The following is a 567,500-nucleotide window of genomic DNA, read 5'->3' on the forward strand; positions in this document are numbered from 1 at the left end:
AATAGGAAGGCAGATTACTATCTGAATGGAATCAAGTTAGGAAAAGGGGAAGTACGAGATCTAGGTGTTCTTGTACATCAGTCACTGAAAGCAAGCATGCAAGTACAGCAGGCAGTGAACAAGGGGAATTGAGTATAAGAGCAAAGAGGTCCTTCTGCAGATGGCGGGACTATCATATCTCGAAAGATTGGAGCAACTGGGCTTGTATACTCTGGAATTTAGAAGGCTGAGAGGGGATCTTATTGAAACATATAAGGTTATTAAGGGATTGGACACGCTGCAGGCAGGAAGCATGTTCCCACCGATGGGTGAGTCCAGAACCAGAGGCCACAGTTTAAGAATTAGGGGTAGGCCATTTAGAACGGAGTTGAGGAAAAACTTTTTCCACCCAGAGAGTGGTGGATATATGGAATGCTCTGCCCCAGAAGGCCATGGAGGCCAAGTCTCTGGATGCTTTCAAGAAAGAGATGGATAGAGCTCTTAAAGATAGCGGAATCAAAGGTTATGGGGATAAGGCAGGAACTGGATACTGATTGTGGATGATCAGCCATGATCACAGTGAATGGCGGTGCTGGCTCAAAGGGCCGAATGGCCTACTCCTGCACCTATTGTCTATTGTCAAACTTAGTGCTATCGTCAAACACGGTCCGCTCTAGTCCACAGCACAGCTATAGGATGTTGCATGTGCGTAATACTTTGCTTAACGCTAACCGTGACAATAACAGTGGTGTATTCAGGAGCGTGGCGATTCTGTACTGAATCCAACATGTCTTTTACTCAACTCTATGCAGCTACACGAAGTTTAGAGCCCTGAAGAAAGCTTCTAGCTCTGCTGAGTTTTGAGAAGGTGCTTCACTCCCTGATTACCTCTGCTCACAACGCACTGCGACAGCAGCAGAATTAGAGGTAGGGGGATATTTAATTTATTGAGAGATACAGCACTGTAACAGGCCCTTCCAGAACCCAAGCTGCCCGATTACACCCAAAGCTTTCAGTGAAGCCATCCTGAACGAGCTGCAGCAATAACAGTTTCTTCTACCTCCGAAACCGGAACACTGACAGACTTGAGTGGAGCACCCGACACGGAGGCTGTGTACAAGAAGGGCCAGGGGTCCCCTCTGCTTCCTGAGGACAGTGCAGGCTGAATCATCTGCAGCTCACCATCAGTACGACCAAGGAGATGCTGGTGGACTTCAGGAAGACTGAGCCTGCACTGCTCCCTGTTACGGTTGATGGTGAGGACGTGGATGTGGCGAGGATCTACATCTGGGGAGGCACCTGGACGACAGACTTGAGTGGAGGCTGTGTACAAGGAGGGCCAGAGTCGCCTCAACTTCCTGAGGAGATTGAGGTCCTTTGGAGTACGCAGGCTTCTCCCTCACACGTTCTACCAGTCTGTTGTCACCAGTACAATCTTCAATGCGGCAGTGTCCCGGGGCAATGGCATCAAATCAGGTGATGCCAACAGGCTCAACAGACTGATTTAGAAAGGCTGGTTCTGTTATAGGAGTCAAACTGGACACACCGGAGACTGTGCTGCTCCAAAGAGCGATATATGAGGTCATTCTTACCCACAGCCATTAGGCTCTATAATGAGTCAACCTATACCTGGGGAAGTGATGACCCCTCCCCCTCCTGTCAGATTGTTTGGGGTAACTTTTTTTTTAATTCTTTCTTACTTCTCTTCTAATATTTGTATATGTGTGCACTTGTAAAGTTACTGTGACACTAATTTCCTTTGCGATCAATAAAGTATCTATCAATCTATTTTACAAATGTCTCTAAATTAAGTTGGATGGGAGGAGGAAAGTTTGTGGTTTTACTTTATTCACTTAGAGCAGGGTTTAACAAACTGGGGTCCGCAACGCCAACAATCACTCCACGGTCAGGAATCACTTAAATCAAGTTTCTTTGTCCTTCTGAACCTCTTGACCATGTCCGCATGCTTTTACATATGGAGTTGCCACCACGTGATTGGCTGATTCTATATTTGCACTGACGAATGGGTGTGCGTCTAGTAAGGTGGCCACCGAGGAAAGGTAGGGGGTCAACAAGGTGCCTCACAAAGAATTATTAAACAGAATTAGAATCTCCCACCACGACAACCCTGTTATTATTACGCTTTTCCAGAATCTGTCTGCCTACCTGCTCTTCGATGTCCCTGTTACTATTGGGTGGTCTATAAAAAACACCCAGTAAAGTTATTGACCCAATCCTGTTCCACCCACAGAGGATCCGTAGATAGCCCCTCCACGTCTTCCTCCTTTTCTGCAGCCGTGACACTATCTCTGATCAACAGTGCTACGCCCTCTCCTCATTTGCCTCCCTCACTGTCCTTGGATTGGTTAATGGACAAGGAGCTACAAGCTGGAGTTAATGGTTATTTGTAACTGGAACGAAATGACCAGTGAGGTGCCAGAGGCGTTGTTGCTGATGGCCAAACGGCTCCCGATCCAGTTCATTAACTTGGTTCATTATACAGGAAAGACTTGTATCATTAAGACTGAACCAATTTTTCATCTTTGCCCACTCCACCTTCCATCCCCCTAACACAGCAAAATAATCCCCCCCCACTGAGATTTCTCTTCTCCATTCTTGAATTCACATTGTTCCCCTGACGTTCTCTCCCACCCCATTTTGACCCCGAGATTCCCCTCCTGCTATTCCCATTCCCAACAAACTGCAGACAACTCAAATAGGAGCAGCCTGCCGGAGAGACTCGGGCAGCTCTGCTGTCGCAAGGATCGTTACAGAAAATCTCTCCCACCAAGTACAGTAGGCATATACAACAGTTCATCTCCGTGGGACAGGACAGCACACGTCACAGTACAATAGTCTCTGCTTTATTATTTCATACATTATTGTTGTACAAACTTTGTACATTAGTAAATTATTATTGTGTATATTATTAGTTAGGTCTGCAGACCGCTAAGTGTGTTTTTAAATGTTGCTACTGTAACCGGTGGGCCCGTGGCCAAGTGGTTAAGGCATTGGACTAGCGATCTGAACGTCCTGAGTTCGAGCCCCAGCCGAGGTAGCGTGTTGTGTCCTTGAGCAAGGCACTTAATCACACATTGCTCTGCGACGACACTGGTGCCAAGCTGTATGGGTCCTAATGCCCTTCCCTTGGACGACATTGGTGTCGTGGAGAGGGGAGACTTGCAGCATGGGCAACTGCTGGTCTTCCATACAAACTTGCCCAGGCCTGCGCCCTGGAGAGTGAAGACTTTCCATCCATGGTCTCGCAAGACTAACGGATGCCTTTTACTGTAATTAGATTTCCCACTAGGGATCAATAAAGTATTTTTTATTTTTATAAACTTCATGACCTCACACTAGCTGATATTATCGATCCTTTTCAAATTCAGTCTTCCTTCCTCCCACAATATGTCGCCGTCAGCACCACCTGATCAATACCTCCCTGTGCTTTTTAATTCGGAATACTGCTCCAGAGATTGTCTGCCTGGCGTCAGGGATCACATCAGCGGGACTTCTGATCTGCACCGGCTGCTCATTCTGCCGTCCACTACCTGCTCTCGTGGCTTTATGTGGCCCTGACAGTGGGGGGGGGGGGGGGATGCAGCTAAGCTGGGGCTACACCCTGCCCGAGGGTGGACCCCTGCGGGCTTGGCGGAGGGAAGGAACACCCTACACCTCCTCTGACAGAGACGCTACCTCTCTTCAATAATGAAAATTTGACTTCGGACTTGCATACCTCGTGAACCGCAGGACTTACAGCAATCCACCCCAGTCTCCCACCCAGGACACGAAGCAAAGAAACGACAGGTACTTGCCTCAGGATAGGCTTCTCTCCCGAACGGCGGCGGAAAATCCACGTCTCCCCACTTGCCCTTGCAGATGTAATCGGCTGTGGCGTCTATCTTTGCGGCCATGTCCAGAACGAACACCGCACAGTCCGTGACAACTGCAGCGGGGATTAAAGAGTTCCACAAAGTCAAGAGCATGCCCAAAGCAGTGCCAAGTTTCAATCTTTACAATAACGTAGAAAATCTGCGTCCCGCAGAAGCCTGCTCGTTCCTTTTCAGTGTCCTACACTGTGCACGATCCTGGGCAAAGAGACAAGCCATTTCGTGCTGCTGCGCTTCCTTTGCGACGCGCAGTGAAGGATATGAAAAGGAATGTGATGCGGAGGCTTTAGAAAAGGCATTGGTCAGAACGCTCTCGGGAGCACTGTGAGGGGTTTTGGGCCGCCTATCCAAGAGGCGGTGCACTGGCAGTGCCGAGAGTCCAGAGAGGGCTCACACGAAATGATTCCGGGAATGAAAGGGTGAACGTGAGAGGAGTGTTTTACAGTTCTGGGTTTGTACTCGCCGGATTTCAGAAGAATTGGCGGGGGAAGTCTCACTGAAAGCTGCCAAATATTGAAAGCCCAAGATCAGGGGTCCCAATCTGGGACCCTCAGCCCCCTCGGTTAATGGCAGAGGTCCCGTGGCATAACAAAGTTTGGCCTAGATAGAGTGGATGTGGAGAGGATGTTTCCTATAGTGGGGGAGTCTAGGACCAGAGGACACAGATAGAGTGGATGTGGAGAGGATGTTTCCTATAGTGGGGGAGTCTAGGACCAGAGGACACAGATAGAGTGGATGTGGAGAGGATGTTTCCTATAGTGGAGGAGTCTAGGACCAGAGGACATGGATAGAGTGGATGTGGAGAGGATGTTTCCTATAGTGGGGGAGTCTAGGACCAGAGGACACAGATAGAGTGGATGTGGAGAGGATGTTTCCTGTAGTGGGGGAGCCTAGGACCAGAGGACACAGATAGAGTGGATGTGGAGAGGATGTTTCCTATAGTGGGGGAGTCTAGGACCAGAGGACACACATTGAGTGGATGTGGAGAGGATGTTTCCTATAGTGGGGGAGTCTAGGACCAGAGGACACAGATAGAGTGGATGTGGAGAGGATGTTTCCTATAGTGGGGGAGTCTAGGACCAGAGGACACAGATAGAGTGGATGTGGAGAGGATGTTTCCTATGGTGGGGGGAATCTAGGACCAGAGGGCACAGATAGAGTGGATGCGGAGCAGATGTTTCCTATAGTGAGGGAGTCTAGGACCAGAGGACACAGACAGAGTGGATGTGGAGATGTTGTTTCCTATAGTGGGGGGAGTCTAGGACCAGAGGACACAGATAGAGTGGATGTGGAGAGGATGTTTGCTATAGTGGGGGAGTCTAGGACCAGAGGACACAGATAGAGTGGATGTGGAGAGGATGTTTGCTATAGTGGGGGAGTCTAGGACCAGACGGCACAGATAGAGTGGATGTGGAGAGGATGTTTCCTATAACGGGGGACTCTAGGACCCTCCCTGCTCACCCTCTCCCGCCCCATCACCTGCTAACAGGATTACTGGCCGGGAGCTGCACGCTTGTAAAAAGGGCTGACCGTGTCTCGAGGTAACCCGAGCCCAGCAGAGGGCCTGACCCGGCTGGAACTGGTCTGGAATCGGCCCGACTTTGGGAGGAAGATGGGAAGTGATTTGGTAGGCTGGAGAGGGGTGGCAGATTTTTTTTTAAAAATGCTGTTTACATTGTACTGCTTTTCACTTTCAGCAGAGCAACCATCACAGAAGTGGATGGCCCCACCTCGGAGATATGTAGGTTACGTCAGGTTCAAGAGAGATGACAGCCAGAGTGTTCTTCTGTTCCCTTGGTCATAACCTTTCAATTCTTTGACAGTTGGGGAATGTCTGGGAAATTTAGTGGTTGTACATTAGAAACTTTAATCTTTACACGGGCTTGCATCAGTTGCATGCTTTCTTTCAACCAAGCCGTACGACTGGCACGGCTGTTTTTAACCTAACCAGTAAGAGGTAATTGGTGTCAGGATGGTTGTTGTGACACGTCTAGTGTAGTGGGTAGTGCCCGTCACTCTCGCTTTCAGCTCCCACCGCTGGCTAGCAGTCTCGCGAAAAGGAGAGCTGAATGTGTAGGTCTCTCCCTGTCAGTACACAGCCTCTCCAACAACAAACCTCGTGTTGTGCCTCCTCACTGGCAACATGCGGAAACTGAACTCCTTTCGGACTCAGGGTGAACTACAGAGGATGGGGAGGAGGTCTGGCCCCTGTACATGTAGCACACAGGCCCCGTATGTGGACACGCCTTGGTGCTCGCGAACCAGATCCCCAGCTATGGGTAATTAGCCCCACGGCCCTGTGACAAAGGCTACGGGAGTAAACCATAGACAGCAAATTCGGAGTGCCGCCCCTAAGGAGGCTGTTCAGCACTGAACATCCTACTGCTGCAGCCAAGCGTATCGCTTCACAAGCTTTCCTTTGGACTACACTGGTGACGCCGAGAGGGGGATCTTGACCAGCTGGGTCTCCACATCTCAGGATCTCCAGACCTTCCACCCAGGCTTGTGATGATGATCATCGCCCAACGTCCTTCCAGACAGATGGATGCCAACCACAAGTGGTAATTGTTAGTTATGATACAAGGCGTAGGTGCAGAATTAGGCCATTGAAAGGTTCTTTTCTTTTTTAAAAAAAAATCAAGGTAAGTACACAGAATACAACTCTGAGATTCATCTTCTCCAGATAGCCAAGAAATACAGAGAAACCATGACTGCCGTTGAAAGAAAAGACATCAGACCCCGTCTCTTCCCCCACCCCACTGCACAGAAAAGGGAAAGAAACAAAAATTCGCAAAGCCCAAACACCCCCCAGTACCACCCCCCCAACCCACTAATTGACAACAAGAAGGAAAACACTGGAGCCTGAAGGAGACCAACATAAACCACAACCCACACAGACAAGTCTCAGAATTTCAAAAGCAACCACGCCCATCCTATCGTAGGCCTTCTGACCTCTGACCTGACACCCTGACTAATCAAGAGCCTATTAACGTCTGCTTTAAGTATACCCAAAGACTTGGGCCTCCACAGTCATCTGAGGCAATGAATTCCACAGACTCGGCTAAAGGATTAACATATGAGGAGGCAAACACAAGGAAATCTGCAGATACTGGAATTTCAAGCAACACACATAACAGTTGCTGGTGAACGCAGCAGGCCAGGCAGCATCTCTAGGAAGAGGTACAGTCGACGTTTCGGGCCGACCCTTCGTTAGGACTAACTGAGGGAAGAGCTAGTAAGAGATTTGAAAGTGGGAGGGGGAGGGGGAGATCCGAAATGATAGGAGAAGACAGGAGGGGGAGGGATGGAGCCAAGAGCTGGACAGGTGATTGGCAAAAGGGATATGAGAGGATCATGGGACAGGAGGTCCGGGAAGAAAGACAAGGGGGGGGCCCAGAGGATGGGAGTGAGAGGGACAGAGGGAGAAAAAGGAGAGTGAGAGAAAGAATGTATGTATATAAGTAAATAACGGATGGGGTACGAGGGGGAGGTGGGGGACCGTTTGTTTGATGGCTCTGGGCTTATAATTGCTGGAGTTTAGAAGAATGGGGATGGGGGTCTCATTGAAACCTATTGAAAGTTGAAAGGCCTGGACAGAGTGGATGTGCGGAGGATGTTCCCTCTTGTGGGGTTAGTCCAGTCAGACTCGAGGACAACCAGTTTGAACAGAGAGGAGAAGGAGAAGGAATTTCTTTGGCCCGGAAGGCGGTGAATCTGTGGAATTCGTCGTGGCAGAAGGCTGTGGAGGCCAAGCTGGTGGGTGTATTTAAAGCGGCGGTTAATAGATTAGTCAGGGTGTCAAAGTTCACCGCAGGGAGGAAGCAGCGGGGCGGGGTTGAGCGGGAAATGAAGTGTTGGAGCAGGATTGACGGGCCGGATTGCTTGACTATAACCTCAGCTACCAACCCGTTGTCACGACAATGTAGGTGGGAGGGAAAACGATCTTAAACTAAAAACACAGTTCAGAGTAGTCTCACGTAAGCCAAATGGCACGTTCTTCGCTGTCTCGAATTATCCTTTGTGTATTAATATTGCTCATTTTCCCATGAGCCCGTTACAGAATTGTAGGTCAGCTTTCTAATCCCTTCTCATTGCTTAGTGATCTAAGCTTCTGTTGCAGGGTGCTGCCCTTGGCAGCTGTGGCTGGCTAGACACAAAAAGATTCTGTATAGGACAGAGGTGAGGAGACTCGGCTAAAGAAGATAACTCTTGTAAATGCCCCCTCCTGTTGACATCTTCCGGACCCTCTCCAATGCCACCTGTTCTATCTGCGAGTTTTCATCAAAACTCTGAAACGCTAATTCGGCCAGCGTTCTTTCAACTTCACAAGGCTTCAGGCGTGATGCAACAGGGAGTCCTGGCTGAGTTCTGCTACATTAGGAAAACCTGAAGTTGAAAGGCAATCGCGATCAACCAGGCACGGTCACGTCTATCCACACAGCTTTGTCAGCCTGCAGAATGAAAGCATTTTCGAAACCAAATAATCCTCGCTTACCAAGTGGGTTAATCTCCAGGTAGGTGAAGAAGAGATCCTCATACAGGTTGAAAAGTCCAACGATGAAAGATGCCAGGATGCTGCAAAGACGAAGAAAAGAGTTCACAAAAAAAGACCGAAGAAACATTTATTATCAAAGTACACCTGTCACCAATGTGGTTAGGAGGGGGAGGGTTGATGCTACTTGTGCATAGGGGGGCAGAGGGCTTTTGGGGGGGGGGGGGTTCATGTCTTTTTTCTACCATTCATTCTTTGGGATCCCCTCCTGCCATTCTGTTTCGAGGATGTTCATGGAGAGTACGAATTTCAGGTTGTATATTGTATATTAGAAATTTACACTGTACATTTACACCGCACGCTGTCGGAGCAGTGCTGCCAGGATAATCGAGGACACGACCCACCCAGCCAACACACTTTTCGTCCTTCTTCCCTCCGGGAGAAGGCTCAGGAGCTTGAAGACTTGTACAGCCAGATTTGGGAACATCTTCTTTCCACCTGTGATAAGATTGCTGAACGGATCCTGACCCGGATCTGGGTCGTACCCTCCAAATATCCAGACCTGCCTCTCGGTTTTTTTGCAGTGCTTTAATTTCCATTTTTCTATTTTTTATTTATGATTTATAATTTAAATTTTTAATATTTACTATCGATTTGTAATCCAAGGAGCGGGAAGCGCAGAATCAAATATCGCTGTGATGATTGTACGTTCTAGTATCAATTGTTTGGCGACAATAAAGTATAAAGTATAAAGAAACATAGAAAACCTACAGCACATTACAGGCCCTTTTATCAGATTGAGTTCAACTGCTGCAGGATCCCAGAATTAGTTGGACTGTGTCTGGTTTCTCTGGGAATTTTCTGCATTTATCACCTTGTTCGTATTTTAAGCATTTTTGATTTTTATTTCTTTCTTAGCCACCTATTGACAGGACAACCCTGAGATTCACTTTCCTGCGGGCATACTCGGCAAATCTATAGAATAGTAACTGTAAACAGGATCAGTGAAAGATCAACCAGAGTGCAGAAGACAACAAACTGTGTAAATGCAAACATAAATAAAAAGCAATAAATAACAAGAACATGAGATAAGTGAGATCATTGGTTCTGGGAAAATCTCAATAGATGACTGAAGTTATCTCTTTGTTCGAGAGCCTGATGGTTGAGGGGGTAATAACTGTTCCTGAACCTGGTGGTGTGGGTCGTGAGGCTCCTGTACCTCCTTCCTGATGGTTGAGGGGTAATAACTGTTCCTGAACCTGGTGGTGTGGGTCCTGAGGCTCCTGTACCTCCCTCATGATGGTTGAGGGGGTAATAACTGTTCCTGAACCTGGTGGTGTGGGTCCTGAGGCTCCTGTACCTTCTTCCTGATGGTTGAGGGGTAATAACTGTTCCTGAACCTGGTGGTGTGGGTCCTGAGGCTCCTGTACCTTCTTCCTGATGGTTGAGGGGTAATAACTGTTCCTGAACCTGGTGGTGTGGGTCCTGAGGCTCCTGTACCTTCTTCCTGATGGTTGAGGGGGTAATAACTGTTTCTGAACCTGGTGGTGTGGGACCTGAGGCTCCTGTACCTCCTTCCTGATGGTTGAGGGGGTAATAACTGTTCCTGAACCTGGTGGTGTGGGACCTGAGGCTCCTGTACCTCCTTCCTGATGGTTATGGGGTAATAACTGTTCCTGAACCTGGTGGTGTGGGACCTGAGGCTCCTGTACCTCCTTCCTGATGGTTATGGGGTAATAACTGTTCCTGAACCTGGTGGTGTGGGTCCTGAGGCTCCTGTACCTCCTTCCTGATGGTTGAGGGGTAATAACTGTCCCTGAACCTGGTGGTGTGGGTCCTGAGGCTCCTGTACCTCCTTCCTGATGGTTATGGGGTAATAACTGTTCCTGAACCTGGTGGTGTGGGACCTGAGGCTCCTGTACCTCCTTCCTGATGGTTGAGGGGTAATAACTGTTCCTGAACCTGGTGGTGTGGGTCCTGAGGCTCCTGTACCTCCTTCCTGATGGCCGCAGCGAGAAGACAGCATGGCCTGGATGGTGAGGAGTTGGGGGTGGGAATGGGAATCTCTGATGAAAGAAGCTGCTTTCCTGCAACAGCATTTCATGCAGATGTGCTCGATAGTTGGGAGGGCTTCGCCCGTGATGGACTGGGCTGAATCCACCACCTTCTGTAGGATTTTCCAGTCAAAGGCACAAGAAGTTTATGAAAAAAAAGTCATTAAAAAAAAACTAAAGCCTCGGCCTTAAAATGAGGGTGACAAAAGACAACAGACAGAGGCCAGGAAGTGAGCGTGCAAGTGTAGAGGGGAGATGGCAGGGTCAGAGACAGGGTGGATGCGTGTGGGTTGGTCTTGAACAGAGGGCAGGATCGAGGCAGGAGGGTCAGGGTGTAAAGAGCAAAATGGCGAGCGGGTGAATGCAAGAGCACGACAGGCTGAGGAAGACTCAGAGATTGAAGGCTCTGGCCTGTGCTCGTTGGAGTCTAGAAGAATCTTGGGGGTGGGGGGGGGCAGGAGATCTCATTGAAGTCTATTGAATGTTGTAAGGCCTAGAGTGGATGTGGAGAGAGTCTAGGACCAGAGGGCACAGATAGAGTGGACGTGGAGAGGATGTTTCCTATAGTGGGGGACTCTAGGACCAGAGGACACAGATAGAGTGGATGTGGAGAGGATGTTCCCTATAGTGGGGGAGTCTAGGACCAGAGGGCACAGATAGAGTGGATGTGGAGAGGATGTTCCCTATAGTGGGGGAGTCTAGGACCAGAGGGCACAGATAGAGTGGATGTGGAGAGGATGTTTCCTATAGTGGGGGAGTCTAGGACCAGAGGACACAGATAGAGTGGATGTGGAGAGGATGTTCCCTATAGTGGGGGAGTCTAGGACCAGAGGGCACAGATAGAGTGGATGTGGGGAGGATGTTTCCTATAGTGGGGGAGTCTAGGACCAGAGGACACAGATAGAGTGGATGTGGAGAGGATGTTCCCTATAGTGGGGGAGTCTAGGACCAGAGGGCACAGATAGAGTGGATGTGGAGAGGATGTTTCCTATAGTGAGGGAGTCTAGGACCAGAGGACACAGAGTGGATGTGGAGAGAATGTTTCCCTTTGCCGAGCAGACTAAAACTGGAGAGCAGAGCCTCAGAATAGAGGGGTGTCCTGTTAGAACAGAGATGAGGAGGGCTTTCTTTAGCCAGAGGGCAGACAGGTGCCTGTAGAAGCCAGGTTTCTGGGTGCAATTAAGGCGGAGGTTGATAGGTTCTTGACTAGTCAGGGCGTGAAAGGTTGTGAGGAGAACAGGGGATGCAGGGGGAAATGGATCAGCCATGATGAAATGGCAGGGCAGTCACGACGGGCCGAATGGCCTGATTCTGCTCCAATGTCTCATGGTCTGAGACGCGTGAGAGGGAATGGAACGAGGACTGAAGCTTGCAAAGGGGGGCAGATTGCACCTACTTCTTACCTTGGAGAGCGAGGGGGAGACACACGGGGGGGGGGGAAAGAGAGAGAGACAGAGACATAGATAGACAGAAAGACAGATAACAATTGTTGCATTATTGATCCTAAATCTTATATTTATCGGTATTGCAGTACTGCAGTACCTGGGGAAATATAAACGCACACAGGTAGGAATGTACTGAGTTGCCAAATTGTGAAGCCAGATTTTGTTTTTCTAAAACATTGCAGCTTTACTGTTAACCTGCTGGCAGTTCTTCAGGATCGACAGCCTGATTATAGAACTGAGTCCGAGTTGCCGGCCTGACACTCAACGCAGCACGGATGGAAAGCCTGCAAGGAGCCGGCCGGATTCGAAGCCGGGAACCTCTCGCCCTGAAATCCAGGGCAGATGCCACTGCGGTACCAGATGTAGAACTGATGATGTTAAAACAAAAGTAATCTGCTTATCTCTGTGTGGCATGCGTTCAAACTGGCACTCTGCTTCCTTAGGAGCTTACAGAGTTTTGTCAAGACATCTAAAACTTTGACAAACTTCTATAGAAGTGTGGTGGAGAGTATATTGACTGTCTGCATCACAGCCTGGTCTGAAAACACCAATGGCCTTGAACGGAAAATCGTATTAAAAGTAGTGGATACGGCCAAGTCCATCACAGGTAAAGCCCTCCCTACCATCGAGCACATCTACATGAAACACAGTCGCAGGAAAGCAGCATCCATCATCACGACCACCCAGGACACACTCTCTTCTCACCGCCTCCATCAGGAAGGAGGTACAGGAGCCTCAGATGCCACACCACCAGGTTGAGGAACAGTTATTACCCCTCAACCATCAGGAAGGAGGTACAGGAGCCTCAGGTCCCACACCACCAGGCTCAGGAACAGTTATTACCCCTCAACCATCAGGAGGGAGGTACAGGAGCCTCAGGACCCACACCACCAGGTTCAGGAACAGTTATTACCCCCTCAACCATCAGGAAGGAGATACAGGAGCCTCAGGTCCCACACCACCAGGTTCAGGAACAGTTATTACCCCTCAACCATCAGGAAGGAGGTACAGGAGCCTCAGATGCCACACCACCAGGTTCAGGAACAGTTATTACCCCTCAACAATCAGGAAGCAGGTACAGGAGCCTCAGGACCCACACCACCAGGTTCAGGAACAGTTATTACCCCTCAACCATCAGGAAGGAGTTACAGGAGCCTCAGGACCCACACCACCAGGTTCAGGGACAGTTATTACCCCTCAACCATCAGGAAGGAGGTACAGGAGCCTCAGTACCCACACCACCAGGCTCAGGAACAGTTATTACCCCTCAACCATCAGGAAGGAGGTACAGGAGCCTCAGGACCCACACCACCAGGCTCAGGAACAGTTATTCCCCCTCAACCATCAGGAAGGTAGTACAGGAGCCTCAGGACCCACACCACCAGATTCAGGAACAGTTATTACCCCATCAGGCTCTTGAACCAAAAGGGATAACTTCACTCACCCCATCATTGAAATCTTCCCACAACTTATGGACCCACTTTCAAAGTCTCTTCATCACACGTTCTCGGTATTTACTGCTTGCTTGTTTGTTTATTTATTTATTTACAATTGTTTCTTCTTTTTGCATTCGCACAGTTTGTTGTTTCCTGCATACGGGTAAAATGCCCAGGTCTGGCGGTCGTGCATTGTTTGTGTTATAGTTACTAGTCTATAGATTTGCTGAGTATGCCCACAAGGAAATGAATCTGTCAGGGTTGTATATGGTGACATCTATGTACCTTGATCATAAAATTGACTTTGAGTTTTGACCAATCAATATGAAACAACCCTATCTAAAATTACGTGGGATCTCTAGTCAAGATTATGATCAAATGACTTACAAAAGCAGATAGTCAGGTATGTTAAAGATTACCCACTATCGACCAGAATGCTGAACTTGTCTGATGTGACAGAATTCTTCTAGTACTTATACACCGAGCGATTTCCACCAACAGAACTGCATATTACCACATTTTCTGTTTGTGCAGGCGCTGTTTAAATATTTGTCCAAACTCTGAGCCAGTTCACCGCCGTCCACTTCCAAGCTGCTCAAACACGAAACTGACACTATTTGACCAAACTCTCCAGGAAGAGCATAGCCTCGTCACCGGGTTCAGAGGTCCGCCTGCCTCAGTGACCCCGGAGAGCTACGCTGGCTGGAGTCGGGGCTTTGTGCTTTGGCCCTCGGCCGGGTCACCCAGTGCCAAACAGGGTCAGAGGGTACAGGTCAGACTGAGAGTGGTCCGCCGGCCCTCCAGGTTCAGAGGTTTCAGCTCAGGGCCAAGAACCGTGATGGTCAAACACAATTGTTGGGGAAAGAGCAACGAGGAATCCTTCTACATCCGAGTGCGATGGTACTCTGGAGTCTGCGCCCGGGACTTGCTCGACTGCCAGTAGTGAAAACCGAGGGGAAGCTGGCAGGATGAAGGACCCTCATCGCTGCCCTGAACGGAGAGTAGGTCGGTAAACTCCCAGAAACAGCCACGCGGCAATGACCGGACCCTCACGTCAAGGAAGCCCAAGGGACGGCAGACACCGGAACCAGGAGCAACACACAATCGGCCGGAGGAACTCAGGGATTCCGAGAAACGTTGCCATGGCCATAATGCAAGGAACACGTCTGGCAAACTCCCAGTAACCTCCAGGAGGACTGCAACCTTGTCGTGGGGCTTTGGAGGCCTGCCTGCCTCAGTGACCCGGACAGCTACAGCGGCTGAGGTCCAGTCTCCCATGCCAAGCAGGTCAACAGACAATAAACAATAGGTGCAGGAGTAGGCCATTCGGCCCTTCGAGCCAACACCACCATTCACTGTGATCATGGCTGATCATCCACAATCAGTATCCGGTTCCTGCCTTATCCCCATAACCTTTGGTTCCGTTATCTTTAAGAGCTCTATCCATCTCTTTCTTGAAAGCATCCAGAGACTTGGCCTCCACAGCCTTCTGGGGCAGAGCATTCCATATATCCACCACTCTCTGGGTGAAAAAGTTTTTCCTCAACTTCGTTCCAAATGGCCTACCCCTTATTCTTAAACTGTGGCCTCTGGTTCTGGACTCACCCATCAGCGGGAACATGCTTCCTGCCTGCAGCGTGTCCAATCCCTTAATAATCTTATATGCTTCAATAAGATCCCCTCTCAGCCTTCTAAATTCCAGAGTATACAAGCCCAGTCGCTCCAATCTTTCGACATAAGACAGTCCCGCCATCCCGGGAATTAACCTTGTGGACCTACGCTGCACTCCCTCAATAGCAAGAATGTTCTTCCTCAAACTTGGAGATCAAAACTGCACACAGTACTCCAGGTGTGGTCTCACCAGGGCCCTGTACAGCTGCAGAAGGACCTCTTTGCTCCTATACTCAATTCCCCGAGGTCATGGCAGTAACACCAGCGACAAAACAGGCAGTAACTAATTTAACCAAATTATTCGGTCAATCCACCTCATTGGGTGAACTTCTCAACTTCTTAAACACGAGGAAGTCTGCAGAGCAACACACAGAAAACGCTGGAGGAACTCAGCAGGTCAGGCAGCATCCATGGAAATGAATAAACAGTCGACATTTCGGGCCGAGACCCTTATTCAGAACTGCGAAGGAAGGGGGAAAATGCCAGAATAAAAAGGTGGCCGGGGGGAGGGGGTAGGGGGAAGAGGAAGGAGGATGCCTAGTGTAAACGTAACTTTGCTGGATCGAATAACGACAGCACAAAAAGATCGTTACTTATCTTTCCACCCGTTTATTTCCTCCAGCTCAGCCAGCAAGTGAACTCGGACCCGACATCAGGGAGAGACCCTTTCTCATTTCCCCGGCGGTTCTACAAGTTCACTGCCCAATGTCAGAATTGTCAGAAGTTATAAGGCCACCGATACAAAAGAACAATCAGTTTGATAACCATTCCGGCCAAGTCAATGGACTATTGATACAAAGGTACAATCAATTTGATAGACAGTCCAGCCACCTTAATTAAAGAAAGGAATGTCCTACCTGGTTTGCTGGAGCCTCAACTTAATGACAAAGATAAGAACATCCGTCAGATTTGTGCTTCAATTAAGAAAGGAATGTTCTGTCTGATTTCCATCAGGTACTGCTTTTCGTCAAAATCAAAAGGTGTGAAAAGCCCAGAGACATCTCATGTGGATCTGGGCAAACTTTAACCCTTATCTTGCTCCAAAGAAAGGAGCCGTGAGACATTATTCAAACACACAGCAGTCACAGACATAGTCAGTACTTAATTTATTGTTTACAGGGATCTGAGATTCCCCCATTCCCTTAAACTTTATCACTAGAAGGTGAAAGGTGATGGCAAGTGGGTGGGAAAGGTGAAGGGCTGGGAAGGAAGGAACCTGATAGGAGAGAAGTTGGGACCAACGGGAGAAAGGGAAGAAGGTGATAGGCAGGTGAGAAGAGATAGGAACCTAGAGTGGGGAATAAAAGAAGAGGGGAGGGGTAAGGGAATGTTGTTTTCAAACCAGAAGGAGAAATTGATGTTCAAGCCATCAGGCTGGTGAATACCCAGACAAGGTGTAAACACGAGGAAATCTGCAGATGCTGGAAATTCAAGCAACACACATCAAAGTTGCTGGTGAACGCAGCAGGCCAGGCAGCATCTCTAGGAAGAGGTGCAGTCGACGTTTCAGTCTGAGACCCTTGGTCAGGACTAACTGAAAGAGGAGCTAGTAAGAGCTAGTAATACAAGGTGCTGCTCCTTCACCCTGAGAGTGGCCCCTCCATGACACAAGAGGAGGCCGTGGACCCACACGTCAAAACAGGAATGGGAATCGGAGTTAACGTGCACTATTTACTGTCAATTACAACTTGATTGTGCAGAGTATTTCAAACTGAACCACGTTATCGTTCACACACACGCAATGCTGGAGGGATTGGGCAGCACCTATGAAGAGGAATAAACAGTCGACGTTTCGGGCCGATGGTCGCGTGAACTTGGCTCAGTTCGAAATACTCTGCACAATCAAGTCATAATTGACTATGAACAGAGTGTGGATAGCTGCCTTAGTTACAGTAACTGTGACACCACAGAACTGTTGTTAAAACGTATTTGCTTTTAAGAAGGATCCATTCTGGCCAAAATACTATTTCAGACGCACCAGTGATTGACTTTGGTTCCTTCCGCTTGTTACAGCCGGGGGTGGTAAAGGGGACAAGCTCCCACTACCTATTAAATGCTCTCACTGGCGTGCGTCTCAAACAGCCTCTGACAACCAAGTCCAGCTCCCGGCCTTCACGTGTGGTTTAGCTACTAAGCCCAGCGGAACCGTTTCTACTGACAGGAGAAGGGGCAAAGGCGGGTCACTGGCACCTTAAAACCAGTCGCTCCGGGCAGATGGGGCTCATCAGCCGCGGTTGGCAGATCATCTGGGAGAAGAAAAACTGATCTCAAACCTCCACTGCCTTGCGGCTAGACCCACTCATGGGGAAGGTTTCGGGAGTAAACCCTGAGGGAAAAAATCCGGAGCTGGAGACCCTGAGGCAGTCCTATGTTGAGTTCAACGCTGACCGGCAACTCCTGGTGACAAACTGTATCGGTCTCTAGTGTTCCTTTGGGTATATCAGCTGCATGGAGAGGGAGAGCCCGCTACACAAGCAACAGCTCGCTCTCCATACCGATCTGACCAGGCTCTGTCTCTCAGCACGCGCGCCTCTCTCGGTGCGTGTATGTGTGTCTCTCTGTGCGTGTGTGTGTGCCTCTCTCAGTCTGTGTGTGTCTCTCTCTCTCTCTCTCTGTGCGTGTATGTGTCTGGGCGCGTGTATCTCTGTGCATGTGTGTGTGTCTCTCTCAGTCTGTGTGTGTGTGTGTGTGTGTGTGTGTGTGTGTGTGTGTGTGTGTGTCTCTGTGTGCGCACGTGCGTCTGTCTCTCAGTTTCTCTGTGGGTGTCTCTCTCTCTGTGCCTCTGTGCGTGTATGTGTCTGCGCACGTGTATCTCTGTGCATGTGTGTGTGCCTCTGTCTCTCTGCGCGTGTGTGTACCTCTCTCAGTCTCTGTGTGCCTCTCTCAGTCTGTGTGTGTGTGTGTGTCTGTCTCTCTCTAACTCTCTGGTCTCTCTGTGCGTGTGTGTGTGTGTGTGTGTGTGTGCGTGCACGCGCGCCTCTCTCAGTCTCTCTGTGCGCGTGTGTGTGTGTGTTCTGTGCGTGTGTTCATTCTAAACGACCCTTAAAACTTCTCAAAAGCGGCCGCCATTACAGTAAACATTCGATCAGCCAATGAGAGCGGTTTACATAGGCTCTGAGCTAATCAGGTATTAGTTCACGTCTCCTCCTCCCCCGGCGTGTGAACGTTCTTGCCCCCTAGCCAAATTTATTCCATTTTTCCCCCCACCCGTAAAAGTCTGGAAAACGGCCTGCAACTTCCAGCGAGTGGAGTATGTCTAGGATGTCTGGGGAAAGCATCACACGGATGTGAAACTGCGAGTGATAATGGCGTTTGGAAGCTGGTGAGGGTCAGGCTGGCATTGGCGCCTCTTTAAAACCGGCTACACAGACGATCAGAACAGTTGCGATAAAAAGCGCTGAGCAGATAAAAGCTTCTGCCATGGCGACCTCAAGGTCACCATCAACGAAGGCGACCTGTTCAAGGAGCCACTTGGGGCGTTCCCGAGCTGATTTCCTGCTTCATGAGGGGACGCTGAAGGGAAGGCAGTCAAATCTCGACGCCTTCTTGAAGAAAGAGACAAAGTCAGAGGAGAACCCACAGCCTGGTCCCTCCTGTAAGGCATAACTGACACCCGTTTCCCTCAAGAGGGGGAGAAAAAAGAAAGTACAGTTGGCGTTTCGGGCCGAAACCCTTTGGCAGGACTGACGAAGGGTTTCCGCCCGAAACGTCGACTGTACTCTTCTCCACAGACGCTGCCTGGCCTGCTGAGTTCCTCCTGCATTTTGCGCGTGTTGCTCGGATTTCCAGCATCTGCAGATTTCCTCTCATTTGCGACCCGCTTCCCTCCGTTGCTGCTCCACAGGTTAGGTCTATTTTGCGTGTTTGTTTTCCCACGAATTACCGTGCTTACACCAAGTATCATATCTCTCTGGTTTGATATATATATTGGCTACATGGACTGGGGCGGGGGGGGGGCTTTGAGGTTCCAACGGTTAACCATCATTCAACACACATAACAGTTGCTGGTGAACGCAGCAGGCCAGGCAGCATTTCTAGGAAGAGGTACAGTCGACGTTTCGGGCTGAGACCCTTCGTCAGGACTAACTGGAGGAAGAACTAGTAAGAGATTTGAAAGGGGGAGGGGGAGATCCGAAATGATAGGAGAAGACAGGAGGGGGAGAGATGGAGCCAAGAGCTGGACAGGTGATTGGCAAAAGGGATATGAGAGGATCATGGGACAGGAGGCCCGGGGAGAAGGAAAAGGGGGAGGGAACCCAGAGGATGGGCAAGGGGTATAGTGAGAGGGATAGAGGGAGAAAAAGGAGAGAGAGAGAGAGAAAGAATGTGTGTATATAAATAAATAACGGATGGGGTACGAGGGGGAGGTGGGGCATTAGCGGAAGTTAGAGAAGTCTATGTTCATGCCATCAGGTTGGAGGCTACCCAGACGGAATATAAGGTGTTGTTCCTCCAACCCGAGTGTGGCTTCATCTTTATAGTAGAGGAGGCCGTGGATAGACATGTCAGAATGGGAATGGGATGTGGAATTAAAATGTGTGGCCACTGGGAGATCCTGCTTTCTCTGGCGGACAGAGCGTAGGTGTTCAGCAAAACGATCTCCCAGTGGATCTCCCTTTAACCGTCATTCGTTCTTTAGGGCACTCCTCTGTTTCCACGGACGTTTGGGAAGAAAAAGAATTTCAGGACGTATATTGTATACATTTCTCTGACGTTAAATGTACCTATCCAGCCATGTCCATCTGCGTAATGTTATAACCACCCCGTATAGTGCTGATTTACAAAGCGCTCAACCTCCGAGGAATGCCTCCTCAGCGTTAAGCGGGGTTCAAGTGTACAATTGATGTCTATCGTACATATTTATATATATTACGTTTATCATTGTGTTATTCATCTGATTGTGGGTTTTTTTTTGTGTGCTGCATTAGATCCAGAGTAACAATTATGTCACTCTCCTTCACACTCGTACACTGGGAATGGCGTTAAACAATCCTGAAATTACAAGGGGGTGGGGAGCTTTATTTTCAAACCAAGTGCTACCTCTTCTTGTTCGCGGGCACGTGCTGCAGCAGGTGAGTGCAGACGTCCTGCTCACTCAGCTTCCCGTCCACTTCGACAAGCAGCTTGCAGGCCTTGGAGTCGACATCCCCGACGTCCACCCCGCCCTCGTGGTGGAACAGGACGTAGTCACCCTCCCGGGCAGCGTAGACGCACACGTAAAATTCTTCCTCCTGGCAAAGGACCGTTCGAGACGTCATTGAATACAAATGAGATACCACTACCCTTCTCCCCCCCAAAAAAAAATACTTCCCCACCTACCCGCGGTCATAATTTACACCTCTGGAAAGAGCAAGAGATCTTGTTTGAAAGAAATACCCTACTCATAGAACACAGAATACTACAGCACATTACAGGCCCTTCGGCCCACAATGTTGTGCCGACCCTCAAACCCTGCCTCCCATATAACTCCCCACCTTAAATTCCTCCATATACCTGTCTAGTAGTCTCTTAAACTTCACTAGTGTATCTGCCTCCACCACTGACTCAGGCAGTGCATTCCACGCACCAACCACTCTGAGTAAAAAACCTTCCTCTAATATCCCCCTTGAACTTCCCACCCCTTACCTTAAAGCCATGTCCTCTTGTACTGAGCAGTGGTGCCCTGGGGAAGAGGTGCTGGCTATCCACTCTTATCTATTCTCACAACAAGCTGGAGGAACTCAGCAGGTTGGGCAGCATCCGTGGAAAAGACCGATCTTTTCCACGGATGCTGCCCGACCTGCTGAGTTCCTCCAGCTTGTTGTGAGTGTTGCTTTGGCCCCAGCATCTGCAGATTATTTTGTGTTCACTCTTATCTATTCCTCTTATTATCTTGTACACCTCTATCATGTCTCCTCTCATCCTCCTTCTCTCCAAAGAGCAGAGCCCTAGCTCCCTTAATCTCTGATCATAATGCATACTCTCTAAACCAGGCAGCATCCTGGTAAATCTCCTCTGTACCCTTTCCAACGCTTCCACATCCTCCCTATAGTGAGGCGACCAGAACTGGACAAACCACAATACCATTTGGGCCTCGACGCTTTCTATGAAGTACTAATGCAACCCAAGTCCGCAAGACGCAGGGGCAGAATACTCGGCCCAGCGAGTTGCGACACCCCCCCCCCCCGAGGATGGAGGGAACACCACACAGGATCTAGAAAAAGCTCCCCACCACGGGCACTAGCTTGCCTACCCCCGCCCCCCAGCAGAAAGCACCTTCACCAGGCAATGCCTCAAAAAAGACAGCATCCGTCATTTGAGGACCCACCAACACTCAGCAGATGCCCTCTTCTCATCACAGGAAAGCACAAACTCAAATTCTGCTTCCCCACCACCAGCAGATTTCTGAATGGACAACGAACACTACCTCACTACCGATTTTTGTTTTTTTTGGCTCTCCTTGTTCTGATTACTTAAATATCTCTTATTGTAATTTCTATTTTTAAACTCATTATGTCCTCCAAGAGGGACCACAACCTTGTCGTGGGGTTTGGAGGCTTGTGGGCCTCAGTGACCCGGAGAGCTACGTTGGCTGGAGTCGGGGCTCCTGATCGGGTCACCCACGCCTAACAGGTCAAAGGGTAGAGGCCAGACCGAGAGCGGTCCTCTGGTCCTCCAGGTTCAGGACTGGTAAAAAAAAAAGAGTCACGGAAACAGCAATGAAGAATCCTTCTGCACCTGAGTGTGACTGTACAGACAGGCAGAGATGGGGGGAGCTTCACTCCCGGCCTAAAACGCCAGCGGCGGAACAGACAGCCAGTAGCCATTATGTATTGAAATGCACCGCTCCCGCAAAGCAACAAACTTCACGGCAGATTCTGATTTGATTCCCAGCCCCTCCACCCCACTTTGTTTATAAACCAGGGTCCCTTAATGATCTACAATTAAATAAACTGTCACAGTTTTGTCCCGCTGACTGCTTTTCACGCTCGCTCCACTTCTCATAGCTCGGGGGGGGAATAGGTTTAACTCCCGCTGAGAGAGCCTTATTAAAATTCTGACAAGCTGTCTCAAATCAGGATCGCAAACAATTAGCTCTACCTTGAGGGGCGGGGGAGGCAGGTGGAGAAAGTAAGCACGACTGTATTGCTCGGACGACTGAAAAGGATGCCGGGCCCCTTTCATATATTCCCTGCTGCTGACCGAATAAAGACAGCAAGTTATACATTTTATTTTTAAAAAACGTGGGCTGTTTGACCAACCTGTCTGTGCGGTATGAATGGTTCGATCAGAAAGTTTTTGAGGACACCTTTGGCACGTCCAACCTGAGTGAACAAAAAGTCGAATTAGCAGCAGAACACGACAAGCCCTGAATCGGTGCCGATCGCAATGACCTTGTACGCCTGAGTATCATGGCTTCCGCAGCTCAGAGATCGTTCGTTTTATTTGCGGGTCACTCCACAGAGACCAAAGCTGCAGATCTGGGTGCAGCAAGGTTCCAGAGCAGGGGCTCCCAGCTTTTTCCCACTGCCGTGGACCAATACCATTAAGCTAGTGGCCTGCCGACCCCGGGTTGGGAACCCCTGCCCTGGTGAAAATTCTACGAAGGGGAATGTCAGACAGGATCAAGTTGTTAGCAAGGAAGACAAGTGCTAGATTTAACCAAAAGGAGCAACCTTATTCACCATTATGCACGTATTAGGTATTTTTGTGTTGGTCAAGGTGTGACATGCAAAGGTCAACAATATTCAACAGTTATAAAGAATTACATAAAAAATTATTCAACCAACACACAAAGTTGCTGGTGAACGCAGCGGGCCAGGCAGCATCTCTAGGAAGAGGTACAGTCGACGTTTCGGGCCGAGACCCTTCGTCAGGACGAACTGAAAGAAGAGCTAGTAAGAGATTTGAAAGTGTGAGGGGGAGGGGAAGATCTAAAATGATAGGAGAAGACAGGAGGGGGAAGGATGGAGCCAAGAGCTTATATTCCGTCTGGGTAGCCTCCAACCTGATGGCATGAACATTGACTTCTCTAACTTCCGCTAATGCCCCACCTCCCCCTCGTACCCCATCCGTTATTTATTTATATACACACATTCTTTCTCTCTCTCTCTCTCCTTTTTCTCCCTCTGTCCCTCTGACTGTACCCCTTGCCCATCCTCTGGGCTCCCCCCCCTCCGCCTTTTCCTTCTCCCTGGACCTCCTGTCCCATGATCCTCTCATATCCCTTTTGCCAATCACCTGTCCAGCTCTTGTCTCCATCCCTCCCCCTCCTGTCTTCTCCTATCATTTCGGATCTCCCCCTCCCCGTCCCCTTTCAAATCTCTAACTAGCTCTTCCTTCAGTTAGTCCTGACGAAGGGTCCCGGCCCGAAACGTCGACTGTACCTCTTCCCAGAGTTGCTGCCTGGCCTGCTGCGCTCACCAGCAACTTTGATGTGCGTTGCTTGAATTTCCAGCGTCTGCAGAATTCCTCGTGTTTGCGTTTTTAAAAAAATTATTCGTTCGTCATGTGCTGTGTCATATGACATGGACGATCATGGCCTTCCATCTGTCCTCTTAGAGAGCTATGGGTAACCCGAGGCAATTTCTGAAACAAGTACACGTTTGGTGCAGCATTGTGGGCCAAAGGGTCTGTATTGTGCTGTAGGTTTCCTCTAAGCTGATCAGCTCATCAAAACTTTTGCCCGCCCATCACTTCACATCACGAGCTGTCGGCCGCGAGTCCCCTTCCCCCACCGCCATCAACTTCTCCCCCGTCACTGCGAGGTGTTCGGGCTACTCTTTCCTCAGTACGTGTCCCAGAGATGCCAAATGCTCCCCCCCCTCCGCCCCCGACTGAGGATATCAGCTCTCCTCTTACTCCGGCTTGTCGTGATGCTTCCTCGCTCGTGACCCTGTCCTCCCGCAATACTTTCGTCATTCTCCTCAGAAGAGAACATGAAAACTCCGCAAGGTTCTCAAAAAAAAAATGTTTCTGCAGCCTTGAGTCTTCCCTCACTCTGAGCTTCACAGCCATAGAAACCGTGTTAATTAGCATCTTGCTCAAACGCTCAAAGAATTACAATAGACAATAGGTGCAGGAGTAGGCCATTTGGCCCTTCGAGCCAGCACTGCCATTCACTGTGATCATGGCTGATCATCCACAATCAGTATCCCTTTTCCTGCCTTCTCCCCATATCCCTTCACTCCGCTATCTTTAAGAGCTCTATCTAACTCTTTCTTGAGAGAATCCAGAGAATTGGCCTCCACTGCCTTCTGAGGCAGAGCATTCCACAGAACCACAACCCTCTGTGTGAAAAAGTTTTTCCTCAACTCCGTTCTAAATTGTCTTACCCCTTATTCTTAAACTGTGGCCTCTGGTTCTGGACTCCCCCAACATCGGGAACATGTTTCCTGCCTCTAGCGTGTCCAATCCCTTAATAATCTTATATGTTTCAATCAGATTCCCTCTCATCCTTCTAAATTCTGGTGTACACAACCCCAGTCGCTCCAATCTTTCAACATATGACAGTCCCGCCATCCCGGGAATTAACCTCGTGAACCTCCACTGCACTCCCTCCATAGCTAGAATGTCCTTCCTCAAATTTGGAGACCAAAACTGTACACAATATTCCAGGTGTGGTCTCACCAGGGCCCTGTACAACTGCAGAAGGACCTCTTTGTTCCTATACTCAATTCCCAATTACACAAAGAATAAGGTTAAATACAGATATGGAATAAAATACACATAATTATACACCAGCAAGTATTCACAATATAAACAGCCTGATACGAAAGTGATTCAAAGTGCTTACGGTGCGGTAATGGGGTAAAATGAGAGGGAGACACAGGGGTGACTAAACAGAATGGTTGATCAGATGGGAAGAAATTTATAAGACGGCATGAAGTTCAGTTGTTTCAGTGGCCCTATAGAGCTCTCTAACAAGGGGGGGGTAGGAAAAGACAGTTTGCAGGGTGGGTAGTGTCCACAATGATTTTTTTTCCTCCCCGCTCGCTTCTTTACCCTGTACGTGTACAAATCCTGCAGCGGAGGGATACGGCAGCCATGGCCTAACGGTTTCAGACATTTTAAGAGGACGCTGCCCCAAACCAGGCAGCAATGGCTGATGCTCTCCACGGATGCCAGCGTAGAATTGCAACCAGTATGTTCCGGGGGGGGGGGTGGAGAAGATGGAATTTTACCAGCTGCTACAAGGGAGACATCCTCAGCCGAGCATCTTTGTTAGTGAAGGAGATGTGGCCCTCCCCCAAACGAGATCCTGTGAGACCGAATGTTAAAATTCGATTACTTATTGAGATGCGGCGCGGAGAACGATGGCGCCTAACGGCGGCTCCTTTGCTCACATCTTCTGAAACAGCTTCATTTCTATCTTTAACGTCTCTATTTTTCCCTTTCAGGGTTCTTTTGAAGACCCTGACCTGGAGTTACGCGCTGACTTTGGTCCTTTGCGGAAACAGGACCCGCTCTTGGGGACTCGCGACCGGCCGTTTTTCGACATCTCAAGGACGCGGCCTGGAAGACCAGTGCGCCTTCAGGGTGAGGGATTTTTGTGGCTCGGGAAGCGGGCGAACTCGAGGTCGGCAGCGCCACCTGATGCGTCGTGGGAGACGGAAGGTCGAAAGCGGCGAGCTGGTCACGTACCCAGAGACCCGAGTTCTTTGGGCACGGGGGGGGGGGGAGAGAGAGAGAGAGGAGGGGGAGAGAGAGAGAGAGAGAGAGAGAGAGAGACACACAGAGACACACACACACAGTGGTATGTCAAATACCGGGTTTAAAGGTAGCCTTTGTGGGTACTGCAAGTCTTTGTCTTTATCAATGCTTTGCTGCGTGCTTGAGTGTCCCGTGGGGGGGGGGGGGGGGAAGAGAGAACGAGGCTTTTTTGCTGGTGGGGGGGAGTGTCGTTGCCTTGCTGCTGTTTATGCATGGGAGGGGGGAGTTGGGGGGCATGGCTTTGGGGTTCTAATAGTTGACTCTCATTTATTCTTTGGGGCACTCCTCTGTTTGGGTGGATGTTTGTGAAGAAAAATAATTTCAGGATGTGTACTAAATATATTTCCCTGATGTTAAATGTACCAACTGAAACCTAATGAACTGAGTAGGCTCTTCCAGCCCTTCAAGCTATGCCATCCAGCAATTCCACCCCCCCGCCATTCATCCCAGCCTAATCACAGGACAATTTTCAACGACCAATTAACCTACCAGCCGGTACGTCTTTGGACTGGGGGAGGAAACCCACACGGTCACGGGGAGAAGGTACAAACTTATCAGGCTGCTTGTATTGTAAATACTTGCTGGTGTATTGCTGTTGTGTCGGCGCGTGGCCAAGTGGTTAAGGCATCAGTCCAGTGATCTGAAGGTTGCTAGGTCGAGCCTCAGCTGAGGCAGTGTGTTGTGTCCTTGAGCAAGGCACTTAACCACACATTGCTCTGCGATGACACTGGTGCCAAGCTGTATCGGCCCTAGCGCCCTTCCCTTGGACAACATCGGTGGCGTGGAGAGGGGAGACTTGCAGCATGGGCAACTACCGGTCTTCCATACAACCTTGCCCAGGCCTGCGCCCTGGAAACCTTCCAAGGCGCAAATCCATGGTCTCACAAGACTAACGGATGCCGATACTTGCTGGGGTATGATTATGCATATTTTATTCCATATCTGTAGTTTAACTTTATAGTTTGAATAATTCTCTGAGCGTTTGAGCAAGATACTAAATAACACAGCTGTTATGGGTGAGGCTGTCTACAAGAAGGGTCAGAACCGTCTCTATTTCCTGAGGGGACTGAGGTCCTTTAACATCTGCCGAACGATACTGAGGATGTTCTACGAGTCTGTGGTGGCCAGTGCAATCATGTTTGCTGTTCTGTGCTGGGGCAACAGGCTGAGGGTAGCAGACACCAACAGAATCAATAACTCCTTCATACGTCCAGTGATGTTGTGGAGATGGAACTGGACTCTCTGACGGTGGTGTCTGAAAAGAGGATGCTGTCTAAGTTGCATGCCATCTTGGTCAATGTCTCCCATCCACTACATAATGTACTGGTTGGGCACAGGAGTACATTCAGTCAGAGACTCATTCCACCGAGATGCAACACAGAGCGTCATAGGAAGTCATTCCTGCCTGTGGCCATCAAACTTTACAACTCCTCCCTTGGAGGGTCAGACACCCTGAGCCAATAGGCTGGTCCTGGACTGATTTCCTGGCATAATTTACATATTACTATTTAACTATTTATGGTTCTATTACTATTTATTATTTATGGTGCAACTGTAACGAAAACCAATTTCCCCCGGGATCAATAAAGTATGACTGTGAAACTCAGAGTGCAGCGGTACTACGTTCATTCCACACTAACATACAGAAGCGAATGTTGGACAACATCACAGAGAAATGAGGGAAGACTTGAAGCTGCAGGAATGATTTTTTCCCCCCCTGGGAACTTCGTAGAGTTTTCACTGATTTTTTTGTTTGAGAAGAATGAAGAGAACGAACAATCCCCTTACAGACAGCGGCGGGAATTCAACCCCGGGTCTCCAGTACCGTAAAGCGCGGTGTTGTCTGCTAGGCATGCACACCTGCCGAAGTCTGCTTTGGATTTAAACTTCTACCGGGAGAGGTCATTTCCCACGCTACAGTTTAAATGCTGTATCCATATATACTTAGAGACATACTGGTTCCATTGACATGAGAGAAGAGCTAAGAGGTGAACGAACATGCCACCCTACTGTCACCACAGCTCAGCTTCTGTGTTTATTCTCTGAAGTATGACTACTGGAGGCTGTTGACTGAAGGCTTCCTATATCTGGGTCTCAACAAAGCAAACGAACGTCATTGCAATAGCTGACATTTTAGTAAATTACGTTTCGGTCACCAGGTACATCAAACAAGGCGAAGGATGACAGCTCCATTATGGCTGAGAGTCCGGACACAGAGAACGTCATTACTTTGCGTAATGGGGCCTGGCATTTAGCCAGACAGCTGAGGGTTGTATTTATGAGGAAGGGAAGATCACCCCGGTGACAGGCTGCATGCATCATGTGCTGTGCAGCTCAATCTGGAGCTGATTTTCAAATTCTGTACCGGCAGACGGAGCAGTACTGTCTCTGAGAACTCGAGTTGAAATCCACTGAAGATTTACACTACACCCCCGCACAGAAGCAGGCCCTTCGGCCCATCTAGCCCATGCCAGACTACAGATTAGCCTAGTCCCATCGACCTGCACCCAGACCAGCAATCAGGAACAGCTTCTTCCCCTCTGCCATCTAATTTCTGAATGGATAATGAATCCATGAACACTACAACATACAAACATCTCTCTCTTCGGCTGTCCATCGATCTCTCACACTCTTTCTTCACCAAGAACACTCAGTTACGCAAAGACCGTGATCACCCACGTCATGCGACACGGCGCACAATGACACTGATGAACTGAATTTGGAGACCACTGATTGTTGGGGGGAAAGATGCAGATTTAACCAGACCTTCAGATTTAATCTGACACAAGGGTTTCAAGGAGGGCTGAAGTTACTTAATAGCCAACATTATTTGTTTGTTTGTTTTTACACCGCTTGTTTCAAGGGAAAAAAAAAACTGATAAACACAAGAAGATCTGCAGTTGCTGGAAATCCGAGCAACACAGACAAAATGGTGGAGGAACTCAGCAGGTCAGGCAGCATCTGTGGAAAAGGAGTACAGTCAATGTTTCGGGACGAGACCCTTCTTCCAGAAAGGAAGTGGGGAGAAATCAGTATAATAAAGTGGGGGGAGGGAAAAAAGTAGTACAAGATGGTAGATGAGAGGTGAATCCGGTGGGGGGGGGGGGAGTGAAGTAAAGAGCTGGGAAGTTGATTGGTGAAAGAGATACAGAGCTTGATGAGGGGGAATCTGATAGGAGAGGACAGAAGGCCATGGGAGAAAGAAAAGGGAGATACCCCTCAGTACCTGGAGGCACATGACAAGATAGACCAAAGCCAGCAAGGTTCCCTGAAAGGAAAATCCTGCCTGACAAACCTACTGCAATTCTTTGAGGAAATTACAAGCAGGGGAGACAAAGGAAATGTAGTAGATGCGCTGTATTTGGATTTTCAGAAGGCCTTTGACAAGGTGCTGCACGTGAGGCTGCTTAGCAAGATAAGAGCCCATGGAATTACAGGGAAGTTACTAGCATGGGTGGAGCATTGGCTGATCGGGAGAAAACAGAGAGTGGGAATAAAGGGATTCTATTCTGGCTGGCTGCCGGTTACCAGTGGAGTTCCACAGGGGTCGGTGTTGGGACCACTGCTTTTTACAATGTACGTCAATGATTTGGACTATGAGATTAATGTATTTGTGGCTAAAATTGCCGATGATACAAAGATAGGTGGAGGAGCAGGTAGTGTTGAGGGAAACAGAGAGCCTGCAGAGAGACTTAGATAGTTTTGGGGAACGGGCAAAGAAGTAAATTACAGTACATTGAAAAGATTTATAATCGTGCCAAAACAGAAATAATATATATTTAAAAAGTGAGGTAGTGTTCATGGGTTCAACATCCATTTAGGAATCGGAGAGCAGAGGGGAAGAAGCTGTTCCTGAATCGTTGAGTGTGTGTCTTCAGGCTCCTGTACCTCCTCCCTGATGGCAGAGGGGAAGAAGCTGTTCCTGAGTCGTTGAGTGTGTGCCTTCAGGCTCCTGTACCTCCTCCCTGATGGCAGAGGGGAAGAAGCTGTTCCTGAATCACTGACTGTGTGTCTTCAGGCTCCTGTACCTCCTCCCTGATGATAACAGTGAGAAAAGGGCATGTCGTGGTGCTGGGGGTCCTTAATAATGGACGCTGCCTTTCCGAGACACTTCTCCCTGGAGATGCCCTGGGTACTTTGTAAGCTAGTGCCCAAGATGGAGCTGACTAGATTTACAACCTTCTGCAGCTTCTTTTGGTCCTGTGCAGTAGCCCCTCATCCCCCAGACCTCACCCACCCCCCATACCAGACAGTGATGCAGCCTGTCAGAATGCTCTCCACGGTACATCTATAGAAGTTTTGAGTGTATTATCTGAATGGTGGCCGATTAGGAAAAGGGGAGGTGCAACGAGACCTGGGTGTCATTATACACCAGTCATCGAAAGTGGGCATGCAGGTACAGCAGGCAGTGAAAAAGGTGAATGGTATGCTGGCATTTACAGCAAGAGGATTCGAGTACAGGAGCAGGGAGGCACTACTGCAGTTGTACAAGGCCTTGGTGAGACCACACCTGGAGTATTGTGTCGGTCCCCTAATCTGAGGAAAGACATCCTTGCCATAGAGGGAGTACAAAGAAGGTTCACCAGATTGATTCCTGGGATGGCAGGACTTTCATATGATGAAAGACTGGATCGACAAGGCTTATATTCGCTGGAATTTAGAAGATTGAGGGGGGGATCTTATTGAAACGTATAAAATCCTAAAGGGATTGGACAGGCTAGATGCAGGAAGATTGTTCCCAATGTTGGGGAAGTCCAGAACGAGGGGTCACAGTTTGAGGATAAAGGGGAAGCCTTTTAAGACCGAGATTAGGAAAAACTTCACACAGAGAGTGGTGAATCTGTGGAATTCTCTGCCACAGGAAACAGTTGAGGCCAGTTCCTTGGCTATAAAGAGAGAGTTAGATATGGCCCTTGTGACTAAAAGGATCAGGGGGTATGGAGAGAAGGCAGGTACAGGGTTCTGAGTTGGATGATCAGCCATGATCATACTGAATGGCGGTGTAGGCTTGAAGGGCTGAATGGCCTACTCCTGCACCTATTTTCTATGTTTCTATTTGTTGATGTACCAAATCCTTCAGACTCCTTCGTGGGGCCAGTGTATCCCTGCGGATCGAGGGTATTTATGCTAGAGCCATCCTTGTCACAGGTTCTGTACAGATCCTCCCGTAATTGTTACTTGATGCGTTTGGCACTGACGCCACTCAGTGCCCTGGAGCTTTGGGGCTTTAGAACTGATGACTACTCGTATGACGGTTACTTGTCGTTGAAGCTGGAGTTTTTGGAAGCAGATGAGGTCCCTGATATGTTGGTGTTGAGTGTGTCCGGACCTGGTTGAGAAGGGTGAAGTTTCCATCCTTGAGGGAACCCCAATACTCGTATTGTGAAGAGGCTAGTGGGAGCCTGCAAGGAGAGGACTGGAGAGAGCTTTCTGAAAACCTCAGTGTTCAGGGCCGCTTTTGAGAAAGTACAAGCTCATCCTAGGCCGGGTGGAGAGCACAAACGAGGAACTGTGTGGTACACCCAGCCCAAACCTGTCGAGTCACGGCCTGGGGGATGTGGCTAGGGCGACAGGAAACCCCAAATTTCCCGGAATGCCTGAATGCCGGAAGACCACAAAGATGCTACACCACGCTTACCTGCTGGGGTGCTGGTGAGGCCCGAGCTGCAGAAACCCTCGGCCGTACACATAAACAGGGTGACGGTGACCGTCAGGGACACCTCGGAGAGAGAGGTCACCCTCAGGCGAGGGGGAAGCCAACGGCACATCCTTTCCCAGTGATCGTAATGTCTAGTTTTCCAGTGAGACAACACCCCCCCCCCCCAATCAGGAAAGTTGACAGCCAAGTCGCTCAACTTTGGCGACTCCCCAAGTACCCGAGAGTTGGGGAAGGAGACTGACGGAGAAGATGTCAAAAGTTCGAGGATGTCTTTTCTACCGACCGAGTTTGATGCGGGTTGCCCCGAGAGTACTCGCCACTCCATCTGAGCGAGGGAGGACGCCCCCGTCAGAGAAAGGTCTCGACGATTAGCACCAGCAGAGGTGGAGGATGTCTGGCAGCATCAGTTGAAGCTGGAATTATCAGTCAAGGAGTCTCGATGTGTCACCCATCGTGGAGGTGGAGGTGAAGGAGGAGGAGGTACGAGTGTATTGGACACTGAACCGACATACAGTCCCAGACCAATATACTGTTCCACGGATCGAGAACTGGCCTGCCTGAGTGAAGTAAAATGGTTCAGTGTGCTGGGCCTGAGGGGTGGGCATTATCAGATACCCATGAGAGCAGCTGACAAAAAGAAGACAGCATTCATATGTCCACTTGGATTCTTTCAGTTAGAAAGGATGCCCCAGGACATACTTTATACTTTATTGTCGCCAAACAATTGATACTAGAACGTACAATCATCACAGCGACATTTGATTCTGCGCTTCCCGCTCCCTGGATTACAAATATTAAATATAAAAAGTAGTAAACATTAGTAAATATTAAAAATTTAAATTATAAATCATAAATAGAAAATAGAAAAATGGAAATGTTGCTGACATATCAGGAGCACCAGCAACATTTCAACATGTCATGGAGAAAACTGTTGGGGATATGAACTTGCTCGAGGTACTAGTGTACCTGGATGATCTCACAGTGTTCGGGTCCACCCCAGAAGAGCATGTGGCGAGGCTACTGAAGCTGCTGGGCCGCCTGAAAGCTGAAGGGTTCAAACTTTCCCCGGACAAATGCCAATTCTGCAAGACGTCCGCCAGCTAAGTTGGGCACATGGTCTTATGAGATGGAGTAGCTACGGATCCGGCTACGGTAGAGGCGGTGACCACGTGACCAAGGGCCAAGAATGTGAGCGCCTTACACTTGTTGCCTGGGTTCTGCGGGTACTATCGGAGGTTCGTGAGGGATTAGTCGGAAGTGAGTCACTCCTTGAATCAGCTTCTGTGCGGTTACCCTCCCTTGGGGAAGAACGGGAGAAGAACGAATAGAGGAGACAGTAAAGATTATCTTAGCCTTTCGGAGTGAGATAGGATGCGAAACGTGAAGAGGCCTTTCAGCTGAAGGAGCCGCTGACTAAAGCACCAGCGTTAGCCTCTGCAAACCCCCAGTTGTCGTGTGTAGTGCATACAGACGCCAGCTTTGGGGGCATACTATATCAGGATCAGGCACGGGGTCAAAACCTGCCGCTTTTGTCAGCCGGAGTCTGTCGCCCTGCGAGCACAACTACCCCACGCACAAATTGGAGTTCCAGGCATTGATGGGTAAGATGAGTGATTATCCATATCATGTCTCAGCATCCTCCTCACAGCTAACACTGCCACCCAGCGGGTGACACGAAGCTGGGCGGCAGTGTCAGCTGTGAGGAGGATGCTAAGAGGATGCAGGGTGACTTGGATAGGTTGGGTGAGTGGGCAAATTCATGGCAGATGCAATTTAATGTGGATAAATGTGAAGTTATCCACTTTGGTGGCAAAAATAGGAAAACAGATTATCTGAATGGTGGCCGATTAGGAAAAGGGGAGGTGCAACGAGACCTGGGTGTCATTATACACCAGTCATTGAAAGTGGGCATGCAGGTACAGCAGGCGGTGAAAAAGGCGAATGGTATGCTGGCATTTATAGCGAGAGGATTCGAGTACAGGAGCAGGGAGGTACTACTGCAGTTGTACAGGGCCTTGGTGAGACCACACCTGGAGTATTGTGTGCAGTTTTGGTCCCCTAATCTGAGGAAAGACATCCTTGCCATAGAGGGAGTACAGAGAAGGTTCACCAGATTGATTCCTGGGATGGCAGGACTTTCATATGAAGAAAGACTGGATGAACTGGGCTTGTACTCATTGGAATTTAGAAGATTGAGGGGGGATCTGATTGAAACGTATAAGATCCTAAAGGGATTGGACAGGCTAGATGCAGGAAGATTGTTCCCGATGTTGGGGAAGTCCAGAACGAGGGGCCACAGTTTGAGGATAGAGGGGAAGCCTTTTAGGACCGAGATTAGGAAAAACTTCTTCACTCAGAGAGTGGTGAATCTGTGGAATTCTCTGCCACAGGAAACAGTTGAGGCCAGTTCATTGGCTATATTTAAGAGGGAGTTAGATATGGCCCTTGTGGCTACGGGGGTCAGGGGGTATGGAGGGAAGGCTGGGGCGGTGTTCTGAGTTGGATGATCAGCCATGATCATAATAAATGGCGGTGCAGGCTCAAAGGGCCGAATGGCCTACTCCTGCACCTATTTTCTATGTTTCTATGTCAAGTTCGAGGCGAGGATGGACAACAATCCCTTAACTTGTATCCTGACCCCTGCGAAACTGGATGCCACAGGCCATCAGTGGTCGGCGGCATTGTCTGCCCATGATTTCAGCCTGAAGTACCGGCCGGGGAGCCGGAACGTCAATGCTGATGCTGTCTCCGATGGGCGCGTGAAGGACTGGAAATGGACGGAGACTGAGCGAGTGTTCCTGCACCTGAAGGTAAAGCAACATGTCAGTTTCCAGCCATGGGGAAGTCAAAGGCAAGGCTGGGGCAGGATCAAGCAGCTTGGGAGCTTCTGATGTGCCATTACTGCAACCTGACCGTTCTGAATACAAAGCAGTGGCCTGAGTTGAGTCCAGGGTAAGTGGCCATTGCTCAGCAAGATTAGATTATGAGGACACTCAGTCCTCTTTTATTGTCATTTAGTAATGCATGCATTAAGAAATGATACAATGTTTTTCCAGAATGATATCACAGAAACACATGACAAACCGACTGAAAAACTGACAAAAACCACATAATTATAACATATTGGCAGGAGGAGAAGATGGCAGCGCGCCGTGCGCGCGCAGCTCTCCAGTGAAAAGTGACGTTGTATCTGTTAGATAGGGGCCGTGGACAATTCTGATTTGATGGAGAATGGACGTGAAAGCACAGAGGAACATCTGGAAAAATTTCTGAAACGCTCGTTCGCTGCTGTCGTTACTGCGCGGTCTGGAATCTTTTGGAGGGTAGGCTTCAAAATCCCCGGCCTTGTCTGCTTTTGGCAACCGAGAAAGAGGTCGAATCGCTCGCACAGAGATGGCGCTCAGTACTCGGTGTCGGAGAGCTGATCAGAGCTCGAAGTTTTTGGATGACTCAGAGTCGGATTGTGGTCGGCATGGCAGGGAGGGTTTTTCTTCCTTCTCCCGTCTGCGTGAGTGTGGGACATTTGAGAGACTTTGAACTTTACTGTGCTCATGGACTTCTTCATCAAGTTATGGTATTGTTGCACTGTTGTAACTATATGTTATAATTATGTGGTTTTGTCAGTTTTTTTAAGTCTTGGTTTGTCCTGTGTTTTGTGATATCACACTGGAGGAAATAATGTATCATTTCTTAACGCATGCATTACTAAATGACAATAAAAGGGGACTACGGGTCTTCATAATCTTATATAGTGACAACAGTGCAAAGCAATACCGTAATTTGATAAAGAACAGACCCTGGGCACGGTAAAAAAAAGTCTCAAAGTCTCTCGAAAGTCCCATCATCTCACGCAGATAGTAGAAGGAAAAGAAACTCTTCCTGTCATGAGCTTCCAGCCGCAAACTTGCCGATGCAGCACCCTGGAAGCACCCGACCACAGTCCAACTCCGAGTCCATCCGAAAACTTCAAGCCTCCGACCAGCTCTCCGACACCGAGCACCATCTCTGCCGAGCGCTTCGACCCCGGCCCCGGCAACAGGCAAATCCGAGGATTTGGGGCCTCCCCCTCCGGGGATTCTCGATCGCACAGTAGCAGCGGCAGCGAGGTGGGCATTTCAGAAGTTTCTCCAGGTGTTCCTCCGTGCTTCTCACAGCTGTCTCCATCAAATCAGGATTGTGTACGGCATCCTAGTTCACAAATACGATATCAATTCGGAGCGGCCGCGCGCGCTGCGTCGCGATCTTCTCCTCCTCCCCATCTCCCGACCCTTGTATAGGTACCATTTGGTCAGCTGTTGCGAAAGGGGATAGGGCCCAAGCTGAAAAGACGAAACACCCTGCCGTATCTCTACTGATGAGAGAGTGGAACAAACTGGAGTTGGGGAACCAGGATCTGTACCGGGTCACCTCTCCTCCAGACCGGCCTCGCCGTTCCCAGCTGCTTTCGCTCGAGGAGCGCCAGAGGATTGTGCTGAAGTCACTTCATGATGATGCAGGTCAACTGCAGGTTGACAAGACCCATGGATTGCTCAGAGACCGGTTCTACTGGCCCCAAATGAAGCCGGAGGTCGAAGACTACTGCAAGTCGTGCATTCGATGTATACGGAGGAAGATGCTGCCTACAAGGGCCGCTCCGTTGTCCCACTTGCAGAGTGCGGGGGCCCCTTGACCTGCTGTGTATGCATTTCCTGTCAATAGAGCCAGATGCCAGCAACATAGAAAATAGGTGCAGGAGTAGGCCATTCGGCCCTTCTAGCGTGCTCTGCCATTCAGTATGATCATGGCTGATCGTCCAACTCAGAACCCTGTACCAGCCTTCCCTCCATACCCGCTGATCCCTTTAGCCACAAGGGCCATATCTAACTCCCTCTTAAATATAGCCAATGTACTGGCCTCAACTGTTTCCTGTGGCAGAGAATTTCACAGATTCACCACTCTCTGTGTGAAGAAGTTTTTCCTAATCTCAGTCCTAAAAGGCTTCCATGGCAAACGTCTTAAGTCATCACGGACCACTACACCAGATATCCCTACCAAGGATCAGAGGGCGTTCTCGGTGGCCAAAGTGTTGTGGGGAGAAGCATTTCGTTCACTGTGGCCTTCCCAGATGGATACATAGAGATCAGGGACGGGACTTTGAGAGTAGGCTCATACGCGGGTTACTGAGCATGCCTGGAGTCGAGAAGTCGAGGACCACGCCTCATCACCCCTCAGTGTGTGTTCCCCAGCCGAGAGGTTCTAACGGATTTTGCTGGACACTCTCGGGACCCCGGAGATCAGCAAGGATGTCAAGTGGAGTTAACATATTGGGCATCTGGTCCACATTTACAACTGTACACGAAATGAAGCTACTGGCTACTCACCGTACTATTCGATGTTTGGGCGTAAAGAAAGATTGCCTGTATATCTGTTTTGGAGCCAGTGGGGAAGGCATCATCTTAAGTAGGTGTCTGACGTGAGGAAGCAACTGCAAAAAGGCTTATGAATCAGCAGAGGCTTCTCCTCGTCGTGGCTATCCCTCGAGGTCGAGGATGATGGTCTTTGTTCCGTACAGAGTGAAGACGCCTGTGCGTGTATTTGTTTAACGTGTACTTGATGCTGCACTCCAAGAAGCACACGATACTTCACAAATCAACCAACTGATTCCAATGGCATGGAAACCACGACTGGAGATGATGGATTTGTTGCAGCCTTCATCCGCCTTCACAGCTGTTGAAGTAACTTTGTCCGCCTGTTCCACCGTTGAGGTCTTGGTTGGATTGTTCTTTGTCAGAGACCTCACCCTCGACCTTACCACCATGGGTGACCCTACCAGGAGCATAGCCCCAGACGGCATTGCTCTCGGGATCACAGGACCACACAAGCTTCTCCACCGCGACAAGGTGACAATCCATGGAGGGAGCAGAGGCTTCTGCCACCAAGCAGAATCAAGGAAGGAGGAGACACTATCAGAAGATGAGGTGCCCCCGACTGATGCCTGGAGACAGGAGTTTTAATCAGGAGGCTTGGGGCTACTCGGGAAGCACAAGTTGGCTGACCGCTGGGCGGCTACGCCTTACGTAGTGGAGACCCAGTTTTCCGGGTGAAGCCAGATGATGGGAATGGGCCCTGCCAAAATTGTCCTTCGGAATCACCTTTTACACCTAGGCCAGGAGGTACGCCGTGACCCAGAGCCTGACATGGACCCTACGCCTACTAGGCGGACTCCGCGCTGAAGTGGGAGAACAGAGAGACTGGGAAGGGACCTAACCGTTGAATGCTGTATGGACTCAGGGGAGCAAGAAAAATGGGGGGCGTGGTATACGTTACCTTAGGCAAACTCACCAGTAATTGATGAAGAGATTCCAGAACCTCCCCAAGCTGACTCAAAGGTATTGGGGGGCGGGGAGAAAAAACAGCAGTGGACAGGCAGACTCTGTGGTAGACGATGAAGGGAAACTGAGCTCCAAGTAATTGGGGATGAAACTGGGTTCAGTCAAGAGGCGGGGAACCCAAGTTGCCGTTAGGCATGAGTAATGGACGGGGGGGACGGGGGAAAGACATCCCCCAAGTAGACTGGAAAGATCCCAAGGAGTGTGTGAGGCTAAAGATGGGATAAGGAGGTCTCAGAGCGTCAGGAAATCACCAGAAAGGCCGGTCTATAACACACAGGGGAGCAGAGTCTTGTGTCTATCCCCCTGGTGAGATGTGTCACTACCATTTACAAATGGATTGGAGGAAATGACATCACAAAATTCTTGTGAAAACATGTGTTATTAATGATGGGTTGGTAAATTCTGAAGTCATGAGGTCATTTTAAAACGCAAACAACAGGAATTCTGCAGATGCTGGAAATTCAAGCAACACACATCAAAGTTGCTGGTGAACACAGCAGGCCAGGCAGCATCTCTAGGAAGAGGCACAGTCGACGTTTCAGGCCGAGACCCTTCGTCAGGACTAACTGAAGGAAGAGCTAGTAAGATCTCTTGCTAACTCTTCCTTCAGTTAGTCCTGACGAAGGGTCTCCGCCTGAAACGTCGACTGTGCCTCTTCCTAGAGATGCTGCCTGGCCTGCTGTGCTCACCAGCAACCTTGATCATGAGGTCATGACAGTTTGTGGTGGGGGAGAAAGAGTGTAATGCCCTGGTTAAGCTTTTACTGCTGTAGGGTATTTCATTTAATGGTTTTCTATAGAGGCAGTGCATTCTGCCAGTAATGTTTGGGTTACTGTTAAAGATAAAGGGGTTGTGACGTTCAGCTTAGGAACGTCGGGTCAGCCAATCAGGCTGGCGAAAACTGGGGGTGGGGGAGCGGTTCTGGAGAAAGTTGGTCGGAGAGGACTCGTGACGGACACTGAAGGGGTCGAGGTCCTTCTCGGCGGGAGATGGGGAGAGGAGAGGATCGAGAGAACCGGCGGTAGGATTCACGTCCGATTCGATGGAGTCCAAGATGGAAAGTTCTATCAGAGTTCGTACCACAAGTGCAAGGACACCTCCAGCTTTTGGAAGATCTGAGCTCCAACCTTGTGCGCGTTTGACTGTATTAATTATAATAGGCTCTTTCCCGCCCCAACCCCCTTCTTCTTCGATTAGGCTGACATTCATAAACACACCTTTCTTATAACCACACGCGGTCTGCGACCTGTTATTTCTTGCTGATGGGCAAGTGGGCTGCAATTTACAGAGCGTTCGCTCAGATTAGGGTGCGGGTTGGGGGGGGGGGGGCGGGGGGGCATCCCAGCTCTCCCGGTCTGGTGGGACCTGAGTTGTAACGACCCCAGGCGTACGGAGTTAAGAGGAAAAGTGGCTTTCTCACACCGAGTCCACACGGTAAAGAGCTGTTTCATATGTAATGGTTAAATTAAGTACGCAGTGTACAAAAAGGAAGGAGATACGTAGAAAACCTACAGCCCGACACAGGCCCTTCGGCCCACAAAGCTGTGCCAAACATGCACCTACTTAGAAATTACCCAAGGTTACCCATAGCTCTCTATTTTTCTAGTGAGATACTATACACATACAGACACCAACTATAATTCAGGTTTTTTTTCTCTCTATTATCATGTATTGCATTGTACGGCAGCTGCCAAGTTAACAAATTTCACCACATATGCCAGTGATATTAAGTTTGATTCCATGATATATTAAATTCTAAAATATAATCGGCACAGACTAGAAGGGCCGAGATGGCCTGTTTCCGTGCTGTAATTGTTATATGGTTAATATATTTTAACCCAACTTTAATAGGTTGTGACTGTTACGATTTTAATATATTAGCAGCTTTTTATGACATGGCGATTCACTAAATTGGAAAAAAAATAGAACCACAAGGCAGAGAAACACTACTCGCTGTGAGGTTTCTGATTATCAGGCTACCCTATCAGTTGAAACACAAGAAACGAACCGCCAGCTATCACGTTCACCTGCTGCAGGCTTTGCCGCGTCAACAAACAGAGCGTGAGTCACTGGCTGACTCACGGTCTTCATCATGAGAGGAAAATTAAAACGCCTCTCTCTCTCTTTCACTCGGTCGGCCAAGCTCGACGCTTTCACACCGCAGTCACTTTATCCCCGCCAGACACTCACCGTTGCCTCCTGCCCCATCCGCAGCTTCAGCCATTCTTGCACCTGGGCCAGATCCAGGTTAATCCCGATCAGGCCCAGCTTTCCGCGGCGCTTGATCAGTTGGTCGGGCTTCACCACCAGCCGCTGAAGAGCAAGGGAGAGAGATGTCGGAATCAGTTTATTGAAGTTCAAAAAGTAACATTTATGATCAAAATACATATAGCCCGAGATTCACTTCCTTGCTCAGCAAGTCTATAGACCATAACACAATCATTGAAAGACTGCACCAAGGCGTTCAACCGCAGTGCGGAAGACAACAAACTGTACAAATAGAAAAATTAACGATGACAATAAATAAATAAACAATAAATATCAAGAACACGAGATGAAGGGTCCTTGAAAGTGAGCCCGTAGGTTGTGGGAACATTTCAATAGTCATAGTCATACTTTATTGATCCCAGGGGAAATTGGTTTTTGTTACAGTTGCACCATAAATAATAAATAGTAATAGAACCATAAATAGTTAAATAGTGATATGTAAATTATGCCAGGAAATAAGTCCAGGACCAGCCTATTGGCCCTCTAAGGGAGGAATTGTAAAGTTTGATGACCACAGGCAGGAATGACTTCCTATGACGCTCTGTGTTGCATCTCGGAGGAATGAGTCTCTGGCTGAATGTACTCCTGTGCCCAACCAGTACATTATGTAGTGGATGAGAGACATTGACCAAGATGGCATGCAACTTGGACAGCATCCTCTTTTCAGACACCACCGTCAGAGAGTCCAGTTCCATCCCCACAACATCACTGGCCTTACGAATGAGTTTGTTGATTCTGTTGGTGTCTGCTACCCTCAGCCTGCTGCCCCAGCACACAACAGCAAACATGATCGCACTGGCCACCAGACTTGTAGAACATCCTCAGCATCGTCCGGCAGATGTTAAAGGACCTCAGTCTCCTCAGGAAGTAGAGACGGCTCTGACCCTTCTTGTAGACAGCCTCAGTGCTCTTTGACCAGTCCAGTTTATTGTCAATTCGTATCCCCAGGTATTTGTAATCCTTCACCATGTCCACAGTGACCCCCTGGATGGAAACAGGGGTCACCGGTACCTTAGCTCTCCTCATGTCTACCACCAGCTCCTTAGTCTTTTGCACAATGAAGGGCCAAGTGAGGTTCTCCCCTTTGGTCCAAGAGCCTGATGGTTGAGGGGTAGTCAGCTGACATAGAGAACATACAATCAGTATAGTACAGGACCTCAGTCGCACAACATTGTGCCGAACCTTCGACCTTTTCCAAGATCAATCTATCACTTCCTTCCTAACCAATCCCTCCATTTAAATGTCATCCACTTGCCTACCTCTCACCTTACCCGGCTGGAAGCCCAAGAAGAGTTTATCCACCTCTTACTTCAGGTGCTGTTGTGCCGATGCGCCCCACGCACAACCCTATTGGCTGTGTTTTTACGCGGAACGCTGCTCCCTTTAGCTCAATGGTTCCCAACCAGGAGTCCAAGGACCCCTTTACTTGATATTGGTCCATACCATTAAAAAAAAGTTAGGAACCCTCACTAGCTGTATACAAGTGGATAGTTGAATAACAATTAATTAAACTTGAAATTAAAATGTCCCCTAACGTATCTGCCTGTACCACCACCCCTGGCAGAGCGTTCCACACACCCACCACTGTGTAAAAAAAAACTTTGACATCCACCCCCCCCCACCCCTCATAATCTTCCTCCAATCACCTCTGTCATGAAATTTGTCGTTTTGAGGCCACAGCATTTGAAGCCGACCACAACAAGATGTCTCATTCAACCCTGGGATCAAGTCCATCAAATTATGGAACGGAAGTTCCTGGAATTTAAGGTACATCTGTGGAATTTAGGTGGATCATTTTCCTTGAAAATAATTTACATTTGCGTGGATACCTTCATTGTCCTGGGGCGTTTAAATATTGCACAGTCAGTTAGTTACTTTCCAAGTGAAACCAAGATCCCACGATGCAATTTTGAAGAGTCATGCTCACTTTCTGCCTCGTTCAAAGATTTTGCGTATACACACACACACACACCACCCCAGAGAGAGCTCAGCAGGTCAGGCAGCATTCATGGAAGGGAATAAAGAATTGATGTTTCTGGCCGACACCCTTCATCAGGACTGGAAAGGAAGTCAAGCCAAAGCAAATTGCTTATTAAAGTACGTGTACGTCACTGTGTACTACCTCGAGATTCATTTATTTGCAGGCGTTTACAGGAAAATAATGAAATACAACATAATTTATGAAAAACTCGATATAAACAGAGACTGAAAAAACAACCAAAAGGCAAATTGTGCAAACAAAAAAATATTGAGAACATGAGTTGTAGAGAATCCTTCCTTGAAAGCGAGTCTATAGATTCATAAGGTCACTACACTGGTTAAGGAGCCTAATGGTTGTGGGGAGTAGTACCTGTTCCTGAACCTGGTGTGGGTCCTGCGGTTCCTGTACCTCCTTCCTGATGGTTGAGGGGTAATAACTGTTCCTGAACCTGGTGGTGTGGGACCTGAGGCTCTTGTACCTCCTTCCTGATGGTTGAGGGGGTAATAACTGTTCCTGAACCTGGTGGTGTGGGTCCTGAGGCTCCTGTACCTCCTTCCTGATGGTTGAGGGGTGATAACTGTTCCTGAACCTGGTGGTGTGGGACCTGAGGCTCCTGTACCCCCTTCCTGATGGTTGAGGGGTAATAACTGTTCCTGAACCTGGTGGTGTGGGTCCTCAGGCTCTCGTACCTCCTTCCTGATAGCAGCTGTGAGAAGAAAGCATGCCCTGGATGGTGGTGGTGGTAGGGGTCGACGATGGAAGCTGCTTTCTTTCGACAACACTCCTTGCAAATGTGCTCAATGGTGGGGAGGGCTTTGCCTGCGATAGACTGGGCCTTATCCACCACCTTCTGTAGACTCTTCTGTTCCTGGGCACTGGAATTTGAAGGTGGTGTTCGGTACTGTGCACGGAAGCCAAAGAGGACTTTGAAACTAAAAAAAAATCACCGTGCTAACTTGAGCTGGATTACTAATTAGCTCCATCTTGTACTCCTGCACAGCCCCCGAACCCAAGTAGCCAGTTCCCTATCTCATCAGGATGCTCTCCAACCCTTTCCGACAGAAGGTGATGTATTCTTGTCAGAATCTTGAAGAACTTGACGTTTGGCTATTTAGAATTTAGCTCACATCCTTTAATTGCCCCTGGAAGAGAACAGTGCTGAGGAATGTAACCTTGAGAAGGTTGGAGCTCCCTAACGATGCACCGATAAAACTGAATTATGCTTTCAGAAGGGACGAGCAGCCCAGCGTTCCTGCCAAATTGTTGGAGCCCAGACTCCATTTAATTACAAAAACACACTCTACTTGGCAGATTAATGTCGGATGACATCACCTACTGTCGAGACTTGAAGAAAATAAATTGAATTAGTGTCGGAACGGTTTTCCAACTAATTGGATTGCTAGCACACAGAAGGAAACCGTCAACCTTCAGAAACTTTTCTTTGCTACAACTTGGCCACTGCAGAGCAGGAGAATGAGGGGGGAGGTTTGGTGGAGGTATGCAACATCACAAGGGGTACCTTTTGTGTCGTGGGTGACCACGGACTGGACCATGATTGCCCTTGGGAAATATTTCTCCAGAAGTTGTTTGCCATCGCCTTTACAAAATGGGTGACCTCCCCCAGCCATTGTCATCTTCAGAGATTGTCTGCCTAATGCCATCTGCACTGGCAGCTCACACGACCGTCCACCACCTGCTCCCATCCTCTACCTGACCCTGATCGGAGGGCTAAGCAGGTGCTACACCTTGCCCAAGGGTGACCTGCAGGCTAGCGGAGGGAAGGAGAGCCTTACACCTCCTTTGGTAGAGACGTACGATAGGGTAAATGCACGCAGGCCTTTTTTCCCCACTGTGGTCAGCCGAAGCAGGGACTCGAAGGCCTAAAGGTGAAACGTTTAAGGGGAACACGACGGGAAACTTATTCCCTCAGAGGGCAGAGCAAGGGTGGAACAAGCTGCCGGAGCAAGTGGTGGGCATAGGTTTGATATTTGGAGGCGTTTAGACAAGTACACGGATGGCAGGGGGAATGGGAACCGGAGGGATAGGGCTGAGGAAGGGGAAAACAGAAATAAATCAAAGATAGCGCGCAACAGAGGTGATAGAAAGGACAGGCAGGAGATGAGGCTTAATCACAGCCAGTGGGATGAGTTACAGGGCAATAGAGGCATGGCCCAGTTAAAGCAGAAAGCAACAAATACTGGACTGAGAGTGTTGTATTTAAATGCATGCAGCATAAGAAATTAAATGGACGATATTGAAATTCAGCTACAGATTGGCAAGTAGGACGTTGTGGCCATCTCTGAAACTTGGCTAAAGGATGGCTGTCATTGGGAGCTGAACGTCCAAGGACATACGGTGTATTGGAAAAATACATTAGTAGGCAGAGGGGGTGGTGTGGTCCTGTGTATAAGAAATACTACTAAATCATTAGAAAGGGATAACATAGGTTCGTAAGGTGTAGAGTCTCTGTGGGTTGAGTTAAGAAATGGCAAGGGTAAAAGGACGCTAATGGCAGTTGTATACAGGCCTCCAAACAGCAGCCATAATGTGGATTACAAGTTACAGCAGGAGATAGAAAGGGTGTGTCAGAAGGGCAATGTCATGATAATCGTTGGGGATTTTAACATGAAAGTGGATTGGGAAAACCAGGCCAGTACTGGACCTCAAGAGAGACAATTTGTAGAAGGTCTAAGGGATGGCTTTTTAGAACAGCTTGTTGTTGAGCCCACTAGGGGACCGGCTGTGCTGGATTGGGCGTTGAGCAATGATCAAAGGTAATAAGAGAGCTTAAGGTTCAGGAACCCTTAGGGAAGTGATCACAATATGACTGAGTTCACTTTGAAATTTGAGAAGGAGAAACTAAATTCCAATGTGTCAGGATTTCAGTGGAATAAAGGAAATCACAATGGCATGAGAGGGGAACTGGCCAAGGTTGACTGGAAAGGGACACTAGCAGAAAGGACAGCAGAGCAGCAATGACGGGAGTTTCTGCAAAAAATTGAGGGAAGTGCAAGACAGATATATACCATATAAGAAGAAATTTTTTCGAATGGAAGAAGGACACTACTGTGGCTGACAAGTGAAGTCAAAGCCAAAGTAAAAGCAAAAGAGAGGGTATACAAAGAAACCAAAGTTGGTGGGAAGATAGAGGATTGGGAAGCTTTTAAAAACTTGCAGAAGGAAACTAAGATGGTCATTAGGAAGGAAAAGATGAATTGTGAACTGAAGCTGGTGACTAATATCAAAGATGACACTAAAAGCTTTTTTAAAGTATATAAAGGGTAAAAGAGAGTCGAGGGTAGATATAGGACCATTAGAAAATGATGCTGCAAATATTGTAATGAGATGGCAGAGGAACTGACTGCATATTTTGCATCAGTTTTCATAGTGGAAGAGATCTGCAGTATACTGGACATTCAAGAGAGTCAGGGAAAGTGAAGAATGTACAGTGAAAATTACGACTGAGAAGGTGCTCAGGAAGCCTAATGGTCTGAGGGTTCTCCTGGACCTGATGGAATGCACCCTCGGGTTCTGAAGGAAGTAGCTAGAGAGATTGCGGAGGGATTCTTTCAAGAATCGACAGATTCTAGCATTGTACCGGATGACTAGAAAATTGCAAATGTTACTCCACTACTTAAGAAGGGGGGGAGGCAGGAGTAAGGAAACTATAGAATTGTTAGCCTGACAGCAGTAGTTGGAATGGATTGTTAGGGATGAGATTACGGTGTACCTGGAGGCACATGACAAGATAGGCCAAAGCCAGCATGAAAGGAAAATCCTGCCTAACAAACATACTGCAATTTTTGGAGGAAATTACAAGCAAGGTAGACAAAGGAGGTGTAGTAGGTGAGGTGCACTTGGATTTTCAGAAGGCCTTTGACAAGGTGCTACACGTGGGGCTGCTTAGCAAGATAAGAGCCCATGGAATTACAGGGAACTTAGTAGCATGGGTGGAGCATTGGCTGATCAGCAGAAAACAGAGTGGGAATAAAGGGATCTTATTCTGGCTGGCTGCCAGTTACCAGTGGAGCTCCACAGCAGTCGGCGTTGGGACTGCTGTTTTTTACGATGCAAGTCCAAATCATTGACAATGGGATTAATGGACTTGTGGCTAAATTTGCCGATGATACAAAGATAGGTGGAGGAGCGGGTAGTGTTGAGGAAACAGAGAGCCTGCAGAGAGACTTAGATAGTTTAGGGGAATGAGCAAAGAAGTTGCAAATGAAGTACAATGTTGGAAAGTGTATGGTCATGCACTTTGGTGGAAGAAATAAACAGGCAGACTGTTACTTAGATGGGCAGAGAATTCAAAATGCAGAGATGCAAAGGGACTTGTGAGTCCTTGTGCAGGATACCCTAAAGGTTAACCTCCAGGTTGAGTCTGTTGTGAAGAAGGCGAATGCAATGTGGGCATTCATCTCTAGAGGTATAGGGTATAAGAGCCGGGATGTGATGTTCAGGCTCTACAAGGCACTCATGAGACCACACTTGGAGTATTGTGTGCAGTTTTGGGCTCCTTATTTTAGAAAGGATATACTGACATTGGAGAGGGTTCAGAGAAGATTCACAAGAATGGTTCCACGAATGAAAGGGTTACCGTATGAGGAACGTCTGGCAGCTCTTGGGCTGTGTTCCCTGGAGTTCAGGAGAATGAGGGGGGATCTCATAGAAACAATCCGAATGTTAAAATGCCTGAACAGAATCAATATGGCGGTTATTTCCCATGGTTCTAGGACAAGAGGGCACGACTTCAGGATTGAAGGACGTCCTTTCAGAACAGAGGTACGGAGAAATTACTTTGGTCAGAGGGTGGTAAATCTGTGGAACTTGTTGCCACCAGCAGATATGGAGGCCAAGTCATTGGGTGCATTTAAGGCAGAGATAGATAGGTTCTTGATTAGCTTTTTGAAGGGTATGGGGAGAAAGCAGGGGAGTGGGGATGACTGGAAGAATTGGATCAGCCCATGATTGAATGATGGGGCAGACTCGACAGGCCATATGGCCTACTTCTACTCCTGTATCTTATGGAAGGGGGGACAGAGGGCCATGTTTCAGCAGCAGCTCGGTGGGACTAGGCAGAATAATAGTCCAGCACAGACTAGATGGGCTGAAAGGCCTGTCCCAAAACTGCAGTGCTCTGTGTCTGGGGACACCCTGTTGCCAGCACAATCCAGGATTTAACACAGAAACCACACACCCAGACACCGCTCCAGACTTCAAACCTGCCGTCGCTAGAGCAAAAGGGATGGTGGACGGGAGCAGTTTCACACCCAACAAACGAGTTTTGACACCGATTGCAAAACACCCAGTAGATCCGGTTACAAGCATAAACTCGTTTCGAAATCTGACATACCACAGGTGGTAAGTCAGCGAGCACTGTGAGGGTCATGTTTGTTGACTTCTCCAGTGCGTTCAACACCATCCGCCCTGCTCTGCTGGGGGAGAAGCTGACAGCGATGCAGGTGGATGCTTTCCTGGTGTCATGGATTCTTGATTACCTGACTGGCAGACCACAGTACGTGTGCTTGCAACACTGTGTGCCCGACAGTGATCAGCAGCACTGGGGCTCCACAGGGGACTGTCTTGTCTCCCTTTCTCTTCACCATTTACTCCTCGGACTTCAACTACTGTACAGAGTCTTGCCATCTTCAGAAGTTTTCTGATGACTCTGCCATAGTTGGATGGATCAGCAAGAGAGATGAGGTTGAGTACAGGGCTACGGTAGGAAACTTTGTCACATGATGTAAGCAGAATTATCTGCAGCTTAATGTGAAAAAGACTAAGGAGCTGGTGGTAGACCTAAGGTACTGGTGACCTGTTTCCATCCAGGGGGTCAGTGTGGACATGGTGGAGAATTACAAATGCCTGGGGATACGAATTGACAATAAACTGGACTGGTCAAAGAACACTGAGGCTGTCTACAAGAAGGGTCAGAGCCGTCTCTATTTCCTGAGGAGACTGAGGTCCTTTAACATCTGTCGGATGATGCTGAGGATGTTCTACGAGTCTGTGGTGGTCAGTGCGATCATGTTTGCTGTTGTGTGCTGGGGCAACAGGCTGAGGGGAGCAGACACCAACAGAATCAACAAACTCATTCGTAAGGCCAGTGATGTTGTGGGGATGGAACTGGACTCTCTGACGGTGGTGTCTGAAAAGAGGATGCTGTCCAAGTTGCATGCCATCTTGGACAATGTCTCCCATCCACTACATAATGTACTGGTTGGGCACAGGCGTACATTCAGCCAGAGACTCATTCCACCGAGATGCAACACAGAGCATCATAGGAAGTCATTCCTGCCTGTGGCCATCAAACTTTACAACTCCTCCCTTGGAGGGTCAGACATCCTGAGCCAATAGGCTGGTCCTGGACTTATTTCCTGGCATAATTTACATATTATTATTAAATTATTTCTGGTTTTATATTGCGATATCTATACTCTATTCTTGGTTGGTGCAACTGTAACGAAACCCAATTTCCCTCGGGATCAATAAAGTATGACTATGACTATGGTAAAACTGAACAGAACCGGAAGGGCGTCGGCCCGAAACATCGGCTCCTCGTTCCTTTCGCAGATGCTGCCCGACCTGCTGAGTTGCTCCTGATGGTTGGGGGGGTAATAACTGTTCCTGAACTTGGTGGTGTGGGTCCTGAGGCTCCTGTACCTCCTTCCTGATGGCTGAGGGGTAATAACTGTTCCTGAACCTGGTGGTGTGGGTCCTGAGGCTCCTGCACCTCCTTCCTGATGGCTGAGGGGTAATAACTGTTCCTGAACCTGGTGGTGTGGGTCCTGAGGCTCCTGTACCTCCTTCCTGATGGCTGAGGGGTAATAACTGTTCCTGAACCTGGTGGTGTGGGACCTGAGGCTCCTGTACCTCCTTCCTGATGGTTGAGGGGTAATAACTGTTCCTGAACCTGGTGGTGTGGTTCCCGAGGGTGCTGTACCTCCTTCCTGATGATTGAAGGTTAACAACTGTGTGTGTAACCCCCCTTAAATGCTTTACACGAGCTGTCGATACTAATGACGATGAATTTGTGACCGTCTTATACACATTGTGATACAATGGTGCGATATAGCCACCAAACCAATGATTTTCACCACTTATCCACAAAAGAATAATAAACCTTAGACCTGACCATACTCCAAGTGATTTTTTTCTTTTAAAAAAAAAAAATCCAAAAATTGCCTCCTGCAGTCCATCAACCTGGTATCCCTTTGGAACAGACAAGGAGGGATTTCTTTAGCCAGAGGGGTGTTGAATCTGTGGAAATCGTTGTGTTGTGATGGCCAAGCCATTGGGTATATTTAAACTGGCCAGGTTTTGACGCCCATGGACGCCCCCCTCCCCCACCACCGTTAAACTGAGGGGGCCGTGGACCCCCGAAAGATGAGGTTGGTAGGTTCTTAATTAGTCAGGGCTTCCCAGGGAGAAGGCAGGAGAATGGGGTTGAGAGGGATCAGGAGCAATAGAATGGCAGCGAAGACTCGATGGGATTCTGCAGGACTGTTTCTGTATTGTGGGTAGAACCGATTATAGGACATTGGATTGTTCTGTTGCCATAGAACACTACAGCACCAAAACTGGCCATTCAGCCCATCGGGTTGTAACAAACTACTAATCCACCTTGTTCCATTGGCTTGCAGCCAGACCACTGCCCTCCATAGCAAACCCCCCCCCCCATTCACGTGCCTATCCAAATTTCTCTTAAACGTTGAAATCCACCACCTTTGCTGGCAGCTCGTTCCGCACTCTCACCACCCTCTGAGTGAATAAGTCCCCCACCGACCCGAAACATTTCACCTTCTACCCTTAACCCATGACCTCTTGTCACACCCAACTTCTGTGGGGAAAAAAGCCTGTTTGCCTTTACCCTGTCTACCTCATTGCTATCATCAGGGAGGAGGTACAGGAGCCTGAAGACACACACTCAGCGACTCAGGAACAGCTCCTTCCCCTCTGCCATCAGGGAGGAGGTACAGGAGCCTGAAGACACACACTCAACGATTCAGGAACAGCTTCTTCCCCTCTGCCATCAGGGAGGAGGTACAGGAGCCTGAAAACACACACTCAACGATTCAGGAACAGCTCCTTCCCCTCTGCCGTCAGGGAGGAGGTACAGGAGCCTGAAGACACACACTCAACGATTCAGGAACAGCTTCTTCCCCTCTGTCATCAGGGAGGAGGTACAGGAGCCTGAAGACACACACTCAACGATTCAGGAACAGCTTCTTCCCCTCTGCCATCAGGGAGGAGGTACAGGAGCCTGAAGACACACACTCAACGATTCAGGAACAGCTTCTTCCCCTCTGTCATCAGGAGGAGGTACAGGAGCCTGAAGACACACACTCAGCGATTCAGGAACAGCTTCTTCCCCTCCACCATCAGGGAGGAGGTACAGGAGCCTGAAGACACACACTCAGCGATTCAGGAACAGCTTCTTCCCCTCTGCCATCAGGAGGAGGTACAGGAGCCTGAAGACACACACTCAGCGATTCAGGAACAGCTTCTTCCCCTCCACCATCAGGGAGGAGGTACAGGAGCCTGAAGACACACACTCAGCAATTCAGGAACAGCTCCTTCCCCACTGCCATGAGAATTCTGAATGGACACTGAACCCAGGAACTAATTTCTTGATTGATTAAGGGTCTCAGCCTGAAATATCGACCGTTTATTCCTCACCACAGACGCTGCCTGACCTGCTGAATTCCTGCAGCATTGTGTGGGTGCTAGTTTGAACAATATGATTGGTGCCTGTTTACTGGACCCTGCACCATCCACACAAACACAACTGCTCAGCTTCAGTGCCAACTCTCACCTCGTTCTGCAGCCACGGATGCTCTTGGACCAGGAGGTTCCAGTCCGTTTCCGGTCGCACTCTGGCATACTTGAACCTGTTCTGGATGGCAGCCTTCGTGCAGATGAACTTGTAAAGGAATTCTTTACCAGTCTGCTCCGATATGGCTTTGGCTGACATGACTAGTTACTGCAGAGCAAGAAGAAAAAAAAAAGAACAGGAGAAAATTAAAAACGTCACACTTCAACTCACGGTATGCCCAAAGAGATCGCTCGCTCGTGGTCTGCCGTGGGCGATCACAGTGACCATGATTGGTCTTGGTAAATTTTTTTTCTACAGAAGCATTCTTCTGGGCAGTGACTTTACAAAACGGGTGATTCCCCCCACCCCCAGCCATTATCAATACTCTTCAGAGATTGTCTGCCTGGCATCACCAGGACTTGTGATCTGCTCCGGCCGCTCATACGACCATCCACCACCTGTTCCCAAGGCTTCACATGACCCTGATCAAGGTGGGGGGGGGGGGGGGGAGCTATGGAGGTGCTACACCTTGCCCAAGACTAGCGGAGGACAGGAGCGCCTCACACCTCCTAAGGTAGAGTCCTCACCTCCACCCCGCCACTTGAAGGAGATAGAACCATCCCATGCAGATTAAAGTGTGTAAAAAAAACTACCAGAGAGGAAAATGAACCAGCAGCCCAGGTAAACGGTGAAATGCGAAGTCATAACCCGAGAGGCTTGCAAGATTCAGAGAGGCACCGGTAGAGTGGACAGGGAGTACAGTTATAGTCATAGTCACACTTTATCGATCCCGAGGGAAATCAGTTTTCATTACAGTTGCACCAATAGACTATAAATAACTATTTATGGTTCTATATTGCTAAAGAGCAATATGTAAATTACGCCAGTAAATTATGAAATAAGTCCAGGACCAGCCTATTGGCTCAGGGTGTCTGACCCTCCAAGGGAGGAGTTGTAAAGTTTGATGGCCACAGGCAGGAATGACTTCCTATGACGCTCTGTGTTGCAATCGCGGTATCCCCCAGGGTTGAAATACTTAATACCAGAGAGGGCATAGAGTGAAGGTGAGGGGTTGGGGGAGGAGGGGGAGGAGGGGGAAGAGAGAAGATTCAAAGGGAATGGGAAAGGCAAGTTTTTTTTTAAATATATGTAGTGAGAGTGAGGGTGCATGGAATGCACTGCCTGGAATGGTGGTACAGGCAGATACATTACAGGCTTTTTAAAGAGACGTTTACACAGGCACGTGGATGTGAGGAAGATGGAGGCACGTGGATGCTGTGGGTAGGAGGGACTCGTGTCTGGGTGCCTTCGATTTGCTTTTCAGCTGGATCAGCACAACGCTGTGGGCCGAGCTGCCCGCTCCGGTGCTGTGCTCCTCTACAGCGAAGCAGGCGTGGGGGGGGGTCGACCTCATCGCAGAAGGACAGCCCGACGGAAGCTGCCCTGGAGGGCGGTGGTCGGCGCTCTCCGGATGTCCCCACCCGCTGGCCCCCCAGGAGAGGCTACCGACGGAATCTCCTCCGGGAACCTGGAGCTGGCAAACTCGTCGACGCAGGCAGGAGAGCACGCGCACACCGCAAATGCACCCCACCCCACCCCCCTGTCTGAAGTCAATAAACAGCTGAACAGCTCAAGCTCTTTTCCTGTTTCGTTGACACGGAGGGGGAAGATCGTCGTCAAGACTCCGTAGCACCCCCCCCCACCCCCCACCCCCCGTGCTCTCCATCTGCCTGCCTTACCCCGGCTCACCACAGCGGCCTCACCCCTAAACTGCTCCCCTGAAGACCTACTCATCCTGATAAATACACAACCGTCCCTCAATTACGTTGAGAGAATTCCTGGTGGCCAAACACTTCGATTCCCATTCCGACACGTCGGTCCGTGGCCTCCCCTTGCGCCGGGGGGGGGGGCCACCCTCAGGGTGGAGGAGCAACAACTCATATTCCGTCTGCGTAGCATAAACATCGATTTCTCCTTCCGGTAAAAAAAAATTCCCCTCCCCCCTTCCCCCACCTTCTTATTCTGGCATCTTCCCCCTTCCTTTCCAGTCCCGAAGAAGGGAGAACGTCGACTGTTGACTCTTTTCCACAGACGCTGCCTGACCTGCTGAGTTCCTCCAGCATTTTGCCTGTGTTGTTTAAGAGACTTCAAAGTATAAATAATATTTCTAGAACACCAGTTGACTTGCAGGTTGAGACGACCGTAAGGAAGGCAAATGCAATGTTAGCATTCATTCCACAAGAATCACCCCAGGAATGAAAGGGTTAATGTATAGAGACTGTTTGATGGCTCCAGGCCTGTACTCATTGGAGTTTAGAATAATAGAGGGGGAGAATCTCATTGAGACCTATCGAATATTAAAAGGCCCAGATAGAGTGGATGTGGAGAGGATGTTTCCTACAGTGGGGGAGTCTAGGACCAGAGGACACAGATAGAGTGGATGTGTAGAGGATGTTTCCTATAGTGGGGGAGTCTAGGACCAGAGGACACAGAGTGGATGAGTTGAGGATGTTGCTATAGGACACAGCCTCAGAATGAAAGAACACCCCTTTAAGAACAGAGATGAGGAAGAATTTCTTCACTCAGAGAGTGTGAATCTGCAGAATTCATTGCCACAGTTGGCTGTGAGGCCACTGCATTGGGTGTATTTATACGAGGAGAAGGCAGAAGAACAGGGTTGAGACAGAGAGATAATAAATCAGCCATGATAGAATGGCGTCATTCTGCTCCCATGTCCGATGGACTCTGCTAAACAATCAACGGTTGACTTTTAATAACAAACGTAGGCTGAAATACCCACACAAATTGCTGGAGGAACTCGGTGGGTCAGGCAACATTTACGGAAATGAGTAAACAATCGATGTTTTGGACCGAGACTCTTCTTCAGGACTGGGTTTCTTCCAACGCAAGAACCTTGAGACCTGCACAAGTTTCCTCCAGAGGTTATCTGCACAATTCGACGTATTTTACATCCACATTTGGAACAAGAGAAAACACAATCTGCTGCGATTCGCTGAGTGCATTTCCTTGTAGATATATTTTAGAGCTGGGAGCGTGCTGTGAGAGCTCTGATTATCTCCTATCAGCCAAGGGTTCAGTCCCTTTCCAGCTGGTTTGCACTTACTCGCTCTGCCGCTCTGTTTAACATTTGCGTCATCGTCTGGTATGGCGGGGGGTGGGGAGGGAGGGGGCTACTGCACAGGATCGAAATAAGCTGCAGAGAGTTGTAAAGTCAGTCAGCCCCATCATAGGCACCAGCCTCCATCATATCCAGGACACTTTCGGGGAGCGATGCCTCAAAATCGAGGTGTCCATCTTTAAGGACCCCCTTGCCCTCATTCACCCCGGCCGTTCCCTCTTCTCATCACTACCATCAGGGAGGAGGTACAGGAGCCTGAAGAGACACACTGAATGATTCAGGAACAGCTTCTTCCCCTCTGCCGTCCGATTTCTGAATGGACATTGAACCCATGAACATCACCTCACTGCTTTTTTATTAAATTCTATTTTTGCACAACACACACACGAAGAAGGAAAGCTCAGATTTTAAACCTCTGCTGCCTTGCGACCATACCCACCCATGGGAAAGGCTTTGGGAGTAAAGCCCGAGGAAGAAATCCGGAGCCGGGGTCCCTGAGGTAGTTCGATGTTGTTTACAACTTCACTCTGGCAGCCTCTGTGACGACACTGGTGCCAAGCTGCATTGGCGTTTGCACTACCCTTGGACTACGTCAGTGACGTGTAGGTGTTGGGGGGGGGGGGGGGGGGGGAGAACCCATTGCACAGGCAACAGCCCGTTCTTCAAACCTTCCCACCCGGGCTTGCGCCCCGGAGACGAGACAGTCCACCAGAGGTGCAAACCCATGATCCCCTAAGATCGATGGCTGCCTATTACTATATAGATGCTTACCGTAATTAACAGTTTTCCCCCCTCTATTACCAAGTATGCATTGTACTGTGCTACCACAGATCACAGGGGCCTCTCCACCATCCATCCAGGACATTTATCAGAAAAGGCCTCAGTATTATCAAGGATCCCACCCATCCATCCAGCATCCGCTTTGACTTTCTACCATCAGGCAGGAGACTTCGATGCATAAAAACAGGAACGGCCAGGATGGGAAACAGCTTCGTCCCCCAGGCCATTGGGCTTCTGAACTCCCTGCCACCGGTTAATCTGTTCTGTACCCTACAATGTTTAATTTCTAGACTTTACCTCGTTTACCTAAGCGTGATTCATCTGTAGATTTTGTCCTTACTTTGCCCAAGTTATTCTGTGTTACGAGTACCACTGTGCTTTACAGCCTGGCCAGGGGAAGCGTTTGACAGTACACATGCATATAGTTTAAAAGTTATGCGACAAATGCCGGAGGTATTAAACCTGATTCTGATTGATTTATCAATTGAGTTTTTAAAAACAAAAAGACACGCATTTGCCCTTGTCATACACCGAAGCATCGATTCCAGCTCCAAACACACCTGTCTTTAATTCTTGCAGAGAAAAGGGAAAGCAGACATTTGGCAAGGAAAGAGGACTGCCTTGCCAAGTCGGCCGAAAGCTTGTGGAAGTGATGATAATGACCCTGCGTTCCCAATTCCTCACTTATCCATTAAATTCTGGCTTTAAAGATACATGCAGTGGCCACTTTAGTAGGTACAACTGCTCGTTAATGCAAATCAGAAATCAGGTTTTAATATCACCAGCACATGTCCCAACGAGGGGTCTCAGCCTGAAACATCCAGGACAATGCAGTAAATAATACAGAAAAAAGATTGAATTACTCATAAATACATATAAAAAGTAAACAGTTAAATTAAATAAGCAGTGACATAGTTTACACGGGTTCAATGTTCGTTCAGAAATCGGATGGCAGAGGGGAAGAAGCTGTTCCTGAATCGTTGAGTGTGTCTTCAGGCTCCTGTACCTCCTCCCTGATGGCAGAGGGGAAGAAGCTGTTCCTGAATCGCTGAGTGTGTGTCTTCAGGCTCCTGTAACCCCTCCCTGATGGCAGAGGGGAAGAAGCTGTTCCTGAATCGTTGAGTGTGTGTCTTCAGGCTCCTGTACCTCCTCCCTGATGGCAGAGGGGAAGAAGCTGTTCCTGAATCGTTGAGTGTGTGACTTCAGGCTCCTGTACCTCCTCCCTGATGGCAGAGGGGAAGAAGCTGTTCCTGAATCGCTGAGTGTGTGTCTTCAGGCTCCTGTACCTCCTCTCTGATGGCAGAGGGGAAGAAGCTGTTCCTGAATCGTTGAGTGTGTGTCTTCAGGCTCCTGTACCTCCTCCTCTGACGGTAGCAATGAAAAGAAGGCACGTCCTAGGTGATATGGGGGGGGGGGGGGGTCCAAGATGGTGGACAGCACCTTCTTGAGGCGTCAATCATAATCAGCCAATCATGTGGCAGCAACTCAATACATCAGGGCATGCAGAGATGCGAGGAACATATGATGGCTCTCGGCCTGCACTCGATGGAATTCAGAAGAATGTGGGGATGTTGGGGGGGGGGGTTCTTACTGAAGCCTGTCGAACGTTGAAAGATCGCGATAGAGTGGATGTGGAGAGGCTGTTTCCTATAGTGGGGGAGTCTAGGACCAGAGGACACAGATAGAGTGGATGTGGAGAGGATGTTTCCCATGGTGGGGGAGTCTAGGACCAGAGGACACAGATAGGGTGGATGTGGAGAGGATGTTTCCTATAGTGGGGGAGTCCAGGACCAGAGGATACAGATGAGTGGATGTGAAGAGGATGTTTCTATAGTGGGGGGAGTCTAGGATCAGAGGGCACAGCCTCAGAATAGAGGGACGTCCTTCTAGAATGGAGATGAGAAGGAATTTCTTTAGCCAAAGAGTGGTGAATCCGGGGAATTCATTGCTACAGGCAGCTGTGGAGGCCAAGCCTTTATGTACACTTAAGGCAGAGATTGATAAGATTCTTGATTAGGATACTGGAGAAGGCAGGAGATTGGGACCGAGAGGAAAAATGGATCAGCCATGACAAAATGGCGGAGCCAAACAGCCTAATCCTACTCCTATATCTTATGGTCTTAGCAACACACACACAGACACAAAATGCCGGAGGAACTCAGCAGGCCAGGCAGCGTCTGTGGGGGAGAAAGGGTAAACAGTCGGCGTTTCCGGCCGAGACCCTTCGGCAGGACTGGAGGAGAAAAAAATAAAGATGAGGAGACAGTGTTAAAAGGTGGAGAGGGGGGAGGGAGAAACACAAGGTGATAGGTGAAACGGGGGGGGGGGGAGGGTGAAGTAAAGAGCTGGGAAGTCGACTGGGGAGAGAGATACAGGGTTGGGCAGGGGCGGATTCTGATAGGAGAGGACAGAAGGTCCTGGAAGCAAGAAAGGGAGGGTGCAGCACCAGTGGGAGGCGATGGGCAGGCAAGGAGATATGGTGGGAGAGGGAAAGGGGATGGGGAATGGTAAAGAGGGGGGGCATTACTGGAAGTTCAAGAAATGAATGTTCAAACAACACACATCAAAGTTGCTGGTGAACGCAGCAGGCCAAGCAGCATCTCTAGGAAGAGGTACAGTCGACGTTTCGGGCCGAGACCCTTCGTCAGGACTAACTGAAGGAAGAGTGAGTAAGGGATTTGAAAGTGGGTACGGGGAGGGGGAGATCCAAAATGATAGGAGAAGACAGGAGGGGGAGGGATGGAGCCAAGAGCTGGACGGGGTGATTGGCAAAAGGGATATGAGAGGATCATGGGACAGGAGGTCCAGGAAGAAAGACAAGGGGGGGGAACCCAGGGGATGGGCAAGAGGTATATTCAGAGGGACAGAGGGAGAAAAAGGAGAGTGAGAGAAAGAATGTGTGTATAAAAATAAGTAACAGATGGGGTACGAGGGGGAGGTGGGGCATGAGCGGAAGTTGGAGAAGTCGATGTTCATGCCATCAGGTTGGAGGCTACCCAGACGGAATATAAGGTGTTGTTCCTCCAACCTGAGTGTGGCTTCATCTTTACAATAGAAGAGGCCGCGGGTAGACATATCCATTTTGTGTGTGTTGCTCGGATCTGCATATTTTCTCTTTTTGTCTTACGGTGTTTTTGGATTCTAGTTACCATTTTTTTTTCCCCTGTGCACACCCCTGCACACGCAAGTCTGCTCTCACACCTCCTCTCTCCGCATTCTCCCCCCGCCCCACACCCCACCACCCACCCACCTACCTCGGCCCATGTATGCCTGCGCTGGAGTTCATAAGATTACCAGTGTTTACGCGAGGCCACAGCAAGGAAAAGACCGAGGTGCGATGAAGTAATGACAGAATTGGCACAAGTCCCGTACAACACCTTGCTACTTCTAACTGCTGCAGGCAGAACGGAGAGGGCATTTCCTGGATCCTCAACCAGCAGAATGCAACACAACCAGAAAAATCACATTACCCCTCCACACTCTCCGACACCAAAGAGGCTGACATTTAGACGACAGTGAATCACATCACGGTTGCTTCGTCAAAAGAAAATCCTCATCCTCAGCCCAAATGTCGTTCTTCATTACACCGGTCATTACTCATACGTCAGTATATGCACACAACTTTCCGAAATGAAATGAGGAGGAAGCAGTCCACATATCATATGCAAACGACTTAGTGCAAACGAAAGCTTGAGGAGGTAATGGAAGAATTAATGGTTTGACATCCTTAGCTCACAAAACCCTAACCAACCACGGGATTGAGTTCAAAAGGTAATGTTACAGCTGTACAAGACCTGGGTTGGACCGCACCTGGAGTACTGTGTTCAGTTCTGGTCGCCTCAATAGACAATAGGTGCAGGAGTAGGCCATTCAGCCCTTCGAGCCAGCACCGCCATTCACTGTCATCACGGCTGATCATCCACAATCAGTACCCTTTTCCTTGCTTCTCCCCATATCCCTTCACTCCGCTATCGTTAAGAGCTCTATCCAACTCTTTCTTGAAAGAATCCAGAGAATTGGCCTCCACTGCCTTCTGAGGCAGAGCATTCCACAGAACCACAACCCTCTGGGTGAAAAAGTTCTTCCTCAACTCCGTTCTAAATTGTCTTACCCCTTATTCTTAAACTGTGGCCTCTGGCTCTGGACTCCCCCAACATCGGGAACATGTTTCCTGCCTCTAGCGTGTCCAATCCCTTAATAATCTTATATGTTTCAATCAGATCCCCTCTCATCCTTCTAAATTCCAGTGTATACAACCCCAGTCACTCCAATCTTTCAACATATGACAGTCCCGCCATCCCGGGAATTAACCTCGTGAACCTACGCTGCACTCCCTCAATAGCAAGAATGTCCTTCCTCAAATTTGGAGACCAAAACTGCACACAATACTCCAGGTGTGGTCCCACCAGGGCCCTGTACAATTGCAGAAGGACCTCTTTGCTCCTATACTCAACTTCCCCTGTTATGAAGGCCAACATGCCATTAGCTTTCTTCACTGCCTGCTGTACTTGCATGCTTACTTTCAGTGACTGATGAACAAGGACACCTAGATCTCGTTGTGCTTCCCCTTTTCCTAACTTGACACCATTCAGATAGTAATCTGCCTTCCTGTTCTTAACACCAAAGTGGATAACCTCACGTTTATCCACATTAAACTGCATCTGCAGATTTCCTCGTGTCTAGAGTTACATGGTCGGCACAACGTTGTGGGCCGAAGGGCCTGTAATGTGCTGTAGATTTCTTTTTTTCTATAAAAACACAACTCCCCAAGACACCAGAGGAGGCTGAGGACACTCGGTCCTTCAAAGCTGCCCTGCCCATCCAACAAGTTAACGGCTAATCACCGAACGCGCCACCGCATTCGCGCTTCTCCCACCACATCCTTCCATTTCTCCAACAGCCAGAGAAAAGACACTGCCCTCCATTTTGAGGACAATAACCAGCCTCCCCAGACCCTCACCAATGTCAGTCAGCCGATCCTTCCTTAGACATCGGAACCAAATTTATTATCACCGGCCTGCGTCGTGAGGTTTGTTAACTTTAGCAGCAGCAGCTCAATGCAACTCATGATAAGTGAACCATAAAAAAAAAACTTAATTAAAGTACACACAGTGCCTATAAAAAGTATTCTCACCCCACCCGGAAGTTTTCATGTTTTACTGTTTTATTGTTTTGCAACATTGGATCACACTGGATTTGATTTGGGGTTTTTTGGGGACACAGATCAGCAGATAAAGAACCTTAGGTATCAAAGTGAAAACAGAACTCTACCAAGTGATCCAAATTACAAATATAAAACAAATAATTTTTATAGGTACTGTATACTTCATCACCAAACAATTGATACTAGAACGTACAATCATCACAACGATATTTGATCCTGCGCTTTCCGCTCCCTGGATTACAAATATTAAAAATTAGTAAATATTAAAAAAATTATAAATCATAAATAGAAAACAGAAAACTGGAAAGTAAGGAAAACCGAGAGGCAGGTCCGGATACTTGGAGGGTACGGCCCAGATCCGGGTCAGCATCCGTTCAGCAGTCTTATCACAGTTGGAAAGAAGCTGTTCCCAAATCTGGCCGTACGAGTCTTCAAGCTCCTGAGTCTTCTCCTGGAGGGAAGAGGGACGAAAAGTGTGTTGGCTGGGTGGGTTGTGTCCTTGATTATCCTGGCAGCACTGCTCCGACAGCGTGCAGTGTAAAGTGAGTCCACGGACGGAAGATTGGTTTGAGTGACGTGCTGCGCCGTGTTCACGATCTTCTGCAGCTTCTCCCGGTCTTGGACAGGACAACTTCCATACCAGGTTGTGATGCACCCTAGAAGAATGCTTTCTACGGTGCAGCTATAAAAATTAGTGAGGGTCTTGGGGACAGGTCAAATTTCTTGTATGCGTACTGTATTTTAGTTAAGTACCAAACAAATCTGCAAATGCCGAAAATAAATACACACACACACACACAAAACAAGTCCCTCCCGCTCCACACACCCGGGCAGCCCTTCCTGTCACCAAACTTCGGCCTCTGGGCTTCAAACCCCCACCCGTGTCCCTCGCTGGGGTCTCCAAACAATCGGCACAGTAGCGTAGGGGTCCAGCATGACGCTTTACAGTGCCGGCAACCCGGGTTCAATTCCCACCACTGCCTGTAAGGAGTTTGTGTGTTTCTCACCCTCCCACCGCCCCCCCCCCGTGACTGCGTGGTCTCCCTCCCACACTCGGTTAATTGGTCACTGCAAGTTGTCCCGGAGAAACATGGTCACGTACCCACCACCGAGGCAGAAACTGTGCAGGTGAGGTGCTGCGTGCCTCGTTAGCGAAAACAATTCGTGCCGAGACAACAGTCGCTTTTTTTAAAAATATATAAATAGAACACTGCTTTCTGGCTGCTCATCTCCTCTCACCAGGACGGATTAATCATTGATTGAGTGAAGCAGCCAGTGACTGTTTTCCTTCAGATCTTGTGCAAGGTGTAACATTAACAGCTGGCGCTGTTGCAGCAGCCGACTTCGCAGATTCCCCGTGTGCTTTCGCTCGGGGAGGGAAAGGGAAAAAAAATTGTTTCATTTATAATCTTTCTTGTCAAGGCTGCTGATGCTCTGTGCCTGCGATGCTGCGGCAAGTGAGTTTCTCGTTGCACCCGTGGATACTCGTACTTGTGCATCTGATATTAAACTCGGCTTCAGCACGGGAGTATGCACGAGGAAAACGTACAAACTCCGTACAGGCATTAGCGGGAATCGAACCCGGGTCACCCGCGCCGTACAGCGTTGTGCTATCCGCTATTTCGGACGCAGCTAACGAGGCCTCCAGGGTAGAGAAGATCTGTTTAATTCAGAATCAGGGTTAATAATCAGGCTGAGGGTAGCAGACACCAACAGAATCAACAAACTCATTCGTAAGGCCAGTGATGTTGTGAGGATGGAACTGGACTCTCTGACGGTGGTGTCTGAAAAGAGGATGCTGTCCAAGTTGTACGCCATCTTGGATAATGTCTCCCATCCACTACATAATGGACTGAGTGGGCACAGGAGTACATTCAGCCAGGGACTCATTCCACCGAGACGCAACACAGAGCGTCATAGGAAGTCATTCCTGCCTGTGGCCATCAAACTTTACAACTCCTCCCTTGGAGGGTCAGACACCCTGAGCCAATAGGCTGGTCCTGGACTTATTTCACAATTTACTAGCATAATTTACATATTACTATTTCACTATTTATGGTTCTATTACTATTTATTATTTATGGTGCAACTGTAACGAAAACTAATTTCCCCCGGGATCAATAAAGTATGACTATGACTAATAATCACTGACACACATCGTGAAGTTTGTTGGTCTGCAGCAGCGAAACATAAAAAAATTTTAAATTACAGTAAATACATACACACGTTAAATTAAATTAGTGCAAAAATAGAAATAAAAAAGCAGTGAGGTTGTGTTCATGGGTTCAGTGTCCATTCAGAAATCTGATGGCAGAGGGGAAGAAGCTGTTCCTGAATCGCTGAGTGTGTGTCTTCAGGCTCCTGTACCTCCTCCCGGATGGCAGAGGGGAAGAAGCTGTTCCTGAATCGTTGAGCGTGTGTCTTCAGGCTCCTGTACCTCCAACCTGATGGCAGAGGGGAAGGAGCTGTTCCTGAATCGTCGAGTGTGTGTCTTCAGGCTCCTGTACCTCCTCCCTGATGGCAGAGGGGAAGAAGCTGTTCCTGAATCGTTGAGCGTGTGTCTTCAGGCTCCTGTACCTCCAACCTGATGGCAGAGGGGAAGAAGCTGTTCCTGAATCGCTGAGTGTGTGTCTTCAGGCTCCTGTACCTCCTCCCTGATGGCAGAGGGGAAGAAGCTGTTCCTGAATCGTTGAGTGTGTGTCTTCAGGCTCCTGTACCTCCTCCCTGATGGCAGAGGGGAAGAAGCTGTTCCTGAATCGTTGTGTGTGTGTCTTCAGGCTCCTGTACCTCCTCCCTGATGGCAGAGGGGAAGAAGCTGTTCCTGAATCGTTGAGTGTGTGTCTTCGGGCTCCTGTACCTCCTCCCTGATGGCAGAGGAGAAGAAGCTGTTCCTGAATCGTTGTGTGTGTGTCTTCGGGCTCCTGTACCTCCTCCCTGATGGCAGAGGGGAAGAAGCTGTTCCTGAATCGTTGAGTGTGTGTCTTCAGGCTCCTGTACCTCCTCCCCGATGGTGGCAACGAGAAACGGGCAGGTCCTGGGGTGGTGGGGGTCCCGGATGCTGGGATGGAGCTGGCTGAGTTTACAACTTGGAGTGCCGCCGCTCCCCACCCCCATACCAGATGGTGATGCAGCCAGTTAGAATGACACGCGAGCCCGTGATGACAAACCCGATTCTGATCTGTGACGGGAAGAAAATGGTGGATGCCGCCAGCCCTCCACGCCGCATCTGGAAGAGGACCAGCAGACAGAGGGACGGAGTGCAAACTCCAATTTGTATTTGTGTGGGCGGGCGCAAAAAATCTGCCAACAACTTCTCCCGTCCCCTGCTCCCCACCCTTCTTTTCCAGTCCTGGTGACAGGTCTCGGGCCCGAAATGTCGACTAGTTATTCCCCTCCGTCGATGCTGCCTGTGTGTTGGGTTTGCAGCATCTGCTGACTCTCCCTGCGTACGCTTCCTGCTCACTCCCATCACCTCACCTGCTCTTTCCCCGTCATCACGAGCGCAGCGGCTGTTAACTGAGGCACTGCAAGGCCAGCGGGGAATTCAGTACCCTGGGTTTGTTTTCGAATCGTTGTTTTCTGCCTGAACAGAGCTGCTTTACAGGCTGTGTGAGAATTCAGTATTCTTTTAAATAAATATATATTAATAGTGTGGAAAGCCATCCAACACCAACACACAAAATGCAAGGGGAAACTCAGCAGGTCAGGCAGCATCTACAGAGGAATAAACAAAAAGGTCTGGCCCCAAAACGTCAACTATTTTATCTCCATTGTTACTACCTGACCTGCTGAATCCCTAAAGCATTTCCCGTGCGTGTTGCTCTGGATTTCCAGCATCTGCAGAACCTCTGGTGATTATGATTAGCTCTTCTGATTGTTTGGAACACACCCACCACCCCGACCCAGTCAGAGATCCCTGGTGGGGGGGGGGGGGGGGGGGGAGGCGGTTGGCGTTTTGCGGAGAAGACCAGCATTTATTGACTACCGTTGGCTCACAGCAAAGGTTCGCAAAAACACAAAAAAAAAACCCAGGCTGGTTTCCGATGGCTTGTCAGAAAAAAAAAATAGGAAACTTGAATAATTTGTGGTCATTCTTCTAGAGCTTCAGAATAAGCCAAAAAAAACCTCAAAATGCAACTTGAGGTTTCAAGCAGCTGACAAACATTTAGCCCAAGTCCACACCTGTACGTGTGCACACACACACACACAGTCCCGATGAAGGGTCTCAGCCCCAAACACCGACTGGTTTATTCCTCTCCAGAGATGCTGCCCGACCTGCCGAGCTTTTTTTGCTTGCTCGCGTTGCTCTGAATCTCCAGCGCCTGCAGAGTCCTCACGTTCACACTCCTGACGGAATGGAATATCCCCCAGTTCAGTTTTTACTTGTCATTCTTTGTCCGGGAGGGTGGGGAGGGATTCATGAAGCAGAAGATTTGAAGCCTGTTTTGAAAGAAAAATCCGCAAGTGGCCCCTTTTGGAAAAGCCCCTTTCGGGAGAGTACTATAGGGCTATTAAAACAATAACTTCACACCATCTTAGAAGTTCCTTCACCCAGGCAGTTAATCTGATCAACCATTGGGGTTAACAACACCCCACCCCCTCTATCTATAACCACGCACTGAGTTCTACAAACAAAGTGTTTGCAACATCTTGTGTGTGTGTTTGTGCAATTACGTACATTTTATTCCATGCCCATACTTCATACAATTCTTTACAACTAATGAATTTTGTACTTTGTTGCCAGTCACGCCCTGAGCAACGCACCCCTGCAAATTCCTCACACGATGCAAATGTGTAAAAAAAACAGCAGACAAAAGGTGTCAGGGTCAGGTTTAATTTCACCGGCACGAATCGTGAAAGTCGTTTTGAGGCAGCGGTAAGGTGCAGTACATAAAGACTAAATTACAATAAATATATTTAAAAAATTAACTAAGTATTACAAAAAAGAGGCGGGGGGGAAGAGAAATATTGAGGTAGTGCTCATGGGTTCAATGTCCATTCAGAAATCTGATGGCAGAGGGGAAGAAGCTGTTCCTGAATCGCTGAGTGTGTGTCTTCAGGCTCCTGTACCTCCTCCCTGATGGCAGAGGGGAAGAAGCTGTTCCTGAATCACTGAGTGTGTGTCTTCAGGCTCCTGTACCTCCTCCCTGATGGCAGAGGGGAAGAAGCTGTTCCTGAATCGTTGAGTGTGTGTCTTCAGGCTGCCTGACGGGAGCAATGAGGAGAGGGCATGTTCTGGGTGATAGGGGGCCCTTATGATGACAGATGCTGCCTTTCTCAGGCATCGCTGGGGAGTCTGGTGCCCACGATGGATCAGTCAGAGTTTGCTACTTTCTGCAACTTACACCTGCCCCACCTCAGATCGTGTGCATCGGAACCTCCATACCAGACGGCGATGTAGCCAGAGAGGGTGCTCTCCCTAATCTTCAACTGCTCTGTTCAGGACCCCAGGCTGTGCAAGCACAACCGGCTACCCACCAGCCCCTCCGGGGGAATCATGAGACCAACAGCGATAGTCCGGGAGGGGGGGGGGGGGGAATTTGCAACTTCATTCGCACACCAACTTCAAATCAAGACGATACACCCTGCCTTGTGCGGGCTGGATCCTGGATTTCTTGTCAGATCGCCGGCAGGCGGTAAGAGTGGGCTCCCTCACCTCTGTCCCTCAACACAGGTGCCCCTCAGGGCTGTGTCCTAAGCCCCCTCCTTTACTCCCTGTATACCCACGACTGTGTCGCCACCCACAGCTCCAATCTGCTAAGTAAGTTTGCTGACGATGCTACACTGACTGGCCTAATCTCAAATAATAACGGGGCAGTCTACAGAGAAGTCATCATCTCTCTGACACAGTGGTGTCAAGAAAACAACCTCTCCCTCAATGTCACGAAAACAAAGGAGTTGATTGTGGACTACAGGAGGAATGGAGATGGGCTAGCCCCTGTTGGCATCAATGGATCTGGGGTTGAGAGGGTGAACAGCTTCAAATTCCTCAGCATAAACATCACCAAGGATCTCACGTGGTCTGTACATACCGGCTGTGTGATGAAAAAGGCACAACGGTGCCTCTTTCACCTCAGACGGTTCAGGAAGTTTGGTTTGGGCCCCCAAATCCTAAGAACTTTCTACAGGGACACAACTGAGAACATCCTGACTGGCTGCATCACTGTCTGGTATGGGAACTGTACCTCCCTCAATCGCAGGACTCTGCAGAGAGTGGTGCGGACAGCCCCGCCCATCTGTACATGTGAACTTCCCACTATTCAGGGCATTTACAGAGACAGGTGTGTAAAAAGGGCCCAAAGGATCACTGGGGAGCCGAGTCACCCCAACCACAAACTGTTCCAGCTGCTACCATCCGGGAAACGGTACCGCAGCATAAAAGCCAGGACCAACAGGCTCCGGGACAGCTTCTTCCACCAGGTCATCAGACTGATTAATTCATGCTGACACAACTGTCTTTCAATGTTATATTGACTGTCCTGTTGTACATACTATTTATTATAAATTACTATGATTTGCACATTTAGACAGAGACATAACGTAAAGATTTTCACTCCTCGTGTATGTGAAGGTTGTAAGAAATAAGTCAATTCAATTCATTGAGGGTGGTATAGAGGGCAGGTAATGCAATGATTACTGTGAATCAAGTTAATTCTTGAATTTTGTATCTTACATAGAAGAGCAGGGTGGAGATACGTCTCTACCAAAGGAGGTGTGAGGCGCCCCTTCCCTCCGCTAGCCTGCAGGTCACCCTTGGGCAAGGTGCAGCACCTGCTTAGCCCCCCGATCAGGGTCAGGTGAAACCATGGGAGCAGGTGGTGGACGGTTGTACGAGCAGCCGGTGCAGATCACAAGTCCTGGTGATGCGACCACTGACGCCAGGCAGACAATCTCTTAAGAGTGTTGATAATGGTTGGGGCGGGGGGGGGGGGGGGGTCACCTGTCTAGTAAAGTCACTGCCCAGAAGGCGGCGATGGCAAACCACTTCTGTCGGAAAATTTGCCAAGCACAATCACGGAAAGACCGCGATCACCCGCGTCAGGCGACGTGGCACACAGTGACGACAACCCTAGCCCGGCAGGTAGTGCTGCTGCCTCACAGATCCTGTGATCTCGGTTCAGTGCAAATGTTTGTTGTGACCAAAGGCCATAGGTATCTTACATTGAAGAGGGACAGCAAGTACCACCGGGAACATTTTAACTGTTGACTGATCAAATAAGTCTGAAGCTTCACGACTTCTATTGTGCAATTTCTTCTTGTGCAATGTGGAGAAGGTAAACAAACGACACACACACACTGCTCGAGGAACTCAGAAGGATGGATGGGGAAAAAATGGTGTAAACAGCCGGCGTTTCCACGAGACGCTGCGTCTGAACACCGTTTACTCGTTTGCAGTGCTCTGGATTTCCAGCACCCGCAGATTTTTCTTGTGTTTGAAATAAAAGCTGCCTCTCGGTACGCTCTGCTGTTGCACCCACACCAATGGGCCGGAAGTCCCTACAAAGGACTGTCAGCACGGCCCGAGAGGTGGGGGGTGGAAGAAATCAGAGGTCCCCTCCCCCCACAGAAAACAACCCAAGTTTGGCCAATCGCAAAGAAAGAGAAAATCTGCAGAAACTGGAAACACACACACACTCTCACCAACTGCGTGAAGGGTGTCTTCCCCACGGAAAGAGCAGATTAAAGACCATGATCGCCCATGTCCTCTGACGCAGCACCTAATGATGATAGATGGCATCTCCCTGGAGTTTTTGTATCCCTCTTCTGAAATGGTGGACAAGGATCTCTGTAGCCTGGTGGACAAGTGGCTGGGACGGATGTCTTCATCTCTGAACACACTCTCCTGCTGACAGCTTTGGAACACGTGCACAAAATATTGGGGGAACTCGGCAGGCCAGGCAGCATCTATGGAAAGGAGACCTGCTGAAGGGTCTCGGCCCGAAACTGTTCACTCTTTTCTGTAGATGCTGCCTGGCCTGCCGAGTGCCTCCGGTATTTTGTGCACGTGTTCCAAAGCTATCAGCAGGAAAGTGCGTTCAGATATCTGTCCCAGCCACTTGTCCACCAGGCTACAGAGATCCTTGTCCACCATTTCAGAAGAGGTACACAAAAATTCCAGGGAGATACCATCCATCATTATGTGCTGCGTCAGAGGACATGGGCCATCATGGTCTTTAATCTGCTCTTTCTGTGGGGAAGACACCCTTCACGCAGTTGCTGTTAATCTTTTCTCCATCCGTGACCATGATTGCTCTTGGCAAATCTTTCTACCGAAGTGGTTTGCCATCGCCTTCTTCTGGGCAGTGACTTTACAAGATGGTTGACCCCCCCCCCCCCCCCCCCCAGCCATTATCAATACTCTTCAGAGATTGTCTGCCTGGCGTCTGTGTTCGCATCACCAGGACTTGTGATCTGCACCGGCTGCTCGTACAACCGTCCACCACCTGCTCCCATGGTTTCACCTGACCCTGATCGGGCAGCTAAGCAGGTGCTACACCTTGCCCAAGGGTAACCTGCAGGCTAGCGGAGGGAAGGAGCGTCTCACACCTCCTTTGGTAGAGACGCATCTCCACACTGACACCCAATACCACCTCCAAAAATAAAAAAAAAATTTAGATAAGCAGAATAACCCCGTAGAGACCATTAGCCTCAGCAATTGGGGTTCTAATTATACTCAGCCAGACGCAATAGATGGGCAACATGATTTACCTGGCGCAGCAGCAGATGCCCGCAGTTCGCTCAACTCCGAGCTCCGTCACAGCTGGAACAGTTAGGAGACCACCCCCACAGACACACTTTGAAAAGCAACTCCCATGAGAAGCCCCCCCCCCCCCCGGCTCGGGGGGATTTCAAGTCAGGCAGGTTTTCACAGGAGGACCGGCGATTGCCCAGACAATACCGACCGTGCCAGAGTCTGCCAACCGCACACGGATCAAGTCCTTGCAACCAGGGTGGGCGCAAAACCATCCTCGGCTCCAGGCGGGCAGCTGAAGCTTCGCCAAGATTGCAGCTCTTTATGGGCACAGGGTGAGGTGGGTTGATAGGGGTGAGATCGGTATGTGGAATGAGAACACCACGTGGCAAAGCTTACATTGTTGGCCAGTTAGCTCGTACAACATAGCAGAATTAATCCATTGACTCTGCATCGTCACTCCATCGTGGCTAAATTATTTTCCTTCTCAACCCCACTCTCCCGCCTTCTCACGTATCCTTTGATGACCTTACTAATCAAGAAGTCAACCTCAGTTTTAAATACACCCAATGACTTGGCCTCCACAGCCACCTGTGGCACAGATTCACCACTCTCTGGCCAAGGAGACGTCCTTCTATTCTGAGGCTGTGCCCTCTGGTCCTAGACTCTCCCACTATAGGAAACATCCTCTCCACATCCACTCTATCTGTGTCCTCTGGTCCTAGACTCTCCCACTATAGGAAACATCCTCTCCACATCCACTCTATCTGTGTCCTCTGGTCCTAGACTCTCCCACTATAGGAAACATCCTCTCCACATCCACTCTATCTGTGTCCTCTGGTCCTAGACTCTCCCACTATAGGAAACATCCTCTCCACATCCACTCTATCTGTGCCCTCTGGTCCTAGACTCCCCCAGTACAGGAAACATCCTCTCCACATCCACTCTATCTGTGCCCTCTGGTCCCAGACTTCCCCACTATAGGACACATCCTCTCCACATCCACTCTGTCTGTTCCTCTGGACCTAGACTCCCCCACTATAGGAAACATCCTCTCCACATCCACTCTATCTGTGTCCTCTGGTCCTAGACTCCCCCAGTATAGGAAACATCCTCTCCACATCCACTCTATCTGTGCCCTCTGGTCCAAGACTCCCCCACTATAGGAAACATCCTCTCCACATCCACTCTATCTGTGCCCTCTGGTCCAAGACTCCCCCACTATAGGAAACATCCTCTCCACATCCACTCTATCTGTGTCCTCTGGTCCTAGACTCCCCCACTATAGGAAACATCCTCTCCACATCCACTCTATCTGTACCCTCTGGTCCTAGACTCCCCCACTATAGGAAACATCCTCTCCACATCCACTCTATCTGTACCCTCTGGTCCTAGACTCCCCCCACTATAGGAAACATTCTCTCCACATCCACTCTATTTACATTTGGTAGGTTTCAATGAGATCCCCTTTCATTCTTCTAAACTCCACAACCAGAACTAAATAGTGAGAGCCTCCTTAAAAAAAATAATCAGAACAGCACAGGAACAGGCCCATCGGGGAACTCGAACCCCAATGCATGCCAAACCAACTTAAAAGCCCATCAAAAAAAAACCAAAAAATAACCCCTTCTACCTACATAAAATCTATAACCTCATCTTCCTCACGCTCAAGTGCCTGTCTAAACATCTCTTCAAAGCCTCTGTAGCATCCCCCCCCGGCCACTCTCAGGGTCGCTCAGCTCGCTGTCGTCTCGGGAAACAGCCTCGGCCCCGCCAAACTGGGTAATTAGTTTGTGTGGATGCTGTGTGATGTACCCCACCCCACCCAAATAACAGACAGTACACCAGAGATGATGAAATGAATTAGTTTATAGATATTACTGGAACTATATAATTAATAGAGAATAAAGTATAAAAGGAAAATAAAAGGGGCCACACTTATCAAAGTTCAATCTCTTCGTGCACAAACCGTTGGAGCTCAGGACCCTCCTTCTTCACCCTGGGATCCCCTCAGACCACCTCGACCTGCCGCCTGGGACCAACAACGGTGGCCAACCAGACGCTCCCCACGAGTCCGTCTCCGTCTCCTCTCCTTGCCGAACACCCTGGACCTCGGACTCCTGCTCAGGGTCCGACCCCAATAGCAGACTCACAGCACCTGGTCCATCCTCTGTCTCTCTCTCTCCCCCCTGCCTTCTGCCCCAAAACCCCACGCAACACTCTAACTTACAGATACATGGAAAGAGTTACATCTATCCCAATTGGTTCGTAACACCTTCTTATCAATAACATAATCCAAACCAACTGCCAGCGGGATGACTTTCCTCAGCAGTTAACATAACAAAGAAGCCATTTCAATTATAACATCACAAAGAAGCCATTTTAATTAGACTACGCAGTAACATAAAAGAAGAAACCCCCTTACACCTCTAATGTATCTGGTGCTACCACCACCCCAGGCAGCACATTCCAGATGCCCACCACTGCAAAAAATAACTTGCCCCTCACATCTCATTTGAAAATTACCCCCACTCTCACCTTCAATGCATGCCCTCTGGCATTAGACATTTCTACCCTGGGGGAAGAAAAGATACTTCCCTTCTACTCTTATCTACGCCTTTCAAGCTTATACGCAAACCTCTTATCAGATTCACCCTGAGCCTCCAGCGAAAATAACTCAAGTCGGTCCAGCCTCTCATGACAGCACCTGCCCTTTAAACCCGGTAACACACAGAAAACGCTGGAGGAATTCAACAGACCGGGTAGCATCTACGGAAAAGCGCAACGAGTCAACGTTTCAGGCCGAGACCCTTCATCAGGACTGGCAAACGTCTTCTGCACCCTCTCCAAAGCCTCAACAGCATCTTCCTACAGTGGGGGCGGGGGGCAACCAGAACGGCAAATTGGAACCCTACAAGACTTTTGGATCCGTTGTGGAGGGGAAGGCGTTTTTCGAAGAGTCACAGCATTCAAGACAGTTGGGTTGACTTGTACAGGCCAACACCCTCTATCAGGAGAGACTCATCTTTGTCTTTCCTATTCTGAATGTATGCCATCTGGTCCTCAACCCAACCATCAACCACCTTCAAACGAGACGTTTCTCCAAAGTATTGTGCAAAGCATACATAACACACAACTTCAGAAAGTTAAAATCTACAGATGAGTTAGGCATAAATTAAATACTGCCGGGTATAGGGACAGATTAAGAAGAAGAATGTTTCTTGCACATTGGTACATTGATATCACGCAAGAATGTTTCAAATAAATTCATCAGGACACGTTTGCAAAATAAGGTATTAGAAGACAAATCACGTGAATTCAATACTGTTCCAATGCACAGGGAAATTTCCCCCCACTCTCCACCTCCCAATGCTGAACACTGCTCCAACGCACAAAGAATTTCTCCACCTTCCAGTTCTGAACACAATTCAGATGCACAGCGAACTTAACCTCCCAATACTGAACACAATTCAGATGCAAGGAGAACATCTCTACCCCCCAGTACTCAATACTATTCCAATGCACGGGGAACTTCTCTATCCCCCAATACTGAATATTATTCCAGTGCAAGGGGAACTTCACCTCCCAGTACTGAATACCATTCCAATGCAAGGGGAACATCTCTACCCTCCAGTACTGAATACCATTCCAGTGCAAGGGGAACTTCACCTCCCAGTACTGATCACTATTCCAATGCACAGGGAACATCTCTACCTCCCAATACTGAATACTATTGCAATTCAAGGGGAACTTCACCTCCCAGTACTGATCACTATTCCAATGCACAGGGAACATCTCTACCTCCCAATACTGAATACTATTGCAATGCAAGGGGAATTTCACCTCCCAGTACTGATCACTATTCCAATGCACGGGGAACATCTCTATCCCCCAGTACTGATCACTATCCCAGTGCACGGGGAACATCTCTACCCTCCAGTACTGATCACTATCCCAGTGCACGGGGAACATCTCTATCCCCCAGTACTGATCACTATCCCAGTGCAAGGGGAACTTCTCTACCTCCCAGTACTGATCACTATCCCAGTGCACGGGGAACATCTCTATCCCCCAGTACTGATCACTATCCCAGTGCACGGGGAACATCTCTATCCCCCAGTACTGATCACTATCCCAGTGCAAGGGGAACTTCACCTCCCAGTACTGAATACTATTGCAATGCAAGGGGAACATCCCTACCTCCCAGTACTGATCACTATCCCAGTGCACGGGGAACATCTCTATCCCCCAGTACTGAATACCATTCCAATGCAAGGGGAACTTCACCTCCCAGTACTGAATACTATTGCAATGCAAGGGGAACATCCCTACCTCCCAGTACTGATTACTATTCCAATGCACGGGGAACATCTCTATCCCCCAGTACTGAATACCATTCCAATGCAAGGGGAACTTCACCTCCCAGTACTGATCACTATTCCAATGCACGGGGAACATCTCTATCCCCCAGTACTGATCACTATCCCAGTGCACGGGGAACATCTCTATCCCCCAGTACTGAATACCATTCCAATGCAAGGGGAACTTCACCTCCCAGTACTGATCACTATTCCAATGCACGGGGAACATCTCTATCCCCCAGTACTGATCACTATTCCAATGCACGGGGAACATCTCTATCCCCCAGTACTGAATACCATTCCAATGCAAGGGGAACATCTCTATCCCCCAGTACTGATCACTATTCCAATGCACGGGGAACTTCACCTCCCAGTACTGAATACCATTCCAATGCACGGGGAACATCTCTATCCCCCAGTACTGATCACTATCCCAGTGCACGGGGAACATCTCTATCCCCCAGTACTGATCACTATCCCAGTGCAAGGGGAACATCCCTACCTCCCAGTACTGATCACTATTCCAATGCACGGGGAACATCTCTATCCCCCAGTACTGATCACTATTCCAATGCACGGGGAACATCTCTATCCCCCAGTACTGAATACCATTCCAATGCAAGGGGAACATCTCTATCCCCCAGTACTGATCACTATTCCAATGCACGGGGAACTTCACCTCCCAGTACTGAATACCATTCCAATGCACGGGGAACATCTCTATCCCCCAGTACTGATCACTATCCCAGTGCACGGGGAACATCTCTACCCTCCAGTACTGATCACTATCCCAGTGCACGGGGAACATCTCTATCCCCCAGTACTGAATACCATTCCAATGCAAGGGGAACATCTCTATCCCCCAGTACTGATCACTATTCCAATGCACGGGGAACTTCACCTCCCAGTACTGAATACCATTCCAATGCACGGGGAACATCTCTATCCCCCAGTACTGATCACTATCCCAGTGCACGGGGAACATCTCTACCCTCCAGTACTGATCACTATCCCAGTGCAAGGGGAACATCCCTACCTCCCAGTACTGATCACTATCCCAGTGCACGGGGAACATCTCTACCTCCCAGTACTGATCACTATCCCAGTGCACGGGGAACATCTCTATCCCCCAGTACTGATCACTATCCCAGTGCAAGGGGAACTTCTCTACCTCCCAGTACTGATCACTATCCCAGTGCACGGGGAACATCTCTATCCCCCAGTACTGATCACTATCCCAGTGCACGGGGAACATCTCTATCCCCCAGTACTGATCACTATCCCAGTGCAAGGGGAACTTCACCTCCCAGTACTGAATACTATTGCAATGCAAGGGGAACATCCCTACCTCCCAGTACTGATCACTATCCCAGTGCACGGGGAACATCTCTATCCCCCAGTACTGAATACCATTCCAATGCAAGGGGAACTTCACCTCCCAGTACTGAATACTATTGCAATGCAAGGGGAACATCTCTATCCCCCAGTACTGATCACTATCCCAGTGCACGGGGAACATCTCTATCCCCCAGTACTGAATACCATTCCAATGCAAGGGGAACTTCACCTCCCAGTACTGATCACTATTCCAATGCACGGGGAACATCTCTATCCCCCAGTACTGATCACTATTCCAATGCACGGGGAACATCTCTATCCCCCAGTACTGAATACCATTCCAATGCAAGGGGAACATCTCTATCCCCCAGTACTGATCACTATTCCAATGCACGGGGAACTTCACCTCCCAGTACTGAATACCATTCCAATGCACGGGGAACATCTCTATCCCCCAGTACTGATCACTATCCCAGTGCACGGGGAACATCTCTATCCCCCAGTACTGATCACTATCCCAGTGCAAGGGGAACATCTCTATCCCCCAGTACTGAATACCATTCCAATGCAAGGGGAACATCTCTATCCCCCAGTACTGAATACCATTCCAATGCAAGGGGAACATCCCTACCTCCCAGTACTGAATACCATTCCAATGCAAGGGGAACATCTCTATCCCCCAGTACTGAATACCATTCCAATGCAAGGGGAACTTCACCTCCCAGTACTGATCACTATCCCAGTGCAAGGGGAACATCTCTATCCCCCAGTACTGATCACTATCCCAGTGCACGGGGAACATCTCTATCCCCCAGTACTGATCACTATCCCAGTGCAAGGGGAACTTCACCTCCCAGTACTGAATACTATTGCAATGCAAGGGGAACATCCCTACCTCCCAGTACTGATCACTATTCCAATGCACAGGGAACATCTCTATCCCCCAGTACTGAATACCATTCCAATGCAAGGGGAACTTCACCTCCCAGTACTGAATACCATTCCAATGCACGGGGAACATCTCTATCCCCCAGTACTGAATACCATTCCAATGCACGGGGAACATCTCTATCCCCCAGTACTGATCACTATCCCAGTGCACGGGGAACATCTCTATCCCCCAGTACTGATCACTATTCCAATGCACGGGGAACATCTCTATCCCCCAGTACTGATCACTATTCCAATGCACGGGGAACATCTCTATCCCCCAGTACTGATCACTATCCCAATGCACGGGGAACATCTCTATCCCCCAGTACTGATCACTATCCCAGTGCACGGGGAACATCTCTATCCCCCAGTACTGATCACTATCCCAGTGCACGGGGAACATCTCTATCCCCCAGTACTGATCACTATCCCAGTGCACGGGGAACATCTCTATCCCCCAGTACTGATCACTATTCCAGTGCACGGGGAACATCTCTATCCCCCAGTACTGATCACTATCCCAGTGCACGGGGAACATCTCTATCCCCCAGTACTGAATACTATTGCAATGCAAGGGGAACATCCCTACCTCCCAGTACTGAATACCATTCCAGTGCAAGGGGAACTTCACCTCCCAGTACTGATCACTATCCCAGTGCACGGGGAACATCTCCATCCCCCAGTACTGATCACTATTCCAGTGCACGGGGAACATCTCTATCCCCCAGTACTGATCACTATCCCAGTGCAAGGGGAACTTCACCTCCCAGTACTGATCACTATCCCAGTGCACGGGGAACATCTCCATCCCCCAGTACTGATCACTATTCCAGTGCACGGGGAACATCTCTATCCCCCAGTACTGATCACTATTCCAGTGCAAGGGGAACTTCACCTCCCAGTACTGAATACCATTCCAATGCAAGGGGAACATCCCTACCTCCCAGTACTGATCACTATCCCAGTGCAAGGGGAACTTCACCTCCCAGTACTGATCACTATCCCAGTGCAAGGGGAACATCCCTACCTCCCAGTACTGATCACTATCCCAGTGCAAGGGGAACTTCACCTCCCAGTACTGATCACTATCCCAGTGCAAGGGGAACATCCCTATCCCCCAGTACTGAATACCATTCCAATGCAAGGGGAACATCCCTACCTCCCAGTACTGATCACTATCCCAGTGCAAGGGGAACTTCACCTCCCAGTACTGATCACTATCCCAGTGCAAGGGGAACATCCCTATCCCCCAGTACTGAATACCATTCCAATGCAAGGGGAACATCCCTACCTCCCAGTACTGATCACTATCCCAGTGCAAGGGGAACTTCACCTCCCAGTACTGATCACTATCCCAGTGCAAGGGGAACTTCACCTCCCAGTACTGATCACTATTCCAATGCACGGGGAACATCTCTATCCCCCAGTACTGAATACCATTCCAATGCAAGGGGAACTTCACCTCCCAGTACTGAATACTATTGCAATGCAAGGGGAACATCCCTACCTCCCAGTACTGATCACTATTCCAATGCACGGGGAACATCTCTATCCCCCAGTACTGAATACCATTCCAATGCAAGGGGAACTTCACCTCCCAGTACTGAATACCATTCCAATGCAAGGGGAACTTCACCTCCCAGTACTGAATACCATTCCAATGCAAGGGGAACTTCACCTCCCAGTACTGTTCAAATGCACAGGGAACTTCCCCACCTCCCAGCACTGAACTGGACGCTCATTGAATGGGCTCCCACCCGCGCTTTCGGTCCCGGATCTCCGTGCACCCCGGGAGCAGACAGGCTGCCCGGCCTCTCCCGGGGGAAAACGTGGCCAGGCCCGGCAGCGGCTCGGACAAGCTGTGCTGCCCCCCTCCCCTCACTGATGCCGGCAGCCCCCCACACACAGGCGCACGCATGCTACCCAGAGCCCAGGATATCAGGCCTGCAGCCTCGCCTCACCTCACCTCAACGCACCGGGGCCTCGGCGAGATCCGCGTGTGCGTGTACGCGTAGACGGGCGTCCGCTCCAAGCCGGACCGGCGACCGCTGTGAGGCGAATCCTCCCCCGGGGGGCCCTCTTCTCTCGCCTCAGCATCTGCTGATCGGGCAGCCCGGCCCGCTGATTGGCCGGCGCGCCCTCACGTCAGCGCCCGCCCCGCCAATAGCAGCCGCGCCCGCCCTCTCGCCTGCTTATGCAAAGCAGGTTACGCCATCGAGATTTTTTGGCGAGCGGTCGGGAGGAAAATGCATGCCGGGAGTTGTAGTCTTTAGTCCTCCATGATTTGTTGTTTAGAGAAATAGAGAGAGAGAGACAGGTAGATAGATAGATAGATAGATAGACAGACAGATAGATAGATAGACAGATAGATAGACAGACAGATAGATAGATAGACTGACAGATAGACAGATAGATAGATAGACAGGTAGGTAGATAGATAGGCAGATAGATAGACAGATAGATAGACAGACAGGTAGATACAGTCATAGATAGACAGATAGATAGATAGATAGATAGATAGATAGACAGACAGATAGATAGATAGACAGATAGATAGACATTCAGATAGATAGACAGACAGATAGATAGATAGACTGACAGATAGACAGATAGATAGATAGACAGGTAGGTAGATAGATAGGCAGATAGATAGACAGACAGGTAGATACAGTCATAGATAGACAGATAGATAGATAGATAGATAGATAGATAGACAGACAGGTAGATAGATAGATAGATAGATACTTTATTGATCCCAAAGGAAATTACAGTGTCATCGTGACATTACAAGTGCGCAGATATAAAAATATTGGAAGAGAATTAAGAAAGAATAAAAAATAAGCTACCACAAACAGTCTAACGGGTGGGGGGTGTCATCACATCCCCGGCTATAGGCTGACTGATTATAGAGCCTGATGGCTGAAGGTAAGAATGACTTCATACAGAGCTCTTTGGAGCAGTGCAGTTGTCTCACTCTGTCACTCAAAGTGTTCCTCTGTTCAGCCAAGGTGGCATGCAGAGGATGAGAAACATTGTCCAGGATCGCCAGGATTTTCCGTAGTGTCCTTTGTTTCTACCGCAGCCTGCAGTGTGTCCAGTTTAAGATAGTTTAATGTCATTTCCAGTACACAAGTGTAGCTTTTTAAACATTTTATAGGCTCTTCTGGCCAGGCAGCGTAGCAGTCCCTCGACTTAACCCCAGCCTAATCACAGGACAATTTACAATGACCAGTTAACCGACTGTGGGAGGAAACCGGAGCACCCGGAGGAAACCCACGCAGTCACAGGGAGAGAACGTATGAACTCCTTACGAGCAGCGGTGGGAATCGAACCTTGGTCGTCAGTACTATAAAGCATTGTGCTAACCACTACGCTACCAAGCCGCCCCACAGAAGATAATTGTTACTCCGGATCTTATGTGGCACAAAAAAAAACACATGTGCACATACACAATAAGATAAGGAACACAATAATAATTTAAAAAAGAATAAAGATAAACCTCCCCACTGCTGCCTGTAAGGAGTTTGTACGCTCTCCCACCAGTAGGTTTCCTCCACGTGCTCCAGTTTCCTCCCATAGTCCCAAAGGCGTACCGGCTGGTAGGACAGTTGGGCATTGTAAATTGTCCCGTGACTAGACTAGGATTAAATCAGGGCAGCGTTCTCGAAGAGCCGATTCCGAGCTGTAGCTTAATGTATAAATAAGCACCGAGCAACACACTCACACCCACACACACTCACACTCACACACACACACACACACACTCAGACACTCACACACACTCACACACACACACACACACTCACACACACACACACTCAGACACTCACACACACTCACACACACTCACACACACGCACACACACACTCACACTCACACACACACGCACACATACACACACACACACTCACACTCACACATGCACACATACACACACTCACACACACACTCACACACGCACACATACACAGACACAGACAGACACACACACACTCACACACATACATACACACACACACATACACATACACACACACGCACACATACACACACTCACACACACACTCAGACACACATACACACACACACATACACATACACACACACACACACTCACACACACACACAAACACAGGCACATACAGATATACACATGATGCTGGAGGAACTCAGCAGGTCAGGCAGCGTCTGTGGAGAGGAATAGACAGCTGACGTTTCAGGCCGAGATCCTTCCCTGGGACGGATAGGTTAAGAATACATATAGATCGCTTATAGACGTGCCATTAACCATGTGAGATTCTGCAGAGCAGGAAATCCAGAGCCACGCACGCAACATGCTGGAGGGACTCAGCAGTTCAGGGGGTCAGGCAGTATCTACGGAAAAGAGCACAGTCGAAGTTTCAGGCTGAGGCCCTTTTTCAGTCCTGGAGCACCCAAAAACGTCGACTGTCCATTCTTTCCCATTGACACTCCCTGACCTGCTGAGCTCCCCCAGCATTTTGCGTGCTTGTTGCTTGGCACACACTGCACTTCGGTTGAACGTCCCAGTTGGGTGGTCTTCCAAGGATTATTATTCAAAAGGTTTATTGAGTCGCCTCACAGGAAAATTAATCTTGGGGTTGTATATGGTGACGTTTACGTTCTTTGATAATAAATTTATTGAACTTTGGACATAGATTGATTGTACGCATCGAATGGCTGTTTTGGGGGAGGGGGGTCATAATGGACTTGCTTCCACTACTTGGGAATATTACTGGGACTGAAGGGCTTCCATTATAAGACCATAAGATACAGAAGATATAGGAGCAGAAGTAGGCCATTCAGCCCATCGAGTCTGCTCTGCCGTTCAATCATGGGCTGATCCAATTCTTCCATTCATCCCCACACCCTTTGATTCCCTGGCTAATCAGGAACCTATCTATCTCTGCCTTAAACACACCCAATGACTTGGCCTCCACAGTTGCTCATGGCAACAAATTCCACAGATTTACCACCCTCTGACTAAAGTAATTCTCCGCATCTCAGTTCTGAAAGGACGTCCTTCAATCCTGAAGTTGTGCCCTCTTGTCCTAGACTCCCCTACCATGGGAAATAACTTTGCCATATCTAATCTGTTCAGACATTTTAACATTCGGAATGTTTCTATGAGATCCCCCCTCATTCTCCTGAACTCCAGGGAACACAGCCCAAGAGATGCCAGACTTTCCTCATACGGTAACCCTTTCATTCCTGGAATTATTCTTGTGAATCTTCTCTGAACCCTCTCCAATGTCAGTATATCCTTTCTAAAATAAGGAGCCCAAAACTGCACACAATACTCCAAGTGTGGTCTCATGATCACATCCCTGCCTCAGCGTCACATCCCTACTCTTATATTCTATCCCTGTATAGGGAGAACCTGGGTTTTTTTTTCCTCTTAGACTGCATTGGAGGCCGGGGGAGCGTGGCTTTCTAGAGATTTATAAAATCATGAGGGGGCATTGATGAGTTGAATCATCACCGTTCTTCCCCCACCCCCACCCCCGGGGTCAGGGAGTCTCAAACTAGAGGGCAAAGATTTGAAATGAGAGGAGAAGGTTTATAGGGAGCCAAAAGGGCAGGCTTTGCACCAGGAGGGTGGTGGATGGGTGGACCGAGTTGCCAGAGGAAGTGGTAGAAGAGGGCGTGAGTCCATTTGGCCCATCTACCCCATGCAAAACTTATTCTGCCTACTCCCATTGACCTGCGCCCAGTCCTCAGCCCTCCCTACCTCTCCCAGACATGTACATCTCCAAATGTCTCTTAGATATTGCAGTCAAACCCACATCCACCACATCCTCTGGCAGCTGGTTCCGCACTTTCACCACCCTCTCAGTGAAGAGGTCCCCCTTCCCCTCCACCGCCCCCCCCGGTTCCCCTCGAACACTTCACCTTTCACCTTTCACCCTTAATCCGCAATCTTGAGTTCTAGTCTCACCCAACCTCTGTGGAAAGAGCCCGCTTACACTGACCTGATCTACGCCCTTCATAATTATGTGCTCCTTGTCCTATGATGTCGACAATCATGGCCTATCCATGACCATGATTGTTCTTGGCAAATTTTTCTACAGATGAGGTTTGCCATCGCCTTCTTCTGGGCAGTGACTTTACAAGATGGGTGACCCTCCCCCCTTACGCAGCCATTATCAGTACTCTTCAGAGATTGTCTGCCCGGTGTCAGTGGGGTTGCATAACCAGGACTTGTGAGACTCTGTGTGGATGGTATGGATACTCATTTTGGATGGATGGATACTCATTGTGGATGGACGGATACTCTGTGCAGATGGTATGGATACTCTGTGTGGATGGATGGATACTCTGTGTGGATGAATGGATATTCTCTGTGGATGGATGGATATTCTGTGTGGATGGATGCATACTCATTGCAGATGGATGGATGCTGTGTGGATGGATGAATACTCTGTGTGGATGGATGGATACTCTGTGTGGATGGATGGATACTGTGTGGATGGATGGATACTGTGTAGATGGTTGGATACTCTGTGTGGATGTATATTTTGTGTGGATGGATGGATACTATGTGGATGGATGGATACTCTGAGTGGATGGATGAAACTCTGTGTGGATGGTACGGGTACTGTGTGGATGGATGGATACTATGTGGATGGATGGATACTCTGCGTGGATGGATGAAACTTTGTGTGGATGGTACGGGTACTGTGTGGATGGATGGATTCCATGTGGATGGATGGATACTCTGCGTGGTTGGATAGATGCTCTGTGTGGATGGATGGGTACTGTGTGGATGGATGAATACTGTGTAGATGGATGGATACTCTGTGTGGATGGATGAAACTCTGTGCGAATGGTACAGATATTGTGTGGATGGATGGATACTCATTGTGGATGGATGGATACTCTGTGTGGATGAATGGATATTCTGTGTGGATGGATGGATACTCGGTGTGGATGGATGGATACTCTGAGTACTTGGTATACAAAAAAAACGATCTTCACAGCTACAAGAGATTCTGCAGATGCTGGATGTTTTGGACACACACACACACACACACAATGCTGCTATCTATGGAGAGGAATTTACATTCGACATTTTGAGCTGAGACCATTCATCAAGACCGGACAAGAATTGGGGAGGAAGCCAGAATTCCTTTCCAGTCCAGTCTTAGCCTGAAATCTTGAGTTTTTTCTCCTCCGGAGATGCAGCCTGCCTGACCTGCTGTGTTCCTCCAGCATTTTGTGGGTGTTGCACAAAGTTTATGACCACACTGCACCAGTGTGGTTTCTAAGCTGACAGAGGAAACTAACAGAGGTCAGCACAAAGGTGACTGACAGAGATCGTGGAGAAATGGCATATTTATTCGAGTTTGAGTTTTTTTTTTAAGTCTTGACCAACGTGGATGGAGTTGGTCTAGTAGATTCCAAGTTGAAAGTTCAAAGTAAATTTGTGATCAAAGCACAGTTACATCAGTACATACAGCCCTGAGATTCATTTTCTTGCAGCCATTCACAGTAGACAGAAAGAAAAACAATGGAATCAAATGAAAAACTATGCACAAACAAAGATGGACGGACAACCAATGTGAAAATACAAAAAAAAATCAATAATTAACTAAATAAATATTGAGAACATGAGTTGTGGAGTCATTGGAAGTGAGTCCATAGGTTGTGGGAACAGTTTCAGTGTTGAGGTGAGTGAAGTTATCCCCTCTGGTCCAGGAGACTGATGGTTGAGGGGTAATAACTGTTCCTGAACCTGGTGGTGTGGGTCCTGAGGCTCCTGTACCTCCTTCCTGATGGTTGATGGGTAGTAACTGTTCCTGAACCTGGTGAACTGTACTTGCATTTGCATGGTGATGGGCTTCAGGAAGACTGAGCCTGCACTGCTCCCTGTTACTATTGATGGTCAGGACCGGATGCGGTGAGGACCTACATGTACCTGGGGGTGCACCTGGACGACAGACTTGAGTGGAGCACTAACACAGAGGCTGTGTACAAGAAGGGACAGTGTTGCCTCTCTTTCCTGAGGACTTTTGGAAAATATAGGCCTCTCCTTCACATGTCTGTTGTCACCAGTACAATCTTCTATGTGGTGGTGTGTGCTGGGGCATTGGCACCAACACGGGTGATGCCAAAACAGGCTCAATAAACTGATTGGAAAGTCTGGCTCTGTTATGGACACACTGGGGGCTGTGGCAGAACAAAGGACCCCACGGAAAATCCTGGCCATTCTGGACAATGTTTCTCACCCTCTGCATGCCACCTTGGCTGAACTTTAAGACAACTGAGCTGCTCCAAAGAGCGCTATGTGAGGTCATTCTTACCCTCGGACATTAGGCTCTATAATGAGTCAACCTATAGCTGGGGAACTGATGCTCCCTCCCCCCTTGTTAGATTGTTTGAGGTAACTTATTTTTTATTCTTTCTTACTTCTCTTCTAATATTTGTATATCTGTGCCCCTGTAATGCTACTGTGACACTGTAATTTCCTTTGGGATCAATAGAGTATCTCTCGATCTACCTATCAAAGAGCCTCACAAAACTCTGATGTCCAAGAGCCCACAGTGTTGGAGGAAACGTATTGGCTTACCTTTTTGTACACTTATTCAATAAAAAGATTTAAAAAGAAAGAAAGACTGGTTAACAGGAAGGAAGTATCAGGTAGGGGGTGAGAGCAATAATCCGTGACTGGCGCCTTCCCTGCTCACCTTGACCGTCAGAACGCGGAGAAGCTATCCCGAACTCCCACGGTGATCTCAGTCTCTGAAGCCGGCGCACGGGCTGCCTTCCGGGGGGGTGAACCACAGAAGAGCACCCGGCCGCGTCCGGAAGACCTGCGCTGGTCGACCGGCTGGCGCGCCTGCTAGGATCCTTCACCGCTGGCTTCGGGAGTGCCGGCGCCCGGAAGGGGAGCGCGGTGCTCTCCCTCACTGACCATCGCCCGGTGGCACTTACACCCTCAGTGACGAAGCGTTGTGCGAGGCTGGCGCTGAAGTATGTCAGCCCTGGCGGAGTGGCGGCTTGAATCCGCTCTAATTCACCGACTGAAGCAACAGCAGATGTCACCTCACTGGCTCTTCACTCAACCCGGGAAGATCCGGACAGCACTCAGTTCAGTTCAGTTTTCTTTTATTGTCATTTAGAAATGCGTGCATTAAAAAATGATACAACATTCCTCCAGAATGGTATCACAAGAAAAACACAGGACAAACCAAGACTAAAACTGACAAAACCACATAATTATAACATATACACAACAGTGAAAAGCAATACCGTAATTTGATAAAGAGCAGACCATGGGCACTGTAAAAAAAAAGTCTCCAAGTCCCGATAGCCTTATTATCTCATGCAGATGGCAGAAGGGAGGAACTCTCCCCGTCATGAACCGCCAAGTGCCGCCAACTTGCCGATGCAGCACCATTGGAAGCACCCGACCGCAGCAGACTCTGAGTCTGTCTGAAAACTTCGAGCCTCCGACCAGCCCCTTCGAGCACCATCCTCTGCCGAGCACTTCGACCCTGTCCCAGCTGCCGAGCAACAGGCAGAGCCGAGGACTCGGGATCTTCTCCTCCGGAGATTCTGGACCCCACAGTAGCAGCGGCAGCGAAACAGGCATTTCAGAAGTTTCACCAGATGTTCCTCCGTGCTCTCACGTCCGTCTCCATCAAATCAGGATTGTGCACGGCACCTACCTGCCAGATTACAGATACCGTTCACCGGAGTGGCCGTGGCGCGCTGCGTCATGCCGCCATCTTCCGCTTTCGTAGATGCAAACGTCAGGATGCTCTCTATTGATTACAGATCAGCATTCAATACCATCATCCCCTCAAAGCTAATCGGTAAGCTCCAAGTCGTCCCTGATCCTCAATACCTCCTTGTGCAGTTGGATCCTGGATTTCCTCACTTGTAGACCCCGTCAGTTCGGATTGGCTACAGCATCTCCTCCGTGATCTCCAGGTGGGTCACAGGGCTGTGTGCGTAGCCCCCACACGCTCACACCACCCCCCCCCGCCCCGGCTCTACTCACTTCACACTTGTGGCTGCATGACGAAGCACCGAATCAGGTTTACTGACGACACCGCTGCTGTGGGCCAAATTATAGACGAGTCAGCATATAAGAGGGAGATTGAGAGTCTGGGTGAGTGGTGTCACAACGACAGGCTCTTACTCAATGTCAGCAAGACCGAGGAGCTGGCTATTGACTTCAGGAGGAGGAAACCAGAGGATCAGAGGTGGAACGTTGAATTCCCGAGTGCTACTATTCCCGGGGATCTCTCCTGGACCCAGCAGGCAAGTGCAATCGCAGAGAAAACACGACAGCGCCTCGACCTCCTCAGGAGTTGGTGAAGATTCGTCATGAGGAAAGATGGATTCAAGTACAGGAGCAGGGAGGCACTACTGCAGTTGTACAAGGCCTTGGTGAGACCACAGCTGGAGTATTGTGTGCAATTTTGGTCCCCTAATCTGAGGAAAGACATCCTTGCCATAGAGGGAGTACAAAGAAGGTTCACCAGATTGATTCCTGGGATGGCAGGACTTTCATATGATGAAAGACTGGATCGACTAGGCTTATACTTGTTGGAATTTAGAAGATTGAGGGAGGATCTTATTGAAACGTATAAAATCCTAATGGGATTGGACAGGCTAGATGCAGGAAGATTGTTCCCGATGTTGGGGAAGTCCAGAACGAGGGGTCACAGTTTGAGGATAAAGGGGAAGCCTTTTAGGACCGAGATGAGGAAAAGCGTCTTCACACAGAGAGTGGTGAATCTGTGGAATTCTCTGCCACAGGAAACAGTTGAGGCCAGTTCATTGGCTATATTTAAGAGGGAGTTAGATATGTACCTTGTGGCTAAAGGGATCAGGGGGTATGGAGAGAAGGCAGGTGCAGGGTTCTGAGTTGGATGATCAGCCATGATCATACTGAATGGCGGTGCAGGCTCGAAGGGCCGAATGGCCTACTCCTGCACCTATTTTCTATGTTTCTATGTTTCTATGACATCTAAAACTTGGACAAATGTGCAGTGGGGAGTGTACGGACTGGCTACATTGCAGCCTGGTATGGAAACACCAAAACCGGACTGGAAATCTTACAAAACGTAGTGGATCTGGCCCTGCATCTCATGGGTGAACCCTACTTTCACCGGGAGTCTCGAGCGAAGGGGCTCGTAGCCACTGGACTCAACGCTGTGAAAGCCACCTTTCATAGACTCTGTACATCCAGGGTGACCTGACTTGGGTGCCACCAAACCTGGGAGGCTGGGGTGTCTGGCCCCACCTGAACCCAGATCTGTGCGAATACCGTGTAAACAAGGCCCCCACATGAGCGCCTGCCGGCAAGAAATAGCAGCTCATACACGAGTGCGCTTATAAAGAAAACGCCAACTTTATCGAATGGTTAGTAGGGGAAGGAAAAGGGGAAAAAAAAACAAAAAAAGGCCCAAATACAAGGAACTCTGCAGATGCTGGAAATTCAAGCAACACACACCAAAGTTGCTGGTGAACGCAGCAGGCCAGGCAGCATCTCTAGGAAGAGGTACAGTCGACGTTTCGGGCCGAGACTCTTCGTCAGGACTAACTGAAAGAAGAGCTAGTAAGAGATTTGAAAGTGGGAGCGGGAGGGGGAGATCCAAAATGATAGGAGAAGACAGGAGGGGGAGGGATGGAGCCAAGAGCTGGACAGGTGATTGGCAAAAGGGATATGAGAGGATCATGGGACAGGAGGTCCGGGGAGAAAGACAAGGGGGAGGGGGAACCAGAGGATGGGCAAGGGGTATAGTCAGAGGGACAGAGGAAGAAAAAGGAGAGAGAAAGAAAGAATGTGTGCATAAAAATAAATAACGGATGGGGTACGAGGGGGAGGTGGATCTCCCAGTGGCCACACATTTTAATTCCACATCCCATTCCCATTCTGACATGTCTATCCACGGCCTCCTCTACTGTAAAGATGAAGCCACACTCAGGTTGGAGGAACAACACCTTATATTCCGTCTGGGTAGCCTCCAACCTGATGGCGTGAACATCGACTTCTCTAACTTCCGCTAATGCCCCACCTCCCCCTCGTATCCCATCCGTTATTTATTTTTATACACACATTCTTTCTCTCACTCTCCTTTTTCTCCCTCTGTCCCTCTCACTATACCCCTTGCCCATCCTCTGGGTTTCTCCCCCGCCTTGTCTTTCTCCCTGGGCCTCCTGTCCCATGATCCTCTCGTATCCCCTTTTGCCTATCACCTGTCCAGCTCTTGGCTCCATCCCTCCCCCTCCTGTCTTCTCCAAATCATTTTGGATCTCCCCCTCCCCCTCCCACTTTCAAATCTCTTACTAGCTCTTCCTTCAGTTAGTCCTGACGAAGGGTCTCAGCCCGAAACGTCGACTGTACCTCTTCCTAGAGATGCTGCCTGGCCTGCTGCGTTCACCAGCAACTTTGATGTGTGTTGCTTGAATTTCCAGCACCTGCAGAATTCCTGTTGTTCCCATCACAATTAACCCAGCCCAATTGTGCACATAACTTGGAGCTCATCTTGAGCTTGCCAACAACTCCTTTTGAAAGTCGCTCGAAAGCCATCTCGAACCAACGGGCCCCGCCCCCGCCGTGGGAGTATTGGCCCTTCCTCCATGAAGCCATTCACCTGCACCAAGCACCTTGTGCAACAGCCATCTTCAGCCATCTTCCCTCCTGTCTTCCCCCAACTCCCGCCAAAAAAAGACCCCGGCCCTCACCCGTGCCCATCACAAAAGCCTCTTCACCCAGCGTTCCCCAGAACCTTCTTCCAGTTCCACCATCCTGACTGGCTGATACCACATACCTAAGATGAACAACAAAGCCCCTGATCTTTAGCTCAAACCCAAACAAGCTGAAAGCAGAACAGACTGCTCTTACAACATTGTTATAATGAAATACTCACAGCAGAGCAGTAAAAATCTTAACCGGGGTAAAACCCTCCCAACCATTGAGCACATCTGCATGAAACGTAGCCAGAGGAAAGCAGCGTCCCATCATCAAAGATCCTCACCACCCAGGACGTGCTCTCTTCTCATTGCTGCCATCAGGAAGGAGGTACAGGAGCCTCAGGTCCCACACCACCAGGTTCAGGAACAGTTATTACCCTTCAACCATCAGGAAGGAGGTACAGGAGCCTCAGGACCCACACCACCAGGTTCAGGAACAGTTATTACCCCTCAGCTATCAGAAAGGAGGTACAGGAGCCTCAGGACCCACACCACCAGGTTCAGGAACAGTTATTACCTCCTCAACCATCAGGAAGGAGGTACAGGAGCCTCAGGTCCCACACCACCAGCTTCAGGAACACTTATTACCCCCTCATCCATCAGGAAGGAGATACAGGAGCCTCAGGACCCACACCACCAGGTTCAGGAACAGTTATTACCCCTGAACCATCAGGAAGGAGATACATGAGCCTCAGGACCCACACCACCAGGTTCAGGAACAGTTATTACCCTCAACCATCAGGAAGGAGGTACAGGAGCCTCAGGACCCACTCCACCAGGTTCAGGAACAGTTATTACCCCTCAACCATCAGGAAGGAGGTACAGGAGGACCTGAGGCTCCCCTTGTGTTGGTACATCCCTTATGGTTTTAGGTTTTGAATTCCACACTTTGGGAGAATTTTCAAAGAAGAGCTAACCTGCCAATTGTCTTCTGAGGGAGATGGTTTAAATTTAAGAGACCTGAGAGCTCGAGCAGGATTGTAATACAAAAGTGATTCTGTGATGTACTCTGGTCCCAGGCCTTTGAGAACTTTTAAAGCAAGTATGAGAACTTTAAAATCAATTCTGAAAGATATAGGACATTAAATGTCGAGTAGCTCGGATGGGAGTGATCGTGGCGAGTGGGTGCATTACAGCCTGGTATAGAAATACCAATGCCCCTGAACAGAAAATCCTACAAAAATTGGTGGATACGGCCCACTCCAGCACGAGTACAGGCCTCCCCAACATTCAGCACATCTACGTGAGAAGTCTGTCACAGGAAACCAGCATCCATCATTGGGGACCCCCCCCCCCCCACCCAGGACATGAAATTGGAATGTGCGGTGTCCAACGAGGGGAGAGTTTTTCCTTTCTTGTGTGCCCGAGAGTGAGGGATTCACGGGCTTTTGGTTCGGCGGAAGATGGAGAGAGAAGGTCTCAGAATGGGGAAGTCATAGACTGCAGGACTGAGGGGACTTGGAATGGGGTCGGGAGTCGACGATACCCGGGGGGGGAAATCGGTAGAGAATGAACAGACGGGGAAAACCGTGAGCTGATAGTTATAGTAGTCATAGTCATACTTTATTGATCCCGGAGGGAAACTGGTTTTCGTTACAGTTGCACCATAAATAATAAATAGTAATAGAACCATAAATAGTTAAATAGTAATATGTAAATTATTCCAGGAAATCAGTCCAGGACCAGCCTATTGGCTCAGGGTGTCTGACCCTCCAAGGGAGGAGTTGTAAAGTTTGATGGCCACAGGCAGGAATGACTTCCTATGACGCTCTGTGTTGCATCTCGGTGGAATGAGTCTCTGGCTGAATGTACTCCTGTGCCCAACCAGTACATTATGTAGTGGATGGGAGACATTGTCCAAGATGGCATGCAACTTGGACAGCATCCTCTTTTCAGACACCACCGTCAGAGAGTCCAGTTCCATCCCCGCAACATCACTGGCCCTTACGAATGAGTTTGTTGATTCTGTTGGTGTCTGCTACCCTCAGCCTGCTGCCCCAGCACACAACAGCAAACATGATCGCACTGGCCACCACAGACTCGTAGAACATCCTCAGCATCGTCCGGCAGATGCTAAAGGACCTCAGTCTCCTCAGGAAATAGAGACGGCTCTGACCCTTCTTGTAGACAGCCTCAGTGTTCTTTGACCAGTCCAGTTTATTGTCAATTCGTATCCCCAGGTATTTGTAATCCTCCACCATGTCCACACTGACCCCCTGGATGGAAACAGGGGTCACCGGTATCTTAGCTCTCCTCAGGTCTACCACCAGCTCCTTAGTCTTTTTCACATTAAGCTGCAGATAATTCTGCTCACACCATGTGACAAAGTTTCCAGCGTGTGCATTAGACTATTTCATGACAACCTGCCCTTTTTCTTTTTGTTTTTCTTCACTAACTCTCTAGTCAAATTCAGAATTATAAAGCTCAATCGTTTAATTGCATATGGTGCGCTGATTTGCTATCCCGTGGCACGGTGTTGATTTGTAACAGGGGAAAACATTACGCGGCATTCACACAAACAAGATTTCTCAAGTTTGGCCGGGCCGGAGGCTGTCTCTCCACTAGACTAACGTAGCTGGCCAACCCTGAGGGTTGCATCAGTGATATCTAAAAGTCTAATGCTTTTCAGAAAGTCAGATACGTATTTGTGAACATTACAATGCCATTGATATCCGAACAAACTTTCCATGTCTGTCCTAAAGATCTCAATTTAGCAATTAGATGTTTCATTCTGCATTCGCTGGAAATCCATAGCAACACACACACAGACACAGACACACACACACACACACACACACACACACACACACACACACACACACTCACACACACACAAAATGCTGGAGGAACTCAGCAGACACAAGGAAATCTGCAGATGCTGGAATTTCAAGCAACACATGTAAAAGTTGCTGGTGAACGCAGCAGGCCAGGCAGCATCTCTAGGAAGAGGTACAGTCGACGTTTCAGGCCGAGACCCTTCGTCAGGACTAACTGAAGGAAGAGCTAGTAAGAGATGTGAAAGCGGGAGGGGGAGTGGGAGATCGGAAATGATAGGAGAAGACAGGAGGGGGAGGGATGGAGCCAAGAGCTGGACAGGTGATTGGCAAAAGAGATATGAGAGGATAATGGGACAGGAGGCCCAGGGAGAGGGAAAGGGGGGAAGGGGGAAAAAACCCAGAGGATGGGCAAGGGGTATAGTCAGATGGACAGAGGGAGAAAAAGGAGAGAGAGAGAAAGAATGTGTGTATATAAATAAATAACAGATGGGGTACGAGGGGGAGGAAGGGCATTAGCAGAAGTTAGAGAAGTCCATGTTCATGCCATCAGGTTGGAGGCTACCCAGACGGAATACAAGGTGTTGTTCCTCCAATCTGAGTGTGGCTTCATCTTTACAGTAGAGGAGGCCATGGATAGACATGTCAGAATGGGAATGGGATGTGGAATTAAAATGTGTGGCCACTGGGAGATCCTGCTTTCTCTGGCGGACAGAGCGTAGGTGTTCGGCGAAACGATCTCCCAGCAGGTCAGGCAGCATCTATGGAGGTGAATAAACAGTTGACATTTCGGGCCGACAGCGAGATCCTTCATCAGGACTGAACAGGAGGTGGGGGGGGGGGGGGTGGAGAGCAAGAAGCCAGAATTAAAAAAAAAGGTGGGGGATGAAAAGGAGGACTGGCTACTCGGTGAGAGGTGAGGCCAGGTGGGTGGAAAAGGTAAAGGGCTGGAGGGGAGAGTGGGCCGCAGGAGAAAGGGAAGGAGAGACAGATGTTTATGTCTTCTATTTCTGATTTTATTTTCATTTTTGCTCTCTGTCCTATTGTAAAGCACTTTGAACTATGTCATCTGTCTGAAAAAGTCTCTGTATGTTATTATTATGAAAAGTGTTGGTCTAAAGTTCTGGTTGGGTCAGTGAAAATGTTCCTGTACTCTGAACAAGGTTGCCCCCTGCTGGTGGCAATCTGACTTGCAGGCTGAGTCGGTCAGGAGGAAGGCAACTGCGATGTCCGCATTCGTTTGGAGAGGACTTGGAGTATAAAAGCAAGGATGTAATGCTGAGGCTTTGTAAGGCACTAGTGAGGCCTCACTTGGAGTATTGTGAGCAGTTTTGGGCCCCTTATCCAAGAAAGGACGTGCTGGCGTTGGACAGGATCCAGAGGAGGTTCACCAGAACGATTCCGGGAATGAAAGGGTTACCATAGGAGGCGCGTTTGATGGTTCCGGGCCTCTGCTCACTGGAATTCAGAAGACTGAGAGGTGACTTCATTGAAACCTATCGAATGTTGAAAGGCCTCGATATACTGGACGTGGAGAGGATGTTTCTCATACTCGGGGGAGTCTAGGACCAGGGGGCACAGATGGAGTGGATGTGGAGAGGATGTTTCCTATAGTGGGGGAGTCTAGGACCAGAGGGCACAGATAGAGTGGATGTGGAGAGGATGTTTCCTATGGTGGGGGGAGTCTAGGACCAGAGGGCACAGATAGAGTGCATGGGGGAGGATGTTTCCTATAGTGGGGGAGTCTAGGACCAGAGGACACAGATAGAGTGGATGTGGAGAGGATGTTTCCCATACTGGGGGAGTCTAGGACCAGAGGACACAGATAGAGTGGATTTGGAGAGGATGTTTCCTATACTGGGGGAGTCTAGGACCAGAGGACACAGATAGAGTGGATGTGGAGAGGATGTTTCCTACAGTGGGGGAGTCTAGGACCAGAGGACACAGATAGAGTGGATGTGGAGAGGATGTTTCCTATAGTGGGGAAGTCTGGGACCAGAGGACACAGCCTCAGAATAGAGGGACGGAGAAGAGTAGAATTTCTTTAGCCAGAGAGTAGTGAATCTGTGGAATTCGTTGCCACAGGCAGCGATGGAGGCCAAGTCTGTATGTATATTTAAGGCAGGGGTTGATAGAGTCTTGATTGGTCAGGGCATGAAGGCAGGAGATTGGGGTCTGAGAGGGAAATGATTCAGCCATGATGAAATGACAGAGCAGACTCGACGGGCCGAATAGCCTAATTCTGCTCCTTTATCTCATGGCCTTATCGTCGGCTTCTCGTCGCAGGGGTACTTTAGCCTCTGTTTTACGGCCGATATTGAATGAGTCCATCTACCTCAAGGCACATGGCATTCATACATTATCCACAGCGGCTACTCTTCTTCGTCTGGTGAAGTTTTGATTGTAGTTGGCAGACTGACATAAGGTGCATTACCGCCACCTGCTGGGCAGGAGTGTGGAGCAAAGAGACAGGAAGTAGATAGATAGATATCTTACTGATCCCAAATGAAATTCACAGTGTCCCAGTAGCATTACAAGTGCACAGATATACAAATATTAGAAGAGAAGTAAGAAAGAATTAAAAAAAAAGTTACCACAAACAGTCTAACAGGAGGGGTCATCACTTCCTGGCTATAGATAGACTCATTATAGAGCCTAACGGCCGAGGGTAACAGTGACCTGATATAGCACTCTTTGGAAAGTGCAGTTGTCTCAGTCTATTATTAAAAGGGCTCCTCTGTTTAGCCAAGGGGGCAAGCAGAGGTTGAGAAACATTGTCCAGAATCGCCAAGACTTTCTGTAGGGTCCTCTGCTCTACCACAGCCTCCCATGTGTCCAGTTTGACTCCTATGACAGAGCCAGACCTTTCTAATCAGTTTATTGAGCCTGTTGGCATCACCGGCGTTGATGCCATTGCCCCAGCACACACCACACTGGCGACAACAGACTGGTAGAATGTGTGAAGGAGAGGCCTGCACAGTCCAAAGGACCTCAGTCTCCTCAGGAAGTTGAGGCAACTCTGGCCCTTCTTGCACACAGCCTCCACCCAAGCCTGCAGGTCCAGGTGCATCCCCAGCTACTTGAAGGTCCTCACCACATCCAGGTCCTCACCATCGGGAGCAACAGGGAGCAGTGCAGGCTCAGTCTTCCAAAAGTCCATCACCAAGTATACCCACTTAATTCCTGACCCCCCCCCCACACAAAAAACTCAACAGTACCAGAAAGTCTAATGTTTTCCAGAAAGCCAAACAGGTAATTACATGCATTACAGCGCTGCAGATATCCAAACAAAGTTCCCACGTTGAACTCCGTCTGTCCCAAAGCTGCCAATTTAGCAATTAGCTGTTTCTTTTGCACCTCCTGGGAGCTGCAGTCAAACGACACGTGCTCTGCCCGTTCCTCAACAAATGCACTCCCGGCGTCGAGCAGACTAATTAAGAACCGGGGTTATTGAACTTAACATGCTCAATATGGCAAGTGCGAATGTAATTTCTTCCCACCTGACCAATCAAGAATCTATCAACCTTGTAGACCCATTCACCGTCCCCTGAATTCTATATAAATGCCATCCTTCCATCTCCTTACCCCAACTTTGCTGCCACAGGACCAAAGGACCATAAAGTCAGATGATACAGGAGCAGAATTTGGCCGTTTGGCCCCTTGTGTCTGCTCTGCCATTTCACCATCGCTGATCCGTTTCCCCCTCAAGCCCCACTCTCCTGCCTAACCTCCCCGTAACCTTTCACGTTCAGACTAATCAAGACCCTATTGTCCTCTGCCCTATATACACCCAGAGACCAGTCTTCCAATGAATCCCACAGATTCAACACCCTCTGTCTAAATAAATTCCTCCTCATCTCCGTTCTAGATGGACGTCCCTCTGTTCTGAGGCTGTGCCCTCTGGTCCTAGACTCCCCCCACTATAGGAAACATCCTCTCCACATCCACTCTATCTGTGCCCTCTGGTCCTAGACTCCCCCACTATAGGAAACATCCTCTCCATATCCACTCTATCTGTGTCCTCTGGTCCTAGACTCCCCCCACTATAGGAAACATCCTCTCCACATCCACTCTATCTGTGCCCTCTGGTCCTAGACTCCCCCACTATAGGAAACATCCTCTCCACATCCACTCTATCTGTGTCCACTGGTCCTAGACTCCCCCACTACAGGAAACATCCTCTCCACATCCACTCTATCTGTGTGCTCTGGTCCTAGACTCCCCCCCACTATAGGAAACACCCTCTCCACATCCACTCTATCTGTGTCCTCTGGTCCTAGACTCCCCCACTATAGGAAACATCCTCTCCACATCCACTCTATTTGTGCCCTCTGGTCCTAGACTCCCCCACAATAGGAAACATCCTCTCCACATCCACTCTACTGTGTCCTCTGGTCCTAGACTCCCCCACTATGGGAAACATCCTCTCCACATCCACTCTATCTGTGTCCTCTGGTCCTAGGCTCCCCCACTATAGGAAACATCCTCCCCACATCCACTCTATCTGTGTCCTCTGGTCCTAGACTCCCCCACTATAGGAAACATCCTCTCCACATCCACTCTATCTGTGTCCTCTGGTACTAGACTCCCCCAGTATAGGAAACATCCTCTCCACATCCACTCTATCTCGGCCTTCAACGTTCAATAGGTTTCAACAAGACCCCCCCCCCCCACCATTCTTCTATTCTTCTAAATTCCTGGAAGTACAGGCTCAGAGTAATCACTCTTTATGTATTAACCTTTTCATTCCCAGAATCCTCTGGAACCTCTCCAATGTCAGGACATCCTTTCTCAGAGACGGGGCCCAAAACTGTTCACAATGCTCCAGGTCACCAGTCCAGCCTTGGCTGCATTTGAAATACTGCGTATCTCTCCCCAGGACACAAAGACAGCAAAGATTATGCTCCCTGAATACTTTTGGATGTGTCTTATGGATTTTAGGCTGTTTGATCATGAAAGTCACTATGAAATTTCCTTATCATGCACCATTTAAAAAAAAATCACCTATATTTGTTATTTCAATCTATAACTCAAATCGGAATAACTGATGCCAAGATTAAGGAAGGTATTTTTGTTTGTTCTCAAGTGAAACAGGTCATCAATGTCAGGCGATTCGAAGAACTTCTAGTGGGACCTGAGGAAATTCGCATGGAAGGCATTCAAGGGTGTTGTTGAAAATTTCCTCGGCAACTCCAGAGCACCAAACTACTGTGCGGCTGGCTGACCAGCATACAAAACCTTGGAGCGCAACATGTCGCTAAAGATTCATTTTCTGCATTCCTTCCCTGCCAACCTTGGAGCTGTCAGCGGTGAAAGGTTTCACCAGGACATTGTGGTCATGGAGAAACGGTATCAGGGCAACTAGAATCCGTCGGTGCTGGCTGAATTATTGTTGGGCACTTCGGCGAGAAGCCTCCGACACCAAGTACAAGTGAAAATCATTTTTAGCTGGGTTGAACTATTGCAAAGCACCGTGAGGCAAATAAACGCATTATATTCAATTAAAAGTTAATTTTCTGTATCTCCAAACCCCTTCGTGGTACGAGCAGCCTGAATTTATACTTGTGTTCGGCTTCCAGCCGTCTATCGTAAACAACAAGGACAAAAAAAAAGTTTCCGAGGGGGCGACACCTCCGACACGAAACCGTCTGGACACGAAACTGTCCGCCCGCCGCGGAGATATCGTCCCGTCCATCGTCAGGGGGACGGTGAAATATTCGCACCGGCAGCTCGCCCGCGGGGAACGGAGGCGATCGAGAGGGCGACGCCTCCCTCGGTGGGAATTGGCCCGCGTCCCGTCGTTAAGGGAAGTAGCGGGGGGGTTGCTAGGAGACCAGCTGGTTACCTCGCAAACAGTTGCGGCCACCGGCGGGAGGAGCGACGGCTGATGCCCCGGGACCATGGCCGAGGACGAGGAGAACATCGCGGCCGGGCCGATCTGTTCCTACCTGACCTACAAGTCGGAGGGAGACCGGCTGTACCGGCGGGGCGAGTACGAGAAGGCCGTTCAGAGCTACACCCTGGTAAGTGGCGGCCGCCCCGCTCGGGTCCGGGGGTGGGGAGGGAACTGAGGGGCGCGCAATTCTCCGGTGCAAGATTCAAGATAGATTAACATCGTACCCTGTCCAAGAGTGTGAATAATTGTTACTCCGGATCTGGAGCATACAAAAAAAAGCGATCAGGTAAAAAAATATTTTATTAACAACGCGCAATAAATATAAAAACATAAAATAGCAGATTGATTGCATGTCCACAAAGTGACGGTAGGTGGGTCAGTGGGTGATGGGGGGTGTGGATGGGTGGGTCAATGGGTGATTGGGGGTGTGGACGGGTGGGTCAGTGGGTGATTGGGGGTTTGGAGGGGTGGGTCAGTGGGTGATTGGGGGTGTGGAGGGGTGGGTCAGTGGGTGATTGGGGGTGTGGAAGGGAGGGTTAGTGGGTGATTGGGACTGTGGACGGGTGGGTCAGTGGGTGATTGGGGGTGTGCAGGGGTGGGTCAGTGGGTGATTGGGGGTGTGGAAGGGAGGGTTAGTGGGTGATTGGGACTGTGGACGGGTGGGTCAGTGGGTGATTGGGGGTGTGGAGGGATGGGTCAGTGGGTGGTTGGCAGTATGTGAAGGGGTGGGTCAGTGGGTGATTGGGGGTGTGGAGGGGTGGGTCAGTGGGTGATTGGGGGTGTGGACGAGTGGGTCAGTGGATGATTGGGGGTGTGGAGGGGTGGGTCAGTGGGTGATTGGGTGTGTGGAGGGGTGGTTCAGTGGGTGATTGGGTGTGTGGAGGGGTGGGTCAGTGGGTGATTGGGGGTGTGGAGGGGTGGGTCAGTGGGTGATTGGGTGTGTGGAGGGGTGGTTCAGTGGGTGATTGGGTGTGTGGAGGGGTGGGTCAGTGGGTGATTGGGGGTGTGGAGGGGTGGGTCAGTGGGTGATTGGGGGTGTGGAGTGGTGGGTCGGTGGGTTGTTGGGGGTGTGGAGGGGTGGGTCAGTGTATGATTGGGGGTGTGGAGGGGTGGGTCAGTGGGTGATTGGGGTGTGGAGGGGTGGGTCAGTGGGTGATTGGGGGTGTGGAGGGGTGGGTCAGTGGGTGATTGGGGGTGTGGAGGGGTGGGTCGGTGGGTGATTGGGGGTGTGGAGGGGTGGGTCGGTGGGTGATTGGGGGTGTAGAGGGGTGGGTGATTGGGGGTGTGGAGGGGTGGGTCAGGGGGTGATTGGGGGTGTGGAGGGGTGGGTCGGTGGGTGGTTGGGGGTGTGGAGGGGTGGGTCGGTGGGTGATTGGGGGTGTGGAGGGGTGGGTCAGTGGGTGATTGGGGGTGTGGAGGGGTGGGTCGGTGGGTGATTGGAGGTGTGGAGGGGTGGGTCAGTGGGTGATTGGGGGTGTGGAGGGGTGGGTCAGGGGGTGTGGAGGGGTGGGTCGGTGGGTGGTTGGGGGGTGTGGAGGGGTGGGTCGGTGGGTGATTGGGGGTGTGGAGGGGTGGGTCAGTGTATGATTGTGGGTGTGGAGGGCTGGGTCATGGGTGGTTGGGGGTGTGGAGGGGTGGGTCGGTGGGTGATTGGGGGTGTGGAGGGGTGGGTCACTGGGTGATTGGGGGTGTGGAGGGGTGGGTCAGTGGGTGATTGCGGGTGTGGAGAGGTGGGTCAGTGTGTGATTGGGGGTGTGGAGGGGTGGGTCAGTGGGTGATTGGGGGTGTGGAAGGGAGGGTTAGTGGGTGATTGGGACTGTGGATGGGTGGGTCAGTGGGTGATTGGGGGTGTGGAGGGATGGGTCAGTGGGTGGTTGGCAGTATGTGAAGGGGTGGGTCAGTGGGTGATTGGGGGTGTGGAGGGGTGGGTCAGTGGGTGATTGGGGGTGTGGACGAGTGGGTCAGTGGGTGATTGGGGGTGTGGAGGGGTGGGTCAGTGGGTGATTAAGGGTGTGGAGGGGTGGGTTAGTGGGTGATTGGGACTGTGGAGGGGTGGGTCAGTGGGTGATTGGGGGTGTGGAGGGGTGGATCAGTGGGTGATCGGGGGTGAGGAGGGGTGGGTCAGTGAGTGATTGGGTGTGTGGAGGGGTGGGTCGGTGGGTGATTGGGGGTGTGGAGGGGTGGGTCAGTGGGTGATTGGGGTTGTGGAGGGTTGGGTCAGTGGGTGATTGGGGGTGTGTGGAGGGGTGGGTCAGTGGGTGGTTGGGGGTGTGGAGGGGTGGGTCAGTGGGTGATCGGGGGTGTGGAGGGGTGGGTCAGTGGGTGATTGGGGGTGTGGAGGAGTGGGTCGGTGGGTGATTGGGGGTGTGGAGGGGTGGGTCACTGGGTGATTGGGGGTATGGAGGGGTGGATCAGTGGGTGATTTGGGGTGTGGAGGGGTGGGTTGGGTGATTGGGGGTGTGGAGGGGTGGATCAATGGGTGGTTGGGGGTGTGTGGAGGGGTGGGTCAGTGGGTGATTGGGGGTGTGAAGGGGTGGGTCACTGGGTGATTGGGGGTGTGGAGGGGTGGATCAGTGGGTGATTGGGTGTGTGGAGGGGTGGGTCAGTGGGTGATTGGGCGTGTAGAGGGGTGGGTCGGTGGGTGATTGGGGGTGTGGAGGGGTGGGTCGGGGGGTGATTGGGACTGTGGAGGGGTGGGTCAGGGGGTGATTGGGGGTGTGGAGGGGTGGGTCGGTGGGTGGTTGGGGGTGTATAGGGGTGGGTCGGTGGGTGATTGGGGGTGTGGAGGGGTGGGTCGGTGAGTGATTGAGTTTTCTGGCTCGCCTTTTCCTTGCCCCGGTTTGGGGTGGGGTGGGGTTCTGGGGGGGGCGGGATTCCAAATGAACGTATCAGCAATTCCTTTACCCGTCAGCCCAGAACTTCCACCCCACGTCCACTGTCACAACAGACTTCTACCGCAATGCTCTCGGGAAGCCGTTCCAGCAATCCCTTCTGCGGTTGGAGTCGGGTTACTGGGTGACGGGCTGGGTGGTGTGGAGTGAGGTTAAAATCCCTCAACGAATGCACTGAAGCTGTCCCCTGCTTCACCTCTCTCTCCTTTCTCCCAACTTTTTCTTTCAGAATTGTCTTGCCCCCAAGAGGTTGGTGTGCGGGATGGTAGATGGGGTCTATTCTGTTTGATGGGTTGGTCTGCGGGGGTGGGGGGGGGGAGGAGTTGGTCTATCTGTTCTGGGACTGCCCCCGCCCCAGCCCTCTTGTGACCTTTACAAAGGTGGAGGGAGGTGGAAGGGCGGGTTAGTGAGTCTGCAGATGTCACCGGGTCGGGGGGGGTGGTCAGCGGTTTGTGGAGAGGGCACAGGGCTGCCGGTGGTTACAGCGGGACGTCGATAGGACGGGGAGCTGGGCTGAGAAGAGGCAGGCGGGGCTCCCTCTGGGGCAGGCGGGATGAGATTCATGTTGGAAGGGGCAGAGGAAGCTGGAGAAGGTTGCAGACACATTACGGGCTCTAGGCTCCCCACCGGTGAGGACATCTTCCACAGGCTTTGTCTCAGAAAGGCAGTGCCCATCAGTAAGGATCCCCCCCAACCCCAAGCTGTCTTCTCACTGTTACCATCATTGAGAGTGTGAAGACCCACACTCAACGATTCAGGAACAGCTTCTTCCCCTCTGCCATCAGGGAGGAGGTACAGGAGCCTGAAGACACACACTCAGCGATTCAGGAACAGCTTCTTCCCCTCTGCCATCAGGGAGGAGGTACAGGAGCCTGAAGACACACACTCAACGATTCAGGAACAGCTTCTTCCCCTCTGCCATCAGGGAGGAGGTACAGGAGCCTGAAGACACACACTCAACGATTCAGGAACAGCTTCTTCCCCTCTGCCATCAGATTCCTGAATGGACATAGAGTGGTGGTAGAGAATTGCTTCTCCGAGTGGAGGCCTGTGCCTAGTGGTGTGCCACAGGGATCAGTGCTGGGTCCATTGTTATTTGTCGTCTATATCAATGATCTGGTTGATAATGTCGTAAATTGGATCAGCAAGTTTGCTGATGATACAAAGATTGGAGGTGTAGTAGACAGTGAGGAAGGTTTTCAGGGCCTGCAGAGGGACTTTGACCAGCTGGAAAAATGGGCTGAAAAATGGCAGATGGAGTTTAATACAGACAAGTGTGAGGTATTGCATGTTGGAAGGACAAACCAAGGTAGAACATACAGGGTTAATGGTAAGGCACTGAGGAGTGCAGTGGAAAAGAGGGATCTGGGACTACAGATACAAAATTCCCTAAAAGTGTCGTCACAGGTAGATAGGGTCGTAAAGAGAGCTTTTGGTACATTGGCCTTTATTAATCGAAGTATTGAGTATAAGAGCTGGAATGTTATGATGAGGTTGTATAAGGCATTGGTGAGGCCGAATCTGGAGTATTGTGTTCAGTTTTGGTCACCAAATTACAGGAAGGATATAAATAAGGTTGAAAGAGTGCAGAGAAGGTTTACAAGGATGTTGCCGGGACTTGAGAAACTCAGTTACAGAGAAAGGTTGAATAGGTTAGGACTTTATTCCCTGGAGCGTAGAAGAATGAGGGGAGATTTGATAGAGGTATATAAAATTATGATGGGTATAGATAGAGTGAATGCAAGCAGGCTTTTTCCACTGAGGCAAGGGGAGAAAAAAACCAGAGGACATGGGTTAAGGGTGAGGGGGGAAAAGTTTAAAGGGAACATTGGGGGGGCTTCTTCACACAGAGAGTGGTGGGAGTATGGAATGAGCTGCCAGACGGGGTGGTAAATGCGGGTTCTTTTTTAACATTTAAGAATAAATTGGACAGATACATGGATGGGAGGTGTATGGAGGGATATGGTCCGTGTGCAGGTCAGTGGGACGAGGCAGAAAATGGTTCGGCACATCCAAGAAGGGCCAAAAGGCCTGTTTCTGTGCTGTAGTTTTTCTATGGTTTCTATGGACATAGAACCCATGAACAATACCTAAAAATTTCTCTCTTTCTGCTCTTCTTATCCTCGACATTTATTTTAATTTTTCTAACTTAATTTCATGTAATTTATATAAAATTTATAACATATAATATATGCTATAATTTAATTTTTTTATTATTAAGCCCTGCCCTGTACTCCCGCCTCAAATACAACAAATTTCACTCCGTTTGCCGGTGATTTTAAACCTGATACTGATGCTGACGGCCGAGTCCGGGGTGGAGTGTTGAGGAACGATGGGATCCTGGGGTAGCTCGACCACACGTGAAGGCCGGGAGCTGGACTTGGTTGTCAGAGGCTGTTTGAGACGCACGCCGTTGGGAGCTTATCCCCATTACCACCACTTAGTAGGTCGCGGGAGTTTTTTCCCCATTACCACCCCTTGCTTTAACAACCCGAAGGAAGCAGGACTGAACGCAGCACTCCAAGTGTGGTCTAGCCAGGGTTATATAGACCTGAAACATTCCCTCGTCGCCCTTAAACTCAATTCCCCGACTGGTGAAGGCCAACACATCACAGTCCTTCTTATAATGAGAGGCCAAGGTAAAGCGAATATTTAAGTTCGAAGTAGGTTCAAAGCTTAAAGTAAATTTGTTACCAAAGTACCTATAGGTCACCATATACAACCCCGAGATGCATTTTCTTGCGGGCATACTCAGTCAATCTATGGAACAGGGGTTCCCAGCCTTTTTAATACTGTGGACTCCCGCCGTTAACTGAGGGGTCCGTGAACCCCAGTTTGGGAACCCGTGCTCTTCAACAATAACCGTAACAGAATCAGTGACAGCCCACACCAACTTGGGTGTTCAAGCAGGGTGTAGAAGACAACAAAAAGCAAAGAAATAATAATAAATAAATAAGCAATAAATATCGAGAACTTGAGATGAAGAGTCCTTGAAAGTGAGTCCATAGGTTGTGGGAACATTTCAGTGATGGGGAGAGTGAAGTTATCTCCACTGGTTCAAGAGCCAGGTGGCTGAGGGGTAATAACTGTTCCTGAACCTGGTGGTGTGGGTCCTGAGGCTCCTGTACCTCCTTCCTGATGGTTGAGGGGTAATAATTGTTCCTGAACCTGGTGGTGTGGGTCCTGAGGCTCCTGTACCTCCTTCCTGATGGTTGAGGGGTAATAACTGTTCCTGAACTTGGTAGTGTGGGTCCTGAGGCTCCTGTACCTCCCTCATGATGGTTGAGGGGTAATAACTGTTCCTGAACCTGGTGGTGTGGGTCCTGAGGCTCCTGTACCTCCTTCCTGGTGGTTGAGGGGTAATAATTGTTCCTGAACCTGGTGGTGTGGGTCCTGAGGCTCCTGTACCTCCTTCCTGATGGTTGAGGGGTAATAATTGTTCCTGAACCTGGTGGTGTGGGTCCTGAGGCTCCTGTACCTCCTTCCTGATGGCTGAGGGGTAATAACTGTCCCTGAACCTGGTGGTGTGGGTCCTGAGGCTCCTGTACCTCCTTCCTGATGGTTGAGGGGTAATAACTGTTCCTGAACCTGGTGGTGTGGGTCCTGAGGCTCCTGTACCTCCTTCCTGATGGTTGAGGGGTAATAACTGTTCCTAACCTGGTGGTGTGGGTCCTGAGGCTCCTGTACCTCCTTCCTGATGGTTGAGGGGTAATAACTGTTCCTGAACCTGGTGGTGTGGGTCCTGAGGCTCCTGTACCTCCTTCCTGATGGTTGAGGGGTAATAACTGTTCCTGAACCTGGTGGTGTGGGACCTGAGGCTCCTGTATTTTCTTCCTAATGTGAGAAGGGAGCATGCCCTGGGGAGGGTTTTTAATCTTTAAAGTTCAGCCAATCTCGCCGAGCGGTGGTCTGGACGAACTAACGTTGAATCCTTCATTTCAGGCCCTTCAACGGGAACCGAAAAACAAGAACTGTCTGGTGGCTCGATCCCACTGCTTCCTGTTGATGGGGAACACTGCTGCGGCCTTGAGCGATGCTGAGGCCTCCCAGGCGGAGAGTAAGGATTTCCCCAAGGTAACCCTCCTGCAATAAGTTATTCAGTTGATTCCCTCTCCTTTGTAGCAGTGAGGTTGCGGATGGTATTAAACAGGAGATTAGAAATGTGTGCAATAAAGGAACAGCAGTTATAATGGGTGACTTCAATCTACATATAGATTGGGTGAACCAAATTGGGTAGGGTGCTGAGGAAGAGGATTTCTTGGAAAATATGCGGGATAGTTTTCTGAACCAACATGTCGAGGAGCCAACTAGAGAGCAGGCCATCCTGGACTGGGTATTGAGCAATGAGGAAGGGTTAATTAGCAATCTTGTCGTGAGAGGCCCCTTGGGTAAGAGTGACCATAATATGGTGGAATTCTTCATTAAGATGGAGAGTGACATAGTTAATTCAGAAACAAAGGTTCTGAATTTAAAGAGGGGTAACTTTGAAGGTATGAGACGTGAATTAGCTAAGATAGACTGGCAAATGACACTTAAAGGGTTGACGGTGGATATGCAATGGCAAGCATTTAAAGATCGCATGGATGAACTACAACAAGTCCTGACGAAGGGTCTCGGCCTGAAATGTCGACTGTACCTCTTCCTAGAGATGCTGCCTGGCCTGCTGCGTTCACCAGCAACTTTGATGTGTGTTGCTTGAATTTCCAGCATCTGCAGAATTCCTGTTGTTTACAACAATTGTTCATCCAGGTTTGGCAAAAGAATAAATCAAGGAAGGTAGTGCACCCGTGGCTGACAAGGGAAATTGGAGATAGTATCAATTCCAAAGAAGAAACATACAAATTAGCCAGAAAAAGTGGCTCACCTGAGGACTGGGAGAAATTCAGAGTCCAGCAGAGGAGGACAAAGGGCTTAATTAGGAAGGGGAAAAAAGATTATGAGAGAAAGCTGGCAGGGAACATAAAAACTGACTATGAAAGCTTTTATAGATATGTGAAAAGAAAAAGATTGGTTAAGACAAATGTAGGTCCCTTACAGTCAGAAACAGGTGAATTGATCATGGGGAACAAGGACATTGCAGACCAATTGAATAACTACTTTGGTTCTGTCTTCACTAAGGAGGACATAAATAATCTTCCGGAAATAGTAGGGGATCGAGGGTCTAGTGAGATGGAGGAACTGAGGGAAATACATGTTAATAGGGAAGTGGTGTTAGGTAAATTGAAGGGATTGAAGGCAGATAAATCCCCAGGGCCAGATGGTCTGCATCCCAGAATGCTTAAGGAAGTAGCCCAAGAAATAGTGGATGCATTAGTGATAATTTTTCAAAACTCTTTAGATTCTGGATTAGTTCTTGAGGATTGGAGGGTGGCTAATGTAACCTTGCTTTTTAAAAAAGGAGGGAGAGAGAAACCGGGGATTTATAGACCGGTTAGCCTAACGTCGGTGGTGGGGAAAATGCTAGAGTCAGTTATCAAAGATGTGATAACAGCACATTTGGAAAGCGGTGAAATCATCGGACAAAGTCAGCATGGATTTGTGAAAGGAAAATCATGTCTGACGAATCTCATAGAATTTTTTGAGGATGTAACTAGTAGAGTGGATGGGGAGAACCAGTGGATGTGGTATATTTGGATTTTCAAAAGGCTTTTGACTAGGTCCCACACGGGAAATTAGTGTGCAAACTTAAAGCACATGGTATTGGGGGTAAGGTATTGATGTGGATGGAGAATTGGTTGGCAGACAGGAAGCAAAGAGTGGGAATAAACAGGACCTTTTCAGAATGACAGGCAGTGACTAATGGGGTACCGCAAGGCTCAGTGCTGGGACCCCAGTTGTTTACAATATATATTAATGACTTAGACGAGGGAATTAAATGCAGCATCTCCAAGTTTGCGGATGACACGAAGCTGGGTGGCAGTGTTAGCTGTGAGGAGGATGCTAAGAGGATGCAGGGTGACTTGGATAGGTTAGGTGAGTGGGCAAATTCATGGCAGATGCAATTTAATGTGGATAAATGTGAGGTTATCCACTTTGGTGGCAAGAACAGGAAAACAGATTATTATCTGAATGGTGGCCGATTAGGAAAAGGGGAGGTGCAACGAGACCTGGGTGTCATTATACACCAGTCATTGAAAGTGGGCATGCAGGTACAGCAGGCGGTGAAAAAGGCGAATGGTATGCTGGCATTTATAGCAAGAAGATTCGAGTACAGGAGCAGGGAGGTAATATTGCAGTTGTACAAGGCCTTGGTGAGACCACTCCTGGAGTATTGTGTGCAGTTTTGGTCCCCTAATCTGAGGAAAGACATCCTTGCCATAGAGGGAGTACAAAGAAGGTTCACCAGATTGATTCCTGGGATGGCAGGACTTTCATATGATGAAAGACTGGATCGACTAGGCTTATACTCATTGGAATTTAGAAGATTGAGGGGGGATCTTATTGAAACGTATAAAATCCTAAAGGGATTGGACAGGCTAAATGCAGGAAGATTGTTCCCAATGTTGGGGAAGTCCAGAACGAGGGGTCACAGTTTGAGGATAAAGGGGAAGCCTTTTAGGACCAAGATGAGGAAAAACTTCTTCACACAGAGAGTGGTGAATCTGTGGAATTCTCTGCCACAGGAAACAGTTGAGGCCAGTTCATTGGCTATATTTAAGAGGGAGTTAGATATGGCCCTTGTGGCTAAAGGGATCAGGGGGTATGGAGGGAAGGCTGGTACAGGGTTCTGAGTTGGATGATCAGTCATGATCATACTGAATGGCGGTGCAGGCTCGAAGGGCCGAATGGCCTACTCCTGCACCTATTTTCTATGTTTCTATGTTTCTTTGTCACTGTGCTCTGGAATCTGCAGCAAGACAGGGGTCAGTATAATGTCCAGGCTTGAATAGTTTTGCAAGGTTTCAAATACATTTATTATCAAAGCCTGTATGCTGACCCTTGTCTTCCCCACCGACAACCCCGAAACAAAGAACAACCGTTCAGAGAGGAAAAAAAACATCAAACCCGCGCCCCCACCCAACGTGTAAAACAAAAAAGAATTGCGCGAGGAACGAAACAGCAAATCGGAAGGCACGTTTCAGCTCAGCCCGGAGTCCGTGGCCCGCAGGCTGCCCCCGATCCGCAAGGCCTCGGAAGAGTGGCCTAGGAAAAGGAGCGGGATCGGGGCACCGGCTGCTCGTCGTAACGTAACCGCGAGCCCAGGACGCAAAGTGATTTGGTTAAACCTCGCCCGGGCACCAACCTCCGGCGACAGCGAGGGGGTTGTGGGGGGGGAGACAGGGAGAGAGGGAGGGAGAGAGAGGGAGATAGAAGGAGGGGAGAGGGTGCGAAGGGAGGGGTGGGAGACGGAGAGGGAGAGGGAGACAGAAAGGGAAGGAGAGGGAAGGAGAGGGAGGGAGAGAGAGAGAAATGGGAAGGAGGGAGAGAGAGATAGAAAGAGAGTGGGAGGGAGGGAGAGAGAGGGAGATGAGGGAAGAGAAGAGAGAGGGGGGAGGGAGAGAGAGAGAGCGTATTGGAGTTGACAGATAGAGTGCGGTCAGCCTGGGAAATAAAGGTCTTTCAAGAAATTCTGGTTCTGATTCTGACAGTGCTTTTGTCTACATCAATGTTTGGCTGAAGCAAATATTTACTCCAAATATTGGCTAAAGGAGAAGGGAACTTCCATAAGTATTAAAAACGCAAACAGGAGGAAATCTGCAGATGCTGGAAATTCAAGCAACACACATCAAAGTTGCTGGTGAACGCAGCAGGCCAGGCAGCATCTCTAGGAGGAGGTACAGTCGCCGTTTCGGGCCGAGTCCCTTTGTCAGGTGTTGTTCCATAAGTATTACCTGCCCAGAGCTCGCAATTCAAGCAGGTTCAAGAATTCGCGCAGCCTAGCTTAGGCAGACAATGCCCGGGGTTCAGAATCCGTTTCACTACCACTGACGAGTTCCAAACCTGAAGCTTCGTTTATCGTCAAAGAAAGCATAAGCTACCCAGCCTCGAGAGTTGCTTGCTCGCTCACAGCTTGCCACAGAGCGAGAAAGCCCGAAAGGACCCAATGGAAGAAAAGAAAAGAATAAAACTGAAAATAGATGATTTTGAGAAAAGATGGGGTTCATTTGCTCGTTATTATCATTTGAGTTAATTGATGGATTCTCCACGATCTAATTGTAAATTTTTTGGTACTTTTTTCTTGCTGGCGGTTTGATGTTTATCTTTAGAAGCTTTGTGTATGAGGCATGGATCCGGGGTTGAACACCTAATGGGGTTTTGCTCTTTCCCCACTTTTCTTCCTCCTTCTGTCTGCGTTAGATGTGGGACTTCTGAGAGACTTCGAACTTTTTTACTGTGCTCATGGCCTGTTCTTCATCAAGTTATGGTATTGTTGCACTGTTGTAACCATATGTTATAATTATGTGGTTTTGTTAGTTTTTTCAGTCTTGGTCTGTCCTGTGTTTTGTGATATCACACCGGAGGAAATATTGTATCACTTCTTAATGCATGCATTACTAAATGACAATAAAAGAGGACTGCGTGTCCTCATAATCTAATCTAATCTTGTTTAGTAGGGGTTTTCTTTTCATCACAAAATTTTTTCAATCTTTATATAATGTTTTTTTTCTTGATACATTGTAAGTGCTGTTTACTTCAATGTGCTCCTGTTTATCTTGGATAAAAATAAAAAAAAAAGATTTGAAAAGAACAGAAAACTGAAAACAGAAGAGCAGCACCCGATGCGTGAAAGGAAGTGGGGGGGCGGGGGAACCAGAATTATAAACTGTGCAAGGAATTGAAGCGAACGACAGCGTTCCAAAGTCGGGTCCTGCGATCCGAGCCTCGGGGCGGCCCCCGAGAAAGCCGTACTTTCTTCGCAGTTGGACTTAGAGGACGGGTCCCCTGAAATAATAACAGCGAGGAATTTAAAGTGGGTGACCTTCTTCCCCCTTCTGATTCCACCCCCCCCCCCGCCATCGATGAGGACCCCTGGTTTCCTCCTCCTGAGGTCAGTAAAGAAATGCAGTGGAATTTTATGAAACACTATCAGAAGCCGGCGCCAGTTCTCTAGGAGAGCAACCTGGTGTGACCTTCTGCAACTTCAAGGCGTGAAACTGGCTGAAAGGAAGACGCGGGAGTCCGGGAATGCAGGTCTAACTTTGCGCCTACTTGAAGTCAAGAGCCACGCACCTATCAGGTGGTTACGGGCATGTAATTCACGTATTTCGATTAGATTAGATTATGAGGACACGCAGTCCTCTTTTATTGTCATTTAGTAATGCATGCATTAAGAAATGATACAATGTTCCTCCAGTGTGATATCACAGAAACACAGGACAGACCAAGACTAGAAAAAATGACAAAAACCACATAATTATAACATATAGTTACAACAGCCCAAAGCAATATCGTAATTTGATAAAGAACAGACCATGAGCACAGTAAAATGACTCAAAGTCTCTCCAAAGTCCCATGATCTTACGCAGACTGTAGAAGGGAGAAACTCTCCCTGCCATGAGCCTCCAGCGCCGCAAACTTGCCGATGCAGCATCCTGGAAGCACCCGACCACAGTCCGATTCTGAGTCCGTCCGAAAACTCCGAGCCTCCGACCAGCCCTCCAACACCGAGCACCGAGCACCATCTCTGCCGAGCGCTTTGACCCCGGTCCCAGCAACAGGCAACAGGCAAAGCCGAGGATTCGGGGCCTCCCCCTCCGGAGATTCTCGATCGCACAGTAGCAGCGGCAGCGAAGCAGGAATTTCAGAAGTTTCTCCAGATGTTCCTCCGTGCTTCTCAACATCCGTCTCCATCAAATCAGGATTGTGCACGGTTCCCTACTTAACAAATACCGATATCATTCACCGGAGAGGCCGCGCGCGCTGCATCGTGTCACCATCTTCTCCTCCATTTGTACGTATAACCTGTAATGAGTTATTCAGATGAACAAGAGTGCTTAATCAAATGATATACATATACACACGAGATTACTCAAGTATTACTGCAATATTAAATCTACCACACACCGCTAATCCACTCCTTTGGTTTCGCCCCGCGGGTCTGCAACTTTTTGCCTACGTCCAGATTTATCTGCCACCTGTACTTCAAAACAGACAGAGGACTGCGTCATTGGCGCTGACAGGCAGCACTACCCAAGGATGTGCTGGGGGCGGCCCACGAGCGTGCCCACCGCATTCAGCGGGACCAAGGCGACCAGGCCGAAACAAGCCCCTTCCTACCCCACTCGCGCTCACAGACAGGCCTCCAGCTGCAGGGCGGGCTGCCTCTCTGACCTCGGACTCTCAGACTCGCAGACATCGGGCCTACGACCTCCGGTCCTTTTGGCCTGAACTCACAGAGATCCGGTCCACAACCTCCAGTCCCTGACATTGGGCCTGTGATCTCCAATCCCTGGGCCTGAACTCGCAGACATCAGGCCTATAGTTTCAGGTGTTAGGGCCTACAACCTGCAGTCCCTGGGCCTGTACTCACAGGCATCAGGCTTACAACCTCCAGGCCCTGGGCCTGAACTGAGAGACATCGGGCCTACAACCTCCAGTCCTTGTGCCTGAACTTGCAGGCATTGGGCCTGCAACCTCCAGTTCCTTGGCTTGAACTCACAGATATCGGGCCTACAACCTCCAATCCTTTGGCCTGAACTCGCAGACCTCGGGCCTAGAACCTCCAGTCTCTGGGCCTGAACTCGCAGATGTCGGGCCTCTGGACAAGCTGACCCAGGGCCTTCGACCTTAGGGGCTCTCTTTCCGGACTGAACCTATTTCATCTTTGAAAGCCTTGTGATAATCTACTCTCAAACCACATTTTGGCTTTTTCAAACCAGATCACTGGCTGTTTTGAAAAATTACAGCTCATGTTGGATTTTCTCTTCTTGGTCACTCGCTCCAGGCTGAGTTTAAATCCAGAATCCCTTTACGTAATGTTTTAAATAATTCAAATAATGAAATCCCCCAGATTATCGTGAACGTCCTGCAAATTACAGTGGCATGCAAAAGTTTGGGCACCCTTGGTCAAAATTTCTGTTACTGTGAATAGCTGAGCCCAAAAGTTCTATTTTAACTTCATCAGTCCACAGGACTTGTTTCCAAAAGGCATCAGGCTTGTTTAGATGTTCCTTTGAACCTTTTGAATAGAATTTTTTGGCTGCAATGAGCAAAGGTATGTTTGGAGGAAAAAGGGAGCAGAATTTCATGAAAAGAACCCCTCTCCAACTGTTAAGCACGGGTGGATTGATCATGCTTTGGGCTTGTGTTGCAGCCAGTGGCACAGGGAACATTTCACTGGTAGAGGGAAGAATGAATTCAATTAAATACCAGCAAATTCTGGAAGCAAACATCACACTGTCTGTAAAAAAGCCGAAGGTGAAAAGAGGATGGCTTCTACAACAGGATAATGAACCTAAACACACCTCAAAATCCACAATGGACTACCTCAAGAGGCACAAGCTGAAGGTTTTGCCATGGCCCTCACAGTCCCCTGATCTAAACATCATCGAGAATCTGTGGATAGACCTCAAAAGAGCAGTGCATGCAAGACGGCCCAAGAATCTCGCAGAAATAGAAGACTTTTGCAAGGAAGAAGGGGCGAAAATCTCCCAAACAAGAATTGAAAGACTCTTAGCTGGCTGCAAAAAGCATTTCACACCAAAGTTGCTGGTGAATGCAGCAGGCCAGGCAGCATCTATCAGAAGAGGTACTGTCGACGTTTCGGACTGAGACCCTTCATCAGGACTAACTGAAAGAAGAGCTAGTGAGAGATTTTTCTTATCTCTTACTAGCTCTTCTTTCATTTAGTCCTGACGAAAGGTCTTGGCCTGAAACGTCGACTGTACCTCTTCCTAGAGATGCTGCCTGGCCTGCTGCATTCACCAGCAACTTTGAAGTGTGTTGCCTGAATTTTCAGCATCTGCAGAATTCCTCGTGTTTACAAAACACATTTACAAGCTGTGATACTTGCCAAAGGGGGTGTTACTAAGTACTGCCATGCAGGGTGCCCAAACTTTTGCTTCAGGCCCTTTTCTTTTTTTGTTATTTTGAAACTGTAAAAAGGTGGAAATAAAAAAGTTTTCTTGCTTAAAATATTAAAGAAATGTGTCATCTTTATTTTATGCCTTTTGGAAATCAGTTCATCTTTTACTCGCTCAGCTACTCACAGTGTCAGAAATTTTGACCGGGGTGCCCAAACTTTTGCATGCCACTGTATTCTGTTCAGTTCCGGTCACTTCATTCCGGTATGGAGGGAAATGTTTCAGGGACAGAGGCAGAGCAGCAATGGATGAAGCTTCTGGGGGCAATTTGGAAGGCACAGGATAGATACCCGCAAAGAAGAAGGGGCATTCTAAAGGGAGGACGAGGCAACTGTGGCTGACGAGGGAAGCCAAAGGCGGCACAAAGGCAGAAGAGAGGCCATAGATGATAATGGTTTTTGTCTGTCTCCATGGACAATGGAGTCAAACCTGGCTGATGGAGGTGTGGAGATCCTGAGATGCCCCAGTCGTCAAGAACCCCCTCTCGGCCTCACCAGTGTAGCCCAAAGGAAAGCTTATGAAGCAATACGTTTGGCACCAGCTTGTCTGCAGGAGCTGCTGGAAGGATTTTCAGTGACGTCCACTGGGGCTGCACTCCGGACTTGCTGTCTGGGTTCACTCCCGTAGTCTTCGTCTCTCCCCGAGGCTGCCCTCAAGACAGTGGGGCTCTTTCCCCATAGCTGGGGGTCTGGTTCACGAGCACCAGGGCGTGTCCGCACACTGGTGGGCCCGGCGTGCTACGTGTAGGGTCCGGACATTGTCCCCGTCCTCTGTAGTTCAGCCCGAGTCCGAAAGGATTTCAGTTTCCGTGAGTCGCCGGCGAGGAGGCACGACACGAGGCTTACCGTTGAAGAGGCTGCGTACTGACAGGGAGAGTCTTACACACTCAGCTCCCCTGTTTGCGAGACTGCCAGCCAGCGGTGGGAGCTGAAAGTGAGAGCGTCAGGCACTGCCCACTACACTGCCAGACTGGACGCGTCACAACAACCATCCTGACACCAGTTACCTCAACAACAAATGAAATACATTTGACGATAAGCTAGCCAGCAGCGTGAAAGACGGTACCATAATCTTTCTTTAGATATATAAAGAGTAAAAGATGGTTGCTGTGACGCGTCTGGTGTGGCGGTGTGGTGGGTGGTGCTTGTGGCTCTCACTTTCAGCTCCCAGCGCTGGCTAGCAGTCTTGCGAAAAGGTGAGCTGAGTGTGTAAGACTCTCCCTACCAGTACCCAGCCTCTGCAACAGCAAGTCTCGTGCTGTCCCTCCTTGCTGGCGACACATGGAAACTGAACTCTTTTCGGACTCGGGGTGAACGGCGGAGGACGGGGAGGAGGTCTGGCCCCTGCACAACGTAGCGCACAGCCCCACCGGCGTGTGGACACACCCCCCTGCTCGTGAACCAGATCCCCAGCTGGTGCCAAACGTATTGCTTCATCAGCTTTCCTTTGGACTGCACTGGTGAGGCCGAGAGGGGGGTCTTGACCAACTGGGCATCTCAGGATCTCCAGACCTTCCGCCCAGACTTGTGAAGATGATCATCATCGTCACCCACTGTCCTTCGAGACAGACGGATGCCAACCACCACCAACCAAAGAGTAACCAGAAAAGGCCCCTTTTATTCCCACTCACTGTTACCTGCCGGTCACCCATTCCTCTATCCATGCCAGTATCTTTCCTGTAACGCCATGGGATTTTATCTTGTTAAGCAGCCTCATGTGTGGCACCTTATCAAATACCTTCTGAAAATCCAAGTAAATGACAGCCACAGCCTCTCCTTTGTCCACCCTGCTTGTTACTTCCTCCAAGAACTCTAACAGATTTGTCAGGCAAGATTTCCCTTTACAGAAACTATGCTGACTTTGATATGTTTTATCATTAGTCTCCAAGTAACTCAAAACCTCGTGCTTAATAATAGACTCCAACACTTTCCCAACTACTGAGGTTAGGCTAACTGGCCTATAATTTCCTTTCTCTTGCCTTCCTCCCTTCTTAAAGAGTGGAGTGACGTTTGCAATCTTCCAGTCCTCCCGGACCATTCCAGAATCAAATGATTCTTGAAAGACCATGACCAAGTCATCTATATCTCCTCAGAAACCCCTCTCAGGACTCTGAGATGTAGTCCATCCTAAGACCTTTGAGTTTGCCTAGCACATTTTCCTTTGTAATAGCAATAACACTCACTCCTGCTCCCGGACACTCAGAAACCTCCGGCACACTGCTAGTGTCTTCCACAGTGAAGACTGATGCAAACTACCCATTAAGTTCATCTGCCAGTTCTTTGTTCCCCATTACTACCTCACCAGCATCATTTCCCAGTGGTCCAATATCAACTCTCGCCTCCCTTTTACTCTTTCTATAACTGAGAAAAACTTTTAGTATCCTGCTTTAAATTATTGGCTGGCTTGCCCTCGTGTTTCATCTTTTCCCTTCTTATAGCTTTTTTTGTTGGATTTTAAAAAGCTTCCCAATCATCCAACTTCCCACTCACTTTTGCGACCTTATATGCCCTTTCCTTGGCTTCTATGCAGTCCTTAACTTCCCTTGTCAGCTATGGTTGCCTACTCCTTCCATTTGAGAACTTCTTCCTCTGTGGGACATAACTATTCCTGCGCCTGTGAACTATCCGCAGAAGCTTCAGCCATCTTGGTTCTGCTGTCATCCCTCCAATCCACCTGGGCAAGCTCCTCTCTCTTGCCTCTGTAATTCCCTTTACTCCATTGTAATACTGATACATCTGATGAATGTTTCCCTTTATGACAGGTAATAAACACACTCTCAGGTCAGGAGGTCTAAACCTTTTGAATTGCTCACATTTCTGGACACCAAAATGTCAGTGGTCTGCCAGGGCAGTCACATGCTCCCCCCCCCCCCCCCGTCACTTCTCATTTGCGTGGCAGCACAAAAGCAGTTGTTTGGGGAAAAACTTGGATTGCTCTATAAAACGGTGGGAGGAGAGAGTGCAGCGCGCCGTGCGTGCGCAGCTCTCCGGTGAAAAATGATGTCGTATCCATTAGATAGGGGCCGTGGACAATTCTGATTTGATGGAGACAGATGTGAAAGCACAGAGGAACATCTGGAGAAATTTCTGAAACGCCAGTTCGCTGCTGTGGTTACTGCGCGGTCGGGAATCTTCCGGAGGGAAGGCCTCAAAATCCCCGGCTTTGCCTGCTGTTGGCGACCGAGGTTGAGGTCCAATTGCTCGGATAGAGATGGCGCTCAGTACTCAGTGTCGGAGGCTCGAAGTTTTCGGACGACTCAGAGTCGGACTGTGGTCGGGCATGGCAGGGAGAGTTTTCTTCCTTCTCCCGTCTGCGTGAGATGTGGGACATTTGAGAGACTTTGAACTTTTTTACTGTGCTCACGGCCTGTTCTTCATCAAGTTATGGTATTGTTGCACTGTTGTAACTATATATTACAATTATGTGGTTTTGTTAGTTTTTCAGTCTTGGTCTGTCCTGTGTTTTGTGATATCACACTGGAGGAAATATTGTATCATTTCTTAATGCATGTATTACTAAATGAAAATAAAAGAGGACTGTGTGTCTTCATAGTCTAAAACGTGTTGCGTGTTGGTAATACCAGAAGTGTTGGGGAACAGCAGTTCCTAGTCATAAAAATTGCATTAAAAAAACCCCACATGAATTTGGCATGTCTTTAAAAAGTTCTTGTGAGAAAATACAACCTAAAAGTTTCATGAATTTAATACCTATTATTACTTTATTTTGACTTACAAGTTACTTTGCTCCACTTTGCTGTAACTTGTAAGTTACAGAGTCTGGGTAGGGGACAAGCCCAAAATAGTGAAATTCTGGCACCTTCAAGTTTTTATCTCACTTAAAAAGTCAGAAAATATTACTTATGAAGCTTACTGGGAAAAAAAAAGTTTATGGTTACTATTGCCTAACTTTTAAAGCTACAGTACTTGTTTTTGCGAGAAAAAAAAACTTTTTTTTCCCCTTGAAAGTCTACCCCAGGGGCAGAAAAGTTACCCTAATTAAAGAACCACCAGGATACTGGTGGGCCAGATAGTGTTGCGGAAGCAGGCAGCCTGCAGGACTTAGGCCAAACGTGGACAAAGAAGTGGCAGATGGGATACAGTGTCGGGAAGTGTATGGTCACGCAATCTCAGATCATGAGGACGCGCAGTCCTCTTTCATTGTCATTTAGTAATGCATGCATTAAGAAATGATACAATATTTCCTCCAGTGTGATATCACAAAACACAGGACAGACCAAGACTGAAAAACTGACAAAAACCACATAATTATAACATATAGTTACAACAGTGCAACAATACCGAAACTTGATGAAGAACAGTCCATGAGCACAGTAAAAAAGTTCAAAGTCTCTCGAATGTCCCACATCTCACGCAGACGGGAGAAGGAAGAAAACTCTCCCTGCCATGCCCGACCACAGTCCGACTCTGAGTCGTCCGAAAACTTCGAGCCTCCGACCAGCCCTCCGATACCGAGTACCGAGCACCATCTCTGCCGAACGCTTCGACCTCAGCCTCGGTCACCAGCAGCAGGCAAAGCCGGGGATTTTGGGGCCTTCCCTCTGGAGATTCTCGATCGCACAGTAGCAGCGGCTGTGAACTGGGCATTTCAGAAATTTCTCCATATGTTCCTCTGTGCCTTCTCACATCTGTCTCCATCAAATCAGAATTGTCCACGGCCCCTATTTAACAGATACGATATCATTTCACCGGAGAGCTGCGTGTGCTGCGTCGTGCTGCCATCTTCTCCTCCCGCCTCGGAAGTCTGTCAGAAGGGGTGAACGTCAATTTGCAGGTTGAGTCAGCGGTGAGGAAGGCGAGTACAATGTTCGTACTCCGTTCGAGAGGACAAGAATACACAAGCAAGGATGTGATGCTGAGGTTTGGTCAGGCACTGGCCAGACTGCACTTGGAGTATTGCGAGCAGTTTCAGGCCCTTCACCTTATAAATGACCCGCTGACACTGGAAAGGGTTCAGAAGAGGCTCACGAAGACTGATTCTGGGATGCGAAGGCTTGTCGGGACGAGGAGCGTTAGGTGCCTCTGGGCCTGTACTCACTGGAACTCGGAAGGATGAGCAGGGCAGGATCTAATCGAAAGCTGTCGAGTGTCGGAAGGCCTCGGAAGAGCGGATGCGGAATTTGTTGGCCGCGGGCAGTCTTTGGAGGCCAAATCGCTGGGTGTAACTAAGGCAGAGGTTGATAGGTTCTTGATTGGTGAAAGGTTACCGGGAGACGGCAGGAGACTGGGGCTTGAGAGGGAAAATGGATAAGCCGTGATGAAATGGTGGAGCAGACTCGGCAGCTTAATTCCGCTCCAATATCTTATGGTCCTGTGGTCACAGCACACTGATTTTAGATGATGAGAACACTCAGTCCTCTTTTATTGTCATTTAGAAATGCATACATGCATTAAGAAATGATACAATGTTTCTCCGGAGTGATATCACAGAAAACAGGACAAACCAAAGACTAACACTGACAGAACTACATAATTATAACATATAGTTACAGCAGTGCAAAGCAATACCATAATTTGATGAAGAACAGACCATGGGCACGGTAAATAAAATCTCAAAAGTCCACGAGTCAATCGACTCCCGAGTCTCCGATAGCAGGCGGCAAAAAGGAGAAACTTCCTGCCATAAACCTCCAGGCACTGTCAACTTGCCGATGCCTTGGAAGCAGCCGACCACAGCCGACACTGAGTCCGTCCGTCTGAAAACTTCGAGCCTCCGACCAGCCTCGCCAATACAGCCTCCCGAGCGCCATCCTCTGCTGAGTGCCTTCAACCTCCCCTCGGCCGCTGAAACACGCAAAGCCGCGGATTTCGGGGCCTGCTGCTCTGAAGATTCCGGTTACCACACAGTAGCGGCGGCAGCGAAGCGGGCATTTCAGAAGTTTCTCCAGATGTTCCTCCGTACTCTCACATCCATCTCCATCAAATCAGGATTGTGCACGGTACCTGCTTGACAGACAACAGATATCATCACCGGAGAGGCCGCACGTGCTGCATCGCGCCACCATCTTCTCCTCCTCCTTATTAATATTATTATTAATATAATTAATATTAACAAATATTCTGCAGATGTACAAGCTGACATGGAGTACATTTATGACCTATAGTTAAATAGACAACAGTGTAATGCTACTGGTAATGTCGTAAATAATGGGTACTGGTGGCAACAGGGCATTCAGATGTTTCACAGCCTTGGGGGAAGAAGCTGTTACCCAGCCTAATGTTCTTGGGCTGCGGTACCTCCAGCCTGACAGTCGGAGGCCTCAGGGACCGTGGGACGGGCGAGAGGAGTCCCCTCGTGAGGGAAGAGAGGCAGACAGAGAGACAGAGCAGGACGATTCACTCGGCAGCCCTGACAATCTGTGGTGCCGGCTGTTCCACGAGAATACGGTTAGAACGGGAGTGGGGGGAGCTCCTCGCTCGCCCCAGTCTTCCTGGGCAGTGGAGCCCAATGCTTATTAAGGTCATCGGCAACACCTAAAGCTTCCAGACTGTGTGCACACACGTGTATTTTTTCTTCTTTGTTGTCGTTGTAGGGGCTTTATCGAAAGGCCGAGAGCCTGTACGCCAAGGGCGAGTTTGAGCTGGCCTTGATGTACTATCACCGTGGGCACAAACTCCGCCCGGACGACCGCCTGTTCCGGCTGGGAATCCAGAAAGCCCAGGAGGCCATTGCCAACTCGGTCGGCAGTAAGTACCGCTCGTTGGGGGGGGGGCAGGGTCGGGGAGTTAGCCGGCTCAACTCGTCCCCCAGGGTTCAAGTGTAATCGTCATTCAACCACGCAGGCGAACGTGGCCGAGCGAGACAGCGTTCCCCCGGGGCTTAGGGTGCAAAAACACCGACAGTCACACACAGCGCGTATAATTATGAAAGCAGGAAACATTATCGTGATCGTCATCGTCATCCTGCACCATGTTGCATGACATCATCATTATGCGCCACGTCGTATGACGAGGGTGGTCACGGTCTTTCCACGACCATGACTGTTCTTGGAAAATTTTCCTACAGAAGTGCTTTGTCATCGTGTTCTTCTGGGCAGTGACTTTACAAGATGGGTGACCCCCAGCCATTATCGATACTCTTCAGAGATTGTCTGCCTGGCGTCACTGGTCACATCACCAGGACTTGTGATCTGCACCGGCTGCTCGTACGACCGTCCACCACCTGATCCCACAGTTTCACCTGACCCTGATCGGGGGGCTAAGCAGGTGCTGCACCACGCCCAAGGGTGACCCACAGGCTAGCGGAGAGAAGGAGCACCTCACACCGCAGGGAAACACACAGTTACAAATAATAACAATAAACAACTCTGGTGACATCTGTAGGGAGTTTGTACGGTCTCCCCGTGGAATGGCGTGCGTTCCCCTCCGGGTGCTCTGGTTTTCTCTCGTAGAGGGACTCGCGAGTCCTTGTGCAGATACGCCCTAAAGGTTAACTTGCAGGTAGGGTTGGTGGTGAGGAAGACAAATGCCATGTTAGTTGTCCACGAGCAGGTTATTTGCCCCCTGAGTAGGGTTAAATCGAGGGTTGCTGGGTGCCACAGCTTGAAGGGGGCAGAAGGACATATTCCATGCTGTATCAATCAATCAATCGATCAATAAATAGATAAACAGCCAGATAAATAAATACTATTGATGGTTGATTGTGCAGGGATGGAGTCAGATTGTCTTTCATCGAGTGAACAGTAGAGGACAGCACCAACGGGAGGGCAAGCCGCCAACCCAGTGTGGATCCCGGCCGCCATCAGCCGGCTGTGGCGTCCCCCTTCCCCGGCGGCTGCGGCAGGCGGGCTTGAAGGCCAGGGGCCTGGTTCGGCGCCCCGGCAGAGGCCACGCTGCTCCCCCCGGGCTGCTGGCGCTCCCGCCACGAGCCGGCGAACCAGGCTCAGCGATATCACGCAGGGCCGGTGTCCAGCGATGGCCACGAAGGTGCCCGAGCCAATCAGTTGCTGGATCGCATGCCACCCCTGACCAGCCCGGATGGCGGATAATTTGCCTTAACTGAGATAGCCCTATTTGCCAGTTTTTGTTTTAAAGGGTCACAACTGTACCCGGCCTCGTAACTATATCACTTCCTTTACTCACAATCTCCAGTGTGAAAACGTTGCCCCCTTAGGTCCTTTTTAAATCTCTCCCTTCTCACTTCAGACCGGCAGTACTGTGTTGAAAAGTGCATGCAGCTCGGGTGCCTAAGACTTCTGCACCCAGCACTGTATTTGTCAGCGTGGAGCGGAAAGCGAACTTGTAAGTCTGGCGGGAGCAAAGGATGTTGGAAAAGGCAATTTGTTCCCCCTTTTCCCCAACATGATTCCCCTCTCCCTGCCCCACCCCCCCAATTCCCACTCCCAGTCCCCAGTCGAGACCCGTATCAGAATCAGGTTTATCATCACTCATGTACATCATGAAATTTGCCATTTTATTTTCAGGCAGCAGTACAATGCAACACATAAATTAACTGCGGTGCTGTGCGCAGAAGTCTCAGGCACCCTCGCTAAATATACCTGCCTGAGCCGGTAGGTTTGGACTCCCCAACGGCGGGGAGAAAGAAAGAAAGAAAGATTACTTCTATTTGGTACATGTGCCTGGAAACATAACAGCAGAGATGCATCACTTGAGCGAGCGAAGGCTTGTCTCTTTGGACTGAAGGAGGATGAGAGGCTTTTTTGATAGGGGTGTCCAAGATCATCAACAGCAAAGTGGCAAACCATTTTCTCAGGGTGGTACGAGGGGGCATAACTTTAAGGGGTTTGGAGGGAAGTTTAGGAGGAGCCGGAGAGTGGTGGATAGTTAGCTCACAGTCTATAGTTCAGGTTAGTTTATGAAGACACGCAGTCCTCTTTTATTGTCATTTAGTAATACATGCATTAAGAAATGATACAATATTCCTCCGGTGTGATATCACAAAACACAAGACAGACCAAGACCAAAAAAACTGACAAAACCACATAATTATAACATATAGTTACAACAGTGCAACAATACCATAACTTGATGAAGAAGTCCATGAGCACAGTAAAAAAGTTCAAAGTCTCTCAAATGTCCCACATCTCACGCAGACGGGAGAAGGAAGAAAAACTCTCCCTGCCATACACGACCACTATCCGTCTCTGAGTCATCCGAAAACTTCGAGCTCTGATCAGCTCTCTGACACCAAGTACTGAGCGCCATCTCTGTCCGATCGATTCGACCCCAATCTCGGTCGCCAACAGCAGGCAAAGCCGGGGATTTTGAGGCCATCCCTCTGGAAGATTCCTGATGGTGCAGTAGCAGCGGCAGCGAACGAGCGTTTCAGAAATTTCTCCAGATGTTCCTCTGTGCTTTCACGTCCATCTCCATTAATTGATTTATTGATTTGTTTAATTGATAGTCGGCCGTACGTGAAAACTCGTGAGTACAGCCAAACGACGCGGTGTTACTCTGGGGCTGAAACACAGTACAAGGTGCAGATAGCCCATGAAAGTTATAGGTAAAGTACAGTCACACACACACACACAAAAAGTCACCGAAGTCCCTGATTCCATGAACATTGCAGCAGTCTGCAGTCGACCTTAATGGGGCAGCCTCGACTCCAGCTTGGACACCGCGCCACACCGCCTCCGGGGGGCCTCTGACGACTCTCACCGCTGAAAAAAAGGGTGGCACTGCGGCTTGAGGCCCGGTCCTTGCTACGGCTGAGGCTGCACGGCTTCCCCGCCACCCTCCGGTCAGCCCGTGATAGGGAGTTGCAGCCTTCCGTGTCGACGATGTCCAGCAGGGTGCTGCAATGATAGTGGCTACCGCTCGCTGTCACACTGCACGCCATCTTCGCGCCCCAACGCCTCTCTGTCGGACGGGCGGAATGACCCGCCAGGCGTGGCGGGAGAGGCAGACGCACTGGGAACGTTTTCAGAGACTCTTCGGTAGGACGGATGACGCAAAAAATGGAGGGTGATGTCAGAAGGAAGGGTTAGATTGATCTTAAGAGAATGTTAAAGGGTTAGCACAGCATCGCAGGCCGAAGGGCCTACAGTGCTGCTCAATGTTCTAAAGAGGAATATTTAATTTTGTTCACATAGGTCCCTCCTTAGTGAGGCTGGATACGAAAGGTGACCTGTCCTTTTTCTACAGAAAGGAGGAGGTGAGTCACTTCATTGAAGCTTTGGGGGGGATCGAACGCTTTACTGAGTTGTGGGACATAGGAAACAGGAGCAGGGGTCGGCCATCCGGCCCGCCGAGCCTGCTCCGCCAATCAATGAGATCATGGCTGACTTGGCCGTCTCCAGCCAACTGCCTTTCTCCCCCGTAACCCTTAAGTCCCCGACTACGTGGGAGATGAAACAAACTCCGAATTCAGACGCGGAAAATATTGTCCCCGGCCTCGGCGACCTCGTCACGCACCTTCCACTGAACGCCTGGAGGCCGGCGTTCCGATTGGGAACGCTGCCCTGTAGAAAGAAGATGAGGAATTTCTTCGGCCAGAGGCTGGTGAATCTGTGGAATTCGTCACCGCAGACGGCCATGGAGGCCAAGTCATTGGGTGTATTTAAAGCGGGGGTTCTGGATTAGTCGGGGCGTCAAAGGTTACGGGGAGAAGGCCGGAGTAGTTATATCAAATAGGTGGTGTAAAATTAGAAATTAAACAAAAAATGTAGTGAGGTAGTGTTCATGGGTTGAATGTCCATTCCGAAATCGGATGGCAGAGGGGAAGAAGCTGTTCCTGAATCGTTGAGTGTGTGTCTTCAGGCTCCTGTACCTCCTCCCTGATGGCAGAGGGGAAGAAGCTGTTCCTGAATCATTGAGTGTGTGTTTTCAGGCTCCTGTACCTCCTCCCTGATGGCGGAGGGGAAGAAGCTGTTCCTGAATCGTTGAGTGTGTGTCTTCAGGCTCCTGTACCTCCTCCCTGATGGCAGAGGGGAAGAAGCTGTTCCTGAATCATTGAGTGTGTGCCTTCAGGCTCCTGTACCTCCTCCCTGATGGCAGAGGGGAAGAAGCTGTTCCTGAATCGCTGAGTGTGTGTCTTCAGGCTCCTGTACCTCCTCCCTGATGACAGAGGGGAAGAAGCTGTTCCTGAATCATTGAGTGTGTGTTTTCAGGCTCCTGTACCTCCTCCCTGATGGCAGAGGGGAAGAAGCTGTTCCTGAATCGTTGAGTGTGTGTTTTCAGGCTCCTGTACCTCCTCCCTGATGGCAGAGGGGAAGAAGCTGTTCCTGAATCGTTGAGTGTGTGTCTTCAGGCTCCTGTACCTCCTCCCTGATGGCAGAGGGGAAGAAGCTGTTCCTGAATCGTTGAGTGTGTGCCTTCAGGCTCCTGTACCTCCTCCCTGATGGCAGAGGGGAAGAAGCTGTTCCTGAATCGTTGAGTGTGTGTCTTCAGGCTCCTGTACCTCCTCCCTGATGGCAGGGGGGAAGGAGCTGTTCCTGAATCGTTGAGTGTGTGTCTTCAGGCTCCTGTACCTCCTCCCTGATGGCAGAGGGAAAGGAGCTGTTCCTGAATCGTTGAGTGTGTGTCTTCAGGCTCCTGTACCTCCTCCCTGATGGTAACAATGAGAAGAGGGCACGTCCTGGGTGACGGGCGTCCTTAATGATGGACGCTGCCTTTCTGAGACACCGCTCCTGGAAGACGTCCAGGACGCCGGGGAGGCCGATGCCCGTGACGGAACTGGCCGAGTTTACAACCTTCTGCAGCTTTTTTCCGATCCTGCGCAGTATTCACCACAACACCCCCCCTCCCCCCAGGTCGGTGACGCAGCCAGTTGAGGTTGGAGGGAAGGGCGAAGGAAGAGGTAAGAGTGGGGAGAAAGGGAATGGTGAGGAACATGGGAGGAAATTGGAGATTGCTGATATGGAGAGCAGGAGGAGGAGAGGAAGATTGGATATAGAACAGTGCAGGCCCTTCGGCCCACAATGCTGTGCTGACCCTTTAACCTACTCCAAGACCAATCTCACCCTTCCCTCCCACGTAACCCTCCGTTTTTCGATCACCCACGTCCCTATCTAAGAGTGATCTGCCTTTTCCTCCATCCTTGGCAGGGACAATTTCCTCCCCCCCCAACACACACACTTATTTCCAATCACCCTAAAATTATGCCCCGCTTGTATTAGCCATTTCTGCCCTGGGAAAAAGTTTCCGGCTGCCCCCATTTGCTTTCCTCCGCCATCTTCTTGTCAGCCCCCTTCTTAGGATATGGAGCATCACAGCACAGTACAGGCCCTTCGGCCGAGGCTGTTGTGCCAACCTTTTGACCCACTCTAAGACCGATCTGACCCTTCCCCCCCCTCACCCTCGCTCGCTGCCCATTACCCCGCTGGCTCTCCCGGCGGTGGCGAAGGTCCTCCGAATGTGGCGGTGTTCGGGGCTTCCTTCATCGTGTCGGTAGCCTCCTCTCGGTTCTCACCGCTGTGCCGGCTGGAGACTCAGGAATACCATCACACTCAGATGTAGGATTCCTCACTGCTGTTTCCGTAACAATTGTGTTTGACCATCAGGGTTGTTAGCCCTGAGCTGAACCCCCCACCCCCCCGAACCCGGAGGGCCAGCGGACCGCTCTCAGTCTGACCTCTACCCTTTGACCCTGTTTGGCACTGGGTGACCCGGCTGAGAGCCATAGCACAAGGCCCACAATAGCTCTCCGGGTCACTGAGGCACGCGAGCCTTCAAACCCTACGAGGAGGCTGTGCTCCCCTTGGATTCTCGCCCCCACCCCGACCCCTCCACCCTGCCCTCCATACTTCCTTCTCATCTCGTTGGAGATATTCTTGTGCCGACCCTGGAGCCGACTCTAAAGTCCACCGGACCCTTTCCCCCCTCTATTCTTCCATCATCGGTGGAGAGGGCATCTGAGAAGTGGGAGAAGATGGGGAAGGAGACAGAGGTGAGGGGTGAGGGGTGAAGGGGGAGGCTGAGTAGTTTCAGAATATAAACCGTTGTAACCCTCAGTTTCGGCCGGCGGTGTCTCTGGCCCCGCCGAACGTGTGGGCTCTGACGTGCAAAACCTCTTGTTTGTGTGGCAGCTGTGTGATCTGCTCCCCTGTTACGATCAGCACCACGAAACAACAGACAATACACCATATGCAACTAAACCATTTAGCTTTATAGTTCTTAATTTGACTACGGGGTTAGTAAAGTAAAACAAAAAGAAAAGGGTCCATTTTAATGAAACGGTCTAACGTGCAGAAGTTGGAGCTCACGGTTTCCCTTCCGTTGGTCCTCCATCGATTTCCGCGGGTTTTGTCGACTCCTGGACCCACTCCAAGTCCACTCCATCCTCCCGTCTACGACCTCCCATTCTAGCATCTTCTGTCTCCATTTTCCGCCGTACAAAAGACCCAGATCACCTCGGTCTCGGGCACACAACAAGAAAAGAGTGCTCCCTTCATTGGACATGCTCCCGTTATCTCCAGCCAAAACCCAAACACTGCTGCGACAGAAAAACCATCACGCCAGCTGTGAAACCTTTCCCAGGGCGTTACACTGTTCGAAAAGCTTTCACTGGCATGTCAACCACACTCAGAACTCATGCTGTCGAGAATGAGGAGAGGTTAAGTGAGCGAGGGCCTTTCCTTCTGGGGCGAAAAAGGACGAGAAGTGACTTGATAGAGGCAAGGTGATCACAAACATAGTTCTTGTGCAGAGGTTTCCCAACGCAGGATCCACTGACCCCTTGCTTAATGTTATTGGTCTGTGGTATACTTAAAAAAAAAGTTAGCAACCCCTGATTCTACCACTGGCCAGAGATATTTCCCCAGGGCAGGAACGACTGATACTGTGAACTATTGTGTTCAGTTCTGGTTGCCTCATTTGAGGAAGGGTGTGAAAGCTTTAGAGAGGGTGCAGAGGAGATTCACCAGGATGCTGCCTGGATTAAAGAGGGTGCAGAGGAGATTCACCAGGATGCTGTCTGGATTAGAAAGTGTGCAGAGGAGAGTCACCAGGATGCTGCCTGGATTAGAGGGGGTGCAGAGGGAGATTCACCAGGATGCTGCCTGGATTAGAGAGGGTGCAGAGGAGATTCACCAGGATGCTGCCTGGATTAGAGAGGGTGCAGAGGAGATTCATCAGGATGCTGCCTGGATTAGAGAGAGTGCAGAGGAGATTTACCAGGATGCTGCCTGGATTAAAGAGGGTGCAGAGGAGATTCACCAGGATGCTGTCTGGATTAGAAAGTGTGCAGAGGAGAGTCACCAGGATGCTGCCTGGATTAGAGGGGGTGCAGAGGGAGATTCACCAGGATGCTGCCTGGATTAGAGAGGGTGCAGAGGAGATTCACCAGGATGCTGCCTGGATTAGAGAGGGTGCAGAGGAGATTCATCAGGATGCTGCCTGGATTAGAGAGAGTGCAGAGGAGATTTACCAGAAAACTGGGGGGGGGGGGTGGGTTGTATGTGGGAGGGAAGGATTAGATTGACCCTAGAGTCCGTTAAAAATGTTGGCACAACTCTATCTCCGAGGAGGCACGCGGATGTGAGAAAAGATAGGTAGGGTGATGAGGGAGGGAAGGGTTAGACTGAACTTAGAGTAAGTGAAGAGGTCAGCACAACATTGTGGGCCTGTGCTGTAATGTTCGATGTATTTTTAAAATCTACTCATTTACGGGATGTGAGCATTTGTTGCCCATCCCGAGTTGCCCTTGAGAAGGTTCAAAGTAGGAGAAGATGGGGAAGGAGGTGGGCAATGGGGAGAAGATGGTGAATAGTTTCCTATCTAAGTCATTTCTTAACTAAGTCACAAGCGCCAAGGTACAGTGAAAATAAACTTTCATTAGAATGCCAGTGGTAAAGATAAGTACGTCAGGCGGGATCGTTAAGGCAAATGGCACATTTGTCTGTACGTTTCGATGTGATAAGGAGCCCTCGTCGGTCAGAGTCGACCATGGATGCTGCATCTGAGATCCACAAGCCAGGGCAGTACGATACGGACAGTGAGCTGCTGCCCGTGTGGCAGGCTCCCCCTCTCCACACAGCTGATGAACCCAAAGGAACGGCACAGACCGATACAGTTTGGCACCAGGAGTTGCCAGTCAGCGTTGAACTCGACGTAGGGACTCCAGCTCCGGACTTTTCCCTCGGGGTTCACTCCCAAAGCCGTCCCCGTGAGTGGGTACAGCCGCAAGACAGTGGGAGGTTTGAGATCAGAGTTTTCCTTCTCCTAGATGAGCTGACGAGCCCCATCTGCCCAGAGCGACTGGTTTTAAGGCGCCAGTGACCCACCTTTGCCCCTTCTCCTGTCAGCAGAAACGGTTCCGCCGGGTTTAGTAGCTAAACCACACGTGAAGGCCGGGAGCCGGACTTGGCTGTCAGAGGCTGTTTGAGACGCACTGGGAGGATTTAATAGGTCGTGGGAGCTTGTCCCCATTACCAATCCCGGTTAAAACAACCACAAGGAACCGGAACATTTAATAAGTAAACTTGACTCTTGAATTTTGAATCGAGTTAGTGCTAAAGGCAGACAAAAGTATGGATAGGGAGAGGATGTTTCCTATAGAGGGGGAGTCTAGGACCAGAGGGCACTGATAGAGTGGATGTGGAGAGGATTTTCCCTATAGTGGGGGAGTCTATGACCAGAGGACACAGATAGAGTGGATGTGGAGAGGATTTTCCCTATAGTGGGGGAGTCTATGACCAGAAGACACAGATAGAGTGGATGTGGAGAGGATGTTTCCGATAGTGGGGGAGTCGAGGACCAGAGGGCACAGATAGAGTGGATGTGGAGAGGATGTTTCCCATAGTGGGGGAGTCTAGGACCAGAGGACACAGATAGAGTAGATGTGGAGAGGATGTTTCCTATAGTGGGGGAGTCTAGGACCAGAGGACACAGATAGAGTGGATGTGGAGAGGATGTTTCCTGTAGTGGGGGAGTCTAGGACCAGAGGGCACAGAGTGGACTTGATGGGCTGAATGGCCTGATGATACTCCTGAGGCAGAACGCAGGATGGAGTGTGACCGAGACGGAGACAGTGCGGGTAGACGCTGCGTGGTGCTGGGGGTTTTGCTGTCTGTGGGACACAGCTCTCCTTCCGTCTCTCCACAAGAAAGTGGTCCCGAAAACAAAATCGCAGCTGCGGCGACAGAAGCTGAACCTGAAGCAGCCGCAGGCCAATCTGGACCAGGTGGAGCCCAAGACCAACCGGACGGTCAGAGTGCTGCTGGGCGAGCTGTACCGTGACAAGGAGTACCTGGAGAAGCTGCTACTGGACAAAGGTAATGGCTCCTCACCTCCCCCGCTCACCTGTCCGACAGCTTCTTCCCTCATCTCTCCGACAGAGCCTCCCCTCACCTCTCTGACCCCTCCTCCCCTCACCTGTCCAACACACCCTCCCCTCACCTGTCTGACAGAACCTCCCTCACCTCTCTGACACACCTTCCCCTCATCTGACTGACACCCCTCCCCTCACCTGTCCGACACACCCTCCCCTCATCTGTCCGACCCCTCCTCCCCCCACCTGTCCAACACACCTTATCCCCACCTGTCCAACACTCCCTCACCTCACCTGTCCAACACACCCTCCCCTCATCTGACCGACACCCTCCCCTCACCTGTCTGACGAAACCTCCCTCACCTCTCTGACACACCCTCCCCTCATCTGATTGACACCCCTCCCCTCACCTGTCCGACACACCCTCCCCTCATCTGTCCAACCCCTCCTCCCCTCACCTGTCCAACACACCCTCCCCTCATCTGACCGACACCCTCCCCTCTCCTGTCTGACACACCCCTCCCCTCACCTGTCCGACACACCCCTCCCCTCACCTGTCCAACACCCTTCCTCCCCTCACCTGTCTGACACCCCCTCCCTCACCTGTCCGACACCTCCTCCACTCACCTATTCGACACCCGCTCCCTCACCTGTCCGACAGAACCTCCCCTCACTTGTCCGACACCCTCTCTCCTCACCCGTCCGACACTCCCTCCCTCACCTGTCCGACACTCCGTCCCCTCACCTGTCCGACACACCCTACCCCCACATGTCTGACACACCCTCCCCTTACCTGTCCGACGCCTCCTCCCCTCACCTGTCCGACACCCCTCCTTCACCTGTTCGACACCCCTCCCTCACCTGTCCAACACCCCCTCCCTCACCTGTCCGACAGCCTCTCCCTTCACCAGTCCGACACCCGCTCCCTCACCTGTCTGACACTCCCTCCCTCACCTGTCTGACACCTCCTCCCCTCACCTGTCCAACACTCCCTCCCCTCACCTGTCCGACACCCCCTCCATCACCTGTCCAATACCCTCCTCTCTCACCTGTCCGACACCCTCCCCTCACCTGTCTGACACCCCTGTCTCACCTGTCCGACACATGCTCCACTCACCTGTTCGATACCTCCTCCCCTCACCTGACACCCCTCCCTCATCTGTCCGACACCCCCTCCGTCACCTGTCCTATCACAGCTATTCCCAGCATGGATTCCATGGACCACTCTTTTAACGCCAAAGCTTCATTCGGTTGGGAAGCCCCCACTCAGTCCATGCGTTAAGTTGAGTTGGGGGGGGGGATTTCAAAAGAGTTGTGAGGGGCAAGTGTTTTTTTACACAGGGAGCGGTGGGTGGCGGGAATGCGCTGCCTGGGGTGGTGGTCGGGTCAGATACCTTAGAGATGTTTAAAAGACGTTTCGATAGGCACGTGACTGTGAGGGCAGTGGAAGGATATGGACATTGTGTAGGCAGAAGCGATTAGTGTAGTTGGCCATTTGATCACTAATTTAATTGGTCCAGCACAACACTGTGGGCCGAAGGGCCTGTTCCTATGCTGTACTGTTCGATGGTGGGTAGCAGGGTGGAGATACGTCTCCACCAAAGGAGGCGTGAGGTGCTCCTTCCCTCTGCTGGCCTGCAGGTCACCCTTGGGCAAGGTGTAGCATCTGCTTAGCCCCCCGATCAGGGTCAGGTGAAACCATGGGAGCAGCCGGTGCAGATCACAAGTCCTGGTGATGTGACCACTGACGCCAGGCAGACAATCTCTGAAGAGCATTGATAATGTCTTGTGGTCACCCCGTCTTGTAAAGTCACCGCCCGGAAGAACGCGATGGCAAACCACTTCTGCAGATAAAATTTGCCAGGAACAATCATGGTCACCGTGGCCGCCCAGGTCATAATGACACGGCGCATAATGATGATGTCATACTACACAGCGTATAGTGATGATGTTCTGTGCTCTTATAAACCTCAGAAATCTCCCTTGTTTCCCTTCTCGGTGACGAACCCAGAGCTGATGAAGACGAACACGGAGTCCGGCGGGACGATCCAGGACCTGATCGCCGGCGGGATCTCGTTCCTGGACGCTCAGACTGAGTTCTGGCGGGAGCAGAAGCCCATCTTCGCCCGGGAGCGCGAGCGGCGGCTGAAGGAGCAGGAGTGGAAGAGCCACCGGCTGCCGACCCAGGAGACCGCCGTCGTCCTCAAGAGGGTCGTGGAGATCGACGCCTGTACGTGAGGTGGTGGGGGTGGGGCCGCTCGGGGCCGAACACGGGCCATCCCCCGCACTAAAGCCAGGCTTCAGGCTGTGATATAGTTGAGCAGCTTCCTCCAGAACAAAGATAGTACATACTCGAGGGGCCAAATGGCCTGATTCTTCTCGAATGCCTTTTAGCCCCTTCAGGGCGTAACATCCCAGGGCGTAGGCGCAGAATCAGGCTCTTTGCTCCGCCGTTCCATCATGGCTCACTTAATTTTCCTGTAGCCTTCGTCGACCTCACTCGTCAGGTCTGGTGGCTGGTTCGGGACCCAGGTTCGATGGAGGGGGGCGGTGCTGTGCGCGCGGAAACTCGCGCTGAGGTGCGCCACTGGCACCAGTGACCAGCGCAGCCCGGATCCAACGACGGGCGCCCACCGCGCTCCGCAGAACAACGCGGGCGGCAGTAAAAGAAACCTCCTCCCCCTCGCCCCGCGCCCGGCTCAATACCTCTCGCCCAGTTGCCCGCGCACCCGCAAACGCACCTCTGACCCCAGGACAAGGCCGCCTTCGGGCCTCCAGCCTCCAGCAGACTCGCGGCCTTGCGGACGTCCAGCCAGACCAACGCTCCCTCTGTCCTGTCCCTGACCGGGAGCACCAGACTGAGAAACAGTGACGCTCCCTAAGCAGTGAGGCTGATCAACACCCCCACCCACTGACCCAGTGGGTGATCGGGGTTGTGGAGGGGTGGGTCAGTGGGTGATTGTGGGTGTGGAGGGGTGGGTCAGTGGGTGATTGGGGGTGTGGAGGGGTGGGTCAGTGGGTGATTGGGGTTGTGGAGGGGTGGGTCAGTGGGTGATTGGGGGTGTGGGGGGGGTCAGTGGGTGATTGGTGGTGTGGAGGGGTGGGTCAGTGGGTGATTGGGGGTGTGGAGGGGTGGGTCAGTGGGTAATTGGGGGTGTGGAGGGGTAGGTCAGTGGGTGATTGGGGGTGTGGAGTGGTGGGTCAGTAGGTGATTGGGGGTGTGGAGGGGTGGGTCAGTGGATGATTGGGGTGTGGAGGGGTGGGTCAGTGGGTGATTGGGGGTGTGGAGGGGTGGGTCAGTGGGTGATTGGGAGTGTGGGGGGGGTCAGTGGGTGATTGGTGGTGTGGAGGGGTGGGTCAGTGGGTGATTGTGGGTGTGGACGGGTGGCTCAGTGGGTGATTGGGGGTGTGGAGGGGTGGGTCAGTGGGTGATTGGGGGTGTGGAGGGGTGGGTCAGTGGGTGTTTGCGGGTGTGGAGGGGTGGGTCAGTGGGTGATTGGTGGTGTGGAGGGGTGGGTCAGTGGGTGATTGGGGGTGTGGAGGGGTGGGTCAGTGGGTAATTGGGGGTGTGGAGGGGTAGGTCAGTGGGTGATTGGGGGTGTGGAGGGGTGGGTCAGTAGGTGATTGGGGGTGTGGAGGGGTGGGTCAGTGGATGATTGGGGTGTGGAGGGGTGGGTCAGTGGGTGATTGGGGGTGTGGAGGGGTGGGTCTGTGGGTGATTGGGGGTGTGGAGGGGTGGGTCAGTGGGTGATTGGGGGTGTGGGGGGGGTCAGTGGGTGATTGGTGGTGTGGAGGGGTGGGTCAGTGGGTGATTGTGGGTGTGGACGGGTGGGTCAGTGGGTGATTGGGGTTGTGGAGGGGTGGGTCAGTGGGTGATCGGGGGTGTGGAGGGGTGGGTCAGTGGGTGATTGGGTGTGTGGAGGGGTGGGTCAGAGGGTGATTGGGGGTGTGGAGGGGTGGGTCAGTGGGTGATTGGGGTTGTGGAGGGGTGGGTCAGTGGGTGATCGGGGGTGTGGAGGGGTGGGTCGGTGGGTGATTGAGGGTATGGAGGGGTGGGTCAGTGGGTGATGGGTGTGGAGGGGTGGGTCAGTGGGTGATTGGGGATGTGGAGAGGTGGGTCAGTGGGTGATCGGGGGTGTGGAGGGGTGGGTCGGTGGGTGATTGGGGGTGTGGAGGGGTGGGTCGGTGGGTGATTGGGGGTGTGGAGGGGTGGGTCGGTGGGTGATTGGGGGTGTGGAGGGGTGGGTCGGTGGGTGATTGGGGGTGTGGAGGGGTGGGTCGGTGGGTGATTGGGGGTATGGAGGGGTGGGTCAGTGGGTGATGGGTGTGGAGGGGTGGGTCAGTGGGTGATTGGGGGTGTGGAGGGGTGGGTCAGTGGGTGATTGGGGGTGTGGAGGGGTGGGTCAGTGGGTGATTGGGGGTGTGGAGGGGTGGGTCGGTGGGTGATTGAGGGTATGGAGGGGTGCGTCAGTGGGTGACTGAGGGTGTGGAGGGGGGGTCGGTGGGTGATTGGGGGTGTGGAGGGGTGGGTCAGTGGGTGATTGGGACTGTGGAGGTGTGGGTCGGTGGGTGATTGGGGGTGTGGAGGGGTGGGTCGGTGGGTGATTGGGGGTGTGGAGGGGTGGGTCGGTGGGTGATTGGGGGTGTGGAGGGGTGGGTCAGTGGGTGATTGGGACTGTGGAGGGGTGGGTCAGTGGGTGATTGGGGGTGTGGAGGGGTGGGTCAGTGGGTGATTGCGACTGTGGAAGTGTGGGTCAGTGGGTGATTGGGGGTGTGGAGGGGTGGGTCAGTGGGTGATTGGGGGTGTGGAGGGGTGGGTCAGTGGGTGATTGGGGGTGTGGAGGGGTGAGTCGGTGGGTGATTGGGGGTGTGGAGGGGTGGGTCGGTGGGTGATTGAGGGTGTGGAGGGGTGGGTCAGTGGGTGATTGGGGGTGTGGAGGGGTGGGTCAGTGGGTGGAGGTGTTGATCAGCCTCACTGCTTGGGCGAGAGTCACTGTTTTTGAGTCTGGTGGTCCTGGCGTGGATGCTGCGTAGCCTCCTCCCCGATGGGAGTGGGACAGACAGTCGGTGAGCATCCTTCATGATGTTACTGGCCCTTTACCGGCACCTTTCTGCGTCTATGTCCGTGACAGTAATGCGTTGGGCAGTTCTGACTCCCCGTTGTGGAGAATTCCTGCCCTCCGCAGTCCAGTGTCCGAACCGGGCGGTGATGCAGCTCGTCAGGGCGCCCCCTATTGGCTATTTGTGGAATGACGGACGCGCGGGTTCCCCTCTGCTCTGCCCCATCACAGTATCAGCAGAGTTAGCAGCGTATTAACCCCCCTCTCTACACCGTTCTATCAGCCTTCCCCAAACGCACAGAAAAGGGAAGGCACTGCGCGGGGGCAGGCAAGAGGGCAGACGGAGAACTGGAGAAGAGAGAAAGGGGAAGGGAGATAATTTACCTGAAGTTGGGAGAAATCGACGTTCACGCCATCAGGGTTGGAGGCTGCCCAGACGGAACGTGAGGCGTTGCTCCTCACCCTGGGGGTGGCCCCACCGTGGCAGGATAGGGGAACGGCGATAGAAATTGAGATTGCAAACATGAGGAAACCTGCAGATGCTGGAATTTCAAGCAACACACGTAAAAGTTGCTGGTGAACACAGCGGGCCAGGCAGCATCTCTAGGAAGAGGTACAGTCGACGTTTCGGGCTGAGACCCTTTGTCAGGACTAACTGAAGGAAGAGCTAGTAAGAGATTTGAAAGGGGGACGGGGAGGGGGAGATCTAAAATGATAGGAGAAGACAGGAGGGGGAGGGATGGAGCCAAGAGCTGGACAGGTGATTGGCAAAAGGGATATGGGAGGATCACGAGACAGGAGGCCCGGGGAGAAGGAAAAGGTGGAGGGGGCGGAAACCCAGAGGATGGGCAAGGGGTCAGAGGGACAGAGGGAGAAAAAGGAGAGAGAGAAAGAATGTGTGTATATAAATAAATAACGGATGGGGTATGAGGGGAGGTGGGGCATTAGCGGAAGTTAGAGAAGTCAATGTTCATGCCATCAGGTTGGAGGCTACCCAGACGGAATATAAGGTGTTGTTCCTCCAACCTGAGTGTGGCTTCATCTTTACAGTAGAGGAGGCCGTGGATAGACATGTCAGAAATGGAATGGGACATGGAATTAAAATATGTGGCCACTGGGAGATGACATATTCCGTCTGGGTAGCCTCCAACCTGATGGCATCAGCATTGACTTCTCAAACTTCCGCTAATGCCCACCTCCCCCTCGTACCCCATCTGTTATTTATTTATATACACACATTCTTTCTCTCTCTCTCTCCTTTTTCTCCCTCTGTCCCTCTGACTATACCCCTTGCCCATCCTCTGGGTTTTTCCCCCCCACTCCCTTTTCCTTCTCCCTGGACCTCCTGTACCATGATCCTCTCATATCCCCTTTCCAGCTCTTGGCTCCATCCCTCCCCCTCCTGTCTTCTCCTATCATTTTGGATCTCCCCCTCCCCCTCCAACTTTCAAATCTCTTACTAGCTTTTCCTTCAGTTAGTCCTGACGAAGGGTCTCAGCCCGAAACGTCGACTGTACCTCTTCCTAGAGATGCTGCCTGGCCTGCTGCGTTCACCAGCAACTTTTTTATGTGTGTCGATAGAAATTAAGATGGCCGGCTCTTTGCGGACAGAGCGGAGGCACATGATGAGGCGGTCCCACCAATGTAGTTAGTTTCCTCCGCACCGTCCCCCCGGTACTGGGACATTTGCTGCCGGTTATGGGTTTATCAGTGTCGCCTGTGTGCAGATTCCATGAAAAGCACAGGCAGTTCTCCGAGGTGGTGGAAGGGGAAAAACAAAATGAACAGTTACAGTTATGGCAAAAGTGCAGTGCGCAGAGACAGTAAGGCGCACAGGCTGCGAGATGGAGGGGCCATCTTTTGCGGACAAGAGGACCATTGGAAGGTCTGGTAACAGCAGGGCAGAAGGTATCCTTGAATCAGGCGTAAGAGCTTTTGATGGGAGGAGGGAAACACCTGCTTGTTAATGCAAATATCTAATCAGACAATCAAGGATGTGGATGCTATAGAGAGAGCGCAGAGGAGGTTTACAAGGACATTGCCTGGATCGGAGGGTGAGCCTTGTGACAACAGGTTGAGTGAACTCGGCCTTTTCTCCTTGTAGTGATGGAGGATGAGAGGTGACCTGATAGAGGTGTATGAGATGATGAGAGGCATTGATCGTGTGGATAGTCAGAGGCTTTTCCCCAGGGCTGAAATGGCTGGCACGAGAGGGCACAGTTTTAAGGTGCTGGGGAGTAGGTACAGAGGAGATGTCAGGGGTAAGTTTTTCACACAAAGGGTGGTGAGTGCGTGGAATGGGTTGCCAGTGGCAGTGGTGGGGGCGGATACGATAGGGTCTTTTAAGAGACTCTTAGATAGGTACAGGGGGCTTAGAAAAATAGAGGACTATTCAGCAGGGAAATTCTAGGCAGTTTCTAGAGTAAGTTACACGATTGGCACAACATTGTGGGCCGAAGGGCCTGTAATGTGCTGTAGATGTCTATGTTCTATGATCAATGACATTGGCAGCAGCTCAATGCGTTAGAGCATGCAGACACGGTCAAGAAGTTCAGCTGTTGTTCAGACCAAACAGCAGAACGGGGAAGAAATGTGATCTTAAGTGACTTTGACCGTGGAATGGTTGTTGGTGCCAGATGGGGTGGTTTGAGTATCTCAGAAACTGCTGATCTCCTGGGATTTTCACACACAGCAGTCTCTGGAGTTTACAGAGAATGGTACAAAAAATGAAAAAAAAGCATTCGGTGAGCAGCAGTTCTGCAGGACAAAAATGCCCTGTTAACGAGAGAGATCAGAGGAGAATGGCCAGACTGGTTCAAGCTGATAGGAAGGCGATAGTAACTCAAATAACCACACGTTACAACAGTGGTGTCGAACCTTAAAAGGGAGGGAGAGAGACGGGGAGAGAGTGAGGGAAGGAGAGGGAGGGAGGGGGAGAGAGATAGAGGTGGGGGGAAGAGAAAGAAGAGAGGGATAGAGAGGGGAGGGAGGGAGAGAAAGGGGAAGGAAAGAGAGAGGGAGGGAAAGGGGAGAAAGAGGGAGGGAAAGGGGAGAGAGGAGAGGAGGGAAAGAGTGAAGGGGAGAGGGAGAAAGGGAGGGGAGGGAGGGGGAGGAAGGGAGGGAGGAAGAGGAAAAGAAAAAGAACTGAAAATTGGTGGTTGAAGTTAATATTTGCTGTCCACCCCAACTCCATCCGGAATATGCCCCAGCAAAGGGGTTAATGTGAGACTGGACTCACCTTTGCTCTCTGCCTGCACAGTGTTTGCTGACGGCCGGGCCAGCGAGTGCATGCGGATGGCCACCGAGCTTCTGGACACGCTGAGAGGGTGGACGACGAGGGAGGTCCCCAGCAAGGTGGAGTTCCTCACCCACCTGTACAACACCATCGGAAACGCCCAGGTTGAGCTGGGAGACGTGGAGGGCGCCATGAAAAGCTACCAGAAGGACCTGCGCATCTCGAGGAAGTAGTGAGTGAGACACCGGCTGGTCTGCCTCGAGGCAGCCGCGCGCCGGAACGGAGGGGCGGGTTATTCGAGAGCATCCCCTCCCTCCCCCCCAACCCCCGCCCACCTCCCTTGTCCAGGCCAACGATGCCGTCACAGCTCGGGGCGTCGGAGTCTGGGGTTCAATTCTGGACCTCTGCAGTAAGCAAATCTGTATGAGCCTACCCGTGAGAGCATGCAGGTTTCCTCTGGGTGCTCTGGTTTCCTCCCACAGTCCAAAGGCGTACGGGTCGGCAGGTCAATTGGTCATTGTGAATTGTCCCGTGGTTTAGGCTGGGGTGAAGTCCGTGGGCTGTTGGGCTGGGCCAGGAGAATTTAGAATCAGGTTTATTATTGGCGGCATGTGTCAATAGACAATAGACAATAGGTGCAGGAGTAGGCCATTCGGCCTTTGAGCCAGCACCGCCATTCACTGTGATCATGGCTGATCATCCACAATCAGTACCCTTTTTCCTGCCTTCTCCCCATATCCCTTCACTCCGCTATCGTTAAGAGCTCTATCCATCTCTTTCTTGAAAGAATCCAGAGACTTGGCCTCCACTGCCTTCTGAGGCAGAGCATTCCACAGATCCACAACCCTCTGTGTGGAAAAGTTTTTCCTCAACTCCGTTCTAAATAGTCCACCCCTTATTCTTAAACTGTGGCCTCTGGTTCTGGACTCCCCCAACATCGGGAACATGCTCCCTGCCTCCAACGTGTCCAATCCCTTAATAATCTTATATGTTTCAATCGGATCCCCTCTCATCCTTCTAAATTCCAGTGTATACAACCCCAGTCGCTCCAATCTTTCGACATATGACAGTCCCGCCATCCCGGGAATTAACCTTGTGAACCTACGCTGCACTTCCTCAATAGCAAGAATGCCTTCCTCAAATTTGGAGACCAAAACTGCACACAGTCCTCCAGGTGTGGTCTCACCAGGCCCCTGTACAGCTGCAGAAGGGCCTCTTTGCTCCTATACTCAACTCCCCTTGTTATGAAGGCCAGCAATGTATTAGCTTTCTTCACTGCCTGCCATGTCATGAAATTTGTTAACTTAGCAGCAGCAGTTCAATGCAATACACAATAATATAGAAGAAGAAAAAATAAATAAGTAAATCAATCACAGGATAAATATATTCAATAGATTTAAAATTGTGCAAAAACAGAAATAATATATTTTTTAACAGTGAGGTGGTGTTCATGGGTTCAATGTCCATTCAGAAATCTGATGGCGGAGGGGAAGGAGCTGTTCCTGAATCGTCGAGTGTGTGTCTTCAGGCTCCTGTACCTCCTCCCTGATGGCAGAGGGGAAGAAGCTGTTCCTGAATCGTTGAATGTGTGTCTTCAGACTCCCTGTACCTCCTCCCTGATGGCAGAGGGGAAGAAGCTGTTCCTGAATCATTGAGTGTGTGTCTTCAGGCTCCCTGGACCTCCTCCCTGATGGTAGCAATGAGAAGAGGGCACGTCCTGGGTGGTGGGGGTCCTTAATGTTGGACGCCACCTTTCTGAGGCATCGCTCCCTGACGATGCATTGGATACTATGGAGATTGGTGCCAAGATGGAGCTGACTTAAGTCTACAACTTCCTGTAGCTTCTTTTGATCCTGTGCTGTAGCGCCCTCTCCCAACCCCACATACCAGACAGTGATGCAGCCAGTCAGAATGCTCTGTAGAAGTTTTAGGTGACAAGCCAAATCTCCCGAAACTCCCAGTGAAAAATAACCGCTGTTTTGCCTTCTCTGTAACTGCATCAACTGGTTGGGACCAGGTTAGGTCCTCAGACAATTCGACACCCAGGAAACATGAAATTTCACTCTCTCTCTCTCTGTTTCTGGTCCCCCTATGAGGATTGGTTCATGTCCCCTCATGTTACCCTTCTTGAAGTCCTCAGTCAGCCCTTTTGACTTACTGACGTTGAGTCGTCAACAAGCACAGTGTCCTCTTCCACCCTGCATATCCAACCAGAATAAAAAGAAAAGGAAAGACCTTCATCCTCGGCGTCCAAAGTCAGTTGGTGGGCGGAAAGCTCAAGGAGTTGATGATTCTTGGCCTGACCGTAGAATCTGACGCAAGGTGTCCAATGTGATGTAGTTGGGTTAAAACTCACTCGCCACACCTCACGGTGCACGAGACTGAGAGGGAATGACCATAGGATCTGTGTACTTCAACCATCCATTGATTTGGATGGGATTTGGGGGAAAGCAAAGAACGACAGAGAATATCTCCTTGGTGGGGGAGTCTAGGACCAGAGGACACAGATAGAATGGATGTGGAGAGGATGTTTCCTATAGTGGGGGAGTCTAGGACCAGAGGACACAGATAGAGTGGATGTGGAGAGGATGTTTCCTATAGTGGGGGGAGTCTAGGACCAGAGGACACAGATAGAGTGGATGTGGAGAGGATGTTTCCTATAGTGGGGGACCAGAGGACACAGATAGAGTGGATGTGGAGAGGGTGTTTCCTATAGTGGGGGAGTCTAGGACCAGAGGACACAGATAGAGTGGATGTGGAGAGGATTGTTTCCTATAGTGGGGGAGTCTAGGACCAGAGGACACAGATAGAGTGGATGTGGAAAGGGTGTTTCCTATAGTGGGGGAGTCTAGGACCAGAGGGCACAGATAGAGTGGATGTGGAGAGGATGTTTTCTATAGTGAGGGAGTCTCAGACCAGAGGACACAGATAGAGTGGATGTGGAGAGGATGTTTCCTATAGTGGGGGAGTCTAGGACCAGAGGGCACAGATAGAGTGGATGTGGAGAGGATGTTTCCTATAGTGGAGGAGTCTAGGACCAGAGGGCACGGATAGAGTGGATGTGGAGAGGATGTTTCCTATAGTGTGGGGAGTCTAGGACCAGAGGGCACAGATAGAGTGGATGTGGAGAGGATGTTTCCTATAGTGGGGGAGTCTAGGACCAGAGGCACAGATAGAGTGGATGTGGAGAGGATGTTTTCTATAGTGAGGGAGTCTCAGACCAGAGGACACAGATAGAGTGGATGTGGAGAGGATGTTTCCTATAGTGGGGGAGTCCTAGGACCAGAGGGCACAGATAGAGTGGATGTGGAGAGGATGTTTCCTATAGTGGAGGAGTCTAGGACCAGAGGGCACGGATAGAGTGGATGTGGAGAGGATGTTTTCCTATAGTGGGGGAGTCTAGGACCAGAGGACACAGATAGAGTGGATGTGGAGAGGATGATTTCCTATAGTGGGGGAGTCTAGGACCAGAGGACACAGATAGAGTGGATGTGGAGAGGAATGTTTCCTATAGTGGGGGAGTCTAGGACCAGAGTGACACAGATAGAGTGGATGTGGAGAGGATGTTTCTTATAGTGGGGGAGTCTAGGACCAGAGGACACAGATAGAGTGGATGTGGAGAGGATGTTTCCTATAGTGGGGGAGTCTAGGACCAGAGGACACAGATAGAGTGGATGTGGAGAGGATGTTTCCTATAGTGGAGGAGTCTAGGACCAGAGGGCACGGATAGAGTGGATGTGGAGAGGATGTTTCCTATAGTGGGGGAGTCTAGGACCAGAGGGCACAGATAGAGTGGATGTGGAGAGGGATGTTTTCTATAGTGAGGGAGTCTCAGACCAGAGGGCACAGATAGAGTGGATGTGGAGAGGATGTCTCCTATAGTGGGGGAGTCTCAGACCAGAGGACACAGATAGAGTGGATGTGGAGAGGATGTTTCCTATAGTGGGGGAGTCTAGGACCAGAGGGCACAGATAGAGTGGATGTGGAGAGGATGTTTCCTATAGTGAAGGAGTCTAGGACCAGAGGGCACGGATAGAGTGGATGTGGAGAGGATGTTTTCCTATAGTGGGGGAGTCTAGGACCAGAGGACACAGATAGAGTGGATGTGGAGAGGATGTTTCCTATAGTGGCGGAGTCTAGGACCAGAGGACACAGATAGAGTGGATGTGGAGAGGATGTTTCCTATAGTGGGGGAGTCTAGGACCAGAGGACACAGATAGAGTGGATGTGGAGAGGATGTTTCCCATAGTGGGGGAGTCTAGGACCAGAGGACACAGATAGAGTGGATGTGGAGAGGATGTTTCCTATAGTGGGGGAGTCTAGGACCAGAGGACACAGATAGAGTGGATGTGGAGAGGATGTTTCTTATAGTGGGGGAGTCTAGGACCAGAGGACACAGATAGAGTGGATGTGGAGAGGATGTTTCCTATAGTGGGGGAGTCTAGGACCAGAGGACACAGATAGAGTGGATGTGGAGAGGATGTTTCCTATAGTGGAGGAGTCTAGGACCAGAGGGCACGGATAGAGTGGATGTGGAGAGGATGTTTCCTATAGTGGGGGAGTCTAGGACCAGAGGGCACAGATAGAGTGGATGTGGAGAGGATGTTTTCTATAGTGAGGGGAGTCTCAGACCAGAGGGCACAGATAGAGTGGATGTGGAGAGGATGTCTCCTATAGTGGGGGAGTCTCAGACCAGAGGACACAGATAGAGTGGATGTGGAGAGGATGTTTCCTATAGTGGGGGAGTCTAGGACCAGAGGACACAGATAGAGTGGATGTGGAGAGGATGTTTCTTATAGTGGGGGAGTCTAGGACCAGAGGACACAGATAGAGTGGATGTGGAGAGGATGTTTCCTATAGTGGGGGAGTCTAGGACCAGAGGACACAGATAGAGTGGATGTGGAGAGGATGTTTCCTATAGTGGAGGAGTCTAGGACCAGAGGGCACGGATAGAGTGGATGTGGAGAGGATGTTTCCTATAGTGGGGGAGTCTAGGACCAGAGGGCACAGATAGAGTGGATGTGGAGAGGATGTTTTCTATAGTGAGGGAGTCTCAGACCAGAGGGCACAGATAGAGTGGATGTGGAGAGGATGTCTCTATAGTGGGGGAGTCTCAGACCAGAGGACACAGATAGAGTGGATGTGGAGAGGATGTTTCCTATAGTGGGGGGAGTCTAGGACCAGAGGGCACAGATAGAGTGGATGTGGAGAGGATGTTTCCTATAGTGAAGGAGTCTAGGACCAGAGGGCACGGATAGAGTGGATGTGGAGAGGATGTTTCCTATAGTGGGGGAGTCTAGGACCAGAGGACACAGATAGAGTGGATGTGGAGAGGATGTTTCCTATAGTGGCGGAGTCCTAGGACCCAGAGGACACAGATAGAGTGGATGTGGAGAGGATGTTTCCTATAGTGGGGGAGTCTAGGACCAGAGGACACAGATAGAGTGGATGTGGAGAGGATGTTTCCCATAGTGGGGGAGTCTAGGGACCAGAGGACACAGATAGAGTGGATGTGGAGAGGATGTTTCCTATAGTGGGGGAGTCTAGGACCAGAGGACACAGATAGAGTGGATGTGGAGAGGATGTTTCTTATAGTGGGGGAGTCTAGGACCAGAGGACACAGATAGAGTGGATGTGGAGAGGATGTTTCCTATAGTGGGGGAGTCTAGGACCAGAGGACACAGATAGAGTGGATGTGGAGAGGATGTTTCCTATAGTGGAGGAGTCTAGGACCAGAGGGGCACGGATAGAGTGGATGTGGAGAGGATGTTTCCTATAGTGGGGGAGTCTAGGACCAGAGGGCACAGATAGAGTGGATGTGGAGAGGATGTTTTCTATAGTGAGGAGTCTCAGACAGAGGGCACAGATAGAGTGGATGTGGAGAGGATGTCTCCTATAGTGGGGGAGTCTCAGACCAGAGGACACAGATAGAGTGGATGTGGAGAGGATGTTTCCTATAGTGGGGGAGTCTAGGACCAGAGGGCACAGATAGAGTGGATGTGGAGAGGATGTTTCCTATAGTGAAGGAGTCTAGGACCAGAGGGCACGGATAGAGTGGATGTGGAGAGGATGTTTCCTATAGTGGGGGAGTCTAGGACCAGAGGACACAGATAGAGTGGATGTGGAGAGGATGTTTCCTATAGTGGCGGAGTCTAGGACCAGAGGACACAGATAGAGTGGATGTGGAGAGGATGTTTCCTATAGTGGGGGAGTCTAGGACCAGAGGACACAGATAGAGTGGATGTGGAGAGGATGTTTCCATAGTGGGGGAGTCTAGGACCAGAGGACACAGATAGAGTGGATGTGGAGAGGATGTTTCCTATAGTGGGGGAGTCTAGGACCAGAGGACACAGATAGAGTGGATGTGGAGAGGATGTTTCCTATAGTGGGGGAGTCTAGGACCAGAGGACACAGATAGAGTGGATGTGGAGAGGATGTTTCTTATAGTGGGGGAGTCTAGGACCAGAGGACACAGATAGAGTGGATGTGGAGAGGATGTTTCCTATAGTGGAGGAGTCTAGGACCAGAGGGCACGGATAGAGTGGATGTGGAGAGGATGTTTCCTATAGTGGGGGAGTCTAGGACCAGAGGGCACAGATAGAGTGGATGTGGAGAGGATGTTTACTATAGTGAGGGAGTCTCAGACCAGAGGGCACAGATAAAGTGGATGTGGAGAGGATGTCTCCTATAGTGGGGGAGTCTCAGACCAGAGGACACAGATAGAGTGGATGTGGAGAGGATGTTTCCTATAGTGGGGGAGTCTAGGACCAGAGGGCACAGATAGAGTGGATGTGGAGAGGATGTTTCCTATAGTGAAGGAGTCTAGGACCAGAGGGCACGGATAGAGTGGATGTGGAGAGGATGTTTCCTATAGTGGGGGAGTCTAGGACCCAGAGGACACAGATAGAGTGGATGTGGAGAGGATGTTTCCTATAGTGGCGGAGTCTAGGACCAGAGGACACAGATAGAGTGGATGTGGAGAGGATGTTTCCTATAGTGGGGGAGTCTAGGACCAGAGGACACAGATAGAGTGGATGTGGAGAGGATGTTTCCTATAGTGGGGGAGTCTGGGACCAGAGGATACAGATAGAGTGGATGTGGAGAGGATGTTTCCTATAGTGGGGGAGTCTAGGACCAGAGGACACAGATAGAGTGGATGTGGAGAGGATGTTTCCCATAGTGGGGGAGTCTAGGACCAGAGGACACAGATAGAGTGGATGTGGAGAGGATGTTTCCTATAGTGGGGGAGTCTAGGACCAGAGGACACAGATAGAGTGGATGTGGAGAGGATGTTTCCTATAGTGGGGGAGTCTAGGACCAGAGTAGCAGATTAGAGGGACGTCCCTCTAGAACAAAGATGAAAAGGAGTGCCCTTTCAGCTGTTGTGTGGTGAATCTGTGGAATTCATTGCCACAGACAGCAGTGGAGGCCAGGTCATTGGGTATATTTAAGGCAAGGTTCTTGATTAGTCAGAGTGTGAAAGGTTACGGGGAGAAGGCAGGAGAATGGGGTTGAGAGGGATAATAAATCAGCCATGATGGAATGGCAGAGCAGGCTCGATGGGCTGAATGGCCTATTTCTGTTCCTATGTCTCACGGTCTTATGGTCCCTATCCGGGGACGGTCAAAGGGGGATCAAACCGATCTGGAAATGCCCCAGGGGAACGTTACATCTTTGCAATCTGTGCCGTGGAGGTTTCACAGTCCCTTCCCTGCTCCAACCTTCTCTTGCTGAGACGCCTCTCGCCTCGCTGTCCCAAGTATGTCACCCTGACCCCAGAACTGACAGCATAGAACAGCAGAGCAGACTGAGTGGGCCGAATGGCCTCATTCTGTTCCTGTGTCCACCAGCGATCTTCGATAGGAGATCCCCGTTCTGAGCAGCTCACACACACATGCACACACACACAAAATGCTGGAGGAACTCAGCAGGTCGGGCAGCATCTGTGGAGAGGAATAAACAGTCTGCGTTTCGGGCATCGCCAGGACAGGGAAAAGAAAGGGTCCCGGTCAGAAACTTCGACTGCAGGGTTTATTCCGCTCCCTCGATGCTGCCCGACCTGCTGAGCACGTCCAGCACTTTCTGCACGTTGTGGTTAGGGATCCCATCCCTGAAGCTCTTCATCAGCCTTGCTCTGTCCTGCTGTGATTACCTCCTGGAGCCCCGCAGCCCCCTGAGATCTCAGGGCTTCCTTCCTGCCAACGCGGTCACCCTCCCGTCGAAGCCAACTCAACGACCCGGGCACTGGATACCCATGATTGAGGGGTAATAACTGTTCCTGAACCTGCTGGTGTGGGTCCTGAGGCTCCTGTACCTCCTTCCTGATGATTGAGGGGTAATAACTGTTCCTGAACATAGTGGTGTGGGTCCTGAGGCTCCTGTACCTCCTTCCTGATGGTTGAGGGGGTAATAACTGTTCCTGAACCTGGTGGTGTGGGTCCTGAGGCTCCTGTACCTCCTTCCTGATGGTTGCGGGGTAATAACTGTTCCTGAGCCTGGTGGTGTGGGTCCTGAGGCTCCTGTACCTCCTTCCTGATGGTTGAGCAGTAATAACTGTTCCTGAACCTGGTGGTGTGAGTTCTGAGGCTCCTGTACCTCTTTCCTGATCGTTGAGAAGTAATAACTGTTCCTGAAGCTGGTGGTGTGAGACCTGAGGCTCCTGTACCTCCTTCCTGATGCTTGAGGGGTAATAACTGTTCCTGAACCTGGTGGTGTGCGACCTGAGGCTCCTGTACCTCCTTCCTGATGGTTGAGGGGTAATAACTGTTCCTGAACCTGGTGGTGTGGGTCCTGAGGCTCCTGTACCTCCTTCCTGATGGTTGAGGGGTAATAACTGTTCCTGAACCTGGTGGTGTGGGACCTGAGGCTCCTGTACCTCCTTCCTGATGGTTGGGGGGTAATAACTGTTCCTGAACCTGGTGGTGTGGGTCCTGAGGCTCCTGTACCTCCTTCCTGATGGTTGGGGGGTAATAACTGTTCCTGAACCTGGTAGTGTGGGTCATGAGGCTCCAGTACCTCCTTCCTGATGGTTGAGGGGTGATAACTGTTCCTGAACCTGGTGGTGTGGGTCCTCAGGCTCCTGGACCTCCTTCTTGATGGTTGAAGGGTAATAACTGTTCCTGAACCTGGTGGTGTGGGGTCCTGAGGCTCCTGTACCTCCTTCCTGATGCTTGAGGGGTAATAACTGTTCCTGAACCTGGTGTTGTGGGTCCTGAGGCTCCTGTACCTCCTTCCTGATGGTTGAGGGGTAATAACTGTTCCTGAACCTGGTGGTGTGGGACCTGAGGCTCCTGTACCTCCTTCCTGAACCTGGTGTTGTGGGTCCTGAGGCTCCTGTACCTCCTTCCTGATGGTTGAGGGGTAATAACTGTTCCTGAACCTGGTGGTGTGGGACCTGAGGCTCCTGTACCTCCTTCCTGATGGTTGGGGGGTAATAACTGTTCCTGAACCTGGTGGTGTGGGTCCTGAGGCTCCTGTACCTCCTTCCTGATGGTTGGGGGGTAATAACTGTTCCTGAACCTGGTAGTGTGGGTCATGAGGCTCCAGTACCTCCTTCCTGATGGTTGAGGGGTGATAACTGTTCCTGAACCTGGTGGTGTGGGTCCTCAGGCTCCTGGACCTCCTTCTTGATGGTTGAAGGGTAATAACTGTTCCTGAACCTGGTGGTGTGGGTCCTGAGGCTCCTGTACCTCCTTCCTGATGCTTGAGGGGTAATAACTGTTCCTGAACCTGGTGTTGTGGGTCCTGAGGCTCCTGTACCTCCTTCCTGATGGTTGAGGGGTAATAACTGTTCCTGAACCTGGTGGTGTCGGTCCTGAGGCTCTTGTACCTCCTTCCTGATGGTTGAGGGGTAATAACTGTTCCTGAACCTGGTGGTGTGGGTCCTGAGGCTCCTGTACCTCCTTCCTGATGGTTGAGGGGTAATAACTGTTCCTGAACCTGGTGGTGTCGGTCCTGAGGCTCTTGTACCTCCTTCCTGATGGTTGAGGGGTAATAACTGTTCCTGAACCTGGTGGTGTGGGTCCTGAGGCTCCTGTACCTCCTTCCTGATGGTTGAGGGGTAATAACTGTTCCTGAACCTGGTGGTGTCTGTCCTGAGGCTCCTGTACCTCCTTCCTGATGGTTGAGGGGTAATAACTGTTCCTGAACCTGGTGGTGTCGGTCCTGAGGCTGCTGTACCTCCTTCCTGATGGTTGAGGGGTAATAACTGTTCCTGAACCTGGTGGTGTGGGTCCTGAGGCTCCTGTGCCTCCTTCCTGATGGTTGAGGGGGTAATAACTGTTCCTGAACCTGGTGGTGTGGGTCCTGAGGCTGCTGTACCTCCTTCCTGATGGTTGAGGGGTAATAACTGTTCCTGAACCTGGTGGTGTGGGACCTGAGGCTCCTGTACCTCCTTCCTGATGGTTGAGGGGTAATAACTGTTCCTGAACCTGGTGGTGTGGGCCCTGATGCTCCTGTACCTCCTTCCTGATGGTTGAGGGGTAATAACTGTTCCTGAACCTGGTGGTGTGGGCCCTGAGGCTCCTGTACCTCCTTCCTAATGGTTGAGGGGTAATAACTGTTCCTGAACCTGGTGGTGTGGGTCCTGAGGCTCCTGTACCTCCTTCCTGATGGTTGAGCGGTAATAACTGTTCCTGAACCTGGTGGTGTGGGTCCTGAGGCTCTTGTACCTCCTTCCTGATGGTTGAGGGGTAATAACTGTTCCTGAACCTGGTGGTGTGGGTCCTGAGGCTCCTGTACCTCCTTCCTGATGGTTGAGGGGTAATAACTGTTCCTGAACCTGGTGGTGTGGGTCCTGAGGCTCCTGTACCTCCTCCCTGATGGTTGAGGGGTAATAACTGTTCCTGAACCTGGTGGTGTGGGTCCTGAGGCTCCTGTACCTCCTTCCTGATGGTTGAGGGGGTAATAACTGTTCCTGAACCTGGTGTTGTGGGTCCTGAGGCTCCTGTACCTCCTTCCTGATGGTTGAGGGGTAATAACTGTTCCTGAACCTGGTGGTGTCGGTCCTGAGGCTCTTGTACCTCCTTCCTGATGGTTGAGGGGTAATAACTGTTCCTGAACCTGGTGGTGTGGGTCCTGAGGCTCCTGTACCTCCTTCCTGATGGTTCAGGGGGTAATAACTGTTCCTGAACCTGGTGGTGTGGGTCCTGAGGCTCCTGTACCTCCTTCCTGATGGTTGAGGGGTAATAACTGTTCCTGAACCTGGTGGTGTCGGTCCTGAGGCTCCTGTACCTCCTTCCTGATGGTTGAGGGGTAATAACTGTTCCTGAACCTGGTGGTGTGGGTCCTGAGGCTCCTGTACCTCCTTCCTGATGGTTGAGGGGTAATAACTGTTCCTGAACCTGGTGGTGTCGGTCCTGAGGCTCCTGTACTTCCTTCCTGATGGTTGAGGGGTAATAACTGTTCCTGAACCTGGTGGTGTCGGTCCTGAGGCTCCTGTACCTCCTTCCTGATGGTTGAGGGGTAATAACTGTTCCTGAACCTGGTGGTGTCGGTCCTGAGGCTGCTGTACCTCCTTCCTGATGGTTGAGGGGTAATAACTGTTCCTGAAGCTGGTGGTGTGGGTCCTGAGGCTCCTGTGCCTCCTTCCTGATGGTTGAGGGGGTAATAACTGTTCCTGAACCTTGTGGTGTGGGTCCTGAGGCTGCTGTACCTCCTTCCTGATGGTTGAGGGGTAATAACTGTTCCTGAACCTGGTGGTGTGGGCCCTGAGGCTCCTGTACCTCCTTCCTGATGGTTGAGGGGTAATAACTGTTCCTGAACCTGGTGGTGTGGGCCCTGAGGCTCCTGTACCTCCTTCCTGATGGTTGAAGGGTAATAACTGTTCCTGAACCTGGTGGTGTGGGCCCTGAGGCTCCTGTACCTCCTTCCTGATGGTTGAGGGGTAATAACTGTTCCTGAACCTGGTGGTGTGGGTCCTGAGGCTCCTGTACCTCCTTCCTGATGGTTGAGGGGTAATAACTGTTCCTGAACCTGGTGGTGTGAGACCTGAGGCTCCTGTACGTCCTTCCTGATGGTTGAGGGGGTAATAACTGTTCCTGAACCTGGTGGTGTGGGTCCTGAGGCTCCTGTACGTCCTTCCTGATGGTTGAGGGGGTAATAACTGTTCCTGAACCTGGTGGTGTGGGACCTGAGGCTCCTGTACCTCCTTCCTGATGGTTGAGGGGTAATAACTGTTCCTGAAGCTGGTGGTGTGGGCCCTGAGGCTCCTGTACCTCCTTCCTGATGGTTGAGGGGTAATAACTGTTCCTGAAGCTGGTGGTGTGGGTCCTGAGGCTCCTGTATCTCCTTCCTGATGGTTGAGGGGTAATAACTGTTCCTGAACCTGGTGGTGTGGGACCTGAGGCTCCTGTACCTCCTTCCTGATGGTTGAGGGGTAATAACTGTTCCTGAAGCTGGTGGTGTGGGCCCTGAAGCTCCTGTACCTCCTTCCTGATGGTTGAGGGGTAATAACTGTTCCTGAAGCTGGTGGTGTGGGTACTGAGGCTCCTGTACCTCCTTCCTGATGGTTGAGGGGTAATAACTGTTCCTGAAGCTGGTGGTGTGGGTCCTGAGGCTCCTGTACCTCCTTCCTGATGGTTGAGGGTAATAACTGTTCCTGAAGCTGGTGGTGTGAGACCTGAGGCTCCTGTACCTCCTTCCTGATGGTTGAGGGGTAATAACTGTTCCTGAACCTGGTGGTGTAAGACCTGAGGCTCCTGTACCTCCTTCCTGATGGTTGAGGGGTAATAACTGTTCCTGAACCTGGTGGTGTGGGACCTGAGGCTCCTGTACCTCCTTCCTGATGGTTGAGGGGTAATAACTGTTCCTGAACCTGGTGGTGTGGGACCTGAGGCTCCTGTACCTCCTTCCTGATGGTTGAGGGGGTAATAACTGCTCCTGAACCTGGTGGTGTGGGTCCTGAGGCTCCTGTATCTCCTTCCTGATGGTTGAGCGGTAATAACTGCTCCTGAACCTGGTGGTGTGGGTCCTGAGGCTCCTGTATCTCCTTCCTGATGGTTGAGCGGTAATAACTGTTCCTGAACCTGGTGGTGTGGGACCTGAGGCTCCTGTACCTCCTTCCTGATGGTTGAGGGGTAATAACTGTTCCTGAAGCTGGTGGTGTGGGCCCTGAAGCTCCTGTACCTCCTTCCTGATGGTTGAGGGGTAATAACTGTTCCTGAAGCTGGTGGTGTGGGTCCTGAGGCTCCTGTACCTCCTTCCTGATGGTTGAGGGGGTAATAACTGTCCCTGAACCTGGTGGTGTGGGTCCTGAGGCTCCTGTACCTCCTTCCTGATGGTTGAAGGGTAATAACTGTCCCTGAACCTGGTGGTGTGGGACCTGAGGCTCCTGTACCTCCTTCCTGATGGTTGAGGGGGTAATAACTGTTCCTGAACCTGGTGGTGTGGGACCTGAGGCTCCTGTACCTCCTTCCTGATGGTTGAGGGGTAATAACTGTTCCTGAAGCTGGTGGTGTGGGCCCTGAAGCTCCTGTACCTCCTTCCTGATGGTTGAGGGGGTAATAACTGTTCCTGAAGCTGGTGGTGTGGGTCCTGAGGCTCCTGTACCTCCTTCCTGATGGTTGAGGGGTAATAACTGTTCCTGAAGCTGGTGGTGTGGGACCTGAGGCTCCTGTATCTCCTTCCTGATGGTTGAGGGGTAATAACTGTTCCTGAACCTGGTGGTGTGGGACCTGAGGCTCCTGTATCTCCTTCCTGATGGTTGAGGGGTAATAACTGTTCCTGAACCTGGTGGTGTGGGCCCTGAGGCTCCTGTACCTCCTTCCTGATGGTTGAGGGGTAATAACTGTTCCTGAAGCTGGTGGTGTGGGTCCTGAGGCTCCTGTACCTCCTTCCTGATGGTTGAGGGGTAATAACTGTTCCTGAAGCTGGTGGTGTGGGTCCTGAGGCTCCTGTATCTCCTTCCTGATGGTTGAGCGGTAATAACTGTTCCTGAACCTGGTGGTGTGGGACCTGAGGCTCCTGTACCTCCTTCCTGATGGTTGAGGGGTAATAACTGTTCCTGAAGCTGGTGGTGTGGGCCCTGAAGCTCCTGTACCTCCTTCCTGATGGTTGAGGGGTAATAACTGTTCCTGAAGCTGGTGGTGTGGGTCCTGAGGCTCCTGTACCTCCTTCCTGATGGTTGAGGGGTAATAACTGTTCCTGAACCTGGTGGTGTGGGTCCTGAGGCTCCTGTACCTCCTTCCTGATGGTTGAGGGGGTAATAACTGTTCCTGAAGCTGGTGGTGTGGGTCCTGAGACTCCTGTACCTCCTTCCTGATGGTTGAGGGGTAATAACTGTTCCTGAAGCTGGTGGTGTGGGTCCTGAGACTTCTGTACCTCCTTCCTGATGGTTGAGGGGTAATAACTGTTCCTGAACCTGGTGGTGTGGGACCTGAGGCTCCTGTATCTCCTTCCTGATGGTTGAGGGGTAATAACTGTTCCTGAACCTGGTGGTGTGGGACCTGAGGCTCCCGTACCTCCTTCCTGATGGTTGAGGGGTAATAACTGTTCCTGAAGCTGGTGGTGTGGGCCCTGAGGCTCCTGTACCTCCTTCCTGATGGTTGAGGGGTAATAACTGTTCCTGAAGCTGGTGGTGTGGGTCCTGAGGCTCCTGTACCTCCTTCCTGATGGTTGAGGGGTAATAACTGTTCCTGAAGCTGGTGGTGTGGGTCCTGCGGCTCCTGTACCTCCTTCCTGATGGTTGAGGGGTAATAACTGTTCCTGAATCTGGTGGTGTGAGACCTGAGGCTCCTGTACCTCCTTCCTGATGGTCGAGGGGTAATAACTGTTCCTGAACCTGGTGGTGTGAGACCTGAGGCTCCTGTACCTCCTTCCTGATGGTTGAGGGGTAATAACTGTTCCTGAACCTGGTGGCGTGAGACCTGAGGCTCCTGTACCTCCTTCCTGGTGGTTGAGGGGTAATAACTGTTCCTGAACCTGGTGGCGTGAGACCTGAGGCTCCTGTACCTCCTTCCTGGTGGTTGAGGGGTAATAACTGTTCCTGAACCTGGTGGTGTGGGACCTGAGGCTCCTGTACCTCCTTCCTGATGGTTGAGGGGTAATAACTGTTCCTGAAGCTGGTGGTGTGGGCCCTGAAGCTCCTGTACCTCCTTCCTGATGGTTGAGGGGGTAATAACTGTTCCTGAACCTGGTGGTGTGGGTCCTGAGGCTCCTTTATCTCCTTCCTGATGGTTGAGCGGTAATAACTGTTCCTGAACCTGGTGGTGTGGGACCTGAGGCTCCTGTACCTCCTTCCTGATGGTTGAGGGGTAATAACTGTTCCTGAAGCTGGTGGTGTGGGCCCTGAAGCTCCTGTACCTCCTTCCTGATGGTTGAGGGGTAATAACTGTTCCTGAACCTGGTGGTGTGGGTCCTGAGGCTCCTGTATCTCCTTCCTGATGGTTGAGGGGTAATAACTGTTCCTGAACCTGGTGGTGTGGGTCCTGAGGCTCCTGTACCTCCTTCCTTATGGTTGAGGGGGTAATAACTGTCCCTGAACCTGGTGGTGTGGGTCCTGAGGCTCCTGTACCTCCTTCCTGATGGTTGAGGGGCAATAACTGTTCCTGAACCTGGTGGTGTGGGTCCTGAGGCTCCTGTACCTCCTTCCTGATGGTTGAGGGGTAATAACTGTTCCTGAACCTGGTGGTGTGAGACCTGAGGCTCCTGTACCTCCTTCCTGATGGTTGAGGGGTAATAACTGTTCCTGAACCTGGTGGTGTGAGACCTGAGGCTCCTGTACCTCCTTCCTGATGGTTGAGGGGTAATAACTGTTCCTGAACCTGGTGGTGTGGGACCTGAGGCTCCTGTACCTCCTTCCTGATGGTTGAGGGGTATTAACTGTTCCTGAAGCTGGTGGTGTGGGCCCTGAAGCTCCTGTACCTCCTTCCTGATGGTTGAGGGGGTAATAACTGTTCCTGAACCTGGTGTTGTGGGTCCTGAGGCTCCTGTACCTCCTTCCTGATGGTTGAGGGGTAATAACTGTTCCTGAACCTGGTGGTGTCGGTCCTGAGGCTCTTGTACCTCCTTCCTGATGGTTGAGGGGTAATAACTGTTCCTGAACCTGGTGGTGTGGGTCCTGAGGCTCCTGTACCTCCTTCCTGATGGTTGAGGGGGTAATACCTGTTCCTGAACCTGGTGGTGTCGGTCCTGAGGCTCCTGTACCTCCTTCCTGATGGTTGAGGGGTAATAACTGTTCCTGAACCTGGTGGTGTCGGTCCTGAGGCTCCTGTACCTCCTTCCTGATGGTTGAGGGGTAATAACTGTTCCTGAACCTGGTGGTGTCGGTCCTGAGGCTCCTGTACCTCCTTCCTGATGGTTGCGGGGTAATAACTGTTCCTGAACCTGGTGGTGTCGGTCCTGAGGCTCCTGTACCTCCTTCCTGATGGTTGAGGGGTAATAACTGTTCCTGAACCTGGTGGTGTCGGTCCTGAGGCTGCTGTACCTCCTTCCTGATGGTTGAGGGGTAATAACTGTTCCTGAACCTGGTGGTGTGGGTCCTGAGGCTCCTGTGCCTCCTTCCTGATGGTTGAGGGGGTAATAACTGTTCCTGAACCTGGTGGTGTGGGTCCTGAGGCTGCTGTACCTCCTTCCTGATGGTTGAGGGGTAATAACTGTTCCTGAACCTGGTGGTGTGGGCCCTGAGGCTCCTGTACCTCCTTCCTGATGGTTGAGGGGTAATAACTGTTCCTGAACCTGGTGGTGTGGGCCCTGAGGCTCCTGTACCTCCTTCCTGATGGTTGAGGGGTAATAACTGTTCCTGAACCTGGTGGTGTGGGCCCTGAGGCTCCTGTACCTCCTTCCTGATGGTTGAGGGGTAATAACTGTTCCTGAACCTGGTGGTGTGGGCCCTGAGGCTCCTGTACCTCCTTCCTGATGGTTGAGGGGTAATAACTGTTCCTGAACCTGGTGGTGTGGGTCCTGAGGCTCCTGTACCTCCTTCCTGATGGTTGAGGGGTAATAACTGTTCCTGAACCTGGTGGTGTGAGACCTGAGGCTCCTGTACATCCTTCCTGATGGTTGAGGGGGTAATAACTGTTCCTGAACCTGGTGGTGTGGGTCCTGAGGCTCCTGTACCTCCTTCCTGATGGTTGAGGGGGTAATAACTGTTCCTGAACCTGGTGGTGTGGGACCTGAGGCTCCTGTACCTCCTTCCTGATGGTTGAGGGTAATAACTGTTCGTGAAGCTGGTGGTGTGGGCCCTGAGGCTCCTGTACCTCCTTCCTGATGGTTGAGGGTAATAACTGTTCCTGAAGCTGGTGGTGTGGGTCCTGAGGCTCCTGTATCTCCTTCCTGATGGTTGAGGGGTAATAACTGTTCCTGAACCTGGTGGTGTGGGACCTGAGGCTCCTGTACCTCCTTCCTGATGGTTGAGGGGTAATAACTGTTCCTGAAGCTGGTGGTGTGGGCCCTGAAGCTCCTGTACCTCCTTCCTGATGGTTGAGGGGTAATAACTGTTCCTGAAGCTGGTGGTGTGGGTCCTGAGGCTCCTGTACCTCCTTCCTGATGGTTGAGGGGTAATAACTGTTCCTGAAGCTGGTGGTGTGGGTCCTGAGGCTCCTGTACCTCCTTCCTGATGGTTGAGGGGTAATAACTGTTCCTGAAGCTGGTGGTGTGAGACCTGAGGCTCCTGTACCTCCTTCCTGATGGTTGAGGGGTAATAACTGTTCCTGAAGCTGTGGTGTGAGACCTGAGGCTCCTGTACCTCCTTCCTGATGGTTGAGGGGTAATAACTGTTCCTGAACCTGGTGTGTGGGACCTGAGGCTCCTGTACCTCCTTCCTGATGGTTGAGGGGTAATAACTGTTCCAGAACCTGGTGGTGTGGGACCTGAGGCTCCTGTACCTCCTTCCTGATGGTTGAGGGGTAATAACTGCTCCTGAACCTGGTGGTTTGGGTCCTGAGGCTCCTGTATCTCCTTCCTGATGGTTGAGCGTAATAACTGCTCCTGAACCTGGTGGTGTGGGTCCTGAGGCTCCTGTATCTCCTTCTGATGGTTGAGCGGTAATAACTGCTCCTGAACCTGGTGGTGTGGGACCTGAGGCTCCTGTACCTCCTCCTGATGGTTGAGGGGTAATAACTGTTCCTGAAGCTGGTGGTGTGGGCCCTGAAGCTCCTGTACCTCCTTCCTGATGGTTGAGGGGTAATAACTGTTCCTGAACCTGGTGGTGTGGGTCCTGAGGCTCCTGTACCTCCTTCCTGATGGTTGAGGGGGTAATAACTGTCCCTGAACCTGGTGGTGTGGGTCCTGAGGCTCCTGTACCTCCTTCCTGATGGTTGAAGGGTAATAACTGTCCCTGAACCTGGTGGTGTGGGTCCTGAGGCTCCTGTACCTCCTTCCTGATGGTTGAGGGGGTAATAACTGTCCCTAACCTGGTGGTGTGGGACCTGAGGCTCCTGTACCTCCTTCCTGATGGTTGAGGGGGTAATAACTGTTCCTGAACCTGGTGGTGTGGGACCTGAGGCTCCTGTACCTCCTTCCTGATGGTTGAGGGGTAATAACTGTTCCTGAAGCTGGTGGTGTGGGCCCTGAAGCTCCTGTACCTCCTTCCTGATGGTTGAGGGGGTAATAACTGTTCCTGAAGCTGGTGGTGTGGGTCCTGAGGCTCCTGTACCTCCTTCCTGATGGTTGAGGGGTAATAACTGTTCCTGAAGCTGGTGGTGTGGGACCTGAGGCTCCTGTATCTCCTTCCTGATGGTTGAGGGGTAATAACTGTTCCTGAACCTGGTGGTGTGGGACCTGAGGCTCCTGTATCTCCTTCCTGATGGTTGAGGGGTAATAACTGTTCCTGAACCTGGTGGTGTGGGCCCTGAGGCTCCTGTACCTCCTTCCTGATGGTTGAGGGGTAATAACTGTTCCTGAAGCTGGTGGTGTGGGTCCTGAGGCTCCTGTACCTCCTTCCTGATGGTTGAGGGGTAATAACTGTTCCTGAAGCTGGTGGTGTGGGTCCTGAGGCTCCTGTATCTCCTTCCTGATGGTTGAGCGGTAATAACTGTTCCTGAACATGGTGGTGTGGGACCTGAGGCTCCTGTACCTCCTTCCTGATGGTTGAGGGGTAATAACTGTTCCTGAAGCTGGTGGTGTGGGCCCTGAAGCTCCTATACCTCCTTCCTGATGGTTGAGGGGTAATAACTGTTCCTGAACCTGGTGGTGTGGGTCCTGAGGCTCCTGTACCTCCTTCCTGATGGTTGAGGGGTAATAACTGTTCCTGAACCTGGTGGTGTGGGTCCTGAGGCTCCTGTACCTCCTTCCTGATGGTTGAGGGGGTAATAACTGTTCCTGAAGCTGGTGGTGTGGGTCCTGAGACTCCTGTACCTCCTTCCTGATGGTTGAGGGGTAATAACTGTTCCTGAAGCTGGTGGTGTGGGTCCTGAGACTCCTGTATCTCCTTCCTGATGGTTGAGGGGTAATAACTGTTCCTGAACCTGGTGGTGTGGGACCTGAGGCTCCTGTATCTCCTTCCTGATGGTTGAGGGGTAATAACTGTTCCTGAACCTAGTGGTGTGGGACCTGAGGCTCCCGTACCTCCTTCCTGATGGTTGAGGGGTAATAACTGTTCCTGAAGCTGGTGGTGTGGGCCCTGAGGCTCCCGTACCTCCTTCCTGATGGTTGAGGGGTAATAACTGTTCCTGAAGCTGGTGGTGTGGGTCCTGAGGCTCCTGTACCTCCTTCCTGATGGTTGAGGGGTAATAACTGTTCCTGAAGCTGGTGGTGTGGGTCCTGCGGCTCCTGTACCTCCTTCCTGATGGTTGAGGGGTAATAACTGTTCCTGAATCTGGTGGTGTGAGACCTGAGGCTCCTGTACCTCCTTCCTGATGGTTGAGGTGTAATAACTGTTCCTGAACCTGGTGGTGTGAGACCTGAGGCTCCTGTACCTCCTTCCTGATGGTTGAGGGGTAATAACTGTTCCTGTAGCTGGTGGTGTGGGCCCTGAAGCTCCTGTACCTCCTTCCTGATGGTTGAGGGGTAATAACTGTTCCTGAAGCTGGTGGTGTGGGTCCTGAGGCTCCTGTATCTCCTTCCTGATGGTTGAGGGGTAATAACTGTTCCTGAACCTGGTGGTGTGGGCCCTGAGGCTCCTGTACCTCCTTCCTGATGGTTGAGGGGTAATAACTGTTCCTGAACCTGGTGGTGTGGGACCTGAGGCTCCTGTATCTCCTTCCTGATGGTTGAGGGGTAATAACTGTTCCTGAACCTGGTGGTGTGGGCCCTGAGGCTCCTGTACCTCCTTCCTGATGGTTGAGGGGTAATAACTGTTCCTGAAGCTGGTGGTGTGGGTCCTGAGGCTCCTGTACCTCCTTCCTGATGGTTGAGGGGTAATAACTGTTCCTGAAGCTGGTGGTGTGGGTCCTGAGGCTCCTGTATCTCCTTCCTGATGGTTGGGGCGGTAATAACTGTTCCTGAACCTGGTGGTGTGGGACCTGAGGCTCCTGTACCTCCTTCCTGATGGTTGAGGGGTAATAACTGTTCCTGAAGCTGGTGGTGTGGGCCCTGAAGCTCCTGTACCTCCTTCCTGATGGTTGAGGGGTAATAACTGTTCCTGAACCTGGTGGTGTGGGTCCTGAGGCTCCTGTACCTCCTTCCTGATGGTTGAGGGGTAATAACTGTTCCTGAACCTGGTGGTGTGGGTCCTGAGGCTCCTGTACCTCCTTCCTGATGGTTGAGGGGGTAATAACTGTTCCTGAAGCTGGTGGTGTGGGTCCTGAGACTCCTGTACCTCCTTCCTGATGGTTGAGGGGTAATAACTGTTCCTGAAGCTGGTGGTGTGGGTCCTGAGACTTCTGTACCTCCTTCCTGATGGTTGAGGGGTAATAACTGTTCCTGAACCTGGTGGTGTGGGACCTGAGGCTCCTGTATCTCCTTCCTGATGGTTGAGGGGTAATAACTGTTCCTGAACCTGGTGGTGTGGGACCTGAGGCTCCCGTACCTCCTTCCTGATGGTTGAGGGGTAATAACTGTTCCTGAAGCTGGTGGTGTGGGCCCTGAGGCTCCTGTACCTCCTTCCTGATGGTTGAGGGGTAATAACTGTTCCTGAAGCTGGTGGTGTGGGTCCTGAGGCTCCTGTACCTCCTTCCTGATGGTTGAGGGGTAATAACTGTTCCTGAAGCTGGTGGTGTGGGTCCTGCGGCTCCTGTACCTCCTTCCTGATGGTTGAGGGGTAATAACTGTTCCTGAATCTGGTGGTGTGAGACCTGAGGCTCCTGTACCTCCTTCCTGATGGTCGAGGGGTAATAACTGTTCCTGAACCTGGTGGTGTGAGACCTGAGGCTCCTGTACCTCCTTCCTGATGGTTGAGGGGTAATAACTGTTCCTGAACCTGGTGGCGTGAGACCTGAGGCTCCTGTACCTCCTTCCTGGTGGTTGAGGGGTAATAACTGTTCCTGACCCTGGTGGTGTGGGACCTGAGGCTCCTGTACCTCCTTCCTGATGGTTGAGGGGTAATAACTGTTCCTGAAGCTGGTGGTGTGGGCCCTGAAGCTCCTGTACCTCCTTCCTGATGGTTGAGGGGGTAATAACTGTTCCTGAACCTGGTGGTGTGGGTCCTGAGGCTCCTTTATCTCCTTCCTGATGGTTGAGCGGTAATAACTGTTCCTGAACCTGGTGGTGTGGGACCTGAGGCTCCTGTACCTCCTTCCTGATGGTTGAGGGGTAATAACTGTTCCTGAAGCTGGTGGTGTGGGCCCTGAAGCTCCTGTACCTCCTTCCTGATGGTTGAGGGGTAATAACTGTTCCTGAACCTGGTGGTGTGGGTCCTGAGGCTCCTGTATCTCCTTCCTGATGGTTGAGGGGTAATAACTGTTCCTGAACCTGGTGGTGTGGGTCCTGAGGCTCCTGTACCTCCTTCCTTATGGTTGAGGGGGTAATAACTGTCCCTGAACCTGGTGGTGTGGGTCCTGAGGCTCCTGTACCTCCTTCCTGATGGTTGAGGGGCAATAACTGTTCCTGAACCTGGTGGTGTGGGTCCTGAGGCTCCTGTACCTCCTTCCTGATGGTTGAGGGGTAATAACTGTTCCTGAACCTGGTGGTGTGAGACCTGAGGCTCCTGTACCTCCTTCCTGATGGTTGAGGGGTAATAACTGTTCCTGAACCTGGTGGTGTGAGACCTGAGGCTCCTGTACCTCCTTCCTGATGGTTGAGGGGTAATAACTGTTCCTGAACCTGGTGGTGTGGGACCTGAGGCTCCTGTACCTCCTTCCTGATGGTTGAGGGGTATTAACTGTTCCTGAAGCTGGTGGTGTGGGCCCTGAAGCTCCTGTACCTCCTTCCTGATGGTTGAGGGGGTAATAACTGTTCCTGAACCTGGTGTTGTGGGTCCTGAGGCTCCTGTACCTCCTTCCTGATGGTTGAGGGGTAATAACTGTTCCTGAACCTGGTGGTGTCGGTCCTGAGGCTCTTGTACCTCCTTCCTGATGGTTGAGGGGTAATAACTGTTCCTGAACCTGGTGGTGTGGGTCCTGAGGCTCCTGTACCTCCTTCCTGATGGTTGAGGGGGTAATAACTGTTCCTGAACCTGGTGGTGTGGGTCCTGAGGCTCCTGTACCTCCTTCCTGATGGTTGAGGGGTAATAACTGTTCCTGAACCTGGTGGTGTCGGTCCTGAGGCTCCTGTACCTCCTTCCTGATGGTTGAGGGGTAATAACTGTTCCTGAACCTGGTGGTGTCGGTCCTGAGGCTCCTGTACCTCCTTCCTGATGGTTGCGGGGTAATAACTGTTCCTGAACCTGGTGGTGTCGGTCCTGAGGCTCCTGTACCTCCTTCCTGATGGTTGAGGGGTAATAACTGTTCCTGAACCTGGTGGTGTCGGTCCTGAGGCTGCTGTACCTCCTTCCTGATGGTTGAGGGGTAATAACTGTTCCTGAACCTGGTGGTGTGGGTCCTGAGGCTCCTGTGCCTCCTTCCTGATGGTTGAGGGGGTAATAACTGTTCCTGAACCTGGTGGTTTGGGTCCTGAGGCTCCTGTATCTCCTTCCTGATGGTTGAGCGGTAATAACTGCTCCTGAACCTGGTGGTGTGGGTCCTGAGGCTCCTGTATCTCCTTCCTGATGGTTGAGCGGTAATAACTGCTCCTGAACCTGGTGGTGTGGGACCTGAGGCTCCTGTACCTCCTTCCTGATGGTTGAGGGGTAATAACTGTTCCTGAACCTGGTGGTGTGGGCCCTGAAGCTCCTGTACCTCCTTCCTGATGGTTGAGGGGTAATAACTGTTCCTGAACCTGGTGGTGTGGGTCCTGAGGCTCCTGTACCTCCTTCCTGATGGTTGAGGGGGTAATAACTGTCCCTGAACCTGGTGGTGTGGGTCCTGAGGCTCCTGTACCTCCTTCCTGATGGTTGAAGGGTAATAACTGTCCCTGAACCTGGTGGTGTGGGTCCTGAGGCTCCTGTACCTCCTTCCTGATGGTTGAGGGGGTAATAACTGTCCCTGAACCTGGTGGTGTGGGACCTGAGGCTCCTGTACCTCCTTCCTGATGGTTGAGGGGGTAATAACTGTTCCTGAACCTGGTGGTGTGGGACCTGAGGCTCCTGTACCTCCTTCCTGATGGTTGAGGGGTAATAACTGTTCCTGAAGCTGGTGGTGTGGGCCCTGAAGCTCCTGTACCTCCTTCCTGATGGTTGAGGGGGTAATAACTGTTCCTGAAGCTGGTGGTGTGGGTCCTGAGGCTCCTGTACCTCCTTCCTGATGGTTGAGGGGTAATAACTGTTCCTGAAGCTGGTGGTGTGGGACCTGAGGCTCCTGTATCTCCTTCCTGATGGTTGAGGGGTAATAACTGTTCCTGAACCTGGTGGTGTGGGACCTGAGGCTCCTGTATCTCCTTCCTGATGGTTGAGGGGTAATAACTGTTCCTGAACCTGGTGGTGTGGGCCCTGAGGCTCCTGTACCTCCTTCCTGATGGTTGAGGGGTAATAACTGTTCCTGAAGCTGGTGGTGTGGGTCCTGAGGCTCCTGTACCTCCTTCCTGATGGTTGAGGGGTAATAACTGTTCCTGAAGCTGGTGGTGTGGGTCCTGAGGCTCCTGTATCTCCTTCCTGATGGTTGAGCGGTAATAACTGTTCCTGAACCTGGTGGTGTGGGACCTGAGGCTCCTGTACCTCCTTCCTGATGGTTGAGGGGTAATAACTGTTCCTGAAGCTGGTGGTGTGGGCCCTGAAGCTCCTGTACCTCCTTCCTGATGGTTGAGGGGTAATAACTGTTCCTGAACCTGGTGGTGTGGGTCCTGAGGCTCCTGTACCTCCTTCCTGATGGTTGAGGGGTAATAACTGTTCCTGAACCTGGTGGTGTGGGTCCTGAGGCTCCTGTACCTCCTTCCTGATGGTTGAGGGGGTAATAACTGTTCCTGAAGCTGGTGGTGTGGGTCCTGAGACTCCTGTACCTCCTTCCTGATGGTTGAGGGGTAATAACTGTTCCTGAAGCTGGTGGTGTGGGTCCTGAGACTCCTGTATCTCCTTCCTGATGGTTGAGGGGTAATAACTGTTCCTGAACCTGGTGGTGTGGGACCTGAGGCTCCTGTATCTCCTTCCTGATGGTTGAGGGGTAATAACTGTTCCTGAACCTGGTGGTGTGGGACCTGAGGCTCCCGTACCTCCTTCCTGATGGTTGAGGGGTAATAACTGTTCCTGAAGCTGGTGGTGTGGGCCCTGAGGCTCCCGTACCTCCTTCCTGATGGTTGAGGGGTAATAACTGTTCCTGAAGCTGGTGGTGTGGGTCCTGAGGCTCCTGTACCTCCTTCCTGATGGTTGAGGGGTAATAACTGTTCCTGAAGCTGGTGGTGTGGGTCCTGCGGCTCCTGTACCTCCTTCCTGATGGTTGAGGGGTAATAACTGTTCCTGAATCTGGTGGTGTGAGACCTGAGGCTCCTGTACCTCCTTCCTGATGGTTGAGGTGTAATAACTGTTCCTGAACCTGGTGGTGTGAGACCTGAGGCTCCTGTACCTCCTTCCTGATGGTTGAGGGGTAATAACTGTTCCTGTAGCTGGTGGTGTGGGCCCTGAAGCTCCTGTACCTCCTTCCTGATGGTTGAGGGGTAATAACTGTTCCTGAAGCTGGTGGTGTGGGTCCTGAGGCTCCTGTATCTCCTTCCTGATGGTTGAGGGGTAATAAGTGTTCCTGAACCTGGTGGTGTGGGTCCTGAGGCTCCTGTACCTCCTTCCTTATGGTTGAGGGGGTAATAACTGTCCCTGAACCTGGTGGTGTGGGTCCTGAGGCTCCTGTACCTCCTTCCTGATGGTTGAGGGGCAATAACTGTTCCTGAACCTGGTGGTGTGGGTCCTGAGGCTCCTGTACCTCCTTCCTGATGGTTGAGGGGTAATAACTGTTCCTGAAGCTGGTGGTGTGAGACCTGAGGCTCCTGCACCTCCTTCCTGATGGTTGAGGGGTAATAACTGTTCCTGAACCTGGTGGTGTGAGACCTGAGGCTCCTGTACCTCCTTCCTGATGGTTGAGGGGTAATAACTGTTCCTGAACCTGGTGGTGTGGGACCTGAGGCTCCTGTACCTCCTTCCTGATGGTTGAGGGGTATTAACTGTTCCTGAAGCTGGTGGTGTGGGCCCTGAAGCTCCTGTACCTCCTTCCTGATGGTTGAGGGGGTAATAACTGTTCCTGAACCTGGTGGTGTGGGTCCTGAGGCTCCTGTATCTCCTTCCTGATGGTTGAGCGGTAATAACTGTTCCTGAACCTGGTGGTGTGGGACCTGAGGCTCCTGTACCTCCTTCCTGATGGTTGAGGGGTAATAACTGTTCCTGAAGCTGGTGGTGTGGGTCCTGAGGCTCCTGTACCTCCTTCCTGATGGTTGAGCGGTAATAACTGTTCCTGAACCTGGTGGTGTGGGACCTGAGGCTCCTGTACCTCCTTCCTGATGGTTGAGGGGGTAATAACTGTTCCTGAAGCTGGTGGTGTGGGCCCTGAAGCTCCTGTACCTCCTTCCTGATGGTTGAGGGGGTAATAACTGTTCCTGAAGCTGGTGGTTTGGGTCCTGAGGCTCCTGTATCTCCTTCCTGATGGTTGAGGGGTAATAACTGTTCCTGAAGCTGGTGGTGTGGGTCCTGAGGCTCCTGTACCTCCTTCCTGATGGTTGAAGGGTAATAACTGTCCCTGAACCTGGTGGTGTGGGTCCTGAGGCTCCTGTACCTCCTTCCTGATGGTTGAGGGGGTAATAACTGTCCCTGAACCTGGTGGTGTGGGACCTGAGGCTCCTGTACCTCCTTCCTGATGGTTGAGGGGGTAATAACTGTTCCTGAACCTGGTGGTGTGGGACCTGAGGCTCCTGTACCTCCTTCCTGATGGTTGAGGGGTAATAACTGTTCCTGAAGCTGGTGGTGTGGGCCCTGAAGCTCCTGTACCTCCTTCCTGATGGTTGAGGGGGTAATAACTGTTCCTGAAGCTGGTGGTGTGGGTCCTGAGGCTCCTGTACCTCCTTCCTGATGGTTGAGGGGTAATAACTGTTCCTGAAGCTGGTGGTGTGGGACCTGAGGCTCCTGTATCTCCTTCCTGATGGTTGAGGGGTAATAACTGTTCCTGAACCTGGTGGTGTGGGACCTGAGGCTCCTGTATCTCCTTCCTGATGGTTGAGGGGTAATAACTGTTCCTGAACCTGGTGGTGTGGGCCCTGAGGCTCCTGTACCTCCTTCCTGATGGTTGAGGGGTAATAACTGTTCCTGAAGCTGGTGGTGTGGGTCCTGAGGCTCCTGTACCTCCTTCCTGATGGTTGAGGGGTAATAACTGTTCCTGAAGCTGGTGGTGTGGGTCCTGAGGCTCCTGTATCTCCTTCCTGATGGTTGAGCGGTAATAACTGTTCCTGAACCTGGTGGTGTGGGACCTGAGGCTCCTGTACCTCCTTCCTGATGGTTGAGGGGTAATAACTGTTCCTGAAGCTGGTGGTGTGGGCCCTGAAGCTCCTGTACCTCCTTCCTGATGGTTGAGGGGTAATAACTGTTCCTGAACCTGGTGGTGTGGGTCCTGAGGCTCCTGTACCTCCTTCCTGATGGTTGAGGGGTAATAACTGTTCCTGAACCTGGTGGTGTGGGTCCTGAGGCTCCTGTACCTCCTTCCTGATGGTTGAGGGGGTAATAACTGTTCCTGAAGCTGGTGGTTTGGGTCCTGAGACTCCTGTACCTCCTTCCTGATGGTTGAGGGGTAATAACTGTTCCTGAAGCTGGTGGTGTGGGTCCTGAGACTCCTGTATCTCCTTCCTGATGGTTGAGGGGTAATAACTGTTCCTGAACCTGGTGGTGTGGGACCTGAGGCTCCTGTATCTCCTTCCTGATGGTTGAGGGGTAATAACTGTTCCTGAACCTAGTGGTGTGGGACCTGAGGCTCCCGTACCTCCTTCCTGATGGTTGAGGGGTAATAACTGTTCCTGAAGCTGGTGGTGTGGGCCCTGAGGCTCCCGTACCTCCTTCCTGATGGTTGAGGGGTAATAACTGTTCCTGAAGCTGGTGGTGTGGGTCCTGAGGCTCCTGTACCTCCTTCCTGATGGTTGAGGGGTAATAACTGTTCCTGAAGCTGGTGGTGTGGGTCCTGCGGCTCCCGTACCTCCTTCCTGATGGTTGAGGGGTAATAACTGTTCCTGAATCTGGTGGTGTGAGACCTGAGGCTCCTGTACCTCCTTCCTGATGGTTGAGGTGTAATAACTGTTCCTGAACCTGGTGGTGTGAGACCTGAGGCTCCTGTACCTCCTTCCTGATGGTTGAGGGGTAATAACTGTTCCTGTAGCTGGTGGTGTGGGCCCTGAAGCTCCTGTACCTCCTTCCTGATGGTTGAGGGGTAATAACTGTTCCTGAAGCTGGTGGTGTGGGTCCTGAGGCTCCTGTATCTCCTTCCTGATGGTTGAGGGGTAATAAGTGTTCCTGAACCTGGTGGTGTGGGTCCTGAGGCTCCTGTACCTCCTTCCTTATGGTTGAGGGGGTAATAACTGTCCCTGAACCTGGTGGTGTGGGTCCTGAGGCTCCTGTACCTCCTTCCTGATGGTTGAGGGGCAATAACTGTTCCTGAACCTGGTGGTGTGGGTCCTGAGGCTCCTGTACCTCCTTCCTGATGGTTGAGGGGTAATAACTGTTCCTGAAGCTGGTGGTGTGAGACCTGAGGCTCCTGTACCTCCTTCCTGATGGTTGAGGGGTAATAACTGTTCCTGAACCTGGTGGTGTGAGACCTGAGGCTCCTGTACCTCCTTCCTGATGGTTGAGGGGTAATAACTGTTCCTGAACCTGGTGGTGTGGGACCTGAGGCTCCTGTACCTCCTTCCTGATGGTTGAGGGGTATTAACTGTTCCTGAAGCTGGTGGTGTGGGCCCTGAAGCTCCTGTACCTCCTTCCTGATGGTTGAGGGGGTAATAACTGTTCCTGAACCTGGTGGTGTGGGTCCTGAGGCTCCTGTATCTCCTTCCTGATGGTTGAGCGGTAATAACTGTTCCTGAACCTGGTGGTGTGGGACCTGAGGCTCCTGTACCTCCTTCCTGATGGTTGAGGGGTAATAACTGTTCCTGAAGCTGGTGGTGTGGGTCCTGAGGCTCCTGTACCTCCTTCCTGATGGTTGAGCGGTAATAACTGTTCCTGAACCTGGTGGTGTGGGACCTGAGGCTCCTGTACCTCCTTCCTGATGGTTGAGGGGGTAATAACTGTTCCTGAAGCTGGTGGTGTGGGCCCTGAAGCTCCTGTACCTCCTTCCTGATGGTTGAGGGGGTAATAACTGTTCCTGAAGCTGGTGGTTTGGGTCCTGAGGCTCCTGTATCTCCTTCCTGATGGTTGAGGGGTAATAACTGTTCCTGAACCTGGTGGTGTGGGACCTGAGGCTCCTGTATCTCCTTCCTGATGGTTGAGGGGTAATAACTGTTCCTGAACCTGGTGGTGTGGGACCTGAGGCTCCTGTACCTCCTTCCTGATGGTTGAGGGGTAATAACTGTTCCTGAAGCTGGTGGTGTGGGCCCTGAGGCTCCTGTACCTCCTTCCTGATGGTTGAGGGGTAATAACTGTTCCTGAAGCTGGTGGTGTGGGTCCTGAGGCTCCTGTACCTCCTTCCTGATGGTTGAGGGGTAATAACTGTTCCTGAAGCTGGTGGTGTGGGTCCTGAGGCTCCTGTACCTCCTTCCTGATGGTTGAGGGGTAATAACTGTTCCTGAACCTGGTGGTGTGAGACCTGAGGCTCCTGTACCTCCTTCCTGATGGTTGAGGGGTAATAACTGTTCCTGAACCTGGTAGTGTGAGACCTGAGGCTCCTGTACCTCCTTCCTGATGGTTGAGGGGTAATAACTGTTCCTGAACCTGGTGGCGTGAGACCTGAGGCTCCTGTACCTCCTTCCTGATGGTTGAGGGGTAATAACTGTTCCTGAACCTGGTGGCGTGAGACCTGAGGCTCCTGTACCTCCTTCCTGATGGTTGAGGGGTAATAACTGTTCCTGAACCTGGTGGTGTGGGACCTGAGGCTCCTGTACCTCCTTCCTGATGGTTGAGGGGTAATAACTGTTCCTGAAGCTGGTGGTGTGGGCCCTGAAGCTCCTGTACCTCCTTCCTGATGGTTGAGGGGTAATAACTGTTCCTGAAGCTGGTGGTGTGGGTCCTGAGGCTCCTGTACCTCCTTCCTGATGGTTGAGGGGTAATAACTGTTCCTGAACCTGGTGGTGTGGGTCCTGAGGCTTCTGTACCTCCTTCCTGATGGTTGAGGGGGTAATAACTGTCCCTGAACCTGGTGGTGTGGGTCCTGAGGCTCCTGTACCTCCTTCCTGATGGTTGAAGGGTAATAACTGTCCCTGAACCTGGTGGTGTGGGTCCTGAGGCTCCTGTACCTCCTTCCTGATGGTTGAGGGGTAATAACTGTTCCTGAACCTGGTGGTGTGGGTCCTGAGGCTCCTGTACCTCCTTCCTGATGGTTGAGGGGGTAATAACTGTTCCTGAACCTGGTGGTGTGGGACCTGAGGCTCCTATACCTCCTTCCTGATAGTTGAGGGGGTAATAACTGTTCCTGAACCTGATGGTGTGGGTCCTGAGGCTCCTGTACCTCCATCCTGTTGGTTGAGGGGTAATAACTGTTCCTGAACCTGGTGGTGTGGGTCCTGAGGCTCCTGTACCTCCTTCCTGATGGTTGAGGGGTAATAATTGTTCCTGAACCTGGTGGTGTGGGTCCTGAGGCTCCTGTACCTCCTTCCTGATGGTTGAGGGGGTAATAACTGTTCCTGAACCTGGTGGTGTGGGTCCTGAGGCTGCTGTATCTCCTTCCTGATGGTTGAGCGGTAATAACTGTTCCTGAACCTGGTGGTGTGGGACCTGAGGCTCCTGTACCTCCTTCCTGATGGTTGAGGGGTAATAACTGTTCCTGAAGCTGGTGGTGTGGGCCCTGAAGCTCCTGTACCTCCTTCCTGATGGTTGAGGGGTAATAACTGTTCCTGAACCTGGTGGTGTGGGTCCTGAGGCTCCTGTACCTCCTTCCTGATGGTTGAGGGGGTAATAACTGTCCCTGAACCTGGTGGTGTGGGTCCTGAGGCTCCTGTACCTCCTTCCTGATGGTTGAAGGGTAATAACTGTCCCTGAACCTGGTGGTGTGGGACCTGAGGCTCCTGTACCTCCTTCCTGATGGTTGAGGGGGTAATAAGTGTTCCTGAACCTGGTGGTGTGGGTCCTGAGGCTCCTGTACCTCCTTCCTGATGGTTGAGGGGGTAATAACTGTTCCTGAACCTGTGGTGTGGGACCTGAGGCTCCTGTACCTCCTTCCTGATGGTTGAGGGGTAATAACTGTTCCTGAAGCTGGTGGTGTGGGCCCTGAAGCTCCTGTACCTCCTTCCTGATGGTTGAGGGGGTAATAACTGTTCCTGAAGCTGGTGGTGCGGGTCCTGAGGCTCCTGTATCTCCTTCCTGATGGTTGAGGGGTAATAACTGTTCCTGAACCTGGTGGTGTGGGACCTGAGGCTCCTGTATCTCCTTCCTGATGGTTGAGGGGTAATAACTGTTCCTGAACCTGGTGGTGTGGGCCCTGAGGCTCCTGTACCTCCTTCCTGATGGTTGAGGGGTAATAACTGTTCCTGAAGCTGGTGGTGTGGGTCCTGAGGCTCCTGTATCTCCTTCCTGATGGTTGAGCGGTAATAACTGTTCCTGAACCTGGTGGTGTGGGACCTGAGGCTCCTGTACCTCCTTCCTGATGGTTGAGGGGTAATAACTGTTCCTGAACCTGGTGGTGTGGGCCCTGAAGCTCCTGTACCTCCTTCCTGATGGTTGAGGGGTAATAACTGTTCCTGAACCTGGTGGTGTGGGTCTTGAGGCTCCTGTACCTCCTTCCTGATGGTTGAGGGGTAATAACTGTTCCTGAACCTGGTGGTGTGGGTCCTGAGGCTCCTGTACCTCCTTTCTGATGGTTGAGGGGGTAATAACTGTTCCTGAAGCTGGTGGTGTGGGCCCTGAAGCTCCTGTACCTCCTTCCTGATGGTTGAGGGGTAATAACTGTTCCTGAATCTGGTGGTGTGGGTCTTGAGGCTCCTGTACCTCCTTCCTGATGGTTGAGGGGTAATAACTGTTCCTGAACCTGGTGGTGTGGGTCCTGAGGCTCCTGTACCTCCTTCCTGATGGTTGAGGGGGTAATAACTGTTCCTGAAGCTGGTGGTGTGGGCCCTGAAGCTCCTGTACCTCCTTCCTGATGGTTGAGGGGTAATAACTGTTCCTGAATCTGGTGGTGTGGGTCCTGAGGCTCCTGTACCTCCTTCCTGATGGTTGAGGGGGTAATAACTGTCCCTGAACCTGGTGGTGTGGGTCCTGAGGCTCCTGTACCTCCTTCCTGATGGTTGAGGGGTAATAACTGTTCCTGAACCTGGTGGCGTGAGACCTGAGGCTCCTGTACCTCCTTCCTGATGGTTGAGGGGTAATAACTGTTCCTGAACCTGGTGGCGTGAGACCTGAGGCTCCTGTACCTCCTTCCTGATGGTTGAGGGGTAATAACTGTTCCTGAACCTGGTGGTGTGGGACCTGAGGCTCCTGTACCTCCTTCCTGATGGTTGAGGGGTAATAACTGTTCCTGAAGCTGGTGGTGTGGGCCCTGAAGCTCCTGTACCTCCTTCCTGATGGTTGAGGGGTAATAACTGTTCCTGAAGCTGGTGGTGTGGGTCCTGAGGCTCCTGTACCTCCTTCCTGATGGTTGAGGGGTAATAACTGTTCCTGAACCTGGTGGTGTGGGTCCTGAGGCTTCTGTACCTCCTTCCTGATGGTTGAGGGGGTAATAACTGTCCCTGAACCTGGTGGTGTGGGTCCTGAGGCTCCTGTACCTCCTTCCTGATGGTTGAAGGGTAATAACTGTCCCTGAACCTGGTGGTGTGGGTCCTGAGGCTCCTGTACCTCCTTCCTGATGGTTGAGGGGGTAATAACTGTCCCTGAACCTGGTGGTGTGGGTCCTGAGGCTCCTGTACCTCCTTCCTGATGGTTGAGGGGTAATAACTGTTCCTGAAGCTGGTGGTGTGGGTCCTGAGGCTCCTGTATCTCCTTCCTGATGGTTGAGCGGTAATAACTGTTCCTGAACCTGGTGGTGTGGGACCTGAGGCTCCTGTACCTCCTTCCTGATGGTTGAGGGGTAATAACTGTTCCTGAACCTGGTGGTGTGGGCCCTGAAGCTCCTGTACCTCCTTCCTGATGGTTGAGGGGTAATAACTGTTCCTGAACCTGGTGGTGTGGGTCTTGAGGCTCCTGTACCTCCTTCCTGATGGTTGAGGGGTAATAACTGTTCCTGAACCTGGTGGTGTGGGTCCTGAGGCTCCTGTACCTCCTTCCTGATGGTTGAGGGGGTAATAACTGTTCCTGAAGCTGGTGGTGTGGGCCCTGAAGCTCCTGTACCTCCTTCCTGATGGTTGAGGGGTAATAACTGTTCCTGAATCTGGTGGTGTGGGTCCTGAGGCTCCTGTACCTCCTTCCTGATGGTTGAGGGGGTAATAACTGTCCCTGAACCTGGTGGTGTGGGTCCTGAGGCTCCTGTACCTCCTGCCTGATGGTTGAGGGGTAATAACTGTCCCTGAAGCTGGTGGTGTGGGTCCTGAGGCTCCTGTATCTCCTTCCTGATGGTTCAGGGGTAATAACTGTTCCTGAAGCTGGTGGTGTGAGACCTGAGGCTCCTGTACCTCCTTCCTGATGGTTGAGGGGTAATAACTGTTCCTGAAGCTGGTGGTGTGAGACCTGAGGCTCCTGTACCTCCTTCCTGATGGTTGAGGGGTAATAACTGTTCCTGAACCTGGTGCTGTGGGACCTGAGGCTCCTGTACCTCCTTCCTGATGGTTGAGGGGTAATAACTGTTCCTGAAGCTGGTGGTGTGGGCCCTGAAGCTCCTGTACCTCCTTCCTGATGGTTGAGGGGGTAATAACTGTTCCTGAACCTGGTGGTGTGGGCCCTGAGGCTCCTGTACCTCCTTCCTGACGGTTGAGCGGTAATAACTGTTCCTGAACCTGGTGGTGTGGGACCTGAGGCTCCTGTACCTCCTTCCTGACGGTTGAGGGGTAATAACTGTTCCTGAAGCTGGTGGTGTGGGCCCTGAAGCTCCTGTACCTCCTTCCTGATGGTTGAGGGGTAATAACTGTTCCTGAAGCTGGTGGTGTGGGTCCTGAGGCTCCTGTACCTCCTTTCTGATGGTTGAGGGGTAATAACTGTTCCTGAACCTGGTGGTGTGGGTCCTGAGGCTCCTGTACCTCCTTCCTGATGGTTGAGGGGGTAATAACTGTCCCTGAACCTGGTGGTGTGGGTCCTGAGGCTCCTGTACCTCCTTCCTGATGGTTGAGGGGTAATAACTGTCCCTGAACCTGGTGGTGTGGGACCTGAGGCTCCTGTACCTCCTTCATGATGGTTGAGGGGTAATAACTGTTCCTGAAGCTGGTGGTGTGGGCCCTGAGGCTCCTGTACCTCCTTCCTGATGGTTGAGGGGTAATAACTGTTCCTGAAGCTGGTGGTGTGGGTCCTGAGGCTCCTGTACCTCCTTCCTGATGGTTGAGGTGTAATAACTGTTCCTGAAGCTGGTGGTGTGGGTCCTGAGGCTCCTGTACCTCCGTCCTGATGGTTGAGCGGTAATAACTGTTCCTGAACCTGGTGGTGTGGGACCTGAGGCTCCTGTACCTCCTTCCTGATGGTTGAGGTGGTAATAATAGTTCCTGAAGCTGGTGGTGTGGGCCCTGAAGCTCCTGTACCTCCTTCCTGATGGTTGAGGGGGTAATAACTGTTCCTGAAGCTGGTGGTGTGGGTCCTGAGGCTCCTGTACCTCCTTCCTGATGGTTGAGGGGTAATAACTGTTCTTGAACCTGGTGGTGTGGGACCTGAGGCTCCTGTATCTCCTTCCTGATGGTTGAGGGGTAATAACTGTTCCTGAACCTGGTGGTGTGGGACCTGAGGCTCCTGTACCTCCTTCCTGATGGTTGAGCGGTAATAACTGTTCCTGAATCTGGTGGTGTGGGCCCTGAGGCTCCTGTACCTCCTTCCTGATGGTTGAGGGGTAATAACTGTTCCTGAAGCTGGTGGTGTGTGTCCTGAGGCTCCTGTACCTCCTTCCTGATGGTTGAGGGGTAATAACTGTTCCTGAACCTGGTGGTGTGGGACCTGAGGCTCCTGTACCTCCTTCCTGATGGTTGAGCGGTAATAACTGTTCCTGAAGCTGGTGGTGTGGGCCCTGAGGCTCCTGTACCTCCTTCCTGATGGTTGAGGGGTAATAACTGTTCCTGAAGCTGGTGGTGTGTGTCCTGAGGCTCCTGTACCTCCTTCCTGATGGTTGAGGGGTAATAACTGTTCCTGAAGCTGGTGGTGTGGGTCCTGAGGCTCCTGTACCTCCTTCCTGATGGTTGAGGGGTAATAACTGTTCCTGAAGCTGGTGGTGTGAGACCTGAGGCTCCTGTACCTCCTTTCTGATGGTTGAGGGGTAATAACTGTTCCGGAAGCTGGTGGTGTGGGTCCTGAGGCTCCTGTATCTCCTTCCTGATGGTTGAGGGGTAATAACTGTTCCTGAACCTGGTGGTGTGGGACCTGAGGCTCCTGTATCTCCTTCCTGATGGTTGAGGGGTAATAACTGTTCCTGAACCTGGTGGTGTGGGCCCTGAGGCTCCTGTACCTCCTTCCTGATGGTTGAGGGGTAATAACTGTTCCTGAAGCTGGTGGTGTGGGTCCTGAGGCTCCTGTATCTCCTTCCTGATGGTTGAGCGGTAATAACTGTTCCTGAACCTGGTGGTGTGGGACCTGAGGCTCCTGTACCTCCTTCCTGATGGTTGAGGGGTAATAACTGTTCCTGAACCTGGTGGTGTGGGCCCTGAAGCTCCTGTACCTCCTTCCTGATGGTTGAGGGGTAATAACTGTTCCTGAACCTGGTGGTGTGGGTCTTGAGGCTCCTGTACCTCCTTCCTGATGGTTGAGGGGTAATAACTGTTCCTGAACCTGGTGGTGTGGGTCCTGAGGCTCCTGTACCTCCTTCCTGATGGTTGAGGGGGTAATAACTGTTCCTGAAGCTGGTGGTGTGGGCCCTGAAGCTCCTGTACCTCCTTCCTGATGGTTGAGGGGTAATAACTGTTCCTGAATCTGGTGGTGTGGGTCCTGAGGCTCCTGTACCTCCTTCCTGATGGTTGAGGGGGTAATAACTGTCCCTGAACCTGGTGGTGTGGGTCCTGAGGCTCCTGTACCTCCTGCCTGATGGTTGAGGGGTAATAACTGTCCCTGAAGCTGGTGGTGTGGGTCCTGAGGCTCCTGTATCTCCTTCCTGATGGTTGAGGGGTAATAACTGTTCCTGAAGCTGGTGGTGTGAGACCTGAGGCTCCTGTACCTCCTTCCTGATGGTTGAGGGGTAATAACTGTTCCTGAAGCTGGTGGTGTGAGACCTGAGGCTCCTGTACCTCCTTCCTGATGGTTGAGGGGTAATAACTGTTCCTGAACCTGGTGCTGTGGGACCTGAGGCTCCTGTACCTCCTTCCTGATGGTTGAGGGGTAATAACTGTTCCTGAAGCTGGTGGTGTGGGCCCTGAAGCTCCTGTACCTCCTTCCTGATGGTTGAGGGGTAATAACTGTTCCTGAAGCTGGTGGTGTGGGTCCTGAGGCTCCTGTATCTCCTTCCTGATGGTTGAGCGGTAATAACTGTTCCTGAACCTGGTGGTGTGGGACCTGAGGCTCCTGTACCTCCTTCCTGATGGTTGAGGGGTAATAACTGTTCCTGAACCTGGTGGTGTGGGCCCTGAAGCTCCTGTACCTCCTTCCTGATGGTTGAGGGGTAATAACTGTTCCTGAACCTGGTGGTGTGGGTCTTGAGGCTCCTGTACCTCCTTCCTGATGGTTGAGGGGTAATAACTGTTCCTGAACCTGGTGGTGTGGGTCCTGAGGCTCCTGTACCTCCTTCCTGATGGTTGAGGGGGTAATAACTGTTCCTGAAGCTGGTGGTGTGGGCCCTGAAGCTCCTGTACCTCCTTCCTGATGGTTGAGGGGTAATAACTGTTCCTGAATCTGGTGGTGTGGGTCCTGAGGCTCCTGTACCTCCTTCCTGATGGTTGAGGGGGTAATAACTGTCCCTGAACCTGGTGGTGTGGGTCCTGAGGCTCCTGTACCTCCTTCCTGATGGTTGAGGGGTAATAACTGTTCCTGAACCTGGTGGCGTGAGACCTGAGGCTCCTGTACCTCCTTCCTGATGGTTGAGGGGTAATAACTGTTCCTGAACCTGGTGGCGTGAGACCTGAGGCTCCTGTACCTCCTTCCTGATGGTTGAGGGGTAATAACTGTTCCTGAACCTGGTGGTGTGGGACCTGAGGCTCCTGTACCTCCTTCCTGATGGTTGAGGGGTAATAACTGTTCCTGAAGCTGGTGGTGTGGGCCCTGAAGCTCCTGTACCTCCTTCCTGATGGTTGAGGGGTAATAACTGTTCCTGAAGCTGGTGGTGTGGGTCCTGAGGCTCCTGTACCTCCTTCCTGATGGTTGAGGGGTAATAACTGTTCCTGAACCTGGTGGTGTGGGTCCTGAGGCTTCTGTACCTCCTTCCTGATGGTTGAGGGGGTAATAACTGTCCCTGAACCTGGTGGTGTGGGTCCTGAGGCTCCTGTACCTCCTTCCTGATGGTTGAAGGGTAATAACTGTCCCTGAACCTGGTGGTGTGGGTCCTGAGGCTCCTGTACCTCCTTCCTGATGGTTGAGGGGGTAATAACTGTCCCTGAACCTGGTGGTGTGGGTCCTGAGGCTCCTGTACCTCCTTCCTGATGGTTGAGGGGTAATAACTGTTCCTGAACCTGGTGGTGTGGGTCCTGAGGCTCCTGTACCTCCTTCCTGATGGTTGAGGGGGTAATAACTGTTCCTGAACCTGGTGGTGTGGGACCTGAGGCTCCTATACCTCCTTCCTGATAGTTGAGGGGGTAATAACTGTTCCTGAACCTGATGGTGTGGGTCCTGAGGCTCCTGTACCTCCTTCCTGTTGGTTGAGGGGTAATAACTGTTCCTGAACCTGGTGGTGTGGGTCCTGAGGCTCCTGTACCTCCTTCCTGATGGTTGAGGGGTAATAATTGTTCCTGAACCTGGTGGTGTGAGTCCTGAGCCTCCTGTACCTCCTTCCTGATGGTTGAGGGGGTAATAACTGTTCCTGAACCTGGTGGTGTGGGTCCTGAGGCTGCTGTATCTCCTTCCTGATGGTTGAGCGGTAATAACTGTTCCTGAACCTGGTGGTGTGGGACCTGAGGCTCCTGTACCTCCTTCCTGATGGTTGAGGGGTAATAACTGTTCCTGAAGCTGGTGGTGTGGGCCCTGAAGCTCCTGTACCTCCTTCCTGATGGTTGAGGGGTAATAACTGTTCCTGAACCTGGTGGTGTGGGTCCTGAGGCTCCTGTACCTCCTTCCTGATGGTTGAGGGGGTAATAACTGTCCCTGAACCTGGTGGTGTGGGTCCTGAGGCTCCTGTACCTCCTTCCTGATGGTTGAAGGGTAATAACTGTCCCTGAACCTGGTGGTGTGGGACCTGAGGCTCCTGTACCTCCTTCCTGATGGTTGAGGGGGTAATAAGTGTTCCTGAACCTGGTGGTGTGGGTCCTGAGGCTCCTGTACCTCCTTCCTGATGGTTGAGGGGGTAATAACTGTTCCTGAACCTGTGGTGTGGGACCTGAGGCTCCTGTACCTCCTTCCTGATGGTTGAGGGGTAATAACTGTTCCTGAAGCTGGTGGTGTGGGCCCTGAAGCTCCTGTACCTCCTTCCTGATGGTTGAGGGGGTAATAACTGTTCCTGAAGCTGGTGGTGTGGGTCCTGAGGCTCCTGTATCTCCTTCCTGATGGTTGAGGGGTAATAACTGTTCCTGAACCTGGTGGTGTGGGACCTGAGGCTCCTGTATCTCCTTCCTGATGGTTGAGGGGTAATAACTGTTCCTGAACCTGGTGGTGTGGGCCCTGAGGCTCCTGTACCTCCTTCCTGATGGTTGAGGGGTAATAACTGTTCCTGAAGCTGGTGGTGTGGGTCCTGAGGCTCCTGTATCTCCTTCCTGATGGTTGAGCGGTAATAACTGTTCCTGAACCTGGTGGTGTGGGACCTGAGGCTCCTGTACCTCCTTCCTGATGGTTGAGGGGTAATAACTGTTCCTGAACCTGGTGGTGTGGGCCCTGAAGCTCCTGTACCTCCTTCCTGATGGTTGAGGGGTAATAACTGTTCCTGAACCTGGTGGTGTGGGTCTTGAGGCTCCTGTACCTCCTTCCTGATGGTTGAGGGGTAATAACTGTTCCTGAAGCTGGTGGTGTGGGTCCTGAGGCTCCTGTACCTCCTTCCTGATGGTTGAGGGGGTAATAACTGTTCCTGAAGCTGGTGGTGTGGGCCCTGAAGCTCCTGTACCTCCTTCCTGATGGTTGAGGGGTAATAACTGTTCCTGAATCTGGTGGTGTGGGTTCTGAGGCTCCTGTACCTCCTTCCTGATGGTTGAGGGGGTAATAACTGTCCCTGAACCTGGTGGTGTGGGTCCTGAGGCTCCTGTATCTCCTGCCTGATGGTTGAGGGGTAATAACTGTCCCTGAAGCTGGTGGTGTGGGTCCTGAGGCTCCTGTATCTCCTTCCTGATGGTTCAGGGGTAATAACTGTTCCTGAAGCTGGTGGTGTGAGACCTGAGGCTCCTGTACCTCCTTCCTGATGGTTGAGGGGTAATAACTGTTCCTGAAGCTGGTGGTGTGAGACCTGAGGCTCCTGTACTTCCTTCCTGATGGTTGAGGGGTAATAACTGTTCCTGAACCTGGTGCTGTGGGACCTGAGGCTCCTGTACCTCCTTCCTGATGGTTGAGGGGTAATAACTGTTCCTGAAGCTGGTGGTGTGGGCCCTGAAGCTCCTGTACCTCCTTCCTGATGGTTGAGGGGGTAATAACTGTTCCTGAACCTGGTGGTGTGGGCCCTGAGGCTCCTGTACCTCCTTCCTGACGGTTGAGCGGTAATAACTGTTCCTGAACCTGGTGGTGTGGGACCTGAGGCTCCTGTACCTCCTTCCTGACGGTTGAGGGGTAATAACTGTTCCTGAAGCTGGTGGTGTGGGCCCTGAAGCTCCTGTACCTCCTTCCTGACGGTTGAGCGGTAATAACTGTTCCTGAAGCTGGTGGTGTGGGTCCTGAGGCTCCTGTACCTCCTTTCTGATGGTTGAGGGGTAATAACTGTTCCTGAACCTGGTGGTGTGGGTCCTGAGGCTCCTGTACCTCCTTCCTGATGGTTGAGGGGGTAATAACTGTCCCTGAACCTGGTGGTGTGGGTCCTGAGGCTCCTGTACCTCCTTCCTGATGGTTGAGGGGTAATAACTGTCCCTGAACCTGGTGGTGTGGGACCTGAGGCTCCTGTACCTCCTTCATGATGGTTGAGGGGTAATAACTGTTCCTGAAGCTGGTGGTGTGGGCCCTGAGGCTCCTGTACCTCCTTCCTGATGGTTGAGGGGTAATAACTGTTCCTGAAGCTGGTGGTGTGGGTCCTGAGGCTCCTGTACCTCCTTCCTGATGGTTGAGGTGTAATAACTGTTCCTGAAGCTGGTGGTGTGGGTCCTGAGGCTCCTGTACCTCCGTCCTGATGGTTGAGCGGTAATAACTGTTCCTGAACCTGGTGGTGTGGGACCTGAGGCTCCTGTACCTCCTTCCTGATGGTTGAGGTGTTAATAACAGTTCCTGAAGCTGGTGGTGTGGGCCCTGAAGCTCCTGTACCTCCTTCCTGATGGTTGAGGGGGTAATAACTGTTCCTGAAGCTGGTGGTGTGGGTCCTGAGGCTCCTGTACCTCCTTCCTGATGGTTGAGGGGTAATAACTGTTCTTGAACCTGGTGGTGTGGGACCTGAGGCTCCTGTATCTCCTTCCTGATGGTTGAGGGGTAATAACTGTTCCTGAACCTGGTGGTGTGGGACCTGAGGCTCCTGTACCTCCTTCCTGATGGTTGAGCGGTAATAACTGTTCCTGAATCTGGTGGTGTGGGCCCTGAGGCTCCTGTACCTCCTTCCTGATGGTTGAGGGGTAATAACTGTTCCTGAAGCTGGTGGTGTGTGTCCTGAGGCTCCTGTACCTCCTTCCTGATGGTTGAGGGGTAATAACTGTTCCTGAACCTGGTGGTGTGGGACCTGAGGCTCCTGTACCTCCTTCCTGATGGTTGAGCGGTAATAACTGTTCCTGAAGCTGGTGGTGTGGGCCCTGAGGCTCCTGTACCTCCTTCCTGATGGTTGAGGGGTAATAACTGTTCCTGAAGCTGGTGGTGTGTGTCCTGAGGCTCCTGTACCTCCTTCCTGATGGTTGAGGGGTAATAACTGTTCCTGAAGCTGGTGGTGTGGGTCCTGAGGCTCCTGTACCTCCTTCCTGATGGTTGAGGGGTAATAACTGTTCCTGAAGCTGGTGGTGTGAGACCTGAGGCTCCTGTACCTCCTTCCTGATGGTTGAGGGGTAATAACTGTTCCGGAAGCTGGTGGTGTGGGTCCTGAGGCTCCTGTATCTCCTTCCTGATGGTTGAGGGGTAATAACTGTTCCTGAACCTGGTGGTGTGGGACCTGAGGCTCCTGTATCTCCTTCCTGATGGTTGAGGGGTAATAACTGTTCCTGAACCTGGTGGTGTGGGCCCTGAGGCTCCTGTACCTCCTTCCTGATGGTTGAGGGGTAATAACTGTTCCTGAAGCTGGTGGTGTGGGTCCTGAGGCTCCTGTATCTCCTTCCTGATGGTTGAGCGGTAATAACTGTTCCTGAACCTGGTGGTGTGGGACCTGAGGCTCCTGTACCTCCTTCCTGATGGTTGAGGGGTAATAACTGTTCCTGAACCTGGTGGTGTGGGCCCTGAAGCTCCTGTACCTCCTTCCTGATGGTTGAGGGGTAATAACTGTTCCTGAACCTGGTGGTGTGGGTCTTGAGGCTCCTGTACCTCCTTCCTGATGGTTGAGGGGTAATAACTGTTCCTGAACCTGGTGGTGTGGGTCCTGAGGCTCCTGTACCTCCTTCCTGATGGTTGAGGGGGTAATAACTGTTCCTGAAGCTGGTGGTGTGGGCCCTGAAGCTCCTGTACCTCCTTCCTGATGGTTGAGGGGTAATAACTGTTCCTGAACCTGGTGGTGTGGGCCCTGAGGCTCCTGTACCTCCTTCCTGATGGTTGAGGGGTAATAACTGTTCCTGAAGCTGGTGGTGTGGGTCCTGAGGCTCCTGTATCTCCTTCCTGATGGTTGAGCGGTAATAACTGTTCCTGAACCTGGTGGTGTGGGACCTGAGGCTCCTGTACCTCCTTCCTGATGGTTGAGGGGTAATAACTGTTCCTGAACCTGGTGGTGTGGGCCCTGAAGCTCCTGTACCTCCTTCCTGATGGTTGAGGGGTAATAACTGTTCCTGAACCTGGTGGTGTGGGTCTTGAGGCTCCTGTACCTCCTTCCTGATGGTTGAGGGGTAATAACTGTTCCTGAACCTGGTGGTGTGGGTCCTGAGGCTCCTGTACCTCCTTCCTGATGGTTGAGGGGGTAATAACTGTTCCTGAAGCTGGTGGTGTGGGCCCTGAAGCTCCTGTACCTCCTTCCTGATGGTTGAGGGGGTAATAACTGTTCCTGAATCTGGTGGTGTGGGTTCTGAGGCTCCTGTACCTCCTTCCTGATGGTTGAGGGGGTAATAACTGTCCCTGAACCTGGTGGTGTGGGTCCTGAGGCTCCTGTATCTCCTGCCTGATGGTTGAGGGGTAATAACTGTCCCTGAAGCTGGTGGTGTGGGTCCTGAGGCTCCTGTATCTCCTTCCTGATGGTTCAGGGGTAATAACTGTTCCTGAAGCTGGTGGTGTGAGACCTGAGGCTCCTGTACCTCCTTCCTGATGGTTGAGGGGTAATAACTGTTCCTGAAGCTGGTGGTGTGAGACCTGAGGCTCCTGTACTTCCTTCCTGATGGTTGAGGGGTAATAACTGTTCCTGAACCTGGTGCTGTGGGACCTGAGGCTCCTGTACCTCCTTCCTGATGGTTGAGGGGTAATAACTGTTCCTGAAGCTGGTGGTGTGGGCCCTGAAGCTCCTGTACCTCCTTCCTGATGGTTGAGGGGGTAATAACTGTTCCTGAACCTGGTGGTGTGGGCCCTGAGGCTCCTGTACCTCCTTCCTGACGGTTGAGCGGTAATAACTGTTCCTGAACCTGGTGGTGTGGGACCTGAGGCTCCTGTACCTCCTTCCTGACGGTTGAGGGGTAATAACTGTTCCTGAAGCTGGTGGTGTGGGCCCTGAAGCTCCTGTACCTCCTTCCTGACGGTTGAGGGGTAATAACTGTTCCTGAAGCTGGTGGTGTGGGTCCTGAGGCTCCTGTACCTCCTTTCTGATGGTTGAGGGGTAATAACTGTTCCTGAACCTGGTGGTGTGGGTCCTGAGGCTCCTGTACCTCCTTCCTGATGGTTGAGGGGGTAATAACTGTCCCTGAACCTGGTGGTGTGGGTCCTGAGGCTCCTGTACCTCCTTCCTGATGGTTGAGGGGTAATAACTGTCCCTGAACCTGGTGGTGTGGGACCTGAGGCTCCTGTACCTCCTTCATGATGGTTGAGGGGTAATAACTGTTCCTGAAGCTGGTGGTGTGGGCCCTGAGGCTCCTGTACCTCCTTCCTGATGGTTGAGGGGTAATAACTGTTCCTGAAGCTGGTGGTGTGGGTCCTGAGGCTCCTGTACCTCCTTCCTGATGGTTGAGGTGTAATAACTGTTCCTGAAGCTGGTGGTGTGGGTCCTGAGGCTCCTGTACCTCCGTCCTGATGGTTGAGCGGTAATAACTGTTCCTGAACCTGGTGGTGTGGGACCTGAGGCTCCTGTACCTCCTTCCTGATGGTTGAGGTGTTAATAACAGTTCCTGAAGCTGGTGGTGTGGGCCCTGAAGCTCCTGTAACTCCTTCCTGATGGTTGAGGGGGTAATAACTGTTCCTGAAGCTGGTGGTGTGGGTCCTGAGGCTCCTGTACCTCCTTCCTGATGGTTGAGGGGTAATAACTGTTCTTGAACCTGGTGGTGTGGGACCTGAGGCTCCTGTATCTCCTTCCTGATGGTTGAGGGGTAATAACTGTTCCTGAACCTGGTGGTGTGGGACCTGAGGCTCCTGTACCTCCTTCCTGATGGTTGAGCGGTAATAACTGTTCCTGAATCTGGTGGTGTGGGCCCTGAGGCTCCTGTACCTCCTTCCTGATGGTTGAGGGGTAATAACTGTTCCTGAAGCTGGTGGTGTGTGTCCTGAGGCTCCTGTACCTCCTTCCTGATGGTTGAGGGGTAATAACTGTTCCTGAACCTGGTGGTGTGGGACCTGAGGCTCCTGTACCTCCTTCCTGATGGTTGAGCGGTAATAACTGTTCCTGAAGCTGGTGGTGTGGGCCCTGAGGCTCCTGTACCTCCTTCCTGATGGTTGAGGGGTAATAACTGTTCTTGAACCTGGTGGTGTGTGTCCTGAGGCTCCTGTACCTCCTTCCTGATGGTTGAGGGGTAATAACTGTTCCTGAAGCTGGTGGTGTGGGTCCTGAGGCTCCTGTACCTCCTTCCTGATGGTTGAGGGGTAATAACTGTTCCTGAAGCTGGTGGTGTGAGACCTGAGGCTCCTGTACCTCCTTCCTGATGGTTGAGGGGTAATAACTGTTCCGGAAGCTGGTGGTGTGGGTCCTGAGGCTCCTGTATCTCCTTCCTGATGGTTGAGGGGTAATAACTGTTCCTGAACCTGGTGGTGTGGGACCTGAGGCTCCTGTATCTCCTTCCTGATGGTTGAGGGGTAATAACTGTTCCTGAACCTGGTGGTGTGGGCCCTGAGGCTCCTGTACCTCCTTCCTGATGGTTGAGGGGTAATAACTGTTCCTGAAGCTGGTGGTGTGGGTCCTGAGGCTCCTGTATCTCCTTCCTGATGGTTGAGCGGTAATAACTGTTCCTGAACCTGGTGGTGTGGGACCTGAGGCTCCTGTACCTCCTTCCTGATGGTTGAGGGGTAATAACTGTTCCTGAACCTGGTGGTGTGGGCCCTGAAGCTCCTGTACCTCCTTCCTGATGGTTGAGGGGTAATAACTGTTCCTGAACCTGGTGGTGTGGGTCTTGAGGCTCCTGTACCTCCTTCCTGATGGTTGAGGGGTAATAACTGTTCCTGAACCTGGTGGTGTGGGTCCTGAGGCTCCTGTACCTCCTTCCTGATGGTTGAGGGGGTAATAACTGTTCCTGAAGCTGGTGGTGTGGGCCCTGAAGCTCCTGTACCTCCTTCCTGATGGTTGAGGGGTAATAACTGTTCCTGAATCTGGTGGTGTGGGTCCTGAGGCTCCTGTACCTCCTTCCTGATGGTTGAGGGGGTAATAACTGTCCCTGAACCTGGTGGTGTGGGTCCTGAGGCTCCTGTACCTCCTGCCTGATGGTTGAGGGGTAATAACTGTCCCTGAAGCTGGTGGTGTGGGTCCTGAGGCTCCTGTATCTCCTTCCTGATGGTTGAGGGGGTAATAACTGTTCCAGAAGCTGGTGGTGTGAGACCTGAGGCTCCTGTACCTCCTTCCTGATGGTTGAGGGGTAATAACTGTTCCTGAAGCTGGTGGTGTGAGACCTGAGGCTCCTGTACCTCCTTCCTGATGGTTGAGGGGTAATAACTGTTCCTGAACCTGGTGCTGTGGGACCTGAGGCTCCTGTACCTCCTTCCTGATGGTTGAGGGGTAATAACTGTTCCTGAAGCTGGTGGTGTGGGCCCTGAAGCTCCTGTACCTCCTTCCTGATGGTTGAGGGGGTAATAACTGTTCCTGAACCTGGTGGTGTGGGCCCTGAGGCTCCTGTACCTCCTTCCTGACGGTTGAGCGGTAATAACTGTTCCTGAACCTGGTGGTGTGGGACCTGAGGCTCCTGTACCTCCTTCCTGACGGTTGAGGGGTAATAACTGTTCCTGAAGCTGGTGGTGTGGGCCCTGAAGCTCCTGTACCTCCTTCCTGATGGTTGAGGGGTAATAACTGTTCCTGAAGCTGGTGGTGTGGGTCCTGAGGCTCCTGTACCTCCTTTCTGATGGTTGAGGGGTAATAACTGTTCCTGAACCTGGTGGTGTGGGTCCTGAGGCTCCTGTACCTCCTTCCTGATGGTTGAGGGGGTAATAACTGTCCCTGAACCTGGTGGTGTGGGTCCTGAGGCTCCTGTACCTCCTTCCTGATGGTTGAGGGGTAATAACTGTCCCTGAACCTGGTGGTGTGGGACCTGAGGCTCCTGTACCTCCTTCATGATGGTTGAGGGGTAATAACTGTTCCTGAAGCTGGTGGTGTGGGCCCTGAGGCTCCTGTACCTCCTTCCTGATGGTTGAGGGGTAATAACTGTTCCTGAAGCTGGTGGTGTGGGTCCTGAGGCTCCTGTACCTCCTTCCTGATGGTTGAGGTGTAATAACTGTTCCTGAAGCTGGTGGTGTGGGTCCTGAGGCTCCTGTACCTCCGTCCTGATGGTTGAGCGGTAATAACTGTTCCTGAACCTGGTGGTGTGGGACCTGAGGCTCCTGTACCTCCTTCCTGATGGTTGAGGTGGTAATAACAGTTCCTGAAGCTGGTGGTGTGGGACCTGAAGCTCCTGTACCTCCTTCCTGATGGTTGAGGGGGTAATAACTGTTCCTGAAGCTGGTGGTGTGGGTCCTGAGGCTCCTGTACCTCCTTCCTGATGGTTGAGGGGTAATAACTGTTCTTGAACCTGGTGGTGTGGGACCTGAGGCTCCTGTATCTCCTTCCTGATGGTTGAGGGGTAATAACTGTTCCTGAACCTGGTGGTGTGGGACCTGAGGCTCCTGTACCTCCTTCCTGATGGTTGAGCGGTAATAACTGTTCCTGAATCTGGTGGTGTGGGCCCTGAGGCTCCTGTACCTCCTTCCTGATGGTTGAGGGGTAATAACTGTTCCTGAAGCTGGTGGTGTGTGTCCTGAGGCTCCTGTACCTCCTTCCTGATGGTTGAGGGGTAATAACTGTTCCTGAACCTGGTGGTGTGGGACCTGAGGCTCCTGTACCTCCTTCCTGATGGTTGAGCGGTAATAACTGTTCCTGAAGCTGGTGGTGTGGGCCCTGAGGCTTCTGTACCTCCTTCCTGATGGTTGAGGGGTAATAACTGTTCCTGAAGCTGGTGGTGTGTGTCCTGAGGCTCCTGTACCTCCTTCCTGATGGTTGAGGGGTAATAACTGTTCCTGAAGCTGGTGGTGTGGGTCCTGAGGCTCCTGTACCTCCTTCCTGATGGTTGAGGGGTAATAACTGTTCCTGAAGCTGGTGGTGTGAGACCTGAGGCTCCTGTACCTCCTTCCTGATGGTTGAGGGGTAATAACTGTTCCGGAAGCTGGTGGTGTGGGTCCTGAGGCTCCTGTACCTCCTTCCTGATGGTTGAGGGGGTAATAACTGTCCCTGAACCTGGTGGTGTGGGTCCTGAGGCTCCTGTACCTCCTTCCTGATGGTTGAAGGGTAATAACTGTCCCTGAACCTGGTGGTGTGGGTCCTGAGGCTCCTGTACCTGCTTCCTGATGGTTGAGGGGGTAATAACTGTCCCTGAACCTGGTGGTGTGGGTCCTGAGGCTCCTGTACCTCCTTCCTGATGGTTGAGGGGTAATAACTGTTCCTGAACCTGGTGGTGTGGGTCCTGAGGCTCCTGTACCTCCTTCCTGATGGTTGAGGGGGTAATAACTGTTCCTGAACCTGGTGGTGTGGGACCTGAGGCTCCTATACCTCCTTCCTGATAGTTGAGGGGGTAATAACTGTTCCTGAACCTGATGGTGTGGGTCCTGAGGCTCCTGTACCTCCTTCCTGATGGTTGAGGGGTAATAACTGTTCCTGAACCTGGTGGTGTGGGTCCTGAGGCTCCTGTACCTCCTTCCTGATGGTTGAGGGGTAATAACTGTTCCTGAAGCTGGTGGTGTGGGTCCTGAGGCTCCTGTACCTCCTTCCTGATGGTTGAGCGGTAATAACTGTTCTGGATGGTGGGGAGCCTCTGACGATGGATGGTGCTTTCCTGTGACAGCGCTCGGTGTAGATGTGATCCGTGGCGGACGCTGTTGCCCGTGCTGCGTCTGGAGGGGTGAGTCTCTGGGCCACCCACTCGCCTTCCTGCGACCGTTTGACGTGAGTGGGGTTCCAGCCCGGCCGCCCGATCCGAACGACCGTGCCGAGAAAGTGACCTTTAGCAGGCCATCGGGCACAAAGCCTCACTGCACTGTGTTTGTTTTTTTGTAAAAACCCACAGCGATAACACAGACGGGATCTCGAGGGCCTTGGACAACATGGGGAGAGTCTACGCGAGGACTGGAGAATTTGAAAAGGCCACTGAAGTGTAAGTGTGACGGATGGGGCAGGGGTTTCCCAGAAAGGATTAAAAAAAATTACACTCCACAAACCTCTCGACTGCAGACAATCTTCTTCCTCAGCCCAACACCACCCCGACTGGGCTGTAGGCCGACGACAGCACCTCGCCTGAGTTCCCTGTCCTGGTCCAATCTACCCGTGGCTTCCACTTTCACCCCACAACTTCCTACCTCTTAAGACCATGATGGCTGTCATAAGGCCATTCGGCCCGTCGAGTCTGCTCCACCCTTTCATCGCGCCTGATCCATTTGCCCTCTCAGCCCCGATCTTCTCCTCGGGGCCTGTCACGGCCTGACTATTCAAGAACCTGTCTACCCCCACCTTAAATATACTCCGTGGCTGGGCCTCCACAGGCGCCTGTGGCAACGAGTCCCTCAGGTTCACCACGGGAACGCCGGGAAACGCCAGAGGAAGGGTCTTCACCTCGGAAGACAGGTTTCACCGCTCAACGCACACAAAATGCCGGAGGAACTCAGCAGGCCGAGCAGCTTCCACGGAGAAGAATGAACAGTCGATCTTTCGGGCCGAAACCCTCTGGCAGGACTGTCTCGGCCCGGAACATCGACTGTTTACTCTCTTCCACAGACGCTGCCCGGCCTGCCGAGTTCCTCCGGCGTTACGTGTGTGTGTTTGCTCTGGACTTCCAGCAGCCGCAGACCCTCTCTTGTTTGTGACAGAATCACCGCTCGCTGGCTGAAGAGATCCCTCCTCGTAGAGGGACGTCCATTTAGAACAGAGATGAGGAGGAATTTCTTCAGCTGGAGAGCGATGAATCTGTCTTCCAGGCGAAGATCTGTCCTCTTCCAGCGATGAAGTCTTTAGAGCTTCTGTTGGCCTTTCTGTACATGGGTTTTTTTTTTCTCGGGATGGGGTTGCTTGGCCCGTGACAGAGAGCACGCAGGCTACACACACACGCTCTCTCTCTGTCACTCCCTCTCACACACTCTCTCTCTCACACGCTCTCTCTCTCACTCACCTTGACATTCTGCTGTCCTCGTGGAGAGACATTTCAAAGTCTTCCCCAGTAAGATCTCATCGCTCTCCCTCTGTATTGCTGCCGACATTCGGAGCCAGACGCCAGACTTTAGTGTAAATTTATTCTCTATTTGTTCTTCACCGCCAGTGCGCGATTGTGTTGAGCATTCTGCGGTTTCGCTGCTGTCTTTTCCTGGCGGCCACATAACCCTCGCCGGGTCCCAAACCGAGCTGACGCGCTAAGGGCCGGCTTTGTGGCGCCCTTCCCACCATACACGGCGGAACGCAGGAACATATAAAATTATGAAAGGGGATAGATAAGATAGGGGCAGGCAAGTTGTTCCCACTGGTAGGTGAGGCTAGAACTAGGGGACACAGCCTCAAGATTCGGGGGAGTAGATTTAGGATGGAGGCGAGGAGGAACTGTTTTTCCCGGAGAGTGGTGAATCTGTGGAATTGTCTGCCCAGTGAATCAGTGGAGGCTACCTCAGTAAGTATATTTAAGACAAGGTTGGATAGATTTTTGCACAGGACGGGAATTAAGGGTTATGGGGAAAAGGCAGGGAGGTGGAGATGAGTCCATGGTCAGATCAGCCATGATCTTATTGAATGGCAGAGCAGGCTCGACGGGCCAGATGGCCGACTCCTGCTCCTATTTCTTGTGTTCTTATGTGACATTTATTTAGTAATGGAGATGTTTAAATGTATATATCTTGTTTGTATTCTGTATTTAAGGTAAGTAATTCAGTTTATTTTGTAACTACTTGTGGGATGCATCGGATCCTAACTTGCGTCTAGTCCCAAGTTAACTTTGTTGGTAAGTACAGTCGGTATTTTCTAGCGCTGAATATTTGCCCTCATTGGGGGTGGGGAGAGAAATGGAGTCTGCCAGGAATTCAAGAATAAGTAGCCAGCTAATATTGTGTTTTTTTTTGGTAGATATCTTTTTGTAAGGATTGGCATTTTTCTCTTCACTGACTTGCGCTGATTTTAGTGAATTTGATTTGTGACGTGCCTACTAAACACCTTTGCGCTGAAGTGAAAAATGACTCCAGCCAGCTTTTCCCTTTGGTCCTAATCCATGTATCTAACATAATCCCTCACCCGACACCCCCTCCTTCCACTGCCACAGCCAGGCTTGGGACCGTGCGTGGCAGAGTATATCTTAACCATTTGTCAGACAACTGACAATTCGAAGAAATATTTAAAAGTTCCCATCACGTTGTGGAAACGTTGAGAATTAAAACCTTCAAGAAAGGCATGGCTGATCTGCGGCGAAACCAACAGATAACCTGGTATCAGGTTGTTTGGAAATCCTGACATCTGGGCATCTGGTTTGGAGTGCGCACATGGGGGTTGAGGGGGGGAGGAAGATCCAGTGCATGAGCGGGGTGGAGTGTGTGACTGCAGCAGAGGGCCGGACCGTGAGGCACTCCAAAGGGCAGAAAAGGGGCTGTGGTCTGGGACGCCACTTGGAAACCGTGAGCCTCGCCGGGAACCAGTAAAGAGAAGGGAGGTGTAAGTGGAGCGGCCATTGTGTGAGCGGGCCTGATGTTAGAGTGGTCTGGTTTTGGCTCAACAGTCTTGGGCAAGCACAGACGCGCGCTCTAAGTAAGTTTCCCAGTAATTATCTCTCTCTCTCTCTCACTCTCTCTCTCTCTGTTACTACACATTTAGTGCGCCGAGAGTTTGTGGTCTGTTCCTTGTGTGACCTTTGGGAGACCTCCAGTCCCCCTGATAACCACATCTGCGCAAAGTGGCCTTGGAGGCCGTGTTAACAAACGGGATCTGGTGCTTAACGAACTTTGGCTTGTACGGGAGAAGGAGGTGGTGACGGGCAGGAGCTACAGGGAGGAAGTCACCTGTAAGTTGCACGAGGAAGGTAGCTGGGTGACTGTGAGGGGGAGGGAAAAACGAATAGGCAGCCAGTGCAGAGTAACCAACTCCCCAACGACAACAAGCATACTGCTTTGGATACTGATGGGGGGGAGGGATAACTTATCGGGGAGAAGCCACAGTGAGCAGGTCTCCTACAGCGAGTCTGGCTCTGCAGCTGAGAAGGGAAGGAGTGAAAGAAGGTACACACAGTAGTGTCAGGGGTTTGTTTTTGGTTGGTCGGGGGGGTGTGTGGTGAGACAGAAAGGGGGCTCTGTAGACAAGAACGAGATTCCTGGGTGGGTTGTTGCCTCCTGGGGGGCAGAACTGAGTCCACGGCATTCTCAAGCAGGAGGGCGGACCGCCAGAGGCCGAGGTCCACGTTGGTACCTGTGACGTGGGTAGGACGAGTGACGAGGTTCTGCAGAGGGAGTTCGGGGAGGTAGGTGCTAAGTTAAAGGGCAGGACCTCCAGGGTTGTGATCTCAGGATTGCTACCCGTGCCACGTGCTAGCGAGGCCTGAACTAGGAAGGTTTCACATTTAACACGTGGGTAAGGAGTTGGTGTAGGAGGGAGGACATAAGATTGTTGGATCATTGGGCTCTGTTCCAGGGGAGGTGGGACCTGCATAGAAGAGGTGGTTTTACACCTGAACTGGAGGGGGGGCTAATACCCTAGCGGGAGGGTTTGCTTGTGCTAGAGTTGCAAGGGGGGGGGATGGGAATCAGAGCGCCAGAACAGATTGTGGAGAAGGACGTTGTTAAGTGTACATACAAAGTCAGGAATCAGAAGGCTGAGCACGGCCGGACGGGTGTGCTGAGCTGCGTATATTTCGCTGTGAGGAGTATAGCAGGAAAGGCGGATGAGCTGAGGGCGTGGATGGACGGCTGGAGTTGTGATATGGTGGCCCATGAGCGAGACTTGGCTGCAGGAGGGGCAGGACTGGCAGCTCGGTGCTCTGGGGCTCTGTTGTTTTAGACGTGACAGAGAGGGAGGGATTGAAAGTGGGAGGGGTGGCGTTACTAGTCGGGGAAAACATCACGGCAGTTCTCCGTCAGGACTGACTGGAAAACTTGTCTAGCGAGACTTTATGGGTAGAACTGAGAAATAAGAAAGGTATGACCACATTAATGGCTGCAGAGTTCACTGCCAAGAAGGCCCACCAGCGCCTTTACTTCCTGAGAAAACTAAAGAAATTTGGCCTGTCCCCTAAAACCCTCACTAATTTTTATAGATGCACCGTAGAAAGCATTCTTCTAGGGTGCATCACAACCTGGTATGGAAGTTGTCCTGTCCAAGACCGGAAGAAGCTGCAGAAGATCGTGAACACGGCCCAGCACACCATACAAACCAATCTTCCGTCCGTGGACTCACTTTACACCGCACGCTGTCGGAGCAGTGCTGCCAGGATAATCAGGGACACGACCCACCCAGCCAACACACTTTTCATCCCTCTTCCCTCCGGGAGAAGGCTCAGGAGCTTGAAGACTCATACGGCCAGATTTGGGAACAGCTTCTTCCCAACTGTGATAAGACTGCTGAACGGATCCTGACCCGGATCTGGGCCGTACCCTCCAAATATCCGGACCTGCCTCTCGGTCTTTTTGCACTACATTACTTCCCATTTTTCTATTTTCTGTTTATGATTTATAATTTAAATTTTTAATATTTACTATCGATTTGTAATCCAAGGAGTGTGAAGTGCAGAATCAAATATCGCTGTGATGATTGTATGTTCTAGTATCAATTGTTTGGCGACAATAAAGTATAAAGTATAGATCACCCAACGGTCTGCGGGATTTAGAGGAACAAATTTATAGAGGGATGGCCCACTGTTGCAAGAAACACAAAGTTGTGACAGTGATTTTGATTTTCCACCCACTGACTGTGATTCCCATCCTGTAGAAGGGCTGGACGGGATAGAGTTTGTCAAATGTGCTCAGGAAAATTTTCCTTAATCAGCACTCTGAAGTCCCAGCGAGAGACAACGCGATACTGGATCTCCTGCGAGGGAATGAGACGGGGCAGGTGACAGAAGTTTGTGTGTCAGGGAACACTTTGCATCTGGTGATCACAGTGACACGAGTTTGGAGGTAGTTATGGAAAAGGATGGGTCTGGTGTTCCGGCCGAGATTCTAGGTTGGAGAAAGGCCAGTTTTCATGGCGTCAGAAAGGATTTGGCAAGAGCGGATTGTAGAGGTTGTTTTCTGGCGAAGGTGTACATGAGAGGCCTTCAAAAGTGAAATTGAGGGTACGGAGTTTGAATGTTCCTGTCAGAAGGGTAACGGGTATAGAGAACCTTGGTTTTCAAGAGATATCGAGGGCCTGGTTAGGAAGGAGGAGGTGTTTTCACATACAGGACAGGTCGGAACGAACGAGATGCTTGAGGAGTTCAAGAAATGCCAGAGAACACTGAAGGAAGAAATCAGGAAGACAAGGTTGTTGTAGCAGTCAAGGTGAAGGTGGAATCCCAAGGGCTTCTACAGATATTAAGAGCGAACAGATTGCAAGGGACAAAATTGGTTCTCTGGAAGATCAGATTGGTAATCCATGTGTGGAGCCAAAAGAGATGGGGGAAGATCTTAAATGGACTTTTTTTCTGGCATCTTTATTTACTCGGGAGATGGACACAGGGTCCATAGAAGTGAGGTAAAACGAGGTCGTGGACCCTGTAGAGATTACAGAGGAGGAGGTGTTTGCTGTCTTCAGGCAAATTAGATTAGATTAGATGATGAGGACACTCAGTCCTCGTTTATTGTCATTTAGAAATGCATGCATTAAAAAATGATACAACGGTCCTCCAGAATGATATCACAAGAAAATACAAGACATACCAAGACTAAAACTGACAAAACCACATAATTATAACATATAGTTATAACAGTGCAAAGCAATACCGTAATTTGATAAAGAGCAGACCATGGACATGGTAAAAAAAAGTCTCAAAGTCCCGATAGACTCATCATCTCACGCAGACAGTAGAAGGGAGGAACTCTCCCTGCCACGAACCTCCAAGTGCCGCCAACTTGCCGATGTATCACCATTGGAAGCACCCGACCGCAGTGGACTCTGAGTTCATCCGAAAACTTCGAGCCTCCGACCAGCCCCTCCGACACAGCCTCTCCGAGCACCATCCTCTGCCAAGCGCTTCGACCCCACCCCGGCTGCCGAGCAACAAGCAAAGCCGAGGACTCGGGGCCTTCCCCTCCGGAGATTCTGGATCACACAGTAACAGCAGCAGCGAAGCAGGCATTTCAGAAGTTTCTCCAGATGTTCCTCCGTGCTCTCACATCCGTCTCCATCAAATCAGGATTGTGCACGGCACCCTACTTGACAGATAACAGATACTATTCACCGGAGTGGCTGCTGCGAGCTGCGTCGCGCTGCCATCTTCTCCTGCTCCATCTTTTCATCAACAAGATTGAAAAGGGTACAGAGAAAATTTACAAGGATGTTGCCTGAGTTATAAGGAAAGATTGAACTTTATTCCCTAGAATGTAGTGGAATGAGAGGAGATTTGATAGAGGTACACAAAATTACGAGGGGTACAGATAGGGTAAAGGCAGTCAGGCTTTTCACACTGAGGTTGTGTGGGATTGCAACTGGAGGTCTGGGGTTAAGGGTAAAAGGTGAGAGGTTTAAGGGGACCTTCTTCACTCAGAGGGTGGTGGATGGATTCCAGCTCGATTTCAGCGTTTAAGAGAAATTTGGACAGGTGTGTGGATGGGAGGGGTTTGCAGGGCTGTGGTCCAGGTACAGGTCGAAGGGAGGAGGCAGATTAATAGCCCAGCACAGACTGGACAGGCTGAAGGGTCTGTGCGATGTAGTGTTCCGTGACTCTAAAGTTTAACGTTATGATCGAAATGGATATGTGACCCGAGATTTGTCTTCTTACGAGCATCCACGGTAAGTAGAAAGAACCGCAATCAAACCAATGACAAACCCCACACGCCCGAGATGGACAAACAGCCGGTGTACAGAAAACAACTGCGCGAATCGAAAAAGAGAATAATAAGTAAGCATTAAATGTCGAGAACACCGAGTTGTAGAGTCCCGAGGTTGTGGAAACCAGTTCAGTGCTGGGGTGAGTGAAGTTATCCACAACTGGTCCGGGCTTCACAGCTGAAGACGGGTTCTGGAAAGTCCTTGTGGACTTCAGAACTCGCTGGGAACTTTATTATACAACCGATGGAGTTTGTAAGGACAGCAAAATAAAAAGGGAGGTCAGCATTGATGGGTTACAGTAGACCAGAATCCGGCCGATTCAAAGTACGTTTTCATTATCAAATTACCTATGTGTCACCATATACAACCCTGAGATTCAGTTTCCGTTTTAGTCTCAGACTTCTTAAAATGGTCACTTCTAAAGTTTCCAATTCACGGTTTTTTATCCCCCGCGCAGGTGGTTGGAGAAGGAGCCGCTGACCAAATCTAGTTTGGAGCGCACTTGGCTCTTCCATGAGATTGGACGCTGCTACCTGGAGCTGAAGTATCACGAAGGGGCTCGGGACTACGGCTTAAAATCTCTGGCGTCGGCGGAGAAGGCGGGAGACGAGGAGTGGAAAATGAACTCGAACGTGCTCGTGGCGCAGGCTGAATGTAAGGAAGGGGCCGCCGGCTCCCGAGCTCTTCCCGAGTTCCGGCCCTTTCCCCCGCCCTCCTTCGTTTACCCAGTTTGAGCCGGTCCAAATGACGATCTGATTGGCGGTTCGCTTCGCAGACCGTGAGTCTTGGACGGTTCCCTCCGCGACGGCAAGGCCCCCTGTTGGGCGTCGATTGCCGCAGGCCTGCTTCCCTTGTTTGGTGGGGTGAGACGGGCGGCGAGGCAGCTGTGTCGCCTCGGTTGTAGTGAGAACTAGGCCTCAGTCCTCGGGCTTGCGTTGTAGCATGGCGCACAGGCCCAGGTGGTGGGGGTGGCCTCTCCCCTCAGTGCTGCTCTCCAGTGTTGAATCGGTGGAATTACAGACTGGGCTGCCAGGAACCATCAATTTGCGGGACTTGGACTAAAAATTAATTTTCTTATGTGACTGTTTTTTTTCCCCTGTTGACTGCGTGCGTGTGTTTTTTGCCCCTTGGCCCCCCTGAGGAACGCGGTCTCCTGTGTGTGTTTTTTTGATTTGATTTGACTAGAAACCGAGCCTTAAAAAAAAATGAGCCGTACTTGTTGGGAGAAAAGTCCGAACTGATCCAGGAGCTGAAAGCGAACGTTCTTTGCTAATTTTCTCCTCCGTCTGCCCACGTTCAAGTCTGTCGTCATTCGGTTGTACACATGTTTACAGCCAGACGAAACAGCCTTCCGCTGGGACCAAGGTGCAAGACACAAGTGCCGACACTCAGCGGCCAGTTTACTCGGGACAGGAATGTACTGAATGGGGTTGCCGCAGGAGTGCAGCCTGATAGGGTCTTCTGCTGCTGTGGCCCATCCGCTTCGCGGTTCGAGGGGCTGTGCGGTCGGAGATGCTCTTCCGCTGCACACCGAGTGGTTCCATTCCCCACTCTGGTCTCTCGCCTCCCCCCCGGTGCCTCTCCTCCGTTCTCCCACGGTCCGCGACCAGTTTTCCTTCCCTCTCCAGCCTTTTACCCTTCCCACCCACCTTCTAGCTCTCCTCCTCCCCCTCCCGACGCCCCACCACCACTTCCTTTCCAGGCCCTGGCGAAACGTCGACTGTTGATTCCCCTCCACAGATGCTGCCTGACCTGCCGAGCTCTTCCAGCGTTTTGTGTGTGTGTGTGTGTGTGTGTGTGTGTTTGTATGTGTGTGTGAGTGCGTCTGTGTGTGTGTGTATGTGTGAGTGAGTGTGTGTGTGTGTGTGTGTGTGTGTGTGTCTGTGTGTGTGAGAGTGTGTGTCTGTGTGTGTGTGTGTGTGAGTGTGCCTGTGTGTGTGTGTGTCTGTGTGTGTGTGTGTGTGTGTGTGTGTGTGTGTGTGTGTGTGTGTGTGGCGAACAGTGGGGAATGCTCACATCCCCTTTCGCAGCCCTAATTGTCTGTCTTGTGCCCTTCCAGTTAAACTCGGCAACCTTCAGCAGGCCATGACGTTCTTTGAACAGGCGCTGGAAAAAGCCAACGCGCTGGATGACAACGCGGCGCAGGTGGCGATCTCAAACGTGAGCACCTCCTTCAGATCCCTCGCTATTGCCGATCCTCCGTGTTGCTTATCGATATATTTTCTCGTTACTTGGCACGGCTGAATCACCTTTTGCACGTTGCTTGTCTGCCTGTCTCTGTTGCCACAGACGGCTGTGGAGGTTGATAGGTTCTTCGTTAGTCGGGGCGTCGAAGGCTACGGGGAGAGGAATGGGGTTGGGGGATAGTAAATCGGCCATGACGGAATGGCGGAGCAGACTTCATGGGCTGAATGGCCTAATTCTGCTCCTGTGTCTTGTGGATTATATAGAAAAATGTTTTTTTGTGTGTGTTCAGTTCTGGTCACCTTGTTGCGGGAAGGATGTGGAAGCTTTAGAGAGGGCGCAGAGGAGATTTACCAGGATGCTGCCTGGATTAGAGAGGGTGCAGAGGAGACTCACCAGGATGCTGCCTGGATTAGAGAGGGTGCAGAGGAGATTCACCAGGATGCTGCCTGGATTAAGGAGGGTGCAGAGGAGATTTAGCAGGATGCTGCCTGGATTAGAGAGGGTGCAGAGGAGATTCACCAGGATGCTGCCTGGATTAGAGAGGGCGCAGAGGAGATTTACCAGGATGCTGCCTGGATTAGAGAGGGTGCAGAGGGAGATTTACCAGGATGCTGTCCAGATTAGAGAGGGCACAGAGGAGATTTACCAGGATGCTGCCTGGATTAGAGAGGGTGCAGAGGAGATTCACCAGGATGCTGCCTGGATTAGAGAGGGTTCAGAGGAGATTCACCAGGATGCTGCCTGGATTAGAGAGGGTGCAGAGGAGATTCACCAGGATGCTGCCTGGATTAGAGAGGGTGCAGAGGAGATTCACCAGGATGCTGCCTGGATTAGAGAAGGTGCAGAGGAGATTCGCCAGGATGCTGCCTGGATTAGAGAGGGTGCAGAGGAGATTCACCGGGATGCTGCCTGGATTAGAGAGGGTGCAGAGGAGATTCACCAGGGTGCTGCCTGGATTAGAGAGGGTGCAGAGGAGATTTACCAGGATGCTGCCTGGATTAGAGAGGGTGCGGAGGAGATTTACCAGGATGCTGCCTGGATTAGAGAGTGTGATTTATGAGGGGCAGGTTGAGTGAGCTTGGTCTTTTCCCTTTGGAGAAAAGGAGGGTGAGAGGTGAATTGATAGAGGTGTACAAGATGATAAGAGGCACAGATCGAGTGGACAACCAGAGACTTTTTCGCAGGGGCAGGAATGGCAAGCACGAGGAGGCATAACTTTACGGTAATTAGAAATTGGTGGAGAGTGTAGGGTGGGGGGGGGGCTTGTCAGAGGTAGTATGTTTGTTTGTTGTTTTTTTTTTTACACAGAGAGTGGTGTGTGGAACGTCCTGCCGGGGTGGTGGTAAAGACAAATACATTAAGGAATTCAGATACTCTTGGGCAGACACATGGATGACAGAAAAATGGCGGGTTATGTGGGAGGGACGGGTTAGATTGAAGGAAAGAAGGTTACAGGGAGAAAGCAGGAAAATGGGGTTGAGAGGGATAGTAAATCAGCCATGATGGAATGGCAGAGCAGACTCGATGGGCTGAATGGCCTAATTCTGCTCCTATGTCTTATGTATGGATTTTCATAAATTCCATCTTTTTTTTGGATTATGAGAACGCTCAGTCCTCTTTTATTGTCATTTGGAAATGCATACATGCATTAAGAAATGATACAATGTTCCTCCGGAGTGATATCCCAGAAAACAGGACAAACCAAAGACTAACACTGACAGAACCACATAATTATAACATATAGTTACAGCAGTGCAAAGCAATACCATAATTTGATGAAGAACAGACCATGGGCACGGTAACTAAAATCTCAAAAGTCCCCGAGTCCCCGATAGCAGGCGGCAAAAGGGAGAAACTCCCTGCCGTAAACCTCCAGGCACCGTCAACTTGCCGATGCCTTGGAAGCAGCCGACCACAGCCGGCACTGAGTCCGTCCGTCCAAAAACTTTGAGCCTCTGACCAGCCTCTCCGATACAGCCTCCCGAGCGCCACCCTCTGCCGAGCGCCTTTGACCTCGCCCCGGCCGCTGAAACACGCAAAGCCGAGGATTCGGGGCCTTCTGCTCCGGAGATTCCGGTTACCACACAGTAGCAGTGGCAGCGAAGTGGGCATTTCAGAAGTTTTCCAGATGTTCCTCCTGTACTCTCATGTCCGTCTCCATCAAATCAGGATTGTGCATGGTCCTCTACTTGAGAGATTACAGATATCATATATATAAAAGCACTTTGATAACAAACAATCTGAGCCCTGCTTTCGCACCAGGCGAAGCCGGGTGAAATCTGCTCTCCGGTGAGTTAGCATGGAACAGAGAGGACCCAGGCGCCATCGTCTCGGCTGGAAAGATGGTTTCGAGCACGATGACCGTGGTGGTCATGGCTGAGAATTAGTCGTTTCTCCAGGGTTCAAAGGAGGGGGGCGGAGTGGGGAGTTACGGGGTCAGGCTGGGGATCGGAATTGACAATAAACTGGACTGGTCAAAGAACACTGAGGCTGTCTACAAGAAGGGTCAGAGCCGTCTCTATTTCCTGAGGAGGCTGAGGTCCTTTAACATCTGCCGGACGATGCTGAGGATGTTCTATGAGTCTGTGGTGGCCAGTGCGATCATGTTTGCTGTTGTGCGCTGGGGCAGCAGGCTGAGGGTAGCAGACACCAGCAGAATCAACAAACTCATTCGTAAGGCCAGTGATGTTGTGGGGATGGAACTGGACTCTCTGACGGTGGTGTCTGAAAAGAGGATGCTGTCCAAGTTGCATGCCATCTTGGTCAATGTCTCCCATCCACTACATAATGTACTGGGTGGGCACAGGAGTACATTCAGCCAGAGACTCATTCCACCGAAATGCAACACAGAGCGTCATAGGAAGTCATTCCTGCCTGTGGCCATCAAACTTTACAACTCCTCCCTTGGAGGGTCAGACACCCTGAGCCAATAGGCTGGTCCTGGACTTATTTCCTGGCACAATTTACAGATTACTATTTAACTATTTATGGTTTTATTACTATTTATTATTTATGGTGCAACTGTAACGAAACCCAATTTCTCCCGGGATCAATAAAGTATGCCTATGACTATGACTTATGGTCTAGGGTCAGGGATGGGGGGGGGAGTTAACTCCGCCACGGATGGTCCCCAGTCCGGCTGTGAGGGGAGGGGGCTCGGGTGCGAGGCGAGCAACATCCAGTCTCGTTAAAAACCCAGAGACGCCAGCAGAGGCGCCAAAGACGTCATCCCCGGGAAGGAGAAGGATCTATCAGGAAGATGGAGGCAACATGAGAGACTGGCCCCGGACAGCGGGCGCTGACGAGCTGCCGTCGGCGTCCCGTGCCCTGGCAGAGGTGATGGGGCGTCAGAGGACGAGGAGCGCGAGGGGGAGTTTGGAGGTCAGAGTGGGTTGGAGGAAGGAGGAGAAGATGGCGGCACGATGCAGCGCGCGCGGCCGTACCGAATGATATCGATATGTGTAACTAGGGAGCCGTGCACAATCCAGATTTGATGGAGACAGACGTGAGAAGCGCAGAGGAACACCTGGAGAAACTTCTGAAATGCCTGCTTCGCTACCGCTGCTACTGTGCAATTGAGAATCTCTGGAGGGGAAGGCCCCAAATCCTCGGCTCTGCTGTTGCCTGTTGCCGGGGCTGGGGTCGAAGCACTCGGCAGAGATGGTGCTCGGTGCTCGGTGTCGGGGAGCTGGTCGGAGGCTCGGAGTTTTCGGACGGACTCGGAGTCAGACTGTGGTCGGATGCTTCTGGGATGCTGCATCGGCAAGTTGGCGGCGCTGGAGGTTCACCGTCTGCGTGAGATGATGAGACTTTTGAGAGACTCTGAGACTTTTACTGTGCCATGGTCTGTTCATTATCAAATTATGGTATTGCTTTGCACTGTTGTAACTATATGTTATAATTATGTGTTTTGGTCAGTTTTTAAGTCCATTTGTCATGTGTTTTGCGTGATATCATTCTGGAAAAACATTTTCATCATTTCTTAATGCGTGCATTACTAAATGACAATAAAAGAGGACTGTGTGTCCTCATAATCGTAATAAATGAGGAGCCCACACCCAGGTCAGAGAGCTCCACAGTAGAGATGATGGGGCGTCAGAGGACGAGGAGCGCGAGGGAGAGTTCGGAGGTCAGAGTGGGTTAAATGGGGAGCCCACGCCCAGGTCTGAGAGCTCCATGGTAGAAGGTCAGTGACCCCCCCACCCTCCGCCCGTGCACGAGTATCGGGCTGGAGGACGCTGGGTCACCACTTGACCGTTCGCTCAGAAGACCCTCTGGATGAGGACTGGTGACCCTCCTGCCCCCACCAGGTCAGCAACTCCCAGAGCTGATATTTCAGGAGGAGTTTGAGGAGATTTGGTAGGTCTTTGCAGGAGATTTGCAGCAGACTTTGACAGAACCTTCTGACAGCCTGCATCACCGTCTGGTATGGAGGGGTGGGGAGTGAGCAGGAGGGGGTTGCTGTGGCACAGCAGCGGGAAAAATCTGGAGAAAAGTTGCAGACACAGTCACAGGCTCAAGCATCCAGGACATCTCCGAGGAGCGATGCCTCAAAAAGGCAGCATCCACATCGTCCAGGATCCCATCACCCGCGACGTGCCCTGTGCTCATTGGCACCATCAGGGAGGAGGTACAGGAGCCTGAAGACACACACTCAATGATTCAGGAACAGCTTCTTCCCCTCCGCCATCAGGGAGGAGGTACAGGAGCCTGAAGACACACACTCAGCGATTCAGGAACAGCTTCTTCCCCTCTGCCATCAGATTTCTGAATGGACATTGAATCCCTAAACACTGCCTCAATATACTCTCTTTTAGTTCATATATTTTAATTGTAATTAATAGTTTTTTATCAAGTATGTCAGTGCCCTGCTGCTGCAAAATCATATTTTTCACGACATATGCCATTGATATTAAAACTAACTCTGATTTTGATCAACAATCCATAGGGGCAGGAGATACACGATCCGGTTATGTTCCCCCTTCCCACCCCACCCCATTCCAACCCCGCCAACCCTCAACTCGGCAAGACCCAAGGTCAGAGTCACGCAACTCGACATTTCCCTCAACAGAATCCCAGTCGATCCGGATCAGGATCAGAATCACGTACATCATCACCGACCTAAGACATGAATTTTTTTGCTCTGAGGCAGCAGGACAATGGAAAGAAAACGTACAGAACAAAAAAATTTGACAGCGTGAGGAAAAGGAATAGTGAGGAATAGTGTTAATGGACCATCCAGAGATCAGACTCTGACTGCGGAGGGGAAGAAGCTATTTCTAAAATGATGAGTGTGGGTCTTCAGACTCCCGTATCTCCTCCCAATGAGTGTGGGTCTTCAGACTCCTGTATCTCCTCCCCGATGAGTGTGGGTCTTCAGACTCCTGTATCTCCTCCCAATGAGTGTGGGTCTTCAGACTCCTGTATCTCCTCCCAATGAGTGTGGGGTCTTTGGGCTCCTGTATCTCCTCCCTGATGTGTGTGGGTCTTCAGACTCCTGTATCTCCTCCCTGATGAGTGTGGGTCTTCAAACTCCTGTATCTCCTCCCCGATGAGTGTGGGTCTTCAGACTCCTGTATCTCCTCTCTGATGAGTGTGGATCTTCAGACTCCTGTATCTCCTCCCTGATGAGTGTGGGTCTTCAGACTCCTGTATCTCCTCCCCGATGAGTGTGGGTCTTCAGACTCCTGTATCTCCTCTCTGATGAGTGTGGATCTTCAGACTCCTGTATCCCTGATGAGTGTGGGTCTTCAGACTCCTGTATCTCCTCCCTGATGAGTGTGGGTCTTCAGACTCCTGTATCTCCTCCATGATGAGTGTGGGTCTTCAGACTCCTGTATCTCCTCCCTGATGAGTGTGGGTCTTCAGACTCCTGTATCTCCTCCCTGATGAGTGTGGGTCTTCAGACTCCTGTATCCCTGATGAGTGTGGGTCTTCAGACTCCTGTATCTCCTCCCTGATGAGTGTGGGTCTTCAGACTCCTGTATCTCCTCCCTGATGAGTGTGGGTCTTCAGACTCCTGTATCCCTGATGAGTGTGGGTCTTCAGACTCCTGTATCTCCTCCCTGATGAGTGTGGGTCCTCAGACTCCTGTATTTCCTCCCTGATGAGTGTGGGTCTTCAGACTCCTGTATCTCCTCTCTGATGAGTGTGGGTCTTCAGACTCCTGTATCTTCTCCCTGATGAGTGTGGGTCTTCAGACTCCTGTATCTCCTCCCTGATGAGTGTGGGTCTTCAGACTCCTGTATCTCCTGACATGGGTCTTCAGACTCCTGTATCTCCTGACATGGGTCTTCAGGGTCCTGTATCTCCTCCCTGGTGGTAGCAATGAGAAGTTATCAAATCCAGAACGGATTTATTATCACAGATGTATTTTGTCAAATTTGTTGTTCTTTGGCAGCTGATGTTATAACATTAAAAAAAATCGCTGTAAATTTCTGAAATATTACTATAAATCTTAAACGTTCCACTTGCTTTTATGTTAGGAACGCACAGAAGACTCTTAGCACGCGGATTGGAAGGAAAATGGAAGGTTTTGTGGCAGGGATGGGTCGTATTGATCTCAGACAGGGTTTTAAGTTCGGCATAACATTGTGGGTCAAAATACCTGTCGGCTGCCCTTGGAGAAGGTGTAGCACCTGCTTAGCCTCCGATCAGGGTCACGTGAAGTCACAGGGGCAGGTGGTGGACGGTCGTACGAGCAGCCGGTGCAGATCACAAGTCCTGGTGATGCGACCACTGACGCCAGGCAGACAATCTCTGAAGAGTATTGATAATGGCTGGGGGATCACCCGTCTTGTAAAGTCACTGCCCAGAAGAAGGCGATGGCAAAGCACTTCTGTTAGAAAATGTTTGCTAAGAACAGTCACGGTCATGGAAAGACCGTGTTTGCCCACGTCATAGCAACACGGCGCACAATGATGATGTGTGTATATAAATTATAATCGAGTTATATCTTATATATTTTATATTTCTAAACAGTCCATGTTTAGAATCTCACTATTCTGCAATATTTTTACACTATTTATTGTGTAAAATGTGGAGCTGGTTGAGTTTCCAACCCTCTTTTCCCAGTCCTGATCTTTGGTACCTCCGCACCAGGCGGTGATGCTACCGTGCAGAGTGCTCTCTGCAGAAGTCTGCTGGGGTCTTTGGTGACATACCAAATCTGTCTTTGCTTCTCACCCACAGACCTCCTGGGACCCGGAGACACAGGATGCCTGTTTGTGATAAGGCCACTCAGCAGAACTTGGGACAGAATGTTATTCCTTCTGTCCAGGTAGATCAGAGGCTTCCAGACCTTTTGTATGCCATGGACCAACGAATACCATTATGCAAGGGGTACAAGGACTCCAGGTTGGGAACCTCTGCTCCAGATAACAAACTCCCTCCTCATCTCTGTTCTAAAGGGACATCCTCTGGTCCTAGACTCCCCCCACTGTAGGAAACATCCTCTCCACATCCACTCTATCTTGCCCTCTGGTCCTAGACTCCCCCACTACAGGAAGCATCCTCTCCACATCCACTCTATCTGTGTCCTCTGGTCCCGGACTCCTCCACTATAGGAAACATCCTCCCCACATCCACTCTATCTGTGTCCTCTGGTCTGAGACTCCCCCACTATAGGAAACATCCTCTCCACATCCACTCTAACTGTGTCCTCTGGTCCTAGACTCCCCCCACTATAGGAAACATCCTCCCCACATCCACTCTATCTGTGATCTGGTCCTAGACTCCCCCCACTATAGGAAACATCCTCTCCACATCCACTCTATCTGTGTCCTCTGGTCCTAGACTCCCCCACTGTAGGAAACACCCTCTCCACATCCACTCTATCTGTGTCCTCTGGTCCTAGACTCCCCCACTATAGGAAACAACATCTCTACATCCACTCTATCTGTGTCCTCTGGTCCCAGACTCCCCCACTACAGGAAACATCCTCCCCACATCCACTCTATCTGTGTTCTCTGGTCCTAGACTCCCCCACTATAGGAAACATCCACTCTATCTGTGTCCTCTGGTCCTAGACTCCCCCACTATAGGAAACATCCACTCCACATCCACTCTATCTGTGCGCTCTGATCCTAGACTCCCCCACTGTAGGAAACATCCTCTCCACATCCACTCTATCTGTGTCCTCTGGTCCTAGACTCCCCCACTATAGGAAACATCCTCTCCACATCCACTCTATCTGTGTCCTCTGGTCCTAGACTCCCCCACTATAGGAAACATCCTCTCCACATCCACTCTATCTGTGCCCTCTGGCCCTAGACTCCCCCACTATAGGAAACATCCTCTCCACATCCACTCTATCTGTGCCCTCTGGCCCTAGACTCCCCCACTATAGGAAACATCCTCTCCACATCCACTCTATCTGTGTCCTCTGGTCCTAGACTCCCCCACTATAGGAAACATCTTCTCCACATCCACTCTATCTGTGTCCTCTGGTCCTAGACTCCCCCACTATAGGAAACATCCTCTCCACATCCACTCTATCTGTGTTCCCTGGTCCTAGACTCCCCCACTATAGGAAACATCTTCTCCATGTCCACTCTATCTGGACCATTAAGCAAGGGGTCCATGTCCCCATGTTGGGGAACCCCTGATGTACAGGTTCCAACTCCAGAAAATATGAGGCTGTGGCACCTTAGCCACCTGGACCAGGAACAGGGATAACCCCTCTCTGGTTTCACCGTAGGCTCTGCAGAACGTCCAGGAGGAGATCGAGATAGCGGACAAAGCCAAGGAAGAGGAGCTGGCAGAGCATCGCAGGAAGCAGAGGTCCGGCAGGATGGACGGTAGGACACCAGACTGGGCTTGGTCCCACCCACTGGGAGACACGCACCGGCACCCTTGCAGAACCTCTGACAACCGGTCAGCAGGGGGGCGTTGTTGGGATGAAGTCGTGCTCAGGTTATGCTTGTCACGCTGCATCTTTGAAACTTTGTAGAAGTTGGCAATCACTTAGCCAGAGCTCCACTAGGCAAGGATCAGGACAACCGAGGAAAGGAGGGGTTTGAATACACTCCAGGGCATGAAAGACTTTTAGTCAAGCTAATAAAACCCCAGACTAATACAAGTAACTAATGTACTAAGAGACAAAAGTCCAAGGATACTTAATTAGACACCTGAAATGTCTCAGAGAATTAATTGGAAGTCTTGAAGCACAATTGCAACTTCAGTGAGAACTGGAGAAGACCAAACAGTAACACAAAAAACCGGAAGCCCAAACCAGAGAGAGTTATAATTAATAAAACGCAGAGAAGATAAACAAAAGACCCAAGAGTTAAAAAAACTCAGAGCTCTCAGAGTACTCTACTGGTGACCCAGGGTCACGTCCGTGGTTTTACTGAGTCTGTGAGGGGGTCAATTTCCGAGGGTTAAAATTATTGACCATTTATACTTGCGTGTGTTAGGACTTTGCTGTGGTCGGATGATTGGGGCTTTGACGTGCACAGAAAACAGCAGCAATTTAAAAAGTGGTTTGGAAAGTCTCAATTTCTCCTCTGCGTTGATACGTTTTATTTCTATAACCCTGCCTCTTTGTCATTGGTTGTACATCAGTACAATGGTGAGGAACTGCGGAAGGGTCTCTAAATTTTCCTTGTCATTGGACGCACATTGGAACGATGGTGAGGAACTGTGAGTGTCTCCCCAGGTGTTCTTTGTCATTGGTTGTACATCGATACTCTTCCCCTCTGGAATACCTCGATTAATGGTAGTGGTCTGTGGCAGGGAAAAGAGGGTGGGAGCCCCTGAGCCAGAGGGCACTGAATCTGTGGAATTCGTTGCCACAGACAGCTGTGGAGGCCAAGTCATTGGGTATATTTAAAGTAGAGGTTGATATGGGCCGAATGGCCTAATTCTGCTCTGATCGGTCTGGGTAGCCTCCAACCTGATGGCATGAACATTGACTTCTCAAACTTCTGCTAATGCCCCACCTCCCCCTCGTACCCCATCCATTATTTATTTATTTACACACATTCTTTCTCTCTCTCTCCTTTTTCTCCCTCTGTCCCTCTGACTATACCCCTTGCCCATCCTCTGGGTTCCCCCCCCCCCTGTCTTTCTCCCTGGGCCTCCTGTCCCATGATCCTCTCATATCCCTTTTGCCAATCACCTGTCCAGCTCTTGGCTCCATCCCTCCCCCTCCTGTCTTCTCCTATCATTTTGGATCTCCCCCTCCCCGTCCCACTTTCAAATCTCTTACTCTTCCTTCAGTTAGTCCTGACGAAGGGTCTCGGCCTGAAACATCGACTGTACCTCTTCCTAGAGATGCTGCCTGGCCTGCTGCGTTCACCAGCAACTTTGATGTGTGTCGCTTGAAGTTATTGTGTTCTACGTTTTAGCGAGATGAGTCCAACACTTCCCATTCCGTTGGCCGGAGGCCGCACCGCCTGTTCCCAAGGACATCACGGCATCGGCTGCACAGATCAGTAATCCTGCTTGGCCTTGCCGTTGACAGCATTGAGTGCTCCATGAGGGCGTTGGCTGGTGTGGTGGTGTAAAGGGGAGCCCAGTGCGTTAGCTGGGCAGTAGGGGCGACGGAGACGGTGATGCTGGAATTGGTTTCCTCGCGTTACCTCCACCGAACACGGCGAGAGGTGGGCCGAAACCCGCGACCCCGCTGGGGTGGCCTGTTGTGTCCGGTGCTCCCGACGCGGCCTCCTCTATCCCGGTGACACCCTTCGTAAATCAGGGGGCGGGGGGGGCCGCTCCGTCGAGCAGCACTTCTCTGTGCGCCAAGAGCGGAATTTCCCGGTGGCCAAGCCGTTCCCGTTCCGACGTCTCGGTCCACGGCCTCCTCCTGGGCCACGACGAGGGCGGAGAAGTAACACCTCGTATTCCGTCTGGGTGGCCTCCAACCCAATGGCATGAACATCGATTTCTCCTTCCTCTTTAAAAAAAAAATTCCCTCCCACTTCCCTCTTCTTCTATTCCCCATTCTGGTCGCCTACCTCCTCCCCCTCACCTGCCTACCATCTCCCCCTGGGTCCCCTCCTCCTTCCCTTTCTCCCATGGGTCCACTCTCCTCTCCGATCAGATTCCTTCCTCTCCAGCCCTTTACCTTTCCCCCCCATTACCTCCCCCTGGTGTCCCTCCTCCTTCCCTTTCTCCCCTGGTCCACTCTCCCCTCCGATCAGATTCCTTCCTCTCCAGCCCTTTACCTTTCTCACCCATCACCTCCCCCTGGTGTCCCTCCTCCTTCCCTTTCCCCCACCAAATCTGTCTTCACCTAGCACCCTCTAACTTTCCCTCCTTCCCCTCCTGACCCTGCCGTCTTTAATTCTGGCACCTTCCACCTTTCTTTCCAGTCCCAATGAAGGGTCTCGACCCGAAATGTTGACTATTTATTAACTTCCACAGACGCTGCCTGACCTGCTGAGTTCCTCCGGCATTTTGTGTGTGTGTGAGTGAGTGTGAGTGTGAGTGTGAGTGTGAGTGTTGCTCTGGATTTCCAGTGTCTGCAGAACCTCTTGTGTTTATGGTGGGTTAAAGATTAAACTTTGGCAGTGAAAAGTGAAGTTTACACCATTGTTTGTGATATGCTGGTGGCCTGTTCCTCTTCTCTGTGTAAGCGCCTCGTGTAAGGACCCGATACCGGTTTTAACCTCTCGATCTTTATCATGCCTTGTGTAAACACCCGTGTAAACGCCTCGTGTAAGGACCCGATACCGTTTTTAACCTCGCGATCTTGATCATACCTCGTGTAAGGCCCGACACCATTTTAACCTCTCCATCTTTATCACGTCAGTGTCCCCGGTGCTTATTGAACGGATCAAGACCGAGAAGACTGAGTCGAAGGGAAAAATTAATTTTGATGACGGTGGGTGCCCGATGTAGCGTCAGTCCCTAAGCCCCTGACCCCTGACCCCTGACCTTGACCCCCCACCCCCACTCTCGCCTGGCGGTCTGAACCCTGGCTGAAGCTCGCCCCGTGCTGGCCAGACAGTCGGTGCAGACCACACCCAGGGAGGCCGGCAGCATGACCTTGCTAGGCCAAGAGAGAGTGGATGTGGAGAGGATGTTTCCTATAGTGGGGGAGTCTGGGACCAGAGGACACAGATAGAGTGGATGCGGAGAGGATGTTTCCTATAGTGTGGGGAGTCTAGGACCAGAGGGCACAGATAGAGTGGATGTGGAGAGGATGTTTCCTATAGTGGGGGAGTCTAGGACCAGAGGGCACAGATAGAGTGGATGTGGAGAGGATGTTTCCTATAGTGGGGGAGTCTAGGACCAGAGGACACAGATAGAGTGGATGTGGAGAGGATGTTTCCTATAGTGGGGGAGTCTAGGACCAGAGGGCACAGATAGAGTGGATGTGGAGAGGATGTTCCCTATAGTGGGGGGAGTCTAGGAGCAGAGGACACAGATAGAGTGGATGTGGAGAGGATGTTTCCTATAGTGGGGGAGTCTAGGACCAGAGGACACAGATAGAGTGGATGTGGAGAGGATGTTTCCTATAGTGGGGGCAGTCTCGGACCAGAGGGCACAGCCTCAGAATAGAGGGATGTCCATTTACAACAGAGATGAGGAGGAATTTATTTAGCCAGAGGGTGGTGAATCTGTGGAATTCATTGCCACGGACAGCTCTGGAGGCCAAGACATTGTGTGTATTTAAAGCGAAGGTTGATAGGTTGTTGATTAGTCAGGGTGTCAAAGGTTACAGGGAGGAGGCAGGAGAATGGGGGTCAAGAGGGGCAATAAGTCAGCCATGCTGGAATGGTGGACCAGACTCGATGGGCTGAATGGCCTTATTCTGTTCCATGTCTTATGGATCAGTGGTTCTCCAGGGACAAGTCTGATTTTCTTGAGGGCAGAGTGATTTACGACCACTCCCCCGCCTCCCAGGGTGTGGTGTTTCTCAGAAGTAGCCAGGCTGACAGCGTGACGTTGGCCCTGTGTAACCTGCTGCTTTCCTCTGCACCCTCAGGGCCGGTTCCAGCCGAAGAGAGCAGCGACCAGGGTAGGTAGTCAGAATAGAGTGCTCTAGCCCGGCTCGCGCCCCCTCCTTCCCTCCCCCACAGCCGATGTCCGGAATCTCCTCCCAAAAGACCCAAATCCCCCCTGAATACTCCCTGAGAAGTTTGCCTCATTTGCAACCGTTTGGAGCATCAGATGACCCACGCAGTCCGAGAACGTGCTGGGGCAATTGCTGCCATCGTCCCAGCGCCAACGTCACAGGCCCATGCTTTACGGTCCCTCGCCCGTTCGCCTGCGGGAGTGTGGGAGCACTCCGGAGCACCCGGGGGGAAGTGCAGGCCGTCACAGGGCGAACTCCTCACAGCAGTGGTGGGAAGCGCGGCCCGACCGCGGGGCGCTGAAGGGCGTTCTGCGGACCGACATGCTACCGCGCCCGCTGCCCCCCGGCTGAGAGACGATCGCGGGCAGTGACAGCTCCCCCTCCCCGTTCACCCCCTGACCTGCTGACATTGGGCGACTGGACAAAGAAGAGACGGACACGAGATGGTGCGTGAGTGTCTATCTGACTCCGTGTGTGTGTGTGTGTATAGAGTCTTATTTTCCTCTGGGTGCTCCGGTTTCCCAAGGCGTACCAGTTGGTAGTTTAATTGGTCATTGTAAATTGTCCCGTGATTAGGCTGGGGTGAAATCAGGATTGCTGGCTGGCGCAGCTCGAAGGGCGCAGAAGGGCCAATTCCACGCTGTGTCTCAGCAAGATTCAAAGTCTGCATGCAGTATACATCTTCCCACAGACAGTCACGCAACTTTGTAACACCAAGTAACCCGTTTAAAGAAAAAGCATCAACCTCCCCCACGCAAACAAAAAATTGCGCAAAAGGCAGTAAAAAAAACGAGTGAGAAATACAGAATATAAAACAACCACCAAAGTCATCGGAAGAGTCTGGGCAGTTCAGTAGCCCTTGGTTTAGTTCAAGCTGGTGCTGCTGAGGGGTAACGTGCCCGGCCTCTTACACCTCTCGTACCGGACGTGTTCTGCTCCCTGCGCAGTCCCCGCAGCGAGAAGGTTTACACCGTCGGACAGGAATAGGCAGTCGTTGTAAAATGGACACCTCCCCTTCCCGTCCCCTGTCACCACCCCCCAGGCCGTCTCAGTGGAATGGTTAGAGGGGCAATTGTAACAGCAACCCTTAGACTTTGTCGGGAGTGGACTGCAGTGAACTGATTGCCACCTACTAACCTGCTCTTCTCCTGCGCCAGGCACTGCGACCGAGGCGTCGTGTTCCGAGGGTAGGTGTTTCCCATACTCAGTCGAAGTCATAGGTTAGATTTACGCATCGGCCGGACGTCGAAATGTGCAGTGAAACCGGTGCCATCGTTCGTGACATTTCGCGGGGCAGTGCGCGATCGTCGCCGCGCTTGCAGCGCCAGCCTTAGCGCGCTCACGGCTTACTAATCTACCGCCCGGTCGGTCTTTGGAATGCGGGAGGAGACCGGAATTCCCCGGAGGAAACCCGCACGCAGTTATGGTGGTGATGGGGAGAACGTGCAATCCCCTTACCGGCGAGAGTCGAACCCCGATTCGGCGGTTGCTGGCGCTCCAAGGCTGCCGCGCCGCACGAAGTGCAGCCTCCTTCTTCCCTGCTCCCCGTCTGAGAGAGTGGGAGTCTCTCAGACGCCAGGAAGTCGGCGCCGGGAATTCTCGGCGTTACAGGTCGAGCTTTGCTCTAACCTGTCTGTGACCAGCGTCTCACAGAGAGTCTTGTTCAGACCCGAGTTGGCAGCCACCGGGCACTATTCCAGCTCAGGGTGTCGGGGTTCGGAGTTCAACTTCCGGCGACCTTTGCACGTTCTCCCCGCGACCCCCGTGGGTTTCCTCCGGCTGCTCTGGTTTCCTCCCACAGTCCGAAGACGCACCGGTTGGTGGGTTGGCTGCTTGTTGTAAATTGTCCCGGGATTAGACGGGATTAAATTGGGTCGCTGGGCGGCGTAGCTCGAAGGGCCAACTTCATGCGGTATCTCCATAAAATAAATAAGTAAATCGGTCAATCAGTCCCTGAAGCAGCTGTGCGACAACGGGATTTTGGTCCGGTTTTGGGAGCAGAATTTCCCATTGGCGGAGGCCTGTCTTTTTCCCACTTCCCATCCAAACCAGTCCCGAGATGCCAACCCGAAGCAAGAAGACCGGCTCGTAGATTCAGACAGTCACAGAGCACACACAGCACAGAAACAGGCCCTTTGGCCCATCTAGTCCATGCCAAGCCATTTAAAGTGGCCCACTCCCATCGACTTGCGCCAGGACCCTCACCCCTCCCGTCCATGTACCGATCCAAACTTCTCTTAAAACGCTGAAAGATCGAGCTCGCCGGCAGCTTCTTCCACACTGTCACCACTCTCCCCCTCCTGTTCCCCTTTAAACATTTCACCTTTCACCCTTAACCCATGACCTTTCAGTGTTGGACACGTGACCACCCTCCCCCTCCTGTTCCCCTTTAAACATTTCACCTTTCACCCTTAACCCATGACCTTTCAGTGTTGGACGTGACCACCATCCCCCTCCTGTTCCCCTTTAAACATTTCACCTTTCACTCTTAACCCATGACCTTTCAGTGTTGGGCACGTGACCACCCTCCCCCTCCTGTTCCCCTTTAAACATTTCACCTTTCACCCTTAATTCATGACCTTTCAGTGATGGGCATGTGGCCAAGTGGTTAAGGTGTTCGTCTAGTGATCTGAAGGTCGCTAGTTCGAGCCTCAGCTGTGGCAGCGTGTTTGTGCCCTTGAGCAAGGCACTTAATCACACATTGCTCTAGTGTCTGTGCGAGGAGCGGCGCCCCACACAGACTTCCAATCTGTGCCTTGTAAGGCATGAAAATGCCCGACACAGGCCTCTCATGGTCTGAGTCGACATTCCCTCTCCTTCTAGTTCCCACCTCACCCAACCTCAGTGGGGAAAAGCCTGCTTACATTTGCCCCTGTCTGTACCCCTGGGTGGCAGGGTGGAGGTGGGTCTCTACTGTAGGAGGTGTGAGGCGCCCCTTCCGTCCGCTAGCCTGCGGGTCACCCTTGGGCAAGGTGTAGCACCTGCTTAGCCCCCCGGATCATGGTCAGGTGAAACCATGGGATGGTTGTAAGAGCAGCCAGCCCTGGTTATGCGACCAGGCAGTCAATCTCTGAAGGGTATTGGTGAGGGGGCGAGGGGGTCACCCATCTTGTAAAGACACTGCCCCGGAAGAAGGCAATGAAAATTTGCCAAGAACAGTCATGGTGAAAGACCATAATTGCCCACGTCATACGACACGGCGCATAAAGATGATGATAATGATGGACACCAGTGGGCGTCCCAGACACTGACGTCCTAGCTTGTGTGGGAGCTTCGTAGCTTGCTGCTTAGAGACCGGTAAACGGGTGGAATGCAGCTTTATTTTTCACTCGTGTCGTCTCTCGCGCAGGCTCCAGTTCGACCGACTCCGTCTGTGGGCTTTACTCGTCCGAGAGTCTTCCTGTTTCCGACGGGTCTGCTGGCGGTAGGTTCCCCCCCAGCTGGTCAGTGGGACGCGCGGGGTTCTGATCAGACCGTGTCACCATGACGTCCGCACCCCCCCCCCCCACTTCTCCTTCAGGCCGCCTCACAGGGTCTGGCTGGTTCCGCAGTCCTACTGCGTTCCTTCGCCCTACCGCGAAGGCCCGCAAGAAAATGAACCTCGGGGGTAGTACATATGGTGACGTAGATGTACTTTAATAATAAATTTGCTTAGAACCTTAAAGTTGGGGGAAACCCTGTTGGCGTCTTTTTAAGGGTCATCCTGTGATTTTGCCCTTAATTGCTCAACAGAGTTTGGACATGAGATTTAAATAACTAAGTCTTTCAAAGCACTTGTTTTCATTAGGTGAGGGATTGAGCTGAAAAGTCAGGAGGCTATGTTGTAACTTTATTGAACTCTGGTTGTGCCACATCTGGAGTATTGTGTGTAGTTCTGGTCTCCCCGCTATAGGAAGGATGTTGAGGCTTTGGAGAGGGTGCAGAAGAGGTTCACCAGGATGTTACCTGGTTTAGAGGGCGTGTGCTATCACGAGAGGCTGGATAAACTTGGGTTGTTTTCTCTGGAGCGCCAGAGGCTGAGGGGGGATCTGATAGAGGTTTACAAGATTATGAGAGGCATAGATAGAGTGGACAGGGAGTATCTGTTTCCCAGGGTTGAAATATCTAATATTAGAGGGTATGCATTGGAGGTGAGAGGGGTTAGGTTCAGGTGGGATGTGAGGGGTCAGCTTTTACTCAGAGAGTGGTGGATGCCTGCGATGGTGTTAGAGGCAAATATATTAGCGGCTTTTAAGAGACGTTTGGATACGCACACGGATGTGAGGGAGATGGACTGATATGAACATGGTGTAGGCTAGGCAAGAGGGATTAACATTTGGATGTTTTTGATTTGCTTTTTTAGCCGGTCCAGCACAACACTGTGGGCCGAACGGCCTGTTCCTGTGCTGTACTCTCCTATGTTCTATAACCCATGTGCTGAGTGAGGTCTAGAAAACACTCAGACGACACACACAAAAACCAAAGGCGAGCTGGAAATGGCACTCCTACAGTTGAGCACAGGGTGCTCGGCCACCAGGCCTTGAAATATAGACTTTCCCATGAAGGAATGCGGGAGGCGATAATTGGCAAGTCTGACTCCGAGTGGGCCGGCGGCAGCTGGCCACTCTCCGGGGAATTGGAGCACCGAAACTTGGGCGCCTGCCTCCGCTCAGTCGGGATTGCGACAGCCGTGAAAGTTGTGCTCTGCGGCAGCAGAACTTTGCAAGACGCAATAATTAAAAAAAAACTCTAATTTAGAATGAGGAGTTTATACATGGCATAAAATTAAATTGAACTGGTAGTGCAAAAAGGGAGGGAAAATGTGGTGAGGTAGTGTTCATGGGATCAACGTCCATTCAGAAATCAGATGGCAGAGGGGAAGAAGCTGTTCCTGAATCGTTGGGTGTGTGTCTTCAGGCTCCTGTACCTCCTCCCTGATGGCAGAGGGGAAGAAGCTGTTCCTGAATCGTTGGGTGTGTGTCTTCAGGCTCCTGTACCTCCACCCTGATGGCAGAGGGGAAGAAGCTGTTCCTGAATCGTTGAGTGTGTGTCTTCAGGCTTCTGTACCTCCTCCCTGATGGCAGAGGGGAAGAAGCTATTCCTGAATCGCTGAGTGTGTGTCTTCAGGCTCCTGTACCTCCTCCCTGATGGCAGAGGGGAAGAAGCTGTTCCTGAATCATTGAGTGTGTGTCTTCCTGTACCTCCTCCCTGACGGCAGAGGGGAAGAAGCTGTTCCTGAATCGCTGAGTGTGTGTCTTCAGGCTCCTGTACCTCCTCCCTGATGGCAGAGGGGAAGAAGCTGTTCCTGAATCGCTGAGTGTGTGTCCTCAGGCTCCTGTACCTCCTCCCTGATGGTAGCAATGAGAAGAGGGCACGTCCTGGGTGATGGGGGCCCTCAGTGATGGATGCTGACTTTTTGAGGCATCGCCTTTGGAAGATGTCCTGGATGCTGGGGAGTCTGGTGCCCGTGATGGAGCTGGCTGACTTCACAACTTTCTGCAACTTTTTCTGGTCCTGTGCGGTGGCCCCTCCGTACCCGATGGTGATGCAGCCAGTCAGAAAGCTCTCCACGGTACATCTGTAGAAATTTGCGAGCGCCTCTGGTGACGTACCGAATCCATCGAACTCCGAATGAAATTCAGCTGCTGCCGTGCCTTCTTTGTAGCCGCATCGACGTGTTGGTCCCCAGGATAGACCCTCAGAGATGTTGATGCCCAGGAATTTGAAACAGTTCACGCTATCCAAGGGGAGCCGGATCAGTGCCCAGGAGCTTGGAGATCGGAACTGGTCAGAGCCTCCCACTCCCAGCCGGTCAAGAATCCGCAGATTAGATTAGATTATGAGGACACTCAGTCCTCTTTTATTGTCATTTAGTAATGCATGCAATAAGAAATGATACAATGTTCCTCCAGAATGATATCACAAAACACAAGACAAACCAAGACTGAAAAACTAACAAAAACCACATAATTATAACATATAGTTACAACAGTGCAAAGCAATACCGTAATTTGATGAAGAACAGACCACGGGCATGGTAAAAAAAAGTCTCAAAGTCCCTTGAAAGTCCCATCATCTCACGCAGACGGTAGAAGGAAGAAAACTCTCCCTGCCATGAGCCTCCAGCGCCGCCAACTTGCCGATGCAGCACCCTGGAAGCACCCGACCACAGCCGACTCTTGAGTCCGTCCGGAAACTCCGAGCCTCCGACACCGAGCACTGAGCGCCATCTCTGCCGAGTGTTTCGGCCCCGGCCCCGGCAACAGGCAAAAGGCAATAGATCAGGCCAGATCAGAGGCGTTCAGGCCTGGAGACCCAGTATGCCTAGGCGCAATCTGCGGAAAGCCACCTCACGGGTGAAGCGGTGGTCCCGGACTAAACTTGGACCGATGAAGGACGCTCGGCAGCTGCGCCGCCTCTTACAGAGCGAAACCAAGCGACAATACTGGGGTGACACCCGGGGTTTCGCTTCCCGACGTGCCCAGTGCCTCTCACGCTGGCCTTGACCGTCAGAACCTGGAGCAGCCCTCGCGAACTCCCCCGACGCCACTGTGATTTCAGTCTCCAAAGCCGACGCGAGAGCGACCTTCGGGCGGGTGAACCCACGGAAAGCACCTGGCCCAGACGGGGAAGCTGATCGAGTATGAAAGACCAGTGCTTTACTTACTTTGTGCTTTACTGTCGCCAAACAATTGATACTACAACGTATAATCATCACAGTGATATTTGATTCTGCTCTTCCCGCTCCCTGGATTACAAATATTAAATATTAAAAATAGTGAAAATTAGTAAATATTAAAACTTTAAATTATAAATCATAAATAGAAAATAGAAAAATGGGAAGTAAGGTAGTGCAAAAAAACTGAGAGGCAGGTCCGGATATTTGGAGGGTACGGCCCAGATCCGGGTCAGGATCCGTTCAGCAGTCTGATCACAGTTGGAAAGAAGCTGTTCCCAAATCTGGCCGTACGAGTCTTCAAGCTCCTGAGCCTTCTCCCGGAGGGAAGAGGGACGAAAAGTGTGTTGGCTGGGTGGGTCGTGTCCTCAATTATCCTGGCAGCACTGCTCCGACAGCGTGCGGTGTAAAGTGAGTTCAAGGACAGAAGATTGGTTTTTGTGATGTGCTGCGCCGTGTTCACGATCTTCTGCAGCTTCTTCCGGTCTTGGAGAGTGCTGATCCACAGGCTGGAGTGCTCACTGATATCTTTAACCTCGCACTTCGGCAGTCTGAGATACCCACATGCCTCGAGCCGCCTTCGATTGTACTGGTGCGTCAGGAGAACATGGTAGCCTGCCTAAGTGACTATCGTCCAGTACATCCACACACCAGGGGCTGTTTCACTGGATCTTCACTCAACCCTGGAACATCTGGACAGCGAAGATGCAGACATCAGGATGCTCTTCATTAACCACAGCTCAGCATTCAATACTATCACCCCCCCCCCAAAACTAATCGAAAAGCTCCAAGACCTTGGCCACTGAGGCTGTCTACAAGAGGGGTCAGAGCCGTCTCTATTTCCTGAGGAGACTGAGGTCCTTTAACATCTGCCAGACGATGCTGAGGATGTTCTACGAGTCTGTGGTGGCCAGTGTGATCATGTTTGCTGTTGTGTGCTGGGGCAGCAGGCTGAGGGTGGCAGACACCAACAGAATCAACAAACTCACTCGTAAGGCCAGTGATGTTGGGGGGATGGAACTGGACTCTCTGACGATGGTGTCTGAAAAGAGGATGCTGTCTAAGTTGCATGCCATCTTGGTCAATGTCTCCCAGCCACTACATAATGTACTGGTTGGGCACAGGAGTACATTCAGCCAGAGACTCATTCCTCTGAGATGCAGCACTGAGCGTCATAGGAAGTCATTCCTGCCTGTGGCCATCAAACTTTACAACTCCTCCCTTGGAGGGTTAGACACCCTGAGCCAATAGGCTGGTCCTGGACTTATTTCCTGGCATAATTTAGATATTACTACTTAACTATTTATGGTTTTATATTGCGATATTTATACTCTGTTCTTGGTTGGTGCAACTGTAACGAAACCCAATTTCCCTCAGGATCAATAGTATGTCTATCTATCTATCGATACCTCCTTGTGCAACCGGATCTTCGATTTCCTCACTCGCAGACCCCGGTCGGTTCGGATTGGCGACGACCTCTCCTCCACGATCTCCGTCGACGCTGGTGCGCCGCGAGCCTGCGTGCTTACCCCCCGCCCTACTCGCTTCACCCTTATAACTCTGAGGCTAAGTGCAGCCCCAGCGGTCAAATGTTAAGCTTGCTCACCGCACCGTAGTTGTTGGGCGAATCCAGGCTGGCGACGTATCAGCGTATCGGCGGGAGGTTGAAAATCTGGCCGAGCGGCGCCACAGCAACAACCGGACACTCAACGTCAGCAAGACCGAGGAGCTGATTATAAACTTCAGGAGGGGGAAACCAGAGGTCCCTGAGCCAGTCCTCATCAGAGGGTCAGAGGTGGAGAGGGTCAGCAACTTTAGATTCCTCGGTGTTGTCATTCCTGAGCACCTGTCACGGACCCAGCACCTAAGTGCCATTGCGAAGAAAGAACGTAAGAAATAGGAGCAGGAGCCTGCCCCGCCATTCAATAAGATCACGGCTGATCTGTCTGTAAACTCAGCTCCATCTATCTGCCTTTTCCCCATAACCCTTAATTCCCTTACTATGTAAAAATCTATCTAACTGAATCTTAAATATATTTAGTGAAGAAGCCTCAACTGCTTCCCTGGGCAGAGAATTCCACGGATTCACCACTCTCTGGGAAAAACAGTTTCTCTTCATCTCCGTCCTAAATCTTCTCCCCTGAATCTTGAGGCAATGTCCCCTAGTTCTAGTCTCACCTACTGATGGAAACAACTTTCCTACTTCTATCTGATCTGTCCCTTTCAAAGTTTTGTATGTCTCTATAGCACAGCAGCCTCTCTATTTCCTTAGCAGTTTGCAGAGATTTGGTATGACATCTAAAACTTTGACTACCTTCTACAGATGTGCGACGAAGAGTATATTGACTGGTTGCTTCACAGCCTGATGTGGAGGTGCCAATACCCTTGAACAGAAAATCCTACAAAAGGTAATGGATACAGCGCAATCTAGTAGTGGATAAAGCGCACCCCACCACTGAGCACATTGACATGGAGCAATGTTGCAGATAAGCAGCATCTATCATCTAGGACCCCACCCACTCCTCTCACCCCTGCTATCAGGAAGGAGGTACAGGAGCCTCAGGATCCACACCACCAGGTTCGGGAACGGTTATTATCCCTCAACCATCAGGAAGGAGGTACAGGAGCCTCAGGTCCCACACCACCAGGTTCAGGAACAGTTATTACCCCTCAACCATCAGGAAGGAGGTACAGGAGCCTCAGGACCCACACCACCAGGTTCAGGAACAGTTATTACCCCTCAACCATCAGGAAGGAGGTACAGGAGCCTCAGGACCCACACCACCAGGCTCAGGAAGAGTTATTACCCCTCAACCATCAGGCTCCTGAACCGGAGGGGATAACTTCATTCAACTTCACTATCGCCATCATTGAACTGTTCCCACAACCTATGGATTCACTTTCAAGGACTCTTCATCTCATGTTCTCAATATTTATTGCTTATTTATTTATTTATTTATTTATTTATTTATGAATTATTACATTGGATTAGATTATGAGGACACGCAGTCCTCTTTTATTGTCATTTAGTAATGCACGCATTAAGAAATGATACAATATTCCTCCGGTGTGATATTACAGAAACACAGGACAGACCAAGACTGAAAAACTGACAAAAACAACATAATTATAACATATAGTTACAACAGTGCAACAATACCATAACTTGATGAAGAACAGGCCGCGAGCACGGTAAAAAAGTTCAAAGTCTCTCGAATGTCCCACATCTCTCGCAGACGGGAGAAGGAAGAAAACTCTCCCTGCCATGCCTGACCACAGTCCGACTCTGAGTCGTCCGAAAACTTCGAGCCTCCGACCAGCCCTCAGACAAAATATTATTATTATTTTGTGTGGGTTGCTCTGGATTTCCAGCATCTGCAGAATCTCTTGTGTTTCTTACTGAGGTGACCACTTAGCTGACATAATGGTTTCATCAGGGTTAGTGTACGGTTCGGCTTAGAGTGGCAACTTTATAAAACTCTGGTGAGGCCACATCTAGAGTATTGTGTGTAGTTCTGGTCACCCCGCTACAGGAAGGATGTTGAGGCTTTGGAGAGGGGGCAGAAGAGGTTCACCAGGATGCTGCCTGGTTTAGAGGGCATGTGCTATCACAAGGAGCTGGATAAATTTTGGTAGTTTTCTTTGGAGCATTGGGGGCTGAGGGGAGATCTGATGGAGGTTTATAAGATTATGAGAGGCATAGATAGAGAGGACAGAGAGTATCTGTTTCCCTGGGTTGAAATGTCTAACACCAGAGGGCATGCATTGGAGGTGAGAGGGGGTAGGTTCAAGGGGGGATGTGAGGGGTAAGTTTTTTACTCAGAGAGTGGTAGATGTCTGGAATGTGCTGTCTGGTACGGTGGTAGAAACAAACACATTAGAAGCTTTTAAGTGTTGTTTGGATAGGCATGTGGATGTGAGGGAGATGGACATGGTGCAGGCGGGAGGGATTAGTGTTTGGGTGTTGTTGATTTGCTTTTTAGCCGGGTCAGCATAACATTGTGGGCTGAGTGGCCTGCTCCTGTGCTGTACTCTTCGATGTTCTATCAACTAAGTTCAAAATGATTAATCTGCTTTAACCCACAATAGAACCCACAGTGGCCGATGTGATCAAGACTGAAGAAGACCTTGAGTGTGAGGGTAGGTGCCTAGTGTAGTCGGTGCGGTGAGTTCTAAACAGCTTCTTCCACCCCCTTTCCTTTCCGGACCTGACGGGGTGGGGGTTCTCGGCCCGAAATGCCAACTGTTTATTCCCCTCCGCAGATGCTGCCCGACCCGCTGAGTTCGTCCAGCGTTTTGCGCGCGTTGCTGAAGTTTGCCAGCCTCTGCAGAATCTCTTGTGTTCACCATCGTCATCATCATCATCATTATGCGCTGCGTCGTGTGACATCATCATTGTGCGCCATGTCGCTTGACGTGGGCGGTGGTGGTCTTAGACCATGATCGTTCTTGGCAAATTTTTCTGCGGAAGTGTTTTGCCATCGTGTTCTTCTGGGCGGTGACTTTACAAGATGGGTGACTGCCCCAATCATTGTCAATACTCTTCAGAGATTGCCTGCCTGGCGTCAGTGGTCGCATCACCAGGACTTGTGATCTGCACCGGCTGCTCGTACGACCGTCCACCACCTGCTCCCATGGTTTCACCTGACCTTGATCAGGGGGCTGAGCAGGTGCTACACCTTGCCCAAGGGTGACCTGCAGGCTAGCTGAGGGAAGGAGCGCCTCGCACCCCCTCTGGTAGAGACGCGTCTCCGCCCTGCCACATACGTCAAATCTTCATCGGTCACTTCTTCCCAGCCGCTGCGGAAGATTTGGCGCTTCCTGACCGTGGCTGGCGTGCTCCACGCCCAGCCGTTGCGGTTCGCAGACAGACCAGCTCGGTCCCAACGGTCTCTGCGAACTGGCCTTGCTCCCTCTTGTAACGTGGTCCCCGAACTCAGGCCCAGCCCTCAGGGCGGACCTGTTTGATCTCCTCTGGCTACTCCGGGACCACAGACTGCCAGGCCTGCAAGCTTTGCAGGCTGACTCGTACGCGGAAACGGACCGGGAGACGTCTCATTTTGCGATGACACCCAACACAACCTCAGGGTTTGCTGGGGATGGGGGGAGCCCACAAGTTTTGCCACACACACTCTGGCACCAACGCAGTGCCCCCCCACCGCCAACTCACGAACCCTAACCAAATGTATTTGGAAAGTGGGAGGAAACCGCGGTGGTGGGAATCCACGCGATCACGGGGAAAGCGTTCAAACTCCTTATGAGCAGCGGCAGGAATCGAACCTCCAGTCTCTGGTGCCGTCAACCGCGACGGGACTCAGATTCATTTCACCCGGCAGCGTGGGTTTGCGAGGCACCCACGCTCCCCTCGACCCTGTGCTTGGCCACTTGGCGAGACGCCACTGGCGTCGCGGTCCCGAGGGAGCTAGCTGCTCTGTTGCCAGAACTGATGGGCGGTGTATGTGGTCCAATCAGAATTCCAGAGCCAAGCTTCAGACCCTCCGAACGTCTCGGCAAATAATACGTTCTGGCGCCTTTCCAGGCCAGTCGGCGCGAAACGTCGGCTGCTTATTCTCTTCCATAGACGCTGCCTGACGCTCTGAATTCCTCCAGCATCCTGTGTGTGTGTGTGTGTGTGTGTGTGTGTGTGTGTGTGTGTGTGTTGCGCTGGATTTTCAGCACCCGCAGAGTCCCTTGAGTTTAGGGTCTGCAGGTTCCGGTGTTTTCCAAAGTACACGCGACTGTACGTGCCAAACCCTTCCCTGGAGCCACACCCAGCAGTGCGTTCAACAGAGTGGAGGTGTCACATTTTTAAATAAAAAAAACTTTTTACCAACTTTTATTGAGCAACAGAACTTGATGAGTTGAGTCAGATGGTCTATCACAACTTGGTCTTCAAGATTAAAAACCAGATTAAAAAGATTGAAAGATCTCACAGTAGAAATACCATTTGGCCGATCGAGTCTTCTACACCATGACTGATTTACTATCCCTCTCAACCCCATTCTCCTGCCTTCTCCCCATAACCTTTGACTCCCCGACTAATCAAGAACCTGTCAGCCTCTGCTTTCAATACACCCAGTGACTTGGCCTCCACAGCCGTCTGTGGCAACGAATTCCACAGATTCACCCACTCTCTATCTAAAGAAATTCCTCCTCATCTCTATTCTGAAGCTGTGCCCTCTAGTCCTAAAATTCTCCATGAAAGAAAAAAAAACACTCCACATCCGCTCTATCTCGGCCTCTCTGCGCAAGTTCGAATCCTGCTTGCAACGGGTTTCGATTTACCTCAGATGTACTCTGAAAGGATTTTATTTTATCTATCTATCAGTCTGTCCATCTACCTATCTACCTGTCTGTCTGTCTATCTGTCGGTCTTTCTATCTACCTGTCTGCCTGTATATCTATGTGTCTATCTGTGTCTATCTATCTATCTGTCTACTTATCTATCTGTCTATCTATCTACCTATGTGTCTGTCTATCTATGTCTATCTATCTATCTGTTTATCTACCTGTGTCTATTTATCTGTCTATCTCTTTATCTGTCTGTCTGTCTATGTATCTACCTGTCTATCTATGTGTCTATCTACCTGTGTCTGTCTATCTGTCTATCTCTTTATCTGTCTTTCAATGTATCTATCTGACTATCTATCTATCTGTCTGTCTGTCTATCTATCCCTCTATCTGTCTATCTGCTTGGAGATACAGTGTGAAATAGGCCCTTCTGGCCCGTTGAACCACGTAACCCAGTGACTGCCCGATTTTAACCGCAGCCAAATCACGGGACAATTTACAACAACCAATTTGCCTACTGACCGGTCTGTCTGTGGACCGTGGGAGAAAACTGAAGCACCCAGAGGAAACCCCCGTGGTCACGGGGGTGGGGGGGGGGAGAACGCACAGACTCCTGACAGAGGTCACCGGGAGGGAACTCTGACCTCCGAGGCCCCGCGCTGTAACAGAGTCGCGCCCACCGCTGGCATTTGACGCCAAGTTGGCGGTTTCGCGGCAGTGTCTGCTCCCTTTGGGAAGCTCGGCCAAAGGGTCTGTACTGTGCAGTGACGTTCTGTGACTCCGAGGGTGGGGGGTGGGGGCAGATTCTCCACAGCTCTGCTCAGAGGGGCGGGGGGTGGCCCTGGTTTCCTGCAGAATCGGACTCTCAGAGGCCGAGAGGGCGTGCTAGGGTGGAAGGGTTGACAGATGGGGGGAGCTGGTCTTTGCACCGGTCAGCCAGACTGACTCTCCTTCTCTCCGACTTAGATCTGCTCACGTCAACCTCGTCTGATTCTGTCTGCTTGCTTCCATCACTTTCAACTGAGCTACATTCGGGTAGGTCTCCAGATGGCAAAACTTAGGTAGACTCTCTCTCCTTCCTCTACTCCCTCCTTTTGTTCACGTTAGAGTTCTCAGTTGGCTGGCTGCTGTCACGGTTGATCAGCTGTGTGTGATGGGGCTTTCCGGCCCAACGTGCCCAAAACCCAGGTTCAATTCTCACCCCTGTAAGGAGGAATAGCAGTCCCTGAACCTGGTGGTGTGGGACCTGAGGCTCCTGTACCTCCTTCCTGATGGTTGAGGGGTAATAACTGTCCCTGAACCTGGTGGTGTGGGACCTGAGGCTCCTGTACCTCCTTCCTGATGGTTGAGGGGGTAATAACTGTCCCTGAACCTGGTGGTGTGGGACCTGAGGCTCCTGTACCTCCTTCCTGATGGTTGTGGTGTAATAACTGTTCCTGAACCTGGTGGTGTGGGTCCTGAGGCTCCTGTATCTCCTTCCTGATGGTTGAGGGGGTAATAACTGTTCCTGAACCTGGTTGTGTGGGTCCTGAGGCTCCTATACCTCCTTCCTGATGGTTGAGGGGGTAATAACTGTTCCTGAACCTGGTGGTGTGGGTCCTGAGGCTCCTGTACCTCCTTCCTGATGGTTGAGGGGTAATAACAATCCCTGAACCTGGTGGTGTGAGTCCTGAGGCTCCTGTATCTCCTTCCTGATGGTTGAGGGGGTAATAACTGTTCCTGAACCTGGTTGTGTGGGTCCTGAGGCTCCTGTACCTCCTTCCTGATGGTTGAGGGGGTAATAACTGTTCCTGAACCTGGTGGTGTGGCTCCTGAGGCTCCTGTACCTCCTTCCTGATGGTTGAAGGGTAATAACAATCCCTGAACCTGGTGGTGTGGGACCTGAGGCTCCTGTACCTCCTTCCTGATGGTTGAGGGATAATAACTGTTCCTGAACCTGATGGTGTGGATCCTGAGGCTCCTGTACCTCCTTCCAGATGGTTGAAGGGTAATAACTGTTCTGAATCTGGTGGTGTGGGTCCTGAGGCTCCTGTAGCTCCTTCCTGATGGTTGAGGGGGTAATAACTGTTCCTGAACCTGGTGTGGGTCCTGAGGCTCCAGTACCTCCTTCCCAGTGGCAGCAGTGAGAAGAGATCACGGCCTGGATGACATGGGTCCTTGACGATGGATGTTGCTCTCCTGAGGCAGTGGCTTCCTTTGGCTGTTCTCCCTGGCAGGGAGGGATCTGGGTGGGTGGGGCCCAGCACATTCTTTGGCCATTGTCTCTCCTGAATCGTGGACAAAGTGTGAAATAGACAGCAGGGATATAATGCAGCATCTGCTACTCACAGCCAAGTGGAACTAACCTACCTGGGCACCTTGGTTAGCATAAACTAGTTGGGCCGAATGGCCTGTTCCCTTGGTCTACAGCTCCATTAAACAGAGAAGAGTACAACACAGGAACCGGCCATTCGGCCCACATTGTTGTGCTGACCTGGCTAAAAAGCAAATCAGAAACACCCAAACACTAATCCCTTCTACCTACACCATGTCCGTATCCCTCCATCTCCCTCACTTCCGCATGCCTATCCAAACGTCTCTTAAAAGCCTCTAACGTATTTGCCCCCACCATCATGCCAGTCACATTCCAGGTACCCACCACTCTCTGACTAAAAAACTTACCCCTCACATCCCCCTTGAACCTACCCCCTCTCACCTTCAATGCACGCCCTCTGGTATTAGACATTTCAACCCTGGGAAACTGATACTCTCTGTCTACTCTATCTATGCCTCTCATAATCTTATAAACTTCTATCAAATCCCCCCTCAGCCTCTGGCGCTCCAGAGAAAATAACTCAAGTTTGTCCAGCCTCTTGTGATACCTCATGGCCTCTAAATCTCTTATGCCCCCTCTCCAAAGTCTCAACATCGTTCCTGTAGCGGGGTGACCAAAACTGTAGGCAATACTCCAGATGTGGCCTAACCAGAGTTCTAACTTAGCCTTCTAACTTCTGAATTCAATCCCTGGGTTATTAAAAGCAAGCGGTCCATAAGCCTTCTTCACCACCTGATTACCTTATAAAGCCAGGAGTATTGTGTATCATGTTACACCAGTGTTAGTGTGTAACACCAGTGATAGTGTGTTAGTGTAAGTATCTGTCACCAGTAATAGTGAGTATGTCTTGTGTATAGTGTAAGTGTCTGATACCAGTAATAGTGTGTATAGTGTTAGTGTGTTACACCAGTATTAGTGTGTATAGTGTTAGTGTGTAACACCAGTAATAGTGTGTTAGTGTAAGTATCTGTCACCAGTAATAGTGAGTATGTCTTAGTGTGTATTGTGTAGGTATCTGATACCAGTAATAGTGTGTATAGTGTTAGTGTGTTACACCAGTAATAGTGTGTATAGTGTTAGTGTATTACACCAGTATTAGTGTGTATAGTGTTGGTGTGTTACACCAGTAATAGTGTGTTAGTGTAAGTATCTGTCACCAGTAATACTGAGTATATCTTAGTGTGTATAGTGTAAGTGTCTGATACCAGTAATAGTGTGTATAGTGTAAGCGTCTGTTACCAGTAATAATGTGTATAGTGTTAGTGTGTTACACCTGTAATCACGCATGTAGTGTTAGTGTTACACCAGTAATAGTGTGTATAGTGTTAGTGTGTTACACCTGTAATCATGCATGTAGTGTTAGTGTTACACCAGTAATAGTGTGTATAGTGTTAGTGTGTTATATCTGCAATTGTGCATATAGTGTTAGTGTGTTAACCAGTAATAGTGTGTATAGTATAAGCGTCTGTTACCAGTAGTAGTGTGTATAGTGTTTATTTAGATTATGAGAACACTCGGTCCTCGTTTATTGTCATTTAGAAATGCATACATGCATTAAGAAATGATACAATGTTTCTCCGGAGTGATATCACAGAAAACAGGACAGACCAAAGACTAACACTGACAGAACCACATAATTATAACATATAGTTACAGCAGTGCAAAACAATACCATAATTTGATAAAGAACAGACCATGGGCACGGTAAAAAAAAAGTTAGTGTCTGATACCAGTAATCATGTGAAGTTTTATTGTGTTACACCAGTAATAGTGTGTATAGTGTCAGTGTGTTACACCAGTATTAGTGTGTATAGTATAGTGTCAGAATCTGTCTCCCTATCTGTTCCTTGATATCCCTGTTACTATTGGGCAGTCTATAAAATACACCCAGTAGAGTTATTGACCCCTTCCTGTTTCTAACTTCTGTTACATAACCCCGTAACTGGGTTGTCAAACCAGCAGAAATGGACCACTTAGTTGGAGTCTGGTTTAACAGTAGCTAATAAAGTTTTATTAAAGAAATAAGTAACACAGTACTCTAATCGTAAGGATATAAATGCAACAGGTTAGCAATGATGAAACACACATGTACACAGAACTAGGGTAATAGGAATCAACCAAGCTCTATCACAGTCTAGGGGTAAAATGATCAGTCTCAAGTGATGCAGAGTTCAGTTCAGCTTAGTACAGTTCGCAGTAATCGCTGTTGTGCCGTTGGAGAGAGAGAGAGAGAGAGAGAGATAGAGATATTCAAATCTGATTCAGCAGACCTTTGATGTTCTTCGCAGTTGGCTTTCGGGTGGACCCTTTGTTATGTCTTCTATGGTCACCGACTGTGACCCCTCCACTCTGGATATGACAGTTCTTCCGCGGTGAACCCGGCACCCAGGCAAGGGCGGACACACGCACCAGGTTCCCGCTGATCATACCCTTTCACCCTGTGCGTCTATAGTCGGTCCCGCGACCAGACCTCCAAAACACTCACCAACTTGTGGGGGCACACTGCTCTTCCAGGGTCTCGTTATCTCGTGATCTTGTGGTGTGCGTCGTGCCTTAGCGAACCTGTTCTTTTTATCCCCCTGCTGGGGTATCGCCTGTCCATCAAACTTCAAACAGTTCAGGTTCAAAGCAACCGGTCTGTCAATATTCTGAGATGTGTTTCTTTCTCGTTAATCTCTCTCTTCTCTCTTATTAGCATTTTGAATGTTTCTCCATTGTCTCCCTTATGTCTCTCATCAGCACCAATCTTCTGATAACTTGGTTTGTCGTCACACTTCCACCCACAGAGACTCCGTAGACAATCCACTCTATCTGTGCTCTCTGGTCCTAGACTCCCCCACTGTAGGAAACATCCTCTCCACATCCACTCTATCTGTGCTCTCTGGTCCTAGACTCCCCCACTGTAGGAAACATCCTCTCCACATCCACTCTATCTGTGTCCTCCGGTCCTAGACTCCCCCACTATAGGAAACATCCTCTCCACATCCACTCTATCTGTGCTCTCTGGTCCTAGACTCCCCCACTATAGGAAACATCCTCTCCACATCCACTCTATCTGTGTCCTCTGGTCCTAGACTCCCCCACTAAAGGAAACATCCTCTCCTCATCCACTCTATCTGTGTCCTCTGGTCCTAGACAATCCCTCCATGACTTCCTCCTTTTCTGCAGCCGTGACACTATCTCTGATCAGCAGTGCCACACCCCCACCTCTTTTCCCTCCCTCCCTGTCCTTTCTGAAACATTTAAAGCCTGGCACTCTGAAGTAGCCATTCCTGCCCCTGAGTCATCCAAGTCTCTGTAATGGCCACAACATCATAGCTCCAAGTGCTGATCCTCGCTCTAAGCTCATCTGCTTTGTTCATAACACTCCTTGTATTAAAATAGACACATCTCAAACCATTGATCTGAGCGCATCCCTTCTCTATCACCTGCCTATTCTCCCTCTCACACTGTCTCCAAGCTTTCTCTATTTGTGAGCCAACCTCCCCTTCCTCCGTCTCTTCAGTTCGGTTCCCATCCCGCCAGCAATTCTAATTTAAGCTCTCCCCAACAGCCTTAGCAAACCTCCCTGCCAGTATGTAGAAAATAGGTGCAGGAGTAGGCCATTCAGCCCTTCGAGCCTATGGTCCCCCGTGTGTTAGTGTGTTAGACCAGTAATAGAGTGCATAGTGTTAGTGTGTTATACCACTCAGTGAGCAAGCTGTGTGCGCATTTTGGGCTCCACCTTCGCAATGGTTCCCCGATGACGTATGTTATCAGGGGCCGCACGTGGGGTGATTTCCAGTTTACAGGTCTATGCACCTGAAAACTGCGTTGTTTATCTGAAGTGCAAAGGTGTTGGCAGTCATTTCCGTTCTGGGCGCTTGGCTGGTGCTTCGCAGATTCAGAATCAGAAATAGGGGTGTCATCACTGACAGGTGTTATGAAATTCATTTGGTTCCCTCCCCTGTGCCTAATGCATTGGCCACTGAATAGATATGTTTGTGGTCTTCTGGTGATGTAGCCCCTCTAATCAAGGTTGAACACGACGTGCTTTCAGAGATGCTTGGGACGTGCGGTCATTCGAGTTACCGTCACCTTCCTGTCAGCTTCAGCCAGTCTGGCCACTCTCCCCTGTTCCTGTACACCTGCTCGTTCGTGCGAATATCCAATCAGCCAATCGTGAGGCTGCAACTCAGTGCGTGAGAGCATGCGGGCACGGTCATGAGGTTCAGTTATTGCTCAGACCAAACATCAGGATGGGGGAAGACAGGTGATCCAAGCGACTTTGACCGTGGAACGATTGCTGGTGCCAGACGGGGTGGTTCGAGTATCTCAGAAAACTGCTGATCTCCTGGGGTTTCCACCCTCAACAGTCTCTACAGCAGGGGTTCCTAACCTAGGGTCCATGAACCCCTTGCTTGATGGTGTTGGTCCATGGCATAAAAACATAGAAACATAGAAACATAGAAAATAGGTGCAGGAGTAGGCCATTCGGCCCTTCGAGCCTGCACTGCCATTTATTATGATCATGGCTGATCATCCAACTCAGAACCCCGCCCCAGCCTTCCCTCCATACCCCCTGACCCCCGTAGCCACAAGGACCATATCTAACTCCCTCTTAAATATAGCCAATGAACTGGCCTCAACTGTTTCCTGTGGCAGAGAATTCCACAGATTCACCACTCTCTGTGTGAAGAAGTTTTTCCTAATCTCGGTCCTAAAAGGCTTCCCCTCTATCCTCAAACTGTGGCCCCTCGTTCTGGACTTCCTCAACATCGGGAACAATCTTCCTGCATCTAACTTGTCCAATCCCTTTAGGATCTTATACGTTTCAATCAGATCCCCCCTCAATCTTCTAAATTCCAACGAGTATAAGCCTAGTTCATCCAGTCTTTCATCATATGAAAGTCCTGCCATCCCAGGAATCAATCTGGTGAACCTTCTTTGTACTCCCTCTATGGCAAGTTGGGAGCCCCTGCTCTAGGGTTTACAGAGATTGGTGCATAAAACCAGAAAAAAACCCCAGCGAGCTGCAGTTGTGTGGGGTGAAAGCGCCTCATTAATAGTCATAGTCATAATCATACTTTATTGATCCCGAGGGAAATTGGTTTTCGTTACAATTGCACCATAAATAATTAAATAGTGATAGAACCATAAATAATTAAATAGTAATATGTAAATTATGCCAGGAAATAAGTCCAGGACCAGCCTATTGGCTCAGGGTGTCTGACCCTCCAAGGGGGGAGTTGTAAAGTTTGATGGCCACAGGCAGGAATGACTTCCTATGACGCTCTGTGCTGCATCTCGGTGGAATGAGTCTCTGGCTGAATGTACTCCTGTGTCCACCCAGTACATTATGTAGTGGATGGGAGACATTGTCCAAGATGGCATGCAACTTGGACAGCATCCTCTTTTCAGACACCACCGTCAGAGAGTCCAGTTCCATCCCCACAACATCACTGGCCCTTACGAATGAGTTTGTTGATTCTGTTGGTGTCTGCTACCCTCAGCCTGTTGCCCCAGCACACAACAGCAAACATGATCGCACTGGCCACCACAGACTCGTAGAACATCCTCAGCATCGTCCGGCAGATGTTAAGGACCTCAGTCTCCTCAGGAAATGGAGACGGCTCTGGCCCTTCTTGTAGGAAAGCCTCAGTGTTCTTTGACCAGTCCAGTTTATTGTCAGTTCGTATCCCCAGGTATTTGTAATCCTCCTCCATGTCCACACTGACCCCCTGGATGGAAACAGGGGTCACCGGTACCTTAGCTCTCCTCAGGTCTACCACCAGCTCCTTAGTCTTTTTCACATTAAACTGCAGGTAATTCTGCTCACACCATGTGACAAAGTTTCCTACCGTAGCCCTGTACTCAGCCTCATCTCCCTTGCTGATGCATCCAACTATGGCAGAGTCATCCGAAAACTTCTGAAGATGACAAGACTGAGCAGTTGTTGAAGTTAATGAGAGAGGTCAGAGGAGAATGGCCAGACTGGTTCAAGCTGATAAGAAGATCGTGAGCATAAAGTCAGAGAGCTCTTTTACAAGGTGATAAGGAGGTGTAGATGGAGCGAACAGCCAGAGGCTGTTTCCCAGGGTGCAAATAGCTAATACCAGTGGGCATAATTTTAAGGTGATCACTGGAATGTATGGTGGTGGGGGTTGTTGGGGGGGATGCCAATTTTTTTTTTCACACAGAGTGATGAGTACGAGGAGCATCGGATGTTTTGGTGAAGGCAGGTACATTTGGAGCATTAAAGAGACTCTTGGGCACGAGGATGGTAGAAAAATCGAGGAATATGAGGGAGGGAAGGGTCAATTGATCTTGGAATAGGTTGAAAGGTGGTCACAACGCACAAGGGACTGTATTGCGCTGCGCTGTTCTGCACAACATCGTGGGCTGTGATGTTCTAAGTTCTATGTTCTTTGTTTAACTTGCCAGTTAGGGCCTGAAGTGAGCGAAATGTTCAGAACCCAGACTGATGGAGCCAACTCTCTTCGTAGGTTCTGAGCATCTGGTTCCAATCCCACAGAATCAGACTCGGGTTTACTATCACTGGCCTGTACAACATTGTTTTGTAGTGCCGTGCATTCGGGTCTCTCTGTTGATCTGGACCGACCATGGATATTGCACCTTAAAGTAAAGGCACCCGTTAGTCTTGCGAGAGCGTAGATCTGTGCCTGGAAAGTCTTCACTCTCCAGGGCGCAGGCCCGGGCAAGGTTGTATGGAAGACCGGCAGTTGGCCATGCTGCAAGTCTCCCCTCTCCACGACACTGATGTTGTCCAAGGGAAGGGCATTAGGACCCAGTGTCGTCGCAGAGCAACGTGTGGTTAAGTGCCTTGCTCAAAGGACACAACACGCTGCCTCGGCTGGGGCTCGAACTCACGACCTGCAGGTTGCTAGTCCAATGCCTTAACCACTTGGCCATGTGCACCTTAGCTGTTTAGATACTCAAGCCAGGGCAGTACGATATGGGGAGCGAGCTGTTGCCTGTGTAGCAGGCTCCCCCTCTCCACACAGCTGATGAAGCCAAAGGAACGGCAGAGACCGATACAGTTTGGCACCAGGAGTTGCCGGTCAGCGTTGAACTCAGCGTTCCACGTAGGGACTCCAGCTCCGGATTTTTCTCCTCGGGGTTTACTCCCGAAGCCGTCCCCGTGACAGCGGGAGGTTTGAGATCAGAGTTTTCCTTCTCCCAGATGATCTGCCAACCACGGCTGACGAGCCCCGTCTGCCCGGAGCGACTGGTTTTCAGGCGCCAGTGAAGGGGCCTTTGCCCCTTCTCCTGTCAGTAGACACGATTCCGCCGGGTTTAGTAGCTAAACCACAAGTGAAGGCCGGGAGCTGGACTTGGTCACCAGAGGCTGTTTGAGACGCACAGCATTGGGAGCATTTAGGAGGTCTGGAGGTGATAGTCCATCGTGTCCGACGATGACAGGGAGAGTTTTTGAAGCGGAAAAGATGTTGCACTGGGGCAGTTACGCTCTCTCTCTCGACCGCAGAAGTCCGGGTCCAGTGGTACGAGCAAGCCTCACAAACCAGGATCTTCCTTGGTTGCAGTGGGTGACCGTGACGTCTTCTGCGTCTCGTCGTGCCCTTGGCTCTCCGCAGGTCGTTGCAGAGCCGCCTTCCCGGCCGTTGGATCTCACCGTAGTTCTCGTCCGCCCCGAGCTGACTTCGACAGCCCGCCTATCTCACCGGGCTATGAGGCCCGCCGGCTACCCGCGCCTGGTTCAGCCCGCCTGTCGTTGGTGTACCGGGGCGTGTGGCTGCTGTCGCGGGCTGTCGGCGACTCGGAGCCACCGGTGAGAGCTGAGAGTCCGGTGGGGGACCGAAGGTGAGCGAGCTGCCCCCGGAATGGACACAGGACAAGCCCCCTCGCCAGAGGTGCCACCCTTCCCTGGATACCCCATTTTATAGGCAGTGGGAGCTCACCCCCACAGCGGTGTTCAGCTGCAGCTCAGAAACTCGAAGGGGAAGATGCTCCTTCTGAATCGTCGAGTTCCACCACCTTCCCCCTTCATGCCCTCCCCACCCTGAGAGTAGGAATGAGCAGAGGGCATCTCCCGGATGACCATAATTGGAGCAGAATTAGGCCATTCAGCCCATCGACTCTGCTCCACATGGTGCATCATGGCCGAACCTTTCCCCCCCTCCTCAGCCCCAGTCCCCGGCTTCTCCCTGAGAACGTTGATGCGGTGGCCAGTCGAGAACCGATCAATCCAACGACCTGGCCTCCACAGCTGCCTGTGGTAATATATTCCACAGATTCACCACCCTCTGGCTGAACGAATTTTTCCACATCTCTGTTCTAAATGGACACCCCTCTATCCTGAGGCTGTGCCCTCTGGTCCTAGACTCCCCCACCATAGGAAACATCCTCTCCACATCCACTCTATCTGTGCCCTCTGGTCCTAGACTCCCTCGCCATGGGAAACATCCTATCCACATCCACTCTATCTGTGCCCTCTGGTCCTAGACTCCCTCGCCATGGGGAACATCCTCTCCACATCCACTCTATCTGTGCCCTCTGGTCCTAGACTCCCCCACTATAGGAAACATCCTCTCCACGTCCACTCTGTCTGTGTCTTCTGATCCTGGACTCCCCCACTACAGGAAACATCCTCTCCACATCCACTCTATCTGTGTTCCTCTGGTCCTAGACTCCCCCACTATAGGAAACATCCTCTCCACATCCACTCTATCTGTGTCCTCTGGTCCGAGACTCCCCCACTATAGGAAACATCCTCTCCACATCCACTCTATCTGTGCCTCTGGTCCTAGACTTCCCCACTATAGGAAACATCCTCTCCAAATCCACTCTATCTGTGTCCTCTGGTCCGAGACTCCCCCACTACAAGAAACATCCTCTCCACATCCACTCTATCTGTGTCCTCTGGTCCTAGACTCCCCCACTATAGGAAACATCCTCTCCACATCCACTCTATCTGTGTCCTCTGGTCCGAGACTCCCCCCACTATAGCAAATGTAGTGAGGTAGCGTTCACGGGTTCAATGTCCATTCAGAAATCGGATGGTGGAGGGGAAGAAGCTGTTCCTGAATCGCTGAGTGTGTGTCTTCAGGCTCCTGTACCTTCTCCCTGATGGCAGAGGGGAAGGAGCTGTTCCTGAATCGTTGAGTGTGTGTCTTCAGGCTCCTGTACCTCCTCCCTGATGGCAGAGGGGAAGGAGCTGTTCCTGAATTGCTGAGTGTGTGTCTTCAGGCTCCTGTACCTCCTCCCTGATGGCAGAGGGGAAGAAGCTGTTCCTGAATCGTTGAGTGTGTGTCTTCAGGCTCCTGTACCTCCTCCCTGATGGTAGCAATGAGGAGAGGCTTGTCCTGGGTGGTGGGGGTCCCTAGCGACAGATGCTGTCGTTGTGAGGCCATGATGGAGCTGACTGAGTTTACAACTTTCTGCAGTTTATTTCGATCCTGTGCAGAATCCTCTCCCCAACCCCCCCACACCAGACGGAGATGCAGCCAGTCAGAAAGCTCTCCACCGTACATCTGTAGAAATTTGCGAGAGTCTTTGGTGACGTACCGAATCTCCTCAAACTCCTAATGAAGCCACCCTCGTGCCTTCTTTGTAGCCACATCGATGTGTTGGGCCCCTCAGAGATCTTGACACCCTGGAACTTGAAACTGCTCACTTTTCCACTTCTGCTCCCTCTGCTCTCTTGTCTTACCCTTGCTGAAGTCCACAATCAGCTCTTTGATCTTACTGACCCTGAATGCCAGGTTGTTGCTGAAAAATCACTCAGCCAGCTGACCGATCTTGTCGGCATCTGAAATTCTGCCAACAATGGTTCTTTCATCAGCAGCTTTATGGCTGGCAGTTGAGCTGTTCCTTGCCACACAGTCATGAAGAGATTCCCCTTAAATATTTCACCTTTCACCCATAACCTATGACCTCTAGTTCTAGTCCCACCCAACCTCAGTGGAAAAGCACCTGCTTGCATTAACCCTATCTATACCCCTCATAATTTTGTGTACCTCCATCAAATCTCCCCTCATTCTCCTACGCTCCAGGGAATAAAGTCAACCTGTTCAACCTGTTTCATCTCAGGAACTCCTGGTAAATTTTCTCTGCACTCTCTCAAACTTATTTACATCTTCCCTGCAGGTAGGTGACCAGAACTGCACTCAATACTCCAAAATTAGGCCTCACCAAAGTCTTGTACAACTTCAGTATGACATCCCATCTCCTGCACTCAGTGCGTTGGCTTCTGAAGGCCTGTGTACCGAAATCCCTCTTTACGACCCCATCTACCTGGAACTCGGCAATCTTCAGTCTTTTGTGTAAATCTCCCCCTGGTCCGTCCTCCCAAAGTGCAACACCCCACACTTCCTCATGATCCAAGTTTGTTTAACAACATTTCCAGTCCACGAGTGTAAAGGAGAAAGAGGAGATTGTTACTCCGGGTCCATTGGGTGATTGGGACTGTGGAGGGGTGGGTCAGTGGGTGATTGGGGGTGTGGAGGGGTGGGTCGGTGGGTGTTTGGGTGTGTGGAGGGGTGGGTCGGTGGGTGATTGGGGGTGTGGAGGGGTGGGTCAGTGGGTGATGGGGGGTGTGGAGGGGTGGGTCAGTGGGTGATTGGGGGTGTGGAGGGGTGGGTCGGTGGGTGATTGGGGGTGTGGAGGGGTGGGCAGTGGGTGATTGGGAGTGTGGAGGGGTGGGTCGGTGGGTGATTGGGGGTGTGGAGGGGTGGGTCAGTGGGTGATTGGGGGTGTGGAAGGGTGGGTCAGTGGGTGATGGGGGGTGTGGAGGGGTGGGTCAGTGGGTGATTGGGGGTGTGGAGGGGTGGGTCGGTGGGTGATTGGGGGTGTGGAGGGGTGGGTCGGTGGGTGATTGGGGGTGTGGAGGGGTGGGTCGGTGGGTGATTGGGGGTGTGGAGGGGTGGGTCTGTGGGTGATTGGGGGTGTGGAGGGGTGGGTCAGTGGGTGATTGGGGGTGTGGAGGGGTGGGTCAGTGGGTGATGGGGGGTGTGGAGGGGTGGGTCAGTGGGTGATTGGGGTGTGGAGGGGTGGGTCAGTGGGTGATTGGGGGTGTGGAGGGGTGGGTCAGTGGGTGATTGGGGGTGTGGAGGGGTGGGTCAGTGGGTGATGGGGGGTGTGGAGGGGTGGGTCAGTGGGTGATTGGGGTGTGGAGGGGTGGGTCAGTGGGTGATTGGGGGTGTGGAGGGGTGGGTCAGTGGGTGATTGGGGGTGTGGAGGGGTGGGTCGGTGGGTGATTGGGTGTGTGGAGGGGTGGGTCGGTGGGTGATTGGGGGTGTGGAGGGGTGGGTCGGTGGGTGATTGGGGGTGTGGAGGGGTGGGTCGGTGGGTGATTGGGGGTGTGGAGGGGTGGGTCGGTGGGTGATTGGGGGTATGGAGGGGTGGGTCAGTGGGTGATTGGGGTTGTGGTGGGGTGGGTCAGTAGGTGGTTGGGGGTGTGGAGGGGTGGGTCAGTGGGTGATTAGGACTGTGGAGGAGTGGGTCAGTGGGTGGATGTGTTGATCAACCTCACTGCTTGGGGAAAGTCACTGTTTTTGAATCTGGAGGTCCTGGCGTGGATGCTACGTAGTCTCCTCCCTGACAGGAGTGGGACAGACAGTCCGTGAGCAGGGTGGGTGGGTTCCTTCACTGAATTCCACTGCATTCTTGTTTCTCCAGCTTTGACGGCCTTCCTTGCAGTCCACCATGCCTCCGCCCCCCACCGCCCCCGCCCCCAGCAGGAAGAATTAGAGGAGTAATTGGTTGTTGAGCATTGAGTTCAAAAGTCAGGAGGTTGTGTTGTGACTTTATAAAACTCTGGTGAGGCCACATCTGGAGTATTGTGTACAGTTCTGGTCACCCCGCTATAGGAAGGATGTTGAGGCTTTGGAGAGAGGGCAGAAGAGGTTTACCAGGATGCTGTCTGGTTTAGAGGGCATGTGCTGTCGTGAGAGGCTGGATAAACTTGGGTTGTTTTGTCTGCAGCACCGGAGGCTGAGGGGAGAACTGATAGAGGTTTACAAGGGAGGCATCGATAGAGTGGATCAATAGACAGAGTTGATGTGGATAGGCTTTTTCCATTGAGAGGGGGGGAGTTTGAAACAAGAGGACATGAGTTGAGAGTTAAAGGGCAAAAGTTTAGGGGTAACACGAGGGGGAACTTCTTTACTCAGAGAGCGGTAGCTGTGTGGAACGAGCTTCCAGCAGAAGTGGTTGAGGCAGGTTCGATGTTGTCATTTAAAGTTAAATTGGATAGATATATGGACAGGAAAGGAATGGAGGGTTATGGGCTGAGTGCAGGTCGGTGGGACTAGGTGAGAGTAAGAGTTCGGCACAGACTAGAAGGGCTGAGATGGCCTGTTTCCGTGCTGTAATGGTTATATGGATTTACTTTATACTTTATCGTCGCCAAACAATTGGTACTAGAATGTACAATCATCTCAGCGATATTTGATTCTGTGCTTCCCGCTCCCTGGATTACAAATCAATAGTAAATATTAAACATTTAAATTATAAATCATAAATAGAAAATAGAAAAATGGAAAGTAAGGTCGTGCAAAAAAACTGAGAGGCAGGTCTCGATATATGGACCGAGAGTATCTGTTTACCAGGGTTGAAAGGTCTAACACCAGAGGCCATTGGAGGTGTGAGGGGGGTAGGATCAAGGGGGATGTGAGGGGTAAGTTTGTTACTCAGAGAATGGTAGATGCCTGGAATGTGCTGCCTGGTGTGGTGGTAGAGACAAATACACTAGAGGCTTCTAAGAGTCATTTGGACAGGCACGCCGATGTGAGGAAGATGGAGGGATGTGGACATGGTGTCGGGAGGAGGGCTTGGGCGTTTTTGACTTGTTTGTTTATAGCAGGTTCAGCACAACACTGTGGGGCCGAATGGCCTCTTTCTGTGCTGTACTGTTCGGCGTTCGAGCTGAAAAGCTAACGTCTGGGGTGAGCTGACGTTCGTTTTATTACAGCCTGTATAGCTCACGTTCCCTTTGTTTCCCTCTCTTCCCCCAGGCGCAGAGACGAAAGGACAGACGGGTGATCGCGGCGGTTCAGCAGGCGGAGCAGCCCCGGTGGGAGCTGCGGCCGAGGCGGGGGCGCTGAAGGGCGGGGCGGCGGAAGGGAGGCCGGAGGACGGGGAGGCAGCAGAGACGACGGGCCGAGGGGAGGAGACCGGCGAAGGAGCGACGGCCGAAGGCGAGGCGGGCCGAGGGGAGAAGGAGGAGTGAAACGTGCCTGGGATTGAGCCGATAACGGGTCGCCCCTTGGCGTTGCTTCCTACGCCTGTCAACCGTCTGGCCTTGTCAGCAAAGGATTGATTTTATGAAAATCAATAAACCTGTTTGTTTTAAAGGGGGCTGATGTAACAAGGAGTGTTTCATGTCTCTGCGCCTGTACCTGTTGGAGTTTAGAAGAGTGGTGGGTGGGGGGGGGGGGAGTTTCCTCAACGAATAGGACATTGAACAGTGCAGCACAGGTACAGGCCATTCGGCCCCACAGTGTTGTGCTGAACCAGCTAAAAACCACAAATCAGAAACGCCCAAACCCTCCTCCCTCCTCCACATCTCTCCATCTCCCTCACATCCAAATTCAAACTCAAAAAAAGACTTTATTGTCATTCTAACTGTACATCAGCTCTGCAGGGCAGAATGAGACAGTGTTTCCCAGCAGCAATGCAATCATAACATAACAAACGCAACACTAAATAATAAACATAACAATAAATAGTAAAACACAACAGCCACATGTCAGTTAAAATCAGTTAAAAGTGTCCAGTGCAAGTTAAAAGTGTCCAAAGCAGAATCAGGTGGAGCAGCTATTTAGCAGTCTGACTGCCTGTGGGAGGAAGCTGTTTAGAAGCCTTGTGGTTTTAGTTTTGATGCTCCTGTAACGTTTGCCTGATGGCAGAAGAACAAACAGTTCATGGAGAGGGTGTGAGGGGTCTTTAATGATGTACCGTGTCTTCTGGAGGCATCGACTCTGAAAGGGGTCTTGGACAGAAGGTAGGGAGACCCCAATAACCTTCTCTGCTCCCCTAACCACCCTCTGCAAGGCTTTTTTGTCAACAACACTGCAGCTGGAGTACCAGGTTGTGATGCTAAAGGTCAGCACACTCTCAACCACGCCTCTGTAGAATGTAGTTAAGATGTTAGTGGGGAGTGATACTTGTTTAAGCTTCCTCAGAAAGTGCAATCTCTGCTGGGCCCGTTTCACAATCCCAGTGGTGTTCCTGGACCGGGTGAGATTGTCCGAGATCTGCACCCCCAAGGAACTTGATGTTTTCCACTCTCTCCACTGTGGAGCCGCTGATGCTGAGGGGTCTGTGCTCAGGATGAGACCTTGTGCCTATCCAAATGACACTTAAAAACTTCTAATGTGTTTGCCTCTACCACCGTACCAGACAGCACATTCCAGTCATCCGCCACTCTCTGAGTAAAAAACTTACCCCTCACGTCCCCCTTGAACCTCATCCCCCTCTCAGCTTCAGTGCCTGCCCTCTGGTGTTAGACATTTCTACCCTGGCAAACAGATACTCTCTGTCCACTCTATCTATGCCTCTCATAATCTTGTAAACCTCTATCAGATCTCCCCTCGGCCTCCAGCACTCCAGAGAAAACAACCCAAGTTTATCCAGCCTCGTGCCCTCTAAACCAGGCAGCATCCTGGTGAGTGAACCCTCTCCAAAGCCTTCCTTTACACAGGAGCAAAATTAGGCCATTTGGCCCATCGAGTCTGCCCCACCAATTCATCATGGCTGATTTACTATCCCTCTCAACTCCCCCCCAACCCCCGTTCCCCTGCCGCCTTCTCCCTGTAACCCTTGACACCCCAACTAATCAGGAACCGATCAACCTCGGCTTTCAGTACACCCAACGACTCGGCCTGTGCAGCCCGTCTCCGGCAATGAATTCCACAGATTCACCGGCCTCTGGCTAAAGAGATTCCCCCTCAGGCGACATAGAACGTGTAACATAGAGAAGTACAGTCCCCTCAGCCCACCCAAGTCGTGCTGACCCCATAACCTACTCTAATTGTTCTATCATCCCCATACCTGTCTAAGAATCCTTAAAATGTCCCTAATGTGCCTTACACCCAGGCATGCCTTCACAGTGAGTCATTAATTCCCCCAACTTAACCAGTGTTCTGTACAGCTAAAACTCTTCCTAGGACTTCTTCAGAACTTTTGGAACTAGAGGCAAAAAAAAAGATGAGGCAGGATGCACAAACATAGAACATGTAACACTACAGGCCCTTCGGCCCATGATGTTGTGCTAGCCTTTTAACCTACCCTCAGATCAATCTAACCCTTCCCTCCCACATACCCTCCATCCATGAGACTATCTAAGAGTCTCTTAAATGTCCCTAATGTATCTGCCTCTATCACCACCCCTGGCAGGGTCTTCCACACACCCACCACTCTCAGTGTGAAAAAAACTGCCTCTGACACCCCTCCTTAACTTTCCTCCAATCACCTTCAAGATAATATACGCCCTCTCATACTGAGCATCATCATTATGTGCCATGTCATATGATGTCCTCATTATGCACCAGATTGTATGAGGAGGGCAATCACAGTCCTTCCACCATCATGATTGTTCTTGGCAATTTTTTCCTGCAGAAGTGGTTTGCCATCGCGTTCTTCTGGGCAGTGACTTTACAAGACAGGGTGACCGCCCCCCCGCCCCCCCCCCCCAGCCATTATCAATACTCTTCAGAGATTGTCTGCCTGGCGTCAGTGGTCGCATCACCGGGACTTGTGATCTGCACCGGCTGCTCGTACGACCATCCACCACCTGCTCCCATGGTTTCACCTGACCCTGATCGGGAGGGCTAAGCAGGTGCTACACCTTCTCCAAGGGTGACCTGCAGGCTAGCGGAGGGAAGGAGCACCTCACAGCTCCTTTGGTAGAGACGTACATCTATACATATGATGGCAGAGGGGAGGAAGCTGTTCCTGAATCGCTGAGTGTGTGTCTTCAGGCTCCTGTACCTCCTCCCTGATGGCAGAGGGGAAGAAGCTGTTCCTGAATCGTTGAGTGTGTGTCTTCAGGCTCCTGTACCTCCTTCCTGATGGCAGAGGGGAAGAAGCTGTTCCTGAATCGCTGAGTGTGTGTCTTCAGGCTCCTGTACCTCCTCCCTGATGGCAGAGGGGAAGAAGCTGTTCCTGAATCGCTGAGTGTGTGCCTTCAGGCTCCTGTACCTCCTCCCTGATGGTAGCAACGTGAAGAGGGCACGTCCTGGGTGTTGGGTATCCTCAACGACAGATGTGGCCTTTCTGAGCCTTCACCTTTCGAAGGTGTCCGGGATGCTGGGGAGGCCGGTGGCCATGGTGGAGCTGACTGAGTTCACAACTTTCTGCAACTTTATCCGGTCCTGACCAGTGGTTTTCCCCACTGCCCCCCAACTCCAAAACCAGCCCTCCATAATACAAATCACATTAAACTTTACAGCAAAGTCTCATTATCAGGAAGCGATCATTAAAAGATTTTAAGTCTTTTTTTTAAAGCCTCTGCCCAGATATCCTGCCAGAGTAGCCGTGTATGGGAAGTTATTACCTGGGTAGTTACCTCATCAGGACAACATCAGAGCTGGGAGTAATGATGAATCTCGGGTGTTGCTTTGCAGAAACAGAACATCAAAATGACTCAAAGTTCCGAACAAACACCGCGACCGCCACGTTCACGTTCATTTCTAGAGGATTGGAATATAAAAGCAAGGATGTAACACTGAGGCTTTGTAAGACATTGGTGAGGCCTCGCTTGGAGTATTGTCAGCCATTTTGGAACCCTTATTGATGAAACCATGTGCTGACATTGGAGAGGGTTCAAAGCAGGCTCACGAGAATGATTGAGGATTTGAAAGGTGCATCACAGGAGGAGTGTTTGATGGCTCTGGGCCTGTACTCACTGGAATTCAGAAGGTTGTGGTGGTGGGGGGTGAGATCTCATTGAAACCTATCGAATGTCGAAAGGCCTTGATAAAGTGGATATGGAGAGGATGTTTCCTATAGTGGGGGAACCTGGGACCAGAGGACACAGATAGAGTTGATGTGGAGAGGAGGTTTCCTATAGTGGGGGAGTCTAGGACCAGAGGGCGCAGATAGAGTGGACGTGGAGAGGATGTTTCCTATAGTGGGGGAGTCTAGTTCCAGAGGACACAGATAGAGTGGATGTGGAGAGGATGTTTCCTATACTGGGGGAGTCTGGGACCGGAGGACACAGATAGAGTGGATGTGGAGAGGATGTTTCCTATAGTGGAGGAGTCTAGGACCAGAGGACACAGTCTAAAAATACACAGACATTCTCTTAGAACAGAGATGAGGAGGATTTTCTTTTTTAGCCAGAGAGTGGTGAATCGGTGGATCCTGGAGGGAGATCATTGAGTGTATTCAAAGCAGAGGTAGACAGGTTCTTCATTAGTCAGGGTGTCAAAGGTTACAGGTAGAAGGCAGGAGAACGGAGTTGAGAGGGGAAATGGATCAGCTGCCATCAAATTTCTGACTGGACTGATGGGCCGAATGGTTTAATCCTGTTCCAGTGTCTTATGGTCCTGTGGACCCTGATTATTCCCATAAAGTTCCAGCATATTCAGAATTTCCCTGCCATCTCAGTTCTAAATAGGCGTCCTTCAATCCTGAAGTCATGCCCTCTTGTCCTAGACTCCCCTACCATGGGAAATAACTTCGCCATATCCAATCTGTTCAGGCATTTTAACATTCAGAATGTTTCTATGAGATCCCCACCCATTCTCCTGAACTCCAGGGAATACAGCCCAAGAGTTGCCAGACGGTCCTCATACAGTAACCCTTTCATTCCTGGAATCATTCTCGTGAATCTTCTCTGAACCCTCTCCAATGGGGTTTTTGTTTTGTGGCAGTCTGTAAGTAGAGAAATTTCAAGGTCATATAATGTAGACATACTCTGGTAATAAATGTTCTTTAAACCTTGGATTTTAGAATTTTTTATCCTATTGTTTTTTTTTGTGTGCTGTATCAGATCCGGAGTAGCAATTATTCCATTCTCCTTACACCCGTGTACGGGAAACGACATGAAGCAATCTCGAATCTCGAATGTCTTAAGGAACTGGGAAGAGATGGTACGTGGAGCTGTAATTCAAAAGCAAGGATCAGGGAAGTTCCCTGATCCAATGGTTGCCACCGGGAGGCTCCAAATCAGGTATCGCTCAACTTTACCAAGGATGCCCACTGCAGAACGTGGTTCGAAGTTAGACCACAAGGCATAGGAGCGGAATTAGGCCATTCAGCCCATCGAGTCTGCTCCGCGCCGTTCTGCCACGGCTGATCCCGGATCCCACTCAACCCCATACACCTGCCTTCTCGCCATATCCTTTGATGCCCTGACCGATCAAGAAACTATCAGCTTCCGCCTTAAATATACCCACTGACTTGGCCTCCACCACAGTCTGTGGCAGAGCATTCCGCAGATATACTACTCTCTGGCTGAAAAGATCCTTCTTACCTCTGTTCTAAAAGGTCACCCCTTAATTTCGAGGCTGTGCCCTCTAGTTCTGGATACGCCCACTACAGGAAACATCCTCTCCACATCCACCCTATCTAGTCCTTTCAACATCCGGTAGGTTTCAATGAGATCCCTCCCCATTCTTCTCAATTCCAGCGAGTACAGGCCCAAAGCTGCCAATTACGCCTCATATGTTAACCCCTTCGTTCTCGTGAACCTCCTCTGGACTCTCCCCAATGACAACCCATCCTTTCGGAGGTGAGGGGGGCCCAAAATTGCTGATAACACTCCAAGTGCGGCCTGACTCGTGTCTTATCAAGGCCCCGCATTATCTCTCTGCTTTTAAATTCTTTCTCCTACCAAGCGAGAGAAACAACTCCTCGGAAACATCGGGAGAGTAAGCCATGGGCTGCTGGAAGTTGCCAGATGGCATTTCACGGTGCGGTGACCTTACGCGTGAGAGCTTTCTCCCGACGACCAACACATCACGCCGTTCCCGATCGGGAGACAGGAGAAGCTGGGGGGGGTGTATTATTCTTCCGCGTGTGGTGCTCCGGATTTCCAGCGTCCGCAAATGCCCTTGTGTTACTTTAGTGGGACAACGCGGAGCCACCGGGTCGCACCGCCCAGCAACCCACTGATGTAACTGGGGAAGTAATGACCACCTCTTCCTCCCCTGTTCCCCCGTTAAACTGTTTGTGGTAACTTATTTTTATATTCTTTCCTACTTCTCTCCTAATATGTGCGTATGTATCTGTGCACTTGTAATGCTACTGGGACACTAATTTCCTTTGGGATCGATAAAGTGGCTAGCTGTTCAACCCGAGTCTTATCACAGGACAATTTGCAATGACCAATTAACCTACCAATCGGTTTGGCTTCGGACTGTGGGGAAAGAATACACACACACACACGCACACACACACACACACACACACACACACACACACACACACACACACACACAGACACACACACACACACAGACACACACACACACACACACACACACAGTACACATTTTCTTACAGACAACGCTAGAAGTGAACTCCGGCGGTGCAGATGGCGTCCGCACCGGACTGCGTAGGCGAGCGGTTCCCCGGTTCGAGTCCGGCCGGCCTCTTTGCACGCTTTCCATCCGTGCTGGGTTCAGCGTCGGGGTGACAACACAGCTTCGTCAGAGAGAGAGAAAAAAAACACAGCAGACAAATGCTAAAGAAATAGTAAGGTTCCCGCCTGATGCAGATGCTGGAAATCTGAGCAACACACACAAAATGCTGGAGGAACTTAGCAGGCCAGGCAGCATTAATGGCGGGGGTGGGGGGGGGGAGGGAACACAGACGACGTATCGAACCTATCAATTTCACCTTTCAGTACACTCAATCACCTGGCTTCTACAACCCATAGATTCACCACTCTCTGGCTGAAAAAATACTTCTCGTCTCTGTTCTAATAGGACTCAGTCTATTCTGAGGCTGTACCTCGGGTCCCAGACACCCCCACTATAGGAAACACTCTCTCCACATCCACTCTATCAGTGTCCTCTGGTCCTAGACTCCCCCACTATAGGAAACATCCTCTCCACATCCACTCTATCTGTGTCTTCTGGTCCTAGACTCTCCCACTGTAGGCAACATCCTCTCCACATCCACACTATCTGTGCCCTCTGGTCCTAGACTCCCCCACTATAGGAAACATCCTCTCCACATCCACTCTATCTGTGTCCTCTGGTCCTAGACTCCCCCACTATAGGAAACATCCTCTCCACATCCACTCTATCTGTGCCCTCTGGTCCTGGACTCCCCCACGACAGGAAACATCCTCTCCACATCCACTCTATCTGTGTCCTCTGGTCCTAGACTCCCCTACTATAGGAAACATCCTCTCCACATCCACTCTATCTGTGTCCTCTGGTCCTAGACTCCCCCACTATAGGAAACATCCTCTCCACATCCACTCTATCTGTGTCCTCTGGTCCTAGACTCCCCCACTATAGGAAACATCCTCTCCACATCCACTCTATCTGTGCCCTCTGGTCCTAGACTCCCCTCACTATAGGAAACATCCTCTCCACATCCACTCTATCTGTGTCCTCTGGTCCTAGACTCCCCCACTATAGGAAACATCCTCTCCACATCCACTCTATCTGTGTCCTCTGGTCCTAGACTCCCCCACGACAGGAAACATCCTCTCCACATCCACTCTATCTGTGCCCTCTGGTCCTAGACTCCCCTCACTATAGGAAACATCCTCTCCACATCCACTCTATCTGTGTCCTCTGGTCCTAGACTCCCCCACTATAGGAAACATCCTCTCCACATCCACTCTATCTGTGCCCTCTGGTCCTAGACTCCCCCACGACAGGAAACATCCTCTCCATATCCACTTTATCAAGGCCTTTCGACATTCGATAGGTTTCAATGATATCTCACCAGCACCCCCCCCCCCAACACATTCTTCTGAATTCCAGTGAGTACAGGCCCAGAGCCATCAAACACTCCTCCTGTGATGCACCTTTCAATTCTGCAATCTCTCTCATGAACCTGCTTTGAACCCTCTCCAAGGTCAGCACATGGTTTCATCGATAAGGGTTCCAAAATGGCTGACAATACTCCAAGCGAGGCCTCACCAATGTCTTACAAAGCCTCAGCGTTACATCCTTGCTTTTATATTCCAATCCTCTGGAAATGAACGTGAACATGGCGGTCACGGTGTTTGTTCGGAACTTTGAGTCATTTTGATGTTCTGTTTCTGCAAAGCAACACCCGAGATTCATCATTACTCCCAGCTCTGATGTTGTCCTGATGAGGTAACTACCCAGGTAATAACTTCCCATACACGGCTACTCTGGCAGGATATCTGGGCAGAGGCTTTAAAAAAACAGACTTGTTAAAATCTATTAATGTTCGCTTCCTGATAATGAGACTTTGCTGTAAAGTTTAATGTGATTTCTATTATGGAGGGCTGGTTTTGGGGTGGGGGGTGCAGTGGGGAAAACCACTGGTCAGGACCGGATAAAGTTGCAGAAAGTTGTGAACTCAGTGAGCTCCACCATGGCCACCGGCCTCCCCAGCATCCCGGACACCTTCGAAAGAGATGCCTCAAAAAGGTGGCATCCATCATTAAGGACCCCCATCTCCTTCAGCCCGAAGCTGTGCTTTGTTTCTTCCATAGATGCTGCCTGGCCTGCTGAGTTCCTCCCGCATTCTGTGCATGTCGCCCGACACGCCACAAGGCGCGGTGAGGAACAGGAACAACCAGCTAACGTGGCGCCCCACAGTTGTTACGCTGAAGTTGTGTAAGACATTGGTGAGACCTGATCTGCAGTTCTGGTCACTTACCCGCAGGAAAGACGTAAGTGAGGTTGAGAGAGTGCAGAGGAAATTTACCGGGATGTTGCCGGGACTGGAGGACCTGAGTTATGGGGAACGATTGAGAATGAGGGGAGATTTGATAGAGGTAGACAGAATTATAGGCATCCGTTAGTCTCATGAGACCATGGATCTGCGCCTGGAAAGTCTTCACTCTCCAGGGTGCAGGCCTGGGCAAGGTTGTATGGAAGACCGGCAGTTGCCCGTGCTGCAAGTCTCCCCTCTCCACGACACTGATGTTGTCCAAGGGAAGGGCATTAGGACCCATACAGCTTGGCACTGGTGTCGTCACAGAGTGTTACGTACCCCATAACTGGATTGCCAAACCAGTAGAAATCGATCACTCAGTTGGAGTCTGGATTACTGGAACTAAGAAAGTTTTATTAAAGAAATAAGCAACACAGTACTCTAATAGTAAGGATATAAATGCAACAGGTTAGTAATGAATAAACACACATGTACACAGATCTAGGATAATAGGATCAATCAAGCTCTATAGCAGTCTAGGGGTAAATGACCAGTTTCAAAGTGACAGAGTTCAGTTTAGTTCAGTTCGCAGTAATCGCCGTCGCCGTGGGAGAGAGAGAGAGAAAGAGCGAATGAATATTCAAATCGCATTCCAAACAGACCTTCGATATTCCTCACAGTCAGCTTTCGGGCGAGCCCTTTGTAATGTCTTCTGAGGTCACTGACTGTGACCCCTCCGCTTCAGATACGATCGTTCCTCTGCAGTGAACCTGGCACCGAGGCAAGGGCGGACACACACCAGGTTCCCGCCGATCGTATCTTTCCACCCTGTGCGTCTATGGCTTGGTCCCACGATCAGCCCTCCAAAACTCCCACCGACTTGTGGGAGGCGCACCGCTTCCAGGGTCTCGTTACCTCGTGGTGTCGTGTGTGTGTCCTGCCTTAGCGAACCTGTCCCTTTTTATCCCCCTGCTGGGGTATCGCCTGTCCATCACACTTCAAACAGTTCAGGGTTCAAAAGGGAGGCGATCTTGACAGTTCTCAGACCGGTGTCTCCTTCCGTTAAACTCTCTCGTCTCTTCATTAACATTTCCAAATGCTGCTCCATTGTCTTCCTTATCTCTCTCTCTCCTGAAGAGAGGTGGCAGATCAACTGTTGATCCCACTGGTGCCAGCACAGGACAGTTAACATCTTAGTCTATGTGTACTTTTTGTAACCCTGTTTCGTCACAAGAGCAATGTGTGGTTGAGTGCCTTGCTCAAGGACACAACACGCCGCCTCAGCTGAGGCTCGAACTAGCGACCTTCAGATCACTAGACCGACGTAACCACTTGGCCACACGCCAACACAGAACTGTGAGGGGTACGGATAGGGTAAATGCAAGCAGGCTTTTTTCCACTGAGGCTGGGTGGGACTAGAACGAGAGGTCACGAGTTAAGGGTGAAAGAGGAAATAGTTAAGGGGGAACTTCCTCACTCGGAGGGTGGACTGAGCTACCAGAGCAAGTGGTGCACGTGAGCTTGATCTCCACATTTAAGTTTGGATAGGTACATGGATGGAGGGCTGCGGTTCAGGGGCAGGTTGGTGAGACTGGAAAAGCAGGTCGGCATCGACTAGACAGGCTGAAGGGCCTGTTTCTGTGCTGTAGTTTTTTTTTAATGACTCTATATACCAGCCTTTTATAAAAATTGTGGTCTGATTAATCTAACCAAAGCAGTAACAGCTGGTAGACGCGGGACACACTGACACAACAGCGGGACGTCCCTTCCCAACACTGCAGACCCCTCAGATGCAATTTGTTATTGCAACCAGGTCAAGGGGTTGGGGGGGGGACTGAAAAGTAAGGATTCAAAACGTTCACTGCACTTCCAAGGCACAATGAATCCCCTGCAGAAAAAAGCCCGGTGGAATTCGTCCAAAAGACGTCAAAGTGGCAGAGGTTTACCAGCAGTGAATCCAGGGGTAAGGAATACTCAGTTGGAGCCATAGAAAAATACAGCACAGGAACAGACCCTTCGGCCCATCTAGTCCATGCTGAACCATTTAAACTGCCTACTCCCATCGGCCTGCTCGGGGACCACCGCCCTCCATACCCTTCCCATCCATGTACCTATCCAAACTTCTCTTAAAAACATTGAAATCGAAATCCCATCCACCCCTTATGCCAGCAGCTCACTCCGCACTCCTCTGAGTGAAGGAGTTTCCCCTCATGTTCCCCTTAAACTTCTCACCTTGCACCCTTGACCCAAAATGCCGAGTTGTAGTCCCACCCAACCTCAGTGGGGAAAAACAATCCTGCCTGCATTCACCCTATCTGTAGCCCTCATGATTTTGTATACATGAGCACAAGCGCTTTGGGTTATTAGTGTTTTTCTTTCTCATACTGGTCTCTCACTCCTTGTGTCTCAGACTCCCACACCCTCCCTCTCTCTATGTCTCTCTGACACACTGTCTCAGTCTCCCATACTCTGTCTGCCTCTCTCACTCTGTCTGCCTCTCTCTCACTGTGTCCCACACTCTCACACTCTTTCTATCTCACTCTATCTCTCACTCACCATCTCTTTTAGCATTCTGTCTCGCACAGTCTTGTTTCTCACTCTCTCCATCTCTCCTAGCATTCTCCGTCCACCCCCAATCACTCTCCATCTCTTCGCTTTCTCTGTGTCCCACATTCTGTCTCTCCATCTCTCTCTTAGCTTTCTCTGCCTCTCACACTCTCTCCATCTCTCTCTTAGCTTTCTCTGTCTCTCACACTCTCTCCATCTCTCTCTTAGCTTTCTCTGTCTCTCACACTCTCTCCGTCTCTCTCTTAGCTTTGTCTGTCTCTCACACTCTCTCCGTCTCTCTCTTAGCTTTCTCTGTCTCTCACACTCTCTCCATCTCTCTCTTAGCTTTCTCTGTCTCTCACACTCTCTCGGTCTCTCTCTTAACTTTCTCTGTCTCTCACACTCTCTCCGTCTCTCTATTAGCTTTCTCTGTCTCTCACACTCTCTCCATCTCTCTCTTAGGTTTCTCTGTCTCTCACACTCTCTCTATCCCTCTCTTAGCTTTCTCTTTCTCTCACACTCTCCACCTCTCTCTTAGCTTTCTCTGTCTCACACTCTCTCGGTCTCTCTCTTAGCTTTCTCTGTCTCACACTCTCTCTGTCTCTCTCTTAGCTTTGTCTGTCTCTCACACTCTCGCCGTCTCTCTCTTAGCTTTGTCTGTCTCTCACACTCTCTCCGTCTCTCTCTTAGCTTTCTCTGTCTCTCACACTCTCTCCGTCTCTCTTAGCTTTCTCTGTCTCTCACTCTCTCTGTCTCTCTCTTAGCTTTGTCTGTCTCTCACACTCTCTCCATCTCTCTCTTAGCTTTCTCTGTCTCACACTCTCTCCGTCTCTCTCTTAGCTTTGTCTGTCTCTCACACTCTCTCCGTCTCTCTCTTAGCTTTGTCTGTCTCTCACACTGTCTCCGTCTCTCTCTTAGCTTTCTCTGTCTTACACTCTCTCCGTCTCTCTCTTAGCTTTCTCTGTCTCTCACACTCTCTCCGTCTCTCTCTTAGTTTTCTCTGTCTCTTACACTCTCTCTATCTCTCTCTTAGCTTTCTCTGTCTCTCACACTCTCTCTGTCTCTCTCTTAGTTTTCTCTGTCTCTCACACTGTCTCCGTCTCTCTCTTAGCTTTCTCTGTCTCACACTCTCTCCGTCTCTCTCTTAGCTTTCTCTGTCTCTCACACTCTCTCCGTCTCTCTCTTAGCTTTCTCTGTCTCTCACACTCTCTCCATCTCTCCCTTAGGTTTCTCTGTCTCTCACACTCTCTTCGTCTCTCTCTTAGCTTTCTCTGTCCCCCCGCACTCTATCTCCGACTCTCTCTTAGCTTTCTCTGACTCTCACACTCTCTCCGTCTCTCTCTTGGCTTTCTCTGTCTCTCACACTCTCTCCGTCTCTCTCTTAGCTTTCTCTGTCTCTCACACTCTCTCCATCTCTCCCTTAGGTTTCTCTGTCTCTCACACTCTCTTCGTCTCTCTCTTAGCTTTCTCTGTCCCCCCGCACTCTATCTCCGACTCTCTCTTAGCTTTCTCTGACTCTCACACTCTCTCCGTCTCTCTCTTGGCTTTCTCTGTCTCTCACACTCTCTCCGTCTCTCTCTTAGCTTTCTCTGTCTCTCACACTCTCTCCGTCTCTGTCTTAGCTTTCTCTGTCTCTCACACTCTCTCTGTCTCTCTCTTAGCTTTCTCTGTCTCTCACACTCTCTCCATCTCTCTTAGCTTTCTCTGTCGCTCACACTCTCTCCATCTCTCCCTTAGCTTTCTCTGTCTCTCACACTCTCTCCATCTCTCTCTTAGCTTTCTGTCTCCCACACTCTGTCTCTTAATCTCTCTCTCTCTATCTCGCTCAGTTTCTCAATCTCTGTCTCTCTGAATCTGCCTGTTTTTTTTTCCTCACCCCCCCCCCCACCCGACCAAGGCAGGGAAGATTTTATGAGGGAATTTGATAGGAGTTTGAAGACGTTGCTCACAAGAGGAAGAGGGTGTTCGGAGAGCACAGACTGAAGTTGACTGGCAAGTTAATCAGAGGGGAGATGTAAACACAACTCTGCTTCTTCTGAACAGTGTGTGACTGGGAGCCAGTGCGTGCTGCCTGAATGGACATGGAGGTAGATCCCATCGGAGAAATGCAAAAATAGCAGTGGCGAGTGAGAACGTGATGTGTCTGGTTTGCTGCCAAAAAACTGTAACAAGGCCAAACGGTCTCCTTCTGTGATGGCTCTTTCCGAGGCGGTCTGGAAGTTGTAAAAGACATTGCTCAGAGCCAATTTGGAGTATTGTGTCCAGTTCTGGTCACCGAACTCCAGGAAAGATGTCAACAAGATTGAAAGAAAGCAGAGAAAATTGACAAGGGTGTTACTAGGAATGGAGGAGCCCAGTTATAGGGAAAGGTTGAATAGCAGACATCCCACCCTGCAAAAACTCATTTCAGGGAGGTAGCACCATCAATTTGTGGGAGACTCCCGGAACTTCCGGGAGAGGTGGGATGTCTGCAATAGAGTAGCTCCTTAGCAGCTAGCCAGCTAGTTTAAATAACGTTAGCTATGCTAATGAACGAAGGACACCTGTTAAACTCATCTCAACATGTCTTTTACATTTTAACCCACCATGGGCAATAGAAAAGTCACTGTTGCAAACAGTGCAGCGAGCAACACCGTCATTATTTTGAGCCCTATTAGGCAGGGGTACACTTTAGGGTAGTCTGGGGTGACGTATGTTTTATATTTTCTTTTTTTGGAACACTCTGCCACTCTGACTTTTTTTGGAACTCTCGCTCTCTCTATCGACACGCGTGCTCTCTCGCTTGTGGTCACTCTCTCTCTCGTGGCCACTCTCGCTCTCTCTCTGTCGCGCTTGCTTTCTTGCTCTTGCGTTCGCTCTCTCACTCTTTTTCGTGCGTTCTCTCACGCTCGCTCTCAAAAAAAAATCAATTTCCGGGACATTGTATATAATTTGCGGACATCAGGGAGTCACTATCAATATGCGGGAGACTCCCAGAACTTCCGGGAGAGGTGGGATGTCTGGAATAGGTTAGGAGAGCAAGGGGAGATTCGATAGACGCACAGAAAATTATGAGGGGTATGGATGGGGTAAATGCAAGCAGGTGTTTTCCACTGAGCTTGGATGAGACTACAACTAGAGGTCATGGGTTAAGGGTGAAAGGTGAAATGTTTAAGGGGAACATGAGGGGGGGAACTTTCCACTCAGAGGGTGGTGAGAGTGTGGGACAAGCTGCCAGCGCAAGTGGTGGTTTAAGAGAAATTTGGGTAAGTACTTGGATGCGAGGGGTCTGGAGGGCTATGGTGTGGGCGGGGGGGCTCGAAAAATGCTGGACGAACTCAGCAGGCCAGGCAGCATCTATGGAGGGGAATAAATAGTCGATGTTTTGAGCCATGACCTTTCATCAGGGCTGGAAAGAGAGGGGGGAAGATGCCAGTAGATGCATAAAGATCACCTGCGTGGGTAAGTGGGGGAATTCATGAAGAGAGGAGAAACTGCTGGAGTCAGTTATCAAGGATGTGATAACAGCACATTTGGAAAGCGGTGAAATCATCGGACAAAGTCAGCATGGATTTGTGAAAGGAAAATCATGTCTGACGAATCTCATAGAATTTTTTGAGGATGTAACTAGTAGAGTGGATAGGGGAGAACCAGTGGATGTGGTATATTTGGATTTTCAAAAGGCTTTTGACAAGGTCCCACACAGGAGATTAGTGTGCAAACTTAAAGCACACGGTATTGGGGGTAAGGTATTGGTGTGGGTGGAGAATTGGTTAACAGACAGGAAGCAAAGAGTGGGAATAAATGGGACCTTTTCAGAATGGCAGGCGCTGACTAGTGGGGTACCGCAAGGCTCAGTGCTGGGACCCCAGTTGTTTACAATATATATTAATGACTTGGATGAGGGAATTAAATGCAGCAGCTCCAAGTTTGCGGATGACACGAAGCTAGGTGGCAGTGTTAGCTGTGAGGAGGATGCTAAGAGGATGCAGGGTGACTTGGATAGGTTGGGTGAGTGGGCAAATTCATGGCAGATGCAATTTAATGTGGATAAATGTGAAGTTATCCACTTTGGTGGCAAAAATACGAAAACAGATTATTATCTGAATGGTGGCCGATTAGGAAAAGGGGAGGTGCAACGAGACCTGGGTGTCATTATACACCAGTCATTGAAAGTGGGCATGCAGGTACAGCAGGCGGTGAAAAAGGCGAATGGTATGCTGGCATTTATAGCGAGAGGATTCGAGTACAGGAGCAGGGAGGTACTACTGCAGTTGTACAAGGCCTTGGTGAGACCACACCTGGAGTATTGTGTGCAGTTTTGGTCCCCTAATCTGAGGAAAGACATCCTTGCCATAGAGGGAGTACAAAGAAGGTTCACCAGATTGATTCCTGGGATGGCAGGACTTTCATATGAAGAAAGACTGGATGAACTGGGCTTGTACTCGTTGGAATTTAGAAGATTGAGGGGGGATCTGATTGAAACGTATAAGATCCTAACGGGATTGGACAGGCTAGATGCAGGAAGATTGTTCCCGATGTTGGGGAAGTCCAGAACGAGGGGCCACAGTTTGAGGATAGAGGGGAAGCCTTTTAGGACCGAGATTAGGAAAAACTTCTTCACACAGAGAGTGGTGAATCTGTGGAATTCTCTGCCACAGGAAACAGTTGAGGCCAGTTCATTGGCTATATTTAAGAGGGAGTTAGATATGGCCCTTGTGGCTACGGGGGTCAGGGGGTATGGAGGGAAGGCTGGGGCGGGGTTCTGAGTTGGATGATCAGCCATGATCATAATAAATGGCGGTGCAGGCTCGAAGGGCCGAATGGCCTACTCCTGCACCTATTTTCTATGTCTATGTTTCTAGTATCTCCGCGTGCACCAAGGAAAACATGAAGCATTTCATTTCACCGAGTCCAGAGCAAAACAAGAATTGGCATCACAGTCAGGAATCATAGCACCTTCCACGGTGGAGCCTAGACAGTGACATCCCATCCCCGTGACAACACTAAGAGGTCCAATTCCTTTGGCTGCTGCCCCTCTCCACGATAAAGACACACTCCTTCCGAATTTGTTGTTAGGATGTATTCTGGAGTTACGGTATTTATTAAGTATTAATTTCCACAGCAACCAGTCTTCGGATCTGAATATGGACTATGGATTGAGCTTAACATGCAGCTCAGGATAATGGATGTTCTTGGAGCTGGAGACTGGGTTTGATTGCAAACCAGGAAACACCCCATTGACCTGACATGTCCACTTATGCATGAAAGCAGACCAGAATCAGTGGTCTCAGCCTGAAACTTCGACTGTACCTCTTCCTAGCGATGCTGCCTGGCCTGCTGCGTTCACCAGCAACTTTGATGTGTGTTGCCAGAATCAATGGCGATTATCATTCACTTTTGGGTGTCTGGAGTGTGGGTGCGAAGAAGGAGGTGCGTGAAAATTATATGTAATTCAAAGGAAGCATTGTAGATACATTATAACTACAGAATTGTGCTGCCAGTATCTTTGATCCTCAGCATACAAAAATGTCATGTAGTATTGGGTTAGGGAGGCCACCACTGAGAGTTTCTCTGGTATGACGCCTGCTAGTTTTGCTAAACAAAGACGTCTGTATCTGCATTGCCATCTCCAGCGGAATCCCACCACCAAGCACATCTTTTTCCCCCACCCCAACTTTCTGCTTTTCACAGGGATCGCTCCCTAGTCCGTTCGTCCCTCCCCACTGATCTCCCTCCTGGCACTTAACCATGCAAGCGGAACAAGTCCCACACCTGCCCCTACACCTCCTCCCTCACTGACGTTCAGGGGCCCAAACGGTCCTTCCAGGTGAGGTGACATTTCACCCGTGAGTTGGTTGGGGACATTTACTGTACCCAGTGTTCTCGGTGTGGCCTCCTGTATATTGGTGAGACCCGACCTAGATCGGGAGACCGCTTTGCCAAGCACTTAGAAAAAGCGGGATCTCCCAGAGTCCACCCATTTTAATTCCACTTCCCATTCCCATATGTCAGTCCACGGTCTCCTCTACTGCCACGATGAGGCCACACTCAGGTTGGAGGTGCAACACATGATATTCGATCTGGGTAGCCTCCAACCTGATGGCATGAACATCATTTCTCAAACTTCCAGAAATGCCCCTCCTGCTTCACCATTACCCATCCCCTTTCCTCCCTCTCACCCTATCTCATCTGCCCATTGCCTCCCTCTCGTGTTCCTGCCCCTTTTTCTTTCTTCCACGGCCTTCTGTCCTCTCCTGTCAGATTCCCCCTTCTCCAGCCCCCTCTCTTTCACCAACTTCCCAGCTCTTTACTTCACCCTCTCCCCTTCTTCCGGTTTCACCTATCATCTTACTTCTTCCTCCCCTCGCTCCACCTTCGAACTCTGACTCCTCACCTTTTTTTTCCCTCCAGTCCTGCTGAAGTGTCTTGGCCCGAAATGTCGACTGTTTATTCCTCTCCACAGATGCTGCCTGACCTGCTGAGTTCTTCCAGCATTTTGTGTGTGTGTGTGTGTGTGTGTGTGTGCGTTGCTTGGATTTCCAGCATCCGCAGATTTTTCTCTCGTCTGTGACTGGACTTCTATATCCACCGGCTTCAGTGTCTGTTCGGCGACTTCATTCACAGTCACAGCATTTGTTAAACAGGGCTTTCCCTCCCCCACAAATATTAACGGTAATTAAACACACATTTGTATATCTTTTACAGCTTTTACTTGACCTCCGCTGGAAACCCAGGGTGCTTCTCTCCAGCCTAAAAGCGTGCACACACACACAGAGGAAGAGAACTCCACCTTTAACAGTCCCAAGCCCAGCTGCAAACGGAGGAGGGTTGGGCATCGGGCAGGCAAACCCATCCCGTAAAAACAAAACAGCAAAATGCCGACAGCGACTCTGAAGACCTCATTCCTGGGAGAGGAAAGATCTTCGACAGGCCACATACACCTTGGCAGACTGGCCCAGGACAGGGGACCCCGATGAGTTGCCATTGCTAGCCTCATTGGGAGCTTGAAGAGATTTGGTATGTCAACAAATACACTTGAAAACTTCTATAGATGCACCGTGGAGAGCATTCTGACAGGCTGCATCACTGTCTGGTATGGAGAGGGGCTACTGCACAGGACCGAAAAAAAGCTGTGGGGGTTGTAAATTTAGTCAGCTCCATCTTGGGTACTAGCCTACAAAATACCCAGGACATCTTCAAGGAGCGGTGTCTCAGAAAGGCAGTGTCTATTTTCAGGAACCCCAGCACCCAGGGCATGCCCTTTTCTCACTGTTACCATCAGGGAGGAGGTACAGGAGCCTGAAGACACACACTCAGCGATTCAGGAACAGCTTCTTCCCCTCTGCCATCAGGGAGGAGGTACAGGAGCCTGAAGACACACACTCAACGATTCAGGAACAGCTTCTTCCCGTCTGCCATCAGGGAGGAGATACAGAAGCCTGAAGACACACACTCAGCGATTCAGGAACAGCTCCTTCCCCTCTGCCATCCGATTCCTAAATGGACATTGAACCCGTGAACACCACCTCACTTTTTCTATATATATATATATTGTTTCTGGTTTTGCACAATTTTCAATCTATTCAATATACGTGTACTGTTATTGACTTATTTATTATTATTATTTTTTTTCTTCTTCTTCTAGATTATGTATTGCATTGAACTGCTGTTGCTAAGGTAACAAATTTCACGACACATGCTGGTGATAGTAAACCTGATTCTGATTCTAACGCCCCGTTAGGGGCGATGGGCTCGAGAAGAGGACAGAGAAGGGGCCTGTGACAACCGGAGACTTACCTTGCTTTCGCCTTAGACTGGTCGATTAACACCTAACCTCGGATGAGCGTGGTGCCAAGCTACGTCCGCGGTTGCAGACTGATGCTGAGCGTGCGATGCCATGCCTGCGTCGGTACCAGGCGTAGATGGCAGCAAACGTCCGCGGACTCGAGACAGGAGAGAGCTGCTGACATAGTCAGGGTGGCGCCGGCGGACAGCACTACCGCGGGTGAATCTCTCCAGACGGTCCACGGAGTCGCTTCTTTCACCTCCTTCACGCCGTCTTCCTCTCTTTCGGGTGTGGTTCTGGTATCCGTAAGGAGCCCGCCAGCCACACGGTTTGACGGGGTGCTTTCGGGCTGATCGAGCGGCCTGGCGCTTCGCTGTCTCCGATGAGGTTTACAGATGGGGGGGCGCAGGCCCACCGCGATCGACTCCATTTCTCGCCGATCAAAACTCCAAGGAAGACTGAAACATCGAGACGAGCGCGGAAGACGAGCCAGTGTTCAGCCTCTCACTCGCTGCTCCCGGAGGGAGGTGCCTGCGCGCGACGGTCCCTCTCTGCTCCAGAGGGAAGATCCCTGCCATCGAATAGTCTCTTTCTCTCCCCCCTACCCTCGATACTGTCGGAGAATGGGTTTGCGGTTTGCGGATTGGACTGATGAACACTGAGCCGAACCGAATACAGATTCTTCCACTTTGTGTTTCACTTGCTGGGGTTTCCACTCATTCTTTCTTGTTGCTGTTTGTGTGATTTGATTTTTTTTTGTGGGGGGGGCGCGGTTGATGCGTTTGTTGCTGTTTGTGTGATTTGTTTTTTTCCCCCGCGCTAGGGAGGGTGAGGGGGTTGATGTTCTTGTCGCCATTTGCGCAGCCTGGGTGTTTATTTGCGCGCGGGAGGCGGGTTTTCTTTGAATGGGTTTCATGGTTTTGTTTCGTGGCTGTCTGCGGAGAAGGTGACTGTCAGGGTACACACTTTGATAAGTAAATGTGCTTCGAATCCATGATGGCTTTGTGGCCTCGTTTGTGGACGATAGAAAGATAGGCGGAGGGGCCGGCAGTGTTGAGGAAGCAGGGTGTCTGCAGACGGGTTGACAGTCGAGGAGAATGGGCAAAGGAGTGGCAGACTGAATATAGTGTAGGGTAGTGTACGGTCATGCACCTTGGTAGGAGGAATAAAGGCACAGGCTATTTTCTAGACAGGGAGAAAATTCCAAAATCAGAGGTGCAAGGGGACTCGGGAGTCCTTGTGCAGGATTCCCAAAAGGTTAACTTGCAGGTTGAGTCGGTGGTAAGGAAGGCAAATGCCACGTTAGCATTCACTTCGAGAATACTGTGTGCAGTTTTGGTCCCCTAATCTGAGGAAAGACATTCTTGCCACAGAGGGAGTATGAAGAAGGTTCACCAGATTGATTCCTGGGATGGCAGGACTTTCATATGATGAAAGACTGGATGAACTAGGCTTATACTCGTTGGAATTTAGAAGATTGAGGGGGGATCTTATTGAAACGTATAAAATCCTAAAGGGATTGGACAGGCTAGATGCAGGAAGATTGTTCCCGATGTTGGGGAAGTCCAGAACAAGGGGTCACAGTTTGAGGATAAAGGGGAAGCCTTTTAGGACCGAGATGAGGAAAAACTTCTTCACACAGAGAGTGGTGAATCTGTGGAATTCTCTGCCACAGGAAAACAGTTGAGGCCAGTTCCTTGGCTATATTTAAGAGGGAGTTAGATATGGCCCTTGTGGCTAAAGGGATCAGGGGGTATGGAGGGAAGGCTGGGGCGGGGTTCTGAGTTGGATGATCAGCCATGATCATACTGAATGGCGGTGCAGGCTCGAAGGGCTGAATGGCCTACTCCTGCACCTATTTTCTATGTTTCTAACATAACAGCAAGGGTGTGGTGCTGAGGCTTTATAAGGCACTGGTCAGACCGCAGGTGAAGCATTGTAAGCAGTTGTGGGCCCCTTAAATAAGAAAAGATGTGCTGGTGTTGGAGAGGGTCCAGAGGTTCATGAGAATTATTCCAGGAATGAAAGGGTTAAAACGAGGAGCTTTTGATGGTTCTGGGCCTGTACTCACTGGAGTCTAGAAGAATTGGAGGGCGGTGGGGACAACTCTCATTGAAACCTATGGAATATTGAAAAGCCTAGATGCAGTAGATGTAGACAGAATGTCTAAGGAGCTAATGGTAGACCTGAGGAGAGCTAAGGTACTGGTGACCCCTGTTTCCATCCAGGGGGTCAGTGTGGACATGGTGGAGGATTGCAAATACCTGGGGGTACGAATTGACAATAAACTGGCCTGGTCAAAGAACACTGAGGCTGTCTACAAGAAGGGTCAGAGCCATCTCTATTTCCTGAGGAGACTGAGGTCCTTTAACATCTGCCGGACGATGCTGAGGATGTTCTACGAGTCTGTGGTGGCCAGGGCTATCATGTTTGCTGTTGTGTGCTGGGGCAGCAGGCTGAGGGTAGCAGACACCAACAGAATCAACAAACTCATTCGTAAGGGCCAGTGATGTTGTGGGGATGGAACTGGACTCTCTGACGGTGGTGTCTGAAAAGAGGATGCTGTCCAAGTTGCATGCCATCTTGGACAATGTCTCCCATCCACTACATAATGTACTGGGTGGGCACAGGAGTACATTCAGCCAGAGACTCATTCCACCGAGATGCAGCACAGAGCGTCATAGGAAGTCATTCCTGTCTGTGGCCATCAAACTTTACAACTCCTCCCTTGGAGGGTCAGACACCCCGAGCCAATAGGCTGGTCCTGGACTTATTTCCTGGCATAATTTACATATTACTATTTAACTATTTATGGTTCTATTACTATTTATTATTTATGGTGCAACTGTAATGAAAACGAATTTCCCCCGGGATCAATAAAGTATGACTATGACTATGTCTTCAGTAGTGGGGTAGTCTATGTGCAGAGAGCAGAACCTCAAAATAGATCCCTTTAGGACAGAGATGAGGAGGAATTTCTTTAGCCAGCGGGTGGTGAATCTGTGGAATTCATTGCCACAGACGGCCGTGGAGGCCGAGTCATTGGGTGCGTTTAAGGTGGAGGCAGTAGGTTCTTGGTTAGTCAGGGCGTCGAAGGTGCGTGGGGAGGATGGGGTTGAGAGGGTCATCTCCATGGGCGCTGTGGCGTTGAAGACTGCCCCGGCTGCTGTGCTCCATGCCCGTTAATACGACGAACTGACAAGCCAGGCCTTGGGCCTACTCCGAGCTGCTCCGGGGGCTCAGATCTGAGGACTGTTTCTGGTTCGGAATGTTGTCTTCCCGCTTCAACCGCCTGCGTGACTTTTATTACCCTTGCGCATCCAGCGTTAGTCTTTTAACTTTTTTTTCTTTAATTGGGTTCTCTTGGGTTTCTTGCCTTGGGCCTACTCCGGGTTCGGAGCGCTGCTGCTCGCTCCAGTTGCTTGCCTGACTTGCGCTTTTCTTCTCCGCGCTCTCTTGCGCACCGAGTTTGCTGGTCTTCTGAATTTTAACTTCTCGCTCTTTCCTTAACTGGGTTCTCCCGGGTTTCCCGTTTTGCGAGCAAGCGAAGCCTCGAGGCCGTATAGCTTAGGCGCTCTTTGAGAATAAATGAGTCTTGAAACCAGTGGGGCAGGGTGGCCTCATCCTGCGGCTCCTGTGCCAGGCAACCCGCTTCGGGTGAACGGACGGCGACTGGGAGTCGCGGGGCAACTGGCCTGGTGGGTCTCGGAAGATTCTCTCCCCACCACCCCAGCCCCCAGTTCACCCTGTTGAAGAACACGGAGTTGTTCTGAGCAGAACCCTCGTTCGCTGGAAGCGGCCGTGTCATTACCAGGGGGTGGGTGGGTGGGGGGCTGTCAAATATTTTTGGTGAGCTACTGACTGCGCAGAAAGTATCCCTGACCCGCGAGGACGGGTAAGAAAGCAGAACATTGCTTCCTGCAGTCAGCCTGACACGGTACCGAACACCAGGCTGCTGAGCAAGCCAAGAGGCGGCCGAAGAGACGGCGGAAAAATCAGTAGTCGCTAGATTCCAGAATGGTTCGGGAGGGCTGGAAAGCTGCAGATGCCACTCCCACTCTTCAAGGAGGGAAGGGAGGCACAAGAAAGGAAATTACAGATTAGCCTGACCCGAGTGGTTGGAATTGGCATTGATGATAATGAAGATCCATTATCCATTATCAAGGATGAGGACTCAGGGTTACTTACTCGGAGGCACGTGACGAAATAGGCCGAGAGACAGCAGGGTTTTGTAAAGTGGAAATCTCGCCTGACGAATCTTGCTGGAACTCTTTGAGGAAATAACAAGCAGGGTAGACAAAGGAGAGCCAGCGGACGTTGTTTACTTAAGATTTTCAGGAGGCTGCTGAACAAGAGCCCACGGTATTACAGAAGAGATACTAGCACGGACAGAAGGTTGGCTGACTGGCAGGAGGCAAAGAGTGGGAGTAAAACGGGCCCTTTCTGGTTGGCTGCTGTTGACTAGTGGTGTTCTTCAGGCATTGATGTTGGGAACACTTCTTTTCACGTTGTACGGCAACGATTTGGATGGCGGAATTGATAGCTTCATGGCCAAGTTTATGGACGACATGAGAGATGGAGGGGCAGGTAGTGCTGAGCAAGCGGGAAGCCTGCAGAAGGATTTGGATGGATTAGGAGAATGGACAAAGAAACGGCAGATGGAACACAGTGCAGGGAAGTGTATGGTCATGCATTTTGGTAGAAGGATAAAAGGCAAAGACTATTTTCTAAACAGGGGAAAAAAAAATTTGGAATATGAGGTGCAAAGGGACTTGGGAGTCCTCGTGCGGGATCCCTCCTGGTGAGTCGGTGGTGAGGAAGGGAAATGCAACATTAAACATTCATTTCGAGAGGACCAGAATATAAAAACAAGGTTGTGATGTTGAAGCTTTACCAACATCAACTTGGAGTACTGTGAGCCGTTTTGGGGCCCTTGTCTGAGAAAAGAGAGGTCGCACAGAGGAGGTTCGCGGGAACGACTCCAGGAATGGAAGGGTTAACGTACGAGCAGCATTTGATAGCTCTGGGCCTGTACTCGCTGGAGTTTATTAGAAGAGCGTGGGAGGGGGGGTGCGTGAGGTGGGAAGGAATCTTATTGAAACCGACTGAATATTGAAAGGCCAAGATAGAGTGGACGGGAAGAGTTCTCCTCCCATGTCTCATGGTCTGATTTGGAGATCCAAGCTGTCGTTCAGGATGTTGTGAGGTCTGACTGAAGCATCCACGCTTACCCCCATTCCTACCCACGACTTTTATCACCAGTTAAGAAATTTATTACCAGTCGTCTTATAACATCCAAAACATACTAAAATAAAATCCGATTTGCCTCCAATCACAGCTCAAAAATACAACCAAGATTTCTCTGTAAACAACTGTGAACGCTATGGTCTCGACTCTATTAAACATCGCAGGGTACTATAATCCCATATTTCATTTAAAAATCAATACATATTAAAAAAAACACATTTTTTTAAACTTCCACATCATTTTTTTTGTCCAAAGATGCATCATTTGGACAGATATTATTTCATGATCCTGCGGCAGAATCACATTCAGAGAAAAGAAAATTTTTTTTGTCGACAATTTTTTTTAAAAAAAAAAGCAAAGTGTCTATTTGAAAGCCTCTGCTCAAATCGTAAGACAAAGCCCTCATTATTGTGAATGAAAATCTAAGGCATCTTATCATCAGGAGACATCAGCAAAACTATGACTGTGTTACAGAGCAAGGAATGGACACAACAAACCGAGACGGAGACTAGACTTTTCCTGAACTTTGCCCCTTCTCGTCTTCTCCAGCTTGGCCTTCACCCTGGCACCCATGATCCAGTGCGCTCTCTGTGCCCGCGCCCCTCTCACTGGTAACCTGGCTTACCGCACGACTACAGTTCCGCCCGCTTCTCTGGCGCAGGGAGAGCATGGGCGAAAAACAGCTCCGTTTCCTCCCTCTCTCCGGCGTGGGGTGGGGCAAAGGAGGAGGGGGTGGGGGTGGGGGGAGAGAGTCTTTCTTTTTTTTGTCTCTTTCGTTTAAAAATGCGAAGAAACGGAAACAAAAAAAAAAAATCTTTTTTTTCCAAAAGGGTTTCGACTTCCGTGGTTCTACGGAGACTGCGTCTCCCGACTGTCCCACAGGGTTTCAGACCAAGTTCTTGGTGTTGAGGTGCGTCTTGTAGTGTTTGGTCAGGTGGTCACTCCTCATGAACCGCTTGTGACACTGTCCGCACTCGAAGCGCTTGTCACCTGCAACACAGAACGAGATGCGCCTGCCGTAAACGTCTGCCATCGCGCCAGGGGAGCTGAAAATTCTCCGCTAATCAGGGAGGGGGTTGCGGCCATTAGACACAGGAGAAGAATTAGGCCATTCCATCATGGCTGATTTACTATCCCTCTCGACCCCGTTCTCCTGCCTTCTCCCCGTAACTTGTGACTAATCACGAACCTATCAACCTCTGCTTTAAATATACCCAATGACATGGCCTCCACAGCCACCTGAGGCAATGAATTCCACAGATTCATCACCTCCGGTTGAAGAAATTCCTCCTCATCTCTGGTCTGAATGGACGTCCCATTGTTCTGAGGCTGTGTCCTCTGGTCCTAGACTCCCCCACTGTAGGAAACATCCTCTCCACATCCACTCTATCTGTGTCCTCTGGTCCAAGACTCCCCCACTGTAGGAAACATCCTCTCCACATCCACTCTATCTGTGTCCTCTGGTCCTAGACTCCCCCAACTATAGGAAACATCCTCTCCACATCCATTCTATCTGTGTCCTCTGGTCCTAGACTCCCCCCACTATAGGGAACATCCTCTCCACATCCACTCTATCTGTGTCCTCTGGTCCTAGACTCCCCCACTATAGGAAACATCCTCTCCACATCCACTCTATCTGTGGTCCTCTGGTCCTAGACTCCCCAACTATAGGAAAGATCCTCTCCACATCCACTCTATCTGCGTCCTCTGGTCCTAGACTCCCCCACTGTAGAAACTCTATTGAGGCCTTGGATAGCTTTCAATGAGAACCCCCCCACCCCCGCCACTCTTCTAAATTCCAGTGTTCAGGCCCAGAGCCATCAAACCCTCCTCGTATGGTAACCCAAGCAACACACACAAAATGCTGGTGGAACTCAGCAGGCCAGATAGCATCCATAGGAAGAAGCACAGTCGACGTTTCGGGCCGAGACCCTTCGTCAGTACTAACCAGAAGAAGCTAGCTATGGATGCTGCCTGGCCTGCTGCGTTCCGCCGGCAGTTTATGTGTGTGTTGCTTGATTTTCCAGCATCTGCAGATTTCCTTGTGTTTGCGTCATATGGTAACCCTTTCAGTCCCGAAATCATTCTGGTGAACCCCCCCCTGAGCCTTCTCCAACGTCAGCACCTCCTTTCTTAAATAAGGTGCCGGAAACCGTTCTGGGTTCCAGGACCCACTCCTCTTGCCCACAAGGCAGAGGGGAGCAGAATTAGGCCATTCGGCCCATCGGGTCTGCTTCCCCATTCCATCATGGCTGATTTATTATCTCTCTTGACCCCCGTTCTCCTGCCTTCTCCCCGAAACCGCTGACATCCTTTCGAATAAAGAACCCGTCGACCTCCACTTTAAACACACTCAACAACTCGGCCTCCTCAGCTGCCTGTTGCAACGGATTCCACAGGTTCGCCACTGACTGGCTGAACGGTTAGTCCCTGTCCTCCCTCCACAGATGCTGCCTGACCAGCAAAATCTTTTTTTGTCAAGGTTCAGATTCAGCACTCAGATTTATCTGACGCTCGTACATCGAAGCAGACAGGGAAATGCGCCCGTGTACGTTCACCACCGACACAACCTCAGGATGTGCTGGGACCAGGCCGCAAATGTCGCCACACACTCCTGCGACAACAGAGCATGCCCACACCTTACTAACCCCTCATCATCATCATCATGTGCCGTGTCGTACGATGTCATCATTATAGAAACGTAGAAAACCTACAGCACAATACAGGCCCTTCGGCCCACAATGCTGTGCCAAACATGTCCTTACCTTAGAAATTACCTAGGGTTACCCACAGCCCTCTATTGTTCTGAGCTCCATGTACCTGTCAGGAGTCTCTTAAAAGACCCTATTGTATCCACCTCCACCACCGTCACCGGCAGCCCATTCCACGCACTCACCACTCTCTGCATAAAAAACATCTCCTCCGTACCTACTTCCAAGCATCTTAAAACTGTGCCCTCTCGTGCTAACTATTTCAGCCCTGGGGAAAAGCCTCTGACTATCCACACGATCAATGCCTCTCACCATCTTATACACCTCTATTAGGTCACCTCTCAGCCTCCGCCGCTCCAAGGAGAAAAGGCCGAGTTCACTCAACCTGTTTTCATCAGGCATGTTCCCCAATCCAGGCAACATCCTCGTAAATCTGCTCTGCACCCTTTCTATAGTTTCCACATCCTTCTTTTAGTGAGGCAACCAGAACTGAGCACAGTACTCCAAGTGGGGTCTGACCAGGGTCCTATATAGCTGCAACATTACCTCTCGGCTCCTAAATTCAGTCCCACGGTTGATGAAAGCCAATACACCATATGCCTTCTTAACCACAGCGTCAACCTGCACAGCTGCTTTGAGCGTCCTGTGGACTTGGTACCCAAGATCCCTCTGATCCTCCACACTGCCAAGAGTCTTACCGTTAATACTATATTTTGCCATCATATTTGACCTACCAAAATGAACCACCTCACACTTATCTGGGTTGAACTCCATCTGCCACTTCTCAGCCCAGTTTTGCATCCTATCGATTTCCCACTGTAACCTCTGACAGCCAACCACACTATCCACAACACCCTCAACCTTTGTGTCATCAGCAAACTTACTAACCCATCCCTCCATTTCCTCATCCAGGTCATTTATAAAAATCACAAAGAGTAGGGGTCCCAGAACAGATTCCTGAGGCACACCGCTGGTCACCGGCCTCCATGCAGAATATGACTCGTCTACAACCACTCTTTTTGCCTTCTGTGGGCAAGCCAATTCTGGATCCCATGCCTCTTTACTTTCTCAATAAGCTTTGCATGGAGTACCTAATCAAATGCCTTGCTGAAATCCATATACACTACATCTACTGCTCTACCTTCACCAACGTGTTTAGTCACATCCTGAAAAAAATTCAATCAGGTTCGTAAGGCACGACCTGCCTTTGACAAAGCCATGCTGACTATTCCTAATCATATTATGCCTCTCCAAATGTTCATAAATCCTGCCTCTCAGGATCTTTTCCATCAACTTACCAATCACTGAAGTAAGACTCACTGGTCTATAATTTCTTTACTATCTTTACTCCCTTTCTTGAATAAGGGAACAACATCAGCAACCCTCCAATCATCCAGAACCTTTCCCATCCCCATTGATGATGCAAAGATCATCGCCAGAGGCTCAGCAATCTCCTCTCTCGCTTCCCACAGTAGCCTGGGGTACATCTCGTCTGGTCCCGGAGACTTATCCAACTTGATGCTTTCCAAAAGCTCCAGCACATCCTCTTTCTTAATGTCTATATGCTCAAGCTTTCAATCCGCTGTATATCTTCCCTACAATCGCCAAGATCCTTTTCCTAAGTGAATACTGAAGCAAAGTATTCATTATGTACCTCTGCTATCTCCTCCGGTTCCATACACACTTTTCCACTGTCACACTTGATTGGTCCTATTCTCTCACGTCTTATCCTCTTGCTCTTCACATACTTGTAGAATGCCTTGGGATTTTCTTTAATCCTGCTCGCCAAGGCCTTCTCATGGCCTCTTCTGGTTCTCCTGATTTCATTCTTAAGCTCCTTCCTGCTTGCCTTATAATCTTCCAGATCTCTAACATTACCTATTTTTTGAGCCTTTTGTAAGCTTTTCATTCCTCCTTGACTAGATTTTCAATAGCCTTTGTAACCATGGTTCCTGTACCCTACCATTCTTTTCCTGTCTCATTGGAACGTACCTATGCAGAACGCCACACAAATATCCCTTGAACATTTCCCACATTTCTTCCGTATATTTCCCCAAGAACATCTGTTCCCAATTTATGCATCCAAGTTCCTACCTGATAGCCTCACATTTCCCCTTACTCCAATTGAACACTTTCCTAACTTGTCTGTTCCTATCCCTCTCTAATGCAATGGTAAATGAGATAGAATTGTGATCACTATCTCCAAAATGCTCTCCCACTGAGAGACCTGACACCTGACCAGGTTTATTTCCCAATACCAGATCAAGTACAGTCTCTCCTCCTGTAGGCTTATCTACATATTGTGTCAGAAACCCTTCCTGAACACACCTAACAAACTCCACCCCATCTAAACCCCTCACTCTAGGGAGATGCCAATCAATATTTGGGAAATTAAAATCTCCCATCATGGCAACCCTGTTATTATTACACCTTTCCAGAATCTGTTTCCCTATCTACTCCTCGATGTCCCTGTTACTATTGGGTGGTCTATAAAAAACACCCAGTAGAGTTATTGGCCCTTTCCTGTTCCTTACTTCCACCCACAGAGACTCAGTAGACAATCCCTGCATGACTTCCTCCTTTTCTGCAGCCATGACACTATCTCTGATCAACAGTGCCATGTCCCCACCTCTTTTGCCTTCCTCCCTGTCCTTTCTGAAAAATCTAATTCTGGCCCTCTAAGTAACCATTCCTGCCCCTGAGCCATCCAAGTCTCGTTAATGGCCACAACATCATAGCTTCAAGTACTGATCCACGCTCAAAGCTTATCTGCTTTGTTCATGATGCTTCTTGCATTAAAACAGACATATCTCAAACCATTGGTCTGAGCACGTCCCTTCTCTACCATCTGCCTATCCTCCCTCTCGCACTGTCTACAAGCTTTCTCTATTTGTGAGCCAACTGCCCCTTCCTCCGTCTCTTCAGTTCAGTTCCCATCCCCCAGCGATTCTAGTTTAAACTCTCCCCAATAGCCTTAGCAAACCTCCCCGCCAGAATATTGGTCCCCCTCGGATTCAAGTACAACCCGTCCTTTTTGTACAGGTCACGCCTGCCCCAAAAGAGGTCCCAATGATCCAGAAATCTGAATCTCTGCCCCCTGCTCCAATCCTTCAGCCACGCTTTAACTTCCACCTGACTATATTCCTGTACTCACTGTCGTGTGGCACAGACAGTAATCCCGAGATGACTACCTTTGTGGTCCTGCTTCTCAACTTCCTTCCCAACTCCCTGTAGTCTGCTTTCAGGACCTCCTCCCTTTTCCTGCCAATGTCACTGGTACCAATATGTACCACGACCTCTGGCTGTTCTCCTTCCCGCTTCAGGATATCGTGGACGCGATCTGAAACATCCCGGACACTGGCACCTGGGAGGCAAAATCACCATCCGTGTTTCTTTCCTGCGTCCACAGAATCGCCTGTCTGACTATAGAGTCCCCTATCGTTGCTGCTGCCCTCTTCCTTTCCCTACCCTTCTCAGCCACAGGGCCAGACTCTGTGCCAGAGGCACGGCCACTGTTGCTTTCCCCAGGTAGGCCGTCCCCCCCAACAGTACTCAAACAGGAGTACTTATTGTTAAGGGGGACAGTCACTGGGGTACTCTCTAGTATCTGACTCCTGCCCTTCCCTCTCCTGACTGTTTTCCACTTATCTGTCTCCCGAGGACCCAGTGTGACTACTTGCCTATAGCTCCTCTCTATCACCTCCTCACTCTCCCTGACCAGACAAAGATCATCAAATTGCATCTCCAGTTCCCTATAAGGAGTTGCAACTTGATGCCCCCGGCACAGATGTGGCTGTCCGGGAGGCCGGGAGTCTCCCGGACATCCCACATCCGACACCCAATACAGAACACCGGCCTGACAGACATAGTTCCTGCTTTCTATTCCTCACAGGTAACCTGCCTCCCCTCGACCCATTATCACCGGGGACCCATTGAGCCAAAGCCCTACCACTCTGCCGCAGGTCACTGTGATGATGACTGCTCGTTTGTGCCCAGTCTCCCTTTTACGCCTGAACCTCCTCGGCTATTTAACTCACGATTGGTGCTCCGGTTACAGACGCTGATAGGCCACGTACAATGGACAAACGTTCTCGAAGCTCCCTTTTTAAATAACCGCCGCCGACCTGCGAGAAATCCCTCTTGGTAAAGCTCTGTTGAGGCCGCTGACAGGCCACGTACATGTGCCATGTTGATTTGACGTGGGTGATCATGGTCCTTCCGTGACCATGATTGCACTTGTCAAATTCCACAGAAGAGGTTTGCCGTCGTCTTCTTCTGGGCAGTGTCTTCGAAAGGTGTGTGACTTACCCCCCGTCCCATTATCAATATTCTTCAGAGATGGTCTGCCTGGCATCTGTGGTTGCATCACCAGGACTTGTGATCAGCACTGGCTGCTCGTACGACCATCCACCACCTGCTCCCCTGGTTTCACGTCACCCTGATCGAGAGGGCTAAGAAGGTGCTACACCTTGCCCGAGGGTGACCTGCAGGCTAGCGGAGGGAAGTAGCACCTCGCATCTCCTCTGGTAGAGACCCATCTCCGCCCCGCCATCCAATAACAACAGTGAGTTTAATACCGCGCAACTGCCTCGCAAGAGATGCCTTCCCTGTCAGTCGGTCACCAGAACCGCACACAGAGGAAATTAAGAACCTGGTGGCATGGTGTGAAGACAATAACCTGTCCCTCAACGTCAGCAAGATGAAGGAATTGGTTGTTGACTTCAGAAGGAGTAGCGGACCGCACGACCCAATTTACATCGGTGGTGTGCAAGTGGAACAGGTCAAAAGCTTTAAGTTCCTCGGGGTCAATATCACAAATGACCTGACTTGGTCCAACCAAGCAGAGTCCACTGCCAAGAAGGCCCACCAGCGCCTTTACTTCCTGAGAAAGCTGAAGAAATTTGGCCTGTCCCCTAAAACCCTACTAATTTTTATAGATGCACCGTAGAAAGCATTCTTCCAGGGTGCATCACAACCTGGTATGGAAGTTGTCCTGTCCAAGACCGGAAGAAGCTGCAGAAGATCGTGAACATGACGCAGCACATCACACAAACCAATCTTCCGTCCTTAGACTCACTTTACACCGCACGCTGTCGGAGCAGTGCTGCCAGGATAATCGAGGACACGACCCACCCAGCCAACACACTTTTCATCCCTCTTCCCTCCGGGAGAAGGCTCAGGAGCTTGAAGACTCGTACGACCAGATTTGGGAACAGCTTCTTTCCAACTGTGATAAGACTGCTGAACGGATCCTGACCCGGATCTGGGCCGTACCCTCCAAATATCCGGACCTGCCTCTCGGTTTTTTTGCACTACCTTACTTTCCATTTTCCTATTTTCTATTTATGATTTATAATTTAAATTTTTAATATTTACTATCCATTTTGTAATCCAGGGAGCACGAAGTGCAGAATCAAATATCGCTGTGGTGATTCTACGCTCTGGTATCAATTGTTTGGCGACAATGAAGTAAAGTACTCCAAGTGAGGCCTCACCAATGCCTTATACAACTTCCAACATACCATCCCAACTCCTAGACCACAGAACGGTACATGAACAGGCCCTTCGGCCCACAATGTTGTGTCAAACCAATTAAATTAGTAGTCAAATAGCCAACTAAATGAATCTCCTCTGCCTACACAATGTCCATATCCTTCCATTTTCCTCACAGTCACGTGCCTATCCAAATGTTTCTTAAAAACCCCTAACGTTTCTGCCTCTACCACCACCCCAGGCAGTTCATTCTCTGTGTGATAAACTTGTCCCTCACATCTCCCCTCACCTTTAACGCCTGCCCTCTGGTGTTAAGACATTTCAACCCCAGGAAACAGATACTCCCCGTCCACTCTGTCCACGCCCCTCAAAATCTTGTAAGCCTCCCCTCAGCCTCGACCCCACCAAGTCCGTCCGACCCCCTCGCGAGGCCTGGTGGGAGGTCTGCCCTGCGAGCGACTGACCTGTGTGAGTCCGGGCGTGTCTCTGTAGCTCGTCGCTGCGGGTGAATCGCTTTCCGCAGAAGACCCAGCTGCAGACGAACGGGCGCTCCCCCGTGTGTAGGCGGACGTGGGCGCGCAGCAGCGACGTTTTCCGGAACACCTTCTCACAGCCTGGAATGTGGCAGATGTGCTTCTTCTTCCCCACCTCGCTGCTCCTGCATTGAAAACACCTCGTTAGCCGGGTGGGGGGGGCGTTCGCACTCTTCAGTGGTTGAGCAGGATGGGCTGGGAGGTGGCAAGCTGGAGTTTAACCCTGATGAGTACGAGGTGTCGCACCTCGGTGGGGCGAACACAAGGAGACGGTACACTGTTGAGGGCAGGATCCTTAAGCGTGTTGCTGAGCGGAGAGATCTTGGGATCCAAGTCCATTGCTCCTTGAAAAGGGCCACACAGGTCAACTGAGGTGGTTAAGAAGGCTTATGGAATGCTTGCTTTTATTAATTGGGGCATTGGGTTCAAAAACCGGGAGGTTATGTCGCAACTTTATAAAGCTCCGGTTAGGCCACATCTGGAGTACTGCGTACAGTTCTGTTTGCCCCACTCTAGGAAGGATGTTGAAACTTTGGAGAGGGGGCAGAAAAGGTTCACCAGGATGCTGCCTGGCTTACAGAGCGTGTGCTATCGCGAGAGGCTGGGCAAACTTGGGCATGTTTTCTCTGGAGCGTCGGAGGCAGAGGGGAGATCCGATAGAGGTATATGTAAGGTGTTTCTTCTTTTAAGTTACTGCGAAGGCTCATAAAATGGCTTCTTTGTTATGTTAGGATAAAAATGGCTTTTCTGTAATAGTAAGTGTGATGTAAGGAGTTCTCTCTCTCTGCTTGTTTGGGTTATATTATTGATAAGGGAAGGGACAAACCAATGGGTGTCCATGTTATTCTTTTTGTGGGTGATATTCTGACTCATGTGGGTGAGAACCGTGTGGTTTGGCGGGCTTTTCGGGAGGAGACCCGAAGAGGAAGGATGTGCTGGAAGTGCTCTAGTCGACCACTATGACCACGGCGAGTCGAGGGGTCGGAGTGGATCACATGGTGGAAAGAGGACCCCGTTAATTGAGCTCCCACGGTTGTGCACAAAGTGGTTGAACTCTGATAAGTTTGGCGCCTTTTACTTTCCCCTTTATATTGTGTCTCTATTAATTACATAGTTCCAGTAAGATTTATAAAGTGTAATCTCTAACTCGTACATTGTGTGCTGTCTGATATTTGATGTGTGAGTTTGCACCAGGTGGCATTACACAGCAACGACGCAAGGGTGAGGCACGGTTTGGCGGGCGGACAGGGTTTCCACTAGATCAGCGGTCCGCAACCACTGGGCCGCATGTGGTACCGGGCCACGAGGAAACGATATGAATCAGCTGCACCTTTCCTCATTCCCTGTCACGCACTGTTGAGCTTGAACATAGGGTTGCCAACTGTCCCATATTAGCCCGGACATCCCGTATATTGGGCTAAATTGGTTTGTCCCATACGGGACAGCCCTTGTCCCGTATTTCCCCTGCTAGGGTAGGGCATTCCTATGAAACCTTTCGTGCCGAAATGGTGTGAAGCGAAGAAGCATTTACCATTAATTTATATGGGAAAATTTTTTGAGCATTCCCAGACCCAAAGAAATAACCTACCAAATCATACCAAATAACACACACATAAGACCTCAAATAACTCTAACATATAGTAAAAGCAGGAATGATATGATAAATACACAGCTTATACAAAGTAGAAATAATGTATGTACAGTATAGTCGGGAAGATTAAGCCAAAACCGATTTGTGGGGAACAAAAATCGGCATGTACGCACATGCGCATGTCACATATGTGAACGTCACGCATGAGCACACAGGTGCCCGCGCAAGGCTTCATGGTTACGGTAGTCTTTCTCGGGGTAAGCACAAGTGTCCCGTCAACACACACAAAAATTGCTGGTGAACGCCGCAGGCCAGGCAGCACCTATAGGAAGAGGTACAGTCGCCGTTTCGGGCTGGGACCCTTCGTCAGGGTTTGACTGCTACTTTTGTCCCTTATTTGGGAGTGAGAAAGTTGGCAACTCTAACTATAAAAGACATGTTGAGGTGAGTTTAACCCTACTTGATCACCCCCCGCCCCCCGGGTGGCCGGTCCGCAAGAATATTGTCAATTTTAAACCGGTCCGCGATGCAAAAAAGGGTGGGGGACCCCTGCCCTAAACACTAGATAGACCTGAGCATTACATGTGCAAGATTATGAGAGGCACAGATGGAGTGGACAGAGAGAATCTGTTTCTCAGGGTTGAAATGTCCAGTACCAGACGGCAGGCATTGAAGGTGGTGGTGGTGGGGGGGGGGGGGGGGAGGTCCAGGGGGGGATGTGAGGGTTAAGATTCATGCTCAGAGAGTAGTGGATGCCTGGAATGCGTTGCCTGGTATGGTGGTGGGGGCAAACCCATTAGAGGCTTTTGAGAGAAGTTTGGAACAGGCACATGGATATGAGGAAGATGGAGGGATGTGGGCATGGTGTAGGGAGGAGGGATCAGTGTTTGGGCGTTTTTGATTTGATTTTTAGCCGGGTCAGCACAACACTGTGGGCCGAATGGCCGCTTCCTGTTCTGAACTGCTCTGCTAGGCGTGGAGAGAGAATCAGCGAGCCAGCCTCAAGTGACGGGCCGAAGGGCCTGTCCCTCTATGTATGAAGCTAGCCCTGGTTTCATCTTCGTTCAATGGCCAAGCCCGACACAATAAAAGAAATTACCACAGAATTCAATGTTCTCAATAGTAACGGACAAGGCTTGTGATCCCATGGAGCCAAGAGAACACATTGTCATTATCTGCCGTGTCGTATGATATCATCATACGAATTGACAATAAACCGGACTGGTCAAAGAACACTGAGGCTGTCTACAAGAAGGGTCAGAGCCGTCTCTATTTCCTGAGGAGACTGAGGTCCTTTAGCATCTGCCGGACGATGCTGAGGATGTTCTACGAGTCTGTGGTGGCCAGTGCGATCATGTTTGCTGTTGTGCGCTGGGGCAGCAGGCTGAGGGTAGCAGACACCAACAGGATCAACAAACTCATTCGTAAGGCCAGTGATGTTGTGGGGATGGAACTGGACTCTCTGACGGTGGTGTCTGAAAAGAGGATGCTGTCCAAGTTGCATGCCATCTTGGACAATGTCTCCCATCCACTACATAATGTACTGGTTGGGCACAGGAGTACATTCAGCCAGAGACTCATTCCACCGAGATGCAGCACAGAGCGTCATAGGAAGTCATTCCTGCCTGTGGCCATCAAACTTTACAACTCCTCCCTTAGAGAGTCAGACACCCTGAGCCAATAGGCTGGTCCTGGACTTATTTCCCGGCATAATTTACATATTACTATTTAATTATTTATGGTTTTATTACTATTTAATTATTTATGGTGCAACTGTAGCGAAAACCAATTTCCCCTGGGATCAATAAAGTATGACTATGACTATCATTACGCGCGGTGTTGTATGATGTGGGCGGTCACGGTCTCTGGCCATGACAGTTCTACAGAAGTGGTTTGCCATCGCCTTCTTCTGGGCAGTGTCTTCACAAGACGAGTGACCTCTCCCAGCCATTATCAACACTCTTCAGACAATCTCTGCCTGGCCATATATAACCAGGATGTGATCTGCACCGGCTGCTCATACGACCACCCATCACCTGCTCCCATGGTTTCACCTGACCCCGATCGGGGGGGGGGGGGGGGCGGCTAAGCAGGTGATACACCTTGCCCCAAGGGTGACCTGCAGGCCAGCGGAGGGAAGGAGCCTCACACCTGCTTTGGTACAGACGTATCTCCACCCAAAAGGGAGAAATCAAGAGAGCTGAAAGCAGACATGAGCTTGCTCTGACAGACAAGGTGGAGGACAATCCCAAGAGCTTCTACAGATAGATTAAGAGCAAGGGTCAAAAGGGACATCATCAAGAACTCCTACCATCTAGGCCATCCCCCTTCTCACTGCAACCATCAGGAAGGAGGTACGGGAGCCTCAGGATTCACACCACCAGGTTCAGGAACAGTTATTACCTCTCAACCATCAGGAAGGAGGTACAGGAGATTCAGGACCCACACCACTAGGTTCAGGAACAGTTATTACCTCTCAACCATCAGGAAGGAGGTACAGGAGACTCAGGACCCACACCACTAGGTTCAGGAACAGCTATTACCCCTCAACTATCAGGAAGAAGGTACAGGAGCCTCAGGACCCACACCACCAGGTTCAGGAACAGTTATTACCCCCTCAACCATCAGGAAGGAGGTACAGGAGCCTCAGGATTCACACCACCAGGTTCAGGAACAGTTATTACCCCTCAACCATCAGGAAGGAGGTACAGGAACCTCAGGTCCCACACCACCAGCTTCAGGAACAGTTATTACCCCTCAACCATCAGGAAGGAGGTACGGGAGCCTCAGGATTCACACCACCAGGTTCAGGAACAGTTATTACCTCTCAACCATCAGGAAGGAGGTACAGGAACCTCAGGTCCCACACCACCAGGTTCAGGAACAGTTATTACCCCCTCAACCATCAGGAAGGAGGTACAGGAACCTCAGGTCCCACACCACCAGGTTCAGGAACAGTTATTACCCCCTCAACCATCAGGAAGGAGGTACAGGAGCCTCAGGTCCCACACCACCAGGTTCAGGAACAGTTATTACCCCTCAACCATCAGGAAGGAGGTACAGGAGCCTCAGGACCCACACCACCAGGTTCAGGAACAGTTATTACCCCTCAACCATCAGGAAGGAGGTACAGGAGCCTCAGGTCCCACACCACCAGGTTCAGGAACAGTTATTACCCCCTCAACCATCAGGAAGGAGGTACAGGAGCCTCAGGACCCACACCAGCAGGTTCAGGAACAGTTATTACCCCTCAACCATCAGGAAGGAGGTACAGGAGCCTCAGGACCCACACCACCAGGTTCAGGAACAGTTATTACCCCTCAACCATCAGGAAAGAGGTATGGGGCAAGTGAAGTTATCCCCTCTGGTTCAGGAGCCTGATGGTTGAGGGGTAATAACTGTTCCTGAACCTGGTGGTGTGGGTCCTGAGGCTCCTGTACCTCCTTCCTGTTGGTTGAGGGGTGATAACTGTTCCTGTGTGTATGTGTGTGTGTGTGTGTGTGTGTGTGAGTGTGTGAGTGTACGTGTGTGTTTGTGTATGTGTCTGTGTGTGTGAGAGAGAACGTGAGTGTGTGTCTGTGTCTGTGTGTGTGTGTGTGTGTGTGTGTGTGTGTGAGTGTACGTGTGTTTGTGTGTGTGTCTGTGTGTGTGAGAGAGAACGTGAGTGTGTGTCTGTGTGTGAGTGTGTGTGTGTGTGTGTGTGTGTGTGTGTGTGTGTGTGTGTGTTATATGTACTGTGTTTGAGGAACACCGTTCCCTTTGGCAGTATACCTGCGTACGGTTGAACGTCAATAAGCTGAGGCTGAACTTAAAGTTTAAGCTTCACCCCCGCAGACCCCAGGCGACCCACCAGGACAAGCCCACACGTCAGAAACGAAGGGGCGTGAACCCCGGCTCCCTCCCGCGGGCAGCAGAGGGCGGGGGACCGACGTGGGGCGCCAGGCCTACCTTTTGTCGCCGTCCTTGCAGTTGGGACAGGTGCAGGCCACTCGCTTCATCTTCTTGCTCTGCGAGGCTGGCTGGCCGGCCATCTCGTCGGCCGGCAGGGCGGGCTCCACCTGCAGCTGGCTGAGCTGGCTGGGGCTCAGCCCGGTGATGGTGATGTTGTTGGCGGACACCGGCGACACCACCCCCGCCTGCACGCTGAGCTGCTGCTGCCCTGCGGAGAAACAGAGAAACCCGGTCTTCGGCGAGGGCATCGGAGATCTCTGCCGCGCGTTGGGAGGCCGTTCAGGCAGTCTACCCCATGCTAACGCTCTGACGTCTACCTTCCTGCTACAGTTTCTAATCAAGTAGATAGTTAATTAGTAACTTACAACGCGCGAAGGTAATGTACACGTATGTGTAGTCTGACAATAAATTTACTTTGCCTTTGAGATGTTTAGTTTGCCGAGTTCTAAACAGTCGAAACGTTTGGGTCAAGACCCTTCGTCGGGAAGGGGGAAGATGCCAGAATAAGAAGGTGGGGGTTTGTTGGGGTGGGGGAGGAGGAGGACAAGCTGGAAGGTGATAGGTGAAGCCCGGCGGGTGGGGGAAAGGGAAGATGCTGGGAGGTGATAGGTGGAAAAGATAAAGGGCGGAAGAAGGAGGAATCTGACAGGAGAGGAGAGTGGACCCATGGGAGAAAGGGAATTGGGGGGGTGGTCACTGGGGGGGGGGGAGGTGATAGGCAGGTGAGGAGAAGAGGCAAGTGGCTCGAGTGGGAAGTTGAGGAAGAAGGAAGGGAGAGGGGGAAGGTTCAAAATAAATCTATTAACAAAGTACACATATGTCACCATATACAACCCTGAGATTCATTTCCTTGCAGGTAGCCTCAATAAATCTATCGAATAATATCCATAACAGGATCAATGAAAGACCCAACCAGCTTGGGCGTTCAACCCAGAAGACAACAAATTGTGCAAATACAAAAAGAGAGGAATAATAATAATAAATAAGTAAGCAGTGAATATCGAGAACAGGAGGAGGTGGGAGAAATCGATCTTCCTGCTATTAGGTTGGAGGCCACCCAGACGGAACACGAGGTACTGCTCCGCCAACCTGAGTGTGGCCTCATCTTGGCAGAACAGGCAGCCGTGGACCGACAGGTCGAGATGGGAATGGGGACTGGAATCGAAATGGCTGGCCACCGGGAAAACCTGCTTTATGATTTGCCGGAAACCACCTACCTATCTATCTATCTATCTCAAAACATGAGGAAGTCTACCGATGCTGGAAATCCAGGGCAAAAACACACACAAAATGCCGGACAGCAGGTCAGGCAGCATCTGTGGAAAAGGGTACCCAGTCGACATTTTGGGTCTCGGCCCCGAAATGTTGACTGTTTACTCTTTTCCCCAGGCCTTTACACTTCGTGATTTTTATAAATGACCTGGATGAGGAAGTGGAAGGATGGGTTGGAGGTGTTGTGGATAGTGTGGAGAGCTGTCAGAGGTTACAGCGGGACATTGATAGGATGCAAAACTGGGCAGAGAAGTGGTAGATGAAGTTCAACCCAGATAAGTGTGAGGTGGTTCGTTCTGGTAGGTCAAATATGATGGCAGAATATAGTATTAACAGTAAGACTCTTGGCAGTGTGGAGGATCAGAGGGATCTTGGGGTCCGAGTCCATAGGACGCTCAAAACAGCTGTGCAGGTTGACTCTGTGGTTAAGAAGGCATACAGTGCATTGGCTTTCATCAACCGTGGGACTGAATTTAGGAGCCGAGAGGTAATATTGCAGCTATATAGGACCCTGGTCAGACCACACTTGGAGTACTGTGCTCAGTTCTGGTCGCCTCACCACAGGAAGGATGTGGAAACCATAGGAAGGGTGCAGAGGAGATTTACGAGGATGTTGCCTGGATTAGGGAGCGTGCCTTATGAGAATAGGTTGAGTGAACTCGGCCTTTTCTCCTTGGAGCGACGGAGGATGAGAGGTGACCTGAGAGAGGTGTACAAGATGTTGAGAGGCATTGATCATGTGGATAGTCAGAGGCTTTTCCCCAGGGCTGAAATGTTTGCCACAAGTGGACACAGGTTTAAGGTGCTGGGGAGTGGGTACAGAGGAGATGTCAGGGGTAAGTTTTTTACTCAGAGAGTGGTGAGTGTGTGGAATGGGCTGCCAGAAACAGTGGTGGAGATGGATACGATAGGGTCTTTTAAGAGACTTTTGGATAGGTACATGGAGCTTAGAAAAATAGAGGGCTTTAGGTAAGCCGAGTAATTTCTAAGGTAAGGACATGTTCGGCACAACTTTGTGGGCCAAAGGGCCTGTATTGTGCTGTAGTTTTTCTAAGTTTCTATGTCAAATCAAAAAAAATCAAATCCAGTTTAATTGTCATTCAAACCATACATGGATACAGCTGAATGAGACGGCGTTCCTCAGTGGGGGGGGGGGGGCCAGGGTGCAAAGACGTACCCGTGCATCCAAAATGACGAGGAAGGAAACGGAAATTAACACAATTACTCGAGGAAACAAATCTTAGACCAAGTTTCCCGGTTCCCGGCAGTCCAGCCCGTAATTTCACTGATCCGCCACTGGTGGCAGCACCGACCCAACCCAGACACCACTCTACAACAACAGGAATTCTGCAGATGCTGGAAATTCAAGCAACACACATCAAAGTTGCTGGTGAACGCAGCAGGCCAGGCAGCATCTGTAGGAAGAGGTGCAGTCGGCGTTTCAGGCCGAGACCCTTCGTCAGGAGGGCCCGAGGACTGAGGCCTAGTGCAATGCTGCCTGGCCTGCTGAGTTCCTCTTATCTCGCTATCCGTCTATTTATGTTTTTATCTTACACAGTTTTTGTCTCCTTTTGCACCCTGGTTGCTTGCCTGCCTTTGCTCGGTGCCCAGTTTCACACTGATGCAATGGCATCATTTTTCCCCTCTTCTACTGTGAATGCCTGCAGGAAAATGAATCTCAAGGTGATACACGCGTACTTTGAGAATTAAATTTGCTTCGAGCTTTGATTTGAGTTTGTCCGGATCCAGCGTCTTTTGTTTATTCCGTCTAAGGGAACTTAAAACAGTTGGGTGGTGGAGAGGACAGTCCACACAGGCAGAATCTCGTAACGGCAAGATCAGAGTCGTAGAGAACCACAGCACTGAAGCAGGCCCATTGGCCCACGTTGAACCACTGAAACTGCCGACTCCCGCCGCCCTTCACTGGAACCACAGCCCCCCATACCTCCTCCCACCTGCGTACCTATCCAAACTCCTCTCAGACGTTGAGATCGGAATCGCATCCACCACTAGTGCCAGCAGCTCATTCCACACACTCTCACCAACCCTCTGAGCGAAGAAGCTTCCCCCCCCACCCCTCATGTTCCACTCAAACGTTTAACCTTTCACCCCTAACCCGCGACTTCTCATTGTCATCTCACCCGACCTATGGGCTACGGTAGGAAACTTTGTTACATGGTGTGAGCAGAATTATCTGCAGCTTAATGTGAAAAAGACTAAGGAGCTGGTGGTAGACCTGAGGAGAGCTAAGGTACTGGTGACCCCTGTTTCCATCCAGGGGGTCAGTGTGGACATGGTGGAGGATTACAAATATCTGGGGATACGAATTGACAATAAACTGGACTGGTCAAAGAACACTGAGGCTGTCTACAAGAAGGGTCAGAGCCGTCTCTATTTCCTGAGGAGACTGAGGTCCTTTAACATCTGCCAGACGATGCTGAGGATGTTCTACGAGTCTGTGGTGGCCAGTGCGATCATGTTTGCTGTTGTGTGCTGGGGCAGCAGGCTGAGGGTGGCAGACACCAACAGAATCAACAAACTCATTCGTAAGGCCAGTGATGTTGTGGGGATGGAACTGGACTCTCTGACGGTGGTGTCTGAAAAGAGGATGCTGTCTAAGTTGCATGCCATCTTGGACAATGTCTCCCATCCACTACATATTGTACTGGGTGGGCACAGGAGTACATTCAGCCAGAGACTCATTCCACCGAGATGCAGCACAGAGCATCATAGGAAGTCATTCCTGCCTGTGGCCATCAAACTTTACAACTCCTCCCTTGGAGGTTCAGACACCCTGAGCCAATAGGCTGGTCCTGGGCTTATTTCATAATTTACTGGCAAAATTTACATATTACTATTTAACTATTTATAGTTTTATTACTATTTATTATTTATGGTGCAACTGTAATGATAACCAATTTCCCCCGGGATCAGTAAAGTATGACTGTGACTATGACCTCAGTTGGAAAAGAGCCCGTTTGTGCATCTATCCTATCTACAACACCTTAAAATTTTGCACACCTCTATCAAATCTACCCTCAATCCTCTACGTTCCAGGGGATAAAGTTCTAACCTATTCAATCTTCCCCTATGCCTCAGGTCCTCCAGTCCCAACAGCATCCTTGTAAATTTCCTCTGCATCCTTTCAACCTTACTGATATCAGGCCGGTGACCAGAAACTGTGCACAGCACTACGCATTAAGGCAGATTTATAATTGTGCGTACTAGCTTACGACGCAGCCTACGCAAGTGGGCTACGCCGTTGTGAGCGCTTATACTTGTGCGTTGGTGTGTCTGCATCGTTCTGCAATTCACCGCCAAAATACTAGTTGGCGGTGGGGTTTCTATGGCACTGTGTTGAGTTTCTTTGCGTTGAAACTCAACACAAAGAAACTCAAACTTCAGACAATGGTGACTGAAACTGAAGGAGGGTGAATTTTCTGTGCTTGTCCGGCCACTGAGAGACATGGACCAGGAAAAATGCATTTCAAATATTTTCGGATGTCAGCAGGTAGATTTGACGATTCGGGTCATTGTCTCCAACCATTTATTTCACACAGTATACTCAGAGACTGGCAATCACCATTCGAGTTTTAGCTTCAGCTGGAAGTCAACAGGCTGTAACAGCTGGCTACAAACTGGCGTCGAGCACAGGGTCCTCCATAATTTCGGAGGTCTGTAAAGCTTTATGGAAAGCATTGCAGCCAGAGTTCCTTCCCTGCCCTTCAGTCGCCCAATGGGAAGCTATTGCAGCGTAGGAAAAAATGCGATGCTACCAAGTGGACCAATCACAGTAGTTGTGGTCTGCGTCGCTGCCATGCGTAGTTACATTTTGGGAAAGGTGCGTGTTAGGCTACGGCGTAGGGTTGGTGTAGAGTACAGTGTAGGGTACGCGGCTACGCCGTACCTACGACACACATTTGACGCACAAGTATAAATCAGCCTTTAGGCCTCACCAACGTCCTAAGGCGTGACCTCCCGACTCATCGAATCCCATAAACGAACCGTGCTCTGCGCAGGCGGTGTGCGGCGGAGCAGGGGCCTCTGTGGGCGCGCCGGATCCCGTCAGTGCTGCCCCCCGGTGTTCACTCAGCAGAAGACAAGCTGGACTGCGCCTACCTGGGGCGTGCGGTGCTGTCCTGGCAGAAACATGGCTCCCACGCACCTGTAATCTACACTCAGGGACCTAGACTATATATACATATTTTTTTGTGACTCTGTCGTTCTCCTATTGTGACTACACATGCTGCGCGTGACAGTCTGGTACGGTGCTCTTTCGTCTTGGCTGTGTTCACGTGTGTGGCTGACTGAACCCCAGTGGCAGGACTCAGGCTGAACAGTCAGCCCCCTCGCCGGGGCTGGGGGGTAAAGCACAGGGCAGAGGTACAAGAGGGGAGAGAGTTTTAAGAGAGACCTGGCAGGTTACTGCAGAGGGGAGTGACCTGCCTGGAACGCTAAAAAGAGGCATTTCCCGCATGTAAATTGTCCCGCAATTAGGCTGGGCTTAAACCGTGGGGGGGGGGGGGGGGTTGGTTTGCTGGGCGTCGTGGCTGAAAGGGCCTTCTCCTACGCTGTGTCTCAATCCCTCCTGTCCCGTTACCAGCCACACAGGTTTACGTCCAGCACCCTGCGCTGGCTACCCCAACCGAACAGCTCACTCCTTTCATTCAAACCTCTGGAAGCCCACTTTAAACATTCTTCAGCCCTGCAACGAAGAAGTGGGGGGGGAGAATTAACCCTTCGCTCTTCCCTCACCCTATCATTCTGACTCCCTGAACAACGTTAGGAAAGTAAACTTTCTTTCGGAACGCCCTGCCAGAGGTGGTGGGAGCGGCAGGTAATGTTGAAGATATACCTCAGAGACTCAGTGCTGAGCTGGGCTCTGTGGACGTAGACTCACAGTTTGTGTCATCTGTTTTACTCAGTCTCTATCGCCTGCACGACTTATTCTTTTCACGTTGCACATTGGATGTCTTTGCCGTCGGGGGCCTTTTTCCTAAAATCGTGAATTCTATCGTGCTTCCTTGTTCTGTGGCTGCCTGCAGGAAGGTGGATCTCAAGGTTGTACAGGGTAAATGTACTTTGATAATAAATCTACTTTGGGTGATAGAAATACAGGGGGGCTACGTGGCAGGGAAAGGTTAGATTGGTCTTGCAGTCAGTTAAAAGGTCCACACAACAGATTCTGGAAACATAGAAATATAGAAAACCTACAGCACAATACAGGCCCTTCGGCCCACAAAGTTGTGCTGAACATGTCCCTACCTTAGATATTACTAGGGTTACCCATAGCCCTCTGTTTTACTAAGCTCCATGTACCTATCTAAATGTCTCTTAAAAGACCCTATCGTATCAGCCTCCACCACCATTGCCGGCCGCCCATTCCACGCACTCACCACTCTCTGAGTAAAAAACCTATCCCTGACATCTCCTCTGTACCTGCCCCCCAGCACCTGAAACCTGTGTCCTCTTGTGGCAACCACGTCAGCCCTGGGAAAAAGCCTCTGACTCTCCACACGATCAATGCCTGGAAAGGTGTAATAATAACAGGGTTGTCGTGGTGGGAGATTTTAATTTCCCAAATACTGATTGGCATGTCCCTAGAGTGAGGGGTTTAGATGGAGTAGAGTTTGTTAGGTGTGTTCAGGAAGGTTTCCTGACACAATATGTAGATAAGCGTACAAGAGGAGAGGCTGTACTTGATCTGGTATTGGGAAATGAACCTGGTCGGGTGTCAGGTCTCTCAGTGGGAGAGCATTTTGGAGATAGTGATCACAATTCTATCTCCTTTACCAGAGCATTGCAGAGGGATAGGAACAGACAAGTTAGGAAAGTGTTTCATTGGACTAAGGGAAAATATGAAGCTATCGGGCAGGAACTTCGAAGCATAAATTGGGAACAGGTGTTCTCAGGGAAATGTACGGCAAAAATGTGGCAAATAGTCAGATACTTGTGTGGGTAGTGGTTCCATATGTCACTACTACAGGGCGTGACGACCCTGCCTTACACAAGTCCTGGGCTCAGCTGGCTCCGGCTGACGTTACCTGGTATGGGCCCCTATCCAGGGTTACGGATCCCACTGCCTTGTGGGTATCTTCGGGAGAAGAGAAGGCTGAGGAGTAAACCCCACACAAATCCGGAGTGGAGCCCCTAAGGTGGTTGGATGACGTACCACGTCACCTCCCGGCAGCTCCTGCAGCCAAGCTGATGTCAAATGTACTGCCTCGCATTCCTTTGGACCACATCCGCGAGGCCGAGAGGGGGACCTTGATGTCTGGGCAGCCCAGGATCTCAATATTCATCACCCAGGTCTGCGCCCTGGGGTGCATCCATTGTCTACTTAGACAGACGAAGCCACGCTGATGATTCGGGTGGCATTTTGCACAGGTACATTCCAATGAGACAGGGAAAGGATGGTAGGGTACAGGAACCGTGGTGTACAAAGGCTATTGGAAATCTAGTCAAGAAGAAAAGAAAAGCTTACAAAAGGTTCAAAAAAACGAGGTAATGATAGAAATCTAGAAGACTATAAGGCGAGCAGGATTAAGGAAAACCCCAAGGCATTCCACAAGTATGTGAAGAGCAAGAGGATAAGACGTGAGAGAATAGGACCTATCAAGTGTGACAGTGGAAAAGTGTGTATGGAACCGGAGGAGATAGCAGAGGTACTTAATGAATACTTTGCTTCAGTATTCACTATGGAAAAGTATCTTGACGATTGTAGGGATGACTTACAGTGGACTGAAAAGCTTGAGCATGTAGATATTAAGGAAGAGGATGTGCTGGAGCTTTGGGAAAGCATCAAGTTGGATAAGTCACTGCAACCAGAGGGGATGTAACCCAGGCTACTGTGGGAGGCGAGGGAGGAGATTGCTGAGCCTCTGGCGATGATCTTTGCATCATCAATGAGGACGGGAGAGGTTCCGGAGGATTGGAGGGTTGCGGATGTTGTTCCCTTATTGAAAAAAGGGAGTAGAGATAGACCAGTGAGTCTTACTTCAGTGGTTGGTAAGTTGATGGAAAAGATCTTGAGAGGCAGGACTTATGAACATTTGGAGAGTCATAATAAGGTTAGGAATAGTCAGCATGGCTTTGTCAAAGGCAGGTCATGCCTAACAAGCCTGACTGAATTTTTTTAGGATGTGCGAGAGGGCACAGTTTTAAGGAGCTTGGAAGTAGGTACAGAGGAAATGTCAGGGGTAAGTTTTTTCACTCAGAGAGTGGTGAGTGTGTGGAATGGGCTGCCAGCGACGGTGGTGGAGGTGGATACGATAGGGTCTTTAAAGAGACTCCTGGATCGGTACATGGAGTTTAGAAAAATAGAGGGCTATGGGTAACCCTAGGTAATTTCTAAAGTAGGTACATGTTCGGCACAGCATTGTGGGCCGAAGGGCCTGTATTGTGCTGTAGGTTTCTATGTTTCTAACATCGTGGGCCGAAGGCCTGTACTGTCTGCTCTGTTACCTCACCACAGCTGGCCGCTCACGTCCCCCGTATTCGGTAATGGCAACCGCTCTGCCCGTGACCGCAAGAGACTACTGAGAGCTGTGGACCAGCTCAGCACATCCCTCCCTCCCTCAGCAGCAACATCTCATACTCCATCTGGGTAGCCTCCAGCCTGATGGCACGAACATCGAATTCTCCTTCCGGTTTAAAAACAAAATCCTCCTCTCCCTCTCCCCTTCTATTCTCCACTCTGGTCTTTCACCTCTTCTCACCTGCCTACCACCCCCCTCTGTTTCTCCGGTGGGTTCACGCTCTCCGTAGATAAGACTATGCTGCCTGGCCACCCCTTCCGATTTAACCCTAATCGCAGGACAACTCACAATGACCAATTGGCTTCTAGACCGCGAGAGGAAAGCAGTGCGCCCGGAAGAAACCGCGCGCGCGCACGGGAAAGGAAGGACGCCGGGACTGAACTCTGAACTTCGACTCCCCGAGCTGTGAAGAAAAAAAAAACAAACCCCTCCACGATAACTCTGGCGCACAGTTCGACCAGCTCTCTCTCAGCACCGTTTCCCTCCCACCCCTCGGGCAGCTCAGGGTCCCGGCTTTGTTCTTCCCGGGCACTCCCACCCTCAGCTTTGTCAATAGACAATAGGTGCAGGAGTAGGCCATTTGGCCCTTCGAGCCAGCACCGCCATTCACTGTGATCATGGTTGATCATCCACAATCAGTATCCAGTTCCTGCCTTATCCCCATATCCCTTCACTCTGCTATCTTTAAGAGCTCTATCTATCTCTTTCTTGAAAGCATCCAGAGACTTGGCCTCCACAGCCTTCCAGGGCATTCCATACATCCACCACTCTCTGGGTGAAAAGGTTTTTCCTCAACTCCGTTCTAAATGGCCTACCCCTTATTCTTAAACTGTGGCCTCTGGTTCTGGACTCCCCCAACATCGGGAACATGTTTCCTGCCTCCAGCGTGTCCAATCCCTTAATAATCTTATATGTTTCAATCAGATCCCCTCTCAGCCTTCTAAATTCCAGAGTATACAAGCCCAGTCGCTCCAACCTTTCGACCAATGACAGTCCCGCCATCCCGGGAATTAACCTTGTGAACCTACGCTGCACTCCCTCAATAGCAAGAATGTTCTTCCTCAGATTTGGAGACCAAAACTGCACACAGTACTCCAGGTGTGGTCTCACCAGGGCCCTGTACAACTGCAGAAGGACCTCTTTGCTCCTATACTCAATTCCCCTTGTTATGAAGGCCAGCATGCCATTAGCTATCTTCACTGCCTGCTGTACCTGCATGCTTGTTTTCAGTAACTGATGTACAAGAACACCTAGATCTCGTTGTGCTTCCCCTTTTCCTAACTTGACTCCATTTAGATAATGATCTGCCTTCCTATTCTTACCAAAGTGGATAACCTCACATTTATCCACATTAAACTGCATCTGCCATGCATCCGCCCACTCACCCAGTCTGTCCAAGTCACCCTACATTCTCATAACATCCTCCTCACATTTCACACTGCCACCCAGCTTTGTGTCATCAGCAAATTTGCTAATGTTACTTTTAATTCCCTCATCTAAATCATTAATATATATTGTAAACAGCTGCGGTCCGAGCACTGAACTCTGTGGTACCCCACTGGTCACCACCTGCCATTCTGAAAGGGACCCGTTAATCGCTACACTGTGTTTTCTGTCAGCCAGCCAATTTTCAATCCATGTCAGTACTCTGCCCCCAATACCATGTGCCCTAAGTTTGCCCACTAATCTCCTATGTGGGACTTTATCAAAGGCTTTCTGAAAGTTCAGGTACACTACATCCACTGGCTCTCCCTTGTCCATTTTCATAGTTACATCCTCAAAAAATTCCAGAAGATTAGTCAAGCATGATTTCCCCTTCGTAAATCCATGCTGACTTGGACCGATCCTGTTACTGCTATCCCGATGCGTCGTAATTTCATCTTTTATAATTGACTCCAGCGTCTTTCCCACCACCGACATCAGGCTAACCGGTCTATAATTCCCTGTTTTCTCTCTTCCTCCCTTCTTGAAGAGAGGGACAACACTAGCCACCCTCCAATCCACAGGAACTGATCCTGAATCTATAGAACATTGGAAAATGATTACCAATGCGTCCACGATTTCTAAAGCGACCTCCTTAAGTACCCTGCGATGCAGACCAGCAGGTCCCAGGGACTTATCAGCCTTCAGACCCAACAGTCTATCCAACACCATTTCCTGCCTAATATAAATTTCCTTCAGTTCATCCATTACCCTAGGTCCCGAAAGATGATGCAGGCACACTCTCAGAAAGGGAACTTACAGAGTCACAGAGCACCGCACCACAGACCCTGAGGCAATGAGTCCACAGAGGGGACCCACCCAAAACGCTGGCGGAACTCGGCAGGTCAGGCAGCACCTGCGGAAATGAATAAACGGCCGGCGTTTCGGGCCGAGAGCCTTCCTCACGGCTGGGAGGGATACCAGAATAAAAAGGTGGAGGGGAGGGGAAGAAGGACTGGCTATAAGGTGATAGGTGAAGCTAGGTGGGTGGGAAAGGGCCGGAGAGGAAGGAATCTGATAGGAGAGGAGAGTGGACCATGGGAGAAAGGTGTGGAGAGATATATAAAAGGCCAGAGTGGGGAATAGAAGAGGGGGAGAGGAGGGATTTTTTTTTTAACCAGAAGGTTAGAGGCTGCCCAGATGGAATATAACACCTCAGAAGAACATTAACACAAGAGCGACGAGTGAGGTGTATACACCAAGGAAGTGAGGACTAGCTTGCTCTGAAGCACAGTGACTACGTGGGAAGGAAGGGTTAGGTTGGTCTTGCAGTCGGTTTAAAAGGTTGGCATGACATCGTGGCCCGAAGGGCCTGTATCGTGCTCCGGTACCTCACAACAGCTGGCCGCTCACATCCCCCCGCCCCCGTATTCGGTCCCCGAGACCGCAAGAGACGACAGACAGCTGTGGGCAACAGCTCAGCACATCACGGGAACCAGCCTCCCTTCCCTCAGGCTCAGGAGCGACATCTCATATTCCATCTCGGTAGCCTCCAACCTGATGGCATGAACATCGAATTCTCCTTCCGGTAAAAAAAAAATTCCTCCTCTTCCTCCCCTCTGCTATTCACCACTCTGGCCTTATTCTCACCTGTCTATCACCCCCTCCTTCCCTTTCTCCTATGGTCCACCCTCCTCCCTTTATCAGTTTCTCTCCTCTCCAGCCCTTGACCTTTCCCACCCACCTGGCTTCACTTATCACCCTCCAGCTAGCCTCCTTCTCCTCCTCCGCTCCCCCTTTTCCTCTCCAGTCCTGAAGAAGGGTCTCGGCCCGAAACGTTGACTGTTTATTCACTGCCACGGATACTGCCCGAGTCCCACCAGCATTCTGTGCACGCGTCCCCCTCCTCTGTACACTCCTCGCTGCCTCAGGGCCTGTGCTGTCGCGCTGTGTGACCCTGTAACTTCCGTGCCTGTCCAAGGCCAACAAGACAAAGGAGCAAAGGAGGTGGTCAGGAGAGCTGACAGCCCCCTTTACGTCGGCAGCAGAGCAGTGGAAATGGCGGTCCACAACGCCCTCAAGAGTCCTAGAACATGGACCACTTCATCACAAAAACCCACCAACGTCTCCACTTTCTGGGGAGGCTGAAGAGGGCTGCTCTTTGCACGTCTGCGCGCACGTCATTCTACAGACGCGCAGAAGTACATCTGGGTGCGAGCAGCAGGCGATCAAGGCGGCAAATGGAAAGTTGGCCTTCGCTGCTGGAGGGATTGAACTCAAGAGCAGGGAGGTCATGCTGCAACTATACAGGGTACTGGTGAGGCCGCACCTGGAGTACTGCGTGCAGTTCTGGTCTCCGTACTTGAGGAAGGATATACTGGCTTTGGAGGCGGTGCAGAGGAGGTTCACCGGGTTGATTCCAGAGATATAGAAACATAGAAGATAGGTGCAGGAGTAGGCCATTCGGCCCTTCGAGCCTGCACCGCCATTCAGTACAATCATGGCTGATCATCCAACTCAGAACCCTGTACCAGCCTTCCCTCCATACCCCCTGACCCCCGTAGCCACAAGGGCCACATCTAACTCCCTCTTAAATATAGCCAATGAACTGGCCTCAACTGTTTCCTGTGGCAGAGAATTCCACAGATTCACCACTCTCTGTGTGAAGAAGATTTCCCTCATCTCGGTCCTAAAAGGCTTCCCCTTTATCCTCAAACAGTGACCCCTCGCTCTGGACTTCCCCAACATTGGGAACAATCTTCCTGCATCTAGCCTGTCCAATCCCTTTAGAATTTTATACGTTTCAATCAGATCCCCTCAATCTTCTAAATTCCAGCGAGTATAAGCCCAGTTCATCCAGTCTTTCTTCATATGAAAGTCCTGCCATCCCAGGAATCAATCTAGTGAACCTTCTTTGTACTCCCTCTATGGCAAGAATGTCTTTCCTCAGATTAGGGGACCAAAACTGCACACAATACTCCAGGTGTGGTCTCACCAAGGCCTTGTACAACTGCAGTAGAACCTCCCTGCTCCTGTACTCGAATCCTCTTGCTATGAATGCCAGCATACCATTCACCTTTTTCACTGCCTGCTGTACCTGCATGCCCACTTTCAATGACTGGTGTATAATGACACCCAGGTCACGTTGCACCTCCCCTTTTCCTAATCGGCCATCATTCAGATAATAATCTGCTTTCACGTTTTTGCCACCAAAGTGGATAACCTCACATTTATCCACATTAAATTGCATCTGCCATGAATTTGCCCACTCACCTAACCTGTCCAAGTCACCCTGCATCCTCTTAGCATCCTCCTCACAGCTAACATTGCCACCCAGATTTGTGTCATCCGCAAACTTGGAGATGCCGCATTTAATTCCCTCGATGAGGGGGTTTAGACTATGAGGAAAGATTGAGTCACCTGGGACTGTATTTGCTGGAATTCAGAAGGATGAGAGGAGCTCTTATAGAAACATATAAAATTATGAAAGGTAGGAAAGTTGTTTCCACTGGGAGGTGAGACTAGAACTAGGGGACATAGCCTCAAGATTTGGGGAAGTACGTTTAGAATGGAGAGGAGGAACTGCTTTTCCTAGAGAATGGTTAATCTGTGGAATTCTCTGCCCAAGCAAACAGTGCAGGCTACAGAATACCTACAGCTGTGTGCCTAGATCTTTGGGCACAGAGCTTGGAAAAAAAAGCGATTTAATGGACTTTTAACATCGTAAACCAGCGAGTTGTTTGTTACGTCTCCCTGCTCGCTGTGCAATGGAGACACCTCTTTCTCCCTTATTAGGCAGAGAGAGAGCCTGTGGTATGTTGGATACCGGGTGGAACGTGAAGTCTTTGGCGTAACCGCAGGTCTGCATCTTTGCTGTTGTTTTGCTCACGTTTGAGTGCTCGTTGGCGGGTGCAGATGCTTTTTTTTGCTGGTGGGGGGAGCAGGATGGTTGCTCGCTGCCACTTACGCGCGGGAGGGAGGGAAGCTGGGGGGTGACTTTGGGGTTCTAACATTTAACCGTCCTTCATTCTTTGGAGCACTCCTCTATTTTCATGGATGGTTGTGAAGAAAAAGCATTTCAGGATGTATATTGTATACATTTCTCTGACATTAAATTGTACCTTTGAAACCTTGGAAATGTATTTAAGAGAAGGTTGGAAAGATTTTTGCAGAGTAGGGGAATTAAGGGTTGTGGGGAAAAGGCAGGTAGGTGGAGATGAGTCCATGGCCAGATCAGCCATGATATTATTGAATGGGGAAGCAACCTCGACGAGCCAGATGGCCGACTCCTGCTCCTATTTCTTATGTTTTTTTATGTTCTTAGTGACAACTGTACTGCTCCAAAGGGCGCTACTCGAGGTCATTCTTACCCTCGGCCATTAGGCTCTATAATGAGTCAACCTGTAGCCAGGGAAGTGAGGACCCCTCCCCCCACCCCGTCTTCTGTCAGACTGTTTGAGGTAACTTAACTTTATTCTTTCTTTCTTCCCTTCTAATATTTGTATATCTGTGCACTTGCAATGCTACTGTGGCACTGCAATTTCCTTTGGGAATTAATAAAGTATTTATCTATCGACCTAGTGAGAGGTCCTAACAAGCTGGATCACTGGTTGCTATGGAAACTGCACTGCAGCGGGCAGGAAGGCTCGACAACGGGGAGTCAAAACTGTCCAACACATCACCGTCACCAGACGACCCACTGTTAAGGACATAAACACAGAAAGGGGCCAGTAACATCATGAAGGATCCCACCCACCCTGCTCACAGACTGCCTGTCCCACTCCCATCAGGGAGGAGGCTATGTAGCATCCACGCCAGGACCACCAGACTCAAGAACAGTGACTTTCCCCAAGCAGTGAGGCTGATCAACACCTCCACCCACTAATCCACCCCTCCACACCCCAATAACCCACTGACCCACCCCTCCACACCCCCAATCACCCACTGACCCACCCCTCCACACCCCCACCCACTGACCCACCCCTCCACACCCCCAATAACCCACTGACCCACCCCTCCACACCCCCAATCACCCACCTATCCACCCCACCACACCCCCAATCACCCCCTGACCCACCCCTCCACACCCCCAACCACCCATCGACCGACCCCTCCACACCCCCAATCACCCACCGACCCACCCCTCCACAACCCCAATCACCCACTGACCCACCCCTCCACACCCCCAATCACCCACTGACCCACCCCTCCACACCAATTACCCACTAACCCACCCCTCCACACCAATCACCCACCGACCCACCTCTCCACAGCCCCAATCACCCGACCCACCCATCCACACCCCCAATCACCCAATGACCCACCCCTCCACACCCCCAATCACCAACTGACCCACCCCTCCACACCCCCAACCACCCCCTGACCCACCCCTCCACACCCCCAATCACCCACTGACCCACCCCTCCACACCCACAATCACTCACTGACCCACCCACCCCTCCACACCCCCAATCACCCACTGACCCACCCCTCCACACCCCCAATCACCCACTGACTCACCCCTCCACACCCCCAACCACCCACTGACCCATCCCTCCACACCCCCAATCACCCACTGACCCACCCCTCCACACCCCCAATAACCCACTGACCCACCCCTCCACACCCCCAACCACCCAATGACCCACTCCTCCACACCCCCAATCTCCTACTGACCCACCCCGCCACAACCCCAATCACCCACTGACTCACCCCTCCACACCCCCAATAACCCACTGACCCACCCCTCCACACCCCCAACCACCCTCCGACCCACCCCACACCCCCAATCACCCCCTGACCCACCCCTCCACACCAACCACCCACCGACCCACCCCTCCACACCCCCAATCACCCACCGACCCACCCTTCCACAACCCAAATCACCCACTGACCCACCCCTCCACACCCCCAATCACCCACTGACCCCCCCCTCCACACCCCCAACCACCCACCGACCCACCCCTCCACACCCCCAATCACCCACTGACCCACCCCTCCACACCAATTACCCACTAACCCACCCCTCCACACCCCCAACCACCCACCCACCCACCTCTCCACAGCCCCAATCACCCGACCCACCCATCCACACCCCCAACCACCCCCTGACCCACCCCTCCACACCCCCAATCACCCACTGACCCACCCCTCCACACCCACAATCACTCACTGACCCACCCACCCCTGCACACCCCCAATCACCCACTGACCCACCCCTCCACACCCCCAATCACCCACTGACTCACCCCTCCACACCCCCAATCACCCACTGACCCATCCCTCCACACCCCCAATCACCCACTGACCCACCCCTCCACACACCCAATAACCCACTGACCCACCCCTCCACACCCCCAACCACCCAATGACCCACTCCTCCACACCCCCAATCCCCTACTGACCCACCCCGCCACAACCCCAATCACCCACTGACTCACCCCTCCACACCCCCAATAACCCACTGACCCACCCCTCCACACCCCCAACCACCCTCCGACCCACCCCACACCCCCAATCACCCCCTGACCCACCCCTCCACACCCCCAACCACCCACCGACCCACCCCTCCACACCCCCAATCACCCACCGACCCACCCCTCCACAACCCCAATCACCCACTGACCCACCCCTCCACACCCCCAATGACCCACTGACCCACCCCTCCACACCAATCACCCACTAACCCACCTCTCCACACCCCCAATCACCCACTAACTCACCCCTCCACAGCCCCAACCACCCACCGACCCACCCCTCCACAGCCCCAATCACCCACCGACCCACCTCTCCACACCCACAATCACCCACCGACACACCCCTCCACACCCCCAATCACCCACTGACCCACCCCTCCACAGCCCCAATCACCCACCCACCCACCCCTCCACACCCCCAATCACCCACTGACCCACCCCTCCACACCCCCAATCACCCACTGACCCACCCCTCCACACACCCCCAATCACCCACCGACCCACCCCTCCACACCCCCAATCACCCACTGACCCACCCCTCAACACCCCCAATCACCCACTGACCCACCCCTCCGCAGTCCCAATCACCCACTGACCCACCCCTCCACAGCCCCAATCACCCACTGACCCACCCCTCCACACCCCTAATCACCCACTGACCCACCCCGCCACACCCCCAATCACCCACTGACCCACCCCTCCACACCCCCAATCACCCACTGACCCACCCCTCCACAGTCCCAATCACCCACTGACCCACCCCTCCACACCCCCAATCACCCACTGACCCACCCCTCCACAGCCCCAATCACCCACTGACCCACCCCTCCACACCCCTAATCACCCACTGACCCACCCCTCCACACCCCCAAGCACCCACTGACCCACCCCTCCACACCCGCAATCACCCACTGACCCACCCCTCCACACCCCCAATCACCCACTGACCCACCCCTCCACAACACCAACCACCCACTGACCCACCCCTCCACAGCCCCAATCACCCACTGACCCACCTCTCCACACCCCCAACCACCCACTGACCCACCCCTCCACACCCCCAATCACCCACTGACCCACCCCTCCACACCCCCAATCACCCACTGACCCACCCCTCCACACCCCCAATCACCCACTGACCCACCCCTCCACACCCCCAATCACCCACTGACCCACCCCTCCACACCCCCAATCACCGACTGACCCACCCCTCCACACCCCCAGTCACCCACTGACCCACCCACCACACCCCCAATCACCCACTGACCACCCCTCCGCACCCCGAATCACCCACTGACCCACCCTTCCACACCCACAATCACCCACTGACCCACCCCTCCACAACCCGAATCACCCACTGACCCACCCCTCCACAGTCTCAATCACCCACCGACCCACTCCTCCACACCCCCAATCACCCACTGACCCACCCCTCCACACCCCTAATCACCCACTGACCCACCCCTCCACACCCCCAATCACCCACTGACCCACCCCTCCACAGTCCCAATCACCCACTGACCCACCCCTCCACAGTCCCAATCACCCACTGACCCACCCCTCCACACCCCCAATCACCCACTGACCCACCCCTCCACACACCCAATCACCCACTGACCCACCCCTCCACACCCCCAATCACCCACTGACCCACCCCTCCACACACCCAATCACCCACTGACCCACCCCTCCACATCCCAAATCACCCACTAACCCACCCCTCCACACCCCCAACCACCCAATGACCCACTCCTCCACACCCCCAATCACCCACTGACCCACCCCTCCACACACCCCCAACCACCACTACTTTATCATTTCCTGTCAGAGTCACCTCATGTACAGACACTCCTGTGCCCAGCGTCACCTTATGGACACACAGTCAATCTGTGTCTATAAGCTATCGTATGTATTTATACTTACTGTTTCTCAAATTATTGCATTCTTTATCTTATTGTGTTTTTTGTTATGCTGGATCGGATCTGGAGTAACAATTATTTCGTTCCCCTTTACCCTTGTGTACTGGAAATCTTGGATGAAGTTTGGTTTTCGACTCACTTTTGTGAAATTCAATTCTGAATGTTATTTGCTTACTTTATTGCTCACACGACTTGTTTTTTACCGCACAATGGATGTTTGACGGTCTTGTTTTTAAATATGGGTTCTACTGGGACTCTGTTTTGTGGCTGTCTGCACAAAAAATACTCCAGCTTGCACATAGCATACGTACTTTGATAATAAACGTATTTTGGTAAAATTACTAGATCACATATCAGATAGATAAGAATGTATTTTTCCCCCAGGACAGGACAGACTACAAGAGGGCCGAGGTCCAAGGTGTGAGGGGGGAAAATTTAAAGGCAAATTGAGGAGTGAGTTTTATACACAGATGATGCTTGTGGAAAATAAGCTGTCGGAGACTATGAGACATTGGAGCAGAATTAGGCCATTCAACCCATCGAGTCTGCTCCCCCATTCATCATTCTGATCCACTTTTCCTCTCAGCCCCGAACTCCTGCCTTCTCCCTGTATCCCTTCATGCCCTGACTGATCAAGAATTTATCAACCTCTGCCTTAAAATATGCCTACGCCCAAGGACCTGCACGGTGGTAACAAATTCCACAGATTCACTACCCTCTGGCTAAAGAAATTCCTCCTCTCCTCCATGTTAAGTGGATGCCCCTCTATTCCAGAAGTTCCCAACCTGGGGTCTATAGACCGTTCGGGTAATGGCATAAAAATGGTTGGGAACCCCTGCTCTATTCAAAATCGTGCCCTCTGGTCCTAGACTCCCCCACTACAGGAAACATCCTCTCCACATCCACTCTATCTGTGTCCTCTGGTCCTAGACTCCCCCACCACAGGAAACATCCTCTCCACATCCACTCTATCTGTGTCCTCTGGTCCTAGACTCCCCCACTATAGGAAACATCCTCTCCACATCCACTCTATCTGTGTCCTCTGGTCCTAGACTCCCCCACTGTAGGAAACATCCTCTCCACATCCACTCTATCTGTGCCCTCTGGTCCTAGGTTCCCCCACTACAGGAAACATCCTCTCCACATCCACTTTATCTGTGCCCTCTGGTCCTAGACTCCCCTGACTACAAGAAAAATCCTCTCCACACCCACTCTATCTGTGCCCTCTGGTCCTAGACTCCTCCCCTATAGGAAACATCCTCTCCACATCCACTCTATCTGTGTCCTCTGGTCCTAGACTCCCCCACTATAGGAAACATCCTCTCCACATCCACTCTATCTGTGCCCTCTGGTCCGAGACTCCCCCACTATAGGAAACATCCTCTCCACATCCACTCTACCTGTGTCCTCTGGTCCTAGACTCCCCCACTATAGGAAACATCCTCTCCACATCCACTCTACCTGTGTCCTCTGGTCCTAGACTCTCCCCACTACAGGAAACATCCTCTCCACATCCACTCTATCTGTGCCCTCTGGTCCGAGACTCCCCCACTATAGGAAACATCCTCTCCACATCCACTCTACCTGTGTCCTCTGGTCCTAGACTCTCCCCACTACAGGAAACATCCTCTCCACATCCACTCTACCTGTGTCCTCTGGTCCGAGACTCCCCCACTATAGGAAACATCCTCTCCACATCCACTCTATCTGTGTCCTCTGGTCCTAGACTCCCCCACTGTAGGAAACATCCTCTCCACATCCACTCTATCTGTGTCCTCTGGTCCTAGACTCCCCCACTATAGGAAACATCCTCTCCACATCCACTCTATCTGTGTCCTCTGGTCCTAGACTCCCCCACTATAGGAAACATCCTCTCCACATCCACTCTATCTGTGCCCTCTGGTCCTAGATTCACCCACTGTAGGAAACATCCTCTCCACATCCACTCTATCTAAGCCTTTCAAGATTCGATTGGTTTCAATGTGATCCTCCCCTCATTTTTCTAAATTATAGCAAGTAAAAGCCCAGAGCCATCAATAGCTCCTCATTTGAAAAGCCTCTAATTCCCATAGGGGTAACGGCAGTGTGAAGCATCTTGAAGGACTGTTTATTCATTTCCATACATGCTGCCTGACGCTGAGTTTCTACGGCTTTTTGTGGGAGTGTTGCTCTGGATTTCCAGCACCTGTAGAACCTCTCGTGTTTAAAAGACATTGGTCTAGAATATAAAAGCAATGTTGAGACTTTATAAAAGCACTGGGGAGGCCTCAGCTGTAGTACTGTGTGCAGTTTTGGGCCCCTTATCTTAGAAAGGATGTGCTGAAACTGGAGAGGGTTCAAAGGAGCTTCATGAAAATGATTCCAGGATTGAATGGGTTGTCATCTGAAGAACGTCTGATGGTTCTGGGCCTGTATTCACTAGAATTCAGAAGAATGAGGGGTGACCTGATTGAAATCGATCGAACGGTGGAAGGCCGTGATAGAGTGGAGGTGGAGAGGATGTTTCCTGTGGTGGGAGTGTCTAAGACCTATATTTATATGAAGAAAAGCCACCCGAAAAAAAAATTAATCTAAATAAATGAAAGCTACAGTTATTGAAAGCATAGGACAAAATATCATCTTGCTCGTATTCTTTTTTAAAAAAAACAAGCATCAATTAATATTGTTAGTATTTTTCAAATCGAAACAATAAGAAAATGACTCAACTATATAGAAAAAACAGCATAGGGGAAGTAAGGCATAAACGCCATCTTGAAATGTAAAGAGACGAAAAGAACCAAATACTTCCCCAGACCTTTCAAAAACAAAATTAAGCCCCGAAACTTCTACTTAATTACCTTCAAAAGCAGAGAAAGCAAGAATAAAGATAGAAGCTAAAGAAAAACGGACAGAGTCATTAAGAAAGAAAAACTTTAATCGAAAAGTGTATAAAAAAAATACCTACACTACAGACCAAGAACTTAAGCCCTCGGATTATCTGTAAATCTATTACCAACAAAAAAACAGCCTCAGAATAGAGGGACATCCTTTTAGAACAGGGATGAGGAGGGATTTCTTTAACCAGAGAGTGGTAAATCTGTGGAATTCTTTGCCCCAGGAGGCCAAGTCTTTAAGTATTTTTAAGGTAGAGATTGAGAGATTCTCGATTGGTCAGGACATGAAAAGATATGGGGAGAAAGCGGTAGAGTGGGGCTGAGAGGGAAAATGGATCAGCCATGATCTCGATGGGCCAAATGGCCTTCATTCTGCTCCCCGACCTTATGGTCTTGTGGGTGGGTGCTTAGACAGGAAAGGTGCAGAGGGTTAAATGCCTGTGGACTTCAGACAGCTCAGCACATCACAGGAACCAGGCTCCTCTCTGCGGACTCTGTCTACACTGCCCACTGCTTCAGTGAAACAGCCAGCATCATCGAAGCCTGCACCCACCCCGGACATTCTCTCTATCACCCCTGCTCCCCCCCAACCCCAGCCCACAATTGGGCAGAGGAAGCTACAGCCTGAAGGCAAGGACAGGTACCACCAGGCCTGAGGACAGCACTTACTCTGCTGTTATCAGACTCCTGAACGGACCTCCAGTACGATAAGACAGACTCTTGGCCTTACCATCTACCTCGTTGTGATCTTGCACTTAGTCGCTCACCTGCCCTTCACTTCCTTGTTAGCTGCTACACTTTATTTTGCATTGCTATTGGTTTACTTTGCTCTAGCTCAATACCCAGTGTAGTAGTTCATCTGTACCAACAGTATGCAGGACAAGCTTTTTGCTGCTCCTTGGTTCACGTGACAATAATAAACCACTCTCACTGACTCTGTTGTACTTCTTGGTTCTACAGTTATTTCCCATGGTAGGGGAGTCTAGGACAAGAGGGCACGACTTCAGGGTTGAAGGACGCCCATTCAGAACAGAGATGTGGAGAGGTTACTTTAGCCAGAGGGTGGTAAATCTGTGGAATTCGTTGCCACGAGCGGCTGTGGAGACCAAGTCACTGGGTGCATTTAAGGCAGAGATAGATAGGCTCTTGATTAGCTGGGGCATCAAAGGGTAATGGGGAGTGGGGATGACTGAGAGAAACGGATCGGCCCGTGATTGAATGGTGGAGCAGACTCGATAGGCCGAATGGCCTACTTCTGCTCCTATATCTTACGGTCTTACCGGGGAAGGAAGGTTAAAGTTGAACAAGATGTTGGTGTCGAATTACCGGGTGAACAATTAGGGGTGGTTGGACTGTAGATCACCGCCTTTCCTGGGGGCTTTGCAGTTGCTTGCTTGGCGAGTGGAGGGTGCTGATGCTTTTTATTTTGCTGAAATAAGTGCAGGGGAGGGGGAAGGTCGTGGCTCTGTTGACGCCCTGCATGGGGCGGGGGGGGGCTTGAGTTCTCATGTGTTTTTTTAAACTGTTGCTCTTTGGGGCACTCTTCTATTTCCATGGCCGTCTGCGAATAATAAGAATTTGTGGTTGTACATTGCATACATTCTCCGACAGTGAAACTTGGAGGGGGTGTTCTGGATGGGAGGGGTATGGTCCGGGTGGGAGCAGGCAGATTAATCGCTCGGCACAGGGGTTTTTTTTGAAGTGTTCGTACCTGAGCTGTCATGACCCTACCGTGAATGCCTGTAAGAAAATGAATCTCAGGGTTGTTTGTGTACTTTGAATTTCAAACCTGAAGCAACGGCCTGTTTCTGTGCTGTACGCAGTTCTAAGTTACCCCTCAACCTGCCCCCACCTGCGCCCCAGGTCGCTCGGCCACGGTGGGAAGAGCCCACGGGCGGGACGTCTCTCACCTGCAGCGTTGGTGACGGTCACTGGGACGCCAGGCACCTGGAGCCCGTTGATGTTGATGGTCTGTATCGAGTGGCCGGAGGCAAACTGCGTGGCGTTCAGGTTGATCGGCCCCCCGGCCGGGGCGATCCTGGGCAGGGCGTTCCCCTTCCGGATGCTGGAGCCGGCCGCCGATCTCTTCCCGCCCCCAGCCGGGGCGATGCGGGGCAGGCCGCCGGCCCCCGAGGGGCTGGGGGCCGGCTGCAGGGCGGCGGCGCTCTTCACGGGCAGGGCCTGCCAGCTCAGCTGGGCCGAGGAGGAGACGGGCTGGGCCCGGATGATGACGGGGGCAGCCTCGCCGGGCTGGGCCTGGAAGGCCGGCGGCGGCGGCGGCTGCTGGGGCTTCTGCGGGACGGTGGGGAGGGTGTGTCCGCTCATGGAGGCCGCCTGCACCACGCGGATGGCCTGCTGGGGGATGGCGGGCGCGGCGGGCTCCGGCCGCTGCTGCACCACCTGCAGGACGCCGGAGCCAGCGCTCTGCAGCAGCACCATGTTGGCCCCCGTCTGCAGGATACCGCCCGGTGCGGCCTCCACCAGGGTGACCGCCTCGGCCGACGAGGAGGGAGAGGAGGCGGGGCCCCCGGCCGACTTCCTCCGCAGCCGCTTGCCGGCCTTGGCCAGGCCCCCCGCGTCCCCGGCCAGCTGCACCGCGCCCCCGTCCCCCACCAAGTTGCCGACGGGCAGGGAGAGGGCCACGTTGCCCCCGCCCGCCAGCTTGATCACGTTGCCCGGGGTCTGCAGCGCCGCCCCGCCGACCCTCTGCACCTGGACCGGGAGGGAGGCGGCCGATTTCACCTGCACCGCCTTGGCGGCGCTGACCACCGGCGCGGCGGTGACGAAAGCCTGGCTGGTGCCCGGGATGAGCTGGATCTGGCCGGCCACGCCGGGCTGGACGTTGGCGATCTGGAGGGACTGGCCCGCCAGGGCCTGGACCTGCGGGACCACCTGGTACTGCAGGCCCGGCCGCGAGGCCTTGCCCGCCGCCGGCTGGTTCTGGATGGCCAGCACCAGCTGGCCCGAGGCGGAGGTGCTGATGGCGGCGCTGCCCGCCTGCGGGCCCGCGATCTGGAAGACCTTCCCGTTGGCGGTGATGAAGCTGAGGTTGGCGCCGTTCTGGCCGTTGGGGGGCGGGGCGGGCTTTAGCAGTGGCAGTTTCTTGGCCACCACCTGGACAGCCACCGGGGAGGGCGAGGAGCTGGTGTCGGTGGCCGGGGGGCCGATCTTGCTGCAGGTCGCGGCCAGCAGAGCCAGGGGCGAGGGCTGGGGTTCCTGCAGCGGAGACCAAAACAAAAACAGAGAACAGAAACGTCAGCGGGAACGCTCCGAAGCAGGGTCAACCCTTACCTCGAGGACCGCGGGACGCCGGAGGACAATGAGGCCATTTAGCCCCGGGGAGTCTCCTCTGCTGATCCATCATGGCTGACTCATTAACCCTCTCAGCCCCGTTCTCCTGCCTTCTCCCCGTCACCTCTGACGCCCTGACTAATCAAGGACCGATCATCCTCCGCTTGAAATACACCCGATGACTCGGCTTCCACAACCGACTGTGGCAGTGAATTCCACAGATTCACCAGCCTCTGGCGAAAGAAATTCCTCCTCATGGCATGTATATACTTTGAAAGATTTACCTTCAACTTTGAAATCAGCCATGATGGAATGGAGGAGTAGACTTGATGGGCCAAATGGCCTAATTCTGCCTCCTACATCTTGTGGTCTTATCGCTGTTCTAAGTGGACATTCCTCTATTCTGACGTTATGCCCTCTGTCTAGGGACAGGGAACGTGGGCGGCCTAGACTCCCCCACTATAGGAAACATCCTCTCCACATCCACTCTATCTGTGTCCTCTGGTCCTAGACTCCCCCACTATAGGAAACATCCTCTCCACATCCACTCTGTCTGTGCCCTCTGGTCCTAGACTCCCCCACTATAGGAAACATCCTCTCCACATCCACTCTATCTGTGTCCTCTGGCCCTAGACACGCCCCACCATAGGAAACATCCTCTCCACATCCACTCTATCTGTGCCATCTGGTCCTAGACTCCCCCACTATAGGAAACATCCTCTCCCCATCCACTCTATCTGTGCCCTCTGGTCCTAGACTCCCCCACTATAAGAAACATCCTCTCCACATCCACTCTATCTGTGCCATCTGGTCCTAGACTCCCCCACTATAGGAAACATCCTCTCCCCACCACTCTATCTGTGTCCTCTGGTCCTAGACTCCCACACTATAGGAAACATCCTCTCCACATCCACTCTATCTGTGTTATCTGGTCCTAGACTCCCCCAGTGTAGGAAACATCCTCTCCGCATCCACTCTCTCTGTGTCCTCTGGTCCTAGACTCCCTCACTATAGGAAACATACTCTCCACATCCACTGTATCTGTGTCCTCTGGTCCTAGACTCCCCCCACTATAGGAAACATCCACTCCACATCCACTGTATCTGTGTCCTCTGGTCCTAGACTCCCCCACTACAGGAAACATCCTCTCCACATCCACTCTATCTGTGTCCTCTGGTCCTAGACTCCCCCACTATAGGAAACATCCTCTCCACATCCACTCTATCTGTGCCCTCTGGTCCTAGACTCCCCCACTACAGGAAACATCCTCTCCACATCCACTCTATCTGTGTCCTCTGGTCCTAGACTCTCCCACTATAGGAAACATCCTCTCCACATCCACTCTATCTGTGTCCTCTGGCCCTAGACACGCCCCACCATAGGAAACATCCTCTCCACATCCACTCTATCTGTGCCATCTGGTCCTAGACTCCCCCACTATAGGAAACATCCTCTCCCCATCCACTCTATCTGTGCCCTCTGGTCCTAGACTCCCCCACTATAAGAAACATCCTCTCCACATCCACTCTATCTGTGCCATCTGGTCCTAGACTCCCCCACTATAGGAAACATCCTCTCCCCACCACTCTATCTGTGTCCTCTGGTCCTAGACTCCCACACTATAGGAAACATCCTCTCCACATCCACTCTATCTGTGTTATCTGGTCCTAGACTCCCCCAGTGTAGGAAACATCCTCTCCGCATCCACTCTCTCTGTGTCCTCTGGTCCTAGACTCCCTCACTATAGGAAACATCCTCTCCACATCCACTGTATCTGTGTCCTCTGGTCCTAGACTCCCCCCACTATAGGAAACATCCTCTCCACATCCACTGTATCTGTGTCCTCTGGTCCTAGACTCCCCCACTACAGGAAACATCCTCTCCACATCCACTCTATCTGTGTCCTCTGGTCCTAGACTCCCCCACTATAGGAAACATCCTCTCCACATCCACTCTATCTGTGCCCTCTGGTCCTAGACTCCCCCACTACAGGAAACATCCTCTCCACATCCACTCTATCTGTGTCCTCTGGTCCTAGACTCTCCCACTATAGGAAACATCCTCTCCACATCCACTCTATCTGTGCCCTCTGGCCCAAGACTCCCCCACTATAGGAAACATCCTCTCCACATCCACTCTATCTGTGCCCTCTGGTCCTAGACTCCACCACCATAGGAAACATCCTCTCCACATCCACTCTATCTGTGTCCTCTGGTCCCAGACTCCCTCATAGGTTAGCCTTTTCACTCCCAGAATTATTACTCCCAGAATTATTCTCGTGAACCTCCTCGGGATGCTCTTCGATGCCAGTACATCCATTCATGGACATTCATTCCTTCTTTGTGAGCCATGGCGGATGACATCATCATTCTGTGCTGAGGTCACATGACCTGGGCGATCCACGGTCTTTGACCATGGTTGTTCCTGGCATGCCTTTCTACAGAAGTGGTTTGCCATCGCCTTCTTCTGCGGCAGCGTCTTCACAAGACAGGTGACCCCCGGCCATTATCAATACTCTTCGTAGAACGTCTGCCTTGTGTCATAACCAGGATTTGTGATCTGCACCGGCTGCTCATATGACCCTCCACCACCTGATCTCACTGTTTCACATGACTCTGACGGGGGGGGGCTAGGCAGGTGCTACACCTTGCCCAAGGGTGACCTGCAGGCTTCGGAGGGAAAGAGCGCCTTACACCTCCTTTGATAGAGACCTATCTCCACCCCACCACCCCAGTTTCTTAGATAAGGGGGCCCAAACAAGAGCAGTCCGACCAATGCCTTATAAAGCCTCAGCATTACATCCTCAGTATCTGAGAAACATTGTCACGGCCATAATGCAAGAAACAGGGCAGGCAAACTCCCAGTAACCTCCAGGAGGACCATGACCTTGTCGTAGGGTTTGGAGGCTCGCGTCCCTCAGTGACCCGGAGAGCTACATTGGCTGGAGTCGGAGAGCTACATTGGCTGGAGTCAGGGCCTTGAGCCGGGTCACCAGTGCCAAACAGGGTCAAAGGGTAGAGGTCAGACTGAGAGTGGTCCGCTGGTCCTCCAGGTTTGGGGGCTCGGCTCAGGGCCAACAACCTTGATAGTCAAACAGGATTGTTAGGGAAAGAACAATGAGGACTCCTTCTACATCTGAGTACGTGGGTATTTCTGAGTCCCCACCTGGGACTTGCATGATTGTCCGTAGTGAAAACCCCAAGAGGAAGCTACTAACACGATGAAGGAAGCCCCGAACACCGCCAGAGACGGAGGACCTTCATCGCTGGCCTAAAAGCCAGCGGGGTAACGGGGAGAGAGTCTGTAAACTCCCAGAATCAGCCACGCGACAATGACCGGACCCTCACGTCAAGGAGACGCAAGAGACGGCAGACATCGGAACCAGGAGCGGCACACAATTGGCCGGAGGAACTCAGGGTTTCGACCCGAAACAGAGAACATCAAACGCCTACAGGCCCTTCAGCCCGCAATGCTGTGCCGACTTTTTAAACCCACTCCAAGACCAATCTAACCCTTCCCTCCCCGCACAGCCCTCCATTTTCCTCCTATTCCAGGTGCCTGTCAAAGAGCCGCTGTTTCCCAGTCACTCAGAGAGCAGGGTCACGTTCTAACTCGAGTCTGATGGCGTGAACATCGATTTCTCTAACTTCCAGTGATTTTTCTCCTTTCTCAGCTATTACATTCCCCCTTCTGGTTCCCCTCTCACTCCTTCTCTTCCCCTCACCTCCCCCTGGTTCCCCTCTCCCACGGTCCACTCTCCTCTCCTGTCAGATTCCTTCTTCTCCAGCCCTTTACCTTTTCCAACTATCACCTTCAAGTTTCTTACTTCATCCACAACCCACCCACCTTCCCCCTCAACTGGTCTCACCTGTCAGCTTATATCCCTCCTCCTTCCCCACCTACCCACCTTCCCCCTCACCTGTCACCGTGTACTCCTCTCCTCTCCCACCCACCCATCTTCCCCCCTCACCTGGTCTCACCTGTCACCTGTCAGCTTGTCTTCCTCTCCCTTCCCCCCCACCCACCTTCCCTCTCACCTGTCAGCTTGTCCTCCTCCCCCGCCCACCTTCTCCCTCACCTGTCACCTTGTCCTCCTCCCCTCCCCCACCCACCCACCTTCCCCCTCACCTGTCACCTGTCAGCTTGTCCTCCTCCCCCTCCCCCACCCACCCCCTCACCTGTCACTTAGTCCTCCTCCCCCTCCCCCACCCACACACCTTCCCCCTCACCTGGTCTCACCTGTCACCTTGTCCCCTCCCCCTCCCCGACCCACCTTCCCCCTCACCCGGTCTCACCTGTCAGCTTGTCCTCATCCCCCCTCCCCCACCCGCCCACCTTCTCCCTCACCTGGTCTCACCTGTCACCTTGTCCTCCTCCCCTCCCCCACCCACACACCTTCCCCCTCACCTGGTCTCACCTGTCACCTGTCAGCTTGTCCTCCTCCCCCTCCCCACCTTCCCCCTCACCTGGTCTCACCTGTCAGCTTGTCCTCCTGTTCCTCCTTCCCCCCATCTAATCCCAGCTTCTCCCCCACCCCTCCCCAGTCCTAATAATGGGTCTCGGCTCCCCTACAGATGCTGCCTGACCTGCTGAGTTCCTCCGGCATCTGATGTGAGTGTTGCGTTCACACTCATTGAAAAGATGCACCCGAGGGATTCCTGACCCCCTCCCCCCCCCAGGTGTTACAGACCAAGGTGGCGGGGTTGCCGGAAGAGAGAAAAGGCAGCAATACCTCAGTCGTGGGCGTCGCTGCTGGCTGGAGGTATTCACTGGGCTTAATCGCGGTCGCAGCAGCCATATTGTCTTGCTGGTCTGAAAGAGAAAAATGCATCCTTTAACGACCAGGGACAGCTTCGAGCAGGGATGCCTCAAAAAGAGAGCATCACAGCCACAGATCTGTTATAACAAAAATGAGGAGAATTTATTTTTTAGTTAGCATGTGGGTTTTCTTGGTGTAACCTCGCGGGTACGCAGCGTTTCTTAGACAGCTTGCTGTTTTTGTCTGATTGTTTACCTTCCGACTGGCTCTAGGTTTTCACTCAGTCTGACGTTTGGTATCATGGGGATTGCTAGGCTGTCTTTTGTGCTTCAGTCGCAAACAAGAGAAAGTGTGCAGATGCTGGAAACATAGAAACACGGAAAATAGGTGCAGGGGTAGGCCATTCAGCCCTTCGAGCCTGCACCGCCATTCAGTATGATCATGGCTGATCATCCAACTCAGAACCCTGCACTAGCCTTCCTTCAATACCCCCTGATCCCTTTAGCCACAAGGGCCATATCTAACTCCCTCTTAAATATAGCCAATGAACTGGCCTCAACTGTTTCCTGTGGCAGAGAATTCCACAGATTCACCACTCTCTCTGTGTGAAGAAGTTTTTCCTCATCTCGGTCCGAAAAGGCTTCCCCTTTATCCTCAAACTGTGACCCCTCGTTCTGGACTTCCCCAACATCGGGAACAATCTTCCTGCATCTAGCCTGTCCAATCCTTTTAGGATCTTATACGTTTCAATCAGATCCCCCCTCAATCTTCTAAATTCCAGCGAGTACAAGCCCAGTTCATCCAGTCTTTCATCATATGAAAGTCCTGCCATCACAGGAATCAATCTGGTGAACCTTCTTTGTACTCCCTCTATGGTAAGGATGTCTTTCCTCAGATTAGGGGACCAAAACTGCACACAATACTGCAGGTGTGGTCTCACCAAAGCCTTGTCCAACTTGTACAAACCCAAGGCAAAACAAACACACACACACACACACACACACACACACACACACACACACACACACACACACACACAGAGCAGGCCAGGCAGCATCTCTGGAAAAGAGTGAACAGCCGGCATTTGGGGCCGAGACCCTTCAGCGGGGACTGGAGAGAATAAAAGATGGGGAGTCAGAGTTAGAAGGAGGGTGGGACGGGAGGAAGAAGTACACGGTGGTTGGTGATAGGTGAAGTCAGGGGAGGGGGAGTTGATTGGTGAAAGAGATGAAAGGGCTGGATGTAGCGTAGGAAAAGCTGTGGGGGGTGACACCACTGCAGGCTTGGAACATAGACTGTTCCACGTAGTCAGAAAGCAGGCAGGCATAGCCAGGACCCAAGCGAGTGCCCGCGGCTGCACCTTCTTGTTTGAAGGAAGTGGGAGGAGCCCAATTATCGAGAGCGAGAACAAGTTCCGCCGGGCGGAGGAGAGGGGTGGTGGAGGGGGACCGGTTGGGTCTGGTGTGCAGAAAGAAACGGGGAGCTTTGAGGCCTGCCTGGTGGGGGATGGAGGTGTCTAGGGGCCGGACATGCATAGTGAGAAGGAGATGCCAGGGAACCTGAAATCCTTGAAAAGATTCGGAGCGTGTGATGTGTCCCGGATGTAGGTAGGAAGGGACTGGACTAGGGGGGGATTAAACAGAGTCGAGGTACGCAGATACGAGTTCAGTGGGGCAGGAGCAATGGGTCTACCCGGACAGGTGGGCTTGTGGATCTTGGGTAGGAGGTAGAAACGGGAGGTGCCGGGTGAGTGAACGATGAGGTTGGTGGCAGTGGATGGGAGATCTCCAGAGTTAATAAGGTCGGTGATTGGTGTGCGAGACAATGGTCTGGTGTTCCTTAGTGGGGCCTTTGTATTAAATTCAACTTGGGGAAATTGAATGAAGTCGGGATTTCCAATGTCTTTTTTTTCAGTTGCAGTCTGCTGCGTTAGGACGCCAGAGCTGTCTGATTGGCCCTGAATTCCTATGCGCATTTCAGGGGGGTGGGGTCCTGTCCGCTCCCCTTCGCACGCTCGCTGCAGATCCTCGCCTGGTGAAACTCCGACTGGGTTCTTCTGTGCGTCGCGAGTGATTTTCAGTTCTTCAAGGCTCTGTGCAGTTCGCCAGAGTTCTTGTTAGCTTTGCTGGTTAACCGTCCGCAACAAATCTTTTTGTTGTGACTCGCCGACTTCTCCGGGATCCCTGCACTGGAGTTCGGACAGACAGCAACCATCTTTGAGGATCCCCGCGTCAGTGAGGATGCCTGGGGATTTTGTTAGCAGACTAATCAGTTGACTCTCCATCTCGTGTTCTCGATATCTATTACTTATTTACTGTTTCTTTCTTTTTGCATTTGCACAGTTTGTTGTCTCCTGCACTCTGTTGAACGCCCTGGTTGATGCGGTCTTTCATTGATTCTGACATGGCTGTTATTCTATAGATTTATTGAGTATGCCCACAAGAAAATGAATCTCAGGGTTGTATATGGTGACAGAAATGTGCTTGGATAATAAAACTTACTTTGAACTTAGAATTATACTTTACTAACCTACTTATAGGTTGAGAGTGTGCTGACCTGTAGCATCACAACCTGGTACTCCAGCTGCAGTGCTGTCGACAAAACAGCCTTGCAGAGGGTGGTAAGGGGAGCAGAGAAGGTTATTGGGGTCTCCCTACCTTCTGTCCAAGACCCCTTTCAGAGTCGATGCCTCCAGAAGACACGGTACATCATTAAAGACCCCTCACACCCTCTCCATGAACTGTTTGTTCTTCTGCCATCAGGCAAACGTTACAGGAGCATCAAAACTAAAACCACAAGGCTTCTAAACAGCTTCCTCCCACAGGCAGTCAGGCTGCTAAATAGCTGCTCCACCTGACTCTGCTTTGGACACTTTTAACTTGCACTGGACACTTATAACTGATTTTAACTGACATGTGGCTGTTGTGTTTTACTATTTATTGTTATGTTTATTATTTACTGTTGCGTTTGTTATGTTATGATTGCACTGCTGCTGGGAAACGCTGTCTCATTCTGCCCTGCAGAGCTGATGTACAGTTAGAACGACAATAAAGTTTTTTGAATCTTGAATCTTATAGCGATATTTTGGTTTCTGTGCTGCGCGTGACGCATGTTTGAACACCAGGTTAAGAACGTCAGTTTGAATGTGGTACCTCCGTCTGGTATGGTGGCGGGGGGGGGGAACCACTGCACGGGATCGAAATCAGCTGCAGGAAGTTGTGAACTCAGTCAGCTCCATCATGGGCACCGGCCTCCCCAGCATCCAGGACATCTTCAGGGAGCGATGCCTCAAAAAGGTGGCGTCCATCATTAAGGACCCCCATCACCCAGGACGTGCCCTCTACTCATTGCTACCGTCAGGGAGGAGGTACAGGAGCCTGAAGGCACCCCTTTTCACCTCAGATGGCCGAAGAAGTTTGGCATGACTCCCCAGATCCTCAGGACTTTCTACAGAGGGACCATCGAAAGCATCCTGACTGGTTGTGTCACTGCCTGGTACGGAAACTGTACCTCCCTCGATCGCAGGGCACTGCAGAGAGTGGAACGGGCAACACTCACAACACGCTGGAGGAACTCAGCAGGTCAGGCAGCATCCGTGGAAAAGATCAGTCAAAAAAGATCTTTTCCATGGATGCTGCCCGACCTGCTGAGTTCCTCCAGCGTGTTCTGAGTGGTGCTTTGACCCCAGCACCTGGAGAGTATTTCGTGTTAGAGAGTGGAACGGACAGCCCGGAGCAGCTGTGGATGTGAACTTTCCTCTATTCAGGAGGGAAAAAGGGTCCCTGAGGATCATCAGGGACTCCCAGCCATCCCCGACCACATACTGCTTCCATCTGGCAAATGGTACTGCAGTATTAGCAGCTTCTTTCACCAGGCCACCAGATCTATCAATACACATCGATCTGACTGTACGTGTATACAAAACAACTATGTATACAGTCTTAGTGTTTGGGCAATATCCTCCCTCACTTCCCTTCCTTATTGCTTGTGCAATGCAGTGGGGAAGCAACGTAAAGATCTTTACTCTCTCATGTTGTGAGTTGGATGTAAGGGATAAAATTCTAATTTCTTTTGAGCCCCAGGTGGGGTTAAGGGTCCTCAGTCACACTAAGATGTAGAAGGATTCTTCATTGCTGTTTCCATAACAGTTTCGTTTGACCAGTCAGGGTTGTTGGCCCTGAGCTGAACCCCTGAACCTGGAGGACCGGTGGACCACTCTCAGTCTGACCTCTATCCTTTGACCTGTTTGGCATGGTTGACCCCACCAAGAGCCAAAGTATAAAAGCCCTGACTCCAGCCAACAGAGATCTCTGGGTCTTTCGAGGCACGCAAGCCTCCAAACCCTACGACGGAGATGTGGTCCTTTTGAAGGCCTTTCAACTTCCCCCGTCTTCAATCCCCTACCCACTTACCTCTTCTCCTCCCCTGCCCTTCCTCCTTCCCTTTCTCCCACGGTCCACTGTCCTATTAGATTCCTCCTTCTTCAGCCCTTTACCTTTTCCACCTATCACCTCCCAGCTTCTTAATTCATCCCTCCCTCCCCCACCCACCTGGCTTCCAGCTTGGCCTCCGCTCCCACTTTCCCATTCTGGCTTCTTCCCGCTTCCTCTCCTGTCCCGATGAAGGGTCTCGGCCCGAAACATTCCTCTCCGTGGATGCTGCCTGGCCTGCTGAGTTCCTCCAGCATTTTGTCTGTGTTCTTGTTCTAGATCTTGAACTTGGTCAAGAAAGTAGGAAAAAAAGATCCCTTGATGGAAATGCCGAGAGACCGCCGAGACCTGAGGAGCTCAGTGCCTGAGTGCAGGGGTCAACGAAGGCCAGTGTGCAGGTACAAGAAGAGGTGGGGAGAGTTAACAACGGGCCACCGCTCGTCGCGAGTGGTCTGAGAGCCAGAGGAAGCATCTTACTTCGCCATTTATGAGGTTGAGACCTGGACTACTGCCCGTTGTTGGTCTCCTTGTTCAAAAGCAGCTCAGAGAAGGTTTACTAGACTACCAGCTCCATCACGGGCACTACTCTCCCCAGCGTTCCAGGACATCTTCCAGGAGCAATGCCTCCAGAAGGTGACGTCCAACATTAAAGACTCCCACCACCCAGGATGTGCCCTCTTCTCATTGCTACCATCAGAGGGGAGGTACAGGAGCCTGAAGATGTACAATCAGCGGTTTAGGAACAGCTTCTTCCCCTCTGCCATCAGATTTCCGAATGGACATTGAACCCATGAACACAACCTCACTACTTTTTTATTCTCTCTTTTCGTGCTACTTATTTAATTTATTTTTAAAGATATTTATATTTACTCTAATTTGTTTTTTTATTATGTTTTGCAGTGTACTACTGCTGCATAACAGCAAATTTCATGACACATGCTGGTGATATTAAACTGGATTCTGATCTGGAATGGACCCCCACCACCCAGGTCATGATCTCTTCTCACTGGCTGCCAGGAAGGAGGTACAGGAGCCTCAGGTCCCACACCACCAGGGTCAGGAACAGTTATTACCCCCCTCAACCATCAGGAAGAAGGTACAAGAGCCTCAGGACCTACACCACCAGGTTCAGGAACAGTTATTACCCCTCAACCATCAGGAAGGAGGTACAAGAGCCTCAGGACCCACACCACCAGGTTCAGGAACAGTTATTACCCCTTCAACCATCAGGAAGGAGGTACAGGAGCCTCAGGACCCACACCACCAGGTTCAGGAACAGTTATTACCCCTCAACCATCAGGAAGGAGGTACAAGAGCCTCAGGACTCACACCACCAGGTTCAGGAACAGTTATTACCCCCCTCAACCATCAGGAAGGAGATACAGGAGCCTCAGGACCCACACCACCAGGTTCAGGAACAGTTATTACCCCTCAACCATCAGGAAGGAGGTACAGGAGCCTCAGGACCCACCACCAGGTTCAGGAACAGTTATTACCCCCTCAACCATCAGGAAGGAGGTACAGGAGCCTCAGGACCCACACCACCAGGTTCAAGGACAGTTATTACCCCTCAACCATCAGGAAGGAGGTACAGGAGCCTCAGGTCCCACACCACCAGGTTCAGGAACAGTTATTACCCCTCAACCATCAGGCACGGATTTAACTTCACCCACCTCAACACTGAACTGATTCCACAACCTGCAGACTCACTTTCCTCCAAGAGGACCACACCCTTGTCGTAAAAAAAAAAATTGTACGGCCAACAGTGAAGAAGAGTCCTTCTACATCTGATCGCGCGGTATTCCTGAGTCTCCACCCAGGACCTGCGTGACTGACTCTAGCGAGAACCGAGAGGAAGCTACTGGCACGATGGAGAAAGCCCCAATCTTCATCGACAGGATTCAAAGTTCAACTGGAGGGCTAACCGATCAGGACGGAGGCAAGCAAACAGGGTGGGGGGGGGCTATATAAATACGAACACCCCCAGAGAGAAACGCCAACACCCGCGCACTGAGGATGTCACCACGACTGGCGATGAAACATCTGCAAGCTAATTGCCAAGCTCGGCGAACACAACATCAGACATCGGACTGTCTACAAGAAGGGTCAGAGCCGTCTCTATTTCCTGAGGAGACTGAGGTCCTTTAACATTTGCCGGACGATGCTGAGGATGTTCTACCAGTCTGTGGTGGCCATTGCGATCATGTTTGCTGTTGTGTGCTGGGGCAGCAGGCTGAGGGTAGCAGACACCAACAGAATCAACAAACTCATTCGTAAGGCCAGTGATGTTGTGGGGATGGAACTGGACTCTCTCATGGTGGTGTCTGAAAAGAGGATGCTGTCTAAGTTGCATGCCATCTTGGACAATGTCTCCCATCCACTACATAATGTACTGGGTGGGCACAGGAGTACATTCAGCCAGAGACTCATTCCACCGAGATGCAGCACAGAGCGTCATAGGAAGTCATTCCTGCCTGTGGCCATCAAACTTTACAACTCCTCCCTTGGAGGGTCAGACACCCTGAGCCAATAGGCTGGTCCTGGACTTATTTCATAATCTACTGGCATAATTTACATATTACTATTTAACTATTTATGGTTTTATTACTATTTATTATTTACGGTGCAACTGTAACGAAAATCAATTTCCCCCGGGATCAATAAAGTATGACTATGACTATGTAAGACATAGGTGAGGCCACGTTCAGAGTACTGTGAGTATTTGAATAGGGCTGACACCGTGAATGGCGGGGATGCAGTAGGACAGAGGGACCTGGGGATAGAAGTGCATAACATAGAAACATAGAAAACCTACAGCACAATACAGGCCCTTCAACCCACAAAGTTGTGCTGAACATGTCACTACCTTAGAAATTACGAGGCTTACCCATAGCCCTCTATTTTACTAAGCTCCATGTACCTATCTAAAAGTCTCTTAAAAGACCCTATCGTATCCGCCTCCACCACCGTTGACAGCAGCCCATTCCACGCACTCACCACTCTCTGTGTAAAAAACTTACCCCTGACATCTCCCCTGTACCTACTCCCCAGCACCTTAAAACTGTACCCTCTCGTGCTAGCCATTTCAGCCCTGGGGAAAAGCCTCTGACTATCCACACGATCAATGCCTCTCATCATCTTATACACCTCTATCAGGTCACCTCTTATCTTCCGTCGCTCCAAGGAGAAAAGGCCAAGTTCACTCAACCTATTCTCATAAGGCATGCTCCCCAATCCAGGCAACATCCTTGTAAACCTCCTCTGCACCCTTTCTATGGTTTCCACATCCGTCTTGTAGTGAGGCAACCAGAACTGAGCACGGTACTCCAAGTGGGGTCTGACCAGGGTCCTAGATAGCTGCAACATTACCTCTCGGCTCCTAAACTCAATTCCACGACTGATGAAGGCCAATACACCGTATGCCTTCTTAACCACAGAGTCAACCTGCGTAGCAGCTTTGAGTGTCCTATGGACTCGGATCCCAAGATCCCTCTGATCCTCCACACTGCCAAGAGTCTTACCATTAATACTATATTCTGCCATCATATTTGGCTTACCAAAATGAATCACTTCACACTTACCTGGGTTGAACCCCATCTGCCACTTCTCAGCCCAGTTTTGCATCCTATCAATGTCCCGTTGTAACTTCTGACAGCCATCCACACTATCCACAACACCTCCAACCTTTTGTGTCATCAGCAAACTTACTATCCTATCCCTCCAGTTTCTTATCCAGGTCATTTATGAAAATCACAAAGAGTAAGGTTCCCAGAACAGATCCCTGAGGCACTCCACTGGTGACCAACCTCCATGCAGAATATGACTCGTCTACAAACACTCTTTGCCTTCTGTGGGCAAGCCAGTTCCAGATTCACAAAGCAATGTCCCCCTGGATCCCATGCCTCCTTACTTTCTCAATAAGCCTTGCATGGGGTGCCTTATCTAATGCCTTGCTGAAATCCATATACACTACATCTACTGCTCTACCTTCATCAATGTGTTTAGTCCCATCCTCAAAAATTCAATCAGGCTCGTAAGGCACGACCTGCCCTTGACAAAGCCATGCTGACTATTCCTAATCATATTATGCCTCTCCAAATGTTCATAAATCCTGCCCCTCAGGATCTTCTCCATCAACTTACCAACCACTGAGGTAAGACTCACTGGTCTATAATTTCCTGGGCTATCTCTACTCCCTTTCTTGAATAAAGGAACAATAACTGCAACCCTCCTATCCTCTGGAACCTCTCCCGTCCCCACTGATGATGTAAAGATCATCACCAGAGGCTCAGCAATCTCCTTCCTCGCCTCCCACAGTAGCCTGGGAAACGTCTCATCCAGTCCCGGCGACTTAACCAACTTGATGCTTTCCAAAAGCTCCAGCACATCCTCTTTCTTAATATCTACATGCTCAAGCTTTTCAGTCTGCTGCAAGTCATCAGTACAATCACCAAGATCCTCTTCCATGGTGAATACTGAAGTAAAGTATTCATTAAGTACCTCCGCTATTTTCTCCTGTTCCATACGAATTTTCCACTGTCACACTTGATAGGTCCTATTCTTTCACGTCCTATCCTCTTGCTCTTCACATACTTCTAGAATGCCTTGGGGGTTTTCCTTAATCCTGCCCAGCAAGGTCTTCTCATGGCCCCTTCTGGCTCTCCTAATTTCCTTCTTAAACTCCTTCCTATTAGCTTTATAATCTTCTAGATCTCTAACATTACCTAACTCGCTGAACCTTCTGTAAGCTTTTCTTTTCTTCTTGACTAGATTTATTACAGCTTTTGTACACCACAGTTCCTGTACCCTACCATAACTTCCCTGTCTCATCGGAATGTACCTATGCAGAACTCCACACAAATACCTCTGAATATTTGCCACATTTCTTCCGTACTTTTCCCTGAAAACATCTGTTTCCAATTTAAGCCTCCAATTTCCTACCTGATAGTCTCATAATTCCCCTTAATCCAATTAAATGCTTTTCTAACTTGTCTGTTCTTATCTTTCTCCAATGCTATTGTAAAGGGGATAGAAATATGATCACTATCTCCAAAATGCTCTCCCACTGAGAGATCTGACACCTGGCCAGGTTCATTTCCCAATATCAGATCAAGTACAGCCTCTCCTCTTGTAGGCTTATCTATATATTGTGTCAGAAAACCTTCTTGAACACACCTAACAAACTCCACCCCATCTAAACCCCTTGCTCTAGGGACATTCCAATCGATATTTAGGAAATTAAAATCTCCCACTACAACAACTCTGTTATTATTACACCTTTCCAGGATCTGTTTCCCTATCTGCTCCTCGATATCCCTGTTACCATTGGGTGGCCTATAAAAACACCCAATAAATTTACTGACCCCTTCTTGTTCCTAACCTCCACCCACAGAGACTCCGTAGACAATCCCTCCATGGCATCCACCTTTTCTGCAGCCGTGACACTATCTCTGATCAACAGTGCCACACCCCCACCTCTTTTGCCTCCCTCCCTGTCCTTTCTGAAACATCTAAAGCCTGGAACTTGAGGTAACCATTCCTGTCCCTGAGCCATCCAAGTCTCTGTAATGGTCACCACATCATATCTCCAAGTACTGATCCACGTTCTAAGCCCATCCGCTTTGTTCACAACACTCCTTGCGTTAAAATAGACACACCTCAAACCTTCGGTCTGAGCACGTCCCTCCTCTATCACCTGCCTGTCCTCCCTCTTGCACTGTCTCCTAGCTTTCTCTATTTGTGAGCCAACCACCTCTTCCCCAGTCTCTTCAGTTCGGTTCCCACCCCCCCAACAATTCTAATTTAAACTCTCCCCAGTAGCCTTAGCAAACCTCCCCGCCAGAATATTGGTCCCCCTGGTATTCAAGTGCAACCCGTCCTTTTTGTACCCCAAAAGAGGTCCCAATGATCCAGAAATTTGAATCCCTACCCCCTGCTCCAATCCCTCAGCCACGCATTTATCCTCCACCTCATTCTATTCCTATTTTCACTGTCGCATGGCACAGGCAGTAATCCCAAGATGACTGCCTTTGCGGTCCTGTTCCTCAACTTCCTTCCTTACCCCTTGTAGTCTTTTTTCAGGACCTCTTCCCTTTTCCTACCTATGTCATTGGTACTAATATGTATCACGACCTCTGGTGATAAGTTATTAATAGTGATGTCACGGGTAGGTAGGGTCGCAAAGGGAGCTTTTGACACATTGGCCTTCATAAATCAGAGTGTTGTGTACGGGAAGTTGCATAAGACCTTGTACAAGGCATAACAGCGGCTATCTTTCAGGAGGAGCTTGAGAAGGTTTGGTACGTCACCAAAGACACTCGCAAATTTGCACCGATGTACCATGGAGAGCATTCTGACCAGCTGCATCACCGTTTGGTATGGAGGGGGCAGAGGAGGTTGCTGCAAAGGATCGGAGTAAGCTGCAGAGAGTTGTAAAATTAGTCAGCTCCATCATGGGCACCAGCCTCCCCAGCATCCAGGACATCTTCAAGGAGCAATGCCTCAGAAAGGTGGCGTCCATCATTAAAGACCCCCATCACCCAGGACATGCCCTCTTCTCATTGCTGCCATCAGGGAGGAGGTACAGGAGCCTGAAGGCACACACTCAACGATTCAGGAACAGCTTCTTCCCCTCTGCCATCGGGGAGGAGGTACAGGAGCCTGAAGACACACACTCAGCGATTCAGGAACAGCTTCTTCCCCTCTGCCATCAGGGAGGAGGTACAGGAGCCTGAAGACACACACTCAACGATTCAGGAACAGCTTCTTCCCCTCTGCCATCAGGAAGGAGGTACAGGAGCCTGAAGACACACACTCAACGATTCAGGAACAGCTTCTTCCCCTCTGCCATCAGGGAGGAGGTACAGGAGCCTGAAGACACACCCTCAACGATTCAGGAACAGCTTCTTCCCCTCTGCCATCAGGGAGGAGGTACAGGAGCCTGAAGACACACACTCAACGATTCAGGAACAGCTTCTTCCCCTCTGCCATCAGGGAGGAGGTACAGGAGCCTGAAGACACACACTCAACGATTCAGGAACAGCTTCTTCCCCTCTGCCATCAGGGAGGAGGTACAGGAGCCTGAAGACACACACTCAACGATTCAGGAACAGCTTCTTCCCCTCTGCCATCAGGGGGGAGGTACAGGAGCCTGAAGACACACACTCAACGATTCAGGAACAGCTTCCTCCCCTCTGCCAACAGATTTCTGAATGGACACTGAACCCATGAACACTACCTCACTGCTTGTTTATTTCTATTTTTTCACTGCTTATTAAATTTAACTATTATAATACATATATAGATATATATACTTTCTGTTCTGTACGTGTGGGCACGTGGCCAAGTGGTTAAGGGATTGGACTAGCTACCCGAAAGTCGTGTGTTCGAGCCGCAGCCGAGGAAGTGTGTTGTGTCCTTGAGCAAGGCACTTAATCACACCGGTGCCAAGCGTTATGGGTCCTAATGCCCTTCCCTTGGACAACATTGGTGTCGTGGAGAGGGGAGACTTGCAGCATGGGCAACTGCCGGTCTTCCATACAACCTTGCCCAGGCCTGCGCCCTGGAGAGTGAAGACTTCCCAGGCGCAGATCAATGGTCTCGCAAGACTAACGGATGCCTTTACTTTCTTTCTGTGATACAGTTTTTTCTTTTATGTATTGAATTGTACTGCTGCCGCAAAGTCAACTAATTTCACTACAAACGCCGGTGATATTAAACCTGATTCTAACTGTTTATGAGGCCTAATTTGGAGTACAGTGCTCAGTTCTGGTCAGTAAGATTGAAAGAGCGCAGAGAAAATTTACCAGGATGTTGCCAGGACTTTAAGGACCTGTGTTATAGGGAAAGGTTGAAAAGGTTAGGACATCATTCCCGGGAGCGTAGGAGAATGAGAGGGGAGATTTGATTGAGGTGTACAGAATTATGAGGGGTAAATGCAAGCAGGCATCTTTTTTTATGGGCAAGACTCGATCCAGAGGTCATGGGTTAAGGGTGAAAGGTGAAATGTTTAAGGGGAACATGACAGGGAACTTCTTCACTCAGAGGGCGGTGAGAGTGTGGAACGAGCTGCCAGCGGAAGTGGTGGCTGTGGGTTTGATCGCAACGTTTGAGGGAGATTTGGAGGGGTACATGGATGGGATGGGTGTGGAGGGACATGGCACAGGTGCCGGTAGGCAGAATTGAATTGACTTTATTTCTTACATCCTTCACATATATGAGGAGTAAAAATCTTTGCGTCACGTCTCCGTCTAAATGTGCGATTGTGTAATTTATAATAACGTGGTGGGATTCAGGGTTGTATACGGTGACAACACACATCAAAGTCGCTGGTGAACGCAGCAGGCCAGGCAGCATCTCTAGGAAGAGCTATAGTCAACGTTTCAGACGAGACCCTTCGTCAGAACTGTCCTGATGAAGCGTCTCAGCCTGAAACGTCGACTGTACCCCTTCCTAGAGATGCTGCCTGGCCTGCTGCGTTCACCAGCAACTTTGATGTGTGTTGCTTGAATTTCCAGCATCTGCAGAATTCCTGTTGTTTGTATATGGTGATGTACTTTGATAATATTTACTTTGAACTTTTGTTTTTCTCTACTTGAATAATATTACTTATTCCTCTGAGTATAGTTTAATTATTCCGTGCTGTAATTGTCATATGGTTATATACTTAAACAGAACAGTCAATGGGTAACATAGAAATATCACTCAGACGGGTGGGGATTAATCAGTCTGATGGCCTGGTGGAAGAAGCTGTCCTGGAGCCTGTTGGTCCTGGCTTTTATGCTGCGGTACCGTTTCCTGGACGGTAGCAGCTGGAACAGTTTGTGTTTGGGGTGACTTGGGTTCCCAGTGATCCTTCTGGCCCTTTTTACACACCTGTCTCTGTAGATGTCCTGAATAGTGGGAAGTTCACATCTACAGATGCGCTGGGCTGTCCGCACCACTCTCTGCAGAGTCCTGCGACTGAGGGAAATACAGTTCCCATACCAGGCAGTGATGCAGCCAGTCAGGATGCTCTCAGTTGTGCCCCCGTAGAAAGTCCTTAAAATCTGGGGGTCCACACCAAACCTCCTCAACCGCCTGAGGTGAGAGAGGCGCATCTGTGCCTTTTTCAGCACAATTTAGCACGGAGTGTTCCTGAACGCCATGATGGTAACCATGACACCAGAATACCGAATAAACAGTAATGTCCAAGCACTAAAATGAAAACTTGGGAAATAAAACACTCTGGCGACCGGGAAGCTGCGTGACACCTCAACGATGCCAATTTTATAGACCACAATAGCGAGCTCCACCAAAAGGGCAGAACAACGCGGACACCATTCAGTAAACTGAGGGCCGCAACAGCGCTACAACAGAAAGCCACCCGGCAATACGCAGCCCTGAGAACCATCCGCCACGGCGACAAACTGCCCTCTAATATCAGGTCACGGGAACAGGAGCGGGCTGCGGAGAGAAAGCTACCGCAGCGACGGGAGACAAGTGACTCCGGAACGTGCACAAAGTGCCGGAGGAACTCAGCGAGTCAGGCAACACTCACAACACGCTGGAGGAACTCAGCAGGCCGGGCAGCATCCGTGGAAACGATCGGTCGACGTTTCGGGCCGGAACCCTTCGTCAGGACTGTAGAGGGAAGGGGCACAGGCCCTATAAAGAAGGTGGTGGGAGGGTGGGAAGGAGAAGACTGGTAGTTTCCAGGTGAAAAACCAGTAAGGGGAAAGATAAAGGGGTGGGGAAGGGGAAGCAGGGAGGTGATAGGCAGGAAAGGTGAAGAAGGAATAGGGGAAAACACAATGGGTAGTAGAAAGAGGCAGAACCATGAGGGAGGTGGTAGGCAGCTGGGAGAGGGGGCAGAGTGACATAGGGATAGGGGAAGGGAGGGGGAGGGAATTACCGGAAGTTGGAGAATTCTATGTTCATACCAAGGGGCTGGAGACTACCTAGACGGTATATGAGGTGTTGCTCCTCCAACCTGAGTTTAGCCTCATCATGGCAGTAGAGGAGGCCATGTTATGGCTGCGCCCTCCCATCTTGAAACATTCCACCTTTAATCTCTCGCAAGTGTCTACAGACGTACCGCCGTAGAGAGAGTTCGAACTGCTTGCATCACCGTCTGGTATGGGGGTGGTGATTGTACAGGGCTGGAACACGCCGCGGAGGGTTTTTAAACTCAGTCAGCTCCACCATGGGCACTGGGAACATCTTCGAAAGCAGTACCTCAAAAAGGCAGCGTCCGCCATTAAGGACCACCACCCGCCCCCCCCAATCCATCACCCAGGTCATGCCTCGTTCTCATTGCTACCATCAGAAGGTACACACACTCAACAATTCAGGAACAGCTTCTTCCTGTTCCACATCATAAAAAAAAACCCAACAAATTTCACGACACAGACCAGTGATAATTTCCGCCACCTCCAACGGGATCCCACCACTAAGCACATCTTTCCCTCCCCCCCCCACTTTCCGCAGGGATAGCTCCCTACGCGACTCCCTTGTCCATTCGTCCCCCCCATCCCTCCCCACTGATCTCCCTCCTGGCACTTATCCGTGTAAGCGGAACAAGTGCTACACATGCCCTTACACTTCCTCCCTTACCACCATTCAGGGCCCCAGACAGTCCTTCCAGGTGAGGCGACACTTCACCTGTGAGTCGGCTGGGGTGATATACTGCGTCCGGTGCTCCCGATGTGGCCTTCTATATATTGGCGAGACCCGACGCAGGCTGGGAGACCGCTTTGCTGAACATCTACGCTCTGTCCGCCAGAGAAAGCAGGATCTCCCAGTGGCCACACATTTTAATTCCACATCCCATTCCCATTCCGACATGTCTATCCACGGCCTCCTCTACTGTCAAGATGAAGCCACACTCAGGTTGGAGGAACAACACCTTATATTCCATCTGGGTAGCCTCCAACCTGATGGCATGAACAGCGACTTCTCAAACTTGCGCTAATGCCCCACCTCCCCCTCGTACCCCATCTGTTATTTATTTATATACACACATTCTTTCTCTCTCTCTCTCTCCTTTTTCTCCCTCTGTCCCTCTGACTATACCCCTTGCCCACCCTCTGGGTCCCCCTCCCCCTTGTCTTTCTCCCTGGGCCTCCTGTCCCATGATCCTCTCATATCCCTTTTGCCAATCACCTGTCCAGCTCTTGGCTCCATCCCTCCCCCTCCTGTCTTCTCCTATCATTTCGGATCTCCCCCTCCCCCTCCCACTTTCAAATCTCTTACTAACTCTTCCTTCAGTTAGTCCTGACGAAGAGTCTCGGCCCGAAACGTCGACTGTACCTCTTCCTAGAGATGCTGCCTGGCCTGCTGCGTTCACTAGCAACTTTGATGTGTGTTGTTCCAGTGATATTAAACCTGATTCTGAACCCATGCCCCCCTTCTTCTCGTCTGCTTGCTAACGACAGCCCTCATAAATTTGCACGCCTCTATATCAAATCTCCCCTTGTTCTCCTCGCCTATTCAACCTTTCCCTATAACTCAGGCCCTCGAGTCCCGGCAACACCCTTGTAAGCTTTTCTCCATACCCTTTCAAACTTAAGTCATATCTTTCCTGTCGGTAGGTGACCAGAACAGCAGACAATACTCCAAACTGGGTCTCGCCAACGTCTTGTGCAACTTCAACATAACATCCCACCTCCCAGAACACAGAGCAGTACAGCACAGAATCAGGCTCCTGCAGCCCACAATGTTGTGTGGAACCAATTAAATTAGGGATCAAAAGGCCAACTAATCTCTTCTCCCTACACAATGTCCATATCCTTCCATTTTCCTCACATTCACGTGTCTCTGAAAAGCACTCACCACTCTGGGTGTACAAAAAACTTGCCCTTACATCTCCTTTGAAATGACCCTGTAATCTGACCTTTCCGAATCTTTTTTCTAAACTTAAATTACATGATGAGAGGAGCGGAGTTAACGACATTATTGAACGTGTCCGATACAAGCTGTTGGTCTAGCCCTGTTTTGTCTTTGTTTCTTGAGGTTTTTTTTCTCTTTTTCTTTTGGGATTTTTTGTTTATATATTTTTTTTTCTTTTTATTTCTTTTTTAATGTTTAATCTCATCATGAGTTTGGAAGACTTTTATATCTATGTTACTTAAAATTCATTTTATATAAGCTGATGAACATTTTTCCAATCTCTTTGCACCAACTTTGTTATTGAGTTTATAATTTTGAAAAATTAATAAAAAGATTTAAAAAGGAAAAGATATGATCCACTCTCACCTTAAATGCATGCCCTCTGGTATTGGAAATATCAACCTTTGAATACTGTATGTCTATTCTATCTACCCCTTGTTATAATCACATGCCCACTACAACAAGCAGCATCCTGCTAAACCCCTCCTGCACCCTCCCCAAAGTCTCAACATCTTTCCTACAATGGGCCGACCAGAACACGTGTACTCAGCACTTTGATTTATAAGACCATAAGACCAAAAGATATTGGAGCAGAATTAGGTCAATTGAGTTCTGCTCCACCATTTCGTCATGGCTGATCCAATTTTCCTCTCAGCCCCAATCTTTTGACTTCTCCCCGTATCCCCACATACCCAGGCTAATCAAGAATCTATCAATCTCTGCCGTAGATACTCCCAAAGTTTTGGCCTCCGCAGCTGCCTGTGGCAACAAATTCCACAGATTCACTACTCCCTGGTTAAAGAAATTCCTCCTCATCCCTGTTCTAAAAGGATGCCCCTCCCCCATTCTGAGTCTGTGTCCTCTGGTCCTAGACTCCCCCACTATAGGAAACATCCTCTCCACATCCACTCCATCTGTGTCCTCTGGTCCTAGACTCCCCCACTGTAGGAAACATCCTCTCCACATCCACTCTATCTGTGTCCTCTGGTCCTAGACTCCCCCACTATAGGAAACATCCTCCCCACATCCACTCTATCTGTGTCCTCTGATCCTAGACTCCCCCACTATAGGAAACATCCTCTCCACATCCACTCTATCTGTGTCCTCTGGTCCTAGACTCCCCCACTATAGGAAACATCCTCTCCACATCCACTCTATCTGTGTCCTCTGGTCCTAGTCTCCACCACTATGGGAAACATCCTCTCCACATCCACTCTATCTGTGTCCTCTGGTCCTAGACTACCCCACTATAGGAAACATCCTCTCCACATCCACTCTATCTGTGTCCTCTGGTCCTAGTCTCCACCACTATGGGAAACATCCTCTCCACATCCACTCTATCTGTGTCCTCTGATCCTAGACTCCCCCACTATAGGAAACATCCTCTCCACATCCACTCCATCTGTGTCCTCTGGTCCTAGACTCCCCCACTGTAGGAAACATCCTCTCCACATCCACTCTATCTGTGTCCTCTGGTCCTAGACTCCCCCACTATAGGAAACATCCTCCCCACATCCACTCTATCTGTGTCCTCTGATCCTAGACTCCCCCACTATAGGAAACATCCTCTCCACATCCACTCTATCTGTGTCCTCTGGTCCTAGACTCCCCCACTATAGGAAACATCCTCTCCACATCCACTCTATCTGTGTCCTCTGGTCCTAGTCTCCACCACTATGGGAAACATCCTCTCCACATCCACTCTATCTGTGTCCTCTGGTCCTAGACTACCCCACTATAGGAAACATCCTCTCCACATCCACTCTATCTGTGTCCTCTGGTCCTAGTCTCCACCACTATGGGAAACATCCTCTCCACATCCACTCTATCTGTGTCCTCTGATCCTAGACTCCCCCACTATAGGAAATATCCTCTCCACATCCACTCTATCTGTGTCCTCTGGTCCTAGACTCCCCCACTACAGGAAACATCCTCTCCACATCCCCCACTATAGGAAACATCCTCTCCACATCCACTCTATCTGTGTCCTCTGGTCCTAGACTCCCCCACTGTAGGAAACATCCTCTCCACATCCACTCTATCTGTGTCCTCTGATCCTAGACTCCCCCACTGTAGGAAACATCCTCTCCACATCCACTCTATCTGTGTCCTCTGGTCCGAGACTCCCCCACTGTAGGAAACATCCTCTCCACATCCACTCTATCTGTGCCCTCTGGTCCTAGACTCCCCCCACTATAGGAAACATCCTCTCCTCATCCACTCTATCTGTGCCCTCTGGTCCTAGACTCCCCCCACTATAGGAAACATCCTCTCCACATCCACTCTATCTGTGTCCTCTGGTCCTAGACTCCCCCATTGTAGGGAACATCCTCTCCACATCCACTCTATCTGTGCCCTCTGGTCCTAGACTCCCCCACTATAGGAAACATCCTCTCCACATCCACTCTATCGAGACCTTCCAACACTCGATATATCGTTTTCAATGAGATTCCTCCGCACCAATTCTTCTGAACTCCAGTGAGTACAGGCCCAGAGCCATCACACACTCCTCACATGACAAGCCTTTCATTCCCAGAATCATTTTTGTGAATCTCCTTTGAACCATCTCCAATGCCAGAACATCCTTTCTTAGATAAGGGGCCCAAAACTGCTCCCAGGACTCCAAGTGAGGCCTCACCAGTGCCTTATAAAGCTTCAAAAATTAAGCTTCCTTGTTTTTATATTTTAGTCCTCTTGAAATGAATGCCAACATTGCATTTGCCTTCCCCACCACTGACTCAATCTTCAAATTAACCTTTAGGGAATACTGCACGAGGACTCCCAAGTCCCTTTGCAGCTCGGTTTTTTGAATGTTCTCTCCCTTTAGAAAATAGTCTAACACTTGCATTTCTTCTACTAAAGTGTATGACCACACACTTCCCTACACTGTATTCCATCTGCCATTTCTATGCCCCTTCTCTGAACCCAGAGGTCCCCAACCTTTTTTGCTCTGCAGGCCGGTCTAATATTGACAATATTCTTGTGGACCGGCCGACCGGTGGGGAGGGGTGGTGTTCAAGTAGGGTTAAACTCACCTCAACATGTCTTTTACAGTTAGGGTTGCCAACTTTCTCACTCCCAAATAAGGGACAAAAGTAGCAGTCAAATCCCGGGACACTTTACCCCAGGAAAGACTACCATGACCATGAAGCCTTGCACGGGCACCTGTGTGCGCACGTGCCGATTTTTTTTCCACAAATCAGCCTTCATCTTCCCGACTATACTGCGCATATATTATTTCTACTTTATATAGGCTGTGTATTTATCATATCATTCCTGCTTTTACTATAGGTTTGTGTTATTTATTTTTGGTTTTATGTGTTATTTGGTATGATTTGGTAGGTTATTTTTTGGGTCTGGGAACGCTCAAAAATTTTCCCCATATAAATTAATGGTAATTGCTTCTTCACTTTACGCCATTTCGGCACGAAAGGTTTCATAGGAACGCTCTACCTTAGCGGGGGAAATACAGGACAAGGGCGGTCCTGTATGGGACAAACCAATTTAGCCCAATATACGGGATGTCCCAGCAAATACGAGACAGTTGGCAACCCTGTGTTCAAGTTCAACAGTGTGTGACAGGGAACGAGGGAAGGCGCAGCTGACTCGTATCGTTTCCTCATGGCCCGGTAGCACACGCTTTGCGGCCCGGTGGTTGGGGACCGCTGTCCTAACCTGTCTAAATCCTTCTGTAGCCTCTCTACACCCTCAACACCTCCTGCCCCTCCACCTAGATTTGCATCGTCTGCAAACTTGGCCACAAAGCCATCAATTCTGTCATCCAAATCATTTGACATATAACGTAAAAAGAAGCGGTCCCAAACACAGACCACTAGTCACCGGCAGCCAGCCAGAAAAGGCCCCCTCTATTCCCACTCTCTGCCTCCTGCCAATCAGCCAATGCTCTATCCATGCTAGAATCTTCCCTGTAATACCACGGGCTCTTAACCTGTTAAGCAGCCTCATGTGCGGCACTTTGTCCAAGGCCTTCTGAAAATGCAAGTACACGGTATACACGATTCTCCATCGTCTATCCTGCCTGTTAATTCCTCAAAGAATTCCAACAGATTTATCAGGTAAGATTTTCCTTTAACCTTTGGACCTTTCCGAGACAATGGTTCACCCTCCAAACCAGGCAGCATCCTGGTAAACCTCTTCGGCAGCCACTCCAAAACCTTCACATCCCTTCCTATAGTGGGGTGACCAGAACCACCGTACTCAATACCTGGACTTTTACAGAGCAATGGTTCAGCTGTGCCTGGGGTATTGAATTGAGTTTATTTCTTACATCCTTCACATAGTACATCTCCATGTAAATGTGAAATCATAGTAATTTATAATAAATAGAACAGTCAATGTAACATAGAAATACACTCAAATCAACATGAGTTAATCAGTCTGATGGCCTGGTGGAAGAAGCTGTCCCGGAGCCTGTTGGTCCTGGCTTTTATGATGCGGTATCATTTCCCAGATGGTAGCAGCTGGAACAGTTTATGGTTGGGGTGACGGGTCCCCAGTGATCCTTCAGGCACATCCACTCTATCTGTGTCCTCTGGTCCTAGTCTCCCCTCCCCATTATAGGAAACATCCTCTCCACATCCACTCTATCTGTGTCCTCTGGTCCTAGTCTCCCCTCCCCATTATAGGAAACATCCTCTCCACATCCACTCTATCTGTGTCCTCTGGTCCTAGACTCCCCCACTATAGGAAACATCCTCTCCACATCCACTCTATCTGTGTCCTCTGGTCCTAGACTCCCCTACTATAGGAAACATCCTCTCCACATCCACTCTATCTGTGTCCTCTAGTCCTAGACTCTCCCACTATAGGAAACATCCTCTCCACATCTACTCTATCTCTGTCCTCTGGTCCTAGACTCCCCTCACTATAGGGAACATCCTCTCTACATCCACTCTATCTGTGTTCTCTGGTCCTAGACTCCCCCACTATAGGAAACATCTTCTCCACATCCACTCTATCTGTGTTCTCTGGTCCTAGACTCCCCCACTATAGGAAACGTCCTCTCCACATCCACTCTATCTGTGTCCTCTGGTCCTAGACTCCCCCACTGTAGGAAACATCCTCTCCACATCCACTCTATCTGTGTCCTCTGGTTCTAGACTCTCCCGCTATAGGAAACATCCTCTCCACATCCACTCTACCTGTAGCCTCTGGTCCTAGGCTCCCCCACTATAGGAAACATCCTCTCCACATCCACTCTATCTGTGTTCTCTGGTCCTAGACTCCCCCCACTATAGGAAACATCCTCTCTACATCCACTCTATCAGCGTCCTCTGGTCCTAGACTCCCCCACTATAGGAAACATCCTCTCCATATCCACTCTATCTGTGTTCTCTGGTCCTAGACTCCCCCACTATAGGAAACATCCTCTCCACATCCACTCTATCAGTGTCCTCTGGTCCTAGACTCCCTCACTATAGAAAAGACATCCTCTCTATATCCACTCTATCTGTGTTCTCTGGTCCTAGACTCCCCCACTATAGGAAACATCTTCTCCACATCTACTCTATCTGTGTCCTCTGGTCCTAGACTCCCCCCACTATAGGAAGCATCCTCTCCACATCCACTCTACCTGTGCCCTCTGGTCCTAGACTCCCCCACTATAGGAAACATCCTCTCCACATCCACTCTGTCAGTGTCTTCTGGTCCTGGACTCCCCCACTATAGGAAACATCCTCTCCACATCCACTCTATCTGTGTCCTCTAGTCCTAGACTCCCCCACTACAGGAAACATCCTCTCCACATCCACTCTATCTGTGTCCTCTAGTCCTAGACTCCCCCACTACAGGAAACATCCTCTCCACATCCACTCTATCTGTGTCCTCTGGTCCTAGACTCCCCCACTACAGGAAACATCCTCTCCACATCCACTCTATTTGTGTCCTCTGGTCCTAGACTCTCCCACTATAGGAAGCATCCTCTCCACATCCACTCTAACTGTGCCCTCTGGTCCTAGACTCCCCCACTATAGGAAACATCCTCTCCACATCCACTCTGTCAGTGTCTTCTGGTCCTGGACTCCCCCACTATAGGAAACATCCTCTCCACGTCTACTTTCAAGAAAGGGAGGGGGAAGCTGGCAAGTAATAGATGAGGCAGGTGGGTGAAGAAAGAAGCTGGGAAGGGGTTAGATATTATAGGATAAAGATTTTCAGGTGTACGATGAGAAATCAAGGGAACCAAACAGCCTCCATCCTCACTGCAACCATCCCCTGTAAAGTCTATCAACAACACAGCTTGGTATCACCATTCCTCTATGCCAAAGGTGTGATAAGCTCCAGGAAATGGCACATTGCACTGTGCAACTTCGGACAGGGCTCGTCCCGCTGGGATGATATATTGCAGGAGTGCACCCTGTGCTACGTCAGCTTCTGTCGGTCAGAGTTGACCCTGGATACTGTGTCTTAGCTGTCTAGTTACGCAAGCCAGGGCAATACGATATGAAGAGTGAGCTGTTGCCCGTGTAGCAGGCTCCCCCTCTCCACGCAGCTGATGAACCCAGAGGAATGGCAGAGACTGATACAGTTTGTCACCAGGAGTCACCAGTCAGCGTTGAACTCAACATAGGACTGCCTCAGGGACTCCAGCTCCGGATTTTTCCCTCGGGGTTCACTCCCGAAGCCTTCCCCATGAGTGGGTCTAGCCGCGAGGCAGCGGGAGGTTTGAGGTCAGAGTTTTCCTTCTCCTAGATGAGCTGACGAGCCCCATCTGCCCGGAGCGACTGGCTTTAAGGCGCCAGTGACCCGCCTTTGCCCCTTCTCCTGTCAGTAGACACGGTTCCACCGGGCTTAGTAGCTAAACCACACGTGAAGGCCGGGAGCTGGACTTGGTTGTCAGAGGCTATATGAGGCTCACGGCGTCGGGAGCATTTAATAGGTAGTGGGGGCTCGTCCCCACTACCACCCCCGGCTATAAAAACCTCATAGTGCACCCTGTGTCATGGTGGGTAACATTTTCGTTCGTTTGTTTGTTATGTATGACGAGGGCGATCACGGTCTTTCCACGGCCATGATTGTTCTTGGCAAATTTTATCTACAGAAGTGGTTTGCCATCGCCTTCTCCTGGGCAGTGACTTTACAAGACGGGTGATCCCCAGCCATTATCAATACTCTTCAGAGATTGTCTGCCTGGCGTCAGTGGTCGCATCAGCAGGACTTGTGATCTGCACCGGCTGCTCGTACGACCGTCCACCACCTGCTCCCCACGGTTTCACCTGACCCTAATCGGGGGCTAAGCAGGTGCTACACCTTGCCCAAGGGTGACCTGCAGGCTGGCGGAGGGAGGTGCTAAGCAGGTGCTACGCTTCCTTTGGTAGAGACCCATCTCCACCTCGCCACCCAATAACAATAGTGAGCTTAACATTGCACAACTGTCTCGCAGAGATGCCTTCCCTGTCAGTCGGTGACCAGGACTGCACACAGTACTCCAAGTGAGGCCTCACCAACGCCTTATGCAACTTCCAACACAACATCCCAACTCTTAGAACACAGGACGGCACAGGAACAGGCCCACAGTAAATTAGTCACCAAATAGCCAACTAAACCAATCCCTTCTGTCTACACCATGTCTATATTCTTCTATTTTCCCTACATTAAAGGGCAAAAGTTTAGGGGGAACTTCTTTACTCAGAGAGTGGTAGCTGTGTGGAACGAGCTTCCAGCAGAAGTGGTTGAGACAGGTTCGATGTTGTCATTTAAAGTTAAATTGGATAGATATATGGACAGGAAAGGAATGGAGGGTTATGGGCTGAGTGCAGGTCGGTGGGACTAGGTGAGAGTAAGAGTTCGGCACGGACTAGAAGGGCCGAGATGGCCTGTTTCCGTGCTGTAATTGTTGTATGGTTATATTCGTGTCCCTATCTAAAAGTCTCTCAAAAGTCCCTAACGTTTCTGCCTCTACCACTGCCCCAGGCCGCGCATACAGGTACCCACCACACTCTGTACAAAAACTTGCCCTCACATCCCCCTTTGAAATTGCTCCCTCTCACCTTCAAAGCGTGCCCTCCGGTATTAGATATTTCAACCTTGGGAAACACAGACGCTCCCTGTCTACTCTTATCGATGCCTCTCATCATCTTGTAAACCTCTACCAGATCTCCCGTCAGCCTCCGGCGCTCTGGAGAAAACAACCCAGTTTTATCCAGCCTCTTGTGATAGCGCGTGCTCTCTGAGGCAGGCAGCATCCTAGTGAACCTCTCCAAAGCCTCAACATCCAACCAGGCAGCATCCTCATCTTGCATCTCCGCAGGACAACGGTTCGTCTGTGCCCGGGGTACATATTCAGTCATAGTCATAGTCATAGTTTATTGATCCCGAGGGAAAATGATTTTCATTACAGTTGCCCCAACCAAGAATAGTGTATAAATATTGCAATATAAAACCATAAATAATTAAATAATAATATGTAAATTATGCCAGGAAATAAGTCCAGGACCAGCCTATTGGCTCAGGGTGTCTGACCCTCCAAGGGAGGAGTTGTAAAGTTTGATGGCCACAGGCAGGAATGACTTCCTATGACGCTCTGTGTTGCATCTTGGTGGAATGAGTCTCTGGCTGAATGTACTCCTGTGCCCAACCAGTACATTATGTGGTGGATGGGAGATATTGGCCAAGATGGCATGCAACTTAGACAGCATCCTCTTTTCAGACACCACCGTCAGAGAGTCCAGTTCCATCCCTACAACATCACTGGCCTTACGGATGAGTTTGTTGATCCTGTTGGTGTCTGCTACCCTCAGCCTGCTGCCCCAGCACACAACAGCAAACATGATCGCACTGGCCACCACAGACTCATAGAACAGTCATCGGTGACACACTTTAAAGAGGATACAGGAGAGCTTTTTAACCAAAATAATTCAGTTACAGCATTCGAAAGGCAGCTGAATAAGAATCTGAAAGGAAAGAACTTTTGGGGCCGCAAACGCAAAAGAAAATTTGCTGGAAATCCACAGCAACACACACACACAAAATGCTGGAGGAACTCAGCAGGTCAGGCGTAACCAGTCGGCATCTTGGGCTCACTGCTGACACGTTATTTGACCCAACCAGCCCACCGATGCTGAGGCTGCTCTGAAACATTGTCCTATCATCACCCTTTCACCATCTCCCCCCCCGTCTCCTTCCTGCTCATTACCCGTTAACCATCTTCCTGCTGAACATAAACCTCGATGGTAGGGAAGGAACAGGTGCTGAGGTGTTTAAGGAAGAGCTCATCTGGCCCAAAATGTGCTGGCCAATTTTTATCGATGTGTGATAGAAACAATACTGACACAGAGAATGATGGTGTGGTCGTCTAGCTGCAGCAAGACAGATCACAAAGCACTCCAACGGGCGATTAGGGTTAGACATTGCTGTCCAACTTTTATCGATGTGCGATGGAGACCATACTGACATACAGAATAATGGTGTGGTACTCTTACTCCAGCAAGACAGATCACAAAGCACTCCAATGAATGATCAGGGTGACAAATTGTTGGCCAACTTTTACTGATGTGCGATGGAGACCATACTGACACAGGGAGTGATAGTGTGGTCATCTAGCTACAGCAAGACAGATCACAAAACACTCCAATGAATGATCAGGGTGACAAATTGTTGGCCAACTTCTATCAATGTGCGACGGAGACCATACTGACAGATGGAATGGTGGCGTGATACTCTCACTGCAGCAAGACAGATCGTAAAGCACTCCAATGGGTGATTAGGATTTGAATTGCTGGCCAACTTTTATCAATGTACAATTGAGACCATAGGTCGTTTAGCTCTAGACCAATCACAAGCCCTCCAACGGGTGATTAGGATTTGGAATTGCTGGCCAACTTTTATCAATGTACATTGAGACCATAGGTCGTTTAGCTCTAGACCAATCACAAAGCCCTCCAACGGGTGATTAGGACGGCCCAGCACAGCACTGGGACTCAACTACCAGACTGGAGACAATCTACAGCTCTTGATGCTCGGAACGTCATTAAAGACCCATCCCATCCCAGACACCGTCAGTTCAATCTCCTGCCATCTGGTCGGAGATACAGAAACACCTTGGCCAAGACAGTGAGACTGAAAGACAGCTTGCTCCTGAGGGTTGTCGTACAGCTGAATAATGCCACACCTCGGCTTGCCAATGGCCTTTGAGTGTTATGGACTATCAAAGGCACATGTTGCGTGTGCAAACATGGATTTTCTTTAAAATTAAGCCGAACCACATGCATTGTAAATATCCGTTTTTTGCACAGACTGGAGTAGCACCACAAACTCGGTGGTGTCTGAAAAGAGGATGCTGTCTAAGTTGCATGCCATCTTGGACAATGTCTCCCATCCACTACATAATGGACTGGGTGGGCACAGGAGTACATTCAGCCAGAGACTCATTCACCGAGATGCAACACAGAGCGTCATAGGAAGTCATTCCTGCCTGTGACCATCAAACTTTACAACTCGTCCCTTGGAGGGCCAGACACCCTGAGCCAATAGGCTGGTCCTGGACTTATTTCCTGGCATAATTTACATATTACTATTTAACTATTTATGGTTTATTACTATTTAATTACTTATGGTGCAACTGTAACGAAAACCAATTTCCCCCAGGATCAATAAAGTATGACTATGACTATTGTCTTGAGCAATGACAATAAAGTTCTGTTCCAGTCTAACCTCTCTCCACTGCTCACCTCCTCACCATGGAGCAAATCCTAGAGTCAGCCTGCTGTCCACAAGGAAATTTCCTTCAAATTTCAAGTTTACAGTCACCTGACTGGACACATGTACAACCAAACGAAACAATGTCCCTCCGGACCATTGTGCATCCATACAATCTATATCACACACAGTGCATAAACCAAAACATCACCGTAGTTAATAAAATATAACTCAGTTCAAAGTTTAGTTATTAACAAAGTACATATAAAACCCTGAGATTCACTTTCTTGTGGGCATACTCAATATATCTATAGAATAATAACCATAACAGAATCAATAAGAAACCGTCCAACTTGGGGGTTCAACCAGAGTGTAGAAGACAACAAACTGTGCAAATGCACAAAGAAAGAAATAATAATAATAAATAAATAAGCAATAAATATTGAAGAATCTCAAGTCCATAGGGTGTGGGAAGATTTCAGTGATGGGGCAAGTGAAGTTGAGTGAAGTTATCTCCTTTGATTCAAGACCCTGATGGTTGAGGGGTAATAACTGTTCCTGAACCTGGTGGTGTGGACCTGAGGCTCCTGTACCTCCTTCCTAATGGTTGAGGGGGTAATAACTGTTCCTGAACCTGGTGGTGTGGGTCCTGAGGCTCCTGTACCTCCTTACTGATGGTTGAGGGGGTAATAACTGTCCCTGAACCTGATAGTGTGGGTCCTGAGGCTCCTATACCTCCCTTCCTGATGGTTGAGGGGTAATAAACTGTTCCTGAACCTGGCGGTGTGGGACCTGAGGCTCCTGTACCTCCTTCCTGATGGTTGAGGGGGTAATAACTGTCCCTGAACCTGGTGGTGTGGGTCCTGAGGCTCCTGCACCTCCTTCCTGATGGTTGAGGGGTAATAACTGTTCCTGAACCTGGTGGTGTGGGTCCTGAGGCTCCTGTACCTCCTTCCTGATGGTTGAGGGATAATTACTGTTCTGAACCTGGTGGTGTGGGTCCTGAGGCTCCTGTACCTCCTTCCTGATGGTTGAGGGTAATAACTGTCCTGAACCTGGTGGTGTGGGTCCTGAGGCTCCTGTACCTCCTTCCTGATGGTTGAGGGGGTAATAACTGTTCCTGAACCTGGTGGTGTGGGTCCTGAGGCTCCTGTACCTTCTTCCTGATGGCAGCAGCGAGAAGAGAGCATGGTCAGGGTGGTGGGGGTCCCTGATGATGGATGTTGCTTTCCTGCGACAGCGCTTCATGTAGATATGGAGGGCTTTACCCGTGATGGACTGGGCTGCATACACCACTTTTTGTCGGATTTACCGTTCAAGGGCATTGGCGCTTCAAAATGCCTGTAATGCACGCACAGGTAAACAGTAAACAGCTCGCTGTCTAGTGATGAGACCTTGGTGGTGCAAGGTATTCATGAGTCTCCCGTCTGAGGTAAGAAGCTGTTACCCAGTCTGACAGTCCTAGTCCTGAGGCTCCTGTCCCTCCTTCCTGACGGTGGTGGGTCACAGAGATTGTGGGATGGGTGGTAGTGACGAGACCCCAGTGGTGACAGGGTATTCATTAGTCTCCCAGCCTGAGGGAAGGAGCTGTTACCCAGTCCGGTAATGGACTCTAATGGGTACATCAAGGTCTGCCTTCCCTCAATGGCCACCACAACTACAGGAAGGATGTGGAAGCTTTAGAGAGGGTGCAGAGGAGATTCACCAATGTGCTGCCTGGATTAGAGAGGGTGCAGAGGAGGTTCACCAGGACGCTGTCTGGATTAGAGAGGGTGCAGAGGAGATTCACCAGGATGCTGTCTGGATTAGAGAGGGCGCAGAGGAGATTCACCAGTGTGCTGCCTGGATTAAAGAGGGTGCAGAGGAGATTTACTAGGATGCTGCCTGGATTAGAGAGGATGCAGAGGAGATTTACTAGGATGCTGCCTGGATTAGAGAGGGTGCAGAGGGAGATTCACTAGGATGCTGCCTGGATTAGAGAGGGTGCAGAGGAGATTTACCAGGATGCTGCCTGGATCGGAGAGGGTGCAGAGGAGATTTACCAGGATGCTTGCCTGGATCAGAGAGGGTGCAGAGGGAGATTTACCAGGATACTGCCTGGATTAGGGAGCACGTCTTATGAGGAAAGGCTGAGCGAGCTGGGGCGTTTCTGGAGCAAAGGACAATGAGAGGTGACTTGATAGGGGAGTACAAGATGATAAGAGGCCACAGATCAAGCAGACAGCCAGAGACTTTCTCCCAGGCGGAATGGCTAAGATAAGGGGGCATAATTTTAAGGTGACTGGAGGAAGGTATGGGGCAGGGCGGATGTCAGAGGTAAGTTCTTTACACAGAGAGTGGTGGGTGCGTGGAACGCCCGGCTAAGGGTGGTGGTAGAGGCAGATACATTAGGGACATTTAAGAAATTCTTAAGACAGGAACATGGATGACAGAAAATCGGAGGGCTATGCAGGAGGGAATGTTTCGAAAGATGAGGCTCACAAAGAGGCCTTTCAGCCCATCTGGTTTATGCCAAACTATCCACCCCAACCTGGTCCACACCCCTCCCATCCACGTACCTATCCAAACTTATCTCAAACGTCGTGATCGAAACTGCCTTTCTACTGGCAGCAGATCTTTATTTCAAACAAAACTACAGAAGTTTAATTCCACAGAAATACTCAAAGTGCCCACGTCAAGTACTTAACAAGACAGTGGGAAAATTCAAATTAAAATATAATTACTAGTGCCTGGAAAAAATTCAATTCCGTGGGAAAGCCCCCACCCCACCCACTGTACCCATGGTAACCACATGCTCCCTCTCCAAGGACAGCTAGGTTCGAGTATACCCTCAGAAGAGGGGCAGGCAGTCGGCCCGGGCAGAGCCCTCAAACACCCACTGCCTGGACTCGTGACCGGCCATCTTGGCCCGCAGCTAGATCCTCCGAGCGACTCTTGAGCGAAGAAGCCCCCTCAGGTTCCCCGTAAACATTTCACCTTTCACCCTTAACCATGACCTCGAGTTCTCATCTCACCCAACCTCAGCAGAAAAAGCTGCTTGCATGTATCCTGTCTGTACCCCACATAATCTTGTCTACCGCTATCAAATCTGCTCTCATTGAATGAAGTCCCTACTCGTTCAACCTTTCCCATATTCCTTCCCTTCAACCTCTGGGATCGTAAACCCCAGACCCCCAGAGTAGCAACAGTACTGCCACTTAGCACTATAGTGGAGTTTCTCTCCCCCTCTAATTACGTCTGTCCTCGCACAATTACGTTTTTGCGTGAATGCGGTGCGTCGCTGCGACGGAAAGCTCGGGACAGCACTTGAACCTCCTGTCTGCTGCCAGGTTTCTGCTTGGGGGAGACCTCGCTGGCACAGGACGCCCACCTTGTGCCATGTTGCTGTGCTCACTCTGGCCGCGGTGGGGAACTAACGGTTTGAAGGTCAATTGGTCACACCTGCCACACCTTTCTGTTTGGATTGGCCACGATGAACAGAGCGTAGACACGATGGCGCTAAGCAGCCACTCCTATGCTTGCGTCTTCGCGATCAGCTCCATTTCTATCTTCGATATCTCTTTTCTTTTTCCCCTTTCAAGTTTCTTTTGAAGACCCTGACCTGGAGTTGCACTCTGACTTCTGTTCTTTGCGGGAATGGGACCCGCTCTCGGAGCCTCACGACTGGCCGTTTTTTCGATATGCCAAGGACACGGCCTGGAAGACGGGCGCGCCTCCAGGGTGCCGGGCTTTCGTGGCTCTGGAGACGGGCTGATTCAAGGCCGGTGCCCCTGACTGAGGAGTCGTGGGAGAACGCGGAACATCAGGAGCAGAGGGCTAGCTGCCGTGGGCTGTGCGTAGTTCTTCCGGCACAGGGCTCTCGGAAGAAAGCGATGCAACAGACTTTTAACACCATAAATCAGCAAACTGTTTGTTAGGTCTGCCCTCTCGCTGTGAAACGGGGACACCTCTTTTTCCCTTATTAGAGGGAGGGAGGGAGGGGGAGGGGGGAGAGAGAGAGGAGGGGGGAGAGAGAGGGGAGGGGGAGGGGAGAGGGGGGGAGAGGGGGGAGAGGGAGGGGGAGATGGGGGAGAGGGAGGAGAGGGGGAGAGGGGGAGAGGGGGGAGAGGGAGGAGAGGGAGGAGAGGGAGAGAGGGGGAGAGGGGGAGAGGGGGAGAGGGGGAGAGGGGGAGAGGGGGGGGAGGGGGAGAGGGGGAGAGGGGAGAGGGGGAGAGGGGGAGAGGGGGAGAGGGGGAGAGGGGGAGAGGGAGAGAGGGAGAGAGGGAGAGAGGGAGAGAGGGAGAGAGGGAGAGAGGGAGAGAGAAGGAGACACACACACACACACACACACACTGTGGTATGTCGAATTACCGAGTGAACGAGTAGTCTTTGGAGTACTGCAAGTCTGTGTCTTTATCAATGCTTTGCTGCACGCTCGAGTGCTCGGTGGAGGGTGCAGTTGCTTTTTTTGTTGGTGGGGGGGATCGTCGCTTTGTTGCTGCTTACGCGTGGGGAGGTGGGGAGCCAGGGGGCTTTGGGGATCCAACATTTAACTGTCATTCATTGTTTGGGGGGACTCCTCTGTTTTTTGCGAATGTTTGCAAAGAAAAAGAATTTCAGGATGTATATTGTATACATTTCTCTGACATTGAATGTACCCACTGAAACCTACTGAAATGGCAGAGAGGCTCGATGGGCCAAATGGCCTAATTCTGCTCCTATTTTCTTATGGTCCTGTACAAAGAAGTGTGAGGTGGTACACTTCGGAAGGACAAACTCCAAGGCAGAGTACAAAGTAAATGGCAGGTTACTTGGTAGTGTGGAGGAGCAGAGGGATCTCGGCGTACATGTCCACAGATCCCTGAAAGTTGCCTCACAGGTAGATAGGGTAGTTAAGAAAGCTTATGGGGTTTTAGCTTTCATAAGTCGAGGGATAGCGTTTAAGAGTCGCGATGTAATGATGCAGCTCTATAAAACTCTGCTTACGCCACACTTGGAGTACTGTGTCCAGTTCTGGTCACCTCACTATAGGAAGGATGTGGAAGCTTTGGAAAGGGTACAGAGGGGATTTACCAGGATGTTGCCTGGTTTAGAGAGTATGCATTATGATCAGAGATTAAGGGAGCTAGGGCTTCACTCTTTGGAGAGAAGGAGGATGAGAGGAGACATGATAGAGGTGTACAAGATAATAAGAGGAATAGATAGAGTGGATAGCCAGTACCTTTTCCCCAGGGCACCACTACTCAATACAAGAGGACATGGCTTTAAGGTAAGGGGTGGGAAGTTCAAGGGGGATATTAGAGGAAGGTTTTTTACTCAGAGAGTGGTTGGTGTGTGGAATGCACTGCCTGAGTCAGTGGTGGAGGCAGATACACTAGTGAAGTTTAAGAGACTACTAGACAGGTATATGGAGGAATTTAAGGTGGGGGCTTATATGGGAGGCAGGGTTTAAGGGTCAGCACAACATTGTGGGCCGAAGGGCCTGACTGTGCTGTACTATTCTATGCTCTATGTTCTAAAAAACAACCTCCAGCGGGATCCTTCTACACGGGTGTAGTCCTGCTGAAGGGTCTCGGCCCAAAATGTCGGCTGTATTCCTTCCCATAGACGCTGCCTGGCCTGCTGAGTTCCTCCAGCATTCTGTGTGTGTTGCTTGGATCTGCAGCCTCTGCTGATTCTCTCTCGTTTCTTTTACAGCCCTGCGTTCATCCACCAATCATCAGCATCCTATTCGTAACCTTTTGCTTAACCCTGCACTGGGGCCACAGACCTACAAAGTCGTCAAGTTTTTAAAATTTGAAACATGCTCGACTACCTGGTATGTCACTTTCTTTAACAAAGTACAAAAAATAATCCCCTGGAACACTTAATTTTTTTTCCTTTGGAAAACGAACATTTGGAAATCTAAAATCTGCCCTTTTCTACCGACGCATCAATCCAGAAGCCAAAAAATGAATATCTAAAGATAAAACTCATATACAAGAGAAAATCCAGGTTGCCTAAGAGTTTTGTGGAGTACTGATCAGCACTGGCTGGTTCGCCTGGGTCGGGGGTGTCTGATGTTGAAAGACCCCAGGGTTACATCACCTACGCTCTGTCCGCCAGGGAAAGCAGGATCTCCCAGTGGCCACACATTTTAATTCCACATCCCATTCCCATTCTGACATGTCTATCCACGGCCTCCTCTACTGTAAAGATGAAGCCACACTCAGGTTGGAGGAACAACACCTTATATTCTGTCTGGGTAGCCTCCAACCTGATGGCATGAACATCGACTTCTCTAACTTCCGCTAATGCCCCACCTCCCCTCGTACCCCATCCGTTATTTACTGATTTATAGACACAGATTCTTTTTCTCCCTCTGTCCCTCTCACTATACCCCTTACCCATCCCCTGGGTTTCCCCCCCTCCCCCTTTTCCTTCTCCCTGGGCCTCCTGTCCCATGACCCTCTCATATCCCTTTTGCCAATCACCTGTCCAGCTCTTGGCTCCATCCTTCCCCCTCCTGTCTTCTCCTATCATTTCGGATCTCCCCCTCCCCCTTTCAAATCTCTTACTAGCTCTTCCTTCAGTTAGTCCTGACGAAGGGTCTCAGCCCGAAACGTCGACTGTACCTCTTCCTAGAGATGCTACGTGGCCTGCTGTGTTCACCAGCAACTTTGATGTGTGTTCCTTACATCACCGACGATGTGTCCCAGCATGTACGGTGGCGTCATGCAGCGATGACAACAAACGTTATTTTAACTCTGTATAGTTCTGTTTTATTGACACCCAGCGCAGAATGGGTCCTTCCAGACCTTCGAGCCGCGCTGTGCAACCATCCCCGGACTTAACCCCAGCCTAATCACGGGGGCAATTTACAACGACTGGTTAACCCACTAACCGGTCCGTCTTTGGAGCTCCTGGAGGAAACGCACCCGATCACGGGGGAGAAAATACAAAACTCCTCACAAGCAGAACTGGGCATTTCAAACTTGCTTTCGTGTGAATGTTGCACCTCTAATATTTAAAAAGTCCGAAGGAAAGATCATCATCAGGATACATATATGTCACCACATACCACCCTGAGATTCATTTTCCTGTGGGCATACTCAGCAAATCTATAGAGGAGGGAGGGGAACGTCGACTCAGACCATGAGAGGCCTGCATCGGGCATTTTCACGCCCTACAAGGCGCAGACTGGAAGTCCGTGTGGGGCACCACTCCTCACACAGACACTAGAGCAACGTGTGGTTAAGTGCCTTGCTCAAGGGCACAAACACGCTGCCACAGCTGAGGCTCAAACTAGTGACCTTCAGATCACTAGACGAACGCCTCAACCACTTGGCCACGTGCCCAAATCTACAGAACAGCAACTATAACAGGATCAATGCGCAGAGCTCCGAAGACAACAAACTGTGCAAATATAACCAAGTAGCAATAAATAACCAGGACATCAGATAAAGAGTCCTTAAAGTGAGATCATTGGTTGTGGGAACATTTCAGTAGATGAGTGTAGTTATCCCCTTTTGTTCAAAAGCCTGATGGTTGATGGGTAATGACTGTTCCTGAACCTGGTGGTGTGGGACCTGAGACTCCTGTACCTCCTTCCTGATGGTTGAGGGGTAATAACTGTTCCTGAACCTGGTGGTGTGGGTCCTGAGGCTCCTGTACCTCCTTCCTGATGGTTGAGGGGTAATAACTGTTCCTGAACCTGGTAGTGTGGGTCCTGAGGCTCCCGTACCTCCTTCCTGATGGTTGAGGGGTAATAACTGTTCCTGAACCTGGTGGTGTGGGTCCTGAGGCTCCTGTACCTCCTTCCTGATGGTTGAGGGGTAATAACTGTTCCTGAACCTGGTGGTGTGGGTCCTGAGGCTCCTGTACCTCCTTCCTGATGGTTGAGGGGTAATAACTGTTCCTGAACCTGGTGGTGTGGGACCTGAGGCTCCTGTACCTCCTTCCTGATGGTTGAGGGGTGATAACTGTTCCTGAACCTGGTGGTGTGGGTCCTGAGGCTCCCGTACCTCCTTCCTGATGGTTGAGGGGTAATAACTGTTCCTGAACCTGGTGGTGTGGGTCCTGAGGCTCCTGTACCTCCTTCCTGATGGTTGAGGGGTGATAACTGTTTCTGACCCTGGTGGTGTGGGTCCTGAGGCTCCCGTACCTCCTTCCTGATGGTTGAGGGGTAATAACTGTTCTTGAACCTGGTGGTGTGGGACCTGAGGCTCCTGTACCTCCTTCCTGATGGCTGAGGGGTAATAACTGTTCCTGAACCTGGTGGTGTGGGTCCTGAGGCTCCTGTACCTCCTTCCTGATGGTTGAGGGGTAATAACTGTCCCTGAACCTGGTGGTGTGGGACCTGAGGCTCCTGTACCTCCTTCCTGATGGTTGAGGGGGTAATAACTGTTCCTGAACCTGGTGTTGTGGGATCTGAGGCTCCTGTACCTCCTTCCTGATGGTTGAGGGGTAATAACTGTCCCTGAACCTGGTGGTGTGGGTCCTGAGGCTCCTGTACCTCCTTCCTGATGGCAGCAGCGAGAAGAAACAATGTCCTGACACTCTGATGATGGACGCTGCTTTGCTACGGCAATGTTTCATGTAGATGTGCTCAGTGGTTGAGAGGGTTATACACGTGTTGTATCAGGTGCAATCCACTATCTTTTGCGGGATTTCCCGCTCAAACCGTTGGCGTTTCCACACCAGGCTGTGATGTAGCCAGTCGGCACACTTTCCACCGGGCATCCACAGAAGTGCCCGCGACGCCACGGCAGGCACCAGTTTCAATTGCGCCTGTGCACACACGCAGCCGTGCATGCGACGGTAACTTCTGACCTCTCGCGTCTGTCGGAGTCACTTAAATGCCACTGCTTCAGCCATTACCCCCCAGCCGGCCGTTCCAGGCGTCCACCACTCTCTGTGCAGGTCGCCTTTAAAATATATCCCCCCCACAACAGCACAGGGACAGGCCATTCGGCCCACATTGTTGTGCTGACCCAGGTAAAAGCAAATCAGAACCAAACACTAATCCCTCCTCACTACGCCATGTCCATATTCCTCACACCCATGTGCCTAGTAGATTAGATTAGATTCAACTTTATTGTCATTGTGCCGAGTACAGATACAAAGCCAATGAAATGCAGTTAGCATCTAACCAGAAATGCAAAGAATAGTGTTATTTACAAAATAACTGCGAATAAGAAGTAAGTGCTACAGCACACAACTATAAAAGTACTGAGACAGTACAATATGGATGCAACACTGCTTAGCGCTGTGATGAGAGGTTCAGCAGGGTCACAGCCTCAGAAGAAGCTCTTCCTGTGCCTGCTGGTGCGGGAGCAGAGGCTGCTGTAGCACCTACCGGATGGGAGGAGAGTAAAAAGTCCATGGTTAGGGTGAGATGCATCCTTGATAATGCTTTTTGCCCTGCCCAGGCAGCATTTATGGTAGATGTTCTCAATGGTTGGCAATTGGGTGCCGATAATCCGCTGGGCAGTTTTTACCACACACTGGAGTGCTTTGCGGTCCGATACGGTACAATTGCCGTACCACACTGAGATGCAGTTGGTGAGTATCCGAATGTCTTTTAAAAGCCTCTAATATATTTGTCTCTACCACCAGAACAGGCATCCACCACTCTCTGAGTAAAAAACTTACCCCTCTCACCTTCAATGCCTGCTCTCTGGTATTAGACATTTCAACCCTGGGAAACAGATACTCTCTGTCCAGTCTGTCTTTGCCTCTCATAATCTTATAAACCTCCATCAGATCTCCTCTTGGCCTCCGGCACTCCACAGAAAACAACCCAAGTTTATCCAGCCTCTCGTGATAGCACATGCCCTCTAAACCAGGCAGCATCCTGGTAAACCTCTTCTGCCCCCTCTCCAAAGCCTCAACATCCTTCCTACAGCGGGGCGACAAGAACTGTTTGCAACACTCCAGGTGCGGCCTAACCAGAGTTTTATAACTTCCTGATTTTTGAACTCAGTGCCTCGACCAATAAGGGGGAAGCATTCCACCTGCCTTCTCAAACACCCCGTCATCCTGCGTCGCCAAAGCTTCCAATGATCACCAAACCTTCAAGAACCAGGGAAGCTGCAGAGAGGAGGGGCTGACAGCACCTATGTTACTGCAGTAACTTTGTACGGCCAAGACCCCATGCAAAAAGTCAGCTGTTCACCCGCAACCCCGGATCGGGAGATTCCATCCCTCTCCTTCACAAGCCCTGTGTCAGGACTCTGACCCCTCCACCTCCCAAACTCTTTCACCCCCCCCACTTCATTTCCCCACTCTGGGGGGTCAGTGTGGACATGGTGGAGGATTACAAATACCTGGGGATACGAATTGACAATAAACTGGACTGGTCAAAGAACACTGAGGCTGTCTGCAAGAAGGGTCAGAGCCGTCTCTACTTCCTGAGGAGACTGAGGTCCTTTAACATCTGCCGGACGATGCTGAGGATGTTCTACGAGTCTGTGGTGGCCAGTGCCATCATGTTTGCTGTTGTGTGCTGGGGCAGCAGGCTGAGGGTAGCAGACACCAACAGAATCAACAAACTCATTTGTAAGGGCCAGTGATGTTGTGGGGATGGAACTGGACTCTCTGACGGTGGTGTCTGAAAAGAGGATGCTGTCCAAGTTGCATGCCATCTTGGACAATGTCTCCCATCCACTACATAATGTACTGGGTGGGCACGGGAGTACATTCAGCCAGAGACTCATTCCACCGAGATGCAGCACAGAGCATCATAGGAAGTCATTCCTGCCTGTGGCCATCAAACTTTACAACTCCTCCCTTGGAGGGTCAGACACCCTGAGCCGATAGGCTGGTCCTGGACTTATTTCCTGGCATAATTTACATATTACTATTTAACTATTTATGGTTCTATTACTATTTATTATTTATGGTGCAACTGTAATGAAAACCAATTTCCCCGGGGGTCAATAAAGTATGACTATGACTTCTCCTGACCTGCCTTTCCCCTCCCCACTTTCAACCCTTTCTCCCACAGCCCACTCTCCTCCCCTATCAGATACTTTCTATCAGATCTCCTATCAGATACTTTCAAATCTCTTACTTTCTCTTCTTTCAGTTAGTCCTGATGAAGGGTCTCGGCCTGAAACGTCGACTGTACCTCTTCCTAGAGATGCTGCCTGGCCTGCTGCGTTCACCAGCAACTTTGATGTGTGTTGCCTTCTTCTTCAGCTCTTTTGCTTTTCCACTTAAAACTTTGTGGCGGTAATGCACCATTAAGCTGGATGCCAACCACCGTAAAACAAGATACAGACACTTAAAACTTAAGTTTATTATCAAAGTACATATACGTCACCGTATACAACCCTGAGATTCATTTTCATGCAGACATAACATATCTGTAGAATATTAACCGTAACACAATCAAAGACCGCATCAACTTGGGCGTTCAGCCAGTGTACAGAAGACAACAAACCGTGCAAACACAAAAAGGTAGAAATTATCAGGCATCCGTTAGTCTCATGAGACCGTGGATTTGCGCCTTGGAAGGTTTCCAGGGCGCAGGCCTGGGCGAGGTTGTATGGAAGACCGGCAGTTGCCCATGCTGCAAGTCTCCCCTCTCCACGACACCGATGTTGTCCAAGGGAAGGGCATTAGGACCCATACAGCTCGGCACCAGTGTCGTCGCAGAGCAATGTGTGGTTAAGTGCCTTGCTCAAGGACACAACACGTTCCCTCGGCCGAGGCTCGAACTAGACTGATGCCTTAACCACTTGGCCACGCCAAGAAACAAATAATAATAATAAATGAATAAACAATAAATATTGAGAATCTGTAGATTATTGGGCTCTTGATTAAAAAGGGATAACTACACCCAGGTGCCCTGTCATTGAAATGTTCCCCACAACCAAAGGTCTCACTTTCAGGACTCCTCATCTCATGTTCTGGTTGTTTATTGCTATTTATCTATATTTCACACTTGGACCGTTCGCTTTCTTCTGGCTGCCCTTTCACTAACCCCACTTCCCGTCCCCAGCCTGCAGATCTGCCCGCGATGCCCGCAGGAAGAAGGAATCTCCAGGCCACGTGCGGCGACACGGTCGTGCTCTTGACAGTAAAACGGGCTTTGAACCTTGCTCAGGCTGATTTGCTTAGAGGGGATGCTGGAGATTGCAGAGACAGAGTAATTTGGCTGAGGTAAGTATTGCATGCAGCCCACAGGACGTCGCCAGGGTTAACCAGAACATCCCCACCCTTACACACCTGTCACCTTGTCGTCCTTCCCCCTCAACTTCTGGGGCTGGCTTTTAGTCATAGTCATACTTTATTGATCCCAGGGGAAATTGATTTTCGTTACAGTTGCACCATAAATAATTAAATAGTAATAAAACCATAAATAATTAAATAGTAATATGTAAATTATGCCGGGAAATAAGTCCAGGACCAGCCTATTGGCTCAGGGTGTCTGACCCTCCAAGGGAGGAGTTGTAAAGTTTGATGGCCACAGGCAGGAATGACTTCCTATGACGCTCTGTGCTGCATCTCGGTGGAATGAGTCTCTGGCTGAATGTACTCCTGTGCCCACCCAGTACATTATGTAGTGGATGGGAGACATTGTCCAAGATGGCATGCAACTTGGACAGCATCCTCTTTTCAGACACCACCGTCAGAGAGTCATCCTCCCCTCCCCAACTTCTTATTCTGTCTGTGTGCCTCTCCCTACAGGTGCTACCCACCCCCCCGACCTGCTGAGCTCCTCCAGCATTTCTGTGACCCTCCGACCTCCCCCAAACCCTTCCGAAGGGAGGATGTTTTTCTAGGGTGGGGGGTGTTTGGTTCAGCACCCCCCACCCCCCAGTGCAAAGCGTCTGGCAACCCCGCCCCTTCCCGCAGCGGGACAGCGGGGTTCTGGCACCGCCTCCCGGCCACCGATGGGCGCCCGGCACCAATGCAAAGCCCCCGTTGGCACTAGGAGGCACCCTCTCCCCCGGAAAAAAAATATAAAGACTGAAGATGTCATCCCTGCTTCGGTTTTGTATGTGCAATGCAACCAAGAATAGAAATGCAAAGAGTTTGCACTGCGAGGTAACAAATGCAGGAGTTTGCAATGCAACCCCTCCCCTTTCTTGCATCTGCCTGCTGGGGCCGGAGCCAGCGGCCTGTCCCGGACCGGCCCAGCCGTCCCCTCCCCCTCGGCAGGCCGGCCAGCCGAGCGGCGGGTGGGCGGGCAGGCAGGCAGCAGCCCCGGGCCCAACCCGGCCCCCCGCCTGCTCCCCGGCCGGCCGCCCGCTCGCCCGCCGGCCGGACGCTCCTTTCTCTCGCAACCATTTATATTTTTGAAAAAAAAAGCGACCTACCGCTCATGATGTTTTATTCACTTTAAGAGGGTCAAAGTGGAGCGCGCCGCCGCCGGCCAATCGGCTGCCGGTTTCCGCCCCGTCCGCGCCTGATGGACGCCCGCCGCGCCCAATGGCGCGCCGCCATGAGCCCTCCGGCGGTGACGTCGCGCCAAGACAGGCGGGATCTGGGGCATCCGGGCAGAGGGATTGGTCGACAATTTAGGGGGCCGCGTTTTGATTGACAGCCCAGCCGATGTTTCCCCCCCACCTGACAAAGGAGAAGGCGGGGCCGAAGCCGGGGCTGCGGGCCCTGCTAGTGGTCAGGATTATAAGTGACAGTTACGGCCATCCATTAGGTGTTCAGTATCTGAAGGGGCGCCGCCGGCGCCTGGCCTCTGATTGGCCAGCGTGTCCGGAGGGGCGTTACTCGGGATGATTGACAGCAGGTTGCAGAGATCGCCTGCGTCGCTGGAAAATGTAAAGAGGGCGCGGTGCAGCCATATTCGGAGAGGGGAAGCGATCGACCCGCCCGAAACACCCCGTCAAGTGACCCAACCACAATTGATTTTAAAATTTACAAAGCAATTAAACCCGCAAAAAAAGAAGAAAAAAATACATTGCAAAGCCTCAGAGGATGGGTGGTTTGCTATGTCTGTACAGAAAAAAAGTTTATAAACTTTCAAACTCCAGTCAAATCAAACTTCTGTTGCCTCTCTGGCTGCCCGCACTGCGCAGTACAATGGGCAAACGAAACGTCCCAAGAATCAGGAGGACGATCTTTTAGAACAAATTGTCGTAAGCCACTTCCAATGCTCTGGAGAGGAAGCCCCTCGAGTGGTTTTAAAGTTTGCAGTGGTGTTTCATCAGGGCTTGGACATCAAAACTCCACTGTCAAAGTTCTATGCAGGTTCTGGAGGCGAGGGGTGGCAGGGACTTCACCCGGCCTAGAGATGTGGTGGCTCAGGGCCTGCCTACCACCTTCAAGCCCGAGTGGGGAAGAGAGGGTGGCTCATCCCCTTAACGGGCTCCGGGTTCAGGAAGAGAGGGCGCGGAGGAAGACGCCAGGCCCTGAGTCGCGGTTCATGTCGAGCAGCTGCGTGACAGAGGACACTCCGATGGACGGGGACAGACATCCATTGTTGCTGGCAGATCGTCAGCTCAAAAGTTAAAAATAAACATTAATTATCGAAGTATATGACTGTCACCACGTTCATTTTCCTGAGGGGATACTCAGCAAATCCATAGAATAGTAACTGTAGACAGGATCAATGAAAGATCAAGCAGAGTGCAGAAGACAACAAACTGTGCCAGTGCGAATATAAATAAATAGCAATAAATAACGAGACATGAGATAGAGAGTTCTTAAAGTCAGATCATTAGCTGTGGGAACATTTCAATGATGGGGCACGAGAAATTGACTGAAGTTATCCCCTTTGATTGCAGAGTCTGATGGTTGAGAGGTAATAACTCTTCCTGAACCTGGTGGTGTGGGTCCTGAGGCTCCTGTACCTCCTTCCTGATGGTTGGGGGGTAATAACTCTTCCTGAACCTGGTGGTGTGGGTCCTGAGGCTCCTGTACCTCCTTCCTGATGGTTGAGGGGTGATAACTGTTCCTGAACCTGGTGGTGTGGGACCTGAGGCTCCTGTACCTCCTTCCTGATGGTAGAAGGGTAATAACTGTTCCTGAACCTGGTGATGTGGGTCCTGAGGCTCCTGTCCCTCCTTCCTGATGGTTGAGGGGGTAATAACTGTTCCTGAACCTGGTGGTGTGGGACCTGAGGCTCCTGTACCTCCTACCTGATGGTTGAGGGGTGATAACTGTCCCTGAACCTGGTGGTGTGGGACCTGAGGCTCCTGTACCTCCTTCCTGATGGTTGAGGGGTAATAACTGTTCCTGAACCTGGTGATGTGGGTCCTGAGGCTCCTGTACCTCCTTCCTGATGGTTGAGGGGTAATAACTGTTCCTGAACCTGGTGGTGTGGGTCCTGAGGCTCCTGTATCTCCTTCCTGATGGTTGAGGGGTAATAACTGTTCCTGAACCTGGTGGTGTGGGTCCTGAGGCTCCTGTACCTCCTTCCTGATGGTTGAGGGGTAATAACTGTTCCTGAACCTGGTGGTGTGGGACCTGAGGCTCCTGTACCTCTTTCCAGATGGTTGAGGGGTAATAACTGCTTCTGAACCCCCGTGGTGTGGGACCTGAGGCTCCTGTACCTCTTTCCTGATGGTTGAAGGGTAATAACTGTTCCTGAACCTGGTGGTGTGGGTCCTGAGGCTCCTGTACCTCCTTCCTGATGGTTGAGGGGTAATAACTGTTCCTGAACCTGGTGGTGTGGGACCTGAGGTTCCTGTACCTCCTTCCTGATGGTTGAGGGTTATTAACTGTCTCTGAAACTGGTGGTGTGGCACCTGAGGCTCCTGTACCTCCTTCCTGATGGTTGAGGGGTAATAACTGTTCCTGCACCTGGTGATGTGGGACCTGAGAATCCTGTACCTCCTTCCTGATGGTTGAGGGGTAATAACTGTTCCTGAACCTGGTGGTGTGGGTCCTGAGGCTCCTGTATCTCCTTCCTAATGGTTGAGGGGTAATAACTGTTCCCGAACCTGGTGGTGTGGGCCCTGAGGCTCCTGTACCTCCCACCTGATGGTTGAGGGGTAATAACTGTTCCTGCACCTGGTAATGTGGGACCTGAGGCTCTCGTACCTCCCTCATGATGGTTGAGGGGTAATAACTGTTCCTGACCCTGGTGGTGTGGGTCCTGAGGCTCCTGTACCTCCTTCCTGATGGTTGAGGGGTAATAACTGTTCCTGCACCTGGTGATGTGGGACCTGAGGCTCCTATACCTCCTTCCTGATGGTTGAGGGGTAATAACTGTTCCTGAACCTGGTGGCGTGGGTCCTGAGGCTCCTGTATCTCCTTCCTGATGGTTGAGGGGTAATAACTGCTTCTGAGCCCTCGTGGTGTGGGTCCTGAGGCTCCTGTACCTCCTTCCTGATGGTTGAAGGGTAATAACTGTTCCTGAACCTGGTGGTGTGGGTCCTGAGGCTCCTGTACCTCCTTCCTGATGGTTGAGGGGTAATAACTGTTCCTGAACCTGGTGGTGTGGGACCTGAGGCTCCAGTACCTCCTTCCTGATGGTTGAGGGTTATTAACTGTCTCTGAACCTGGTGGTGTGGCACCTGAGGCTCCTGTACCTCCTTCCTGATGGTTGAGGGGTAATAACTGTTCCTGAACCTGGTGGTGTGGGTCCTGAGGCTCCTGTATCTCCTTCCTGATGGTTGAGGGGTAATAGCTGTTCCTGAACCTGGTGGTGTGGGTCCTGAGGCTCCTGTACCTCCTTCCTGATGGTTGAGGGGTAATAACTGTTCCTGAACCTGGTGGTGTGGGACCTGAGGCTCCTGTATCTCTTTCCAGATGGTTGAGGGGTAATAACTGCTTCTGAACCCTCGTGGTGTGGGACCTGAGGCTCTTGTACCTCCTTCCTGATAGTTGAGGGGGTAATAACTGTCCCTGAACCTGGTGATGTGGGTCCTGAGGCTCCTGTATCTCCTTCCTGATGGTTGAGTGGGTAATAACTGTTCCTGAACCTGGTGGTGTGGGTCCTGAGGCTCCTGTACCTCCTTCCTGATAGTTGAAGGGTAATAACTGTTCCTGAACCTGGTGGTGTGGGTCCTGAGGTTCCTGTACCTCCTTCCTGATGGTTGAGGGGTAATAACTGTTCCTGAACCTGGTGGTGTGGGTCCTGAGGCTGCTGTACCTCCTTCCTGATGGTTGAGGGGTAATAACTGTTCCTGAACCTGGTGATGTGGGACCTGAGGCTCCTGCACCTCCTTCCTGATGGTTGAGGGGTAATAACTGTCGCTGAACCTGGTGGTGTGGGCCCTGAGGCTCCTGTACCTCCCACCTGATGGTTGAGGGGTAATAACTGTTCCTGCACCTGGTGATGTGGGACCTGAGGCTCCTGTACCTCCTTCCTGATGGTTGAGGGGTAATAATTGTCTCTGAACCTGGTAGTGTGGGTCCTGAGGCTCCTGTACCTCCTTCCTGATGGTTGAGGGGTAATAACTGTTCCTGAACCCGGTGGTGTGGGTCCTGGGGCTCCTGTATCTCCTTCCTGATGGTTGAGGGGTAATAACTGTTCCTGAACCTGGTGGTGTGGGTCCTGAGGCTCCTGTACCTCCTTCCTGATGGTTGAGGGTAATAACTGTTCCCGAACCTGGTGGTGTGCGCCCTGAGGCTCCTGTACCTCCCACCTGATGGTTGAGGGGTAATAACTGTTCCTGAACCTGGTGGTGTGGGTCCTGAGGCTATTGTACCTCCTTCCTGATGGTTGAGGGGTAATAACTGTTCCTGCACCTGGTGATGTGGGACCTGAGGCTCCTGTACCTCCTTCCTGATGGTTGAGGGGTAATAACTGTTCCTGCACCTGGTGATGTGGGACCTGAGGCTCCTATACCTCCCTCATGATGGTTGAGGGGTAATAACTGTTCCTGAACCTGGTGGTGTGGGACCTGAGGCTATTGTACCTCCTTCCTGATGGTTGAGGGGTAATAACTGTTCCTGAACCTGGTGGTGTGGGACCTGAGGCTCCTGTACCTCCTTCCTGATGGTTGAGGGGTAATAACTGTTCCTGAACCTGGTGGTGTGGGACCTGAGGCTCCTGTACCTCCTTCCTGATGGCTGAGGGGTAATAACTGTCCCTGAACCTGGTGGTGTGGGACCTGAGGGTCCTGTACCTACTTCCTGATGGGTGAGGGGTGATAACTGTTCCTGAACCTAGTGGTGTGGATCCTGAGGCTCCTGTACCTCCTTCCTGATGGTTGAGGGGGTAATAACTGTTCCTGAACCTGGTGGTGTGGGTCTTGAGGCTCCTGTACCTCCTTCCTGATGGTTAAAGGGGTGATAACTGTTCCTGAACCTGGTGGTGTGGGTCCTGAGGCTCCTGTACCTCCTTCCTGATGGTTGAGGGGTAATAACTGTTCCTGAACCTGGTGGTGTGGGTCCTGAGGCTCCTGTACCTCCTTCCTGATGGTTGTGGAGGTAATAACTGTTCCTGAACCTGGTGGTGTGGGTCCTGAGGCTCCTGTACCTCCTTCCTGATGGTTGAGGGGGTAATAACTGTTCCTGAACCTGGTGGTGTGGGTCCTGAGGCTCCTGTACCTCCTTCCTGATGGTTGAGGGGTAATAACTATTTCTGAACCTGGTGGTGTGGGTCTTGAGGCTCCTGTGCCTCCTTCCTGATGGTTGAGGGGTAATAACTGTTCCTGAACCTGGTGGTGTGGGACCTGAGGCTCCTGTACCTACTTCCTGATGGGTGAGGGGTGATAACTGTTCCTGAACCTAGTGGTGTGGATCCTGAGGCTCCTGTACCTCCTTCCTGATGGTTGAGGGGGGGGTAATAACTATTCCTGAACCCGGTGGTGTGAGTCCTGAGGCTCCTCTACCTCCTTCCTGATGGCAGCAGCGAGAAGAGAGCATGGCCTGGGCGGTGAGGATCTCTGAGTATCCCCATCTCCAAACTCTTTTTCTGCGACAGTGTTTCATGTAGATGTGCTCCTTGGTGAGGAGAGCTTTATCCTGGTGATGGACTGGGCCGAAACCACCACCTTTTGTAGGATTTTCCATTCAAGGGCGTTGGTGTTTACATACCAGTCTGTGATATCTACAGAGGTTTGGTGAAAGAAGCTCCTTGGTCATCCCAAAAGATATTGGTCTGCCGTTATGATGTCTGTAAGACCAGAAGACATAGAGGCAGAATTAGTCCATGTAGCCCATCGAGTCTGCTTCACCTTTCAATCACGGCTGATCCTTATTTATCTCCTCCATTTCTCAACGTTCTCCCCGTAACATTTGATGCCATGTCCAATCAAGAACCTATCAATCTGTGCCTTAAATACACCCAATGACCTGGCCTCTACAGCTACGTGGCAGCAGATTCCACAAATTCACCACCCTCTGGCTGAAGAAATTCCTCCGCATCTCTATTTTGAAAGGGCACCCCTCTATCCTGAGGCCGTGCCCTCTTGTCCTAGACTCTCCCACCACGGGAAACATCATTTCCACATCTACTCTGTCAGGGCCTTTCAACATTGGACAGGTTTCAATGAGATCTCCCTTCATCCTTCTGAATTCCAGTGAGTACCAACCCAGAGCCCCATATGATAACCCTTTCATTCCTGGAATCATCCTTGTGAACTCCTCTGGACCCTCTCCAATGCCAGCACATCTTTTCTAAGATGAGGGGCCCAAAACTGTTCACAATACTCAAAGTGAGGCCTCACCAGTACCTTATAAAGCCTCAGCAACACATCTCTGCACTTGTATTCTAGACCTGTTGAAATGAATGCTAACATGGCATTTGCCTTCCTCACCACTGACTCAACCTGCAAGTTAACCTTCAGGGTGTCCTACACAAGGACTCCCAAGTCCCTCTGCATCTCAGATTCCTGGATTTTCTCTCCATTTAGAAAGTAGTCTGCACATTTATTTCTACTACCAAAGTGCAAGATAATACATTTTCCCACATTGTATTTCATTTGCCATTTTCTTGCCCATTCTCCTAATCTGTCCAAGTCCTTCTGCATCCTACCTGTTTTCTCAACACTACCTGCCCCTCCACCCATCTTCGTATCACCTGAAAACTTGGCAACAAAGCCATCTATTCCATCATCTAAATCATCGATATACAGCATAAAAAGAAGTGGTCCCAACACCGACCCCTGTGGGACACCACTAGTCACCGGCAGCCAATCAGAAAAGGACCTTTTATTCCCACTTGCTGCCTCCGACGAATCAGTCAACGCTCTAACCATGTTAGTAACTTTTCTGTCATACCATGAGCTCTTAACTTGGTAACCAGCCTCATGTGAGGCACCTTGTCAAAGGCCTTCTGAAAGTCCAAATATATACTATCCACTGCATCCCCTTTATCTTACTTGTAATCTCTTCAAAGAATTGCAACAGGTTTGTCAGGCAGGATTTTCCCTGAAGGAAACCATGCTGACTTTGTCCTATCTTGTCCTGTGTCACCAAGCACTCCATCACCTCATCCTTAACAATTGACTCCCAACGTCTTCCCAACCACTGAGGTCGGGCTAACTGGTCTATAATTTCCTTTCTGCTGCCTTCCCCCTTTCTTAAAGAGTGGAGTGACATTTGCGATTTTTCAGTCCAATGATTTTTGAAAGTTCATTTCTAATGCCACCACAATCTCTAAGACTACCTCTTTCAGAACCCTAGGGTGCAGTTCATCTGGTCCGGGTGACTTATGCACTTTTAGGTCTTTCAGCTTTTTGAGCACCTTCTCTCTTGTAATAGTAACTGCACCCACTCCTCTTCCCTCACACACTACAACATCAGGCATACTGCTAGTGTCCTCCACAGTAAAGACTCATTTAGTTCATCAGCCATCTCCTCGTCCCCCGTTAATATTTCTTCTGCCTCATTTTCTAGCCACTCTCATTTCTCCTTTATTGTTAACATACTTGAAAAATCTTGTATTATCCACTTTGATATTATTTGCTACCTTGCTTTCAAATTTCATCTTCTCCTTTCTCATGATTTTCCTAGTTGCTCTCTGTAGGTTTTTAAAAACTACTCAATCCTCTATCTTCCCACTAATTTTTGCTTTGTTGTATGCCCTTTCTTTGGCTTTTACAATAGCTTTCGATTCCCTTGTCAGCCATGGTTGTACCATTTTACCATTTGAGTACTTCTTCACTTCCTGACAGTCTGACTGTACCCTATCTTTACTTTTTTTACTTTTGTACCTCCTTCCTGATGGTTGAGGGGTAATAACTGTCGCTGAACCTGGTGTTGTGGGACCTGAGGCTCCTGTACCTCCTTCCTGATGGTTGAGGGGGTAATAACTGTTCCTGAACCTGGTGGTGTGGGTCCTGAGGCTCCTGTACCTCCTTCCTGATGGTTGAGGGGTAATAACTGTCGCTGAACCTGGTGGTGTGGGTCCTGAGGCTCCTGTACCTCCTTCCTGATGGTTGAGGGGGTAATAACTGTTCCTGAACCTGGTGGTGTGAGACCTGAGGCTCCTGTACCTCCTTCCTGATGGTTGAGGGGTAATAACTGTCCCTGAACCTGGTGGTGTGGGTCCTGAGGCTCCTGTACCTCCTTCCTGATGGTTGAGGGGTAATAACTGTTCCTGAAACTGGTGGTGTGGGTCCTGAGGCTCCTGTACCTCCTTCCTGATGGTTGAGGGGTAATAACTGTTCCTGAACCTGGTGGTGTGGGTCTTGAGGCTCCTGTACCTCCCACCTGATGGTTGAGGGGTAATAACTGTTCCTGAACCTGGTGGTGTGGGTCCTGAGGCTATTGTACCTCCTTCCTGATGGTTGAGGGGTAATAACTGTTCCTGCACCTGGTGATGTGGGACCTGAGGCTCCTGTACCTCCTTCCTGATGGTTGAGGGGTAATAACTGTTCCTGAACCTGGTGGTGTGGGCCCTGAGGCTCCTGTACCTCCCTCATGATGGTTGAGGGGTAATAACTGTTCCTGAACCTGGTGGTGTGGGACCTGAGGCTATTGTACCTCCTTCCTGATGGTTGAGGGGTAATAACTGTTCCTGCACCTGGTGATGTGGGACCTGAGGCTCCTGTACCTCCTTCCTGATGGTTGAGGGGTAATAATTGTCACTGAACCTGGTAGTGTGGGTCTTGAGGCTCCTGTACCTCCTTCCTGATGCTTAAAGGGGTGATAGCTGTTCCTGAACCTGGTGGTGTGGGTCCTGAGGCTCCTGCACCTCCTTCCTGATGGTTGAGGGGTAATAACTGTTCCTGAACCTGGTGGTGTGGGTCCTGAGGCTCCTGCACCTCCTTCCTGATGGTTGAGGGGTAATAACTGTTCCTGAACCTGGTGGTGTGGGTCCTGAGGCTCCTGCACCTCCTTCCTGATGGTTGAGGGATAATAACTGTTCCTGAACCTGGTAGTGTGGGTCCTGAGGCTCCTGTACCTCCTTCCTGATGGTTAAAGGGGTGATAACTGTTCCTGAACCTGGTGGTGTGGGTCCTGAGGCTCCTGTACCTCCTTCCTGATGGTTGTGGAGGTAATAACTGTTGCTGAACCTGGTGGTGTGGGTCCTGAGGCTCCTGTACCTCCTTCCTGATGGTTGAGGGGGTAATAACTGTCCCTGAACCTGGTGGTGTGGGCCCCGAGGCTCCTGTACCTCCCTCCTGATAGTTGAGAGGTAATAACTGTTCCAGAACCTGGTGGTGTGGGACCTGAGGCTCCTGTACCTCCTTCCTGATGGTTGAGGGGTAATAATTGTCTCTGAACCTGGTAGTGTGGGTCCTGAGGCTCCTGTACCTCCTTTCTGATGCTTAAAGGGGTGATAACTGTTCCTGAACCTGGTGGTGTGGGTCCTGGGGCTCCTGTATCTCCTTCCTGATGGTTGAGGGGTAATAACTGTTCCTGAACCTGGTGGTGTGGGTCCTGAGGCTCCTGTACCTCCTTCCTGATGGTTGAGGGGTAATAACTGTACCCGAACCTGGTGGTGTGGGCCCTGAGGCTCCTGTACCTCCCACCTGATGGTTGAGGGGTAATAACTGTTCCTGCACCTGGTGATGTGGGACCTGAGGCTCTCGTACCTCCTTCCTGATGGTTGAGGGGTAAAAACTGTTCCTGAACCTGGTGGTGTGGGCCCTGAGGCTCCTGTACCACCCTCATGATGGTTGAGGGGTAATAACTGTTCCTGAACCTGGTGGTGTGGGTCTTGAGGCTATTGTACCTCCTTCCTGACGGTTGGGGGGTAATAACTGTTCCTGCACCTGGTGGTGTGGGACCTGAGGCTCCTGTACCTCCTTCCTGATGGTTGAGGGGTAATAACTGTTCCTGAACCTGGTGGCGTGGGTCCTGAGGCTCCTGTATCTCCTTCCTGATTGTTGAGGGGTAATAACTGCTTCTGAACCCTCGTGGTGTAGGCCCTGAGGCTCCTGTACCTCCCACCTGATGGTTGAGGGGTAATAACTGTTCCTGCACCTGGTGATGTGGGACCTGAGGCTCTCTTACCTCCTTCCTGATGGTTGAGGGGTAATAACTGTTCCTGAACCTGGTGGTGTGGGTCCTGAGGCTCCTGTACCTCCTTCCTGATGGTTGAGGGGTACTAATTGTTCCTGAACCTGGTGGTGTGGCTCCTGAGGCTCCTGTACCTCCTTCCTGATGGTTGAGGGGTAATAACTGTTCCTGCACCTGGTGATGTGGGTCCTGAGGCTCCTGTACCTCCTTCCTGATGGTTGAGGGGTAATAACTGTTCCTGAACCTGGTGGTGTGGGTCCTGAGGCTCCTGTACCTCCTTCCTGATGGTTGAGGGGTAATAACTGTACCCGAACCTGGTGGTGTGGGCCCTGAGGCTCCTGTACCTCCCACCTGATGGTTGAGGGGTAATAACTGTTCCTGCACCTGGTGATGTGGGACCTGAGGCTCTCGTACCTCCTTCCTGATGGTTGAGGGGTAATAACTGTTCCTGAACCTGGTGGTGTGGGCCCTGAGGCTCCTGTACCTCCCTCATGATGGTTGAGGGGTAATAACTGTTCCTGAACCTGGTGGTGTGGGTCCTGAGGCTATTGTACCTCCTTCCTGATGGTTGAGGGGTAATAACTGTTCCTGCACCTGGTGATGTGGGACCTGAGGCTCCTGTACCTCCTTCCTGATGGTTGAGGGGGTAATAACTGTTTCTGAACCTGGTGGTGTGGGACCTGAGGCTCTTGTACCTCCTTCCTGATGGTTGAAGGGTACTAACTGTTCCTGAACCTGGTGGTGTGGGTCCTGAGGCTCCTGTACCTCCTTCCTGATGGTTGAGGGGTAATAACTGTTCCTGAACCTGGTGGTGTGGGACCTGAGGCTCCTGTACCTCCTTCCTGATGGTTGAGGGGTATTAACTGTCCCTGAACCTGGTGGTGTGGGCCCTGAGGCTCCTGTACCTCCCTCCTGATGGTTGAGGGGTAATAAGTGTTCCTGAACCTCGTGGTGTGGGACCTGAGGCTCCTGTACCTCCTTCCTGATGGTTGAGGGGTAATAATTGTCCCTGAACCTGGTAGTGTGGGTCTTGAGGCTTCTGTACCTCCTTCCTGATGGTTGAGGGGTAATAACTGTTCCTGAACCTGGTGGTGTGGGTCCTGAGGCTCCTGTACCTCCTTCCTAATGGTTGAAGGGATAATAACTGTTCCTGAACCTGGTACTGTGGGTCCTGAGGCTCCTGTACCTCCTTCCTGATGGTTAAATGGGTGATAACTGTTCCTGAACCTGGTGGTGTGGGTCCTGAGGCTCCTGTACCTCCTTCCTGATGGTTGTGGAGGTAATAACTGTTGCTGAACCTGGTGGTGTGGGTCCTGAGGCTCCTGTACCTCCTTCCTGATGGTTGTGGAGGTAATAACTGTTCCTGAACCTGGTGGTGTGGGTCCTGAGGCTCCTGTACCTCCTTCCTGATGGCAGCAGCGAGAAGAGAGCATGGCCTGGGCGGTGAGGATCTCTGAGTATCCCCATCTCCAAACTCTTTTTCTGCGACAGTGTTTCATGTAGATGTGCTCCTTGGTGAGGAGAGCTTTATCCTGGTGATGGACTGGGCCGAAACCACCACCTTTTGTAGGATTTTCCATTCAAGGGCGTTGGTGTTTACATACCAGTCTGTGATATCTACAGAGGTTTGGTGAAAGAAGGTCCTTGGTCATCCCAAAAGATATTGGTCTGCCGTTATGATGTCTGTAAGACCAGAAGACATAGAGGCAGAATTAGTCCATGTAGCCCATCGAGTCTGCTTCACCTTTCAATCATGGCTGATCCTTTTTTATCTCCTCCATTTCTCAACGTTCTCCCCGTAACATTTGATGCCATGTCCAATCAAGAACCTATCAATCTGTGCCTTAAATACACCCAATGACCTGGCCTCTACAGCTACGTGGCAGCAAATTCCACAAATTCACCACCCTCTGGCTGAAGAAATTCCTCCGCATCTCTATTTTGAAAGGGCACCCCTCTATCCTGAGGCCGTGCCCTCTTGTCCTAGACTCTCCCACCACGGGAAACATCATTTCCACATCTACTCTGTCAGGGCCTTTCAACATTGGACAGGTTTCAATGAGATCTCCCTTCATCCTTCTGAATTCCAGTGAGTACCGACCCAGAGCCCCATATGATAACCCTTTCATTCCTGGAATCATCCTTGTGAACTCCTCTGGACCCTCTCCAATGCCAGCACATCTTTTCTAAGATGAGGGGCCCAAAACTGTTCACAATACTCAAAGTGAGGCCTCACCAGTACCTTATAAAGCCTCAGCAACACATCTCTGCTCTTGTATTCTAGACCTGTTGAAATGAATGCTAACATGGCATTTGCCTTCCTCACCACTGACTCAACCTGCAAGTTAACCTTCAGGGTGTCCTACACAAGGACTCCCAAGTCCCTCTGCATCTCAGATTCCTGGATTTTCTCTCCATTTAGAAAGTAGTCTGCACATTTATTTCTACTACCAAAGTGCAAGATAATACATTTTCCAACATTGTATTTCATTTGCCAATTTCTTGCCCATTCTCCTAATCTGTCCAAGTCCTTCTGCATCCTACCTGTTTTCTCAACACTACCTGCCCCTCCACCCATCTTCGTATCACCTGAAAACTTGGCAACAAAGCCATCTATTCCATCATCTAAATCATCGATATACAGCATAAAAAGAAGTGGTCCCAACACCGACCCCTGTGGGACACCACTAGTCACCGGCAGCCAATCAGAAAAGGACCTTTTATTCCCACTTGCTGCCTCCGACGAATCAGTCAACGCTCTAACCATGTTAGTAACTTTTCTGTCATACCATGAGCTCTTAACTTGGTAACCAGCCTCATGTGAGGCACCTTGTCAAAGGCCTTCTGAAAGTCCAAATATATACTATCCACTGCATCCCCTTTATCTTACTTGTAATCTCTTCAAAGAATTGCAACAGGTTTGTCAGGCAGGATTTTCCCTGAAGGAAACCATGCTGACTTTGTCCTATCTTGTCCTGTGTCACCAAGCACTCCATCACCTCATCCTTAACAATTGACTCCCAACGTCTTCCCAACCACTGAGGTCGGGCTAACTGGTCTATAATTTCCTTTCTGCTGCCTTCCCCCTTTCTTAAAGAGTGGAGTGACATTTGCGATTTTTCAGTCCAATGATTTTTGAAAGTTCATTTCTAATGCCACCACAATCTCTAAGACTACCTCTTTCAGAACCCTAGGGTGCAGTTCATCTGGTCCGGGTGACTTATGCACTTTTAGGTCTTTCAGCTTTTTGAGCACCTTCTCTCTTGTAATAGTAACTGCACCCACTCCTCTTCCCTCACACACTACAACATCAGGCATACTGCTAGTGTCCTCCACAGTAAAGACTCATTTAGTTCATCAGCCATCTCCTCGTCCCCCGTTAATATTTCTTCTGCCTCATTTTCTAGCCACTCTCATTTCTCCTTTATTGTTAACATACTTGAAAAATCTTGTATTATCCACTTTGATATTATTTGCTACCTTGCTTTCAAATTTCATCTTCTCCTTTCTCATGATTTTCTTAGTTGCTCTCTGTAGGTTTTTAAAAACTACCCAATCCTCTATCTTCCCACTAATTTTTGCTTTGTTGTATGCCCTTTCTTTGGCTTTTACAATAGCTTTCGATTCCCTTGTCAGCCACGGTTGTACCATTTTACCATTTGAGTACTTCTTCACTTCCTGACAGTCTGACTGTACCCTATCTTTACTTTTTTTACTTTTGTACCTCCTTCCTGATGGTTGAGGGGTAATAACTGTTCCTGAACCTGGTGGTGTGGGTCCTGAGGCTCCTGTACTTCCTTCCTGATGGTTGAGGGGTAATAACTGTCGCTGAACCTGGTGGTGTGGGTCCTGAGGCTCCTGTACCTCCTTCCTGATGGTTGAGGGGTAATAACTGTTCCTGAACCTGGTGGTGTGGGACCTGAGGCTCCTGTACCTCCTTCCTGATGGTTGAGGGGGTAATAACTGTCGCTGAACCTGGTGGTGTGGGTCCTGAGGCTCCTGTACCTCCTTCCTGATGGTTGAGGGGTAATAACTGTTCCTGAACCTGGTGGTGTGGGACCTGAGGCTCCTGTACCTCCTTCCTGATGGTTGAGGGGTAATAACTGTCGCTGAACCTGGTGGTGTGGGTCCTGAGGCTCCTGTACCTCCTTCCTGATGGTTGAGGGGTAATAACTGTTCCTGAACCTGGTGGTGTGGGTCCTGAGGCTCCTGTACCTCCTTCCTGATGGTTGAGGGGGTAATAACTGTTCCTGAACCTGGTGGTGTGGGTCCTGAGGCTCCTGTACATCTTTCCTGATGGTTGAGGGGTAATAACTGCTTCTGAACCTGGTGGTGTGGGTCCTGAGGCTCCTGTACCTCCTTCCTGATGGTTGAGGGGGTAATAACTGTTCCTGAACCTGGTGGTGTGGGTCCTGAGGCTCCTGTACCTCCTTCCTGATGGCTGAGGGGTAATAACTGTTCCTGAACCTGGTGGTGTGGGACCTGAGGCTCCTGTATATCTTTCCAGATGGTTGAGGGGTAATAACTGCTTCTGAACCCTCGTGGTGTGGGACCTGAGGCTCTTGTACCTCCTTCCTGATGGTTGAGGGGTAATAACTGTTCCTGAACCTGGTGGTGTGGGTCCTGAGGCTGCTGTACCTCCTTCCTGATGGTTGAGGGGTAATAACTGTCGCTGAACCTGGTGGTGTGGGCCATGAGGCTCCTATACCTCCCACCTGATGGTTGAGGGGTAATAACTGTTCCTGCACCTGGTGATGTGGGACCTGAGGCTCCTGTACCTCCTTCCTGATGGTTGAGGGGTAATAATTGTCTCTGAACCTGGTAGTGTGGGTCCTGAGGCTCCTGTACCTCCTTTCTGATGCTTAAAGGGGTGATAACTGTTCCTGAACCTGGTGATGTGGGTCCTGAGGCTCCTGTACCTCTTTCCTGACGGTTGAGGGGTAATAACTGTTCCTAAACCTGGTGGTTTGGGACCTGAGGCTCCTGTACCTCCTTCCTGATGGTTGAGGGGTAATAACTGTTCCTGAACCTGGTGGTGTGGGTCCTGGGGCTCCTGTATCTCCTTCCTGATGGTTGAGGGGTAATAACTGTTCCTGAACCTGGTGGTGTGGGTCCTGAGGCTCCTGTACCTCCTTCCTGATGGTTGAGGGTAATAACTGTTCCCGAACCTGGTGGTGTGGGCCCTGAGGCTCCTGTACCTCCCACCTGATGGTTGAGGGGTAATAACTGTTCCTGAACCTGGTGGTGTGGGTCCTGAGGCTATTGTACCTCCTTCCTGATGGTTGAGGGGTAATAACTGTTCCTGAATCTGTTGGTGTGTGTCCTGAGGCTCCTGTACCTCCTTCCTGATGGTTGAGGGGTAATAACTGTTCCTGAAGCTGGTGGTGTGGGTCCTGAGGCTCCTGTACCTCCTTCCTGATGGTTGAGGGGTAATAACTGTTCCTGAACCTGGTGGTGTGGGTCCTGAGGCTCTTGTACCTCCTTCCTGATGGCTGAGGGGGTAATAACTGTCCCTGAACCAGGTGGTGTGGGCCCCGAGGCTCCTGTACCTCCCTCCTGATAGTTGAGAGGTAGTAACTGTTCCAGAACCTGGTGGTGTTGGACCTAAGGCTCCTGTACCTCCTTCCTGATGGTTGAGGGGTAATAATTGTCTCTGAACCTGGTAGTGTGGGTCCTGAGGCTCCTGTACCTCCTTTCTGATGCTTAAAGGGGTGATAACTGTTCCTGAACCTGGTGGTGTGGGTCCTGAGGCTCCTGTACCTCCTTCCTGATGGTTGAGGGGTAATAACTGTTCCTGAACCCGGTGGTGTGGGTCCTGGGGCTCCTGTATCTCCTTCCTGATGGTTGAGGGGTAATAACTGTTCCTGAACCTGGTGGTGTGGGTCCTGAGGCTCCTGTACCTCCTTCCTGATGGTTGAGGGTAATAACTGTACCCGAACCTGGTGGTGTGGGCCCTGAGGCTCCTGTACCTCCCACCTGATGGTTGAGGGGTAATAACTGTTCCTGCACCTGGTGATGTGGGCCCTGAGGCTCCTGTACCACCCTCAAGATGGCTGAGGGGTAATAACTGTTCCTGAACCTGGTGGTGTGGGCCCTGAGGCTCTCGTACCTCCTTCCTGATGGTTGAGGGGTAATAACTGTTCCTGAACCTGGTGGTGTGGGCCCTGAGGCTCCTGTACCACCCTCATGATGGCTGAGGGGTAATAACTGTTCCTGAACCTGGTGGTGTGGGTCCTGAGGCTATTGTACCTCCTTCCTGATGGTTGAGGGGTAATAACTGTTCCTGCACCTGGTGATGTGGGACCTGAGGCTCCTGTACCTCCTTCCTGATGGTTGAGGGGTAATAACTGTTCCTGAACCTGGTGGTGTGGGTCCTGAGGCTCCTGTACCTCCTTCCTGATGGTTGAAGGGTAATAACTGTTCCTGAACCTGGTGGCGTGGGCCCTGAGGCTCCTGTACCTCCCTCATGATGGTTGAGGGGTAATAACTGTACCCGAACCTGGTGGTGTGGGCCCTGAGGCTCCTGTACCTCCCACCTGATGGTTGAGGGGTAATAACTGTTCCTGCACCTGGTGATGTGGGACCTGAGGCTCCTGTACCTCCTTCCTGATGGTTGAGGGGTAATAACTGTTCCTGAACCTGGTGGTGTGGGCCCTGAGGCTCCTGTACCTCCCTCATGATGGTTGAGGGGTAATAACTGTTCCTGAACCTGGTGGTGTGGGTCCTGAGGCTATTGTACCTCCTTCCTGATGGTTGAGGGGTAATAACTGTTCCTGCACCTGGTGATGTGGGACCTGAGGCTCCTGTACCTCCTTCCTGATGGTTGAGGGGTAATAACTGTTCCTGAACCTGGTGGTGTGGGACCTGAGGCTCCTGTACCTCCTTCCTGATGGTTGAGGGGTAATAACTGTTCCTGCACCTGGTGATGTGGGACCTGAGGCTCCTGTACCTCCTTCCTGATGGTTGAGGGGTAATAACTGCTTCTGAACCCTCGTGGTGTGGGACCTGAGGCTCCTGTACCTCCTTCCTGATGGTTGAAGGGTACTAACTGTTCCTGAACCTGGTGGTGTGGGTCCTGAGACTCCTGTACCTCCTTCCTGATGGTTGAGGGGTAATAATTGTTCCTGAACCTGGTGGTGTGGGACCTGAGGCTCCTGTACCTCCTTCCTGATGGTTGAGGGGTATTAACTGTCCCTGAACCTGGTGGTGTGGGCCCTGAGGCTCCTGTACCTCCCTCCTGATGGTTGAGGGGTAATAACTGTTCCTGAACCTGGTGGTGTGGGACCTGAGGCTCCTGTACCTCCTTCCTGATGGTTGAGGGGTAATAATTGTCCCTGAACCTGGTGGTGTGGGTCTTGAGAGTCTTGTACCTCCTTCCTAATGGTTGAAGGGATAATAACTGTTCTTGAACCTGGTAGTGTGGGTCCTGAGGCTCCTGTACCTATTTCCTGATGGTTAAAGGGGTGATAACTGTTCCTGAACCTGGTGGTGTGGGTTCTGAGGCTCCTGTACCTCCTTCCTGATGGTTGTGGAGGTAATAACTGTTCCTGAACCTGGTGGTGTGGGTCCTGAGGCTCCTGTACCTCCTTCCTGATGGTTGAGGGGGTAATAACTGTTCCTGAACCTGGTGGTGTGGGTCCTGAGGCTCCTGTGCCTCCTTCCTGATGGTTGAGGGGTAATAACTTTTCCTGAACCTGGTGGTGTGGTTCCTGAGGCTCCTGTACCTACTTCCTGATGGTTGAGGGGTGATAACTGTTTCTGCACCTGGTGGTGTGGATCCTGAGGCTCCTGTACCTCCTTCCTGATGGTTGAGGGGGGGTAATAACTATTCCTGAACCCGGTGGTGTGGGTCCTGAGGCTCCTGTACCTCCTTCCTGATGGCAGCAGCGAGAAGAGAGCATGGCCTGGGCGGTGAGGATCTCTGAGTATCCCCATCTCCAAACTCTTTTTCTGCGACAGTGTTTCATGTAGATGTGCTCCTTGGTGAGGAGAACTTTATCCTGGTGATGGACTGGGCCGAAACCACCACCTTTTGTAGGATTTTCCATTCAAGGGCGTTGGTGTTTACATACCAGTCTGTGATATCTACAGAGGTTTGGTGAAAGAAGCTCCTTGGTCATCCCAAAAGATATTGGTCTGCCGTTATGATGTCTGTAAGACCAGAAGACATAGAGGCAGAATTAGTCCATGTAGCCCATCGAGTCTGCTTCACCTTTCAATCATGGCTGATCCTTTTTTATCTCCTCCATTTCTCAACGTTCTCCCCGTAACATTTGATGCCATGTCCAATCAAGAACCTATCAATCTGTGCCTTAAATACACCCAATGACCTGGCCTCTGCAGCTACGTGGCAGCAAATTCCACAAATTCACCACCCTCTGGCTGAAGAAATTCCTCCGCATCTCTATTTTGAAAGGGCACCCCTCTATCCTGAGGCCGTGCCCTCTTGTCCTAGACTCTCCCACCACGGGAAACATCATTTCCACATCTACTCTGTCAGGGCCTTTTAACATTGGAAAGGTTTCAATGAGATCTCCCTTCATCCTTCTGAATTCCAGTGAGTACCGACCCAGAGCCCCATATGATAACCCTTTCATTCCTGGAATCATCCTTGTGAACTCCTCTGGACCCTCTCCAATGCCAGCACATCTTTTCTAAGATGAGGGGCCCAAAACTGTTCACAATACTCAAAGTGAGGCCTCACCAGTACCTTATAAAGCCTCAGCAACACATCTCTGCTCTTGTATTCTAGACCTGTTGAAATGAATGCTAACATGGCATTTGCCTTCCTCACCACTGACTCAACCTGCAAGTTAACCTTCAGGATGTCCTACACAAGGACTCCCAAGTCCCTCTGCATCTCAGATTCCTGGATTTTCTCTCCATTTAGAAAGTAGTCTGCACATTTATTTCTACTACCAAAGTGCAAGATAATACATTTTCCAACATTGTATTTCATTTGCCAATTTCTTGCCCATTCTCCTAATCTGTCCAAGTCCTTCTGCATCCTACCTGTTTTCTCAACACTACCTGCCCCTCCACCCAACTTCGTATCACCTGAAAACTTGGCAACAAAGCCATCTATTCCATCATCTAAATCATCGATATACAGCTTAAAAAGAAGTGGTCCCAACACCGACCCCTGTGGGACACCACTAGTCACCGGCAGCCAATCAGAAAAGGACCTTTTATTCCCACTTGCTGCCTCCGACGAATCAGTCAACGCTCTAACCATGTTAGTAACTTTTCTGTCATACCATGAGCTCTTAACTTGGTAACCAGCCTCATGTGAGGCACCTTGTCAAAGGCCTTCTGAAAGTCCAAATATATACTATCCACTGCATCCCCTTTATCTTACTTGTAATCTCTTCAAAGAATTGCAACAGGTTTGTCAGGCAGGATTTTCCCTGAAGGAAACCATGCTGACTTTGTCCTATCTTGTCCTGTGTCACCAAGCACTCCATCACCTCATCCTTAACAATTGACTCCCAACGTCTTCCCAACCACTGAGGTCGGGCTAACTGGTCTATAATTTCCTTTCTGCTGCCTTCCCCCTTTCTTAAAGAGTGGAGTGACATTTGCGATTTTTCAGTCCAATGATTTTTGAAAGTTCATTTCTAATGCCACCACAATCTCTAAGACTACCTCTTTCAGAACCCTAGGGTGCAGTTCATCTGGTCCGGGTGACTTATGCACTTTTAGGTCTTTCAGCTTTTTGAGCACCTTCTCTCTTGTAATAGTAACTGCACCCACTCCTCTTCCCTCACACACTACAACATCAGGCATACTGCTAGTGTCCTCCACAGTAAAGACTCATTTAGTTCATCAGCCATCTCCTCGTCCCCCGTTAATATTTCTTCTGCCTCATTTTCTAGCCACTCTCATTTCTCCTTTATTGTTAACATACTTGAAAAATCTTGTATTATCCACTTTGATATTATTTGCTACCTTGCTTTCAAATTTCATCTTCTCCTTTCTCATGATTTTCCTAGTTGCTCTCTGTAGGTTTTTAAAAACTACTCAATCCTCTATCTTCCCACTAATTTTTGCTTTGTTGTATGCCCTTTCTTTGGCTTTTACAATAGCTTTCGATTCCCTTGTCAGCCACAGTTGTACCATTTTACCATTTGAGTACTTCTTCACTTCCTGACAGTCTGACTGTACCCTATCTTTACTTTTTTTACTTTTGTATCTCCTTCCTGATGGTTGAGGGGTAATAACTGTTCCTGAACCTGGTGATGTGGGACCTGAGGCTCCTGTACCTCCTTCCTGATGGTTGAGGGGTAATAACTGTTCCTGAACCTGGTGGTGTGGGCCCTGAGGCTCCTGTACCTTCTTCCTGATGGTTGAGGGGGTAATATCTGTTCCTGAACCTGGTGGTGTGGGTCCTGAGGCTCCTGTACCTCCTTCCTGATGGTTGAGGGGTAATAACTGTTCCTGAACCTGGTGGTGTGGGTCCTGAGGCTCTTGTACCTCCTTCCTGATGGTTGAGGGGTAATAACTGCTTCTGAACCTGGTGGTATGGGTCCTGAGGCTCCTGTATCTCCTTCCTGATGGTTGAGGGGTAATAACTGCTTCTGAACCCTCGTGGTGTGGGACCTGAGGCTCTTGTACCTCCTTCCTGATGGTTGAGGGGTAATAACTATTCCTGAACCTGGTGGTGTGGGACCTGAGGCTCCTGTACCTCCTTCCTGATGGTTGAGGGGTAATAACTGTCTCTGAACCTGGTGGTGTGGCACCTGAGGCTCCTGTACCTCCTTCCTGATGGTTGAGGGGTAATAACTGTTCCTGCACCTGGTGATGTGGGACCTGAGAATCCTGTACCTCCTTCCTGATGGTTGAGGGGTAATAACTGTTCCTGAACCTGGTGGTGTGGGTCCTGAGGCTCCTGTATCTCCTTCCTAATGGTTGAGGGGTAATAACTGTTCCCGAACCTGGTGGTGTGGGCCCTGAGGCTCCCGTACCTCCCACCTGATGGTTGAGGGGTAATAACTGTTCCTGCACCTGGTAATGTGGGACCTGAGGCTCTCGTACCTCCTTCCCAACGTCTTCCCAACCACTGAGGTCGGGCTAACTGGTCTATAATTTCCTTTCTGCTGCCTTCCCCCTTTCTTAAAGAGTGGAGTGACATTTGCGATTTTTCAGTCCAATGATTTTTGAAAGTTCATTTCTAATGCCACCACAATCTCTAAGACTACCTCTTTCAGAACCCTAGGGTGCAGTTCATCTGGTCCGGGTGACTTATGCACTTTTAGGTCTTTCAGCTTTTTGAGCACCTTCTCTCTTGTAATAGTAACTGCACCCACTCCTCTTCCCTCACACACTACAACATCAGGCATACTGCTGGTGTCCTCCACAGTAAAGACTCATTTAGTTCATCAGCCATCTCCTCGTCCCCCGTTAATATTTCTTCTGCCTCATTTTCTAGCCACTCTCATTTCTCCTTTATTGTTAACATACTTGAAAAATCTTGTATTATCCACTTTGATATTATTTGCTACCTTGCTTTCAAATTTCATCTTCTCCTTTCTCATGATTTTCCTAGTTGCTCTCTGTAGGTTTTTAAAAACTACTCAATCCTCTATCTTCCCACTAATTTTTGCTTTGTTGTATGCCCTTTCTTTGGCTTTTACAATAGCTTTCGATTCCCTTGTCAGCCACAGTTGTACCATTTTACCATTTGAGTACTTCACTTCCTGACAGTCTGACTGTACCCTATCTTTACTTTTTTTACTTTTGTATCTCCTTCCTGATGGTTGAGGGGTAATAACTGTTCCTGAAGCTGGTGGTGTGGGTCCTGAGGCTCCTGTACCTTCTTCCTGATGGTTTGAGGGGTAATAACTGTTCCTGAACCTGGTGTGTGGGTCCTGAGGCTCCTGTACCTCCTTCCTGATGGTTGAGGGGTAATAACTGTTCCTGAACCTGGTGGTGTGGGTCCTGAGGCTCCTGTACCTCCTTCCTGATGGTTGAGGGGTAATAACTGTTCCTGAACCTGGTGGTGTGGGCCCTGAGGCTCCTGTAGCTCCTTCCTGATGGTTGAGGGGTAATAACTGTCCCTGAACCTGGTGGTGTGGGCCCTGAGGCTCCTGTACCTCCTTCCTGATGGTTGAGGGGTAATAACTGTTCCTGAACCTGGTGGTGTGGGTCCTGAGGCTCCTGTCCCTCCTTCCTGATGGTTGAGGGGTAATAACTGTTCCTGAACCTGGTGGTGTGGGTCCTGAGGCTCCTGTACCTCCTTCCTGATGGTTGAGGGGTAATAACTGTTCCTGAACCTCGTGGTGTGGGACCTGAGGCTCCTGTCCCTCCTTCCTGATGGTTGAGGGGTAATAACTGTTCCTGAACCTGGTGGTGTGGGACCTGAGGCTCCTGTATCTCCTTCCTGATGGTTGAGGGGTAATAACTGTACTGAACCTGGTGGTGTGGGACCTGAGGCTCCTGTACCTCCTTCCTGATGGTTGAGGGGTAATAACTGTTCCTGAACCTCGTGGTGTGGGACCTGAGGCTCTTGTACCTCCTTCCTGATGGTTAAGGGGTAATAACTGCTTCTGAACCTGGTGGTGTGGGTCCTGAGGCTCCTGTACCTCCTTCCTGATGGTTGAGGGGTAATAACTGTTCCTGAACCTAGTGGTGTGGGTCCTGAGGCTCCTGTACCTCCTTCCTGATGGTTGAGGGGTAATAACTGTTCCTGAACCTGGTGGTGTGGGTCCTGAGGCTCCTGTACCTCCTTCCTGATGGTTGAGGGGGTAATAACTGTTCCTGAACCTGGTGGTGTGGGTCCTGAGGCTCCTGTACATCTTTCCTGATGGTTGAGGGGTAATAACTGCTTCTGAACCTGGTGGTGTGGGTCCTGAGGCTCCTGTACCTCCTTCCTGATGGTTGAGGGGGTAATAACTGTTCCTGAACCTGGTGGTGTGGGTCCTGAGGCTCCTGTACCTCCTTCCTGATGGCTGAGGGGTAATAACTGTTCCTGAACCTGGTGGTGTGGGACCTGAGGCTCCTGTATCTCTTTCCAGATGGTTGAGGGGTAATAACTGCTTCTGAACCCTCGTGGTGTGGGACCTGAGGCTCTTGTACCTCCTTCCTGATGGTTGAGGGGTAATAACTGTTCCTGAACCTGGTGGTGTGGGTCCTGAGGCTGCTGTACCTCCTTCCTGATGGTTGAGGGGTAATAACTGTCGCTGAACCTGGTGGTGTGGGCCCTGAGGCTCCTGTACCTCCCACCTGATGGTTGAGGGGTAATAACTGTTCCTGCACCTGGTGATGTGGGACCTGAGGCTCCTGTACCTCCTTCCTGATGGTTGAGGGGTAATAATTGTCTCTGAACCTGGTAGTGTGGGTCCTGAGGCTCCTGTACCTCCTTTCTGATGCTTAAAGGGGTGATAACTGTTCCTGAACCTGGTGATGTGGGTCCTGAGGCTCCTGTACCTCTTTCCTGACGGTTGAGGGGTAATAACTGTTCCTAAACCTGGTGGTTTGGGACCTGAGGCTCCTGTACCTCCTTCCTGATGGTTGAGGGGTAATAACTGTTCCTGAACCTGGTGGTGTGGGTCCTGGGGCTCCTGTATCTCCTTCCTGATGGTTGAGGGGTAATAACTGTTCCTGAACCTGGTGGTGTGTGTCCTGAGGCTCCTGTACCTCCTTCCTGATGGTTGAGGGTAATAACTGTTCCCGAACCTGGTGGTGTGGGCCCTGAGGCTCCTGTACCTCCCACCTGATTGTTGAGGGGTAATAACTGTTCCTGAACCTGGTGGTGTGGGTCCTGAGGCTATTGTACCTCCTTCCTGATGGTTGAGGGGTAATAACTGTTCCTGAATCTGTTGGTGTGTGTCCTGAGGCTCCTGTACCTCCTTCCTGATGGTTGAGGGGTAATAACTGTTCCTGAAGCTGGTGGTGTGGGTCCTGAGGCTCTCTTACCTCCTTCCTGATGGTTAAAGGGGTGATAACTGTTCCTGAACCTGGTGGTGTGGGTCCTGAGGCTCCTGTACCTCCTTCCTGATGGTTGTGGAGGTAATAACTGTTCCTGAACCTGGTGGTGTGGGTCCTGAGGCTCCTGTACCTCCTTCCTGATGGTTGAGGGGGTAATAACTGTCCCTGAACCAGGTGGTGTGGGCCCCGAGGCTCCTGTACCTCCCTCCTGATAGTTGAGAGGTAGTAACTGTTCCAGAACCTGGTGGTGTTGGACCTAAGGCTCCTGTACCTCCTTCCTGATAGTTGAGGGGTAATAATTGTCTCTGAACCTGGTAGTGTGGGTCCTGAGGCTCCTGTACCTCCTTTCTGATGCTTAAAGGGGTGATAACTGTTCCTGAACCTGGTGGTGTGGGTCCTGAGGCTCCTGTACCTCCTTCCTGATGGTTGAGGGGTAATAACTGTTCCTGAACCCGGTGGTGTGGGTCCTGGGGCTCCTGTATCTCCTTCCTGATGGTTGAGGGGTAATAACTGTTCCTGAACCTGGTGGTGTGGGTCCTGAGGCTCCTGTACCTCCTTCCTGATGGTTGAGGGTAATAACTGTACCCGAACCTGGTGGTGTGGGCCCTGAGGCTCCTGTACCTCCCACCTGATGGTTGAGGGGTAATAACTGTTCCTGCACCTGGTGATGTGGGCCCTGAGGCTCCTGTACCACCCTCAAGATGGCTGAGGGGTAATAACTGTTCCTGAACCTGGTGGTGTGGGCCCTGAGGCTCTCGTACCTCCTTCCTGATGGTTGAGGGGTAATAACTGTTCCTGAACCTGGTGGTGTGGGCCCTGAGGCTCCTGTACCACCCTCATGATGGCTGAGGGGTAATAACTGTTCCTGAACCTGGTGGTGTGGGTCCTGAGGCTATTGTACCTCCTTCCTGATGGTTGAGGGGTAATAACTGTTCCTGCACCTGGTGATGTGGGACCTGAGGCTCCTGTACCTCCTTCCTGATGGTTGAGGGGTAATAACTGTTCCTGAACCTGGTGGTGTGGGTCCTGAGGCTCCTGTACCTCCTTCCTGATGGTTGAAGGGTAATAACTGTTCCTGAACCTGGTGGCGTGGGCCCTGAGGCTCCTGTACCTCCCTCATGATGGTTGAGGGGTAATAACTGTACCCGAACCTGGTGGTGTGGGCCCTGAGGCTCCTGTACCTCCCACCTGATGGTTGAGGGGTAATAACTGTTCCTGCACCTGGTGATGTGGGACCTGAGGCTCCTGTACCTCCTTCCTGATGGTTGAGGGGTAATAACTGTTCCTGAACCTGGTGGTGTGGGCCCTGAGGCTCCTGTACCTCCCTCATGATGGTTGAGGGGTAATAACTGTTCCTGAACCTGGTGGTGTGGGTCCTGAGGCTATTGTACCTCCTTCCTGATGGTTGAGGGGTAATAACTGTTCCTGCACCTGGTGATGTGGGACCTGAGGCTCCTGTACCTCCTTCCTGATGGTTGAGGGGTAATAACTGTTCCTGAACCTGGTGGTGTGGGACCTGAGGCTCCTGTACCTCCTTCCTGATGGTTGAGGGGTAATAACTGTTCCTGCACCTGGTGATGTGGGACCTGAGGCTCCTGTACCTCCTTCCTGATGGTTGAGGGGTAATAACTGCTTCTGAACCCTCGTGGTGTGGGACCTGAGGCTCCTGTACCTCCTTCCTGATGGTTGAAGGGTACTAACTGTTCCTGAACCTGGTGGTGTGGGTCCTGAGACTCCTGTACCTCCTTCCTGATGGTTGAGGGGTAATAATTGTTCCTGAACCTGGTGGTGTGGGACCTGAGGCTCCTGTACCTCCTTCCTGATGGTTGAGGGGTATTAACTGTCCCTGAACCTGGTGGTGTGGGCCCTGAGGCTCCTGTACCTCCCTCCTGATGGTTGAGGGGTAATAACTGTTCCTGAACCTGGTGGTGTGGGACCTGAGGCTCCTGTACCTCCTTCCTGATGGTTGAGGGGTAATAATTGTCCCTGAACCTGGTGGTGTGGGTCTTGAGAGTCTTGTACCTCCTTCCTAATGGTTGAAGGGATAATAACTGTTCTTGAACCTGGTAGTGTGGGTCCTGAGGCTCCTGTACCTATTTCCTGATGGTTAAAGGGGTGATAACTGTTCCTGAACCTGGTGGTGTGGGTTCTGAGGCTCCTGTACCTCCTTCCTGATGGTTGTGGAGGTAATAACTGTTCCTGAACCTGGTGGTGTGGGTCCTGAGGCTCCTGTACCTCCTTCCTGATGGTTGAGGGGGTAATAACTGTTCCTGAACCTGGTGGTGTGGGTCCTGAGGCTCCTGTGCCTCCTTCCTGATGGTTGAGGGGTAATAACTTTTCCTGAACCTGGTGGTGTGGTTCCTGAGGCTCCTGTACCTACTTCCTGATGGTTGAGGGGTGATAACTGTTTCTGCACCTGGTGGTGTGGATCCTGAGGCTCCTGTACCTCCTTCCTGATGGTTGAGGGGGGGTAATAACTATTCCTGAACCCGGTGGTGTGGGTCCTGAGGCTCCTGTACCTCCTTCCTGATGGCAGCAGCGAGAAGAGAGCATGGCCTGGGCGGTGAGGATCTCTGAGTATCCCCATCTCCAAACTCTTTTTCTGCGACAGTGTTTCATGTAGATGTGCTCCTTGGTGAGGAGAACTTTATCCTGGTGATGGACTGGGCCGAAACCACCACCTTTTGTAGGATTTTCCATTCAAGGGCGTTGGTGTTTACATACCAGTCTGTGATATCTACAGAGGTTTGGTGAAAGAAGCTCCTTGGTCATCCCAAAAGATATTGGTCTGCCGTTATGATGTCTGTAAGACCAGAAGACATAGAGGCAGAATTAGTCCATGTAGCCCATCGAGTCTGCTTCACCTTTCAATCATGGCTGATCCTTTTTTATCTCCTCCATTTCTCAACGTTCTCCCCGTAACATTTGATGCCATGTCCAATCAAGAACCTATCAATCTGTGCCTTAAATACACCCAATGACCTGGCCTCTGCAGCTACGTGGCAGCAAATTCCACAAATTCACCACCCTCTGGCTGAAGAAATTCCTCCGCATCTCTATTTTGAAAGGGCACTCCTCTATCCTGAGGCCGTGCCCTCTTGTCCTAGACTCTCCCACCACGGGAAACATCATTTCCACATCTACTCTGTCAGGGCCTTTTAACATTGGAAAGGTTTCAATGAGATCTCCCTTCATCCTTCTGAATTCCAGTGAGTACCGACCCAGAGCCCCATATGATAACCCTTTCATTCCTGGAATCATCCTTGTGAACTCCTCTGGACCCTCTCCAATGCCAGCACATCTTTTCTAAGATGAGGGGCCCAAAACTGTTCACAATACTCAAAGTGAGGCCTCACCAGTACCTTATAAAGCCTCAGCAACACATCTCTGCTCTTGTATTCTAGACCTGTTGAAATGAATGCTAACATGGCATTTGCCTTCCTCACCACTGACTCAACCTGCAAGTTAACCTTCAGGATGTCCTACACAAGGACTCCCAAGTCCCTCTGCATCTCAGATTCCTGGATTTTCTCTCCATTTAGAAAGTAGTCTGCACATTTATTTCTACTACCAAAGTGCAAGATAATACATTTTCCAACATTGTATTTCATTTGCCAATTTCTTGCCCATTCTCCTAATCTGTCCAAGTCCTTCTGCATCCTACCTGTTTTCTCAACACTACCTGCCCCTCCACCCAACTTCGTATCACCTGAAAACTTGGCAACAAAGCCATCTATTCCATCATCTAAATCATCGATATACAGCTTAAAAAGAAGTGGTCCCAACACCGACCCCTGTGGGACACCACTAGTCACCGGCAGCCAATCAGAAAAGGACCTTTTATTCCCACTTGCTGCCTCCGACGAATCAGTCAACGCTCTAACCATGTTAGTAACTTTTCTGTCATACCATGAGCTCTTAACTTGGTAACCAGCCTCATGTGAGGCACCTTGTCAAAGGCCTTCTGAAAGTCCAAATATATACTATCCACTGCATCCCCTTTATCTTACTTGTAATCTCTTCAAAGAATTGCAACAGGTTTGTCAGGCAGGATTTTCCCTGAAGGAAACCATGCTGACTTTGTCCTATCTTGTCCTGTGTCACCAAGCACTCCATCACCTCATCCTTAACAATTGACTCCCAACGTCTTCCCAACCACTGAGGTCGGGCTAACTGGTCTATAATTTCCTTTCTGCTGCCTTCCCCCTTTCTTAAAGAGTGGAGTGACATTTGCGATTTTTCAGTCCAATGATTTTTGAAAGTTCATTTCTAATGCCACCACAATCTCTAAGACTACCTCTTTCAGAACCCTAGGGTGCAGTTCATCTGGTCCGGGTGACTTATGCACTTTTAGGTCTTTCAGCTTTTTGAGCACCTTCTCTCTTGTAATAGTAACTGCACCCACTCCTCTTCCCTCACACACTACAACATCAGGCATACTGCTAGTGTCCTCCACAGTAAAGACTCATTTAGTTCATCAGCCATCTCCTCGTCCCCCGTTAATATTTCTTCTGCCTCATTTTCTAGCCACTCTCATTTCTCCTTTATTGTTAACATACTTGAAAAATCTTGTATTATCCACTTTGATATTATTTGCTACCTTGCTTTCAAATTTCATCTTCTCCTTTCTCATGATTTTCCTAGTTGCTCTCTGTAGGTTTTTAAAAACTACTCAATCCTCTATCTTCCCACTAATTTTTGCTTTGTTGTATGCCCTTTCTTTGGCTTTTACAATAGCTTTCGATTCCCTTGTCAGCCACAGTTGTACCATTTTACCATTTGAGTACTTCTTCACTTCCTGACAGTCTGACTGTACCCTATCTTTACTTTTTTTACTTTTGTATCTCCTTCCTGATGGTTGAGGGGTAATAACTGTTCCTGAACCTGGTGATGTGGGACCTGAGGCTCCTGTACCTCCTTCCTGATGGTTGAGGGGTAATAACTGTTCCTGAACCTGGTGGTGTGGGCCCTGAGGCTCCTGTACCTTCTTCCTGATGGTTGAGGGGGTAATATCTGTTCCTGAACCTGGTGGTGTGGGTCCTGAGGCTCCTGTACCTCCTTCCTGATGGTTGAGGGGTAATAACTGTTCCTGAACCTGGTGGTGTGGGTCCTGAGGCTCTTGTACCTCCTTCCTGATGGTTGAGGGGTAATAACTGCTTCTGAACCTGGTGGTATGGGTCCTGAGGCTCCTGTATCTCCTTCCTGATGGTTGAGGGGTAATAACTGCTTCTGAACCCTCGTGGTGTGGGACCTGAGGCTCTTGTACCTCCTTCCTGATGGTTGAGGGGTAATAACTATTCCTGAACCTGGTGGTGTGGGACCTGAGGCTCCTGTACCTCCTTCCTGATGGTTGAGGGGTAATAACTGTCTCTGAACCTGGTGGTGTGGCACCTGAGGCTCCTGTACCTCCTTCCTGATGGTTGAGGGGTAATAACTGTTCCTGCACCTGGTGATGTGGGACCTGAGAATCCTGTACCTCCTTCCTGATGGTTGAGGGGTAATAACTGTTCCTGAACCTGGTGGTGTGGGTCCTGAGGCTCCTGTATCTCCTTCCTAATGGTTGAGGGGTAATAACTGTTCCCGAACCTGGTGGTGTGGGCCCTGAGGCTCCCGTACCTCCCACCTGATGGTTGAGGGGTAATAACTGTTCCTGCACCTGGTAATGTGGGACCTGAGGCTCTCGTACCTCCTTCCCAACGTCTTCCCAACCACTGAGGTCGGGCTAACTGGTCTATAATTTCCTTTCTGCTGCCTTCCCCCTTTCTTAAAGAGTGGAGTGACATTTGCGATTTTTCAGTCCAATGATTTTTGAAAGTTCATTTCTAATGCCACCACAATCTCTAAGACTACCTCTTTCAGAACCCTAGGGTGCAGTTCATCTGGTCCGGGTGACTTATGCACTTTTAGGTCTTTCAGCTTTTTGAGCACCTTCTCTCTTGTAATAGTAACTGCACCCACTCCTCTTCCCTCACACACTACAACATCAGGCATACTGCTGGTGTCCTCCACAGTAAAGACTCATTTAGTTCATCAGCCATCTCCTCGTCCCCCGTTAATATTTCTTCTGCCTCATTTTCTAGCCACTCTCATTTCTCCTTTATTGTTAACATACTTGAAAAATCTTGTATTATCCACTTTGATATTATTTGCTACCTTGCTTTCAAATTTCATCTTCTCCTTTCTCATGATTTTCCTAGTTGCTCTCTGTAGGTTTTTAAAAACTACTCAATCCTCTATCTTCCCACTAATTTTTGCTTTGTTGTATGCCCTTTCTTTGGCTTTTACAATAGCTTTCGATTCCCTTGTCAGCCACAGTTGTACCATTTTACCATTTGAGTACTTCACTTCCTGACAGTCTGACTGTACCCTATCTTTACTTTTTTTACTTTTGTATCTCCTTCCTGATGGTTGAGGGGTAATAACTGTTCCTGAAGCTGGTGGTGTGGGTCCTGAGGCTCCTGTACCTTCTTCCTGATGGTTGAGGGGTAATAACTGTTCCTGAACCTGGTGGTGTGGGTCCTGAGGCTCCTGTACCTCCTTCCTGATGGTTGAGGGGTAATAACTGTTCCTGAACCTGGTGGTGTGGGTCCTGAGGCTCCTGTACCTCCTTCCTGATGGTTGAGGGGTAATAACTGTTCCTGAACCTGGTGGTGTGGGCCCTGAGGCTCCTGTAGCTCCTTCCTGATGGTTGAGGGGTAATAACTGTCCCTGAACCTGGTGGTGTGGGCCCTGAGGCTCCTGTACCTCCTTCCTGATGGTTGAGGGGTAATAACTGTTCCTGAACCTGGTGGTGTGGGTCCTGAGGCTCCTGTCCCTCCTTCCTGATGGTTGAGGGGTAATAACTGTTCCTGAACCTGGTGGTGTGGGTCCTGAGGCTCCTGTACCTCCTTCCTGATGGTTGAGGGGTAATAACTGTTCCTGAACCTCGTGGTGTGGGACCTGAGGCTCCTGTCCCTCCTTCCTGATGGTTGAGGGGTAATAACTGTTCCTGAACCTGGTGGTGTGGGACCTGAGGCTCCTGTATCTCCTTCCTGATGGTTGAGGGGTAATAACTGTACTGAACCTGGTGGTGTGGGACCTGAGGCTCCTGTACCTCCTTCCTGATGGTTGAGGGGTAATAACTGTTCCTGAACCTCGTGGTGTGGGACCTGAGGCTCTTGTACCTCCTTCCTGATGGTTAAGGGGTAATAACTGCTTCTGAACCTGGTGGTGTGGGTCCTGAGGCTCCTGTACCTCCTTCCTGATGGTTGAGGGGTAATAACTGTTCCTGAACCTAGTGGTGTGGGTCCTGAGGCTCCTGTACCTCCTTCCTGATGGTTGAGGGGTAATAACTGTTCCTGAACCTGGTGGTGTGGGTCCTGAGGCTCCTGTACCTCCTTCCTGATGGTTGAGGGGGTAATAACTGTTCCTGAACCTGGTGGTGTGGGTCCTGAGGCTCCTGTACATCTTTCCTGATGGTTGAGGGGTAATAACTGCTTCTGAACCTGGTGGTGTGGGTCCTGAGGCTCCTGTACCTCCTTCCTGATGGTTGAGGGGGTAATAACTGTTCCTGAACCTGGTGGTGTGGGTCCTGAGGCTCCTGTACCTCCTTCCTGATGGCTGAGGGGTAATAACTGTTCCTGAACCTGGTGGTGTGGGACCTGAGGCTCCTGTATCTCTTTCCAGATGGTTGAGGGGTAATAACTGCTTCTGAACCCTCGTGGTGTGGGACCTGAGGCTCTTGTACCTCCTTCCTGATGGTTGAGGGGTAATAACTGTTCCTGAACCTGGTGGTGTGGGTCCTGAGGCTGCTGTACCTCCTTCCTGATGGTTGAGGGGTAATAACTGTCGCTGAACCTGGTGGTGTGGGCCCTGAGGCTCCTGTACCTCCCACCTGATGGTTGAGGGGTAATAACTGTTCCTGCACCTGGTGATGTGGGACCTGAGGCTCCTGTACCTCCTTCCTGATGGTTGAGGGGTAATAATTGTCTCTGAACCTGGTAGTGTGGGTCCTGAGGCTCCTGTACCTCCTTTCTGATGCTTAAAGGGGTGATAACTGTTCCTGAACCTGGTGATGTGGGTCCTGAGGCTCCTGTACCTCTTTCCTGACGGTTGAGGGGTAATAACTGTTCCTAAACCTGGTGGTTTGGGACCTGAGGCTCCTGTACCTCCTTCCTGATGGTTGAGGGGTAATAACTGTTCCTGAACCTGGTGGTGTGGGTCCTGGGGCTCCTGTATCTCCTTCCTGATGGTTGAGGGGTAATAACTGTTCCTGAACCTGGTGGTGTGTGTCCTGAGGCTCCTGTACCTCCTTCCTGATGGTTGAGGGTAATAACTGTTCCCGAACCTGGTGGTGTGGGCCCTGAGGCTCCTGTACCTCCCACCTGATTGTTGAGGGGTAATAACTGTTCCTGAACCTGGTGGTGTGGGTCCTGAGGCTATTGTACCTCCTTCCTGATGGTTGAGGGGTAATAACTGTTCCTGAATCTGTTGGTGTGTGTCCTGAGGCTCCTGTACCTCCTTCCTGATGGTTGAGGGGTAATAACTGTTCCTGAAGCTGGTGGTGTGGGTCCTGAGGCTCTCTTACCTCCTTCCTGATGGTTAAAGGGGTGATAACTGTTCCTGAACCTGGTGGTGTGGGTCCTGAGGCTCCTGTACCTCCTTCCTGATGGTTGTGGAGGTAATAACTGTTCCTGAACCTGGTGGTGTGGGTCCTGAGGCTCCTGTACCTCCTTCCTGATGGTTGAGGGGGTAATAACTGTCCCTGAACCAGGTGGTGTGGGCCCCGAGGCTCCTGTACCTCCCTCCTGATAGTTGAGAGGTAGTAACTGTTCCAGAACCTGGTGGTGTTGGACCTAAGGCTCCTGTACCTCCTTCCTGATAGTTGAGGGGTAATAATTGTCTCTGAACCTGGTAGTGTGGGTCCTGAGGCTCCTGTACCTCCTTTCTGATGCTTAAAGGGGTGATAACTGTTCCTGAACCTGGTGGTGTGGGTCCTGAGGCTCCTGTACCTCCTTCCTGATGGTTGAGGGGTAATAACTGTTCCTAAACCTGGTGGTTTGGGACCTGAGGCTCCTGTACCTACTTCCTGTGGCTGAGTGGTAATAACTGTTCCTGAACCCGGTGGTGTGGGTCCTGGGGCTCCTGTATCTCCTTCCTGATGGTTGAGGGGTAATAACTGTTCCTGAACCTGGTGGTGTGGGTCCTGAGGCTCCTGTACCTCCTTCCTGATGGTTGAGGGGTAATAACTGTACCCGAACCTGGTGGTGTGGGCCCTGAGGCTCCTGTACCTCCCACCTGATGGTTGAGGGGTAATAACTGTTCCTGCACCTGGTGATGTGGGACCTGAGGCTCTCGTACCTCCTTCCTGATGGTTGAGGGGTAATAACTGTTCCTGAACCTGGTGGTGTGGGCCCTGAGGCTCCTGTACCACCCTCATGATGGCTGAGGGGTAATAACTGTTCCTGAACCTGGTGGTGTGGGTCCTGAGGCTATTGTACCTCCTTCCTGATGGTTGAGGGGTAATAACTGTTCCTGCACCTGGTGATGTGGGACCTGAGGCTCCTGTACCTCCTTCCTGATGGTTGAGGGGTAATAACTGTTCCTGAACCTGGTGGTGTGGGTCCTGAGGCTCCTGTACCTCCTTCCTGATGGTTGAAGGGTAATAACTGTTCCTGAACCTGGTGGCGTGGGCCCTGAGGCTCCTGTACCTCCCTCATGATGGTTGAGGGGTAATAACTGTACCCGAACCTGGTGGTGTGGGCCCTGAGGCTCCTGTACCTCCTTCCTGATGGTTGAGGGGTAATAACTGTTCCTGAACCTGGTGGTGTGGGCCCTGAGGCTCCTGTACCTCCCTCATGATGGTTGAGGGGTAATAACTGTTCCTGAACCTGGTGGTGTGGGTCCTGAGGCTATTGTACCTCCTTCCTGATGGTTGAGGGGTAATAACTGTTCCTGCACCTGGTGATGTGGGACCTGAGGCTCCTGTACCTCCTTCCTGATGGTTGAGGGGTAATAACTGTTCCTGAACCTGGTGGTGTGGGACCTGAGGCTCCTGTACCTCCTTCCTGATGGTTGAGGGGTAATAACTGTTCCTGCACCTGGTGATGTGGGACCTGAGGCTCCTGTACCTCCTTCCTGATGGTTGAGGGGTAATAACTGCTTCTGAACCCTCGTGGTGTGGGACCTGAGGCTCCTGTACCTCCTTCCTGATGGTTGAAGGGTACTAACTGTTCCTGAACCTGGTGGTGTGGGTCCTGAGACTCCTGTACCTCCTTCCTGATGGTTGAGGGGTAATAACTGTTCCTGAACCTGGTGGTGTGGGACCTGAGGCTCCTGTACCTCCTTCCTGATGGTTGAGGGGTATTAACTGTCCCTGAACCTGGTGGTGTGGGTCCTGAGGTTCCTGTACCTCCTTCCTGATGGTTGAGGGGTAATAACTGTTCCTGAACCTGGTGGTGTGGGACCTGAGGCTCCTGTACCTCCTTCCTGATGGTTGAGGGGCTAATAACTGTTCCTGAACCTGGTGGTGTGGGACCTGAGGCTCCTGTACCTCCTTCCTGATGGTTGAGGGGTAATAATTGTCCCTGAACCTGGTGGTGTGGGTCTTGAGAGTCTTGTACCTCCTTCCTAATGGTTGAAGGGATAATAACTGCTCCTGAACCTGGTGGTGTGGGTCCTGAGGCTCCTGTACCTCCTTCCTGATGGTTGAGGGGGTAATAACTGTTCCTGAACCTGGTGGTGTGGGTCCTGAGGCTCCTGTGCCTCCTTCCTGATGGTTGAGGGGTAATAACTTTTCCTGAACCTGGTGGTGTGGTTCTTGAGGCTCCTGTACCTACTTCCTGATGGTTGAGGGGTGATAACTGTTCCTGCACCTGGTGGTGTGGATCCTGAGGCTCCTGTACCTCCTTCCTGATGGTTGAGGGGGGGTAATAACTATTCCTGAACCCGGTGGTGTGGGTCCTGAGGCTCCTGTACCTCCTTCCTGATGGCAGCAGCGAGAAGAGAGCATGGCCTGGGCGGTGAGGATCTCTGAGTATCCCCATCTCCAAACTCTTTTTCTGCGACAGTGTTTCATGTAGATGTGCTCCTTGGTGAGGAGAACTTTATCCTGGTGATGGACTGGGCCGAAACCACCACCTTTTGTAGGATTTTCCATTCAAGGGCGTTGGTGTTTACATACCAGTCTGTGATATCTACAGAGGTTTGGTGAAAGAAGCTCCTTGGTCATCCCAAAAGATATTGGTCTGCCGTTATGATGTCTGTAAGACCAGAAGACATAGAGGCAGAATTAGTCCATGTAGCCCATCGAGTCTGCTTCACCTTTCAATCATGGCTGATCCTTTTTTATCTCCTCCATTTCTCAACGTTCTCCCCGTAACATTTGATGCCATGTCCAATCAAGAACCTATCAATCTGTGCCTTAAATACACCCAATGACCTGGCCTCTGCAGCTACGTGGCAGCAAATTCCACAAATTCACCACCCTCTGGCTGAAGAAATTCCTCCGCATCTCTATTTTGAAAGGGCACCCCTCTATCCTGAGGCCGTGCCCTCTTGTCCTAGACTCTCCCACCACGGGAAACATCATTTCCACATCTACTCTGTCAGGGCCTTTTAACATTGGAAAGGTTTCAATGAGATCTCCCTTCATCCTTCTGAATTCCAGTGAGTACCGACCCAGAGCCCCATATGATAACCCTTTCATTCCTGGAATCATCCTTGTGAACTCCTCTGGACCCTCTCCAATGCCAGCACATCTTTTCTAAGATGAGGGGCCCAAAACTGTTCACAATACTCAAAGTGAGGCCTCACCAGTACCTTATAAAGCCTCAGCAACACATCTCTGCTCTTGTATTCTAGACCTGTTGAAATGAATGCTAACATGGCATTTGCCTTCCTCACCACTGACTCAACCTGCAAGTTAACCTTCAGGATGTCCTACACAAGGACTCCCAAGTCCCTCTGCATCTCAGATTCCTGGATTTTCTCTCCATTTAGAAAGTAGTCTGCACATTTATTTCTACTACCAAAGTGCAAGATAATACATTTTCCAACATTGTATTTCATTTGCCAATTTCTTGCCCATTCTCCTAATCTGTCCAAGTCCTTCTGCATCCTACCTGTTTTCTCAACACTACCTGCCCCTCCACCCAACTTCGTATCACCTGAAAACTTGGCAACAAAGCCATCTATTCCATCATCTAAATCATCGATATACAGCATAAAAAGAAGTGGTCCCAACACCGACCGCTGTGGGACACCACTAGTCACCGGCAGCCAATCAGCAAAGGACCTTTTATTCCCACTTGCTGCCTCCGACGAATCAGTCAACGCTCTAACCATGTTAGTAACTTTTCTGTCATACCATGAGCTCTTAACTTGGTAACCAGCCTCATGTGAGGCACCTTGTCAAAGGCCTTCTGAAAGTCCAAATATATACTATCCACTGCATCCCCTTTATCTTACTTGTAATCTCTTCAAAGAATTGCAACAGGTTTGTCAGGCAGGATTTTCCCTGAAGGAAACCATGCTGACTTTGTCCTATCTTGTCCTGTGTCACCAAGCACTCCATCACCTCATCCTTAACAATTGACTCCCAACGTCTTCCCAACCACTGAGGTCGGGCTAACTGGTCTATAATTTCCTTTCTGCTGCCTTCCCCCTTTCTTAAAGAGTGGAGTGACATTTGCGATTTTTCAGTCCAATGATTTTTGAAAGTTCATTTCTAATGCCACCACAATCTCTAAGACTACCTCTTTCAGAACCCTAGGGTGCAGTTCATCTGGTCCGGGTGACTTATGCACTTTTAGGTCTTTCAGCTTTTTGAGCACCTTCTCTCTTGTAATAGTAACTGCACCCACTCCTCTTCCCTCACACACTACAACATCAGGCATACTGCTAGTGTCCTCCACAGTAAAGACTCATTTAGTTCATCAGCCATCTCCTCGTCCCCCGTTAATATTTCTTCTGCCTCATTTTCTAGCCACTCTCATTTCTCCTTTATTGTTAACATACTTGAAAAATCTTGTATTATCCACTTTGATATTATTTGCTACCTTGCTTTCAAATTTCATCTTCTCCTTTCTCATGATTTTCCTAGTTGCTCTCTGTAGGTTTTTAAAAACTACTCAATCCTCTATCTTCCCACTAATTTTTGCTTTGTTGTATGCCCTTTCTTTGGCTTTTACAATAGCTTTCGATTCCCTTGTCAGCCACAGTTGTACCATTTTACCATTTGAGTACTTCTTCACTTCCTGACAGTCTGACTGTACCCTATCTTTACTTTTTTTACTTTTGTATCTCCTTCCTGATGGTTGAGGGGTAATAACTGTTCCTGAACCTGGTGATGTGGGACCTGAGGCTCCTGTACCTCCTTCCTGATGGTTGAGGGGTAATAACTGTTCCTGAACCTGGTGGTGTGGGTCCTGAGGCTCCTGTATCTCCTTCCTGATGGTTGAGGGGTAATAACTGTACTGAACCTGGTGGTGTGGGTCCTGAGGCTCCTGTACCTCCTTCCTGATGGTTGAGGGGTAATAACTGTTCCTGAACCTCGTGGTGTGGGACCTGAGGCTCTTGTACCTCCTTCCTGATGGTTGAGGGGTAATAACTGCTTCTGAACCTGGTGGTGTGGGTCCTGAGGCTCCTGTACCTCCTTCCTGATGGTTGAGGGGTAATAACTGTTCCTGAACCTAGTGGTGTGGGTCCTGAGGCTCCTGTACCTCCTTCCTGATGGTTGAGGGGTAATAACTGTTCCTGAACCTGGTGGTGTGGGTCCTGAGGCTCCTGTACCTCCTTCCTGATGGTTGAGGGGGTAATAACTGTTCCTGAACCTGGTGGTGTGGGTCCTGAGGCTCCTGTACCTCTTTCCTGATGGTTGAGGGGTAATAACTGCTTCTGAACCTGGTGGTGTGGGTCCTGAGGCTCCTGTACCTCCTTCCTGATGGTTGAGGGGGTAATAACTGTTCCTGAACCTGGTGGTGTGGGTCCTGAGGCTCCTGTACCTCCTTCCTGATGGCTGAGGGGGTAATAACTGTTCCTGAACCTGCTGGCGTGGGTCCTGAGGCTCCTGTACCTCCTTCCTGATTGTTGAGGGGGTAATAACTGTTCCTGAACCTGGTGGTGTGGGTCCTGAGGCTCCTGTACCTCCTTCCTGATTGTTGAGGGGGTAATAACTGTTCCTGAACCTGGTGGTGTGGGTCCTGAGCATCGACATACTGTAATTTTCTCTAACACGGTAATTTCTCCCCCCTCTCTTTATTCCCATTCCGGTTCCCTCCCACCCCTTCTCTTCTCCTCACCTGCTTCTGGTTCCCCTCCTCCTTCTCTTTCTCCTGTGGCCCACTCTCCTCTCCTGTCAGATTTCTCCTTCTTCAGCCTTTTACCTTTCCCATCAATCATCCCCCCCCCCCCCCCCCAGCTTCTCACTTCATCCCCACTCTCCTGGCTTCACCTTTCTCCTACCTGCTGATACACCTTCCCTTCCCCCCTCACCCCACCCCGCCAAACTTCTAATTCCAGCCTCTTCCCTCTTCCTCACCAGTCGTGATGAAGCGTTTCGGCTCTTTTCCATCGCTGCTGCCCGGCCTGCTGAGTTCCTGCTGGATTTTGTGTGTGTTGTTAAAAGGGTCAGACCAGTCACACTCACAGATCGCGATTTTACAGATGACATAGTCCTGCTCTCTGACCAGATGGAGGAAGCACAGCAGCTACTGACAAAAGTGGAAATTGAGTGCAATAAAGTTGGACTTCACCTAAACGCTAAAAAGACAGAGTACATGGCGTTTAACCACGACGAAGGTACTTGCAAGACCGTAGAGAATGATACCACTAAGAAGGTCTTTGACTACAAGTACCTCGGGTCAAGAATGATGAGTTCGGGGAAGGACAGAAAGATACAGAAGATGCTGGCGTGGAGGGCTATGAACGACATGAAGGAAATCTGGAAGTCGAACCTGACCAGAGGGCTTAAAAAGAGGATTTTCATAGCAGTCATCAAGTCCACTCTCACGGACTCCCACTCGGGATCCGTTCTGTCGCCCAGCTTACAGCATCACGTCTCCTCTCTCTGTCCCCATCCGCCTTCGGCCCAAAGCCCACGAAAATAATAGCTTACAGACACACAAGAAAGAATAACATCTCTCCCAATTGGTTAGCAAATGGTAACAATTCTCGTTATCAGTAATTATCACCTAAACATGCTGCTAGAGAGAACCACTGTCTCAGCAGTTAATATCACAGAGAAGCCATTTTATTTTTAACATAACAAAGAAGCCATTTTATTAGCCTTAGCAGTAACATAAACCCCTTACACAGGTGAAATTGTTAACTTTGGTAAGATGGCATGGGGTGGGATGGGGGGGTTTGATTTTTTTTCTTTGAACCAGTTCCATGGTGTTTCTTTGTTTCATGGCTATCTGGAGAAGACAAGTCTCAGGGTTGTGCACGGCAAACATACTTTGATAGTAAATGCACTTTGAATCTTTGAACGGCAACGCACCTCTGGGTCCAAAAAATTTGCTCAGGCGGTTCCTTAAACGTTTTTCTGGTGGTCGCAAGACCCCGTTGGATGTTGGCACTACAAAGTACTGCAGGTCCGTTGGTTCTTTGGAGAGAGACCGACGGCGCGGGAGCTGCGTGGCCTTTGTTGGTGTGCAGTCAGCCATGTAGCGGGAGCCGCCTGTTATGGGCCACCCAGGGGAGAAGGCACCGGAGGGAGTGTGGGAGGGAACAGGGACGCGGTGGGTGCACTTGAATTCGTGCTGAGCTGGGGGGATGGTCCCTTCCTATTGGTGTTTGCTCCCGGAAGAAAAGCCGGATTGCCTTCTCTACGGCGTGAGATGAGGAACTGCTATGTACTCGTTCTTGTAGAAACGTGGCTATAGGACAATACCCCATGCACCATCAGTCTTCAGGCCAGACCTTGGGCTATGTTGTGTTGTGATTCTACAACACTGTGCAAAAGCCTCAGGAACATATATATACACACACACGCGTGCATACACACACACACACACACACACACACGCACACACAGATACAAACACACAAAAACACACAGACACACACACTTATATATACACACACACACACACACACACACACACACACACACACACACGCACACACAGAAACACATGTATAGACAGACACATACACACAGGCACATGACACATACACACTGACACAGATACAGACAAACACAACCACAGACACACGCTACACACACATAGACACACACACACACACACACACACACACACACACACACACAGGCACAGACAAACACACACAAAGACACACATACATGCAGATACAAACACAACCACAGACACACGCAAACACACACACAGACACAAAGACACAGGCAAAAAGACACAGAGATACAGACATACAGACACAGACACACACACACAAACAGACACATACAGACACATACCAACAGACACACACTCACACACAAAGACACACACACACATATATGCACAACAGACAGACACACACACACACAAACACAGACACACATACATGCACACACGCAACAACACAGACACATACATATACGCGCGCACACACAAATAGAAACAGTCACAAACACACAAAAACACACACACTCACATGTAAACACACATAGACAGGCAGACAGACATGCACACACATATATGCACAATAGACACAGACACAAACACAGGCAAACATACACATACACACACACACACACACACACACACACACACACACACAGAAACAAACACAAAGAGATACAGATACACATACACAGACAGACACACCGACACAGATAAAACAGACACGGACACACAGACATGTGCAAACACACACACACACACACACACACAAGCACACACACAGTGGCACAGACAAACACACAGGCACAGACACAAACACACACATGTGCACACATAGATACACACATGCACAATACAGACACACACACATATACACAGACACTCACACATACACAGACACACAACACACACAGATACACACACAGACACATGAACACAGACACACACAGACATGCATACACAAAGACAAACATGCATAGATAGACAGACAGAAATACAGATACACACACATGCACAGACAGAGAGACACACATGCATGCACAAAGACGCAGACACACAGAGACACACACACATGACACTTACATACAGACACACACTCACACACATGCACATAGAAACACACACAGACACACACAGAAACATACAAACAAGCACAGACACAGACACACACATATATACACAGAGACACACAAACATAGACATCTCCCTCCCGGCACTTATCGTTGTAAGCAGAACAAGTGCTACACATGCCCTTACACTTCCTCCCTTACCACCATTCAGGGCCCCAGATAGTCCTTCCAGGTGAGTTGACACTTCACCTGTGAGTCGGCTGGGGTGATATACTGCGTCTGGTGCTGCTGATGTGGCCTTCTATATATTGGCGAGACCTGACGCAGACTGGGAGATTGTTTCACAGAACACCTACGCTCTGTCCGCCACAGAAAGCAGGATCTCCCAGTGGCCACACATTTTAATTCCACATCCCATTCCCATTCTGACATGTCTATCCACGGCCTCCTCTACTGTAAAGATGAAGCCACACTCAGGTTGGAGGAACAACACCTTATATTCCGTCTGGGTAGCCTCCAACCTGATGGCGTGAACATTGACTTCTCTAACTTCTGCTAATGCCCCACCTCCCCCTCATACCCCATCCGTTATTTATTTATATACACACATTCTTTCTCTCTCTCTCCTTTTTCTCCCTCTGTCCCTCTCACTATACCCCTTGCCCATCCTCTGGGTTCCCCCTCCCCCTTTTCTTTCTCCCTGGACCTCCTGTCCCATGATCCTCTCATATCCCTTTTGCCAATCAGCTGTCCAGCTCTTGGCTCCATCCCTCCCCCTCCTGTCTTCTCCTATCATTTTGGATCTCCCCCTCCCCCTCCCACTTTCAAATCCCTTACTAACTCTTCCTTCAGTTAGTCCTGACGAAGGGTCTCGGCCTGAAACGTCGACTGTACCTCTTCCTAGAGATGCTGCCTGGCCTGCTGTGTTCACCAGTAACTTTGGTGTGTGTTGCTTGAGATGTCAGGGGTAAGTTTTTTGCACAGAAATTGGTGAGTGTGTGGAATGGGCTGCCAGCAACGGTGGTGGAGTCAGATACAATAGAGCCTTTTAAGAGACTTTTGGATAGGTAAATGGAGCTTAGAAAAATAGAGGGCTATGGGTAAGCCTGGTAGTTTCTAAGGTAGGGATATGTTCGGCACAACTTTGTGGGCCGAAGGGCCTGTATTGTGCTGTTGTTTTTCTATGTTTCTGTGTTTACTTCACTTGTCCCATCATTGAAGTGTTCCCACAGTCTGTGGACTCATTTTCAAGGACTCTTCATCTCATATTCTTGCTATTCATTGTTTATTAATTTATCATTATTATTATTATCATTACTTTCTTTTTGTATTTTTACAGTTTGTCTCCTAGCCTCTGGTTGAACGCCCTAACTGGGCAGTCTTTCATTGATTCTGTTGTGGTTATTACTCTATAGATTTATTAAGTATGCCCACAAGAAAATGAATCTCAGGGTTGTAAATGGTGACATATATGTACTTTGATCATAAATTTACTTTGAACTCTGAAACCTGATTCTGATTTAAGAAACGTCGACTGTTTGTTCCTCTTCATAGGTGCCTCCCGACCTGCTGAGTTCCTCCAGCATCTTGCGTGTGTGCGGCCCTGGATTTCCAGCATCTGCAGGATCCTTTGTGCTTCTGATTCAGGTCGGGCTACGCCTTGGGAAGTAAACGGCAGGATTTGGAAGGCGATGCTGCAATACTGGACCCGGCCAGCAGAGAGCTCTAGTGGGCCGGCTACACCGTGCTTCCCTCTCGAGCACAGCAATTCTCTTTTCTTTTTAAATCTTGAATAAGTACACAAAAGGTAAACCATATAGGCACTAATACACTGTTAGAATATAATATATTACAGGAAATATTAATACGGAGAAAAATGAATACAAACAGTGCAACTTAAACATAAAATAACAAGGTAATATAATAGTATACTAATTTTTATATATATCAATAGAGAAAGAAAAAAAACCCAAAAAAAACCCCCCAAAAAACCCACCGTGCAACTAAGCTAAAAGCAAAGCAAAGCAATGGGCTAACTAGGAAACAAGTAGAGTCAAAGAACTTAAGATCACGTCCTCAAACCCGACCTCCATTAAAAACAGTTTAAAAAAAAACAAGAAGGGAATATAAATATGGACTGAGAGAAAAAAAATTACACTAAATGAAAATGTTGAATAAAAGATCTCCAGATCTGTTCGAATTTAACTGAAGAATCATAAAGATTACTTCTAATTTTCTCCAAATTTAAGCATAATATCGTCTGGGAAAACCAAAAAAAGGTAGTTGGAGCATTAGTCTCTTTCCAATGTTGTAAAATACATCTTTTCGCCATTAAAGTAAGAAATGCAATCATTCTACGGGCTGAAGGGGAAAGATTACTGGAAATTTTAGGTAATCCAAAGATAGCAGTAATAGGATGAGGAGAGATATCTATATTCAATACCTTTGAGATAATATTAAAAATGTCTCTCCAAACAGTTTCCAGAGTAGGACAGGACCAAAACATATGAGTTAAAGAGTCTATCTGCCCCGGACATCTATCACAAAAAGGATTAATATGAGAATAAAAGCGAGCTAATTTACCTTTGGACGTATGTGCTCTATGGACAACTTTAAATTGAATTAGGGAATGTTTAGCACAGATAGAGGAAGTATTGACTAATTGTAAAATCTGCCCCCAGTCATCCACGGAAATAATAAAACCCTATTCCTGTTCCCAATCTGACCTAATCTTATCAAATGGAGCTTTCCTAAGTTACATAATAATATTATAAATAATAGCCGTTGCACCTTTCTGACATGGATTAAGGTTAATTATAGTGTCTAAAATATATGTAAGAGGTAGCATCGGAAAGGAAGAGAGTATAGTACTTAGGAAATTTCTAACTTGGAGAGATCTAAAAAAATGTATTCTTGGTAAGCTATATTTATTAGATAATTGTTCAAAAGACATAAGGGAACCATCTAAAAATAAATCCAAAAACCGTGAAATACCCTTAGTCTTCCAAATTTGAAAGGCACGGTCCATGAAAGAGGGAGGAAAAAATATGTTGCGTAAAATAGGAATCGCTAGCCCAAATTGGTTAAGATCGAAAAATTTTCTGAATTGAAACCAAATACGTAAGGTATATTTAACTATCGGGTTACAAACCTGTTTACGGCGTTTCAAATCAAAAGGAAGAGAGGAACCTAAAATAGAGCCAAGTGCATAACCTTGAGCAGATTGTAATTCCAATACTACCCATTTAGGAATGGATAGTGTATCTTGGTCAAATAACCAAAATTTCCTGTGTCAAATATTGATTGCCCAATAATAGAATCTAAAGTTAGGTAATGCTAAACCTCCATCTCTCTTGGCTTTCTGTAAATGTATTTTACCCAGTCTCGGGTTTTTATTTTGCCAAGTAAATGAAGAAATTTTAGAGTCAACTTTATCAAAAAAAAGATTTTGGAACAAAAATCGGTAATGCCTGAAATATATATAAAAATTTTGGCAGAATAAACATCTTAACTGCATTAATACGACCAATCAAAGTTAAATATAATGGAGACCATTTAGATGAAAGTTGAGTAATATGATCAATTAAGGGTAAAAAAATTAATCTTAAATAAATCTTTGTGTTTACAAGTAATTTTAATCCCAAGATATGAAAAATAATTATTAATCAGTTTAAACGGAAGGTTATGGTACAAGGGAAGTTGCTTATTAATCGGGAAAAGTTCACTCTTACTGAGATTTAACTTGTAACCGGAGGAATTTTCACAAGTAGCTTAACTATTAGAAACTGGAACAATCTCCTTATCCAGAGCTCTTCCTGCAGTTTTCCTTAAAACATTTGTTTAGACCTCCCTCGGAGGAATAACGTTTCTGCTTTATTGAGACAGACAACGTTATTTATCAGAATCAGAATCAAGGTCATTTATTCATCTTCATCATCATTATGTGCCGTATCATATGACATCATCGTTATGTGCTGTGTTGTATGACATCACTATTATGTGCTGTGTCACATGACGTGGGCGATCACGGTCTTTCCATGACCGTGATTGTTCTTGGCAAATCTTTCTACAGAAGTGGTTTGCCATCGCGTTCTTCTGGGCAGTGACTTTACAGGACCGGTGACCCCCCCCCCACCACCCCGCCCAAGCCATTATCAGGAACAGTTATTACTCCTCAATAGGAGCCAATAGAAAAGGCGAGTCAAAAGGGCAATGTTATGGTAGTCATGTGAGATTTTAACATGCAGGTTGATTGGGAAAATCAGGTTAGAAATGGATCTCAAGAGACTGGGTTTGTTGAATGCCTGAGAGACAGGTTTATAGGGCAGTTTGTTGTTGAGCCTACTATACGGGATCAGCTATATTGGGTTGGGTGTTAATGAACCAGAGGTGATTAGGGAGCTTCAGGTAAAAGAACCCTTAGGAACCAGTGATCACAACATGATTGAAATTTGATAGAGATTAGATTAGATTAGATTATGAGGACACGCAGTCCTCTTTTATTGTCATTTAGTAATGCATGCATTAAGAAATGATACAATATTCCTCCGGTATGATATCACAAAACACAGGACAGACCAAGACTGAAAAACTAACAAAAACCACATAATTATAACATATAGTTACAACAGTACAAGTAATACTATAACTTGATGAAGAACAGGCCATTAACATGGTAAAAAGTTGAAAGTCTCCCGAAAGTCCCACATCTCACGCAGATGGGAGAAGGAAGAAAACTCTCTTTGCCATGCCCGACCACAGCCCAATTCTGAATCGTCCAAAAACTTTGAGCTCCATCCAGCCCTCCGACGCGGAGCACCGAGCACCATCTCTGCTGAACGCTTCGACCCCAGCAGCAGGCAAAGCCGAGGATTTGGGGGCCTTCCCCTCCGGAGATTCTCGATCGCACAGTAGCAGCGGCAGCGAACTGGGCATTTCAGAAGTTTCTCCAGATGTTCCTCCGTGCTTCTCACGTCTGTCTTCATCAAATCAGAATTGTGCATGGCCCCTATTTAACAGGAAAGTAAAGTAAAGCCTGACATAGCGGTATTTCAGTGGAGTAAGGGAAATTACAGTGGTATGAGAGAGGGGTTGGCCAAAGTAAATTGGAAGGAGCTGCGAGCAGGGATGTCAGCAGAGCAGCAATGGCGTGTGCTTCTGGGGAAAATGAGGAAGGTGCAGGATATGTGTATTCCAAAAATGAAGAAATACTCAAATGGCAAAATAGTGCAACCGTGGCTGACAAGGGAGTTGTAAAAGCAAAAGAACAGGCATACAACAAAGCAAAAATTAGTGGGAAGATGGAGGATTGGGAAGTTTTTAAAAACCTACAGAGAGCAACAAAAAGAATCATTAGGAGGGAAAAGATGAAATATGAAAGCAGGCTGGCAAATAGTATCAAAATGGATAGTAGAAGTTTTTTTCAAGATGTTAAAAAGATAAATGAGAGTGGATATAGGACCACTAGAAAATGAGGCAGGAGAAATAATAACCGGGGGAACAAGGAGATGGCTGATGAACTAAATGAGTATTTTGCATCAGTCTTCGCTGAGGAAGACACCAGCAGTATGCCTGATGTTGTAGTGTGTGAAGGAAGAGAAGTGGGTGCAATTACTGTTACAAGAGAAAAGCTGAAAGACCTAAAGGTACATACAGGTAAGTCACCCAGACCAGAGGAACTGCACCCTATGGTTCTGAAAGAGGTTCCATTAGAGTTTGAGGTGGCATTCGAAATGATCTTTTAAAAATCATTGAACTCTGGCATGGTGCCAGAGGACTGGAAAACTGCAAATGTCACTCCACACTTTAAGAAAGGAGGAAGGCAGCAGAAAGGAAATTATAGACCAGTTAGCCTGACCTGAGTGGTTGGGAAGATGTTGGAGTCAATTGTTAAGGATGAGGTGATGGAGTACTTGGTGACACAGGACAAGATAGTACAAAGTCAGCACGTTTTCCTTAAGGGAAAATCCTGCCTGATGAACCCGCTGGAATTCTTTGAGGAGATTACAAGTAGGATAGATAAGGGGGATGTAGTGGATGTTGTATATTTGGACTTTCAAAAGGCCTTTGACAAGGTGCCACACATGAAGCTGCTTACCAAGTTAAGAGCCCATGGTATGACAGAAAAGTCACTAACATGGTTAGAGCACTGACTGATTCGTCGGAGGCAGCGAGTGGGAATAAAAGGATCCTTTTCTGGTTGGCTGCCAGTGACTAGTGGTGTTCCACAGGGGTCGGTGTTGGGACCACTTCTTTTTATGCTGTATATCGATGATTTAGATGATGGAATAGATGGCTTTGTTGCCAAGTTTGCAGGTGATATGAAGATTGGTGGAGGGGCAGGTAGCGTTGAGGAAACAGGTAGGATGCAGAAGGACTTGGACAGATTAGGAGAATGGGCAAGAAAGTGGCAAATGAAATACAATGTTGGAAAATGCATGGTCATGCACTTTGATAGGAGAAATAAATGTACGGACTAATTTCTAAATGAGGAGAAAATCCAGGAATCTGAGATGCAGAGGGACTTGGGAGTCCTTGTGCAGAACACCCTGAAGGTTAACTTGCAGGTTGAGTTGGTGGTGAGGAAGGCAAATGCCATGTTAGCATTCATTTCAAGAAGTCTATAATACAAGAGCAGGGATGTGATGTTGAGGCTTTATAAGGTACTGGTGAGGCCTCACCTTGAGTATTGTGAACAGTTTTGGGCTCCTCATTGTAGAAAAGATGTGCTGGCATTGGAGAGTCCAGAGGAGGTTCACAAGGATGATTCCAGGAATGAAAATGTAATCATATGAGGCTCTGGGTCTGTAGTCGCTGGAATTCAGATGGATGAGGGAGGATCTCATTGAAACATTTCGAATGTTGAAAGGCCTAGACAGAGTAGGTGTGGAAAGGATGTTTCCCGTGGTGGGGGAGTCTAGGACAAGAGGGCACAGCCTCAAGATAGAGGGGTGCCCTTTCAAAACGGAGATGCGGAGAAATTTCTTTAGCTGAAGGGTGGTGGATTTGTGGAATTTGTTGCCACATACAGATAAGGAGGCCAGATCGTTGTATGGATTTAAGGCAGAGGTTGATAGGTTCTTGATTGGACATGGCATCAAAGGTTATGGGGAGAAAGCTAGGAAATGGGGTTGAGGAGGAGAAAAAAATGATCATCCATGATTGAATGATGGAGCAGACTTGATGGACCAGATGGCCTAATTCTGCTCATATGTCTTATGGTCATATGATCTTATTACCAATACTCTTTCAGAGATTGTCTGCCTGGCATCAGTGGTCCGATAACCAGGACTTTTGTGACCTGCACCGGCTGCTCATACGACCACCCACCACCTGCTCCCGTGTTCAATATCGCTGACATGTGTCATGAAATTCGTTGTTCTACAGCAGCAGTACCTCGCAAAGTGTTAATTGCAAGTACGGAGGAAAAACTACAAGACTTAATTGATACAGTTGTTAAAAAAAGTGAAAAAATGGGTCTCCCTATCAATTGCAAAAGGACAGAATGTATAGTGATATCCAAACAGAAGGAGAATCCTATCTGCAGGCTGAGAATAAACGGGGAAGACATAAAACAAGTAAAGAACTTTTGCTACTTTGGAAGCTGGGTGACATCAGATGGCAGGAGCGACATGGACATCAAAAGAAGAATAGGGATGGCAAAAGACACCTTTACGAGAATGAAGATTATACTAAATTAGACATGACAACCTGCCTCAGAGTACTGAAATGTTACGTTTATCCAGTTATGTTATATGGCTCAGAATGTTGGACAATATCTAGTAACATGAGGAAACGAATTGAAGCAGCAGAGATGTGGTTTTTGAGGAGGATGCAAAGAATATCATGGATGAAACGAATATCTAATGAGGATGTCATGAACAGAGCAAACACAAAAAGAGAAATAATGTGAGATCATGAAAAGGCAACGTGACTTCATTGGACATGTGATTAGGAAAGAGGAGTTAGAATGCACGGTAATTATGGGAAAGATTGAAGGGAAGAAAGCAAGAGTAAGGCAAAGACAAATGATGATGGAGACAGCAGCCAGAGAACTGGAAATGAATACCGATGAATTGATCCGCTTGACCCGAAACAGGAGTGTGTGGGCCATGGCAGTCAAAGCTCAAACTGGGCACGGCACCTGATGATGACGATGATGACCTTGCAGTACGTAACAGTGTGGATTCCGGTTAACTGGGCCATTGGTTATTTGGGGGGAGGGAACGTCGACTCAGACCATGAGAGGCCTGCGTTGGGCATTTTCATGCCTTACAGGGCGCAGATTGGAAGTCTGTGTGGGGCACCGCTCCTCGCGCAGACACTAGAGCAATGTGTGGTTAAGTGCCTTGCTCAAGGGCACAAACACGCTGCCACAGCTGAGGCTCGAACCGGCGACCTTCAGATCACCAGACGAACGCCTTAACCACTTGACCACGTGCCCAACACAAATGGAGATTTGTTATTTGTTATGAAATGGTTATTCGGGCGGCCTCTTATTTGGGACAAGAAAGAACAAATAGTTGGAATTTTCTTCGCCTATTTGGGACACTGTGCTGCCTAACTGGGGCAGGAAACTGTTGCCAAACAGGTTCTAAGTAGCGCCAGTCAGGTGCACACCGTGCTGAGAGCCAACAGTTTTTAAGTTCCATCAGTTGCAGGCTTGTGTTCTAAAAGCAGTGATTTTTGTCACTGACTGCCGGTGAGAAATGAGCGGCTTCAAGCATTTCGACTTGGAGATGTCAGAAACGGTCCGGGAGTGAAAACGAAACACAATTTCACCACTTCAACAAGTTGGGGACTACAAAGGATTTGAAGGTATCGACAATCACCTTGAATGTTACAATGAGAGTGAAGATTTGGAGGATGCAATGGTTGAAAGCACTGTACGAAGACAATCTGCTATCTGCACTACGGGTCTGCGCAGATTTTGTTCATTGACAGTCGATCAAAAGAACATGGCAGTGTTCACTGCATGAATTCCTCTGTCAATGACTATTAGGAACTAATACACAGTTTTATAGTACTCTAGTAGTGTTGTTGGTGTAATAATTTGTTCTGTATTTTATTTAAATACATAGTTTGTTACTCAGTTTGTCTTTTTTAACTATTTCCATGAAATTGGGACAGCCACTTAATTGGGCCAAAACATACTGGTCCTGATGTGTCCCAATTAACTGGAATCTCTATATATACTATAACCAACAACAATAGATACATACTGTACATACATATACACACACACACAAAAACAGAAAAATAAATGTATTTTATATATATATATATACTTAAGAAGTAAATGATTAGTCCAAATTATATAGTGAGGTAGCATTCATGGATTCAATGTCTATTCAGAAATCGGATGGCAGAGGAGAAGAAGCTGTTCCTGAATCGTTGAGTGTGTGTCTTCAGGCTCCTGTACCTCCTCCCTGATGGCAGAGGGGAAGGAGCTGTTTCTGAATCGTTGAGTGTGTGTCTTCAGGCTCCTGTACCTCCTCCCTGATGGCAGAGGGGAAGAAGCTGTTCCTGAATCATTGAGTGTGTGTCTTCAGGCTCCTGTACCTCCTCCCTGATGGCAGAGGGGAAGAAGCTGTTCCTGGATCATTGAGTGTGTGTCTTCAGGCTCCTTTACCTCCTCCCTGATGGCAGAGGGGAAGAAGCTGTTCCTGAATCATTGAGTGTGTGTCTTCAGGCTCCTGTACCTCCTCCCTGATGGCAGAGGGGAAGAAGCTGTTCCTGAATCATTGAGTGTGTGTCTTCAGGCTCCTGTACCTCCTCCCTGAGGCAACAAGAAGAGGGCACGTCCTGGGTGGTGGGGGTCCTGAATGATGGACGCCACCTTTTTGGGTCATCGCTCCTTGAAGATGTCCAGGATGCTGGGGAGACAAGTGCCCATGATGGAGCTGACCGAGTTTACAACTTTCTGCAGCTTATTCCGATCCTGTACAGTGCCCCCACCTCCCCCCACTTCCCCATACCAGACGGTGATGCAGCTAGTTAGACTGCTCTCTGTGATACATCTGTAGAAATGTATGAGTGTTTAAGGTGACAGAGCAAATCTCATCGAACTCCTAATGAAATACAGCCGCTGTCGTACCTCCTTTGTAACTGAATCGATGTGTTGGATTTGCTGAGTTCCTCCAGCACTTTGTGTGTGTGTGTGTGTGTGTGTGTGTGTGTGTGTTTTTACAATGTATGTCAATGACTTGGAGTACAGTATTGATGGATTTGTGGCTAAATTAACCAACAATACAAAGACAGGTGGAGGAGCCAGTAGTGTTGAGGAAACAGAGAGACTGCAGAGAGACTTTGATAGTCTATGGCAATGGGCAAATGAAATACAATGTTGGAAAGTGTATGGTCATGCACTTTGGTGGAAGAAATAAATGGGCAGACTATTATTTAGATGGGCAGAGAATTCAAAATGCAGAGATGCAAAGGGACTTGGGAGTCCTTGTGCAAGATACCCAAAGGTTAACCTCCAGGTTGAGTCGGTGGTGATGAAGGCGAATGCAATGTTGGCATTTATTTCTAGAGGTATAGAATATAAGAGCAGGGATGTGATGTTGAGGCTCTATAAGGCACTCGTGAGACCACACTTGGAGTATTGTGTGCAGTTTTGGGCTCCTTATTTTAGAAAGGATATTCTGACATTGGAGCGGGTTCAGAGAAGATTCACGAGAATGATTCTAGGAATGAAAGGGTTACCGTATGAGGAACGTCTGGCAGCTCTTGGGCTGTATTCACTGGAGTTCAGGAGAATGAGGGGGGATCTCATAGAAACATTCCGAATGTTAAAAGGCCTGAACAGATTAGATATGGCGAAGTTTTTTCCCATGGTAGGGGATTCTAGGACGAGAGGGCACGACTTCAGGATTGAAGAATGTCTGTTTAGAACTGAGATGTGGAGAAATTACTTTAGTCAGAGGGTGGTAAATCTGTGGAATTTGTTGCCACGAGCAGCTGTGGGGGCCAAGTCTTTGGGTGTATTTAAGGCAGAGATGGATGGTTCTTGATTAGCCAGGGCATCAAAGGGTATGGGGAGAAGGCAGGGGAGTGGGGTTGACTGGAAGAATTGGATCAGCCCATGATTGAATGGCGGAGCAGACTCGATGGGCTGAATGGCCTGCTTCTGCTCCTATATCTTATGGTGTGTGTGTGTGTGTGTGTGTGTGTGTGTGTGTGTGTGTGTGTGTTGTGCTCCGGATTTGTGCAGAACCTCGTCTATCTTGAGGTCCCGACCCATGGTATCACAGTTCCCTGCCTCCCACGGACGCTGGTCGACCCGCTCAGTCCTTCCAGGAGGCTGTAAGGTTCACAGGGTCGTGTCAGAGGTTAGCGTCACTCTAGTCGAGCGCCAGAGATCGTGATGGGGGTTCAATCCCCACCACTGCCGGTAAGGAGATGGTACGTTCCCCCCCGGGACCCGCGTGGGTTTCCTCCGGGTGCTCCGGTTTCCTCCCACCGTCCACAGACGTACCGGTTAGCAGGTCAGTAAGTTCGAGGCAGGCGATGTTGGCTGCGGGCTGCCCCCCGGCGCTCGCTCGGACTGTGCTGGTCGGGGGCACCGGTGAGGAACACAGTTACAATTGATCGTTGGCCGGCTTTATACATTCAGCTTATTGGAAACTTTTGCGGAAGAGCCGGGCGCGGGTGATCGCGTTAGCGATGGTGGGAGGACAGACATATACACACACCCCACCCCACCCCACCCCACCCGACCCGCTCACGCAGCCTCGGCGTGCTGGCACTGCGATGTGGCGGCGCGTCACGGTCACGCTGAGGATCCATGCGGCCGCCAGTCGGTGGTGCGGGCGCATCGGCGAGAAGAGGCGGGAGGCCGCTGCAATGTCGTCCGGCTCCGGGCCGCCCGGCCACTCAATGGACGTGGCCGCCATGCGGAAGAGTTACAAGTGCGACCGCGACGTGAGTAACACCAGCGGATGTAACAATGTCGGGTTACAATGTATCCCTGCGGGACCAGCCGGAAACCCCCTCTCAATGTTTATTAATCTGTGAGGTTTAAGAAAAACAGAAAAAAGCGCCTCCTCCTGGAGCCCCGGCCCAAGTGCAAATTTAATATCAGAGGGAGCTGCTCTTTTGCCAGCGATAACGTCCCGGGTGGGAGTTGATCTTTACACGGAGGGGTTACGGATTCCCTGCGTGCAGGGAGCAGTGTCGGTTCTCGCCGCGGTAGGCCCCGCCAAGGCAGGGGAAGTCCTTGGAGTGACATTCAGTCAGTGGGCGGACGGCCGGTACCATATTCTGCGGGATGTGAAGACACCTGCATTTGCAAACAAGCTGCCTCGGGGAACTCCCGTCTGGCTGCCGCCCCTGACACGGACACGGCAACGGAGTCCTGGGAGACGGGGAACGAGAAAGCGGGAGGCGGGGGAGAGAGAGACAGAGGGGGGTGGGGGGGGGAACAATATGAGCGAGAAAGATGAGAGGAAGAGATATATATATATATATATATATATATAGAGAGAGAGAGAGAGAGAGAGAGTCAGTATGTGAGAGAAAGAGACGGCGAGAGTGGGGGGGGGGGTCAGTGTGCTAGAGAGACAGACTGCGAAAGTGAGAATGAGAGATACAGCGTCAGTGGGTGTGTGAGAGAGAGATAGAGACTGTGAGGGAGTGGTTGAGAGAGTTAGTGAGGGAGTGAGAGAGAGAACACAGCAGGCCCCGCTAGGAGAAATCTGAATTACTTTACAGGATTTTACTGACTGATACAGCACAGAACTGGCCCTCATGGCCCACCCGGCCGCACTGCCCCCCGGCCCCAGCAATCCCCCAGCGTAACCCTAGACTCCCCGTGGACAGCAGCGGAAATTGATCCTGGGTCACCCATACTGTAAAGTGACGTGCTGACTCCTACGGTGCTGGGCTGCCCTGGGGTGTGGAGGGCAGGGTTGGGCTTGAGGGTTGGGGGCTCAGGGCAGGAGGGGGTCCTGATGTGAAGAAGGAACAAGGTCTAGCAGGGAGAGAGTCTGGACCCTGTCGGGGGGAGGGGGGGATCCCGATGTGGAGAAGGAACAGGGTCTAGCAGGGAGAGAGTGTGGACCCTGTCGGGGGGCGGGGGGGGGAATCCTGATGTGGAGAAGGAACAGGGTCTAGCAGGGAGAGAGTGTGGACCCTGTTGGGGGGAGGGGGGGATCCTGATGTGGAGAAGGAACAGGGTCTAGCAGGGAGAGAGTGTGGGGCCTGTCGGGGGGAGGGGGGGGATCCTGATGTGGAGAAGGAACAGGGTCTAGCAGTGAGAGGGTGTGGGCCCTGTCACGGGGGGGGGGGGATCCTGATGTGGAGAAGGAACAGGGTCTAGCAGGGAGAGAGTGTGGACCCTGTCGGGGGGAGGGGGGGATCCTGATGTGGAGAAGGAACAGGGTCTAGCAGGGAGAGAGTGTGGGGCCTGTCGGGGGGAGGGGGGGGATCCTGATGTGGAGAAGGAACAGGGTCTAGCAGTGAGAGGGTGTGGGCCCTGTCACGGGGAGGGGGGGCTTGGCAGGGAGGGAGAGTGGAGTCCAGTGGGGCCCCTGGTGCACAAACACTACAGCGTGGACCCTGTCCCTCAAGTCCTCGGGAGTTCTTCCCGTCCTTCCATTATGTTCTGAGCTCATCATCTTTGCAAAGGGAAGCCATGTTCCCGAAAGAACTTTCTAGAAAAGGTCTCACTTCGGAGGCCCCACAAGATTGGCTGCACGCTACCACCGTCACCTCGCCTACCTTGCCCGCGGTGCCTCTTCAAGGGGACTCACTTGTCTGGGTCGACGACGCACTGGCCACTGGCTATCCTTGCCTGCAAACCTTGCCTTATCACAACCTCCACAATGCCACAGTACTTTAGAGCGAAAGAGAGCTCAGAAATAATGGAAGTCTCTAAGTATCAGAATAATTTACTGTAAGCAGTAAACAGTAAAAAAAAATTAAGTCAATATTTGGTGAGACTATCCTTTGCCTTTAAAAATGCATCGGTTCTCATAGATACATTGCTGTGCGGTTTTGCAAGAAACCCGGCTGGGAGGTTGTTCCAAGTATCTGGGAGAACTTGCCACAGTTCTGCAGACTTCGGCAGTCTCGCTGGCTTCTGTCCCGAAAAGGGAATCGCAGACAGCCTCGATGGTGTTGAGATCAGGGCTCTGCGGGGGACGTAACCCAGATTTTAAAAATCCAGGGTGCCTGAATGTCCCTTCTCTGCACCTGTGCTTCCGACAGTAAACACGGCTCGGACTTTCACCCTCTTGGCAGGCACACCGGTCACAACTGAGCGCGCAAACATCTCAGGGATTTAAAAAAAAGGCTTCAAACTCAGAGGTGGCCCCGGGGTCACCGGGCAAAGTTCATCCCAATTGGCTCTGAGCCTGTACTCACTGGACTTCAGAAGAATGAGGGGGGGGGGATCTCACTGAAATCTTATCAAATATTGAAAGACTTGGGGAGGATGTTTCCTATGGTGGGGGAGTCTAGGACCAGAGGACACAGATAGAGTGGATATGGAGAGGATGGTTCCTATAGTGGGGGAGTCTAGGACCAGAGGACACAGAATGGATGTGGAGAGGATGTTTCCTATAGTGGAGGAGTCTAGGACCAGAGGACACAGACAGAGTGGATGTGGAGAGGATGTTTCCTATAGTGGGGGAGTCTAGGACCAGAGGACACAGACAGAGTGGATGTGGAGAGGAGGTTTCCTGTAGTGGGGGAGTCTAGGACCAGAGGACACAGACAGAGTGGATGTGGAGAGGATGTTTCCTATAGTGGGGGAGCCTAGGACCAGAGGACACAGAGAGAGTGGATGTGGAGAGGATGTTTCCTATAGTGGGGAGTCTAGGACCAGAGGACACAGACAGAGTGGATGTGGAGAGGATGTTTCCTATATTGGGGAGTCTAGGACCAGAGGACACAGATAGAGTGGATGTGCAGATGATGTTTCCTATACTGGGGGAGTCTAGGACCAGAGGACACAGCCTCAGAATAGAGGGATGTCTCTTTAGAACAGGGGTGAGGAGGAATTTCTTTCGCTGGAGGGTGATGAATCTGTGGAATTCACTGCCACAGATGGCTGTACCAGCCAAGTCTTTCGGTATACTTATTTCTTTTTTAAAATTTTAAATTTTTATTTTTGATAAAGTGCAGAACAGCCCCCTCCAGCCCCCCGAGCAGCGCCACCCCAGTTATTCCCCGATTTAACCCTGCGCCTAATCACGGGACAATTTACAATGACCAATTAACCTACCGACCTGTAGGGTTCTTTTGGACTGTGGGAGGGAACCGTAGCACCTGGAGGAAACCCACACTGTCACAGGGGAGAACCTATGAACTCCTTACAGGCAGTGGCGGGAATTGAACCCGCATCTCCGGTACCGTAAAGCGTCGTGCTGACCGCTACGCTACCGGGCCGCACAAAGCGGAGGCTGACAGAATCTCGATTAGTCGGGGCATCAGAGGTTTACGGGCGGGGGGAGGAGGCAGCAGAATGGGGGGTGGTTGAGGGGAGATAGTAAATCGGCCATGATGGGATCACAGGAGCAGACTTGATGGGCCGAATGGCCTAATTCTGCTCCAATGTCTTGTGGTCTAACAGTCTTCTTTCTCTCTCTCTGATTGTGAACAGGCTTTTGAAGAAGCTCACCTGGTTTCCCTGGACCCTATGAAGCAGTTCGGTGACTGGTTTGAAGAGGCAGTGAAGTGCCCGTCTATCCAGGAGGCCAATGCCATGTGTCTCGCCAGCTGTGCCAAGTAACAGCCTTTCAAATCACTTCACTGCACCCAGGGGAACGTCTCCCACTTCCTGTTCAGAACAGAGAACACTACAGCACAGTACAGGCCCCTCAGACCATGATGTTGTTCCGACCTTTTAACCTACTCCGAGATCAATCTAATCCTTCCCTCCTACATATCCCACCATTTTTCTGTCATCCATCAGACTATCTAAGAGTCTCTTAAAAGTCCCTAACGTATTTGCCTCTATCACCAGCCCTGGCAGGGCGTTCCACGCAACCGCCTCTCTCTGTGTAAAAGAACATATATCCAGGCAGCATCCTGGTGAATCTCCTCTGCACCCTCTGTAATCCAGGCAGCATCCTGGTGAATCTCCCTCTGCACCCTCTCTAATCCAGACAGCATCCTGGTGAATCTCCTCTGCACCCTCTCTAATCCAGGCAGCATCCTGGTGAATCTCCTCTGCACCCTCTCTAATTCAGACAGCATCCTGGTGAATCTCCTCTGCACCCTCTCTAATCCAGGCAGCATGCTGGTAAATCTCCTCTGCACCCTCTCTAATCCAGGCAGCATCCTGGTTAATCTCCTCTGCACCCTCTCTAATCCAGGCCGCATCCTGGTGAATCTCCTCTGCACTCTCTAATCCAGGCAGCATCCTGGTACATCTCCTCTGCACCCTCTCTAATCCAGGCAGCATCCTGGTGAATCTCCTCTGCACCCTCTCTAATCCAGGCAAAACCCTGGTGAATCTCCTCTGCACCCTCTCTAATCCAGGCAGCATCCTGGTGAATCTCCTCTGCACCCTCTCTAATCCAGGCAAAACCCTGGTGAATCTCCACTGCACCCTCTCTAATCCAGGCAGCATCCTGGTAAATCTCCTCTGCACCCTCTCTAATGCAGACATTAGCATGGTAAATCTCCTGTGCACCCTCTCTAATCCAGGCAGCATCCTGGTGAATCTCCTCTGCACCCTCTCTAATCCAGGCAGCATCCTGGTGAATCTCCTCTGCGCCCTCTCTAATCCAGGCAGCATCCTGGTGAATCTCCCTCTGCACCCTGTCAAATCCAGGCAGCATCCTGGTGAATCTCCTCTGCACCCTCTCTAATCCAGGCAGCACCCTGGTAAATCTCCTGTGCACCCTCTCTAATCCAGGCAGCATCCTGGTGAATCTCCTCTGCACCCTCTGTAAAACTTCCACATCCTTCCCGTAATGAGGTGACCAGAACTGAACACAATAATCCAAGTGTGGTCTACCCAGGGTTTTATAGCTCTGTGACATTACCTTGTGGCTTTTGACCTCAGTCTCCTGACTAATGAAGGCCAGCCCGCCATCTGACTTCTTAACAACCCTATGAATGTGCGCGGCAAATTCGAGCCCGTGGACCCCAAGATCCCTCTGTTCCTTCACACTGCAGTTAAAGTAAAACAATATTCTGGCTTTGTGGGAGCAGCCAGGGAGTGGTAGTGGATGGTTACCTCTCCGACTGGAGGCCCTGTGTCTCGTGGAGTGCCGCAGGGATCGGTGCTGGGTCCGTTGTCTGGATGATAACGTAGTTCATTGGATCAGCAAATTTTTGGAACACAAACGTAGGAAATGGGAGCAGGAGTCGGCCATCTGGCCCGTGGAGCCTGCCCCGCCATTCAATAAGATCATGGCTGATCTTTCCGCCGGCTCGTCAAAGATCAAGGATGACACCAAGATCGCAGCTCTGGAACCCAGTGAATTCCAACACCCCCTACGCCATCTTAAACACGTCAACTCCGGAATCGTAAACTTCTGAAATTGCGTCGCTGGTGTCCCCAATCCCAGGGATGTTTAGAGGCTCCTTGTTGGTGGAGATGCTGATTGAATTAATTCAGCTTACTGTACATTGAAATACAATTGAAAAAGAAATTTCATACCAGTCTTTCTGTGTCCTCTGGTCCCAGACTCCCCCACTATAGGAAACATCCTCTCCACATCCACTCTATCTGTGTCCTCTGGTCCTAGACTCCCCCACTATAGGAAACATCCTCTCCACATCCACTCTATCTGTGTCCTCTGGTCCCCGACTCCCCCACTATAGGAAACATCCTCTCCACATCCACTCTATCTGTGCCCTCTGGTCCTACTCCTGGGGGAGGAGAGTGATTGTGGGGGCAGGGGGTGCTTGTATGGAGAACGTTGGCACAGAGCTGTCAGTGTACCTGGAACTGGGAGATGTGAACCATCAGGGACATACAATATCAAAAAGCTGGGGGCTTCTCTTTCTCAGTGGTCAGATATGAGCAGGCTTGAGAGAGATGAGAGCAGGCTTGGTGGCACTCTACAAGATGATCTTATAGACAGATACTAAGTCGGCCAGGATAGAATGGCAGAGCAGACATAAAACCATAAGATACAGGAGCAGAAGTGGGCCATTCGGCCCATCGTGCCTGCTCCGCCATTCAATCATGGGCTGATCCACTTCATCCAGTCATCCCCACTCCCCTGCTTTCACCCCACACCCTTTGATGGGCCAAATAGCCTAATTTTACTCCCAAGCCTTGTGGCCTTATCATAAGAGGGACAGAGTGGACAGCCAGAGGAATTTCCTTTCCCCCAGGGGCTGAAATAGCTGATTCGAGAGTGGCATAACTTTAAGGTGATTGGAGGGAAGTACAGGGGAAGCCATCAGAGGTAGATCTTTTCAAGATTCTGGAGAGTTCTGGAGCCATGGAATGGTAGAGGGCAGATGCATTAGGGAACATTTAAAAGACTCTTAGATAGGCATCATCATTATCATGTGTTGGGTCATGTGACATCATCACTATGCGCCATGTTGTCTGACATAGGCGATCACGGTCTTTCCATTGAGCACGATTGTTCTTGGCAAGTTTTTTTCCACAGAAGGGGTTTGCCATCACCTTCTTCTGGGCAGTGTCTTTACAAGACGGGTGACCACCCCCTCCCCAGCCATTATCAATACTCTTCAGAGATTATCGGCGGTCGCACAACCAGGACTTGTGATCTGCATCGGCTGCTCATATGACCATCCCACCACCTGATCCCATAGGTTCACCTGACCCTGATCGGGAGGGGCTAAGCAGGTGCTACACCTTGCCCAAGGGTGACCTGCAGACGTCTCACACTTCCTGCACTACAGACATACCTCCAGCCTGCCACCGTCATAGACAGGCACATAGATGATAGAAAACTGGAGAGCGACGTGGGAGGGAAGGGTTGGCTTCAACTTGGAGTAGATTAAAAGGTCACAACGTCTAAGGCTGCAAGCTGTACTGTGCTGTATATGTTCTACGTTCTAAAGGGATATAGATGGGCAGGCGTCTGATAAACTGGGTAAACTGTGGGAAAAAACGTGAAATTGTCCATTTTGGCTAAAAAGAAGGAAAAAAAATCTGCCATGGACACAATGCTGGAGAATCTCAGCAGATCAGGCAGCATCTATGGAGGGGAATAAACAGTCGATATTCTGGGCCAGGGCCTGCTGAAGGATTCTAGTGTCCCGATGAAGGGTCTCACCCCGAAGCATGGACTGTTTATTCCCCTCCAAAGACCTGCCGAGTTCCCCCAGCATTTTGTGTGCGTGTGTATGTTTGCTGAATCTGTCAAGGGTTTAACTGGTTGAGAAAGCGAACCCAAAAGATTTTGCTGCGGGTCTGGGGCTCTCTCAGTGGGACGGACTGTACAGCCGTCATGTACGTTACACAACTAGTGGGCTACTGAATTGGCTTTATGACTCTGGGTTCACTTCCGTGAACTTCAGTTCTGAATGTTATCTGCTTGCTTTTTACTGTTTGCACAATTTGTGTTTTTTCCCCTGCACATTGAGTTCAATTTATTTCAGAAAATGCATACAGTATACAACCTGAGATTCTTACTCTTCACAGACAGCCACGGAACAGGAGGAAAGCCCTGAAGAATGAAGGACAGGAAAACGTTAGAAGCCCAAAGCCCTTCCTCCGCCCCCACCCCCACGCAGAACCATCAGTAGCAGCGTCAACCCACACCCCCCCCCGGCCCTTCCCCCGCCAACTTCCTTCAGCAAAAACATCGACCCCACCACCATCCATTATGCAAGCAATAACAAAGCCCCCACCACCCCCCCTGCAGAGACCACGATCGAGACTCCACCCCAAAAAAAACCAATGTTTATCCCAACATTTTGACAAGCCACAGGCTTCTCTCTCTTACCGGCGAGGAATTGGGTCACGCGGCCCGAAGGCGCACGTCTTCCCTGGCGATGTCGAAAGCGCTGGGCCACTCGGCGAGAACACCCCGCCGTGAAGAACCGCGGTCTTGAGTTGCAGCTGTAGGTCACGGACTCCGACAGGAGCCCGGCCCCCTTGGAAAGGAAAAGAGACAAGACATGAGAGAGCAGAAATTAAACCGTTTGGCGAATGAACCGGAAGACATTGCCCTCGGGTGCCATCTTTAGCTCCTCCCTCCAAAGGCCTTTTTGAAATGTGTTTTATCGGGTTTCTTGGCTGCCTGTCAGGAGACGAATCTCAAGGTTGTATATAGTTTAAATTCGTAGATAATAAATGTACTTTGAACTTTGAACCTCCTTACTTCTAGGGATGGAAAGCCCTCTGCTCGAATGTTGCTTCTGAAGGGGTTTGGACCCGACGGTTTTAAGTTCTTCACTAACTACGAAAGCAGGAAGGGGAGGGAGCTGGTGAGTAGTTAAGGTTGCCGTAGCAACACATTAAAGCTCCTGTGCAGCTTACTGAATGAACTCTCTCGCCCATGCAGGCTCCTCTCAGCCTAGTAGGCCGGTTGCCGTCATGGCAACCCAGTTTAGGCCCACTCCTTGCCGCCTGCCTTCCCTGCCTTCTCTTTCCTCACGTTCCTGGCCCACCTCTGCCGCAGTAAATCTCCCAAAACGGGAGGAAATCTGCAAAGGTCCAAAGCAACCCACGTAAAACGCTGGAGGAACTCAGCAGGCCAGGCAGCGCCTCTGGAAAAGAGTCAACGGTTGACGTTTCGGGCCGAGACCTTTCGTCAGGACTGAAGCAGGGTTTCGGCCTGAAAGCTGGCCAAGTTCCTCTGGCATTTTGTGTGTGTGGTGTGTGTGTGTGTGTGTGTGTGTGTGTGTGTGGTGTGTCTCTGTATGTGTGTCTCTGTGTGAGTGTGTGTGTGTGTGTGTGGGGGGTGTGGGGTGTATGTGTGTGCGTCTGTGTGTGTGTCTGTGTGTGGTGTGTGTGTGTGGTGTGTCTCTGTGTGTGTGTCTGTGGTGTGTGGTGTGTCTGTGTGTGTGTCTGTGGTGTGTGGTGTGTCTCTGTGTCTGTCTGTGTGTGTGTCTGTGGTGTGTGGTGTGTCTGTCTGTGTGTCTGTCTGTGTGTGGTGTGTCTCTGTGTGTGTCTGTGTGTGTGTCTGTCTGTGTGTGGTGTGTCTCTGTGTGTGTGTCTGTGGTGTGTGGTGTGTCTGTGTGTGTGTGTCTGTGGTGTGTGGTGTGTCTCTGTGTGTGTGTCTGTGTGTGTGTGTGTCTGTGGTGTGTCTCTGTGTGTGTGTCTGTGTGTGTGTGTCTGTGGTGTGTGGTGTGTCTCTGTGTGTGTGTGTCTGTCTGTGTGTGTGTGTGTGTCTGTGGTGTGTGGTGTGTCTCTGTGTGTGGTGTGTCTGTGTGTGTGTGTTGCAGTAAGCCTTCTCCCACCTCATTGAAAATGTCACAGACAAGTTGCAACCAGTGGACGTTGAAACTCTTGGTCCCCGCTCCTCTCCACATCCACTCGCCCGTTCTCCCGCCTTCTCCCCGTAACCTTTGACTCCCCGACTAATTAAGAATCAATCAACCTATGCTTTAAATACACCCAATGACTTGGCCTCCACAGCCGTCTGTGGCAACAACTTCCACAGATTCACCACCCTCTGGCTAAAGAAATTCCTCCTCATCTCTGTTCTAAAGGGACGTCCCTCTATTCTGAGGTTGTGTCCTCTGGTCCTAGATTCCCCCACTATAGGAAACATCCTCTCCACATCCAGTCTATCTGTGCCCTCTGGTCCCAGACTCCCCCACTATAGGAAACATCCTCTCCACATCCACTCTAACTGTGTCCTCTGGTCCTAGACTCCCCCCACCATAGGAAACACCAATTGTACATTGCAACCCTTTTGAGTGCAATTTCTCTTCCCATTGTCCACCAGCACTGGCCCCTCGTTATCATACACTCTGACATCATTCCACTAATTAGCATATTACATATCTCGCTCGCTGTTAGTTGAGATTTATTGTAAATGGCGACATTGAAACAGCAAGCTGTTGGCGTTCCCTCTTCCCCCGCCTCTCTCTCTCCTTCCCTCTCCCTCTCCTGAGATGGCGAAGTGTTGGGGTTAACACCTGTACTCTCAGTCACAGGGACTTTGCTATTGCTTGCCTGGTGGGGGGTGACGGGGTTGATTCTTTCAAGTAAGTGCCAGGTGGGGAGGGGGTGAAGGTCGATGGTTTTGCTGCTGCCTGTGTTTTTTTTGAGGGGGGGGCTTTCGAGCTCTTGCGTTTTCATGTCACTCATTCCTTTCTCCCCGTTGCGAGGATGTCTGTGAAGAGTAAGAATTTCAGGTTGTATCGTGTAGACGTTCTCCGATATTAAACTCCACAGCCTCAGCCACTTGATTTCCTCTTTCTCCAGGAGAGTAACCCGTTTGCTGCGATTGTGTTCTATTGGGAGCCCCTGAACAGGCAAGTACGTCCTCGTTTACATCTCGACTCTGTTACGAAACCCACCACCTTTCCCTCCCCTGTTTCACCGGCTGGTGTGGCTCGCAGAATTAATACACCGTAACAGGCTGTCCATGGAGAGTGGATGGGGCTCATCTCCAAGCTCTCAGATTTAAGTTTGATCATTACTCATCAGCACTGGCCTCCATCGGTTCCTTCAAGGTTGTTAGAGTCCGGGGTGGGAGTGGGGACAAGCTCCAAGTCCGAGTCCAAATGCTCTCATTGGCGTGCGTCTCAAACAGCCTCTGACAGCCAAGTCCAGCTCCCGGCCTTCACGTGTGTTTTAGCTACTAAGCCCGGCGGAACCGTTTCTACTGACAGGAGAAGGGGCAAAGGTGGGTTACAGGCACCTTAAAACCAGTCGCTCCGGGCGGACGGGGCTAGTCAGCCGCTGTTGGCAGCTCATCAAGGAGAAGGAAAACTCTGATCTCAAACCTCCCGCTGCCTTGTGGCAACACCCACTCACAGGGAAGGCTTTGGGAGTGAACCCCGAGGGAAAAATCCGGAGCTGGAGTCTCTACGTTGAGTTCAACGCTGACTGGCGACTCCTGGTGCCAAACTGTATCGACCTCTGCCGTTCCTTTGGGTTCGTCAGCTGAGTGGAGAGGGGGAACCTGCTACACGGACAACAGCTCGCTCTCCATATCGTACTGCCCTGGATTGTGTATCTAGACAGCTAGGATGCAGCATCCATGGTCACCCCTGACCCACAGAGGCCTCAGTTCAACCCAAGCTTCCATCACGGGCACCAGCCTCCCCAGCATTGAGGACATCTTCAAGGAGCGAGTCCTCAAAAAGGTGGCACCCATCATTAAGGACCCCCACCACCCAGGACATGCCCTCTTCTCGTTGCTACCATCACCAAGGAGGTACGGGAACCTGAAGACCCACACCCAGCGATTCAGGAACAGCTTCTTCCCCTCTGCCATCAGGGAGGAGGTACAGGAGCCTAAAGACACACACTCAGCAATTCAGGAACAGCTTCTTCCCCTCTGCCATCAGGGAGGAGGTACAGGAGCCTGAAGACACACACTCAACGATTCAGGAACAGCTTCTTCCCCTCTGCCATTAGGCAGGAGGTACAGGAGCCTGAAGACACACACTCAACGATTCAGGAACAGCTTCTTCCCCTCTGCCATCAGGGAGGAGGTACAGGAGCCTGAAGACACACACTCAACGATTCAGGAACAGCTTCTTCCTCTCTGCCATCAGGGAGGAGGTACAGGAGCCTGAAGACACACACTCAGCGATTCAGGAACAGCTTCTTCCCCTCTGCCATCAGGGAGGAGGTACAGGAGCCTGAAGACACACACTCAATGATTCAGGAACAGCTTCTTCCCCTCCGCCACCCGATTTCTGAAAGGGCATGAACCCGTGAACTAAGTTCCTTTCTCTTTGCACGATTTATTTCCCCCCCCCTTCTTCCTGACGGCAGCAGCGAGAAGAGAGCGTGTCCTGGGTGGTGGTGGGGGCGGGTCCCTGACAACGGATGCTGCTTTCCTGTGGCAGTGCTCCTTGTAGATTCTGGATGCCCTCAGTGGCGGGGAGGTCTTTACCCGTGATGGACGGCTACTTTTTGTAGTCTTTTCCGTTCAGGGATGCTGGTGTTTCCGTACCCGGCCGTGACGCGGACAGTCAGTACTCCGCTATACGTCTGTAGAAGTTTGTCAAAGTTTTAGAAGTCATGCTGAATCTTTACAAACTTCGAAGGACGTAGAGGCACTAATGTGCTGGGCCCAGGTCTGAAATGATGACGCTGAGGAGGAATTTAAAGTTGCTGACCCTCCGAGGAGGAATGGCTCGTGGACCTGTGGTTTGCTGCTCCTGAGGTCAATACCCAGCTCCTGGGTCTTGCTGACGTTGAGCGAGCGGTTGTTGTTGTGGCGCTGCCCAGCTGGATTTTCAACCTCCCTCCTGTACGCTGTTTCGTCACGGCGGCAAGGGGACCCGTCAGCAAGCTGGGATACAGCACCAGAGCTGTGCTTAGCCGCACAGTCAGGAGTGTAAGGCGAGTAGGGCAGGGGACTGAACACACAGCCTCGTGGTGCACCGGTGCTGACGGAGACCGCGGGGGAGATGTCAAACTGACTGCGGTCTGCAAGTGAGGAAATCGAGGATTAAAATCGCACAGGGAGGTATTGAGGCTGCACAGTTGTCTGGCGGGCTAACTTGACTGACAGAGGATGACAGCTTTACCACCAGGTTGGTAACGGGAGTCGTGCCAGACCATCTCTCTCAGACACACACACAAACAAAACGCTGGAGGGATTCAGCAGGTCGGGCAGCATCTACGGAGGGGAATTGAACAGAAGATACATCGGCGGTCCGGAAACGTCGGCTGTTTATTCCTCTCCGTAGACGCAGCCTGACCTGTTGAACTCCTCCAGCGTTTTGTGTGTGCGTGTGTGTTTTTTCCATGGGCCTTTGGGGCACTGCGCTAACCTAGTTGCTTGCGCGACGCTATTACAGCTTGGGGTGGGGGGGGGCGGGGTGTTGGAGTTCAGAGTTCAATTCCGGTGTCCGCTGTAGGAAAGTTTATTCGTTCCTTCCCGCGAGCGCGTGGGTTTCCTCCGGGTGCTCTGGTTTCCTCCCACAGTCCAAAGACGTACTGGTTGGTAGGTTAATGGGTCATTGTAAATTGTCCCTGTGATTAGGTTGGGGTTGAATTCGCCCAGTGGCTGGGTAGATAAATGAAGTAACATAGTTTTCTAAGTAGCTAATTTAAAAATGCAAACACGAGGAAATCTGCAGATGCTGGAATTTCAAGCAACACACATCAAAGTTGCTGGTGAACGCAGCAGGCCAGGCAGCATCTCTAGGGAGAGGTACAGTCGACGTTTCGGGCCGAGACCCTTCGTCAGGACTAACTGAAGGAAGAGCTAGTAAGAGATTTGAAAGTGGGAGGGGGAGGGGGAGATCCGAAATGATAGGAGAAGACAGGAGGGGGAGGGATGGAGCCAAGAGCTGGACAGGTGATTGGCAAAGGGGATATGAGAGGATCATGGGACAGGAGGCCCAGGGAGAAAGACAAGGGGGAGGGAACCCAGAGGATGGGCAAGGGGTATAGTCAGAGGGACAGAGGGAGAAAAGGAGAGAGAGAAAGAATGTGTGTATATAAATAAATAACGGATGGGGTACGAGGGGGAGGTGGGGCATTAGCGGAAGTTAGAGAAGTCGATGTTCATGCCATCAGGTTGGAGGCTACCCAGACGGAATATAAGGTGTTGTTCCTCCAACCTGAGTGTGGCTTCATCTTGACAGTAGAGGAGGCCGTGGATAGACATGTCAGAATGGGAATGGGATGTGGAATTAAAATGTGTGGCCACTGGGAGATCCTGCTTTCTCTGGCGGACAGAGCATAGGTGTTCAGCGAAACGGTCTCCCAGTCTCCGTCGGGTCCCGCCAATAGATAGAGGGCCACATGGCGGCCCGGGAGCAGCCCGCCGCTGGTACTGCTGACCGAGGCTGTTCCCTTCACCCCTCAGGTGCGCATCGAGGGGCGCGTGGCCAGGTTGCCGAGGGCGGAGTCGCAGGACTACTTCCACTCCCGGCCCAGGAGCAGCCAGATCGGGGCTGTGGTCAGCCGGCAGAGCGCGGTCATCCCCGACCGGCAGGTGGGTGCATCCGGGGTCCGAGCTGGGCCCCTGCGTTCCTGGGCGCCGACGTCTCTGGGCCCAGCGGGTACAAAGCAGGCACGACTGCGGCTGCACTTCATTCGGAGTTTGGAGGAGATTCGGCACGTCACCGGAGGCTGTGCCGGATTTCCTCAGACAGCATTCTGAATGTTGCTTTTTATTAAAATCACCGTCTGGTACGGGGTGGGGAGGAGGGGTGGTCACTGCACGGCTCAGGAAAATGCTGCAGGAAGTCATGAACTCAGCCGGCTCCCCCCCCCAGCATCCACGGCATCTTCAAAAGACATAAGAACGTAAGAAATAGGAGCAGGATTAAGCCATCAAGCCTGTCCCACCATTCAATAAGATCACGACTGATCTGTCCGTGAACTCAGCTCCATCTCCCTGCCTTTTCCCCATAACCCTTAATTTCCTTACTATGTAAAAACCTATCTAACTCTATCTTAAATATATTTAGTGAGGAAGCCTCAACTACTTCCCTGGGCAGAGAATTCCACAGATTCACCACTCTCTGGGAAAAACAGTTTCTCCTCATCTCCGTCCTAAATCTTCTCCCCTGAATCTTGAGGCGATGTCCCCTAGTTCTAGTCTCACCTACCAATGGAAACAACTTTCCTACTTCTATCTTATCTATCCCCTTCAAAATGTTGTATGTTTCTATAAGATCCCCTCTCATTGTCCTGAATCCCAGACATTATAGTCCCAGGTGACTCAATCTCTCCTCATAGGTTAACTCCTTCGTCTCTGGAATCAACCCGGTGAACCTCCTCTGCACTGCCTCCAAAGCCAGTATATCCTTCCTCAAGTACGGAGACCAGAACTGCACGCAGTACTCCAGGTGCAGCCTCACCAGTACCCTGGATAGTTGCAGCATGACCTCCCTGCTCTTGAATTCAATCCCTCCAGCAGCGAAGGCCAACATTCTGCGTGTCTTCTAAATAGCCTGTTGTACCTGCAAGCCAGCATTTTGTGATTCATGCACAATCACTCCCAAGTCCCTCTGCACAGCAGCATGCTGCAATCTTTCACCATGTAAATAATAATCTGCTCTTCCATTATTCCTTCCAAAGTGGATGATCTCGCATTTACCAACATTGTATTCCATCTGCCAGACCTTGGCCCACTCACTTAACCTATCTATATTCCTCTGCAGACTCTCCACATCCTCTGTACAATTTGTTAGTGTCAATAGCAAATTTTGCTAAGCTACACTCAGTCCCCTCTTCCAAATCATCGAAGTAAATGGTAAACAGCTGCGGACCCAGCACTGACCCCTGAGGCACCCCACTCACCACTGACTGCCAACCAGAGGAACACCCATTTATACCAACTCTCTGTCTTCTATTGGTTCACCAACCCACTATCCAATACACTTCCTTCAACTCCATGCATCCGTATCTTATTTATAAGTCTCTTGTGCAGTATCTTATCGAACGCTTTCTGGAAATCCAAGTATATGACATCCACCTGTTCCCCTCTATCCACTGCACTCATTATGTCCTCAAAGAACTCCAGTAAGTTTGTCAAACAGGACCTGCCCCCTCTGAATCCATGCTGCGAATGTCTAATGGAACCACTCCTTTCTAAATGTTTCACTATTTCTTTCTTAATGACAGCTTCAGGCATTTTCCTGACTACAGATGTTAAGCTAACTGGCCTAAGACAGCGGCATCCATCATTAAGGACCCCTACCACGCCGGCCATGCCCTCTTCTCATTGCTACCGTCAGGGGGGGAGGTACAGGAGCCCGAAGACACACACTCAACGATTCAGGAACAGCTTCTTCCCCTCTGCCATCAGGGAGGAGGTACAGGAGCCTGAAGACACACACTCAACGATTCAGGAACAGCTTCTTCCCCTCTGCCGTCAGGGAGGAGGTACAGGAGCCTGAAGACACACACTCAACGATTCAGGAACAGCTCCTTCCCCTCTGCCGTCAGGGAGGATGTACAGGAGCCTGAAGACACACACTCAACGATTCAGGAACAGCTTCTTCCCTCTGCCGTCAGGGAGGAGGTTCAGGAGCCTGAAGACACACACTCAATGATTCAGGAACGGCTTCTTCCCCTCTGCCATCAGGGAGGAGGTACAGGAGCCTGAAGACACACACTCAACGATTCAGGAACAGCTTCTTCCCCTCTGCCATCAGGGAGCAGGTACAGGAGTCTGAAGACACACACTCAACGATTCAGGAACAGCTTCTTCCCCTCTGCCATCAGGGAGGAGGTACAGGAGCCTGAAGACACACACTCAATGATTCAGGAACGGCTTCTTCCCCTCTGCCATCAGGGAGGAGGTACAGGAGCCTGAAGACACACACTCAACGATTCAGGAATGGCTTCTTCCCCTCTGCCATCAGGGAGGAGGTACAGGAGCCTGAAGACACACACTCAACGATTCAGGAACAGCTTCTTCCCCTCTGCCATCAGGGAGGAGGTACAGGAGCCTGAAGACACACACTCAACGATTCAGGAACAGCTTCCTTCCCCTCTGCCATCAGGGAGGAGGTACAGGAGCCTGAAGACACACACTCAACGATTCAGGAACAGCTTCCTTCCCTCTGCCATCAGGGAGGAGGTACAGGAGCCTGAAGACACACACTCAACGATTCAGGAACAGCTTCCTTCCCCTCTCCCACGGTCCATGAGCACACTCCCCTATCACAGATCCACTAAATCACACGTATTTACAGTCATAGAAAAGTCCAGTACAGCACAGACACAGGCCCTTCGGCCCATCTAGTCCATGCTGAGCCTTTTTTTAAACTGCCTGGTCCTATCTACATGCATCCGGGACCACAGACCACACCCCCCCCAGTACCCCTCCCACCCACGTACCTATCCAATCTTCTCTTAAGTGTTGAAGTCAAACCCACGTCTGCAAGTTCTGCTGGCAGCTTGTTCCAACCCCTGGGTGGAGAAGCTTCCCCCTCGTGTTCCCCTTAAGCGCTTCACCTTTCACCCTTAGCCATGACCTCCAGATGTAGTCTCACCTGTCCTCAGTGGGGGGGAGGGGAGGTGGTGTTCACGGGTTAAATGTCTGTTCGGAAATCTGATGGCAGAGGGGAAGGAGCTGTTCCTGAATCGTTGAGTGTGTGTCTTCAGGCTCCTGTACCTCCTCCCCGATGGCAGAGGGGAAGAAGCTGTTCCTGAATCGTTGAGTGTGTGTCTTCAGGCTCCTGTACCTCCTCCCTGATGGTAGCAATGAGCAGAGGGCACGTCCTGGGTGGTGGGGGACTTTAATGAGGGATGCTGCCTTTTCGAGGCAAAACTCTCTGAAGATGTCCTGGATGCTGGGGTTCCTAGTGCTCATGACAGAGCTGATTGAGATAGTTTACAACTTTCTGCAGCTTATTTTGACCCTGTGCACCCGCCCGCCCATACCAGGCGGAGACGCAGCCGGTTAGGATGCTCTCCACGGTACATCGGTAGAAATTTCCTCGAGCCTTCAGCATCATGCCAAGACTCGTCAGACTCCTGATGAAATAGCCGCTGTCGTGCTTTCTTTGTAGCTGCGCTAAAGGAAGATCGAGGGCTGTGCAAGACCTCCGGTGGTCACAGGTGAGAATCAAACCAGAATCCGGTTTATTATCACCGGCATCTGCCGTGAAATTTGTTAGCTTAGCAGCAGCAGTTCAATGCAATACATAATAAATATAGAAAGAAATCAGTAAACCAATTACAGTAAGTATGTATATTAAATAGTTAGATTAAAAATAGTGCGAAAGAGAAATTATATTTGAAAAGTGCTTCCTAATCTGACCCTGAATGGCTCGAACTTGTCTCTGAACTTTGCAGCAGAGAGAATTGTCCGTCTTGACAAGCTCTGTTAATCGGCCTGGACACCTCAGCCTGCCCCACTGTGGCGTATCCCACTCACCCGGAGGGACACTGCCCAGAACCGAAACCGGCGGTCCGGGGGGGACGTGCCCAGCTACATGCAAGAGGGTCTCCAGTTGCTGGAACATACACATGCACACGCGCAAGTGCGCACGCTCTCACTCACTCACTCACGCACACACATGCTCACTCACACACTCGCTCACAGACACACACACACACACACACACACACACACACACGTACACACACACACACTCCCTCACACAGACTCTGTCACACACACACACACACACACACGTACACACACACACACTCCCTCACACAGACTCTGTCACACACACACACACACACACACGTACACACACACTCCCTCACACAGACTCTGTCACACACACACACACACACGTACACACACACACACTCCCTCACACAGACTCTGTCACACGCACACAGACACACACACACACTCCCTCACACAGACTCTCTCACACACACACACACTCACACACACACACACACACTCCCTCACACAGACTCTGTCACACACACACACACACACACACACACACACACACGTACACACACACACACACACTCCCTCACACAGACTCTGTCTCACACACACACACACACACGTACACACACACACTCCCTCACACAGACTCTGTCACACACACACAGACACACACACACACACACACTCCCTCACACAGACTCTCTCACACACACACACACACACACTCACACACACACACACACACACACTCCCTCACACAGACTCTCTCACACACACACACAGACACACTCCCTCACACAGACTCTCTCTCTCACACACACACACACACACACACACACACACACTCACTCACACACACTCACTCACACACACTCGCTCGCACACACATACACACACACTCCACACACATACACACGCTCACACACACACTTGCTCACACACTCCCTCACACACAGACACATACACACACACACTCGCTCACACACACACACTTGCTCACACACTCCCTCACACACAGGCTCACACATGCTCACACACACAGATGCTCTCTCACTCACTCACATGCTCTCACAGACACAGACACACACTGTCTCACAGACACTCGCACAGACACTAAAATGGTAGAGGAACCCAGCAGATGAGGCAACATCTTCAAAGAGGAGTAACCAGTCGACAATTTAGGAATGACCAGAGATTTATGGAGTCACCACCCCCCCCACCAAACTCCCCACCCCCCTCAGTTTGACTTAATGGTGGAGTCATACAGCAGAGAGTCAGGCCCTTCTGCCCATCTGGTCCCTGCTGACCAAGATGCCCCAGTCCACACTAGACCCAATTTTCCTCCATTTTGGCCCATGGAGAGTATTCTAGCTGGTTGTATCTCAGTCTGGTGTGAGGAAGGGCTACTGCACAGGATCGGGGGGAAGTTGTAAACCCGGCCAGCTCCCTCTTGGGCACCAGCCTTTGTGTGTAGTGTTTTTTTTTTTCATTGATCCTGTTGTATTTCTCGGTTCTACTGTGAACGCCCGCAAAAAAATGAATCTCGGGATTCATTAGGTCGAATGAGGTTCTTCCAATCCCTTATCCAGGAACGGAGGTCCTGACATGGGAGGGGGTCGAGAGGAGGGTGACAAGAGTGATCCCGGCAATGAAAGGGTTTAGCGTACGAGGAGCGTTCTCGTTCCACAGTTTCGAGCGTAAGAATGTTGCTCAAGTTCCCAATGAATCTTTACCCCTTCACCTTGTGCACTTTACTTCCTGATACCCAGTCGCCCTAACTAGAGCACTGTGCAACAGTCTCAGGCACAGATATCCATAGCTACGGTGCCTAAGCTGTTTAAACAGTATTATGGTGATTTTTAAACATTGCACTGTACTGCTGCTGCTGCAAAAAAAACAAATTTTCATGATGTAAGTGAGCGATGATAAACCTGATTCTGATCTGGGTCTCTATTGTGTACTGAGAGTGGGAAGGGGGACAGGGAGAGGGGGAATCATGGTTGGGAAAAGGGAAGGGAGAGGGGAATCATGGTTGGGAAAAGGGGGAGGGAGAGGGGAATCATGGTTGGGAAAAGGGGGAGGGAGAGGGGAATCATGGTTGGAAAAGGGGGAGGGAGAGGGGAATCATGGTTGGGAAAAGGGGGAGGGAGAGGGAATCATGGTTGGGAAAAGGGGAGGGAGAGGGGAATCATGGTTGGGAAAAGGGGGAGGGAGAGGAGAATCATGGTTGGGAAAAGGGGAAGGGAGAGGGGAAATCATGGCTGGGAAAGAGGAGGGAGAGGGGAATCATGGTTGGGAAAAGGGGAAGGGAGAGGGGATCATGGTTGGGAAAAGGGGAAGGGAGAGGGGAATCATGGTTGGGAAAAGGGAAGGGAGAGGGGAATCACGGTTGGGAAAGGGAAGGGAGAGGGGAATCGGTTGGGAAAAGGGGAAGGGAGAGGGGAATCATGGTTGGGAAAAGGGGAAGGGAGAGGGGAATCATGGTTGGGAAGGGGGGGAGGGAGAGGGGAATCATGGTTGGGAAAAGGGAAAGGGAGGGAGGAGGGAGCGGGAAGCACCAGAGAGACATTTTGTAATGATTGATAAACGATTGTTTGGAATCAGATGATCTTGTCTGGTGTCTCAGGGTTGGGTGTGTCTGCACCCCCCGACTCCTGGCACTCCTTCTCTGCCACCTGTCCCGCACCCCTCCCATGACAGCCCACCCTCGCCACTCCCAGCGTCCTTTGCTCCGCCAGATTTACAAACTCGCTGTCTGCTCCACGCTGACAAATACAGTGCTGTGTGCAAAAGTCCCGACCTGCCTAACCTGTGGTTCACGTTCTTCTTGCAGTTTTAAGGACGAAGAATTCAGAGCTGGAGGAACTCTACAAAGCGCAGGAGGTGCCGATGCCTGACTACTGGTGAGCGATGGCCGGGGTGGGGGACGGTGCAGGGGGTGGGGGGGGCCGAGCGTAGGCCAGTCTGGTCAAGCTGGGGAGCGCAGACAGGTCCCGAAGCTAAATCCGGGAGCAGCTGGGGGGTGGTGGGGCGAACACTGGTGAGCCCGTCAGTTGTCAACCCCACTGGCTCACTCCCACGGTACACTGTGGTGTGGCGGCTCGCTGTTTTGCGCCAGCAGGGGGCTCCGGGGTTCGGAGTTCAGTTCCCACGTCCTCTGTCAGGGAGTCTCTGTATGTCCTCCCCCCGCCCCCCCCGCCCCGTGACTGCGTGGGTTTCCTCCGGTGCTCTGGTTTCCTCCCACACACTCCCACGACCTACCGGTTAGTAGGTTAATTGCTCAGAGTGGATTGTCCTGTGATTAGGCTGGCGTGAAATCGAAGGAAGCCCTTACTCTGTTCAGTGAAATAAATAGAGCCTAGAACATCAATCAGTTCACCACAGAGCAGGCCCTTCGGCCCGTGATGCTGTGCTGACCCCTTAACCTGCTGTCAGGTCAATCGAACCCTTCCCTCCCACAGACCCCTCTGTTTATCTACCGTCTATGTGACTATCGAAGTGTGTCTGAAATGCCCCGAATGTATCTGCCTCTAACTCCGCCCCTGGCAGGGCGTTCCACACACACACCACTCCATGTTAAAAAAAATACGACTTCTGACATTCTGCACCCCCCACCCAAATCAGTTTAAAATTAACTGTCCTCTCTATCTCTGCCTCTTATCAGCTTGTACACCTCTATCAAATCCTTTCTCACCCTCTTTCACTCCAAAGAGAAAAGCCCAGCTCGCTCAGCCTCTCCTCAAAAGACATGCTCTCTAATCCAAGCAGCATCCCAGTAAATCACCTCTGCACCCTCTCTAATCCAGGCAGCATCCTGGTGAATCTCCTCTGCAACCTCTCTAATCCAGGCAGCATCCTGGTGAATCTCCTCTGCAACCTCTCTAATCCAGGCAGCATCCTGGTGAGTCTCCTCTGCAACCTCTCTAATCCAGGCAGCACCCTGGTAAATCTCCTCTGTACCCTCTCTAATCCAGGCAGCATCCTGGTGAATCTCCTCTGCACCCTCTCTAATCCAGGCAGCATCCTGGTAAATCTCCTCTGCACCCTCTCTAATTTAGGCGGCATCCTGGTGAATCTCTTCTGCACCCGCTCTAATCCAGGCGGCATCCTGGTGAATCTCCTCTGCACCGTCTCTAATCCAGGCAGCATCCTGGTAAATCTCCTCTGCACCCTCTCTAATCCAGGCAGTATCCTGGTGAATCTCCTCTGCACCCTTTCTAATCCAGGCAGCATCCTGGTAAATCTCCTCTGCACCCTCTCTAATCCAGGCAGCATCCTGGTGAATCTCCTCTGCACCCTCTCTAATCCAGGCAGCATCCTGGTAAATCTCCCTCTGCACCCTCTCTAATCCAGGCAGCATCCTGGTAAATCTCCTCTGCACCCTCTCTAATCCAGGCAGCATCCTGGCGAATCTCCTCTGCACCCTCTCTAAAGCTTCCTGTAATGAGGCGACCGGAACGGAACACAATACTCCAAGAGTTGTCTAGCCAGGGCTTCGCGGAGTTGCAGCCTTACCCTCACGGTGCAATCCTTTCCTTAAAGGGGCGGCTACCTCCTGGAGCCTGACATCATAGAATTCTGGCAAGGTCAGACTAACCGCCTGCACGATCGCATCCTGTTCCAGCGCCTGAAGGAGGACCGGAGAGCTGACTCCACCCTCACCCACAAGGCCGAGGGTGATTGGGTGTATAAGAGACTGTCGCCGTGACATCCTGCCACGCTCTCCGTGAATCCAGCCCTTTCCGTCTGACCTCAACGTCGCCTTACGCCTCTTCCAGGTTGTCCGATCTCCCACCCAGCGCCGCCCCTCACTCGGGATGAAAGGGCCGCACGGTGGGAGCGGGCCTCCCAGGGTTCCCCGTCCCCCGGACAGCAGCCTGCCCTCTCTCGCCGTCGGAGCCTCACCCCGCACCCGCCTCCTGGGGCGCTGTCGCTCCTTCGCCAGTTTGTTCACCACCCCGTCGGAGGCTGCACCTCTATTTGGGGAGGTAGGGAGGAGAGAGGCCTTCGCTGTGAAAGCACAGAGAGGGCCCGTCCATTGTGCGGTCTTTCACTGTAACAAGAAGGAGAGGCCCCCCATGTGTAGGAAAGAGAGGGTCCTTCACTGTAGCTACAAGGAGACCCTTCCATTGTCTAGGACAGAGAGGGTCCTTGTAGCTACAAGGAGACCCTTCCATTGTCTGGGGAAGAGAAGGTTCTTCACTGTAGCTACAAGAAAATCCTTCCATTGTCTAGGACAGAGAGGGTCCTTGTAGCTACAAGGAGACCCTTCCATTGTCTAGGACAGAGAAGGTTCTTCACTGTAGCTACAAGAAAATCCTTCCATTGTCTAGGACAGAGAGGGTCCTTCACCGTAGCTACAAGGAGACCCTTCCATTGTCTGGGAAGAGAGGGTCCTTCACCATAGCTACAAGGAGACCCTTCCATTGTCTGGGGAAGAGAGGGTCCTTCACCGTAGCTACAAGAAAATCCTTCCATTGTCTAGGAAAGAGAGGGTCCTTCACCATAGCTACAAGGAGAGCCTTCCATTGTCTGGGGAAGAGAGGGTCCTTCACCGTAGCTACAAGGAGACCCTTCCATTGTCTGGGGACGGGAGGGTCCTTCCCCACCATTTTGGCCATCCATACAGCTGCCTGACACAAGCTATTGTGGGTCCAACGAAAACAACTCAGCTTGCATTCCAATGCAGAGAGGAGGAGAGATTTGGGGTGAGAATTCCGGGGCTCCAGACCAGACGCGCAGAGGTCATTGTGAATATGTGGTGATCTCAGGTTAGTAGGGTTGTCAGGGCAGTGTTTGGCCCCCTACATTGGTGTCCGTCCAGATGATCTGTCCTGGCTAACCCCTCAGCCCGGCCCCTGGCCCATACCCTTCAAATTCTCATCCAGGTGCTTTGTAAACGCGAAGAGGGTCTCTGACTCCGCCACTCTTTCCAGGAGAAAGCTTTTGGCCACCACCACCACCACCATTCCCATCCCACCCGCCCATCAGGGAGAAGGTTTCTCTTTGGCCCCCCTCACCTAACCTCCGACCAATAACATCCGCTTATTGACTGATGAAACAGTGTTCCTCCGGGGTCAAGGTACAAAACACAGAACCAACAGTCACACACGGCATAAATCATTATGTCTGCAGGAAATCATACAGTTACAAGAAATAATTTTGAAAATGTAATAATCTAGCCCGTCCCTGAGTGTCATGGCCTAATGATGGTGCATGGTATGTTGTTCTGAAGCCATGTTTCTGCCAAGACAAGCTCACAGCAGTTTCTCATCTCACGCAGACGAATGCAATCCAGCTTGTCTTCCACTGAGCACACACTGGAGGGCAGCACTGCCGGGGGAGTCGGGGGGCAGCCCTCAACTCAGCACCATCTCCAGCAGCACACAACTTCCTCCAATGTCTGCTCCCCTGACGGCCGCGCCAGGCAACCCCAGGAGCGGGTCACGACCTTGCATTAACAACAGCCCACTCTGCTCATTACAAAATGGCTGACGCGCCTTCCATTCCCAGCTTCATGCAAATATTTTAATGAATGTTAATTTATGGTAATTTTTATGAACATGTGGCAGAATTGTCATGTGACCATGTGACTCAGCGGATGGTGGAATGGACCAATGGCTTTCTCTGTCCAATGAGTTCCCAGCCCAGACCCAAGTAGTTGTCCATCAAGCCCCCTCCCACCCTGTCCCATCTACCCTACCTGAGAGCTTAGGCTGAGTCAACGAGGATCAATTTTATTCACCATGTACCACTCAGTGGCTATATTATTGGGTACACCTGTACACCTCATTAATGCAAATATCTAATCAGCCAATCAAACGGCAGGAACTGGATGCATAAAAGCATGCAGACATGGTCACGAGGTTCAGTTGTTGTCCAGACCAAACATCAGAATGGGAGAAGAAATGTGATCTATGTGACTTGGTGGAATGATTGTTGGTGCCAGATGGGGTGGTTTCAGTATCTCAGAAAAGCTTGATCCTCTGGGCTTTTCACTCCTAACGGTAGGGCGCCAAGGTGGCCTGTTGGTTAGCAGGATGCTATTACAGCTCAGTGGGGGGGGGGGGGGTTGGTGTTCGGAGTTAAGTTCTGGTGTTCTATAAGGAGTTTGTAATTTCTCCCCGTGACCGCGTGGGTTTCTTCCGGGTGCTCCGGTTTCCGCCCACAGTCCAAAGAGGTACCGGTTGGCAGGTTAATTGGTCATTGTAAAGTGTCCCGTGATTAGGCTAAGGTTAGAGAGGTCGGTTGCTGGGCAGCACAACTTGTTGGGCTGGAAGGGCCTTTTCTGCACAGAAAAGTCTGAGGAGTTTACAGAGAATGGCGTGGGGGAAAAAAATCATCGAGTGAGCAGCACTTCTGTGAGCGGAAATGCCTTCCCCAGCATTGAGAAGAGGGCACGTCCTGGGTGATGGGGGCCAGTCGTGATCGATGCCACCTTTTTGAGCATTAGTGTTTGAAGATGCCCCGGATGCTGGGGAGGCCAGTGGCCATGGTGGAGCTGGCTGAGTTTACAACTCTCTGCAGCTTCGTCCCGATCTGTGCATTGCCCACCACCCCGCCTCCATACCAGACGGCGATGCAGCCAGTCAGGATGCCCTCCACAGTACACCTGGAGAAATTTGCTGGCGCCTTTGGCGACAGACCAAATCTGCTCAGACTCCTGATGAGATACAGCCACTGTCGTGTCTTCTTTGCAGCCGCATCGATACGTTGGACCCAGGATACATCCTCAGAGACATACACTCCCTGGACCTTGAACTTGCTCACCCTCTCCATTACCTATCCCTCAATGAGGACGGGTGTGTGTTCCCTCGACTTCCCCTTCATGATGTTCACAATCAACCCCTTGATCTTACTGACGTAGTCAGTATTGTTTTGGATTCCCAGTTCCACTGGATCGTAAAATGAGGCACACCTCTTGGCTCAGTATTGAAGTTCAAGTTTATCATCATCTGACTGTAAAAAAAATGTACGACCAAACGAAACAACACGTCTCTCCACCACGGTGCACCCACACAACATACATCACCCACAGCACAAAAAAAAACCAAAATATCATACTAGAAATAAGTTAATAAAATACAATTCAAAATGCATAGCACAGGTAGACAGTAAGCAGCTCGCTGTCCCAGTGACGAGACCCTCGGGGGTGGCAGGGTACTCGTTTGTCTCACAGCCTAAGGGGAAGAAGCTGTTACCCAGTCTGGCAGTCCTAGTCCTGATTCCTGGAAGTTCTTCCTTCCATGTTTTATGTCCACCCATTGACCCGTGTGCCACCTTCCTGATGGTTCCTCCTTCCATGTTTTGTTTTCACCCGTCGACCCGTGTACCTCCTTCCCGACGGTAGTGGGTCAAAGAGGCTGTGCGACTGGTGGCAGGGAGCCTCAACAGTGCCTCGAGTCCTTCGACTGCTGTGCTCCCGGTAAACAGCGGGGAGGAAGACCGCGGTGATCCACTTGGTGGGTATATTCATGGCGAATGTGTATGTGATGGGACTGTAGGTGTACATTTTCAACTCTGACAGAAATCACTGTGTGCATTGTGTTCTGCAGCTGGTGTTATTACATGTGATTGTTGTTAATCAATAAACTGTGATCTCCAACCGCGTCTTCTACTGACACAGCGGAAACGTACCCTCCGTCGTTAGAATCCACCCTCTCCTCCTCTGCCTGACCAATAACACAGGAGGAGGTTCAGGAGAATGATCCCAGGAATGAAGGGGTTAATGTATGAGGAGCATTTGATGGCTCTGAGCCCATACTCGCTGGAGTTTAGAAGAATGAGAATATTGAAAGGCCTTGGATATGGAGAGGATGTTTCGTATAGCGGGGGAGTCTAGGACCAGAGGACACAGATAGAGTGGATGTGGGGAGGATGTTTCCTATAGTGGGGGAGTCTAGGACCAGAGGGCACAGATAGAGTGGATGTGGAGAGGATGTTTCCTATAGTGGGGGAGTCTAGGACCAGAGGACACAGATAGAGTGGATGTGGAAAGGATGTTTCCTATAGTGGGGGACTCTAGGACCAGAGGGCACGGATAGAGTGGATGGGGAGAGGATAGGTGAGGGGGAAGGTGGGTGGGTGGGGAAGGAGGACAAGGTGACAGGTGAGGGGGAAGGTGGGTGGGTGGGTGGGGGATGGGGGAGGAATACAAGTTGAGAGGAGACAGGTGAGACCAGGTGAGAAGGAAGGTGGGGAGGAGAGGGGGCTGAAGTAATAAGCTGTAACGTTCATAGATGGGAGAAGGCAGGAGAGTGGGGTTGAGAGGGATAATAAATCAGCCATGATAGAATGGTGGAGCAGATACAATGGGCCAAATGGCCGAATTCTGCTCCTACATCTAATGGCTGGATAGGGTTATGGATGGAAGAGGTTAAAAAAAAAGTTGTAGAAGGGAGAATCTGATAGGAGGGGAGAGTGGACCATGGGAGAAAGGGAAGGAGGAGGGACACCAGAGGGAGGTGAGGAGAAGAGGAGGGGTGAGAGGGAGAGGTGAATGGGGAATATCAATAGCAAGTTGGCACACAGAGCACAGATACAACTGGTGATGCAGATCCTGGTTGAGCACCAAGTTGCTCACCTTTTCAAAATAAATTTATCATCAAAGTATGGACAGGTCACCACATATAATCCCAAGGTTCATTTCAATATATCCTGATCCCTGAAAACTGCACATACCCGAATACCCCAAAGCTCCAGTACTGTGGGAGCCCCTTACTCAACATCAGGGTGTTGGTGAGGGCACATTGAAGGGTTGTGGCCAGTTCTGCTCACCTTCTGATGGGGAAGATATCATTAAGGTGTAAAGAGTGCGGAGAAGATTCATGTTCCAACTCGGTGGCACGAGCATTGACTTCTCCAACGTCTGGTATTTTTATTCGCCCTCCCCATTCCCTCTTCTCCATTTCCCCACTCTTACCTCTTCTCCTCACACCTGCCTCTCACCTCCTTCCTAATGCACCTCCTCCTTCCCTTTCTCCTATCAGATTCCTTCTTCTCCAGCTCTTTATTTTTTTCCACCTGGTTGAAACATGAACGAAGTCACGAAGGGAGAGACTCAGCTGGTAGCTATAGTCTTTTATTCGGGTCTCACACACACACACACACATATACACAGGCTGAAAGCCTTTGGAGTCACTCGAGAGAGAGAGAGGGGCTCCCTGACCCAATATTATGGGACATTTTTATGTGTTAAAAACAAGAGTAAGGGTAACAGGACAATTTCGATAGTTGCCTAATACCCTCATAAAGCTTCCCTTGAGTTGCATGTAGTTTTCAAATTCCCTAGATCTTCTCACCAGCACTCCCAAAACGAGTTTCATATTCATGCAATGGTACATTGATTGCTTTCATGCAACAGTAGACATCTCAGTCAATTGGATATCTCCTTGCCTACAATTTAATCTAAGTATTGTCCTCTGAGTCCTATTCATGCAATGGGATGGCGATTGCAATCATGCATATGCAGTTCGGTACAATGGATGTCTCCTGGCCTACAATTTACTCTAAGTGTTGTCGTCTGACTCCTATCCATGCAATGGGATGTCAATTCATCCCTATGCAGACATCTTAGTCTAATGTCTCCTGGTCTACAATTTACTCTTAAGTGCTGTCGTCTGAGTTCCATTCATTCTATGGGAAGTCAGTTGCATTCATGCATATGCAGACATATATCAATGAAGTGGCTGTTTCCTGGTCTGCAATATACTGTTTTTACCTGCAATTTGAAATCAATCCACAATCCATATACAGATTGGTTGTTGAAGTGCCTATTTGCTGTATACCCTTCAGTGGTTTGAACGGGCCATGACTGTGCAAGCGCGTGGAGGTCAGCCAGTGAGAACAGCTAGAAGAGCTTAGAAAGAAGACAGGCTTATACAACAAGCATCGGAGAAGTGGGTGTCAGAGTAGAGGGAGACAGAGTAGGAAGGCTTTGGCTCAATGGGGCTTTGACGATAAAGGGTCGAGGTGAGGTAGGTTATCTGTGTAGAATACAGGCAGGAAGTATGTGTGTGAGGCTGGTTTTCTGTGCTCGGTGTCAGATGCGGGAGGTCCTGGAGATTCCCAGCCTCCTGGACGGCCACATCTGCACCAGCTGGAGCTCCTTAGGGACTGGGTTAGGGAACTGGAGATGCAGCTCAATGACCTTCGTCTGGTCAGGGAGAGTGAGGAGGTGATAGAGATGAGCTATAGGCAGGTAGTCACACCGGGACCTGGGGAGACAGATAAGTGGGTAACAGTCAGGAGAGGGAAGGGCATGAATCAGATGCTAGAGATTACCCCAGTGGCTGTCCCCCTTAACAATAAGTACTCCTGTTTGAATACTGTTGGAGGGGGACAGCCTACCTGGGGGAAGCAATAGTGGCTGTACCTCTGATGTAGAGTCTGGCCCTGCAGCTCAGAAGGGTAGGGAAGGGAAGAGGATGGCAGCAGTGATAGGGGACTCTATAGTTAGGGGGTCAGATAGGCGATTCTGTGGATGCAAGAAAGAAACGCGGATGGTAGTTTGCCTCCCAGGTGGCAGAATCCGGGACGTTTCTGATCATGTCCACAATATCTTGAAATGGGAAGGTGAACAGCCTGAGGTCGTGGTATATGTTGGTACCAATGACATAGGTAGGAAAAGGGAGGAGGTCCTGAAAACAGACTACAGGGAGTTAGGAAAGAAACTGAGAAGCAGGACCTCAAAGGTAGTAATCTCGAGATTACTGCCTGTGCCACGTGACAGTGAGTATAGGAAAAGAGTGAGGTGGAGGATAAATGCGTGGCTGAGGGATTGGAGCAGGGGGCAGGGATTCAGATTTCTGGATCATTGGGACCTCTTTTGGGGCAGGTGTGACCTAAACAAAAAGGAGGGGTTGCACTTGAATCCCAGGGGGACCAATATCCTGGCAGGAAGGTTTGCTAAGGCTACTGGGGAGAGTTTAAACCAGGATTGCTCGGGGGTGGGAACCGGACTGAAGAGATGGAGGAAGAGGCGGTTGGCTCAGAAATAGAGAAAGTTTGGAGATAGTGTGAGAGGGAGGATAGACAGGTGATAAAGAAGGGACACACTCAGACTGATGGTTTGAGATGTGTCTATTTTAATGCAAGGTGTATTATGAACAAAGCAGATGAGCTTAGAACGTGGATCAGTACTTGGAGCTATGATGTTGTGGCCATTACAGAGACTTGGATGACTCAGGGACAGGAATGGCTACTTCAAGTGCTAGGCTTTAGATGTTTCAGAAAGGACAGTGAGGGAGGCAAAAGAGGTGGGGGTGTGGCACTGCTGATCAGAGATAGTGTCACGGCTGTAGTAAAGGAGAAAGTCATGGAGGGGTTGTCTACGGAGTCTCTGTGGGTGGAAGTTAGGAATAGGAAGGGGTCAATAACTCTCCTGGGTGTTTTTTATAGACCACCCAATAGTAACAGTGACATCGAAGAGCAGATAGGGAGACAGATTCTGCAAAGGTGTAATAATAACAGGATTATTGTGGTGGGAGATTTTAATTTCCCAAATATTGATTGGATTCTCCCTAGAGTGAGGGGTTTAGGTGGGGTGGAGTTTGTTAGGTGTGTTCAGGAAGGTTTTTTGACTAATATGTAGATAAGCCTACAAAAGGAGAGGCTGTACTTGATCTGATATTGGGAAATAAACCTGGTCAGGTGTCAGGTCTCTCAGTGGGAGTGCATTTTGAAGATAGTTATCACAGTTCTATCTCCCTTACCATAGCACTGGAGAGGGATAGGAACAGACAAGTTAGGTAAATGTTTAATTGGAGTAAGGGGAAATATGAGGCTATCAGGCAGGAATTTGGAGGCATAAATTGGAAACAGATGTTCTCAAGGAAACGTACAGAAGACATGTGGCAAATGTTCAGGGGATATTTGCATGGGGTTTTGCATAGGTACGTTCCAATGAGACAGGGAAAGGATGGTGGGATACAGGAACCGTGGTTTACCAAGACTGTTGTAAATCCAGTCAAGAAGAAAAGAAGAGCTTATGAAAGGTTCAAGAAACTAGGTAATGATAGAGATCTAGAAGACTATAAGGCTAGCGGGAAGGAGCTTAAGAATGAAATTAGGAGAGCCAGAAGGGGCCATGAGAAGGCTTTGACGGACAGGATTAAGGAAAACGCCAAGGCATTCCACAAGTATGTGAAGAGCAAGAGGATAAGACGTGAGAGAATAGGACCAATCAAGTGTGACAGTGGAAAAGTGTGTATGGAACTGGAGGAGATAGCAGAGGTACTTAATGAATACTTTGCTTCAGTATTCACTATGGAAAAGGATCTTGGCGATTGTCAGGATGACTTGCAGTGGACTGAAAATCTTGAGCATTTAGATACTAAGGAAGAGGATGTGCTGGAGATTTTGGAAAGCATCATGTTGGATAAGTCACCAGGACCAGATGGGATGTACCCCAGGCTACTGCGGGAGGAGATTGCTGAGCCACTGGTGATGATCTTTGCATCATCAATGAGGACGGAAGAGGTTCCGGAGGATTGGAGGTTTGTGAATACTGTTCCCTTATTCAAGAAAGGGAGTAGGGATAGCTCAGGAAATTATAGACCAGTGAGTCTTACTTCAGTGGTTGGTAAGTTGATGGAGAAGATCCTGAGAGGCAGGATTCATGAACAATTGGAGAGGTATAATATGATTAGGAATAGTCTGCCTGACTTTTTCAAAGACAGGTCTTGCCTTGCGAGCCTGATTGAATTTTTTGAGGATGTGACTAAACACATTGATGAAGGTAGAGCCATAGATGTAGTGTATATAGATTTCAGCAAGGCATTTGATAAGGTGCCCCATGCAAGGCTTATTGAGAAAATAAGGAGGCATGGGATCCAAGGGGACATTGCTTTGTGGAGCCAGAACTAGCTTGCCCACAGAAGGTAAAAAGTGTTTGTAGTTGAGTCATATTCTGCATGGAGGTTGGTCACCAGTGGAGGCCTCAGGGATCTGTTCTGGGACCCTTACTCTTCGTGATTTTCATAAATGACCTGGATGAGAAACTGGAGGGATGGGATAGTAAGTTTGCTGATGACACAAAAGGTTGGGGGTGTTGTGGATGGTGTGGATGGCTGTCAGGAGTTACAACGGGACATTGATAGGATGCAAAACTGGGCTGAGAAGTGGCAGATGGGGTTCAACGCAGATAAGTGTGAAGTGATTCATTTTGGTAAGCCAAATATGATGGCAGAATATAGTATTAATGGTAAGACTCTTGGCAGTGTGGAGGATCAGAGGGATCTTGGGGTCCGAGTCCATAGGAAACTCAAAGCTGCTACGCAGGTTGACTCTGTGGTTAAGAAGGCATACGGTGCATTGGCCATCATCAACCATGGGATTGAGTTTAAGAGCTGAGAGTCAATGTTGCAGCTATATCGGACCCTGGTCAGGCCCCACTTGGAGTACTGAGCTCAATTCTGGTCACCTCACTACAGGAAGGATGTGGAAACCATAGGAAGGGTGCAGAGGAGATTTACAAGGATTTTGCCTGGATTGGGGAGCATGCCTTATGAGAATAGGTTGAGTGAACTCGGCCTTTTCTCCTTGGAGTGACGGAGGTTGAGAGGTGACCTGATAGAGGTGTACAAGATGATGAGAGGCATTGATCCTGTGGATAGTCAGAAGCTTTTTCCCCAGGGCTGAAATGGCTAGCACAAGAGGGCACAGTTTTGGCCATTTTATCAGTTACACCTGTACACCTGCTCGTTAATGCAAATATCTAATCAGCCAATCACATGGCAACGCGACAATGCATAATAGCATGCAGACACGGTCAAGAGATTTAATTGTTCAGAATGGGGGAAGAGATATGACCGGAGTGACTTTGACTGTGGAATGATTGTTGGTGCCAGACGGGGTGGGTTGAGTATCTCAGAAGCTGCTGGGATCTTCATGCTCAGCGGTCTCTGGAGTTTCCGGAGAACAGTGCAAGAAATGAAAAACACCCAGTGAGCGGAAGTTCTGTGAGAGAAAATGCCTTGTTGACGAGAGAGGTCAGAGGAGAAAGGCCAGACTGGTTCAAGCTGAGAGGTAGGCGCCAGAAACAGTGGTGTAGTGGCATCTGCACCGGACTTGGAGGCGAGTGGTCTCGGGTTCGAAGCCGGCCGGTCCCCTTGCTCGATTTCCATCTGTGCCGGGTTGAACGTCGAGCCAGCAACACGGTCTCGTAAAAAAAAAGCAGACAAGATGCTCGGGTGAATACTGCAGGCCTTAAACAGGCATGGCTGGATGAATTGGGTATAGAACTGACAGAGCAGGTCTGGGATGAGTGTTTAAAGAGTATACATGATTATTCGGTCAACGTCAGACACAGACTTATACAGTTTAAAACATTACATAGACTCCATTATCCCAAAGAAAAGTTGCACAGTTTCTACCCTGATGTGTGGCTAGTTTTTCATTGGCCTTATCCGAGATGGTGATGAGTCTGCATACAGACGGGTGGTGGAACGGCTGGCCCTCTGGTGTAGTCAGAACAACCTGGAGCTAAATACACTCAAGACTGTGGAGATGACAGTGGACTTCAGGAGGAGCCCCCCAATACTCTCCCCACTCACTATACTCAACAGTATTGTGTCTGCTGTGGAGACCTTCAGGTTTCTGGGTGTCACAATCTCCCAGGACCTGAAGTGGACACCCAACACTGACACTCTTATCAAAAAGGCTCAGCAGAGGTTGTATTTCCTACGTCAACTCAGGAAGTACAACCTGCCTCAGGAACTGCTGATTCAATTCTATTCTGGAATAATCCAGACTGTTATCTGTTCGTCCATCACTGTCTGGTTTGGATCAGCTGCCAAACAAGACAAGAATAGACTCCAAAGAACCGTCAGGGCTGCAGAAAGGATTATTGGTGTGAAGCTGCCCTCGATCCAGGACTTATATGTATCTAGAGTCAGGAAGCGAGCAAACAGCATCATTGTAGACCCATCACACCCTGGACATCACCTGTTCCAACTCCTTCCTTCTGGTAGGTGCTTTAGATCACTGTATGCCAGGACAAATAGGTACAAGAACAGTTTCTTTCCGTGTGCCATCAGTCTTATGAACACTTGAATTTTAGTCTATTACAAACCAAGTCCACCTGTACATACACAGGTATACCTCATTGTACATACTTCACGATTATTTGCACTATTGGTTTGTTTGCTTTTTGATTCTGTACAGCGAGAGCTCAGGGAAACCAACATTAAATTCCCTGTATGTGTCCACATATTTGGTGATAATAAAGGATTTTGATTCTGACTCTGATTAATTCTGATCATGTGGTAAGCTTTATGCATACTGGAAAAGTATTTTCCACTGTTTCTCTGAGCTTTTTGGGAAGCGGTGGGAACCAGATCTGCTCATAGCCATCCTTGGAGCAATAAGCTCCCTATCTTCAGCCAATATGTATTGTTGGTATGGTGATTGCTAAGAAGTTAATCCTGAAAATGTGGAAAATGGACTCTGTGCCTACGTACGATCTGTGGCTGAGAGAACTGGCAAATACTTTACATTTGGAGAGACTGAGACTTTGTAATGAGGACAGAGGGGACATCTTTGAAAGGATATGGGGCCCTGTACTGGACTTTCTCATGGGGTGAGGACTGAGGTTTTTTGGTGCGGTGCTCCTCTGCTGTGTATCTTTACTTTTGCCTTTATATTTCTCTCTCTTTTGCTGGCTCAATATTTGATTTGATTTTGCTACGGTTGTGGTTTTTGTGGATGTGCTGTATTCTTTTTTGTTTGTTAGTAATAAATTAAAAAAAAAATTTTAAAAAAGGAGAAAAAAAAGATGCTAAAGAAACGTCAGGGTTGCCCACCCGAAGCGCCACAAGTTGCGGAGAGGAATAACCGCACAGTACAATGGCGGTGTGCACACCGCAGAGCATCTCTGAATGCGCAACACGTTGACCCTGGGGGAGGACAGGCTACAGTAGCGGGACTCACAAACGCACACTCAGCGTCCACTTTATTTGGGACAGGAGCATAAGTCGTGAAATTTTTTTGTGTCAATAACAAATCATAAAAAGAATCACAAAAACATAAATAACACACAAAATGCAGGAGAAACTCTGCGCAGGTCAGGCAGCATCTGTGGGGGGAACAAACTGAAATGAGAGTTCTTGTCTGAAACGCCAACTGTTTCTACCTCTGTGTTTTTGTGATATCACACCGGAGGAATATTGTATCATTTCTTAATGCATGCATTACTAAATGACAATAAAAGAGGACTGTGTGTCCTCATAATTTAATCTAATCTAATCTATCAGAATCAGGTTTAATATCACCGGCATATGTCGTGAAATTTGTCGTCTTTGAGGCAGCGGTACAATGCAATACATGATAATAGAGAAAAAAAAAACTGTGAGTTATAGTAAGCATCAAATAATTAAACTAAACAAGTAGTGCAAAAATAGAAATAAAAAAGTAGTGAGGTTCAGTGTCCATTCAGAAATCAGATAGCAGAGGGGAAGGAGCTGTTCCTGAATCGTTGAGTGTGTGCCTTCAGGCTCCTGTACCTCCTCCCTGGTGGTGGAGGGGAAGGAGCCGTTCCTGAATCGCTGAGTGTGTGCCTTCCGGCTCCTGTACCTCCTCCCTGGTGGCGGAGGGGAAGGAGCCGTTCCTGAATCGCTGAGTGTGTGTCTTCAGGCTCCTGTACCTCCTCCCTGATGGCAGAGGGGAAGAAGCTGTTCCTGAATCGTTGAGTGTGTGCCTTCCGGCTCCTGTACCTCCTCCCTGGTGGCGGAGGGGAAGGAGCCGTTCCTGAATCGCTGAGTGTGTTGCCTTCCGGCTCCTGTACCTCCTCCCTGATGGCAGAGGGGAGTGTGCGTCTTCAGGCTCCTGTACCTCCTACCTACCTGATGGTAACCGTGAGAAAAGGGCATGCCCTGGGTGCTGGACGTCCTTAATAATGGGACACTGCCTTTCTGAGACACCGCTCCCTGAAGATGTCCTGGGTACTTTGTAGGCTGGTACCCAGATGGATCTGACTCGATTTACAACCTTCTGCAGCTTCTTTCATTCCTGTGCAGTAGCCCCTCCATACCAAACAGCGATGCAGCCTGTCAGAATGTTCTCCACGGTACAACTATAGAAGTTTTTGAGTTTATTTGTTGACATGCCAAATCTCTTCAAACTCGTAATGAAGTATAGCCGCTGCCTTGCCTTCTTTATAACTGCATCGATATGTCGGGACCAGGTTAGATCCTCAGAGATCTTGACACCCAGGAACTTGAAGCTGCTCACTCTCTCCACTTCTGATCCCTCTATGAGGATTGGTATGTGTTCCTTCATCTTACCCTTTCTGAAGCCCACAATCAGCTCCTTCGTCTTACTGACGTTGAATGCCAGGTTGTTGCTGTGGCACCATTCCACCTAGTTGACATATCTCACTCCTGTACGCCCTCTCGTCACCACCTGAGATTCTACCAACAATGGCTGTATTGCCAGCAAATTTATAGATGGTATTTGAGCTATGCCTAGCCACACAGTCATGGGTATACAGAGAGTAGAGCAGTGGGCTAAGCTCACACCCCTGAGGTGCGCCAGTGTCGATCGTCAGCGAGGAGGATATGTTATCACCAATCCACACAGATTCTGGTCTTCCGGTTCGGAAGTCCAGGATCCAATTGCAGAGGGAGGTATAGAGGCCCAGGTTCTGCAACTTCTCAATCAAGATTCTGAGTATGATGGTATTAAATGTCGAGCTATAGTTGATGAACAGCATCCTGACATAGGTGTTTGTGTTATCCAGGTGGTCTAAAGCAGTGTGGAGAGCCATTGAGATTGCATCTGCCATTGACCTATTGAGGCGATAGGCAAATTACAATGGGTCCAGGTCCTTGCTGAGGGAGGAGTTCAGTCTAGTCATGACCAACCTCTCAAAGCATTTCATCACTGTCGATGTGAGTGCTACTGAGTGATAGTCATTCAGGCAGCTCACACTATTCCTCTTAGGCACTGGTATAATTGTTACTTTTTTGAAGCGAGTGGAAACTTACCCCCATAGCAGTGAGAGGTTGAAAATGTCCTTGAATACACCCACTAGTTGGTTGGCGCAGGTTTTCAGAGCCTTACCAGGTACTCCATCGAGACTTTCTGCCTTGTGAGGGTTCACTCTCTTTAAAGACAGTCTAACATCGGTCTCAGAGACAGAGATCACAGGGTCATCAGGTGCAGCAGGGATCTTCACAGCTGTAGTTGTATTCTCCCTTTCAAAGCACGCATAGGAGACGTTGAGTGACATCTTTAGTGACATGTTGCACTTCATGGTTTTCTATGCTTGAAGTATGTTGTCAACCAGCTGTACGTAGTTTGGTGCTCTGTAGTTGCCAAGAAAACTTTTCAACAACACCCTTGAATACTTTCCATGCGATTTTCTCCGGTCCCACTAGAAGTTCTCAAATTGCCTGTCATTGGTTACCTGTTTGGTTTGTGGACCAACTAAAATGCCTTCTTTCATCTTGGCATCAGTTATTCTGACTTATACTTTAAACTTTATTGTCGCCAAACAATCGGTACTAGAACATACAATCATCACAGCGATATTTGATTCTGTGCTTCCCGCTCCCTGGAGTACAAATCAATAGTAAATATTAAAAATTTAAATTATAAATCATAAATAGAAAATAGAAAAATGGGAAGTAAGGTTGTGCCAAAAAACCGAGAGGCAGGTCCGGATATTTGGAGGGTACGGCCCAGATCCGGGTCAGGATCCGTTCAGCAGTCTTATCACAGTTGGAAAGAAGCTGTTCCCAAATCTGGCCGTACGAGTCTTCAAGCTCCTGAGCCTTCTCCCGGAGGGAAGAGGGACGAAAAGTGTGTTGGCTGGGTGGGTCGTGTCCTTGATTATCCTGGCAGCACTGCTCCGACAGCGTGCGGTGTAAAGTGAGTCCAAGGACGGAAGATTGGTTTGTGTGATGTGCCGGGCCGTGTTCATGATCTTCTGCAGCTTCTTCCGGTCTTGGACAGGATAACTTCCATACCAGGTTGTGATGCACGCTAGGAGAATGCTTTCTACGATGCATCTGTAAAAATTAGTGGGGGACTGGAATTATGGATTGAAATAAAAAATATAGGCAACTTCATGATAGGGAAATTTCACGGTGGTTTTCATGATTAGCAGCCCAAAGTCCATGAGACACAACCAAAAGTATTCAGGAAGCAAAATCTTTGTTGTCTAGAGTTATTGTTACTCCGGATCTGATACAGCCCCATAAAAACACAATAATAGTAAAGAACACAATAACAATAAAAGAAATATATAAACACACCTGAGGCCTCCGTCGGTCAGGGTTGACAATGGATGTTGTGTGCCAGTTGTCTAGATACGCAAGCCAGGGCAGTACGATACAGAGAGCAAGCTGTTGTCCGTGTAGCAGGCTCCCTGTCCACGCAGCTGATGAACCCAGAGGAACGGCAGAGACCAACACAGTTTGGCACTGGGAGTTACCAGTCAGCGTTGAGCTCAACATCAGACTGCATTAAGGACTCCAGCTCCAGATTTATCCCTCGGGGTTCACTCCCAAAGCCTTCCCCGTGAGTGGGTGTAGCCGCGAGGCAGTGGGAGGTTTGAGATCAGAGTTTTCCTTCTCCTAGATCAGCTGATGAGCCCTGTCTGCCTGAAAATATAAACACATCAGATAGCTGATATACACACAGATTGATTGTGTGTCCATAAAGTGACGCTGGGCACAGGAGTGTCTGTACATGAGGTGACTCTGACAGGAAATGATAAAGTCGTGGTGATTGGGGGGGTGTGGAGAGGTGGGTGGGTGAGTGATTGGGGGTGTGGAGGAGTGGGGCAGTGGGTGATTGGGGTGTGGAGGGGTGGGTCAGTGGGTGATTGGGGGTGTGGAGGGGTGGGTCAGGGGGTGATTGGGGGTGTGGAGGGGTGGGGCAGTGGGTGATTGGGGTGTGGAGGGGTGGGTCGGTGGGTGATTGGGGGTGTGGAGGGGTGGGTCAGTGGGTGATTGGTGGTGTGGAGGGGTGGGTCAGTGGGTGATTGGTGGTGTGGAGGGGTGGGTCAGTGGGTGATTGGGGGTGTGGAGGGGTGGGTCAGTGGGTGATTGGGGGTGTGGAGGGGTGGGTCAGTGGGTGATTGGGGGTGTGGAGGGGTGGGTCAGTGGGTGATTGGGGGTGTGGAGGGGTGGGTCAGTGGGTGATTGGGGGTGTGGATGGGTGGGTCAGTGGGTGATTGAGGGTGTGGAGGGGTGGGGCAGTGGGTGATTGGGGGTGTGGAGGGGTGGGTCAGTGGGTAATTGGGGGTGTGGAGGGGTGGGTCAGTGGGTGATTGGGGGTGTGGAGGGGTGGGTCAGTGGGTGACTGGGGTTGTGGAGGCGTGGGTCAGTGGGTGGTTGGCAGTATGTGGAGGGGTGTGTCAGTGGGTTATTGGGGGTATGGAGGGATGGGTCAGTGGGTGATTGGGTGTGTGGAGGGGTGGGTCAGTGGGTGATTGAGGATGTGGAGGCGTGGGTCAGTGGGTGATTAGGGGTGTGGAGGGGTGGGTCAGTGGGGGATTGGGGGTGTGGAGGGGTGGGTCAGTGGGTGACTGGGGGTGTGGAGGGGTGGGTCGGTGGTGATTGGGGGTGTGGAGGGGTGGGTCAGTGGGTGATTGGGGGTGTGGAGGGGTGTGTCAGTGGGTTATTCGGGGTATGGAGGGATGGGTCAGTGGGTGATTGGGTGTGTGGAGGGGTGGGTCTGGGTGATTGAGGATGTGGAGGCGTGGGTCAGTGGGTGATTAGGGGTGTGGAGGGATGGGTCAGTGGGTGATTGTGAGTGTGGAGGGGTGGGTCGGTGGGTGATTGAGGGAGTGGAGGGGTGGGTCGGTGGGTGATTGGGGGTGTGGAGGGGTGGGTCGGTGGATGATTAGGGGTGTGGAGGGGTGGGTCAGTGGGTGATTGGGAGTGTGGAGGGGTGGGTCAGTGGGTGATTGGGGGTGTGTGGAGGGGTGGGTCAGTGGGTGATTGGGGGTGTGGAGGGGTGGGTCGGTGGGTGATTGGGGGTGTGGAGGGGTGGGTCAAGGGGTGATTTGGGGTGTGGAGGGGTGGGTCAGTGGGTGATTGGGGGGATGGAGGGATGGGTCAGTGGGTGATTCGGTGTGTGGAGGGGTGCGTCAGTGGGTGATTGAGGGTGTGGAGGGGTGGGTCAGTCGGTGATTGGGGGAGTGGAGGAGTGGGTTGGTGGGTGATTGGGGGTGTGGAGAGGTGGGTCAGTGGGTGATTGGGGGTGTGGAGGGGTGGGTCAGTGGGTGATTGGGGGTGTGTGGAGGGGTGCGTCAGTGGGTGATTGGGGGTGTGGAGGTGTGGGTCAGTCGGTGATTGGGGGAGTGGAGGAGTGGGTTGGTGGGTGATTGGGGGTGTTGGGAGGTGGGTCAGTGGGTGATCGGGGGTGTGGAGGGGTGGGTCAGTGGGTAATTGTGGGTGTGGAGGGGTGGGTCGGTGGATGATTGGGTGTGTGGAGGGGTGGGTCAGTGGGTGATTGGGGGTGTGGAGTGGTGGGTCAGTGGGTTATTGGGGGTATGGAGGGATAGGTCAGTGGGTGATTGGGTGTGTGGAGGAGTGGGTCAGTGGGTGATTGAGGGTGTGGAGGCGTGGGTCAGTGGGTGATTGGGGGTGTGGAGGGATGGGTCAGTGGGTGATTGTGGGTGTGGAGGGGTGGGTCGGTGGGTGATTTGGGGAGTGGAGGGGTGGGTCGGTGGGTGATTGGGGGTGTGGAGTGGTGGGTCGGTCGATGATTAGGGGTGTGGAGGGGTGGGTAAGTGGGTGATTGGGGGTGTGGAGGGGTGGGTCAGTGGGTGATTGGGGGTGTGGAGGGGTGGGTCAGTGGGTGATTGGGGGTGTGGAGGGGTGGGTCAGTGGGTGATTGGGTGTGTGGAGGGGTGGGTCAGTGGGTGATTGAGGGTGTGGAGGGGTGGGTCAGTGGGTGATTCGGGGTGTGGAGGGGTGGGTCGGTGGGTGATTCGGGGTGTGGAGGGGTTGGTCGGTGGGTGATCGGGGGTGTGGAGGGATGGGTCAGTGGGCGATTGGGGGTGTGGAGGGGTGGGTCACTGGGTGATTGGGGTGAGGAGGGGTGGGTCACTGGGTGATTCAGGGTGATGAGGGGTGGGTCACTGGGTGATTCAGGGTGTGGAGAGGTGGGTCAGTGGTTGATTGGGGGTGTGGAGTGGTGGGTCAGTGGGTGACTGGGGGTGTGGAGGAGTGGGTCAGTTGGTGATTGGGGGTGGGAAGGGGTGGGTCAGTTATGATTGGGAGTGTGGAGGGGTGGGTCAGTGGGTGTTTGGGGGTGTGGAGGGGTGGGTCGGTGGATGATTGGGGGTATGGAGGGATGGGTCAGTGGGTGATTGGGTGTGTGGAGTAATGCGTCAGTGGGTGATTGGAGGTGCAGAGGGATGGGTCAGTGGGTGATTGTGGGTGTGGAGGGGTGGGTCAGTGGGTGATTAGGTGTGTGGAGGGGTGCGTCAGTGGGTGATTGAGGGTGTGGAGGGGTGGGTCAGTGGGTGATTGGGGGTGTGGAGGGATGGGTCAGTGGGTGATTGTGGGTGTGGAGGGTTGGGTCGGTGGGTAATTGGGGGAGTGGAGGAGTGGGTCGGTGGGTGATTGGGGGTGTGCAGAGGTGGGTCAGTGGGTGATTGGGTGTGTGGAGCGGTGGGTCAGTGGGTAATTGGGGGTGTGGAGGAGTGGGTCGGTGGGTGATTGGGGGTGTGGAGAGGTGGGTCGTGGGTGATTGGGGGTGTGGTGGGGTGGGTCAGTGGGTAATTGGGGGTGTGGAGGGGTGTGTCGGTGGATGATTGGGGGTGTGGAGGGGTGGGTCAGTGGGTGATTGGGGGTGTGGAGTGGTGGGTCAGTGGGTGACTGGGGGTGTGGAGGGGTGGGTCAGTGGGTGATTAGGGGTGTGGAGGGGTGGGTCAGTGGGTGATTAGGGGTGTGGAGGGGTGGGTCGGTGGGTGATTGGGGGTGTGGAGGGGTGGGTCAGTGGGTGATTGGAGGTGTGGAGGGTGGGTCGGTGGGTGATGGGGGTGTGGAGGGGTGGATCGTTGGGTGATGGGATGTGGAGGGGTGGGTCAGTGGGTGATTGGGGGTGTGGAGGGGTGGGTCAGTGGGTGATTAGGGGTGTGGAGGGGTGGGTCAGTGGGTGATTAGGGGTGTGGAGGGGTGGGTCGGTGGGTGATTGGGGGTGTGGAGGGGTGGGTCAGTGGGTGATTGGAGGTGTGGAGGGTGGGTCGGTGGGTGATGGGGGTGTGGAGGGGTGGATCGTTGGGTGATGGGATGTGGAGGGGTGGGTCAGTGGGTGATTGGGGGTGTGGAGGGGTGGGTCAGTGGGTGATTGGGCGTGTGGAGGGGATGGTTCAGTGGGTGATTGGGGGTGTGGAGGTGTGGGTCGGTCGGTGATTGGGAGTGTGGAGGGGTTGGTCGGTGGGTGTTTGGGGGTGTGGAGGGATTGGTTGGTGGTTGATTGGGACTGTGGAGGGGTGGGTCAGTAGGTGCTTGGGGGTGTGGAGGTGTGGGTCAGTGGGTGATTGAGGGTGTGGAGGGGTGGGCAGTGGGTGATCGGAAGGTGTGGAGGGGTGGGTCAGTGGGTGATTGGGGGTGTGGAGGGGTGGGTCGGTGGGTGATTGGTGGTGTGGAGGGGTGGGTCAGTGGGTGATTGGGGGTGTGGAGGGGTGTGTCAGTGGGTGATTGGGGGTATGGAGGGATGGGTCAGTGGGTGATTGGGTGTGTGGAGTAATGCTTCAGTGGGTGATTGGGGGTGCAGAGGGATGGGTCAGTGGGTGATTGTGGGTGTGGAGGGGTGGGTCGGTGGGTGATTGTGGGAGTGGAGGGGATGTGTCAGTGGGTGATTGGGGGTGTGGAGGGCTGGGTCGGTGGGTGATTGTGGGTGTGAAGGGTGGGTCGGTGGGTGATTGGGGGTGTGAAGGGGTTGGTCAGTGGTTGATTGGGACTGTGGAGGGGTGGGTCAGTAGGTGCTTGGGGTTGTGTTGGGGTGGGTCAGTGGGTGATCGGTGGTGTGGAGGGGTGGGTCAGTGGGTGATTGGGGGTGTGGAGGGGTGGGTCAGTGTGTGATCGGGGTCAGGAGGGGTGGGTCAGTGGGTGATTCAGGGTGTGGATATGTGGGTCAGTGGGTGATTGGGGGTGTGGAGTGCTGGGTCAGTGGGTGACTGGGGGTGTGGAGGGGTGTGTCAGTTGGTGATTGGGTGTGTGAACGGGTAGGTCAGTGGGTGATTGGGGGTGGAGGGGTGGGTCGGTGGGTGATTGGGGGTGTGGAGGCGTGGGTCAGTGGGTGATTGGGGGTGTGGAGGGGTGGGTCAGTGGGTGATTTGGGGTATGGAGGGATGTGTCAGTGGGTAATTGGGGGTGTGGAGGGGTGGGTTAGTGGGTGATTGGGGGTGTGGAAGGGTGCGTCAGTGGGTGACTTTGGGTGTGGAGGGGGATGGTCAGTGGGTGATTGGGTGTGTGGAAGGGTGGGTCAGTGGGTGATTGAGGTTGTGGAGGGGTGGGTCAGTGGGTGATTGGGTGTGTGGAGGGGATGGTTCAGTGTGTGATTGGGGGTGTGTGGAGGGGTGGGTCAGTGGGTGATTGGGGGCGTGGAGGGGTGGGTCAGTGGGTGATTGGGGGGCTGTGGAGGGGTGGGTTGGTGGGTGATTGGGGGTGTGTGGAGGGGTGGGTCAGTGGGTGATTGGGGGTGTGGAGTGGTGGGTCGGTGTGTGATTGGGGGTGTGGGGGGGTTGGTCGGTGGGTGATTGGTGGTGTGGAGGGGTTGGTCGGTGATTGATTGGGACTGTGGAGGGGTGGGTCAGTAGGTGTTTGGGGGTGTGGAGGTGTGGGTCAGTGGGTGATCGGGGGTGTTGAGGGGTGTGTCAGTTGGTGATTGGGGGTGTGGAGGGGTGGGTCAGTTGGTGATTGGGGGTGTGGAGGGGTGGGTCAGTTGGTGATTGGGGGTGTGGAGGGGTGGGTCATTGGGCGATCGGGGTGAGGAGGGGTGGGTCACTGGGTGATTCAGGGTGAGGAGGGGTGGGTCACTGGGTGATTCAGGGTGTGGAGAGGTGGGTCAGTGGTTGATTGGGGGTGTGAAGTGGTGCGTCAGTGGGTGATTGTGGGTGCAGAGGGATGGGTCAGTGGGTGATTGTGGGTGTGGAGGGGTGGGTCGGTGGGTGATTGGGGGAGTGGAGTGGTGGGTCGGTGGGTGATTGGGTGTGTGGCAGGGTAGGTCGGTGGATGATTGTAGCTGTGGAGGGGTGGGTCAGTGGGTGATTGGGGGTGTGGAGGGGTGGGTCAGTGGGTGATTGGGGGTGTGAAGGGGTGGGTTAGTGGGTGATTAGGGGTGTGGAGGGGTGGGTCGGTGGGTGATTAGGGGTGTGGAGGGGTGGGTCAGTGGGTGATTGGGGGTGTGGAGGGGTGGGTCTGTGGGTGATTGGGGGTGTGGAGGGGTGGGTCAGTGGGTGATTGGGGGTGTGGAGGCATGGGTCAGTGGGTGATTGGGGGTGTGGAGGGGTGGGTCAATTGGTGATTGGGGGTGTTGAGGGGTGGGTCAGTGGGTGATTGGGGGTGTGGATGCGTGGGTCAGTGGGTGGTTGGCAGTATGTGAACGGGTGGGTCAGTGGGCAGTTGGGAGTGTGGAGGGGTCGGTCAGTGGGTGATTGGGGGTGTGGAGTGGTGGGTCAGTGGGTGATTGGGGGTGTGGAGGGGTGGGTCAGTGGGTGATTGGGGGTGTGAAGGGGTGGGTTAGTGGGTGATTAGGGGTGTGGAGGGGTGGGTCGGTGGGTGATTAGGGGTGTGGAGGGGTGGGTCGGTGGGTGATTGGGGATGTGGAGGGGTGGGTCAGTGGGTGATTGGGGGTGTGGAGGGGTGGGTCTGTGGGTGATTGGGGGTGTGGAGGGGTGGGTCAGTGGGTGATTGGGGGTGTGGAGGCATGGGTCAGTGGGTGATTGGGGGTGTGGAGGGGTGGGTCAGTTGGTGATTGGGGGTGTTGAGGGGTGGGTCAGTGGGTGATTGGGGGTGTGGATGCGTGGGTCAGTGGGTGGTTGGCAGTATGTGAACGGGTGGGTCAGTGGGCAGTTGGGAGTGTGGAGGGGTCGGTCAGTGGGTGATTGGGGGTGTGGAGTGGTGGGTCAGAGAATGATTGGGGGTGTGGAGGGGTGTGTCAGTGGGTGATTGGGGGTGTGTAGAGGGGTGGATCAGTGGGTGATTGGGTGTGTGGAGGTTTGGGTCAGTGGGTGATTGGGGGTGTGGAGGGGTGGGTCAGTCAGTGATTGGGGGTGTGGAGGGGTGCGTCAGTGGGTGATTGGGGGTGCAGTTAGGTGGGTCAGTGGGTGATTGGGGGTGTGGAGGGGTGGGTGAGTGGGTGATTGGGACTGTGGAGGGGTGGGTCTGTGGGTAATTGGGGGTGTGGAGGGGTGGGTCAGTGGGTGATTGGGGGTGTGGAGGGGTGGGTCAGTGTGTGATTTTGGGTGTGGAGGGGTGGGTCAGTGGGTGATTGGGGGTGTGGAGGGGTGGGTCAGTGGGTGATTGGGGGTATGGAGGGATGGGTCAGTGGGTAATTGGGGGTGTGGAGGGTTGGGTTAGTGGGTGATTGGGGGTGTGGAAGGGTGCGTCAGTGGGTGACTTTGGGTGTGGAGGGGCGGGTCAGTGGGTGATTGGGTGTGTGGAAGGGTGGGTCAGTGGGTGATTGGTGTTGTGGAGGGGTGGGTCAGTGGGTGATTGGGTGTGTGGAGGGGATGGTTCAGTGTGTGATTGGGGGTGTGTGGAGGGGTGGGTCAGTGGGTGATTGGGGGCGTGGAGAGGTGGGTCAGTGGGTGATTGGGGGGGTGTGGAGGGGTGGGTTGGTGGGTGATTGGGGGTGTGTGGAGGGGTGGGTCAGTGGGTGATTGGGGGTGTGGAGTGGTGGGTCGGTGTGTGATTGGGGGTGTGGGGGGGTTGGTCGGTGGGTGATTGGGGGTGTGGAGGGGTGGGTCAGTCAGTGATTGGGGGTGTGGAGGGGTGCGTCAGTGGGTGATTGGGGGTGCGGTGGGGTGGGTCAGTGGGTGATTGGGGGTGTGGAGGGGTGGGTGAGTGGGTGATTGGGACTGTGGAGGGGTGGGTCTGTGGGTAATTGGGGGTGTGGAGGGGTGGGTCAGTGGGTGATTGGGGGTGTGGAGGGGTGGGTCAGTGTGTGATTTTGGGTGTGGAGGGGTGGGTCAGTGGGTGATTGGATGTGTGGAAGGGTGGGTCAGTGGGTGATTGGGGGTGTGGATGGGTGGGTGAGTGGGTGATTTTGGGTGTGGAGGGGTGGGTCGGTGGGTGATTGGGGGAGTGGAGGGGATGTGTCAGTGGGTGATTGGGGGTGTGGAGTGCCGGTTCGGTGGGTGATTGGGGGTGTGGAAGGGTGGGTCGGTGGGTGATTGGGGGTGTGGAGGGTTTGGTCTTTGGTTGATTGGGACTGTGGAGCGGTGGGTCAGTAGGTGCTTGGGGGTGTGTTGGGGTGGGTCAGTGTGTGATCGGTGGTGTGGAGGGGTAGGTCAGTGGGTGATTGGGGGTGTGGAGGGGTTGGTCAGTGTGTGATCGGGGTGAGGAGGGGTGGGTCAGTGGGTGATTCAGGGTGTGGAGAGGTGGGTCAGTGGGTGATTGGAGGTGTGGAGTGGTGGGTCAGTGGGTGACTGGGGGTGTGGAGGGGTGGGTCAATTGGTGATTGGGTGTGCGAAGGGGTGAGTCAGTGGGTGATTGGGGGTGTGGAGTGGTGGGTCAGTGGGCGATCGGGGGGTGTGAACGGGTGGGTCAGTGGGTTATTGGGGGTGGAGGGGAGGGTCGGTGGGTGATTGGGGGTGTGGAGGCGTGGGTCAGTGGGTGATTGGGGCTGTGGAGGGGTGGGTCAGTGGGTGATTGGGGGTATGGAGGTATGGAGGGATGGGTCAGTTGGTAATTGGGCGTGTGGAGGGGGTGGGTCAGTGGGTGATTGGGGGTGTGGAGGGGTGCGTCAGTGGGTGACTTTGGGTGTGGAGGGGTGGGTCAGTGGGTGATTGGGTGTGTGGAAGGGTGGGTCAGTGGGTGATTGGGGTTGTGGAGGGGTAGGTCAGTGGGTGATTGGGTGTGTGGAGGGGATGGTTCAGTGTGTTATTGGGGGTGTGGGGGGGTTGGTCGGTGGTTGATTCGGACTGTGGAGGGGTGGGTCTGTGGGTAATTGGGGGTGTGGAGGGGTGGGTTGTGGGTGATTGGGGGTGTGGAGGGGTGGGTCGGTGGGTGATTAGGGGTGTGGAGGGGTGGGTCGGTGGGTGATTGGGGGTGTGGAGGGGTGGGTCAGTGGGTGATTGGGGGTGTGGAGGGGTGGGTCTGTGGGTGATTGGGGGTGTGGAGGGGTGGGTCAGTGGGTGATTGGGGGTGTGGAGGCATGGGTCAGTGGGTGATTGGGGGTGTGGAGGGGTGGGTCAGTTGGTGATTGGGGGTGTTGAGGGGTGGGTCAGTGGGTGATTGGGGGTGTGGATGCGTGGGTCAGTGGGTGGTTGGCAGTATGTGAACGGGTGGGTCAGTGGGCAGTTGGGAGTGTGGAGGGGTCGGTCAGTGGGTGATTGGGGGTGTGGAGTGGTGGGTCAGAGAATGATTGGGGGTGTGGAGGGGTGTGTCAGTGGGTGATTGGGGGTGTGTAGAGGGGTGGGTCAGTGGGTGATTGGGTGTGTGGAGGTTTGGGTCAGTGGGTGATTGGGGGTGTGGAGGGGTGGGTCAGTCAGTGATTGGGGGTGTGGAGGGGTGCGTCAGTGGGTGATTGGGGGTGCAGTGGGGTGGGTCAGTGGGTGATTGGGGGTGTGGAGGGGTGGGTGAGTGGGTGATTGGGACTGTGGAGGGGTGGGTCTGTGGGTAATTGGGGGTGTGGAGGGGTGGGTCAGTGGGTGATAGGGGGTGTGGAGGGGTGGGTCAGTGTGTGATTTTGGGTGTGGAGGGGTGGGTCAGTGGGTGATTGGATGTGTGGAAGGGTGGGTCAGTGGGTGATTGGGGGTGTGGAGGGGTGGGTCAGTGGGTGATTGGGGGTATGGAGGGATGGGTCAGTGGGTAATTGGGGGTGTGGAGGGTTGGGTTAGTGGGTGATTGGGGGTGTGGAAGAGTGCGTCAGTGGGTGACTTTGGGTGTGGAGGGGCGGGTCAGTGGGTGATTGGGTGTGTGGAAGGGTGGGTCAGTGGGTGATTGGTGTTGTGGAGGGGTGGGTCAGTGGGTGATTGGGTGTGTGGAGGGGATGGTTCAGTGTGTGATTGGGGGTGTGTGGAGGGGTGGGTCAGTGGGTGATTGGGGGCGTGGAGAGGTGGGTCAGTGGGTGATTGGGGGGGTGTGGAGGGGTGGGTTGGTGGGTGATTGGGGGTGTGTGGAGGGGTGGGTCAGTGGGTGATTGGGGGTGTGGAGTGGTGGGTCGGTGTGTGATTGGGGGTGTGGGGGGGTTGGTCGGTGGGTGATTGGTGGTGTGGAGGGGTTGGTCGGTGATTGATTGGGACTGTGGAGGGGTGGGTCAGTAGGTGTTTGGGGGGTGTGGAGGTGTGGGTCAGTGGGTGATCGGGGGTGTTGAGGGGTGGGTCAGTTGGTGATTGGGGGTGTGGAGGGGTGGGTCAGTTGGTGATTGGGGGTGTGGAGGGGTGGGTCAGTGAGCAGTTGGGAGTGTGGAGGGGTCGGTCAGTGGGTGATTGGGGGTGTGGAGTGGTGGGTCAGAGAATGATTGGGGGTGTGGAGGGGTGTGTCAGTGGGTGATTGGGGGTGTGTAGAGGGGTGGGTCAGTGGGTGATTGGGTGTGTGGAGGTTTGGGTCAGTGGGTGATTGGGGGTGTGGAGGGGTGGGTCAGTCAGTGATTGGGGGTGTGGAGGGGTGCGTCAGTGGGTGATTGGGGGTGCCGTGGGGTGGGTCAGTGGGTGATTGGGGGTGTGGAGGGGTGGGTGAGTGGGTGATTGGGACTGTGGAGGGGTGGGTCTGTGGGTAATTGGGGGTGTGGAGGGGTGGGTCAGTGGGTGATTGGGGGTGTGGAGGGGTGGGTCAGTGTGTGATTTTGGGTGTGGAGGGGTGGGTCAGTGGGTGATTGGATGTGTGGAAGGGTGGGTCAGTGGGTGATTGGGGGTGTGGATGGGTGGGTGAGTGGGTGATTGGGGGTGTGGAGGGGATGTGTCAGTGGGTGATTGGGGGTGTGGAGTGCCGGTTCGGTGGGTGATTGGGGGTGTGGAAGGGTGGGTCGGTGGGTGATTGGGGGTGTGGAGGGTTTGGTCTTTGGTTGATTGGGACTGTGGAGCGGTGGGTCAGTAGGTGCTTGGGGGTGTGTTGGGGTGGGTCAGTGTGTGATCGGTGGTGTGGAGGGGTAGGTCAGTGGGTGATTGGGGGTGTGGAGGGGTTGGTCAGTGTGTGATCGGGGTGAGGAGGGGTGGGTCAGTGGGTGATTCAGGGTGTGGAGAGGTGGGTCAGTGCGTGATTGGAGGTGTGGAGAGGTGGGTCAGTGGGTGACTGGGGGTGTGGAGGGGTGGGTCAATTGGTGATTGGGTGTGCGAAGGGGTGAGTCAGTGGGTGATTGGGGGTGTGGTGTGGTGGGTCAGTGGGCGATCGGGGGGTGTGAACGGGTGGGTCAGTGGGTGATTGGGGGTGGAGGGGAGGGTCGGTGGGTGATTGGGGGTGTGGAGGCGTGGGTCAGTGGGTGATTGGGGCTGTGGAGGGGTGGGTCAGTGGGTGATTGGGGGTATGGAGGTATGGAGGGATGGGTCAGTTGGTAATTGGGCGTGTGGAGGGGGTGGGTCAGTGGGTGATTGGGGGTGTGGAGGGGTGCGTCAGTGGGTGACTTTGGGTGTGGAGGGGTGGGTCAGTGGGTGATTGGGTGTGTGGAAGGGTGGGTCAGTGGGTGATTGGTGTTGTGGAGGGGTGGGTCAGTGGGTGATTGGGTGTGTGGAGGGGATGGTTCAGTGTGTGATTGGGGGTGTGTGGAGGGGTGGGTCAGTGGGTGATTGGGGGCGTGGAGAGGTGGGTCAGTGGGTGATTGGGGGGGTGTGGAGGGGTGGGTTGGTGGGTGATTGGGGGTGTGTGGAGGGGTGGGTCAGTGGGTGATTGGGGGTGTGGAGTGGTGGGTCGGTGTGTGATTGGGGGTGTGGGGGGGTTGGTCGGTGGGTGATTGGGGGTGTGGAGGGGTGGGTCAGTCAGTGATTGGGGGTGTGGAGGGGTGCGTCAGTGGGTGATTGGGGGTGCGGTGGGGTGGGTCAGTGGGTGATTGGGGGTGTGGAGGGGTGGGTGAGTGGGTGATTGGGACTGTGGAGGGGTGGGTCTGTGGGTAATTGGGGGTGTGGAGGGGTGGGTCAGTGGGTGATTGGGGGTGTGGAGGGGTGGGTCAGTGTGTGATTTTGGGTGTGGAGGGGTGGGTCAGTGGGTGATTGGATGTGTGGAAGGGTGGGTCAGTGGGTGATTGGGGGTGTGGATGGGTGGGTGAGTGGGTGATTTTGGGTGTGGAGGGGTGGGTCGGTGGGTGATTGGGGGAGTGGAGGGGATGTGTCAGTGGGTGATTGGGGGTGTGGAGTGCCGGTTCGGTGGGTGATTGGGGGTGTGGAAGGGTGGGTCGGTGGGTGATTGGGGGTGTGGAGGGTTTGGTCTTTGGTTGATTGGGACTGTGGAGCGGTGGGTCAGTAGGTGCTTGGGGGTGTGTTGGGGTGGGTCAGTGTGTGATCGGTGGTGTGGAGGGGTAGGTCAGTGGGTGATTGGGGGTGTGGAGGGGTTGGTCAGTGTGTGATCGGGGTGAGGAGGGGTGGGTCAGTGGGTGATTCAGGGTGTGGAGAGGTGGGTCAGTGGGTGATTGGAGGAGTGGAGTGGTGGGTCAGTGGGTGACTGGGGGTGTGGAGGGGTGGGTCAATTGGTGATTGGGTGTGCGAAGGGGTGAGTCAGTGGGTGATTGGGGGTGTGGAGTGGTGGGTCAGTGGGCGATCGGGGGGTGTGAACGGGTGGGTCAGTGGGTTATTGGGGGTGGAGGGGAGGGTCGGTGGGTGATTGGGGGTGTGGAGGCGTGGGTCAGTGGGTGATTGGGGCTGTGGAGGGGTGGGTCAGTGGGTGATTGGGGGTATGGAGGTATGGAGGGATGGGTCAGTTGGTAATTGGGCGTGTGGAGGGGGTGGGTCAGTGGGTGATTGGGGGTGTGGAGGGGTGCGTCAGTGGGTGACTTTGGGTGTGGAGGGGTGGGTCAGTGGGTGATTGGGTGTGTGGAAGGGTGGGTCAGTGGGTGATTGGGGTTGTGGAGGGGTAGGTCAGTGGGTGATTGGGTGTGTGGAGGGGATGGTTCAGTGTGTTATTGGGGGTGTGGGGGGGTTGGTCGGTGGTTGATTCGGACTGTGGAGGGGTGGGTCTGTGGGTAATTGGGGGTGTGGAGGGGTGGGTCGGTGGGTGATTGGGGGTGTGGAGGGGTGGGTCGGTGGGTGATTAGGGGTGTGGAGGGGTGGGTCGGTGGGTGATTGGGGGTGTGGAGGGGTGGGTCAGTGGGTGATTGGGGGTGTGGAGGGGTGGGTCTGTGGGTGATTGGGGGTGTGGAGGGGTGGGTCAGTGGGTGATTGGGGGTGTGGAGGCATGGGTCAGTGGGTGATTGGGGGTGTGGAGGGGTGGGTCAGTTGGTGATTGGGGGTGTTGAGGGGTGGGTCAGTGGGTGATTGGGGGTGTGGATGCGTGGGTCAGTGGGTGGTTGGCAGTATGTGAACGGGTGGGTCAGTGGGCAGTTGGGAGTGTGGAGGGGTCGGTCAGTGGGTGATTGGGGGTGTGGAGTGGTGGGTCAGAGAATGATTGGGGGTGTGGAGGGGTGTGTCAGTGGGTGATTGGGGGTGTGTAGAGGGGTGGGTCAGTGGGTGATTGGGTGTGTGGAGGTTTGGGTCAGTGGGTGATTGGGGGTGTGGAGGGGTGGGTCAGTCAGTGATTGGGGGTGTGGAGGGGTGCGTCAGTGGGTGATTGGGGGTGCAGTGGGGTGGGTCAGTGGGTGATTGGGGGTGTGGAGGGGTGGGTGAGTGGGTGATTGGGACTGTGGAGGGGTGGGTCTGTGGGTAATTGGGGGTGTGGAGGGGTGGGTCAGTGGGTGATTGGGGGTGTGGAGGGGTGGGTCAGTGTGTGATTTTGGGTGTGGAGGGGTGGGTCAGTGGGTGATTGGATGTGTGGAAGGGTGGGTCAGTGGGTGATTGGGGGTGTGGAGGGGTGGGTCAGTGGGTGATTGGGGGTATGGAGGGATGGGTCAGTGGGTAATTGGGGGTGTGGAGGGTTGGGTTAGTGGGTGATTGGGGGTGTGGAAGAGTGCGTCAGTGGGTGACTTTGGGTGTGGAGGGGCGGGTCAGTGGGTGATTGGGTGTGTGGAAGGGTGGGTCAGTGGGTGATTGGTGTTGTGGAGGGGTGGGTCAGTGGGTGATTGGGTGTGTGGAGGGGATGGTTCAGTGTGTGATTGGGGGTGTGTGGAGGGGTGGGTCAGTGGGTGATTGGGGGCGTGGAGAGGTGGGTCAGTGGGTGATTGGGGGGGTGTGGAGGGGTGGGTTGGTGGGTGATTGGGGGTGTGTGGAGGGGTGGGTCAGTGGGTGATTGGGGGTGTGGAGTGGTGGGTCGGTGTGTGATTGGGGGTGTGGGGGGGTTGGTCGGTGGGTGATTGGTGGTGTGGAGGGGTTGGTCGGTGATTGATTGGGACTGTGGAGGGGTGGGTCAGTAGGTGTTTGGGGGGTGTGGAGGTGTGGGTCAGTGGGTGATCGGGGGTGTTGAGGGGTGGGTCAGTTGGTGATTGGGGGTGTGGAGGGGTGGGTCAGTTGGTGATTGGGGGTGTGGAGGGGTGGGTCAGTGAGCAGTTGGGAGTGTGGAGGGGTCGGTCAGTGGGTGATTGGGGGTGTGGAGTGGTGGGTCAGAGAATGATTGGGGGTGTGGAGGGGTGTGTCAGTGGGTGATTGGGGGTGTGTAGAGGGGTGGGTCAGTGGGTGATTGGGTGTGTGGAGGTTTGGGTCAGTGGGTGATTGGGGGTGTGGAGGGGTGGGTCAGTCAGTGATTGGGGGTGTGGAGGGGTGCGTCAGTGGGTGATTGGGGGTGCCGTGGGGTGGGTCAGTGGGTGATTGGGGGTGTGGAGGGGTGGGTGAGTGGGTGATTGGGACTGTGGAGGGGTGGGTCTGTGGGTAATTGGGGGTGTGGAGGGGTGGGTCAGTGGGTGATTGGGGGTGTGGAGGGGTGGGTCAGTGTGTGATTTTGGGTGTGGAGGGGTGGGTCAGTGGGTGATTGGATGTGTGGAAGGGTGGGTCAGTGGGTGATTGGGGGTGTGGATGGGTGGGTGAGTGGGTGATTGTGGGTGTGGAGGGGTGGGTCGGTGGGTGATTGGGGGAGTGGAGGGGATGTGTCAGTGGGTGATTGGGGGTGTGGAGTGCCGGTTCGGTGGGTGATTGGGGGTGTGGAAGGGTGGGTCGGTGGGTGATTGGGGGTGTGGAGGGTTTGGTCTTTGGTTGATTGGGACTGTGGAGCGGTGGGTCAGTAGGTGCTTGGGGGTGTGTTGGGGTGGGTCAGTGTGTGATCGGTGGTGTGGAGGGGTAGGTCAGTGGGTGATTGGGGGTGTGGAGGGGTTGGTCAGTGTGTGATCGGGGTGAGGAGGGGTGGGTCAGTGGGTGATTCAGGGTGTGGAGAGGTGGGTCAGTGGGTGATTGGAGGTGTGGAGAGGTGGGTCAGTGGGTGACTGGGGGTGTGGAGGGGTGGGTCAATTGGTGATTGGGTGTGCGAAGGGGTGAGTCAGTGGGTGATTGGGGGTGTGGAGTGGTGGGTCAGTGGGCGATCGGGGGGTGTGAACGGGTGGGTCAGTGGGTGATTGGGGGTGGAGGGGAGGGTCGGTGGGTGATTGGGGGTGTGGAGGCGTGGGTCAGTGGGTGATTGGGGCTGTGGAGGGGTGGGTCAGTGGGTGATTGGGGGTATGGAGGTATGGAGGGATGGGTCAGTTGGTAATTGGGCGTGTGGAGGGGGTGGGTCAGTGGGTGATTGGGGGTGTGGAGGGGTGCGTCAGTGGGTGACTTTGGGTGTGGAGGGGTGGGTCAGTGGGTGATTGGGTGTGTGGAAGGGTGGGTCAGTGGGTGATTGGGGTTGTGGAGGGGTAGGTCAGTGGGTGATTGGGTGTGTGGAGGGGATGGTTCAGTGTGTTATTGGGGGTGTGGGGGGGTTGGTCGGTGGTTGATTCGGACTGTGGAGGGGTGGGTCTGTGGGTAATTGGGGGTGTGGAGGGGTGGGTTGTGGGTGATTGGGGGTGTGGAGGGGTGGGTCAGTGGGTGATTGGGGGTGTGGAGTGGTGGGTCAGTGGGTGATTGGGTGTGTGGAAGGGTGGGTCAGTGGTAGATTGGGGGTGTGGATGTGTGGGTCTGTGGGTGATTAGGGGTGTGGAGGGGATGGGTCAGTGGGTGATTGGGGGTGTGGAGGGGTGGGTCAGTGGTAGATTGGGGGTGTGGAGGGGTGGGTCGGTGGGTGATTGGGGGTGTGGAGGGGTGGGTCGGTGGGTGATTGGGGGAGTGGAGGGGATGTGTCAATGGGTGATTGGGGGTGTGGAGTGCCGGTTCGGTGGGTGATTGGGGGTGTGGCAGGGTGGGTCGGTGGGTGATTGGGGGTGTGGAGGGTTTGGTCTTTCGTTGATTGGGACTGTGGAGCGGTGGGTCAGTAGGTGCTTGGGGGTGTGTTGGGGTGGGTCAGTGTGTGATCGGTGGTGTGGAGGGGTAGGTCAGTGGGTGATTGGGGGTGTGGAGGGGTTGGTCAGTGTGTGATCGGGGTGAGGAGGGGTGTGTCAGTGGGTGATTGGAGGTGTGGAGTGGTGGGTCAGTGGGTGACTGGGGGTGTGGAGGGGTGGGTCAATTTGTGATTGGGTGTGTGAAGGGGTGAGTCAGTGGGTGATTGGGGGTGTGGAGTGGTGGGTCAGTGGGTGATCGGGGGGTGTGAACGGGTGGGTCAGTGGGTGATTGGGGGTGGAGGGGAGGGTCGGTGGGTGATTGGGGGTGTGGAGGCGTGGGTCAGTGGGTGATTGGGGCTGTGGAGGGGTGGGTCAGTGGGTGATTGGGGGTATGGAGGGATGGGTCAGTTGGTAATTGGGCGTGTGGAGGGGGTGGGTCAGTGGGTGATTGGGGGTGTGGAGGGGTGCGTCAGTGGGTGACTTTGGGTGTGGAGGGGTGGGTCAGTGGGTGATTGGGTGTGTGGAAGGGTGGGTCAGTGGGTGATTGGGGTTGTGGAGGGGTAGGTCAGTGGGTGATTGGGTGTGTGGAGGGGATGGTTCAGTGTGTGATTGGGGGTGTGGGGGCGTTGGTCGGTGGTTGATTCGGACTGTGGAGGGGTGGGTCTGTGGGTAATTGGGGGTGTGGAGGGGTGGGTTGTGGGTGATTAGGGGTGTGGAGGGGTGGGTCAGTGGGTGATTTTGGGTGTGGAGGGGTGGGTCGGTGGGTGATTGGGGGTGGAGGGGTGGGTCGGTGGGTGATTGGGGGTGTGGAGTGGTGGGTCAGTGGTAGATTGGGGGTGTGGATGGGTGGGTCTGTGGGTGATTAGGGGTGTGGAGGGGGTGGGTCGGTGGGTGATTGGGGGTGTGGAGGGGTGGGTCGGTGGGTGATTGGGGGTGTGGAGGGGTGGGTCAGTGGGTGGAGGTGTTGATCAGCCTCACTGCTTGGGGAAAGTCACTGTTATTTGAGTCTGGTGGCCTTGGCGTGGAGTGGGACAGACAATCTGTGAGCTGGGTGGGTTCCCTGGATTCTGAAGGACTGTACTTCACTGAAATCATTTTGCATATTGTTGCTTTACCCTGGACTTTGGTTTCTACTGAAAATCTAGTGGCTGGTTATCTTTTTATTAAAGATTTATTTCTAAACATTAGCTTTATGTGCTGATGTGAGAAAGGGTGTACTGAGAGTGGAGAGGGTCCAGAGGGGGTTCCCAAGAATGACTCCAGGAGTGAAAGCGTTGACGTGTGGTGGTTCTGTGCCTGAACTCTCTGGAGTCTTGAAGAATGAGGGGAAATCGATCAGGTATTGGGAGGCCTAGATAGTCGGTGAGCAGGGTGGGTGGGATCCTTCATTTTGTTACTGATCCTTTCTGTATCGATGTCCGTGATGGTGGGTAATCTGGTGTAGATGGTGAGTTGGTCAGTTCTGACTCCCCGTTGTCCAGCCTTCCTGCCCTCCACAGTCCAGTGTCTGAACCGGGCAGTGATGCAGCTCATCAGGGCGCCCCCTACTGGCCATCTGTAGAATGACAGGAGCATGGACGTGCAAAGACCAGCTCCCTTCAGCCTCCTCGGAAATTGGCTGAGATTTCCCGACTGTGTAGGATGTGTCCCGGGACCACGGGAGGTTGCGTGAGATGTGCACTCCCAGGAGTTTGAAACTGCCTTGTCACCGATGTGAAGAGGGGTGTGGGTGGTGCGAGTTCTCCTGAAGCCGGAACCCATCTCCTCCGCCTTGTTGGGGTTGAGGTTGTTCGCCTGGTGCGGTCTCCCCCCCCCCCCCCCCCCCACACCTCTCTGCGGACTGTCTCACCGCTGTCGGCGATGAGCCCCACCGCTTGTCGTGCCGTCGGTCAACCTGACAGTGCAATTGCTGGGGCGTTTGGCCGTGCAGTCGGGTGTGAGCCTAACCGCGGGACAATTTACAATGAACAGTGAACCTGCTGACCGCCAGGCCTCAGGACTCGGGGAGGAAACCGGAGCACCCGGTGGGAACCCACGCGGTCACCGGGAGGATGTGCAAACTCCGTAGCGGCGGCGATGGGAATCGAACCCGGGCCGCGCGACGTTAACCCCTCCATTACAGTGCCACCCTATCCCCTCGTGGAAAATTGCTATAAGTAACAATAATTCATGAACAATTCGCGCAAGACAGGCATCCCTGGTTGATGGACCGTTCAGAGATCTGATGGCAGAGGGGAGGAAGCTGTTCCTGAATCGTTGAGTGTGTGCCTTCAGGCTCCTGTACCTCCTCCCTGATGGCAGAGGGGAAGAAGCTGTTCCTGAATCGCTGAGTGTGTGCCTTCAGGCTCCTGTACCTCCTCCCTGATGGCAGAGGGGGTGAAGCTGTTCCTGAATCGTTGAGTGTGTGTCTTCAGGCTCCTGTACCTCCTCCCTGATGGCAGAGGGGAAGAAGCTGTTCCTGAATCGTTGAGTGTGTGTCTTCAGGCTCCTGTACCTCCTCCCTGATGGCAGAGGGGAAGAAGCTGTTCCTGAATCGCCGAGTGTGTGTCTTCAGGCTCCTGTACCTCCTCCCTGACGGCAGAGGGGACGAAGCTGTTCCTAAATCGTTGAGTGTGTGTCTTCAGGCTCCTGTACCTCCTCCCTGATGGCAGAGGGGAAGAAGCTGTTCCTGAATCGTCGAGTGTGTGTCTTCAGGCTCCTGTACCTCCTCCCTGATGGCAGAGGGGAAGGAGCTGTTCCTGAATCGTTGAGTGTGTGTCTTCAGGCTCCTGTACCTCCTCCCTGATGGCAGAGGGGAAGGAGCTGTTCCTGAATCGTGGAGTGTGTGTCTTCAGGCTCCTGTACCTCCTCCCTGACGGCAGAGGGGACGAAGCTGTTCCTAAATCGTTGAGTGTGTGTCTTCAGGCTCCTGTACCTCCTCCCTGATGGCAGAGGGGAAGAAGCTGTTCCTGAATCGTTGAGTGTGTGTCTTCAGGCTCCTGTACCTCCTCCCTGGTGGTAGCAATGAGAAGGGGGCATATCCTGGGTGGTGGGAGTCCTGAATGATGGACGCTGCCTTTTTGAGGGAGCCGCCTTTTGAGGACGTCCTCGGCAGTGGGGAGGGTTGTGCCCGTGAAGGAGACGGCTGAGTTTGCAATCTCCCGCAGCCCCTTTTGATCCTGTGCATTGGAGTGCAGGTCTCCAGGCTCTCCTCCCTTTCATCACTCGGACCCTCCCCGTAAACCTCCTCTGGAGCCTGTCCAGTGGAGGCACACCTTTTGTCCGATAATGGAGCCCAGATGTAAGTGCGTTGAGGAACACCCACACAAAATCAAAGTTCCAAGTAAATTTACCATCAAAGTGTGGGCATGTCACCAGATATACACCACCCTGAGGTTCATTTTCTTGCAGGCACTTACAGGAAAATGAAGAGGTGCAGCAGAATTTATGAAAAGCTACAGATTTCAATTCGATTCTAGTGGAATCATGACTCAACCATGCGCGAACATCCACGAACGCGGACAAACGAGACGGCGTTACCCTGGGGTCAAGGTGCAAAGCGCAATGCCAATGGTCACACACAGCACAAAGCATGTGCAAGATGGCAAGCACCTAATGGTATCAGTGAGATCCAGCCGCACAAGAGAAAAGTAGACCGGACCCGAACCATGAATGCCTCAGAAGTCCGCAGTCGACCGCAACGACACGGCTTGCCTTCTGCCGAGCGAACACCGAGGGGCAGCACCGAGTCCAGCCTGGACGCCACGCCACACACAAAGACTGATAATGTGCCAAGATGAAAGAAAAATTATTATCAGTTTGCTGATATTCGGCATGACTTCCAAAACTTTGACAAACTTGTATAGGCGTGAGGTGTAGAGTATACTGACTGGCTGCATCACAGCCTGGTCTGGAAACACCTAATGCCCTTGACTGGAAAGTCCTACAAGGAGCAGTGGATATGGCCCAGTCCATCACAGGTAAAGCCCTCCTCCCCTGCCTTTGAGCACATCGACATGAAACACTGTTGCAGGAAAGCAGCATCCATCATCAGCGACCCCCAGCACCCAGGACATGCTCCCTTCTCACTGCTGCCATCAGGAAGGAAGTACAGGAGCCTCAGGACCCACACCACCAGGTTCAGGAACAGTTATTACCCTTCAACCATCAGGAAGAAGGTACAGGAGACTCAGGACCCACACCACCAGATTCAGGAACAGTTATTACCCCCTCAACCATCAGGAGGGAGGTACAGGAGCCTCAGGTCCCACACCACCAGGTTCAGGAACAATTATTACCCCTCAACCATCAGGAAGGAGGTACAGGAGCCTCAGGTCCCACACCACCAGGTTCAGGAACAGTTATTAACCCTCAACCATCAGGAGGGAGGTACAGGAGCCTCAGGTCCCACACCACCAGGTTCAGGAACAGTTATTACCCCTCAACCATCAGGAAGGAGGTACAGGAGCCTCAGGTCCCACACCACCAGGTTCAGGAACAGTTATTACCCCTCAACCATCAGGAAGGAGGTACAGGAGCCTCAGGTCCCACACCACCAGGTTCAGGAACAGTTATTAACCCTCAACCATCAGGAGGGAGGTACAGGAGCCTCAGGTCCCACACCACCAGGTTCAGGAACAGTTATTACCCCTCAACCATCAGGAAGGAGGTACAGGAGCCTCAGGTCCCACACCACCAGGTTCAGGAACAGTTATTACCCCTCAACCATCAAGAAGGAGGTACAGGAGCCTCAGGTCCCACACCACCAGGTTCAGGAACAGTTATTACCCCTCACCCATCAGGAAGGAGATACAGGAGCCTCAGGACCCACACCACCAGGTTCAGGAACAGTTATTACCCCTCAACCATCAGGAAGGAGGTACAGAAGCCTCAGGACCCACATCACCAGGTTCAGGAACAGTTATTACCCCTCAACCATCAGGAAGGAGGTACAGGAGCCTCAGGTCCCACACCACCAGGTTCAGGAACAATTATTACCCCTCAACCATCAGGAAGGAGGTACAGGAGCCTCAGGTCCCACACCACCAGGTTCAGGAACAGTTATTAACCCTCAACCATCAGGAGGGAGGTACAGGAGCCTCAGGTCCCACACCACCAGGTTCAGGAACAGTTATTACCCCTCAACCATCAGGAAGGAGGTACAGGAGCCTCAGGTCCCACACCACCAGGTTCAGGAACAGTTATTACCCCTCAACCATCAGGAAGGAGGTACAGGAGCCTCAGGTCCCACACCACCAGGTTCAGGAACAGTTATTAACCCTCAACCATCAGGAGGGAGGTACAGGAGCCTCAGGTCCCACACCACCAGGTTCAGGAACAGTTATTACCCCTCAACCATCAGGAAGGAGGTACAGGAGCCTCAGGTCCCACACCACCAGGTTCAGGAACAGTTATTACCCCTCAACCATCAAGAAGGAGGTACAGGAGCCTCAGGTCCCACACCACCAGGTTCAGGAACAGTTATTACCCCTCACCCATCAGGAAGGAGATACAGGAGCCTCAGGACCCACACCACCAGGTTCAGGAACAGTTATTACCCCTCAACCATCAGGAAGGAGGTACAGAAGCCTCAGGACCCACATCACCAGGTTCAGGAACAGTTATTACCCCTCAACCATCAGGAAGGAGGTACAGGAGCCTCAGGACTCACACCACCAGGTTCAGGAACAGTTATTACCCCTCAACCATCAGGAAGGAGGTACAGGAGCCTCAGGACCCACACCACCAGGTTCAGGAACAGTTATTACCCCTCAACCATCAGGAAGGAGGTACAGGAGCCTCAGGTCCCACACCACCAGGTTCAGGAACAGTTATTACCCCCTCAACCATCAGGAAGGAGCTACAGGAGCCTCAGGTCCCACACCACCAGGTTCAGGAACAGTTATTACCCCTCAACCATCAGGTTTTTGAACCAAAGGGGATAACTTCACTCAACATCACTCACCCCATCACTGAACTGTTTCCACAACATATGGACTCAATTTCCAAGACCCTACATCTCATGCTCTCAATATTTATTGCTGATTTATTTACTTATTATTATTATTTATTTCTTTTTGCATTTGCACAGTTTTGTGTTTTTTGCACACTGGTTGGACACCCAAGTGGGTCATAGTCATAGTCATACTTCATTGATCCCGGGGGAAACTGGGGGAAGTTGGTGTGGTTTTTCATAAATTCTTTTGTGGTTATTATTCTATAATGGAACTGTCACACCCTGGGAAAGGGTTCACTGCTAATGTAATGGTTTCTCTGTAGCTGCAGTGTTTGGGTTATGACTAGAGATAACGGGAGCTTTGGAATGTGCGCGGGCCCATGAGGGGAGGTGTTTATCTTTCTTATGTGCCCGAGAGAAGGGATTTCGCAGGCTTTTGCTTCGGGAGAAGATGCCAGAACCGGGAAGTCATAGACTGCAGGATGGAGGGGACTTGGAATGGGGTCAGGAGTTGACAACACCTGAAGGAAATCGATGGAGAACGAACGGATGAGAAAACCGTGAGCTCCAACGTGTGCATTATACTATTTCATTAAAATGGGCCTTTTTTTCTTTTTCTTTTCTTTACTAACCCTACAGTCAAATTAAGAATTATAAAGCTCAATGGTTTAATTCCATATTGTGCACTGTTTGTAATTTCATGGTAAGTAAAGGCATCCATTAGTCTTGCGAGACCATGGATCTGCGCCTGGAAAGTCTTCACTCTCCTGGGCGCAGGCCTGGGCAAGGTTGTATGGAAGACCGGCAGTTGCCCATGCTGCAAGTCTCCCCTCTCCACGACACCAATGTTGTCCAAGGGAAGGGCATTAGGACCCATAACGCTTGGCACCAGTGTCGTCGCAGAGCAATGTGGGGTTAAGTGCCTTGCTCAAGGACGCAACACGCTGCCTCAGCTAGGGCTCGAACTCATGACCTTCAGGTAGCTAGTCCAATGCCTTAACCATTTGGCCACATGCCCACATTTCATGGTACTGACTTGAAACATGGGAACACATCTGGAAGCATCTACCCAAACAAAATTTCTCAAGTCCGGCCGGGCCGGAGGCTGTCTCCCTGCTAGATTAACGCCGCTGGCCGAATCTGAGGGCTACAGAATTATTGAGTATGCCCGCAAGAAAATGAATCTCAGGGTTGTATATGGTGACACATACATACCTTGAAAATAAATTTACTTTGAACTGCCAGAACAGACATTTCATTTGCCAGCACATCTGTGGGATGGGGGTTGTGGAGGGAACTGGATCTTCTGGAGGAGCACCAGATGACGACAGGGAGAACGTGAAAACTCCGCAGAGGCAGCACCTGAGATCAGGGTTGAGCTGGGGTCACTGGTGCTCCGGGGCAGCCGTTTCAGCTCTCTCCACTGCCTTCCCACCACCTGGGCAAACAGCTCTGTTACCGACCTGCGAACGTCCCCCCTCTCCCATCGCTGTCTCCCTCTCCAACCTCTGCTGCGTGGGCGCCTCCGTCGGAACTTTTCAGCCGGCAGGAGAGCAGAACGGATGCTGCAGAGGTGCGAAAGGATGGAAAGGACAATTGATTATAGATTTCGTAATTCTAAATCAAGCCCGGCTGAAACGCAGAAATCTTTCATGTTGCTATGTTGACTGCCGACAGGCATTTGACTCTGTCCCACACTCATGGTTGATAGAAGTTGTTAATATACTTAACTACACCGAATGCTGGTGAAATACTTTATACTTTATTGTCGCCAAGCAATTGATACTAGAACGTACAATCATCATAGAAATATTTGATTCCTTCAGCATCACCCTATCAATTAACAACCATAAAACAACCACCACCGTTATCAAAATAAACCGCAGCATTTTCCAGGGCGACTCCCTAAGCCCACGGTGGCTCTGACTCGCTTTAAACCGGCTCTCAAATTCACTGAATTAGACGAAAACTGGGTGTCAAATCAGAAATGAGTCGTACCTTGACACATCTTCTATACGTGGATGATTTGAAAGGCTCCTTCCTCAGTGAAGCTGAAGCAGTTAACTCAAACAGTGGAACTATTTTTGAGAAATATAAACGTGAACTTTGGACTGGATAAGTGCAGAACATTAAACATAAAGAAGGGTGTAATGGAGCTATCAGAACACAAAACAGAACAGCAGGAGACAACACAGCCAATGGGTGAATATGAAATATGTTGTGTACAGTTCTGGTCACTGAATTATAGGAAAGATATCAACAAAATAGAGAGAGTACAGAGAAGATTTACTAGAATGTTACCTGGGTTTCATCACCTAAGTTACAGAGAAAGGTTGAACAAGTTGGGTCTTTATTCTTTGGAGCGTAGAAGGTTGAGGGGGGACTTGATAGAGGTACTTAAAATTATGAGGGGGATTGATAGAGTTGACGTGGATAGGTTTTTTCCATTGAGAATGGGGGAGATTCAAACAAGAGGACATGAGTTGAGAGTTAGAGGGCAAAAGTTTAGGGGTAACATGAGGGGGAACTTCTTTACTCAGAGAGTGGTAGCTGTGTGGAACGAGCTTCCAGCAGAAGTGGTTGAGACAGGTTCGATGTTGTCATTTAAAGTTAAATTGGATAGATATATGGACAGGAAAGGAATGGAGGGTTATGGGCTGAGTGCAGGTTGGTGAAATCACACCTGTATTACTGAGTACTCCGTCTCTCACCTGTTTCTCATTATTACCTGTATTGCTGCCCCCTGTGTCTCATTGTGCTCCACCTCTCATCTGCCTCTCTATATTTTAGTCCTGGGTTTTCACCTGGTTGTTGCCAGATTGTGCCAGAGAATTTTCCTGAGCCTTTCCAGCATTTGTATCTGTACTCTGTCCGTCTGAATATCAACTCTGCCTGTTTCCCGATTCTGGTTTTTGGATTCCTCTGGATGTTTTGTTCTCTGTCTGAACTTTGACACTGACTTTGTTTGCACCTTGGGATTTGTCACTCAATTAATATCACTGTGTGCACAGTACTGGGTCTGCGATTGGATCCCTGCTCCAGCATCCTGACAGAGACCCACAAATTATATTACAACTGATCTGTTATTACAGATAGAACAATCCATAATAACCATACGGATATAATAATACAGAGTTTGTTGTTCGTCCATCGTCGACGTCGATGAGGACCTCGACACCATTGTGATGGTGTCGAGACTAGCGCGTGATTTGGATTTAAGTGAGGGAGAGTTCTGCAGCGTCAGCCTCACTCTCTCTTCCCAATTCCCATCTGGATCCAGTGGCAAGACAGAGTCGAGACGGCTGGAGGTGGGACTAGATGCAGTGGATGACCAGGACGTCTTTTGTGTCTTGTCCTGCTCTACACGTTCCACGACGCTTGCAGAGACCGCCTTCTTGACCGTTGGACCGTTGGATCTTCCATTGGTCTCGTCCGCTCAATCCGCCGGAGTCTGTCTTCACATGCTGGGATAGACAACTCCCTATCTTACCGAGGGTTTGAGACCCGTCAGCTACCCTCACCTGGTTTAGCCGGCTTGTCAAAGCCGTTGCCCGGGGTGTGGCCGCTGTCACGTGCAAACAGCTACGGGGAGCCACGGGTGAGAGCTGAGTGCCAGGTGGGGACCAAAGGTGGACTAACCGCCCTGAAAAGGACACGACATGTTACCCCACCAGAGGTGCTGCCCCTCCCTAACACCCCATATACCCCAATAATATAGGGTAAACAAGCAAGAACAACTTATTTAAAATATATAGCCATTCCAAACACACATAACATACAGAAATCAATAAATAAAAAACACCAGAAATATGCTGAATTAAAAGAGGAAATTGAAAAACTGTGGAATATGAATAGAGTATGCATTGTCCCAGTAGTAATATCCACAACTGGTATAATCCCAAAGTCGCTACACAATACCATTAAATAATTAGGGCTACTGAGCAATATCTGTGTAAACCTTCAGAAAGCCATGATACCCAACACCACTAGAATAGTCTGAAAGTTCCCAGTGATTGAGAAATGAGTGTGCTTGGTTATGCCCATACTTCGATTTTACCAGTTTGAGCTGAGGAAAAATTAATAGTAAAAATAATAATAAATAAATATGCAATAAATATTGAGAACATGAGATGAAGAGTCCTTGAAAGTGATTATGGGAACATTTCAATGATGGGGTGAGTGAAGTTGAGTGACGTTATCCCCTCTGGTTCAGGAGCCTGATGGTTAAGGGGTGATAACTGTTCCTGAACCTGGTGGTGTGGGTCCTGAGGCTCCTGTACCTCCTTCCTGATGGTTGAGGGGTAATAACTGTTCCTGAATCTGGTCGTGTGGGTCCTGAGGCTCCTGTACCTCCTTCCTGATGGTGGAGGGGTAACAACTGCTCCTGAACCTGGTGGTGTGGGTCCTGAGGCTCCTGTACCTCCTTCCTGATGGTTGAGGGGTAATAACTGCTCCTGAACCTGGTGGCAAACAACAGGAATTCTGCAGATGCTGGAAATTCAAGCAACACACATCAAAGTTGCTGGTGAACGCAGCAGGCCAGGCAGCATCTCTAGGAAGAGGTGCAGTCGACGTTTCAGGCCGAGACCCTTCGTCAGGACTAACTGAAGGAAGAGTGAGTAAGGGATTTGAAAGTTGGGGGGGAGGGGGAGATCCAAAATGATAGGAGAAGACAGGAGGGGGAGGGATGGAGCCAAGAGCTGGACAGGTGATTGGCAAAAGGGATATGAGAGGATCATGGGACAGGAGGTCCGGGAAGAAAGACAAGGGGGGGGACCCGGAGGATGGGCAAGAGGTATATTCAGAGGGACAGAGGGAGAAAAAGGAGAGTGAGAGAAAGAATGTGTGTATAAAAATAAGTAACAGATGGGGTACGAGGGGGAGGTGGGGCATTAGCGGAAGTTAGAGAAGTCGATGTTCATGCCATCAGGTTGGAGGCTACCCAGACAGAATATAAGGTGTTGTTCCTCCAATCTGAGTGTGGCTTCATCTTTACAGTAGAGGAGGCCGTGGATAGACATGTCAGAATGGGAAGGGGACGTGGAATTAAAATGTGTGGCCACTGGGAGATCCTGCTTTCTCTGGCGGACAGAGCGTAGATGTTCAGCAAAGCGGTCTCCCAGTCTGCGTCGGGTCTCGCCAATATATAAAAGGCCACATCGGGAGCACCGGACGCAGTATGTCACCCCAGCCGACTCACAGGTGAAGTGTCGCCTCACCTGGAAGGACTGTTTGGGGCCCTGAATGATGGTAAGGGAGGAAGTGTAAGGGCATGTGTAGCACTTGTTCCGCTTACACGGATAAGTGCCAGGAGGGAGATCAGTGGGGAGGGATGCGGGGGACGAATGGACAAGGGTAGAAGCAGATACATTAGAGACTTTTTTTAAGAGATGTTTAGATAGGGACATGAAGGCACATAGTTGGGCACATGGACGGGGAGAAAATCAAAAAATCGGAAGTGCAAAGGGACTTGGGGGTCCTCGTGCAGGACACCCTAAAGGTTAACCACCAGGTTGGATCGGCAGTAAGGAAAGCGAGTGCTATGTTGGCATTCATTTCAAGAGGAATAGTGTATAAGAGTAAGGAGGTGTTGATGAGGCTCTATGGGGCACTGGTGAGACCTCATTTGGAATACTGCGTGCAGTTTTGGGCCCTCTATCTCAGAAGGGATGTTCTGATGTTGGAGAGAGTCCAGAGAAGATTTACGAGGATGATTCCTGGAATGCAGGGGCTAACATATGAGGAGCGTTTGTCGGCTCTTGGATTATATTCATTAGAGTATAGAAGAATGAGAGGGGATCTCATAGAAACGTTTCGAATGTTGAAAGGGTTGGACAGAGTAGATGTGGAAAGGTTGTTTCCCTTGGTGGGTGAGTCCAGGACAAGAGGCCACAGTCTTAGAATTAGAGGGTACCCATTTAACCATATAACCATATAACAACTACAGCACAGAAACAGGCCATCTCGGCCCTTCTAGTCCGTGCCAAACTCTTACTCTCACTTAGTCCCACTGACCAGCACTCAGCCCATAACCCTCCATTCCTTTCCTGTCCATATATCTATCCAGTTTAACTTTAAACGACAAAATCGAACCTGCTTCAACCACTTCTGCTGGAAGCTAGTTCACACAGCTACCACTCTCTGAGTAAAGAAGTTCCCCCTCATGTTACCCCTAAACTTTTGCCCTTTAACTCTCAACTCATGTCCTCTTGTTTGAATCTCCCCCACTCTCAATGGAAAAAGCCTATGGCTGTGGAGGCCCGATCATTGAGGGTGTTTAAGGAGGAGATTGACAGGTATCTAATTAGTCAGGGTATCAGGGGATATGGGGAAAAAGCCGGAAATTGGAACTAGATGGGAGAATAGTTTAGCTTCTTCCTTACTCCCTCCAACACGTCAGCCTCCAGCCAGGTAACCCGCTGCCAGCTGTCTGCTATCAGGTTGCCAGGCTCTCTGTTTACATGAGCCTTAACTGCGCCTTCTTCTTTCCAACTGAGAGCCAGTTGAAAGGTTAATGTAATGTCCCATAAAAAATTTAAACCTTGTTACGTGAGCTTCCCAATATACCTGAGAGCAACTGGAGCCCTTAAAGTTCTTTAAGGTTGTTATAGTCCGGGGGTGGTAATGGGGACAAGCTCCCACTACCTATTAAATGCTCCCAACGGCGTGCGTCTCAAGCAGCCTCTGACAACCAAGTCCAGCTCCCAGCCTTCACGTTCAAAGTAAATTTTATTATCAAAGTACATAGCCGAGGGGTGATTGATAAGTTGGTGCCCTAAGGTAGAAGGAGTCGATTTTAGAAAACCAAGCACATTTATTTATTTTTCGACATGGTCCCCTCCTACATTTACACATTTAGTCCAGCGGTCGTGGAGCATACAGATCTTGTACCTCCAGAAAGTGGTCCACAGCAGGGGTGATTGATAAGTTTGTGGCCTAAGGTAGAAGGAAATTGAGTTGTACAGCTCTCATTACATGCATATTCAGTTCAACTCCTTGAGTGATTATGCAGTAAGTTTGAAGTTAATAACTCATCTCCTTCTACCTTAGGCCACGAACTTATCAATCACCCCTGATGAGTTATTAACCTCAAACTTTCTGCATAATCACTCAAAGAGTTGACCTGCATGTGCATGTAACGAGAGCCGTATAACTCATCTCCTTCTCTCATCTCTCGCCTTTTAGGACCGAGATTAGGAAAAACTTCTTCACACAGAGAGTGGTGAATCTGTGGAATTCTCTGCCACAGGAAACAGTTGAGGCCAGTTCATTGGCTATATTTAAGAGGGAGTTAGATATGGCCCTTGTGGCTACGGGGGTCAGGGGGTATGGAGGGAAGGCTGGGGCAGGGTTCTGAGTTGGATGATCAGCCATGATCATAATAAATGGCGGTGCAGGCTCGAAGGGCCGAATGGCCTACTCCTGCACCTATTTTCTATGTTTCTATGTTTCTACCTTAGGCCACGAACTTATCAATCACCCCTCGTGTGTCTCCATATACAACCCTGAGATTCCTGCGAGCATACTCAGCAAATCTACAGAATAAAATCCATAACAAAATCGATTTAACAGCCGGAGCACAGAAGACAACAAGCTGTGCAAGTGCAAGTAGAAAGAATCAATAATAATTAATAAATAAACAAATAAACAATTGTTGGAGGAGGAGAAGATGGCGGTGCGACGACAGCGCGTGCAGCCTCTCCGGTGGTGATGTCTGTTGTCTGTCAAGTAGAGGACCGTGCACAATTCTGATTTGATGGAGACGGACGTGTGAGTACAGGAGGAACATCTGGAAAACCTCTGAAATGCCCGCTTCACTGCCGCTGCTACTGTGCGGTAACCGGAATCTCCGGAGCTGAAGGCCCCGAAATCCTCGGCTTTGCCTGTTTCAGCGGCCGGGGAGAGGTCGAAGGCGCTCGGCAGAGGATGGCGCTCGGGTGGCTGTATCGGAGGGGCTGGTCGGAGGCTCAAAGTTTTCAGACGGACGGACTCAGTGTCGGCTGTGGTCGGCTGCTTCCAAGGCATTGGCAAGTTGACGGTGCCTGGAGGTTTATGGCAGGGAGATTCTCCCTTTTGCCGCCTGCTATCGGGGACTCGGGAGCCGATCGACTCGGGGAATTTGAGACTTCTTTTTTTACCGTGCCCATGGTTTGTTCTTCATCAAATTATGGTATTGCTTTGCACTGCTGTAACTATATGTTATAATTATGTGGTTCTGTCAGTGTTAGTCTTTGGTTTGTCCTGTTTTCTGTGATATCACTCCGGAGAAACATTGTATCATTTCTTAATGCATGTATGCATTTCTAATTGACAATAAAAGAGGACTGAGTGTTCTCACAATCTAATCAAATCTAATCTAAATATCGACAACTTGAGAGGAAGAATCCTTGAAAGTGAGTGTGTTGGTTGTGGGAACGGTTCCGTGATGGGGCGAGTGAGATTATCCCGTTTGGTCCGAGATGTTTGGGGGAGGGGACACGAGGAGGGGCAAAGGCGGGTCACTGGCACCTCAAAACCAGTCGCTTCAGGCAGACTGGGCTCATCAGCCGCGGTTGGCAGCTCATCTGGGAGAAGGAAAACTCTGACCTCAAACCTCCCGCTGCCTTGCAGCTAGACCCACTCACGGGGAAGGCTCTGGGAATGAACGCCAAGGGAAAAACCCAGAGCTGGAGTCCCTACGTTGAGTTCAACGCTGACCGGCAACTCCTGGTGCCAACCTGAATTGGTCTCTGCCGTTCCTCTGGGTTCATCAGCTGTGTGGAGAGGGGCAGCCTGCTACACGGACAGCAGCTCGCTCTCCGTATCGTACTGCCCTGGCTTATGTACAGACAGCTAGGACTCGATGGACGACCCAGACTGACAGAGGCCTCACTCATCCTTGGGTGAGAGCGTAACTTTACAATAAAACATAGGGAGACATTGGAAAGCACCCCGACTGGATGGATCACGGCCTGGTCTGGGAACACCAAATGCCCAGGAACGGAACAGCCTACGATAAAAGCAGTGGATGCAGCCCAGTCCATCTCAGGGAAAGCCCTGGCCACCATTGAGTGCATCTACCCGGAGTGCTGTCGCAAGAGAGCAACACCGGGTTCAAGACCAATTGCCGTACAACCGTACGTGAACGCAGCCAAACCAAACGTTCTTCTTCCAGGGCCGAGGTGCAAAACGCCGAACCAAGAGTCACACACAGCACCAAGCCCACGTACAGCGCACGTGTTCCGGGCTCTGAGGGTGGCAGGGTAGCATAACGGTTGGCACCGGGACCCACAGTAGCGGCGACCGGGGTTCGATTCCCGCCGTTGCCGACTCCAGCTTCCTCCCACAATCCAAAGACGTACCGGTCAGTAGGTTAATCGGTGATTGTAAATTGTCCCGTGATTAGGCCAGGGTTAAATCAGGGCGTTTGCTGGGTGACGCGGCTCGAAGGACCGTAAGTGCCTGCTACCCACTGTAGCTCAATAAATAGATAGCAGTAAATTAACAGCCACAAAATATATATATAATATGGTTCCAAATCCCTGAGTTACAGGTCCTGCAGATTGATGGTGCATTGTAGTCAGCAGATGAACACAGGTTGACTCTGTGGTTAAGAAGGCATACGGTGCATTGGCCTTCATCAATCGTGGGATTGAGTTTAGGAGCTGAGAGGTAACATTGCAGCTATATTGGACCCTGGTCAGACCCCACTTGGAGTACTGTGCTCAGTTCTGGTCGCCTCACTACAGGAAGGATGTGGAAACCATAGAAAGGGTGCAGAGGAGATTTATGAGGATGTTGCCTGGATTGGGGAGCGTGCCTTATGAGAACAGGTTGAGTAAACTCGGCCTTTTCTCCTTGGAGTGACGGAGGATGAGAGGTGACCTGATAGAGGTGTATAAGATGATGAGAGGCATTGATTGTTTGGATAGTCAGAGGCTTTTTCCCAGGGCTGGAATGGCTGACACGAGAGGGCACGGTTTTAAGGTGCTCGGAAGGAGGTACAGAGGAGATGTCAGGGGTAAGTTTTTTACACAGAGTGTGGTGAGTGCGTGGGATGGGCTACCGGCGACGGTGGTGGGGGTGGATACGATAGAGTCTTTTAAGATACTCCCGGATGGGTACATGGAGCTCAGAAAAATACAGGGCTGTGGGGAAGCATGGCCGGCTGATGGCGTAGTGGCATCAGGGTTGGACTTTGGGGCACAAGGTCCTAAGTTCGAATCCAGCTGGCTCCCTTGCCCACTTTCCATCCGTGCTGGGTTGAGCGTCGAGCTAACAACTCGGCCTCCTAAAAAAGAAATTGCCTGCAACAGAAACATCAACAGCAAAATGTTGATGGCCTATGCTCTCCCGTGAGATTAAACACAATTTCTCTTTCTTTCTCATGGGTAAGCCCCGGTAATTTCTCAGGACATGTTCGGCACAGCATTGTGGTTTGAAGGGCCTGTATTGTGCTGTAGGTTTTCTATGTTTCTATAATCCAGCTTGAGTGGACATCATCCAGGACCCCCCGCCAACTGAGTAACACACACCAGTTGCTGGAGGGGCTCATCAGGCCAGGCTGCGTCTAGGGAACTGTCCCGATCCTTTCTCTGCTTTCAGCCATGAACTGTCACTCACTAATCAAGGTTCGAAGTACATTTATTATCAAACTAGATATGTGTCACCACATACAACTCCCAGATTCATTTTCTTGCGGGCATACTCAATAAATCTATGGAACAATAACCGTGTCAGAATCAATGAAAGACCGCACCAACTTGGGCGTTTGACCGGAGCACAGAGGACTACAAACTGTGCAAATACAAAATTAAATACATAAATAAATAAATAAAAAGTAAATAAGCAATAAATATCGAGAACATGAGATGAGGAGTCCTTGAAAGTGAGTCCATTGGTTGTGGGAACATTTTAATGATGGGGCAGGTGAAATTGAGTGATGTTATCCCCTCTGGTTCAAGAGCCTGATGGTTGAGGAGTAATAACTGTTCCTGAACCTGGTGGTGTGGGACCTGAGGCTCCTGTACCTCCTCCCTGATGGTTGAGGAGTAATAACTGTTCCTGAACTTGGTGGTGTGGGTCCTGAGGCTCCTGTACCTCCTCCCTGATGGTTGAGGAGTAATAACTGTTCCTGAACTTGGTGGTGTGGGTCCTGAGGCTCCTGTACCTCCTCCCTGATGGCTGAGGGGTAATAATTGTTCCTGAACCTGGTGCTGTGGGACCTGAGGCTCCTGTACCTCCTTCCTGATGGTTGAGGGATATTAACTGTTCCTGAACCTGGTGGTGTGGAACCTGAGGCTCCTGTACCTCCTTCCTGATGGTTGAGGGATATTAACTGTTCCTGAACTTGGTGGTGTGGGACCTGAGGCTCCTGTACCTTCTCCCTGATGGTTGAGGGGTAATAATTGTTCCTGAACCTGGTGGTGTGGGTCCTGAGGCTCCTGTACCTCCTCCCTGATGGTTGAGGGGTAATAATTGTTCCTGAACCTGGTGCTGTGGGACCTGAGGCTCCTGTACCTCCTTCCTGATGGCTGAGAGGGTAATAACTCTTCCTGAACCTGGTGGTGTGGAACCTGAGGCTCCTGTACCTCCTTCCTGATGGTTGAGGGATATTAACTGTTCCTGAACCTGGTGGTGTGGGTCCTGAGGCTCCTGTACCTCCTTCCTGATGGCTGAGGGGGTAATAACTGTTCCTGAACCTGGTGGTGTGGGACCTGAGGTTCCTGTACCTCCTCCCTGATGGTTGAGGGGTAATAACTGTTCCTGAACCTGGTGGTGTGGGTCCTGAGGCTCCTGTACCTCCTTCCTGATGGCTGAGGGGGTAATAACTGTTCCTGAACCTGGTGGTGTGGGACCTGAGGTTCCTGTACCTCCTCCCTGATGGTTGAGGGGTAATAACTGTTCCTGAACCTGGTGGTGTGGGTCCTGAGGCTCTTGTACCTCCTTCCTGATGGTTGAGGGGTAATAACTGTTCCTGAACCTGGTGGTGTGGATTCTGAGGCTCCTATACCTCCTTCCCGATGGCAGTAGTGGGAAGAGAGCGTGTCCTGGGTGGTGGGGGTTCTTCGGAGGCTGCTTTCCATGTAGATGTGCTCAATGGTGGGAAAGGCTTTACCTGTGATAGACTGGGTGGGTTCCAGTAATTGTTATAGGCTTTTCTGTTCAAGGGCGTCAGTGTTTCCCATACCAGGCTGTGATTCAGCTGGTCAGTGTGCTCTCTACTACACATTTATAGAAGTTTGCCAAACTTTTAGATGCCGTGCTGACTGACATTGTGAACGCAGAGTTATAGGGCAGTACAGATGCAGGCCCTTCGGCCCATCTAGTCTGTGACAGCCACCCAGTCGGTCCCAATTCCGCGTACTCGGCCCACATCCCTCCAAGCCCTGCCCCTCCACGTACCTGGCCAAGTGCTGCTTAAATGACAGGATTGTACCTGCCTCAACCCTTTCCTCTGGCCAGCCCTCCAGCTCAAAGTAGTTCACGGTAATGTCCGGGTAATTTTCAATCCCCGGGTTCGTCTGGGGGTTCAGGATTGAGTGAAAGGCTCTGAAGCTGCCCGACCGCTTGCTTAAAATTGAAACAAAAGAACAGGTGCTGGCCATGTGAAGCTAAAGAGGCTGGGGCGAAGAACAGAGAGCAAGGTGTCACTGTCACAAAAATCCGTCACCATTATAGTCCAGATAATGCAACGTTCCTCGGATTAGAAGAAGCCAATCAAGATATACTGCCGCATAACGTGGGAGGTGATAGACCTGTTATGTAACGACTACACCACTTTATGCCGGTAAAACACCACAGATATTCTGAAGATATACGACTTAAAAAGCGCCAAAGATCTTTCTTTCTTTCTTTTGATTTAAAAAAAGTATGTATACAAACAGGAGGAGAATATCTCTGTTATATATGTCAATAACAGTACATATAGAAGGTAAAATAAACAATATCAGAATCACACATAGTGTTGATCTACAAAGTGTAAATTTGATATAGAATGTATAATACGGAGAAAAAAGAATGTAATTCCTTCTCCTCTTATCAATTTATGAAGAAAGGAAGGACTATTAGAAATTTTTGTAGAAAAAAAACACTATTCTAAACAGAAGGGAGAAAAAAGGACTGGGCAGTATATTCTGAGAGAAAAACCAAGGGAAGAGAGACTCTCTGATCAAATCCAAGGTTCTGAAAAAATAGCTGGAAGAGAATCAGTACAAAAATCAGATCCTATGAAAATATTGAATAAAAGGTCGCCAGATTTCTTCAAATTTAAAGGATGTATCCAGTGACTGACTTCTTATTTTCTCGAGACTTAAACAGGACATGATAGAGGAAAGCCAATAAAAGGCGGTAGGAGGGTTAGGGTCCTTCCATTTAAGTAAAATGGCTTTCCTAAAAGCATCAAAGATCAAAGTTAAATTTATTTACTTGGCAAAAACTAGGATTATAGCCTTGCATTAATTCAATTAATATCCTACCAAAAGCATTAAAAAGAACCCGATTCCAGCAGTAACGTGTCCATACTTCAATAATTACGTTTACCTTGAACTTTGACACCTACATGCAGAAAAGAAGTTGCCCTTCAGGTAAGTTTGAAATCTTTAATGTGCACACCATTCTCTGTGTGGAAAGCCTACCTCTGATGTCTCTGCTGAATGTTCCCCCAGTCATCAAAAAATGGTGACCCCGCCGGTGTTAGCCTTTGCCGTCCCGGGGAGAAAAGACTGTGGACCCCCCACCACTTACAGGTACAGAGCTGTGGGTGCATGGATGAGAGAGAAATGGAGAGTCGGGGGGTAGTGTTAGGAGGCAGATACATAGGGATAGTGAAGGAACTCAGATATAGGTGCATGGATGAGAGAGAAATGGAGAGCTATATGGAGGGGCAGTGGAGGAGACAGAAAGAATCAGGGGTTTCCAACCTGAGCTCCAGGAATCCCTTGCTTTATGGTCTTAACCATATAACATATAACCATATAACAGTTACAGCATGGAAACAGGCCATCTTGGCCCTTCTAGTCCGTGCCGAACTCTTACTCTCTCCTAGTTCCACCAACCTGCACTCAGCCCATAACCCTCCATTCCTTTCCTGTCCATATATCTATCCAATTTAACTTGAAATGACAACATCAAACCCGCTTCAACCACTTCTGCTGGAAGCTCGTTCCACACAGCCACCACTCTCTGAGTAAAGAAGTCCCCCCTCATGTTACCCCTAAACTTTTGCCCTTTAACTCTCAACTCATGTCCTCTTGTTTGAATCTCCCCCACTCTCAATGGAAAAAGCCTATCCACGTCAACTCTATCAATCCCCCTCATAATTTTAAACACCTCTATCAAGTCCCCCCCTCAACCTTCTACGCTCCAAAGAATAAAGACCCAACTTGTTCAACTTTTGTGAACTTATGTGTGATGGATGTAACTCTGAAGTTGCTTCTGTAACCCATATGTTTCTCTGCTTTCCGCAGGGATCGCTCCCTACGTGACTCCCTTGTCCATTCGTCCCCCCATCCCCTCCCCACTGATCTCCCTCCTGGCACTTATCCTTGTAAGCGGAACAAGTGCTACACATGCCCTTACACTTCCTCCCTTACCACCATTCAGGGCCCCAGACAGTCCTTCCAGGTGAGGCGACACTTCACCTGTGAGTTGGCTGGGGTGATATACTGCGTCCGGTGCTCCCGATGTGGCCTTTTATATATTGGCGAGACTCGACGCAGACTGGGAGACCGCTTTGCTGAACATCTGTCCGCCAGAGAAAGCAGGATCTCCCAGTGGCCACACATTTTAATTCCACGCCCCATTCCCATTCTGACATGTCTATCCACGGCCTCCTCTACTGTAAAGATGAAGCCACACTCAGGCTGGAGGAACAACACCTTATATTCTGTCTGGGTAGCCTCCAACCTGATGGCATGAACATCGACTTCTCTAACTTCCGTTAATGACCCTCCTCCCCCTCGTACCCCATCCATTATTTATTTATATACACACATTCTTTCTCTCACTCTCCTTTTTCTCCCTCTGTCCCTCTGACTATACCCCTTGCCCATCCTCTGGGTTTTTCCCCCCCTTCCCCCTTTTCTCTTCCCTGGGCCTCCTGTCCCATGATCCTCTCGTATCCCTTTTGCCAATCACCTGTCCAGCTCTTGGCTCCATCCCTCCCCCCTCCTGTCTTCTCCTATCATTTTGGATCTCCCCCTTCCCCTCCAACTTTCAAATCCCTTACTCACTCTTCCTTCAGTTAGTCCTGACGAAGGGTCTCAGCCCGAAACGTCGACTGTACCTCTTCCTACAGATGCTGCCTGGCCTGCTGTGTTCACCAGCAACTTTGATGTGTGTTGTTTTGGTCCTGCCCTCTTTTGAAAAAATATTGGAAAGATATCTTTGATATTGTTTCAGCAGTTTTTACATATTGATTTACAACTCCATCCTATTACTGGAATTTTTGGATTACCAATGATTGATTCTAATTATTTATCATCTTCAGCCTGCTGTTTGATAGCATTTGTTACGCTGATGGCCAGAAGATCCATTTTACTTAAGTGGAAAGATCTTGATCCCCCTGCTACACGTTAATGGTTTTCTCAAACTACAGCTTGTATAAACCTAGAAACAAATCAGGAGTGGCACGGTTAACTCCTCGATTACATTTGAGGAAACTTGGGAGTCCTTTATTCAATATTTTCATACATAACACTTAAGTTGATTTTCTTTTTGAATCCTTTTTTCCTAATATTTAATTGTTTATGGAAGGAGGAACGGAGTCAAGGACAGAATAATTATAATTGACAAATTATGGCAGCCCAGTTTTTTTTTCTGTTTAGTTTAGGGGGGTTTTGTTTTTTTCTCTTGAACAAATCTTTTGAACTTTCTTTTTGGTTTCAATTATCAAGAGATTGGGAGGACCTGTCTGGATATGATATTTGAAAATTATGTTTGTATATATGAATGCTATTATTGTAATCCTGTTCTCTTGGTATTGTTACTGTTGATAAGTTTGTTTAACTGATTATAAAGCAATAAAAAGATTTGAGGAGAAAGGAAAAGGTTGGGTAACCTTTGGGTTAGATTGATCTTAATGTAGATTAAAGGGACACAAAGTCATGCAGCACTACAGCACAGAGAAAAAGGCCCTTCAGCCCATCCCTGGTGGGGTGGTAGGTGAGGACAAGAGGAGCCCTATCCCTGGTGGGGTGGTAGGTGAGGACAAGAGGAGCCCTATCCCTGGTAGGGAGGTAGTTGAGGACAAGAGGAGCCCTATCCCTGATGGGGTGGTAGTTGAGGACAAGAGGAACCCTATCCCTGGTAGGGAGGTAGATGAGGAGGAGAGGAACCCTATCCCTGGTGGGGTGGTAGGTGAGGAGGAGAGGAACCCTATCTCTGGTAGGGTGGTAGTTGAGGACAAGAGGAGCCCTATCCCTGGTTGGTGATAAGAAAGCAGATTCAGAACATGATTCTGTTCTCCACCATCCCCGCTTCTCTACTCCTTGCTCGGTGAGGGTTGGCACGCTAGTGTAGCAGTTTGAGTTGCAGTTTACAGCCCCGGCGACCGGGGTCTGATTCTCCCTGCTGTCTGTGAGAAGTTTGTACGTTCCGCCCGTGACCGCGGGGGTTTCCTCCGGGTGCTCCGGGCTCCTCCCACAGTCCAAACACGTACAGGTTTGAAGGTTAGTCGGTCACCATGAGCGGTGTGGTCTCGTTTGGCTGGGGAGGGCCTGTTACCCGCCCTGTATTTCTAAATAAAACATTTTAAAACATGATTTAAGAACATAAGAAATAGGAGCAGGAGTCGGCCATCTGGCCCGTCGAGCCTGCTCTGCCACTCAATAAGATCATGACTGATCTGACCATGGACTCATCTCCACCTCCCTGCCTTTTCCTCATAACTCTTAATTCCCCTACTATGCAAAAATTTGTCCAACCTTGTCTTAGATTTCATAGAATTGTCATCCTTTTTGTTCTTTTATTTTAATATAATTTTTACTGAGTTTTCAAAGTGAATACATGAAAGATAATATCTACCCTCCCCCCCTCCCTTTAACCCTTCCCCCCGATATACACTCCTACCTAAAAAATAAAGAAAGAAAGAATAAAAAAAAAGAACTGCCTGGATATTGGAAGGTTTCCACATGCTCCATGGGATTCAAAATAAATTTAGTATATTTATTCATTACTTTTCCCCAAGGGACCAACATCTTTATCATTGGAGCAACTAAGTATGCCATCCTATCTTTTGTAAATAAGGGCGCCAAATATTCAAAAATGTTTCATATTTATCTCTTAAATTATAAGTAATTATTTCGAGTGGAATAGAACTAGCCATTTCATTGTTCCAACGATTCATACTTAAATACGAATCGGATTTCCAAGTAACTGCTATAGCCTTCTTAGCTACTGCCAATGCAATTTTTATATATTCTTTCTGATATTTATTCAATTTAAGTTTCGGTTTTATCCCTTCAATATCACCTAATAGAAATAATACAGGGTTATGTGGAAGTTGAGTTCCAGTAATTTGTTCCAATAAGACTCTTAAATTTATCCAAAAGGGTTGAATTTTAGAACAAGACCAAGTAGAATGTAAGAAAGTACCAATTTCTTGATTACACCAAGAGCATTGATCAGATAAATTTGAATTTAATCTATTTATTTTTCTGTGGTGTAATATATAATTGGTGTAAAAATTATATTGTACTAATCTAAGTCGAACATTTATTGTATTTGTCATACTGTCAAGCCACAGTCTTGACCAATTTATTTCATCAATATTAATATTCAGATTCATTTCCCATTTTTGTTTTGACTTGTGGATTCCTTGTTTAATTGTCTGTTTTTGAATCAAGTTATACATACAAGAAATAAATTTTTTAATTTTTCCTTTTTGAGTTAAAATCCTTTTGTTCTTTACATAATTGAAGAATGCCTTGTGGTTTTCCTTTACCCTACTTGCCAAGGCCTTCTCATGCCCCCTTCTTGCTCTTCTCAGCCCCTTCTTAAGCCCCTTTCTTGCTACCCTATATTCCTCAATAGACCCATCTGATCCTTGCTTCCTAAACCTCATGTATGCTGCCTTCTTCCACCTGACTAGATTTTCCACCTCACTTGTCACCTATGGTTCCTTCACCCTACCATTCTTATCTTCCTCACCAGGACAAATTTATCCCTAACATCCCGCAAGAGATCTCTATACATCGACCACATGTCCATAGTACATTTCCCTGCAAAAACACCATCCCAATTCACACCCGCAAGTTCTAGCCTTATAGCCTCATAGTTTTCCCTTCCCCAATTAAAAATTTTCCTGTCCTTTTCCATGATAATGCTAAAGGCCAGGGAGCGGTGGTCACTGTCCCCCAGATGCTCACCCACTGAGAGATCTGTCACCTGACCTGGTTCGTTACCTAATATTAGATCTAGTATGGCATTAAATGTCTTAAATATATTTACTGAGGTAGCCTCCACTGCTTCACTGGGCAGAGAATTCCACAGATTCACCACTCACTGGGAAAAGCAGTTTCTCCTCATCTCCATCCTAAATCTACTCCCCCGAATCTGGAGACTATATCCTCTAGTTCTAGTCTCACCTACCAGCGGAAACAACCTTCCTGCCTCTATCTGATCTATCCCTTTCATAATTTTATATGTTTCGATAAGATCTCCTCTCATCCTCCTGAATTCCAGCGAGTACAGCCCCAGGCCACTCAATCTCTCCTCATAGTCTAACCCCCTCATCTCTGGAATCAACCTGGTGAACCCCCTCTGCACCACCTCTAAAGCCAGTATATCCTTCCTCAAGTAAGGACAATAGACAATAGACAATAGGTGCAGGAGTAGGCCATTCAGCCCTTTGAGCCAGCACCGCCATTCACTGTGATCATGGCTGATCATCCACAATCCGTACCCCGTTCCTGCCTTCTCCCCATATCCTTTCACTCCACCATCTTTAAGAGCTCTATCTAACTCTTTCTTGAAAGAATCCAGAGAATTGGCCTCCGCTGCCTTCTGAGGCAGAGCATTCCACAGAACCATAACTCTTTGTGTGAAAAAGTTTTTCCTCAACTCTGTTCTAAATGGTCTACCCCTTATTCTTAAACTGTGGCCTCTGGTTCTGGACTCCCCCAACATCGGGAACATGTTTCCTGCCTGTAGCATGTCCAATCCCTTAATAATCTTATATGTTTCAATCAGATTCCCTCTCATCCTTCTAAATTCCGGTGTATACAACCCCAGTCGCTCCAATCTTTCAACATATGACAGTCCTGCCATCCCGGGAATTAACCTTGTGAACCTACGCTGCACTCTCTCAATAGCAAGAATGTCCTTCCTCAAATTTGGAGACCAAAACTGCACACAATACTCCAGGTGTGGTCTCACCAGGGCCCTGTACAGCTGCAGAAGGACCTCTTTGCTCCTATACTCAACTCCCCCTTGTTATGAAGGCCAGCATGCCATTAGCTATCTTCACTGCCTGCTGTACCTGCATGCTTGTTTTCAGTAACTGATGAACAAGGACACCTAGATCTCGTTGTACTTCCCCTTTTCCTAACTTAACACCATTCAGATAGTAATCTGCCTTCCTGTTCTTGCCACCAAAGTGGATAACCTCACATTTATCCACATTAAACTGCATCTGCCCACTCACCCAACCTGCCCAAGTCACCCTGCATTCTCATAACATCCTCCTCACAATGTTACTTTTAATCCCTTCATCTAAATGATTAATGTGTATTGTAAATAGCTGTAGTCCCAGCACTGAACCCTGCGGTACCCCACTAGTCACCCCCTGCCATTCTGAAAAGGACCCATTAATCCCTACTCTTTGTTTCCTGTCTGCCAACCAATTTTCCAACCAATTTTCTATCCATGTCAGTACCCTACCCCCAATACTATTTGCTCTAATTTTGCCCACTAACCTCCTATGTGGGACCTTATCAAAGGTTTTCTGAAATTCCAGGTACACTACATCCACTGGCTCTCCCTTGTCTATTTCCATAGTTCCATTCTCAAAAAATTCCAGAAGATTAGTCAAGCACGATTTCCCCTTCGTAAATCCATGCTGACTCGGACCGATCCTGCCACTGCTATCCAAATATGCTGCTATTTCATCCTTTATAATTGATTCCAGCATCTTTCATAGTAGTCATATTTATAGTCATAGTCATACTTTATTGATCCCAGGGAAAATTGGTTATCGTTACAGTTGCACCATAAATAATAAATAGTAATAGAACCATAAATAGTTAAATAGTAATATGTAAATTATGAAATAAGTCCAGGACCAGCCTATTGGCTCGGGTTGTCTGACCCTCCAAGGGAGGAGTTGTAAAGTTTGATGGCCATAGGCAGGAATGACCTCCTATGACGCTCTGTGTTGCATCTCGGTGGAATGAGTCTCTGGCTGAATGTACTCCTGTGTCCACCCAGTACATTATGTAGTGGATGGGAGACATTGTCCAAGATGGCATGCAACTTGGACAGCATCCTCTTTTCAGACACCACCGTCAGGGAGTCCAGTTCCATCCCCACAACATCACTGGCCTTACGAATGAGTTTGTTGATTCTGTTGGTGTCTGCTACCCTCAGCCTGCTGCCCCAGCAAACAACAGCAAACATGATAGCACTGGCCACCACAGACTCGTAGAACACCCTCAGCATCATCCGGCAGATGTTAAGGGACCTCAGTCTCCTCAGGAAATAGAGACGGCTCTGACCCTTCTTGTAGACAGCCTCAGTGTTCTTTGATTTCCCACCACTGATGCCAGACTAACTGGTCTATAATTACCTGTTTTCTTTCTCCCTCCTTTCTTAAAAAGTGGGATAACATTAGCTACACTCCAATCCACAGGAACTGATCCTGAATCTATAGAACATTGGAAAATGATTACCAATGCGTCCACAATTTCTAGAGCCCCCTCCTTAAGTACCCTGGGATGCAGACCATCAGGCCCTGGGGATTTATCAACCTTCAGTCCCATCTTACCCAACACCATTTTGTGCCTAATGCGAATCTCCTTCAGTTCCTCTGTTACCCTAGGTCCTCTGGTCAGACAGATCCAAAGTACCTGTTCAACTCGTCTGCCATTTTCTTGTTCCCCATAATAATTTCACCCGTTTCTGTCTTCAAGGGCCCAACTTTGGTCTTAACTAATTTTTTCCTCTTCACATACTTAAAGAAGCTTTTACTATCCTCCTTTATATTTTTGGCTTGCTTATCTTCGTACCTCATCTTTTCCCCCCGTATTGCCTTTTTAGTTATCGTCTGTTGCTCCTTAAAAGTCTCCCAATCCTCTGGCTTCCCGCTCGTCCTTGCTATGTTCTACTTCCTCTCTTTTATTTTTATACTGTCCTTGACTTCCTTTGTCATCCGCAGTTGCCCCTTACTCCCCTTAGAATCTTTCTTCCTCTTTGGAATGAACTGATCCTGCATCTTCTGTATTATTCCCAGAAATACCTGCCATTGGTGTTCCACTGTCATCCCTGCTAGGGTATCTTTCCAGTCAACTTTTGCCAGCTCCTCCCTCATGTGTCCATAGTCCCCTCCGATTTTCCCTTCTCCCTCTCAAATTGTAGATTAAAACTTATCATATTATGGTCACTACCTCCTAATGGCTCCTTTACCTCCAGTTCCCTTGTCGACTCTGGCTCATGACACAACGCTAAATCCAGAATTGCCTTCTCCCTGGTAGGCTCTAATAGTAAGGAGACCAGAACTGCACGCAGTACTCCAGGTGCGGTCTCACCAGTACCCTGTATAGTTGCAGCATGACCTCCCTGCTCTTGAATTCAATCCCTCTAGCAATGAAGGCCAACGTTCCGTTTGCCTTCTCGATCGCCTGCAAACCAACCCTTCGTGATTCATGCACAAACAGTATGCTGCAATCGTTCACCATTTAAATAGCAATCTGATCTTCCATTTTTCCTTCTAAAGTGGACGACCTCACATTTACCAATACTGTGCTCCTCCTTGCCCACTCATTAACCTATCTATATCTCTCTGCAGACTCTCCGTATCCTCTGCATCAGCATCGTCATCATCAGGTGCCGTGCTCAGTTTGAGCTTTGACGGCCATGGCCCACACACTCCTGTTTCGGGTCAAGTGGATCAATTCATTGGTATTCATTTCCAGTTCTCTGGCTGCTGTCTCCATCATCAGTTGTCTTTGCCTTCCTCTTGCTTTCTTCCCTTCAATCTTTCCCATAATTACCGTGCATTCCTACTCCTCTTTCCTGATCACATGCCCAATGAAGTCACGTTGCCTTTTCATGATCTCATACATTATTTCTCTTTTTGTGCTTTCTCTGTTCATGACATCCTCGTTAGATATTCGTTTCGTCCCTGATATTCTTTGCATCCTCCTCAAAAACCACATCTCTGCTGCTTCAATTCATTTCCTCATGTTACTAGATATTGTCCAACATTCTGAGACATGTAACAGAACTGGATAAACATAACATTTCAGTACTCTGAGGTGGGTTGTCATGCCTAGTTTAGTGTTGGTCAATATACTCTTCATTCTTGTAAAGGTGTCTTTTGCCATCCCTATTCTTCTTTTGATGTCCATGTCGCACCTGCCATCTGATGTCACCCAGCTTCCTAAGCAGCAAAAGTTCTTTACTTGTTTTATGTCTTCCCCGTTTATTCTCAGCCTGCAGATAGGATTCTCCTTCTTTTTGGATATCACCATACATTCTGTCTTTTTGCAATTGATAGATAGACCCAGTTTTGCACTTTCTTCAACAATTATGTCAATTAAGTTTTGTAGTTCTTCCTCCGTACTTGCAATTAACACAGTGTCATCGGCATATCCGAAATTATTGATGTTTTCACTGCCAATTTTGATTCCCAAGATGTCTCTTATTTTTTGTAATATTGCTTCACTGTACACATTAAACAAATCAGGGGAGAAAACACACCCTTGTCTAACGCCTCTCTTGATTTTCGTAAACTGACTCACTTCTCCACCTATTCTCACAGCGGCAGTTTGTTCCCAGAACAGATTTCTGATTAGGCGGAGGTCTTTCGAATCTAGATCTAGAGTTTCCTGTAATATCTCAATTAACTTATTGCGCTTCACTTTATCAAATGATTTTGTGTAGTCGATAAAACAAACAAATCTTTTTGCACTTGAATAGCTCATTCTGATAGTATCCTTAACATCAATATCGCGTTCCTTGAACTGTCTTTCACAAAACCACATTGCTCTTTACCTGTTTCAGCTTGTATCTTACTTTTAGCTCTTGTCATCAAAATTCTTAGAAGTATCTTGGTGATATGACTCATTAAACTTATGGCGCTATGTAATTCACGTTCTATTGCTCCAGGTTTCTTAGGAAGAGTGATAAATACTGATACCTTTTCATCTCTTCTGGTATTATTCCAGTCTCATAAATGTCATTGATTAAATCAGTAAGTTTTTCAATTCCATAATTTTCAAGGGCGATAATTTGTTCTATTACTAATTCATCAGGACCGGAACAATTTGCCTTTCAACTCATACTGGTGTCATCAAACTCAGTGAGGGGTTGATGGCCTAATTCTGCTCTGATAACAATGATGGTCTTTAGAAAGAGCATCAGACATTACCAGGACAAGCGGGCAGAATGGAGTTGAGAGGAATAATTAATCAGCCGTATCGGAATGGCAGAGCAGACTCGATGGGCTGAATGTCCGAATTCCGCTCCTATGTTGTACGGTCCAACAACCTACAAGAGTTGCATTATGTATCCGTTCCGCACCCCCACTCCCCCAAATCCACAGACACAAACACTCCTCTCAGATCAAGGGCAGACCATTTCACTTACAGACAGAGCTCTCCCCCGTGATCCTGATCACAGTTTCCATGCCATCCGTCGGCCGGCTGTACTCAAGCACTTGATATTCTGCACACCAGCGTCGCCAAACAAGAAACAAGCCAACCTGGCGCAGATCGGAGCCGGGCAGGCACTACAAACAGACTTTTCTGAAGAAATCTCTGACCACCCAGTTCATGCTGCCACCAGGAGGAAGGTACAGGAGCCTCAGGTCCCTCACCACCAGGTTCAGGAACAGTATTACCCCCTCAATCATCAGGAAGGAGGTACAGGAGCCTCAGGTCCCTCACCACCAGGTTCAGGAACAGTTATCACCCCTCAACCATTAGGAAGGAGGTACAGGAGCCTCAGGTCCCACACCACCAGGTTCAGGAACAGTTATTACCCCCTCAATCATCAGGAAGGAGGTACAGGAGCCTCAGGTCCCTCACCACCAGGTTCAGGAACAGTTATCACCCCTCAACCATCAGGAAGGAGGTACAGGAGCCTCGGGTCCCACACCACCAGGTTCAGGAACAATTATTACCCCTCAACCATCAGGAAGGAGGTACAGAGGCCTCAGGACTCACACCACCAGGTTCAGGAACAGTTATTACCCCTCAACCATCAGGAAGGAGGTACAGGAGCCTCGGGTCCCACACCACCAGGTTCAGGAACAGTTATTACCCCTCATCCATCAGGAAGGAGGTACAGAGGCCTCAGGACTCACACCACCAGGTTCAGGAACAGTTATTACCCCTCAACCATCAGGAAGGAGGTACAGGAGCCTCAGGACCCACACCACCAGGTTCAGGAACAGTTATTACCCCTCAACCATCAGGAAGGAGGTACAGGAGCCTCAGGTCCCACACCACCAGGTTCAGGAACAGTTATTACCCGTCAGCCATCAGGAAGGAGGTACAGGAGCCTCAGGACCTACACCCCCCCCCCCCCCCCCCCCAGGTTCAGGAACAGTTATTACCCCTCAACCATCAGGAAGGAGGTACAGGAGCCTCAGGTCCCACACCACCAGGTTCAGGAACAGTTATTACCCGTCAGCCATCAGGAAGGAGGTACAGGAGCCTCAGGACCTACACCACCAGGTTCAGGAACAGTTATTACCCCTCAACCATCAGGAAGGAGGTACAGGAGCCTCAGGTCCCACACCACCAGGTTCAGGAACAGTTATTACCCCTCAACCATCAGGCTCTTGAACCAGAGGGGATAACTTCACTCAACTTCACTTGCCCCATCACTGAAATGTACTCACAACCCATGTACTCATTTTCAAGGACTCTTCACCTCAAGTTCTCGATACTATTTATTTATTTATTTGTTTGTTTGTTTATTTATTTATTTATTATTATTATTATTATTATTATTATTATTATTTATCTATTTTTGTACTTGCACAGTTTGTTGACTTCTGCACACCCTGTTGGGTGCGGTCTTTCATCGATTCTGTTATGGTTCTTAGAGTTATTGAGTATGCCTGCCAGAAAATAAATCTCATTCAGCATTGTACATGTTGACACATGTGTGTCCTTTGATAATAAACTTACTTTGAACTTTGAAGCAGCAATCCTCGTAAAACTCTTCCAATTAATGAACTATACTTGGTTCTCACGATGTGGCCTTCCCCGTGTCGGAGGAAGCAACTCTAGATTGTGAACATCTTTGCGGAGAAATTGTATTTGGTCCACAGGGGGCGACAGTGAGCACCCTGCTGCCTATCAGCTGACGTCTCCAAACCACGTCCGCTTTGGCTACCACAGGGGTAACTCAGGGCTGGGAAGCCTCACGTGAGAGAGCATTCACCGTGGAGAGCGTTCTGACAGGCTTCATCACTGTCTGGTATGCTTCTTCCCCTCTGCCACCAGGGAGGAGGTACAGGAGCCTGAAGACACACACTCAACGATTCAGGAACAGCTTCTTCCCCTCTGCCATCAGGGAGGAGGGACAGGAGCCTGAAGACACACGCTCAACGATTCAGGAACAGCTTCTTCCCCTCTGCCATCAGGGAGGAGGTACAGGAGTCTGAAGACACACACTCAATGATTCAGGAACAGCTTCTTCCCCTCTGCCATCAGGGAGGAGGTACAGGAGCCTGAAGACAGACACTCAATGATTCAGGAACTGCTTCTTCCCCTCTGCCATCCGATTCCTACCTCATTTTTTTAAATATACAGTATTACTGTTTTTGCACATTTTTAAAAAATCTATTCAATACACATAATTGATTTTCTCATTTATTTATTATGTGTTATTTTATTTTTTTTTCTCTCTCTGCTAGATTATGTATTGCATTAAACTGCCACTGCCAAGTGAACAAATTTCACGACACATGCTGGTGATAATAAACCGGATTCTGATCCCAAATCTGGGAACATTGCAGGCGTTCAGTTTCATCTCGAGATCCATCTGTTTGGAACAGAATTGGCTAGGTCTGCTGTAGGCTCACACACACAGTATGTGGGTGGGTAATTTGGTACACCATGACCACTTTATTGGGGACGTCCTGTATCTAATAAAGTAAATGTTCGTGGGGTACCCCGTTCATTCTAAGCTCAGTCGTATTGTGAATCTCTCCTGCACACCACTGTTGCAACACGTGTTTATTTGAGTTATTGTCACCTTCCTGTCAGCTTGAACCAGTCTGGCCATTCTCCTCTGACCTCTCTCATGAACAAGGCATTTTCGCTGACAAAACTGCCCTTCGCTGGACGTTTCTTTTCCTTTTTGATTTTCGCACCCTTCTCTGTAAACTCGGGAAGACTGTTGTCGGTGAAAAATCCCAGGAGATCAGCAGCTTCTGAAATACTCAAAACACCCCATCTGGCACCATGGTCGAGGCCACTCTGCTCACGTTTCTTCCCCCTATTCTGATGCTTGGTCCGAACAAACAACGACTGAACCTCTAGACCGTGTCGGCATGTTCTTGTGCATGAGGATGCTGCCAGCTGATTGGCTGATTAAATATTTGCATTGACGAGCAGGTGTACAGGTGTGCCTAATGAAGGGGTCACTGAGTGTCGGTCACCACAGGATAAGGAAAAGAAAGGATGGCTTTATGTAAAATTGGTGGGAACTCAACTGGGAGATGTGTATATAAGGGCGGATGAAGTTATACTTTACACATAAGGCCAGAGAACCATAAGATTATAGGAGCAGAATTAGGCCATTTGGCCCATAGAGTCTGCTCCACCATTTCATCATGGCTGATCCATTTTCCCTCTCAGCCCCCAAACTCCTCCCTTCTCCCAGTATCCCTTCATGCCCTGACCAATCAAGAACCTATATTTAAACCTCTGCCTTAAATATACCCAATGGCTCGGCCTCCACAGCGGCCTGTGCAAAGAATTCCAAAGATTCACTCACTCTCTGGCTGAAGGAATTCTGCCTCATCTCTGCTCTAAAGGGACTTCCCTCTTTTCTGAGGCTGTGCCCTCTGGTCTTAGGCTCCCCCACTACAGGAAACATCCTCTCCACATCCACTCTATCGGTGTCCTCTGGTCCTAGACTCCTCCACTATAGGAAACATCCTCTCCGCATCCACTCTATCTGTGCCCTCTGGTCCTAGACTCCCCCACTATAGGAAACATCCTCTCCACATCCACTCTATCTGTGTCCTCTGGTCCTAGACTCCCCCACCATAGGAAACATCCTCTCCACATCCACTCTATCTGTGTCCTCTGGTCCTAGACTCCTCCACTATAGGAAACATCTTCTTCTCTACACGGGTACTTATTGGACATGCTTAATACCCTGCTCAGAATGAATATACATAACACAGGCACTTGTTAAGGAACAGGTGCAGCGTATAGTATTTGAATGCAGCTCCCAGGAGGTACAAAAGAAACAGCAAATTGCTAAGTTCGGTCCTTTTGGATAGACAGAGTAAAACATGGAAAATTTGTTGGAATATCACTGGTATGGTAAAGTACGTAAGTGTGTATTTGATTTTCTGAAAAGCATTAGACTTTTTACTACTATTGGAAATTTCTGGGGGCTCAAGAATTTAGTTGGGGAACTTCCTGTCTCTGTGTTCCACACTCCAGCCCAGCAGGTGGCGGTAATGTGCCTTACACTGGTCTGCCAGCCGCCATTAAACTCCACATGGAGGGGGTTGCCAAGGCGACAAGCAACACAACTAAACCCAAAACAACTTACCGGCGAGACTTGGGTGCGGCTACAGGACGATATTAGTCAGAGATTAAAAAAAAGAGAAAAGGAGACGAACAAAGCATTCACACAAAATTTAGGTAAATATACTTTAGGCGTGGATACTTAATGTGAGTCAGGAGGTTTAAGACATTGATACCTTCTGTACTGTAATGCGTACAGAGTTGTAGCATTTGCCTGACATTCATTAGGTCCACGTGAAACGCTGCCCCCATCATCAGAGATCCCCACCACCCAGGACGTGCTCTCTTCTCGCTGCTGCCATCAGGAAGGAGGTACGGGAGCCTCAGGACCCACACCACCAGGTTCAGGAACAGTTATTACCCCTCAACCATCAGGAAGGAGGTACAGGAGCCTCAGGACCAACATCACCAGGTTCAGGAACAGTTATTACCCCTCAACCATCAGGAGGGAGGTACAGGAGCCTCAGGACCAACATCACCAGGTTCAGGAACAGTTATCATCCCTCAACCATCAGGAGGGAGGTACAGGAGTCTCAGGACCCACTTCACCAGGTTCAGGAACAGTTATTACCGCTCAACCATCAGGAAGGAGGTACAGCACCCTCGGGAACCACACCACTAGGTTCAGGAACAATTATTACCCCTCAACAATGAGGAAGGAGGTACAGGAGCCTCAGGTCCCACACCACCAGGTTCAGGAACAGTTATTACCCCTCAACCATCAGGCGCCTGAACAAAAGGGTCATTCACCGACCCTCCCCTCCACACCCGCAATCACCCACCGACCCACCCCTCCACACCCCCAATCACCCACTGACCCACCCCCTCCACACCCCCAATCACCCACTGACCCCTCCCCCCTCACACACACACTCAACCACCCACTGACCCACCCCACCACACCCCCAATCACCCACTGACCCACTACTCCACACCCCCAATCACCCACTGACCCACCCCTCCACACCCCCAATCACCCACTGACCCACCCCTTAACACCCCCAATCACCCAGTGACCCACCCTCCACACCCCCGATCACCCACTGACCCACCCCTCCACACCCCCAATCACCCACTGACCCACCCCTCCACACCCCTAATCACCCACTGACCCACCCCTTCACACCCCCAGTCACCCACTTACCCACCCCTCCACACACCCAATCACCCACTGACCCACCCCTCCATACCCCCAATCACCCATTGACCCACCCCTCCACACCACCAATCACCCACCGAGCCACCCCTCCACACCCCCAATCACCCACTGACCCACCCCTCCACACCCCCAATCACCCACTGACCCACCCCTCCACGGTCCCAATCACCCACTGACCGACCCCTCCACACCCCCAATCACCCACTGACCCACCCCTCCACACCCACAATCACCCACTGACCCACCCCTCTACACCCCCAATCACCCACTGACCCACCCCTCCACACCCCCAATCACCCACTGACCCACCCCTCCACACCCCCAATCACCCACTGACACACCCCTCCACACCTCCAATGACCCACTGACCCACCCCTCCACACCCGCAATGACCCACTGACCCACCCCTCCACACCCCAATCACCCACTGACCCACCCCTCCACACCCCCAATCACCCACTGACCCACCCCTCCACACCACCAATCACCCACTGACCCACCCCTCCACACCCCCAATCACCCATTGACCCACCCCTCCACACCCCCAATCACACGGACCCACCCCTCCACACCCCCAATCACCTTCTGACCCACCTCTCCACACGCCCAAACACCCACTGACCCACCCCTCCACACTCCCAATCACCCACTGACCCACCCCTCCACACCCCCAATCACCCACTGACCCACCCCTCCACGGTCCCAATCACCCACTGACCCACCCCTGCACAACCCCAATCACCCACTGACCCACCCCTCCACACCCCCAATCACCCACTGACTCACCCCTCCACACCCCCAATCACCCACTGACCCACCCCTCCACACCCCCAATCACCCACTGACCCACCCCTCCACACTCCCAATCACCCACTGACCCACCCCTCCACACCCCCAATCACCCACTGACCCACTCCTCAACACCCCCAATCACCCACTGACCCACCCCTCCACACACACCCAATCACCCACTGACCCACCCCTCCACACACCCTGTCACCCACGGACCCCTCCCCCTCCACACACACACTCAACCACCCATTGACCCACCCCTCCACAACCCCAATCACCCACTGACCCACCCCTCGACACCTCCAATTATCCACTGACCCACCGCTCCACACCCCCAATTATCCACTGACCCACCCCTCCACACCCCCAATCACCCACTGACCCACCCCCTCCACACCCCCTATCACCCACTGACCCACCCCTCCACACCCCCGATCACCCACCGACCCAACCCTCCACACCCCCCAATCACCCACTGACCCACCCCTCCACACCACCAGTCACCCATTAACCCACCCATCCACACCCCCAATCACCCACCGACCCAACCCTCCACACCCCCAATCACCCACTGACCCACCCCTCCACACCCCCAATCACCCACTGACCCACCCCTCCACACCACCAATCACCACCGACCCACCCCTCCACACCCCCAATCACCCACTGACCCACCCCTCCACACCCCTAATCACCCACTGAGCCACCCCCTCCACACCCCCTATCACCAACTGACCCACCCCTCCACACCCCCGATCACCCACCGACCCACCCCTCCACACCCCCAATCACCCACTAACTCACCCGTTCACACCCCCACTCATCCACTGACCCACCCCACCACACCCCCAGTCACACACTAACCCACCCGTCCACACCCCCAATCACCCACCGACCCACCCCCCACACCTCCAATCACCCACTGACCCACCTCTCCACACCCCTAATCACCCACTGACCCACCCCCTCCACACCCCCTATCACCCACTGACCCACCCATCCACACCCCCGATCACCCACCGACCCACCCCTCCACACCCCCCAATCACCCATTGACCCACCCCTCCACACCCACAGTCACCCACTAACCCACCCGTCCACACCCCCAATCATCCACCGACCCACCCCCCACACCTCCAATCACCCACTGACCCACCCCTCCACACCCCCAACCACCCACTGACCCACCCCTCCACACCCCTAATCACCCACTGACCAACCCCCTCCACACCCCCTATCACCCACTGACACACCCATCCACACCCCCGATCACCCACCGACCCACCCCTCCACACCCCCAATCACCCACTAACTCACCCGTCCACACCCCCAATCACCCACTGACCCATCCCACCACACCCCCAGTCACCCACTAACCCACCCGTCCACACCCCCAATCACCCACCGACCCACCCACCACACCTCCAATCAAACACTGACCCACGCCTCCACACCCCCGATCACCCACCGACCCACCCCTCCACACCCCCAAACACCCACTGACCCACCCCTCCACACCCCCAGTCACCCACTGACCCACCCCTCCACACCCCCAATCACCCACCGACCCACCCCTGCACACCCCCAATCACCCACAGACCCACTACTCCACACCCCCAATCACCCACTGACCCACCCCTCCACGCCCCTTATCACCCACTGACCCACCCCTCCACACCCCCGATCACCCACCGACCCACCCCTCCACACCCCCCAATCACCCACTGACCCACCCATCCACACCCCCAGTTACCCACCCACCCATCCATCCACACTCACAATCACCCACCCACCCACCCCTCCACACCCCCAATCACCCACTGACCCACCCCTCCACACCCCCAATCACCCACTGACCCACCCCTCCACACCCCCAATCACCCACTGACCCACCCCTCCACGGTCCCAATCACCCACTGACCGACCCCTCCACACCCCCAATCACCCACTGACCCACCCCTCCACTCCCACAATCACCCACTGACCCACCCCTCTACACCCCCAATCACCCACTGACCCACCCCTCCACACCCCCAATCACCCACTGACCCACCCCTCCACACCCCCAATCACCCACTGACACACCCCTCCACACCTCCAATGACCCACTGACCCACCCCTCCACACCCGCAATGACCCACTGACCCACCCCTCCACACCCCAATCACCCACTGACCCACCCCTCCACACCCCTAATCACACACTGACCCACCCCTCCACACCACCAATCACCCACTGACCCACCCCTCCACACCCCCAATCACCCATTGACCCACCCCTCCACACCCCCAATCACACGGACCCACCCCTCCACACCCCCAATCACCTTCTGACCCACCCCTCCACACGCCCAAACACCCACTGACCCACCCCTCCACACTCCCAATCACCCACTGACCCACCCCTCCACACCCCCAATCACCCACTGACCCACCCCTCCACGGTCCCAATCACCCACTGACCCACCCCTGCACAACCCCAATCACCCACTGACCCACCCCTCCACACCCCCAATCACCCACTGACTCACCCCTCCACACCCCCAATCACCCACTGACCCACCCCTCCACACCCCCAATCACCCACTGACCCACCCCTCCACACTCCCAATCACCCACTGACCCACCCCTCCACACCCCCAATCACCCACTGACCCACTCCTCAACACCCCCAATCACCCACTGACCCACCCCTCCACACACACCCAATCACCCACTGACCCACCCCTCCACACACCCAATCACCCACTGACCCACCCCTCCACACCCCCAATCACCCATTGACCCACCCCTCCACACCCCCAATCACACGGACCCACCCCTCCACACCCCCAATCACCTTCTGACCCACCCCTCCACACGCCCAAACACCCACTGACCCACCCCTCCACACTCCCAATCACCCACTGACCCGCCCCTCCACACGCCCAATCACCCACTGACCCACCCCTCCACGGTCCCAATCACCCACTGACCGACCCCTCCACACCCCTAATCAGCCACTGACCCCTCCCCCTCCACATCCCCAATCACCCACTGACCCCTCCCCCTCCACACACACACTCAACCACCCACTGACCCACCCCTCCACACCCCCAATCACCCACTGACCCACCACTCCACACCCCCAATCACCCACTGACCCACCCCTCCACGGTCCCAATCACCCACTGACCGACCCCTCCACACCCCCGATTACCAACTGACTCACCCCTCCACACCCCCAATCACCCACTGACCCACCCCTCCACACCCCCAATCACCCACTGACTCACCCCTCCACACCCCCAATCACTCACCGACCCACCACTCCACACCCCCAATCACCCACTGACCCACCCCTCCACACACCCAATCACACGGACCCACCCCTCCACACCCCCAATCACCTTCTGACCCACCCCTCCACACGCCCAAACACCCACTGACCCACCCCTCCACACTCCCAGTCACCCAGTGACCCACCCCTCCACACCCCCAATCACCCACTGACCCACTCCTCAACACCCCCAATCACCCACTGACCCACCCCTCCACACCCCCAATCACCCACCGACCCACCCCTCCACACCCCCAATCACCCACCGACCCACCCCTCCACACCCCCAATCACCCACCGACCCACCCCTCCACACCCCCAATCACCCACTGACCCACCCCTCCACACCCCCAATCACCCACCGACCCACCCCTCCACACACCCTATCACCCGCTGACCCACCCCTCCACACCCCAATCACCCACTGACCCACCCCTCCACACCCCCAATCACCCACTGACCCTTCCCTCCACACCCCCAATCACCCACTGACCCACCCCTCCACACCCCCAATCACCCACTGACCCACCCCTCCACACCTCCAATCACCCACTGACCCACCCCTCCACACCCGCAATCACCCACTGACCCACCCCTCCACAACCCCAATCACCCACCGACCCACCCCTCCACACCCCGAATCACCCACCGACCCACCCCTCCACACCCCCAATCACCCACCGACCCACCCCTCCACACCCCCAATCACCCACTGACCCACCCCTCCACACCCCCAATCACCCACTGTCCCACCCCTCCACACCCCCAATCACCCACCGACCCACCCCTCCACACACCCTATCACCCACTGACCCACCCCTCCACACCCCAATCACCCACTGACCCACCCCTCCACACCCCCAATCACCCACTGACCCACCCCTCCACACCCCCAATCACCCACTGACCCACCCTCCACAGTCCCAATCACCCACTGAACCACCACTCCGCACCCCCAACCACCCACTGACCCTGCCCTCCACACCCCCAATCACCCACTGACCCACCCCTCCACACCCCCAATCACCCACTGACCCACCCCTCCACACCCCCAATCACCCACTGACCCACCCCTTCACACCCCCAATCACCCACTGACCCACCCCTCCACACCCCGAATCACCTACCGACCCACCCCTCCACACTCCCAATCACCCACTGACCCTTCCCTCCACACCCCCAATCACCCACTGACCCACCCCTCCACACCACCAATCACCAACTGACCCACCCCTCCACACCCCCAATCACCCACTGACCCTTCCCTCCACACCCCCAATCACCCTCTGACCCACCCCTCCACACCACCAATCACCAACTGACCCACCCCTCCACACCCCCAATCACCAACTGACCCACCCCTCCACACCCCCAATCACCCACTGACCCACCCCTCCACACCACCAATCACCCACTGACCCACCCCTCTACACCCCCAATCACCCACTGACCCACCCCTCCACACACCCCAATCACCCACTGACCCACCCCACCACACCCTCAATCACCCACTGACCCACCCCTCTACACACACCCCGATCACCCACTGACCCACCCCTCCACACACCCAATCACACACCGACCCACCCTTCAACACCCCCAATCACCAACTGACCCACCCCTCCACATCCCCAATCACCCACTGACCCACACCTCCACACCCCAATCACCCACTGACCCACCCCTCCACACCCCCAATCACCCACTGACCCACCACTCCACATCCCAATCACCCACTGACCCACCCTCCACAGTTCCAATCACCCACTGACCTACCACTCCACACCCCCAACCACCCACTGACCCTTCCCTCCACACCCCCAATCACCCACTGACCCACCCCTCCACACCCCCCCAATCACCCACTGACCCACCCCTCCACACCCGCAATAACCCACTGACCCACCCCTCCACACCGCTAATCACCCACCGACCCACCCCTCCACACCCCCAATCACCCACCGACCCACCCCTCCACACCCCCAATCACCCACCGACCCACCCCTCCACACCCCCAATCACCCACCGACCCACCCCTCCACACCCCCAATCACCCACCGACCCACCCCTCCACACCCCCAATCACCCACCGACCCACCCCTCCACACCCCCAATCACCCACTGACCCACCCCTCCACACCCCAATCACCCACTGACCCTCCCCTCCACACCCCCAATCACCCACTGACCCACCACTCCACACCCCCAATCACCCACTGACCCACCCTCCACAGTCCCAATCACCCACTGACCCACCCCTTCACACCCCCAATCACCCACTGACCCACCCCTCCACACCTCGAATCACCCACCGACCCACCCCTCCACACCCCCAATCACCCACTGACCCTTCCCTCCACACACCCAATCACCCACTGACCCACCCCTCCACACCACCAATCACCAACTGACCCACCCCTCCACACCCCCAATCACCAACTGACCCACCCCTCCACACCCCCAATCACCCACTGACCCACCCCTCCGCACCACCAATCCCCCACTGACCCACCCCTCTACACCCCCAATCACCCACTGACCCACCCCTCCACACACCCCAATCACCCACTGACCCACCCCACCACACCCTCAATCACCCACTGACCCACCCCTCTACACACACCCCCATCACCCACTGACCCACCCCTCCACACACCCAATCACACACCAACCCTCCCTTCAACACCCCCAATCACCCACTGACCCACCCCTCCACACCCCCAATCACCCACTGACCCACCCCTCCATACCCCCAATCACCCACCGACCCACCCCTCCACACACCCTATCACCCACTGACGCACCCCTCCACACTCCAATCACCCACTGACCCACCACTCCACACCCCCAATCACCCACTGACACACCCTCCACAGTCCCAATCACCCACTGACCTACCACTCCACACCCCGAATCACCCACCGACCCACCCCTCCACACCCCCAATCACCCACTGACCCACCCCTCCACACCCCAAATCACCCATTGACCCACCCCTCCACACACCCTATCACCCTCTGACCCACCCCTCCACACCCCAATCACCCACTGACCCACCCCTCCACACCCCCAATCACCCACTGACCCACCCCTCCACACCCCCCCAATCACCCACTGACCCACCCCTCCACACAGCCAATCACCCACCGACCCACCCCTCCACACCCGCAATCACCCACCGACCCACCCCTCCACACCCCTAATCACCCACTGACCCACCCCTCCACACCCCCAATCACCCACTGACCCACCCCTCCACACCTCGAATCACCCACCGACCCACCCCTCCACACCCCCAATCACCCACTGACCCACCCCTCCACACCCCAAATCACCCACTGACCCACCCCTCCACACACCCTATCACCCTCTGACCCACCCCTCCACACCCCAATCACCCACTGACCCACCCCTCCACACCCCCAATCACCCACTGACCCACCCCTCCACACCCCCCCAATCACCCACTGACCCACCCCTCCACACAGCCAATCACCCACCGACCCACCCCTCCACACCCGCAATCACCCACCGACCCACCCCTCCACACCCCCAATCACCCACCGACCCACCCCTCCACACACCCTATCACCCACTGACCCTCCCCTCCACACTTCAATCATCCACTGACCCACCCCTCCACACCCCCAATCACCTACTGACCCACCCCTCCACACCCCCAATCACCCACTGACCCACCCCTCCACACCCCTAATCACCCACTGACCCACCCCTCCATACCCCCAATCACCCACTGACCCACCCCTCCAAACCCCCGATCACACACTGACCCACCCCTCCACACCCCCAATCACCCACTGAGCCACCCCTCCACACCCCCAATCACCCACTGACCCACCACTCCACACCCCCAACCACCCACCGACCCACCACTCCACACCCCCAATCACCTACTGACCTTCCCCTCCACACCCCCAATCACCCACTGCCCCCCCCTCCACACCCCCAATCACCCACCGACCCACCCCTCCACACACCCTATCACCCACTGACCCACCCCTCCACACTCCAATCACCCACTGACCCACCACTCCACACCCCCAATCACCCACTGACCCACCCTCCACAGTCCCAATCACCCACTGACCTACCACTCTACACCCCCAACCACCCACTGACCCACCCCTCCACACCCCCAATCACCCACTGACCCACCCCTCCACACCCCCAGTCACCCTCTGACCGACCCCTCCACACCCCCAATCACCCACTGACCCACCCCTCCACACCCCCAATGACCCACTGACCCACCCCTCCACACCCCGAATCACCCACCGACCCACCCCTCCACACCCCCAATCACCCACTGACCCACCCCTCCACACCCCAAATCACCCACTGACCCACCCCTCCACACACGTTATCACCCACTGACCCCCCCCTCCACACCCCAATCACCCACTGACCCACCCCTCCACACCCCCAATCACCCACTGACCCACCCCTCCACACCCCCCCAATCACCCACTGACCCACCCCTCCACACACCCAATCACCCACCGACCCACCCCTCCACACCCGCAATCACCCACCGACCCACCCCTCCACACCCCAATCATCCACTGACCTACCCCTCCACACCCCCAATCACCTACTGACCCACCCCTCCACACCCCCAATCACCCACTGACCCACCCCTCCATACCCCCAATCACCCACTGACCCACCCCTCCAAACCCCCGATCACACACTGACCCACCCCTCCACACCCCCAATCAGCCACTGACCCACCCCTCCACAACCCCAATCACCCACTGACCAACCCCCTCCATATCCACAATCACGCACTGACCCACCCTCTCCACACACCCCCAATCACCCACCGACCCACCCCTCCACACCTCCAATCACTCACCGACCCACCCCTCCACACCCCCAATCACCCACCGACCCACCGACCCATCTCTCCACACCCCCAATCACCCACTGACCCACCCCTCCACACCCCGAATCACCCACCGACCCACCCCTCCACACCCCCAATCACCCACTGACCCTTCCCTCCACACCACCAATCACCCACTGACCCACCCCTCCACACACCCAATCACCAACTGACCCACCCCTCCACACCCCCAATCACCAACTGACCCACCCCTCCACACCCCCAATCACCCACTGACCCACCCCTCCACACAGCCCAATCACCCACTGACCCACCCCACCACACCCTCAATCACCCACTGACCCACCCCTCCACACCCCCAATCACCCACTGACCCATCCCTCACACCCCTAATCACCCACTGACCCACCCCTCCACACCCTCAATCACCCACCGACCCACCCCTCCACACCCCCAATCACCCACTGACCCACCCCTCCACACCCCCAATCACCCACTGACCCACCCCTCCACACACCCAATCACCCATCGACCCACCCCTCCACATCCCCAATCACCCACTGACCCACCCCTCCACACCCCCAATCACACGGACCCACCCCTCCACACCCCCAATCACCTTCTGACCCACCTCTACACACGCCCAAACACCCACTGACCCACCCCTCCACACTCCCAATCACCCACTGACCCACCCCTCCACACCCCCAATCACCCACTGACCCACCCCTCCACGGTCCCAATCACCCACTGAACCACCCCTGCACAACCCCAATCACCCACTGACCCACCCCTCCACACCCCCAATCACCCACTGACTCACCCCTCCACACCCCCAATCACCCACTGACCCACCCCTCCACACCCCCAATCACCCACTGACCCACCCCTCCACACTCCCAATCACCCACTGACCCACCCCTCCACACCCCCAATCACCCACTGACCCACTCCTCAACACCCCCAATCACCCACTGACCCACCCCTCCACACACACCCAATCACCCACTGACCCACCCCTCCACACACCCTGTCACCCACGGACCCCTCCCCCTCCACACACACACTCAACCACCCATTGACCCACCCCTCCACAACCCCAATCACCCACTGACCCACCCCTCGACACCTCCAATTATCCACTGACCCACCGCTCCACACCCCCAATTATCCACTGACCCACCCCTCCACACCCCCAATCACCCACTGACCCACCCCCTCCACACCCCCTATCACCCACTGACCCACCCCTCCACACCCCCGATCACCCACCGACCCAACCCTCCACACCCCCCAATCACCCACTGACCCACCCCTCCACACCACCAGTCACCCATTAACCCACCCATCCACACCCCCAATCACCCACCGACCCAACCCTCCACACCCCCAATCACCCACTGACCCACCCCTCCACACCCCCAATCACCCACTGACCCACCCCTCCACACCCCCTATCACCAACTGACCCACCCCTCCACACCCCCGATCACCCACCGACCCACCCCTCCACACCCCCAATCACCCACTAACTCACCCGTTCACACCCCCACTCATCCACTGACCCACCCCACCACACCCCCAGTCACACACTAACCCACCCGTCCACACCCCCAATCACCCACCGACCCACCCCCCACACCTCCAATCACCCACTGACCCACCTCTCCACACCCCTAATCACCCACTGACCCACCCCCTCCACACCCCCTATCACCCACTGACCCACCCATCCACACCCCCGATCACCCACCGACCCACCCCTCCACACCCCCCAATCACCCATTGACCCACCCCTCCACACCCACAGTCACCCACTAACCCACCCGTCCACACCCCCAATCATCCACCGACCCACCCCCCACACCTCCAATCACCCACTGACCCACCCCTCCACACCCCCAACCACCCACTGACCCACCCCTCCACACCCCTAATCACCCACTGACCAACCCCCTCCACACCCCCTATCACCCACTGACACACCCATCCACACCCCCGATCACCCACCGACCCACCCCTCCACACCCCCAATCACCCACTAACTCACCCGTCCACACCCCCAATCACCCACTGACCCATCCCACCACACCCCCAGTCACCCACTAACCCACCCGTCCACACCCCCAATCACCCACCGACCCACCCACCACACCTCCAATCACACACTGACCCACGCCTCCACACCCCCGATCACCCACCGACCCACCCCTCCACACCCCCAAACACCCACTGACCCACCCCTCCACACCCCCAGTCACCCACTGACCCACCCCTCCACACCCCCAATCACCCACCGACCCACCCCTGCACACCCCCAATCACCCACAGACCCACTACTCCACACCCCCAATCACCCACTGACCCACCCTCCACGCCCCTTATCACCCACTGACCCACCCCTCCACACCCCCGATCACCCACCGACCCACCCCTCCACACCCCCCAATCACCCACTGACCCACCCATCCACACCCCCAGTTACCCACCCACCCATCCATCCACACTCACAATCACCCACCCACCCACCCCTCCACACCCCCAATCACCCACTGACCCACCCCTCCACACCCCCAATCACCCACTGACCCACCCCTCCACACCCCCAATCACCCACTGACCCACCCCTCCACGGTCCCAATCACCCACTGACCGACCCCTCCACACCCCCAATCACCCACTGACCCACCCCTCCACTCCCACAATCACCCACTGACCCACCCCTCTACACCCCCAATCACCCACTGACCCACCCCTCCACACCCCCAATCACCCACTGACCCACCCCTCCACACCCCCAATCACCCACTGACACACCCCTCCACACCTCCAATGACCCACTGACCCACCCCTCCACACCCGCAATGACCCACTGACCCACCCCTCCACACCCCAATCACCCACTGACCCACCCCTCCACACCCCTAATCACACACTGACCCACCCCTCCACACCACCAATCACCCACTGACCCACCCCTCCACACCCCCAATCACCCATTGACCCACCCCTCCACACCCCCAATCACACGGACCCACCCCTCCACACCCCCAATCACCTTCTGACCCACCCCTCCACACGCCCAAACACCCACTGACCCACCCCTCCACACTCCCAATCACCCACTGACCCAACCCTCCACACCCCCAATCACCCACTGACCCACCCCTCCACGGTCCCAATCACCCACTGACCCACCCCTGCACAACCCCAATCACCCACTGACCCACCCCTCCACACCCCCAATCACCCACTGACTCACCCCTCCACACCCCCAATCACCCACTGACCCACCCCTCCACACCCCCAATCACCCACTGACCCACCCCTCCACACTCCCAATCACCCACTGACCCACCCCTCCACACCCCCAATCACCCACTGACCCACTCCTCAACACCCCCAATCACCCACTGACCCACCCCTCCACACACACCCAATCACCCACTGACCCACCCCTCCACACACCCAATCACCCACTGACCCACCCCTCCACACCCCCAATCACCCATTGACCCACCCCTCCACACGCCCAAACACCCACTGACCCACCCCTCCACACCCCCAATCACCCACTGACCCACCCCTCCACACGCCCAATCACCCACTGACCCACCCCTCCACGGTCCCAATCACCCACTGACCGACCCCTCCACACCCCTAATCAGCCACTGACCCCTCCCCCTCCACATCCCCAATCACCCACTGACCCCTCCCCCTCCACACACACACTCAACCACCCACTGACCCACCCCTCCACACCCCCAATCACCCACTGACCCACCACTCCACACCCCCAATCACCCACTGACCCACCCCTCCACGGTCCCAATCACCCACTGACCGACCCCTCCACACCCCCGATTACCAACTGACTCACCCCTCCACACCCCCAATCACCCACTGACCCACCCCTCCACACCCCCAATCACCCACTGACTCACCCCTCCACACCCCCAATCACTCACCGACCCACCACTCCACACCCCCAATCACCCACTGACCCACCCCTCCACACACCCAATCACACGGACCCACCCCTCCACACCCCCAATCACCTTCTGACCCACCCCTCCACACGCCCAAACACCCACTGACCCACCCCTCCACACTCCCAGTCACCCAGTGACCCACCCCTCCACACCCCCAATCACCCACTGACCCACTCCTCAACACCCCCAATCACCCACTGACCCACCCCTCCACACCCCCAATCACCCACCGACCCACCCCTCCACACCCCCAATCACCCACCGACCCACCCCTCCACACCCCCAATCACCCACCGACCCACCCCTCCACACCCCCAATCACCCACTGACCCACCCCTCCACACCCCCAATCACCCACCGACCCACCCCTCCACACACCCTATCACCCGCTGACCCACCCCTCCACACCCCAATCACCCACTGACCCACCCCTCCACACCCCCAATCACCCACTGACCCTTCCCTCCACACCCCCAATCACCCACTGACCCACCCCTCCACACCCCCAATCACCCACTGACCCACCCCTCCACACCTCCAATCACCCACTGACCCACCCCTCTACACCCGCAATCACCCACTGACCCACCCCTCCACAACCCCAATCACCCACCGACCCACCCCTCCACACCCCGAATCACCCACCGACCCACCCCTCCACACCCCCAATCACCCACCGACCCACCCCTCCACACCCCCAATCACCCACTGACCCACCCCTCCACACCCCCAATCACCCACTGTCCCACCCCTCCACACCCCCAATCACCCACCGACCCACCCCTCCACACACCCTATCACCCACTGACCCACCCCTCCACACCCCAATCACCCACTGACCCACCCCTCCACACCCCCAATCACCCACTGACCCACCCCTCCACACCCCCAATCACCCACTGACCCACCCTCCACAGTCCCAATCACCCACTGAACCACCACTCCGCACCCCCAACCACCCACTGACCCTGCCCTCCACACCCCCAATCACCCACTGACCCACCCCTCCACACCCCCAATCACCCACTGACCCACCCCTCCACACCCCCAATCACCCACTGACCCACCCCTTCACACCCCCAATCACCCACTGACCCACCCCTCCACACCCCGAATCACCTACCGACCCACCCCTCCACACTCCCAATCACCCACTGACCCTTCCCTCCACACCCCCAATCACCCACTGACCCACCCCTCCACACCACCAATCACCAACTGACCCACCCCTCCACACCCCCAATCACCCACTGACCCTTCCCTCCACACCCCCAATCACCCTCTGACCCACCCCTCCACACCACCAATCACCAACTGACCCACCCCTCCACACCCCCAATCACCAACTGACCCACCCCTCCACACCCCCAATCACCCACTGACCCACCCCTCCACACCACCAATCACCCACTGACCCACCCCTCTACACCCCCAATCACCCACTGACCCACCCCTCCACACACCCCAATCACCCACTGACCCACCCCACCACACCCTCAATCACCCACTGACCCACCCCTCTACACACACCCCGATCACCCACTGACCCACCCCTCCACACACCCAATCACACACCGACCCACCCTTCAACACCCCCAATCACCAACTGACCCACCCCTCCACATCCCCAATCACCCACTGACCCACCCCTCCACACCCCAATCACCCACTGACCCACCCCTCCACACCCCCAATCACCCACTGACCCACCACTCCACATCCCAATCACCCACTGACCCACCCTCCACAGTTCCAATCACCCACTGACCTACCACTCCACACCCCCAACCACCCACTGACCCTTCCCTCCACACCCCCAATCACCCACTGACCCACCCCTCCACACCCCCCCAATCACCCACTGACCCACCCCTCCACACCCGCAATCACCCACTGACCCACCCCTCCACACCGCTAATCACCCACCGACCCACCCCTCCACACCCCCAATCACCCACCGACCCACCCCTCCACACCCCCAATCACCCACCGACCCACCCCTCCACACCCCCAATCACCCACCGACCCACCCCTCCACACCCCCAATCACCCACCGACCCACCCCTCCACACCCCCAATCACCCACCGACCCACCCCTCCACACCCCCAATCACCCACTGACCCACCCCTCCACACCCCAATCACCCACTGACCCTCCCCTCCACACCCCCAATCACCCACTGACCCACCACTCCACACCCCCAATCACCCACTGACCCACCCTCCACAGTCCCAATCACCCACTGACCCACCCCTTCACACCCCCAATCACCCACTGACCCACCCCTCCACACCTCGAATCACCCACCGACCCACCCCTCCACACCCCCAATCACCCACTGACCCTTCCCTCCACACACCCAATCACCCACTGACCCACCCCTCCACACCACCAATCACCAACTGACCCACCCCTCCACACCCCCAATCACCAACTGACCCACCCCTCCACACCCCCAATCACCCACTGACCCACCCCTCCGCACCACCAATCCCCCACTGACCCACCCCTCTACACCCCCAATCACCCACTGACCCACCCCTCCACACACCCCAATCACCCACTGACCCACCCCACCACACCCTCAATCACCCACTGACCCACCCCTCTACACACACCCCCATCACCCACTGACCCACCCCTCCACACACCCAATCACACACCAACCCTCCCTTCAACACCCCCAATCACCCACTGACCCACCCCTCCACACCCCCAATCACCCACTGACCCACCCCTCCATACCCCCAATCACCCACCGACCCACCCCTCCACACACCCTATCACCCACTGACGCACCCCTCCACACTCCAATCACCCACTGACCCACCACTCCACACCCCCAATCACCCACTGACACACCCTCCACAGTCCCAATCACCCACTGACCTACCACTCCACACCCCGAATCACCCACCGACCCACCCCTCCACACCCCCAATCACCCACTGACCCACCCCTCCACACCCCAAATCACCCATTGACCCACCCCTCCACACACCCTATCACCCTCTGACCCACCCCTCCACACCCCAATCACCCACTGACCCACCCCTCCACACCCCCAATCACCCACTGACCCACCCCTCCACACCCCCCCAATCACCCACTGACCCACCCCTCCACACAGCCAATCACCCACCGACCCACCCCTCCACACCCGCAATCACCCACCGACCCACCCCTCCACACCCCTAATCACCCACTGACCCACCCCTCCACACCCCCAATCACCCACTGACCCACCCCTCCACACCTCGAATCACCCACCGACCCACCCCTCCACACCCCCAATCACCCACTGACCCACCCCTCCACACCCCAAATCACCCACTGACCCACCCCTCCACACACCCTATCACCCTCTGACCCACCCCTCCACACCCCAATCACCCACTGACCCACCCCTCCACACCCCCAATCACCCACTGACCCACCCCTCCACACCCCCCCAATCACCCACTGACCCACCCCTCCACACAGCCAATCACCCACCGACCCACCCCTCCACACCCGCAATCACCCACCGACCCACCCCTCCACACCCCCAATCACCCACCGACCCACCCCTCCACACACCCTATCACCCACTGACCCTCCCCTCCACACTTCAATCATCCACTGACCCACCCCTCCACACCCCCAATCACCTACTGACCCACCCCTCCACACCCCCAATCACCCACTGACCCACCCCTCCACACCCCTAATCACCCACTGACCCACCCCTCCATACCCCCAATCACCCACTGACCCACCCCTCCAAACCCCCGATCACACACTGACCCACCCCTCCACACCCCCAATCACCCACTGAGCCACCCCTCCACACCCCCAATCACCCACTGACCCACCACTCCACACCCCCAACCACCCACCGACCCACCACCCCACACCCCCAATCACCTACTGACCTTCCCCTCCACACCCCCAATCACCCACTGCCCCCCCCTCCACACCCCCAATCACCCACCGACCCACCCCTCCACACACCCTATCACCCACTGACCCACCCCTCCACACTCCAATCACCCACTGACCCACCACTCCACACCCCCAATCACCCACTGACCCACCCTCCACAGTCCCAATCACCCACTGACCTACCACTCTACACCCCCAACCACCCACTGACCCACCCCTCCACACCCCCAATCACCCACTGACCCACCCCTCCACACCCCCAGTCACCCTCTGACCGACCCCTCCACACCCCCAATCACCCACTGACCCACCCCTCCACACCCCCAGTGACCCACTGACCCACCCCTCCACACCCCGAATCACCCACCGACCCACCCCTCCACACCCCCAATCACCCACTGACCCACCCCTCCACACCCCAAATCACCCACTGACCCACCCCTCCACACACGTTATCACCCACTGACCCACCCCTCCACACCCCAATCACCCACTGACCCACCCCTCCACACCCCCAATCACCCACTGACCCACCCCTCCACACCCCCCCAATCACCCACTGACCCACCCCTCCACACACCCAATCACCCACCGACCCACCCCTCCACACCCGCAATCACCCACCGACCCACCCCTCCACACCCCAATCATCCACTGACCTACCCCTCCACACCCCCAATCACCTACTGACCCACCCCTCCACACCCCCAATCACCCACTGACCCACCCCTCCATACCCCCAATCACCCACTGACCCACCCCTCCAAACCCCCGATCACACACTGACCCACCCCTCCACACCCCCAATCACCCACTGACCCACCCCTCCACAACCCCAATCACCCACTGACCAACCCCCTCCATATCCACAATCACGCACTGACCCACCCTCTCCACACACCCCCAATCACCCACCGACCCACCCCTCCACACCTCCAATCACTCACCGACCCACCCCTCCACACCCCCAATCACCCACCGACCCACCGACCCACCTCTCCACACCCCCAATCACCCACTGACCCACCCCTCCACACCCCGAATCACCCACCGACCCACCCCTCCACACCCCCAATCACCCACTGACCCTTCCCTCCACACCACCAATCACCCACTGACCCACCCCTCCACACACCCAATCACCAACTGACCCACCCCTCCACACCCCCAATCACCAACTGACCCACCCCTCCACACCCCCAATCACCCACTGACCCACCCCTCCACACAGCCCAATCACCCACTGACCCACCCCACCACACCCTCAATCACCCACTGACCCACCCCTCCACACCCCCAATCACCCACTGACCCATCCCTCACACCCCTAATCACCCACTGACCCACCCCTCCACACCCTCAATCACCCACCGACCCACCCCTCCACACCCCCAATCACCCACTGACCCACCCCTCCACACCCCCAATCACCCACTGACCCACCCCTCCACACACCCAATCACCCATCGACCCACCCCTCCACATCCCCAATCACCCACTGACCCACCCCTCCACACCCCCAATCACCACTACTTTATCATTTCCCGTCAGAGTCACCTCATGTACAGACACTCCTGTGCCCAGCGTCACCTTATGGACACACAATCAATCTGTGTATCTTATGTACTTATATCTATTGTGTTTTTTATTTTTGTGTTCGTTATCTTATAGTGTGTTTTTTTTGTGCTGTGTCGGATCCGGAGTAACAATTGTTTCATTCGCCTTTACACTGGTGTGCAGGAAAGACATTAAGCTGTCTTGAATGTTGAATCTGAAAGCCACCACTTTCTGCAGACTTTTGTGTTCTTGGACGCTGGTTTTCTCTGTTACTGCTTTTGTACCAGGGAACGTCACTCTTTGTCTCCCGTGAACTGTGACTGTGTGTAACGATAGTATACGTCAGAGGTCTCTGACCTCTTTCAACTCACGGACTAATACCAGCAAGCAAGTGGTCAGTGGACCCCGGGTCAGGAACCCCTGGCGTACGTAGACTTTCACTCCATATCTAACCCGTGCCCAGGGAACATCTGAGAGTGCGGCGTAAGGGAGATTGACTCGGCTCTCTCTGCTCTGACAGTGTTTGCTGAAACAACAGACAGGAATTTTCATCCACAGCTGAACCAGTGTTGTCCTTGCCCGGATTGTCCAGATAACGAAACTAAGACCATGCCTAGCATTCAGACTGACTCACTGTCTGTCTATCTATCTATTGATCCACTCGTCTGTCTTATCCATCTGTCTATCTATATATATGTCTATCTATCTATCTATCCACCTGTCTGTCTTATCTATCTGTCTATCTGTCATTGTATCTGTCTATCTAATTATTTATCTATCTGCCTATCTATCTGTCTGTTTATCTATCTATGTCTGTCTATCTATCATCTTTCTGTTTATCTATCTATCCATCCACCTGTCTGTCTGTTCTATCTATCTATCTGTCTATCTGTCTAACTGTCTATCTATCTGTTTATCTATCTATTTGTCTGTCTATCTATCTATCCATCCACCTGTCTGTCTTATCTAGCTATCTATCTATTTGTCTGTCTGTCTTATCTATTTATCTATCTGTCTATCTATTTATCTATATCTGGCAATCTCTCTCTCTCTCTCTCTCTATCTACTGCTACACTACTGCAGCTCCACAGTATGTCGAAGTTTAAAATAAATTCATTAGCAAAGCACGTACATGTCACCGTATGCAACCCCGACAACACACACAAAATGCTGCAGGAACTTGGCAGGCCAGGCAGCACCTACAGAAAAGAGTACGGCCGACGTTTCAGGCCGAGACCCTTCATCAGGACTGGAGAAAAAAAGATGACAAGTCAGAGTAAGAAGGTGAGGGAGGAGAGGAAGAAGGACAAAGTGGTAGGGGAGAGGTGAAATGGGAGAGGTGTCGGGGTGAAGTAAAGAGCTGGGAGGTTGACTGATGAAAGAGATACAGGGCTGGAGAGGGGGGGATCTAAGAGGAGAGGGTAGAGACCGTGGAAGAAAGGGAAGGAAGAGGAGCACCTGAGGGAGGTGATGGGCTGGTAAGGTAAGAGCGGGAAACAGGAATGGAGAATGTTTGGGTGGGCATTACCAAAAGTTTGAGGAATCAATGTTCATGCCATCAGGTTGGAGGCTACCTACATGGAACATAAGGTGTTGCTCCTCAAACCTGACTGTGTGGCCTCATCCTGACAGTGGAGGAGACCATGGACTGACAGATCGGAATGGGAATGGGAAGTGGAATTAAAATGGTTGGCCGCTGGGAGATATCCGCTTGTTTTTGTAGATTTTTCCATTCAAGGGTATTGGTGTTCCCATACCGGGCAGTGATGCAGCCCGTCTATATACCCTCCACCACGCAGCTATAGAAGTTTGTCAAAGTTTTAGATGTCGCCATATACTACCCTGGGATTCACTTCCTTGTGGGCATTCACAGTAGAACAAAGAAATACAACAGAATCAGTGAAAAACTACACACAAAGACTGACAAACAACCAATGTGTACAAGATGACAAGCCGCAAATATAAGAAGAAAGCTATCGATAATAAATATTAATAAGTAAATAAAACTGAAAACAATTTTTTGAAAGTGTTGCTTCCTTAGAAATTATTTATGGTTATGATAGACAGCTTGAAGCTGAACATCAATATAATTTCAGACTATGTGTATCATGTCAGAATTTGGAGAAACAAGAAATTAACTTTTATTGAATATAATGTGTTTAATTGCATAATGGTGCTGATGCTTTGCAATAGTTCAACCCAGCTGAAAATGTTTTGTTGATGATTTTCATTTCTACTTGATGCCTGAGGCTTCTCGCTTAAGTGTCCAACAATAAGTCACCAACACTGATGGATTCCAGTTGCCCTGATACCATTTCTCCACGACCGCAATGTCCTGATGAAACCTTTCACCGTGCTCGTCACTGACAGCGCCAAGATTTGCAGGGAAGAAGTCTAAATGGGAATGCAGAAAATGAATCCTTAGTGACGTGCTGCACTTTGTGGTTTTGTGTGCTTGAAGCATGTTATCAACCAGCTGCACGTAGATTGGTGCTCTGCAGTTGCCAAGAAAGCTTTTCAAAAACATCCTTGAATGCCTTCCATGTGATTTTCTCCGGTCCCACTAGAAGTTCTTTGAATTGCCTGTCATTGATGACCTGTTTGATTTGTGGACCAACTAAAATGCCTTCCTTCATCTTGGCATCAATTATTCTGTCTTGAATTATGAATTGAAGTAACAAATATAGGCGATTAAAAAAAGATGCATGATGATCTAATTTAATGGTGATTTTCATGATCGGCAGCCCAAAATCAATAAGTTACCCCCAAAAGTATTCAGGAAGCAAAATCTTTGTTCTCCAGTGTAATACTGAGAACATGATTTGTGGAGTCCTTGAAAGTGAGTTGGTACGTTGTGGAATCTGCTCTTGTGAAAGGGTGGATACCTGTGTTAAGTCCTTTCCCAATCAAAGTTCAAAGTACATTTATTATCAAAGTATAAGTTTCTTACAGGAAACCACAAAACAAGAAACCAGGAAGAGCCCTATTAAAAAAAAAGACCAACACCCAATGCGCAGAGAGAAAGAAAAAAAACAAATCATGCAAACAACAAAGCAAGCATCAGCATTCAGAACGAAATTGAGTCCATACACTCAAAGCCCGGCGCAGGCCCATAGCCTCACTCTCAGTTCATCGCAGAGCAGGGCGAGTCGCCGTGAAGCTCGCGGGCACTAAGCCCGGTTACGCCAGAGCGGGGCACAGCCTTAGTGTCGAGCAGAGCGAAGTAAACGCCGCAGAGCAGAAGCGGCATCGACCCTCGCCTCCGATCCTAAAGCCCTGCCTTTTCGGTCCATCTGAATACAAACCATGGTCTAATGCCAGCACCCCTTGAGGGAACAGGGGGTGTTTGTAATGCTCTAGTTCCCAGACTTGGGACAAATGCTTCAATTCCCCGTTTAACCAGGGCCTCCTAAAGGAAAGCGGCCAGAGCGTGAGTGGGCCAGTGAAGGAGTGGAGCTTTGAGGCTTTGACTCGAGAGGCTTCGACGAGAAGAGGCGGAGGACAAGCTAGCTCGCAGTTAGTTTTTACAATGTCTCCTGAGACGGTGATGTGCCTCTCATGTGAGATGTGGCAGTCTTGGGGGAACTCCCCTCTCCCGCAGAGTCACATCTGCCAGAAGTGCATACGGCTGGGCGATCTGGAAGATCGTGTGAGGAATCTGGAGCAGCATCTGGATGACCTTCGACTCATAAGGGAGAATGAGGCAGTCATAGATGAGAGCTACAGGGAGGTAGTCACACCTAGGCTGTCGGAAGCAGGTCGTTGGGTGACAGTCAGAGGGGGGAAAGCGAAGGTGAGCAGACAGGTAGTGCAGAGCACCCCTGTAGCCATTCCCCTGAATAATAAGTTTACCATCCTGGATACTGTTGGCGGGGACGACCGACCAGGTGTGAGCCACGGTGGCAGGGCCTCCGGCACTGAGTCTGACCCGGTGGTGCAGAAGGGTGGGATGGAGAAGAGGAGAGCTGTCATCATTGGAGACTCTATAGTCGGGGGAGCAGACAGGAGATTTTGTGGGCATGAGAAGGACACCTGCATGGTTAGTTGCCTCCTGGGTGCCAGGGTCCGGGATGTCTCTGACTGGGTGCACGACACCCTGGTACGAGAGGGAAAGCAACCAGAAGTCGTGATACATGTTGGGACCAACGACATAGGCAGGAAGAGGGATGAGGTCCTGAAGTGTGAGTTTCGGGAATTAAGCAGAAGGCTGAAGAACAGGACCTCAAGGGTGACGTTCTCAGGATTGCTGCCAGTGCTACGTGACAGAGATGGTAAGAATTGGAGGAGATGGCAGTTGAGTGCGTGGCTGAGGAGTTGGTGCAGGGAGCAGGGTTTTAGAATTTTAGATCATTGGGATCTCTTCTGGGGAAGGTGGGACCTGTACAGATTGGATGGGTTGCACCTGAACTCGAGGGGGAGCAATATCCTTGCAGGTAGGTTTGTTAGCATTGTTCGGGTTTAAACTAATTTGCAAGGGGGATGGGACCCAGAGCGATAGAGCAGTGAAAGAAGTGTATGGAGTAAAGCCAGATCTAACATACAGAGAGGCTTTGAGGAAAGAGAAGCAGAATAAACGGTGTAAAGACAGTAAGGTAGAAGGGCTGAAATGTGTGTACCTCAATGCAAGAAGCATCAGGAACAAAGGTGATGAACTGAGAGCTTGGATACATACATGGAATTATGATGTAGTGGCCATTACAGAGACTTGGCTGGCACCAGGGCAGGAATGGATTCTCAATATCCCTGAATTTCAAAGGGATAGAGAGGGCGGAAAAAGGGGAGGAGGGGTGGCATTACTGGTCAGGGATACTATTACAGCTACAGAAAGGGTGGGTAATGTAGCAGGATCCTCATTTGAGTCAATATGGGTGGAAGTCAGGAACAGGAAGGGAGCAGTTTCTCTACTGGGGGTATTCTATAAGCCCCCTGGTAGCAGCAGAGATACAGAGGAGCAAATTGGGAGGCAGATTTTGGAAAGGTGCAAAAATAACAGGGTTGTTATCACGGGTGACTTTAACTTCCCTGATATTGATTGGCACCTGATTAGTTCCAAGGGTTCAGATAGGGCAGAATTTGTTAAGTGTGTCCAGGATGGATTCCTGTCACAGTATGTGGACAGGCCGACCTGGGGGAATGCCATACTAGATCTAGTACTAGGTAATGAACCGGATCTCTCAGTGAGTGAGCATCTGGGGGACAGTGACCACCTCTCCCTGGCCTTTATAATTATCATGGAAAAGGATAGAATCAGAGAGGACAGGAAAATTTTTTATTGGGGAAAGGCAAATTATGAGGCTATAAGGCTAGAACTTGCGGGTGTGAATTGGGATAATGTTTTTGCAGGGGAATGTACTATGGACATGTGGTCGATGTTTAGAGATCTCTTGTGGGATGTAAGGGATAAATTTGTCGCGGTGAGGGAGATAAGGAATGGTAGGGTGAGGGAACCATGGGTGACAAGTGAGGTGGAAAATCTAGTCAGGTGGAAGAAGGCAGCATACATGAGGTTTAGGAAGCAAGGATCAGATGGGTCTATTGAGGAATATAGGGAAGCAAGAAAGGAGCTTAAGAGGGGGCTGAGAAGAGCAAGAAGGGGGCATGAGAAGGCCTTGGTGAGTAGGGTAAAGGAAAACCCCAAGGCGTTCTTCAATTATGTGAAGAAAAAAAGGATGTCAGGAGTGAAGGTAGGACCGATTAGAGATAAAGGTGGGAAGATGTGCCAGGAGGCTGTGGAAGTGAGCGAGGTCCTCAATGAATACTTCTCTTCGGTATTCACCAATGAGAGGGAACTTGGTAATGGTGAGGACAATATGAGTGAGGTTGATGTTCTGGAGCATGCTGATATTAAGGGAGAGGAGCTGTTGTAGTTGTTAAAATACATTAGGACAGGTAAGGCCCCGGGGCCTGACGGAATATTCCCCAGGCTGCTCCACGAGGGAAGAGAAGAGATTGCTGAGCCTCTGGCTAGGATCTTTATGTCCTCGTTGTCCACGGGAATGGTACTGGAGGATTGGAGGGAGGCGAATGTTGTCCCCTTGTTCAAAAAAGGTAGTAGGGATAGTCCGGGTAATTATAGACCAGTGAGCCTTACATCTGTGGTGGGAAAGCTGTTGGAAAAGATTCTTAGAGATAGGATCTATAGGCATTTAGAGAATCGTGGTCTGATCAGGGACAGTCAGCATGGCTTTGTGAAGGGCAGATCGTGTCTAACAAGCCTGATAGAGTTCTTTGAGGAGGTGACCAGGCATATAGATGAGGGTAGTGCAGTGAATGTGATCTATATGGATTTTAGTAAGGCATTTGACAAGGTTCCACACGGTAGGCTTATTCAGAAAGTTAGAAGGCATGGGATCCAGGGAAGTTTGGCCAGGTGGATTCAGAATTGGCTTGCCTGCAGAAGGCAGAGGGTGGTGGTGGAGGGAGTACATTCAGATTGGAGGATTGTGACTAGTGGTGTCCCACAAGGATCTGTTCTGGGACCTCTACTTTTCGTGATTTTTATTAACGACCTGGATGTGGGGGTAGAAGGGTGGGTTGGCAAGTTTGCAGACGACACAAAGGTTGGTGGTGTTGTAGATAGTGTAGAGGATTGTCGAAGATTGCAGGGAGACATTGATAGGATGCAGAAGTGGGCTGAGAAGTGGCAGATGGAGTTCAACCCGGAGAAGTGTGAGGTGGTACACTTTGGAAGGACAAACTCGAAGGCAGAGTACAAAGTAAATGGCAGGATACTTGGTAGTGTGGAGGAGCAGAGGGATCTCGGGGTACATGTCCACAGATCCCTGAAAGTTGCCTCACAGGTGGATAGGGTAGTTAAGAAAGCTTATGGGGTGTTAGCTTTCATAAGTTGAGGGATAGAGTTTAAGAGTCGCGATGTAATGATGCAGCTCTATAAAGCTCTGCTTACGCCACAATTGGAGTACTGTGTCCTGTTCTGGTCACCTCACAATAGGAAGGATGTGGAAGCATTGGAAAGGGTACAGAGGAGATTTACCAGGATGCTGCCTGGTTTAGAAAGTATGCATTATGATCAGAGATTAAGGGAGCTAGGGCTTTACTCTTTGGAGAGAAGGAGGATGAGAGGAGACATGATAGAGGTGTACAAGATAATAAGAGGAATAGATAGAGTGGATAGCCAGCGCCTCTTCCCCAGGGCACCACTGCTCAATACAAGAGGACATGGCTTTAAGGTAAGGGGTGGGAAGTTCAAGGGGGATATTGGAGGAAGGTTTTTTACTCAGAGAGTGATTGGTGCGTGGAGTGCACTGCCTGAGTCAGTGGTGGAGGCAGATATACTAGTGAAGTTTAAGAGACTACCAGACAGGTACATGGAGGAATTTATGTTGGGGGCTTATATGGGAGGCAGGGTTTGAGGGTTGGCACAATATTGTGGGCCGAAGGGCCTGTACTGTGCTGTACTATTCTATGTTTATATTTCTATGAAATACCTTCCCTGCATTTGGAGATGGATGAAGCCTTGTTTTGCATCTAATATTTCAGTCGTATTTGAATAATATTGTACATATATTGTTCGATTAAGCATTCTTGTTTGCTTAACTAATTCATGCGGGTCATATGTAAAAATATGTTAATTGCATATGTCATGAGGGAACCACATGATTCATGTGCGTCTTTCTTAGAAATAAAAAACAATTAAGGCTGGATTCTCTTGGCTCTCGTGACTCCCGACAGTGTCACAAATCACCAAGCTGTCGTCAGGAGCCTCTAGAAGATCCTCCGTATCTTCTGGCCAAGAAAGATCTCCAACCATGCCACAACAGACAGGATCTCCCGGTAGCCACCCACCTCGACTCTGCTTCCCATTCCCATTCAGACATGTCCATACATGGCCTCCTCTACTGCCATGATGAGGCCAAACTCAGGTTGGAGGAGCAACATCTCATATACAGTCTGGGTAGTCTCCAGCCCCTTGGTATGAACGTAGAATTCTCCAACTTCCGGTAATTCCCTCCCCCTCCCCTCGCCTATCCCTATGTCACTCTGCCCCCTCCCCCAGCTGCCTATCACCTCCCTCATGGTTCCGCCTCCTTCTACTACCCATTGTGTTTTCCCCTATTCCTCCTTCACCTTTCCTGCCTATCACCTCCCTGCCTCCCCTCCGCCACCCCTTTATCTTTCCCCTTACTGGTTTTTCACCTGGAACCTACCAGCCTTCTCCTTCCCACCCTCCCCCATCTTCTTTATAGGGCCTCTGCCCCTTCCCCCTGCGGTCCTGACGAAGGGTCCCGGCCCGAAACGTTGACTGATTGTTTCCATGGATGCTGCTCGACCTGCTGAGTTCCTCCAGCGTGTTGTGAGTGTTGCTCCAACCACGCCCGACCCCTTCAGTGTCACCAAGAGGACATGGCCGCCATCATCATGAGGAGATGCTGGAGATGGATTGGGCGCGTATGTGATGGGAAGAGACCCCTGAAGGGCAGGGGAAATGTGGGGAGACCAAAGACAACTTGGTGCTTGAACCACACCTGGGGTGTAGTAGAGATGGAGGGCCTTTATTGTTGCCCTAAACGCCAGCAGTGTAGCTAATTAAACAGTCCCATGTCTCTCTTGCTTTCTTTTTCATTAGTCTCTCCTCCTTCCCTTTCTCCCATGGTCCACTCTTCTCTCCTATCCGATTCCTTCCTCTCCTGCCCTTTACCTACCCATCACCTCCCACCTTCTTATTTCATATTTCCTCTCTCACCCACCTGGCTTCACCTATCACCTCCCCCTGGTGTCCCTCCTCCTTCCCTTTCTCCCATGGTCCACTCTCCTCTCCTATCTGATTCCTTCCTCTCCAGCCCTTTACCTTTCCCACCCACCTGGCTTCACCTTTCACCTTCTAGCTCTCCTCCTTCCTCTCTCCCCCCCCCCGCCCACCTTTTCATTTTGGCCTCTCTCTCCTTTCCTTCCCAGTCCTGAAGAAGGGTCTCGGTCCGAGACTGCTTATTCACTTCCATAGATGCTGCTTGACCTGCTGAGTTCCTCCGGCATTTTGCGTGTGTTAATGAGTTTAATCTTTTGGAGTTACAAAACGTAGCAAGCCTCATCTCGCATTTACCTCCTTAACGTCCATTTCCACCCACCCCCAGCTTGCCCTTTCAATGAGACACTCCACCACCACCCTTCTCATTCCTCTCTCCCTCCCCAAAGGTTGATAGGATGGTTAAGAAGGCGTATGGTGTGTTGGCCTTCATTAGTTGGGGGATTGAGTTCAAAAGCTGTGAGCTATAAAATCCTGGTTAGACCACACTTGGAGTATAGTGCTCATTCCTGGTCGCCTTGTTATAGGAAGGATGTGGATGCTTTAGAGAAGGTGCAGAGGAGATTTGTCCTGAAGAGTCATCTCGGCCCAAAACGTTGACTGTTTATTCCTCTCCGTAGCTGGTGCCTGTCCTGCTGAGTTCCTCCAGCTTTTTGTGAGCGTGTGTTGATCTGGATTTCCAGCATCTGCAGATTTTTTCTTGTTTAGGATTTGCCAGGATGCTGCCTGGAATTCGAGGGCATGTCCTGTGAGGATAGGTTGAACGAGCTGGGGCTTTTCTCTTCGCATTCGAGACGACTCGATAGAGGTGTACAAGATAATGAGGCACAGACCGAGTGGACAGCCAGAGACTTTGTGCCAGGGAAAAAAATGGACAATACCAGGGGGCCTAATTTTAAGGTGGTTGGAGGAAGGTATAGGGGGAATGTCAGAGGTAAGGTTTTTACACGGGGAGTGGCGGGTGCGTGGAACACATTGTCAGGGTTGGTGGTAGGGGCAGATGGTGTCACAGAGTCAAAGAGAAAAACACAGCACGGAGACAGGGCCTTCGGCCCATCTAGTTCATGCTGAACCTTTAACCTGCCTACTCCCACTGACCTGTACCCGGACCACAACCATCCAAAGAGTTTTCTATGACTCTGTCACTCTATTCCAGATACTTACCAACCTCCGCGTAAAAACTTGCCCCTCGAGTCCCTTTTACACCATTTCCCCTCTCACCCCAAGCTTAATGGCCCCAAGTTTTGGACGCCCCCCTACCATGGGAAAAAGACTGTGAACGTCCACCTCATTTATGTCTCTCATCATTATAACCATTTCTACGAGGTTGCCCTATCTTGTAAAAGAATAGACACTGCCCAGAAGAAGGCGATGGCAAAGCACCTCGGTAGAAAAGATTTGCCAAGCGCAATCATGGTCATCGATAGACCACGATCACCTGCGCCAATATGACATGGCACATAATGATGATGTAATAAAACACAACGCATAATGATGATGTCATACGGCACTGCAGATAATGATGATGCCACATGGCACAACACATAATGATGATGTCATACAGCACTACCATAATGTTGGTCATATGACATGACATGTAATGATGATGTCATATGACTTAGCACATGGTGATGACAATGACAGCCATATTGTTAACCTGCACTGCACTCTCCCTTCAACTGTTACACTTTAATAAGCACCCGGTTGTTTCCCCTTGTACTAACTCGATGCACTGTATTGATCAATTTTTAATTTGATATAATTTTATTTGCAAATACAAAGTGGAGCAGGTCCAATGAGCCACACTGCCTAGCAACCAACCTAGTTTACCCTTGCCTAATCAGAGGGTAATTTACAAAGACCGATTAAGTACTAGCACGTCGGTCTTTGGACTGTCGGAGGAAACCGGAGCACCCGGAGGAAACCCACGCGATCACGGGGAGGACGTACAAACTCCTCACAGGCGCTGCCCCAGAATCGAACTCCCAGCTCTCGGATGGCCCAAGCTGTTAATACGAGGGGTGATTGATAAGTTCGTGGCCTAAGGTAGAAGGAGTCAATTTTAGAAAACCTAGCACATTTATTTTTCAACATAGTCCCCTCCTACATGTACACACTTAGTATAGCAGTCGTGGAGCATACGGATTCCTTCTTTGTAGAAGTAGGCGTCTTGGACCCCCAGAAAGTGGTCTAAGCAGGGGCGATTGATAAATTTGTGGCCCAAGGTAGCAGGAGTTATTTAACTTCAAACTTTCTGCATCATCACTCAGAGTTGAACTGCACGTGCATGTAACAAGAGCTGTATAACTCATCTCCTTCTACATTAGGCTACAAACTTATCAATCACCCCTGCAAAAGAATAAATCAAGGAAGGTAGTGCACCCGTGGCTGACAAGGGAAATTAGGGATAGTATCAATTCCAAAGAAGAAGCATACAAATTAGCCAGAAAAAGTGGCTCACCTGAGGACTGGGAGAAATTCAGAGTTCAGCAGAGGAGGACAAAGGGCTTAATTAGGAAGGGGAAAAAAGATTATGAGAGAAAACTGGCAGGGAACATAAAAACTGACTGTAAAAGCTTTTATAGATATGTGAAAAGGAAAAGACTGGTAAAGACAAATGTAGGTCCCCTACAGACAGAAACATGTGAATTGATTATGGGGAGCAAGGATATGGCAGACCAATTGAATAATTACTTTGGTTCTGTCTTCACTAAGGAGGACATAAATAATCTTCCGGAAATAGTAGGGGACAGAGGGTCCAGTGAGATGGAGGAACTGAGCGAAATACATGTTAGTAGGGAAGTGGTGTTAGGTAAATTGAAGGGATTAAAGGCAGATAAATCCCCAGGGCCAGATGGTCTGCATCCCAGAGTGCTTAAGGAAGTAGCCCAAGAAATAGTGGATGCATTAGTGATAATTTTTCAAAACTCGTTAGATTCTGGACTAGTTCCTGAGGATTGGAGGGTGGCTAATGTAACCCCACTTTTAAAAAAGGAGGGAGAGAGAAACCGGGGAATTATAGACCGGTTAGCCTAACGTTGGTGGTGGGGAAACTGCTGGAGTCAGTTATCAAAGATGTGATAACAGCACATTTGGAAAGCGGTGAAATCATCGGACAAAGTCAGCATGGATTTGTGAAAGGAAAATCATGTCTGACGAACCTCATAGAATTTTTTGAGGATGTAACTAGTAGAGTGGATAGGGGAGAGCCAGTGGATGTGGTATATTTGGATTTTCAAAAGGCTTTTGACAAGGTCCCACACAGGAGATTAGTATGCAAACTTAAAGCACACTGTATTGGGGGTAAGGTATTGATGTGGATGGAGAATTGGTTAGCAGACAGGAAGCAAAGAGTGGGAATAAACGGGACCTTTTCAGAATGGCAGGCGGTGACTAGTGGGGTACCGCAAGGCTCAGTGCTGGGACCCCAGTTGTTTACAATATATATTAATGACTTGGATGAGGAAATTAAATGCAGCATCTCCAAGTTTGCGGATGACGCGAAGCTGGGTGGCAGTGTTAGCTGTGAGGAGGATGCTAAGAGGATGCAGGGTGACTTAGATAGGTTGGGTGAGTGGGCAAATTCATGGCAGATGCAATTTAATGTGGATAAATGTGAAGTTATCCACTTTGGTGGCAAAAATAGGAAAACAGATTATTATCTGAATGGTGGCCAATTAGGAAAAGGGGAGGTGCAACGAGACCTGGGTGTCATTATACACCAGTCATTGAAAGTGGGCATGCAGGTACAGCAGGCGGTGAAAAAGGCGAATGGTATGCTGGCATTTATAGCAAGAGGATTCGAGTACAGGAGCAGGGAGGTACTACTGCAGTTGTACAAGGCCTTGGTGAGACCACACCTGGAGTATTGTGTGCAGTTTTGGTCCCCTAATCTGAGGAAAGACATCCTTGCCATAGAGGGAGTACAAAGAAGGTTCACCGGATTGATTCCTGGGATGGCAGGACTTTCATATGAAGAAAGACTGGATGAACTAGGCTTGTACTCATTGGAATTTAGACGATTGAGGGGGGATCTGATTGAAACGTATAAAATCCTAAAGGGATTGGACAGGCTAGATGCAGGAAGATTGTTCCCGATGTTGGGGAAGTCCAGAACGAGGGGTCACAGTTTGAAGATAAGGGGGAAGCCTTTTAGGACTGAGATTAGGAAAAACTTCTTCACACAGAGAGTGGTGAATCTGTGGAATTCTCTGCCACAGGAAACAGTTGAGGCCAGTTCATTGGCTATATTTAAGAGGGAGTTAGATATGGCCCTTGTGGCTACGGGGATCAGGGGGTATGGAGGGAAGGCTGGGGCGGGGTTCTGAGTTGGATGATCAGCTATGATCATAATAAATGGCGGTGCAGGCTCAAAGGGCCGAATGGCCTACTCCTGCACCTATTTTCTATGTTTCTATGAACCTATCAATCACCCCTGCTGTGGACCACTTTCTGGAGGTCCAAGACGCCGACTTCTACAAAGAAGGGATCCATATGCTCCATGACTGCTGGACTAAGTGTGTAAATGTAGGAAAAATAAATGTGCTAGATTTCCTAAAATTGACCCCTTCTACCTTAGGCCAAAAACTTATCAATCACCCCTCGTATGGTTGCAAAGAAAGCACAGCAGCACCTCTACTTCCTCAGGAGTCTGCAGAGGCTCAGCAAGTCATCGAAAACCTTGGCAAACTTAAACTTCTATCGATGTGTGGTGGAAAGTGTGCTGACTGGCTGCATTATGGCCTTGTCTGGGAATACCAATGTCTTCGAGGGGAAAATCCTCAAAGACACTGTGGATTCAGCCCAGTATACCATTGAGCACATCTACATGAAACATTGCCGTAGAAAAGCAGCGTCCGTCAACGAAGATCCTCACCACCCAGGACATGCTCTTTTACCCTACTGCCATCAGGAAGGAGGTACAGGAGCCTCAGGTCATACACCACCAGGTTCAGGAACAGTTATTACCCCTCAACCATCAGGAAGGAGGTACAGGAGTCTCAGGACCCACACCACCAGGTTCAGGAGCAGTTATTACCCCTCAACCATCAGGAAGGAGGTACAGGAGCCTCAGGACCCACACCACCAGGTTCAGGAGCAGTTATTACCCCTCAACCATCAGGCTCTTGAACAAGAGGGGATAACTTCAGTCATTCCATTTCTGATGTTCCAAGAACCGATGATCTCACTTTAAGGACTCTTTATCTCGGGTTCTCTGTATTTATTGTTAATTATTAATACCTGCATTTGCACTGTATGATCCTGTATAACAGTCGCTGTTGTATAGAGTTTCTGAATATGCCCAGAGGAGAAGGAGAAACAAGGTTGTACGTGGTGATGTGTTCTGATAATAAATTTTACATTGAACTTTGAACTAACCATTACAATACTTTGGCACCCAAACTCTTCCTGGCCTGAAATCCTCCTCTGCCAGTTCCCCTGAACACTCCAAATTCCTTGTTTTTTAAAGAGCATTATCCATCCCCATGTCTCTCTTTTCCTATCCCTGGAGTGACAGACATGAGATTTTAACAGAGGTGGGAGTCGGGAGTCTGTGCTGACTTTCAGTCAGCAAGAGCTGGGACTTTGGGTTTAAAAAGAGGTCAATCCCGGGGGCTTTCTGCAAGAATTTCACTTTACAGGAATCAGGACTTGGAGCGAGAGGGGTGAGATGCTGGAGGAGGGAGGTCTCGGTTGCAGGACTTCCTACAGATTTACAGGAACCAGGACTTGGAGCGACAGGGCGTGAGACTTAAATAGCCGAACACTTTGAGAACAGAATTGTTGGCTGCAGGAAGATTTAATGATTGACAGACTCGATCCTGAACACGGAATAAAGTGCTTATATCCGTCTGGGTAGCCTCCAACCTGATGGCATGGTCACTGATTTCTCAAACTTCCGCTAATGCCCCACCTCCCCCTCGTACCCCATCCGTTATTTATTTTTATACACACATTCTTTTTCTCCCTCTCCTTTTTCTCCCTCTGTCCCTCTCACTATACCCCTTGCCCATCCTCTGGTTCCCCCTCCCCCTTTTCTTTCTCCCTGGGCCTCCTTTACCATGATCCTCTCGTATCCCTTTTGCCAATCACCTGTCCAGCTCTTGGCTCCATCCCTCCCCCTCCTGTCTTCTCCTATCATTTTGGATCTCTCCTTCCCCCTCCCACTTTCAAATCTCTTACTAGCTCTTCCTTCAGTTAGTCCTGACGAAGGGTCTCGGCCCGAAACGTCGACTGTACCTCTTCCTAGAGATGCTGCCTGGCCTGCTGTGTTCACCAGCAACTTTGATGTGTGTTGCATAAAGTGATTGTCCAGGGGTAAGAGTTTTCTACCACAATGGCCCCGACACACGGAAAAACAGAATTAATGAAGTTCTGGAAAACGTGGGGGTGAGCCCCGTCTCGGCTTTGTCCGCAGTTCCCTGTGACCGCAGGAGCACAACGCACCCCCCCACCCGTGTGTGTGTGTGTGTGTGGCGGTTAGCTTTACCGCTCCGGCGGCTGTCCTGTAAGGAGTTTGTACGTTCACCCTGTGAGTCGCACGGCCTTCCCACGTTCCGGAGGCCTGCGGGTTAAGGGTTGGTCGGCTGCGGGGGTGCTGTGTTGGGGAGGGGGCTGGAAGCGTGGCGACGCTTGCCGGCTGACCCCAGCGCAACACTGGGACAGTTCCAGCCATTGATGCAGACAACGCATTTACTTTGCGCGTCCATGTTGATGCGACAAATAAAAACTAACCTTTTCCTCTTTATCATACCCTTTCATTTAGGGAACTCAGGCTACATATATTCGTTGTGTGTGTGTTTACGTTTCTTCTTCTAAGTGCGCTGTGTATTCCGCCAGAGAAAAAAAAACAGGATATCCCAGTGGCCCACTTTAATTCCACTTCCCATTCCCATTCCCTTCTATCCATCCATGGCCTCCTCCACTGTCGTGATGAGGCCACACTCAGGTTGGAGTAACAACACCTTATTTTCTGTTTGGTTAGCCTCCAACCCGATGGCATGAACAATTGATTTCTCAAACTTTCTGGTAATGTCCCCACAACCCCACAGAGTCCTGACGAAGGATTCTGGCCCGAAACGTTGACTGATCGCTTCCACAGATGCTGCCCGGCCTGCTGAGTTCCTCCAGCATGTTGTGAGTGCTGCTTTGTCCCCACAACCCCATTCCCTTCAATGTTCTCCATCCCCCTTTCCCCTCTCTCACCTGATCTTCTTGCCTGCCCATCACCTCCCTCTGGTGCTCCCTTCCCCGTTTCTTTCTTCCATGGTCTTCTGTCTCTTTCACCAATCAACTTCCCAGCTCTTCACTTCACTCCTCTCCCTCCCAGTTTCACCTATCACCTTGCGTCCCCCTCCCCCGCCGCCCTCATCCTCTAACTCTGACTCCTCAGCTTTTTATCCCCAGCCCTGCCGAAGGAGTTCGGCCGGAAATGTCACTCTTTTCCACAGATGCTGCCTGACCTGCCGAGTTCCCCCGGCGTTTTGTCTGGGTTGCTCGGATTTCCGGCGTCCCTGCAGGTCTTCTCTTCTTTGTGATCGGGTTCTGCCGTCTGTGATCTCCCGGGCCTCCAACCATTCTGTCCCCTGCAGACGTACTCTACCCTGGCCCCAGACTTGGAACTTAGCACAGGCACAGGCCCTCCGGCCCGCAGTGTTGTGCTGAACCAGCGGGAACAGCAAATCAAAAACACCCAGGCACCAATGCCTCCTGCCTGTCTGAGTCTGACGCCTCCAGTGGTCAGAGCTGACCATCGATGTCCAGTCCTAGCTGTCTAGATACTCAGGCTGGGGCAGTACGATATGGAGAGCGAGCTGTTGAGCGGGCTCCCCATCACCACGCATCTGCTGAACCCAGAGGAACGGCAGAGGCCAACACAGTTTGGCGCCAGGAGTTGCCAGTCAGCGTTGAACTCAACGTCGGACTGCCTCAGGGACTCCAGCTCCAGATTTTTCCCTCGGGGTTTAATCCCAAAGCCTTCCCCGTGAGTGGGTGTTGCCACAAGGCAGCAGGAGGTTTGAGATCAGAGTTTTCCTTCTCATAGATGAGCTGACGAGCCCCATCTGCCCAAAGCGACTGGTTTTAAGGCGCCAGTGACCCGCCTTTGCCCCTCCTCCTGTCAGTAGAGATGGTTCCACTAGGTTTAGTAGCTAAGTCACACGTGAAGGCCGGGAGCTGGACTTGGTTGTCAGAGGCTGTTTGAGACGTATGCCATTGGGACGTTTAATAGGTAGTGGGAGCTTGTCCACAATATCACCCCTGGCTTTAACAACCTTGAGGAACCCTCCTACCTACACAATGTCTATATCGCACCATCTTCATTACATCCATGTGCCTATCTAAATGTCTCTTAAAAGACTCTAATGTATTTGTCTCTTCCTCCATCCCAGGCAGCACATTCCAGGCATCCACTACTCTCTGAGTAAAAACTTACCCATCATATCTCCTTTGAACCTGCCCCCTCTCACCTTCAATGCATGGCACCATCCATAATCTCGGGCTTCTCACCATCCAGGACTTGGTCTTTTCTCACTACTATCATCAAAAGGAAGTACAGGGGCCTCAGGATCCACACCACCAGGTTCAGGAACAGTTATTACCCCTCAACCATAAGGAAGGAGGTACAGGAGCCTCAGGAACCACACCACCAGGTTCAGGAATAGTTATTACCCCTCAACCATCAGGAAGGAGGTACAAGACCTCAGGACCCACACCGCCAGGTTCAGGGACAGTTATTACCCCTCAACCATCAGGAAGGAGGTACAGGAGCCTCAGGACTAACACCAACAGATTCAGGAACAGTTATTACCCCTCAACCATCAGGAAGGAGGTACAGGAGCCTCAGGACCCACTCCACCAGGTTCACGAACAGTTATTACCCTCACAACCATCAGGAAGGAGGTACAGGAGCCGCAGGACCCACTCCACCAGGTTCAGGGACAGTTATTACCCCTCAACCATCAGGAAGGAGATACAGGAGCCTCAGGACCCACACCACCAGGTTCAGGGACAGTTATTACCCCTCAACCATCAGGAAGGAGGTACAGGAGCCTCAGGACCCACACCACCAGGTTCAGGGACAGTTATTACCCCTCAACCATCAGGAGGGAGGTACAGGAGCCTCAGGACTAACACCAACAGATTCAGGAACAGTTATTACCCCTCAACCATCAGGAGGGAGGTACAGGAGCCTCAGGACTAACACCAACAGATTCAGGAACAGTTATTACCCCTCAACCATCAGGAAGGAGGTACAGGAGCCTCAGGACCCACTCCACCAGGTTCAGGAACAGTTATTACCCTCACAACCATCAGGAAGGAGGTACAGGAGCCGCAGGACCCACACCACCAGGTTCAGGAACAGTTATTACCCCTCAACCATCATGAAGGAGGTACAGGTGCCTCAGGACCCACACCACCAGGTTCAGGAACAGTTATTACCCTCACAACCATCAGGAAGGAGGTACAGGAGCCTCAGGACCCACACCACCAGGTTCAGGAACAGTTATTACCCCTCAACCATCAGGAAGGAGGTACAGGAGCCTCAGGACCCACTCCACCAGGTTCAGGAACAGTTATTACCCTCACAACCATCAGGAAGGAGGTACAGGAGCCGCAGGACCCACACCACCAGGTTCAGGAACAGTTATTACCCCTCAACCATCAGGAAGGAGGTACAGGTGCCTCAGGACCCACACCACCAGGTTCAGGAACAGTTATTACCCTCACAACCATCAGGAAGGAGGTACAGGTGCCTCAGGACCCACACCACCAGGTTCAGGAACAGTTATTACCCTCACAACCATCAGGAAGGAGGTACAGGAGCCTCAGGACCCACACCACCAGGTTCAGGAACAGTTATTACCCCCTCAACCATCAGCCTCTTGAACCAGCGGGGATAACTTCACTCAACCCGTCACTGAACTGTTCCTACAGCCAATGGACTCAGTCTCAAGGACTCTTCATCCCATTCCCTGGATATTTATTGCTTATTTATTTATTATTATTATTATTTCGTTCTTTTTGATTTTGTGCGGTTTGTTTATTGCACTGGTCAAACGCAAAAGTTGGTGTGGTCTTCCATCAATTCTGTTATGGATCTATTGAGTATGCCCGTAACAAAACATATATGAGGGGTATATATAGTGACATACAGCATTGTGACATAAAAGTCTCAGACACACATATAGGCTGCCTGAGAATTTTGCACACAGTACTGTGTCTGTTAGTGTGAAGTAAAGAGCGAATTTGTAAATCTGGCGGGAGTAAAGGTGAGGGAGGGGTGTGGGGACAGGTGGCAGAGAAGGAGTGTCAGGGGTGGGGGGTGCAGACACACCCAGCCCTGAGACGTCAGGCCAGGTCACTTGATTCCAAACAATCGGTTTATTGATCATTTACAGAACGTCTCTCTGGTGCTTCCCTCTCCCTCCCCCTTTTCCCAACCATGACTCCCCCCTTCCCACTCTCAATCCACAATAGAGACCCAGATCAGAATCGGGTTTATCATCACTCACCTATGTCATAAAATTTGTTTTTTTTTGCAACCGCAGTACAGTGCAATACATAAAATTACTACGGTACTGTGTAAAAGTCTTAGGCAGCCCCAGCTATATAGATGTGCGTGCCTGACGCTTTTGAACGTGACAGCTTATGTGCAGATAATACATTTAGTCTGATATGCGGACTCCCTTATCATTATGATATCCTGTCGTGCTCAAAGGCTGGCGTACTAAATTATCCAGGAAACTTTTTAAAAAATTAATAATCAGGAACCCGCAGTGCAGTTTCAGTTACATCACGTGACGGCCTCTTCGTCCCACTGAAACTCTCTTACCCCAACCTGGCCAACCCGTTCACTAAGTTTCTGGCGAGCAGGCCCACCTTGTTTATGATAGCAACACAGTAACGCCACCGTTCACCTTCCAAGGAGCTTCACAAAAGGTATGTCAGCTGACTGCTCTTGACACCGAAATGTGGTGAAATCGAGGTTTTAACAACGTCATCTTTCAAGGGAATCGCCGAGTCCCAGTATCAATGAGATCACAGTTATTCACGCGGCTCGGGAATAGACACTCACACACACACACACACACACACACACCTGCACGTAACCAGAATTCCGTTCCCGTGACCCAGTCTTTTTTTCCAGGCCTTCTTGTTGTCCAAACATAACTCAGTATTTTATTTGTACTTTAAACATAATCTGGCTCTCGCGTTTTTTTTAGCAAAATAATATATAATGTTAATTACAAGTACCAGTTTCGTTTATTCATGTAAAAACACTGCGTGATTTACAGACCAATAAACTCTCTCTCTCTCTTGCACATAAAAACACATTTAGACACACACACACACACACAGACAGACACAGACACACACACACGGACAGACACACAGAGACAGGCACACACATACACACACAGACACACACACAAAGACATATACATACACACGAGACACGCACACACATACACACACAGACACACACACAAAGACATATACATACACACAAAAACACGCACACACACAGACATATATATATACACGCAGACAGACACGGAGACGCACACACACACACACACACACACACAGACACATAGACACACGCACACATGCACACACACAAAGACATACCTACACACACGGTCAGACACACAGAGACACACACAGACACTCTTGCAAGCACACGCACGCGCAGAGACACGAGATGCTGGAAATTCAGAGCAACACACACACACACACAAAATAAACGCTGGAGGAACTCAGCAGGTCAGGCAGCGTCTATGGAGATGAGTGAAGAGTGGACGATTCGGGACGAGCTCCTTTATCAGGACTCAGACACAGACAGACAGACAGACACACACACACACACACACACACACACACACACACACACACACAGTATGTCGGTTAAGTCACGGTAGACCTGTCCGGACAGCGACAGCCGCTCTCCGGCCTCCGGAGCGTACCGTTCATTCCCGCGAATCAAGTCTCTAGCCACACCTGGAAACCGGTCGCTTTCGGGGGTGCATTCACTGTGAAGCCAATGTCCATTGCGAGCCAAAAACAGCGATAAGCTGCCTCTCCTGAAGTTCAAACGCGGTCGGGGAAATAAATCCCAGGTGGGTCGCGGGGGTTAACCCTTTAAAGTCATTCCATGACCAGATTGTCCTTAACCCATCACGCAAATTGTAGTTCAACGGGGCCGAATGGTTGATTGTCCTTTTCGGTCCCGCCAGGCTTCAGTCGAGTGTTAACCCATTGAGGGGATGCCCCGGAACGCCCTCTGTGCGTTGTGGGCTGGAATCCTCCCATTTGGGATAGCCACGGGAAGTCAGTCCCTGGGTGGGAGCGCTCGGCGCTCCGACCGGCTGTCAGCGATTCTCTCCGGCGTCGGCCCCGGCCTCCGCCTGGCTGAATAAGCCGGGGTTTTCGGACAGACTCGAGCGCACCTTCTTCTTTTCCTTGAAGCGGCCCGAGTTGGAGACTCGGACGTGCCGGCCCTTGGTGCTCTTGTCCACAATCTTCTCCAGCCGGGCCTCGAGCTGGGAGTCGTCCCGGTTCTCCCTGTCGGCGCCCTCGGTGTTACTGCTCTGCTCGACCGGCAGCTCGCTCAGCACCTTGGAGCCGCTCTTCTTGCGCAGGAAGCTGAACTTCCACCAGCTGTGAGGACCCCCGTCACCCATGGCGGCTGGAACTCACTTCTGTCCGGTCACTGGCCGGGGGGTTTCAGCGTGAATGCGTGTGTGAGAGAGAGAAAAGCGCTGTTCGTCTCCCGTCCCGTCCTCTCTGCACAGCCTCTCGGACAGTTACAGGTGAGTGTCTCACCTGCCCAGGTGTGAATGAAACTGCAGCGCTCTCGGTCACGTGGCGGGCGGCTCTGTGCCGGGGAGGGGGAGGTTCCGTCACATATATATACATATAAAAAAAACTTCGGTAAACCCCGCCCCACCCACGCCCTGACCCGGGACAGGACGCGAGGGCATCGCTGGCAGGGATCCAGGAGGCGAGTCGGAGAGACACGGGGGGTGGGCGGGCGGCAGTCAGCATCCACTGGAGGAACTCAGCGGGTCGAGCGGCGTCTGTGGGCAGCACTAGACTCAAAGGCAGTTACTTTCCCCAAGTCAGTAAGGCTGATCGACACCTCCACCCCCTAACCCACCCGTCCACACCCCCAATCACCCGCTGACCCACCCTACCCCACAGCCCCAACCACCACTACTTTATCATTTCCTGTCAGTCACCTTATGTACAGACACTCCTGTGCCCAGCGTCACTTTATGGACACACAATCTGCGTATATAAACTATCTTAAGTGTTTATTCGCTCTTTCGTTATTCGCCATGCCGTATGACGAGGGCGATCACGGTCTTTCCATGACCATGATTGTCCTTGGCAATTTTTTTCTGCTGAAGTGGTTTGCCATCGCCTTCTTCTGGGCAGTGACTTTACAAGACGGGTGACCACCCCCGGCCATTATCAATACTCTCCAGAGATTGTCTGCCTAGCGTCAGGACTTGTGATCTGCACCGGCTGCTCGTACAACCATCCACCACCTGACTCCACGGTTTCATGTGACCCTGATCGGGGGGAGGGAGGGCTAAGCAGGTGCTACACCTTGCCCAAGGGTGACCTGCAGGCTAGCGGAGGGAAGGAGCACCTCACACCTCCTTTGATCGCCCACAATCATACAACAGGGCACATAACGAACAAACCTAATAACTTGGCCCTTGAGTATGTGTTCGTGATCTTCTGCTGCGGTAGCCCATCCACTTCAAGGTTCGACATGTCGTGCGTTCAGAGATGCCCTTCTGCACACCACTGTTGTTATTTGAGTTACTGTCACCTTCCTGCCAGCTTGAACCAGTCTGCCCCTTCTCCTCTGACCTCTCTCGTTAACGAGACATTTCCCCCCAACAGAACTGCCGCTCACTGGATGTTTCTCTTTGTTTTTCACGCCATTCTCTGCAAACTCCAGAGCCTGCTGTGCGTGTAAGTCCCAGGAGATCAGCGGTTTCTGAAATAATCATCTAACACCAACATAAAAGAGTCACTTAGATCACATTTCTTCCCCCATTCTGATGTTTGGTCCAAACAACAACTGAACCTCTTGACCGTGTCTGTGTGCTTTTATGCACTGAGATGCGGCCACGTGATTGGCTGATTAGATATTCGTATTAACGAGCAGCTGCAACTGATAAAGTGGCCACTGATTTGTGGCTAAGCTTGGAGTAGGCAATAAACAAGAAAAAAATCTGCAGACGCTGGAAACCCAGAGCAACACAAACAAAATGCTGGAGGATCTCAGCAGGTCAGGCAGCATCTGTGGAAACAGTTGATGCTTCTGGCCGAGGCCCTTCTTCAGGATGAAGAAGGAAGACGGAAGATGCCAAAATAAAAAGGTCGGGGGTGGATGGAGGGGGAGGAAGGAGGATAGCTGGAGGGTGATAGGTGAAGTCAGGTGGGTGGGAAAGGTCAAGGGCTGGAGAAGAAGGAATCTGATTGGAGAGGAAAGTGGACCATGGGAGAAAGGGGAAGGAGGAGGAGACCAGGGAGAAGTAATAGGCAGGTGAAGAGAGGTAAAAGGTCAGAGTAGGGAATAGAGGAAGGGGGGATTTGTTTACCTGAAGGAGAAATTAATGTTCATGCCATCAGGTGGAAGCTACCTAGATGGAATATAAAGTGTTGCTTCTTCACCTTGAGAGTGGCCTCACCTTGGGACAAGAGGAGGCCATGGACTGACATGCCGGACCGTGAACGGGAACGGACGTTGGAACAGGAATTAAAATGTTTGGCCAGCAGGAAGTCCGGCTTGTGGCAGACGCTGCAGAGGAGCTCGACGAAGCACCCCCTCCCCCCCCAATTTACGACGGGTCTCTCCAGTGTAGAGGGGGACGCGTTAGATAACCCCAGCAGATTCACAGGTGAAGAGTTGGCTCACCTGGGAAGACTGCTTGGGGACCTGAATGGAGGTGAGGGAAGAGGTGTGTGGGCAGGTGAGGCACTTTGACCACTTGCAGGGACAAGGGCTGGGAGGGAGATGAGTGGGGAGGGATGAATGGACAATGGAACCACAGAGGGAGCAAAGGGTGCAGAGGAAGAGTTAAAGATATGCTTAGTGGTGGGATCTCTTGGAGATGGCAGAAGTTGTGGAGGACGATGTGCTTAATGCAGATGTGGTAGGTAAGTTCTATCACTGTTAAGGCAGTGGGAAGATGGGGTGAGTACGGATGTGTGGGAAATGGAGAAGTTTGAGTCAGGGTGGCAGCAATTGTAGGCGGGGGAGAACCCCCATTCTTTATAGAAGGAGGGCATCTCTGATTTCCTGACAACAGATGCAGTGGAGGTGAAGAAACTGAGATGCTGAGGATGTTCTACGAGTCTGTGGTGGCCAGTGCTATCATGTTTGCTGTTGTGTGCTGGGGAAGCAGGCTGAGGGTAGCAGACACCAACAGAATCAACAAACTCATTCGTAAGGCCAGTGACGCTGTGGGGATGGAACTGGACTCTCTGATGGTGGTGTCTGAAAAGAGGATGCTGTCCAAGTTGCATGCCATCTTGGACAATGTCTCCCATCCACTACATAATGTATTGGGTGGGCACAGGAGTACATTCAGCCAGAGACTCATTCCACCGAGATGCTACACTGAGCGTCATAGGAAGTCATTCCTGCCTGTGGCCATCAAACTTTACAACTCCTCTTTGGAGGGTCAGACAGTCTGAGCCAATAGGCTGGTACAGGACTTATTTCCATCTGGCATAATTTACATATTACTATTTAACTATTTATGGTTTTATATTGCTATATTTATACTCTATTCTTGGTTGGTGCAACTGTAATGAAACCCAGTTTCCCTCAGGATCAATAAAGTATGTCTACCTATCTATCTAAAAAGGAGTAGCATTTTTACAGGAGATAGAGTGGGAAGAGGGATAGTCAGGATAATTGTGGAATCAGTAGGTTTAGAAAAGATGTTGGTTCACAGTTTGTCTCCAGAGGTGGAGACGGAGATCAGGAAAGGGGAGGGAGGTGTCAGAGATAACGGAAGTAAATTTAAGGTCAGGGTGGAAGTTAGAAGCAAAGTTGATAAAAATTGATGAGCTGAGCATGGGTGCACAAAGCAACACCAGTGCCGTCGGAAACGTAGCGGAGGAAGTTTTGGGGAGCACTTCCGGCGTAGGCTTCAAACACGGACTGTTCTACATAGCCAATGAAGAGGCAGGTGTAGCTGGGGCCCATGCGAGTGCCCATGGCTATCCCCCGAGTTTGGAGAAAGTGAAAGGAGCCCAAGGAAACATTGTTGAGGGTGAGGAACAGTTCGGCCAGATGGAAGAAGGAGGTGGTGTAGGGGAATTGGTTGGTTCTTTTGTCAAGAAAGTAGCAGGGAGCTTTGAGGCCTTCCTGATGAGGAGATAGAAGTGTACAGGGACTGGACATCCGTGGTGAAAATGCGGTGGCCAGGGAAATGAAAGTTGCAGAGGAGATCGAGGGGATGAGAAGTGTCACAGATGTAGGTAAAAAGGGACTGAACCAAGGGGGATAGAATGGAATCGAGGTATGAGAGCATGAGTAAATATCTTTAGGGATTTTGCAGAGGAAATGGAGGTGGAAATTGGCTCATTTGATATCTATGAGGTGACCCTCCATTACTCACACCATAGCAAAGATGACCAACTTATTAGAAACATGAAAACCTACAGCACAATACAGGTCCTTCGGCCCACAAAGCTGTACCAAACATATCCCTACCTTAGAACTATCTAGGTTTTACCCTATATAGCTCTCTATTTTTCTAAGCTCCATGTAGCCATCCAGGAGTCTCTTAAAAGACCCTATCGTTTCCACCTCCTCCACCACCGTCGGCAGCTCATTCCACACACTCACCACTCTCTGTGTAAAAAACCTTACCCCTGACATCTCCTCTGTACCTACTTCCAAGCATCTTACAACTATGCCCTCTTGTGCTAGCCATTTCAGCCCTGGGAAAAGGCCTCTGGCTATCCACGCGATCAATGCCTCTCATCATCTTGTACACCTCTATCAGGTCACCTCTCACCCTCTGTCGCTCCAAGGAGAAAAGGCCGAGTTCACTCAACCTATTCTCATAAGGCATGCTCCCCAATCCAGGCAACATCCTTGTACGTCTCCTCTGCACCCTTTCTATGGTTTCCATGTCCTTCCTGCAGTGAGGCGACCAGAACTGAGCACAGTACTCCAAGTGGGGTCTGACCAGGGTCCTATATAGCTGCAACACTACCTCTCGGCTCTTAAACTCAATCCCACAATTGATGAAGGCCAGTGCACCGTATGCCTTCTTAACCACAGAGTCAACCTGCACAGCAGCTTTGAGTGTCCTATGGACTCGGACCCCAAGATCCCTCTGATCCTCCACACTGCCAAGAGTCTTACCATTAATGCTATATTCTGCCATCATATTTAACCTACCAAAATGAACCACCTCACACTTATCTGGGTTGAACTCCATCTGCCACTTCTCAGCCCAGTTTTGCATCCTATCGATTTCCCACTGTAACCTCTGATAACCCTCCACACTATTCACAACACTCCCAACCTTTGCGTCATCAGCAAATTTACTAACCCATCCCTCCACTTCCTCATCCAGGTCATTTATAAAAATCACAAAGAGTAGGGGTCCCAGAGCAGATCCCTGAGGCACACCACTGGTCACCGGCCTCCATGCAGAATATGACCCGTCTACAACCACTCTTTGCCTTCTGTGGGCAAGCCAGTTCTGGATCCACAAAGCAATGTTCCCTTGGATCCCATGCCTCCTTACTTTCTCAATAAGCCTTGCATGGGGTACCTTATCAAATGCCTTGCTGAAATCCATATACACTACATCTACGGCTCTACCTTCATCAATGTGTTTAGTCACATCCTCAAAAAATTCAATCAGGCTCATAAGGCACGACCTGCCTTTGACAAAGCCATGCCGACTATTCCTAATCATATTGGAGATCCCTGTACTCTGCCCGTGAGGAAAGGTTGTCCTTGGGGAAGGGAAGCTGTCAAAGTGTCAACATTTTCAAGGCAAGTGTTTAATGTTGACACTTCAAGTTCACAAGTGTAAAGGAGAATGAAATAATTGTTAGTCCATATCCGATGCAGCACAATAAAATATGATGAGATAAAGAACAGAATAATAAAAAAGCACAATAAATATAAATACATGACATCGCTTATTTACAAAGATTGATTAGATGTCTATAAACTGACTCTAGGCAGAGGAGTGCCTGTACATCAGGTGACTCTGACAGAAATTGATAAAATAGTGGGGGATTGGGTGTGTGGAGGGGTGGGTCAGTGGGTGATTGGGGAACTGTGGAGGGGTGGGTCAGTGGGTGATTTGGGGTGTGGAGGGGAGGGTCAGTGGGTGATTGGGGGTGTGGAGGGGTGGGTCAGTGGGTGATTGGGGGTGTGGAGGGGTGGGTCGGTGGGTGATTGGGGTGTGGAGGGGTGGGTCAGTGGGTGATTGGGGGTGTGGAGGGGTGGGTCAGTGGGTGATTGGGGGTGTGGAAGGGTGGGTCGGTGGGTGATTGGGGGTGTGTGGAGGGGTGGGTCAGTGGGTGATTGGGGGTGTGTAGAGGGGTGGGTCGGTGGATGATTGGGGGTGTGGTGGGGTGGGTCGGTGGGTGATTGGGAGTGTGGAGGGGTGGGTCAGTGGGTGATTGGGGGTGTGTAGAGGGGTGGGTCAGTGGATGATTGGGGGTGTGGTGGGGTGGGTCGGTGGGTGATTGGGAGTGTGGAGGGGTGGGTAGTGGGTGATTGGGGGGTGTGGAGGGGTGGGTCAGTGGGTGATTGGGGGTGTGGAGGGGTGAGTCAGTGGGTGATTGGAGGTGTGGAGGGGTGGGTCAGTGGGTGATTGGGGTGTGGAGGGGTGGGTCAGTGGGTGATTGGGGGTGTGGAAGGGTGGGTCAGTGGGTGATTGGGGGTGTGGAGGGGTGGGTCGGTGGGCGATTGGGTGTGTGGAGGGGTGGGTCAGTGGGTGATTGGGGGTGTGGAAGGGTGGGTCGGTGGGTGATTGGGGGTGTGTGGAGGGGTGGGTCAGTGGGTGATTGGGGGTGTGTAGAGGGGTGGGTCGGTGGATGATTGGGGGTGTGGTGGGGTGGGTCGGTGGGTGATTGGGAGTGTGGAGGGGTGGGTCAGTGGGTGATTGGGGGTGTGGAGGGGTGGGTCAGTGGGTGATTGGGGGTGTGGAGGGGTGAGTCAGTGGGTGATTGGGGGTGTGGAGGGGTGGGTCAGTGGGTGATTTGGGGTGTGGAGGGGAGGGTCAGTGGGTGATTGGGGGTGTGGAGGGGTGGATCAGTAGGTGATTGGGGGTGTGGAGGGGTGGGTCAATGGGTGATTGGGGGTGTGGAGGGGTGGGTCAGTGGGTGATTGGGGGTGTGGAGGGGTGGGTCGGTGGGTAATTGGGGGTGTGGAGGGGTGGGTCGGTGGGTGATTGGGTGTGTGGAGGGGTGGGTCAGTGGGTGATTGGGGGTGTGGAGGGGTGGGTCAGTGGGTGATTGGGTGTGTGGAGGGGTGGGTCAGTGGGTGATTGGGGATGTGTGGAGGGGTGGGTCAGTGGGTGATTGGGGGTGTGGAGGGGTGGGTCAGTGGGTGACTGGGGGTGTGGAGGGGTGGGTCAGTGGGGGATTGGGTGTGTGGAGGGGTGGGTCAGTGGGTGATTGGGGGTGTGGAGGGGTGGGTCAGTGGGTGATTGGGGGTGTGTAGAGGGGTGGGTCAGTGGGTGATTGGGGGTGTGTAGAGGGGTGGGTCGGTGGATGATTGGGGGTGTGGTGGGGTGGGTCGGTGGGTGATTGGGAGTGTGGAGGGGTGGGTCAGTGGGTGATTGGGGGTGTGGAGGGGTGGGTCAGTGGGTGATTGGGGGTGTGGAGGGGTGAGTCAGTGGGTGATTGGGGGTGTGGAGGGGTGGGTCAGTGGGTGATTTGGGGTGTGGAGGGGAGGGTCAGTGGGTGATTGGGGGTGTGGAGGGGTGGATCAGTAGGTGATTGGGGGTGTGGAGGGGTGGGTCAATGGGTGATTGGGGGTGTGGAGGGGTGGGTCTGTGGGTGGAGGTGTTGATCAGCCTCACTGCTTGGAGGAAAGTCACTGTTTTTGAGTCTGGTGGTCCTGGTGTGGATGCTACGTAGCTCCTCCGTGATGGGAGTGGGACAGACAGTCCGTGAGCAGGGTGGGTGGGATCCTTCATGATGTTACTGGCCCTTTTCCAACACCTTTCTCCTGACGGCGGGTAGGCTGGCGCCGGTAATGCGTTGGGCACTTGTGACTCCCCATGGTGGAGAATTCCTGCCCTCCTCAGTCTGGTCTTCGAACCGGGCAGTGATGCAGCTCGTCAGAGTGCTCCGGACGGCACATCTGTCGAACATGCGTGGGCATAGGTGTGCAAATTTCTGTTCCCTTCGGTCAAGGGCAGAGCCCTCACCAGGCCAGCCAGGAATGACCTTCGCAACAAAGCAACAACTTGTGAGGGTGAGTCAGCAAGGAGATATTTCACCGGCCCGTGCCAGGAAAGCTATCAGCGTAGGAGGTACCCTCGCCGATAAGAACTGCTTGATGATTAACCACAGTGAGAGTGAAAGTGAGAAATACTGAAAATGCAGGAGGCGTAAATGCACCGACACACACACTTCACAATCGGTGTCATGCCTGCCCCTGAGGCTGTGTCATCCCCAGCAGAAAGTAAACCTACTATCAAGTTGTCTGCATGCCAAATTCAAGTAGAATGGGACAGTGTTCCTTTGAGGCCAAGGTGCAAAACACACAGCACCTGTCGTTCCAAAGCCACAGAGAGCCATAAAAATAGGAGCCGAGCTCTCCTCTACAATCACTCTGAGCACCGGTGCCCCACAAGGCTGTGTACTCAGCCCCCTGCTGTACTCACTGTACACCCATGATTGTGTAGCCAGTTTCCATCAAACCCAATATATAAGTTTGCTGATGACACCACAATTGTAGGCCGTATCTCGGGTAATGATGAGTTTGAGTACACAGAGGAAATTAAGAACCTGGTGGCATGGTGCGAAGAAAATAACCTATCTGTCAATGTCAGCAAGATGAAGGAATTGGTTGTTGACTTCAGAAGGAGTAGCGGACAGCACGACCCAATTTACATCGGTGGTGCGCAAATGGAACAGGTCAAAAGATTTAAGTTCCTCAGGGTCATTATCACAAATGACCTGACTTGGTCCAACCAAGCAGAGTCCACTGCCAAGAAGGCCCACCAGCACCTTTACTTCCTGAGAAAGCTAAAGAAATTTGGCCTGTCCCCTGAAGCACTCACTAATTTTTACAGATGCACTGTAGAAAGCATTCTTCTAGGGTGCATCACAACCTGGTATGGAAGTTGCCCTGTCCAAGACCGGAAGAAGCTGCAGAAAATCGTGAACACGGCCCAGCACATCACACAAACCAATCTTCCGTCCGTGGACTCACTTTACACCGCACGCTGTCGGAGCAGTGCTGCCAGGATAATCAAGGACACGACCCACCCAGCCAACACACTTTTCGTCCCTCTTCCCTCCGGGAGAAGGCTCAGGAGCTTGAAGACTCGTACGGCCAGATTTGGGAACAGCTTCTTTCCAACTGTGATAAGACTGCTGAACGGATCCTGACCCGGATCTGGGCCGTACCCTCCGAATATCTGGACCTGCCTCTCGGTTTTTTTGCACTACCTTACTTTCCATTTTTCTATTTTCTATTTATGATTTATAATTTAAATTTTTAATATTTACTATCGATTTGTAATCCAGGGAGCGGGAAGCGCAGAATCAAATATCGCTGCGATGATTGTACATTCTAGTATCAATTGTTTGGCGACAATAACGTATAAAGTATAAAGTATAAATAAGCCCCTGAGTGGACTGGCATGAAGATTGAAGGTACATGATGGCATATCATCCTGGAGCCATTTCTCCGCAAGAACAAATACGCAGCAGTTGCTCATCTCGCTCTGGGTCAGCCACGGACTAAGTTAATCCAGCTTGGCTGCAATGGAGCGAAAACTGGAGAGCAGCGTCAACGGGGGAACCGGCCCAGCATCTCAACCTAGCATGGATTCCAACACGTTCGATGCGCATTCATTTCTCTCCCACGCCACCTCCTGTGCCTCTGTGTACAACCCTGGGATGCATTTTCTTGCAGTCTTTCACAGTAAAACAAGGAATAACAATAGAACCAGTGAAAAACTACAAAGACGGACAAAAAAACTCATATGCAAAAGAAGGAAAGTTGTGCAAACACTAAAATATATAAACAGACAAATAAATAAACAAATAAATAAATAGATTTAAAAAATAATATTGAGAACATGAGGGTCCCTGAAAGTGAGGTTGTGGAATCAGTTCAGTGTTGAGGTGAGTGAAATTATCCATGCTGGTTCAGGAACCTGATGATTGAGGGTAATAACTGTTCCTGAACCTGGTGGTGTGGGTCCTGAGGCTCCTGTACCTCCTTCCTGATGGTTGAGGGGGTAATAACTGTTCCTGAACCTGGTGCTGTGGGTCATGAGGCTCCTGTACCTCCTTCCTGATGGTTGAGGGGTAATAACTGTTCCTGACCCTGGTGGTGTGAGTCCTGAGGCTCCTGTACCTCCTTCCTGATGGTTGAGCGGTAATAATTGTTCCTGAGCCTGGTAGTGTGGGTCCTGAGGCTCCTGTACCTCCTTCCTGATGGTTGAGAGGTAATATCTGTTCCTGAACCTGGTGGTGTGGGTCCTGAGGCTTCTGTACCTCCTTCCTGATGGTTGAGGGGTAATAACTGTTCCTGAGCATGATGGTGTGAGTGCTGAGGTTCCTGTATCTCCTTCCTGATGATTGAGGGGTAATAGCAGTTCAGGTGTGGGTTCTGAGGCTCCTGTACCTCCTTCCTGATGGTTGAGGGGGACTATCTGTTCCTGAACCTGGTGGTGTGGGTCCTGAGGCTCCTGCACCTTCTTCCTGATGGTTGAGGGGTAATAACTGTCCCTGAACCTGTTGGTTCAAGACACATATGTTTGAATGCTGTTCATAGACTTCAATTCAGCATTCAACACAATCATTCCTCAGAAACTGATTGGAAAGCTGAGCCTACTGGGCCTGAACACCTCCCTCTGCCACTGGATCCTAGACTTCTTGACTGGGAGACCTCAGTCAGTCCGGATTGGAAGCAGCATCTCCAACACCATCACACTGAGCACGGGGGCCCCCCAGGGCTGTGTGCTCAGTCCACTGCTGTTCACTCTGCTGACCCACGACTGTGCTGCAACACACAGCTCGAACCACATCATCAAGTTTGCCTATGACACGATCGTGGTGGGTCTCATCAGCAAGAACGACGAGTCAGCATACAGAGAGGAGGTGCAACGGCTAACGGACTGGTGCAGAGCCAACAACCTGTCTCTGAATGTGAACAAAAGAGATGGTTGTTGACTTCAGGAGGACATGGAGTGACCACTCTCTGCTGAACATCGACGACTCCTCTGTAGAGATCGTTAAGAGCACCAAATTTCTTGGTGTTCACCTGGCGGAGAATCTCACCTGGTCCCTCAACACCAGCTCCATAGCAAAGAAAGCCCAGCAGCGTCTCTACTTTCTGCGAAGGCTGAGAAAAGTCCATCTCCCACCCTCCATCCTCACCACATTCTACCGAGGTTGTATTGAGAGCATCCTGAGCAGCTGCATCACGTCCTGTTTCAGAAGTTGCACCATCTCGGATCCCAAGACCCTGCAGCGGGTTAGTGAGGTCAGCTGAGAAGATCATCGGGGTCTTTCTTCCCGCCATTACAGACATTTACACCACACGGCGTTGATCTGAAAAACACAAAGGCACATCACTTGTTTCTGAACTGAGGGACGCGTGTGCAACAAGGGTAGCAGATTCAAGGGGAGCAACAGGCAATTAAAAAAGAGTGCTGAAGGACCTCAGTGAATCGGGAAGAGTTTATCAGCAGTTGACATTCCTATCACCTGTTCTTTCACCCCCCAACCTTGTTATTCAGGACGGCGGAGCGGGGAATAGAGGTAACTGCATTAGGAACATTTAGGAAACTCTTTGATAATTCAGCCAGAGATTCAGTCCACCGAGATGCAACACAGAGCATCATAGGAAGTCATTCCTGCCTGTGGCCACCAAAATTTACAACTCCTTCCTTGGAGGGTCAGACACCCTGAGCCAATAGGCTGGTCCTGGACTTATTTTCTGGTATAATTTACATATTATTATTTAATTATTTCTGGTTTTATATTGCTATATGTATACTCTATTCTTGGTTGGTGCAACTGTAACAAAACCCAATTTCCCTCAGGATCAATAAAGTATGACTATGACTATGACTATCTGGAAAAAGGCACCGAAGCATTCAGGCTCTCATGACCAGACTATGTAACAGTTTCTTCCCCCAAGCCATCAGACTCCTCAATACCCAGAGCCTGGACTGACACCAACCTACTGCCCTCTACTGTGCCTATTGTCGTGTTTATTATTTATTGTAATGCCTGCACTGTTTTGTGCACTTCATGCAGTCCTGGGTAGGTCTGTAGTCCAGTGTAGTTTTTCTGTTTTTTCTTACGTAATTCAGTGTAGTTTTTGTATTGTTTCATGTAGCATCATGGTCCTGGAAAACGGTGTCTCATTTTTACTGTGTACTGTACCAGCAGTTACGTTTGAAATGACAATAAAAAGTGACTTGACTTGACTGAACTTGGTGCGAGTCCTGAGCCTCCTGTACCTGCATACTGATGGTTGAGGGGTAATAACTGCTCCTGAACCTGGTGGTGTGGGTCCTGAAGCTCCTGTACCTGCGTACTGATGGTTGAGGGGTAATAACTATTCCTGAACCTGGTGGTGTGGGTCCTGAGGCTCCTGTACCTCCTCCTGATGACAGTAACAAAAAGAGAGCATGGCTTAGCTGGTGGGGGTCGTTGATAACTGATGCTTCTTTCTTGTGTCAGCAATTCTTGCATATGTGCTGAATGGTGGGGGGGGGGTTTGCCTGCGATGGTGTGGGCTCTGCCCGCTACCTTCTGTCCCCTTTTCCATCCATGGGCATCGGTGTTTCCATATCAGTGTAGAGGGGGATGTTTACTCTGCAGATTACCGTAACAGGCAGCTTCACTCTTTATATCCCATGACCCGTGTCTGTGTGCACGGATATTCCATATTTAATGCATTGACCAGGGAACCAAAGGACAGTTAAACATTCTCGGACTGTCTGTTCAACTCCCATCAGGCAGGAGGCTACGTAGCATCAAAACCAGGAACACCAGACTCAAAAACAATGACTCTTCCCAAGCAGTGAGGCTGATCAAAACCTCCACCCACCGACTCACCCCTCCACAGCCCCAATCACCCAATGACCCACCCCTCCACACCCACAATCACCCATTGACCCACCCCCAATCACCCACTAACCCACCCCTCCACACCCACAACACCCAATGACCCACCACTCCACACCCCCAATCACCCAATGACCCACCTCTCCACAGCCGCAATCACCCACCGACCCACTCCTCCACAGTCCCAAACACCCACTGACCAACCCCTCGACACACACCCCAAATCACCCACTGACCCACTCCTCCACACCCCCAATCACCAACCGATCCACTGCTCCACACCCCCAATCACACATTAACCCACCCCTCCACAACCCCAATCACCTGCTAACCCACCCCTCCACAACACAAAATCACACTCTGACCCAACCTTCCACACTCCCATTCACCAACTAACTCACCCCTCCACACCCCCAATCACCAACTGACCCACCCCTCCACACCCCCAATCACCCTCCACCCACCCCTCCACACCCTGAATCACCCACTGACCCACCCCTCCACACTGTCAGTCAACACCTGACACGCCCCTCCACACCCCCAATAATCCACTAACGCACCCCTCAACACCCCCAATCACCAACTGACCCACCCCTCCACACCCCAATCATTCACCAACCCACCCCTCCACACCGCCAGTCAACCACTGACCCATCCCTCCACACCACTAATCACCCACCAACCCACATTTCCACACCCCCAATCCCCCACTGACGCACCCCTCCACACCCCGAATCACCCACCGACCCACCTTTCCACAGCCCCAATCACCCACTGACCCACCGCTCCACACCCCCAATCACCCACTGACCTACCCCTCCACACCCCCAATCACCCACTGACCCACCCCTCCACACACAACCAACCACCCACTGACCTATCCCTCCACACCCCCAATCACCCACTGACACACCCCTCCAGAACACCAATCACCCACTGACCCAAACCTCCACAGTCCCAATCACCCACTGACCCAACCCACACCCCCAATCATCCACTGACCCACCACTCCACACCCCCAACCATCCACTGATGCACCCCTCCACACCCCCAATCACCCACTGACACACCCCTCCACACCCCCAATCACCCACTGACCCACCCCTCCACACCCCAATCATTCACCAACCCACCCCTCCACATCGCGAGTCACCCACTGACCCAACCCTCCACATACACCCAAAAACCCACTTACCCACCCAACCACACCCACAATGACCCACCGACCCACCCCTCCACACCCCCAATCACCCACTGACCCACCCCTCCACAAACCCAATCACCCACTGATCCACCCCTCCACATCCCAGTCACCCACTGACCCACCCCTCCACACCCACAATCACCCACCGACCCACCCCTCCACATCCCAGTCACCCACCACCCACCCCTCCACACCCCGATTCACCAACTGACCCACCACTCCACACACCCAATCACCCACTGACTCTACCCTCCACACCCTCAATCACCCACTGACCCATCCCTCCACACCCCCAATCACCCACCGACCCACCCCTCCACACCCCCAATCACCCACTGACCCACCCCTCCACACCCCCAATCACCCACCGACCCACCCCTCCACACCACCAATCACCACTGACCCACCCCTCCACACACAAAATCACACTCTGACCCAACCTTCCACACTCCCATTCACCAACTAACTCACCCCTCCACACCCCCAATCACCCTCCACCCACCCCTCCACACCCTGAATCACCCACTGACCCACCCTTCCACACTGTCAGTCAACACCTGACACGCCCCTCCACACCCCCAATAATCCACTAACGCACCCCTCAACACCCCCAATCACCAACTGACCCACCCCTCCACACCCCAATCATTCACCAACACACCCCTCCACACCGCCAGTCAACCACTGACCCATCCCTCCACACCACTAATCACCCACCAACCCACCTTTCCACACCCCCAATCCCCCACTGACGCACCCCTCCACACCCCAAATCACCCACCGACCCACCACTCCACACCTCCAATCACCCACTGACCCACCCCTCCGCATACACCCAAAAACCCACTGATCCACCCCTCCACATCCCAGTCACCCACCACCCACCCCTCCACACCCCGAATCATCAACTGACCCACCCCTCCACACACCCAATCACCCACTGACCCACCCCTCCAAGCCCCCAATCACCCAGATCCACCCCTCCACACCCCCAATCACCCACAGACCCACCTTTCCACACCCCCAATCCCCCACTGACGCACCCCTCCACACCTCGAATCACCCACCGATCCACCTCTCCACACCTCCAATCACCCACTGACCCACCCCTCCGCATACACCCAAAAACCCACTGACCCACCACTCCACACCCCCAATCACCCACTGACACACCCCTCCACACCCACAATCACCCACCGACTCACCCCTCCACATCCCAGTGACCAACCACCCACCCGTCCACACCCCGAATCACCAACTGACCCACCCCCCACAACCCCAATCACCCAGTGACTCACCCCTCCACACCCTCAATCACCCACTGACCCACCCCTCCACGCTGCCATTCACCAACTGACCCACCCGTCCAAACCCCCAATCACCCGCTGACCCACCCCTCCACACCCCCAATCACCCACTGACCCACCCCTCCACACCCCCAATCACCCACCGACCCACCCCTCCACACCCCCAATCACCCACCGACCCACCCCTCCACACCCCCAATCACACACTGACCCACCCCTCCACACCAACAATCACACACTAAACCACCCCTCCACACCCCCAAACACCCACTGACCCACACCTCCACACCCCCAATCACCGACTGACACACCCCCAATCACCCACTGACCCACCCCTCCACACCCACAACACCCAATGACCCACCACTCCACACCCCCAATCACCCACCGACCTACCCCTCCACACCCCCAATCACCCACCGACCCACCCCTCCACACCCCCAGTCACCCACTGACCCACCCCTCCACACCCCCAATCACCTACTGACCCACCCCTCCACACCCCCAATCACCCACTGACCCACCCCTCCACACCCCGAATCACCCACTGACCCATCCCTCCACACCCCCAGTCACCCACTGACCCAACCCTCCACAACACCAATCACCCACTGACCCACCCCTCCACACCCCCGATCACCCACTGACCCACCCCTCCACACCCCCAATCACCCACTGACCCACCCCTCCACACCCCGAATCACCCACTGACCCATCCCTCCACACCCCCAGTCACCCACTGACCCAACCCTCCACAACACCAATCACCCACTGACCCACCCCCCACACTCCCAGTCACCCACTGACCCACCCCTCCACACCCCCAATCACCCACTGACCCATCCCTCCACACCCCCAGTCACCCACTGACCCAACCCTCCACACGCCCAATCACCCACCGACCCACCCCTCCACACCCCGAATCAACTACTGACTCACCCCTCCACACCCCCAATTACCCAACGACCCACCCCTCCACGCCCCCAACTACCCACTGACCCATCCCTCCACAACCCCAATCACCCACTGACCCACCCCTCCACACCCCCAATCCCCACTAACCCATACCCCCACAGTCACAATCACCCAGTGACCGACCCCTCCACACCACCTATCACCCACTGACCCACCCCTCCACACACACCGAATCACCCACTGACCCTCCCCTCCACACCCCAATCACCCACTGACCCACCCTTCCACACCCCCAATCACCCACCGACCCACCCCTCCACACCACCAATCACCCACTGACCTCCCCCTCCACACCCTCAGTCACCCACTGACCCACCCCTCCACAACACCAATCACCCACTGACCCACCCCTCCACACCCCCAATCACCCATTCATCCAGCCCTCTGCAAAGACCCAACCATCCACTGACGCACCCATCCACACCCCCAATCACCCACTGACCCACCCCTCCACACCCCCGATCATCCATTGACCTACCCCTCCACACCCACAATCACCTACTAACACACCCCTCCAGGACCCCAATCACCCACTGACCCAACCCTCCACAGTCCCAATCACCCACTGACCCAAGCCACACGACCAGTCATCCACTGACCCACCCCTCCACACCCCAATCACCCACTCACCCAGCCCCCTGCAAAGACCCAACCATCCACTGACGCACCCCTCCACACCCCCAATCACCCACTGACACACCCCTCCACACCCCCCATCATCCACTGACCCACCGTTGAACACCCCCAATCACACACTGACCCACCCCTCCACACCCCAATCATTCACCAACCCACCCATCCACACCCCCAGTAACCCACTGACCCATCCATCCACACCCCCAATCCCCCACTGACGCACCCCTCCACACCCCAAATCACCCAACGACCCACCACTCCACACCTCCAATCACCCACTGACTCACCCCTCCACACCCTCAATCGCCCACTGACACACCCCTCCACACCTCCAATCACCACTGACCCACCCTTCCACACTCCCAATCACCCACTGACCCACCCTTCCACACTCCCAATCACACACTGACCCACCCCTCCACATCCCCGATCACCAACTGACCCACACCTGCATGCCCCCATTCACCCACTAACTCACCCCTCCACACCCCCAATCACCCACTGACCCACCCCTCCACACCCCCAATCTCCCACTGACCCACCCCTCCACGCCCCCAATCACCCACCGACCCACCCCTCCACAGTCCCAATCACCAACTGACCCACCCCTCCACAGTCCCAATCACCCACTGACCCACCCCTCCACACCACCAATCAACACTTACCCACCCCTCCACACCTACAATAACCCTTTGACCCACCATTCCACACTCCCAATCACCCACTGACTCACCCCAACACACACCCAATCACCCACTGACCCAACCCTCCACACTGCCATTCACCAACTGACCCACCCGTCCACACCCCCAATCACCCACTGACCCACCCATCCACACAACCAATCACCCACTGACCCACCCCTCCACACCCCCAATCACCCACATTAACACCCCTCCACACCAATAATCACACACTAACCCACCCCTCCACACCCCCAATCACCCACTGACCCACACCTCCACACCCCCAATCACCGACTGACACACCCCCAATCACCCACTGACCCACCCCTCCACACCCACAACACCCAATTACCCACCATTCCACACCCCCAATCACCCACCGACCCACCCCTCCAAACCCCGAAACACCTACTGACTCACCCCTCCACACCCCCAAACACCCACTAACCCAGCACTCCACACCCCCAATCACTCACTGACCCACCCCTCCACACCCCCAATCACCCACTGACCCATCCCTCCACACCCCCAGTCACCCACTGACCCACACCTCCACAACACCAATCACCCACTGACACACCCTCCACACCCCCAAACACCCACTAACCCACCACTCCACACCCCCAATCACCAACTGACCCACCCCTCCACACCCCCAATCATCCACTGACCCACCTCTCAACACACCCAATCACTCACTGACCACCCCTCCACACCCCCAATCACCCACTGACCCACCCCTCCACACCCCAATCACCCACTGACCCACCCCTCCACACCCCCAATCACCCACTGACCCACCCCTCCACACCCCCCAATCACCCACTGACCCAACCCTCCACACCCCCAATCACCGACTGACCCACCCTTCCGCACCCCCAATCACCCACCGACCCACCCCTCCACACCTCCAATCACCACTGACCCACCCCTCCACACTCCCAATGACCCACTGACCCACCCCTCCACACCCCCAATCATCCACTGACCCACCGTCCAGACCACAAATCACTACTGACCCACCCCTCCACACCTACAATCAACCTCTGACACACCCTTCCACACTCCCAATCACCCACTGACCTACCCAATCACCCAATGACACACCTGTCCACATTCCCAATCACCCACCGACCCACCTTTCCACACCCCGAATCAGCCACTGACCCACCCCTCCACACCCCCAATCAACCACTGACCCAACCCTCCATAACCCCAGTCATCCACTGACCCACTTCTCCACAGTCCCAATCACCCACTGACCCACCCCTCCACACACAACCAACCACCCACTGACCCACCCCTCCACACCCCCAATCACCCACTGACTACCCCTCCATACTCCAATCACCGACTGACCCACCCCTCCACACCCCCAATCACCCACTGACCCACCCCTCCACACCCCTAATCACCCACTGACCCACCCCTCCACACCCCCAACCACCCACCGACCCAGCTCTCCACACCCCCAATCACCCACTGACCCACCCCTCCACACCCCCAATCACCAACCGACCCACCCCTCCACACACCCAATCACCCACTGACCCACCCCTCTACACCCCCAATCACCCACTGACCCACCCCTGCACACCCCCAATCACCCACTGACCCACCCCTCCACACACCCAATCACCCGCTGACCCACCCCCCACACCCACAATCACCCTCTGACCCACCCCTCCACACCCCCAATCACCCACTGACCCACCCCTCCTAACCGCCAATCACCCACTGACACACCCCTCCACACCCCCAATCACCCACCGACCCACCCCTCCACACCCCCAATCACCCACTGACCCACCCCTTCACACCCCCAATCACCTACTGACCCACCCCTCCACACCCCCAATCACCCACTGACCCACCCCTCCACACCCCCAATCACCCACTGACCCACCCCTCCACACATCCAATCACCCACTGACCCACCCCTCCACACCTCCAATCACCCACTGACCCACCCCTCCACACCTCCAATCACCCAGCAACCCACCCCTCCACACCCCCAATCACCCACCGACCCACCCCTCCACACACCCAATCACCCACTGACCCACCCCTCTACACCCCCAATCACCCACTGACCCAGCCCTCCACACCCCCAATCACCCTCTGACCCACCTCTCCACACACCCAATCACCCGCCGACCCACCCCTCCACACTGCCAATCACCCACTGACCCACCCCTCCACACCCCCAATCACCCACCGACCCTCCCCTCCACACCCCCAATCACCCACCGACCCACCCCTCCACAACCCCAATCACCCACTGACCCACCCCTCCACACCCCCAATCACCCACTGACACACCCCTCCACACCCCCAATCACCCACTGCCACACCCCTCCACACTCCCAATCACCCAATGACACACCCCTCCACACTCCAATCACCGACTGACCCACCCTTCCACACCCCCAATCACCCACCGACCCACCCCTCCACACCTCCAATCACCACTGACCCACCCCTCCACACTCCCAATCACCCACTGAACCACCCCTCCACACCCCCAATCATCCACTGACCCACCCTCCACACCACCAATCAACACTGACCCACCCCTCCACACCTACAATCAACCTCTGACCCACCCTTCCACACTCCCAATCACCCACTGACCCACCCCTCCACACATCCAATCACTCACTGACCCACCCCTCCACACACCCAATCACCCAATGACCCACCTGTCCACATCCCAATCACCAACTGACCCACCCCTCCACACCCCCGATCACCAACTGACCCACACTTGCATGCCCCCATTCACCCACTAACTCACCCCTCCCCACCCCCAATCACCCACTGACCCACCCCTCCACACCCCCAATCTCCCACTGACCCACCCCTCCACGCCCCCAATCACCCACCGACCCACCCCTCCACAGTCCCAATCACCAACTGACCCACCCCTCCACAGTCCCAATCACCCACTGACCCACCCCTCCACACCACCAATCAACACTTACCCACCCCTCCACACCTACAATAACCCTTTGACCCACCATTCCACACTCCCAATCACCCACTGACTCACCCCAACACACACCCAATCACCCACTGACCCAACCCTCCACACTGCCATTCACCAACTGACCCACCCGTCCACACCCCCAATCACCCACTGACCCACCCATCCACACAACCAATCACCCACTGACCCACCCCTCCACACCCCCAATCACCCACATTAACACCCCTCCACACCAATAATCACACACTAACCCACCCCTCCACACCCCCAATCACCCACTGACCCACACCTCCACACCCCCAATCACCGACTGACACACCCCCAATCACCCACTGACCCACCCCTCCACACCCACAACACCCAATTACCCACCATTCCACACCCCCAATCACCCACCGACCCACCCCTCCAAACCCCGAAACACCTACTGACTCACCCCTCCACACCCCCAAACACCCACTAACCCAGCACTCCACACCCCCAATCACTCACTGACCCACCCCTCCACACCCCCAATCACCCACTGACCCATCCCTCCACACCCCCTGTCACCCACTGACCCACACCTCCACAACACCAATCACCCACTGACACACCCTCCACACCCCCAAACACCCACTAACCCACCACTCCACACCCCCAATCACCAACTGACCCACCCCTCCACACCCCCAATCATCCACTGACCCACCTCTCAACACACCCAATCACTCACTGACCACCCCTCCACACCCCCAATCACCCACTGACCCACCCCTCCACACCCCAATCACCCACTGACCCACCCCTCCACACCCCCAATCACCCACTGACCCACCCCTCCACACCCCCCAATCACCCACTGACCCAACCCTCCACACCCCCAATCACCGACTGACCCACCCTTCCGCACCCCCAATCACCCACCGACCCACCCCTCCACACCTCCAATCACCACTGACCCACCCCTCCACACTCCCAATGACCCACTGACCCACCCCTCCACACCCCCAATCATCCACTGACCCACCGTCCAGACCACCAATCACTACTGACCCACCCCTCCACACCTACAATCAACCTCTGACACACCCTTCCACACTCCCAATCACCCACTGACCTACCCAATCACCCAATGACACACCTGTCCACATTCCCAATCACCCACCGACCCACCTTTCCACACCCCGAATCAGCCACTGACCCACCCCTCCACACCCCCAATCAACCACTGACCCAACCCTCCATAACCCCAGTCATCCACTGACCCACTTCTCCACAGTCCCAATCACCCACTGACCCACCCCTCCACACACAACCAACCACCCACTGACCCACCCCTCCACACCCCCAATCACCCACTGACTACCCCTCCATACTCCAATCACCGACTGACCCACCCCTCCACACCCCCAATCACCCACTGACCCACCCCTCCACACCCCTAATCACCCACTGACCCACCCCTCCACACCCCCAACCACCCACCGACCCAGCTCTCCACACCCCCAATCACCCACTGACCCACCCCTCCACACCCCCAATCACCAACCGACCCACCCCTCCACACACCCAATCACCCACTGACCCACCCCTCTACACCCCCAATCACCCACTGACCCACCCCTGCACACCCCCAATCACCCACTGACCCACCCCTCCACACACCCAATCACCCGCTGACCCACCCCCCACACCCCCAATCACCCTCTGACCCACCCCTCCACACCCCCAATCACCCACTGACCCACCCCTCCTAACCGCCAATCACCCACTGACACACCCCTCCACACCCCCAATCACCCACCGACCCACCCCTCCACACCCCCAATCACCCACTGACCCACCCCTTCACACCCCCAATCACCTACTGACCCACCCCTCCACACCCCCAATCACCCACTGACCCACCCCTCCACACCCCCAATCACCCACTGACCCACCCCTCCACACATCCAATCACCCACTGACCCACCCCTCCACACCTCCAATCACCCACTGACCCACCCCTCCACACCTCCAATCACCCAGCAACCCACCCCTCCACACCCCCAATCACCCACCGACCCACCCCTCCACACACCCAATCACCCACTGACCCACCCCTCTACACCCCCAATCACCCACTGACCCAGCCCTCCACACCCCCAATCACCCTCTGACCCACCTCTCCACACACCCAATCACCCGCCGACCCACCCCTCCACACTGCCAATCACCCACTGACCCACCCCTCCACACCCCCAATCACCCACCGACCCTCCCCTCCACACCCCCAATCACCGACCGACCCACCCCTCCACAACCCCAATCACCCACTGACCCACCCCTCCACACCCCCAATCACCCACTGACACACCCCTCCACACCCCCAATCACCCACTGCCACACCCCTCCACACTCCCAATCACCCAATGACACACCCCTCCACACTCCAATCACCGACTGACCCACCCTTCCACACCCCCAATCACCCACCGACCCACCCCTCCACACCTCCAATCACCACTGACCCACCCCTCCACACTCCCAATCACCCACTGAACCACCCCTCCACACCCCCAATCATCCACTGACCCACCCTCCACACCACCAATCAACACTGACCCACCCCTCCACACCTACAATCAACCTCTGACCCACCCTTCCACACTCCCAATCACCCACTGACCCACCCCTCCACACATCCAATCACTCACTGACCCACCCCTCCACACACCCAATCACCCAATGACCCACCTGTCCACATTCCCAATCACCCACCGACCCACCTTTCCACACCCCGAATCAGCCACTGACCCACCCCTCCACACCCCCAATCAACCACTGACCCAACCCTCCATAACCCCAGTCATCCACTGACCCACTTCTCCACAGTCCCAATCACCCACTGACCCACCCCTCCACACACAACCAACCACCCACTGACCCACCCCTCCACACCCCCAATCACCCACTGACTACCCCTCCATACTCCAATCACCGACTGACCCACCCCTCCACACCCCCAATCACCCACTGACCCACCCCTCCACACCCCTAATCACCCACTGACCCACCCCTCCACACCCCCAACCACCCACCGACCCAGCTCTCCACACCCCCAATCACCCACTGACCCACCCCTCCACACCCCCAATCACCAACCGACCCACCCCTCCACACACCCAATCACCCACTGACCCACCCCTCTACACCCCCAATCACCCACTGACCCACCCCTCCACACCCCCAATCACCCACTGACCCACCCCTCCACACACCCAATCACCCGCTGACCCACCCCCCACACCCCCAATCACCCTCTGACCCACCCCTCCACACCCCCAATCACCCACTGACCCACCCCTCCTAACCGCCAATCACCCACTGACACACCCCTCCACACCCCCAATCACCCACCGACCCACCCCTCCACACCCCCAATCACCCACTGACCCACCCCTTCACACCCCCAATCACCTACTGACCCACCCCTCCACACCCCCAATCACCTACTGACCCACCCCTCCACACCCCCAATCACCCACTGACCCACCCCTCCACACATCCAATCACCCACTGACCCACCCCTCCACACCTCCAATCACCCACTGACCCACCCCTTCACACCTCCAATCACCCAGCAACCCACCCCTCCACAACCCCAATCACCCACCGACCCACCCCTCCACACACCCAATCACCCACTGACCCACCCCTCTACACCCCCAATCACCCACTGACCCAGCCCTCCACACCCCCAATCACCCACTGACCCACCTCTCCACACACCCAATCACCCGCCGACCCACCCCTCCACACTGCCAATCACCCACTGACCCACCCCTCCACACCCCCAATCACCCACTGACCCACCCCTCCACACCTCCAATCACCCACTGACCCACCCCTCCACACCTCCAATCACCCAGCAACCCACCCCTCCACACCCCCAATCACCCACCGACCCACCCCTCCACACCCCCAATCACCCACTGACCCACCCCTCCACACCCCTAATCACCCACTGACCCACCCCTCCACACCCCCAACCACCCACCGACCCAGCTCTCCACACCCCCAATCACCCACTGACCCACCCCTCCACACCCCCAATCACCAACCGACCCACCCCTCCACACACCCAATCACCCACTGACCCACCCCTCTACACCCCCAATCACCCACTGACCCACCCCTCCACACCCCCAATCACCCACTGACCCACCCCTCCACACACCCAATCACCCGCTGACCCACCCCCCACACCCCCAATCACCCTCTGACCCACCCCTCCACACCCCCAATCACCCACTGACCCACCCCTCCTAACCGCCAATCACCCACTGACCCACCCCTCCACACCCCCAATCACCCACCGACCCACCCCTCCACACCCCCAATCACCCACTGACCCACCCCTTCACACCCCCAATCACCTACTGACCCACCCCTCCACACCCCCAATCACCCACTGACCCACCCCTCCACACATCCAATCACCCACTGACCCACCCCTCCACACCTCCAATCACCCACTGACCCACCCCTCCACACCTCCAATCACCCAGCAACCCACCCCTCCACAACCCCAATCACCCACCGACCCACCCCTCCACACACCCAATCACCCACTGACCCACCCCTCTACACCCCCAATCACCCACTGACCCAGCCCTCCACACCCCCAATCACCCACTGACCCACCTCTCCACACACCCAATCACCCGCCGACCCACCCCTCCACACTGCCAATCACCCACTGACCCACCCCTCCACACCCCCAATCACCCACTGACCCACCCCTCCACACCTCCAATCACCCACTGACCCACCCCTCCACACCTCCAATCACCCAGCAACCCACCCCTCCACACCCCCAATCACCCACCGACCCACCCCTCCACACACCCAATCACCCACTGACCCACCCCTCTACACCCCCAACCACCCACCGACCCAGCTCTCCACACCCCCAATCACCCACTGACCCACCCCTCCACACCCCCAATCACCAACCGACCCACCCCTCCACACACCCAATCACCCACTGACCCACCCCTCTACACCCCCAATCACCCACTGACCCACCCCTCCACACCCCCAATCACCCACTGACCCACCCCTCCACACACCCAATCACCCGCTGACCCACCCCCCACACCCCCAATCACCCTCTGACCCACCCCTCCACACCCCCAATCACCCACTGACCCACCCCTCCTAACCGCCAATCACCCACTGACCCACCCCTCCACACCCCCAATCACCCACCGACCCACCCCTCCAAACCCCCAATCACCCACTGACCCACCCCTTCACACCCCCAATCACCTACTGACCCACCCCTCCACACCCCCAATCACCCACTGACCCACCCCTCCACACATCCAATCACCCACTGACCCACCCCTCCACACCTCCAATCACCCACTGACCCACCCCTCCACACCTCCAATCACCCAGCAACCCACCCCTCCACAACCCCAATCACCCACCGACCCACCCCTCCACACACCCAATCACCCACTGACCCACCCCTCTACACCCCCAATCACCCACTGACCAGCCCTCCACACCCCCAATCACCCACTGACCCACCTCTCCACACACCCAATCACACGCCGACCCACCCCTCCACACTGCCAATCACCCACTGACCCACCCCTCCACACCCCCAATCACCCACTGACCCACCCCTCCACACCTCCAATCACCCACTGACCCACCCCTCCACACCTCCAATCACCCAGCAACCCACCCCTCCACACCCCAATCACCCTCCGACCCACCCCTCCACACACCCAATCACCCACTGACCCACCCCTCTACACCCCCCAATCACCCACTGACCCAGCCCTCCACACCCCCAATCACCCACTGACCCACCTCTCCACACACCCAATCACCCGCCGACCCACCCCTCCACACTGCCAATCACCCACTGACCCACCCCTCCACACCCCCAATCACCCACCGACCCTCCCCTCCACACCCCCAATCACCCACTGACCCACCCCTTCACACCCCCAATCACCCACTGACCCACCCCTCCACACCCCCAATCACCCACTGACCCACCCTCCACACCCCCCAATCACCCACTGACACACCCCTCCACACTCCCAATCACCCAATGACACACCCCTCCACACTCCAATCACCGACTGACCCACCCTTCCACACCCCCAATCACCCACCGACCCACCCCTCCACACCTCCAATCACCACTGACCCACCCCTCCACACTCCCAATCACCCACTGAACCACCCCTCCACACCCCCAATCATCCACTGACCCACCCCTCCACACATCCAATCACTCACTGACCCACCCCTCCACACACCCAATCACCCAATGACCCACCTGTCCACATTCCCAATCAATCACCCACCGACCCACCTTTCCACACCCCGAATCAGCCACTGACCCACCCCTCCACACCCCCAATCAACCACTGACCCAACCCTCCATAACCCCAGTCATCCACTGACCCACTTCTCCACAGTCCCAATCACCCACTGACCCACCCCTCCACACACAACCAACCACCCACTGACCCACCCCTCCACACCCCCAATCACCCACTGACTACCCCTCCATACTCCAATCACCGACTGACCCACCCCTCCACACCCCCAATCACCCACTGACCCACCCCTCCACACCCCCAATCACCCACTGACCCACCCCTCCACACACCCAATCACCCACTGACCCACCCCTCCACACCCCCAATCACCCAGCAACCCACCCCTCCACACCCCCAATCACCCACCGACCCACCCCTCCACACACCCAATCACCCACTGACCCACCCCTCTACACCCCCAATCACCCACTGACCCAGCCCTCCACACCCCCAATCACCCACTGACCCACCTCTCCACACACCCAATCACCCGCCGACCCACCCCTCCACACTGCCAATCACCCACTGACCCACCCCTCCACACCCCGAATCACCCACCGACCCTCCTCTCCACACCCCCAATCACCCACTGACCCACCCCTTCACACCCCCAATCACCCACTGACCCACCCCTCCACACCCCAATCACCCACTGACCCACCCCTCCACACCCCCAATCACCCACTGACACACCCCTCCACACTCCCAATCACCCAATGACACACCCCTCCACACTCCAATCACCGACTGACCCACTCTTCCACACCCCCAATCACCCACCGACCCACCCCTCCACACCTCCAATCACCACTGACCCACCCCTCCACACTCCCAATCACCCACTGAACCACCCCTCCACACCCCCAATCAACACTGACCCACCCCTCCACACCTACAATCACCCACTGACCCACCCCTCCACACATCCAATCACTCACTGACCCACCCCTCCACACACCCAATCACCCAATGACCCACCTGTCCACATTCCCAATCACCCACCGACCCACCTTTCCACACCCCGAATCAGCCACTGACCCACCCCTCCACACCCCCAATCAACCACTGACCCAACCCTCCATAACCCCAGTCATCCACTGACCCACTTCTCCACAGTCCCAATCACCCACTGACCCATCCCTCCACACACAACCAACCACCCACTGACCCACCCCTCCACACCCCCAATCACCCACTGACTACCCCTCCACACCCCAATCACCGACTGACCCACCCCTCCACACCCCCAATCACCCACTGACCCACCCCTCCACACCCCCAATCACCCACCGACCCACCCCTCCACACACCCAATCACCCACTGACCCACCCCTCTACACCCCCAATCACCCACTGACCCACCCCTCCACACCCCCCAATCACCCACTGACCCACCCCTCCACACACCCAATCACCCGCTGACCCCACCCCCACACCCCCAATCACCCTCTGACCCACCCCTCCACACCCCCAATCACCCACTGACCTACCCCTCCTAACCGCCAATCACCCACTGACCCACCCCTCCACACCCCCAATCACCCACCCGACCCACCCCTCCACACCCCCAATCACCCACTGACCCACCCCTTCACACCCCCCAATCACCTACTGACCCACCCCTCCACACCCCCAATCACCTACTGACCCACCCCTCCACACCCCCAATCACCCACTGACCCACCCCTCCACACACCCAATCACCCACTGACCCACCCCTCCACACCCCCAATCACCCAGCAACCCACCCCCTCCACACCCCCAATCACCCACCGACCCACCCCTCCACACCTCCAATCACCACTGACCCACCCCTCCACACTCCCAATCACCCACTGAACCACCCTCCACACCCCAATCAACACTGACCCACCCCTCCACACCTACAATCACCCACTGACCCACCCCTCCACACATCCAATCACTCACTGACCCACCCCTCCACACACCCAATCACCCAATGACCCACCTGTCCACATTCCCAATCACCCACCGACCCACCTTTCCACACCCCGAATCAGCCACTGACCCACCCCTCCACACCCCCAATCAACCACTGACCCAACCCTCCATAACCCCAGTCATCCACTGACCCACTTCTCCACAGTCCCAATCACCCACTGACCCATCCCTCCACACACAACAACCAACCACCCACTGACCCACCCCTCCACACCCCCAATCACCCACTGACCCTCCCCTCCACACCCCCAATCACCCACCGACCCACCCCTCCACACACCCAATCACCCACTGACCCACCCCTCTACACCCCCAATCACCCACTGACCCACCCCTCCACACCCCCAATCACCCACTGACCCACCCCTCCACACACCCAATCACCCGCTGACCCACCCCCCACACCCCCAATCACCCTCTGACCCACCCCTCCACACCCCCAATCACCCACTGACCCACCCCTCCTAACCGCCAATCACCCACTGACCCACCCCTCCACACCCCCAATCACCCACCGACCCACCCCTCCACACCCCCAATCACCCACTGACCCACCCCTTCACACCCCCAATCACCTACTGACCCACCCCTCCACACCCCCAATCACCTACTGACCCACCCCTCACACCCCCAATCACCCACTGACCCACCCCTCCACACACCCAATCACCCACTGACCCACCCCTCCACACCCCCAATCACCCAGCAACCCACCCCTCCACACCCCCAATCACCCACCGACCCACCCCTCCACACACCCAATCACCCACTGACCCACCCCTCTACACCCCCAATCACCCACTGACCCAGCCCTCCACACCCCCAATCACCCACTGACCCACCTCTCCACACACCCAATCACCCGCCGACCCACCCCTCCACACTGCCAATCACCCACTGACCCCACCCCTCCACACCCCCGAATCACCCACCGACCCTCCTCTCCACACCCCCAATCACCCACTGACCCACCCCTTCACACCCCCCAATCACCCACTGACCCACCCCTCCACACCCCCAATCACCCACTGACCCACCCCTCCACACCCCCAATCACCCACTGACACACCCCTCCACACTCCCAATCACCCAATGACACACCCCTCCACACTCCAATCACCGACTGACCCACCCTTCCACACCCCCAATCACCCACCGACCCACCCCTCCACACCTCCAATCACCACTGACCCACCCCTCCACACTCCCAATCACCCACTGACCCACCCCTCCACACATCCAATCACTCACTGACCCACCCCTCCACACACCCAATCACCCAATGACCCACCTGTCCACATTCCCAATCACCCACCGACCCACCTTTCCACACCCCGTATCAGCCACTGACCCACCCCTCCACACCCCCAATCAACCACTGACCCAACCCTCCATAACCCCAGTCATCCACTGACCCACTTCTCCACAGTCCCAATCACCCACTGACCCATCCCTCCACACACAACCAACCACCCACTGACCCACCCCTCCACACCCCCAATCACCCACTGACTACCCCTCCACACCCCAATCACCGACTGACCCACCCCTCCACACCGCCAATCACCCACTGACCCACCCCTCCACACCCCCAATCACCCACTGACACACCCCTCCACACTCCCAATCACCCAATGACACACCCCTCCACAGCCCAATCACCCACTGACCCACCCTTCCACACCCCCAATTACCCACGACCCACCCCTCCACACACCCAATCACCACTGACACACCCTCAACCACTACTACTTTATCATTTCCTGTCAGAGTCACCTCATGTACAGACACTCCTGTGCCCAGCGTCACTTTATGGACACACAATCTGTGTTTTTAGCTATATTATGTATTTGTATTTCATGTGGTTTTGAAAAAATTACTATTGTGTTATTTATCTTTTTGTGCTGCATCGGGCCAGAGTAACAATTGCTTCGTTTGCCTTCACACTGGACTGCTGGAAATGACATTAAACAATCTTGAATTTTGAACCTTTAGCAAACCACTTTTTGCGTTGGTGTTCTCCGTCCCTGTGTAGTGAGAAGTTTACTCCGTACCTATCTGTGTCACGACCCGTGACTGTGTGTAAGGATAGTGGTGTCTATCTAATGTTTGAGTAATATTGTAACTATATTGTTTGATCAAGTATCCGTTTGTTGTTCATCTAATTAATGCGGTGTATCTAATATTTGAGTCATATTGTAAATATATTGTTTGATCAAGTTTTTTGCTTGTTCTCCATCTCATTCACTCCGGATTACAGGTAAACATACGTGACTGTTATGTGTCACGACGCTACCCACGAGGTCCGTGCGTGTGCCTGGCTGACAGCAGTCAGACTCACAGTTTGGACACTTTCAATTAGTTTCCGGGTCACAAAACACAGCAGGTAGTGTGCGTGGAACTTTCACTGCATATCTACCCCGTGTCCAGGGAACGCCTGAGAGCACCCGGCGTGGGGGAGATTTACTCCACCGGACTCCCTCTGCTCTTAAGAGCGCTTGCTGAGGCAACAGGCAGGCACTTGCACCCCCCCCCAACCCATTGCTGAACCGCTGTTGCCCCTGTCTGTCTGTCTGTATCTTGTTTTACGGCGGTTGGCATCCAGCTTAATGGTGCATTACCGCCACCCTCTGCTCCAGAATGTGCACTAGACATACATTCTAAATCCCTTCACCCAATCTCTCACACACACACACACACACACACACTTCACCCTCCCATCTTTGACCATCCTAGTATCCTATTCCTGTTTATTCGTCATATTCTATAAAAAACCCCTGTACCCCTTAAAAACGCTAAAAGTACCCGGACTTCTGCTCTCTCACCCATGCCCAGCAACCCTTTTAATGTGAATTCCTGCATCCCCAACTCCCTTAATTTATTTCTCATCATCTCTCTCTGTATCCCATACTTCCTGCAACACAAAACTACATGTTCTACTGACTCCTCTTCCTGACATTCCTCACACAATCCTGTCTGGTGTTTCCCTATCATTTTCAATGTTTTGTTTAATGCACAATGCCCCAGCCTTAACCTAGTCCACACAATTTCCTCTCTTCTGTTTCCATTATACCTACCCTAGTAACTGCAACACTCTTTTGTATTTGATATAAATGCCTCCCTTTCCCCTCCCTGTCCCATCTTTCTTGCCACATTCGGTTGACTTTTTCCCAGATTGCACACTTAACCTCTTCTTTACTGATACTAATGTGCATTTCCACATTTTCTTTCTTTAACGCCCTCTTTGCCAACTCATCCACCCTCTCATTTCCCTTCACCCCTACATGTGCTGGAACCCATAGAAATTTTACCTGACCTCCCTGATTTGCAATCCTTGTAACTAACTGAAGGACTTCATAAAGTACATCTTGCCAACTGTTTGTGTGAAAAGACCTTAAACTTGCTAGAACTGAGGATGAATCTGAACATATCAATGCTTTGACTTGTCTGGCTTTCTGCACCCATTGCAACGCAACCAACACTGCCAGCATCTCCACTGTAAACACCCCTAACTTACTAGATGTTCTGCTGATTCCAATTTCTTTTGCTGGTATAACCACCCCAAGCCCTGTCACTCCTGTTTCAGGTTCCTTCGCACCATCCGTATAAATGTGAGTATAATCACTATACTTTTCCATCACATGACAGTTAAATGCATTTACCAAATCTGTTTTATATCTTTCTTTCCTTTTTACCTCTAACAAATGCCAGTCTATGTCAGGCCATACAAGCTTCCATGGAGTTACAACCGGATAAACTACTGAAGGACTTATCCTCAGATCAAATACTCCACATTCTTTTGCGATATCATTCCCTACCTGACTAAAGGTATCCCTCTGAAACCTCCCATTTTCCCAGCACTCCTGCAACACTCCTTTAGTCGGGTGAGAATCATTGTGCCCCTGCAAGTTAGCCCAGTAGTTTGCCATCAGTTGCATCCTTCTTAGTTCCAAAGGCATTATTCCCATTTCTACCTGTAGGGCTGACACTGGTGACGTTTTAAAAGCCCCACTGCACACTCTCAAGGCCTGAGCCTGAATCACATCCAGTTCCCTTATAAGAGACCTAGCTGCTGATCCATATACTATATTTCCATAATCCAATACAGATCTTACTAAAGCCACATACATTCTCTTCAAAGCTGAACAACTTGCTCCCCATTCCCTACCAGTCAAACATCTCATCACATTTATTACTTTTTTACATTTCTCCTCAACTTTCCTGATATGGTCTGCCCATGTTAATCGTGAATCAAATATAACTCCCAGAAATTTAAATAATGCAACCCTTTCTAATTCAACCCCATACATCCTTAATTTCTTCCCTACCTCAACCCTTTTCCTGGTAAAAAATACAGATTGAGTTTTGTCTACTGAAAATCTACATCCCCAATCATAACCCCACTCCACCACTTCATCAATTGCTTCTGTTGCCCCTGACCTGAAAGCGTAAAAAAGCAAATTGTTAGACGTCAGAAAGTAGTGGTGGATTAATGTATGTCAGATTGGAGAGCGGTGACTAGTGGTGTGCCTCAGGGATCTGTACTGGGTCCAATGTTGTTTGTAATATATATTAATGATCTGGATGATGGAGTAGTAAATTGGATTAGTAAGTATGCAGATGATACTAAGATAGGTGGCATTGTGGATAATGAAGTAGGATTTCAAAGCTTGCAGAGAGATTTAGGCCAGTTAGAAGAGTGGGCTGAAAGATGGCAGATGGAGTTTAATGCTGAAAAATGTGAGGTGCTACATGTTGGTAGAACTAATCAAAATAGGACACACATGGGAAATGGTAGGGCATTGAAGAATGCAGTAGAACAGAGGGATCTAGGAATAATGGTGCATAGTTCCCTGAAGGTGGAATCTCATGTGGATAGGGTAGTGAAGAAAGCTTTTGGTATGCTGGCCTTTATTAATCAGAGCATTGAGTATAGGAGTTGGGATGTAATGTTGAAATTGCATAAGGTATTGGTAAGGCCAAATTGGGGGTATTGTGTACTGTTCTGATCACTGAATTATAGGAAAGATGTCAATAAAATTGAGAGAATACAGAGGAGGTTTACTAAAATGTTGCCTGGGTTTCATCTCCTAAATTACAGAGAAAGGTTGAACAAGTTGGGTCTTTATTCTTTGGAGCATAGAAGGTTGAGGGGGGACTTGATAGAGGTGTTTAAAATTATGAGGGGGATAGATAGAGTTGACGTGTATAGGCTTTTTCCAAAGAGAGTGGAGGAGATTCAAACAAGAGGACATGAGTTGAGAGTTAAAGGGCAAAAGTTTAGGGGTAACATGAGGGGCAACTTCTTTACTCAGAGAGTGGTAGCTGTGTGGAACGAGCTTCCAGCAGAAGTGGTTGAGGCAAGTTCGATGTTGTCATTTAAAGTTAAATTGGATAGATATATGGACAGGAAAGGAATGGAGGGTTATGGGCTGAGTGCAGGTCGGTGGGACTAGGTGAGAGTAAGAGTTCGGCACGGACTAGAAGGGCCGAGATTGCCTGTTTCCGTGCTGTAATTGTTATATGGTTATAAATTATTCCACCTCCCAGCGCTGAGCCTGAATGAGAATCAGGGGCTTGTCGCCACGGAGGCGAAGCACGCAAAGAGAGCGGCAGGCTGCCGCGCGAACCGCATCTCCCTGTCCGGGACAATCAGCCAGAGCGGGCATGGTATTGAAGCAACGCACGCAAAGCGCTGGAGGAACTCGGCAGGCCGGGCGGCCTGTCTTGAAAAGAGTTAAACAGTCGACAACGTTTGGGGCTGAAACACCTTCGGCAGGACTGGGGAGAGAGAGAGAGAGAGAGAGAGAGAGAGAGAGACAGAAAGCCGAGGAGTGGATTTAAAAGTTGGGGTGAGGGAGGGGGAGGGGGAGGGAGAAACACAAGGTGACAGGTGAAACCTGGAAGGGGGACGGGGTGAAGTAAAGAGCTGGGAAGTCGAATGGTGAAAGAGCTACAGGGTTGGAGAAGCGGGGAGTCTGATAGGAGAGGACAGAAGGCCCTGGTAAAAAGAAAAGGTGGGGCGGGGGCGGGGGAAGAAGAGCGCCAGAGGGAGGGGATGGGCAGACAAGAAGATAAGGTGGGAGAGGGAAATGGGAATGGGCAATGCTGAAGGGGATGGGGTGGGGAACATACACCAAAGTATTGTATGTTTCGATGTGCCTGTGACCAATAAATCTGAATCAATGAGTTTCCTGTTGAACTGACAAAGAGTGTGGAAATTAATTTTCAATTGTCGGGGTGGAGCAATGCCCTTCATTTCTGAGCAGTTGTGGGTGGAGATCGAGAGCAGCCCCTGAGACACCTTGCAAGGCCGTCTGATTCCAATCGGTTTATTGATCATTTACAGAGGGTCCCTCTGGTGCTTCCCGCTCCCTCCCCTCTCCCTGCCCCCCTTCCCAACCATGATTCCCCCTCTCCCTACCCCCTTCCCAACCATGATTCCCCTCTCCCTCCCCCTTTTCCCAACCATGATTCCCCTCTCCTCCCCTTTCCCCAACCATGATTCCCTTCTCCCTCCCCTTTTTCCCAACCATGATTCCCCTCTCCACCCCCTTATCCCAACCACGATTCCCCTCTCCCTCCCCCTTTTCCCAACCATGATTCCCCTCTCCCTCCCCCTTTTCCCAACCATGATTCCCCTCTCCCTTCCCCTTTTCCCAAAGATGATTCCCCCTCCCTTCCCCTTTTCCCAAACATGATTCCCCCTCCCTTCCCCTTTCCCAACCATGATTCCCCTCTCCCTCCCCCTTTTCCCAAACCATGATCCCCCTCTCCCTTCCCCTTTTCCCAACCATGATTCCCCCCTCCCTTTCCCTTTTCCCAACCATGATTCCCCTCTCCCTCCCCCTTTTCCCAACTATGATTCCCCTCTCCCTTCCCCTTTCTCCAACCATGATTCCCCTCTCCCTGTCCCCCCTTCCCACTCTCAGTCCATAGCAGAGACCCATGTCAGAATCACGTTTAATGATCACACATACATCATGAAATTTGTTTTATTTTTCGCAGCAGCAGTACAGTGCAGCACATAAAATTACTACAGTACTGAGCAAAAGTCTTAGATATGCACCGAAGAGTTTTGCACAGGACAGTACAATGAAATGCGTGCGGTTTACATTAAAACCCTGAGGCTGTGCTGGGGGGCAGCCTGCAAGTGTGGCCGCACATCCCGGCAGCCAACGTATCAACCCCGCCACGCTCGGCAGAACACAACAACAGCAAAGCAAGCCTCTTTTCTCCAAAATCACACACACACACACACACACATAGACACAGACACTAAACACACACTCTCTCTCACACACACACACTCAGATAGACACAGACACACACACACAAACACTCTCACACACAGACACAGATAGACACAGACACACACACACTCCCTCTCTCTCTCTCACACACACACACACACACACACACACACACACGCACACACAGATAGACACAGGACACACACACACACACTCTCTCTCACACACACACACAGACACACACACTCTCTCTCTCTCACACACACAGATAGACACAGACACACACACTCTCACACACACACACACTCTTTCTCTCACACACACACACAGATAGACACAGACACACACACACTCTCTTTCTCTCACACACACACACACACACACACACACACACACACAGATAGACACAGACACACGCACAGTCTCTCTCTCGCACGCACACACAGATAGACACAGGACACATACACTCTCTCACACACACACACTCTCTCACACAGACAGATAGACACAGACACACACACACACAGATAGACACAGACACACACACTCTCTCTCACACACACACACACTCCTCTCACACAGACAGATAGACACAGACACACACACACACACAGATAGACACAGACACACACTCTCTCACACACACACACACACACACACACACACACACACACACACACACACACACACACAGACACCCCAACCACAAACTGTTCCAGCTGCTACCATCCGGGAAACGGTACCGCAGCATAAAAGCCAGGACCAACAGGCTCCGGGACAGCTTCTTCCACCAGGCCATCAGACTGATGAACTCACGCTGTTACAATTGTATTTCTGTGTTATATTGACTGCCCTGTTGTACATAATATTTATTACAAATTACTATAGTTTGCACATTGCATATTCAGATGGAGACGTAACGTAAGGATTTTTAATCCTCACGTATGTGAGGGATGTAAGAAATAAAGTCCATTCAATTCAATCCAAGCACAGTGTAGTGTCTGACGGCCACACAAGTATGAGCAACCAACACTAGTTCGAAACTGTTCAGTGAAAGTCCCCTGACCCAATTGAGCAACACAGTGTCCTGAATAAACAAAGGGAGTCCCGGCAATTTTCCCAATTTAGTTTTTGTTCTTTGAGAGCTGTCCCGATTAAACCGCTGTCCTGATTAACATGATGTCCCAGTGATCCATAATCCACTTTAATTTAATTGTAAATTCTGACGTAAATTCACTTTGATTTTAACAAAATCATCTGAATGAATTACATTGTGTGCCGTGTCTCCAGGTTCTGGAGTGGTGAAGCTGTGTTTGCCTCTGGCTAAGTGGGAGGGACCGTGTGAAACTTTCTGGGCCAGTATCGGTCGCGAGCTTTGCCCTCGACGTTCATTCCAATCTTCAGCAGAAACTAACAGAAAGAGGGAGTGCTGGGTGGGGTTGCTTAGTTTAAACATCTTTATCTCCTTTGTTTGGGCCAGCAAGGTTAGATTGCTCCGAGCAACACACACATGGAATATAAAACATAGAGCAGTACAGCACAGTACAGGCCCTTCGGCCCACAATGTTATGCCAACCCTCAAACCCTGCCTCCCATATAACCCCCCACCTTAAATTCCTCCATATACTTGTCTAGTAGTCTCTTAAACTTCACTAGTGTATCTGCCTCCACCACTGACTCAGGCAGTGTATTCCACACACCAACCACTCTCTGAGTAAAAAACCTTCCTCTAATATCCCCCTTGAACTTCCCACCCCTTACCTTAAAGCCATGTCCTCTTGTATTGAGCAGTGGTGCCCTGGGGAAGAGACGCTGGCTGTCCACTCTATCTATTCCTCTTAATATCTTGTATATCTCTATCATGTCTCCTCTCATCCTCCTTCTCTCCAGAGAGTAAAGCCCTAGCTCCCTTAATCTCTGATCATAATGCATACTCTCTAAAGCAGGCAGCATCCTGGTAAATCTCCTCTGTACCCTTTCCAATGCTTCCACATCCTTCCTATAGTGAGGTGACCAGAACTGGACACAGCACTCCAAGTGTGGCCTAACCAGAGTTTTATAGAGCTGCATCATTACATCGCGACTCTTAAACTCTATCCCTCGACTTATGAAAGCTAACACCCCATAAGCTTTCTTAACTACCCTATCCACCTGTGAGGCAACTTTCAGGGATCTGTGGACATGTACCCCCAGATCCCTCTGCTCCTCCACACTACCAAGTATCCTGCCACTTACTTTGTACTCTGCCCTGGAGTTTGTCCTTCCAAAGTGTCCCACCTCACACTTCTCCGGGTTGAACTCCATCTGCCACTTCTCAGCCCACTTCTGCATCCTATCAATGTCTCCCTGCAATCTTCGACAATCCTCTACACTATCTACAACACCACCAACCTTTGTGTCGTCTGCAAACTTGCCAACCCACCCTTCTACCCCCACATCCAGGTCATTAATAAAAATCACAAAAAGTAGAGGTCCCAGAACAGATCCTTGTGGGACACCACTAGTCACAATCCTCCAATCTGAATGTACTCCCTCCACCACCACCCTCTGCCTTCTGCAGGCAAGCCAATTCTGAATCCACCTGGCCAAACTTCCCCGGATCCCATGCTTTCTGACTTTCTGAATAAGCCTACCTTGTGGAACCTTGTCAAATGCCTTACTAAAATCCATGTAGATCATATCCACTGCACTACCCTCATCTATATGCCTGGTCACCTCCCCGAAGAACTCTATCAGGCTTGTTAGACACGATCTTCCCTTCACAAAGCCATGCTGACTGTCCCAGATCAGACCATGACTCTCTAAATGCCCGTGGATCCTATGGGTGGAGGAACTCAGCAGGCCAGGCAGCATCTGTGCAAAAGAGTTAAGCAGTTTTAGGCCGAGACCCTTTGCCAGGACTGGAATAAAGAGATGGGAAGTCAGGGTAAGCAGGTGCGGGGCGCAGAGGAAGTACAGGGTAGGTAGGTGATGGGTGAAAGTGGGAGGGGGAAGGGGTGAAGTAAAGAGCTGGGAAGTCGACTGGTGAATGATAAAGGGCTGGAGAAGGGGAATCTGAGAGGAGAGGACAGAAGGCCATGGAGGGAAGGGAAGGGGGAGGAGCACCAGAGGGAGGTGATGGGCAGGTAAGATGAGGTGAAAGCGGGAAGTGGGATTGGAGAATGGTGAAGACTGGGGGTGGGGCATTTGCTAGAACTTCGAGAAATCGATGTTCATGCCATCAGGTTGGAGGTCACCCAGATGGAATATAGGGAGTTGCTCCTCCAACCTGAGTGTGGCCTCATCGCGGCAGTAGAGACATGTCGGCCCAGAAACAGCGACTGTTTACTTTTTTCCACAGATGCTGCCGAGTTCCTCCAGCTTTGTGTGTGTGTGTATGTGTGTGTGTGTGCCTGTGTGTCTGTGCGTGACTCTGTGTGTGTGTATGTGTGTGTGTGACTGTTTGTGTGTGTGACTGTGTGTGTGTGTGTGTGTGTGTGTGTGTGAGTGTGTGTGTGTGTGTGTGTGAGTGTGTGACTATGTCTGTCTGTGTGTGTGTGTGTGTGAGTGTGTGACTATGTCTGTGTGTGTGTGTGTGAGAGTGTGTGACTATGTCTGTCCGTCTGTGTGTGTGTGTGAGTGTGTGACTATGTCTGTCTGTGTGTGTGTGTGTGTGTGTGTGTGAGTGTGTGACTCTGTGTCTGTGTGTGTGTCTGTCTGTGTCTGTGTGTATGTGTGTGTGTGTCTGTGTGTATGTGTGTGTGTGACTCTGTGTGTGTGTATGTGTGTGTGTGAGTGTGTGACTCTGTGTGAGTGTGTGTGTGTGTATATGTGTGTGTGTGTGACTCTGTGTGTGTGTGTGTGTGTGTGTGTGAGTGTGTGACTGTGTGTGTGTGTGTGTGTGTGTGACTGCGTGTGTGTGTGAGTGTGTGACTGTGTGTGTGTGTGTGACTCTGTGTGTGTATGTGTGTGTGTGTATGTGTGTGTGTGAGTGTGTGTGTGTGTGTGTGTGTATATGTGTGTGTGTGACTCTGTGTGTGTGTGTGTGAGTGTGTGACTGTGTGTGTGTGTGTGTGTGTGACTCTGTGTCTGTGTGTGTGTCTGTCTGTGTCTGTGTGTATGTGTGTGTGTGACTGTGTGTGTGTGTCTGTGTGTGTGTGACTCTGTGTGTGTGTATGTGTGTGTGTGAGTGTGTCTGTGTGAGTGTGTGTGTGTGTGTATATGTGTGTGTGTGACTCTGTGTCTGTGTGTGTGTGTGTGTGTGTGTGTGTGTGGGTGTCTGTTGCTTTGGATTTCCAACATCTGCAGATTTTCTCCGGTTTGATTTTTCCAAGTTTTGACTGATGTTTCACCCTCTGGCAATGTCCTCTCCTCCCCACTGCACCTTGGTCTAACTTCAACTAACTTTGACAAACTTCGGAAGAAGCTGAGATGTTGAGATTTTCTTGACTGGTTGCATGATGCCTTGGTATGAGAACACCATCATTTGCCGATGACACAAAGCTGGCTGGCAGTGTGAAATGTGAGGAGGATGTTATGAGAATGCACGGTGACTTGGACAGGCTGGGTGAGTGGGCAGATGCAGTTTAATGTGGATAAATGTGAGTTTATCCACTTTGGTGGTAAGAACAGGAAGGCAGATTATTATCAAAATGGTGCCAAGTTAGGAAAAGGGGAAGTACAACGAGATCTAGGTGTTCTTGTACATCCTTCACTGAAAGCAAGCATGCAAGTACAGCAGGCAGTGAAGAAAGCTAATGGCATGCTGGCCTTCATAACAAGGGGAATTGAGTATAAGAGCAAAGAGGTCCTTCTGCAGCTGTACAGGGCCCTGGTGAGACCACACCTGGAGTATTGTGTGCAGTTTTGGTCTCCAAATTTGAGGAAGGACATTCTAGCTATGGAGGGAGTGCAGTGGAGGTTCACGAGGTTAATTCCCGGGATGGTGGGACTGTCGTATGCTGAACGATTGGAGCGACTGAGGTTGTATACTCTGGAATTTAGAAGGATGAGAGGGGATCTGATTGAAACATATAAGATTATTAAGGGATTGGACACGCTAGAGACTGGAAACATGTTCCCAATGTTGGGGGAGTCCAGAACCAGAGGCCACAGTTTAAGAATAGGGGGTAGGCCATTTAGAATGGAGTTGAGGAAAAACTTTTTCACCCAGAGAGTGGTGGATATATGGAATGCTCTGCCCCAGAAGGCAGTGGAGGCCAAGTCTCTGGATGCTTTCAAGAAAGAGATGGATAGAGCTCTTAAAGATAGCGGAATCAAAGGTTCTGGGGATAAGGCAGGAACTGGATACTGATTGTGGATGATCAGCCATGATCACAGTGAATGGCGCTGCAGGCTCGAAGGGCCAAATGGCCTACTCCTGCACCTATTGTCTATTGCCTATAAGAGACTCTGCTGATGCCAGAAATCCAGGACAACACTCATACACACACACACACACACACACACACACACACACACACACACACACACACCCACCCCTGGAGGAACTCAGCAGGTCAGGCAGCATCTATGGAAGTGAATAAACTGTTGACATTTCGGGCCAAGACCCTTCATCACTGTCGGCCGAAAAAGCATCTCCATAGATGCTGCCTGACCTGCTGAGTTCCTCCAGCATTTTATGGAAACACTGATGCCCAGGATCAGAAAAGCCAACAAAAGGTGGAGAATGTGGCCCAGCTCATCCCAAGAAAAGCCCTCCCCACCATTGAGCACAGCTACGTGGAGCACTGACACAAGAAAGTAGCATCCATCATCAGGGACCCCCACACGCTCTCTTCTCACCGCTGCCATCAGGAAGGAGGTACAGGAGCCTCAGGTCCCACACTACCAGGTTCAGGAACAGTTATTACCCCTCAACCATCAGGAAGGAGGTACAGGAGCCTCAGGACCCACACCACCAGGTTCAGAAACAGTTATTACCCCTCAACCATCAGGAAGGAGGTACAGGAGCCTCAGGACCCACACCACCAGGTTCAGGAACAGTTATTACCCCTCAACCATCAGGAAGGAGGTACAGGAGCCTCAGGACCCACACCACCAGGTTCAGGGACAGTTATTACCCCTCAACCATCAGGAAGGAGGTACAGGAGCCTCAGGACCCACACCACCAGGTTCAGGAACAGTTATTACCCCTCAACCATCAGGTTTTTGAATGAGAGGAGGATATCTTCACTCACCTCAACACTGAACTAATTCCATAACCTACAGACTCACTTTCAAGCACTTTTCATCTCACATTATTTATGAAGTCAGATTTACTATCACCAGCGTATGGCGTGAAATATGTGCTTTTTCAGCAGCAGGACACTAAAGTGCATAATTTTTTAAAAAACTATTAATTATAATAAGAAACAATATTAAAAATTAAATTAGATCAGTAATGCAAAAAGAGACCAAAGCAAAGAAAAAATGTAGTGAGGTAGTGTTCACGGGTTCAATGCCCTTTCAGGAATCTGATGGCAGAGGGGAAGAAGCTGTTCCTGAATCGCTGAGTGTGTGTCTTCAGGCTCCTGTACCTCCTCCCTGACGGTAGGAATGGGAACAGGGCACGTCCTGGGTGATGGAGGTCCTTAATGACGGAAGCTGCCTTTTTGAGGCATCGCGCCTGGAAGATGTCCTGGATGCTGGGGAGGCCGATGCCCGTGATGGAGCTGATTGAGTTCACAACTTTCTGCCGCTTATTTCGTTCCTACGTAGTAACCCCCTCCCTCACTC

At 51.3% G+C, this 567,500-nt stretch overlaps 6 protein-coding genes across 12 annotated transcripts in view; 3 read left to right on the forward strand and 3 right to left on the reverse strand.

Annotated features, from left to right (window-relative positions):
- LOC140191849 (ATP-citrate synthase-like) overlaps nt 1-77,272 on the reverse strand; it is a 255,506-nt gene extending 178,234 nt beyond the window's left edge. Inside the window, exons 1-7 of the mRNA XM_072249640.1 lie at nt 77,127-77,272; nt 50,754-50,921; nt 39,880-40,002; nt 22,209-22,271; nt 20,008-20,198; nt 8,365-8,444; nt 3,795-3,925 (exon numbers count right to left, since the gene is read on the reverse strand). Of these exons, the coding sequence (XP_072105741.1) occupies nt 3,795-3,925; nt 8,365-8,444; nt 20,008-20,198; nt 22,209-22,271; nt 39,880-40,002; nt 50,754-50,912 (747 nt within the window). The 5' untranslated portion in view covers nt 50,913-50,921; nt 77,127-77,272. The remainder of the gene's footprint in view (nt 1-3,794; nt 3,926-8,364; nt 8,445-20,007; nt 20,199-22,208; nt 22,272-39,879; nt 40,003-50,753; nt 50,922-77,126) is intronic.
- A 19,073-nt stretch (nt 77,273-96,345) lies between these two features.
- On the forward strand, nt 96,346-234,191 carry odad4 (outer dynein arm docking complex subunit 4). 7 transcript variants are annotated; one of them, XM_072248809.1, is made up of 15 exons: nt 96,350-96,687; nt 103,394-103,525; nt 118,025-118,178; nt 121,544-121,605; nt 127,495-127,663; nt 129,671-129,889; nt 135,979-136,186; nt 183,490-183,576; nt 190,861-191,057; nt 192,463-192,563; nt 201,289-201,388; nt 204,346-204,417; nt 205,525-205,557; nt 219,527-219,595; nt 233,849-234,191. In XM_072248809.1, the coding sequence occupies exons 1-15, from the start codon at nt 96,565-96,567 to the stop codon at nt 234,061-234,063; spliced, it is 1,941 nt and encodes a 646-aa protein (XP_072104910.1). In that variant the 5' UTR covers nt 96,350-96,564; the 3' UTR covers nt 234,064-234,191. The 7 variants fall into 7 exon arrangements, with proteins under 7 accessions (XP_072104916.1, XP_072104917.1, XP_072104910.1 ...); XM_072248815.1 differs by lacking the exon at nt 129,671-129,889 and having other exon boundaries at nt 96,346-96,687; XM_072248810.1 differs by lacking the exon at nt 205,525-205,557.
- A 23,087-nt stretch (nt 234,192-257,278) lies between these two features.
- Nucleotides 257,279-342,386, reverse strand: sp2 (sp2 transcription factor). Its single transcript, XM_072248677.1, has 6 exons — nt 342,283-342,386; nt 302,016-302,095; nt 295,903-297,208; nt 272,490-272,700; nt 266,882-267,075; nt 257,279-259,203 (listed from the first exon to the last, which is right to left on the reverse strand). Exons 1-6 carry the CDS (start codon nt 342,287-342,289, stop codon nt 259,100-259,102), a joined length of 1,902 nt encoding a protein of 633 aa, XP_072104778.1. The 5' UTR covers nt 342,290-342,386; the 3' UTR covers nt 257,279-259,099.
- A 52,694-nt stretch (nt 342,387-395,080) lies between these two features.
- Nucleotides 395,081-418,166, forward strand: pnpo (pyridoxamine 5'-phosphate oxidase). The gene is made up of 7 exons (XM_072249024.1): nt 395,081-395,270; nt 398,953-399,077; nt 403,619-403,718; nt 405,667-405,720; nt 409,241-409,373; nt 416,082-416,151; nt 417,791-418,166. The coding sequence occupies exons 1-7, from the start codon at nt 395,100-395,102 to the stop codon at nt 417,954-417,956; spliced, it is 819 nt and encodes a 272-aa protein (XP_072105125.1). The 5' UTR covers nt 395,081-395,099; the 3' UTR covers nt 417,957-418,166.
- LOC140191698 (uncharacterized) lies at nt 412,671-414,185 on the forward strand (the record flags this gene model as incomplete). The annotated part of the gene is made up of 4 exons (XM_072249349.1): nt 412,671-412,791; nt 413,500-413,807; nt 413,840-413,867; nt 413,914-414,185. Coding segments are annotated over exons 1-4 (729 nt in total), but the record flags the coding sequence as incomplete, so codon positions are not given.
- A 105,043-nt stretch (nt 418,167-523,209) lies between the features above and the next one.
- LOC140191440 (proline-rich protein 15-like protein) lies at nt 523,210-525,145 on the reverse strand. The gene has a single exon (XM_072248852.1). It carries the CDS (start codon nt 524,743-524,745, stop codon nt 524,434-524,436), a length of 312 nt encoding a protein of 103 aa, XP_072104953.1. The 5' UTR covers nt 524,746-525,145; the 3' UTR covers nt 523,210-524,433.
- Nucleotides 525,146-567,500: the final 42,355 nt, after the last annotated feature.

This window comes from Mobula birostris, chromosome X, assembly GCF_030028105.1.
Source record: "Mobula birostris isolate sMobBir1 chromosome X, sMobBir1.hap1, whole genome shotgun sequence".
NCBI lineage: Eukaryota > Metazoa > Chordata > Chondrichthyes > Myliobatiformes > Myliobatidae > Mobula > Mobula birostris.

Bases quoted from the DNA above. Each gene is read 5' to 3' on its own strand.
- sp2 (XM_072248677.1), bottom strand. The intron at 272,701-295,902 runs GTGAGAGACGTC...GTTTCTCCGCAG, and splicing joins GACCGTCACCAACGCTGCAG to GGCAGCAGCAGCTCAGCGTG. The intron at 259,204-266,881 runs GTCAGTCGCTCG...TCTGTGTTGCAG, and splicing joins ACACGCCCGGACTCACACAG to GTGACAAGCGCTTCGAGTGC.
- odad4 (XM_072248809.1), top strand. From the start codon at position 96,565: ATGGCCGAGGACGAGGAGAACATCGCGGCCGGGCCGATCTGTTCCTAC. The intron at 121,606-127,494 runs GTGAGTCACTTC...TCTCTCCACAAG, and splicing joins TTTTCTACAGAAAGGAGGAG to AAAGTGGTCCCGAAAACAAA. The intron at 183,577-190,860 runs GTAAGTGTGACG...TCCCCCGCGCAG, and splicing joins TTTGAAAAGGCCACTGAAGT to GTGGTTGGAGAAGGAGCCGC.
- pnpo (XM_072249024.1), top strand. From the start codon at position 395,100: ATGTGGCGGCGCGTCACGGTCACGCTGAGGATCCATGCGGCCGCCAGT. The intron at 399,078-403,618 runs GTAACAGCCTTT...CCTTACTTCTAG, and splicing joins TGTCTCGCCAGCTGTGCCAA to GGATGGAAAGCCCTCTGCTC. The intron at 409,374-416,081 runs GTGCATCCGGGG...TTCTTCTTGCAG, and splicing joins CATCCCCGACCGGCAGGTGG to TTTTAAGGACGAAGAATTCA.
- LOC140191440 (XM_072248852.1), bottom strand. From the start codon at position 524,745: ATGGGTGACGGGGGTCCTCACAGCTGGTGGAAGTTCAGCTTCCTGCGC.